The sequence below is a fragment of the Canis lupus genome, chromosome 26 (assembly GCF_003254725.2).
Source record: "Canis lupus dingo isolate Sandy chromosome 26, ASM325472v2, whole genome shotgun sequence".
Classification (NCBI taxonomy): Eukaryota; Metazoa; Chordata; class Mammalia; order Carnivora; family Canidae; genus Canis; species Canis lupus.
In genome coordinates, this window is record NC_064268.1 from 36,279,326 (window position 1) to 36,834,169 (window position 554,844).

The 554,844-nt window shown below is 48.0% G+C and overlaps 3 protein-coding genes, 5 long non-coding RNA genes and 1 other non-coding gene across 29 annotated transcripts; 5 read left to right on the top strand and 4 right to left on the bottom strand.

Annotated features, from left to right (window-relative positions):
- The first annotated feature begins 1,026 nt into the window (after nt 1-1,026).
- Nucleotides 1,027-83,697, top strand: A1CF (APOBEC1 complementation factor). Of its 2 annotated transcripts, none has more exons than XM_025441439.3 (12): nt 1,027-1,158; nt 27,550-27,693; nt 42,577-42,711; nt 44,868-44,998; nt 50,145-50,383; nt 55,684-55,848; nt 62,842-62,939; nt 67,264-67,537; nt 69,439-69,644; nt 72,330-72,466; nt 73,148-73,287; nt 76,525-83,697. In XM_025441439.3, the coding sequence occupies exons 2-12, from the start codon at nt 27,595-27,597 to the stop codon at nt 76,671-76,673; spliced, it is 1,773 nt and encodes a 590-aa protein (XP_025297224.1). In that variant the 5' UTR covers nt 1,027-1,158; nt 27,550-27,594; the 3' UTR covers nt 76,674-83,697. The 2 variants fall into 2 exon arrangements, with proteins under 2 accessions (XP_025297224.1, XP_025297225.1); XM_025441440.3 differs by having other exon boundaries at nt 69,463-69,644.
- A 20,536-nt stretch (nt 83,698-104,233) lies between these two features.
- LOC112656250 (neutral ceramidase) lies at nt 104,234-192,721 on the bottom strand. Its single transcript, XM_035706146.2, has 23 exons — nt 192,622-192,721; nt 177,327-177,442; nt 173,892-174,023; nt 170,853-171,058; nt 169,286-169,435; nt 161,987-162,163; nt 160,424-160,551; nt 159,129-159,206; nt 148,864-148,984; nt 146,436-146,561; nt 142,953-143,039; nt 141,175-141,279; nt 140,952-141,033; nt 132,839-132,954; nt 131,375-131,469; nt 129,715-129,754; nt 128,836-128,931; nt 126,011-126,106; nt 123,864-124,010; nt 118,758-118,817; nt 115,623-115,711; nt 109,911-113,366; nt 104,234-108,212 (listed from the first exon to the last, which is right to left on the bottom strand). Exons 3-22 carry the CDS (start codon nt 174,016-174,018, stop codon nt 113,177-113,179), a joined length of 2,316 nt encoding a protein of 771 aa, XP_035562039.1. The 5' UTR covers nt 174,019-174,023; nt 177,327-177,442; nt 192,622-192,721; the 3' UTR covers nt 104,234-108,212; nt 109,911-113,176.
- A 16,596-nt stretch (nt 192,722-209,317) lies between these two features.
- LOC112656274 (U6 spliceosomal RNA) lies at nt 209,318-209,425 on the bottom strand. The gene has a single exon (XR_003134244.1). It is a non-coding gene; the product is annotated as a U6 spliceosomal RNA (small nuclear RNA).
- A 7,325-nt stretch (nt 209,426-216,750) lies between these two features.
- On the bottom strand, nt 216,751-467,992 carry SGMS1 (sphingomyelin synthase 1). Of its 12 annotated transcripts, none has more exons than XM_025441442.3 (13): nt 467,866-467,992; nt 445,765-445,858; nt 400,266-400,358; nt 361,367-361,409; nt 359,903-359,959; nt 354,333-354,479; nt 323,603-323,810; nt 322,073-322,153; nt 251,031-251,794; nt 235,954-236,071; nt 222,304-222,457; nt 219,170-219,336; nt 216,751-218,478 (listed from the first exon to the last, which is right to left on the bottom strand). In XM_025441442.3, the coding sequence occupies exons 9-13, from the start codon at nt 251,651-251,653 to the stop codon at nt 218,299-218,301; spliced, it is 1,242 nt and encodes a 413-aa protein (XP_025297227.1). In that variant the 5' UTR covers nt 251,654-251,794; nt 322,073-322,153; nt 323,603-323,810; nt 354,333-354,479; nt 359,903-359,959; nt 361,367-361,409; nt 400,266-400,358; nt 445,765-445,858; nt 467,866-467,992; the 3' UTR covers nt 216,751-218,298. The 12 variants fall into 12 exon arrangements, with proteins under 12 accessions (XP_025297227.1, XP_048957727.1, XP_025297228.1 ...); XM_049101770.1 differs by lacking the exon at nt 467,866-467,992 and adding an exon at nt 353,149-353,268 and having other exon boundaries at nt 445,765-445,864; XM_025441443.3 differs by lacking the exon at nt 400,266-400,358.
- LOC112656220 (uncharacterized) lies at nt 307,322-318,801 on the top strand. Of its 2 annotated transcripts, none has more exons than XR_003134197.3 (3): nt 307,322-307,792; nt 310,423-310,618; nt 318,447-318,801. It is a non-coding gene; the product is annotated as an uncharacterized LOC112656220 (long non-coding RNA). The 2 variants fall into 2 exon arrangements; XR_004809262.2 differs by lacking the exon at nt 307,322-307,792 and adding an exon at nt 308,643-309,087.
- LOC112656222 (uncharacterized) lies at nt 368,166-381,191 on the top strand. 4 transcript variants are annotated; one of them, XR_007406151.1, is made up of 6 exons: nt 368,166-368,357; nt 368,595-368,737; nt 369,048-372,342; nt 374,268-374,389; nt 377,857-378,303; nt 378,676-381,191. It is a non-coding gene; the product is annotated as an uncharacterized LOC112656222 (long non-coding RNA). The 4 variants fall into 4 exon arrangements; XR_007406150.1 differs by having other exon boundaries at nt 377,857-381,191; XR_003134199.3 differs by having other exon boundaries at nt 369,048-369,583; nt 377,857-381,191.
- Nucleotides 409,105-410,821, top strand: LOC112656221 (uncharacterized). Its single transcript, XR_003134198.3, has 3 exons — nt 409,105-409,400; nt 409,507-409,722; nt 410,515-410,821. It is a non-coding gene; the product is annotated as an uncharacterized LOC112656221 (long non-coding RNA).
- A 21,790-nt stretch (nt 467,993-489,782) lies between the features above and the next one.
- On the bottom strand, nt 489,783-514,850 carry LOC112656208 (uncharacterized). Of its 3 annotated transcripts, none has more exons than XR_007406148.1 (7): nt 514,447-514,850; nt 507,778-507,949; nt 507,577-507,664; nt 497,209-497,321; nt 494,944-495,082; nt 492,920-493,139; nt 489,783-492,568 (listed from the first exon to the last, which is right to left on the bottom strand). It is a non-coding gene; the product is annotated as an uncharacterized LOC112656208 (long non-coding RNA). The 3 variants fall into 3 exon arrangements; XR_007406149.1 differs by having other exon boundaries at nt 495,009-495,082; nt 514,447-514,849; XR_007406147.1 differs by lacking the exons at nt 489,783-492,568; nt 492,920-493,139; nt 494,944-495,082; nt 497,209-497,321 and having other exon boundaries at nt 507,251-507,664; nt 514,447-514,835.
- A 100-nt stretch (nt 514,851-514,950) lies between these two features.
- LOC112656207 (uncharacterized) lies at nt 514,951-534,838 on the top strand. 3 transcript variants are annotated; one of them, XR_003134191.3, is made up of 4 exons: nt 514,951-515,079; nt 518,971-519,056; nt 521,185-521,338; nt 523,322-534,838. It is a non-coding gene; the product is annotated as an uncharacterized LOC112656207 (long non-coding RNA). The 3 variants fall into 3 exon arrangements; XR_003134192.3 differs by lacking the exon at nt 514,951-515,079 and adding an exon at nt 517,081-517,268; XR_007406146.1 differs by lacking the exon at nt 514,951-515,079 and adding an exon at nt 517,082-517,268 and having other exon boundaries at nt 523,351-534,838.
- Nucleotides 534,839-554,844: the final 20,006 nt, after the last annotated feature.

Sequence of the window (554,844 nt, forward strand, 5' to 3'; positions counted from 1 at the left end):
AACAAGGCATCTGAGAACTAAAAACCATATGCAGAACTAACATCCCAGCAACATGCTTTGTGTCCTGCGCTTTAGATACCCAAGCACTTGGGTGACCCCTCTTCCCCTACGACCATATCATGGAAGGATTGCTCACTCCATGCTCTTCCATGGCCAACGTGCTTCTGCCGAGAGCTGGTTCCTAGAGAATTAGACTCCTCTTACTTGTACTGAAGCCAAGCGAGGTAGCTTCTAATTCGAGTTTGGGGGGCTATGGCTTATAAATCCATAAGCCAAATTTACTCAAAATTGGGAGGGCTTTGGGTTGTTTTCAAGTGGGCTTTAGTACCTTGAAGAATTTCCTTTATGGACTAGAGCTCGTACCAAGGAACTTAGAATCTGGAGGTTATAGCTTTGAAAATGTCACTTTATTCTTCAAGAAACACAGTTGCCACCGAGATTTCAAGCCTTGAACACTAGCTGCGGATCTCATATTAGCCAGTCCACAGCTGACGGTGATGCCCTCGCAGGAAGGACACACTCTTGAAATCCGAATGAGTAGCTTGCATGAAAAGAAGCCTGATTCCCCACCCTGATCTGACCCTATTTACTCGGTTATATAAATGCTTTGTGTATTTTATTTTTGTAAGCCAGCATCTATCTGAATACCTGACCTGAAACTCCACACTTCACTCCCTGCAATACAATAATATAAAAAGCATTAAAAAAGGGGAGGATAGAGAGACTCTCCCAAATATACCTTAGACTCAATATCCTTTTGACGGCACAGAAAACAAGGGAGCTAACATAAATAAAAGCGTAGTTACCCAGGCTGCAGTAAGTTCTACTTTTTAAATATGGAATTCGCAAAAAGAGCTTCAAAATAATATTCTCATCCACAGGTTTTAATGCAAAACATATTTTAATGTTGTAAACAGACACCCCTGGCAGTTATGTAGATTCTGCGGAGCTGTAGTGACCCAATTATCTGGTCAAAGGGCTGTATGGACGCAAGGGACAGGGTGAGTTAAAGTTTAACTCCCAGGAATTGTAAACCAAACCTAAAGCCACTGAACCTTTGGAGTTTGATATGTTGATTAGAGCATAACCGGAGTGACACGTTGAACTCGCCATAATCAAGGAACCCTTTTCCGGGTGGGGATCTCTGAAATCACTCAGGTACGGTCCATGTGTTTTGCTTTTTCTTGCTTCAACTCTGTGAAACTGTGCAGTGCGGCTCAGTGGGAATGCGGTGAGAACAGCTCTGTACACCATAGAGCCTGACACAGGGCGCTTTCTGGCTGTTTTTATACTAAGGGAGCAATCTGAAAACAAAAGAATATATTGGAATAATCATACACCCTCAGAATGCAACGGCAGCCGTCTTCTGCTACTTGGTTCAATCCGTGTCTGGGGCTGACAAGTAGATTTGCCGTCTTGGGTTCAAGAGCAGGGCCAATGCTGCTGAGAAGTTTATTTAGCCGTGGCCAGCCAGCTGGGGGAGTGGTGGTTGACTGTGTCCTAGTCCTAAGACCTCTGGGAACATAAAAAATTGTACTTACAAGAGGAATAGCGTGAACATCACTGGCATATTCTGATTTCTCCGTATAGGTCATAACTGCTAGCATTACTTGGGATTTCGTAGATCCAACTTTCTCCTTCCAGCTCCTTTGTCCTTCGCAACCACCCAAAACCAAAATCTGAAACACAAAACCCCACAGAAAAGGCCCCCATGCAAAATCACCCTGGCGAATTCTTGCTATTTCTTTTGCCAAGATCCTACTCACCAGAGAAATGCCTTAAGCTGTTCGCTTTATGAGAGAGAGAGAGAGAGAGAGAGAAAGAAAGAAAAAGAAAGGAAGGAAGGAAGGAAGGAAGGAAGGAAGGAAGGAAGGAAGAAAGAAAGAAAGAAAGAAAGAAAGAAAGAAAGAAAGAAAGAAAGAAGAAAGAAAAAGAAAAGGGAGGTGGGCGGGGGGTGGGGGTGACTGGGTGACAGGCATTGAGGGGGGCACTTGATGGGATGAGCACTGGGTGTTATGCTATATGTTGGCAAATTGAACTCCAATAAAAAACAATTATAAAATAAAAAGAAAGAGAAGAAAGAAAGAAAGAAAGAAAGAAAGAAAGAAAGAAGGAAGGAAGGAAGGAAGGAAGGAAGGAAGGAAGGAAGGAAGGAAGGAAGGAAGGAAGGAAGGAAAAAAAACAGACGTGGAAAATGACTGGCTTTGACTGTGTTAAATCTCAACCTTGGGGCTAGCTAATCATTAGATCTTTTTCTTGGGATGGTTTGGGCAACGGTGCCACAGTGGGTATATTGTCACATGGTCATTTTGTTCACTCCAGAAAGACGATTCATAACCAAAATATGATACGATTGTGTCTTAAGAAAGGTGTCAGAGCGCTTACCAGGAATATCCCTTCCTACCAGAAATCTCATAAACTCTGGTTGAAATACTTTCGTTCTATGAGTATTAAAATGAATTCCAAGGAGACTGGGCTCAGAGATAAGTGTCCTTACGGTAGGACTTCTCGGAGGTGTATAGCATGACTTCAAGAAGGTGAGGAACACAGCATTATTTGTGCCCTGTGCAGGATGAGGGTTTTGTCATAATTTAGAAGCTTCAAAGGTGTATTGGTCTGGTCCGAAGCATCCATCGTTATCTGTGCCGAGGGATTACAGTGGGAGCATCGGTCTGGAGCTACCAGGGCTTACTGGAATAAGAGCACTCGCTTGTTGACGTGCCAAGGCCTTCCTCTGCTAAATACAGAATAATAGACAAATGACTTACTGGTTCATATTTCCAGGCCATATTTTCCAGGATTATATTGATACTGTCCACTTGAGATGATTCTCATACTTTTCTGTTCCAATTTATTGTTTATCCAGCATAAGGGAAGGGGAAAGAGAATTGGCAAAAAGAAAGGAAAAAAAAAAAAAACTTGTGGGCAAATACGAAGCGACATGATGGAGAGGAAAACCCCGAATATCGAGTTATTATTTTTAACTGGGTTAAGACCAAGTTGTTTTGTGTCGTTTCAAATACAACATTCCCCACACTGTATTCAGTGGACGTTAATACGTGTGAGCCCCCAAAAGTGACCCTGTTGGCAGGTTGAGGGAAGGAAGTCAGATGCTGTAGAGCAGGACCTATTACTACGTGGATGTTTGGAGTCATCCTTTAAAATGACAGACGTTTATTGTGCATTAAATGGCCAAGTGCCCTCCGGAGCACCGTCCATGCGTCCATCTGTATTCTTCTTAGACGCGCCGCATAGGGTAGATACTAGTGTAACGTTTTACTAATGAGAAAATGGAGCAGGGATTAGTTGCCTAAGAGGCTCCTCATCACCCAGTTGGGAAACGAAGAGCCAGGTTCCTCAGCCAAGTGGTCCCACCCCAGAGCCCAAGCGTGAAACCATTGTAGTCGTGCTCGCAGGGCCCGGGATGTCCTGTGTGCGTCCGTGTATGTACTTCTTGTGAGCATCTCTGAGTGTGAGACGTGTTGTTCCCTAAGCTTCCTTTACAACCGAACATCCCTCAGGGACATCTATTAACATGTCTCAGAAATGGCATCCCTCAGAGCACAGATTAGGAAAGAACAAATCACTGTTGGGGTTCTCATCCAGGCTCCATAAAACCAGAACCACCTGAAATCAGCCCAGTTGAAGATGTCGGAGGGACCCGATGGCCTAGCCCCCTTCCACCAAACAGGACCACGCCTGTGTTGGCGGCTTCCAAAGCACTTAGAGAAGGAACCCCAGACTCTCTGACAGAGCCCGGCTGCAAGGCCCCCTCCCGGACTCCGCACTGTGTGGCCCGGGTGCGCTACTTAACTTCCCTGACTCTCAGTTCCTCAAGGGTGGCAGGGTGGCCTGCAGGGTTTCGTGACGATCCAGTGAGATGACCTAGCAAAACGGCTCAAGCACCATCCCTGGCACCTGCTAGGAGTCCAGCAGAGCTCGCTCCCCCTTCCCACTTCTCCACCTGTAACAATCTCCAGAAAAGTTTCCGGAGACCTTTTCCCAAACTTACCCACTAGCTGCTCTTTGCCAAAACCACGCTGAGACGCTTTAAATCAAAAACCACACACAAATTATAAAGTCCTGATTGGTCACCAAGAGTGACCATTTATCCAGGAAAGACAATTAAAAAAAAAAAAAAACTCTCACTTTTCTTTTATTCTAACGAGACAGCAGCGGCCCCAACAAAACACAGTATACTTTGATTTTAGAGAACGGTGCTCTAGGAAACTCTTGGTGAAAAACCCAACGCCCCGTCCTTCAAACCCGCGGGGTGGCCTGCAGTGGGGTGCGTTCATTTTGTCACAGAGCCAGGCGACGTTACTAATCTGTTTCAGTAACTGTCTTTTAAAACACTGTCATCCCCGAGCAAGCGGGGTGGCACGCTGGGTACTGTTGCACAACTGTTGTCATTACCTTATGTGTCTCTAAATGACTCAATCAGTTCAAACAAGACGGTATTGATCGATGGAGGATAAACACCATTTGATCTTATTCATGGAAACAGTAACCAGGATCCTCTAAAGTGCAGTTCCAGTGGTCCCAACACCTCCCCCCACCCCCAGGGAAGCATCTGGAAGAGAGGAAACATCACTGCGGTGACATTACCTATGAGAAATTTAAATCCCATCTGCTCCTCGGCCTGATAGTGTAGGATCCAGGCAGCTGCTAGCAAGTGTTTCCTGCCGATTGGATCAGGAGAGCTAATCTATCATTTTAGTCCGTGGAACTTCATCCAGTGAAAATCTCAGTCTTAGGGACTACTTAGAGTTTTTAATTTAATAAATTCGGGTTTTGTGTTGAGTCTTTTTGATTCATCCAGACCAAAATTTTAAATATTTCCTTTTATAAGAATGGCTGCCCTTGCCTAAATGTGCTGGTGCCTTGAGCTCCTTATTTTGATTTTTTTTTTTTGAGATATCACAAAACCTTTAATCTCAGAAAACTGAAAAAAAAAATCAAAATCAAACCAAATAATTTTTATCTGGCCCCTGCCCCAGCCCTTCCACCCACCCACCCACTTATTTTGATTTTTTTAAAGATATGCAAACTCAGCTTTTTATTTATTTATTTTTTTTGCCTTCAATGGATACATATGTGGAATTTTGCATATGCAGGTATTGACGATCATGTGGAAGATAGTTCCAGGTTTGTTTATTCCACGAGGGCTCCATCCCTGGTAATAATAGTAAGAGGAAGGCCATGATGAGGACTAGGATAACCCGCTCCCTCTGCAAGATTATGCACAGTGTCCTGCCCCCCCAGCAACAGTATGGCTACGAGAATTAGCACATGACAGCGTGGCCAGAAGGAAGAACTAAGTGAGAGAACTGGTTTGCAATTCTACAAGGTTCCACCTTCAGCGATGTAGTAATGTCTCCTCTTCTTCTAGCAGCTACAATAATCATCGTTGTGGGACGCCCAACTGATGCAAAGAGCACAACGCTTAACACAGCGGAATTGGCTACTGCTAATACCTTATTGCTACAGAATATTCTCGTTTACAAAGCATATTTACTTTTACAAAAATATTTTTACTTTTTTTCTAAAGATTTTATTTACTTGAGAAAGACAGAGATAGTGAGAGACAGCACGAGTGGGGAGGAGAGGGAAAAGCAGGTTCCACGCTGAGCAGGGAGCCAGCCCTATGTGGGGCTCCATCCCAGGAGCCTGGGATCATGACCTGAGCCGAAGACAGATGCTTCACCAACTGAGCCACCCAGGCGACCCACATTTATACTTTTTTTTAAAAGAGATTTATTTATTTACAAGAGAGAGTGAGAGAGAGAGCATGAGTGGAAGGGGGCAGAGGAAGACCCTGAAGCCGACTCCAAGCTGAGCATGGGGCCCATGCAGGGCTCGGTCTCACCCCCTTGACATCATGACCTGAGCCAAAATCAAGAGTCAGAAGCTTAACAGACAGGGCCACCCAGGTGCCCCCAGACCTCTTCAATGCCAAAGTTCTTCATAGTCAACTCAGCATGTATATTCTCTTCAAGGTAGTTCAGTCACGACACCTCATTCCAGTTGTGCCAAGCTGGTTAGGGGCAAGATGCTCACCCAGAGTTTAGAAGCCTAGCTGGGCTCCCGTAGCAGAGGGCGGATTATGTAGGGAGGCTTCCCCTACTGTGTGGACATAATGAACCCGGTGATGAGTTATCTAAGAGGTTCGATGAAACTGGGAAGAGAGGCTGAGAATCCCCAGGGAAGGTGGGAGGAACACTAGTCCCCTCTGTGTCCCTGAAGGAAACAACCCTAGAGATTTCAAGCGTTGCATGCAAAGAAGTGAGGGGAGGGACGCTGCCCCGCGTCCAGGAACACCGGCCGGGCACCTGCAGGGTTCTGTGTATCAGGGCCGCTGCTTCTCCCTCTTCTCAGCTCACCTTCAGTGTTCTTCTCTCCAGGATTGTGCTGAGTGCTTTCCCGCTGGGGCCTCTTGCATGACGTAAATTGGCTTCTCAGATTTGTTTAAACCCTAATAAGGGAAGGGAGAAGAAATGTGTGGGAAATATCAGAAAGGGAGACAGAACGTAAAGACTGCTAACTCTGGGAAACGAACTAGGGGTGGTAGAAGGGGAGGAGGGCGGGGGGTGGGAGTGAATGGGTGACGGGCACTGGGGGTTATTCTGTATGTTAGTAAATTGAACACCAATAAAAAAAAAAATAAATGAAAAAAAAAAAAAAAAGTAATGATGGGGTGGGTGGCTGGGTGGCTCAATCAGCTAAGTTTCCAAGTCTTGGTTTCAACTTGGGTCTTGATCTTGGGGTTGTGAAATCAAGCCCGAGTCCAGTTCTGTTCTCAGGGTGCTGAGTCTGTGTTCAGTCTGCTTGTCCCTTTTCCTCTTTTCCTCCTCCTGCTCTCTCTCTCAAATAAATAAATACAATCTTTGAAAAAAAAAAAAAAAAAAAACCCTAACACCTCTGGTTACTTTGCATGGAAGTCAGAGATCAGACACTGATGCGTGCAGCGGGAGTCTGTGTTGGCCCGTGGACAGGACCGTGTCAGGAATCCTGTCTCCTGAAGATCCCCAGCAGCGCCCCATGATGCAGGCACTTACTGCCAACCGAGCAGAACCGGCACCTAGGATGATGATGATGATGACAGTGGTACGTGTGATAGCTCCTCCGTCCTGACGGAGCTCCTGCCATGTGCTGGGCACGTAGATTCATTCAACCCTGTGGAATTCTCTGGAACAGGTGCTATTGCTATGCCATTTTTCCAATAAAGGGGTCAAGTCTTAGGAACGTGCAGACACCTGCCCAGGATCACACGGCTAAAGAGTGGTGGAGAGGGCCTGAGGTCCAACAGTCTGAGCTCTGAGCCTTAGACCTGGAAACTCAATCTTGAGGCCCTTTATGGAACACACAAAAGCTAAATGAGTTTCCCAAGGACCAAAGACATTTTGTTGTTGTTGTTGTTGTTGTTGTTGTTGTTGTTGTTAGGGTAAGAACCCCAGTGCAGACCCCAGCCCTCGGGTAGGCCCTGTCCCTGGTACCACCCCCAGGGCACAGCACATCTAATTCAGCCTGAGTCCCCGCACAGATCCTGGGTGCCAGGCCAGCAGGGCCCCTGTGGTTAGGGGCCACGGTCCCTTCTGTCCCAGAAGGAGGAGTCCCACCCGCCGCGCTTTGCCCGGATGCATGCCTCCTGGCACAGCCAGAAACACAGTTGAAGGAGACCCGTTTCATGACTTTGAGAGAGTGCCAGGTGCAGATCACAGAAGGAATGTCCAGGCCCGGGGACCACAGCCACAGGGGCGTCTCCAAAATCACAGAGCAATGGTCCTGAGTGACTTGGCTTCCTTGCACCCAAACCCGACTAGTGTCTGCAGACACAGCCCCTCCCACTCGGAGGACACACCCCTCTCCCCCGGGAAAGAGTAATTGGGCTGCCAGGTCTATGAATGCTAAGGGAGCCCCATATTTAAACTGCCCTCGTTTGGAGCTTTAAATTGAGACCCAGCTGCTCCCAAATAGCAGCTCCACCAGCCTCAGTGGGATTATTCATTTAGGATAATAAGAGGATGTTTCCAGAAGTTCCTCGTTAAAATATGAGCTAGTTGGGATACAGGGTGTGAGTGATAGGGACACTCGGAGGTGTTAACATTCAAGAACACACTAGCCTAGAATCCCTTAGCACGTTAACTAGCCTGGCAAAGCCTTCCAAGAATGGCGTGTAGGACAAGGGAATTGCGATGGTAGGGAAAAGAAGATGGAGAAGAGGCACAGCCAACAAGGGGGGTGTCATAGGGAAGCAGGGGAAGGGTTAGGTATTTGAATGACAGCTATTTGGTTTTTTTTAATAATAAATTTATTTTTTATTGGTGTTCAATTTGCCAACATACAGAATAACACCCAGTGCTCATCCCGTCAAGTGCCCCCCTCAGTGCCCTTCACCCATTCACCCCCACCCCCCGCCTCCTCCCCTTCCACCACCCCTAGTTCGTTTCCCAGAGTTAGGAGTCTTCATGTTCAAATGACAGCTATTTGTTTGATCTTTGAGGGAGAATTCACTTATTGATTTTGAACAATTATTAAGGACATTAGGGCATCACGCTTCCCAGATCCCTCCAAGTCTCTCCCTCACTACAGAACAGACACCTAACCCAGGTGCCCGGACCAGAACTGGAACCGCCCAAGATGCTATCACATGGCCCCTTAGGGTATTTTAAGACAGGAGAAAAACCCATAATGTCTAGAGACCCTTGTTTTCACTTGCCTTTCAAAGCAAGCCATAAAGTCAAGTGCTTCCTATAATAAGAACTTAGTCTCTCACGAATCCCAAGGATCTCCTAAAGCACGGCGGCCTAAAGGATGGATTCACAGCATGGCGTGTGGCAGGGAGGCCCCAGACCCCGCATGGCTGGGCTTGAATCCCGGCCCCAGCACTTCCTAGCTGTGTGATCCTCAGCAGATTATTTAACTGCTCTGTGCCTGTTTCCTCTTCTGTAAAGTCAAAGTTATTTTGTGGATCAGAAATTACACGCAAAGTGCTTAGAACAGTAGCAAGAGTGCGCGAACCTTAGCTGATACCTTCTCGTCATCTCGTTCCTTTGTTGCTTTCCTGTTAGGATATGGCTGGAGACAGAGAGCCTATGAGGTCAAGGCGTAGAAAATGAGAGGTCAGGTGGCTGAGAACCGTCCCCAAGGCTGGCCTGTGGAGCAAATTAGGAACAGTTTCTCCCTGACACCGTTGCAGTTTTTCCGACACAGAGACAGGCAGGGGCTCCTAATTCAGGCAGTGTAAAATGATTTGAAGGAACCTGGGTCATCAGCAAGGAAGCAGAATGGAAATCCAGGTCTTCACACGGGAGTGCCAGCCTCTCGGGCCCCTGTTATTTTCCCGGGTACAAAGAAGACCCCTCAGGACTCACAGTCACTTGCAAAGGTGCAGATAGAAGATAGCAGGGCTATTGGCAGGACAAAAGTGCAGCCAGGAGGTAATACAACCGGTCCCCAAATCAATCCCCTGCACAGGGCGGGCAACAGACCCCTGAAGAGAAAATTACGGGGGAGGAGCTAAGCGGAGCATCAGGACTGAGGAGGAAGGGGTTCGGGATCACCGTTTCCTTTGGGGGAGGGTGTGCTGGACAGAAGGGCAGGAAGGGGATCTCCTGGGATTACTGTGTTGATCTGTCCAGTGGGACTGCTTGATGGATCCTGTGCTTGAGTTCAACGTTATTCTAGACGTTGTGTTGGATACAAAGATGTATTGCACTTTTGTCCCCAACTTTAAGGGACCCATTTCCCAGGGTTCCCATTGCAGTCTTAGGATATTCGATCTCTCTCCCTCCTCTAAAGTCTCTCACTTTGCTGGAAAATGAGTATTTTACACTGCTACATTGGGGTTCCTGAAAGGCAAGACAGTTACCCCATTTCCTTTTCAATGCGCAGACCTAACACCTTGCTATGCACAGAACAGATTCCCACTATTGCTTGTTGAATAACAGAGCCTCCTAACTGGGGAGAGCAGGACAGGAGGTGGAAGAGGCCCAGAAGAACATCGTCGGGGGCCGTGTACTCCACCCCGTGCCATGCACTTGTCCTATCTTTTTGCATCACTCTGGCAATACTGTGAGGCAGGCATCATGCTCCCCAACTTCGAGATGAAGACGCTGGGATCTGGCTAAACAGCTTGGCACAAGTTTACAAGGTTCTTAAGGGCAGACCTCTAACACTGGAACCTGTGTGCCTGTCCGGCCACCCTCCCAGCTTGGGAATCCAGAATGGACACCAAAGGGCAAAAGTCTGTGTATTTTGTTATTATGTGGTGGAACTACAAAATTAGGATGGAGACAACAGAACTCTGGAGTAGGCAGAGAGGCCGTATGAAATCTCCATTCAGCCCAGCAAATACGCGTGATGAAGTGTCTACTCAGAGGCAGTGGAGGGGCTAGAGCTGAAAACATGAGTGCCTGTCCTTGGGGAGGTGATGGCCCTGCCTCTCTACATGTCCCCACCTGTCCCTAAGCTAGTCCTTCTGCCTCTAATACATTCTTAGCCACACTCCTGGAGTTGCCTTCCTGAAGGGCACAGGGACCTGTTAGAGCTCTTCCGTGCCGACTTCACAATAAAGCAGGAACACCCTATCATGCCAGGATTGACGTCATTCACCTGCCTCACTAGCCTTACCTGTTGTCGCTCTCGCTCCCGACCCCCTCAGCTCCGCTTGCATTCGGCCGTCCAACCATACTCCACCTCCCCATCCACGCTGTTTGCACTTCTACCTCTGTACCCCCAGACTCCCCACCTCCCTTCTTCTCCTGACTCCTAGGCCTCTGGACAGGTCTGGGTAGAGAGAAGCTATCTGCTGGAAATTAATATAAAGCTGGGTGTGTTCGATAGGGGATGACATTGGTTGACCGAGTCGTACAATATGGGGCCACGGAAAGTCTTTTAATAGAAAAGTAGCATAAGGAAACGGTTGAGAAAATTAACGAGCCTCACACAGAGGACGTTAGAGTTTGAAAAAAGGCTAGAGGTCAACGTAAGACAAAAATCCAGGTGTGAAATGATGGTTGCATACGTGATAATTAATGGCCGTGGGAAGTCAGTGGCTGACTAGAAATGAGGAGGAATGACTTACGGAGGACAATTTATGCCAAGGCATGTAAATTAGCATAAAATTAGAACTTCCATCATCTGCTTTATTGAAAGGGAGCACAGTGCTGTCTTTCATTCCGTGTCGAATGCCTCAGGGCTACTACGATATAGAGCTTCAGATAGTTGGATTTTTGTTAAGCTCCACTCAAGGATCAAACATATTTTATTAATCAGTGGTTGGCAGTCTTGGTGAGAACTGAGTGTTCAACCTAATTTTCCCAAATTGGTCTGAGGAAACCAGATGCAGCAATTAGGTTCAAAAGGATAGTCTCCACTAGGAAAAAAAAGAGAGACATCACAACATGAATCCAAGAATGAATGAAATACAGCACTCACAGCTCATCAGGCCCCTGTAACCTGCCACACAGATAATTGGTCCCAGAGCTATTGAATAAACATCTGCTTTTAGGCTGAAAACCATCTACGTCGCATGCTGTGACTAACACGCTCCCAATTTATAGGTCAACTTAGAAATTAAACATACGTGCAAAGGCATTCCGTTCTTCTCAAGCTATGCCATTCTAGAATTTCCAACCTCGGCCAATTCTCTTTCCCGGAGATCTTTAAGAGAGTGGGGCCTGGTGGGAAGAGTTGGGTAGCATTACTAAGTGAAGAGAACACAACAGCCATCTGTAGCCTGACCTTCCAGTTACCGGGAACGTGACAGCACCGAAACCATGTACATATACGTACTCAACAGGGTTGTCCGGAAAAACGGTACTGGGATTCCCATCAGTACATATACAGAAATGCTTTTGCTGTTGTCCCTGTTCTAGTGTCTGCAAGGCGCCAGTGCTAGCCACCAGCACCTCTCAAATATATCTGTCTAAAGGGATGTATTGTAGGGGGTTGCCCCATGTGATTACGGAGGCCGAGAAGCCCCAAACCCTGAGGCTAGTGAGTGGGAGACCCAGACCAGGTGACATATGCTTCCAGTCTGAGGGGCAGCAGGCATGAGATTCAACAGTCAATGTTTCAGTTCAAGTCCAGAAAAGATTGACGTTCCCGGGAAGACAGAGTTCTCCCTCACTTGACCTTTTTGTTCTACTCCAGTCTTCAACTGATTGGATGAGACCCACCAACGTTTGGGGACAACGATCTGCCCTACTCAGTCTATATTTAGAGTTAACCTCATCCAGAAAGACCTTTACAGACACACCCAGATTAATATTAGGCCAAAATTCCAGGCGTCCTGTGGCCCCGTCCAGTTGACACATAAAATTAGCCATCATCACGGAACCTTAATGGAACGTAGAGTCCCTAAAGCTCTGCATTTCTCCCCCACCACCTATCCCCTCACCCAACACATGCAGTTTCCACCTGCTGTTAAAGTTTCCCCATATCATTTTTGGATTAAAACTCTTGTTCATCTCTCAATCTTCTGCGTTACCAACAATAGGTCACGTAAAAGGGCTTTCAGGGTTTCTGATAGTCGTATCTGAGCTGACCTGAGGCTGAAGGATTTGTAAAGGAGTTGGTGGGGTCAGAGCCAGTTACAGAGGGAAAGGGGCGTGTGGAGCAGTCTCCCGGGTGATCTCATGCTACCAACACTGGCCACCTGGAGTTGATTCACACCCGTGTGTAGCTACATATTTGTGTCCACGTGCGCTTGCATGGGCGTTCAGAGACCCATAACTCTCCACACACCCGGAGGGAGCAGCTTGAGTTTATCTCACCCAGGGAGCCTGGAAGGAAGTATGGGAACTGGGCACATGACAAATAGGAAAGAAGATCAAAGAGTCTCCAAAGTAACTGGTGTGTCTGGGAGAAACCTGGAATAAATACTCTACACTTGCAGGGACCGTGACCAGGCGAGTAGAGGCCGGGCCAGCTCACGGCAGGATGGAATATCAGCCTAGGGAAATGGACTGTTCCTTGTAGCGACTGATGAGGCCGATGAAGGTGTTGGGGCAGGAGGATAGTGGAAGGGACACATGAGGGAGACTGAGCCAGTGGCGTGTGCGGAGCCTCTTGCATTCTACGCTGTGAGCTCAGGTTAAGTTGAGTAACGGAACAAGGGGTGGGAGGTGAGGGTAGGATCTCAAGAGGAGCAACAAGTGAGAGTAGACGTGAACACAACACACGATAAAGGTCAAGATCAGACTTCATGAGGAGGCTGTTCCGATACAGAGGCTTTAAGGGCTTCCGCAGTCATAATTCCCAGACCCGGGGAGGTGCTTCGCCGGCGACGTGAGCCGACTGCGCCCCACGCCTGGGCCCGTCTCTCCTCCAGGCTGGCCTTCCTCACTGCCCACCGCCCTTCCTTCCTCTCGCGCCTGCTCCCCCTCGGCGGGGCCAGCAAGTCACAGTAGGAATATAAACTGCTTATCGGTCGGTCCTCATGGAAACAGAGTTAAAAACAACTCACTTGAGCCAGACTCTAGTCAGAATGCGATTATTTTTTTATGGTATTTCTAGCCCCTAGCAATTAAGAAAAGATTTGCTCAATAGGAATGCTGAAAATGTAAATAATTATTAGAGAAAAAATGGAATCATCCTCCCTTTTGTCCTATCATCTCGTGTCTACCTTTTACAGGCCTTTTCTTCTCTTTAATACAACGTCCTTTACATGGTGTCTAGCCCGTCTATGTGACAGGTGGGGCAAATTCAGTCACTGTCCACTGTTTCGACACTCAACATGTAGAGACTAGAGCTTCACTTTGGAGGCTGACACCATAACCATCTCCCGGGGCCCCAGCCCGGACCAGGTCACTCTGAATCCCTCTGTGGGGGTGGGTCGAGGATGCTGCCCAGGACAGGTGACTCTAATGTAAAGCCAGGCAGGGAGTCTGCTCTTTCCCCTAGCTCCTGCAGCTCTTAGCTGTCGTCAGCTCATGTCGACCAAAACTATTCTTTTTTTTTTTTTTAAGATTTTATTTATTTATTCATGAGAGAGAGAGAGAGAGAGAGAGAGGCAGAGACACAAGCAGAGGGAGAAGCAGGCTCCACGCAGGGAGCCCGATGCGGGACTCAATCCTGGGTCTCCAGGATCAGGCCCTGGGCTGAAGGTGGTGCTAAACCGCTGAGCCACCTGGGCTGCCCTTAAATTATTTTTCCTTTTTTTTTCTTCTTTTTTTTTTCTAGTTTGGAATATGCCATAGAGTGATACAATGTTTTAAGGATAGGGTCCTGCTTAGGAAGTCATGGTAAGTGACAATTAAGGAATTCGTTCAAACCGGACACATCCTCTGAGCAGAAGATTATAGTGAAGTTGACTTCCAGGGCATACAAGGGGCGCCCGGGGGCTCAGTGGGTGAAACATCTGCCTTTGACTCAGGTCATGACCTTGGGGTCCTGGGATCCAGCGGCTTCAAGTTCTGGCCTCAGGGAGGAGTCTGCTTCTCCCTTGGCCTCTCCCACCCAGCCCCACTTCCCGCTCATGCTCATTCTCTTTCAAATAAATAAATCCTTAAAAAAAAGAAATTGAGGAGGGGGAGATTTAACAGAGGGACTATGACTTGCTAAAATCCAAGAATGCGTGCAGTTAAATCTTAAAGTTCTCTTTTGACAAAGCACGTGTAGGTTAATGCTTTCTTGCCTGCATTTCCTTGTGTAATTTACAGTTTCAAGCTAAATCCCAGGGATTTGATGGCTTCTCGTTGATATTTAAAGGGCATTTTAAGCAAATAAATGTGAAATGTCTTTTGAAGCAGATCAAATGTTCCTACCCTATTCTACCCACTTAAGAATATGCTAAAAAGCAGGAGGCGTTCCCATTGGGCCACAAATTATGCGGTTTTGGATACACTTTTTAAATGAAAATATATGGTTCTACTTGAAATTAACTTTTCCCTCAAACAAAACAAAATGAATGTCTCCGTGTCAGGACCGTCTTGCAAGAATGATGACATGCTTAACTTGCCCAAGAGTTCGGGTTTTTCTTTTCAGATGAGATTGTATCTGATTCCTGACTGTGAATCAGTACTTAAAAGAAAATAAGAAGGACAAAAATATCAGAAGGACATACCTTCTCACTCCTTGCATGTTTACAATGCTGAGATTTAGTCCAGGGGTGTGTGTGCATATCGATACGTATACATATACATGTCTGCACAGATAAGGACGTACCCAAAAATCATAATACAGTCATTTGTCTATTATACATCTGCTTGTTCTTCTCTGATAACTTTAAGTCCATAGTTCCAATGGAATTTTTTTCTGGTATAGCTTTATTTTCTCCATAGATATTTTGATAACAGTGCAATTTCCGTCGTGTCTTAGGTTTTGCTATCTTAAGTTATTCTATCTAGGACTCCAAACGGCTCTCAATAAGACGGTGTATAGATTTAAACATCACGCTGTCATCAAACTATCAGCTGGCCCAAAGCATCTTTGCAAAATAACCGTTTCTTGACAAAATTTCATCCGTCAGCATTGCTTCTCTACAGCTGTTAACATCTTGCCTTAAGAGGAGGATATACCTTCTAGGTGGAATAGGCAACTTCGCTAGTCAGGGCTGTCACTGAGGGAGGAGAGAGAGCAAAATAAAGGATTAGAGAGAGCAAGAAATAGAACACAGGAAAGAGGAACTCTGTGGACGTTGGAAGGTAGAGACAGAGGGACAGAGAGGAGATCCCACTCCCAAAATAGTTGCATTTGGTGCCTATGGGGAGGACTTGTGTCCACTAGCCAGCAACGCACCACATCAGGTGTTTGACCCATAGCTGGCTCCCTCCTCTCTGGCTATCTCTAATCCAGAAGAGCTAATGTTCAATGGGAAGAAGGAACCAACACTTTAGATGTAAGAATAGAAATTCACGTGGAATCCAAGCCCCATCCTGTCAAGTGATACATCCCCTGGTCATCTCTGAAGGCTCCACATTCTGCCATAAATGTATAGGGCATGAGGCTTCAGGGGTATAACCGGGTGCATAGCAGAGAGCTGGCAATGACCGTGTATCCATTCTGGACCGTGTCCAAAGGGGGCCAGATCTTGAATGTGTCCAGGTGAACCCATCAGAGTAGGGCCTGCCCACAGGCCTACTCAGATGATAATAGCTCGTTTTCTTTCCAGCAAAGAGTCTAAGTCATTGTAGTGCTTCCGATGACCCAAGCCACCTGGCACTATGGAAGAGGACACAGGCTCACAGTGTCGGCTTCCTCAGTTTCATCGTGGCATCACGGGGTTCCTCACAAAAACGCTTTAGGCAAAGCTGGATAGATATTGTAACCTCTCTACTCCTTCGGCACCATTCACCTACGTTTTTAAGGTGAATATAGTAATGAGGAACACAGACTCTGGCGCCACGGTACCTGCATTCAAATTATGGGTCTGCCACTTGTTACCTGGGTGACTTTGGACACGTTAACCAACCTCCCTAACTTGATTTATGACCTGCATCATAGGAATGATAATGCCAACCCCACTGAGTTTTTATGGAATTAAATGAATTGGGTTTACAGTCTCTAGCACATAGCATATAATAAGCGCTTAGGAATCGTTAGCCCTGTTTGTTTTTTTGAAATATTTTCAAATTTTGCTACATAATAGGCAAAGCCAAAGCATCTTGGGTTTTAATTTACCTTTTCTCATCTGATGACTATATTTAAATAAGTTTACAAACTCTTTTTTATATCCTTTTTCTGTTAATTGACTGCTCATGACCTTTGCTCATTTGTCCACATCAGCAGAAAAATCAATCTTATTATTCAATCAATCTTCATTATTGATCAAAAGTATTCTTTGTGTATTACAGATACTGATTCTTGGTGTAGCCTATAAAAGTAGCAATCATTTTCTTCCTGTTTGTGGCTTCTTTTTAACTTTATTGTACCATTACAGATATGTGTAATTTTTTTTTTTTTTACTTATTTGAGAGAGAGAGAGAGTGCACGCGCACACATGCCCATGTGATGGGCAGAGCGGCAGAGGGCCATGGAGAGAGGGAGAACCCCAAGCAAACTCCCTGCTGAGCACAGAGCTCCACATGGGGCTGGATCCCAGCACCCTGAGATCACAACCTGAGCTGAAACCAAGAGTCAGATGCTTAACTGACTGTGGCACCCTGGCACCCCAAATCTGTTAGCCTTTTTATTTTTGGTGGTTGATATGCCTGGTTAGGAAGCCCTTCTGCTTCGCAAGAGAACAAAAATGTTCCCCCATATTTTCTTCCAGTAGTTATAGTGTTTTTAAAGGTTTTTTTTCATTAATCCACTTAGAATTTTGGTATATGCCATGAGAGGGTAAGCCAACTTTCTTCTCAAAGTGTCTATGATCTATCTTTTGAAATAACACCTATCAGCAAATTCCAGCATGAACAAAACTATAGTCTAGACTTCTTTTTTTCTTTCCATTAAAATCTGTTTGTCTATTCCTATGGCTGTTTTAATTTGAACTTTTAATCAGGCTGGTCCCCGGGGAATGCTATACGTTCAGTACATGTCGTGGCATTTCCCAACTTTTTCCTACCAGATGAACTTTAGACCTAATTTGTCAAATTTAAAAATAATTTTATTGGGGTTTAAATTGGCATTTCATTAGATTGATAATATGGGAAGAATGGATATTTTTCAATAAGAACATTTCCATGTATCCGGGCCTTCCTTAGATCCTTCAGCGTAATTTTACCATTTTCTTCATAAAGAGTTTGGATACTTCACATTACATTTATTCTTACAAGTTTTGTTTATTTTGTTTAGATCTCATTTCATTTGCCATTTCTTCTTCAAGGATGAACTTGTTTTTACTTTTCTTGTAGTATTCCTTTATTCAAATTGCTGTGCACAGTTGATTTACTTGTCTTGAATAAGAATGGATGATTGCAATGTTTCACTATTAAGTATGTTTGCTGTGTGTTTCTGATGATCTTCATCAATTTAAGGATGCTTTTTTCTATTACTAACAATCTATCTTTTTTCTAAACCAATAGTGGCTGCTCAATTAAGTGCTAATTTTAATTTATGGGGGTGATCATGTTTTTTCTTCTTCATCACTGAAATGAATTAAATGAATAGAATCCCTAAGGTGGCATGGTCTTTGTATTTTGGTGATAAATGCATTGTATGTTAGTATTTTGATAATTTGCTGTATGTAGTTCATATCTAGACTTATATGTGATATTGAGGTCTATAGTTTTCTATTTTGTGGTGTATTTGTCTGGCTTTGTATCAGAGATATGAAATTATTGGTAGATTTAGTATCAGTTTTCCATTATTCTGTATACTTCAAAAGGCTCTCTATAATGAAAGAATTATTTTTTAAATGATTTGTAAGACTTTCCCAGTAAAACCACCTGGACCTTATGGTATTTAGGAGGAAAACAGTGAGTTTTTTCATCACAGTGTGTGGTTATTAGCTTATTCAAATTTTTACTTTACCCTTGAATTTTCTAGATAACTGGTCACTGCATCTGTATTTGTCAACATATTGATAAAAAGATCAAGAGTCTCTCATCTGTGGCTACATCCATTTTTCCCACCTGTTTTTGGAATTGGTTTCTCCTTTTCCACTTTGTCAAAGTGGCCAGAGGTGCTAGTTTGCCAAATTTTCAATTGGCTTCTGCCTTTGTCAAGTCTACAGATTTTTCTGTCTTACTAATTTATGTTTGATTCCTTCTGATTTCATTACGTCTACTTTGTTCTGTTCCTGGCCTGTTTAGCTGGACCCTTGTAGTGATTTTCAGTATTTTTTTCTAATTAATGATCAACAGTTTCCCCGGAATAGGATCTTGACCCCCATCTTAGTCTTTGATGACTTGTTCTCATTGGCATTCATTTGTCAGCATCATTTAACTTTTTAAAGTTTTAGAGTAAGGGCTATGTATTATAGAAAACTAAAAATAACCGAAGGAAAATGACAAACTGATTTGTTTACCTAGTTAGCCTTTTATAACGCCTTACGAAGATGAAAGTTAACACGAAGGAAATCAGACTACCCCTGCTGTTTTTAGTCTGCTTTCTTTTGACTTGATTCTATTCACAAATAGCTGTCTGAATTATATATCCTACTAGAACAGCAGTTTTATTAGCTGCACTGTACTGCAACTTATTCAAATATTCATTAATCACTGATATTTAGGTCGTATCTAATTCTCATCACAACATTAACATGCTCTTTGACACACACACATGTACACACACACACACACACACATACACTGAAGACCTTCTGGATTTTTCCTACTGAGAAGTGACAACAAACACATGAACAATCAGGTCAATTATTAAAGCAACATGAAAGTCAACATAACGCATTCAAAACTGTGTTCCTCTTTCCCTCGAACAATTTCTAGAAAGAATAACCTAGCAGATGATCATAGATGATGTTAAGAAGAGTCAGCCAAGGCAGCAGATAAGGAACAAGAAAGAAATATTTATTGAGCATCTTCTGTATGCCCAGCACTTTATTAGGTGCTTTCCTATCCATTATCTGATTTATTTGGTCCTTTGCTAAAAGACAAAAACAGAAAAACAAACAAAACCTCCTTCAAGTTAGGTGTCAGTGCTCCTGTTTATTTTTTTTAATATTTTATTTTTTATTTACTCATGAGAGACAGAGAGAGAGAGGCAGAGACACAGGCAGAGGGAAAAGCAGGCTCCACGCAGGGAGCCCAATGTGGGACTCGATCCCAGGACCCCGGGGTCATGCCCTGGGCCCAAAGCAGATGCTCAACCACTGAGCCACCCAGGGATCCCATCAGTGCTCCTGTTCTTAGAACCAGGGTCTTAGAAAAATTAAAATCATGGTGGCAGGACGTAAATTTCAATGCAAGCTTGTCTTTCTCAGAGAAGTGCAACCTACTATAGAAGAAGGATTTTTTTTCAATAATTATAAGTTAATGTATCTACTATGAACAACTTTAATTTTTCTTTATTTTAAGCCTTGTCTAGGTTCAAATTGACCAGGCCCAAATTAACATAGGATTCATTTCTAATGCCTTATGAATATAGAAGGGATTCTGACTAACTTAATTATTTTGGCTAATAATATATCGGTTTTTAAAAATAAGACACTGCATATTGGGACTTGGTGGGATGTTTTTATGGCTACATTTTGGAATTTTATTTTTTTTAAGATTTTACTTATTTATTCATGAGAGACACAGAGAGAGGCAGAGGGAGAAGCAGGCTCCCTGCAGGGAGCCTGACATGGGACTCGATCCCGGGACCCCAGGATCACACCCTGGGCCAAAGGCAGACACTTAACCACTGAGCCACCCAGGTGCACCCGTGGAATTTTATGTGTGCATATCCTCTGTTAATTTTGCCATGGTTCATGACACACGGCCAACTATAGAGCTATCACATGGATTCACTTCCAAAATAAACTTAAGACCAATTGTAAACATTTCTAAGGAGACCGCTGGAGCTAGTTTATATTTCTTTATCAAGTAACCCATAGTAATATTGACTTAGCATCATTAGGCAAATGCATAAACTTTGGTCATCAATCCTTCACAGACCATGTCAATTCACCTGGAAGTCCTTCTGTGTAAAATCCCCAGGAGATACTAAATGCTTGGAACTAACAATAAAACCACTTGTACAACTTGCATGCTGTGTTAGAGTTACATCCAGCCTATGTCATGCAACATGGGCTCATGAATGCTGGAGAAGCCTGGGTTGGATCTGGAGGGATCCTGGTGGCACTGGATGCTACCACCAACCTTGCTCACATAGGCCCCAGTGTCCCCTGCTTGGTTACAAAGGAACACCTCCCCTCTGCTTAGCAAGTCAGAACCAATGTTTCCCTCCACTCAGTGTCCTTATTCCTCCTCTTTGGAAAAAGTCCATAAAATACATACAGAAACCCTAACATTAACAAAACTACTCTATCTCCTGGCTAAATCATCTAGCACATTGCTGAGCATGTAGCAGATATTCCTTTAATACCTGTGGATCTTCTGTTAAAGTTGAGAATAATTGTTTTGTGTTTAAACCAAGGAGGCTGGTCACTTGAATCTCTGTCTTAATCCTTCCTCTCCGTCTTGTTCTCCTCAGCCTCACACACACCACTGCGCCTGCTTTAACTTTTCCAAGCTACTTTAACTGCACACGTTTTGTGTGCCTTCCATCATGCACCTCTTACTTTTGTCTGTCTTGCCTGGTTTACTATTAAAAAAAAAAAAAAAAAAAAAAAACTTGTTTTCCCTCTTTCTCTGTTGCCATAGCTGCCAACTTATGCTCCGCTAGGGTGCTAATCTGCCAACACTGCCTAACTTTAGGCAAATCCAAATAAATATCACTGAAAATCCTCTCTTTGTTTTCCTTCCACATCTGGTGAGCTCAATTTACATGTACAATTTTTCCATATGCTTTTCTTCTTTATGGACTTGGGCTATGAAGAAAGGGCAGCATACAGTACCCCCCTCATGGCTGTAGAGGAGGAAAGTCAGCAGGTGCTCCCCCACTTGCTTCTCTCTTGCCTCCTTCCTGTCTTTGTATCCCTGGCATCTTCCCCGAGCCAGGACCCACTAGTACCCGAGGCAATCAGGGTCAAGGGTCAGGAACAGCAGCTCTAACCTTACCCAACAGAGAACTCTGGAAATTTTTACTGAAAGGTCTCAACCAAATGAGGAGGTGAGATGTTCACTCCAATCCACTGTGACTTTCAGAAAGGCATAAATCTTGAACCCTCAATAACTTCTGGGTCCTTCTTTTTCCAAAGAAATAGGGACGATGTTGCAAATATAAAACCAGAAAGGCATTGAAAAGAAGAAAAGTGAATTCAAATGTCAATCCTATTTGTCGATCGCTTTGTATTCAAAATTTGACTCCTCTTGTCTCTCCCCGAAATACAAGAACATATTTGTAAATTCAGGGAAACCACTGACATCCATTTCTCACAAAATGTAAATTCACTCCAGGTTTGAACTTTCTAGAAGTGGTTGGAGCAAAAAGAATAGTAAATAGTAGGAGATTAGATGCAGATTCCGTTTACTTCAGATCGGGCGTAAGTTACCATCATTTATAAAATGCTAGTCCAAGGTCTTTCATTTTTTTCTCCAAGTTATTTATCGAACACTTAGCATAAGGTCAGGCTAAGCCTTCTGGGCAAAGAAAGAAGAGTCCAGCACAGTCCCCACACTCAAGGAGTTCCCGGTGTAGTGAGAAAGACAGCCGTGTAAGCAGATAATTCCAATATTATATGCAATAGTACATGGGCTCTCAGGCTCTCTTGAGAGTGCTAAGGACGTGGCACCTAATGTTACCCAGGGAGGGTATCAAAGGAAGGCTCACAGAGCAGACATTTTGATCCAATTTGGAAAGATAACAGGGCCAAGGTGGTGAAGGTTAGATGTGGGAAGGGAAGGGAACAGCAGTCCAAGTAGAGAGTGGGCAAGTGTAAGAAAACCTGGTGGCCCAAGGGGGCAGGGAAAGGAGTGAGAACACCAGAAGGGAATCCAGTCCTGGAGGGACAATGGATCATGCTAAGCGCGTGAGACTTCATCTTCCCAGAAAGTGATTTTGAAATGTTACCCCTCGGAATTAGAGATTACTTATAATAATAATTAATAATAATTAAAATAATAGGTAACCCTCAATGGGCAGTTATTAAATGCCAGGAACCACTTTAAATATTTTAAATCTCTTCATATTTAATCCTTGAAACAACTCTATGAAGTAGGGACTCTTACTGTCCTAACACTTTCTAGGTAAGGAAATGGAGACTCGGGGTCTCCCTAGAGCGAAGGGAGGCAGAGCAACAGGAGCGGGGAACATCTTCACCTAACAGGTTTGCTGATGAGCGTCCATTTGAACAAAGCATCCCTTCCCTAAGAAAACGCACACTTTCTTCACTCAGCCATTCTCATCCAGGCAACAGTCCTTTTCCCCAAAACCATGGAATGTCTTCCTGCAGAACCTGAGAAGGTGGGGTGCTCGGTGATTATGCTGTGTCTCCCTTTCTCCTTTTGTTTTAGTCATAGATACCTGGGCCTACCTCCCACCTAGCACTCACTCTGTGCCAGGAATGCTCTCAAAGCTCTCTCAACGTATTTACTCATATAATACAACGGCTCTAGGAGAAATACTCCTGCTTCCAGAGTTGAGGATGTACGGATATCAAGAGGTTCAGGAACTTTCCAGGGACACAGTAAGAACCAGAAGGAGGATTGGAATCCAGGTGTCTAGCTCCAAGGTCTGCATCCCTATTCAGGCTTCATCTTACTTGACATGATAGGACATGCTCATCTCATCACTCATTTGTTCTCAAAATCCCTTCTTCACTTGGCTTTTCATTCACCTCCTTCACCCGGTTCTCCTCCTGCCTTTCTGACTATTCCAGCTCATTCTCCTCTGTCTCCCTGACTTCCAAGAGTTGGAGTGTGCGCCCTCACCCCCCCCAAGCCCAATCCTTGGACCTACTTTTTACACTCAGCTCATAGATGATCTCACCCAATTTCATAGCTTAAATATCATCTCTCGGCAGATAGCTTCCCAACTAGTACCTCCGGCCTGGAACACTCCCAGGAAATCCCAGCTCGTGGACCTAACTGTACACTCAGGCTCTCCATGTGGCTATTAATAGGCATCTCAAAACCAGCATGCCGACCGTGGAGCTCCGACTCTTCCCCATCTGAGCTAACAGCAGTTCCATTCTTCTAGTTGCCTGGGCCAGAAAACTGATGTCATCCTTAACTCCTCACTTTTTATCCCATGATGTGTCCAATTCATCTGTAGAGTTTATCCACAATACCTGCTTTTCACCACCCCCAGTTCATCACTACTCCTTCTTGTCCAGAAGGTGCCATGGTTTCACTGGTCTCCCTACTTCACCTCATGAGCCGTCTGCTGACTAGAGTGAGGTCAGAGGTGAGTGAGGCCCTACCTCCAATGCAGCATCAAGAAACTCAGGAATCAAGACAAGTGGTGTTTTCATGCAACATTTTAAAAAATCAGAATCTATGCAAAAAAAAAAAAAAAAACCATAAAAATGCACAAAACAGCAAAGTCGATAGTGAACACATGACTAGAGCGTTTGCATGACTCACCTCAGTCCCAGCCCTGCCTGACTCCCTTCAGTGTCAGAGTGACCTTGTTAAACATCTTGTTGATCCTCTGGCTTGACATCTCAGAGCAAAAGCCAAAAGCCAAAGTCCTCACCATGACCTGCAAGATTCTTTATGGCCGGGGCCACCACTATCTCTCTGATAACTCCTACTTCTGACCTCACTAACCCAGCTCTGGGCCCTCCCCACAGGCCTGCTCCCTGTTCCATCACCAAGCTCCCACCTCAGGGCCCTCACGGCTGCAGGCCCTCTGCCTAGAATGGTTTCCCCCAGACACATCCCTCGCGTCACCAGGTCTCTTCCCAAATTCACCCCATCAGGATCACACCTGTCTAACATTTCACTCCTCCCGCACACACACTTCACGTTCCTCTTTATTTTTTTTTTCTCCTCGGAAATTATCATTAGCACCTATGTATTTTACATGCTTATTGTCTCTCTCATCCTCTATAAAACTCCATGTTTTTTGCAGGGAGAGGGGTTTGTTTTGTTCTCTGCTATTCCCCCAATGTCTCAAAGAATTCTAGAATGGTAGTAGGTACTCAGTATATGTTCTTAAAGAATAACTGATACTCACTGAGAAGTATGTTCATATGCTTAACCACTCACGCGTGTTCTCCTGGGGCACCAATGTTCCTAATGGCTGCTTTGTATAGGTTTTTTTTTTTTTTTTTTTTTTTTTGTATAGGTTTTAAATCCTGTTGCCGGGATCCCTGGGTGGCGCAGCGGTTTGGCGCCTGCCTTTGGCCCAGGGCGCGATCCTGGAGACCCAGGATCGAATCCCACATCAGGCTCCCGGTGCATGGAGCCTGCTTCTCCCTCTGCCTATGTCTCTGCCTCTCTCTCTCTCTCTGTGACTATCATAAATAAATTAAAAAAAAATTAAAAAAAAAAATAAATCCTGTTGCCTACATAAGTTACACTGGGAACCAGTCTTTCAAAACGCAGTGGTCTCAGATCTGAACAATTATGGGATGTTAAATTAGAAAATGTATTGCACAATCTCTCTCCCAAATTGACCAAATTTAACAGAAGTTTAACTTGCTTAAAAAAATATTTATCTGGGATCCAAGTTCATCCTTCAGGTTAGGTCAATGTTGGGAGAGGGGATTGTTCTTGAGAAACGAGCATCGAAGCTCAGGTATCTCTTGTAGCAAATTCTGAATCTTCCTGCTATACCTCCATTTCTAATGACCTGACATTATGTTGAGAGGTTCTAGAGATTTCCGCAACAATGGCAGGGTGAGTTTCTGCGATCAAAAGACCTGTCCTACGTAAAAAGTGTTTTCAATTATCTTTACTAATCATTAACTAAAACCAAGGGTAGGTCTTGCAAATAAAACTTGTCGTTTCACCATGAGCTGTTATTTTTTGCTGGAAAAGGTGAAGCTCAGCAAAGAATAAACCCACAACTCGGCCAAAAGACAATAGACTTTGCCTTCAAACATCTGTAAGACACATGATGACTGACAGAACTAACCACCAGACCCCAGGCCACCCTTGGCCTCCCTGCTTTGGCAGGTTAAATCCAGCCCCAGCCCTGGTGCGGGGAGGGGGTAATGGGCTAGGCCGGGGGGAGAGGGGGTGTTTGAGAGGGTCCTGATGAAAAGACAATTTTAGCAACATTTGGGGAAAGTGCAAGAGTTACATTTTGTGCAAAAAGGCTACTTTTCTTTGGAAATCTTCCAAATGCCTTTCATAGTTTCACTTTTTAAGAGGACTTCTATTGTTTCATAGAGATTTCTATAACTCAGAAATTAGTTATAATTTCTATAAGCAGCCAGTTAGCATTACAAGCTGAATACAGGTCTCCTTTTACCCCCTACCCTGTAGCATCCTTAGAAAGATTGTTTGACATTATAAAGGTATCAGTAAAGCCACATGTCCCAACCTGGATGCTACAGGTCTATCAAAACAGCACCATCAGGAAAATTTGTCTTAGGCAAGATACAAAGTTAGAAAATAAAAAATCACTGCCTTTTGCAAAGGGCAGCAGCTGAACCTGGTACATTAACTTAATGGACTTAGCTGACTGTCTCCACCACACAATGCTTAGGGCGGGACAAGGAGAAGCTGGCGTGCAGACAGCACTGACTAATACTACTTGAGAGAATGAATGCGTAAAAATGGAATTGTCCAGGCTTAGCAGCAGGCAAGAATTATTAGAACAGTCAAGGGCAGGAGTGGCCATGCTTGTACGTGAAGCATGAAATTGTTCTGTCCCTATAATAGCTGATGAATAGTCTCCCCGAAATCTTCGCTTGTTTCCTGTATTCTGTTGAAAGTATTACTTTCTAGACAATGCTAGATGATGGTTGTCTATTATTTATTACCTTAATAGAACGCTTTAAATCTTCTATTGACATGATCACCTCAGCTTTACTTTTCACCCAATTTTTTACCTGTTTTCTATATTATTAATGGCCCATTCATTCAGAATCTTTAAATGGCCCCCAAAAGTTGTATAGGAAATCTCAGCGCATGGCACAGAAAGTTTTCAAAGGGCCTATGTTGAAAGGCACTCAATCTGCATGTGATTCAAATCACTGTAAAACACACTTCTGGCTTGGTTGACAGAGCACAGTAGGCAGAGTGAAAGCTCAGCCTCAGCGCAGAACCTTCCTGAGTCCTCACACTCAGGGAGCAGGTCAGCATACGCCCCTCTGCACTAGAAGCAATTATCCTATTTGCAGTAGGGTTCAAACTATGTTCCCAAATAAGAAGTACAGCCGATAAAATGCTGAAACTGCATCTTCTTATCTACACAAGCATGGAGATGTGCAAATCTAGAGTTCCTTAGATTTTTTTTTTTTTTTCTTTTTTGCAAAGGGCTTCCTGTCCTCTCCTGGGTGTTCTAAGTGATAGATGATCCTGGTATTAGTAGGCCCTTCTAGCACCACTTAAAAAAAATCTATTGTTCTTGTTTTATTAAAGCCTATGTGACCTCTTTATTATACAGACTAGTTTGCATGAGGGCCCCTGTATCTCTCATGCCAGCACAGTCGGTTCTAGAAATTTTATCTTTGGAGAGTAAGTAGATAAATGTTTTAGGTGACACATTAAGTAGATAAATAAAGCTCAGTCTCTCGGGATTTTAATACTTTATCCTAGTTGGTTTGATTTAGTAACCATGCTCTCTTCCCACATCTGCAAGGACCGTTCTGCATATTTTTAATTGACATGAGCTAATTTGTTTTTGAGCATTTGGTGACATTCTAAAATAATTGGATTGAGACTTACTGATCTGCATTCTAATTGGAGAAGGAGTATTGCTCGTTTTTTACTTCTAAATTTCAACTAAAATTGAATATTTTTTTTAAAAAAACTCTTTTTTTAATGAGGACATTTCACCAGCCGTGTTTGTGTGTGGCTGTTTGTTGCTCTAACCTTAACAACTTATTTATAGAGAATGTTTCCTGAAGGTGTCCTTCATGAGAAGGACAAGTTTGGACGTGGCAACAGTAATTTACTTAATTTATCTTAAATTTGGTTTCAGTGAGCAACCCTAATTAACCTGATTTTTTGCTGATAATCACTCTCAATGGAATCAAATCACAAATCCGGGGATGGATTGAGCGGCACCCAGAAGGAAGCAGCCCTCCGCGCACTGGTCCAGCGCACAGGATATAGCTTGGTCCAGGTAGGAACTTCTTGTGACATCTGCTGAGATCCACCACTGAATTCGCTGAATGGTGGGAATATTCCTGGTCCCAAGATGCAAAATATGAATGGTCTGCTGTGTAACTCTCAATGGATGTTCTTTCCTGGGGAGGGGGGGGTAGGCGGGGAGGGAGGAAGAAGTCACATCATTTCTGTGTTGTAGGTAACCCTACAGGTGATGTTCTTTCTACTCCGGGTTATCAGCTTAACCTTAACTGGTCATTTGAAAACAGAATCCATGTTCACAGTCATAGAGACTATCGTAGCTTTAAAAGACTGCTTTGGTATATGAGAAGGCAATTGGAATTCACTACCCAAAGTGGTTCTATGGCGTAGAACCACGCTACTGTTTCAAGAATCAGCAGAGAACAAACTATCCTGGAACTAGCCTTAGTTTCCAGAGAGATTCCCTACTGCAGAAGCAGGAAGACTTCCAGATGTGGGATCCCAGGAATGACCATTTGATCACCCTACCTATTCCCCAATGTTTTCTTGTAATGCCTACCCAGCTAAGTTTAGGATCCATAAGAATTTCTCTCCATGTTCAGTATTTTTAAAAAGGAAAAAGTCCTAAAACTGACTATTCATAGACATTGGTTGTTAAGAATTGTACATATATTTTTGCTGTTTCTATGGAAGTCTCCTTTGGAGAGGTTATAACACATTAAAAATAAAGCTAGTATTAGACATATTAACGATCTTACTTGAAGAAATATTGTTCCCCTTTTTACAGTTAAGACAAAGTATTTTCATTCTCAGCTATAGTCTTTCATATATACTTTTTGAACTTAACCAAACCCATATGCTATGACAAATACAAATTTCATTTGGATAACTATAAAACATACAGCATCCTTTGTCAGATTGTTACAAAGTATAACATTATGTTAGAAATTTTACCAAAAATAATTGAATTTTTCTTTTTACTTTCTTTTTGTCTGAAACACTCAAGCAGAAACAGTGGTAGTAGAAAGCATTTAAACCCTTTGAAAAGCAATTTATTAATATTTATATACAAAGATGTTTGCCTTCTGGAAATAAATCTGGAATGGTCCAAAATATAATGATAGGGATACATATAAACCTATCTAGTGTGGCATTATTTATAGTAACTCAAGATCACCAACCTAAATGTATAAAAGAACATTATTAAGTAAGCTATGAATATATAATCATTACATTCAACAAGCAGAACTTGATGAGAATTAACCACAAAGCAATGTAAATTGTCTATTTAATTTTATTCTAAGCACGCTCTTCCTTTTCCCCCAAATGAAATTCAGGGGAAGTCTCATGACTTTTCTAGTAACATTCAGGTAAAAAAATAAAATAAAATAAAAAATCTTCCACTAAATAATAATATGTCTAGTGCAGGATAATAGAAACTTCAAAGTTATAGCTATTTACTTTTCCAAAGATGTAAGAGTAGAGGGGGATTTCTATTTCGTCCTTTATGCTTTCAGAAGCACAATTTCCATGCCAGTCTGCTAACTATATTTTCTGACTCAGAGCTCAAGTAGAAGGAAGGGATCAAAGCGAAGGAGAGGAGGCAGGGTGTGCTTGACCAATAGTCAGTACTGGACTCTCTGGGCCCAGCAGGTAGGCTCATCAGAGACATCCTTAATTCCATTGTTGGGCATCTCCCACCTGGCTCCGCTCTCCTCTGTCCGGCCACTTCCCTGGGCCTCCGACTCCTTCTACACAGCTCTTTTTGACACACCAAGCAGCCCTCTTGGGGAAGACAGAAGAAACCCCGTGGCTCCTACATGTGGCCAAACTCTAGTCCCCTAGAAGTACTCACACATTCTCTGACCGGTAAAACAGGAAGTACAGTTGCCAAAAAGCAACCGCCTCTCCTTCTCACCAACATCAAAGCAGGAGAATCCATTGCTCTCACCATTGGGAATTTCAAGACTGAAACACCACACCAGCCTAATGTGTTCCCAAATACAGGGAATGCCTATCAAGCTCTCTGAGTGATTTCCTTATTTCTGCTGCCTCAGGTAAACTGAGATGCACCTCACAATTCCTCTCACTTGGTGGAAATTAGGATCCACAATTCACCACCATTCATCATTTAGATGAACTCCAAAAACTCCTCTCAAATTCCTCCATTGCTTTCCTAAACTCAAGGATAGGGAGCGGGGAGGAGGTGTTCAGTCAAGAATGTTAAGCAATTATAGCAGCTTCTTGCTACCTTCTCATCCTGCTTGGTGGTCCAGGGGTTTGGTTTCATATCCAAACCAGAGGCCAAAAAGAGTCCCATCCATCTTAAAGTCCCATTGCAAACAAAATAGTATTTGGCCATTAAGTGATCATTAAAAAAAAAAACAACAACAACTCTGCAGGACAGAGAACTGTAATATATTATTATAGCTATGTACAAAGCTTACAAATAGTATATTTTTTAAAGACTCACATAGCAGTGGAGATAATTTTACAAACCAAACACTAGGAGTTAAGAACATTTGCACTATAGAGGAAGAGAAACCAATAGGACTATTTTACTTTCATAATTAAAAATGTTTCCCAATAAAATAGCCCCAAAAATATATGATCGATCTGCATATTACTTTGAACTTATATATTCAATTACATTCAGAAAATGTTAATAATGAAACCACAAGTTAATAGCAACTAAGTAATAGTAAACATTTAGTGGGCACCTCTATTCTAACTAGTTTGTATAAATTCATTCATTTAATCCTTACAACAACACCAATCATCTCCAGTTTCCAGATAAGAAAAACAAGGCACAAGGAGGTTAGGTACCTTGCCCAGGATTTACAGGCTATAATTACACTGCTACTGGCCAGAACTTCCAGCAAGATTTACAAAACTAAGAGCTATTAAAGTACGATCTTTATGATTGAAATTTTAGAGATTAGCATGACAGGACATGCAAAAAAATATTTTGTGAGCCTAAACTTTTAACAGGATTCACTTTGAGTAGCACTATCTCTTTGCTACCAGAATGACTAATTGGGAAATGACTAATTCAGAAATTCTTCCATAATGTAAAACCTAGAATTCTAAAACCTAGCTATCCAGATCTAATGCCTCTAATCAAGATCTAAATACATAAACTGACTCAATCATTTTGAATGAATTGAAAAAATCCTCCTGATTCGGCTGCAGAGTACAGGAAGTCACCCAAGACTTCAAATTGGAGACCTGTGGGTTAGCCTGCTCTTTGCCACAGGCAAGTTGTATGATCTTCAACGTGTACCTTAATCCCTCTCACCCTTAATTTCCAGAATACTGGCAAGGTCCTACCCCCACTCTACTAGTCATGGTGTTGCAATCCTGGTATCTGCTCAATCTAGTCTCTGGTCAGCAGCCTGGATTAACTGGCTCGAAGAGAAGAGCACATGGGAGGTACAGCCCCAGTGTTTGGGGATTTAGGGGAGACTCTTCAGCCTTTTCCATACATACATCAGCCTTCAAAAAAGAGGGCAGCATCAGGTTTCCTTTTTAAAATATCTCTGCAGCACATATACTAAAAAATCTCTGCACAAAAAGTTAAAGAAACATCTTAAGACAATTCAGGGAGCATACCCATAAAAAGACCATTTAAAATTTTATGGTATTTGCTAAATTAGGTTTTTTTTTTTTTAATTAGGTTTTGAAGGATCTATTTTTGTTGGATCTTCACAGCCTCTGAGATTGAACATGAATACTTGCAAAACAAGAATTCGAAAACCAGAGAGTAACTCATTTGTGCTCTCTTATCACTAGCAGGACAAATACAGCCGTCAAAAATAGAATTTTGCAGGTTACTTAATAACGTGAGCCAGTTTTATATGCCAACTGATGCAACACTTGGTGCCTGTGAGGGTTTGAATTATTTAAAATATATATATATACCACCAAGTACATCTTTGGATATTGATAGCTGGAAATTTTCCGAAGTACCTTGGAGAATAAAAGCAAGTTAATGCCATACCCTGTGTTTAGTCGACACTCAATAAATAATGATAAAAAGTGTGTAATGTTGACAAGTTAAACCTTCAGCTTCATACTTGCATCAGCGCCACATAGCCATATTTTGGAAGGAAGTATGCTGCGATATTACTTTGTCAACAGTCTTTGTCTCCAGACAATGGAATTGTGTGTGGTGCTTTTTTCCCCCAACTTTTTCATTCTTAACTGAACTTGCCAGGTTTCCTAAAACAAATATGGTTTTGAGAGTCAAAGAGAAAAAATCAGATTATGCTAATCCTTTCTCCAAGAATGCGTTAATGATGTGGGTCATAGGCTCTGACCTATGATGATCATTCCATCTGGAATTTTCTCCTTAATGCCAGAAAAACACATTTTCATAGATGAGCATTTTCAAAAAACTTCCCACCCAAAGTGTGATGAGTTTACATCAATTTTAATTCTAGTAAAACTAAAACTAGAAATATATTTAATAAAGATCACCCTCAAGTAGTCCAAATATTTTTAAAAGTAGGATACTTTGTCACGTTATTTTAAAATATTTATCATATGTATCATGTATTTACCATACTTACATATTATTTCTAAATAATTTAAAATATGGTGTGTATTAGCACTGTTGTCCCATTACCCTGATAATTTTCTAAAAATCACTATGACACAAAGTTTTATGAAGTATGACAGTCCCGTTGTCTTTAGTATGCATAAAGGATTTTTTATTTTTCTGTTTTGTTTCTTTAGTCCCTCTTATTGAAGACAATGTGTTAGTGGAAAGCCTTGGGATTATAGAAGTATAAGATGTAGCATCTGCCTTAAAATGCATACAAAGTAGTTGGGATGAAAGTGAGTTTATCCAAAATTAAAAATGGTGACATAAGACCCATTAAGTGAGCAATACAGCTGTGAGTGCCCCCTTTCTGTATGGAACCATAAAACTGACCATGCCCTGACCTAATGAGTGGAGACAAATATTTAGACATAAGGATGTCTATCAGAATGGAATTTATAATGTCAAACATTAGATATATCCTAAAGGTCCAATAAAATATTATTCATCACATAAAATATGGTCACCTTCCTATTTCTCAATTATATAGACACTGTAGAACTAGAATTTCAAAGAAAGACATAGAGAGACATCCAAACAAGAATGTTCACCTAAAAATGGGAATGTAAAACTGTATATAGCTTCTAGATAATATTCTGAGAAATTCTTTACACACAGTAAAACTACTGGAAAATAATAAAACATAATTACTGATTAGAGTGTTTTTTCTTGCTTGATGCTCTTTTTTCCCAAACTTTCTATAATGAGTATGGACTATTTTTATTATAAGGGAAAAAACATCTCATGAAGTGGAAACTGTTCTTAAGTGGCATTCAGTCGGCAGTCAAAAAATTGGGAAACTTTCATGGAGAAAACCTCATTACTGAAGGTACAGGACAGGTCCCTGGTCTTTGAAAGGCTGGTCTTTCAAATCTTTGTAATGATTTGACATTTGCTTAATATTGATATCGTTCAACCTGTTCATTCCGCAGTCAGAAAACAAGCCCCAGGGTTATACAATTCAGTAGAGACACAAGCCGGAGGCCAACCAAGGGAGCCAGGACTCCAATTTGGCCACTGCAGGTTTTTATTGACTGCAGGCTACAAGTAATTTTTCTCTTTTTCAAAGAGTTGTCTTTTAACAAGCCAAAAATATCAACTACCTGGCCCTTTACAGAAAAAAGTTTGCTGACCTCGACTCTAGTGCTTACGCTAGTACTTTGTTTGAGAAGCTAATCCACAGTTTCTAATGCAAAGTCCCCACAGCATGAATGAGGGTTTAAACTCCCTTCTAGAAGCAGGTACTGCCCTCTTGGTTCCAACCGCTCCTGCAGCTCAAGCCTGAGCCCTCATTCACTCAGCCCTCCGCTGACTCCACAAAGAGGGACACGGTTCCTGCCTTCATGAAGATTGTCCTCAAGGGGAGGCAGAAAATAATCTAGTAAAGGAACCCCAAAAATCCCAGCTCATGGTCAGTGCCATGAGTATCATAAATCGGGTGGTGTGACAGAGAAAGCAGGTGACCCTTTTCAAGCAAGAGGACACTGATGCTGGCACTTGGAGGACGAGCACAAAAAATGAACCCTCTAAGGAGTCAGAGACAAAACAGTGTCCGTAGCAGAGGTGGCCACCTGGGCGGTACGCGTAACAGAATTATTTCTAAGGTGCACAGCATTTTTGAGTAGTAAAGACATTAGTATATCTTAATTTTGAAGACCCAGTAAGATTCCACCAGATAAATAAGAGAAATGAGTGGGCTCCATCCTCCCCCTTCTTCTATTAATCAGCCTTGAGGCTGGGATCCAGGGAACGGTTCCCTCAGCGAGAAACAAAATACAGCTTAATTCCCACCCCTCAAACTCTGCTTGCTGTGCATGTTCTCTTATGTGGAATTTCAATACGACCACAGATTTTAATTAGAGTTTGCTTATCTCCTCAACAAATATGTGCAAGTCATAAGGCAGAAAGGATAGTGCTAGATCCATATGCATGGAATTAGGATACCACCCTTCTCCTAGGGGTGCCCCAGATTAACTCCCTTCATCTCTCTGGTTTTGTACAAAGGGCTTCAATCATTTTACTTGGGGAGTTCTCAAGCTGCAATTTGTTTCTTATGAATAATGCAATGAAAATATGCCACTTAGCGTCCCAGTGTTTACAACCGGCTTCATCTAGATGAGCACAGTGAGAAGCAGATGAAAGAACACTGTGGCATCGACATTCTTTTCCATCCACCTGCACAAAAATCCTAGGAGCAGAAATAGGAGTTTGACTTCATGGTAAAATATAGCTTCCCAAGTCCTACTTTTACTTCCATTGCCTGATAGCACCTGCTCACGTCCCTGCTAGCGAAGGACTTCAGTCATTCACCAAGTGTGTTGACATTAATTCTTTAAATAGGTAGACTAAGCATGAGAACAGGATGGGGCCTGTAGGTCATCACAGACACGTGTTTCCCTCAGCTTATCAGCCCAGCCACCCACAGACCAGCTTTAAAACTCCTAAGAAGCCTTTGCTTCTACTAGCCTGGAATGCCAAAGCATGGCGTGGAAGACTCCAAATGAAGGAACAGCTCTGTGACCCTTTTTGTGGAAAATGTAGGCCTGTGGGCCTGACAGGTGACTGGAAATTCAGGATCCCAAGAAATAGAAATGTATTCCCGAAGCTATTTCTCCTCAAACAGCCTAGTAGAGAATTGGTTATAGATGAGCTCTTCCGTGGAAGGTTCAAAATGTTTGCACACTCTGAGAGCATTTTCCCCTCAACGAGAAGCACGCAGGGTTTTCCATTTAAAAATAGGTGGGAGCTTCATGACTCAGGCATATAGAAGCAAGGACAGCTCTCGGGGGCTGTGGAGTTTGCTTGCAGGCAAAGTCAGCATTTCTGAAATTGCTATTTAATACTGATCAAAATAAGTATTAAGCATTATCCAAATAAGTCTTTTTAGTAATGAACCAAATATAAGTGACTCTTCCTCTTCAGAACCTAAAACCCTCCCATGGGATTCAAAGCTAGCTAGCTAACATAGGCGAGGACAAAAACAGTCGGATCGCAATGCTACCCAATCGTGAGATTTGCACAGGATTTCAGCAGTTGTGCTTCTTTTTAACATCGTGTCAGAGGTGCAAGAGAGAGAGAGAGAGAGTAGAGAGGATGCTGAACGGGACAATGGCATCACATTAAATCACTTTGAATCTCAGAGTAAGAATTATTCTATGGCTGACCCTTGAACAGTGGGGGTTGGGGTGCCGACCCAGCCCCCACAGTTCAAAACTCTGCCTGTTAACTTTTGACCCCCCCAAAACCAGAATCACTATTAGCCCACTGCCGACCAGAAGCCTCACTGATAACAAGCACAGCTGATTAGCACACAGTTAGTATGTTGTATTATATATCCTGCCTTCCTACAATAAAGCCAGAGAGACGCTAAGAAAATCCTAAGAGAAAATATTTTTACAGCTCTGTTAAAAAAACAAAAAACAAAAAAATGCACGTAAATGGGCCTGTAGAGTTCAAATATGTGTTGTTCAAGGATCAACAGCATTTTGGATTCTCTTTCAAAACTTGTGATAAGAAAAGTTAGTTGTGGGAGGAAGGTCTTGAACACCTCCCCAGCCCCTGCCCAGCTTCTTAAACACAGAGAACGGGACACGGGCTTAGAGGTTTTAGGAGGCAACAAGCCTAGCTGGAAGGCGGTCACGATTTCTCGCTTTGCAATTGTTTTTATAGTCACCTTCCAGGCGTGGGAAAGGATCCTGATACTGTGCTTATAAGAATGATTTATATTTTATATAGATATAGATATCTTTAAGAAAGGAAATCAGTGCAAAGAAAGTCAATTAGTAATAGAACAGGTGTCAAGCAGACCTATGCAACCGGAGAACACATTGATTTTTAAAATCCCTACAACATTCCCTTTTTTTTTTTTTTTTTTTTTTTTTTGACAACATTCCCTTTTTAAGGGTCCTTTTTGACTAACTCATGAAACGGTCTCTGAACATCTTCCTGCCATCAACTGTGGGGGGAAGGGCAGCCTCCCTTTCACAAGCGTCTGACCCCCTTACATTGAGACCTTTGCTATTATAACCCGGTCAGCCCCGTCCCTCTATAAACCAAGACTTTAAAGTCAGGAAAGGCTAAGCACCTTGCCAAATCCCTCAGCTTGTCAGAACCTAAAACTCATGGGGGATTTGGTTAGGAGAATAATCACTGCATAAAATCCTCTCATGCTAAAAAAAACAAGTGCATTAGGTAGAATTCTTCTGGGCCTATGTTGAGAACATAGGACAGTAGGACAGGACAGGAGGGCAATCACCCAAACCAACGTTCTTCTTCTGCACGGGGGCAAATGTCTTCATTTGTATGTGGACAGCTTTATATAATTTAACCAGATTTCCATCTACTATTACATTACTCAACTCAAAAAGGCAAATTTTATCTATAATAAAAAGTTGGATGGGCCTCTTGAATAAATTACATGTGCTGAAAGGTAAAAGTCCCAAATGGATAAAGGAGTCACCAAAGCTTTCACCCAGTTATTTCTGGGATGGAATGGAGAGGCCATGAACACTGCAGGAGTGTGTCAACACACACACACACGCAGAGCCAAAAGGGAGCGTGAACACGGCAAATCTGGTCTCATGCAAATAGGTGCTGTGCGGTTCCTCGTAAGGTGGACTTCATTGCAAAATGGGAATGCAGGGTCTTAGAAGTGAGTTGGCATTTCACTCTTCCTCTTTTGTAAAAAACAGGCACACTCCAAAAAGTGTTTCTGATTTTGAATTTTGTGTCAGGATACCCTTGAATCTAATATTCCCATGCATTGGTCAAAAACGAGTATTATGAAAAGCTTTACGAAAGATAAGCTACACTTAAGGCTGTTTGCTTTTGAATACTTCAAATAGTGAGATACTGAATTCCGAAAGAGTAGTTTGCAGCACATAATGCTTTAAGGGAAAGGGCACGTATTACAGATTATTAAATGCATCATCTGATATCATAAATTAGTTCTGCCTCTGTAAGACAGTGAACAACCTGAGATGCTATTAGGAATATTTTGCTAGGGAATAGGGTTTCAGTTGTCAGCTTTCCAAAGTGAAATGAGAACATGATTCTTAATTTGCTGAAAGTCATTTTCATGGAAGAACCACATTGAACATTTCTTTCCTTAAGATCAAATGTAAGGGCTCTGTGGAGAGTGAAACAAATAATTGTCAAGAGCCAAATCTACATGCACTTTTCTTTGTGATTTTTGCTATAAACACATGCCACCAATAATACGATTCAGAATCCATTAAATCAGCTATTTCTATTCAAGTTAATTCTAAAGGTAAACTTTTTCTCGCTTACAGAAGCGGAAAAGCCACAGGTTTTATATGGTAGTTACATGTTTTCTAATGTAATAAAATGCGTACCTATTAAGATAAACCAATGGCCTATAAACCACCTAATATCTCACACACTGTACTTTCAGAAACACTAAACTATATCAGGATAAACCTAAATTTATATTTACCTATTATGTTCATGCTTTAGCTTTTCCTTCCTAGTTTCCAGATGTAGTCTCACATCTCTATAAATTTTAACATCCTATTTACTCAGCCTTTATACCACGATTATTATTGTTCCTCCTATTTTTAGAAAAATAATACCTAACATGCCTATTGGCTATGCTTTGTAAGTGCTGTAAAAAATAGAGCTAGTAAGGGTAAGGTCAAATTCCACAGCATATAAGTTAGAGAAACTCTGTTTTTTAAAATTTCCCAGCCTAAAATAGAGGTGGCCAACCTGAGGTCACTGATCTTATGATGTGAAGGTGAATGAATAATACGCAAGATAGATCATTATCTTCAGAATTAACAAAATGAGTGTTCCCCAGAGCACTGTCTGTTGGCCTCATGGGACAAAACGTTTCTTAGCAGACCAACGGTAAAATCACATCTAAGAGGACCCTTTTGGTTCATCTAAGTACTCTTAGATTTGCCCTGAAGTCTATGACACATGAGATCTATAGGTGGTATATAGGGGGAATAGAAATAATGTCTAATAAAGAACTTTATCCAATCTCACAAATCAATAACTGGGAAAACATGGTATTAAGTCACAAACTTCAAAAGACACAGTCCTGACACACATTCTCAATACACAGACATTGGCTGTTGAAAACAGTCTCCAAGAGTCTGGCCACAGAACCAATGTCCTGGGCATGGCCCTGGTGCTCGCCATGCTTGCAAAGGCGACAGATGCCACCGAGCACAAGTGGATTGTCCAGCACCCAAGCTAAGAGGAACAGAAATAAATAGAAACATAGCTGGTTGGAAAATGGCAACAGAGCATCTGAAAGCAGTTTAAGAAGGGAATGTACACAACTTCTTCCCCTTGGCAAGAAAAAACAAAGGACCAAAGAGAACCACAAAGTGGATTACAGATAATTTCCGAAGAGTCATTCAAGGAATGGAAATTACTGCTCAGGAAACTTAAGAGAACCAGACTGTATAGGGGTTTATTAATTAATCTCCTCCCAGGTTATAGATGGGCTCACTTAGAGGAGACAACAAACCATGTGGTCTCCATGTTTGGAGAAAGTAAAAAGTAGGCACAGCACAACACAAAGAATTATGAGACTCATAAGCCTGAGAAAAATGCCATCATGACTTTGGATGGCACGTGCGCCAGGAAATTCACCGCACTGGGAATCAGAGGACCTTCAGTCTAGTGTCATGCAACAAATTAAACCAGTGTGACTGCAGGCAAGTCACATGATATCTCTGGTCTCAGTTTCCTTATCTGCAAAATGAGCGTACTGGGTTAATATATGAACCAAAGAAAAGTATTAATACAAGCGTAGGCTTGGGATTCAGATTTTGTCTTTGTTACTTACAGTTTAAGTGACTTTGACTCAGTCTATGCCTTGGATTCCTCATCTATAAAATGAATAGTATCATCCCCACAGCTTTGTTGAGGAGATTGAATGAGTTAATACATCAAAAGGCCCTGAGTCAATTAGAATTAACTGTTGTGGATTTTTGGGTTTTTGTTTGTTTGTTTGTTTTTGCTGCTGTTACTATTACATGTAAGTAACAGAAGTCCACTCTGGCCGATTATGCAGAAAAGGAGTTCATTGAATGTTTGTGGAAACTTTAATTTGGAGAATTAGATTTAAGAGTAAGTGTTCAGGAGAGTTTTGAAGGTTTTTAGGAAACCACATTGCAAATCAGGAATGATAAGAAAATGTATCATGGGGTGCTCAACACTGAAGTTTGCACCGTTATGATTTCTGCACCAGCACTCAATTTTACTTTATTGCAACCATCACTATCCGAGCTGCAAAAGAAGCTGGAATAGCAAGTATTTGGCCTTTTTTAACTCTTGTAGAAAAATGCGATTTGGCTCAGATTCCCTGGATGTATAAAAAGGTCAGATGCCCGGTGGCCAAAATGAACTCAGTCCATTTGGTCTCATGCTAAGATTTATTGCTTACAATCATTTATGGAAGTTTGGGTGGTTTGATTCATCATCAAGAAGATGGTGTACATCATTTCTTAAAGACTCTATGATCCCATAGTGAATGGCTTAAAATATCTGTGCCAGAGGGACTTTCAAATACTCTTGATATATAAACTGAGTTACTAGGTAGGCGTAGGATCCAGTATGTGACTTACACCCACTGGATTTATAGTTAGAATTACGACCGCAATGTTTAATTTACATAGTTGAAAGTTTCTATCTATTTATGTGCTAGGAGAGGGAGTAAATGGTTTCCAAGTCTTTGATTAGAAAAATAAAAGTTCCCAAAGTTTAACGAACATTCTCTCACGAGAAACAAAAACCTATATTCTTCCTCTCTGAGCTATTAATACATGTGTGCTACTAGGGGAATGCATCCCACGAGAAGGACATCAGCCAGGAGGGGAAAGAACCATTATAACTGGGCTTTATCTATTTTAAACTCCTCAACTATAAAAACAGGGCCAGAAATACTAGCACTCCAGCTCCCAACTGTCCTTTCTGAGTAATGGACAGCTATTCTAATTCCATGACTAACGCCCAGCACTGTCTTAAATTGGCCTGGGCTGCCACCACTGGTGCATTCCAAGCCCAGTGGGCGGTTCGTAGAGCAGATTTCCCCCGTGAGTGGACTTCAGGGCGTCTCTGAACCAGCCAGACTCTGTAATCCCAAAAAAATACCCTTGGGGAATTTTTGTCAAGTGTTTATAGAAACCACAGAAAGACAATTAATTAGCTTTCCTGCCCAATCTTCTTGGCTCATAAGCAGAAGATCCTCCTATTAACGGGATGCGCACAAAAGAGTTCGGTGATATTTTTAGCAATTTTACCAAGAAAGAAAGTTGAAGGGAAAATTCAAAAGGTCAGTCTGTTGGTTGCCTATTTACTTTGAAACTATCAGACAAAGCCTGTCAAATCAGAAATTCTGGAATAGCTGCTTTAGTATTATGGGATGAAAATTTGTTTTTTTCAAACTGAAGAATAAAAATACTACCAAATTTATACACATTTATTCCAGTGATCCATTGAGTAGATTTCTAGACCTCTAGACATTTAGCATACAGAAATGGCCTCAGAGGGGTCGTCATCAACAAAATGGTCAGGGTCAGACAAAGCAGGTGGATTTTTAGTTCGGCAATAGAAATATCCCCCCTGATAAGCAACGGACATCAACTATGTCCTTCCAAAACGTGTGTAATAGAATGATTGGAAATTGGAAAGGATTTTAAATGCAGCAGAGAGTTGCATGCAATTTAATGGCATGATCTTTTTTTTTTTTTTCCTGAATGAGTATGTAAAGGTATGGATCTGTTATAAACAATTAGGCTTCCATATAACAAGGCAGATGTGGGGATTAAACTGATGGTCTCTGAAACCAGACTGCCTGGGTTCAAATCCTGGCTTTGCCTCTTCCCAACTACGTGACCTCAGCAAATTACTTAATCCCTTTGGGCTTCAGGGTTTTCTGTAAAGTGAGAACAGCAGTAGTCTTTAATCCGTTGAACAGTGACAGCAGTGTCTGGCGAGTGGTAAATGTACAGGTTTTGGTGAGAAAATAAGTAACTAGAACTTTTAATATATCTTTGAAAATATCAACTTCATGTTTTTCAGAAAATTCTTGGTTGAGATAGATCTCATTGAATCCTTAAGACATTTTTCTTCCCCTGGAAGAATAAAACATTTTATTTCTCAGTGGTACAAAAGTTATCAGTTGCTGCTAGATGATTCCGCAAGAATATAGGGGGAAGAAAAAATGCAAGAGCTCTTGAGGCAAATATTAAAATATTTAGTGAAATAAGTAAACACCCAGTTGTTTGGAGGCAAAAAAAATAATTGAGATCGAATACCTTTCTGACACCTTTTTTTTAGTTTAAAGCAATATGATATAAATTAGGAATAAAAAAATGATCACAACTCTCCAGTTGTGACATAATTTACACTGTGAACCAAAAGCCTTTGTGCTAATACTTCTAAAATAATTGAAAAAGTCCCAAGTTGCTGTATATAAAGATTTAACAGTGAAACTGGAAGCTGCTCTATCTTTGATTTTAAACAAACTATCATATAAAACAATGTCTTTAAACAACTAACGTATGACTTTTAAGAATACACATAGAAAAGCAAACAAATTTAATTTCAAGTCCCTCACTGGCTACCCCTAACAGGAGCCAGTCCACTTCTTCAGATGTTCATCTTCACAATGTTTCTATTTAGGGGCTCACATGGCCTTGCTTGGCACATGAGACAGCCCAAATCCAGGGGGCCAAGAAGAGAACTAGAAGCTATTGACTGCATATCACATGCCTAGAACAGTGCCATGCATATTTGATGTATCATCTCCTTTAATCAAAAAGCCAATACTATCTCCTCTTTGATTATGATAATACTGAGGGATCTAAGAAATTAAGTCATTTGCCCAAAGCCCCAAAGCTAGTGAGTCATGGAGCCAGGCAGCCCAGCTCCAGAGCTCTTACTGACGCCCCACAGAGACTCCATGTTACAGCAGGGCCCTGGATTCACAGCACAGTCAGAGCCTCTGATAATCAGGCTTTGGTGAGTTTGAATGACAGTAATTAATCTGTCCAGCACTTTTCACAACACTTCTCACAAGCAAGTTGCTGAAGCACGGAGCATGGTATTAAAATCCCAATAAAATAAATAAATAAATAAATAAATAAATAAATAAATAAATAAAAATAAAATAAAATCCCCATAAAGGAGAACTTGATTTTATCCTCTGACCAGTTCACTATTACCTGTCAATGATAAATAGGTTCCTTATCATGATCATGAAAATAATTGAGGAACTTGAACTAAAGGTTTTATTGTTTTCTTCTCTGCCTCATACAATCCACCTGGAATTTGCAGGAAAATGGACAAAGAAAATATGGCGGCCCTCCACCGGGCTGGGATGCTGCACCCCCAGAAAGAGGCTGTGAAATTTTTATTGGAAAACTTCCCCGAGACCTTTTTGAGGATGAACTTATACCACTATGTGAAAAAGTGAGTCCAGAATTTAATATCTTTTCTTATCTTTCAAGGGAAAAATATTGCACACTTTGTTTAGCACTCATTCTTCTTGGTCGGTGGTGGCTTCTCTTCCAATTGCCATTCCTCAACATGGATAGGGCCAAACCCTTCCTGTTAGTGGCTGTCCCCTTATTGTCACTATAACAGGAAGACGTAGCTCTTCCTGTTATTTGACAGCTTGAACTACTGCTGCTGCTAACTTTCAAATTCTGATCCTTGATCTGTAGAGATGCACTGAGTTTGAGGCAAGATCCCATTCGATAATAATACAACAACCTCTCCAGAATAAGACATTGCTCCAACTTGACCTCTTAATTTGGCTTCCTAAAGCGTACTACGTTCCCATTCAAAGAGCGTGTGTGTGTGTTTGTCATGGCTCAAAGGTGTACCTAGACACTGACTCAGAATGAAATTTCCTTCCACAGGTTTGAATTTGTCTGCCCTAGTGCATCAATAAGATTAATAATGTGCTTTGTCAAAGTCATTATGTAATTAAGGAACATGTCCTTAGTTGTAATTCCAAGTCGCATATGGTCACTAAACCCAAAGTTACAGGGAGAACAGAAAATTAAAATTTATTTTCAATATTTTACCAAGCTGTGTTTCAACGACCACATTCCTGGAAAATTTAGAAAAATTCTAGTCTGGCTATTTCTTTCCCTAAATGCCAAAATCAGTTGTGTGTATGTGTATAACTCAGCCTCAGATTCAGAACTGCTCCTAATTTTATATGAATGATATCACTTGGCACATGCACAAATTATAAGGATTTAATCCTTTAAGAATTTTATATACTGAACTTGAAAATGAGCACCAAGAAACACCTGAAACAGATGAAGCATGCTTGAACTCTTTCTGAATGAGCCCGGGATAGATAAACGTCCACCACTGAGTACCCTGGGGTGGGGGAGGCTGGGTCAGGAGGTAACCAATCACTGAGGTAATAGCACACATTTAATAACACCTCTTCTCCCTGCATATGCCTCTCCTATCTATTAGGGCCACTCATCCTACAGCGGCCAGCAAGAATAAATTATTGAGTCTGGATTGCTGGAGAGCATTTGGGGTAACAGGAAGGAACAGTACGTAGGCAAAACAAAAGAGCTGGAGTCAGAGGGATAGAATGAGTGCCCGCCTTCTGTGGAGGTCCGGACCTTGGGCTGGTTATGTAAAACTAGCATCTACCTTCAGCCTACAGATAAAAAAAAATATAATAAAAAATTAAATAAAATAAAATAAATTAAATAAAACAAGAATCTCCAGATCATCCTCTGAAACACATCTTCCCTTTGCATCTTGAGGTCATGGTGGGATAAAACTAAGAAATCAGTTAGCAAGGTTCCAAGTGAGCATCCTGGGTCTTTGTTTTAAATATCAGTGGTAGAGTATGACTAAATCTAGATTAAACTACAGAAACTTGAGAGGCCAAGGGAGAAGGCAAGGACTAATCTATCAAGAAACCGTGCTTCTGGGGCAGCCCGGGTGGCTCAGCGGTTTAGCACCGCCTTTGGCCCAGGGCGTGATCCTGGAGACCCGGGATCGAGTCCCACGTCAGGGTCCCAGCATGGAGCATGTTTGTGTCTCTGCCTCTTTCTCTCTCTCTCGAATAAATTGTAAAGAAGAAACAGAAAAAAAAAAAGAAAAAAAGAAATTGTGCTTCTGATGATAAACTCATTTTTAGGTCCCAAGGACAGCTGATGATAAACTCATTTTTAGGTCCCAAGGACAGCGGATAAATCCACAGATAATTGTGTGATGAAAGGCCATTTGCACTTTACGGGATGAGCACTGGGTGTTATTCTGTAGGTTGGCAAATTGAACACCAATAAAAAATAAATTTATTATTAAAAAAAAAGGAAAGGCCATTTGCTCTGTCGAAAACATATTCTGTGAAGTCAAGCTGAAATGCATTTGTATGCGCTTTCTTTATTTAACTTGACTTTGCCCATGAGTCAGATAACAGATCTGAACCCAGCATGAAAATATGCAAACCATTCCCCACAGGATGCAAATGCCAAATATGGCAGAGATAAGACTTCAGAAAACAGTGTGTATGTGTGTGTGTGTGTGTGTTTTCATTTGGAAGTACAAATGGACAAACATGGATTCTCTCTTTCTTTTACTTGTAGATTGGTAAAATTTATGAAATGAGAATGATGATGGATTTTAATGGCAACAATAGAGGGTATGCATTTGTAACTTTCTCAAATAGACAGGAAGCCAAGGATGCAATCAAGCAACTTAACAACTACGAAATTAGGTAAGATCTACCTCTTGTGGTTAAAAAAGTGAAGCAGACAATGCGCCTGTATCTGTTCTTCCATCAAACTTATCTAATACAGTCTATGCAAAAGACAGCCAGACTGGACATTTAAAAAAAAAAAAAAAAGGAGTCTTTTCCTTGGTAAAAATCAATTTGATAAAATGTTTATTTAATGTCAACATTGCCTAAGGTACCAAGCTAAGTTTTGTGAAATGCTCAAAGAAACAAAAATCATTAATTCATCTGTTGCACGAATGTGCGTGTGATGGGCACTGTTCAAAATATTGGAAATTTCAAGATGCCTTTTCCTATCTTCGTCGTAAGCAAATGGAGATAGAAGATTTTTTAGGACTATGAAAATCATGAGGACTCTAAAAGAAGCAAATGAGACCAACAAAAAGCAGAACCAGACCTGTAAATACAGGGAACAACCTGATGGTTGCCAGAGGGGGGAGGAGGAGGGCTAGACAAAATGGGTGAAGGGGAGAGGGAGACACAGCCTCCAGTTATGGGGTAAGTCACCGGGACGAATGGCACAGCACAGGGCATGAATCAAGGGTATTGTAATAGTGCTGTACGGTGCTGAGCAGAGGAAAATAGAGAAGCGGAATCACTGTGAAATGAATGTCACGTTGTGTGTCAGCTACACTTAAAAAAAAAATTAAGAATAAAAAAAGAAAACCACCTGTGAGGAGGTGGCCACTCTAACTTGGTGCATTTAAGAAAACAGTCTCCAGGGGCACCTGGGTGGCTCCACGGTGGAGAATCTGCCTTCGGCCCAGGCCGTGACCCCGGGGTCCTGGGATCGAGTCCCGCATCCAGCTCCCCGCAGGGAGCCTGCTTCTCCCTCGGCCTGTGTCTCTGCCTCTCTCATGAATAAATAAATAAAATCTTTTTTGAAAAGAAAAAAAAATACTCTCCAGGAAAGTACAATTTTACCTGAGACTTGAAAGCAAAGAGCCAGCCAGGACGGCCAGGTCTGGAGGAGGATTATTCCGGAGAATAAGAACAGCAAGTGCCAAGTCCCCCAAACGAGAACAAGCTCAATGTGTTGGAGAACAAAGCCGAGGAGGTAGAAACAGAGAGGAGACCTGAGGGCAGCGTCGTCTGAGAGCCTTATGCTCCATGATTCAAGATCTGCCTTCTGCTCTGATAAAAAGGGAAAACATTCCATTAGATTCGTGTGTTTTTTGTTTTTGTTTTTTTAGATTCATGCTTTTTAAAACAGAACTCTGGCTGTTGGATGCAGCATGGACTGTAGCAGGGAAGCCAGAGGGAAAGCGGGGAGTAGTCTAGGTCTAGACAAGGGATTGCAGCAGGTGCACAGGGGCTGGTGGTGCAGGTGCCGCAGGGGTCGGGCCTGGGGTCCGGCCCGGAGGTTGAACAGACAAGACCGGCTAAACATTGGATTTAGAGAGTGTGAGCGGTGTTAGAACTCAGGGAGGAAGGCGAGGATGTTGGTCCCAGCATCTGTGGATGAGGCGGTGCCCTTGAGGTGGGAAGACCGGAGGAATAGCCGGGACGTGGGGAGCTCGGTTTGGGGGAAGTCACAGTTGAGATTCGCATGAGACTTCCCCGGGGGAGCTGTTGAAGAGGGGACGGCGTGTACGATGTCAGAGCCAGGAGAGAGGTCGCAGGGCCAGCCAGACTTGGATGATATTGCAAATCATGGGACCAGTGGAAGCTTCCAGGGCATAATTGACCCTGTGCAGTCAATTAACTGGATTTTATCAACTGGAAACGGGGCCAACGTATGAAATTGCCTGAGTCCTACAAGCTTCACCTACGGACGGAATTGTCCTAAATCATCTCTCAAAGGAAGCCCTGAGCCCCCTGGAAGAGAGACCCGTACAGCGGTTGAAAAGCAACAGCTTTGGGGTCGGACAGGCTTCACCCAAGTGCCGGCGAGTGGCTTTACCTCCCCGAGCCTCAGTGTCCTCATCCCGAAAGTGGGGCTACCACTAGGACGCACGTCAGAGCGGTGATGGGGGGATACTATAGACTTTTAGACGTTTATCCCGGCGTCTGGAGCACAGTAATGGGTCGAAGAATGATGGACCTCTTACATATTAGCACATTCAGCAATTCTAAGAAATAATTTTCATATGTTTCTGCGTCTCAAAACTGATGTCATCCTCAGCGTGAATACAGAGGGCTTCCCTGCCATTTATTTCCTCTCACTCCCTCAAGGCCCTAAATAAGTCCTGCATTATTGTCCTTAGAATTCTGTAAACCAGTTACTGGGTCATGTTTCTTCAGTCCCTTAGTCACAAAAAGACAGACTGGACTGGCGACCAGCGTGGCCTGCCCACTCAGGCCGCGGGTCAGATCGTGGAGCAGAGTTTTGGAGGGAAGTCCTGGGAGTTCCCCTCCCACGCAGGCCTCCAGGGAGCCAGGGGAGCTGCGTCTGGTGTGCGGGGGGTTGTCTGGCGTGGGAACCAGGCGACCAGAGCAGATTAAATCCTGGGACCTCTTCCAGCAATGGTTTTAGCGTCAGCACCTAACTACTCACACGCTCTGGGCGTCTGGCGTGGAGACAACCTAGACGCAAGCGTTTGGGGAAAGGGCCACGGAAAGCCCTGGGTCAACGTAGCCTTTTGGTATGACAGGTGCAGGGCGGCGGGGATCGGAAGAGGCCCCGCTCCTTGGTCCCGCGTGGAGCCCCGGCAGCCTAAGCGTGAGGCTCATTCTCAAAACGGATGCGGACCTGGCCACGCAGGTAGGCCGCGCAGGTGGCCGCGTGTGCTGACGCTCCGTTCCGCGTGGGCCTGCCCCTGCCTCTGCAGGACGGACAGGGTGTGTGACGGGGACACCAGGGACGTGTGGCAGTCAGAGATGTGCGACGGCACCCTGTGAATGAACTCCGGCGGCGGCGTCTACGAGACATGAAGATGGGCCGCCCTCCTGGCCATTCCCAAAATATAGGTGATGCAGGCAAAGCTCACATGCGCCGAGGACGTTCGCTGATGATTACGGTGGAGGGACCGGGGTTGGGGGGACACATCACAAAGCATCTGGAAGGAGCAAGCTGGGGGCCACATTCCAAAGTCCGGCTGGACACCAGAAGCGAGGGGAGGCTGAGAGGCGCCCTATGCATCGAGGTGCGGGGTGCACAGGACCCTGCCGGGGGAGCGGAGACCCCACGCGCCAATCCCAGCCACGTCCACTCTGCCCCCACCAGTCCCGCCAGGGAGCACCTTCCCTGCAGAGAGGGGGGCGGACCTGGATCTGCTCTCAGCCGCTACGTCTCAGGGTAGATAAGGCCCGCACCCCGGAGAAGCCCCGGAGCCGTCCTATCATCGTCTTCATCATCATCAACTATGCACGGGCTCTGTCTAAACGCCGGGCTTCTGGAGCCGTCCACGCGTGCCATTGGCCTGCGAGCGCTGGCTGTTGGTCGCCAAGCTGTCCTGGGAACGCGCCCGACCGACCACACAAACTTAAAACCAGGACACAGAGATTCCAGGTTCCACCTGCCAGTCGCTGACACCTGGCAAGCCCTCCATCAAAAATAATAGGATTGCTAAAGAAATAATATTTTGGAATAGAGGGAGTTTTTTTTTTTAAGTTAAAAAAAAAAAACCTGAAATATTCCTTCAGCCCCCCCTTCCCTTCCTGCAAGGAAAAGCACATTCCTTGGGCCACGTTCAGCAGGGCGGCAAGGGCCGCGTCGCAGCTCTGACACGTGGTCCCCAGGTCCTCGGCGAGGCAGGGAGGGCGAGCGGGGCGGAGGCCCAACCCCACTGAGGCCGCCAGCGCCGGGAAAGCGGAGTGCTTCGACGTGCAAGTCCTTTCTGTGAAAGGAGCTTTCCCCATTTTAATGACTGTACTAACTTCCTGTTATTACAAAAGCCACACAACAGCCCAAAAAAGGCAATAAAAGTTCACACCTTCCGTCCACAATCCCACTGCCTCCAAGATAATCACTACGTCGGCTTTCTTTTTTTTCTTTTTTTTTTTTTTTTTTTTTTCGGCTTTCTACTTTGCACGGTCTTCCTAGGTTTTCGGTACAGCGTTCATCAACATGGACTCATATTCGTATCTTGACATCCTTTTTTTTTTTTTAAGCCAGTAGCATCTCATGAGCTGATTTTTTTTTTTTTTTTTTTTTTTGTGAGCTGCTGTTTTAACCAATAAATATTCTCCTACGCTACTGCGCTCTCAAACAGTCTACGGTGTCAACGCTCATCTTTAATTTAGCAGCGAGTCTCAGCCGGAGCAGTAGCGTCCAGCCCAGGGACACGTAGAAAGGTGAAGAGGCATTCTCAGATGACCCAGGGGGTGGCTGTTAGCTCGTGGTGCACCGGGACCCGAGGCTACAGCCAGACTACGGGCACGAGGGGGCAAGGCCCCGCCGCAGGGTCAACGTCATCTCAGCCACCAGGCATCAGACCGGTTCCGGAGGGGGCATATTTTGATTTCCAATCTGGGGACTATTTTAAATCATAGCAGCGAATGTCCTGATGCAAGATTGTTGGTGTTCATCTCTTGGCTAGACACACTTTCCCAGAAGGGGCACTATATGCCCCAAAATCATACACAAAAGGTTTCTGATGCATTTTCCCCGAGCACCCCCGCTTCCCAAGAGCTTCCTCTGCACCTGCCGGTGGAGGAACGCATGCAGGTGCCCTCGGCGGCCCCGCGTGGAAGGGACGGGAGGGACCCGAGAGTCCGCGGGAGAACCCCAGCCCTCCCCGTCTACAAAACCTTAAGCAGGTCGTTGAGTTTCTCGGGGGGTGGGGGGTGTCTCCAGCCTTCCTCCAGCACCTGCCCTGCCCACCTTCCTCGGCTAGGTCAAATGCGATAATACGGGAAAACCTGCCCAGCATAAGGGATCATTTCTTTTTTTAAAAAAAGATTTTATTTATTTATCTGAAAGAGAGAGACAGCATACAAGCCAGGAGGGAGGGGGAAAGGGAGAGGGGGAGGCAGCCGCCCCGCTGAGCAGGGAGCCCGACGTGGGGCCCCATCCCAGGACCCCGGGGTCACGGCCTGAGTCGAAGGCAGACCTTGGCCCATGGAACCCCCCAGGTGCCCCATGAGGGACAATTCCTAGGGGCAGTTGTGTCGGAAGCCCCACTCACGCGGGGGTCCCTGCCAAGAATAAAAAGTGCCTGCCTCCGGTTTTGTTTTATTTTTGCAGAAACGGGCGCCTCCTCGGGGTGTGCGCCAGCGTGGACAACTGTCGGCTGTTTGTGGGGGGCATCCCGAAGACCAAGAAGAGAGAAGAGATCTTAGCAGAGATGAAGAAGGTCACCGAGGGCGTCGTCGACGTCATCGTCTACCCGAGCGCCGCAGATAAGACCCGAAACCGGGGCTTTGCCTTCGTGGAGTATGAGAGTCATCGCACGGCTGCCATGGCCCGAAGGAAGCTGCTGCCAGGTGGGCACCCCGTCCCCAGGGAGCCCCACCTGCCGCCTGCGCTGGGTACCGGGTGGGGACACGGGCGCTGGCTGCCGCGTGGGCTCCCGAGGGGCTTCCGTGGGCTTCCAAGCCCTCCTGTCCCCTAGGTCACGGTACACTCGGGCCCCCGCAGCTTTCACCCATGAGGTTTACCCATGAGGTTTTGAAAACCATGCGTGGAGTGTAACACGTGTGCACTGGGGGGACCCCGAGCCACGAGCCTGACCCTGTGGCGAAGCGTCACAGTGGAGGATGGCCTCAAAAGTGAGCATGTGCCTGGGTGGTCCGCGCGGCTGCTAACAGGCCTGCTAGAACTGGAGCCCGGTGTCCCTCACCGTGGAGGATGAGCCTGACGGTGACGCTGCCCGGCGACTCCGCCGTGGCTAACAGGCCTGTGGCCCTCCAACGGCAGGCACCTGCTGGGTGCTACCACCACGGGGTGGGCCCATCTGGGCAACGACCGTCAACCCTGTGTGTAAAGGCCCCCACCCCAGGGCCCTGCCTCGGTCAGGCCGGCCTCGGGAAATTGTTGAAAATCCTCTGCTCGTTCTCAAACAGTCACTAAAACTCACACAAAGGTATTCGACTTAAGGTATTAAGTCGAATCAATATTAAAACAAGGGGATTTCGAGAATGACGCAATGGGAGACAGTGGAATCAACTCCTCTCCCGAGCACCATGGAAGAGCCGCCAGAATTAGAGACAAAACCAACACCACCTATAGGGTCCCTGTACATGTTCTTGTTTTTCTTTGAGGTTTTATGCATTTACTCATGAGAGAGGCAGAGGCACAGGCAGAGGGAGCAGCAGGCCCGATGCGGGACTCGATCCTGGGACCCGGGGGTCACGCCCTGAGCCAAGGCAGATGCTCAACCGCAACCATCCAGGTGCGCCCCACCTCCGCCCCGTACACATTCTTAAAAACGAACCAGACTGAGCAAGTCACGGGGATGGAAGGCGCAGCGTAGGGAACACAGTGGGATCGCAGTAGTGCCGTACGGTCACAGGCGATAGCGACTCTCGTGGGGAGCACAGCGTAACGCATACAGTTGACCAGTCGCCACGTCGTGCCCCTGACACAAAGGTAACGTGAGCGTTGACTCTATTTAAACCATAAAAAAAAAAAATTTAACTCGATCAGAGGCTAGAAGTTTTCAAAATTGGAAGATGGGAATGACTTTTTTATTTAAGAGATTTATCTATTGATGGGGGGAGGGGCAGAGGGGAAGGAAGAGGGAGAGAGTGTGGAGCAGACTCAGCCCTGAGCGGGGAGCCAGACCCGGGTCTTGGGCTCCCGCCCCTGAGATCACGACCTGAGCAGAAACCGACAGTCAGGGGTCACCTGACCGAACCACGCAGGTGCCTCGGGAGAGATCTTATTAATATCTTCATGAAGGCAGCTAAAGTGAGAGGGCAGGAGACAGCCCCCCCCCCCCCCGACTGCCGGACCCATTACCGAGATGGGTATTTTTAAGGACGATGCTTCCGCGGGCAGACCCTGAGCGGCGCGGGTGCAGAGCACCCCTGATGCTCCTCAGCAGGCGTCCTGAGCCCCTCGGCGAGCCCCCCTTTGGTGCCCTCTTTTCTGCCGTGAAGAAGTCCCCTGTGTCCATCCTGATGTCAGACTATGGTTGGAGTCTAAAAACATGTATTGCTGAACGTAGACTCTTGCCAAAAATTCCAGGTTATTCTCCGAGCCCTGCTCTCTTTTGGAGGTACCCCGCTGTTCACCTGCTCCGCCCCGACCGTCACCACCAGATTACTCATGTTCCCCCAAATCTCACGTCGTCCTTTCCAGGATTAGGGCAAGCACTAGGAACCGGGGCTGAATGGTGCTGCTCGCCCGCTGTGCGCTGCGGGGGAGACCGGACTCTGCGGCCGTTCCTCAAGGCTCCAGCCCCTCCCAGCCGTACCTGCCACCACCACTTCCCGGCAAGCCCCTTCTCTGCAGCGGGACAGACCCCCCTGTGGTTTAGGCCACGCTGATTCTCGTCTCGTTTGCTCCGAAAGCTGCGTCCCCGCTGGAGCGACCCGCACCCTGCCCCCTGCGCCGCCCCGGCCTTCAGGGCCCAGCCCGGCCCGTGGCAGCCCACGCCCGCTGCCTCTCTCCGTCACCTGTGCCACCAGACACGTGCAAGCTTCTGGGGGGCCTCGCAGTGAGAGAGGCTCGGGAAGGGGAGAAAAAGAGTTTCCGGGGCCAGACCCGAGTTCCCAGAGCACCTGCCCTCCGCCAAGGAAAGTGCACGTGGCCGGGCAGAGCCTGTGTCTCGGGGTGCGGCGGGCCTGGGCGGGCAGCGGCCCTCGCCTCCCGGGGAGCCCTCCACCGAGCGCGTGGCCGGGCCCCCAGCAGCCGCACCACGGACAGGCCCGAGCCAACTGCTCCTTCTTGGCGCCCGGGGCCAGGCCTCCACGCGCTTGGACGCGCCACCTGCTGCCTCACCGTAGGCCCCCCCAGGGCAGAGGCTTAGGGCCGCGTCCCCGGAGAGCCTCGCGTGAGAGAAGGCGGTCCTCAGCACGCGTGACAGGCGAGGGCCACAAGCTCTCCCTTCCTAACTGACCCAGACTGCAGTTAGGAGGCAGAGAGAAAATCGCGGCCTCGCGTGACCCTCCACCCAGCCACCTCCCTCCCCGTGGACGGCGGCCGCTCCCTCCCCAGGTGTGCGTGGACACGGGCCGGCGCCCAGCTCCGAGGACGCTCTGGGGAGGCTCTCACGTGGCCCCAGCATCGGCTCGCACGGGGTCACCTGGAGGGCGTGGGAAAGTGGCACCGCGAGGCCCCCCCCAGAGTCCCTGAGTCCGTACACCTGCCGTGGCACCTGCTCCTTTGCGTCTATAGCCGGTTCCCGGGCTGCTCCGCTACCCCAGACCCAAGTTTGAGAACCTGCGGCGTAAGTCAGCCGCCACCCCTCGGGGGCCCCAGATCCGAATAACCCGAGGAGGTTTCTAAACGCCACAGACCGAACCGACCCCGATCAGCTGAGTCTGCTGCTCTGGGGCGCAGAGCTGGGCCCCGGTGTTTTAAGCTTCCCAGGTGATTTTGCTGTGCGGCCAATTCTGTGATCCACGGCACCGCCACCGGCTGAGGCTGGAGGCCGGCCCTGCCCCGTGGGAGAGGTCAGCAGGAACACCTGCCCACCACGCAGTGTGGAAACATTTCCTCAGCACCTACGATGGGCTTTGGTCTCTTCCCAAGGAAATTCTTTTAAAAAACAGAACAAAAACAACAAATCTCTCTATTGCACCCAAAGAGTGCTCCGAAGAAACCACACACGCAGGAAAAGAGACCCCCCAAAAACCCCAAAACACTCAAGGGGAGACTGCGTCAGTGGAACGTGATCATGTCCCTCACGTGTATCATCTTTTGTTTCCACAGCAGCACCAGCTCGCGACTTTTATGATTCCAATTTTATAGATGAGGACATTGAGGTTTAGGGGGGGTCACTTCCCAGCCAGGCCCACGATCTGACGTGTGAACGGGTCCGGTTTCAAAGCCCATGTTCCCGAATCTACCTGCCACCCTGACCGCCACGAGGATGCTTGGGGAGACCACTGCCCACCCTACCTCCTCCAATGCTGTCCCCTTCAGCCTTCCGCAGGTCTTCAGGCCGCCGGCGGCTTCCTGTGGTCCCAGGCCAGGAGGGCAAAGGCCAACGGACGGCACCTGTTCTCCATTTGGGCTGAATTAACTGAAGTGCTATTAAGAAGCCTCGGGAGGCCTGGACCACTCGTATCAAAATTGGGGAGGAGAGTCCTGGGGTCAGTGATGAGCTGGTCAATCTTTCCAAGACAACTCCCAGGGGTAATCCAAGCCCCGTGTAACACGGGCAGGTCCCCATGGTATTGATGCTACCACGGTGGTGGCCGATTTCAAGCTACCAAGATGACACCAACTGGCTCACATAATTCTGAAAATTTAACAGTCTGGTGTTGCGAGTGGAAAGGAATTGCGTGCAGCATACCAGTGAGGGGGGCTCAGGTTGGGTGCTTTTTTTTTTTTTGAGATTTTATTTATTTATTTATTTATTTATTTGTTTGTTTGTTTATTTATTTATGAGAGATAAAGAGCAAGAGAGCATGAGCAGGGGAGGGGCAGAGGCAGAAGCAGACTCCCCACTGAGCAGGGAGCCCGACTTGGGGCTCAATCCCAGGATCCTGGGATCATGCCCTGAGCCAAAAGCAGATGCTTGGCCGACCAGATGCCCCCTCAGGTTGGGTATTTCTTTAGGCTCTTCCAAAACAACTAATTAAAAACACACAAGATTCCCAATCAAATGTAGGAATTGAGTTGATCCCCCCCCACTATCCCTTCAGCTCAGCTCCGCACCGGGTAGGGGTACATGGCTGTGTAAGCAGAGAAGAAAACAGAGCCACGGAGAAGTGAGGTGGGTCTGGGCAAGTCACTCGTGCCTCTAAAGCTCATTTCCTCTTCCATGAAATCGAGAAAGTCTGTTTCCTCCCCATGGAGTGACTATGAGCAGAAACTGAGGTAGCGAATGGAAAACACGTTATGCCCTCAATAAATTGCCACTATAGAAATACACAAATGTATGTTGTCATGGTCACGGGTGACAACTACCCCCTCCCCAAAGAGCTCAGTTTCTCATCACAGACCCTTCCATTGCTCTTTGTCTTCTTAATCGGGATACAAATTTTTTTTCTGCAGATTCCCAAGTTGAGAAGAGAAGTAGGAGGGGACGTGGCTGATCGGAGGGGTCAGCTGATCAGGGGACACAGCTGACCAGGTGTAAGGGACGGAGAACAAACGGGGGGTGCCCGAGGCCTGCTCACTCTTGCTCGCATACCAGTTGTCAGCTCGGTGGTGGCACCGGGTGACGCAGATCCCAACAGCAGCTGACCTACCTCCCAATGACCTTTATGAGGCTTCATGAGGTCGCTCTCTGTCCGAGCCCTCAATCCATATGTTCCTTTCTCCTCTTCTGCTGTTTCCCTTGCAATGACTAACCCACCCCTATGACAGCTGCTCGAAGACCCAAACCTGCCCGTTGCTGCCTCATTTCTGATCCATTTCCAACCACGTCCTCGTTCCCTTTGTGCTCAGTCATTACAACAAGCCGTCTGTCAGGAGAACGCCCTCCTAGCCAGCCCTTCCATTGATCTGGAAGGCTTCGTAAGATCAATAATCGCCTCCTGTAACAGCCGCCTTCTTGCTCGATCAAGACCTCAAAGCGTCGGTTGAATTTAAGAGGCCCTCTCAGCGAACTGAGATGATGTTGCCCTGATTTCTGCGTAACTAATCATACTTGTGTCCCTTTGGACAGGAAGGATTCAGTTATGGGGACATCCCATCGCCGTAGACTGGGCGGAACCGGAAGTAGAGGTTGATGAGGACACAATGTCGTCGGTGAAAATCTTGTACGTGAGAAATCTGATGCTGTCTACCTCGGAAGAGATGATTGAGAAAGAATTCAACAATATTAAACCAGGTAGGACATGCCGTAGTAGATTCCGTTTTCCAGCTGTGCTTTAAAAACCCTTACGCCTGAGATGACTTCCCATGGCTACAAACAGAATAGCTTTCATTCTGCGTTCTTAGAATCGCACACGGACTACACAACTATATTCCGACCCTGGGATTAGTGAAGAAGGGACACATGGCCCTACAACATTTATCAGCAGTATGACTCCACCATTACCCATGTGGTTACTTCATTAATGCCCATTTTATTCACTAAACTATAAATTGCATGAGGGGGTTTTGGCTTCAGTCATCTCCTTGGCCCCTGTCTCTGTACCTGCTCATGGTAGGCGCTCAATAAATATTTACTGTGTTGATGAATGCACGGCCAGAGCTATAATCTCAGGTAGGGTTTCTCAGACTCAGGGATCTTAATATTTTCGGTCAGATAATTCTTGGTTGTGGCAGGGGGGTCTCTCCCGAGCAATATAGGAATTTTAACAGCATCCCATGCCCCTACCGACTGGATGCCGGTAGCAACTCCTAAGACATAATACCCCAAAATATCCCCAGACATTTGCCCTGGAGGGCAAAATTGCCCTCCGTTGAGAACCACTGATCAAATGGAACATGATTACAATATCAGGTACATGCGTAGGAAGGTGGGAAATAATCCTAGGAAACTCATTTGGGTAAAGTGGAAGGGAAAGGAACAGAGGGAGGTGGGGGGTGATAATTATTATTGCTCATCTTGTCATTACTTTGCAGTATCAGTTTTACACCATGAGATTCAGGCCTCACTGCTCTTTTCTCCTATAGGAACTACAACAGTGAGACAGGTAAAATACGTCAGGGAAGAATGTCCAAACAAACATTTCCCAAAGCCAGTTCTGCAGAACATTAATTCTGTGGATGGTTAGTAGATGCTACTGATAGAAGGGGTCCTTGATCAAGTAAATCTATAAACACCAGATTCAGGAAAATTAAACAGATTTTTTTTATTGCAGGACTTATCAGAGTCCTAACCTTCTAATATGCTTTGAAAGTCTCCAAAAGGAGATGTAGGATGGCTTCCCAAATTTCTGGACCAGGGATCTCATTTTTTGGCCAGCCATCTTGTGGAATTAACAGGTTTGGGAACACACTCTGGCCTAAATTTATCACTGTGGTAACATCTTTCCATAAACCAGGGCTTTTCTGTCTCCAGGGAATATCCCTCTACCTTGCTGATAAGCACGAGCCATGGTGCCATCATGTCAACTCGGCCTGAGAATAGTCCCCTCCATTGGTCACGTGGCCAGCTCCGGGTGCTGGGTCAGGTGTAACAGAATAAGCTGATGATTTGTTGCACAGGTGACTAGTAAGGATGCCACTTCCCCGTTTTTGGAGATGCACCAGCTTTGTCCTTCTCCAGGCTTTAGGAACCCCGCCTTCCTGACATTCTAGTGCAATGTGTGACCCCACAGCACCAGCTGTGAGCCCATCACTAACACAGAGGCTGCAAGTGACTGACTGCTCACCATGGGCCAGGCTTCCCCTCGGGCCCTTTCTCAGCAGGTGTCACCTCCTCAGCACCACAACCATGGGACGCAGGTCACTGTATCACTCTCGTGATTGTAAAGGTGAGAACACCAGGACCTGGAGCAGATAAGTTGCTTGCTCAGGGTCACACAACTAACCAGTGGCAAATCACAGATTCGAATCCAGGTCTGGGCAAAACCACATGCTTAACAGTAATAATTATCCCCTTCCACCTCCAGCTCCCATCCTTATTCCACTCACTCACTCACTCACTCGTTCAGCTGTCAATATTTCAGTAGCTCCCATGTGCCAGGCACTGTGGGAGGAGCAAACAGGTGTGACGTGTGTGTGGAAGGAGTTTAAGATGCTCCAGAAGAGGGACACCTGGGTGGCTCAGCTGCTCAAGTGTCTGACTCTTGATTTCAACTCAGGACATGATCTCAGGGGCATGAGATGGAGCCCAGAATCCGGCTTCTTGCTCGGTGGGGAGCCTGCTTGAGATTCTCTCTCTCCCTCTCCCTCCACCCCTCCCCACCAAAAAAAGATGCTCCAGAAGAATCACAGCCATGACAGCCTACCCTTGGGGTGCAGACAAGACTCACGTTTAGGAGAAGTGACGTGTGAGCTGAGATCTGAATGTCGATGCACCTGTGGGCAGAGGAATGACATGTGTGCATGTAGATATCGCTCCACCACATTCCGCTTTGTGTTGACTTCCTACCTTATTTTTGATACTTCCTTTTTTTCAATCTTTTCGATAAACTGTATTGAGAATGGCACGTCCACATGCAAATAATAAAGTGGGGCTGGATTTATAGAATTGGTAAAGTTAACTGAAAATGGATCAGGGACTAACAAAAAGAAAGCTAATATTATTTTTAAAAATCACTAGAGGAATATATAGGTAAAGCTTCATGACATTGGATTTGGCGATAAACTCTTGGATGGTATTAAAAGTACAGGCGATGAATTAAAAACAAAGTAATTGAACTACATCCAAATTAAAAACTGCTTCAGAGGGCATTTGCGACACTGAAACAGCAACCCACAGAATGACAGAAAATGTCTGCAAACAATACATCAACCAAAGATTAAGTAAAAACGGAAATGTGTATTTGTCCAACGATCGATATTGTCCACGTGCCACACACACATGGTCAACACGCACATTAAGAGATGTTCAGCGTCACTCACTATTCACCAGGGAAATACAACCCCAAACCATTTCCACTTGCCAAGATACCAATAGTAGTAGTTAGTAGTAGTAGTAGTAGTAGTAGTAGTAGTAATCATCAAAGAAGACGACAGAGATGTTGGGGGAAGCTGTGGAGCAATTAGAACCATGTGCCATATAAACAGAAACACAAAATAATGCAGCCGCTGTGGGAAACTGTACACTGGGTCCCAAAAAACATATAATCACCATGTAATCCAACAATTCCACTTCAGGGCATACACACAAAATAAGGAAAAGCAGGGACCTGCACAGATACTTGCCTACCAGGCTCACAGCACACGGCATGGATGCACCTCGGAGACACGAGCGCGATGACACAAGACAGTCAGCAGGACGTAACAGGTGCCAGGTATCCGAGGTTCCTTAGGTAGGCTCAGTCATTGAGACAGAGCAGAGCGGTGGCTACCCAGGGTGGGGGAAAGGACCCAGAAATGCTTACTAGTTACAGGCCTTCAGTTTGAGTTCATGAAGAGGTTCTAGAACCTGGTGGTGCCAGTTGCACGATATAGTTCTTCCTTTTATCTAAGTAAGACCTTACCTTCTTGTTTTGTTTTTGCTCTTTGGAAAGGGCTGGAATGGGAAACACCTAAAAGGCTGCTTCCTTTCCTGGTCACCGGTTATCAGCTTGTCGCATTAAAGAGAGACATGAGCTCGTGTCCTCCTGGTTATAATGAAAATAATAAATGCTGGCTCGCTCTCTCCCTCTCTCCTCTCTCCCTCTGGTGGCACAACTTGGAGCTCTACAGTGATGTGTGGCTGCCTCTTGGCACTCCACAAAAGAGGGTGGAGGACCAGCAGACATTTGCTGTATCAGGAAGAAAAAATCAGAGCTAACGAGTTTATTTTCCAGTGGAAAGGGTGTGTTTATACTTCTCTAGGAAAATTTACAGAGAGAAACAGGAAAATAACTCTTTAAAAATCCTACTGGAAGTTTAGATCCCTCAGAGGAGCCCGAATATTCCCAGCAAATCTTTCACCCTATAGTTTTAACCCTGATTAACCTGAAAATATCCTACTGCCACTCAGAGAAATAAATGACAATCAGAATAGAAATGGGCTGAAAAAAAAAAAAAAAGAAATGGGCTGAAAAATGTAGGTTCTTCCCCAGTATAGCTTCAGGCTATCTGCTGAAATTCCAATTACAGTCATGCCACAAAATCTGATCTCCCTAAAACAGTTTCCTGTCCATCTGAATCCCTGGGAAGGCTTAAAACAGCCTGTGGGCCGCACCCCAGGAGATGGTGATTCAGTGCGTGAGCGTGGGTCCGAGCAGTGGCATTTCTCTGAAATTCCTGGGGAAGCTGCTGCCACCTGAGGACCCCACTTGGAGAACCATGGCCCCCAGATGAGCTTCCCTGCGGCTTGCAGGTGTGTTTCTCTTCGGGTCATGGATGCACTGCTAACAAGTTGATCATGAATAGAGCAGTATTTTCCCAATTCCCTGTATTATGACTTCGGAGTCCTTTGCATCAGCGCGATGATCACCATTGACATTGCCTCCGCCCTCTGCCAAACAATGATCAATCAGTGAACAAACTCCTGGAGATTAAAGCAGCGACATAGGACAATAAGCCACGTGGTGAATCCTATTGTACAGAAGACCAAACTCTCATTTTCTAACTTGTTTTATGAGGCTACATCTTCGTTCCTTAAGATTTCCATAACCAGGAGCAGCTGAACAGTGTTGCTTAAAAATGCAAGCCGGTGTACTTATCTGTGAGCGGCATTAGAGGACATTTAGACCCATCACCGTCTGAAATGCCGCCTAATGAATGTGAGTGAGAGAAGCTGGAGTGTGAGTTGACTGGTGGTGTTTGCTCGCCCCGTGTATATTTATAGAGCAGCCTAGATCTGTGCACAACCTACTAGGAGGCCCTGGGTGAAGACAATACCATGATGCCCCTAAAACAGGTCCTATTCATCTAGTCGAGCGGAGCCCAGAAGAAGGACGGGGCTGAAGAACAAATGGAGCCAAGACTGGAACAACGGAGACCCTCAATGGCACCCCTTTCACCTCTAAATCACCCGAACAAGCTGTGGGGCTATGTCACCATAGGTGATACACCTACACTGAAGGCACACGGAGACCATGCTGGAAGTTCAGCTAATTACTCGTTAACTCAATGAATTGGTTCCGTTAATGTCCATGCTTCACAGTCTCAAACACCTCAGCCTCACCAGACGATTTTGCTCTGGACAACCGTTGCCATGAGAAGCCAAGGGTGGGAAGCTGAGAGAAGAGAGAGAAGTATTCCAATGTCTTCAAACGATCCTCACATTACGGCCCTGCCGTTATTCCAAAAGAAGACAACGTACAGCGCGTGGAACCACGTGGTAGAGTGAAAAGTCTAATTGCTTTTGTGACCTTGAATCTAAGAGGATCGATAGCTGAACCTCGATAGGGAGAGGACAGAGAAGAACCCTCATCTCCCCTTCTGGTCCTCCCTGGGAAAGGGTCCCATCATAGGTTAGGTCGGGCAACTAGGATGGAAGAAACCCAGTCTCTCCAGGACACCCTAGTGAGTGTCACCGAAAGAGGACAGCTGGCAACGCTAACCTGTTAGCAAACTGCTAACAAGTTACACAGGTGTCCGTTTTACCTTCACTCCAGGAAAAGCTTCTCTTTCATGTTGAGTCATCAGCAATATTCTCTAGCAACATTTTAGTAATAAAACATAAAATACAAAGTTCAACTATTTTGCTAAACTTTTTTTATTATTTTTCTGTATTACCATCAACATACGCAGTTCCTCGATATAAAATTAGGTTAGGTTGATTTTTTATTTTTTAATTACACAATTAATATCAATGAGCATTGCAAATATTTGCAAAACACCAAAGAATGAAATTAAAATATGAAATCTCCCTTTATTCTCTCCGAATTTTCTCCCCACTCCTAAAGTAACCTCTATTAACAGTTTGGTTGGTATCTTTCCATTTCTCTTTCTCTGTCTATATTCATATTTATGCATGCACAGATGTGGGTGGGATTTTGAAAACCTAAATGTGTAGGGATGCCCGGGTGGCTCAGCGGTTAAGCATCTACCTTCAGCCCAGGGCGTGATCCTAGAGTCCCAGGATCAGGTCCCACATCGAGCTCCCCGCAGGGAGCCTACTTCTCTCTCTTCCTGTGTCTCTGCCTCTCTCTCTCTCTCTCTCTCTCTCTGTGTCTCTCATGAATAAATAAATAAATAAAAATCTTTAAAAAAAAAACTAAATGTGATAGTATTATCCTCATGATTTCACAACTTTTTAAATTTGATAATAGGGTCTTAAATCTTTCCATGTAAGTATATGTAGGTCTACTTGTTCTCTTTAAAGACATTTTATTGTGTATAAATGTACTAGGTCTTATCAATCTCATGGGAATGGACTTTTGCAGTGGCGGAGTTTTCAACAGTGGTAGAGTTAATGTCCTCATGCACGGTCCTTTTGCAAATAGGAGGGCTTCTGTAGGAGACATTCCACAAGGTAGACTTAGTGGATACCTACATTGTTTCCAACATTTAGATATTACGAACACCTTGATAAGGAACTATCTTGGCTTTCCCACGTTCTTTCAGAAACTACTTTCTTCTTTTAAATCAAAAGAATCTCAGATAAGCAGTTTAAAGGTTTGCATTCTAGTTCCTAGCTGTGTCAACTCATGAATCTTACTTCCCTTGTCAGAACCCAGATTCCTAATCTTTAAATTAAAAATAAATACATTAAGGTCAAATTAATTTTTTAAAAACTTAAATCATTGCTAAAGTGTCTCCTAATCCTAAAGTTTTATTATATAAATCAAGAGACACAATATTTTTATGGGGGGAAAAAGCCATTAAATTTTTTCGGAAAGCCATAAAAATTTAAAAGCCAATCACCTAAGTATAGATTTATAGGATGGCCAATAGTTAAGTTCAAATCAATTCAACAAATATTTTACTGAATTATAAGTTACTATCCTTTATATTTTATGCTAGACCAAATAAGATACTGCCTCTATCCTTGAAGATCCTATAATCTAGGAAGTGGAAAACACAAATCCATAATTAACAATAAGGCAGACTATAGGGGATATAAAAAATTACAAACAAAAGCTTCTGTTGAATGTGTAGAATTGTAAACCTGGACACACCAAATGTTCTCGATGAGATTTTGTACCTAAATAATGAGTCTCCAAAAAGAAAAAAAAAATCAAATACTCCTGGAAGCAAAATGCTAATGTGTATCATTCCCTGGGCTCTCTACGGTTTGCTAATGGGGCCAACTTTCTGTTTCCAGGTGCTGTGGAAAGGGTAAAGAAGATCCGAGACTATGCTTTTGTGCACTTCAGTAATCGAGAAGATGCTGTTGAGGCTATGAAAGCTTTAAATGGGAAGGTAATGTAGGACAACCCCCCCACACACACACACATACACACACACCCAAGTGTGGTGCAGAAATTTTATTCAAAAGAACGATCCTGTAAGTGTGTCACTCAGGCTTTCTCCACCTCTGACAAGGCTGCCCAGGTCCATTGAAGATGAACAGAAGTATCGAAAACACAGTGGAGATGTGGCACCTGTGTTTCGCTCTAGCTCTAATTTTGGGGTGATTTGAACAAGTCACAAGCCCTAAATTTCTTTACAAAGTAGGGGGCTGGAGGACATTATTTCAAGGATGTTCTTCTCAGGTCCAGCTTTCTCTCGTACTTTATGAGATTACCACCTCGTTAATGCAGTATTTCGGAGGCTGATGACCAGAAAACAGGTCAATTCTGTTGTCATTCTGTCCTTAGAGTTTGCTCTCCCTACTTTGTAAGGCTCTGGATCTTTTCCTCTTGCCAAGAGTGGGGTCTGGGAACTTCTAAAATCCTTTCTCCTGATGTGTACATAGAAACTAGTATCATATTTACTTATCAATGCAACCAACATGAAATCCCTTCTATAGACCACTTGTCTTATGAAATAATGTCTGGGATACAAAAAAAAAAAAAACAAAGACACTTGTCAACAGGCTAGAAGTCTGCAGAGAAATAAGATGAGAACACAAACATCTTTCATAGTTGAGTCAACTAAGTTTCATAAAATATATCAAATACATATTCATATTCATATGTATCAAATACATATTCATAAAATATATCCATACATAAATATATCCATACATAAAAAGTGGTCAGAAAAATAAAATATATCCATACATAAACTATATCCATATATAAATATATCCATACATAAAAAGTGGTCAGAAAGTCCAAAGGAAGGAGGAGCAAGCCATAAGGAATCAGAAAATCTTCATGGAGATCTGAAGATAGTATCCACGAGAAGCCATAAACACTGCGCAAAATTCCCAAAGGAAAAATTACAGAAATGGAGGGAGTCTCAGAGGCATGGAATTTGGAAAGAGCAAGAAGTGACTGAGGAAGAGTGAAAGCACAACAATTAGATGTTAGACCATCATGCACGTAGGACCATGTTGCCTGTTGGGTTTTGCAGTTAGTCCTAACAGCATACAGGTGGAGAGGGGACCAAGTGCAGAAGGGTGAGTGTAGGGAAGGGAATCGAGACAGTGGAGAAGCCAAAGCTCATAGCACTACCGGAGTCAAGGCGACAAGGGACAGAAGCAACAGGAAACCTGGTGGGGAGAGGACTGTGTAGAGCAGGTCTCCTTGTGAGAAGTAGGGATCTTTGGCCGAAGGACGCCCTGGGCTAAGGGAGCATCTCCCAGAGTAAATCCTTCAGTCACGGTGTGGAGGCTGGGCTTAGGGGCCAATCTGAGGGCCGTACACTATGTTTGCGTCCTGGAGGGAAAAAAAATACTGACTCCAGAACACAAAAAGAAAACTGTAAAGCAAAAATGAATGCAAATTTAAGTACGTGTCTGTGAAACATAACATCAGTTCATCTTTATTGATGATTATATTTAGAATCATAAAACTTTTATGACCTTGCAAACAATTTGTAGGTTAATTTCTGGATTTGAAAACAATCCTACAGGGTGCCTGGGTGGCTCAGTAGATTAAGCAACTGCCTTCAGCTCCGGTCATGATCTCAGAGCCTTGGGATCAATCCCTGTGTCGGACTCCCTGCTCAACGGGGAGTCTGCTTCTCCCTCTGCCTCTCCCCTGACTCGTGTGCACTCTCTCTCTCAATAAATAAATAAAATCTTAAAAAAGAAAACATTCTTGAGGATGCATGATGATTGCTGAGAAGTAAGAGTTAGTCATAAATTAAATGCTAAAATATAAATAAATAAATAAATAAATAAATAAATACTAAAATAATTACCATAAATTAAATTGCTAAATAGTCACCTTGAAATAATCACAATGGAGAAAATACAAATTGCCCCCAATTTTTATAGCTAGTTTTATAGTGATGTATATATATTACGAGGTTAAATATATATTTTAAAATATATACCATAATTATATTTAACTACAATGTGGTATGTCAAAAGTAAGTTTGCCTAGGAATGAAGCAAGCTTTAAGTCTATATACATATGCATATAAATAGTTAACTTATGAGACAAGGTGAGACTCTGAAGCTTTTTGTGCAATAGAGTAATGATCACACTTAGAATTTAAGGAAATGAATTTAGAATTTAAGGAAATGAATGTCCTAAGAGATGCAATTTTATGGAGTTGGAAAGCAGTGATATTGGAACTATTTGAAAAACTATTACAGTCACCCAAATGGGAGGAAATAGGGTTTGAACAAGGAAATAGGAGAGGGCTCTGGGGGAGCCTCAAAATGCCAGGAATTGATCGGATGTTGGAATGAGCAAGAGTCATCAGTTTTCAATATGGGAGACCAGGATGATAGGGGCAGGGAAGCCAGGATAGGAAACCTATTTAGAGAGAAAAGTGATGAACTGAGCTTTGCATTTGATTGTTCATCTATTCCAGAAATACTTGTGGATGTCTGTGATGTGCAAGGAATTTTGCTGGGCTTGGGAATATCCTGATTAATAAGATATTGTCCTAGCTCTTGAAACATCTAGACCGAATAACAAAAATCAAAACTGAGTTTATAACACTATTACAGGGACACCTGAGTGGTTCAGTGGTTGAGCATCTTCCCTCAGCTCAGGTCGTGATCCCGGGGTCTTGGGATCAAGTCCCGTGTCAGGCGTCCCTCAGGGATCCTGCTTCTCCCTCTGCCTGTGTCTCTGCCTCTCTCTCTGTATCTCTCATGAATAAATAAGTAAAATATTTTTTAAAATAAAATAAAACACTATTACAGAGGCAGATGAAGGCAAGACTAAATCTATTATATGGAATCTGACTTTGCAGTAAAGAATCACTCCATTAAAAATGTCTCTTGATATGGGAGTGCCTAGAAGCAGAGACCTGTTTGGGTCTCTGACCTTCTTTAAGACAGGACTGAAGAAAAAAAAAATTCTATCTAAGAGCACTCCATTCCTTTGGATACTTAGGTTTGTTTCTTCTGATTACATCAAGGCCAGTGTGACATGGTTGAATATCATCAGGATTCTCTCTCTCAGTGTACTCCACCCAACATCTCTGATATGGCTCCTGCTCCCAAAAAAAAAGGCAGATATGTAAAACTAGGAATATGATGCTCCAAGGCTAATCAAAATGGTCAGGACAACCAGAAAGCACAACTTTGTCCAGCAGACTTCAATGATCACAGAACCACCAAAGCACTCACAAAATGGCGAGCTGTCGTGAAAGGGAATTCTTGAGGGGATGCTTCATATTATTTTTTTTCTTTATATTATTTTTCCTTTATAAAAACAGAGGCTTATGATAGTCTTATTCATAAGATGCTACAAATGCTTCCTCACAATACTGTGTCCCATCGATAAGAATTACCCCAATCCATCAAGCACTTGTTGAGAGCCCTCTTGTCTCCGGTGTATGCAAGCAATACGGAAAAGTGGGTTACGTGTGTAGCTCTACACACAGCCATTATCTTCAGTATCTGGATCTATTTTTTCAAAATGTCAAAAACTTTCATCAGAAAAAAACATCTCTGATAATTCTTTAGGACAAGTTTTAAGACGTGCATGACTTGAGAAATTGCAGTACTGCCCCTACCATCCCTGCCAGTTCCCAGCTGTTCAGATCGAAATGTCGCTTCACGGGTACCTGTGGGGAACAACACGGTAGCCTCCTTGATTCCACTTCTTAAATAGGGCCCCACTTTTAAGCCTCTCTTCTCTTCCAATAAAAACTTACCTATAATATGGCTGCTTTAAGGAGTAAACCCTTTAGCGGGCTGGTGGCCAGAGAGACCTGATGCAGCTAGCCATGCCATGGTGTTCACAATCGGTAAGATTTTCGTAGTGTTCCCTTCTGCCTTCATTGTGCTATACTATGTAGTAGACATTATATTCCACCAATTATTAACCTAAAATTTCTTAGAATTTTATAATATGTAACTTAAAATATGTATCACATAAAAATATCACATAATGTCCTGTCACAGTGACTATCACATAATTTATAACCTTGTACATCAGTGGAAAGTGGCCAATTTGTTACTCTCAAACCTGTTGCATATTACATGCAATTTCCCAACAAAACCACTCAGGAAAACTCAACTGGCACACAAATGTGAACCTATGAAGAGACAGGATACATATAAGTGACACAGTCAGTGAACAGAACAACAAATTGACTGACTCAAGAGACCAGCCACACTTGGTTGTCTTCATATCTTCTCATGTTGCTTCTTCTTTGTTCTCTATGACAGATGCTGGATGGTTCCCCCATTGAAGTGACCCTAGCCAAGCCAGTAGACAAAGACAGTTATGTTAGGTACACCCGAGGCACGGGCGGAAGAGGCAGCATGCTGCAAGGAGAGTACACCTACTCTTTGGGCCATGTTTATGATCCCACCACGACCTACCTTGGAGCTCCTGTCTTCTATGCTCCTCAGGCCTATACAGCAATTCCCAGCCTTCATTTCCCAGCCACCAAAGGACACCTTGGCAACAGGGCCATCATCCGAGCTCCTTCTGTGAGAGGTAACGCTCATCAGCTCTCACCCTAGAATAACTCTACAATTTCAAATGATTTGTACTGCAATAGCCTTAGACAAATTGGATAGGCCCACTGGGAGAAAGGGACTGGGAAATTGCTTATGAAAAATCAAGTGTTATTTTATCAATAGTTGCTCTTCCATAAAAAATCTTTTTCACATTACAACTGGTTATTGAGAAAAACTTGGTCAGAACCTAGCAGAACTGAGTCTAATGCATACATTTGATCTTACACAGACCTGAAAAATTTGTGCAGACCAAGTAGTTAGCTTCTCCCTTGCATTGGAGCACCATACTGCAGTCATATGCGACTCATTAGAAAACTTCCAAGTGAGAGCAGGGTGGTCCAATGGAAACCAATTATCTCAAATCGCAAAAACATGTCAAGGCATGTGTGTATTTGATGTTAACTCAGTGGCATCATATTCATACATAAATCACAGATTATCGGAAACATATTCTAACAGATATTTGAGATACTCTCATCTGACCTCCCCTAGGAAATGCATGCTATGCCTTCTAAAAAGCCACACTATTGAGAAATCAACCTATTTCTCCAGGCTAGTGAGGAACTAGATAGTAACGTCCAAATGGAAAAAAGACCAACTACCTAGCAATACATCTTTCCTATGTAATCCTACAAAAATTCCTAATGTTCAAGAAGTTCCTCAGCTCAGTTCAATATAGACAATAAGGAGAGCATTTCTTTATTTCCAATAAACTAGTTTGTCTCTGACTAATGGGATTCTTCAGAATGGTTCTGCTAGGACAGAGTTAATGCCAAAAGAATCCCAGTTCTATCTTCAAGTTTGACACCATTCTGGGCAATTTGACAACAAACTGTGTATTTAACTCTATCCTTGGGTTTTACTTAGAAGCAAAGGGGCATGTCCAGATTACTGGGAAAACAATTATCTTACTGTGTTTTACTATTTTTCAGGAAAACCGAATAGACCAACCTAGGATCTCTATAAGTTCCATAATCATAATAAAATCATTCCACTCAAAATTATAATGCAAAAGAAATCATCAGGTTTTCCTCTAGGATAACCTATCTTTGTCATGGCAAATTATATCATTAACATATTCTGCATTTATATTCTGAAATCATATTATTAAATAATTCATACGTTAAATATAAATTGTCAACCAGTTGTAATGTAGGAAAAAAACAAACTCCACTCCAAGGGAAAAAATATTTTATAACCAGAAAGGAATCAATGAATGATATTCATGGGTAATCAATTTAATTTTTTTATCACTTTATACCACTAATAGGAAATCAAAGTAGCAACATGGTAAAACAAAAAATCAAAAGGAATCTATTAATGAAACTCAATGGAAATTTAAGCCTCACATTGTCTGAACGTGAAACAGAAAATAGCAAACCTATAAACACATTTTCTAAATGTTCAAATGTTTCCCAACTGATCACTGGGGATGGAATTATTGAGGAAGCTAGAATTCATTTCTGATTTACTGATCAATAATAAACATGCAAGACTTATTTTAATACATGTGGCCATACCATCCTGGGATGTTTAAATACCTTCCCAACGTTCATGAGTCTGTAGAGAAATGTCAACAAAAGGTCAACCAAAGACAGAAATTGCTAAATTTTGTTCTGTGCCAAAGTTTTAAAGTTGCTCATGTACTTATTGATAGCTTTGAGGGGATGGCTTTCTTCCACAGACAGTTAAAAAAAATGCAAGACACCTATGGTGAACCCTACATTATGTTGAGTTTCATTTCATTAAAACCCTAGAGTTTTCTATGCATCTTCAGGGCAATGATCAATGTGACTTGGGCTAACTTTTCCATTACAGTAAGATTCAGGGTGATTTTCTGGTGGTTTGATTCAGTTTAATGCCTTCTTACGTTCCTAGAAATTTACATGAATGTACCTGTAGGGGCCGCGGGAGTGAGAGGACTGGCCGGCCGTGGCTATTTGGCCTATACAGGCCTGGGTCGTGGATACCAGGTCAAGGGAGACAAGAGAGAAGACAAACTCTATGACCTTTTACCTGGGATGGAGCTCACCCCAATGAATCCTGTCACTTTAAAACCCCAAGGAATTAAACTTGCTCCCCAGGTAGGTAATACTATTCTAGAGATAGTTTCCTTAAGTTAAGCCAAAGACCAACATCATCCACCTTTCATCAAATGATTTGATTTGATCCAAACTTAGGCTATTGCCTTTGGTTTTGTTAAATAAAGTGGCCAATCAACATAACGTACACTGAGAGAATGCTGGCTGTTAAGTGCCACTGTTCCATCACCCTCTTTCTTAAAAATGAAGTTTGACACCCTAAATAATCTGAACAACTGGAATGTGAAGATCCTGAGAGCAATTAGGAATTATCAACCAATACCTTAAATGAAAAAAAAAAATGATGCAAAGACCCTAATTCAAAATAAATGCATACTGTGTATCATTTGGTTAATGAAGGATCTTCATGACAGGGAACATATAGACCCTGAGGATATCTTTTATTTGTGTTTAAAAAGAGAGGACACCTTACTATCCATGGTGTTATTATTGCTTGTATTAACTGTGAAATGCCATCACTCATATCAAATCAGGTCTCCTACAATGATTACAATATAGGCAGGGACATGATGGTGAAGTTCTAATGCTTTCATTCCCCAGCTCCAAGTTTCCATGTTTCTGCATGAAGCTGTGGTTTTTATTATTGGAAAATTAGGAGTTATAAAAGCTATTCCAGGGTGGAAAGTGAATAACAGGGTTAAAAATAAAATAAAACAGGATCTCTGTTAACGCTTAGCCTCTTCCCTATGGGTGTGCAGTACATGCCAGGCTCTCTGTAGAGATGCTGGCTGAAGAAATCTTACCCAGTCATTCTGAGGCACGGTTTAAGGACTCTCAAGGAAATGTCCCTATTCCAGGCCCAAAAACACAAGCCCCAAATGTATGGAGGTAGCCTTATGATCGCAATCAAGTAGGAAACATGGCTTTCTAAAAGCTCATTGTGAGTATTATTTTTGTAGGGATCAATGGCTCTCTTATGCATACAAATGAGTTCATCTAAGGTTTCTGCTCACCCTACCCAGGCAATTAAAAGTAAGGAAGCCTAGCAGAGTGGTAAACGGCAATCACTTGTTTGTTCAAAAGCCATTTCTTGGGCATCCATCATGCACCAAGTATTGTGTTGGGTACTGGGCATGGAAAAGGGAATATAATGCAATCTTTGCCAGGAAAAATCATATGGCGATCCAGGGAGAGGACAGAGACACATAAAAAGATCATCATTATAAACTCTAGTAAGTGTCCTGGTGGCGCTTTGCTCAGAAAACACAAAAGCTTGTCATCTAGTCTATCTTGGGTTAAAATGCAAAATAAAGAACCTTGTTAAGGACCTAGAATACTTAGAAATCTTTTAAGAAATTAAAAAATAATTATTATTATATATTCCATAGAATAGTTCAAAGAGCTGCCATAGTGTGAGGAATCATCTCTGCTTCTTATATTAAACCCAGGTTAGAAATTGGTCATGGTTTATAGTGATAGGTAAGTAACCACCTCTCTCAACTGATGAAAAGGTTCTTCAATTAATTTGTCTCTGAATCTCTACAAGCACAGCTTAGAACTTGAAGGCTGTGCCAACAACCCCAACCAATGCATATGGAACCTTAACAATGCCATGGGGGAGTCATGAATGTCCAACTAGAGCAGCAAGACAAGGGTGCCCAGCAGAGTCAGGAGTTAAGAGTCTGTCCTCCTTGAGCCCTGCCCAACAGGCAGGTAGACTGTCTGCCAACTAAAGCAGTCTACTAGAGCCCAGGGACCTTCGGGAATGCTTTGTAGATGGCAAGAGATGCTACAAAACCAAGAGGATTAGCTGATAAAGGTCAGTAGAGGAGATAGGAGCAATCTACAAATTTAATAAGCTGGAAAATGTTCTGCCATTGCAGATTAGTGTCGGAACAGTTGAGATAAGAAGCTCCATCAACTCAGCCCAGGGGAGCACTGTCCTGTCCCAAAGTCTTCTTCCTTTCAGACTTATGCCCTGTTTTGCACAGTTTCCTGAATCTTCTGACTCATGGGAGTATCAGGGCTGGGTGGGCCACCAAAAATGGCTTCAGGATGAAAAAAAAAAATGGGTGCCTTTAGATAAGATTCAGTTTGGAGTAGTAATAAAGGCAGAAAAAAAAAACACGCAGGAAGATTCTAAAATTCAGATCATTGTAAAATTAGCAAGAAGTGGTATTTTGCCAAAGACATTGCAGCTGTCAACATCCATCTATTAATGCTCGTCAGTAAGTAGTAACCATTAAACTTTTTAACTCGATCTTTTTTATGAAAATGTGAAGCTAAAATCCTATGGCAAATGACATGAAGTAAGAATATGTTCTTAGGTTATTTTCTCTAAACCATTATAAACAGAAGGGTAGAGGGTAGTAATGAGGAAATCCAGCCACACGGTGCTGAAAATGTCCATTTTTTTAATGGGACAAATATATCAAACAAATCATAAATTTAAACTATTGGTAAAAAAAGTTACAGCTAATGGACTAAACTAAAACATATTAGAATAAATGGTGTGAAAATGATTTTTATGAATTAATCTACATCACATTTTAAATGGAGTTCAAGTTGAGTTCATCTTAAATTTTATGAGTCATTAAAACATGTGGCATTTTATATTTTTCTTACATTAGCTTAAATACTGAAGATCAGAGTTTATGACCCTGAAAGCTAGAGAAATAATGCAAATGTGACATTTGAAAGGGAAATCACTTCTTTTTACTCTTGTAGATATTAGAAGAAATTTGTCAGAAAAACAACTGGGGACAGCCAGTGTATCAGCTGCACTCGGCCATTGGACAAGATCAGAGACAACTATTCTTATACAAGATAACCATTCCTGCCCTGGCCAACCAGAATCCTACAATGTGGGTAACATCTCCAAATTGCTAATCCTTCAAGCTTTTTAGAATAAGAGTTTCTTAGAAGTTAAGTGTATCTTATCACTATCCAATAAGAGAGACATTTCCATGTACTACTAGCTCGTTTTCATTAAACGCCAGTGTTGAGATGTGTAGTTGGGGTGTCCATGCCAGCTGAGAAACTGGTATCTCGGGGGCCCCGGATTTCACACAATGAAGAGTGTGTAGTATTATCAACAAATAAAAAAACTGCCAACATAAAATGGAACAGGGATGAAAACTATAGCCCACTCTTTTATCTGTGTCGGTGTTTAGGTTGAACCTTGTCGAGTTGCCGTTTTGTATAAACAACACCACGCCCGGCCACTTACATTTTTGGATCAAAGATCCTCTCTGTTGGTGGGGATCACCACCCCCAGCCTGCATTCCTACACATTGTAGGAACCATCCTATTTCCCCTGTGCGTTGAGTTGCAGGTGTGTTCCAGGAACGTGCCATCCACTGCTAGTGTCCTGGGGCTGGTCACGAATGCTCCTCTGTGCACAGACATGTGGAAGTCTTAAATGCAAGGAGAATGCAACCCAGCCACATAAAAGTCCAACATCTGCTCATCTTAACACACGAGTAACGCCTTAGGTTTCCTCCCATCTCAGCACCTCAAATGTAATGCCTGCATGTGCCTTCCAGCCACCCCTTCACGCCTCCGAAGCTAAGTGCGTACGTGGATGAAGCAAAGACCTACGCGGCGGAGTACACCCTGCAGACCCTGGGCATTCCCACTGACGGGGCCGACGCCCCCACCGCGGCCGCCGCCACTGCCTTCCCAGGTAGGGGAAGTGGGGCCCCAGATGGCACCCTGCCCACAGTGTTTGGGAAACCCTCCCTCGGTACCATGACCTCCAGGACCTGTTTCTGAGCTCTACCCATGATACAGATTTACACCATCTGTGACCAAAAGCACTTGCCACATGAGTGAAGCATGGAGATGGGAGATGAGAGGAGTGAGCAGGGAACAGAAGGGGGCCTAGTCTCAGCTCTGCTCCAGCAGCTGCGTGACCTTGAAAGGGCCAGTCTCTGCGTCTGGGTGGGTTGAGTTTTTAACTTTTAGTAAGGGAGTTTGGAACTACCTGTTAGCAGTTGTTTACCTAAATGCTTACTAAGGAATGTGGCCAAGGTCAATTGACTTTTAAGGAGTCCTTGGACTCCCTGCACAATTCTCATCTTTGACTCGACTTGACTTTTATTGCTTTGCTTTCTAAAAGAAATGTGTGTGCATCATATTTTTCTTATGTTGTTTTTTTTTTAAAGATTTTATTTATTTGTTCATGAGAGACACACAGAGAGAGGCAGAGACACAGGCAGCGGGAGAAGCAGGCTCCATGTGGGGAGCCCTGGGGTCACCGGGTCACACCCTGAGCCAAAGGAGGACGCTCAACCACTGGGCCACCCAGGCGCCCTCTTAAATTGTTTTAAGTCAAAAACTGTGTGAGAGAGAGCGACACAGAGAGAGACAGAGACAGAGAGAGCCTTTCAGTATGTGGATGATCAGCTCTCATCTATCTGTCCCATGATTTTGGCCTAGAGCGCAGGCTATTCGCGCAAAGCCCATCTGTAGGTGGACATGCCTTCAGGGCCACTTTTTTTTTTTAAGATTTTATTTATTTATTCATGATAGACAGAGAGAGAGAGAGAGAGACAGAGACAGAGACCCAGGCAGAGGGAGAAGCAGGCTCCATGCCCGGAGCCCGACGTGGGACTCCATCCCCGGACTCCAGGATCCTGGGCCAAAGGCAGGCGCTGAACCGCTGAGTCACCCAGGGATCCCCCAGGGCTGCTTTTAAAAGACTTTTTTCCCCATTTGTTATGTACCTACAATAAATGCTAATAACTTAAAAAAAAAAAAATGAACCCTCTAGAGATTAAAAGTGACCGGACAAGAGATTTGTTTTGGAAACTTTTCCTTAGCCTTTAGTTTGAATAACCCCATTCTTTTTTAGCAAGAAAAGCTCATTTCTTTGGGAGAAATCAGCCACTCCGGCGTGTCGCTGTGTTGGCCTGCCTCCCTTTAGACCAATTCAGAGATCTGAGTGGACCCCGAAACGGGGCACTTCGATCGATCCACTGGTGCCCGTATTGGGCACACACGGGCGTGACAGCCGCAGTGTCCCCCCCCCCCCATCCGGAACACCTAGGCCCTTACTCTCGTTTTCTTGGGTTTCTCAAAAACTGCAAACACGTTTTCCATTCTGGCAAGTAACCACACGTCACACGCGGACACGACCTCAACTCCAGCTTCGATCCGTAGAACGCGGAGAAGTTGGGCCCTGCACCCCCACGAGGTTACCAGGGCGACAGGTGTCCACCCCCAAGGGCAGGGCCCCTGGGCCTTCCACAGAGCGGGGTGTTGACATGTCCGTCTAGCAGGGACCCCATGGCCAGGCTTCTTGGTTCTTGGAGAAGCCGGAGCCCCTGTCTCACGGGAAGCTACAACCCAAAGACAGCTCACGAATGTGCTATAAAAACACATGAGCCGCTGTCACAATTTTACGGTTCGCTTGCACGTTGGAAAGGATTTGCTTTCACCTACGAATGTTTGATCTTGTCCTCACTTTTGTTTGCTCCTCCAAGAAGTAAAAAAAAAAAATATCCGGGGCATGAGAGTTGTCTTGGGAAAGCCTAAGGAATTGAGAACCTCTCTCGTAACGTTGCTGTGGAGTCGAGCAAAGAATAATAGGCTCCTGGGGAAGAATCTGTTGAGAATCCAAATACTCTTGCACTTAAGAAAGTAGCCAAACTGAAAGAAGACAATTCAGAACCCCCCACGATAAAATCACACGCACCCCTCTTACACATGTGTATTTCTTTCTCGCTTACTTAGAAACGCTATTTCCAAAATTATGAAAGTAATTGGTAGCACATTTCTCATATCCTTGGAAAACATACCAAACTTGAGTAGTGCATTAGTCAGCATTACTGGCCAAAGTGCACAAGCCAAGGAGTGGATTTAATTTAAAAAAAAAAAATAGTCCAGCCAGCTTCCTGCCACCACTTCCTGAGAAGCCACCAGAAAGAAATCAATGTGTCTGGGGTTGGGATGACGGCCGCAGCACATAAACCAAATGGACTAGGGTTTTTGTTTTTTGTTTTTTGTATTGTTTTTTGTTGTTGTTGTTGTTGTTTTAATCAGGTCCCCCATTTGTTGCTTAAGTAAATTTCCCTCTTTTTCTTGCCATCTTCATATTTTTTGGATCATGTCAGAAATGGCTTAATTTTGACCGTTAACAGGGAAACAACTGCATTTATATAATAGCACTTATTATGCCCTTTCCTGTAGAAGTGAATGGCAATCAGGCAGACGTGATCCTAGTGTGACCGCACCTGATGCCCTCCTTACCACTCAGACCCTTGGCTGTCTGGTGGTGAAGACGAGCATCATCTGAAAACACCTCACACCTCACCAACTTGGTGGTGAAGCAAAATGGTCTTGCCCTTCACAGTAGGGTCTACATGGAAACAGGCCAGGTATCTGCTTTCAGGGTGCTGTGTAGAAGCACGCTGAAACTTGCCATATTTTTCCTACTGGTCTACCCAGGCCCTCTAGGTCCTTCTTGGGAAAGGGCAATGGTTTTCAACATTTCATTTAGGTGGGGGTGCGGGTACAGAAGCTGACCCCCAGAGCCCCACCCCTCAGCCCTGCCAACCCATCGATCGCCTCCCCTCCTTTATAAACCCTGAGAGCCTCTGAAAAAGTTCTAAAATCTCAAGCTTTAATCAACTTGGCATCCTGTTAAGTTTCTGTTTCTTGGACTCCGTTCCTAGTGTTTCCAATTTTCTAAGCATGCGGTGGTGCTGGCACGTGTGGCTGACCTCACTTTGAGGAACGCTGTCTGTCCCCTAGTCAATGAGTCTAGGTTCTATGTCCCGAGTTCACTTTTTAAGATGTACATATTGACTTTTGGCCTGAAGTGGTGTTAAGTTTTCAAATTCCAAAAAAGTAGACAATAAGCCAACAGGGAGCAAATGTGAATGGCTTTCGATGAAGTTTTCTCTGCCTCCTCCTCCAGGATACGCTGTCCCCAACGCAACGGCGCCTGTGTCTGCAGCCCAGCTCAAGCAAGCAGTGACCCTTGGACAAGACTTAGCATATACGACGTATGAGGTCTACCCCACTTTTGCAGTGACTGCCCGAGGGGATGGATATGGAGCCTTCTGAAGATACCTTTCTTTTAATTTAAGACACACAAAACTCTATCTAGAAGAAATAAACCTCTCACTGAGTTTCCTTATGATCACAAGTCATACTTTTTCTAAAGGGATGCCCTTCCTGAGACTGTGCAGCTTATGCTAATTCTAGAGTCATGACATGAGGACATATTCCCGGTGAAATGAGATGTCAAGAAGCCTTTTGCCTGACAGAAATCTTAAGAGCCAGTGTCCCCCAAAAGTTATTTCTCCCAGGTTCCTGAGTGACGTGGGCATGCGTCGACATGAAGAGAGATCTTTTAACCAGCAAATGTTCAGGGGGCTGAGCAGACCTGGCCCGGCAGGAGCAACAGACGGAGGCAAGTAAACTGCAGAGTCTTAACCCCAGCTCACAGCTGCTTTTGTGATCCACGAAGTCACAGACAGGAAGGGGGAGGGTGGAGGATGCTGTCAGAAATGCCTACCCCGTTGCCCACCGCATGGGCATCTCCATCTCAGGTCAGAACCTATGAAAGACAGCCCAAGATTTGATGGGGCCAGCATCACTTCAGGTGCAAAATCCTACCTCCTCTATCTGTCCTAGGCCCTGTCACCCACATCCCCTGGGGACCTCCTGGAAATCGATGTGATGTGGTACAGATAAGGATAAAATGAATCCAAGCCTGTTTATTAAGCTCATCAGCCCACACCTCTTCTTCCTTGGAGCACCTACCCTTCCCAAGGATCCTCCAACACAATAATCATCCCAACTTAAAATGGCTTCTCATTTCAAACATTTTGACTCGTCCACATGGATTTGTTTTCATACCAGTTTCATTTTGCTCGTATCTCGTGCCATAAAAAAAAAAAAAAAATAGCACATCAAATATACAGACTATCACCTAGGATGCTTTTTCCTATTCAGCAAATGGGTTGAAAAGTCATTTCAAACAGAGACGTGAAGATCTACTCTCATTTCTTTGGTCTTCTTGCAGCACCCAGACCAGCATCCAGCATTCAGAGACAGTTGGGGCTGGCCTTGGACTGTCTAACCCCTTATATTAAATCTGCCAAGAAATCCTCTGCCTTCCCTTCCTTCTGTTTTCAACAAGTGTCAGACGCTTTTACAATATCTGAGTCCTTTGGTCTTGAAAGCATCACAGAAAACCTTAAACTTGCCACTGCTGATTAGAAGCAGATTCTTAGACTCCCAGCAAGGATGTTAGTGACCAAAGTCCCATGGGCTTAGGGCCTCTCTGCAGAAACATCTCCTGGGGATGTAGGTGCTACAAAAACTGGGATTGGAGGGAGCAGAGGCACTACTTTCTTGCCATTCTTGTAAATGACTGCTTTTTGTTCAAAACAGAAACAATCGAGGTCTGAACTCCAAACACCTATCACTACTGCTTCTGTCTCATTCGTGATTTAAGACATATGGTACCAGAATTTCCGGGGGGCGGGGGGATCCCTTGGCCCTGGTAAAATTCTACAGGACTCAAAGGGAAACATAAACCCAAAGACAGAAAAATTTGTCTTGAATGGACTCCTGGGATTCAACCTCAGCCCAGATTCTAGTCAAAATCGGCTCAATTCCAATAACCATTGCAAGTCCTTGTAACTGTTCAGTTCCATTAAGTCCATTCAGATATCAAAGACCTCAAGGCCACAGCTCGCACTCTGAAAGGTTCGGTGCTTTTGGCTTTACATTTTGCTCCTCGTACTCCGGAGGCCAGTGGTTCCCGGGCTTGGCTGCGCATTCGAAACAGCTGGACTACCTTGCAGAGCGCCATGCCAAGATGACGCCTGGCACCCATTAGGTAGGGTACCATGGGGCAGGAGCCCGGCCTCGGTGTTTCAAGATCTTGGGTGATTTCAATGTGCAGCTCACTTTGGGAACGGCTCCGGTCTGTCCATTTCCAGCCAACCCTTAATGTTTTCTTTAATTTATTTCACTTTCATTAAACAGAAAAATGCAAGAAAAAAATCTGTCTAAGTCAAAACGGATAGCCAACTCATAGTTTTGCAAAGATTCATCTCATAAGACGTACAAACTCAAATATAATTCACATTGGCTTCAAAATAACTCTTGGACCAAACGAATATTTTTAAATGAGAAAGTGAAAAATTCTCCCATCAGCAGTTCTGAGGTCCAAATCTACATTCCCACACAAGACCTGCTTTTATACTCAGAAAGAGTAATGACCTTGGGGCAGGCAAGTTCCTACTTAGTCCAAAAAAGCATTCCAGATTCCAAGAGTGAAAGTTTTAATGTTCTTTAAAAATCTTCAAATATAAAAAAAAAAAATCTTCAAATATAGAAAACAGTGCTCTGCATGTCCAGCCAGTGCCAAGTCGAAGGTCTGATCCAGAGGAGGTTTAAATTTAATCAGAATGAACAATTAGTTAATACGGGAATCTCTTAGGAGAAAAAAGAAGCATTATTCCAGATTAAATCATCATAATTTTTTTTAAGGCTAAGAACAGAAACCTAAATATACAAAAACAGCAACGTATCAAGAAAATTGCTATGGGAACACCCTCTCGCTCCTTGCTTAAGGAAACACAAGTGTTTGTACACTAACCTCCTAAGGACTGATTTTATTCGAGTGAGTAGAAGTGGTTTTAGCAAGATCTAGAAAATATTCTGAATTCCATTAGAACATATTCATAGGAAGCATCAATGTGTCTACTGTGCCATCCGTGTGTATTTACTTCGTCCAAATTAAGTAACGGAGAGCAACTACAGAGCTCCACAAACTCATTATACAGCTCTAGTGAGTTTGAAACTTCAAAAAATAGGACTGTTAAAAATCATGTGTGGAACCAAAGGCTTATTTTGCATGATGTTTATGTTTTTGGACTTTGGAAATTCTTGTGCATCGACATCTATTTTTTTGTTGTTATTTCTTACTTTATTGCTTCCTGGGGGGGGGGGGGACTCTTTATAGAGGAAATTCAAATGAGTCAGCCGACCAAAAATAAAAATAAAAATAAAATGAGTCAACCAACCAAGTGATAACAGAATACCCAAACCAATAATTTAGAAGCATCTAGTAAGTTAGAATTGAGCTTCTAAATTTTGGTGATGAAAAGCTTAGTGAAAATTAAAAATCAACTGTGAGATGAGACATTTATTTTCTTACCTGTAAAAATGCTGCCTATTCTCAAATTGCTGTGCTTGCTTCCCACCCCATTCCTATCACTAAAAGACCATCTTTAAGTCCCACCCCTACCCAAACCTGGTATCACGCCAAACCACACCGTGTTTGGGTAAAAGCACCCAAAATGCTGCTAGAAAGCTACCTCGTGTTAAGAAAACATTGACTTTGAGAAATTCCTAAGCAACCACAGTTCTTTGACTTTTTAATGATGGATGGAAATCACACTATAGCTATGTCTTGACAATAGTTACTCAGGAAATTAGTTTTAGTTTTACTTAAAAGTTTAAAAGAAAAAATACATACGTTCTTCCAATCACATAGACTTTTCTTAGTTTTCCATAAATATCACCTCCAATAACGTCCAATGTATATTCATTTTCACGCTATTTTTCAATGACTATTTTATAGTTCAGTCTTGGCTCACAGGGTCACAATGTGAATCCATGGGGGACGGGGCGGTTCTCCGGGGTGCCTTTTTCAGGAATAAGGGTCAGTAAAGAAAGTATTGCAAGTAAATTGTCCTTGTATGCAAAGCTACGAAGTCTGATAAAATGTATCACTGCTGCGCGACTCCAGGCCTACCCACGATGTTCCAAAAGCAACTTACAACTAAACGTGGACAATGACCCCCAAGATAATATGAATTATCCCCTCCTCGCATCCATACAGAAATTCCCAGGAGATGAAAGGTAACTTGCAACTCAACCTGGAGACCTGGTACTTTTTCACATATCTTCCGGATGCATTTATGTACCGGAGATACAATCTGTTCGAGATGAAACTAAGCTTCAACTGTGACACTTTTAGTGAACTTTGTGATCCTGTTGAAAGAAAATATTCATATTAATAGCATAATTTAGGAATTTGAATGTACCATGGAAAGACAGAGAAACAGGGCAACCCACATTCCTACCTGACGTGCGATAGTGATCTACTGTGTTTCGTTGAACCCACCGCCAAATCTGATGCCGAGATTTTACTTCATCCCAGTGATGTCCAGACATGCTTTGAGCTTTGCGAGAACATAGCCTTAGACAACGGGATGCATCCACCAGGATATATGTTTATATTCGCCAACATTAGAGCAAAGCAAAGCAAGTCCTGCTACAGTAAGTCAAAGGAGACTTTCCGACCCCCATGCCCTATCACTTTACTTATGGAGTAAAACACTTTTTTAGAAATTTCCTTCAATAAAAACATGGGTACAGGATATTCTGTTGCTCCCAAAATGTCCGTTTTAAAAGCCAGCTTTTTCTTACAGAGTAGAATGTGTGCGTTTAAGAGGGACAGCAGTGCATACCTCGGACACGCACACTCATTTAGGGGAGGATGCGGGCTTTATGCGTCCCCAGGCGCCCTGAGCTTTGCAGAGAAGATGAGAGAACACCTGAAGCTTCAGCTAATAGTGAAGAGAAACGAGTAAGCCGTCTAGAAGTGAAAAATAATTCACTTATTCTTCGGGAAACCAGCAGCCTCCGTTCATTCAACCGTGCCCAGAATGACACTGAGAACCCTCCCGCTTCTCCCTCTCTCACCGTTCTCTCATTTCGGGAGAGAAGTCGAGAAAAAGACTATGATGCCTCGTCCTCTCTTCACATGTGTTACCTTGTCTAAGGGGAGGGGAGATGCCAAGAAACGGGCCTTTAAAAAAAAGTCAGCTGCCAGCAGGAAGCTCTTGGATACACAGAGAACATCAGCCCCACTCTGGGTTTAGTGCTGTCTGGGTGACGGCACGTCCCCACTGGCTGGGCAGCCCGCTTTGCCCTTGTGAACCACGGGCCTTCGTGTCACAAGTGCACCTGAATGTAGACAATGTACCATGACCCCATCTTTATGGCTCCCTTATTTTCTTTTCTTTTCTTTTTTCCTATTCTTTTCCTTCTTCTTTTCTTTTCTTTCTTTTCTTTTCTTTTCTTTTCTTCTTTTCTTTTCTTTTCTTTTCTTTTCTTTTCTTAATCTTGTAAAACTGGCTGTCTCCTCTCCAGTAAGCAAAAGGTCCCGATGACTTCCTTCTGATGGGGGCGAGAGCCTAGTGAACAGACAGGAACGTGTCATCTTCTCCTTGGTGGTCACCCTCCGGCCACTGCCTGTCCAGGGACCCCACACACAACCCCTTCCTGGTCCTATAGTCCTTCCCAGTCCCCGGGCTCTCGGTCCCCAGTTGTGCTTTCAGTGGACAGAGTGAGCGCCCCCAACCCTGGGGCCACGTGGGACAGAGGCCCAGAGAGCCAGGGCCTGAGGAGGGTCTTCAGAGGATTTGCTTCCTCCGCAAACCAAGCCCCTCATACCGCACACCAGAAAGGACTCGCAACCTAAACCTTCATCTTACAAGGCACATTGTCGTTTCCCTTCCGTGTTTTGCAGATTTGCTCCGACACTTGTTCTCCCCTCCCATTACACTTGCCCATGAACTTAACCAAATCCTCAGATGATCTCATATGAAGTTCCAAATATTTCTTAATGGAAAATAATACTGCCAGGTATCTTCCTGTTTCTGTACTTCTTTTCTTACTCTTTCATTATTTTCTTCGCTAATATTAAGAACTAAGCACATCCTAATCTTCTATTGCTATAAACCCACAAGCTCTCCCTGTAGGGTGTATGATCATTCTGTATTCACTACGCACCTTCTCTAACGCCAGGAACTATGAACGTGTGTGCGGTGTGCGCGTATTTCCACAGCGGGGTACACGGTCTGGTGATCCATTCTGCGTTTTTATAAACTGAATATGATTGCACTTAGGTTCACCAGTTGGCAGCTCGTTTCACTTAGTCAGAATCCCCACCATGAAATCAAACTCTGTTCTAAATGTTAAGATTCAACTATTATTGCCAAATACTAGCTGGACACCGTAAGCCCTTTTAGAGATTCATTTTAACTCTTCACCTATTATTACTGCTGTTCAAGTAAAATGAGTCTTCAAGCATGTTCCCCAGGAGAAATACAAAAGACAGTGTAAAAAATTTAAAAAAGAAGGAACGATTTTTGTTAGAGGTCCAGAAGCTTTAAAACACGCGACTGACAAGTTCGCATGCTGATTCGTGATGTCAAAGACCAGGTACTCAAGCTTGGCTGTTCTCTTGAACACATTTTGGTTATTAACTATTTTGGGGGTTTTTTTCTTTTTTTTCTTTTCTTTTTGTTTTCTAAATATACTCGTGTTTATAAAATTCAAAATCTTCTTTAAAAAGCCTCATCTATATGTTTTGCAATAAATGACCTGCAATGAAGTATACATGTTCTATTCAGATGTACATTTTATTTTGAAATTTGGCACTTTCCACTGTAATTCCTAAGAGATCTGGGGGATGGTAGGATAAGAGCCGCAGATAAGTGTATTGAAATCAATCTATTGTTATCAGGGGTTTAAATGTTTGATGTGATTATTGATAATTTTGTTTCTATTCCTTCATGAGTTTTTTTTTCCTACTTTTCTGCCGGCAGTAGAGCCAGGTATCATTATTCCCTGCCAACAAAAATAATACTGTCGGCAACATGCATTTCTCTTTTCCAGGTGTTTAACCATCTCTTGCTTCTTGTCCTTTTTTGTTATTAGTGACTTTATTTATGTGACGTTAGTTAGCTGAGGTACCAAAAGAGAGACAGAGATTAAAAACAGTATTAAAGAAGGTGCAAAAGGCACTTATTTTTGTACTCTGAGTACAGTATTTTATAGAACTCTGGTCGGTCTAAATATACTAAGTAAAATTACAACATCCGTTCATTGGGAAAATGATCATTGGTTTGGAAGATGTAAACATAATGGTACCACAGGATCATAAATCACATGAAATGAAAGGTAATGCAGTATTGTGATGACTCGTGTAATTTCAAGATGACAAAGTGGTTTCAGTTGAATTTTCAAGTAACATTATAAAGTTTTAAAAGTACAACGTGAGTTGCTGATTTCTTTGTCTTCTTTCCTGAGTGCTACAGTTTTACTCCTTTGGAGTAAATACTTAAATATTAATAACTTATCATTGCAGGTATTTTTTTGGCCATTTCTTTACATTTGCATCTTTTATGAAAGTGCCCTCTGTGCCTCTCTTGAGGGTAGAGGTAACGTTTAATAATCAGGCGCATTATTTCCCAGTCAATAAAGAAAACAAGAGAAGTACTCAGAAAGTGCAGATAATGAGAAAGCATGACTCCAGTAAGGTCTGTGGGCTCTGAGGCCAACATTGGCCCATCCCTAATGGACAAGAACCCAGATCAGAAACCAGCCTTCCAGCCCCTGAACCCACTACTGTATGTTCTGTTGGTCCTTGAGCTAGGAATGGTTGTGATCTTTCAAAGGACTGACATCTTTTACATTTTAAAAGGCCATTTAAACATAAAGGAAGACAAACCAGGAGAGACTCCTAACTCTGGGAAACAAAGGGTCCTGGAAGGGGAGGTGGGCGAGCGTAAGGGGTGACTGGGTGACGGGCACTGAGGAGGGCACTTGATGGGATGAGCACTGGGTGTTACACTATATGTTGGCAAATCGAACTTCAATAAGAACAAATTTTTAAAAAAAAAGCTTTAAACATAAAGGAAAAATCTGTGACAAGACCCTAGGTGGCCCGTGAGGTCTAAAATATTTACCCCCTGGCCTTTTGCAACAAGTTCCCCCCAAACCCGCATATTTCTGTTTCTATCGCAGGTAGCCCCCCACTTCTAAGTACTAAATTCCAAGTTAGCTAGGACTGGGTCTGGCTGCCAGGGACAGCAGTGGCGGTGGCTTGCATAAGATAACTATTCACTGGCCCCAAAAAGTCCCAAAAGGTAGTAGGATGTGGGTATAATACTTCAGGGCGTTAGGAACAGAAGATCTTCCTTCCCTGTAGGATCTGACCTCAGGGCTAAGATGATGGCCTGTGCATTCCAAATACAAGGACAGAGGAAGGGTAAGAGGGGAGAGGGAAGGAGCCCTAGCTAGCTCTCCCTTAAGGAGACCGACCGCCAGGTGCCACACTTCCCAGGGGCTTCCATCCCCTCCCCGGGCAGAGCCCAGCACAGGGCCACGCCCAGGGACAAGATGTGGAAGGTGGTCCTCATCTGGGCGACCATAAGGAACTCTTCTGCTGGGGAGGAATGGAATAATGGGTACTGCGGGGCAACAGCAGGGCCTGTCACAACCCCTGCCCCAGGAAAGACGTGAGGGTGAGATGAACCAAAGTACCTGAGGTCAGCAGGCCCTGGGCGTGGCACCCCCTTCCTTCCCCAACTAGAAGGAAGCTGTCAGTTTGTCTCAGAATTTCTCAGAGTCTAGTCACCCGTTGAAGGCACATTTGTGGTAGGGACAGTGCCCCGGGTCCCACTGCCTGGTCTTGACCCCGCTGCACAACCTCCTCCCCCGAAGGCTGGCTGCGTCTGGGGGCTGGCCTCTGACGGATAGAATCGGATAGGACGTCTGATGAGGTTATAACAGAGTATGATCCCAGCTCTCTGGCCTTGCTCCCCCACTGTGATGAAGCCAGCTGCTGGGGCGTGACCTGTGCTGTGCAAAGGCACGTAGGACAAGGACCCCAAGGCAGCCGACAGCCGACGGCCTAGAGGAACCCAGGGCTGCCCCCAGCCAGGTGACCGAGCTCTGGAAGCAGGTGCAGTCTCACTGGAGCCTTGATGGACCACAGCCTGGGTCCACACGGTGGCTGAGAGGAGGAGGGGGCCTGGAGCGCAGGACAGAGCTCTGGGACACTCGGACGTCCACCCTATGAAGCTGTGGCATCATAAGTGTTTTCTTCAATTACTGGGTTTGGGGATAATTTGCTGTGAACAATGGATAACGAACAGATACAAGAGTAAAAAGTTATAAAGTTACAGTGAATGCAAGTGGGTTTAGCAGCAGAGTCACCGGAGCTATTCTGCAGAATCACAGAAACCAACTCAATTTTTTTGTAAGTTTTTTTAAAAGATTCTATTTATTTATTCATAAGAGACAGAGAGAGAGAGAGAGACAGAGACAGAGACACAGGCAGAGGGAGAAGCAGGCTCCATGCAGGGAGCCCGACGTGGGACTCGATCCTGGGTCTCCAGGATCAGACCTTGGGCCGAAGGTGGTGCTAAACCACTGCGCCACCGGGGCTGCCCTAACTTTTTTTAAGTTTTTATTTTCATTCCACTTAGTTAACATCCTGTGTTACATTAGTGTCAGGTGCACAACGGAGTCATCCAACACTTCTATACGTTACCCTGTGAAGCCAACCCAATTTCCGAATTTCTGAATGACCTGTTATTGTCAGGATCCAGGAGCACAGGCCCAGTACTAAGAAGAACAAAAGCTAGGGAAGTTGTATATACCTCGTAGGAGGTGCTCAGAAATGCTGACTGAGGAGAAAGAAGAAAGGAAGGGAGGGATGAATGAGAAAGGAAGGGATGCAGGGGAGCAGAGAAGAGGGAGGGGAGGGAAGAGGCTAACTTAGTCCTCGCCGCATTCGCCCGGTTCCCAGCGAGCCCATCTATCACTGCTGCAGTGAAGGCATCTGGCCAAACATCAGACAGACTGTGCAGCCTTCCTGGCTCTGGTTTTCCAAACACTTTAGCAATTCAAAGAATTTACGGGGTTTCTGGAGGAGGTCAAAGAGCAGGAGAGAGTGATTGATGGTAGAGACTGAGTATCATGGAAAAGCAAGAGGAAGAATGCCTGCACCTCGTCCCCCAGACAGAACGGCGAGGGGAGAGAGGAGAAAGAGACCCAAAGATCCAAGAACACAGGGGATCTGGATCCCCTCCCACTGCTGCGTAGGGTGCCGAAGACTGCAGCACCGCCTCAAGAATGGGGCCACCAAGCTTAGCAAGTTTTTGCCTATCCCTGCCCCACTGGACAGGAGCTCAGTCAAAAATAAATAACAGAAAAAAAATTTTTTTAAATCAATTATGGAAAAATGGCATCTAAGGTCCACCTCGACATGGTTCCAATGGTTCTCTGGAATCCCACGCGACCCCGCGGAGGGGCCAGAGCACAGGCCTGGGAGCCGGCCAGAGGGCACCCGGCGGCCAATTACTAACTGCTGGAAGCCCGGGAGAAACCTGAACTATGTGATTCTGTTTCCTCATCTATTAAAGGGAAATTGTAGTATCTCTTCCAGAGGGCTGGGGTAAGAATGCGTGGAGATTGTGCACGTTAGAGCGCTCTGCCCAGCGTCGGATGTGGCGAAAACCAAATAAAGAGATGTCATTAGTGGTATCACAAAGTGCTATAGAGAGGATGTCAGGTTCTGATGGAAACTTCCAGGCTCACTTCTCTAAGGAACAAGGGGAAATCAGGCTCCGGGGCTCCCGGTGCTGTCCATACAAGTAACCCAAATGTCTCTTGCCCCCACGGATTACAGCAAGAAATTCTAGTAAAAGCTCCAGAGCAAAAGGCAAAACTTGAAGACTGATCCATAATGGTAGTGACTTTTCCGTTATTGTTGTTATTTCCTCCTTTATTTCCTTGGGATGTAACCTGAGGGTGACCTGAGTCACAAAATTTTACAAGTAGGAGCACTAAAACCTCCAAGAGAAGCCCCCCTTTGCAACCAGAGGCCCAGGAAAGGAAGAACCAAGCAGTGCAGGCGAGGGGGCAGTGTTGTCTTTGTTTTCTTCTCTTTTTTTTTCCTCCTCTCCCAGTCCTGCCCACCCCTGAGCTCCTTGCCAGGATGAAGCAGCACAGAGATGCCCCCACCCCACCCCAACCCAGAGAAGCCTCCTCCTTCCTGCAGAGGAGCAAGAGTCCGGAGTCAACCCTCTTTTGAACCATGTTCTCTTGCCCCCGTGCCCGGAGGGCAGAACCTGTAGTGTAGAGCTTCAGGAGGACACACGGGAAGACAACACTCAGAAGCACGTCCTTTTAGCCAAAGGGAAGAGGCAAAGGAATCCCTGGAGACAGAACATAAGAGAAATCCCAGAAAGGGATCCTGGGGAGGGGAAATTCCTCAATCTGTGTATTAATGCACATAATTCCAGGTTCACCCCACCAGGCTACACATACTCAGAAAAAAATTAAAAAGACACATTAAAGATTATGGCCAGGAATAAAGACGTCTATTCCAGAATGATAAAAGAGTTCGTTTGAAGAAGACAGAACAATCCTAAATGTTGACAACTTCACTAGTCGAGCTTCACAGCACGGGAAGCAAAGACCGAGGAGATTGAAAGGAGGACTAAAGAAATGCACGATTGTGTTGCAGATTGAAATATCACTCTCAGTGATCTATGGGACAAATAGGAAAATCTGTGAAAACATGAAAGATTTGACAAATACCGCCTGCTAATTTGATGTAACAGTCATAGACTGCTCCACTGGCCAACAGCAGAATATATATTCTTTTCAAATGCACAGAGAGTATTCACCTGGATAGACCGTATGTGAGGCTGTAAAAGAAATCTCAGTGAATTTCAAAGAATTCCAGTCGTACAGATTCTGATCAATAGAATCAAAACTAAAAATCGGTGAAAGAAAGCTATCTGGAAGGGGCACCTGGCTCGTTCACTCAGTAGAGCATGTGATCCTTGATCTCAAGGTTGGGAGTTCAAGCCCCACGTTGGGTGTGGAGCCTGGTTTAAAAACAAACAGAACAACAAAAAAAGCACCAAACCACTCCCCCCCCGTCAAAAAAAAGAAAGGTATCTAGAAAATACCCAAATATTTGGATACTAAGTAATATACTTTTCAAAAATAAAGGATCCAAAGAAAAAAATTAGAATATATGTTGAAACGAAAACTCAACATACCAACGTATCTGAGATACCACCAAAGTACTTAGGGAGGAAGGTAGAGCCCTACACACATATATCAGAAAGAAGGTCTCCAATTATTTCTTAATGTAGAAAAAGGGCAAACTAAAGCATGCGGAAGGAAAGAAATAATAATGAGAATGGGATTCAATGAAATAAGAAACCAGGAAAACAATAAAGGAAATCAATGAAACCAAAAGGCAGTTCTTTGATAAGATCGATAATATTTGTAAGCCTGTAGCCAAACTGATTAGGAAAAAGAGAAGAAAAGACAGCAAATTAACTAAGACACCACAGATTCTGCAGATACGAAAAAGGTAATAGAGGAATGTTATGAACAAATGTGTTAAAAGAAATTCCACAGTTTATAAAATGTGCAAATTCCTTGAAAGACACAGATTACAAAAGCCTAATCAAGAAGAAATAGAGAACATGAGTAGTCCAACGGCTACTTTATTCTTTTAAGATTTTATTTATTTATTCATAAGAGACACAGAGAGAGGCAGAGACACAGGCAGAGGGAGAAGCAGGCTCCGTGCAGGGAGCCAGACGCAGGACTCGATCCCAGGACCCCGGGGTCACACCCTGAGCCAAAGGCAGATGCTCAACCACTGAGCCACCCAGGAACTCCAAGTCCAACGGCTATTAAAGAGATTAAGCTTGAAGATAAAAACATCCCCACAAAGAAAACTTCATGTCTACATGGCTTCGCTGGTGAAGTCTATCAGATATTTAAGTGAGAAATATCAATTCTATGCAAACTCTTCTGGAAAATTGAAAAGGAAGGAATATTTTCCTGCTTATTCTATGAAGCCAGCTTTACCCCAATATCAAACAAAGAAACTTCAGACCCTTATGATTATAATAATGTGTAACCCCATTGGAATTAAAGAAAACTTCCTCAAAATGGTGAAGGGCAGCTACCAAAAAATCTACAGCTAACCATATTTATATATAACCATATATATGTGTGTGTGGTTATATATTTAATAATTCTATCAATATAAAATATAGTAATATTAAAATATATTGATATTAATTAAAATATTAATCATAATTAATTGTATGTTAATGTAATTATAATTTATATTTAATTAATTGTGTGATTCATATAATATTTTTATAGATTTTATATGTAATTATATGCTTATATAATTAATAATTAATTATAATTAATTAAAATATTAATAAATTAATATGAACTATATATATTTAGGATATATTAAAGATTTTATTTATTTATTTGACAGAGAGAGAGCACAAGCATAGGGAGCAGCAGGCAGAGGGAGAGGGAGAAGCAGGGACCCCGACATGGGACCGGATCCCAGGACCGTGAGATCACGACCAAAGGCACAGGTTTAACCAACTGAGCCACCCAGGTAACTCCCAACAGCTAACTCTCATGCTAATGGTGAAACTCTCTCGGCTTTCCTCATGAGGACAGATCCAGTGTCCACGTCCCTTCAGCGCTGTGCTGGGGTTTCCCGCCAGTACAGTAAGACAGAAATACAAGACCCGAACGTAACTGTTCACTGCTGCTCTATTCGAGATAGCCAATAACTGGGAAAACCCCAAACACTTATCAACAGTTGAATAAACAAATAAATTGCAATACCTTTATCCAAGGAATGCTGCTCAGCAGTAGGTAAAATGAACTCTCGATGCGTGCTGGGACGCAGATGAATCTCAAATTAAGGACCCTACGTGAAGGAAGGCAGACAAGGAGAGCGCCCACTGTGTGATTCCCTTTATGTAAAATCCCAGAGTATGCAGAGCCTCCTCCAGGGAGGGAAAGCAGAGCAGGGGTGTGGGGCAGAGGGCAGAGGGAGGGATCCCCCAGCAGCAGCGGCACCCTCTGGGGCGGGGGGCTGCGCTCAGCATCTCGGCTGCAGTGGGGACTTGGTGAGTATAGACGTATCGAAACATCAACACTTGTACGGTTTCATGATGTGTGGTTTAGGGTGTCGGCAAGACTCAATATAAAAATAAACAGAAAAAAAAACAAACAAATGGGTATAAATAGTAAAAGAGTACAAGGGACAGAGTCACTAGAGAGGTCAAGGGATGACGACTCTGGTGATCTGGGTACAAGAAAGTAGATTAGCAGAAAAAGAACAAAAAAAAGGAAAAATATTGGTTCAGCGAATTGCAACCTATCACCTCTGGGCCCTGCATTTCTGGTTCTGCGACGTGAAGGGACGCGATGCTCTTTTTTTTTTAATTTATTTATTTTATTTTTTTAATTTTATTTATTTATTTATTTATTTTCGCGATGCTCTTTAATAACTGTTCGAGAGGCTCTGCTATCTTGACTCCCTGACCTCAGGATTCTCCAAAACGGGCTTTAAAGACGCGGCCTGTGTGCTTTCCCTCAGAACCTCCAAAATTCCCGTGGACTAACAAGCCAGGGGTGGCTCACCCCCTGCATTTCCGATCCCCAGGGGGGACTCTAGCTCCCCACGCTGCCCGTGTGGGCCCAGGGCCCCCCCCGCAGTAAAACCAGTAAAAACGTCCTCAAGGGAAGCCTGATTTGCTCTTATCTCGTAGCTCCTGCAGGCGATTCTGCTGACATAAACCCAGAAATAACCTTCTGCGGCCCTACACAGCCAGGGAAACCCAATTACCCTCCCCGACCTGCTCTCTCCAAAGGCAGCGGGCGGGTGGCGTGTGGGCACCCTTGGCTTATCCTCCATCTGGCAGTTGGGAAAATGTAACCGTGCGAGTGTGGTTACACTATAACTTATTAGTGCCCGCGCTGAGCTCCGTCGCTTGCTTTTTCTGATAAGAGCTGGGATAATTCATGACCCTTGCCTTGTCTTACTGGTTTCCTGTTAGAGGCTGTGGACTTTATTGTTAGCCTAAAGTATCTCTGCTAAGCGCCTTGGGAAACACACTGCAATGGCCAAAACCTGCTGCAATGTCCCATCGCCCCCGTCGCCCCAACCAAATTCCTGAGATGAAGCGTTCAATCCAAAGCCAACGTGACAGCCAAGATATTCCGAAGCTTGTCATGGGACAGAGCCTAGGACGGAGCTTCGGTCAGATAGTGATGCTTCGCGTCTGCTTCTGCACGACGGAAACGTCCTAAGCATGCCTAATCTCGATTTCTCTCTAAAGTGCCTGGCTCAATGCCAGGGGCCAACCTGGGAGTCCAGGGACAGGACTTCTAGTCCCACATTTACTCTGAACTTGGAGCCTGTATCCTTGGTTGACCTGCGACAGTATCAGGTAGTGAGTCTCCACCTCTGTCAAATGAGATCGGGTGCTCCTCACCTGATCGCCTCGGGGAACCCGGTGGGTAACCCACACGAGGGAAGGGCCCACGGAGGACCAGGGGGAATAGGACGGAGCCTCGAGGAATTCAAGGTTCACGGAAACTGAAAAGAATAAAATGCACATGAGACGAAACGTTGGCTGTGGCCCTGCAGTCGAGCCTGGTTTCAAAGATCCCTACGGCTTACTCCACCTCTACAAGCCTGCGAGGGTCCAAGCCAAGGTGCGGGGGACAGTGGGTGTGTGCTAACTTAGATCAAGTGTGACATCCAGTGGTCTGCTTGGCTAATGACACTCAGAGACTTTGGACCAGCCTAGGGAATTCGGACCTTGCAGGCATTGAATTCAAAGGAAGTGTTCTCTACTCGCTGGCCAGACCCTGCGAGCGAAGCCTCCCCTGTGAGTCCTACCCACACTCCACCGCAACTGTGACACCTATGTCGCTAGCCACCGAAACGGATAAGGAGACAGAAAGATGCAAAGGAGTTAAGTAACTTGCCCAGCTACCTTGCCAGCTCGCGACACGGAGATCATAAACACGGCCTGCTGCCCAAATCCATCGCGCTGCATCCATCACTCTGGGACTTCTGGTTTCCAAATGTCCAGTTTTGAAATGTGGAAATTAGTCTGACAAAGGTGAGGTGATGCCAAGATACCATCTACCTGGGGAGAGGGCTGAGCCTAGAAACCAAATCTTGCAGAAGATCCACCTATTAATTTTCCCATAATCAACTGTTCCTATGGGAAACACCCTTTAGCTCCACCCAGGCTTCGGAAGCACAGACTGACCACAAAGACCCTTTACTTTACTTCAAAGACGAGCCCCCGCCCTGCCAGGTGGCCTGAGCAGCAAGCTTACCAACCACTTCATATCAAGAGCTGGCGGCAGAGAGGACACGAACGAGAATCAATAACAACCGTTTTAAGAAACTGGAATGGGTAGGTAATCCCCTTAGCGCAGGGGCAAAAGGTCTGACACACGTTAAACTCCAGACGTTTCGCTCTATATAACCCGGCTTGATGATTAATGTCCGTAAAGATGACCCCGAGCCATTAAGAACAATTAAATTATTCTTATAGTCCTAGGCTTAATCAAATCGGGAAATGTGTCATCTAGTTTAGAAAGATTTAACATCCAAAACGATGAGAGTGAACATTTTCTGTGTAAATACCTTGCGTTGAGGGCTGGCTTGGGTTCGCCCCATTCTCAACCCTGGAACTGAGTCCGGGAATAGAGCCAGGCACGTCCCCCCCCCCTCCCCCGCGGCCAGAGATTCTCCTTATATTTCAGTTATTTGTCTTATAAGTGTATCTCCCAGTTAGAACCGGAGTTCCCTGAAACAAGGGGAATGAGCCGAAAGCGACCCCGCAGTAGCCACACATTTTGAGTTTATGAGGGTTTCGGAGGATTCACAGAACACCCCCGAGTGAACTTTGAGATGGCACCACAGGATCAGCAAAGTCCTGTGACCTGCACAGGGGACTCTGCAAAATTATCTGTCAAATACACCAAGGGGAGTAGAGCGGACACCCTACTGAATTTCCAGAGCGCGAGGTAGGTAGACGCAAAGCAAAAACACGGGTTCTCGAGCTACCGACCCTGTTTGTTTGACTGGTTCAGCCACGACCTACGACAGCTACTCTGACGCTACCCTGCGTGTGCCCAGCTGCTTCTGCACCCTTTACACCTGTGCATTCCTGTCAGCCTCACCGCGTACCTGAGAGACAGGTGCTCTGACCCTCGCGGTCCAGCGGGTGAGGTAGGGCCTACAGAAACCGATCCCGTGGCTCCTAAGTGGCACTGTCGAGTTTCAAGCCCTGCAGCTTCACCCCAGAACGGAGGGTGTTAAGCACAGGGGGGCCACGGAGGGATGCCACTCCGACTCCTGGAAGGGAGCGGCGGCCAGGCCGGATCTACCACGGGGCGCACGGCGGGGCCACACTCTCCCTGGGCTGCTCCCAGATGGTGACGAGGGCCGCGGGCCGAGGAAAGTCATGGGAGTCACCCGTCAAGCAAGCTTCGCTCAGAGTCGCCAGCAGCCCGCGGATCTCGGGTGCAGTCGTTCCTTCCCGCCTCTCCTTCCGCAGGTGCGGTCTGAAGCTTCTCTAACCCCAGCAGACGATCTCTTGCGCGTCTGATCTCCTCGGGCATCTGCTTCTTGGGTGACGCAGGTGATCCCGAAGGGGTCCAAGAAGGATCACTGCTCTGTGGATGTGCTCGCCTGCCATTTGGGGTTTCAGCACTGGTGCGACCGTGACCCAACGGGCGGGGACGACTCCATCCTTGATGGAACGGAGGGCCTGGAGCGCCGCTGGCACAGGTGGCACAGATTTCCCTGGCGTCACCCCTCGGGGGAAATGCCGTGGTGGGAGGCAATGCCTTCCACAGTACAACGACTCGGCATTTGGAGGATATTGGGGAACACGTCTTATGAAGACAGGGGAGTGGGTTGGTCATCACCAGGTCGTATTAACGCTGCACAGAAGGTCGGTGTGCATCTGAGGGTGGTGGACAGACAGCCAGGGGCTGAGGGAACCCCAGGGCCTCATCAGTATCGTGTCTCTTGCAGGGGAAAAGCAAACCACGGAGGAGAGTATTCTGAACCCCATCCTTAGAGTTGCACAACTCCGGAGACATCTCAATAATAGAGCAGGATTGGTGGCTCCAGAATAATCTGCCCTCATCTTTTCTCTGAGAGTATCTATTGCTCACGGAATGTTGTAGGGCGTCCCCTCGTCCCCTTCACCTCAGATGCTTAGTGAGTCCACTACGCCCACTACACCATTTTGCTGGCTTGTGCAGTGCCGTCCTTGGAATCCTACAGTTACCCATATTCAAATCCTCACCCCAAATAGGTCAGTTGGGTAAAAGCCATGTCTCTGGATGGGAAAACATGGGACCCCGGAATATGGGATGAAGACATCTGGGTGGATACCCCCAAGGTTGGCTCTACAGATCCCGTCACTGCTGCCCAGCACCAAAAGCTTGCAGAAGTGCCCCCCGCCTCCACAGAAGAATGAGTATTTCCCCCTCTGTGGGGAGATACTGGGAAGCTTCTCTTGCACAAGGCAACGGACGTCCCCCTAAGGACACGCTCCCACCTCCTCTTCTGGCGGCCAGGCCAACAGAAAGCCTCAAATCCAGCAGAACTCAGCTTTGGCCACGCTGGGGCTGAAAGGGGAGGAAAGTTATACCCCTAGAAGGAAGGGCAAAAATTACCCTGCACAGGGGCGCCCGGGGGGGATCAGGGGTTGAGCATCTGCCTTCAGCCCAGGGCGTGACCCGGGGGTCCTGGGATCGAGTCCTGTGTCGGGCTCCCCCAGGGATCCCCCCTGCCTGGGTCTCTGCCTCTGCCAGAGACCCCTCTGCCTGGGTCTCTGCCTCTCTCTGGGGCTCTCATGAATAAATAAAGAAAATATTAAAAAAAAAAAAAAAAAAAAAAACTACCGGCAAACAGGAGCAGAAGCGGGAGGAGAACCCCTGGGGTCGGACTGTGTGAGTGCTGCTTCCAGGGGCCAGTGTGAGGCTGGGGAGGGCGGAGGGCACCGCGGAGACCTTGGCACCCTGGTGCCCCGGCGCCCTGGCACAGGTACCTAAGGAAGGGGCCAACTCACGGCGGGGGCTGCATGCTCTCCGCTGCTGTAGCACATCATGCAATGGGTAGCAGCCCAAACACCCCAGCTCTCAGGGGGTACGGCCGCGGAGAGCCGAAGCGCAGAGGGGAGCTTGCGGGCAGGAACCAAGACCTCGGCACTGCCGCCTTCCCTCTGGGGACCAGGGGCACACCGTTGCCTTGGCTTGGCCAGCTTCCAGAGGGCTTGCACCCCCTGCGTGGGTCTCCGAGCCTCGGGAGCCTCGCGGTGCTTTCGTCTAGCAGGGACCCCCGGGCCCACCCTGAGGACCCCCTCTCCCCAGCCTTGGCCTTAAACTCGGGCCCTCAGCCTCGGCTGAGACTCCCCTTTGCCAAGGAAGGTAACTGTGGGCAAGTTCCAGGGACCAGGACACCGACGTCCTTGGGGGTGGGGAGGGCATCCTCCAGATGACCTTTTTTTTTTTTTTTTTGACCTATAACGTGACATGAGTGCAAGGCGTACAATCTAATGACTTGGCGCATGTGTATATTGTGAAATCATCACCGCAGTAGGTCTCGTTACCATCCATCACCTCGTGTCATTATAATCTTTTCTCGCGATGGGAACTTTTGCGATCCAATGTCTTAGCAACTTTCGAATACACAAAACAATAAATATTACTAACCAGAGTCGCTCTGCTGTACTTGGGACCCCCTAGACCTCGTCCGTCTTATACCTGGAGTGAGGTCTGTCTTTCAAGCACATTCCCTCACGCCCACCACGCCCACCCTCCACCTCTGGCCACCGCCCATCTGTTCTTCTGTTCTCGGTGTCTGTGAGTTCCTTTTTCTTTTTTTTTTTTTTTAGATTCCATATGTGAATGAGATCCGACGGGATTCGTCTTTCACTTAAGGGTAAAGCCTTCAAGGTCCATCTACATTGTTGCAAACAGCAGGGTTTCCTGCTTTTCTTTGTGTTTGGGTTGTGTAATATGCCATCACATGTAATAGGTGACTTTTTAAAATATTTGTTTATTTATTTATTTATGTATTTAAGATCGAGAGAGAGAGAGAGAGAGAGTCAGAGAGCGAGCCCAGTGGAAGGGGCAGAGGGAGGGGAAGAAAGAAATTCAGGACAGAACACAATTCGCGCGCATCACTCATGCGATACAAATTCCTTTCCGTGATGTGCCATCATCGTATGTCTGACCCACGTGAAGTCTGGATTTCCTCCTGTCTCCTTGAACTTCTTAAATTCACCTCCTTTTTATTCCACCATTTAGAGAAGTGGCAGAGTCTTTAAAAAAAAGGGGAGGGGGGATCCCTGAGTGGCTCAGTGGTTTGGCGCCTGCCTTCGACCCAAGGCGTGATCCTTGGGTCCCGGGATCGAGTCCCATGTCGGGGTCCCTGCGTGGAGCCTGCTTCTCCCTCTGCCTCTTTCTCTATGTGTGTGTCTCTCATGAATGAATAAATAAAATCTTTTTTAAAAATTAAAAAAAAAATAAAGAAGTGGCAGGGGGATCTAGACTATTTCCTGCAATGTGGGGGAGACACGCAGGTTTACCTGCCTGTAAACCCTGCTTTCCAGGCTAAGAAACCCAAGCCTCCTGCAGGCCCGGTGTGTGTTGCACAAATGCCGCATTCCCCAGAGGCACCCCCTCTCTCCAGACACCCTGCAAAAACCAGGCCAGCTCTGGAAGGAGACCGCTGAGTTCACGAAGAGGGCCACAGGGAATCTGTCGCAGGCGGGCCGCACCGTCTAACATGCAGAAGCAGATCGCTTGCTTCTTCTCCAAGAGGAGCCTTTGAAGCGTCTCTATTCCAGGGACAGGTCAACTGAAAAATGGGAGTTCTTGGGACCACCCCTCGCCTGGCCAAGCAGCAGACCCGGCCCTCAGCCGTGTGGAAAGTGCAGTGGCCTGTCAAGAGGCTGTGGCGCAGTTGGGGGCAGTCGAAGCTGAGTCAGGCAGGCCCGGCCTCCCATTGCAGCACTGCCGCTCATGATGTGCACTGCAAAAGTCCCCTCAGCCCTCCGCAACTTCCTCTGCAAAACAATCACAGGCTGTAATGAGGCTAAACCAGCTCACCTATGCCAGGCCCCTACCCCTGTGTCTGGCACGCGAGGGCCCCATAGCTGAAATACTTTAAAATAAATAAGTCATTTTTCACTAAGTTTAGGGGACGTTGAATTAGAAATAGATTTCTTGCTGTCAGGGAATCTAAAAACCTCTACTATGCTAGTGTGTTGTGAGTCCGTGAGAAAGGGACTAGTACATAGTAGTTCTCATCCCTGGGAATAGCGGTTTGGAGAAAAATATAGTAGACGCTTGGCAAACATCACTTGCCTTTTGCTTCTCCTTCCCAGGCTTATTTACTACCTCCTAAAACCAATGTCCTTAGGATTACAAGGACATCAGAAGTGTACAAAAGGAGTTTGGGGGGGGGGGGTTAAAGATGTTATTTATTTGTTTGAGAGAGAGAGAGAGAGAGAGAGAGAGAGAGCACAAGCAGGGGGAGAGGGAGAAGGAGAAGCTGACTCCGTGCATTGCGCAGAGCCCGACACGGGGCTCGACCCCACGACCCTGAGATCATGACCTGAGCCAAAGGCAGATGCTTCACCGACTGAGACACCCAGCGCCCCCCCCCCCCCCCCGCCAAGGGATTGGAGTTTTTAATCTTCAATTAATCACTTAAAATCATCGTTTTTAAACAGGAATCAACGATCCCACCTGTATTGACAACCTACTGACAATCGACCGTCCTGGATTCACAGCGCTCTAGGCTTCTCCGAAGGACTCCCCTAGTAAAATACTGCGACATCCGCGCAGCCCAGTCCTGAGACTAAACCATGTGGTCTCCAGTGAAAAAGCCAAGACTTCCTCTCAGGTGGCCCCTCGGCGCCCTGCAGGCCTGGCGTGGTTTCCCGGCCGCTGCGACAGGTGGCGCTGCAGATTCAGCCTAGGGAAAATCCCCGCGTCCAGGTGGATTCATCCCAGCGGTGAAGGACCGGTCTGTTCACCTCTGATGTCAACCCAGAGCAACTTGTCTATTTTGCTGGAGGGACAAGAGGCTGAAGCACCCAGAATGGTCTCTGTCCCCCCGCCCCCCTCCCAGCCAAACTCTACCTGTGGATCTAATCTCCCTGCAAAGGGGGGATATGGGGCACCTGGTGGCTCAGGGGTTGAGCATCTGCCTTCGGCCCAGGGCGTGACCCCGGGGTCCTGGGATCGAGTCCCATGTCGGGCTCCCTGCATGGAGCCTGCTTCTCCCTCTGCCTGGGTCTCTGCCTCCCTCTGTGTGTCTCATGAATAAATAAGATCAAAAAAGAAAGAAAGGAAGAAAGAGTCAGAAGAGGTGGGCCTGTAGAGCTCCAGAGGGCAGGAAGGGCAGAGGTAGGGCCGTCAGTCAGCCGCCAGCCCCCCGCGTCGGCCAGACCTAGTGAGCCAGAACACAGCTCTCCATCTTCCCACACGCTCCTCCGGCTGCTCCCGTGTGGCTCCTACTCGACGGCGATGCCCCCATGAAGTCTACACGGTTCTGAGCCTTGGAAGGTCAAGCCCTTGACAAGAATCGGAGGTGGTGACAAACGTATCCCAGACTCACCAGACACTTTATGATGGTACCAGGCCAGGGACCCAGCCTCTACTGCTGGGAGTCGGATTATCTAAGCAGAAGGCCTGAGGACAGGCCCAGACGAGGGAGCACTAGGGGTCCGGCTGCGGTCAAGTGCCCCCTTCCTTATTTGGAGAAGGGGCAGGGGCAGGGGCAGGGGAGGCACAAGTTCAGTCCAGAACTGCCCGTGAGGGGCTGTGCTGCTAGCGCACGTCGCCCAGCAGGCCAGCCTTACCTTGGAGAAGCAAGGCCTGCTCTGTGGGCCCAGAATGGCCCAGCCCTCTGGATGCTCCTGCTCCGAGGCCACCACCTCCACCTGCCCAGGCACCTTACCCCTTGGCATTGAAGGCAGTCGGGTTCCAATCTTGAGCTCAATGGCCGGTCCCTTCATTAATATTGTTTTCTTAGGAATCTTGCATGGTTTTGTATGTTTTTTTTTTTCCCTATGGTTTTTCAGCTTTGAATTTGTTGCTCTAAAGTGCTTGCAGAAGGGGTGACCAAGTGGCCCAGTTGGTGAAGCGTCTGCCATGGCCCAGGTCATGATCGCGGGGTCCTGGGATCAAGTCCTGCATCGGGCTCCCTGCTTCTCCCTCTGCCCCTCCACCCACTTGTGCTTACTTTCTCTCTCTCTCTCAAATAAATAAATAAAATATTCGACAATTAAAAAAATAAAGTGCTTTGGGAAGTTGAGTATGAAGCACGTGAACTACATCCTGCTACTTCTCAAAACCACTGACGATGCAGAATGAGCATCTCTAGTGGGCTCGGGGGCACTTGGAGATGAAATCCAGCCAGAGTTTTAAATTATCATGCACCCAAAGTGGTGCTATCAGCCTCCAGCTCATTCCTGACTACTACGTGGCAAGTGCAGCTCTTCAAGGCACTGCGATTCTCCCGTCACCCTGAAATCTCGGCCCTTCTCAACCTCCTCCTTCTCTCAGCCCATGCTCACAGTCCTGCTCACCCCCGTCTGTTCTGCATCCACTCCTTTTACAAATGTCAGTGCAGGATGTCAGACATATGGGAGAGACCAAAAATATAATAACATAAGGGACCGCCATGTATCCACCATTGACCTCTAGCAAGTCGTTGTGTTTTCCCATTATTACTGTAGGTGTTTCTATTTTTTATTTTAAAATAAACTTTAATTTTTTAATTTTTATTTTAACTCCTCTGTAGTCAACATATGGTGTCATATTCACCTCAATAATGTTACATTAGTGTACAATAGTGATTCGGCAAGTCTGTGCATTACCCAGTGCTCAGTATGACAAGTGAACTCATAACCCCCTTCACTTACTTCCCCCATCTCTTCACCCACCTCCTCTCTGTACCCATCAGCTTGTTCTCTATAGATAAGAGCCTGGTTTTTGTCTCTTCTTCTCTTCATTTGTTTAAGTTCCACATTCAAGTGAAATAATATTTGTCTTTCTCTGACTGACTTATTTCACTTAACATTATACCCTCTAGATATATCCATGTTGTTGCAAACGACAATCATATTCTTATGATAGAATAATATTCCATCGTATATGTACACCACATCTTCTTCATCCATCCATCTATTAATGGACACTTGGGTTGCTTCCAGATCTTGGCTTTTGTAAATAATCCTGCTTATAAGCCTAAGGGTGTGTGTATCCCCTTGATTTAGTGTTCTTGTCTTCTTTGGATAAATAGTCAGTAGTGCGATTGTTGGATCCTAGTAGCTGATTGTAGCTCTATTTTTAACTTTTTGAGGACCCTCCATACTGTTCTCCAGAGTGGCCGCACCAGTTTGCAGTGCACCAACAGTGCACGAGGGCTCCTTTTCCTCTACATCCTTGCCAGTACCCGTTGTTTCTTGTGTCGTTGAATTTAGCCACTTTGACAGGTGTGAGGTGATTGTGATTTTGATTTGCATTTCCCTGAAGGTAAGTGATGATGAACCTCTTTTCATGTGCCCACTGGCCATCTGTATGTCTTGTTTGGAGAAATGTCTATTCGTGTCTTCTGCCCATTTATAATTCGATTATTCATTTTTGGAATGTTGAGTTGTATGAGTTCTTTATATATTTTGGATACTAACCCTCTATCTCATATGTCATTTGCAGTATCTCTCTCATCCCATTGGTTGCCTTTCAGTTTTGTTGATTATTTTCTTCGCTGTGCAGAAGCTTTTTATTTTGATGAAGTCCCAATAGTTTATTTTTTTTATTACCTTTGCCCCAAGAGACATATATAGGAAAAATCACTAAGGCCAATGTCAGAGAAGTCACTACCTATGTCTCTTCTAGGATTTTTATGATTCTAGGTCCTTCATGCATTTCGAATTTATTTTTGTGTGATGTAAAAAAAGTGGTTCTGTTTCATTCTTTTGCATGTTGCTGTCTAGTTTTCCTAACACTATTTGTTGAAAAGACTATCCTCTCCCCATTGCATATTTTTTCCTGGTTTGTCAAAGATTAGATGACCATATAATTGTGGGTTAATTTATGGGATTTCTATTCTGTTCCATCCATTTATGTGTCCATTTTTGTGCAAGTATCATACTGTTTTGATTACTATAGATTTGTACTATACCTTGAAGTTTGGAAGCCTTCAGCCTAGCTTTTCTTTTTCAAGATTGCTTTGACATTCAGGGTCTTCTGTTGTTCATACAAATTTTAGGATTGTTTGTTCTTGTTCTGTGAAAGATGCTGTGGATATTTTGATAGAGATTGCATTAAACGGGCAGGTTGCTTTGAGTAGTAGAGACATTTTAACAATATTTGTTCTTCCAATCCATGAGTATGGAATGTCTTTCCATTTGTTTGTGTTGTCTTCAATGCCTTTCATCAGTGTTTTGTAGTTTTCAGAGTACAGGTCTTTCATCACCACTTTGGTTAGGTTTATTCTTAGGGATCTGATTATATATGGTGCAATTGTAAATGGGACTGTTTTCTTAACTTCTCTTTCTGCTGCTTTCATGATTGATGTACAGTGTAACACATTGACAATAAGCTCTTTGACATTAGTCTTGACAATGATTATTTAGTTCTGACACCAAAAGCATAAGGTACAAAAGTAAAAACAAATATATGAGACTAAATCAAACGGCTTCTAGACAGCAAAATAAGCCATCAAGAAAATGAAAAGGCAACCTCCAGAATGGGAGAAAATATTTACAAACCATGTATCCGATAAAGGGTTAATATCCAAAATATATAGACACTCATATAACTCATCATCAACAACAAAAACAATTTAATTTAAAAATGGGTAGAGGAACTGAGTGGACATTTTTCCAAAGAAGACATACAGATGGCCAAGAGATACATGAAAAGATACTCGCCATCACTAATTACCAAGGAAATGCAAATCAAAACCACAACAAAGGGGCACCTGGGCGGCTCAGTCATTTGGGCGTCTGCCTTTGGCTCAGGTCATGATCTAAGGATCCTGGGATTGAGTCCCATGTCAGGCTCCCAGCTCATCAGGAAGTCTGCTTCTTACTCTCCCTCTACCTCTCCTTCCCACATATACTCTCTCTCTCTCTCTCAAGTAAGTAAATAAAATCTACACACACACATACACACACAAGATATCATCTCACACCAGTCAGAACGGCTACCATCAAGAAAAACAATAGATAATGTGGTAACAAAGATGTACAGAAGAGGGAACCTGTGTGCACTGTTGGTAGGAATACAAACTGGTACAGCCACTGTGGATACTAGTATGAGGGGATCCTCAAAAAATTAAAAATAGAACTACCATATGGTCCTGCAATCATACTTCTGAGTATATGTCCAAAAGAAATGAAAACATGGTATCACAAAGATAAGTGCACTCTCATGTTCATCGTGACATTACTCACAATAACTAAGATATGGAAAAAAACCCAAGTGTCCATCAATGGATGAAGGGATAAATAAGATGTGGTATAAATATGCAACGGAATATTATTCAACCACGAAAAAGAAGGAAATCCTGCCATTGGCGACAAGGATGGACTTGGAGAGCATTGCTCCAAGTGAAATAAGTCAGACACAGAAAGACAAATACCACATGGTATCACTTATACATGGAATCTTAAAAAGAAAAAAACCACAGAAACAGACTATAGGATGGTAGTTACAAGTTATAAACAAAGTCTGAGGATCTAATGAATAACATGGTGATGATAGTTGATAGTACTGTGTTGCAGGGTTGAAATCTGTTCAGAGTATAATGTAAGTATCTTCACCAAAAAAGAGAAAAAAATATACAAGTGTGAGGTGATGGGTGTGTAAATGAACTCAATGGTGGGAATTCTTTCAAAATATACAGACATTATAAATGTATTTGTCAATTATACCCCAATAAAGCTGAAAAAATAAAATCACTATTTTTTAATCCCTAAAGAAATAATGAGTCTAATTAACAGTCATTTTGGCTGCGAAAACCAAAGATAAAGGTGGACAGGAACTTTTCTAATGAATGCATCAGGTTGATGACCCCTGAATGTCAGGTCAATCTTAACTGAAATGAGGCAACCAGTCATTATGTATTTCCTGTTTTATGAAATAGAAAACAAAGGACAAAGTATTCTTGCCAAAAGAAAAAAAATATTAACCTGAATCTAATCAAGTGTTTAGAGCTAATGTTTCCAAGAAACGGTAACGGTAGAAGAATAAATAAAAGCCCGTCCTGAAGAAGCAAAGGTCGTAGGTAGGAAAATCTATCAGATACCATGGTTTCTTAAACAGATATCCATCCTGGAAAGGGGTGTGATTTGAGGAGAACTGTTACATATTAAGTGTAACTAAGAGGTTAATAAACCAGGGGCACGAGGGCAGCTCAGTCAGTTAAACGTCTGCCTTCAGCTCAGGTCATGATCCCGGGGTCCTAGGATCCAGCACCACAGCTGCTCAGACCACAGCTGCTCAGCGGGGGGTCTGCTTCTCCGTCTCCCTCTTCCTTTGCCCCTCCCCTCCCACAGCTCTTTCTCTCTCATATGTAAATAAAATCTTTTTTTTTAAGAGGTTAATAAACCAAATGCTATGTACAGAATTTGTCTGGACCCTGATTCAAGATTCAACAAACTCATGGTGAAAAGGTATTTTTTAGACAATCAGGAACATGAATTGAGTATTAGATGAAATTAAGAGGTTACAGTCAATTTTGTTAGATATGAGAGTGAACTTCTGGTTACATAGAAGAAAAAATATTTCCATGTGTCAGAGAAATATGCTAAAAGTTTTATAAGACAAATAGTCCTGCTCGACCCCACCTCCACCCCATAGAATGTAAAGGAAGAGATGACACACAATTGGCAAGCTGTTTATACTTTCTGAAGCTGAATGACAAAATATACAGCAATTATTGTACAATCCTGCACATTTGTAAGTTTCACATTTTTCATAATAATTTTCTTTCTAAGGTCTCAAGAAGTTCAATGACAGTCTAAGCTTGGAATCACAATGGCATTTTCATGACGTCCCTACCATGGTGGAGACACAGGATGGATGAGACCTATAGGAGAAGATTATCAGACTCCTCTGGGTGGGCTTCACGGCACCCAACCAGGAGGAAACAGCATATTTCCCACAAGACCCCCATAAATTTTATGCAAAAAATAGAGATATTTGAGATATACTTAGTTAATTCAAAGAAAATAACACCCCTCCCAAAATGAGATTTCTCTTCGATAACCTTTAAAGCCTTCTCCTGCTCGCAAAAGCATTTCTTGAAATAGAAAATATTCATTTACGTAAACATTAATAATTCATAGAGAGAAAAAACTCACTGCTACTACTTCTTGCAATACCTCTCTAATACACGGAAGCAAGCGTCTCTAGTCTTGATTTAAAACTGGCACTGCCAAATTCCTAAAGTATATTATGACTCCTTTCTATCTTTGCCTCCATGTAAGCAGCAAGATAGACTCCATACTGACATGTACTTCATTTGCTGCAGAGCTTATAATACTTGCATAATACATTGGAGAGGGGGAAAAAACCAATTTAGTTCAATAAGAACAGAGAATAAACATGCATAATTACATTTATTGTCCTGATTCTGTCATCTTACAGATATATATAATAGATATTCATAGTCTCACCCACAACCCATAAAAGATCAATTCCCAAAATTATGGAATGTTTATTCTCCATAAAATTTTAGTTAGAGCTACATCATTGCTGATTCATTTGGCTTTTTATGATATGTAAATTAGTTTTAGAATTTACAATAGTCCTTGACAGTGATAGATGACACTCACAGGCAACCAGAGACAGATGAGACCACTTGCCATAAAATGACCGTGTTGTCCAAAAGAGTAAAGAACAGACGCAATTACTGTGTCGTCTAAACTGGACGGCACCCAAGAATCTCTTTTGGTGGGTGTCTATGGGGATGGAAACTAATCCGTTGGCCAGTGTATTATTTTCCAGGACTGCCATAACAAATGCCACACATTGGGTGGTTTAAACAACAGTAATCTGTTGGCTCTCTGTTCTGAAGGCTAGAAGCCCAAGACCAAAGAATAAATAGGTTCGTTTGTTCTGAGGGCGCGAGGGAGAATCTGCTCCGTGCCTCTCAACTTGATTCTGGTGGTTCACTTGCAGTCTTTGGGATTCCTTGGCTCGTAGGTCTCTGCTTTCCTGCTCACATCGCGTTATCCTTGTGTGCATCTCTTTACACAGCATTTTTTAAATAAAGATACAAGTCATATTGGGTTAGGGACCTACTCTATTCTACTATGACCTCACCTTAGCTAATTACATTTGCAGTGAATGATCTGGTCTCCAAATCAGGTCCCATTTGACATACTAGGGGTTAGGACTTCAACACACTGTTTTAGGGGACATGATTCAACCCATAATAGCCAGAGTCAAAAAATAGAAGGAGGTCACCATACTACTTTCCCCAGGTCAGTTAGTAAAGATCTGCTCTCTGATTTTACGTAAATATGTTGATATTTGTCCTAGACACAGTAGAAGAAAGTGTCTCAACCATAGCTTTTGTCTGTAGAGACTACAATCAGTATAGTAGTTAGAATAAAGGCTTCTGCTGTTCTAACAATGACCGAGAATAGCAAAAGGTGAGATGGGTGTTTTATTTCCCCCTCACTTAGTCATCTGAAATGAAGCAGTCAAGGAATGATTTGACTATCGGGGACTGGCAAGGACCCAGGCACCTTTTATAGGATGGCCATCCTTGACATGGAGCTTCCATCTCTGGGCTCGAGATGGCTGTTCCGGCTCTGGGGGCCATGTCTGTTACCCAGCTACTAGGAAGGGAGCTGGACAGAGGAGTGTATGGCTCCCGTTCTGACGGCACAGGTGGGAAAATAGAATGTATCATGCCTCTCATCCCCCTGAAGAGAACTTAATTAGTCAGATGGTTATTCCAGCTGCCAGATCCAGTGCTGGGGTACACTCAGGCTGAGAAATGGAGCCCCAGGGGGAAACTCTCACTAGGGAGGGGAGAGTAGATAAGGAATGGCCACCAACTCCCTCTGCCACATCCCACCAACCCCGCAGGGAACCACACTCTCTCTTGCATATGCCTTCTACATTCTTCAGAAATTGCTCACTCTTAAGTATTAAAGGTTTACCTCAATCCTTTAACCATTTTAGTACCTCTACAACCTTTATAAACTGACCTTCTTGGAGTTATCTCTTCTTATTCTCTGAATTCTCCTAATTGTTCTTCTTAGTGATAGTATTTTCTGGTCCTCCTTCTCCTCTCCTTTACTGAAAAATATGTGTTGCCCACAAGACTGCCATCCAGGCTCTTTCCACCTCTTTGTTCTCCTTCTTGCAAGTCATCAACTTCCTTGATTCCTGTTATTGGGTTGAAACAGATGCTTCCCATATCTGTTTTGCCCTACTTTCTCTGCAAAAGTTGAGCTCCCCATATCTCACTGTGCACTGGACTTTGCTGCCTGGACACTTTGTCAAGTCTCATGTCCAAACCTAGCTTTGCCTTCACCCCTCTGCAATCCTCTTTCTTTTACTCTGGTTCTTGTTTTAACTTAACAACAACTTAACATCACCCAAGTGACGTTTTAGGGTTTTAATTTTTTTTTAACTCTTTCTCCCCCTCCCCATCCTGTTAATGAGTAAGGCATGACCATTTTAACTGTAGAGTTCTATACATTGAAAGAGTTGTGATCCATTCCTGAAACTGTTTCTGGTTCTGGTTCGGACTTCCACTGTCTCTCAGTCTAGACAACCCTCAGAACCTCACTTGCCATGCATCCCAACTCTTCCTACACTAACATCAGAGATACCAAAAGATCAGGAAAAGTATAGTATCTTCAGGGCAAATGATGGATTCAGTTCACAATGGATAATTTTTTTATTTCCTACTCTTTTCCAGATATTTATATGCATCATCTTACATAATACTCAGTGACAGCTAAGTTAATTAACAGCTAAATAAATAAATTAAGCATATTCCATACATCAGATACTCTGCCAACAACTCTACCTTATTCTAATCTCAGAAACTAAAAATTTAATTATGCTTGCATTGTTCTCATTGATACATTAAGAAATTGAGATGCATTACATGAAGAAACTGGGACTTTAAGAAACTGAGTACATTACTGAGATTTGAACCAACTTGTCTCCAGAATTTGCTTCCAATCAGTTTCCAGTGAGCTTTCTCTCTTAACCATTAAATTCTACAACCCCATATCAACCATAGAAGGGCTATGGTTGTTACATTATTGTTACACCATTTTATAAACCAGGGATGTTCAGTGACTCTCCCAAGGTCACAGATATAATCCAATCCAAGCTGACCAGACTTCAAAACCTAGGTTCTTTATTTCACATTATACAACTTCTCACGTATGTCCCATAGTTAGAAGCTACCCCTTTGTCCCCTGAGATATTTTGTATCTGTGGACTTGAGGCTAAGAGAAACTGTGAAAGAGTGGCAATGGGTCAGCACAACACCATCCATAGTTTCAGAAACACATTCAAAGTACTTACTCTCCTCATTGTGGTGGCACCAACTTTATAAAATCATACATTCTAGTTTATTGAAATTCCACTTAGGAATGTGTGGGCCCATGTTGGACTTTTTTCCAAAGTTATAATGGCTGGGATGTTAAGTTCTTATGTTCATTTAGCTTACCCTGCTCTTGTATTGAATAAGGATGCTCCAATAGAACAGGGAATGTGTCCATGTCAATCTTTCCTGGGAGTGGAGATCCAGAGAGTGGGGCGGTGGGTTTGTTTTCTTCTGCTAGTGTTAAGCCAATATCCCAGGTTTCTGGGTTGCTCATTATCCTAAAACACAGCCAGAAAAAAATCAATACGGGCTTGGTCTCTGATAACTTGAAATTATGTACACCAAAGTATTCGAAGTTTATGTGGCTGGGTCAGTTTTTTAGTATTAATAAGCACTTATAAGATGTAAGCTGGAACACTGAACTCCATCTAAAGGGAGAGACTGGTCTTTATTGGCTATACTCACCCACTTAGTAGGCATAAAAAAGGTGAAAGAAAATCAAGATTTGGAAACATTAGATGGACAGAAGCAAAAGAAGTATCAGTAAATCCAATTCCAAGAAACGGTTACAGCCTATGAAGACAGACTGGTGATATCCAATGTCCCTGGAGACTGGGAACCAAAATCCATTTCCTTAGTTATAAAATATGTGTCTTATTAGTTTAGCAAAGGGAAAGTACATTCAAGCCCATTCATGCCATAAGTGAAGGTTCTTAAGGGGGAAAATGCTACCATGACTATAACACCAAATTGCTATTTATGAAGATGAAGCTCAGTGCTACATCTCTGACCATTCCTCCCTGTACTATAACTACAGCCTTGGGAAACTATTTGATATTCCCCTTACCTGAAAAAGGTAGTCATCCTGCACCAATGCATGTAAACACACACACACACACACACACACACACACACACACACACACACACCATTACCTTTCTTTTTAAAAAAAAAAAAATTTTTATTTATTTATTCATGAGAGTCATGAGAGAGAGGCAGAGACACAGGCACAGGGAGAAGCAGGCTCCATGCAGGGATCCTGACATGGGACTCGAACCCCGGTCTCCAGGGTCACGCCCTGGGCTGAAGGCGGCCCTAAACAACTGGGCCACCAGGGCTGCCCCACCATTACCTTTCTTCTAGTTAATATCCTTTGGGTCTCAGCTTAGATGTTATTTTCTCCAGGAAACCTCCTGTAATATCCCCAAGACCATATAAGGTGCCATATCTAACTGCCTGGCAGCAGTATGGGTCACTCTGTCCAGAATTGCCTGTGTACCTGTCTGCTTCTCCTATTAAAACTCTAAGTTCGGGATCCCTGGGTGGCGCAGTGGTTTGGGGCCTGCCTTTGGCCCAGGGTGCGATCCTGGAGATCCGGGATCAAATCCCACGTCAGGCTCCCGGTGCATGGAGCCTGCTTCTCCCTCTGCCTGTGTCTCTGCCTCTCTCTCTCTCTCACTGTGTGCCTATCATGAATAAATAAAAAAAAATTTAAAAAAAAAACTCTAAGTTCCTTGATGGCAAGAACTTGCTCTGTCTTGATCATGACTGTGCCCTTAGGGGGTAGCACAATGCCCAGAGATAATATAGGTGCTGCATATAAATTTGCTGAATGAATGCATAGGTTTTGCAGTGTAGAGAGCAAGCCCTGTCACCATCAAGGTTCCAAGATGTGTTCTTTCCTAAAACAGATTTGCTAAGATGGAAAAAGTGCTACTTATTTCAAAAAGCTATTAAGTAGGTGTTGCTTGCGTATCATGGTAACTGGGAGGGCTGCTCACAAAGAGTCTGTTGAAATGCTCACAGAGCAGCTACCTGCACCATCTCTTTTTCCTTGCTGATCAGAACTTTCCTCCCCCTCTAGGGACAGAAAATGCCAAATATTCTCTTTCTCAGATTCCCTTGAAGCTATGTGACCCAACTGTAGACACGATGCAAGGGAAATTCTACTTGGGATCCTACTACATATCTTTTACCTTCCAAAAAAGGGATTCTGGGAACTCTCCTCTTCCTTCTTGCTGCTGGAAGACATGAGGTGGCTCTCTCTAGACTGAGGCGACAAGCTTGAGAATTAAAGTTAGTATGTTAAGAAAAAAAGCCAGTGACGTCATGGAATGGTTGTAGGAAGCCAGACTTGGTCACCTTAAGACTAATGGCTATGTGCGACTGTCAATGTCTCTAGTGTTTGGACCCCTGCTTATCAGGAATATTTTGTTACTTGCAGCTGAACACATTCCAACTAGTCATGTAAGGAACGCGCAAACTTTCCTCTGTGGCATCATATAAGACATGATATTCCACAAGCCAGTGTAAACCAGCATGTGGGATAGGGATACCCAGGAGACAAAAACCATTATTTGAAGAATTAAAGACACGAGAGAGTCATCTAATGATGAAATCTTTTGGCTAAAGATGAAATCCATGTGCTCACATTAGAAGAGGACAGTGTGTTTGCCTACACTGGAGGAGAAGCATGAGAGGGTAAATCAGAGAAGGATATTCACAAGCACATTCATTCTTGGCGTCTTTATTCAGACCTGGCTCATGAAATAATTTTATGAATTATTACCTGCCTCGGAAACTCTCAGTTTCCCTATTAATAAGAAATGTTCAAACATATGTATTTTTGCAGGAATAAATCTTCAGAGGGCAGGAAGGACCTGATGAAGTGGATCCCTTGTGTTCGGGTGGCCACGTACAGATGCCATTCATATCACTTTCCAGCCTGACCTACATGGAATCCAGTACCATTCATTCCATCTCTTCAAAAGCAAAACAAGCATTCATTCATCCATATCACTTCTCAATAGAACATACATTCCCGATTATACTCACTAGTTTATTAAATATTATATTTCGTATTAGCAATTTTACATAATACTCATTGAAAAAATACAGAGGGATCGTTCAGTACTTTCTGACAAAGTCACAGCATCCTTAAAACCAGAGTGGACAGAGGACAACAAACAGGACACCAGACACTTAGACATGAAACACAAGACCTTCTGCAGAAGTGTCCTCCCACCAACCAAACTCCTTGCCCCCATATCCTCCTGCAATTTCAGTAGCTTTCTCCACATGGTTCGGCTCCAATGAGCCACTCCCAGCAGCAGCCCCAAACACAGCTTGGATCTAGGTTTGTGTATTAACAGGTCAGATCTGCCTCCCTCTGTGTTCCTTAAAGCATGAGTGGCTAGCTATGGTTTCTATCATGCAGGATCTGGCCTTATTGTCATACAAACTGCAGAAATGGGACTGCATGGGTTGGAAGAGATAGCAGCGAGGGGGCACACAAGCTTCTGTGGGTGATTTGGGGCCAGGAGTACCGGTGGGTAGAGGGCTGGTGCAGAAGGATAGCACCAAGGCAATGCTTTGTCTGGCTGGGCACAGTTGCAAGTAAACAACAGGGAATCACAGGCCCACTGAAGAACATCAGTGGGGGGCATGGAGGTAGTGACAAATAATTCAAAAACTCTTTTGAATCATGCAAAATACTTTTTAAAGTCTTATCATCAGTTCTAATAGAATTTAAGGCCAACTACTTTCAGAATTCTCTCCTCTTCTGAAGCCTCTGAACTGTGAGACTAAACACTGTGTCCTTAGGAAAAATGACCACTACTCTTTGGAATCCTGCTTAGCTAATTCTCCAGCAGTTCACTCCCCAGAACCAGAACCCTGATCCATCAAAAAGTGTTCCAGGTCCGTTCCAACGTGATAAAGCATATTCAGTCACACTTAAATGAGTGCTGGTATTGTTGTGCTCAGTATCATTACCGTTTTCAAGACTGCAAGTTTGTTTTTGAAATAAAGGTTGATTTTTTTTCCCTAAAATGCTAATGCTTTTATATACATAGAAGAAAAGCATGACTTGGTTTTTGGAAATTTACTTGGTAGCCTAGGAGCTAGCTCCTCATTAACTTGGATCATTTTAAATGGAATCGGTACTTCTGGGCAATCAATGTTCGACTGCCGTATCTCATTCTTCCAGACATTGGGCAGGGTAGTTCATAGGCCCCCAAATAACTATGAAAACAACTTTTTCCAAAGTATCTGGAGCCTCTTTCCCCCAAAATGGGAGCACCCGACACAGATTATATATGTGAGCTAGAACTTGAAGATTACTGCCTTTTAAATGCCTTCTAGAGTTTATATACTGAACTGAGTATACTGAATTTATATAATGAATTTTCTCCTTCAAAATAGTCCCCTTTTGATTTTTACACGTTCATCCCAAATACGATCACGGTAATTATCAAGGCCAGGCGCTAGCACGATGCTGGGTACACAGGTCTGGATAAATATTCTGTGATTGAACGAGTCCACGAGCAAGTGAGCGATAAAAGAACAGATAAGTGAATTCAGAGTTTGCTCTTTGAGGATCCCCTTCCAATCCAGTAACATTTTCATTTTAATATCTACACTAATGGCAAAGCTTGTGTTTTGGGAGTGAATGCAATCATTGAACATAGTCAAAATCACTCAGAACCAGTCTTGGGAATAGGAAACACAATTCGGAGGGTTAAGGGCACTTAGGGAAACACAAGACTTGATCAAAATATTAAAAGTCTGACTTTCTTGTAATTGGCCTCCTAAGGCAATGTCAGCAGTAATTTACCAGCGTGAACGGCTCTGGATCACGCATGTAGCCTCCACGGTGGTTGCTTTGAGAGGCTGTGCTCAATACAGAGAAGCGGGCATATTAATTTCCACAGTCATTTTCTCTAATTGGGCTGATACGTTAATGGTCAATGTGTATATATTTTTAAGTGACGCAGCAGGGGAAGGTCCCGTAGCCTTCATTAATCTTAAATCCATGAAACTTCATTGCTCCCATCGGCAAAATAAAGAAGCAAAGTACACAATCTCTAAACTTTCCCAGCACTAACATTCAATAACTCTATAAATAAATAGTTTTACCATTGTTCACACATCTTCAACCACTCTCACTCACTTTTCAGAGGCTTCATATTGAGGGGAACTGTTCCTTCAAACAACAGCAGGGCCTGGAGGCAACTCATGCATTAGGTTCTAGAAGCACCAGGTGTAAAGCTACTAGTGCCAGATGAATGGGACACACACACACACACACACACACACACACCTTTCTGTCCCATTTGCAGTCAACTATATGTCCCCAAACAGGGACAATCATAGAGGTCACCGTCATCATTTACATTCATATGAAATCATTTTTATAAATTATAGAGTATAGCTGCTCTTTAAATGAATTATCAATTTGTCATTAAGTAGTTACTACTTCAAAGGCAGAGGAAGTGCTTTCAAATGGAAGTATGACCGCTGGCTTGAGAAAGTCTTGCTTCCGATTGTGTCCGAAGTATCTTATTCTGTAGATTCCAGGCTGGGCAGTATCTGGAATATGCCATTGTATCGTTGCATTGCTGTGACCCAGCAATCCCTTGTACCAATAGAAACTGTTGGGAGGAAACAGACAAACCAATCAGATTTTACTCTTAAATACGTGTGATTAGAAGAATGTATGATTATTCACTATATGAATATTCAGGGAGCCCCCACCATAAGCAAGGTGCTATCCTTGATAGCGAGAATACAGCAATGAACAAAACAGGGACAGGAACTTACTTTCTAGAAGAGACCCTTTAAGAAATAGCCATTTGAAAAAAAGAAAAAAAGAAGAAGAAGAAGAAATAACCATTTGTAGAAATAGTTTCACTCATTCTATCTTTCTAACTACCCAGACACTATCCATCCCGGGAAGCCTCCTTCACCTGATACTCAGAATACAGGATGTCCCCTGCTCTGCTAGAGCATTCCTTCCATCCTTATCATCCTCTGTGTCAACTGACAGCTCTATTCTCATCAAGATTCATTTGTTAAAAATATATACTTGATGAGTGCATGTGCCAGACTCTATTCTAGAGGTGTGAGGATACAGTGCTGAGCAAGACAGACATGGCCCAAAGCTTATGCTCTCCCCCACCCCAAGGACAAGGGGGGAAGAAAGGCAATAAACAGGTAAATCAGCAAGTGATCTTAAAAGTGCAAAGTGAGGGATCCCTGGGTGGCGCAGCAGTTTGGCGCCTGCCTTTGGCCCAGGGCGCGATCCTGGAGACCCGGGATCGAATCCCACGTCAGGCTCCCGGTGCATGGAGCCTGCTTCTCCCTCTGCCTGTGTCTCTGCCTCTCTCTCTCTCTCTCTCTGTGTGACTATCATAAATAAATAAAATTTAAAAAAAAAAGTGCAAAGTGAAATGAACAAAGTAAGGCAGAGGTATCTATCTCTAAGGAGGTGCTGTTACCCCTGAACCCACACATGCGCAGAGGAAAGACATTCCAGGAAAGAGGAACAGAGATGCAAAGTGGCTCCAGCAGGAAACCCCATGGTGTAGCGGAGGAACAGAATGCAGGCTGGTAGGATCAGGGCCTAGTGCCCAGTGGCACAGTGGTTGAGCTTACAGAAACAGATGGAGTCAGGTCACGTGGGTCCTTGCAGACCTGACCAAGGAGGTCAGATACTCTGCTGGGGAAGTGAGATACAACTGGCTAACTGACTGATGTCCCCACTTGTGTAGAGAGTGACTGCTCTGGGCTCTGGGTATTCTCAACTTGCTGTGTTTTTCAATGATGGGCCCAGTGATGTCATGAGAGAGGTAACAATGCTGCTGCTGGTGAACCAGACCGAGGTCTATCCATGTCCTCGGTGTTTACTGCTATTCTGATTTGGGGCTTTAAAAAAAAAAATCATCCCTCTTTTTAAATTATCTGTAGAATCTTATTTTAATAATAAATATATATTTATTATTTGTTTAAAAATGACCTATGCCTATTTTAATAATAAATATATGTTTATTATTTGTTTAAAAATGGCCTATGCCCTGAAGATTAGAGGAAAATGTACACCCTTATTTATGTGTGACTATCAAAGGGGCCATAGCATGGTCAAACTTTGATTTTCAGTTAACCACGGGAAGCAAACCAACACACAACCCATCACGTAGTTGAAGGCAATCTGAATTAGACACAAATTGCCAAAAATTTTGCCCATTTGTCATGGAGTGTGAAATATATAAACTTGGGAGCAGAAAGTTTTTCTTATTTCAGACACATTTTCAAAACTTCAAAATCTGTATTCAGCTCAGGTACTTGGTAACAAAAGGCACAGAGATATGCCTCTCTGAGGGATCTCCGTCGGCAAATTTCTGCCTTCCTTCCTTGAGTCAGGAAGAGATAGCACTCCAGCCATCTTTCAGTGACTCCAGTGAAGAATCATTGACCCCCTACACACATTCAGTGCACTTTGCGTATAGACTCGTGTTTTTCCCAGAAAGAAAAGGCTCTATAGAGTCATAGCAACACCTCCACCCCAGTGTGCCTTTCAGCCAGTTTGCAGAAGACTGACTAGCCAGCCTTTAGGGGTAATGTCTGTGGCTGTGGAAAACAAACAAACAAACAACTAACAGATGTTTACAAAAATGGAAGCTGTAACCTCATTAGCACCTAATCTTCCAGAAGCACACACCACACTGCTCTGCAGAAAAACAGAATCAAAATGAAGTCTAATAAATCCACTAAATATGGCCAGAAGGTTCCTTGGGAATTTGATATCATTAATATCATGCATTGAGCCAGGCTTCCCATTTGTCTTCCCTGCATTACTAACCAACTGTTGTCAAGGCTTGAAAGACAAAACATCCAACAGACATGCTCACCGAGTCTCCCAGGAGGCGTCATTATGCACTATCTGCCATGTTGCTGATGTGGCCTCGTATTTCTCGACAGTGAGGAAGGTCCGATGGGTCTGAAATGCAATTAATATAACTGATGGGACCCCTTGCCCAGTTCTAGAAGGAACTTGTCTGTAAATACATCCCTTGTGGGCTTCAGGCTAACCTGCCAATGTCTTGTGTGAAAATGTATTAGAATTTCATCCAAATTCCTAGGCGCTTCTCTTTACATTCTGGCAATGTCTTCAGAATGTTAATTTATCTAGGCTATTACACACCATGACCTTTTTTTATTTATTTTTTTTTTTAGAAAACTCAATGATCATAATTTTAGAGCTGATAGCAAATTTTGCAAATGAGGGCAGAGAAGAGATAGAATAAAATTTAAGATTTTTAAAAAGGCGTAAGTCAAACCTTTTCATGACATGTTTATTGATCTATATTCCAAGACTTTCTCTAGTCACCTCAAGACTTAGGAGAGAAAAACGGGAGAGTTTCTTCATCTTTCCTTCCCTGGGTAAATGAATTATTAGTAAATATACCTCCCAAGTGAAAGAATTGACAAGGATGCATAAATCTTCCCTGTCCTAGGGTGCTAAAAGCAATCCCTATATATTTTCATAATGGATTCTTAGAAAGCACATCAAAAACAGGTTTTATTTTTCCCATTGGAAAATTGCTATAATAATTCAGTTGAGACCAAGAATTACATGTCAAATAAACCACAGATTTGAATAATATAACAAATTAAAAGACACAGAGGTCATAAATCTCAATTTCCCTCAGAAATCTTTGGACTGTGGGCCCTTAAAGGCAAGATTTGTGTCTAATTCACTTTTATCCATTACAGCCCTTTATACCTGTCACTTAGAGGTGTTCAAATAAAACTTTGCTGCAGATCACTTACTTCCAGTGGGCCATGGGATTATTTAAAACTCTAACTACTCAACCGATAGGTTATATTCAATAAAGCTTTCATTATAATGGTGACTTGTAAAGAGAACAGTTTCTGGCCACTCAGGGCATAATGACACTGGGGAAGTTATATATGGAGGAGGAGACTGAGTGAGCCCTTGCACACAGGTCTAAAGTGTAGACCAGATAACAAGTCTAGGCCAGTGCATATGTGAATTATGTGACTATCCTTTCCCGCCTCTCAATTCTAATCTCTACGTGATACACAATTAATTAATACAAGTTACTTAGTCTTTCTAAGCTTCAGTTTCCTCATCTGTAAAATGAAGACGATAATATATAAGCCAACGGATAGCAGTGAGGATTAAATGAGATTGATGTAATAATGTATGTAAAGCACTTCACCTGCTGCCTGCAAAGGGTAAACCTTCAATAAATAGTGCTGAAGATTACTAATAATAAGAGGTAGTGGAAATTTTTGTATGCCAAGTCCCAGGGCACTCTTAGAAATCAATTCTATTCTTGTTACAGTGCTTTAAGCATTTTGTTCTCCTGCTTTTCCAAGGCAGCAATGATGACGATATTTCTCCACCCAAAGGATATCAAAGGACATCTAATCCTGCAGTTTTGCTATAACACGTTGATACCTTCAGAAAACAATGCTACAAACATGCAAATATTATGGTATAGTTTGACTGCCTAGAAAAATTAAACAGGTGCATGTGGACTTTCCAAGGCAGTGGAACATTTTTCCCCAGTGTCATGTCTGACAATGTCATATCGCCACCATCGTTATCACAGCAAGAATGATATTTCAACGAACAGAAATAGAAGGTTCATTTGGGAGAAAGGTGTCTGGAGCTGTAAGTAACTATGGTCTCTGGGAAGAATGGCTGAGGGAGATAGAGTGAATACATCCTCGGCCATACTAAAAAATCTGACTTTGAAATCACTTTTGTATACTTACTCTCTTTTGCTTCTACTCATTTCTTTATTATTTTAATTTTTACAACTGGAATATGTCTACCTATTGCTTGTGTAGTTATAAGGACATTCTCTGTCTCTCTTTTTTTTTTATTTATTTATGATAGTCAAACAGAAAGAGAGAGAGAGAGGCAGAGACATAGGCAGAGGGAGAAGCAGGCTCCATGCACCAGGAGCCCGACGTGGGATTCGATCCCGGGTCTCCAGGATCGCGCCCTGGGCCAAAGGCAGGCACCAAACTGCTGCGCCACCCAGGGATCCCCTCTCTTTTTTTAGAGAGAGAGAGAGAGTGAGGGATTACAGAGGGGTGTGAGAGACAGAGAATCTTAAGCAGGCTCCACATCAAGTGCGGACCCCAATGTGGGGCTCAATCTCATGACCCTGAGATCATGACCTAAGAGAAATCAAGAGTCGAATGCTTAACTGACTGAGCCACCCAGATGCCCCAGTTATAAGAACATTCTAAAGGAGTTACAGAGGAGTAAAATTAATTCGTTTCATTAATAGCTCCATTACATATGTATACTTTATATATGATCAATACAATAACGTATGAAATGATATATAACTGTGAACAATTATTACCTCTAGGAAGGTTTATGGAAAGAGAGGTATTATCTGTTTACACATGAACACATATTTCTTGTGTTATTTCTCAAGATTAATAAATAAATACCCAATTAGTGGCAGCAATAAAGAGTTAGGAAATGGCAAGTGCAAGATAAAGCAAAGTACATAGGCCAGGGCTCTGAGCCAGTGGAGCATCCCCTAGGGGTCCTTGATCAGTCTGCAACACTGGGGGCAGGACCAGATGCTATGGTGCTGGAGGAAGAGAGAAACCAAAACGGGAGTAGGAAGGAACCAAAGATATACTTCATTTGTGGCCCTTTAATTATTTTACCAAATTTAGTCAAATTTCTAAATTGGGATACATAAGTGGGATTATATTCAAATTTGTGTCTTCTCAAGAGACAGTGCAGCTCTCTATGCTTTGTGCAATATGTGATCCTAAGCAGACCCGGTTAAAGGTTTCCTATGCCTTATTTCCCCCCAGACTGAATTCCACATTACTCTTCCTACTGAAAGTTTCCCCACACCTAAAAAATAAGATGAAAAGCAAGTTGGGACATTTTATCATCATGTTGTTAACCTCTATGAGGATATTCAAATAAAGACTAAAAGGTGGATTTAAAATCTATAAAAAGAATCATTGATTCTTACCTGGCTTTCTGCTGAATTCTTCGGGTTAGTGCCTACGAACGTCACTTCAGCAACTTCTCCCTTAAAATAGAAACTCATTTGATGAGTTTTAAGTAAAAGTAATCTTTGCTATGCTCATATTTGGGCCATGATTTATGAAATGTTCTAGGATTCTGGGCACCTATATGGATTCTATCCCATCTAATCAAGTGAGTTATCTTTTGAGAATACTAGAGAACATAACCTTGCCAAAATGGACAAAGGAATTTTTGGCTGAGAAGTTACTCAAGGATTTTTTTGCCAATGAGTTTGCTTTCAGTACATTCAGATATTGATGAAGACAGTGCATTAAAATGGCTTTTTTAGTCTTTGATACTGTCTCATACTTCCCTCCAATGCACAATCAGGAAATGGATGATTCAAATAAAAACAGTCAAAGTTTTCCACGAATGACTTATACTGGCACTGACATTTGCACAAAGTGGAATGACAGGGTGTGTATCTACCTTCCCACCTGAAACAAATAAAAGAGCTGAACAAATATGCATTAAACCATGGTTTTATAGACAGCAGAGCAGTGAGAACAATCAATCAATGAAAACAATGATCCTACACTGATAGAAAACAGCCAAAATGAGCCCTGCAATTGCCCCAGCCCAACGCCCGGAGAGGGTGTGGTTCACAGCACAAGGAGGCAGAGCTCAAGCAAAGCCAGGCAGTCAAGCTAAGTTAAGGAAGAGATGTGGAAGTCCATGACGGCCAAATAGTCTTATGTTCACAAGGTAGAGTAACAGAGAAGAACATACCAGAGAGAGGAGAGCTACACACACAGAAAGAGAACTCTGGAGATTGTAGAAGTTTCCTCTCAACTCTGCATGTGGGTAAGAGAACCACTTGAAGCCAGGAAAAGAACCTATTGGCAGAGAGTGAAACCCTTACTCCCTGAAGCATTTAAGCACATACTGGGATCAATATGGCTGAACATTCAGTTATGTAATCACAGGGCAACCCCTTGAGAGCCAGATTTAAAAGTAAAATCAAGAATAAAAACACTGAAAAAAAAAAAAAAGAATAAAAACACTGAGCAGACCCAGTAGCCACACACTGCAAGGGAGACAGACTTTACAATTTTGTCTAGTCTAGTTTTCAACAAGCAAACAAACAAACAGAAAAACAACTCCAGGGTGGGGAGATGAGGCTAGAATCAAGAATTGGTACAATGTCAAAACACATCCAGTATTCAACAACAACAAAAAATTATGGAATGTGCATACCTGAAAATATCACTCATATTAAGGGAAAAAAGCCCAATCAAACCTGCCTTTCTGGGTCCCCAGATGTTGTATTTAACAGACACAGACTTCAAAGCAGCTGGTATAAAGATATTCTAAGAACTAGTACAAGTCATTTTTAGAGAATTAAAGAAAAGTCTGATGATAATGACTTAAAATCACTGAGAGAACCTCAGTGAAGAGAAGTAATTTTAAAAAACAGGTTGGGTATTCTAGAGCCAAACATCACAACTTATATGAGAAATTCACTAGAAGGGTTTAATAGCAAATATGAGAAGACAGAAGAAAGGGTAAGTGAACTAGAATTTTATCAATATGAATTATTATATCTGAAGAATGGACAGAAAATAAGTGAAGAAAATCGCTAGAACCTCAGAAACAAACAGGGCGTCAAATATACCAACATTCACAAACCAGAAGTCCCAGAAGTCCCAGAATTCAAGGAAAGAGAGAAATATACGAAAAGTCTATTTGAAGAAAGAATGGATGAAAATTTTCCAAACTTGATCAACGTTACCTTGCCAATGGAAGGAACTCAATAAATCCCAAGTAGGATAATCACAGAACACTTTGCATTTAGATACATTGTAGCAAAACTGGGGGCAGGCAGAGACAAATAGAAAATCTTGGAAGCCATAAGAGAAAAATGGTTCATTGCTTACAGGGAAACTCTAATTAAAGATTAGCAACTGGCTTCTCTTTAGAGAGTCAGAGAAGAACAGTGGCAACAGGATAACACACTCAAAGTGATAAAAGAAAAACATTTCTCAACCAAGAATGCAGAAAAACTATTCTTTAGAGAGAAAGGGAAAATAAAGCCATCCCAGCTAAATAAAACCTGAGAGAATTTGTTAGCAGAGCTGTCCTACAAAAATACTAAAGGAAGTTCTTCGTGCTGAAAGGGAATGATGCTAGATGGTAAAAATAGTTCTAATTCCTAAGAAACAATAAAGAGCACCAGAATGGTAAATATGTGGACTGTATTTAAAATATTCTATAAACATACTTTTCCGTATCTTCTCTTAATCTATTCTAAAGGTGTAAGCTAAAAAATAAATTTAAAGAAAATTTTTAAAAGGTGTAAGCTTGTATAAGACAATAGTTATAAGACTGTATTACTGCATTTATATATATTTATATCACAAAGTGTAGGAAAGAAAAAAATAGATATATTGGAGCAATCTTTTTATATTTTTTGGAATTGTTAGTATTATATTGAAGTAGGGTGCAATTAGTTGCGATGCATATTATAGCCCTATGACATAATAAGATATTTATATGTAGTCTCTGTCCCCATATCCTGGCACAGAGCTCAGAAAACCCCTAGAATCCCTTAAGTGGTGTGTCTTTTTGTATGTTAATGAGATGACCAGTGGCTGAGGGTTTCTGAGTAACAGCAGGGTGAGGGCTATTTGGGGAACTGACCTTGTGATTAGAGAGTTAGAATGATCAAGTCCCACTCCCTAATCTCCAGGGAGGAGAAAGGGACTGGGGGTTGAGTTAATCATCAACAGCCAATGATTTAATCAACCATGCCTATGTCATGAGGCCTCCATAAAAGTCCCTAAAGTCTGGGGTTCAGAGAGCTTCTAGATTGGTGAATACATGGCGATGCTGGGGGGGGGTGGCCTTCCCAGAGAGGTCATGGAGCCTTGGCTCCTTCCTCCATACCCTGCCCTCTCCTTCTCCTCATTGGGCTGTTCCTGAGCTATATTCATGTATAATAAACTGATAACCTAGTAAGTGAACTGTTTTCCTGAGTTCTGTGAGCCTGTTCCAGCAAGTTATTTAATCTGGGGAGGGGCTTATGGGAATCTCCAATTTGTAGCCAATCAGTCAGAAGCAGAGGTGACAACTTAGATTCACCATTGGTATCTGAAGTGTGTGACGAAGTGGAGGTGGAGGGGTACAGTCTTGTGGGAGCGAGCCCTTAACCTGTGAAGTAGATGCCAACCCCAAGTAAATAGTGTCAGAATTGAATTGAATGATAGAACACCAAGTTCTGCAGATGAATTCACCAAGATGTCTACAGAGAATTGCTTGGTGTGGGGAACATGTCCACACACCTGCGGTCAGAAGTCCTGAGGGTGGATAGTGTGGAAAGGAAAATCAGAATTCTTTTTCCTTTTCAAGTCCACAAAGCAGCTACTAGGAAAATAATCAAATATATATATATAGTAAAAAAAAAATCAACAGAGAAATAAAAACGGTACACTAAAACATAAAAAAAGAAAAACCTGAGCTTCCATCTTAAGAAATGAAAAGAGCAAAATAAAATCTAAACAGTCGGAAGAATATAACACACCAGGGCAAAAATCTATGAAATTGAAACAGAAAAACAATAGATAAAATCAGTGAAGCTAAAACCTAGCTCTCTGAAGACAAAGATGGTCAAGATCAGGAAGAAAGAAGGGCCATCATTATTGACTCTACAGAAATTAAAGGGATTGTAAGAACATATCATAAACTTTACCCAAATTAGACACCTTACATGGAAGAGGCAAATTCCCAGGAAGATGTAAATTTTTAGAAAGATGCAGATTCCTCAAGACAAACTAAGTGCTGAGAGACATATAATTGACTCAAAAAAAATTTTTTTAACAGGCTTATAATAAGTAAAGAAACTGGAGTAGTAAGTAAAGATTCTGTTATAAAGAGAAGCCAAGGTCCATGTGGCTTTTCTGATAAAACTGATTGAATATTTAAAGAAAAAAATAATATCAGTATTTTCCATGCACTTACAGAAAATACAGGAGGAAACACTTGCTAACCCATTCTCCCTGACATCAAAGGCAATGGAGACAACACGTGAAAAGAAGACTATAAATTTGCCTCATGGATATGAGTATAAAATTTCGGGAAAATATTAACAAACCAAATACAACAACAGATTAAAAAAAGATTCTATTACTATCACAAAAGGGTATTTATTTAACATCTGAAAATAAACTGATGCGATACACTATATTAACAGAATCAGAGACAAAATCCTACATAATCACCTCAGTAGACATGAAAGCATTTGAAGCAAATCCAACCCCATTCTTCATCAAAAAAAAAAAAAAAAAAAAAGTAGTGGCATACAAGAGAACTCTCTCAACTTGATAAAAGGCATCTACAAAAATCCTAGAGAAAATATCATATTTAAGATTGATATTTAAGAAAGATATCAAGAAAATGATATTTAAGAAAATATCATATTTAAGATTGATTATTACTCTTCCTCCTAAGATTAGAAATGAGATAAGGACGCCCGGTCTTACAATGGGTCTTCAACAGGGTATTGGAGATTCCAGCCAGCGCAATAAGGAAAAAAATCAAAGGCCTCCAGAAAAGAAATCCAAAAAGGAATAAGTGAGCTTGCTTTTATTCACAGATGACATGATACTTATATGTAGAAATCTCTAAGGAATCCACATCCCCCACCTAAAATCTACTGGGACTAATAAATGATTTAGCAATGTTGCGGGACACGAGACCAATATAAAATAGCGATAGTATAAGTCCTACTTCATTTCTACATGCTTTTCCTGTCCTTGGTTTAAGAGACTTTTTTGAGCTCTAGCAAAGGGTTCCATGACCATCCATTTAAGAAGAAAAGAAGCATTTGGATTTTAGAGATTTGATTTTACATCACAACCACCTGAAAAATAAATATTTCCCCATTCTGATGTTTGCAGAGGCTCTGCAGAGCTATGAAGAGTTGTCAAAATTATCGTTGCTAACAGCTGGTCTACAGCATTATTAGAAGCAGGTGTTGACATTAGACAGTATCTTTCCCTCAACCCCAGACACAGGCTTCTGGAGGATTCCAAGATCTCTTTGTGCACCTTACCACTCTGTATGTAGGTTTCGCAGGCTGCAGAACATCCCCAAAAGTTTTGCCTATTGGCGCTCTATCCACAATATTTGGAATTAGTGAGGCTATCAGTTGTTTGAAAAATGGAGGCTCTGGACCTCTGCTCAGGTTGGCTACTGTGTCCTAGAACAGAGAGCATTGGCTTAGGAAGCACAGAATGTAGAGTCAAAGCCCCTTTCCCCAGGCTCCCGCCTTCCAGAAATGCCTTCATTAAAGGACACATCACACACACACACACACACACACACACACACATCCTCTTTCCAAGAGCTAACAGCTTTAACAAAATGTGGGGGAATTTGCTAAAATGTGAGTCTAGATGTACAATTTAAATTTTTGTCACTAGAGGAAAATTTGGGTCATAGACAACACTTTCACTCCCCCAGACCACGTAGTCCAGCAATCAGAGTGTAAACACTATACAAGTTTAGATTCTGGGACAGCCGTTTTTCAACTGTCTAACTTTGGATAGAAGCCTAATACATGGTAAGCCTCTGTATCATGACGCTATGATTACTCTTTTAATTTTTAAAAAATGTTGGGCCTCTCTTCTCCCTAAGTCCTTCTCTACGTTAATTAAAAAATATAATAATATAATAAATACACTTTTAACTTAAGATCAGCATGCCTTGACTGGTTTAATCTATGTTTTCCACATTTGTCACTTCTAGTAGCATCATCACAATGGCTAATCTCAAATTTTAAATAGTCCTTCATAATGTACACTAACCCTCACTTTAATAATTTAATCTTTTTCAGCAGCCATAACATCTATTTGCTGGCATTCCTCCTTCACAAATGGGAACACACGCTGGGAGATACTCAGTAGTTTTTTTCGAGATCACATCACTAATCTTAGATACAGACATAAAACTGACTGTGACACAAATTTCCACAAAATGAATCACACTTTCTCCCTAAGTATCACTATAAAATTTGAAGGCTCTATTTCCATGGGAGGAACGGTAGATGTAGAGGCATAATGCAAGTAAAAACAGTTGCTATCTCTCGGGATGGGTTATAGGTTTACACTTTTCCATATAATCTGAATATTCTATAGCTGGTTACAGTTTTTAGGATGAAAATTAAAGCAGCTCTATTTTGAGAAAAAAAGGACCAGACCTAAAATTGAGAAGAATGCTATAAAACAATAATCAGGCAATTAAAATTTGTCCTAAGTAGACATCTTGTAGTGAAACTTCATACGGTCAGCAATTAGGTAGAGATGTATGGAATTGCCAATATTCAACTGTGTTGACCCACCGAAGCAGCTGTATTATGTTTCAACCCGATATAATCAAGCTTTTTCTCTGAAAGGGCTCTGTTGTCCTTGCCATAATTGTGTCCCAGCCTTTACTGGGGCCTATAGAGGTGTTATATAAAGATTTGCTTATGATTTTAAGCCCTTTATCTTACCTATTGGCTCATCATCTGACGCCAGAGTCAGCTTCATTAATAACTGCATGCCAAAAGGAAGAGGTCCACAAGTGCTGTTCTTTTAAGACAACTTACTAAGCTGTATGTATTCTAAGTCGATGCAATGTGTACGCATTCCAAGGTTGCACTTCATCACCTCTAAGCCTCTAGTGATTCTAACAACTGCTATTATTTTTGAGCCACCAAGAAAGTAAAAACCTGCTACTAATCATAATCATAAAATTATTCTGATTGAAAGATGCAATCATTTCAGAGATGCTACAATATGGGCAATGGGCACCTCAGAAGGAATGACTGGCTCAACTCATGAAGTGATTGCAGAGACTCTGGCCAGGACTGAAGAACACTGGTTCAGCCCTCAGCTATAGTTATACTAAGTGTGATGACTTACATCTCCAAACCAATTTTCTCATCTGAAAAATGCGGGAAAATGATACTTTCACATTTCACACGGGGATCATGAGGATAATATGAAATCATGTATGTGAACAAAGCTGTCCCTACCAAATGATGTTAACTGTATCTGAATTTACTATCAGTTTCGTTTCTTAGAAATACTGCATGACTACAAACTTTTTAAATATAAAGATTTTGAAAGAAACTGGACATTTGAAGCTACGGTTTTCTTTTGCATCCCCCTGCATCTCCCCACCCCTGAGACACACATGCATATGAGTTTTGATTACCGTAGCAATGGCCTTAGCAAGGGCTCTGAAGAGCTGGATGTAAGCAGACAGAGTGTGTGGTCCATAAATTGTAGACGCTGCCTCGTACCGCTGAACCTGCAGGAGAAACAGGGCTGAGTGTTACACTGTTCTGCATATCTCCATCCATTTGGCGCATCTTAGGGGAGGGGTGATGTTGGACATCTCACATAATTCAAACTGGCATAATTCAAGATTAACTATGACAAGAGGTGGTGGGCGTTTCCATTTACCAGTGAACGTCAATGGCTACCATCAATTACTTGATAAAGGCAGTGGGTTTTCTCGGTTCATGCCATTTGGACTATCAGTCCATCTAATCTGAAAGAGGTAAATAGCTCCTAAGCATAAGTCTATTTTAAGCACTTGCAATTTAAATGTTTGCCTTCAAGGAGCATAGCAGGAAGGAAAAAATGAGGGAAAATGAGTCTCAGTAACTCCTGGAGAAATTGGGTGGTGATGATACTGCCTGAAGAAGGACATTTAACCACCATACACCTATAAAATAGAACCAGATACATCTCCTGTAGCTGAACTACAAGCCTCTGGTTGTTCTACAGGAACCTCAGACTCATCAAAACTAAAGTGGAACTCATCACTCCAAATACACCCTGCTCGCCCTGCAACATTCTTCATTCCAGTGGATACCACCCTTCTGCCATCTTGGACTCCTCCCTCTCCCCCATCCTATATCCTGGAAGTCTCTTGAGCTACCATTACTTGGCATCTCTTGAATTCTTTCATTTTCCTCTGTCTCTCCTGATCTTACTGTGGCCAAACTCTTGGTTCTCACCCAGGTCATAACTACAACTTCCTAATCAGTGCTCTGTCCCCACACTTGTCCTTCCAATGTGTTTTTCTACAATGTCATCCTAGTGACCTTTCTAAATCAAAACTTGATCATAACACTCCTTCTTTAGAATTCTACTGCAGTTTTCCAAAACCTTCCTTGTTGAGTTAAAGCTCTGTAGTATAGCATAAAAAGATGCTCCATCAACTAAAACCTCCCCATCAACTAGTCCCCTGTCTCACTACCCTCAACTAATTATGGCCCTTCAAAGGTACTAACTCAGCACCCCCAGACCTTTGCATGTGTAGTTTCCTCAATATGGGACACGGCCTTCACTTTTTATTTCCCTAACTAGCTCTATTCGTTCTCAAGAACTCAGACAGATGTTGCATCTTCCAGAAAATCTGCCAGCCTCTAACCTCAAACACCCAATATAGACTAGTACACTTTCTATTTGTTTTCATATCACCTTGTGCATCCCTTTTACAGAAATGTGATTACATGCTCTTCTCTGCCTTTCACTAGACCATAAATCCCAATAGTCTTGAGGGTAGGGGCAGATTTTTACTTATTGTTATGTGCAGATCATGGCTAGTACAGTATCTGTCTCAACACATTTCTGTTGAATGAATTAGTGAATAAATTAATTAATATTAACCCTTGCAGGAGTATCTCCCTGAGAGAGGTTGTAGGGGTTCCTAAACTTATTTGTGCCCTGGACTCTTTTTTTAAAGATTTTATTTATTTACTTGTGAGAGAGAGCGAGCAAGAGAGAGAGAATGAGAGAGAGCATGGTGAGGGGTGGAGGGGGCAGCGGGAGAGGGAGAAGCAGACTCCCCGCTGAGCAGGGAGCCCCATGTGGGATTTGATCCCAGGACCCCGAGATCATGACCTGAGCCAAAGGCAGGCACTTAACCGACCAAACCACCCAGGTGCCCCTAGACTGAAATATATTTAATCAAACAATAATAAACCATTTTGTGATAGGATAATATTTGTTTTTCTTTATTAAACAAGAAATGTTTGTGCTTCTTTGTTGAGTAACAAGATCTGATAGCCGATCTAATAACTACTGTGATTTTAAAATAGCTGTGAGAGTAAAGTTACTTCCAAATCTGCAATCCCTCTCTGTAATATAAAAAGTATCTGGGGTTCCTATTGTGACAAAGTCAGATGTACTGCTAATATTATTGTCATTTGTTATCTGTACTCCTAATTGAAGGAAATTCTAAATCAACAGTTAAAGAGAAATGAAAAAATAGATTAACGAAAATTAGTCCCATCCAAGTTTACCCCAATTCTGTTGACAGGAAAGTCAACAGAGGGCAGCAGGGCAGCCTCCACTCCTGGCATCACTGGCCATTTGTGAAGAGGCAGGCTGAATGCCTCCGTGTGGACCGCCAAGATACCCCAGCAGATAGGTTAGCAAATAGAAATGGTGGGAACCTAGATTGTTTCCATGGTTTTAACTACTACCATTAAAAAGTACTTGAGCTACTTTCTGTGCTATTTGCAAACAAAGAAACATTACCTCCCCTCAATTCTCTGAGACTGTGTTTCTTAATCTCTGTCATGCATATAAAAAAAAAACCTACTCCAGAGCTGTTGTGAAGATGACTTAAGATGACATTGTCAAGGTGCCTAGCTAGTGCATTCAATTAATAGTAGCTATCAATGAGACAATATTCCCAGGTTCTACAAAACCTTCAGGCTCCAGAAGCACTATGGGCAGAGTTACAGAGGTAGCATGCCACCACTCAGGCTTGTTACCAGTATCCCTGACAAAATAATTTAGTTCAAAAAAAGTAGAAGTCACGGAGACCAGAATTTCGACTCAAATTTGAAAGGGTAAACCTAGAACTCCCAAATGCGACCTCTGTCTTATTCTTTCCTCTGTCCCAAAACAAAGGCATCTCTCAAAAACACCGTTAAGGACATCTAGAAGGAAAACCTGCATTTAATGCAACAGTCTTGAAAATGGTATAGTTCATTTAAATGACGAGAATTTTTATTTTACCTGGTATTCTTCAAAGGTGGTAATGTAATGTGTATACACGTTGCACAGACCCGAAATAACGACGGTCATATTCTTCATCCCATACGTTGCAAATTCCTAGTGGGGGAAAGATAGAGCTCAATAAAATTACTCTTCATCGTAATGGCTGTTATCGGCCCAGTTATACTTAACACACGATCATAGATGTGAATCAGTGGCATAGGATGTCTCTCTTAACATCATTCCCAGTGATCAATGCTCCTGGGAATGCAGAAGTACGGACAAGTCCTTGAGGAAAAGTTAGAGCCATAACTGCACTACAGTTGGGCAGGTCAATGGATCGATGAACATCTTAGTGCTTACATTTGCAGATGTAGAATCTTATTACTAAAATACAGATATTTTATCCACTTCCTAAAAAGCATAATGGGAGCATATTAACTAACCATAATGGTTATTTCCAGCTCCAAGTAATAAGACCTCTGTTGATTATGTCATTCTAGAACCATTTGCAATGCTTCCTGAATATAAAGAAAATTGTAAATGTAGATAAAATCCAGAATTCCTAACATGTGTTAGGTCTTATTTAGACAGGACTCCATGATATTAAAGTACTTAGGGTTATTGGTTATTTAATCCATAAAACCATTATTAATTTTTAAATTATTAGTATATAAATAGCAATAAATCATTTAAACCTGTTTATAGTTTCCTTATAATTTTTAAGCTTCTTCTTATACCACTAATATTTCATATTCACCTCTAGATATTACTTTCAAGAAGTGTAAAACTCTAGTCATCTCCACAAAGATTAACTTAAAAGATATCAGATCATAGGAATAGGGTATTCTTTTCTCTTCATGAAACATAAATAGGCATTTTCTTTCATTTTTAACTTACTGCTTGAACTGCCTCTCGAAGTCTTCGTCCAGACATGGTCCTGAGTCAAGAAAACAGAATTATCTAAGTGTTTCCCTACTCAGAATGTATGCAAAGAATACAGAAAAACTCATAGTGAAAGACAAATGTGATCCCGGCTCATAACACAATATGGACAAGTATGTAGGAGCTCTATGGCAACGCAAAGCAAAAGTTGAGCTTTTTTGTCCCTAAGCATCCTATCTTGAAAATAAATCCTAAACTCAAAACAACTTGATGTAAGGAAAGAGAATCAATGAATATCACCGGCAAAGACTACAATCATTTTCCATTCGTTGATTCAACAAGAATATACTGTCTGTGTTCGATGTTAGTAAGAACTGAGCCAAGTAGAGAGTGCACTGCTCCTGCCTATGAAGAATTTATCATTTCGTTCCTTCATTAAATCCTTCAATAAAGCACAATATCGACTACAGATGAGGCCCACTTCTCAGTGCTAAGGGTTCAATAGTAGGAAGCTTACATTCCAGGGAGTGACAATGGTCAAGAAACAAATAAAAGAAGTAAGATGACAGTAGGCGTTGTGGGGAGTGTGGGGAGCAGCGTACAGATGAAAGGTGATGGTGGTTGTCCTTGTGATGATGCAGGAATATGGCGGTGGTGGCGGCAGTGACACAGAGTCATATAGCATCAGCAGGAGGGGCATCTCTGTTAGACATCTGAGCGGAGAATTGAAGGAATAAGAGTCGGTCGGGGGATAAAAGGAGGGTAACCGTTTCAGGCAGAAGGAACCATAAGTTGATAAGCCCTGAGACAGGCACGTGCTTGCTGATCTGGGAAATGCAAAGAAGCCAAGGTGTCTGAAGCAGGGGCGAATAAGGGGGAGAGAGGTAGGAAATCAGATCAGAGAAGTTGCCAAGGAAAATTCTCTCCCAGGGCCGTGTAAGATGTTGTAACGGTTTAAGAATTTACCTGGAGTGAGATGGAAAGCCATTGGAGGGTTCTGAGCCCTGACGTGATTTAACTTAGGTTTTAAAGGGATTCCTCTGGCTGTTTGTGTTGAGAAAAGACTACAGAAGAGTAGGGAAAAAGCAAACAGGTGAGACAGGAGGTTACTGAGGTAATCTAGGGGACAAATTATGGAGGCTTAGATAGGGGAGGGAGTGATAGAAAGTGTTGGGTGGAATGTGTAGAATTTGTGAGAAGACTGAAAGTGGGGGAAATTGAAAAAAAAGAAAGAATTCAGGGATGGCTCCAAGGTTTTCCAGCCTGAGCAACTGGAACGATACTACTTACTCAGATAGGGAAGACTGCATAAGGAGATTCCAGACCATCATTCCTGCTTCTAACACTTCAACTGCTTCAAGTACCTGTATTTTGATACCATTTCAAGACTCTCTACTGACATAACAATGCCCAACATCATTTACATTTGGAATAAGTTTTTCAAATGTTTATATTTGCTATAATTTCCTCACTGGCAATACACCTGGCAAGATGGACTCTTTGGAGGCCCACCCAAAGAGGGTTGGAATATTTGTCACTGTTGCCAGAATGGCGCAGTGAGATACCAAGGGTTATTATCAGTTCAGAATTGTTGCCCATGATAAGAAGTGACTCCAGCAGAAACACATACACAATGAATACATATTTAACTACGAAATAACAGAGAAGAGCTTACGTAAACTCCCCAGGGATGGCAGTGATGGCCAAGGACCCAATCGTGATCATCTGAACATCAACAATATCGGGGTGCCAGGGGTGAGGTTTTGTCAACTAAGAACCCAAAATATGAAAACTGTGTTAGGGGTATTGTTCTTTCTACAGTCAAGAGACAGATGATGCTCACAGAAGTTCCTTTATTAAAGAATTTATAATGTTTCCAGCTGGTTTGGGTGCTTGATCCTACTAGCCCAGATTTTCTTTCTAGAGAATGAGGTAGTAAATATTCTATCTGGTCATAACATAAGGATCTCAGGTGCCAGTGCCCCCTTAACCCAGACTTATTTTCTCATCAGTGAAGTTTTTGGTGGCTCTGGCATCATGGAATGATAACATGTAACAGGTAACCAAGGGTTCTCTTGGTGCACTGTGGTGACTATCCTTAGCAAGATGGACAAGTGAGTCTACATTTGGAACAGCTTAAGTGAATGATTTCTCTTTTCACTTTCATAGCACTTTAAATTTGCAGTTACCAAGTCGTGTCTTACTTTCCAAGTTTTCTCCAAGACAATCTATCCTTTGCATAGTCATATTAGTAGAGAGGCTTTCCCTTTACTCCTTCCTCTCCTCTCTTTCTTCTTCCTAAAGAATTTTAATTGAATATTAGGGGGAAAAAAACTCTACTGAAAAATTTTTTCTTCATCAATAATTCTGGTATGACCTTTTGACTTTAAGAACGTGAAAATCCATGGTCCAAAGGAGTATTAAAGGAATATTGCTTTAGTTAATCATGCTGTCTGAGTTGTGAGAAAATTAAGACATGAACATGTCCCTTTTTATATGACCCGAGGATGTTTTTCTCTGCAGAGAATTGTATGTGAACTCCTGTCCTGGAGTCAGCATAAGTGAATCCTGAATAAGACAGATGTTGATTGAATCCTTCCTTTTCTATTGTTTATTTATTTTTTTTAAAGATTTATTTATTTATGATAGACATAGAGAGAGAGGCAGAAGCAGGCTCCATGCCAGGAGCCCGACGTGGGACTCGATCCCGGGTCTCCAGGATCAGGCCCTGGGCTGAAGGCAGGCACCAAACCACTGAGCCACCCAGGGATCCCCTTTTCTATTATTTACATTGTTCCAGTTATTTATCATAAATTCTAAGTCACAACATTTAATAATCATACCCTTTATTCCTTAGAGTTAGATCCTTAACATACATATTTTTATTTTTTTATAAATTTATTTTTTATTGGTGTTCAATTTGCCAACATATAGAATAACATCCAGTGCTCATCCCATCAAGTGCCCCGCTCAGTGCCCATCACCCAGTCACCCCATACATATTTTTAATATTAAAACTTTGATGTGAGAATATTTGAATAAGAACTCCCATGTCAACAAAGATCTATCATTTGTCTCTGACAATTCGTAAGTTTTAAAATAATATACTAATTTTACCATGATAGTCAAAATGCATTACCTCTCCAGTGTGAAGAAGGATTGGTTTTGGTTTCTGACACTGTTTGATTTCTTCAGATGGCTTGCCCAGGAGTTGATCCCGAAGAGTGTCCCAAAATGGATCCCCTACTGTTGTCCCTATTAGGAACATTAACACTAATTTGATTCCAACCCTCTGAAAAATGCCATCACTTTGACAAATGTACAATGATGCCTTTACTGCAAAGATTTTTTATTATGGCTGTTGCCAAATAATTCCAAACAGTTTGAATAATGGAAGAGGGAAAATTTCCTGTGCATTCTAAAATAAGAGTCATTATTTAACTAGATCCCCACAGTGGCTGATAGAATAAAATAATATATTTTGTTCAACATCCTTAAAGTTTTGTTTCCTTTGCAATTCCTCACCCATGTTGCAAATAAAAACAATATGACATAACTAATTATACAGATCTATGAACGGAATCACTTTTTTCCCATTTTAAAAACTAAAAATGACACCTCCAACTTGAAGAAATGATTGTTTGGCTTGTGGTCCACAGAAAGAGCCTCTCTTAATTCATCACTTAATCATCTACACACATGCATGCAGGCGTGCTCACAGCCACATGTGCGTGCATGCACACAGAATAGAATGCAAAAATCATGGGTCCATGCCACAATCTGGGGGAATGTTCCATTAATTCTGAAACCTATGAATTTAGGATCTATAATCCATTAGGTAGGAAAAGATAACAATTATAAACACATATGGACCTAATAATAGAGCACCAAAATACACAAACAAAAACTGGCAGAAATGGAAGGAGAGACACTCAAAGATAACAGTTGTAACATTAATAACCCACTTACAGTAATAGCCGGGATGACCAGTTGGAAGATCAACAATAGAAAATGTGAGCAACACTAGAAGCCAAGTGGACCTAACAGGTACCTGCAGATACCACCCTCCATGCAGGTACAGACACTCTTCTCAACTGCATACAGAACACTGTCTGGGGCACCCGGGTGGCTCAGTGGTTGAGCGTCTGCCTTCAGCTCAGGTCATGATCCCGGGGTCCTGGGATTGAGTCCCACATCGGGCTCCCCACAGGGAGCCTGCTTCTCCCTCTGCCTGTGTCTCTGCCTCTCTCTCTCTCTCTCTGCATCTCTTATGAATAAATAAATAAAATTTTTAAAAATTAAAAAAAACTGCAGGGGCACCTCGAGGTGCAAAAAAGAAAAAGAAATAGAACACTGTCTGGGATGGACTATATGCAGAAAATGAAATAAACACCAATAAACTTGAAAGGGTATAAATAATACAAAGTATGTTTTCCAACCACGATTTAATGAAATTAGGAATAAATAGTAGAAGAAAATTTGGGAAGCTCACAAATATGTGGAAATGAAGCAATATGATCATAAATAGATAATGGTCAAGGAAGAAATTAAAAGAAAATATGAAAATGCTTTCAGATAAATCCAAATGCAGACATCATATACCAAAACTTATGGGATGCAGTAAAGGAAGTGCTTAGAGGGAAATGTATTGTTTTAATGCCCATATTAGGAAAAAAAAAAAAACAAAAGGTTAGTGGCATGGTAAAGAAGGGAAAGTAGAAAATATCTGCCTTTGTCACCCCCCAGACAACAACAGTTAGCTGCTTGCAAATAAAAAGAGTCCTGGGAGGGCTCAATTAAGTCCAATTAAGAATCTATGGAGGGAAAAATGTAATACTCACACAGAAAGGATCACTGGCAGAAACAGCAAGGAACATAGAAGTACAGGTCTTGGTATCAGCCCATGGCAGATGCCATCACAGTGCCCAATGGCCTGCTCCATGGAGGACTCCAGCAGCCCCGGCCACTCAAGACCCCCCATGACAGACTTACTGTGGTTTTCACAGCAGAGGACCCTATGGTTCTTCACTGGCATAGACCCCAGCAGCCTGTTCCACGGAGGACACCAGCAACTTTCGTGACTAAGGTAACCAGTGGCCGTCACCACTGGTGATGATGGCCCACCCCCCAGGGGATGAGATGCTGCTAGTCCTCACTTATAAGGAGTTGCTAGTGATTCATCCTGGGACCAGGTTTTTCAGCCCCCACCCTGAGTGTGCCCCTGACCCCAGAGCTCCATCTGCTCCATCCACACCCATGTTTCAGAACCTAATGTTGTGGAAGCACTGTGTGTGCCACTGCTCCAGACCCTGGATCTTCAGCTGCTCTGCATGTATCTGAGTCTCAGGCACTAGAGCCACCACCACTGCAGGCTATCCTGGACCCCGGAGCCAATGTCCTCTGCCAGCACATGTGCTCCAATCCCCAGCTCCATGGCTGCTCCACATCTACCAAGAACTCAGGCACAGAATCACTACTGGGAAGCCGATGCCCTGAACCTTGGTGCTGCCCTTACTCTAAAAGCACCTCTGCTCCAGATCTCAGATCTGTCACTGTTCCACGGGTATTCATGCATCAGCCACCAGTGCCACCACTATGGTGAGGGCACTCAAAAGCCAAACCTAGCACCAAGAAAGCCTCTGGCATGACATCCCCCCCCCACACACACACACGGAGAAAGAGATGAGGATTTCAGCAGCAGCCTAGAGATCCCAAGAGCATTGACAGCAGCTACAGACACCCACAGCCTTGGTGTTTGTGGACCCAACAGTCTTCATCAGTGCTGACCTAAACTGACAGAGCTACATGGAGACTGTGCCATTTGACCTGCTCTGGATCTGGAACTGCCACAGCTCACACATCCAATGTCCCTGCACACACCTTTGGGTAAAGGTCTCCCTCCACCTCGCAACCAGTCTGCAAAGCCTGAAAGAGGTGACTGCTGTATCAAATACACAGACAAAATTCAAGGCTCTATGAAACAACAAAAATCAAGGCAACATGACACCACCAATGGAACACATAATTTCTAATAAATGATCCCAAAGAAATGGAGATCTATGAACAAATAATTCAAAATAATTTTTTAAAAGATTTTATTTATGTATTTGAGAGAGAGAGTGCATAAGTGGCAGGAAGGGGCAGAAAGAGAGGGAGAAGCAGACGCCCTGCTGAGCAGAGAGCCTGATGTGGGGCTTGATCCTGGGACCCCAAGATCATGACCTGAGCCAAAGGCAGACACTTAACCAACTGAGCCACCCAGGTGCCCCTTGAAATACTTTTTTTTTTTTTTTAAAGAAAGCTCAACAACTACAAGAGAACACAGACAACAAAATCAGGAAAATAACATATGAACAAAATGAGAAGTTCAACAGAGAGATAAAAATCATTAAAAAAATAGAAATTCTGGAGCTGAAGAACACACTGAATGAAATGACAACACAGTAGAGCACACCAATAGTGGATTTGATCAAGCAGAAGAAATAATCTGTCAATTCAAAGATAAGTCATTTGAAATTATCCCATCAGAGGATGAAAAAATAAAAGAGTGAAGAAAACCTACATATATTATGGAACACAAAATGCTAAAGGGGGTTCTTCAGTAAAATACAAGGATACTAACATAAAAGATATGAAAGTATAAAACTCCCTGGGGAAGGTAAGTAGATAACCAAATTAAGAATATTCTAATACTAAATGATACTATATAAAGCACTTCATACTCTAGTATGAAGGTTAAAATACAAAAGTATTAAAAATAACTAAGGCTACAATAATCTGTTAACAGATACACAATATAAAAAGATGCAAATTGTGACATCAAAAACATAAGGTATGGGAAGAGGAGATAAAAGGGTAGCTTTTGTATGCAATCAAAGTTACACCTTCAGCTTAAAATAGACTTATAACTATGGGATGTTTTATGTAAACCTCATAGTAAGTAAAAAGCAAATACCTATAGTAGATATGCAAAACATAAAGGAATCAAAACATACTACCACTGAAAACTATCAAATCACAAAGGAAGGGAGGAAGAAAGGAATAAGGGAACTACAAAATGGCCAGATAACAATTAATAAGATGGCATTAATATGTAATAACCTTTAAATAATTACTTTAAATGGAAATGGATTAAATCCTCTATACGAAAGGTATAGAGTGATCAAATGGGGGAATAAAGGCCCAATGGATATATATTCCATGCAAATGGAAACCAAAAGCAAGCAGGAGCATACATATATCCAAAAGCGCAACAAGAGAAAAAGCAGGTCATTATATATTTATAAAGGGGTAAATTCATCAAGATGACATGGCAATTGTAAATATTTATGCACTCACTATGAGAGCACCTAAATACATACAAAGATGAACAGATATGAAGGGAGAAATGAACAATACAATAATAGTAGGAAACATTTTACCCCACTTTCAACAATAGACGGATCATCCTGACAGAAAAATCAATAATGAAGCATTGGACTTGAACCGCACCTTAGACCAAATGAACCCAACAGATATATGCAGAACATTTAATCCAACAGCATCAGAATATATATTCTACTCAAGTGCACACAACACTCCCCAGGAGAGATCACATGTTAGGTAACAAGTCTTAGCAAATGTAGAAGACTGAAATTACACAGGCTATCTTTTCTGATGAAACTAGAAGTCAATAACAGGAGGACCACTGGAAAATTCACCAATATGTGGAGACTAAACAACACACTACTGAGCAACTAGTGCATCAAAGAAGAAATCAAAAGGGAAATCACAAATATCTCAAAACAAATAAAATTGGAAATACAACATACCTAAACTTATTGGGTGCAGCAAAAGAAGTCCTGAGAGGAAAATTTGTAAGGATAAAGCCTTACATTAAGAAAAACAGAGGGGCACCTGGGTGGCTCATTGGGGTAAGAGTGTGATTCTTGGTTTTGGCTCAGGTTGTGATCTCAGGGTCATGAGATTGAGCCCTGTGTTGGGCTCCATGCTCAGCATGGAGTCTGTTTGAGATTCTTTCGCTCCCTCTTCCTCTCCTCTTCCCCCATGCTTGTGTTCTCTCTCTCTCGCTCTCTCTCTCTCAAATAAATAAAGACATCTTTTTCAAAAAAGAAAAGAAAGGGGATCCCTGGGTGGCGCAGCGGTTTAGCTCCTGCCTTTTGCCCCGGGGTGCGATCCTGGAGACCCGGGATCGAATCCCACGTCAGGCTCCCTGCATGGAGCCTACTTCTCCCTCTGCCTGTGTCTCTGCCAATCTCTCTCTCTCTCTCTTTCTCTCTCTCTTTCTCTGTGACTATCATGAATAAATAAATAAAATCTTTAAAAAAAAAAAAAAAGAAAGAAGAAAAATAGCAAATAAACAACCTAACTTTATACCCCAAGGAACTAGAAAAAGAAAAACAAACCCAAAGTTAACAGAAGGAAGGAAAGAACAAAAGTCAGGCAGAAATAAATAAAACAGAGACCAGAAAAACAATAGAAAAGATTAATAAAATGAAATGCTGTTTTTTTAAAAAAGGATAAATAAAATTGACAAACCTTTAGTTAGACTAAAGAAAGAAGAGAGAAGACTCAAAGAAAATGAGAAATGAAAGGCAAGACATTACAACTGCTAGCACAGAAATGCAAAGAATCGTAAGAGACTACCATGAGCAATTTTACAGCACAAAATTGGAAAACCTAGAAGAAACATACAAACTAAATCACAAAGGAAAGGAAAATTTGATGAGACTGATGAGTAAGGAGATTGAACCAATAATCAAAGTCTCCTCACAAAGAAAGGCCCACGATCTGATGGTTTTACTGGCGAATTCAACCAAACATTAAAGGAAGAGTTAATGTCAATCCTTCTCAAACTTCCCCCAAAAATTGAATAAGAGGGATGATTCCACAACTCATTTTGCAAGGCCAGGGTTACCCTGATACCAAAGCCAGATAAGGGCCCTACAAACAAAGAAATTTTTTCTTAAACAAAGAAAATTTTAGGATGATATAACCTGATGAATATGGAAGCAAAAATCTCAAGCAAAAATACCAGCAAACTGAATTGAACAGCAGATTAAAAGGATCATACACCACAATCAGGTGAGAGTTATTCCTGGGTGGTTCAAACTATGCAAATAAATAAATATGACTCACCCCATTAATAGAGTGAAAGATAAAAATCGTATGATCAACTCTGTAGATGCAGAAAAAGCATTGACAAAATTGAAAATCCTTTCATGATAACTCGGCATACTGGGTATAGGAGGAATGTACATCAGATAAGGTCATAGATAGTATATGACTAACCTTCCACTTAGAACCTATAAACCAACATTCTCCTTTCAGCTGTTAATGCTGAGATCCACATTTAGTTTTACCAGCTTGTGCTTGCTTTGGCAGCACATATACTAAAGTTTTATCAGCTTTTCCCTGTTTTTAGTTTTGCTTTGGATTTTTGGCTCATGAATATTATTTCTGTTCATCAATAAGAAATATAAGAGTAGGTGTTAATAAATTCCAGTTTTATAAGGTCAAGAATCTAAAATTTTAAAACGGACTGGTTAAAAATGCTTCGTATTTGAAAAAGTTACACTCAGACATCTCAAATTCTTCATTGGTGCTTCCTCCCCTTCTCCTTTTAGTATAAGGTTTTTGTAGGGTAAAGAGGGGCCTTGTTTCAGACCCTTTCCACCTTATTGGTAAGATTCTATTCCCTACTGAGGAACACAGCAGGCTGGGCCTGTGTGGGCATGTTCACAGAGATTGGGGGGCCTTCCCAGAGAGTAACATCTCCCCAGCCGTGTTCTAGGGAGAGGCCTCTGCCCATTTCTCTGGCAGAAAACATAACAGTTTCTATAAAAAGAGAAGAGATTCCCCATTCAGTAGGAACGCTGGTGGGTGGTGGAGTCTTCCTGTCTAACTAGTCGTTCTTCAACCCCCAATTTAAGAAAAGTCACAGCGAGAGCAATTAGGCAAGAAAAAAAAAAGCATTGAAATTGGAAAGGAGCAGTAAAATTATCAGATGGAGGAAGACAAACTGCAGGTTCTCACTTAATATGTGGAACCTATAAAAGCCAAAATCATAGAAATGAGAGTAAAATGATGGTTGTCGGGGTGACGGTTTAGGGAAGACGGGATTTGCACCCTGCTCAAAGGGTTTAGCCATAGAAAGTAATGAAGTACTGATAAATAGTACGACGCAGACGAACCCTGAGAACATGATGTGAAGTGAAAGAAGCCAACATAAAATGCCACATATTTTATGATTCCATCCATAGAAAACATCCAGGATAGGAAAATAGAGACAGAAAGATCAGGGGTTGCTTAGGTCTGGAGGAGATGAGGCCTAGGGATTGTAATAAAATAGAGAGCAGGGCTTCTTTTCGAGGTGATGGAAATGCTCTAGAACGGACTGTGGCGATGGTTGCATTCATCTGTGAATGCACTAAAAACCACTGAATTATACATTTTAAATGGGTACATCATATGGTATGTGAATTATTTCTCAATAAAGCTGTTAAAAATTACTGTTCTGGGAAATCAGACCTCACTGAACGAAGTATTACCAAGAAGGATGAGCCAAATGTCTCAAATTGCAACTGCGTTCATTAATTTGTCAATCAGTGTTTCCAAATACACATATATTTTTTTTAAAAAAAAGCAAGAATGAAAGAAGCCAAAACGTTTCCTACAAGTGAGTCTTGTCCATTTTTCTACTTTCTCTATTTTGCAGCCGCGTTGTTATTACAGTGATGATAGGGATAAAAGGATGCACAACCTACAGTAACCAGTTATAAATTTGTGGAAATGCACACAGAAACAGGACCTGGGAGCTCATGTTGGGGTTCCTGAAGCCTTCTGTCCTGAGGCCTCTGGGCTTCAGTAAAGGCACCAGAGAAAGAGGCATTCATTAGCAGAGAGCACAGCAAACTCACACTGTTAAAGGTACAATGACAATCCCGCTCTGTCCTCCTCTCACCTCTACCCTAACCCCAGGCCCGTTAAAGAGCATCCATCCATAGACCTACATGCAAAGAGAAGCTGTGTCCAAAAAAAAAAAAAAGAGAAGTTGTGTCCTACTCTATTTGAATAAATGGAAGCTAAGTTCCAGAAGACACGTACCCTCGGGAAATCTGGCTATCATGTTTGCACCTCAAAAGCCTGTGCACCCCTAGGATCTAAAGATAATAGTAAAAAATAATAAACGTGCAGCTACAGTTAAACCTTCCAGAACCTGCAACCACAAATGTCATCAGAGTGCACCTCACCCTGCGTAAAATTGAAGCTCCCAAATCCGTCAATCGTGCCGGCCGCAAAACTGTAGCCCAGGGCTGGTTTACACGTTTTTACCTAAAGGGAAAATTTTAAAAACAGCACGAAAATAAGAAGTAAACCAAAACAAGAAACAGAAGCTAAACCTTAAGTAAGTAATGAGATCAGCCCGGAGCTTTAGCCCTGGTGGCATGATCCACGCGGCTCGGTGACACTTACCGAGTGCGTGGAGTTGAGCCAGACGGTGACATCCGTCATATTCACCCACTGGTGAGCCGCAGCAAGTGGTCCGGTTAACTCCTGGGAGGCAGAGGCATACAGTTCCTGGAAAACCCACACGGGCTCACATTAGAAGCGCAGGTCTGAAGTGAACAGCACTGAGCGTGCCCAATACCTGCCCCTTTGGAAAAGCACCCATTGGCCGAGTTTTGTTTTGCGGCCTGTGCACAAATGGTCACTACCCACGTAGTGGGTACAACTGCCAACCCCAGTCGCATCCCAGACACCTGGAGGTCCTGAGCCACTGACCTGTGTCCATTGCCCCCCAAACAGCAAATTCTATGATACAGACTACGACACAACAGGCCCCACTTGAGAGACAGTTGAGGAAACTTAAGATTGGGACGAGGTAGGCCAAACAACTGTCATGCCAGAACAAGAGGGTGACCTCATGGACTCTCGTTTGGAAGCTGTGAGTCCTCCGGCAGGGCTGGCACCAAAGGGCGGCTGGAAGACGTGCCACTCTCCCACCCACCATCCACCCTTGGAGATTCTTTTTTGTTGTTGTTCCTGTAGGGTGAAGTGATGTTTTTCTCATCTCCTGGAAAATATGAGTCAGTGTGATGGGAAACGTGGGCTTATATTGATCTGTGCCACACGTGGTAGGCCCGCCCTGCCTGACACCGATTGTCACCTCCATCCCCGATTGCACAGCCACGTGGGGGCTCTTGCAATGAGCTGTCAGTAACACCAGCTACCTCCTGGGTAAAGAGCAAAGTTGGGCCTTCCTGAGAAGGGAATCCAGAGTAGGGGACAAATCCCTACAATTCCCGGGCCCAGGACAGTAACAAAACTTCTGACAGCAAATGGCGTCACGGGTGCACCTCCTCACTAGAATCTGTTAATTCAGAACCATCCACTGATAATACCACACTCATTAAAAGGAATTGCAGCAATTGGGCTGACTGATGGCTAATGTTTTTAAAGGTCTTTTCATTCTTCCCTGGTTGCTCCTGATGCACTTCAGAACCCTTGGAGCAAAATACGGACAGTCACGCGTGCACACATGCGACAGGCAGGAGCAAGCCAGGCAGACGAAGAGACTGAACTAAGGGAGAGAGGGCAGCCTGACATCATCCTGTGTCTTTTCCATCAGAAATCTGTCCCCAGAGGAATGGACACAAAACACGGGGGCAAATGGAAGATAATATTTCAGCAGAGGGACGCATGTAGAGAACTTGGAGCAACCTCATGGAAGAGCAGATCTGCTCCACATCCAAACGTGACTTAAGAAGAAAGAAGAAAATATGAGATGGACGGTTGGGGCACATACTGAATTAGACTAGGAACTAGGTTGCATCCACACTGCAGGCCTGGGGGACTGTATCGCTCGGGTTCACCTCGTCACCGGGGCCAGGCCACTGGTCGGCCCGGGCCTAAAGAGCTTGGGTCCCTCTGGTGTGACGCAGTGGTAGATCCTTACACCCCGCCTATTGCCCCACGGTCTGAAGCAAGCACTCAGGCTGAAACAACGTTTTCTTGCTCCTCGGTTTACACAAATACCTCCTAGGAGGAGGCAGGTGGGCAGCGGGAGGGGTGCCTGTGTGCTCACGGAAGCAGCCCTCCTAGCGGAGCCGCCAGGCAACCATCTTCCAGGCACCTCATGCTGCGCGGCCTTTGGCTGCCTCCCACCACTGCTGGCTGTGCAACGAGCGCTGTCAGTGGATTTTAAAGAATAACGTTAAAGGAGGTTGAAAGAAGCTGGGCCCGCGGCTGACCTTCGCTCTCTCATAGATGATCCGTCCTATAATCTGCGTGCTGTTGAACATATCCAGTCCGGGTCCTGTAGCCATGCACATGCTGGACTGCAACACAGGGAGACATGACCCACTGTTGGTGAATTAAGCAATTGTTTCCAGGAAGGAAAAATTACAAGGGGGTCAAAGCCAACACATCTTTTTAAGCCACATTCTAGAGTGTTTTGTCAGATAATCCCTCTTTTCTAGATAAGGATACTGAGGCTCGGGTGGGTTGAACGATGTGTTGGACACTGTACAGGCAGCTAATAATCTGTGCTGAGAACTAAAGCCAAGTCTCCCCATCGGCTGCACATCTTCCCACCTGTCTGTTCTTGCCCATGGCTCATGATTGCCTTAAATTGAAACTCAGTTAAAATTACATTATAACAACTGGATGACCCTCTGGGAAAAATCAGTAAATAAATCTGGCTCTATACTGTCACTTATTATACCAGAAAAGTTTCAAATTGACCAGATACTTAAATATCATTGAAAATTTAAAAGTATTACAAGAAAATACGGATGGCTGCATTCTTAATACCCTTTTGTCCACCCATATTGAGCTGGGTTTTCTCTTATTTGCAGTAAAAAAGCATCCTGTGTATCAAAATGATCACCGTTGTACACTTTAAAGTTATACAATGTTATACATCAATTAATCTCAGTAGAGCTGGGAGGAATAAAGCAACAAAAGAAAACCAAAACCAAAAACCTAATGGATACACAATGGAATACAAATGAGATAGGTAGTTTGCAAAAAAGAAGTGTAAATGCCCATTCAACATTAAAATATATTCAATCTCATGAATAATTAAATATAAATTTAAACTACAAAGAGCAGACTCTTTGCATGTTATGTTGGCAAAGACTGAAAGGTTAATGAACCAGATGTCAGTGAGGGTTTGAGGAAATTGTCACTCATGCTCTATGGGTGGGGATGGGACTGGTGTGCCCCCCATGGTAGCTGTGCTTCCTCTTTGACAACAAATTCACTTTTAAGAATTTGTCCTAGGGGCACCTGGGTGGCTCAGTCGACTAAATGTCTGGCTCTTGGTTCCAGCTCAGGTCATGACCTCAGGGGTGTGAGATCGAGCCCCATGTCAGGCTCCATGTTTAGCAGAGGGTCTGCTTGAGATTCCCCCCACGCCCCTTCCCAAAAAAATCTAAAAAAAAAAAAAAAAAAAAAGAATTTGTCCTAAGGTAATACTCATACACACGTGAAAATACGTGACCAGAGCATGTTTATATGACAAAAGGAAGAGAGGAGGGATGGAAAGAAAGCACTCATTAGCAGGGGATTGGTGAACTAATTTATGGTACTTAAAATTGAAAATGAAGGCATTTGTTTAAATGAGGTTTTCAGGTATATTTACTGGAAACAAGAAAGCAGGTTCTGGAACAGCATTCTAGTATGACCTCATTTATGTACAACTGTACATGCATAATAGGTGTCTGGACACAGAAAAAGTTGTCTGGGAGGATGTTCGTTCAATTTTTAACAGGTTAATTGTGGAGTTAGGGGCTGCTTATTTACCTGTTTTGTTTTCTGAACTTTTCAATAGTGTTTGAGGTTTTAACAAGCACATATCTCTTTTTTTTTAATCCAAGATAGTTTCTAAAGTTAAAAAAAAATATGTTTAAAGAAGCCACCTTAAAGCAAATGACATGGCACCATTTGCCTGTTTCCCTCTTTCGTCTTAAGTGTATCACGCTTTTGTTCAGGAAGCCTTCTCTTCTGTAACAGTCAATGATTCCATTCCATTCCCAGTTCCAGGTGAGTCTGAGGTGATTGTGGCCACTGCCTAGGCCTTGGTCAGAAATCCCAGTTTAAGTCAACCAACACCTACCATTTCCCCAGCAACTGTTTTGGCCCAGGAATGGGGATGTACCTCAATTGACCCAATTGAACCAAAAAAAATCTTTTATTCTGTGGTTAGAAGAGAGGTTTTCTCTCTCCTACCTTACAAGGGAGGGCAAAAGGATATAGCTTCTTCAGTACTGACTGCCATCTTGCAAACATGAGGGAAGCCAATCTAACAGATGGAGCAAAGTAGAGTGAAACAGAATTCTGTTGTGGGAGAGGGTGTGATTTTGTTATAATTTTTTATGATTACAAGTATGCTCATTGTGGAAAAAATACAAAAGTGTATAAGTAGAAAAAAAACAATAAATAAAATAAACAGAATATAACCCCCTATAGTAATGCCAGAGAACAGGGTTAATAATTCAGTGTGTTTCTCTTTGTCTTTTTACTGTGACACATTTATTTTTAAAACTGTAGTCATAATGAATATGCAATATTAAATCCCAATTTTCTTAATCAACGTTGTGTACTACAAGCGTTTTCCCACATTAAGTATTCCAATACAGCACACTGAGTCGATGCATAATATTCTACTGCAAATAGGTATCATAACTTATTTAAGCATTTCATTGCTAAATTTTGGAATTTAACAAGTAATCTTTAAATCTAATGTACATTAATTAATAATGTATGAAAATTTTGCCAATGAAGGGTAATGAAGAAAGGCTTTCTATGTGAAAATGGTAATAAAAAAATAGAAAAGTATAAATGTTAAAGTCATACTACTCATTGGGTGGAGTTGACTGGCATAGAAGAAATACCCTAGAAATGATGTTTAAATGAAAGCAGTATGTTCTATAAACACAAAGAATAAGAGTCCAGAAACTAGCATCTGCTGCTCGTGTCAAAGCTGGGAAAGACCTAAATGCATATGGCAGGGAAGCAGTTAAATAAATGATGGCACAGCCATTCTTGTTGTCTTTAAAACCTACCACACAGACCTATATACATTCATACAAAGATTTTTAAGAACTAAAAATGGAAACTGGAAAACTTTAATCCCAGACCAAAAAAAAAAAAAAAAAAAAAAAAAAAAACAACGATAAGTTAAAAAATTTTGTTCATGAATGCTTAGACAGGTAGGTAAGAAGAGCTGTGACAGTAGTAATTCCTGGGAAGGGACTCACTTTTTCCATATCCTGTGAGTTCTTATAGCAAGATTTTTTGTTTGTTTGTGATTTTAAAGAAAAGAAGAAAAAAAATGTTGACCTTGTATTTTTAAAAAATCCCATAGGCAAAAAAAAAAAAAAATCCCATAGGCTTTACAATCACTGAAAAACATCTCAGGCAGGCAGTTTCTGGTACTAACTTGTGACATCAGAAATGCCAAGGCAAAATTTTTCAGACTGTCCAAGTTTGGGGAAGGGTATTTCATCTCTGACATTAACTAATTTTCTCACCCTTTGAAAAACTCTGTGGTCAATCCAATGGGAAACTAGAATTTTACCCAACTGAAATTTAGGGGATGCTTCTGAGAATAGCAAAAGCTAGCAGTCAGTAGGCCTGTGTACATGAGAAAAACATAATTATAAGTTAATGGTGAATATTTAAACATAAAATACACCTGAGATGCAAGAACAAAGATTTCATTTACCTACCCCACCAATGGGACAAGAGCTATTGGCATTATCACAAGACTCTCCTGTGTTGACGCAATGTGGGCCAAGAATATTGGGGGACACATCTCCCAGGTTTGATGAAGCAAAGGCTGCCACATATGGTCCCTGCCAAAAGAAACATCCAAGTGTCTTTTATTCTTTCTTATTTCCCATAATGACTTCCATTAAAAGTGCAAACATTCACTCCACTCTGGTGAACTATTCAAAATCATTTGCAGATAATAAAAGGAAGAGATCTAACATTCTGAGAAAATTTCTGGAAAAAAATTCACATTGCAGTCCACATACACATTATTACTGGTGATATTCCAATGATCAATAAAACAATTCTGAGTAGGAGAGTTTCAAGCCTGTGCCACAAATAGAAACATTTTGACAAGAAACACAGCCTACAGCAACAACAACAACAAACTATAAAATGCTGACTCATCGAGCTGTTCTGTGGGATTGTATCTGGAGCTCAGAGATTTTCTTTGAAAAATAAATATCCTACTGGCTTAAAAAGAATATAGTGAATCCAGATTTTCCTGTGGCAGAAGTGAACCTAAATATAACATCCACTATCCAGGTCTGCCTCCATGTAGCTTTTCTCTTATCCCTTCCACCTGACCTAACAACACGTAACCTTTCTGGGTCGTGCAAGACTTCAACCTCAACCCAGTTGATCTACTATTCTACCTTCAATGTCTTCAGTTTTCTTAGGGAGAAGGAGAGCAGGTATTGGAGATCATGTGTCTCTTTTCATACTAAAAGGATAACTTCTCTCCAAGTGCTTAGCACCCAGTGATCATTAAATGGGAACGTCCTATCTTTTCCCTAAAATGCTGGCTAAAATGAAAAAAAAAATAGTGTTTTTCAACAAGAGCTAAGAGATCAGACCAAATGTTCATGGGGCTATTGACTTTTGCATCATTATTTACCTTTAGACATTTTTCTAGTCCAGGGCCTGGGGCTCTTATCCTCTTACATTCTTCTGCATTAAGGCCTTGGACACTAGGATCAAACAGAGCTGGGTCCTCCCTCATCACTTAACTATCTGTAGTCGCTAATTTATACAAAACCGAGGAGCTTTCTCAAGTACGGGAACTGAGTTCCAACCCTCTGGCTCTAATTCCATCTCTCACCGTGTTTCAAAGTCAAAAAAAAAAAAAAAAAACAGATCTAGTGGATTAAGATTGTCTCTGACTTTGGCCTTAGTGAAGGGGAGTAAAACAAATGCCTTGAAAGGAAATTCGCCGTTAACAGGGAAATCTGGACCATTAAACAAGACTCATCATCTTGTCCTCATTCAGTTTCTTAACACAATTTGCAAGGTGCTTCATACTTTCATAGCTCTGACAACGAAAGTAAACATCAACAGAGTTTATCATATTTCCAAGCCGATCAAAAGCTATTACATTGCTGGGTCGTAGGGATTTACCCCAAAGATTCAGATGCAATGAAACGCCGGGACCCCTGCACCCCGATGTTTCTAGCAGCAATGTCCACATAGCCAAACTGTGGAAGGAGCCTCCGTGTCCATCGAAAGATGATGGATAAAGAAGATGTGGTTTATGTATACAATGGAATATTCCTCAGCCATTAGAAACGACAAATACCCACCATTTGCTTCGACGTGGATGGACCTGGAGGGTATTATGCTGAGTGAAATAAGTCAATCGGAGAAGGACAAACATTATATGGTCTCATTCATTTGGGGAATATAAATAATAGTGAAAGGGAATAGAGGGGAAGGGAGAAGAAATGTGTGGGAAATATCAGAAAGGGAGACAGAATATGAGAGACTCCTAACTCTGGGAAACGAACTAGGGGTGGTGGAAGGGGAGGAGGGCGGGGGTGGGGGTGACTGGGTGACGGGCACTGAGGGGGGCACTTGACGGGATGAGCACTGGGTGTTATTCTGTATGTTGGTAAGTTGAACACCAATAAAAAATAAATTTATTATTAAAAAAAGCTATTACATATTGCAGAACTCTCGAACTTGTCCCTCCTTATCCAACTAATTGTAAATTTACGAAGCTATCAATAGAAGTAGTACTTGACACAGTTAGTCATTCTCAATTTTTCTTTCCTTATCAGGGAGGATGGAGAATTCTTTTTATCCAAGCCTATTAATATGTGACATACATGATAACACTTTACGCTGAAGATTCAAATCAGCTATTCTGAACATTGCATGAATGATGATACTCAGTGAATTAAGAAGATACTCCTAAGGGTCCCGGGGTGGTTCAGTTGGTTAGGCACCTACCTTTGGCTCAGGTCATGATCCCAGCGTCCTGGGAGCGAGCCCCACATCTGCTTCTCCCTCTGTACCTCTCCTCACTCATGCTCATGCACTCTCTCTCTCTCTCAAATAAATAAATAAATTCTAAAAGATGATGCTTTCGATGACACAAATTCTCACCTCTCCAGGTAGATATCCTTTGTTTTTCTCTTGCTCAAAAAGGTAAGCTGCATAGCCCATGTTGTCACTGTTGACGAGGTGATTGCTGTTGTTCATGCTGACCGGGTGAACGGCAAACCAGCTGCAAAAGGACAAGAAGCCCTCGGTTAATGAAGAGAACCAGATGATGGGGCCAAAAACAGTGACAGGGAGCTTACTTTTTCTCCAGCAGGAAAAAAATTTCTTTTTTAGTGATAGGCTTTCCACATTTAGTTTCTTTCATTGTTGATGAGCTTAAATGACTAATTAACATACTCAAAAAGTCTAATCACTGACTAAAATTAAAAATACAAAACTCTATTTTTATAAATGTTTCATCGTCATCATCAATCATCATAAGCTTTTAATAAGAGTCAACACTGGTCGGTGACCAGACGAGACAATCTAGCTAAAGCATCCACACAAGCACAGGCTTGGTTTTTCCAAAGACAGACACACATAATAACATTAAAATCGATTCTAATTCAGTAGATACTTCTCGAGAATCTGCTGTGTGCTGAGCACTGAATAAACTGCAGTTGATGCTCAGAACCTTGCAGAAGACAAAGACGCAAACAAACAGCTTTAATATAATGTGGCAAATGTTATAAGGAAATAGGCATAAAGTGTTTGGGGCCCACAGATGACTAGCAATTAATTCTTATGGGCGTCCCAGGGAAAAGACACAACAGAGTGAGTGCACAGAGGTGTGAACGAGGCTGTTATGTATAATTTGATGTAGCCTCGTGCATAGTAATACCCTGTTTAGTGTAGAGCTACACAGTTTACAAAGGAACGTCTCATCTGTTACCTTACTTGAACTACACAACACCCCTGAGAGCCAGACAGTTATTCCCTCCAATCTGCAGAGTGTCTCAGAGAAGCAAAACGGAAGCCCGTTTGTCATCAAGGATGAAGACTCAAGTTCGGGGTCTCGCGACACCTTGTCCTGTGACCTTTGTAGGATCAAACCTCCATACAGGCGAGAAAGATGCTCACACAACAGTGGGCTATCAAGCAAATTCACTAGAATAAATGCTCAAGGAAAGCGAGATGCTAATTCATAAAGTTTCAGGCCAATTCAGGATTTGTAAAAAATAAATAAATAGGGCAGCCCGGGTGGTTCAGCGGTTTAGTGCTGCCTTCAGCCCAGGGCCTGATCCTGGAGACCTGGGATCGAGTCCCACGTCGGGCTCCCTGCACGGAGCCTGCTTCTCCCTCTGCCTGTGTCTCTGCCTCTCTTTCTCTCTTTCTGTGTCTCTCATGAATAAATAAATTAAAAAATAAATAAATAAATAAATAAATAAATAAATAAATAAATAAATAAATAAAATCTTTTGTGGATTGATTCCTGGCTGAAACCTTTTAAACCTTTCTGCTTACATTCCTAAGTCACTGAGCACATGAAGCTGAACATTTACTTAATGACTAGGGATGCATCTAAATTTCAAGGTTATCATTTAGGATTCAGTTCTCATTGCCCAACAGGTGTATATGTAGGTCAGAGATCGCCAGCACAACGCCCGTTGGGGCTGGGTAGGCCGCATAGGTGAGTTAGGCTGGTTGGTGGAATGGGGACTGGCATGGATTCTGGACACTCGGAGGCACGCGCACAGCCTCTACTACACTGGTTATGAGAGTATAAGCCGGTGCGGCCAGATATTCCATAAATCTATGTTTTCTGTGAAATATTTATCAATTTAAAAACTCCCAAAGAAGTAAATGACATGGGGGGGGTGAACAAAATGGGCAAAGGGGAGGGAAAGATACAGGATTCCAGATATGAAATGAATCTGTCATGGGAAGCGAGCCAATGATATTGTGATAGTGTTGTGTGGTGACAGCCAGCAGCCACGCTTCTGGTGAGCACAGCACAACACACAGAAATGTTGCATCACCTCATTGTACACCTGTGACACCGTGTGCCAACTATGTGTGCTGTTGTGTGTCAACTCAAATTTTAAAAATCTAAATTAAAAAAAAGGGGGGGAGAAGTAAATAGCATGGAACAAAAGGACGGGAATTGTTACCAATTAAAAGCCTTAAAAGCACATAGCCAACAAATGTGGTTTGTGGACTGTTCGGATTCTAATTCAAATAAATAACTGTAAAAAGACTTTATGGGTACAAACAGGGAAAACTGAATATCGCCTGGGTTTTTAGATCATAGTAAGAAATTATTTTTAATTTTGTTGCTTATGATCACGGATTGCAGTTATACTCTTCTTATGTTTTTACCTGCTAGAGATACACAGTGAAATATTTATGAGCAAAATGATTTGACATCTGGTATTTGCTTTTAAAAGTCTAGCAAAACAAACCAAAGAAGAGGAGGGATGAAACAGTAGCAGAGCACTCTAATCACTGAAGCTGGATCAGAGTTGCATGGAGATTCATTGGACTAATCACTCTAAAGTGGCATATATTTGAATATTTCCATAAGAGGTTTTTTTTTTTCATGTTGACATCCATTTTGAATTTTTTTTAGACTTTGTTAGGCCAAATCACCAGTCTATAAGCAAAATTCAGTCCCCAAGATATGTATTTGCCACCATGTAAAAGGATAGAAGTTCAGGCTAAAGGTAGTTCTAAGGTCCTCCCCTAGAAGTTACTTGCAGAGTTTCTATATTTAAAAAAAATCAAAATATCCTTACGCTAGTTTATTTTTTGCATGTATAGTTTGTCTGTTTCTCCTAAGGTTCAAGTGCCAGGGAAAATTCTAGTCAACTAGTGTTTTCCAGGTAGTTGAGAGTCTATGTTTTGCAGTTTTACTCCATCTAGTTTGGAAGTAAAAGGGGGTGGCGGCCAAGACAGTTGCATGGCTCCCCCGACCCAAATACTTCTGTCTGATGCGATTGCACTGAGGTCAGCCAGTCCCGCCAGACTGCGATGTCTCCAGGGCAATCGAAGGAAACCCATAGAACAATTTTATCAACACTGACAATCACTTAGCACTGATTAGGTGACGGATTTTATGCACAGGATCTCATTTCCTTCTAACAAGAACGCTTTGAGTCAGATGTTATCATTGTCCTTATTTTACAGCTAAGGAAATGACCTCTCAGAGTGATGCAGTAACCTGACCAAGGTCACACTGTTGAAAGTCAAGAAGCAGGTCTATGACCACAAAGCTCAAGTTCTTCTCTGCTGTAGGAGACTGGCTCTGTCCCTTCCTTTCTTTCACTGGCTCATTTGCTACACATTTGAGTAACTTTGATGCTGTGCCAACCACTGGAGACGTAGACATGAACATGGCATCATCTTGCCCTTGAGAAATGTGTCATGGCGGATGTGACATCCGAGCTGGGTCTTTAAAGATGGGGAGGAACTTGGCAAGAGGGTTCCTGGAGAAAACTCATTTGTAGCAAAAACACGAAGATGGGAAGGGGTGTGGCCGCAGGAGAATGGGTAAGGGCAAGGAGTCATGGCAGTTGTTCTATTCACTCAATCAACATGAATTTATTAGTAGCCAAGCCTGTGGTGGGTGTTGTGTTAGAGCCCAAGGAACATAGAGAGGAATCAGGTGTGTCCCCTACCATCGAGGAACAATATCTGTGTAGAAAGCAAATGCAAAGAGCTCTGGCCTGCTAATCAGACTACAGACTTGAATTCTTACTGATTTCATGTATTTATTGTCATTTATTTCAGGCCTTAGAAAATGAACAGTTTTTTTTCTCTACAGAACTGAAAAAATAACTATTCGAAAAAGTTACTTTGAATTTCAGAATAAGAAGATGCTGTTTATCTCCTCCTCTGGCCTTGGATATGTGTGCTATTAAAATATCAGGTTTGTCACAGCAACCAAAGTACGATGACAATAGATGAATATTTATAAAAAAAATATATATACAGAAGAGTGGTCATTTTAGTTTAAGAAAGATGCACTCGCAATTTATCTGGTCAAAGGAGCATTCTTCAAAGCAGAGTTCAAAAGAGAGAAAGAGAGGTTGAGGTGGGTTCGAAAGATGTTAGAATACTGATGTAAAAAAATTAATATGCCCCTGTTAATAAACACTTCTAAATAATGATTACATCACAGCTAACGCAGGGCTCTCCTTGGGTCAGCACGATGCTATCGAGGTACCAAGGAAGGTCCAGAGATTTGAGATCTTTATCCTAGTCTGTAGCAAAGGTAGTGAAAATTTCTGGGTCTCTGTTTCCTAAGGCTACATTTCATCTAGGCTTTGCGAATCAATGCACAGCAAATTAATATAGAACATCCTAATTATTCTTTCCTCCTATAGGACAGGAGCTTTTTCTAGGGCCTCTTTTAATTCAGACACTCTGCACTTCCTACTCTGCAGCAGACAAATGCGAAATCGACCTTCTTCCACCTCCTGAAACAGGAGCAAACCTGCCTGGAGTTCCATTCTCTCAAACCTGGGCCACCACGTCTAGTGTGCAGGTTGTGCCCTGTACAAAGAGGAGTTACCCACATTAATGACAGACAATGAGCTGTAGCAAGGGTAACCCCTCTGAAGTCACAGCGAAGCTTGGTGGCCAGCATCCTGGAAAACTCGTTCTAGCATCTCTCTTTCAGAGAAGAGATGTACGTTCCCAACTATTTTTATTATCTTCAAAAGTCTCGGATGATGAAGGCCCTCTCGTTAGATAATGTTATTGGAGAGACATCTGGTTTAGATGGATTCCATTAAGTCACTGCAATCAAAATTCTATGGACTTTGGGTGGTAATGATATATCAATGTACATTCATTGATTTTAGTGTACATACCCCTCCAGGCCCAGATATTGTTTTGGGGGAGGGCAGGTACAGGGCCCATGGAAAATCTCTGCACTTTCTGCTTAATTTTGCTGGGGAACCTAAGCCTGCTCTAAAAAATAAAGTCCATTAAAAAACAAAAAGCTATGCTAACCCTTCTACAGTGCTATTATTGATCACTGTGGTCGCAGGGCCAGCCAAGATTCAAGGGCTGGAGGAATCCTCTCCGTGTCTTAACAGGTCCCATAAAGTCACTCTGTACAGAGTACACATGATAAGAGTTCTTGTTGCTGCCATATTTGGATACTATAATTTTCCATTTAAAGTTTTTTAAAAAATATCTCTTAATTCTAAAAAGATAAGAGAAGGAGAAAAGGCCTTGAAAAAGAGAGACAAATAGCACAAAGTGAAAAGATACCCAAAAAGTGCAGATACATAATCATCGCAATTTCTGAAAATAGACGAAACTCACTTATGAGAAGATGAAGATTGTCAGAGCAAAATACATAAATAAATAAATACATAAATACAGCTATATGATAAGGGACACGTCAAAAACGTAAGAGCAAATAAACGTTGAAAGAAAATGATAGAAAAATATACTTGCAAATTCTAACCTGCAGAAAGCTGAGTTAGTTATGCTAGCATGAGAATACAGAGATTTTAAGACAAAAAAATCATTATTAGATGTAAAGAGAATCACTACAAAACATGCACACACACACACACACACACACACACACTAGCATGTGGAGAAACACTGTTAGTATTTCTCAGAGTATTTTTTTTCTGAGTATTTTAAAGCTTCTAGTGCCCAGAGTGAGTGGAACCAAGAATCTACTTTTGCAGAATGACCTTTTGGACACACTTATTTTTTATTATCATATGTCTTACAGTGGGAATTGGGCAGCAGACAATGTACCTGAGTATTGACTTTGAGAAAAGTAAAGCTTGGAGTTAATTTTTCTATCTTTCTACTTGCTTATATTTTTTTTTCATTTTTCCATGGTGAGTTTGTATCATTTTTATACTAAAAAAAAAAAAAAAAAAAAAAAAAAAAAAAGTATACTTGGAGAGAAAAAACTAATAGCCTCTCAAATCTCTTCAGGTTAAGAACATTCCAGAAACCCAAGTCCAATGCCTTCTGCCAGTAAGGACAACTGGTTTTACGGCTTTGGTTTTTAAACCTTGTAAACTTTGTTTTTTAAGAGATCGACTTATTTATGAGAGAGAGAGAGAGAGAGAGAGAGAGAGGAGAAGGCGGAGCGGAGAGCCGCACCGGTGCTGGGCCTGACGCAGGACTCGATCCCACGGCCCCACATCAGGCACTGGGCCCAGATCCGAGGAGCAGCGGGACTTAGTGCAGGAGGAGGCAGCTCCCCGGGAGGGAGCAACTCGGGAGGAGAATTAGGGAGCCCGGGAGGCGGAGGGGACGACGGAGGAGAAGGCCAGGAGGGGCACCTGGGGACACTGAGGGAAGCACCCGAGGCCCGAGACAGTGGGGGGCACGGCTGGCGGGGAGGCCCACACGCCGCCCAGCCCAGGTCGAGCCCCAGGTCGGCGCCACCTGCACCCATCTATCTGGGAAGCACCCAGAGGACCCCTCGCACACCCCCCTCGGAGCAGGAGGCTTGGCGCTGAACAAAGCAGAAGGCAGGCCCTCCCTCGGCCTCAGGCCGGGGGCTCCGGGGCAGACGGGACGGGGGGGAAGAGCCTCGCCGTCCAGGGGGGCCGGTGGTGGAGCTGGGGACACGGCCCCGTGCAGCCCACAGGCTCGCCACCAACCAGAGGGCCCCCCAGGGCACCTGTGCCCGCCCTGAGGCCTGGCCCTCAGCCCGGACCTCTGGAGCCCCTGCTGGCTCCCCCTCAGCGCTTCCTCTGGTCACCCCAGGATGGCTCTCTCAAGCCCCGGTGTCATGGTCCCCGTTGGCGGACAGACTCCTGCTCTGAGGTGCTTTCTGGAGCCCCCCAGAGTGACTCGTGTGAATGCCACACAGCTTCCATGTGGGCTCAGAACCCGGGACCCCCCACACATGGTCTCCACAGCCGGTCTCCACAGTCCTTTACTGTTTCTGCGTGAGACAGGGTCGGGCAACAAGGCCTAGAGCCCTTCCTGGCATAGACAGGTCAACGCCAGCAGCCGTAGAGGACTTAGGGACCCGTGGACTAGTTTCACGCACATGAGTCTATTCCAGTCGTCAAGTCCTCACCCTTCTTGACCCGTCAAGAGCCTCTAACCCCCAACCCGGTTTAAAACATGTGAATGATTTTCCACTCCCCATGGTCTAAAGACCAAAATCTTTATCAGAGACCTAATCTCCACTGCTCACTGCCACCCACACAGCCTCCTCTGCACCCCAGCCACACAGACCTTCTATCAGCCCTTCAGATGGGCCACCGGACCTTTGAACATGCTTCTCCATCCAGGTTAAACGTCCCTCAGCTGTATTAGATGTTCCAGCACCCACCCCTTTTCTGCCAGTTAATTCTCACCCTTCCTTTGGTTTTTAGCTCCATTGTCACTCCCTTAGGGAAACTGTTCCCAATCTCCCCGAGCAGGTCAAGTCCCTTTAAGGTAGCTACACATACCTTCCTTTCATAGCACTTAACTCCACTATAATCATACGATTATACAATTATAACCCAATTATAATTATTTGTATACTATTTGGATACCTTCTGTCTCTACCAGGAAATAATAAATCCTATAAAGGCAACAACTCCATCTATTTTTGCTCATCGGTGTATCTACAGTACTAGCTCAGCCCGGGACATATATACTCTACAATATTTAATAAATGAATGAATGAATAATAATCTGTGGAGAGATGATAGTAAATCTACATTTGAGAAACATGGAGATTGAGTCTCCGAGAGCTCAAGGGATTCGCATGGGTGTTTGGCTCCAAGGTATTGGATTCCTGATTTCACGACCAGGAACTGTACCATTCCAAGGACTGGGGAGCTCTGCATGGCACATAGTAGGTATCCAGTGCAGATTTGCTGAAGGAAGACATGAGGACAAAAATGAAAGTAGGCAAGGATCAATTGTGGACTTCAATATGATTTTGGGGGGAAAGAGAACAGTCTTGGCTGTGACATTGGACAGGTCATATCACCTTCCTAGGCTGTAGCTGAGCTTTGAACTAGGTGATATCCATGCTCCGCAAGTCTGAGATTTTGTGCTTTCAGACTCCTCCTACCTTGAGATTCTGTGTAACAGCAGACGCCTACATACGGGGGCTGAGTTACTTAGCAGCCCAGGTTTGACTTTATGCTTTGGATCATTTTTAATGCATTCAAGGAGCAATTACCGCTATGCAACCAGAGGCGAGTGCAGGTGCAATTACATCAAGGCTAACATATGGCGGCTACAAAAACAATGGAAAGTTATTTCAGGGTGTTAAGCACAGCAGATGGAGGAGAGCTGTTACAACCTAGACAGTTGACCCTGGGACTTCTAGACCCATTATATAGTCATATGCCAGGAAGCAAAGAACATCTGGCAAAAGGACGGCATTTTTTCATTTGCCATTGGCATTGCTAAATGGTTCGGAAACTAATAAAAGGGAATCGTGAATGGTCTCAGTCATCCTGCCAAGAGTTAAGTAGAAACTCTAAGGGGAAAGGCTCCTTCTTTGTCCAACCAAAGTGGAATTCTCTAACTAGTCGAAGATACATGCTTGTATCCCGACCGTCTCCAACCAAATTTCCCACCAAAGTGACCAGCAATCTGGAACTAGCTCACCTTTCAGATTCCTCCCTCACCTCCTCCCTGACAGTAGCCCATACTCTGGCCTCACTGCTTCACTGTATTTTCCTGGCTCCATGAGAAATCCCCCAGGCTCCTTCAGATCCAGTTAAACATCATTTTCTCTATGAATCCTTCCGCGACGCTCAGAAGCATCGGTGCCACCACCTCCAAATTCCCACAGCATTTATTCATGCCCCGGTGGTAGCCCTGTTGGCCATCAGATTTATGCTGTGATCACTTGTCTGTCTGTCTCCTTCCCCTGCCCCAGTCACCCCACGAGTCTGTAAGACCCTTCATGATGGGGATCATGCCTTATTCATCACAACATATCCCCAGCACACGGCTGCGTGTCTGACATTGAGAAAGTCGCTTGAGTGAAACACCAGGTGGCAACTAATCAGTAGATGAATTAATCACTGATGAAAGAATGACTCTTATTTTGTCAACCCATATAATAAAGTTTATTTTATCAGGGAGTTTTTAGTGACCTTGCTCGGAACCCAAAGACGTAACTCCAATGTTAAGGATGTCAGGCACTCTGGGAAGCCAATAATGGTGGTTTTTCATCTTGAACTAATCCTATGAGGTATCATTATCCCCATTTTCAAATGGAATAGTTGAGGTATAAATAGGTAAGTTACTTTCCCCAGGCCGCAGGGTTACTGCGTGGCAGGGCCAGGATTTGAACTCAAGTCCTAAAACTTACGCCTAAAACCAGAACACTTCACCACCACGCTGTCCTCCATCTAGTTATAGGGCCAGCCCTAGTCAGAGTCCTTAATGTTTTCATTCACCTTTTATTACTTTTGATTAAAGATAAATTTGACTTCCATAGAAACTTTCATGTGAGGACTTCATCATTCTATCTCATAGGCCTTCCGCCTTTACTAATACTTATTATCGACTCGCTGCATTTAAAGTAAGAAAATCGAGACATAGAGCAGTTAAGTAACTTGGCCAAAGTCGTGCAGCTCATCATGATGAGAACCTAGAGTGAACCCAAGCCACCCAGGCAGTGCCCACACGCCATCTTATGCTTGCTTCGGGCATCCTGCATCACCTGGAAGTCCACACATCAAGGCGTCTGGCCCTGTTCCCCATCCAGGCAACTCCTGAGTCAGTCTAATTGCAGGACAAATTTCACAGATGAATGCAAATGCCTTCTTTTCGAAGAAAACAAAATCCACACTTTCTTACATATAAAACTGAACTAAAATCCGTGCCAAGCTGTAATTTTACCTCATCTGCCTCCTTGAGGTGGCCTTGATTCTGCTTCCATCACTCATTAGCATTGTCCTACATTCGATTTAACTTATTTCTTTTAGGAAACACAGGCAAGTCGTCTCGAACCCATAATCACTTGCCTGGTTGGTCAGAGCATTTTCTAATTTTACCAAGAGATAGTGGTCCACCATCATGGAAGTTCCATATAGGACATCTTGATAGAATGATAAGCACTGGTATCAACTGAATCCTTACGTCATATGCCAGTTGCTATGTTACCCTTCTCCACCCAGATCCCTCATTTACATTATCCTTTAACTCGCCCTGTTTTCCAGGTGAGGGACTGAGGCCTGGGAAGCTGAGAACATTGTCCCAGGGTCCATGGCCAGATCCCAGAAAGGCCTGATTCCCTGGACTTCCAACCACTCAATGTATCCTCAGCCTCTGCTACTACTATTCCAGTCTCTTCCTTCCATCACCCCTCCTCTGTGACTAAGGAAAATGACCCAGACAGAATAAAAAATAATAATAATAAGGAAACAGAGTACCTTATAAGGCCCAGCTCAGCTCCATCCAAATCTTCCATTTTTAGGACGACCATTTCTTTGTCAGTATTTGAAGAATACCTGGTCAGCAAAACAAAGAAACTCAGTCACTTCTATGTCAGGGCTTAGCCCTGTTGTACGGCCAACAGCAGAAGTTGACACAAAAACCAAAACCAAAACACCTTTCAGTAAGTGAGGCGCCCTGGTCTGCTACGTAGTGTCTGACAAACCACATCCGAGACCTCGTTCCTCAGCTAAAGAAGTGGTTTGCCAACGCTGTCAGAGTCAGGGGCATCCGGCCAGCCAACTGGGGACGGAATCTACATCTCTCCGTAATATACACGATCTAGTTTTTCTTACAAAAAGGATTTGTCTTTGAAATTTCTACTCATATCAAATTTTAATGGAATCTCTTAAAAATAACAGGGAATAGACAAAATCAGAAAACACTTATGACCTGCAGCTTTAAGTGGCTCTTTCATGTCCTTTCAGGGGAAATCGGACGATGTTATCTAAAAATCAACTCCTAAAAAAAAAAAATAAAAAATAAAAAAATAAAAATAAAAATAAAAATAAAAATCAACTCCTTTGAAATCTATTGGAAAATATGCAGATGAATGTAAAATGTCAAGTGGTCAAGTTGAAACAGAAATATTCTTTTACTTTGCCATAGCGGCCCCGTGCTTCTCTTCTGTCGCAAACCTGGTTCAGCACTTAAAAAAAAAAAAAAAAAAAAAAAGGAAAGAAAAACACAAAAGAACTATCTCCCTTAGTTGTTCCATTCAATTATGCTAGTTTTGCTTTTTGCTCTCCATTCCCGTTTCTTTATCCTTTTACGTCCTCTCTCTCTTGCCACATCCTCCTGGACAGAGACGATGTCCTCTGAATAACACAGTAAAAAGAGCTACTCGTTAATTTAACAACTACACCTTGTGCACGCTTGTATCTCCGCTGTACAGAAGAGGCTGAGAACCAATGAGTCACTATAAGCCAGTCACCAAAGGTCACACGACTAGGAAGTGACAAAGCTGAGCTGAGACCAGAGTCGTCCCCGATTCCACAGCTGGGAGGCCTTCCACCACGCGCAGCCGGCAGCGGGCAGCCTTGTGTGCAGGGTGTGCGTGCCCGCGTGTGCACATCTCACTTCTTCTGCTCTTGGATAATGAGCGTGTTTGACAGTTAGGTTGGCTTTTCCGCTCCGTCAGGATCCCGCCGTTTGCCTCCACCCAACGTGTTCTTGGCTTTTGTGACCAATCGCGGACGGAAACACAGGCGCTTACTCTGACAGTCGCCCTCACCTGGCTCGCTCTGACTCCGGATTCTGAAGGTAAGAATAGGGGCTTCGGTTGATCTGAGCACCTTCCACGGTTCCTTTCTTGATGAAGATCTTGCCTGGTTTCATGTTTCTGTGCGCCATCTCAATGCTCTGTGGGTCAGAGAGAGAGCGAGAGCGAGTTGTGAACCTAGCAACCTGCTGGGGCGAGGCCTTGTTCCACGTGAACAGAAGAGCCTGTGGACGATGTCCTTTGTCGCCCAGCTGCCCCTGCTACGGGACCAGAGCCCGAGTCCCTGGATGAGCCAACGTCACCCTGGGGGTGTGCAGATGGCCTGGGGGCTGAGACACGGCATTGTCATGACCCGGGAAGCTCGCGCCCACGGGCTCCTGGATGTCTCCAGGCCACTGTGTCTGGCACCATCCGCCCCATCGGGTGACCTGGAAGCAACTCCCCAACACAGGACCAGAACTTGTTTACATGTAGGTGGTCCCCCCACCATACCCGCTCCATCCCCCCACCCTCTGAGGCAAAGGTTTTTGAACTTTTCTAACAAAACCACAGCAGGCAATACACCTTCCATCACCACTTAATACCCATTGACGTGGGTGTGCTGAAACAAGAGGGCACAAGACAAACTACATACACCCTCGCTACGTGTGTTGTATCACGATAGTCCCTGTTTGACTTTGGTTCTGTTTTTTTCAATGATCATTGCAACCCATGAAAATATTTCATGCAGCCAGTCATGAACTGCCAGCCAGATTCTGGAAAACATTGTTGGGAAGACATGTCTGCCTTGCCAACTAGATCACTGGGCTTGGGGTCTGGCTTCATGAGAAAAAGTGGAGAGAGACTACATCTAGAAGCAAAGACATGAAGGAACATTAGAAAGGACCCCACGTAGGGATGCCTGGGGGGCTCAGCGGTTGAGCGTCTGCCTTTGGTAGGTCAGGGCGTGACCCCAGGGTCCTGGGATCGAGTCCTGCATCGGGCTCCTTGCAGGGAGCCTGCTTCTCCCTCTGCCTGTGTCTCTGTCTCTCTCTGTGTGTCTCTCATGAGTAAGTAAATAAAATCTTTGCTGAAAAAAAAAAAAAAGACAGGATCCCATGTAAGGAAACAGTAAGCTGGGAGATGGGGAGAGAGGAGTTAAGAGGCACCAAAACCGGGAATGGGAGGGGGACGTGCCTGTCCCGGGAGGGGGTACCGTGCTGTCTACCACTACCATTGAGGACATGAGCAACGAGGGTGGATTTATCAACAGGATCCCCTATCACGCCGTTTGGAAAATAGGAGGCAATTATTTGTCATTTCTTTTGGTTCCCTGATGAGTTCCTTTTACTGGACTTTGCCCAGAGAACGACCAGATGGGGCCCTCTGAGTTATGAAGGTCGTAGGTGCCCCTTTAGACAACTGCATGAGGCTTCCTGCGGCGAGCTGTCCTCTCCTGCTGAGTCACTGCCTTGGGGCCCAAGGCAAGGATGCTCACCCCGCGATCCCATGAGGACTCCCTCCGTATCACAGCCAGCCACTGCTAAGCACTTGCAGGCGGGGAAGGAGCAGCTCCACCAGGGGCTCTGGGCCTACCTTCACGATGCCAGTGACCATGTATTCAAAAGTTCGATTGCTGAATCCTTCACTGGCGATGACAAACACGGTATACTGGAAATAGCCCGCTGGCCCCGAGTGAGTGTGGGTGCCACTCAGGATGACGTTGTCTTTTCCGTACAATGAGCCATACTTAGTCTGTAGTCTGTTCAGGACCTTCAGGAGAAAAGAAAAGAAAAAAAAATTAGAACGAAGAGGGATGACACAGCAAGTCACCCTGGAAAAGGCTCCCGTGAGGCTAATCACCGATCCACATCAGCGACATCTCTGTCGAGTGGCCCTTCACTCTCTGCTTGAGTGTGTTGTCCTGGTCACAGCATCAACACCGACGGTCCCCGCCGCGGCTAACGTCTCACGGACTCTCGCTGGGGGCCAGCGCGGTGTTAGGGACTACACACGTCATGTTATTTTAAAATCTTTATAACAACCCCCAGAGGTAGGTGTTTTCAATCTCATCTTCCAGCTGAGGACATCGAAGCACACAGAAGGCAAATAACTTGCCCGCGGATCTAACAAACAGAGCCACAACCCCGATCCACGGCTCTCTAACGCTGTAGGACCAGTAGGCTTTCCTGTTCATCATCCCACACAGAGGGGCCGCGCCCAGGCGCTGGTCTAAGCACCAGAAGTGCGTGAAGTCCTCACCCTGATGAAGCTTTCACTCTAACGGGGGAGAAAAAGCAAACAGATACGTGTGAAGTACGATGTCGTATCACGCAGGGGCGGATGCTGTGAAGAAAGACGTTTCTGGGTAATGAAGGAAGAAGAGATTGGGGGGTCGGGAGGAGAAGAATCTTTGCAGAGATGTTACCTTTCATCGGAGGCTTATCATGAAGAGCCCAGGCTGGTGGTGCAACACCCGGGGGAAAGCATCCCAGGGGCAGTGGACAGAGCAGCGTCAAGGCTGCTGTGCTGCCTCCCTGCCCCGAACGGAGAAGTCAGCATTCCCTGACACGCATTGCGCTGGGGGACGTCAGCCACCGTGACCTCAAGACACCCCAGCAACTCTGCGGGGAGGCCCGTGTGGAAAGAAGCTATCTCGTTGGCACCAACCTGCCAGCCACGTGGGTGAGCCCCTCGGGAAGAAAAGACCCCTGCCTTCGGGCAAGCCACCCCCAACACCTGCAGCCCCCCACTACGTGAGTCCAACCTCTCGACACAGAAGGGGGGTGCGTGGCTGCCGTTCTAACCAGAGTCAGAATCAGCCAGCCCGGCCTCCCCGGGTGATTTTTCCTGACCCAGAGAAATCCTGAGCAGTAGGATGGGCTGATTGTTGCTTTAAGCCCGTGGGTTTTCCAGGTGACTTGTGGAGCAAGAGACGACGAACCCAGAGAGGCTCGGTGAGTGTTCATGGAACTCATCAACCAGTAAATATCTCGATGCATGGAAAGTGTGGTTGTGTGGCACAGACACGTCGAGAAAATGACAGAGAAACTCCTGATGTTGCCGACTACCTGCTTCTGATTATACTTTTATCATCAGCTTCGATCTAAAATTCAGTATTATTGTGGTTTCCTTGTGAAAGATGTTTTGACTTCTTTAATGTCAGAAATCATTAAAATGATCTAGTGGGGGCCCTCGGTGGCTCAGTCAAGCATCCAACTCTTGGTTTCAGCTCAGGTCATGATCTCAGGGTTATGAGATCGAGCCCCACGTTGGGCTCCACACTTGGCGGCACGTCTGCTTAGAGATTTTCTCCCTCTTCCCTGCTCTCTCTCTCTCTCAAATAAATAAATCTCTTTTAAAAAACTGCCAAACCCAAAGCAACCTTCCTTGATGTAGGATGCTATCACCTAATACCAGGCACTATAATGAAAGCTCCTTTGTGGACGGGGTGGTGATTCCTGCTCAGCTCGCGTACCCAGTCCTATTTGTTGGTAGCTGCTCTCAGATGCAGTGTGTTGGGGATTCTGAATCCAAACCTGGGCTTAGAAAAAAAAAAAAAGAGGGTGTTTTTGGATTAGCAACACCGTCTACCTCGAGCATGGCACAGGCAGCAGAGTGCTATAAACTGTCAGGAAGATGGAAACAAAAGCCCTCGTTTGTTTGCCCGTGTCTGTGGTGTAAATATTCCCACCACAGTGGATTTCAAGCTACCAAAATTTACCAAAGCAGCTCACAAAGTTCCTGAACATTTAACAATCAGCCTTTATGAACACCCGGGTGTCTCTGTGGCTGAGCATCTGCCTTGGGCTCAGATTGTGACCCCAGGGTCCTGGGATCGAGTCCCACGTCAGGCTCCCCACAGGGAGCCTGCTTCTCCCTCTGCCTGTGTCTCTGCCTCTATCTCTGTGTCTCTCATGAATAAATAAATAAGATCTTTTTTAAAAACAGCAATAAACCCTTATGAGCTGGTCCCAGCCAGTCCCCACACCCCCCTGGTACATACGGGAGTAGCAGCAACTTAGATGCTATATACTCAACACACATTAATACATCCATCCGACCTCTTCTATTTCAGGTGAGGAGCGACACCACCCTCATCTACTCATGTGGTCATTGAATGAGGAAGATCTTCCCAACCATCTTGCCTCATTAACCAATCCATGTCCCAAACACCGATCGCTAGGTTACCACATCCACATACGCAATCCTGCGATACCAGGCAAATGTGGAGAGGAAATATGACATGACCAGACTAACACCCTCTGACCAAGTAACCCACATTCTCCATCCCAAGGAGTTTCCACGTTGCTTCTGTGTGACCCAGCTCCAGCCCACAAGCTTCATCCCGGTTACATCTTCTTCCACACAGTGATGACTACACTCGGGAAGAAGCAGCATCTGTATGGAGCAGGTGTAACGATCCCGGAAGGGGTACCACCACAAGACTCGACTAAAAGCTGCTGTCCAAAGCTAATTTTCTCACCATTCTGTCACCAAGGCAAGAGGGAAGTGAAATAAAGAACATCTGGTCAACTGTAAAGCTCCCCTGGCCCTACCCCATTTTTATTCCCAGAGAACGATAATGTTAGAATTTTAGAATTCAGTGCACTTCTTCGGGTTTACTCAAGAACCCAGTTCTTAAATAGATAGAAATGACGGCTCTCAAATTTTAAAAGGGAAAGACTACAAGCAGCTCGTAGACATTGCATCCTAAACGACACTTTCCATATAAAGTCCGACACGTGGGACTTGAAGGAAAAGGAAAGAAAAACTCAACCATCTGTGAATAGCCATTATAATTAGCATGTTCCCTCCATCATGAGAGGAGGATGTTTGAACAGAGTGAAGAAGTTACTTGAATGTCGACAGCTCACCCTTCTGTGTTCACTTTCCTATCACTGACACACCTGGGAACCTGCCATAGAAAGAGCTGGAAAGCCACTCTGTTCTCCTGTCCTGCCCCACTGCTCAGTGATCTTCCCGGACCTTCATGCCCTGCTGGAAATTTCATCAATCCGTAAAGCTGAGACTGAGAAGCTCATGCGTTCTAAAGAAGCAGAAGAGCCCCCGTTTAGCTACATTTATTTTCCACACCTTCCCTTGGGTTAACCTGGGATAAGGAAGTTGGTGCATTTAAAGGCCTTCCCACGGCCTCTGGATTGCACGGGGAAGTAACAATAGGAAGAGATGGAGAAATGGTGGCCCGTTGACTTCACAGCCTTCCCTCCAGAGTCCCCAAAGTCCTCCTTTGACCCTCCCATTTCTTCTTATGATCCTACCATTTCCCCATCAGAAGCACAGTTGATGCTCTGAGGATGGAGTAAGTATCGTGCGAGTGAGTGTGGGTGCTGGCCCTGGGGTGCCTGTGTGTGCGCCCCAGCCCTGGCGCTTCCTAGCTGGCTAGCTGTGCACAAGCTACTTGATCCCCTGCAACTCCCTTTCCCAGTCAGTCAAATGACATACTAATACCACCTCCCTCATTCAGTTGTTTGGAGGATTAGATTCATTAATATATATGAAGCAATTAGTGCATACCTCATCGTGGGAACTATGCAAGCACTAGCTTTTATTTCTATTCATTCCCAAATCTTATAAGCAATTTTTGTGACCTCTTACTACCATATAGTATCGCTGCCACCCCATTGACGTAAGACCTTTGTGCCAGCCTCACATGGCATAAGAGAAATTTCCAGGTAAAGTTCAAATCCTTCCAGCAACCCTAGCTTCCCTTTCTAGTTCACTCAGCCTTCCAATGCATTGCAAAACCCCGCCGTGTTAAATCTCCCCCGTTTGAAATACCTAATATGGTTACTGTTTTCTCCACTGTCCCCTCACCAGTAGAGCCTTGACATGAGTTTAACAAAGCTGCCAATTTGTGTCCTCACCCCCAACCTCAGTCTTTCATCTAAACATCACTGGTTAATTATCCTAAACCAAAGCTGGGTTTGCAGTACTCCACCACTCAAATGTTTTCGAAGAATCCCCATCACCTACAGAAGTAAAACTAAACTGGCATCCCAGGCCCTCTTCAATTAGGACCAATGTACCTATTGGTCTTTGGCCTATTTCCAGTTACATGCTTACGTGTGTCCTAATAGCACAAATCCCTGTCTCTTCAAAGGGATGTGCCTTGTGCCTCCCTGTGGTCAAGCTGTCCCCTCCATTTGATAGCCCACCCTCCCCACATTAACCATTTAAAATTCTTCCCATTCAGGACAACCCCCGTGGCCAAGCGGTTTAGCGCCGCCTTCGGCCAGGATGTGATCCTGGAGACCCAGATTGAGTCCCACGTCAGGCTCCCTGCGTGGAGTCTGCTTCTCCCTCTGTCTGTGTCTCTGCCTCTCTCTTTCTCTCTCTGTGTCTCTATGAATAATTAAATAAAAAAATAAAATTAAAATAAAATAGAAAAAATAAAATAAAATAAAATAAAATAAAATAAAATAAAATAAAATAATAAAATAAAATAAAATAAAATAAAATAAAATTCTTCCCATTCAGATAAAGCAGATGTGGTATATGTATATATATATATAATGGAATATTATTCGGCCATAAGAAAGAATGAAATCTTGCCGTCGGTAACAACATGGAAGGAACTTTGGAGTGTAATGCTCAGTGAAATAAGCCAGTCAGAGAAAGATGAATACCAGATGATTTTACTCATATGCTGAATTTGAGAAACAGAACAAATGAACAAAGAGAAGAAAAGCGACAAACAAAAAAAACCCAGATTTCTGACTATAGAGAACAAACACAGATAGTTACGGGTGAAGGGGATGAAGAGTCCATTTGCCATGATGAACACCGAGTATTGCATAGAGTTGTTGAATCAGTACATTTTACTCCTGGAGCTACTATAACTCTTCTGCTAACTATGCTGGAGTTAAAATAAAAATCTGCCCATTCACATGTCAGATCCACTATGAAATTATCCCCTACTTTCCAGGCCCCTTGTGGTGGTTCTAAAACACCGTGTGTCTACAAGTTCTTCGATACTCCTCCCTTTCAGAGGGCACGCTGTGCTTTCCCATCCCTGAGTGTGACCTGGACTTGGAGACTTGCTTCCAATGGACACAATAGGCTGGACGTGCAACTTCTGAGCTGGGTTAGGAGAGGTTAACCCGGGGTTTCTTCCCTGCTCGTTCTCTGGCATCACCCACTCCGAGGGAAGGGGCTGTTCTAGGCCACGAGGATATGGAAAGTAGGGAAAGGAGGCCTTCTGCCAGCAGCCACACAAGTGAATCATCTTGGAAGTGGATTAATTAAGCCTTCCAATGACTATGGCCTTTGCCAACACCTTGATTTCAAGATACCCTAAGCCAGAACCACCCAGCTAAGCCAGTCCTGATTTCCTGACCAATAGAATGAAAGATGTTTTCTGTTTTAAGCAGCTGATTTCTGGGGCTATTTGTTACTCAGTAACAGATAACTAACACATCACTGTACTGTACTCCAGTGAATTATAGTTACTATGTTTTTCGATTCCACTCCCTCCTCTTCTCCCCAACTGGCTAGTGAGCTCATAGGGAATGTGGGTTCTGACTCACTCGGCTGTGTGCCCCTTGAAGTGACCAGAGTACTGTGCCAAAAAAAAAAAAAAAAAAAAAAAAAACAACCACACAAAAACAAACAACAACAACAAAAAATGGGTAGTCAGTGCATTTGCCCCTCCAAGATAATAGAATAATGTCACTTGTAAGAATGTGGGCTCTGGTATCAGGCACATGTGCGTTCAGAACCCAGCTCTACCATTTGATAACTGTGTGAATTTGGGAAAGTTCCTTGCCTTCTCTAAGACTCTGTTGCCTTATCCATAAAGTGGGGATAACAACAAACCCACCTCATAGTTGTGTTGTAAGTGTAGGAGTGGACATCCAGAGATGGGGGTGGTTTCCGCTCCCCCCTTGGGGAGCTATGTTGGAGAAATGCCTCGAGGCGCCCTCATCATCGCTCTCGTGGGCCATTTCACACAGCGGGAGGAACAGGGTTTAATAGACGAGGCTGATAGAATGTGACATTGAAGAGTAGACATTTAACAGTCACTCTCCTGGTGCTCCAGCCTCTCTTCTTCCTCACCTTTGTCAATATGTGAGCAGACATAGGGAGAGCACACTCTCTTTCTGTGACCTGATCCCATGCAGAAACTACAACTGCCTCAGGGCCAAGACACTGGCTTAGAAAGACAGACCTGGAAGTCCATGCCCATCTCCCTACTTCTCCTTCTCCCTCTGCACATCTTACTGCTGCCTGCCCAGGACCCGTGGGCACCCTTCCACTAAGCTCAATCTTCCCCACAGAGGGGGCAACACGGGTCTCAGTTTGAGGAGAAATCACAGAAAAGTCTGCCATATTCTACAATAGAGCTTAAGGAGGGAGAGAGCCAAAACTACTCTTTCTAAATTTTATTATGGAAACATTCAAACACATGCAAAAATAACGAGAATAGCATAATGAGGCCTCCATGTACCTCTCACCCAACTTGAGCCATTTATGGCCGACCTCATTTCAGTGCCGTGTTTCACTTCTCATCTGGCTCCTTGCACCTCTTCTCAATTGTCTATACACTGGAGGGAAGGGTTAGTGAATAATTGGAGCCCTCAGGCTTCTATCAAGGAGGATTAAATAAGGGGACGTGTGTGAAGGTCGCCTAGAACGTAATAAGCTTTCAAAACACTAACATTAATAATGACAAAGAGCTGTCAGCAGAACTGAAAGCAAGTTTGACCAAGAGGACTTAGACTGCCATCGTCTGCTGGTTTGTCAAGAGCTTCTAAGGGTGGAGGGCAGTGGAACTCACTGGATGAGAAGCCAGGAGGGCTTAGTTACTGCCACACTCACTCACAGAGCTTTTCTTTTAAATCATGTCATTGCGTTGTCACCTCAGCCACTCACCTCCAGCCTGAGTCGCTGGGATACCATGCCTATGTCGATGCTGACAAACACCACTCGATTGGAGCCATCGGGCTCCGCCATGACGAAAGCACGACTGTACAGCCTGGTGAGGATGCCCCGGGCATTCTGGCCAGTTTTACTGTAGCCCATCTAGAAAGGAAGAGAGAGTCAGTGCCAGTCTGCCTCACTCCCCTGCCACCAGAACCAGGCACACCCACACAAGAAGAGACCACATAGGAAAGGCAAAGTAAAACACAATCCACGGGACATCATGGCTCTGCATGAGATAATACGATGTGTTTTCAATAATAAAGCCATCATCGTTTTCTGTGCAGAAAAATGTAAACACACAGTAGCCATCAGTTTGGCAGAAGCCATTCACAGGCCCACGTGTTAAGGAAGGGGCTGGCGTGGCTTGGGCATTCCATTACCATATCAGAGACCTTCCAGAGTTTTCTGTTCTTTCCTCCTGCCTAAGGTACTATGGAATGAAGTAGTTCCCCTACCACCGTCCCACATTCCCAGGAACATCCTAAAGACTGAAGTCTCCCTCTCTTTGTTTTATTGGTGTGGGATCTTCTTCTTTCTCTGAAGAAAATGGTTTCTTTACGATTAGATAATATCTACTGAAGATGTCTCACTCTGGCTTTCTTTTCTTTTCTTTTTTTTTTGTTTTTTTTTCACTCTGGCTTTCACCCTGTTGACCGTCCCTCAACTGAGTCAGATCAAATCTACCTATTGCAAACCCCCCTCCTCACCGTGTCATAAGGCCCACCCATAAAGTCTTCAGAATGCTCCCTCTACTGCTTGCTTTGCTCCTCATAGGCGTGTTCACTTAGGGTTTGTAGAGCTATTTCTTAGAAAAGACAGTAGGGAATAATTCCTAGACTCTAAAGATGATTTATTAGGAGGAAGAAAATCTCATCAAAAAACCTCATGTCCTAGCTTCCTAGAGAAGGGTTGAGGTGAATGAATATATCCACCATCTCAACCAAGATATTGCATGCCAGCAGCCAGTGGGCCACACTCGACCCACAGACGCGCTATCCTTGGCTTACAGTGTCGGCCTCCACTAGGCTTCCAGTTTTAACTAGACTTGCCTATATTTTCCAAGTGAGTGATTTAGATCCTCAGGTCTCTGATCCAGAGATTTTCCAGCTTCTCTTGAAAAGACTTTAAGATAGGGCAGCCCTACATGGCAATAATTGCCAAAACCATGCACTTTCCAGTTGTACCCCACAACTTCCCTGCTGCCCTCCAAACTGAGGATTCTTTAGACACTTAAAGACTTACACGAGCCAGCTTCAGTCCTTTATGGTACCAGCTCATCCCCCATGGTATGTGAGTTTGCCAGCCCTGCCACTTCCATTAATGAAAAATGGCCAATTGGCTTTATAAAGGAGTTGCAGTTGAACACACGGTCCCTCTTTAGAGTACAATATTCATAGTGTTAGCAGTAAAGTCAATGGAAAAGTGAGAAGATGATGTGATCATCAGGAGTAAGTGTAGGATGCAAGCTATAACATTACTTGTCTCTTTCTCCTTGAGGAGCCCATGATTTACCTACCAAGTTGATATCTGCTACTTGTCCTGTGCAGTCAGCTCGCCCAACACCAATATGGTAGCCACTAAAGTTCTGAAAGAGAGGAGGCTCTGGGGTGGTGACCACTGGCGGTGTCGGGGTGGCTGTTGTGCCATGGGTGAGTGTTGAGCCTTGAGTGGCTGTGGAGCCCAGGGTGGTTGTAGAGCTCTGGGTTGTGGGAACACCTGAATCTAAAAGCAAAATAAAATACTCAAGGAACAACATTCCAGTCCACGTATTTGTTGGCATCGATTAGAACACGTAGGTTCAGGTTCCTAAGGAGAAATTGTTATATATTCTCTTATATTTAAAATATATGGTAAGAAACATCTCAGGAACTTCCTGTATATAATAATCCTAAAGAAGATCTTTCTCTTGAACTGGAGATACTTCACCCTAACAGTCAAGGCCCATGTCAAATGTCCTTCAACTCCCCATTCCTTGTCAAACTCATGGCCCTGCACCTATTCCCCTTGCACTTCTCTAGACAAACAAACCAGGTGCCAAATTCCTGGCACAGCCTACTAGATCTAAACTCCAGGGATCTGTCTCCACCCTTCTCTGCATTCAGAGACCTTACTTCCCTCTTGTCCACCAACCAAGCTCCATGACTCCCTTCCGAGTTGGTTCATTTCCATCACATTCAGAGGCAGCTCCACTAGGTTGAGCTGGGAATGCCACGCCCCTCCCCATCTCTATGCTGCCCCCTCTTCCCCAACTCTCTTAAGCCTTCAGAATGCAGACTAGATCATATATGCTCAACATAGCTCCACCTGGGCAGCCTGGTGGCTCAGCGGTTTAGCGCCACCGTCAGCCCAGGGCCTGATCCTGGAGACCCAGGATCGAGTCCCACGTCAGGCTCCCTGCACGGAGCCTATTTCTCCCTCTGCTTATGTCTCTGCCTCTCTCTCTTTCTTTGTCTTTCATGAATAAATAAATAAAATCTTTAAAAATTTTTAAAAGCATAGCTCCACCTTATTTTACTCATATCACCATCTACATATATGCGTGTACATGTCCTATGTGACTATCACACACACACACACACACACACACACACACACACAGAGCATCAAGGGAGGCAGAATGGCACAGAGCCTATAAGAGCAGATTCCAGAAACAAACACCCTGTGTTTGAAAATGGACTCTACCACTTACTAGCTGAACAAATCACTTACCCTGTTCTCCTCTGATTATTCTCATCTATAAAATAGGGGTAACAATATTCTACTTGCTAGGGCTGTTTTGAACAATCAATACGTTAGTACATATTAAACGTTTAGAATAATTGCCAGCATATAGCTTTGGTCCTATTTACATATTGAGATATCTTATATATGCTTGTTATTTGTTTGTTTCCACCCCAGACAATAGCCAAGGTGGCCAAGGCAACAGATGTCACTGTCACAAGCATCAGTGCTCAGAAAGTACTTAGGAGATTGACTGCTGACTCCCTGGGATCCTGAGGACTCAAGAAAAGCTAGAGGTCACCTAGTCTGATCTCCTCAATTTTATGTATATATGTATGGAGCCCAGAGAAGGAATGTAACGACGATTTCACGGACAGCACGAGATGAATCAGGTCCTCTGACTCAGAATCTAATGCTATTTCATCTATATTCACTGTGCAGTTAGAATCCATATTTTCTCAACCACAAGCCCTCGAGAGATCAATTATTGCAAGGAAGGAGGCAGGCACCTTTGCCTTATTGATACCAAGTAGGAATGGAGTGCCAACCAAAGCAAACCAAGTCCAATGGCCAAGGGTGAGTTCTTTGTGACCTCAGAATCTCAGGTTCTACATCTGGAAAATGGTACTAAGACTAGCACCTACCTTTATAGAAGTTTTATGAGAATTAAGTGAGAAAAGTATGTAGACTCGTGACCATAGTGCTCAACACACAGCAACTACTCAACAAACAGCAACTCCTACTATAAGAATAGTTGATCACCTCCCTGAATCTCAGCCTCTGGATTCTCTAACTTTAAAAGCCCAAACTGAGGAAGTCTTATGGGTCCTTTCTTTCCTAGCAGTTCATGCCCCTGCTCTCCACACCACTGGCACAGAGAATCTCTGTCCCTCTGTGTTTGCAGGGAATTGAAAGCTCAGGGTCATGGTAGAGAATGTGCTGGAAAGAAGAGGCCACAAGAGGGAAAACTGAGATGAAAGCCTTTTCTGTTTGGCCTAAAGCCAGCCCTCCCTTTACTTGGGTCAAAGCGTTTAACCCCCACCTGTCTTCTCTACTTATTTATCAGTATAGGGCCTGCCATTAAAGTAGGGCTCCATCAAAGATCCAAGGGCCCAATATTGCCTGTAAATGTAGCCTACATCATCTTCAAAAACTAAATGAATTCCCAATATTAAAATATATATATATATATATATATATATATATATATATATATATATCAAGAATTGCCTAATCATCCATTCTAGCTTCTCTTGAAAACTCTGGGGATCTGAGTCCATGTGACCCCATGACAACTAACAGTTGGCACTCAGGAGGGGCTGCAGATCGTTGCCCCACCCTGTTCCACCTCCTCACTCCACTTCATTTATAAAACTTGATCGGCCTTCCTAAGAATTTGAGTTCAATGCTTTCCACAGACTAGTTGATATTCAATGGGTCTTTCATTCTCCTTTTGTCCCCAAGAGAAGATGATGCCCAAGAAAAGTCAAAGAGAAAGACAGGAGCATGGGGCAAATGCTCACTTTACTGGGCCTTGAAGAATTCTGAATAGGGCTTCAGTCAGTGGAAAAGTGACAGATGAGTCAGTGCCATGTCAGAATGCCTGTCAACTGACTATTTGGGGGCAAAGGTAAACTTGATAAAAATTGCTATCAATGCAGAAAGGGCAATTAATGTAAAGGTGAGCTGGCCATCCTAGGCTGCTTAAGTACACACTGAACAGCCCTGTTATCGGCATTATCAGCAGACACTGTTCTTTGCCTTGGCGTCCCCAGTAATCAAGAAACTTCCCACAGGCTAGGAATAGCACCCAAGAGAGCCCACTACAACTTGCCTTTGTGATTTTCAATGGTCCCACTGGTGATAAACAGGAGGCTGAGAAGGGCTACCGTGACAGCGGTCATCATCACGAGCAGGAAAATCAGGAACGTCTCTAATGTGGAGAAGGTGCGTTTGGCCATCTCTCCTGAGGAAAAGCAGAAATGGATGAGGCAGGAAAAGACAGGATCACAAATTAAAATGAATGTGCTTTGAGCTGCCCCAGCCCGTGATGTCTTAGTGCCACCGCACAAATAGATGATAGTGGCCATGGCAGGTACAGAGCATACCTGCCACTAGTTGCATATGCCAAGCCATGGCAGACAAGACCAGTCAATTACAGCACTCGTTGGTGAGCTCAGATGTGGTTTCCAGACTCTTCTCAGCACAGTGCTCATTCTAGAAGCCACCACTCACCATTTGGCATTAGCAACTAAGCTAAAATGTATGTGTATCCCTTGGCTGCATCATACTGTTTTCGTTGGTGGTGATGATGCTATCTGCACACGGGTCGATGTGGGAACACTTCTGTCGACAGGGGTGATCACCCTTGGTTAGGGCTGTCCCCTATGGTCATGGCCTAAGGAAAAGGACCTTGTCTATAAGGAGGTGTCTACACACAATTTTGGCCTTTAGGGATCCCTGGGTGGCGCAGCGGTTTAGTGCCTGCCTTTGGCCCAGGGCGCGATCCTGGAGACCAGGGATCGAATCCCACGTCGGGCTCCCAGTGCATGGAGCCTGCTTCTCCCTCTGCCTATGTCTCTGCCTCTCTCTCTCTCTCTGTGACTATCATAAATTAAAAAAAATTAAAAAAAAATTTTTGGCCTTTAAATTCCATTTGCTAACTTTCAGTTAATATCTAATGAGAAAAAGGTATGAAAGGGAAGGTGGCCTCTCTGGTCTCAAGCCAGGCATTAGGAAAATCTCCCTCTTCTATCATCAGAAAGATCCCATACATTTTACAAACCCTGTCAAAGGATGAAGACAAAGACAAAGCTGCAAAGACAATGCCCCTGTGTTCTACAAAGGCAGAAAATGTCCTTACAGATCCCTTAAGATACTTTAGGAGTCAGAGTCATCATCACTCAGACTATGGAAGCTAAAAATTCACATATTGTAGGAGAAGGTATAATATGGTGGTTAAAAATTGGATTTTAGGGGATCCCTGGGTGGCTCAGCTGTTTGGCGCCTGCCTTCGGCCCAGGGTGCGATCCTGGAGACCCAGGATCGAGGCCCATGTCAGGCTCCCGGCATGGAGCCTGCTTCTCCCTCCTCCTGTGTCTCTGCCTCTCTCTCTATATATATATGTCTATCATAAGTAAGTAAGTAAATAAATCTTTTAAAAAAATGTATTTTACTTTCTGACTCCAGAGTCCAAATCTCATTTCTGCCACTTACTCAGCAACCTTGGGAGATCCTCCCCAACACTGAACCTTGGTTTTTCCATCTGTAAATGGGGGTGTGATGATGATGATAATCTTAGTCCCCACCTTATAGAGTTCTTATGAAAATGAGATGACAAGCAATAATTTGTTTGTCCTGTAGGTGTTCAAAATGTTTGCAGTTATCGTTAGGTTGCAAAACAGCAACTCTGCTCCTCACTGTCCTCGAAGGGAGTTTAAATGAAGCTGCATTAAAGAATTCTTGGAATCACAGGTAGGAACTTCATAGCCCATTTTCTCAACCCATACTTCAGGGAACCATAGCAATGAGATGGGATTAGAGTCCTAGTCCTAGGACGTGCTGCCAAGATGGGTATTATGTGACTCAGATGCTACCCCCACTCCCGCCAAGTTACAAATTCCCTCCAAACAAGTGTGCTTAGCATGGCCCAACTTTCTGTTTCAATTTGATTTAGTTGACAAGATAGAGGAGCTTACAGTTCATCTGTAAAAAGAGAGTCTACATTTACAAATCTAAACCCTCAAGTTTCCTTTCAAAATAGTTCATAAACCGTGGCAGCACTGAGTCAGCATTCCTGGGTGCCAAGAGCTTGTAGAACATAGTAGCTGCTGTTCCTTCAGAGGGGGCATGCGTCCTCCAACCCACCACAGACTCTTCCCAGTGGCCCTTTTCTATCTAAGTTACTACCTTATTTTGTACTTATTTTATTTTGCAATCCCTGGACTGGAGTTTATTTATTTCTTTAAAGATTTTATTTATTTATTTGAGATAGAGAGAGAGCACAAGAGGGGAGGAGGGCAGAGGGAGAGGGAGAAGCAGACTCTCCGCTGAGCAGGGAGCCCAACGTGGGGCTCGATCACAGGACCCTGAGATCATGACCTGAGCCAAAGGCAGACGCTTCACTGACTGAGCCCCCAGGTGCCCTTGGACTAGAGTTTAAAAATCAGTCTAACAGCAAACATTTCACAGGTAAGGCTGAACTGGAAGTGAACAAAGAGACTGGCACATCTTCCTAAATTTCTTGGTCATTAGTACCCTTTCCTTGTCCACTTGTCACCACCATGGTCACTTTCACTGCTACCATCAGGGACAACTTCAAATTTAAGGCAAAACAAATTAGTTCTGATCTCGGTCCCAACATTCACTGTCAGCCCTCAGGAGTCAGGAAACACTTCTAACCTGTGCCTCTGAAACTTGGACGATCCAAGTACATTTACTAGTCCGTAGCCGCTAGCTCAGTGGCAAACCTCAAACCCAGTGTACCTAGTTCTTTCTAAAAACTTTGGTTTCACTCATCTTCCTCCTGGCTGGGAGAGTTGCTGCTCCACCAGGACAATTCAACAAGGCCGAGCGGCAGCAGACCTCCCGACCCCAGAGCATCTACACGCACATGGCACATACGTGTGAATGTGGCCACATGGTAGGAGCCTATACAACACACAGACATGGCTCCAAATCACTTTTTTGTGTGTGTGTGTGCTAGTTTTATTCTTCTGAACTGATTACCACCAGCAGCATTTTACACAAGTCAACAGTGGCACTTGATCTAACATTAGAGTTTCCGGCTCTAACTCCGATTTCCATCATGTACTTCACGGGTTTCACTGCCCTGTTGCCAGAATTACCACCAACATTATTACCTTTCTTTTTTAACCGGTTCCACTATTTATTTTTCATTGATGACTACAATCTGGATTCAAATCTAAAGCAAATGCCTTGTCTGCCTTCGGAATACACCATGGAGAGCTGAGCTAATGGTTGGAACTCAAAAGATTTGACATTTCCCACTGGTTCTCGCTTGATCTGGCACAGTTTGCAAGCCCAGTGATGAGGCTGGGACACAACAGCAAGCCACTTGCCACATCTCTACCATGCTGAGGTCTCTGTTTTTCAAGATCGTGAGAGTAAAAAGGTAATAATTTGGCAAAACGGGTTTCCAAAGCTAAGAAAACCGAGTGAAGCTTTTTGCATTTCAGCAAGATCTCTAAGACAAAGGGATGATTCAAGACCCCTCCCTCCCTCTCCAAGAAAATACAAATACTCTTACCTGATTCAACCAATCAAAAGAAATCCTGCATCCAGTAAGGCAAATGACCATCCAGAATGTCGTTCCTTTCCCCCCTGCACGGTGCTCAGCCAAGATTTCTCAGCACGTTCTGAAACCTAGTGAGGAAAGATGTTCACAGTCATGCCCAGGAGAGTAGAGTTCTCATTAGCATACTGGTGTGGGCTTGGTGCAGGACGAGATTAAAGTGTATTGATAACAAGAGCCGTCTGCAAACTCTCCCCTGGGACAGACTGATACTGAGGTAAAAGTTGCAGAAGATCTGCTGGGCTGAAGGTCATTGACTTCAGCATTTACACACCTCCCCAGCACAGCAAGCTCTGTGCGAGGTCTGTAACCTAGAGCACCAAAAAAAGAGCACCTGCTTTATTTGCCTCTGGTCACTCCACCAGTGCTCAAGAGGCATTGATGATGCATGCTGGACATTAGTGTGGGCTACAGCTCACGTTGAGCTATGTGTACACCAATTTCAGGTGAGGAAAGTGATTTTAACTCTTAGGTTCTTGTGCATAAAAAGAATGTGAAGGTTTAGGTGAACTGAGAATGTGAATAATGAATATACAACAGGCAAGAATGCTGTGCAACCATTAAATAATTTAATGACCTGAAACTCCTTGAAGGTATTTTAAGTTTAGAAGACATTATAATCCTGTTTTTAAAAAGTATACATTATTTATATATGTGTGGTCATGAAGACTACAAGAAATCACAGCAAGATTTTAAGCTGTAATCTGGTGATACGATTTTGAGTGAATTTTGTTTTCATTTTTTCATGAAAAATATTTTCTGTAAGAGCCGTGCACAGTTTTGTAATGGAGAAGATAAAATGTGTTACCTCCTCTTGAAGGATGTATACTGTATAACAGCATGGAGTTAAACAGAGGCCCAGAAGAGGCAAAGAGAGGAAGAAATAGGCCAACCCCCCGCCTTTGGTTCCTACAAAATCTAAGCTGTCCAGGAAGCAGTTGGAAGAACACATAGGCCTCTTCATGTCTTGCAGAGTTAAAAGAGACCAGCCCCCAAAGTCCAGTGGAAAAACTAGAGATAGAAGTGCCTTCCAATAGTGCATTTAGTAATGTGGCTTAGCTACTTCTCTGCTACACAAGGGGGGCTGGAGGGGCAGTTTGGTTTTTTTTTACATGCATTTATGCTAGAATTCTTGGTGTCAAGGAGCAGAGGTCAAATCCAGGTTACTTAAGCAGGGCAGGGAAGAGAGAGAAGTAAATTCACTGGAAGGCAGCAAAAGAAGTTGAAGACACAGGCTCTGGAAGGCCAGACATCAGGGCAGATCCAAGTGGCAGGAGCTACCGCCATGGAGATGGATCCACTCCAGCTGCGGTAGGTCTCTATGTTGCACCACTTGGGATTCAGTTCCTGAGAGACAGCATCTGACTGGCCTAGCTCAGAGCATAGACACATCCTTTCATTTGAGGAGAGACGGAAATAGTCCTCTCAATAAGACCATCATCTCCACAGAGAATGGGTAATTCTCTAGAATGAAATCAAGGCAGGTAAAAACAACAGACATCCACTAGTGACTTGCCATGAGATTGTCTCCCAAAGTTCACCCTAACAGTGGGCCTCCAAACTGTACTTTCCATTCCCCCCACCCCAGACCTCGCCACTACTTTCCTCCCCAAGGAAAGGAGCCCTGCCATGCTCATTCACACCAAGACTTAGAAGGTGGTCACCCACAGTCTAGTCCGGTAGAATCATTGTAACCAGAGTTGTAGTAGATCACATATCATTTCTTCCAGACAATATGTGAAGAACCATCCCTAAATACCAAGGGTGAGAACTGGGTGAGGAAATGCCGAGGGTGAGGAAATGCCGAGCGCTGCAGCAGAGCCAGTGGAGAAGTGATGTTGGGTCAAGGGGATTTGCAGTGCCCATCAAAACAGCGGGCTCCTGAAGCCAGGAGTAAAACTACCTGGGGGTGGGGGGAAGATAACATCACTGCAAATATTTTAACTTGTACATATATTTTATTTCTGTCTGAATGGCCCTCAGATAAAGCTTGTTTGCTAGGATACAGATAATTGTCCTACTCTACTCATTACACCAAGACATGCACGCATACACTACCACCCCTTACAGATGAGGAAACACACACAGAAAGGTTACATGGCTTCTAGAACAGGAAAGGATGGTTAAAAGGGAGCACGGTTGAGCAATACTTATTGCAGGATGTGAGCCCAAGTCTCCAGATTCCTAGGCAAGATCTCTTGCTTCTCACCAAATTCTTACTGTGTCACTTTGATCGGGGCCCTGGCATCGCAGCCTCTGGAGATAAGCAATTCCAAGTGGCCACTCCTCGTTAGCAGGTGATGAAGCAAACCATGCACTATCACAGAGGGAGAACTACCCTGCAGAGGGCAGAGGCAGCTAGAGAGAAACACATGAACTGTATTCAACCCCCAAAATGCTTCTCCCAAAACCCCAACTCATAAACCATCAAACAACACCATCAGTTTTTTTACTTATACCTACAGAGTAGGGGCCTTCAAAGGCTTGATGCTGACTTTCTATGCTCCATGCTAATCGTCACATTCTTTTTCATTCTTTGCTCCTTGCAATAATTGAAGAATAAATTATTTTTAAAAAGTATCTATTATTTCATGAAGCATCCATATTGTGGTCTTTAAATACTTTTTCTTACTAAAGGGAACAAGAGATCCTTGAAGAAATGGCTAGTTCTGGGTCTGGGGCAAGAAATACACAAAAGAAACCTGCAACATGTTTTCATACAAGGAATTAATGAAGCCAAGATGATGATAAGATGATTAGAATTATGTAAAAAGATAGAAGTTCCCTCTCAAATGGGTCAATTTGGGCATCAGTTAAAAAAAAACTGCAATAGATTGACACAAACCAAATTTGCTTAAATCCATGATGTCATAGTGATACTTAAAAACAACCTCATTGATTACCTGTAAAAGATGCTACCTTTAAAATAATGAATTCCAATTTGTTTTTCTGAAAACTGGTAAGAAATAAAGGCGGCAGGGGTGGGGGTGCAGATCAAGAATGTCCTCTGCTTTTCCTATATAAAGGCATCTTGAGATGCTTTGGGAAAGCCAATCATTGATGAGGGATAATATCTCACACTTGAAATATTCCAGCCAATCAATGAAGAAAGAATGACATCAAGAATCTAGATGTTTTGCAAACCCTTAGTGAAAAGGTGGACTCAGGCAGTGATCATCAACTGGATGCTTATGTCACTAAAAGAGAGACAAATGAATATTATAAGCCTCTGAGTGATGTGCTCTTCTCAAGTACTCTTACCAAAAAAAAAAAAAAAAAAAAAAGAACCCTAAATTAGATCAGCCTCTATATCCAAGTGCTTATTTATGGAAAATACAAAAGACAACCAACTATAGTAGAAGACACTGTGAAGATGCATAGAGCAAGCACAATCCAGACTGAGAAAGGCTCTGTAGGACAAATGACCCAGTTTCTTTAACAAAGAGATTGTTAAAGTGGAGTGGGAAGGAGAGGTGAAGAAGTAAGAGGATAAGGAGCAGGAGGGGAAGGAAACAGGAGGAGGGGCAGAGTGGAGAGGGGAGAGAAAGGCAGGGGAGGAGAGGAGAATAAAGGAGAAGAAACTGCCGATTAAAAGAGGCTGAAGAGACGTGTCAATCAATTTATGCTGTATCACCCAAACCCTCATTATTTAGAACCTTATTCAAACTGGTTTTGAAATTTATGAGACAATTGGGAAAATTGGAACATTGCCTAGATATTTGATGATATTAAGGAATTATTATTAAGAATGTGTGTATGATAATGAAGTTGTAGTCAGATCTTTGAAATAGTCCTGTCTTTTAGACATATTCTGAAACAGATTTTTTTTAAATAAATAATATCCAAAGTGCAAAGATTGATGAATGGATGGATTGGCAGATGGATGGATGGATGGATGGATGGATGAATGGATGGATGGATGAGTGGGGGGATGAATGAGTGGGGGATGGATGGATAGGTGGATACAGAGATGGGTAAATGGAAGAGTGATGGACGGGTCGGGGGCTAGAATGATGGGAAATAAGCTTTGCTCTTTAGTATGCCTGTGGAGGGAAGAGATGTGGTTTAAAGCGCTGTTGGTTCTATAGAGGGCTTCCCTCAACACTCTTTCTAAACCTGGGTGGATGCCAACACCAGACGCTCATTTGCCTAGAGTCCCAGATGCAGTTTCAGTTCTGTCTTTGAGATGCACTAGTGTGAGATTTTGATTCAGAACTGAGCCACATAGGAAGAGACACTCAATTGTACATCTGTTTGGTTGGTTTGGATCGTGGCAGCATGACTGAGACAGTAGTGTGGTGACTTCTTCTAGATACTACAACCCCTTCTCTATTTCAGGACCATGACCAAAGCAGCCCATCCCTCAGCAGCTCAGGTCTGTATTTAAGTCGACAGGTTTTTCCTGGAAGTTCAACCCCAATTCTCTGTTTTGAGTCTTCACGATGATTCGGCAAGTTATCTCCATCCCCTAATAAATCCTGTTTCTCTTGAGCTAGATGGAGTAGATTCTGTTATCTCCAACTAAGAACCTGCCCAAGCTGAATCTCATAAAAGTGAGCATTGGACCTCCCTTTGGAGAATATATGCATTCCAATCACTGGACACTGTGTAGGCCAAGCTGCCTCTGGGAACATTTTTAAAGTTAAAAGTAATGAGCAGTCTAACACAATGGATTCTTCATTAGGTCAGAAAAGAAATTAGAAATTAGTTTTAAGTACACAGGGCTGCCATACTGTGTACTTATGGTAGGATACCTACTACCTCATACATTTTTCAAAGGACTGAAAAATCCCTTTGAAACTCAAAGCAGTCCCATTATCAGCTATTTATAGATTCACCATCATACTTGTCTCCATTGAATCTTGACCTCAAACCTCAAGCAATAGAAAAGAGGTCCCTTCTGTTCCAAGCTGGAGAGATTGTTCCTTATTAAACCCCTTCTGCACCTGTCATATGTTGAGCTTGAGAATGAGGCTAATGGATGTACTTCACTGCAGTGGGGAGCCCAGTTTCCTTCTATAACGGATGTCCCAGCTCTGACCACAGTGGCAGAGCAGAGGAGGAAGATAGTGTGCAACAGAACAGTGCACTGTGGCTCTCCTTCCCTGGGAGGTTCACAATGCCCTTGTTCCCAGCAATTTTTACAATCCTGCTTTTCTTACAGAAGAAGGTAGATAAACTTCTCTAGGGAAGCAGAGTTTCTCTCCCCAAATTTGCCTCAGTCCTGATTTTGATTCAAAGAGCAAAAAATAAAGGCAAAGATTGAATATACAAGAAGGACTGGAATTTGGAATCTGAAGATTGAGGCTTTTTTTCTCAGTGACTCTAAGCTCTCTGTTTCATTCTCCTTATTAGAAAAATGGAGACTAACAAAAACCTACCTTGCTGAAAGGTTCACACAGACAACATATATTTTTAAAGTTCTTTGCTAACTCTACAGCTTGCTGTGAATGAGTTTTTAAATTAGGCTGACTGTAGATGCCCAAGAGTGGTAGTTCTGTGCATTTAGCCTTATAACACAGTTCTTTTCTGGGTGGTTCTAATGATCTTCCCAGTAGAGTCTTACAAACTCAGTGTCCGGAAGAAGGAGTGTCCTTTGCCATTTTGGAAACATCCAGAGAGTTTGAAATGTAGGTAAGACTGGAAATGAAATTTTTCCCTATTTTCTTACTTTTAGAAAACCAACGTGGGGCTATGTAACCTTTACAGAGTGTTTGGAAATTATTCTCTTGACGATTTATCTTTTTCCAAAACCACGGATAGGAATTTATTACATTTGGCAGTGACAAATTTGACCTGTTTGCCATACAAGACTATGAAGGCAGATTGGGGGAAAACAGGCTGCAGTTGCATTTATCTTCATTTTAGGGACAAGGTTACAACATCTTTTGATGTAACTCATTTCCTCTATGTAAATCTCAGATGCTTAGCATCTTCCATCAGCACAGTGCGTTTGTGGAAAAAATACCACATTGTTCACATTATAGGGATTCCAGAAGAAGAAGATAGAGAAAGAGGGGCAGAAAATGAATTTGAAAAAAATAATTGCTGAAAACTATTCTAATCTGCGGAAGGAAATCAATATCTAGATCCAGGAAGCAGAGGGACCTTCCCCTCCAAAATCAACCCAAGGAGGGCCACATTGAGACATGGAGTAGTTAAAATGGCAAAAGTGATAAAGAAAAGATCTTAAAAGCAGCAAGACAAAAAAAGACAGTTATATATTAGGGAAATCCTATAAGGTTATCAGCAGATGTTTCAGTACTTTGGAGGCCAAAGGGGAGGGGCATGATATATTCAGAGCACTGAAAAGAAAAAAATCTGCAAACAAGAATACTCTACTCAGCAGCACTGTCACTTAAATAGAAGGAGGGATAGAGTCTCAAAAAAAAAAGTTTTGCAGACAAATAAAAACTAAAAGGAATTCATGACCACCAAACCAGCCCTATAAGAAATATTACAGGAGACTCTATGAGAGGAAAGGGAAGAATGTGAGAGTGTGAAAAGACAAGGGATTTGTAAAATTAAAGATGTAAAATAAGACACCATAAGCCTAAAACATGGGGAGGACAGGAATAAAGAATGGGTTAAAACTTAAATGACCATCAACTTAATATAGACTGCTACATGCATATGTTTTATACAAATGTAGTGGTAACCACACGTCAAATTCAAAATAATAAGTATGCAATATGAATAAAGAGAAAGTAACCAAAATATATCACTAAAGAAAGTCAACAAACCATGAAAGAAAGCAGGAGGGGAAAAGATCAGCAAAAACCTATATAAACAAACACAAAACAAGTAGCAAAATGGTAATAAATACATACCTATCAATAATTACTTTGAATATAAATGGGCTAAACTCTCCAATTGAAAGACATAGGGTGACAGAATGGATTAAAAAACAAAACAAAACAAAAACTACAAGACCCATCTATATGCTGCCTACAAGAGGTCATTTCAGACCTAAAGACACCAGCAGATTGAAAGTGAAGGGCTAGAGAAATATTTATCGTGCAAATGGAAATCAAAAGAAAGCCAGAGTAGCATCACTTATAGAGGACAAAATAGACTTTAAAACAAAGACTGTAACAAGAGGTGAAGAAGGGCACTATATAATCGTAAATGGGACGTTCCAATAAGAAGATATAAGAATTATAAATATTTGTGCACCCAACTGGGAGCATCCAAATACATAAAACGGTTAATAACAAATATAAAGGAAACAATTGATAGTAATACAATAGTACTAGGGGAACTTAACACCCTACTTACATTGATGAACAGATCATCCAAAAAGCAAATCAACCAGGAAACAATGGCTTTGAATGACACATTGGACCAGATAGATTTAACAGATATATTCAGAACATTCCTTCCTAAAACAGAAGAATATACATTCTTTTCAAGTGCACATCAAACATTCTCTAAAAGATCACATATTAGGCCACAAAACAAGTCTCAACAAATTGAAAAAGATCAGAGTCATACCATGCATCTTTTCTGACCACAATACTATGAAACTAGAAATCAATGACAAGGAAAAAATCAGGAAGAAACACAATTATGTGGAGGTTAAATAACATGCTACTAGACAATGAATGAGTCAACCAAAAAAATCACAGAAGAAATAAAAAACTATATGGAAACCAGTGCAAATGAAAACACAGCAATCCAAAACCTGTGGAATGCAGCAAAAGCTATTCTCAGAGGGAAGTATATGGCAATACAGGCCTATGTCAAGAAGCAAGAAAAATCTCAAATAAACAACCTAAAGTTACACTTAAAGGAGCTAGAAGAAGAACAAACAAAACCCCAAACTAGCAGAAGAAAGGCAATAATAAAGACCAGAGGAGCAATAAATGACATAGAAACTAAAAAAATCAATAGAACAGATCAATGAAACCAGGAACTAGTTCTTTGAAAAGATCAACAAAATTGGTAAACCTCTAGCCAGACACATAAGAAGAGAGAGGGAGAGAGAGGACCCAAATAAACAAAATCACAAATGAAAGAGGAGAAATAAACAACTGACATCACAGAAGTACAAAGGATTATTAAGAGATTATGATAAATTATATGTTAACAAATTGGACAACCTAGAAGAAATGGATAAACTCCAAGAAACATATAACCAACCAAAACTAAAACAGGAAGAAATAGAAAATTTGAACAGACTAATTACCAGCAATGAAATTGAACCAGTAATCAGAAAACTCCCAACAAACAGAAGTGCAAGACCATATGGCTTCACATGCGAGTTTTGCCAAACATTTAAAGAAGGATTAATACCTATTCTTCTCAAACTACTCCAAAAAATAGAAAAGGAAGTAAAACTTCCAAATTCATTCTATGAGGCCAGCATTACCCTGGTAACAAAACCAAATAAGGACATCACCAAAAAAAGAGAACTACAGGCCAATATCTCTGATAAACACAAATGCAAAAATCCTCAACAAAATACTAGCAATAACTGAATCCAACAATACATTTAAAAAAAATCATACAGCACAATCAAGTGGGATTTATTTCCAAGACACAAGTGTGGTTCAATGCTCACAAAACAACCAATGTGATATGTCGTATCAATAAGAAAAAGGATAAAAACCATATTATTATTTCAGTAGATGTAGGAAAAAGCATCCATGCATGATGAAATTCTCAACAAAGTAGGTCTAGAGAAATATATTTCAATAAAATAAAGGCCATCTTTGAAAAATCCACAGGAAACATCACACTCAATGGGGAAAAACTGAATGCTTTCCCTCTAAGGTCAGGAACACAACAAGGATGCACACTCTCCCTATTATTCAACATAGCAATGAAGTCCTAGCCACAGCAATCAGACAGCAAAAAGAAATAAAGGCCTCCAAATTGGTAAGGAGGAAGTAAAAATTTCACTATTCGTAGATGACATGATACTATATATAGAAAACCCTAACAACTCCACTAAAAATCTACTAGAACTCTTGTTTATTGAGAGATTTTTGATACTGCTTTAATTTCCTTGCCGGTCATGGGTCTGTTGAGGTTCTCTATTTCTTCCTGTTTCAGTTTTGGTAGTTTATTAGTTTCTAGGAATGCATCCATTTCTTCCAGATTGCCTAATTTGCTGGCATATAGTTGGTCATAATATGTTCTTACAAGAGTCCAGAGCCAGATGGCTTTCCAGGGGAATTCTACGAAACATTTAAAGAAGAATTAATATCTATTTTTCTGAAGCTGTTTAAAAAATTGAAATGGAAGGAAAACTTCCAAACTCATTCTATGAGGCCAGTATTACCTTGATCCCCAAACCAAAGATTCCACCAAAAAGGAGAATTACAGATCAATATCTCCAATGAACGTGAATGCAAAAATTCTCACCAAGATATTAGCCAATAGGATCCAACAGTACATTAGAAGGATTATTCACTACGATCAAGTGGGATTTATTCTTGAGCTGCAAGTATGGTTCAATATCCACCAATGAACCAACGTGATAGTCCACATTAATACAAGAAAGGACAAGAACCATATGATCTTCTCAATAGATGCAGAGAAAGCATTTGACAAAGTACAGCTTATTTTCTTGATTAAAACTCTTCACAGGGTAGGGATAGAGGGAACGTACCTCAATATCATAAAGCCATCTATGAAAAGCCCACAGAGAATACCATTCTCAATGGGGAAAAACTGAGAGCTTTCCCCCCAGGGTCAGGAACACAGCAGGGATGTCCACGCTCACCACTGTTGGTCAACATAGTACTGGATGTCCTAGCTTCAGCAATCAGACAAAAAAGAAATAAAAGGCATCTGAGTTGGCAAAGAAGAAGTCAAACTCCCACTCCTCACAAATGACATGATGCTCCATGTGGAAAATCCAGAAGACTCCACCTCAAAATTGCTAGAACTCATATAGGAATTCGGCAAAGTGGCAGGATATAAAATCAATGCACAGGAATCAGTTGCATTTCTATACACTAACAATGAGACAGAAGAAAGAAATTAAGGAGTCAGTCCCATTTACAATTGCACCCAAAAGCCATAGGATCCCTGGGAATAAAGCTATCCAAAGAAGTTAAGGATCTGTACTCTAAAAAGTATAGAACACTCATGAGAGAAATTAAGGAAGACACAAAGAAATGGAAAAACCTTCCATACTCATGGATTAGAAAAACAAATACTGTTAAAATGTCTATGCTACCCAGAGTAATCTATACATTCAATACAATCCCTATCAAAATACCATTGACTTTTTTTCACTGAGCTGGAAAAAATAATCCTAAAATTTGTATGGAACCAGAAAAGACCCTGAGTAGTCAGAGGAATATTGAAAAAGAAAACCAAAGCTGGTGGCCTCACAATGCCTAACTTCAAGCTGTACTACAAAGCTATGGTCATCAAGACAGTGTGGCACTGGCACAAAAACAGACACATAGATCAATGGAACAGAACAGAGAACCCAGAAATGGACCCTGAACTCTACGGTCAACTAATCTTCCACAAAGCAGGAAAGACTACCCACTGGAAAAAAAGACAAGTGTCTTCAACAAATGGCGCTGGGAAAATTGGACAGCCACATGCTGAAGAATGAAACTGGACTATCTTCTTACACCATACACAAAATAGACTCAAAATGGATGAAAGATCTAAATGTGAGACAGGAATCCACAAAAATTCTAGAGGAGAACACAGGCAGCAACCTTTGTGACCTTGGCCATCGCAACTTCTTGCTAGACCTGTCTCCAAAGGCAAGGGAAACAAAGGCAAAGATGAATTATTGGGACTTCATCAAAATTGAAAGCTTTTGCACAGCAAAGGAAACAGTCAACAAAACTAAAAGACAACCAGCAGAATGGGAGAAGAGATTTGCAAATGACATATCAGATAAAGGGCTAGTATCCAGAATCTATAAAGAACTTATCGGGCAGCCCGGGTGGCTCAGCGGTTTAGCGCCGCCTTCAGCCCAGGGCGTGATCCTGGGGTCCCGGGAATGAGTCCCACGCCGGGCTCCCTGCATGGAGCCTGCTTCTCTCTCTGCCTGTGCCTCTGCCTCTCTCATTCTGTGTCTCTCATGAACAAATAAATAAAATCTTAAAAAAAAAGAACTTATAAAATTCAACACCCCAAAAACAAATAATCCAATCAAGAAATGGGCAGAAGACATGAACAGACATTTCTCCAAAGACAAGCAAATGGCCAAACAGACAGATGAGAAAATGCTCCGCGTCACTTGCCATCAGGGAAATACAAATCAAAACCACAATGAGGTACCACCTCATACCTGTCAGAATGGCTAAAATGAACAATTCAGGAAACAACAGATGTTGGAGAGGATGTGGAGAAAGGGGAACCCTCTTGTACTGTTGGCATGAATGCAAACTGGTGCAGCCATTCTGGAAAATAGTGTGGAGGTTCCTCAAAGAGTTAAAAATAGGTCTATCCTCTGACCCAGCAATTGCACTACAGGACATTTATTCCAAAGATAAAAAATGCACCTGCACACCAAAGTTTATAGCAGCAATGTCCACAATAGCCAAACTATGGCAAGAGCCCAGATGTCCATTGGATGAATGGATAAAGCAGATGTGGTGTGTATATATATATATTTTTAAAGGAATGCCTCAGATTTCTGAACATTGTTTTTGCATCCTGTGACTTTACTGAATTTATCAGTACTAGTAGCTTTTTAAAAATATTTTATTTATTTATTCATGAGAGACCCAGAGAGAGAGGCAGAGACACAGGCAGAGGGAGAAGCAGGCTCCATGCAGGGAGCCTGATGTGGGACTCGATCCCAGGACCCCAGGATCACGCCCTGGGCCGAAGGCAGATGCTCCACCACTGAGCCACCCAGGGATCCCCTGCTGCATTCCTATACACTAATAATGAAGCAGCAGAAAGAGAAATTAAGAAAACAATCCCATTTATAATGGCACCAAAAACAATAAAATATTTAGGAATAAACTTATCCAAAGAGCTAAAGGACCTGAACTCTGAAGACTCTAAGACACTGATAAAAGAAATTGAAGATGATACAGAAGAATGGAAAGATGTTCCATCTCATGGATCAGAAGAACAAATATTGTTAAAATGTCTATACTACCCAAAGCAATCTACAGATTTAATGCATTCCCTATCAAAATATCAACAGCATTTCTCATAGAACTAGAAAAAAACATCCTAAAATTTGTACGGAAACACAAAAGACCTCCAATAGCCAAAGCAATTAAAAAAAAAAAACTGGAATTACCACAATTCCAGATTTCAAGTTATATTACAAAGCTGTGGTGATCAAAACAGTGTGGTACTGGCACAAAAACAGGCACACAGATCAATAGAACAGAATAGAAAACCCAGAAATAAGCACACAATTATATGGTCAATTAATCTTCAACATAGGAGGAATAAATATCCAATGGGTAAAAGATGCTCCTTCAATAAATGGTATTAGGAAAACTGGATAGAAACAGGTAAAACAATGAAACTGGAACACATTCTTTTTACCACACACACACAAAATAAACTCAAAATGGATCAAAGATCTCAATGTGAGACCCGAAACCACAAAAATCCTAGAAGAGAGCACAGGCAGCAATTTCTCTGACATTGGCTGTAGCAACGTTTTTCTAGGTATGTCTCCTGAGGCAAGGGAAATAAAAGTAAAAATAAATTATTAGGACTACATCACAACAGAAAGCTTCTGCACACTGAAGGAAACAACCAAAAAAGCTAAAGGGCAACCTAAGCAGTGGGCGAAGATATTCACCAATGACATGTCTGATGAAGGATTAGTATCCAAAATATATAAAGAACGTATACAACTCAACACCAAAAAAAAAAAAAAAACCCAAAATATTTCAATTAAATGTGGGTAGGAGACATGAACAGACAATTCTTCAAAGCAGACACCCAGATGGCCAACACACACGTACAAAGATGCTCAACATCACTCGGCATCAGGGAAATACAAATCAAAACCACAATGAGCTATCACCTCACACCTGTCAGAATGGCTGAAATCCAACACAAGAAACCGCAAATGTTGGTGAGGATGAGGAGAAAGGGGAAACCTCTTGCACCACAGGTGGGAATGCAAACTCGTGCAGCAAGCAGTAGGGAGGGTCCTCAGAAAGTTAAAAATAGAACTACCCTTCAATTCAGGAATCACACTACCGGGTGTTTACCCCCAAAATGCAAAAAGACTAATTCAAAGGATACATGTGCCTCCATGTTTATTGCTGCGTTATTTACAACAGCCAGATTACGGAAGCAGCCTGAGTGTCCATTGATGAATGACCGGATAAAGATGTGGTGTGTACACAGCGGAATCCCGTTCGGCCATTCAACAGAATCTTGCCATTTGCAACCACAGGGTGGGCCTAGGGAGCACTATGCTAAGCAAAATCAGTCAGAGAAAGACAAATACCACACGATTCCACTCATATGTGAAATTTAAGAAACAAAACAAAGGGGCAAAGAGAGAGAGAAACCCAGGAATGAACTTGTAAGTATAGGGATCAAACTGATGGTTACCCGAGGAGGGGAAGAGGAGATAGATAGGGGGAAAAAGGGGGAAACCTACCACCGTGTCCTTTGATAGAACTTGTGGGGGAAAGGACCAAGAGAAGCAGAAAGTTTGCTCATATCAAAGTCTAGCCTGACTCAATGCTCCCTCCCGCCCATGGGGGTTAAGAACAACCTGAGTAGAGCTTGACATGAAAGCATATCGTCTATCTTGTTTGGGGCCGAACCAAGCCTGAGGAGGAATGCTGCCTGGCCGAAAATTGCTTTTTTCCCTTCCCAGAGCACACACACTGGCCACCGCCCTGTACCCCCACCCTCATTAGAGTAGCCAAAAAGCAAAGAGGAGGGGGAACTGGACCATCCCCATGCTGGAGAGTGAACACACCCCATTTCTCACATTCTCTCTTGGCCGTGATTTGTCTAACTCCTTCCCAAGGGCAATCTACTTAAGATCCAGGGGGAAATGGGGAACAATTCTTGCTCCTATGTATCCACCTGGAGGGATAATGCCTGCAGGAGGACTTAACATCCTGGGCTTGTCATTGATCTGGGATGGTGATGAGGGTTAGGTGGCTCCAGGAATACCCCTGCTTAGAGGGAGTGGCTCCTGAGATGAGAGGAGGTGTCTAATGTGCCCTGTGCTGTGTGGGGGGCCAGGGCCAAGCCTGTGCCTGAACCGGAAGCTGAGGGACAGCTTGGGCTCTGAGGAGCTGGGGTGGGCAGTAGGGTGGGCAGCTCCCCCCTGAGGGAAGTCAGGACTCCAGAAATGCAAGAGGCCAGCCCAGACTTTGCTCATAACTCTAGGAGAGAAGCCAGAGCTCAATGACGGGGTAAGGCCAGACAGGAATCTCAAGCTTGTGGGAGCCAAAGGTAGGATCCAGCTGAGATATGGAGCCAGCACAGGGTCCGGCGGCACTGAGATCTAAGCTAACCAGATGTGGCCCAACTGCAAGGGGGCGGTGGTCTTGGGGAAAGACCCAGATGGCCTACGGAGCTTGTGACTCCACATTATGGGTCAGGAGATTAAGGAGACTGGCACGGGTTGGGCTGACTAATCACACCAGGACGCGAAGGACAACACTGACACTTATCAAGCCAGGCAAGGGGGACAGATATTTTTTAAGAAGTAAAAATAAAAATAAAATAACACGAATGTACTGAACTCATAGTATGTTCCAGACACTGCTCTAAAACATTACATGAGTTACCTCATTGAGTACCCACAGCAATTTTTTGAGGATGGCATTATTCCTATCCTCATTCTACATTTGATTTAAAAAGAAAGAACAAGGGATCCCTGGGTGGCGCAGCGGTTTGGCGCCTGCCTTTGGCCCAGGGCGCGATCTTGGAGACCCAGGATCGAGTCCCACGTCGGGCTCCCGGTGCATGGAGCCTGCTTCTCCCTCTGCCTGTGTCTCTGCCTCTGTGTGTGTGTGTGTGTGTGACTATCATAAATAAGTAAAAATTTAAAAAATAATAAAATAAAATAAAAAGAAAGAAAAAAAAAGAGTCCTGGAGACATGAAACCAACAGCCAAAGCTCATACTCTCAGTAAAAGACCAACCATCCGTCCTTTACGCGTAGTTGTCTGATATTCTTAGAGTAACGGGGACACAGTACCTACAGAGCAGTCGAAATCACAAAGCGAAGAAGAAACCAGATATGGAGACTCCGGAGAGCGGGAGGAGACAAGGATTCCACGGCCGTCCCCACGAGGTGGAGAAGATACAGTACTTGCCTGAGGTCATGGTGATGGAGCCTTGAAGCACTCGTCCATGTCGGTCGTGTGCTCCTTTGTGGGCATCCGGGGAGGTTATGCTGTCTGGGCCCCTGGCAGTCACTGGTCAATGGGCTGTGAGTGGCAATGACATGTGTCACTTGCAGACTGAAGTATTTAGCGCAGAGGCATTAAGAGGGGGTGTGGGTTCTCCATGATCTCTCTTCCTCTGCTCTGGTGACCCTGATAACTGCCTATTCCAGATGACAGGTTACACGATCCCTGAGTCACCACTTGGAAGACATCTACTCCAGAGACTCACCAGACCAGGAGTGCGCTTTGCATAAGCAAGAAATAAATGCTTATGTGTTAAGCAATGATCTTTTCCCCACAGCGAGCCCCCCACCCATTTTGATGAACATAGTCCCCTGGTTAACACCAGTGAACGAAGAAGACTCCTCACTTGGCAAAATCTTGGATCTTCTTTAACATTCCTTTCAGTCCAGCAAGTGTCACAAGGGGAATGGTTTTATTCCGGGGTGACCGCGTAAAGAGAAACGAAATTTGACCCATATCTTGTACCACCCCCAGAAATTAACTCAGAATGGATCGAAGAGCTTAAACGTAAGTGTAAAACTCCTACAAGAGTGGACAGGGGAGATCCTTAACGTTAGCCCTGGCCGTGATTTCTTGGACATGACACAGAAAGCGTAAGTAAGCAACGTGAGCAGAAATCAACACGTGGGATTCCATCAGACTGAATCTTCTACACGGCCCAGGAAACCACCACTAAAATGAAAAGGTAATCTATGGAATGGGAGAAAATATCTGCAAACCATATATCAGATAAGAAATTAACCCAAAGTATTTAAGGAACTCCTATAACCCAATAACAAGAAACAATCCAATTAAAAAACCAGCAGAAGAACTAGATTTTTTTCCCCAAAGAAGACCTCCAAATGATAAACAGAACATGAAAAGGACTCAACGTTCCCTTTCAAAAATATACTAAGATCCCGCCAGTTCAGAGGTCACATTTCAGGGAGTCTCAACTCCAAGCCGTAATTACACATATAACACGTCTCCAGGTCACAGAAACTTCAGAAATAAAGTCTGCATTTTGTCTGCGCAGAACTTACTGACTTTTAATTTACAAGCAGTCCTAACCAACCATTCTTTTTCTTCCAATCACAGAAAATCAGAACGGTCCAGGTCTCTAGAAGGCGGTAAGCGTGGCCGGTCCAGGAGCTTCACGGGACAACGACTCAGCCATGACACTGGTCAGTGGCCAGAGCGACAACCTGAGTCATTTTTGCTTGACAATCGCTAAGACAGCAGGAGAATGTGTGCCAGATTTGAAAACATCCCCTCTGAGATTTTTTTTAAAAATGTATTTAACTTTGGGGTCTTCAAGAAAGCAGCCCCACGCTGTAAAGCTGTTGGAAATATAAGGCGAGAGACAGAGACAAAGCGATAACTGGACTAATGCATTTTGAAACGCTATTGTGAGTTGGGAGGACTTTTTATTTTCTGCATTTTGCTGAACCACATTAAAATGTTTTGCCATGATCATGTATTACATCTGTGATACAATGGTAGATTTTTTTCCCCCCAATGGAAGAGCACAGGATGGGGAAAAGGCACGTAGAGTAACTTAATTTTCCAACGAGGCTGATAAAAGGAGGTGCCGTAGTCCACTCTTACGTGTTCTTAAATGAAGACTAACCACTACAGAACATAGGGTTCCTGGTCCTTCTCTTGGCTTTATAAGGCAGACCGTGTCCCCTGCAGAGTCCATCGTAGTGGAGCTCGTAAGTCGGGTGTCCCATCCCAAGGCACTTGCAGAAATAACGAAGCGCCAGCTAATTCGGTCAGGACTAAGGGAAGAGAGCAAGTTCTACTGCTTATTCATTTCACTAATCAGAAAACAGGCTGAGCTGCCTTTTCGTGCCCTGATAAGCTGAACTTTGGATGCACCATGAGAGATAAAGGTTCTTCTGAACTGGATCGTTAAGGGGGTGCTTACATAAGAGGACCGATACCACCAAGTGGCACGGCGCTGTGGCCAGCTTAGTGAGCCTGTTGCCTCACAGCCGAGTCCAAAGGTAAAGGCGTAATGGAAGGCTAGCATGTTTTCCATTCCAATGTGTTAAGTCCAGGGTTGATACGTTCAGAAGATCTGACTACTGGTTGGGCCTGGGCGCTGACCAACTAGCGCAGGTGCCCGGGTAAACAGCCGGCGGAGCTGGAACCGGTGCGCTCCTGCTGAACGTCAACGAGTCCAAGCCCCGTAAATACGGTCAGTCGTCATCAGAGGGAAGAAGAAAAGGCGCTGCAACCCGTTAGGAAGGAGGCCGGCCACGAGTCCGTGGGTAGTGGGTCTTACACGGCCCCTCGTGAGCTCCACTGTAGGAGAGAAGCATCAGGAAACTGGTGTGTTCCGGACAGGCTTGCCCGCATTGCTGAGTGAGGAGGCTGCCTCCAGCCCAACCACAATTCCTGCCACAGTGAAGCAGAATTATGAGACGGAAGACACCTTGCTCCAGTTTGGACAGGTGACAAGCCGAAGAGTCCTTGAAAACCCTTCGGAGGGAGAAAAAACAAACTCAACTTGTAGAGGAGGAAAATGAGATTCGGAGGAATGCTGAAAATCTTGCCCGGGGAAGAGAGAAGCTGACTCCATCCCACCCACACTGAGGCAGAGCGAGGCAAGCGGACACATTTATCAGCAGCTTCCCTAGGTGTTGAGTGCTTTCCAGCAGGTAAGCAGCTGAGTGAAACCTGCAGACGCAGCACGACTGCCCAGATACGACGACAAATGACACAGCAGGTAGGTAGGGATCAGTGAAGACGGCCACGGCCCGACGCGTGTGCTCACCTGAAGGGCACAGCCACCACTCGCCGGTGCCTCAAGGAAGTAAAGGCCTCATAGTGAAGGATCTTTCCTTTTTTTTTTTTTTTAATAAGGTTGGAATCAATATCTTTCATGTCTACAATTTAATTTTTTTTAAGATTTTATTTATTTATTCGTGAGAGACATAGAGAGAGGCAGAGACACAGGCAGAGGGAGAAGCAGGCTCCATGCAGGGAGCCCGACATGGAACTCGATCCGAGGTCTCCAGGATCACGCCCTGGGCCAAAGGCGGTGCTAAACCACTGAGCCACCCAGGGATCCCCCTCCTTTTTTTTTTTTTTTTTTGTGAAAAGTTAGTAACATGGAGCTTATCTGAAATTTCTCGATTTTCAAATGTAGGCAAATGATTTTTTAAAAAATACATAATCATTCACACATTTTATCATGATCATAATATTTTAGCAAACATTGCTTCTTCCATTTAAATATATTCCAGTGGAAAAATAAATAAATATATTCCAGTGCCCACCAAGTACCAGACACCGTGCAGGACCTAAAGAATAGAATTCACAAGACAAAATTCCTGCTTCTCAAAATCTTACAGTCTCAGGTAAGCTAGAGATGATTACCAAGTAATTATAATCCTGGGCTGTGTGTGCCTCGGGGGTACCTAACAGGGAACCCCAACTCAGACTCGGAGGGAGTCAGAAATGGCCTTGCCAGGGAAGTGATACCTAAGCGGAGTCTAGAAATGTGGCTGTTATCCTAATGCATCAGGTAGCTACGGCTGCGTAACAAACCACGCCGAGCCGGATAGCTTAAAATAACAGTCTGTGCAGCTCATGATTCTGTGGGCTAGCAACGCGGCCGGGCCCTCGGGGTGGTCCTGCTGATTCGGGGCTTGTGAAGGCATCAGCAGAGAGCTGCTGGGTTGGCTGGGGCTTGGCTGGGGCTGCTGGTTGGGGACGGCCTCCCCGGGACAGCCCATGTCTGGTCTACGTGGAGTCTCACCCTCCCACGGGCTAGCCCAGGGTTGTTCACATGACAGCGAGTGGAAACAGGTGAGCCTCCTCCAGGGCCAGGCTGGGAGCTGGCGTGTCGTAACTTCTGCAGCATCGTACTGACCAAAGCAAGTTCTGGGGCCAGCCCAGATTCATGGGGAGGGGAGCCGGTCTCCACCTCTTGACGGGAAGTCACATCACGCAGAAGGTGTGGATTCAGGGAGGGGCGGAGAACTGTGGCCGTTCTGGCAATCTAGAAGGCATGGCAGGTGCAAAGTGGTCTGCTAACACGAGAGCAGAGAAGGCAAAGGGGGTACCGAGGAAGGACACGATGAGCGTGGTCAGAAGAGGCAAGTTCATGAAGGTCCTACCGTGGATGCGGCCCAGTGAAACAGCAAGATTTTTTTTTTAATCCAAAAAATAAAAATAAAAATTGGGTTAAATAAAAATCTTTCTCTCTGCTGATTAGATGGGGAATGCGGGACAGGTGCAGTATAAATAAAATGCAAGGTTTGAACATAAGCATCTTAAATGAAACGTTCTGGGGGCTGGCAAAAAGGGTGTATCTTATCTAGTTTGAAAAATCAAGGAAGGCTTCAGGAAGGAGATGGAATTGAAGCCAAACTTTGGGGATAAAAAACAAACAACAGATTTTGCCGCGTAGAGACGAGGATGCTAACCTATCAGGGTCGGCTCCAGTGCAGGGGAAGGAAAGCCCCAAATATATACGGGGCAGGCAGCGGGGTTTGACTACACGGAGCGCAGCGGTTCTCAATCTTCCTCTACCCTAAACTTCTGAAAGACGATGTTCCTACGTGACACTCCCACATTCGTGTCCCGAGTGCGCCAGGCTTCGGACGGGATCCGGTGTTGGGAAGACGGCCGGCCCTGAGAGCCCAGCCTCTCCTGCCCCTGGTCCGCTCTGACACTGAGCCTCAGCTCCACGCACGTAGGCTTCGGGGGGGAGCAAAGAAAGAGGCCGCTGAAGGGAGAGGCTATCGGATGTTCTAAGATGCCAGGTTGGGGGCCCCTGGCGGGCTCAGAGGGTGAAGCGTCTGCCTTTGGCTCAGATCATGATCTCAGGGTCCTGGGATCAAGTGTCTCATTGGGCTCCCTGCTCAGCGGAGAGAGTCTGCTTCTCTCTCTTCCCCCTGCTCATGCTCTCTGCCGCTCTCTCTTAAATAAAAAATAAAAAATGGGATCCCTGGGTGGCGCAGCGGTTTGGCGCCTGCCTTTGGCCCAGGGCGCGATCCTGGAGACCCGGGATCGAATCCCACGTCGGGCTCCCGGTGCATGGAGCCTGCTTCTCCCTCTGCCTGTGTCTCTGCGCCTCTCTCTCTCTCTCTCTGTGACTATCATAAATAAATAAAAATTAAAAAAAAAAAAAAAAAAAAAAAAAAAAAAAAAAAAAAAAAAAAAAATAAAAAATAAAAATGAATGTATGAATGAATGAATGAATGAATGAATGAATGAATAAATAAATAAATAAATAAATAAATAAATAAATAAATAAATAAATAAAATCTTTAAAAAAATAAAATAAATGTCAGGTTGGGGAATCTTCACTTTGTGAATGCAGGAAAGGATCCCCGAATGTTTCTGAGTGAGACAAAGAACACAGATAGAGCCGCATTTTGCCAACATTCGCTGACAGAATGGAGTGAAATGGGTAGCGTGAGGCTCGCAGAGGATGCTCGCTTCTCACCCCCCGGCCCCGTCGTAGCCACCATGACCAGCAGACCAAAGGGCTTCTTCCTGAGACCCTCCAAATCTGTCTCCACTTAGTGCCCTAATGCTGTAGAGGAGGATGGAGCGACAAACGAATCGGAACCTGCCGGGCACGGTGGGGCTGGCGACGGGCGGCGCTGTAAGAGGTGAGGCCCCGCTGGGCGGGGGGAGCAGAGCCATGGTGGTGTCTGGGGCTGGCAGTGGAGGTAGAGAAAGGAGTGTGGTCATCTCTCTGAGATCTGCCACTAGGATGGGTCAAGGTGGGAAAAGAAGAAGAGGGGAAACCAAACATCACTCCAAGTTTCTAAGGTTGGGAGGGACTCGTGGTGTCATGGACCAAAAGAAGAAAGTCGGGAAAGCCAACTGCACAGGGAAGAAAATGGATTCGGTTTGAGTCATGGGTAGAAACACCAGGTGCAAAAGCATCAGGGCAAGGGCCGAAGCCAACGCGCGTAACTGCAACAGAAAGTCATGAACGTAGCATTTCTTCCAAGATTCCAGCAACATTGGAAGAGGACACATGGGAGTGAAACACACTTCTCGTTTTTTTCTAAGAATATTGCAACATCGTCCAAGATCCTAGTGGAACCCAGAGGAGGAGGAGCGGTGAAGAACTGGTTTGCAAAGGAAGCCTTCCCCTCGCAAAAGGAACGGTTGGAAAGAACTCCATTGCTGACCCTGTTGGAACCTGAGCTTCCTGGCTCCATATTCCATCCTCCAGCCTCCAACTTCCATCCTCTATCCTCCAACCTCTAGCCTCCAGCCTCCAACCTCCAGCTTCCAGCCTCCAGCCTCCAACCTCCAATCTCCATCTTCCAACCTCCAACCTCTATCCTCCAACCTCCATCTTCCAGCCTCCAACCTCCAGCCTCCATCTTCCAACCTCCAGCCTCCAACCTCCAATCTCCATCTTCCAACCTCCAGCCTCCAACCTCCAATCTCCATCTTCCAGCCTCCAGCCTCCAACCTCCAGCCTCCATCTTCCAATCTCCAGCCTCCAACCTCCAGCCTCCAACCTCCAATCTCCATCTTCCAGCCTCCAGCCTCCAGCCTCCAGCCTCCAACCTCCAGCCTCCAGCCTCCAACCTCCAGCCTCCAACCTCCAATCTCCATCCTCCAACCTCCATTGTCCAGCCTCCAGCCTCCAACCTCCCTTTTCTGTCTGAACAAAGTCCTGACTTAATGAAACACGGAAAACTTGATTAAATTATGAGGTCCATCGTTCTGCTGCCTCTAAATTGAAATCTTTGTTCATGTGACAAAAGTCAGGGCCCCTGTTCAGAGGAGAGGAGATGGATGTCTAGTCACCTGCCTTGCAGGGAGATAGTAAGGAACGGTGGTTTAAGAAGATGGGTTCTGGATTAAGATTTTTTGGGTTCAAATCCCAGCAGTGCCCTCACAGGACGCATCAGTGCATTGATTTCTTTGTCTTTAAATTGGAGCTTATGCTCTTAACCATCTCTTCCTGGGCCTGTGAGGATTCCCTGAGAACCCGTGTCGGGGGTCCATAATGATTAAGTCTGATGGCCTCACAATGCCCCCCCCTTTTTTAGTACAGACACTAAGTGCTAATGAATAATCCCTTTTATACATTAGTATCATCCACGGGAGGTTCTCATTGTCTAAAAGGAAACTTCCTTTTGTTTAGCATGACCGGGTGAGGAACTTCAAGGACCTAAGAACGGATGCACGCCCCTATTAAGGAAGTTCGTGGCAGCTTCCTCCTGTCTGAGAAGATGGGAGGCCATCCTGTCACAGGGTTGATCAAGTGGGGCGCCAGCCACCCCCAGGCTCCGTGGAGATGAAGTTAGGGAGACGAACCTCCACAAATGATCTTCCGCGTTAGGGTTTGGGCAGTTTTCTGGTCTCTACTTGTATCGACCCCAAGAGATAGATGAGCCGGACGTGGATTCGAGCACTCTTACGCTCCAGCTGCAGAGACTCACTTCTAAATTCTTCCTCTTATTAACCTAGTGACATAACGATGGTGCTTGGAGATTCGGGTACCACAGTTCGGGGGGCTGAGCGTTTCGGGAAGAAGCAGTAGCATTCCCTGAACAGGCGGCCTGGCTAGAAAATCCCTCGTTCTCAACGTGTAGGGCCTTCCTGCGAAGCCAGCCTGACCGTGGCTCTATCACCCGCTCGACAACGTCACAAAATAACTTCTTCCAAAGGCAGTTTTTCTCTCCGAACGTCTTAAACCAGTAAATCGTTTCTTTATCAAAGAATTTTCTGCGACAAGTATCGGCGGCGACGTGTCGCGAAATGCTGAACAACTGGCTCTCCAGGAATAAAAAGCCCCGGTGGTTGTGCCACCTGCCACCTTCTGTGACGTAAATGCTCTTAGCTGTGGCCCCTTTCAGGCTGCCAGGAAGGCACCGGAAGCTGAGCCGGGGCGGTCGGAGCACAGCTGGCTCCGGTGAACAGGAACTTTCCTTGTCACGTCACCGTCACGCCACCCAACACCTCTCAGGCCACCGACGAGACATTTCTTAAGTATCGTCCGAGATAACAGTGTTGTCCTTGGAGCCAGGGAGGCAGTGGGAGCGGGGCCGGGCCTGGCTATTCCGGGGGCTGGGAAAACCGCAGCCAGCTGCCACACTGCGCCTGGTTTGGTGTCCTAACTACGTTGGTCTCTAAGTCACCCTCTTCCCGCACCAGGCGCGTCCCAGGAGCCCCAGGAGCCGTCAGGGAATGTGGCAACAACAAGCAGGAGACTGTCTGAGGCCCTGAGGGTCCTCGTTTCTGGGCAGGGTCCTAAGAAGCTCATTAGGGTTAAGATTCCCCCGCATGGTCACCGGTGCCATTCACCGCACCGCCCTCTCGGGGCTTCAGTGGCCATGGCCTGGCGGGGGCTGAGTCACCCTGGGCCACCTTTGTCCCTTCTTTCCAGTCGCGTCAATGGCACTGAAGCTATCCTCAGTAAGGTGGGAGGACAAGCCCCATGACCGTGGTTACGAGGGTTACTGGGTGGCTTTTCTGGAGAAGTCTAAGACCCAGGCCCGCACGCTGAATGGGAAAACAGGTGAGGGGGACACGGCGGAGTCCCAGCCAGCGACCCCTTGCTGCAGGAAGTCTGGGTGTCGGAGTTCTGTCCCTGGAGGGTGGTCCTTGACCTTCAAGTCTAGTGATTCTAGGTGGTTCTCCACCTGCTGTTTAAGAGTCTTGATCCTAAGGCTGGATAACTCAGCATCTCAAAGGTTTCATCACCATTTTTTCAAAAACACCCACGTACCCCGGTGCTAACAGGGCTTCTGGTGCCTGCCCTGAGGCAAGGTCCCGAATAACTCGGTCCCCCCCGCCCCCCGACACTGCACTTGCACCCGAGGTGGGTGAGCTCTCCGTTTTTCTCACCTACTCTTGACCTTGCAGAGGCCTCGGCAGGGAAGTGGGAGGAGCTCCTTTCTCTGGGAGCGGAGCGGAGGAAGAGCCTGGCAGAGTCTGCCTGCGGCAGAGCTTGGAGAGCTGCCAGCCCCAAGAACCCCCGAGAGGCGGCTGCCCGCACCCCTGCTGCGACCGGCCAGGCGAGGCCTCCAGGGGTCACCTTACAGCACAGAGGATCCCCCCGCCCCGGGGCGAAGGCCATGGGGCCCGTGCTCCTCGTCCTCCCAAGCGAGCATCCAGGGGACAGGACTGTGAGGTCAGCTTGTCACGCTGCTGGGCCAACTGGAGCACCAGAGGGACGCTGACTCTCAGGACAGGGTCCCCCAGAGTTTCACCCCACTTTGTCCTCTTGAACCGCGCAGTGTCCTGGGCGGGGGCTCCTACTCTGTGATGAGCGAGTATCTCTCCCCTGCATTCGGGGTCAGAGCCTCCTCTCGACCCTCCGCACTAGCAGCGCCCCTCCGGACGCTGACACAAGGACCCCGACTTTACAGGTGAAGTGGGTGGGGCCCGAGGAAGTGCCAAGAGCTCACACGCTGTACACAGGGGACTGGAACTCGTACCTGTGGGCTCCGAGGGCAGGGGACAGTCGCCGTGATCATCCCCACCTGATGTCAGTTATTGGTGGATGCCGCTGCCGGAAGGTGGGGAATGAGGATTTAGTGCATCCTCCGCCTCTGTCATGCAGGCTCCGTAAAACCCAAGGGCTGGGGGGGATCCCGGTGGCTCAGCGGTTTGGTGCCTGCCTTTGGCCCAGGGTGAGACCCTGGAGTCCTGGGATCGAGTCCTGCGTCGGGCTCCCTGCAGGGAGCCTGCTTCTCCCTCTGCCTGTGTCCCTGCCTCTCTCTCTCTCTCTCTATGTCTATCTTGAATAAATAAATAATAGAACAATCTTTTTTAAAAACCCCAAGGGCTGGGGTTTGCAGAGCTTCTGGGATGGGAAATACTCCGAGGTATGGGGGAGTGGAGCACCTGGATGGGCAGGAGGGCCCCCGCCTGGGTGTGGGTGTCACCGACTGCATCCTTTAATAATAAACTGGTGATGGAGTTAAAATAAACAAGAAGGGGGGCCGGGGGGGGGGGGGCAGGTGGCTGAGCCGGTTAAGCATCTATAGCTCTTGACTGCTCCCAGGTCCTGGGGCTGAGCCCCGCGGCCCTCGCGCCGCCCAGGCCCTCCCTCTGCGCCGCCCCCTCCTCTTAAAAAAGAGAAAGGAGAGGGAATGAGATGCAAAGTTTGCGGACGTCCCTGCATCCTTGGGAATTCCACCCAAACCGAGCGCGGAGGCCGCGGCGGTGGCGTCTGCTCCGGGTCCGCAGCCCCGGGCGCGGGGGCGGGGTGGGGGGTGACCCGGGGCGCGGGGTCCTCAACGCACTTGGGGCCGCGCCGTCTACACCGAGGGCGCTGGAGGCCGGGCGGGACCCCCCCCCAGGCTCAGCAGGGCCCCGCGCCCCCCCCCCCGGGTCCCCCCACCGCGTAGCTCTGATCCGCTTCGCGGTGGAGACGCGTCCGCGGACGCCAAGGAGCGCAGAGCTGCCCGGGCCGCGGGGCTGACGCTGGGGAGCACCTGCCGCGGCCTCCGGGGCGCCCGGGGTCTGCGCCCCGCCCCCACCCCGACCCCCCACGCGGACCCCGGCGCCCGCTGCTCCTCCCCGCGCCCCCGCCCCTGGCCGCCGCCTACCTGCCGCCGCCCGCGCCCCGCGCCCCGCGCCGCCGCCACCGCCGCCCCGGACGGACGGGCTCCCCCCCCCCCCCCGCAGCCCCGGCGGCCTGCTCCCCCCCTCCCCGCCTGCTGCTGCTGCTGCTGCTGCTCCCCCCACACCCCCCTCCGCCTGCTGCTCCCCCGCCCCCCGCCTGCTGCTGCACCCTCTGCACAAACCACCCCCCCCCGCCTGCTGCTGCTCCCCCTGCACACCCCCCCCGCCTGCTGCTGCTGCTGCTCCCCCTGCAGCCCCTCCGCCTGCTGCTCCCCCGCACCCCCCGCCTGCTGCTGCTGCACCCTCTGCACAAACCACCCCCCCGCCTGCTGCTGCTCCCCCTGCACACCCCCCCCCGCCTGCTGCTGCTCCCCCTGCACACCCACCCCCGCCTGCTGCTGCTGCTCCCCCCGCAGCCCCGCCCGGCCTGCGGTGCCCCCCACACACCCCACCGCCTGCTGCCCCGCCCCCCGCCCTACTCCCCCCTGCTCTCCCCGCCTCGTTCCCCCTGCTGCTCCCGCCCCACTCCCCGCAGAGCTCCCGGTGCAGAGGCCTCCACCTTGGCTCCTCGGAGCAGAGGAGCTGCCGCCCGCGGGCCCCATCCTCGGGAGGTCACACCGGGATGAAGGGTTAAGCCCTCTGGCGGGGACGCCCCCCCACCCCCTCTTACCCCCCCCCACCTAGAAAGGCCGCCCCTACGCAGAGAACCGGCCCGAAGGGGGTCCCCTCCCGGACGCCCTGCGCTGCACCTGCTGCCTGGAGCCCCGGGCAGGTTCCTCCCCACCCTGTGGGCCCAGGGGCAGGACGGGGCGTCCCGGGCGCCCTGGGGGGGGCGGACAGAGCGGGTGCTGCCCGCGGGGGTGCCCCCTGCCCCGGCTCACCCTGCGTCTCTGTGGGCGCCCCCTCCCCCGGGGCCACGGAGCAGGGGAGGCGGGCGGGGGTGGGCGGCGCCTCGGAGCGCAGCTGGGGAGCCCCCCCCGCGGAACCAGCCCGCACCCCTGGGCTCACTCCCCCACGGAGCCAGCCCGCACCCCAGGGCGCAGCCCCCCCGCGGAGCCAGTCCGCACCCTGGGGCGCACCCCCCACCCCGCGGAACCAGCCCGCACCCGGGGGCGCACCCCCCTCCGCGGAGCCAGCCCGCACCCCAGGGCGCAGCCCCCCCGCGGAGCCAGTCCGCACCCTGGGGCGCACCCCCCTGCGGAACCAGCCCACACCCTGGGGCGCACCCCCCCCCCCCGCGGAACCAGCCCTCACCCCAGGGCGAACCTCCCCCACGGAGCCAGCCCGCACCCGGGGTGCACCCCCTCTCCGCGGAGCCAGCCCGCACCCCAGGGCGCAGCCCCCCCGCGGAGCCAGTCCGCACCCTGGGGCACACATCCCCCCCACGGAGCCAGCCAACACCTTGGGGCGCACCCCCCCCCCCCCCCCCCGCAGAGCCAGCCCGCACCCCCCCCTGGCGGAGCCAGCTCGCTACCTGGAGCACTACCTGGAGCTACCTGGAGCTCGCTCCCTGGAGCGCCGGGCCCCCCACGATGCGGCTGTGCATGCGCTGTGCTGCGGGTCGCTGGGTCCTGCGGGGACCTGCACCTGCACCTGCACCTGCACCTGCGCACCGGCTCCCGCACGACCGCGGAGGGCCCGGAGGGCTCGGCCGAGCAAGGGGGCAGCTCCGCAGCCTCAGGGCCTCAGAGAGCTGCTGCGCTTTGCGACTCCTTTTTTGTGTTCTTTTTTCTTTTTTTTTCTTTAATATTTTTTAAAATTTAAATTCAGTCTGCGGACATGGAGTGTGACACCCCATGTGCATCCCAAGTGCCCCTCAGTGCCCGTCACCCAGTCACCCCGACCCCCCACCTCCCTTCCTCAGCCCCGTGTTCGTTTCCCAGAGTTGGAGTCTCCTGTTTGTCTCCCTGTGATATTTCCCGTCGGTTCCCTTCCTTGGCCCTATAACCCGTCACCGTTACAGTCCCCGTGTGAATCAAACCATGTGGTGACAGTCCCTCTCCAACTGACCGATGTCGCTCAGCATCATCCCCTCCAGTTCCGCCCACATCCATGTAAATACTGGGTGCCGGTCCCTCCTGACGGCTGAGGAATGCTCCAGGTGCACACGGACCAGGTCTTCTCTATCCATCATCTGTCCACGGACACCAAGGCTCCTCCACAGTGTGGCTGCTGTGGACACTGCTGCTGTGAACATCGGGGAGCAGGGGTCCCGGCGTCTCACTGCATCTATGTCTTTGGGGTCAGTCCCCAGCAGTGCAGTTGCTGGGTCGCAGGGCAGATCGACTTTTAACTCTCTGAGGACCCTCCACCCAGTTTTCCGGAGCGGCTGCCCCAGTTCCCGTTCCCACCAGCCGTGCAGAGGGTCCCCCTTTCTCCGCATCGTCCCCAACATTTGTGGTTTCCTGTCTCGTTCACCTTAGCCATATTCTCACTGGTTGCAATCACTTCTAAATTATGGGGGGGAAATGGATGTGAACCTAAAAATGTGTCTTTCAAACTCCCCTTAGGGACACGCAAGCGTAGGGCCCGCTTGTCTACAGGTTAAAGACCAGCGCCCGTAACCAGGTGTTCAAACTCGCCTCGCCTAAGCCTTTGGCGCTGACATTTCACCGTGTCGGTCTCCCACGGGGACCACGGGTCTCAGGTTCCTAGACGCACCTGCCCCATCCCAGCGCTGCCCCAGCTTTTATCTCAAGACGCTCGCTCGCCCAACCACTCCCCTCTGAGTCACCCCCACCTGAGCTCAAAAACCTAGCTGCCAATTCTGTGACACTCCGTTGGTGGATAAGTGGGGAGCTATGTCATCGCCCCTCAAGGCTGGGTGGGCCTGCGACTGCCCGGAATGACAGGAGGACACGGAAACCAGGCCGGGTGACTCCTGAGTCCTAGTCACAAGGGCCATGTGTCGCTTCTGTGTTTCCTGGAGTTCTTACTCTTAGAACTGCGGGAAAAAAAATTCAACTGAGTATGTTTAAAAAAATTTTTTTTAAGATTTTATTTATTTACTCCTGAGATCCAGAGAGAGGCAGAGACCCGGGCAGGGGGGCAGCAGGCCCCCTGCGGGCTCGATCCTGGGACCCCCGCACCATGACTTACAGGTCCTCGGGCTCTGTTCCGTGCCGGGCAGCAGCCCCCGCGCAGACATGGATGAGCTGCAGGCGCTGCCGGAGTGACCTTCACAGGCACGAGTGGGGGGGGGGACCATCACCCGGACAGCGTGGCAGGCCGGCCCGCGAGGTCGCGTCCCTTTAGGGGACGACAGGGGCTCCCAGGCGAGGAGACTGCAACCTGGTGACCCCTGCTCGGGGTGGGGGCCCTTCTGCAAGCACCGCCAGGGCCCGTGGGCCGTGGGCTGCTGGCATGGGGCTTGGGCCCGGGGCACCAGATGCTGGGGCTGCGACACCAGAGAGGCCACATGTGGAGGCTGCAAACAGGGGCGGGGGCCTGCGTGGACCCGGCGCCGCGTGGGGTCGGGGGCCACCCAGCCACGTCTTGCCCAAATTCCGGACCCAGCAGACCATCGGCCGTAATAAGACAGTTCGGTGGGAGGCACGTCTCCCTGGGACATGGTCCTCGGGGCCAGCGTGGGCTCTAGGTCTTCGAGGGCCTTTCCCTGCCCGCCCACGCAGTTGCATCTCTGAGCCCTTTGAGCCTTGATAATTCTGGCCTCGAGGGGGATTTTTGTTTTTTTCACTTGTTTGGTTTTGCCCCTGAGAGCCCCGAGTCCCGGGGTACGAGCACCCGCTACTTGCCCAGGTGTCCTGTGACCTCTTGCCTCCTGCACGACAGTAAATCCGGTAAGGAGGGCGCGGAGCTGCGGGAGGCGGTGCTCCCCGTCGTGCTCTTTCTGGGCCCCGGGGCCCCACGGTCGGTATTCAGGCCAGCCCGGTATTTAGTCGTGCACGATTCAGTGCCTACTGTTTGCCAGGCTCGCTCGTAGGCCAAGACACAGTCCAGCTCCTTAGGACGCTTCCATCCTAAATGGAAGGAGACGAACGAAAACGAACAATCACGGGTCGCCCGCTGGGCGCCACATGCTGCGAAGGACAGGAGGGCAAAGCGACAGGTGAGAGGACGCCGTTCACCACGACACCATCGGAGAAGTCCCCTCTGACAGACCCGAGGAAGGGGGCGCGTCCAAGCCGCTGACGCCCGAGGGAAGCAGTCCGGAGAAAGGAGGGGCGCCCGTGGAGGTCCCCCGACAGGAAAGCGCGTGGAGGAGAGGGCGGCCAGGCTGTGGCCCAGGCAGGGGCCGAGGGAGGAGCAGCTGGCCGGGCGCCCGGCGAGTGGGGAGGCCGAGCAGGGCTGGTGCTCCGGGGGCCGCGGGGCGTGGTGCTCCCGGGGGCTGCAAGGCTCCCGATGTTGCTCTGATTTTGATGGGGACTCGCCGTCCCATGGGTGCTGGCACCAGCCGGCGTCTGGGGCTTCCTGGTGCACGCGTGAGCCCGGCTCCACGGGGAGCACCAGCGGCAGGGACGAGGCGTGAGGAGCCCCGGCCTGACGTCGAGGCTTCCAGGCAGCCGGGCGAGAGCGAGGGGCTGCGGGGGTGCCGGTGGGGAGGGTGTCGGGGGTCTCAGCGGGAGGCGACAGACCCAGGAGGCTCCCGGCTGAAGCCCAGGACGGGCGCCCTCGGCGCGAGCGGGGATGGAGCCGACGGAGGGGCGTGGGCGCTGGGCGTCCGTGCCAACCCTCTCGGGACACGCTCTGGGCTCGCGACCCTCTGGCCACGGCTGGGCCCACAGGGGCCGAGGCGACCCTCCGCCCGCAGAGTCAGCAACGGCAGCGACGGGTTCCGAGGCGATGGGCTTTAGGGGCGCGAGCGGCCACTTCTCCTTTGGCGCTTACGCGGGGCTGCGAGGGAGTCCGGGGTGGAGGCCGAGGGTCAGGCCGTTCGCTCGTTTTTGTAAGGAGGCCGCGGGAGGGAAAATGCTAATTAAAAATAGGGTAAGTTAGGGATCCCTGGGTGGCGCAGCGGTTTGGCGCCTGCCTTTGGCCCAGGGCGTGATCCTGGAGACCCGGGATCGAATCCCATGTCGGGCTCCCGGTGCATGGAGCCTGCTTCTCCCTCTGCCTGTGTCTCTGCCTCTCTCTCTGTGTGTGTGTGACTATCATAAAAAATAAAAAAAATAAAAAAAAATAGGGTAGGTGATGGATGGCTCTGGGGAGAGGCTGGGTGCGCTGTGCACGAGTGGGTGCGCCCCGGGGGACCCACTGCTTGGGTGCGGCCAACGGCCCCTCCACCCCAGGGTCTCTAAGGTCAGTCTCTGCGAAGAGAAGCCTGGGCGGCCCAGTCCTCCGATTTGCCCGGAGTCTCCCCCGCAGGCGGCTGTCCTCCGGCTTCGCTGCCACCTGTGGTCCCCGCGGCAGGGCGCGTCCTGCACCGAGACCCAGACGTGCGTCGGAGCCTCCCCGGCTCGGGGTCCACGCGGGGGTTCAGTGCGTTCCGACTGCAGCCCTTACAGCGGGAGGGATGTGGGGATGGGACACCCCAACCTCCTACCCCCGAGGCCCTTCGCCGCTTCGTGGCCCGGGGCAGGGACTGGAAGGAGGCCGGGGCGCAGAGCCCAGGATGGCCCCGGGGGGGGCACTGCTCGGCCCCCGGTTCACAACCTCTGAGGCCCGTGGAGCTGCAGGTCCGAGGTCACACGGCAGGTCCCCTGGGCTCTGACATTCCAGCCTGTCGGGCGGGGCCCCGGGGGCCACGGGGGGCCGCAGTGTCCTGCACCTGCTCACCGCCCCAGGCCGGCTAACCTCGGCGGCATGTGGCGAGGGCGCGGGAAGCGCGGCCCGTGGGGACAGCACGGCGGCAGGGCGAGCTGTGGGTCGGGCCTCGCTGCTCCCGCCCCTGGGGGCCACGTCCCTGCGTGTTGGTTTGTGCGGTTACTCCGGAGGCGCTTTGCTGCGTGGATGAGATACTCCAGGAGCGTCTCTAAAAATATTTTTACTGGATGCATTTTTAACTTGAATTTCGTGCGCTGACGTGGACTGCAATAGTGGTTTCTGGAGTAGAATCCGGTGATCCTCACTTCCACACACACCCGGTGCTCATCCCCAAAATAGCGAACGCCCCGGGAGTTTGCGTGTCCTCCCCGCTCAGGGGCCGGGCTCATCTTCTCAGCGTCGTGTCAATTTTTAGGATTTGTGCTGCCGAGCGGAGCACAACTCTATCGATTTATTTTAAAAGAATCTCTGACTCCAACTGTCTTAAGGAATAAGGGGTGTCACTGGCTCGCATGCGTCCAAGGAAGGCAGCCCCAGAGCTGGTCCCTCCAGGGCTCCTGTGTCACTGAGAACCCCGTTCCTTTCCAGGTGTCAGCTCTGAGCTCAGGGCTGCGACATCCTGGGCGTCACATCTACGCACAGCCTTGCCCCAGGGGAGGGTTTGGCTTGGTTTGTTCTGATCTGGGGGGTCCCTCTCTTTGAGAGCAAGAAAAATTTCCTACAAGGACATCTGCTCATTTCTTGTAAAATCAAACATCCGTCAACCCTATAAGCCAACAACCCCACACCTGGGTAGTATTTACCCGGGAGAGACAACAACCTATAGACCTAAATACATGCACAAGCGTGTACACACACGCACATGTGCACACACATGTACACGCATGCAGACACAATTCACACAGATGCACACATATGTATGTGCACACATCCATGCACACACAATTCACACACATGCACATGTGTATACACATCCATGCATATCCATGCACATGCATCCATGTACACACATGTACATGCACACACAACCCAGGCACCCATAAGTACATGCACACATCCATGCACATGTATCTACATGTACACACCCCATATGTACATGCATGCATCCATGCACACACCCAGGCACCCATATGTACGTGCACACATATGTACACACATACACACCATGTGCCCACGTGTACATGCATGCATCCATGCACACACGTACATGCACACACCCAGGCACCCATATGCACGTGCACACGCATGTACACACGCCCCACACACATCCATATGTACATGCACGCATCCATGCACGTGCATGTACACACCAGGCACATATATGTACACGCACACATATGTACATGCACACCATGTGCCCATATGTACACACATGCATCCATGCACACACCCAGGCACCCATATGTACGTGCACACATATGTACACACATACACACCATGTGCCCACGTGTACATGCATGCATCCATGCACACACGTACATGCACACACCCAGGCACCCATATGTACGTGCACACGCATGTACACACATACACACCATGCACCCATATGTACATGCACGCATCCATGCACATGCATGTACACAACCCAGGCACACACATGTGCATGCACACACCCAGGCACACATATGTACATGCACACACATATGTGCACACAAATAGAAAACTCACAGCATATTGTAAGCTGCTGCTTTATTGATACTATCCCCAAGGTGGAAGCTGCCCAGGTTTCCATCTGTGGAAGAGTGGGTAAACACACCGTGGCACACGTAGTCGATGGAATACCGGTCACTAGCAGAAAGCAATGCTTCGACACACACAGCAGCACGCAGGACTCTACACCTATTACGCAGGATGAAAGCAGCCGTCCCAATGAGAACATACGCAGTCCACGGTGGGGGAGCCGATCAATAGTAGCCAACAAGGTTTGCCTCCGGGACGGGGGGTAGGGGCCGGGGTGGCGGAGATCGATGGGCGAGGGGCGGGGAGCAGGCGGTAAACTGCTCTGTGTCAGGACAGGGGCCTTAATTACATGCATTTGTCAAAACAGCAAATACACACTTCACGTTTCTGTGTTTCTTTGCCTATAGATTTTACTCAAAAAGCAAAAAACCACCTAGGAACAAATTTTGGGTTTTAGTGATACGAATGCTGACGTATTTCAAAAGAAGGGTCTGCAATTTACTTTGAAATGCATCACGACGATACGAATAATTGATTGATAGACGCATAAAAACACAGACAAGTGGATGGATCCGTGATAAAGCAAGTGAATAAAGTAACAGTAGAAACTAGGCGGTGCCTACGGGGTTCTCATGTGCAGTCCTTGCCGAGTGAGCGTGGACTCAAAAGTTGTCTTGCAGGGGCGCCCGGGCCCAGTGGGTGAGGCGTCTGCCTTCAGCTCAGCTCGTGATCTCGGGGTCCTGGGGTGGAGCCCCGCGTCGGGCTCCCTGCTCGGGGGCGTCTGCTTCTCCCTCTGCCTCTGCCCCTGCCCCTGCTTGTGCTCACTCGCTTGCTCGCTCTGCCAAGTAAATAAATAAAACCTTAAAAAATTATTTTTCATGATGAAATATCAGAGGGGAAGAAAGGTTTGCGTGGACAGGGCCTCAAGGCCACAGGCCAGTTTAAGGAAATGTATGTTTCTCTAAGGGCAGATTGGTTTACGGCTCTAAAGACGCTGATACAAACGCTCAAGGTATGTGTGTGCGCGTGTGCGTGCGTGTGGATAAGCCCAAGGCGCCCCCGCCGCCCCGCAGCACGGCGCACACCGCGGGGCAACGCGGGCGGCAGAAGCTTGTGCTCTGCACACCTGCAGGCTCCCCTGCCCGGGCCGCGTGTGCTTCCCGCGGTCCCGCCCAGGAGGCGACGCTGCCCTAAACCGGAGCAGAAACCGCAGGGTCTTTCCTGCTCTGGCCCCTTTTGGGGGGATCGGGGGGTGGGAGCACCGCCGGCAGAGCCTCCTCACTTGGGTGGGGGCCCTGCTCGCTCCCAGGAGGAAGATGCATTTCCCAGCGCCCGTGCACATTCGCTGTCTTGGCCGATTTTAATTGGTGATTAACCCCGAATACCTTGAGGGATGAGGCGGCTTTGCACACCCGGATCTGCGGGCGGCCCACGTGTCAGCGCTCAAGCTCCGCCGTGCTAAGGTGACATCTCGGATGCCTCGCCGTCCAGCCCCGGGGACTCTGATGCCGCACTTGGTGGGTGTTGACAGTATGGGGGTGCGAGTGCCGCACACGTCGACATTTCGGCTCCTGAAGGAAGTGCCCCCCTGCCCCCCGCATCTGCTGAGTGTTGGGTGCAGCTGGGACCACGTGTGACAAAACAGAACGGGCCCTTCTGCCGTCGGCCCCGCCTCGACCCGGCTGCCCTCCTGCACCTGACCCCCAGGAGGGGGAGCCTGGGAACACTCACCAGGCAGCGGCCCGCGAGCCACCAGGGTGGGGCTCCCCCCCCCCCCGCAACGCGCTCTGGGTGATGGGCCCAGCGGTGCCACCTGCACACGCCCCCCCCCCAATGCCACACGAGCTGGGCCCCGGACACAGGCAGCATCGGGCACGGCATCGGCCTCCCTGCTCACCCAGGCCACGGCGGGGACCACGGCGGCGGCCACCACGGGCTTCCCGCAGGCCTGGCCACCACGCGTTGAGGCGTCCCGGAGCTCAGAGCCCAGGGTTCAGAGGCGCCTCCCAGGCACGCTCGTGCCAGCAGATCACACCTTCCCGCCCGCCCCCCGGGACACCCTGAGCTGTGTGCACCTGCCCAGGCCCATCTGGCCCACCTGCTCGGCCGAGGCCCTCGGGACTCCTGTGGCACCGGCGCCGACCGTGGTCAGGAGGCGGTCACGGTAGCGCCGTGGAGCCCACGGCCCAGAGCTGCGCGGCTTGTGGCTCGGCGGCCGCTGGCTGCTTCCCCGTGAATACGGGAGGCGGCTGTCGCTTGGGCCCAGGGACGCTGCGTCCGGGGCAGATGCGGGCGACACTGGCGTGGAGCTCGCGGCCCAGCTCCCCGCTCCGCAGCGGGCGCCCTGCATGCGCTGGGACCTCTCCCGGGGCGCCCGGGGCCTCGTCTTCATGCCTCCCCCCATGTCCCTCGCGATCGCGGGGTTTACTGAGCCCAGAGCTTGTTTGTGCGACACCCCCCCCCCGCCCGGTCCCATCGCCGTCGCCCTACGTCACACCTGTACTGATGGCCTCGCGGTTCCCGCTCCGCCGCGACCTGCCCCGGGCACTTGGGCGTGACCAGTTACGCCTCCCCGAGCACCACTGCGTCGTAGAGCAACTCCCGAGGGAGGAGTCGGACAAAAAACCGCTGGTGTCGAAAATGAGTGGGAAAAATCACAGAAGGACACAAACCATGAGCAGCCGTAACTCTGGGAAATGACCAAGGGCAGTGGAAGGGGAGGTGGCGGGGGACGGGGGGACCGGACGGATGAGCCCTGGGTGTTGTGCTCTGTGTCGGCAAATCGAACTCCAATAAAAAAAAATATACAAAAAAACGGGTTACAATGGGCTGGAATATAGATAAATGTAATTTAAGGAAAAAAAAATAAAACAAGCCTGGATATTAAAAAAAAAAAATGTCCTTGGTGTGAAATGAAGTAGGTACGACATCGGGCGGGGGTTCCTGGCAGGACCCGGCCCGGGACGGCGTCACACACTTGCCGCATTTCCTGCTCACACTGAATGACTCTTGGAGTCCCTATGTGCGCCTCTTGGCAATGACCTCGAGTGAGGGGGCCCCGGGAGAGGGAGATCGCCGCACCCCACAGAACACACTGGAAGCCCTCGGTGGAGAGAGACCCGGCCTCCGCGGCCGAAGTCACCGCCCAGGCCCTGCTGGCGGCCACTCCCCTCCCACAGGCCTGGGCTATACAGCCGCCGCTGAGAGCTCGGGTGGCCCGGGTCCCCGGGCGCGGGGCTGCACCCCAGGGGCTCGCGGGAGAGCGCACGGCAGGCGCCGGCCAGTGGCCCGCGGCTCGGCACCCGGATGTCCCCCCGCTCCCGGCCCAGCCTGTCCTCGCGTCCTCCGGGACGGCCTGTGAGCGGAGGCCCGAGGTGGCCGCGGCAGACGCCGACAGCCGCTCCCAGTCTCGGTTCTGCGCTGTCGTGAGGACACAGCCTGGTCCGTCCAGCCGCCGGGGTTCCCTCGGAGCGCAGCCCGTCCTGTTGGTCGCCGCAGACGCTCGGCCGCCCCGGGCTTCCGGCTGCATCTCCAGCCTCAGAGAGCTTTGGGGTCGTCGCCGCTGCCACCCTTACAGCTACAGAAGGCGGGGCGAACTTGTCGAGAAAGGACTGTTTTGGGGGGGTCCCTGGGGCTCAGCGGTTTGGTGCCTGCCTTAGGCCCTGGGTGTGACCCCGGGTCCCGGGATCGAGTCCCGCGTCGGGCTCCCTGCATGGGGCCTGCTCCTCCCTCTGCCTGTGTCTCTGCCTCTCTCCGTGTCTCTCATAAATAAATAAAATCTTAAGCAAACAAAAAAAGCGGAGCCCCCGCAAATGTATCTACTAATAGCCTACTGTTGGCCCAAAGCCTTCCCGATACCGACTAGCGCGCAGTCTGTGTGCGTGTTCCATGCTGTGTTCCTAGAATAAAGCTAGAGGAAAAAACTAGGAAAATCGTAAAAGTGCCTCTCTAGTACTTGGTGCTGTATTTACTGAAAAAAATCCACACGTAGGTGGACCCTCTGGGCCCGAACGCGTATTGTTCAAGGTCAGCTGTGCCATCGATTACACTTCACGCGTGAAAAGTCTCAGCACAGCGGTGAAAAGACGGAGACGGTCAGGAGGGCGCACACACGAGGTGCCGTCTGTGCGTGCGTGTGGTCTGTCCGGGGGACACGCCTCAAGGACGGAGACCAGAGAGGGTCAAGGACAGGGGAGGACAGGGATGGCACCAGGCCCCGGCACCAGGAGGAAGCCGACTCGTCCCCTAACCTCCCCGGAGCGGCCCCCCCACTCCCGGGGAAGTGCCAGCACGGGGGGCTCAGGGCCGTGGACGGGGCGCTGGGCTGGCCCCTGTCGGCCGCATCCCTCCCTACCCCACCGTCTGCCCCCCGAAGCCACCCTGGACACGTCACACGGCACCCGGGCGCCAGGGCCCCAGGACCGCCAACCCGGCTTCTGCGGCTCCTTGCTGTTGGGCTCCACACCCTGGAACCCCCGGCCCGGGAATTCCCGGGGGACTCACCCGTGGGACGACGCCAGCTGCCCTCAGGCCTGTTCCGGCGGTCGGATGTCCACGCTCGTGGCGACGGGGGACCCTGGACATGCAGGGCACTCCAGGCCGGCGGCGCACCTTTCCCAGCGGCCACACGCCGAGTCACAGCAGGGCCGCGCCCTGGCACATGTGACACCCCCTCCTGTGTCCACCCAGGCAGCCCGGGCCGGCTTTGGGTCACCCTCTCCACCCTCCCCCCGTCCTGCGGGGCCCCCAGGGACTGGCCCCCGCTGACCCTGGAGCACCTCTGACTTTGGAGCACCCCTGACCCCGGAGCACCTCTGCCCCCAGAGCACCCCTGGCCTCGGAGCACCCCTGGCCCCGGAGCACCTAGCGGGGGGCGGGCGCCGCACCGGCAGACAGGTAAGGACGTCAGGGGCCCACAGCAGCGTATGCGGCCTGGATTTCCTGACGGAAGGGAGCGGAGGGCACAGAGGCCCAGCATCTGCCCCGGGCGCAGCCAGGCCCCGGCTCTGGTTTGGCTCAGGCTGTGATCTCAGGGCCGGAGGGCAAGCCCCGCGTGGGCTCCCGGCCAGTGGGAACCCGCCCAGATTCGCTCTCCCTCTGCGCCCCCCGCCCCCAACTCTCTCTAAAATAAATACAAATGGGGGAAACCTGAGCAGGGACGTCAAGGGATCCGGGAGCACATCCTGTATCTAGTCCCCTCGGGACCTGGCTCCGCTGGGTGGCCGCGCCGGCCTCAGCTCCGTGGCGGGCTCCGTGCTCAGCTCCGCGCCCGGTGCGAACGGCTGGCGATCAGGCACCGGGCCGCAGTGAGGCCTCGGACCTGGCGAGGCGCGCTCCCCCGCTCGCTTCACGGGGAGGGGCCTCGTCCTGGGCCTCCCGGGAGCACGCAGGGCCCGGGGCAGCGGGAGGCCGGAACGGACCTCGAGGCGGCGCTCCTGTGCCCGCCCGCAGCCCGGGAGCAGCCGGGGCCCGGGTACACATCGGTGCCGTCGGGCACGAGTTTCTTAGGAAACCAAGAGGCAGCCTGCAGAGCCACAGTAACCCCCCCCCCCTTTTTTTTAAGAAAACTAATTCGACTTGGAAAAAAAAGGTTCAGTGTTCAGCGGATGCATTTGCATTACTCACGTTACTTTCCCTCAGGCCACGCAGCACCTGCTCCAGGGTCAAGGTCAGGGCGGGCCGCGGCGAAGGGCGAAGGGGGAGCCATCCTAGAACCGGGTCCGGCCTCCAGGGTCCGCCACCTCCAGGGGCCACCGCCCGCGCCCGCGGCGACGCCCTCCGAAGCCCCACGCGGGTCTCACCGCTTTGACCTCTCCTCCTCTCCGGCAAAGGCCGACCGCAGTTTGGATGGAACCCGGCCGTGATTCTTTTTATGTATTTAAAAAAAACAAAAAAACACTTGTACCTTTCCAGAAACCTCAAAGGGAAAACAATCAGGATCGCCACAGGCCGTGTCTCAAACCAACCCATGTTGGGGAAGCTCCAACACGCACGTTTTTTTTTTTTTTTTTTATTACCTTGCTTTCATGACTTCGTCTCTGACTTCCGTGAAGGATGCGAACACATTCGAAATAACAGTCATTATTTAAGTATCAGGTTTTATTAAAAAGTGCATTTGATTAATTTATGATCTAGGTAAGCTGTTAAGATATCAGTATACTCTCTGGAATAATAACTTTACAAATATTTAAAACAAACAAAATTTTAAAAGCCTTTTTATTTCCTTCACCATTATTGTTTTACAATACAAATATCACCTTGTGAATACACAAAAAAACCCTACGGAAGATAATTCTGCTGCGTAAAATACAGAATGGATATATATACTTCTTCATTCTTAAAAAACTATTTTGTTCTCCACATTGGCAAGTACAGAATAGAATACTTCCCCAAACATACTCATGTTAGGAGTAAAACTCAGAGTTCCATGCAGTTTCTGCACAAATATATTTGAAAGAAATAGATCTCTGTTTTGTTGTTCACCAACAAAATTGTCATGAGAGTATGGATGACTAATTTAGAGCTTTCAAGTTTTAGTTAAGTGATCATTTTCAAAACTCTCTTTTTTTAAAAACAAAGTATTCATGGCTGTTTTCATTGTATAGTTAAAATCGAACTACCAAACAGATGATAAAATAATTTAAGTGGTACACGTCATTGCCACCTGCTCACAATATGGGAACAGGCCCGGGCTTTCTAATTAGCTTCCCCCCTTCTTTAACTCGTAGCGATTTAAAAACCGTAAGCAGTCTTCTGATTTAATTTAGCTATAAATGCAAAATTTAGTAGTGTATACATACATTTATATCTTCATGGAATATTTTATTTTAAATAAAAACATTTAAGATTGCCTACTGACCATACAATCAAGACAAGAAAGGCACTAGAAACATAGACAAATTTCTCTCCCAAGAAGCATTTTTAAATTTTAACTCTCTTCTCTCCAACATGTAAAAATCTTTAAATTTGGTTTTCATAACATTATTTTGAAAAATAAAGTTAGGAAATACTTAGAAAATCACTTTGTAACAGAATCTTTTTTTTTTTTTTTGCACTTTTTGACACACTCTCTCTGCTGATTTTTTACAAAACCCAAAGTTACCGAACCTTTCTGTGTCTGTCATTTTTATTTGAATATCGGTGCAACAGGTAGAAAGATTTCAGAATTGAACCCCATTCAGGTACTTAGAAACCTTCATAGAGACATTTGCTAGAAAATGGCTTACAGCCCAATCTTTGGGGCAAGAGATATGAAAAGTATGTTTTCCCAAGAAAATAATACGCTTTATTTCCAGATGTGACTGGAAAGACCAGAACTGATGATATAAAAGCTCACATTTATGCTGTTGCATCATATACAAAGGAACATGGTGGTCGCAGGTCATGTAAATCCCAAACTTATGAACAGGAAATGTGTACAGTGCATGATAGGTTAAATTTTCTTTATTGTTGTCCAACGCAGGTCCTTTGAAGAGAAAAAAAGATCACAGTGCTGACCAGGTAACTCAATAGGTTAAGTCAAGGTAACTGTTGAAAGAGAACAGGATTAGGGAGGTGTTTGTTTATGGCATCTTCTCTCATGGAGTTCTTAGCACTTGGGACAGTTCCTCGCTCCCCCGCTGGGTCCCGCCGTTACGTATCATTCACCAAGCGGCTGTACTTGACTTGGCGACCGAGGTGGACGACTGGCCAGGGGAAGGGCCAGTGGTAAGACCGAGGTACGATTCCTTGCACATTCTTTTCAAAGTACTGAAATGGCCGGTACCACCACACCCTGGCCAGGAGGTTCATCTGGGAGGCTTCTTTTAGCACCTAGGACGACAAGGACAGGAAACCGCGTCAGGGAGCACAAGCTACGTCCCAGCCGCAGAAGGACGCTCTGCTGGTCATCCTCCACTTGCAGTTCAGGTATTTCCCTTATTGCAGTTTGCAGAGGACCCCAGACCCGCCCCGCGTGTCCCCATTTCACACACACACACACACGTCTCCACTCTGCGCTCATCTGCTAACCGTGCCACACCCAACCCAGCAGGAAAAAATACTCTGATTCTGGGAGTGCATGGACAGCACGAGGCTTACTCAGTGTCTTGCCCATATACACAGGCCTCAGTCAGTGTGGCCGTCACGTCTCTGTGACGCCAGTTAAGCACTCAGCTGGTAAGGGCCCAGGGTGGGAGAAGGGCGGGGGGAGCCAATCAGGGTGCAGGTGGGCACAGCCTGGACGACGTTTGTCAGGGGCGGGGGGGAGGGACACTTGTTCTGCAAGGATGCAGCGTTGGTGTCACTGTGTTCACGCGTTTCTTGTTCATGTTCTACTCAGAGGTGGGTCAGCATCACCAGAGACAACACAGTCCTACCCACCGACCCCTCTGAGAGAAACCTGAGCCATCGGTGGGTTCTCTGCACGTCCCCTTCCCCCTGCTGTGCTGTGCCGCCCCCACCCCCGCCCCCGCCCCCGGCCAGGGCAAAGGGAGCTGCAATCAGATGGGGGGGAAGGACTCACTTGCTGATTGGCCATAGTGTGGTACCACCAGAAGAGTCTCGTGGTGATGTAGTACGCCACCACCACATCCACAGTGTAGTGGTCATGCGCTAAGAGAATGCAGAAGATCCCAACCACGCTGAGAAGCCAGCAAATCCAGTGGTACCACCAGAGTCGTCGAGGGGAATCTGAAATGAGGAGAGAGGCACAACAGCCCGTCACTCAGGTAGCACCGAGGGCACCAACCACGCTCGCCTCTGCGGCCACTTGAGTCCAGTGACTCCGAGCTTTCCTTCCCGAAACAGGTCACGCGGGCAGCAAGTCTGAGGGCTTTAGCTCACGTGGAAACAAGGTTAGAACGGCGGCAGCTTGGTTTTTGATTTACAACTGTATTTTGTATTTAGTTATTGCTAGATTCAGATAATCATAAATACAATTTAAAAGGTCAACTGATGGGGGTAATGCATCACGCTCGGCTAAAAAAAAAGTCCACTGACATTTAAGTCCATTTACTTGTAAAAAATTTGGGCTTAATGCTCTAAGAAAAACCAATACCTTTTGGTCTGGAGAGAGCTTATATGGGGAGTGGGCGGTTGGGACCGCTACCACCGTCTTAGTTGCTTTCCAAGCTCTGTGACCATACACTGATCTGAAAGTCTCTGGGATTTCTGTTTCTCAAATGGAAATAAAGGATCCAGATGCCTGGGAATTCTGGTCCAAGCCCGTTCAGAGGCCGGGCAGGGTCAGATAAACACTTGTCCACACCTCCACCTGGAAGCTCCCCGAGGGAAGCATCAGGCCTTCCCGCCTTGTGTTCTCAAATAATTGGCTGAAGAGGGTCTGAAACTTTACGGAGGAATGTGGTCTGAATGTGATCCATCCTCCCCACCCTCTCCATGGGGAGGAAGTTCAGACTTTTACTGGATTCTCAAAGGGCCCAAGGACTAATCAGCCATTTGACTGAGATTTATCCAGCATCTACGATGTGTCCGGCACAGGAAATGTGCTAGCTATTGAGATCAATGAACAAACAGGCAAAGAACCTGCCTTTGTGGTTCTTCCTAAATACCTTCCTAGTACGGGGGAGAGACAATACAAAATAATTATAATAAGTAAATTTTTAATAATAATACATTTATAAAAATATAATAAATAAGTAAATTATACACTAAGTTAGAAGGTGTCAAATGCCAGGAAAAACTGCAACGCTGAACAAGACAAGCAGGACCAGAAAGAGAGAAGGTGAAGGGGGCTGGGTCTTCATAGGCAGTGGTCGGGCGGGGGGCTCTCTTGCTCTCGGATCCAGCAAGATCCGATTGGACACCCAGCCAGACAACAGTAGTGGCCGCCGCTGCTGAACAGTAGGCCCGGCCCGTGTGCCGCCCGTTTCCATCGCTATCACCTCTCCCCCGGCCAGGGGCAGCTTTCTGCGTCTCATCCAGGGCCGAGGGAGTGAAGCGTAGCGAGGTCAGAGGCTCGGGGCAGCACGGGGACCCTCCATCTGACTTGGCCCCCCGCCCCCCGTCTCCCCACAGGGCACGCTGGGTTTCCTTCAAGGGGGAGGCTCACCGGCTGAAGTACAGTCAGCAGGGCCGCGAGCGCCCCGGTTACCCCAGGCCTGCGTGGCCCGGCGCGGGGCGGGAGGGCGCCTGGAGGTGGTACAGTTCCCTGGGCTCAGCCACAGGCCGGGGGCGCCCATGCTCCCTTCTCCCGGCGCCTGGGCACATCGGCCCTTTCCTGTCTTCCCTGAGACCACAAGCGGCCTCGGGCCGGGGGGCAGGGGGGCTGAGGGGGTGAAGCCTCTGCCGTGGGTTCCGGTCCTGATCTCAGGGTCCTGGATGGAGTCCCACGTTGGCCCCTGCTCAGCGGGGAGCCTGCTTCTCCCCGTCCCCCTGTGCTCACACATTCTCTCCGTCAAACAAAATAAATTTTAAAAAGACCCAAGCTGGGCTTTCAAGCCTTCAGTCCCCAGCCGGCCGTGCTCCTGCCGTGCCTCGCCAGCGCCAGCCCATCAGGGTGGGTCAGGCCCCCGTCTTCCCAGGGTCCAGCGGCAGCCAGCCCCCCACCCCCGCACCCACCTGCACCTGCTGCAGGACGGGGTTCTCCTGCTGATGGGGGACAGGACAGCACAGCCCCATCTCAGAGGATGGACTCAGACCCCTTCCTGTTGGTCACTTCTCGTTACCGTCACTGCTCTGCCTGCCAACTCGACGGCGCCGCACTCACTCCCGACACACGTCGACACGGCAATGTGTGCGTCCCTCCTTGGAGGTACCGGCAACCCGCCGCCACTCACTGTTCTGCACAGAACCTGCCTGGACCGGGCTCACGGAGACTGTTTTTAACAGCAGGATACTGAGGACTGAGGACAACTGAGTTTTCCACAAGGAGAAAAAGAAGTAACCTGTGGCTCATTACAGCGAGCCAGAGCCTCACGTCTCACAAACCTCATTTGAGAGAAATCAAGTGGCCGAAGACCAGAGACAGCATAATACCACGTACGCAGATTTGACAAACCATCCCACCATGATGTGCACATATAAAAACACGCATGGAAAGGAGAGAGGACAGTGGTGGGGGAAGGAATGAAAGGCCTGTCACCTCCTAACACCTCATCTGCTTTTTAAAGGGTTATCAGAAACAGACACGGCGAAAGCTAATACCTATTAAGTCTGAGTGGCGGACAGGGTATATTTAGTATTATTTTTTGTGTGTCTCAGAATAAAATATTTTAAGCACTTTCTTTTAAAAGGAAATTTCCCATTTAGTGCCCTCCTCATTCAGTGTCCCCGAGCCCACGGCTTCTGTGAGGGACATCACTGAGCACCTCTGTCCCCATGGCTCAGAGCAGAGGGCCAGGAACTTAGAAACACAGTCTACCATCACACCCACAGGCCTGACACTGCATTCCTGGTGTCTTGGGAGGTTTCCTTCTGGCCTCCTCCAGCAGCTGTCGTGCACCCCAAATGCTGTGCTGACCCTTGAGGGTGAACAAGTGACCCCATGAGGAAGAGCAGTCACCCGCCCCCCCCCACCCGCATGTGTCTCTCTGGGCGCGGTGGGGAGATGAGGTGCCGCCCTCCCGAGGCTTCCAGCCACACTTCACAGGGACCATGGGAAATGGCAGGCGTCGCGGAAGGCTGCTGGAGACTTACACTCTTTGATAAATAGGTAGGTGAGTGTGAGCATGACCGTGTGGCCACTGTACAGGTAATCCCCACACATGTTGTGAGAACCAGTGATGGACAGGCCACCGCCAGCGATGAGCTTCATTATTCTCCGCAGCTGGGCTTCCCAGTCTCCAAAAAGCTGGTGGGAAAAGAGAAAACAAGACTCATTAAAAGGCCACATGAAAGTGTGCCATGATTACTAATATTCAGAATTGAGCTTTTTGACACTTTTTTAAAGGTTTTATTTATTTACTCATGAGACACGGAGAGAGAGGCAGAGGGAGAAGCAGGCTCCCTGTGGGGAGCCCGATGTGGGACTTGATCCCAGGACCCCGGGATCACGACGGGGACACTGACCACCCAGGCGTCCCTTGACACTGATTGCTAATAAGAGATATAAACCTGGCCTCTGACTGTTCTCCTGGCACAACCTTGGGGATTTCCTGAGATAAAGGTTCTCTGGTTATTCCTAAGAAGCCTCTTCCGGTGACACCTGAGTGCATGTTCATGAGGTGACTCTTGGAAAGCCCCGAAGGATGGGGCTGGATGCCAGGAGAGCCAACCAGTGAGCACAGGGCTGTATCTCCAAGGAGGAGAGAGGCTGGAGGCTGAGCTAATCAGCCGCGGCCAAAGACCTAATCAATCCCACTTACATAATGAAGCCCCACAAAAAGCCAAAAGGATGAGGGTTCAGAGAGCTTCCAGGGTGGTGAAAGAGTAGAGACAGGAAGGTCCTGGGGGGCAGTGGTGCACCCGGACAGGGCACGGAAACTGTACCTCTCCCCACATACCTCGGCCGATGCTTCTCATCCATCTGGCTGCCCTGTTATATCCTCTTATAATAAACCGGAAATCTATTTCCTGCGTTCCGTGTTCCATGGGCAACAGCTAGCAAAGTAGCCAAGCCTGAGCAGCACTTATGGGCCCCTTCAACTTACAGCTGGGGGCCAGAAGCGCAGGTGCCGACAGTCGGCGGGACTGTGAGCCCTCAGCCTCCGGGATCTGATACGCTCTCCAGGAGGCGGCGTCAGAATGCGTCTCCCCATTCTCTGACTTATCTGGTCAGAGAAGTGCTTGGTGCGGGTACTCAGAGTAGAGATGCACGGGAGTGCTTTGCCTTCATGAGCTTATATTAAGATACATAAACTCCCACCATGAAGTCTGCCACTCAACGTTCACCGTTCTTTGGACAACCCTGGGAAGGGGTACGGTCCTAGAGTGGAGCTCATGGCTTCAGAACATTCCTGAGATAGTAGCACTTTCTATAGCACATTTCAGCAGACGCTTACCCAACTTCTAAAATTATACTGATAGGCAAAGAGTAATTGACTGATTTGCTACCAAAACCATTTTGGAAAAAATATGTAGGAAAAATTCATTCCTGCTTGGCTTAGAGGACAAAGGTTTTACTAACTTAGGTGAAACGTTGGACACTGGTGCAGTCAAATACAAGTATACATCGGTATGTGAGATGCAGTGACCAAACTGAAACAAGGGACTGAGGTGGGTATACTTTCAATCTTCTGAAATTATGTTGGTAGAATTGCATGTTTTTCCTTTCAATAAGAGTGAAAAAGGTTCGTAAATAAATCTACCCCTCTCTGATACAAGTCTGGGCTGCATATAGGAGTCGTAAGTGGCTTAAACAACTTGCTCATTTCAAGTTTTACTTGCTCTGTTGAACGAAATGTGTGCTTGTCTGTATTTTACGCTTGTCAGCACACTTTTAAATTCTGGTTAGGTAACCAATTTAATCACCGTGATCCATTTCAATATTTCACTGATAATAATCTGGGCTTTGGGAAATACGTGTTCTTATTACAATTTCCCTTAAAACATATGTATCTGGATTTCTAGTTAAGGATGGCAGGTTGAACAAACCACACAGAGGACATGGATTTCCAAGTTCAAAAGGTCAGTGGACATGCAGTTCAACAGAAGAAAATAGACCTACATAGCAAGACTCAGCACTGTAAAATTTCAAGAATGAGGGTCAAGCAAGAGATCCTAACACCTCCAGAAATTAAAAACAAGCTTCATACAAAGCATTAAGAGTCAGGCTTTTTAAAAAATACTGGAAAACATAAGACTTTGGAAAAATGCCTCCAAAGTCTGTGGGAAAATGATTTCCAACCTAGAGTCCTATACCCAGCCATATGATAAATCGGCCCTACTGTACGAAAGCCATTTTCACAAGATTTCACGGCATTTACCATCTATGTCCTCTTCTGTTCAGGGAATTATAAGGGTATGCTCTGTAAAGCAAAGGAGTAAATGCAGAAAAAAGAAAAGAGGGGACCCACTAGGACATCTATGAAGGGAGAGCCAAGGGGCTGTGAGCCTGGACAGTGAACAGTGCAGGGGGACAGTTAGGCCACAGGAGGGTAGTCCTTGGGGAGGTGATCCCAACAGCAGATCCCACTGCCTCTGACAGCACTGAATGAAGAGTCACCACATGGGGATGAATGTGCACACAGGAAACTAAGAAAGCAAAAAGCAAGGCAACCACTAACTCTACAGAAAAAAAAATATTGTGCAGAAAAGTAATTACAGGAAATGATGTGAGTTGGCTACAAAGAGCATTTACAAACTAATAACGTAAGTACGGAGTATGGAGTTCAATCAGAACAGAAAACTAGGACTGGGAAGACGGGACAGACAGGAAGCATGACAGTCCATGGTGGGACAGGGTGGGGCAGAAAGGGCACAGGACTGGGGCCTGGGGCACGGAGGACCCTCAGTCCTGGCCTTCCCTGTAGGAGGTCAATAAGATTTTCATCAGAACAGTAAGAAACAGAACTGCCACATCATTTAAAGACCAGAGGATAAACACATGCGTGTGCATACACTCCCGTAAAAAGTGAAAAGATACAAAGGTAAATACCACCAGATTCAGTTAAAGAGTTGAAAGTGAGTTAGGAACGTGGGCTGGAGTTGGGTCAGGGTTGGGGAGCTAATGTTTCTTGTAACAAGCTGTGTAGAACCATTTTATATTTTAAATTGCATGCATATATAAACATGATAACATTTTTAAGTCTCAGTTTTTAAAATATTTTTTTTTTAGTTTTTAAAATATTTTTAAAAAGATTTTATTTATTCATGAGAGACAGAGAGGGGCAGAGACACAGGCAGAGGGAGAAGCAGCAAGCTCCCTGCAAGGAGCCCAATGCGGGACTCGATCCCAGGACCTCGGGGACACGCCCTGGGCTGAAGGGAGACACTCAACCACTGAGCCACCCAAGCGTCCCCTTTTTAAAAGTTTTAAATTGGAAGTTTGTTCTAATTCTGCCATAACAATGGATAAAAAAGAAAATTGTGGCAAAAAAAGCTTAGGTAAGCTTTTCATGTTATATTATTTCAGATTGTCCTTCGAAAATATTTTTTTTTTTTTTTTTTTTTACAGAAAACCCTATTCTCAGGCACCAGCACCCAATAATTTGCCCTCCCATTTTAGCACAAAAATACTTGTGGGGAACCTGCATGTGTAGGGAGGAGAGAAAAATTACAAGGTAAACAGTGGGAGAGAAAACACCTATGCTTTCTGTTAAAAATATCTTTCCAAGTCCGTCAGATCTCTGCGAGGGGGCAGCCTCTTTAAGCTTAGGGGCAAACAGGAAAGGAGGAAAGGAGGATAGCCCGTTACAGCCAGGGAAAAATTGTAATTATGTTTAAAAAAGCAAACAAAGGAAAAGACAAATTATAGAACAACTGAAGTAGAAACAAGGTAATGTCTTTTTCCTACACACACACACACACACACACACACACACACACACCGAGATAAATCCAGTAAGAAAGACCAATGTAGGAAACAGAATCGACCAGAGACCAGAGGACAAAGGATATGGCCAGCTGCAGGCAGAGACTCTCAAACAAACAGAAACACAAACTGACAATGCCACCAGCTCATTGTCCCCGCATCACGTCAGCCAAGCAGCAGGAGCGGGTGCTGGGGGGGCCGGCATGGGGTCTCCCATTTTCTCAACTGGCTCCGGCAGGAGGATGGGGTGTCCTGAATGCAGCTGCCAGGGGTGCCAGGGGTGGGGGGGAGCAGGCAGGCTGGGCTCCTCCATGCGGCTGTGCGACCCTGACGGCCGGCCGGGCTAACCTCACCCTCCTCACCTGCACCCCGGAAGGCGCAGCTTTATTACCATCAGCAGAATCCGCTGCAGAACTCATCATCAGCGCAGACCAGCAACCTAAATAGCACAGCCCGGGACCCCTCCATGGGACCCCGCCACGTGGCTTCCTGGGGTTGACCTGAAGAAAGACCCCCGTATGAAAGAAAGCTTTATGTACAAACACCGCAATGTCCTGTGTAAAACCAACAAACTGGAAACAACCCTCCAGAAGCAGTTATTAACTAACTGTGCTCCCTTGCTGTTCAAAGGGCAGGCCCGGCCGTTCAGGGCAGGCCCTCCTCGTTCAGGGCAGGCCGCGTCCGTTCAGGGCAGGCCGTGTCCGTTCAGGCAACACCAGGAGTCCCTGTAAATAACTCCGGGCACACTGAACTGGAATCTGAGGTCAACTCATTTGACTCACTACAGTGATTCAAACACACTGAACTACACTGTAACTGCCTTTTATTTTCTTCTTTTTCCTTCCTTCCTTCCTCCCTCCCTTCCTTCCTTTCTCTCTCTTTTTTGATTTATTCATTTGAGACCGAGCAACCACAAGCCAGGGGAGAAGCAAACTTCCCACTGAGCAGGGAGCCTGACAGGTGGCTCCATCCCAGGACCCCGGGATCATGACCTGAGCCCAAGGCAGACACTACACCGACAGAGCCACCCTAGTGCCCCTATCACTGCTTAAGAAATTATGAAAAAATAAGTTTACGACGCCTGTGTGCTAAGTTTTTGTCGTAAATATTTTCTCCTATTGTGTGAAAAACAAAACATTTAGTGTACTTAACCATGTTTTAAAAATATGCACAGAAAAAGTCCAGAATGTACATTCTACGCGTTACTAGGGTTTGCATGAAGCTGGCAGGGTGTCTCCCCGTCTCTGTCCCAGGGGGACTTCGTTCCTGCTCCTTGGGCTGGAAATGGAGGGATTCTCTTGAAGTCTGTAGCTCTGGGATGCAGGCTGCCTCTGTGTGCAGCAGGACATATGTAAAGGAAAAAAGGAGACTCTTGGCTTATCCCTCATACTTCTCACTCGGGCTTCCCTCCCCAATCTGCCTGCTGCCATCTTTGGGCGCCCCCACAACGCTGCTCCGCAGATTCCGCCTGGCGTATTTTACTTGCATTCAGGGGCACAGCACGGAGTGTGCCTACTACTCCACTAGAACTGGTATAAACCAACCCCGGGTGGGCTCTTGAATGTTAATTTTTGAAAGCAGAGGTATTTTGGGAGGACAGTCACATGGCCACTTTCTCGGGGGACAGTACGAAGCTGTGACGAGAGCGCTCCGATCTGCACCACTGTGTGAATTACGGAAGTCAGCTGTCAGTAAAAATAAAGCAACTTTCTTCAATACCTAATGAATGGCTCACAAAGTAAGTGATGTCGCCAAGTCTTAAGCAAGAACAAGGCATAGAGAGCAAGCCCAGGCAGGAGAGGCGTACGGAGCGGACCGCCTGCTGTCACGCCCCACTCCCACAGCCATGAACCACAAACGTGCCTCTCAAAGTACTCATTCATTCACTCATTCATTCAATCAATCTACCTACTACCAACCAGAGCAAGTCACTTTTTGTCTTATTCCTGAGGGATCATCTCACTGCCAAACAGAAAATCCGCTGTCATCTCTCTGGGCCACGCCCACAAGGCCTCTCTGCAACATCAGACCTCAGTCCACAGCTGCGAGGGCGCCCAGCACGGAGGAGCAGAAGATCCGTGGGATTGCTGCCAACCACGTCCCAGGCGGCCTGAAGCAAGCCGAGAAACACGCTCTGTGCACGTGGTTCCCCTCAGCTCAGCTCCCTCAGGACGGGGGCCCACCGCACAACGCTGCGCTCCCTGACCACACACGGCCCACCTGACCACCAACAAGCACGGAGGAACCGTGTCCTTCTGGGAGACGGAGTGTGTTTACAGGCTCAGCAGGTGCTCCGGGCATCGCCCGTCACCTCACCCCTCTCTCAGATTTCTTACTCCCCCCGATGGGAAGGGCAGGGTGGTTTTTAACCTAAGAAGACGTTAGCTTTGGTTTGGACAGAGGCTCCCAACTTTTCAGCAGAGCTTTCCCAGGAGTCATCTCGTCGTGTCCTCCCAAGGCAGTCAGGTGGTTAGTGCAGAAGTCACGCCGCCCGTGTTACAGATAAGCACAGAAACAGAGAGGCTTTGTCCTGTCCCGCGGGGAGTCAGTGGGGCCAGGCCAAGTCCTTCCTCTCCCCCAAGCAGGCCTGCCTCTGCATCCCCAGGATGAAACAAAGAGCTCGCTGTTGTTGCCAACGCCTCCCCAGGTGACGCCGGACACCGCCTCCGGGCCGTGGTCGTTCCAACGAAATCCCACCCACCGTACACACGTCACTTAGTCGCAGGTGCACACCGCTCTTCACTAAAGGTCCTGCTCTTCCTAAGCATTCTTCTCCTTGGAGACTAAGCTGCCCTACTCCCAAAGAAATTTTCGTGCAAGTCTTTTGCACGCCGACTGCATGCTTTCCGGCTTCTCAAACCAGCTGTGCTCGACTGGACTCTAAGTTTCCTTGCTTTGTACTGTGCTGTGCTGCAGCGATGCTCCAAATGCCCCAAACGTCCCCGAGTCTGCCTTCTCAGGGGCGCACATCCAACCCAAGCCCCAGGTCAGGGTCAAGGGTCTGGGGGGGTGGGGCTTTGGACAAACGCCATGCCCGTTCCAGCTCCAGATTCCACTCACCTGCAGGGCAGCAAGGGCGACCAGCCCTCAGCCCTCCGCCCAAAATGAGATGATCTCTGGCAGGAGTGACCCCTGAAACTATGAAGTGTCGTCCCGACGTGAGGCCACACTACGATCCCAAAGCCCTCAGGGAGCACCTAGCACCCAGCATCCAGCACCCAGCACGTGGAATCCAGTCTGCTCCTCAAACACGACGTCTTTATGGATTCTCGGCTGTGGGCTCAAGAGACCTTTCTGACCTCTTCCTCCTGCGGTCACTGCCTCAGTCCTGGGAAGACTCTGCTCCATCTCCAACATCGGATCCATCTCAACTGATCGGAGTAGAGAGATTTCAGTACGCGCACCGATGGTCTAGCACTCACGGACAACTTCTAAAGACTTTTCCCTCCACTGAACTCGGAAGGGTCTGGCTCTCGGCACCTCCCCGTTATCACTTGTATCCATTCACTCCTCTACTGGGCTGGCTTTTTCATTTTAAGGGGAGGGAGGGTCTCTATAATTATCAGCAGCACAACACGCATCCCTAACCAGCCTCCTTCCCCCCAGTAAAAACTTTAACATTCTTTTCACAGCCTCTCGTAAGGAGGCTTCTCAAAGCTTCGTGAAATCTCAAAGTTGGCCACGGATTTCCACTCACCCATATTCTCACTTGTCACATGAAAGAAATCCAGCGTTTCGGAAAGCCACGACTGCCTTCCAACAAAATTATCTTTAAGTGTTGAGAGATTCTTCAGCCTTATCTGTTTATGAGGTAAACATTTAAAAAATTCCCTCCAATTTTTGTTAGGAAAATTTCTCAATCTACGGAGTACAGATCCTCCTGGACTTACAACGGTGTCACGGCCCAATAAACCTTCAGCGAGCTGAAAATATCCTGAGTCAAAGATGCGTTTGCTATAACCAACCCCCCAAGCCTCATGGCTTAGCCTCGCTGACTGACACATGCTCCAAACACTCCCGTGAGCCCGCGGGTGGGACGAGGCCCACCGTATGACCAAGCGTGGGCTGTCTCGTGTATTGTCCCAATGTGAGGAGCAGAGGGCTGCCTGGGGCTGCGGCTCCGGCCCCACCAGAGACCATCACGAGCCCAGGAAAAGATCCAAATCCACCAACTCTGAAGCACGGCTTCTACTGCATGCGTATCGCTCTCCCATCGCTGTGGAGCCACCGTGGGTGGGGAGTGTCCGTGTGACCAACACCCAGACCTCCCTGGGACCCGTCGAGGAGCAGTGTTTCACCACACTTGCCACTTCCTCTCCTCTCTTCTCCTGGACTGTGTGATGACACGTGGAAGCATCCCAGTGATGCTTCGCCCCAGGTGTGACAACAAGGACGTTACCTTCCATCGTCACGGTCCTACACGTGTAACGACGAGGCAGTGTGGTCACGGACCTCAGCACGCCCTCACAGCTCCCGAGCCCTGGTCCAGTGTCCAGCCAGGGCACACATCTCGCAGCTACCTGACACAGTCTTAATTTTTCTATTTCTCGGTCTCTGTTTTTAGGGCACTGATGTTTTTTGAAGAGTCCAGTCTAGTTTCTTTACAGAATGTCCCTCAATTTGGTTTTATCGGATCATGTGTGTTCAAAGTCATGCTGAAGGTTCCTGGCAGGAGGCTGTCACAGAAACGGTGTGTCCTCAGCATATCACGTCGGAAAGCCCCTGATACCGTTTGTCCCGTGACCGGTTTGGTCACCCGGCAGTGGGAGCGTCTACCTGATTTCTCCACGGAGCACACAACCCTGCCTCTGGATAATTCATGAGCAATTTGTGTTTTTCTTAACTTATGTAAATACCGTGCCCCCCACGTTTCACCCAACGGCCTTGCCACCCATTCCTGGTTCCTGCTGGAAGGACCACTGCAGTCGTCGCAAATGGGGATTTTCTCTAATATTTTTCCATCTATGAGCTGACCTTTTTTTCCCTCAACGCTCAGTTTCTTTACTAACGTATTCTCATCAGTCACGGCCGCTGTTTCATTGGGGTACTCTCAACAGGGCGCCACCCAGCAGGAAATATGCCTGCGGAGTCGGGCAGCTCTGGCCCCTCCCTCAGCGTGCAAGTCCCATCAGCCACCTGCGTGCGCTGTGACACAGTGGATGACGCCTCACGGGGACGCCCACACTGCCACCTCTGACGCTCCTCCGACGGCTGGCGGGAGGCTCTTTGACTCCAGTGACCTCCGCACGTGATGGCTGCTGCCTTGTTGAAAACCTCTGGCCCGTCCCCATGTCCCCCAACACGGCTTGTGCTGCCCGGCCCACACCAGCACACCCACGGGGCCTCACCGGCCTCCCGCATGAACAGGACAGACACAGCCTGTGTTCTCGCGTCATCCTAAGTGGTGGGACCTGCAAGACAACAGGCAGGCCAAGCGTCCCTGAACCAATGGCACTCTCCCCCGCTCCCCCGGGAGGACCGAGTGACAACAGTGTGCTGGGCACCACACCTGGCGTCACTGGAGGTGCTCCCCTCCGTCCCTTCCTTCCAGGGGCCATGTGGCCACTTCATACCCCTCCTCTTCCTCCAACCATTCCTGGCTTCTGTGGCTGAACTCCTTCAAAGGTGCAAGGACCCGCCTGGTGTGTCCACATGGTCTCTCTGGCCACTTGCCACAGGGTCCCACACCAGGGTCCCCCCTCCCCTCCCAGGATGCCCCCTCCACACCCCGTGCCTTCCCCACCCTTCTGCTCCCCCACTCCACCTGGCAAACTCCTACTCGTCCCTTTGAGACCCGGCTCAGACGGTATGTCCTCCGCGCAGCCGACACTCAGCAGTGTTTGCCACTTTCTGTGGGCGCCACACGGGGTCACAGGGAGGCCTCAGCCATCAGAGCCAGGGGTCGCGGCATCTGGGTGCCTGGCAGGCAGACACCTGTGGTATGGATTCGTGGATCCTCAAGCTCATCCCACACAGGGCAGGCTCTGTAGAAATGCTTTGCTCAGTTGACATCATCGACCTGCTTGCGTATGAAAAGGAGGCTCATCTGCGCTCTCCCTGCCTCACGCTGCAGGAGAACGAGGCCCCCGGTGATGCCTCTTAACTAAAATCACTTAGGGGGCAGGTGCCTGAGTGGCTCCGGCAGTGGAGCGTCTGACTCTTGATTTCAGCCCAGGCCACGAGTGTAAACTGTTAAGGAAGCACAATTAACCGCACAGAAAGCATGATCAGAAACACGTAAGACAATCTGCGAAAAGGACTAATAAATACACGGAAATGGCAGTAAGCAAGGCCATGAGCGACTAAACATTATCCTCTTTCTGTATTTCTCACTGTGTGTATAACAGATGCGTAGTTTCTCTGAAACAGAAAAAAGTAATCTTTTTAAGAGAGGAAAAAAACTAATGATTTAGTGCATTTCTGTTTTTTTTGTTGTTGTTGATGTGTGCAAGCCCACGGTCGCCGTGGAGACCACAGAGCACTGCACTCCAAGAGGAGCCAGGCTGTCCTTGCAGGACTCCTAAGATGAGAGCTGCAAAGGGCCCAACTTGCCGCGTCCGCAGGCCTCGGGCTGTGTCTCAGGGCGCAGGGCGGGTGTTCACACCAGGCCACAAACTCCCGGTCTAGGAGCTGAGCAGCCCAGGCGGCCAGGGCCCCTTCCCCGTCTCCCCACACCTTCCCCATCTCCCCGCGGCCCCTCCTCCAAGCCCCTGCACCCTGCCCAGGAAGGGCCGGCTGCCACCAAGCCAGTGAACGGTGGGAACAGCCCGCGTGATGTCGTGGAAGCCACGCGCTGGGAGGACCGGCGCTCAGGGAGGAATGCAGCAGCTCCTGGGCGTGTTCGCAGGATGGCAGAGCCAAGTTCACGGGCCATGGGAGGCAGAGAGCGTGTGCTCTGGCCCGCCCCTTCCCACAGGTTTGTGAAGTGAACGTCACCAGGCACGAGGGGCGCAGGGGTGAAGCCTGGTGACAACATCCACCTCTCTCCTCACCCCTGCGTGGCACTGCCCACCCACGGAGCCCCGATGTGTCGCCGCCACCCGTCTAGAGCCCCTCAGGACAGACCCAGAGCATGTCCTTGGTGCCGTGCTGCCAGTCAAGGCTCCATGGCCCTGGGAAGTAACCCCGGTTCCACAGGGCGGGGCTGCAGGGTGCAAGGCCATGCGCTGTGACCCCGGTCCTTCCCACGACTCGGTCCGTATTCTTAGGGCCCGAGAGGCCACCTCCCCGCGTGATGGTTCAGGAGGGTTGCTCTGGGGAGACCCCGATGGAACCGCTGGCCCGTATGACTTCAGGCCTGACCCAGGAACCCGGGCTGGGCTGTGACGTGGCCACGTGGGCCTCCGGGCTGCCCTCCCTCCAACTCGGCTCCCAGGACAGCGATTGAGCCCAAGTGGCTGCTGGATCCCGGGGGGTCTGACCCACCAGGCCGGGGGCAGCACCGGCCTCCACGGGCCCCTGACTCTTCTGTCCGGCTTCAGAAATCATGCCGTCTCACCTGCGGAGTGTTCCCACCCACAGAGCTGAAACCAAACCAAACTGGGTGTCCAGAGCCCGTTTTCTATTTACAAAAGAAATGGAGCAGAGAAAAAGGCACGACCAAGAATCAAACGGGAAAATCCAGAAGGTGGGCTCCTCCACAGAACCACGCATCTCCTAAGAGTCACAAACGGGGTGACAAGCGGGGAACGAAAGGGCTGCCCTACAATCAGAGGCTCGGGAGACACAGCAACTAAATGTAGACACATTGGCTCCTGATTACACAAACCAGTTTTTTTAAAACGCATTTTAAAGAAAATCAAGATATTCCATGAAAAATCGCCAATACCAAAAACTATTGATCATGTTCACTGTACCAAGAGCAGTACAGTTATCAATAAAATGCCCCCAAATCTTCAGACGCATACTCAAGCACACAGCCACCAGACGACACTGCCTGACGTTTGTTTTAAAATACTTCAAAAAGGAGGATAATTACTGAATCTGGGTGTTGGGTGTATGGAGATTCCATATACAAGCTCCTCTCCCCTGGGAGATACGACAAAAGTTTCAAAATAAAAATTGTTGTCTGAATCCCTTCTTCCAAGAGCCTATGCTACCAAAGAAGTAGTTAATGAATTCTTAATTATTTTTGCTAAGCTGTGCTTACATTTTGTCCTCTTCTGTGTTCTTTTTACTTAAAAAAAATCCCAATTTTTAAATGACCATCATGGAAGGATGGCAGCAGTCAGGATTTCTGGCAACACCGTAAGTGAGTAGCACGTTTGGGCCGGGGACTTTTTTGCACAGTTCCTGCTGTGACCTCTGTCTTTACCAAGAAAAACCACAACTATTTATAGCCACAGGACCTTGGCTGGATTTGCCGGTGACTCAGGCTGGGCTGTCTCTGAGCGCCAAGGCTAACCCAGCTTGGGCTTGCTGGCCACGGGACCCAGTAGCAGGGAGAGAGGTCCTGGGGTGGAGCCGGAGCACGGGGAATAACCAGAGGGCACATCGGACCTATGACCGCGGGCTTGGCCAGGGATGCTACGCTCCTTGGCAGAGAAATTTCCCGATGCACACTCCTTCCAGAAGCTCAACTAGACGTAGGCACAAATCTAGAAGGTCAGCCTCCTACTGAGCACACCCGGCTTATCAGGCCAGCCTCCCACCAGGAGTCCACTGGACCCTCACTGATAAGGAGGCATCTATCTCCTACAATCCAGGGCCCACGGGCAAGTGCTCGGGAGCTTTCACGGAGGCCAGAGAACATGTGAGGCCGGCTGCTTCAGAGGAAGAGGGAACAAGATGAAGAGTGTGGGGAGGGGCCCTGCTGATGGAGACGAGACCACTCATTCTGTATGGCGGCTTCTCCAGAGTTAAGGAGTCTGAAAGCAAAGACAGAATGAAGCAGGGAGCCAGCTACCTTCCAGAGCACACGCCGCAGTCTAAAAAGGAAGGGGACGCAGGAAGCACGTAACCTGGAAGGACCCAAAACGTCAAGTGATAAAGATGTCTGGTGACTCTTTCTTTCCCAGTTCTGGCAGAGACACGGTCTCTTCTGGAAAGAACTCCAGGGAAAGGAGATGGAACTGAAAGGACGTGGGTGTTTTACCAACGCAGGTGCGACGCAAAGACAGGATTCTAAATGCACCCTGGCACTCCCTATACCCTCCAACCCAAGCGAGGCGGCCGGCCTCTTCTACTTCTCACTGCATTGGAGCTTTGTTGCAGGCAAATGTCTTTAAAACTAAATCTGCTAATTATCGCAAAAGTTCCAGGGATCGGCCCTATTGGAAGCACTGCAAGGCAAAGGTCAGGGGTAAGGGGTATTTTGTGAACCTGATGGAAAAACTGAGCCAGTGAGAGAGGAACAGAGTTTATTTTAAAGAAAGGTCACCAGAGAAGATCAACAGGGCAGGGTGTACCTCCAGGAAAGGGTGACCCCGTTTGGGTGGGCGGAGGGGGCAACGGCACAGGCACAGTGTTTCTCGCTCTGCCGTTACACGTTACCACCGCAGGAATTCGTGGAAAGAAGGGAAAAATACCACCGGAGGCCAAACTTTCCATCCAAGAGAGGGGGGAAAAAGCATATAGAAGCTCTTGGATCTGTGTCAAGGGAGCGAACGATATTTTAGAAGTCTGGCAGGAAACCAAGGAGCTACACCCACACACGGAGCCCAGCTGCCCGTGGCACACTAACTGGACCACATACTCTCCCAGCTGGGGAGTGCCGGCGGGGGCCTCACCTTACTGCTTAGTGACACTGCCTGTAAGGGTGCAGGGCTTTGACCACAGTCCCAGGAGACGGTCACCTCTGGCCTGACTCAGAGGAGCCCTGGGCAGGACGACAGACAGACAGACAGAAGGGGCAATCACAGCGAGCAAAGGTTTACCTTCGGAGAGCAGTTGAAATGCATGCCGGGCACTGGGAGTGTGGTCACATACATTGTGATACAGCGATACAGGTACAGCGTGCCAACTATGCAGAAGAATCTTCTGCTAATAATAGACCTGGAAAAAGGGAAAAACAGGGCACTCAGTCATGAAATTCTGCAGGTTCATCCAAGTTTTCAGTGACCCGACAAAACACACCAACCCCAAAATTACTCAAGAACCTGGAATAAAAACGTTATAACCAAAGCAGACGTAGATTAAGGGGAGGCTCCGGAGAATGCTGTGGTTTTGATTCCTTTCATGTGAACTGCCCAGAAGAGTCTAAATCGCCCTGTAGCTGCTCACGAGGCTTCCTGAGGCCTTATGCCCAGGGGACGTCCACTTGAGGCGCAAGTGGGACCCACGTCCGTTCCTCCCAGCCCACTCAGTACTTGTGCTCAAATGGTCAGAGCGCAGTGTGCTTTCTGTCATGAAGAGGGGAGATGCTCAGAAAACTAAAATGGCATGAAATGGGAATTCCAAATTTTTCTGGCATTGTGTGATCAAGGCCATGCAGTGACCCAGCCTGCATGGGCGCTCTTAGTGGACTCCATCTGGCCAAGTACAATGTCAAGAAAAGAGCCTGCCCGCACAGCAGCACCGGACGCCACCTCCCTGCGTGCCAACCACACGTCCGTGACTGGCCGCTGACACGCAACTGCCTGCTTCTGACTCCGGAAACCGGGGACGACAACGTCACAAACACTGGACAGCAGCCCCAGCCTCACAGGCACGACAGGGGCCGCTGGATGTCTTGGTTACGTGGGTAACAAAATACGCAAGGATGAGAAATCGTCTCTGTTTCAAGGTGACGCGTCATTCTCATGAAAGTATCTGACGTCCACGCGTGAACAAGTACATTGACGTCGATACCTTCACCGGGCACCAAGTTCCACCCCAGCGGACTTGAGTGAGGTTGAGCCGTGCTCCCCTGCGTGCGTCTGCGGACACCAATGTTCCCTCCGCTCTACTCCTGCTCCTACCCCATTCCTCCTCAGGCAGCGCCCCGGTCCTGTGGGCTCCTCCTCCTTCACCCGTTCCTTGGTCTGGGCAACTGGCGCTCAACATACTGAAGAATCTCAGAAACGGTGGGCAGGCTTTCCCCTCAGATCCCGAACATTTAATCACTGCGTACAGCGGGGCCCTGGTCCTGCTGCAGGAGGGACAGTCCTACGCAGTGCGTCTTCGTCTTCGGAAGACAACTGGCATCACCTGCATTTTTGTTTGTTTGTTTTAACAAGAGGAACAAAGTAACGTTCCAGTTATGTAAACAGTTTTCAACAATGACCCATGTGACCCTGCTCGTCATGCCTAAGTGCACCAGTGCACGTAGGCTACTTAGATGTATGGATGGACGCCGGGTGTTGCCCCCTTACCCAGATTTCAGGAACTCTCCGCAGAGGCAGTAGCACCTTGTCTCACTGCAGCTGTGCACCCCACCTCCACGGACAAGAATTCACTCAGCATAAAGCTGTCTCGTAGAGGGATGTGCCTTCATGTATTATAAAAAGCACCATGTAGTTCAACACTATAACGGGGACAATGCTGGAGAATAACCCCAACCCTGTAAGTGTCTGACCAAGAATCCTTGAAATACCAGTGCATTTTCCATCACGAGACAGAAGGGTCATCTTTTTTCAGAAGGAAATGCCCTCTCTAGCCATCCTGCCCAAAAGGACAAATTATTTGCAATTTCACTTGAACTACCCAGGAAAGATCTAAGGCAGAAAGCTGTTCTGTTTATCTAGATCTGTTCATCTCTTTAAGGAAAAAAATAACAAAGTGACCGCTATCGCTCCACTTGGGCAAAGTTTATGGCTGAGATGACGGAGACTTGCAAAGTTACAAACACTGGAGATTCAGCCACAATTACTGTCTGACTTAAAGAAAAAGTCAAATGACTTTATCATGTGATTTCATCAGTATTAACCAGGTGGTAAGTTGAACGGGCTTGTTTGTAAGAATCTTATCTGCAGCATTTACTTAATCTTCTAAAAACTCATCTTAGACGATCTTCAATCGATAATATTAACTGGGGTCTCCTCCCACAAACTTAAACCAGCAGGTTATAAAAGTGTTTCAAAGAATTCTATGTGCTTGAGGCATTTATTTCCTTCATCAAAGAATTTCACACACTACAATTTTTACTTACTTAGAGGTTGAAACGTTCAAGATGGGTGTGCTCACCCGGGGAGCACAGACACTAAAACTGGGACGATACACGTTCAGGACGTGTTTGAAAAGAAAAGGTTTAAGGTGGTTAAAAACCTAACAAGGCGACAAAAAAGCCCCGGAAGAGGTATTAATGAGATATTAGGAGAGATCAAGCGACTACAAAAAAAAAAAAAAAAAAAAGAAGGAAAAAAAAAGATCAAGCGACTGCCAAGAAACCAAAGGCCGTGACTGTCCAAGCCACAGTGCTGCTCTTCTCACACGGGGCAATCTCCCCCGTCCCGCTGCACAGAAGCCTGCAGCCCCTCACTCGGGGGCTGCCTATGACCTCATCTGACCCTCGCAGCCCAGCCATCTACTCATCTCTCAACCATCTGGGGAACAGGCTTTCACTACTTTTCCTGAGAGGAGGGGAAAAATCCTTATTCATTAAGCGGGATTATAAGGAAACACGACTAAAAATCTATTTTACAGATTAAATATCTTGTATTTAGAGGCTTGCTACAAGAGTGTGTTTTATTAAACTTTTCAACATCCCTATTTAAAAAGGGGAGGGTGCTGAGAGGCTGACTAAACACTACCAAAATTAGGCCTGCAGGAGCAGGGCTGTGTTGTTTTTGGCATTTGGCACAACAGTTCAAATTTCTGAAGAAAAAAATGGTGAAAGATGTGAACGTACTACAATGGAAAATTAAAATACTGGAAAGTTCTCTCGTTTCCCACAGCTTGCCTCCTTCCACTAAAGCACAGCCAGAAAACATACAGCAACTCTGAGGGCTCAGCTCTAGTCTGCAGGCTCTTGATGGAAGCTCCCAGCTTCCGGCAACAACAGGCCGTGACTCTGAGCAACGGAGCTATCCCAACCCAGCGGCAAGACGGGAACAGGGCCAGGGAGACCCCGGGTCTAGTGGGGTCACGGGAGCCGGGGCAGAGTCAGGTCTTGCACCAGCTCGGGGAGTTCTGCACGCAGGTACCAGCTCTACCGTCACCAGCCTCACCTGGTGACCGGGGCCACCTCGAATGACTTCCTTGGAAATGAGTCTCCTCACCAGCAAAAGGATGCCTCGCCTCTGTCGTGAGTCTAAGGAATCCTACTGCCGCGTTTCTCCTCCATGCCAAGCGCTGTTTAGTTCTTAAAGCAACTGCAATGCCTTGCGGTCCTCACATCACAGACCGGAAAAATGAGGCTCGGAGTGCGAGCTCAGGTATAAATACAGCCCACGACGGACTCAGGAAGTGACGTCGAACTGGGTAAGAAACCCGAATTTTACCTGAGACGAGCTGACATCCCAACACATTTAAGTTATGTTTAAAAATCCATTTAATTTAGGGGCACCTGGGTGGCTCTGTCAGGTAAGTGCCTAGCTCTTGGTCACAGCTCAGCTCGTGAGATCCAGCCCGTCGGGCTCCACGCTCAGCTCGGAGTCTGCTTCAGATTCTATCTCCCTCTGTCCCCCCATCACACACGTGTGCTCTGTCTCATGTACATAAATTAAAAAAAAATCTACTTAACTCAGATTTTTTCACAGTGTTTTATGTCATATTTCATATGGGCCAGAATTCCCCCCAGTAAGAATCTGATAATGCCTTAGTGACCGTGTTAATTCTGAGAGTGCTGAAACGAATCTTCTGGGTCTCTGACACAAAACGTGCCCACTTTCCATCACTGTTTACAGACCGCGCCCAGTGCTGCCTGCTTGCAGCCCCGATGTTCTCAGTTTGTCTGGAATGGCAGCCCCGTGTCTGCTTCTATCTCCCCTGGACTTCTACACTGACCTTCTCCGATCTCTTGTCCCTAATTCCACTCGTGCTTCCCAAGACCCTTTGCACACGGACCCACCAGAATCAGTCTGTGGAAACAGATAAAGAGAAGGTGTCCTTTGAAACCTTTCAATAGCTGCCAAATACATTTTATTTTTTATTTTCTTTTTAAAGATTTTTTATTTATTTATTTATGAGAGACACAGAGAGAGAGAGAGAGAGGCAGAGGGAGAAGCAGGCTCCTTGCAGGGAGCCCGACGTGGGACTCGATCCCAGGTCTCCAGGATCAGGCCCTGGGCTGAAGGCAGTGCTAAACTGCTGAGCCCCCCGGGCTGCTCATCAACAGCTGCCAAATACATTTTAAATGACATCCAAATCCTTGAGGAAGCCCAGGAGGCCCCGACGCGCTGGCCCACTGCGCTCCAGCCTCCTCTCCCAGCACGCTGCCCAAACGTCCTCCAGATGCAGCTCAGTCCAGCAGTTGGTGCTCCTGGAGTCCACGCTGCGCAGTCCCTCCCGCCTCGGGTAGGATGTGGATTCCCAGGACGCTGCCTGTCACTCAGGTCTCGGGGGTCAGACTCCGAAGAGGTTCCCCGGTGCGCTCAATCTCATCCAGCCCTGCCCCATTCCCACATTCCGCTGAAGCCCACTCCAGAGAGCTTTTAAATCTGCTCTCCTCCCTTTCCGCTCCCAGCCCTCGGATTCCCCGGATTATGACAACCACTCACCATTACTCGCTGAGTTCAAACTGCCCTCAACCTGGCCCCACACCTACCTTGCCCGTCTTCTCTGGCATTCATAAAGCCCCCTGCGCTGGGCAAGAGAGAACCCTAGTGTCCTGCTGTGGCCCTAAATCTCTCCGTGGCCCCTCCCTTTGTCCTGTCTGCTACAATCCTACCATCCACCCCGATGACTACTTCTGCAGGAAACCCTCCCGACGTCCCCAGGCGGACGGGACCACTTCACCCTCCAAATCACTTCACAACTTTGTACTTTATGGTATTTTTAACAGTGCCACTGGCACCAGAGGGTCTCATCCCTTCTACCAGAGGAAGCTCTTACACACAGCCGGGCCTCACTCGGCCTCACGATGGCACCTGTGATGCTGACCGTACCATGCGGTTCTGGGCTTCAGAGCGTCGCCTGTACTCCGACAGGCCCTTCCTGCTGCTTTCCATGGACGTTTCTCCTCTAAGCTCTTTCATCTACTGGCCAGAGTTGATCTGCGCTCACGCTCACTCTGCAGCCTTTCCACACGCAGAGCAAAATTTACAAGGCTTGCTAAGATCGCTGCATTCATCCCAGCGGGGCTGCAACCCCCGGGAGCCTGGGAACCAAGTCCTGCCCTCCCCCTCCTTCCCCATCTCCTCACCGCCCTCACACGGGTCTCAAGGGCTCTGGGGGGAGGACCATGGACACCCAGTGCTTAGTCCAGTCCTTCAAGAAAGGAAATACCAAGGAAAGGTTTGTGAAATAAAAGGGAAGGAATAAGTGCCATAGAACAAAGAGTAAACATACGTGCTCCCCTGGGAGATCGAGAACACGTGTGATAGTTCCCAGGTGCCTACACGGGGTGTTGGCACAGTCTGTGCATCAGGAACACGAGACAGGCGCCTGGACCCAGCCCAGACGTGTGTCTGTACATGCCGACTGCCCTGCTGCCTTTTAAAAAGCCAACTCAAAGAGATTTTACATCTTCGGTACTAATTATTTTAATCACATACCTGCTTAGCATCTGTTACTGCCCCATTTTACAGACGGAAAAATGAGGGTGTAAAGAGTTGAAGGACTAGCCTGGGGCCAGAGTAAGTCAATGAGAATCACCACAGGCCCTTGGTGTCTAGACTTTGAATCTGCTGCTCTTTTCACTAATGCAACTGTCATCGTAAAAGGGAAAAAAAGGTAATGGCTTAGATTTTTTTGCCCTAAGCTCCATGTAAAAGTTCTGCAATATAATATAATCATCCCTTAAGTGCAGGAAATGACCCACAGTGGTTTAGGGAATCTGCAAAGAACAGATCACATTATAAAACTGGCCCCACTTGACCCACTTTAAAAAAAATCATTTCCTGTATTAAATAGAGATGGTAACATAAACAAAAACTTTTACTCTAAGATATAACATCGACATGATCTACATGAAGCAGTTATGAAGAACTAAATCCAGTGGCTTCCAAAAACTACTACAAATGTTCGAAACAGGTGGAGTCACATGTCTTGTTGCTATTTTGGGCTGTTAACAAAAAACGTGAGTGTGTACGTGTGCACGTAAACACGCGTGTACTACGACCACACACACACACACACACACACACACACACACACACACACACACCCCTGCGTCTACTTGATGCTGGTACAGCCACGGTATCCCCCAGTCCATGTACGCAGGTAGCTGCGTGTACGTCTGTGACGCAGGTGTGCCCGGGGACTCCGGGTCCTTCCCTCGTCAGGACTCACCACCCTGAAGCCCCTCAGGGCCTGCTGGGTCACGGTTGGGGATTAACCTTAACGTAACCCAGGCTCGCTTCCGCAGAGATCAGCGTGGCCAGCACTTACTGAGTTTCAGGCACGGAAATCACATAGTGTGACACTCAGTAAACGACAGCTGCTGTGACTGCTTGTTTATTCATTAAACAAGGGAAGGCGTGCCAGGCCCTACCTACCCTGGGCACGGGGCACACCGTAGCAGACCCCAGGGATGTGGCGCCTGCATTCTAGGGGACGAGGCAGACAAGAAGCAAGATAAATACATGAAATACAGAGCATGTCACATAAGCACTAAGTGGTAAAACCGAGTGGGGGTCCCCAGGGGAGGGGAGATTACAATCTGAGGGGCTTGGCCCTGACGTCTGTGGGAGCAGAGTCCAGAGCAAGGCCGGTGCGGGTCTGCTGACCGGCCCCAGCAGCACCGTGGCCTCCAGCCTGTGGGTGCTGGGAGACAAGGCCACCCGCTGCCACGCTGGCTCCCAGGGACACTCGCCGGCCGCTGGGCTGCCAGGTGGCAGGGAGCCGTGGGACGGGCCCACCACAGCCTGGCTGGGAGGGCTGAAGCGTGACCTTGGGCGGTGACAAAGGTGGCGAGTGGGGCTGGAATGGGGCTGGCAGTGAAAGCAGGAGGTCCAGCTGAGCACGAGGGGTAGGGGGTGGGGGGTGTGTACAGGGGTGCCCCGCAGTAGGGGGCCACGGGGCCTCCACGCTACCCCCACCCGCGCCACGGCGTGCAGACACCACTTCCTGTGCTGCTCGGGCCTGCCGGGAGGAGCCCACCGGGCCAGCAGCTCGGCAGCTGACTCGGGAGGGAGGCGCGGTGGGGGTGGCCGAGCAGACGCTACAGGGAGGCGCCGCCCCACGGAGCCTGGCCGCGACCTCACGACCTCACGAGGCTGACTGAGGCTGACGGGCCAGCGGGGGGCAGACGAGGGGCTTCGCTGGCGGGGCTCCCCTTTAAGGAAGGGGGGAAGAGACCACCCTGGCATGCTATAAAATACAAGGCAAACACAACACCATTTAAAAACGCACACGTGGGGATCCCTGGGTGGCGCAGCGGTTTGGCGCCTGCCTTTGGCCCAGGGCGCGATCCTGGAGACCCGGGATCGAATCCCACGTCGGGCTCCCGGTGCATGGAGCCTGCTTCTCCCTCTGCCTGTGTCTCTGCCTCTCTCTCTCTCTCTCTGTGTGACTATCATAAATAAATAAAAATTTAAAAAAAAAAAATAAATAAAAAATAAAAACGCACACGTGGGGGGCCCCTGGGGGCTCAGTGCTTTAGCACCGCCTTCAGCCCGGGGCCTGATCCTGGAGACCTGGGATCGAGTCCCACGTTGGGATCCTGCATGGAGCCTGCTTCTCCCTCTGCCTGTGTCTCTGCCTCTATTTGTCATGAATAAATAAATAAAAATCTTAAAAAAAAAAAAAGTGCACATGTGGGGGTCCCCAGGGGCTCAGTGGTTTTTGCTCCTCCTGCAGGCAGCCTAGGGGCAAGCTGCAGTGCCTCCTTTTCTCTGGCGTGCTCAGTAAACACGCACACGTACGGCAGTGTCCGTATGTAACTCGGTCCCTTCATCTGAAGTCTTGGTTAAATAGCCTCTTACCATGTTTACGCTAACTTGGATTGCTGGGATTCCTGAGCTGAGGCAGCTCTTCAGGGTGAACCCAGCTGTCCCACAATTCCTAGGACCTAGACGAGCGTTAAGGTCTTGAGATCTAACCTGGACATGAGAGGAGCCCACCTGTCGGCTACCGTGGGAATGAGGAGTGAGGTCAAGCCGGGGCCGAGTCCGTCGCCAGCTCCTAGCGTGACAGGCGGGTCCTCCCTCTCCAGGTGATGCCCCCGTAAGAGGAGGCAGAGCGGGGCCCGCAGGAGCCTCGGGAGGTTGGGGTCACAGGGGAAGGTAACGGGACAGGGAAGGGCCCCAGTGAAGGAAAGGAAGCAGTATCTCTGCCCAGATAGCTGGCAGGTCAGAATCAGAGGGGGACAGATCTTGCTAGAAACAGAGGGAAATAAGGTCGGGCGCCTTGGTCAGCAGCCTTCAGTGGAAAAGCAAGGCTGGGGTTGGCAGCCGAAGGGATTTCCCCAAGCAGTGGCGAGAGGGCCCATGCTGTCCCCCGGGGGTCACGGGACCGCACACAGCCAGGGCAGAGCCAAGGCCAGTCTCCAAGCCATGGTGGACCAGCGTGTCTCCTACGTGCAGGGAGAGGACACCAGTCCTCATCAGGATCACGGAGCGGATCCGTTCTCACAGTGTCTGTCCTATGAAAGCCAACTCTCACCACCACAGGGCCAAGGCGGTACGTCCCCAGAGGGCAGGGGCCGGGTATGCCGGGTGTGATACCGAGGAGCCTCCCATCCCCGGATGGGGCCTGTGGGGCCTGAGGCACACGGACGGCGTCTCCACGTCTGCGTCACCTGCACTGGGACAGGGGAGCTACCACTTATTTTAGGAACTGACCAGGTTAAAAACCCAGTTCTCATTACTCAGCTAGTCTGGCATCGGCCACTCCAACAGGGTGATGGTGACCGCTGACAACATGGATGGAGAAGGACAGCGTGGGGACAGGTGGGCACAGGTGGATGCAGCACGTGTGCAGAGAAGAGGAGGAAGGGAGCGGGGTTCTGCTGCGAGCGACACGACAGTGGACCGGCCCCTTAACCAGGGAGAACCAGGGAGCCAGGTGCCCCAGAGGCTGCACAACATGGGGAGTCTGTGTCCTCAGGAGCGTGAGTGTGGACAACATACTTTCAAAAACAGACACCCACCAAAGGTAACCTCCCCACGGCTTTGCCGGGCTGGCAGCCACGTCGCTCGTGTCCCCAACGGTGCATGATAAACTCTAAAAGTCAAGGTGCCCTGATATCCCACGACAGACGCATCTCGCGGTCCACAGCAGCACGGAGTCGGTTTATAAGAGAGGCTCTTCCTGAAGTGGGTAAAAGACTGGATGGCGCAGGGTCGCGGGGAGAGCAGCGTCCCAGGGGTGGGAGTGTCCAGAGCTCTGGAGGACCTGACGGCAAGCGTGGAGACTTGAAATCACGGCAGGACGCGGACAGGAACTGTGCCCTAAACCGCCTCGGGCATCAGAAGACAGAGAGCCGAGGACTCCGCCCCATGCAGCTGGGCGCAGAGCGGCAGTGATGGAATTAGAGAGGGCAAAGGGAGAGAGCGGCTAGAGCGCGGCGTGGCCCGCCGAGCAGACACAGGCCAACGCACATCACGCGAGCAGCCGACAGCGCCGCTGCCCGCAGCACAAGGACTGTTCTGGGAAATCGGAGCCGGCTTCCAGAAGACAGGCGAACGCTGCAGCCGCCGTCTGCTCTGGGCACGAGGCGCTCGAAGCCAGAGCGTCTAGCAACGATACAACACAGCAGTCGTTTCCAAAGTGGTCTCGGAACGTGAATCACCGCGGCCCCAACCATCTAGACCCAGGCGGTGCCCTCAGACCATCGTCCTAGGAGACCCACACGGGGAAGCCGCACCTGCTTCCCTGGGACACGCGCACGGGCCCAGGCTCCTCTCCACGGGGACGTCCTGGCAGGTCTTACGTGGACTCTGCTAGCCCCGGTTCCCTTCTCCTGCTTCCCTACTGGCATGTCATTGACTTTCACAGAACCTACCCAGTAGCCGCGGTCTCTCTCTAACTCCTTGCCACCATTTATTCCGGAATGTTCTAGCCCATGCCCCAAGAAGGGCTTCAACCCCTCACACTTTCAACTCCATTCTGCATCCCAGCTATCCAGGGGCTCCTTTCATTCTCCCCATCTTTTCTCCACCAAAGGGCCAATATATGCTGTGACAGGTAATTCACTTACACAGTCCCCACCCCTAACCCCAACCGACCCGCACTCCTCCTCTTCAGCAAATGTGTGATCCCCAAGAAGCCGTGAGAGAAAACACCTACTGGGATATACGCATGACTGGACTTTGCTCCAAAATAAAACATATCCAAGCAAGGTTGTGAGAGCTCCCAACTTAGTGAATTCCTTCTCCTCATTAAATTCTAAATAAAATCAGGGATTCACAGAAAAGACCCCAAAACCTTGTATGAGAAATCCTGCAATGGAAGTCGCCCTGTGGCTACAAAACACAAGGAAACCCCAAATGCAGTAGAAGCCAGGGCTTCTACAAAGAGCTCTTCCCTCCCCACCAGCCACCACAAGATTTACTCTGCCATCCATCCGGGCCACCGCCACGGCCACCACTCCTGCTCTCCTGTGCTCTGTCTGGCAGCCAGAGCGGTTCTTTTGTAACACAAACCTATTCCTATCACTGTCCTCTGACGACCTACCACCAGCTTGGAACACTATCCCAGGTCCTTATCTGCTGCCCTCGCCTGCATCTGCCAGCCACACCTTGCTGACCTCCCATGTCACCGCTTCCTTTCAGCTCTGGGGCCACACATGCCCGTGGCTGTTCCTCGGGGGGCCTCGGAGCCCCTGTGCTTGCCATGTCTCCTGTCTAGACTGCGCTCACCCCACACACCTGCGTGGAGGCCTCTCCTTGGACTCAGGTGTCTGCTCAATGTCCCCTCCCAGAGGACTTTTGTCATCACCCACGTTGTCCCCACGATCCCCCACACCGGCTGACCCTTCTCACTGCTTTAATTGTCTCCATTCCCCTGACCACTATGGGGTATTATGCACGCATCCATGCATCCACGCATCCACCCATCCATCCATCCATCCATCCATCCATCCATCCATCCATCCATCCACTGCCTGCTTTGCCTGCCCAGAACAGAAGCTCCGTGAGAACATTGGGGGTCTCTGCTCCCTGCAGCACCCCTGGGGGTCAGTCACAGTGCCAGGCACCCGGAAGGTGGTTCAGTAGAGACAAGTTCAAGGAACAGATGACTTTTACACGAGCACCTTGTACATGGCCGTGTCTGTGCCAGGCGGTGGGGCATATGGATGAATGACAAGCGGGATGGATCCTCTCCCCCTAGGGACTTAGAACCTAGCAGTGAGGGAGACCATTCAGAACGAGTAGAAAGCTCCGTGACGTGAGTGGAGGAGTTAGAGACGAGGTGGGGCAGTCCAGGGGCCAGATCACGAAGGAGCCTGAACGGTGCACAGAGGGACAGGGCCTCCATCAGGGCACCCACACTCAGCACAAAGTGTGAGTGGAAAGAGCTAAAGAATGAGTCAGGACAGACAGAACACAGTGGCTGCCTGTGCGAAAGGAAAAGGAGCCAGTGCAGGTTTCCAGGAAATGCCACTGCCCACCCAGAGGGGAGAAGCTGGAAGACCAACACAGTAACTTGGTACAGGACAAGTTGGGCTCGTGGCACCTGTGACTGCGGAGTGTCGCAGCACCTTCTCCGGCAGCTCCCGGGGGAGCCCACAGTCCTGTGCCTCTGTCGCCTTCTCTGTCAGGGGCTCGCCACGCCCTGCCCGAGGTCAGGCTCCCGAGTCACGCACCAGTGCCGCCGTGTCGGCTAGATTCACTGTGCATGGAGGGCCCCTGCCGAACCCGTGAGGTCAATGTATTCTCTATCACAATTTCTGTAAACAAGGGATACCTGTTTCGCGATGAAGTCTGACCCAAATGCAGAGACTCCCCGGGGATTTTTCCTAGGCAGCGGCTTGAAAGTCCAACTGTAATGGGGAGACATTATTTACAGTTTTAACAATCAGAAAGTTCCCGAGGACAGGCGTTCTTGTTCTTTCCGCTCTGCAGTGTCGTGGAAACCCCACAGTGAATGTACGTATATGTATAAACACACATATGTACTAACATGAGGGGGTGCGTTAAGAAGGAAAGGAGGCAACAAATAAATTTCTAAGTAAATGACCAAAACTTAACATTTAACAGTCAAGGACAACGGAGCACGTGCACGGCAGGAGAATACAATGTATCTCAGTGGATACAATGCATCTCAAATTCAGGGTCAAGCTTTCCTACCACCTCCTCCATCTGGATGAAGGGCCTGCTGTTGGGGCATGTTGCCCACACTTTGGTGATCTCATTTCTCAATTAATAAGTCATCCTCTACAGTTTGATTCTGGGGGGCTCCATCAGTGAAGCATCTGTCTTGGGCTCAGGTCGTGACCCCGGGGGCCCGGGATCGAGTCCCGCATGGGGCTCCCTGCTCCATGGGGCATCTGCTTCTCCCTCGCCCTCTGCCCTCTGCTCTGCCTACTTGTATGCTTTCTCTCCCTCTCCATCTGTCTCTGTCCAATAAATAGATAAAATCTTAAAAAAAAAAAAGTGGAAGACACAGAAGCAAGAACGGATGGGCTGATTCCTTTAAGAGCTCTGAGACTCTTAAGGTCCGAGTAGAATGGCCCTTGGGAATTAGGGGCCAGCAGGCTTCACTCTGAGGAGCTGTGTGAATGGGGCTCCTGAACAGTAAAGCTCCCGGTGGAGGCTGGGGACCGGGGCCCAGGATTGGGAGGGATGGGCACGGGCAGAGCCAGCCGTCAGCGCTGTTCACCCAGAACAGCTCGAACCCAGAACGTTTCGTAGCTAGAAGGATCCACTTCCCTAACAGAACTGCCATATCTCGAGAGCAAACACCTGGGAGCCAGTGGGGAGGGGGTCCTCTCTGACTATGCAGGGGCCTCCAGAGGCCGGGGCAGGAGGCCAGGGACACACCCAGGAGAAGGCCAGGGGTCAGATTCTTATGCAACAGCTGGCCGCCCCTTCCCACGCCCCCACCCTGCCAGCAGGGGACCTCAGAGAAGACTTCCAAGAATCCTCAGGGGGGCATATCCTGCACAGAATGCTCTGCGGCATTGTATACAGTAGAGAAATCCTCCAGACTAGGAGGTCCTTATTTTACGTGTTGAGAAAAATGAGCTCCGGAGACTCGGAGGCTCGGCCTTAGCACCCAGCACAGTGGAGCACGGTGGGGGCGGGGGCGGGGACCCAGGCGGCCCTGCACCCCGGCACTGGCTTAGGTCTGCCCCAGGTGTGATCAGCAGATTCGCCGCTCACTGCAGGAGCTTAATTCCAAAACACAAATGACCACAGTACCAGTAAAACCTGACATCACAAAGCCTGAAGAGAAACGGTTTGAGAAGGCCCAGCTAAGAGAAACATAAATAGTAATATCCCTAAAGAAGTAATAAACCCTGTGGTGAGGACACTTCTTAGAACAATTTAAAATTATTTAAATGTCACAGTTCTAAAAAAAAATAAAATGAATAAAAGTCACAGTTCTGTGAAACATCTGAATGTGTACATCGTGTGATTGACACATGAGGTCGTCCTCTGGGGCAGTAAACTGCTTATGTGCGAATTTTTATGAAAAATTGGAAGACAAATTCGTAGCACACAAAACAACAGAAATCAGGAAAAACTCAGGAAACATCACTTGAATTGACCTGGCCTTTGTAAAGCAAACTGTGCTGGCATTTTTCTCTAATGGGATTTTGGGGGGGAAATGGCTTGAAAGTCAAAGGCAGATATGAAATCTGGCAGCTGAAAGTAATTAGTAAATTCTGAGCATCTCCCATTTCAAGAGTCTACCCAGTAAGTCTGTTAAAACTCAGCAAGCAAACCACCACGAAGTCTCCCGCCAGATCACACGCAGCCCAGGCCACGGTTTCTGCTTCAGACTCAGCCTGCTGTGGGACAGACCAACCCCACGGTGAACACGCCCACCTAAACGGCTCCTTCATAAAAGGGTGGGACGGCGCGTGCCGGCACCCGGGCGCTGCACTCCGTCCCACGGGGGAGACCTCACTGCAAGGTGAAAACACAGCAGGAAGAAGACCCATCGGTCCGCGGATACAGTTCAGCAGACTCTCCGTCTGTGTTTTGTTTTCCTGATTCAAGATGATTTCCTTGACATTCAACCGTACTGTGGGTCGTGAACCACGGTCCACTGGACACAGTGCGCTTCCCTGAGACCACTGCCAGCTCGCACACGTGGAAGCCCTAACCATGTCCACGAACAGGAAATGCAGACCCCGACGAGGAGGGCCCACCCGAGGGGTCTGTATTGGGTGCAGAGCCGGGGCGGGAAAGCCACCTTGGCTCCCTGTTACCCTAACAGGAGGCGTCCACGTAGAATCCCGAGAAACCCATGTGGAACGGTCACATGGTACTTCAAGCACCACACGTTCCAGAGGGTGGACAGCCCAGCAGGCTCACCCATGTCCCAAGCACCCACAGCACTCTGGGACCGCTGCTCTGCGCTGTGTGTGCGTGGAACGTCTTCACATACCGACTGCTGAGGGGCCCGCTGTCTGACCGCCTGTGGGACGGCGCGCAGGCCCACCCTCAGCAGTTTATCTGGTGGGCCAAAGACCCCGAGTTTGGGGAGTTTATCTGAGACTCCACAGCCCGTGCTCTCTGGCGGTTTCCTTCCTCGTGAAAACAGAACAACACCGTCTCAATAAGCCCATTCATCACTCTATGAACCTTGTGCAAAACAGCTAATGAACACCAGTATTTCCTTACAGCTGCCAGGGCTTTGGTGGGCATCCCGGGGCAAGCGGTTTAAGAAAATAACAATGAAAATTTAAAAAGGAGCTAGTGGGCTTCGATCCCTGATGCTTGATCACGCTCACCTCCAAACAGTGTGTCTCAGGTGTCCGCATCCGCCAGGAAGACCTCCCTCCCACCGCCCCCAGTCCCAGTGCTCCTGCTTTACTTACTTGTATTTTAAGAGCAGCCACTGAATTAACCAGAGTCCTACGAGGATCATGCCATTAATTTCACAGATAGAAAAGGCCCACTGCACCCGGTTAAAATGGTCAAAAAACGTGTCCGGCAGCGGGGGCTGCACCTCCTTGGGAGGCACTCGCTCGTGGACCACCGAGATCATCACCGTGGTGAGGACGAAGCAGGACAGCGCGTACAGGAAGGCCAGGCACGTCTTGCCCCACTCCATGGGGTACTGGGAGCGCTCGGGCTCGGGCATGGGGATCTTGATCATCTCCTTCCTGTAGCCGTTGGGCACCCCATTGGGCTTGGTCTGCAGGCCGAAGCCGCCCGTGGGGCCGGGGCCGGCCGCCCCTGCGCCCAGGTGCCCGTTGGCATGGCCGTTCTTGTGCGCCTCCATGTGCTGCTCCACCTTCAGCGTCTCGATCAGGTCCAGGAGCCGCTGCCCGCTGTCGGCCGACACGCGGCACAGGGGCGGCCGCGTGAAGTCCTCCCGGGTCAGGCCGATCAGGTCCCGGCCTGTGAAGTGCTCCAGGGGCTCACAGTACTCGGGCATGGCGTGCTCCAGCAGCCAGTCTGCCACCTTCTTGGGGGACCAGTACTCCACCTCCTTCATGGTCCCGGCGGGCGGGGGTCAGCGGTCCCGCGGCGGCGCACCCATGCTGGCCGGCCTCATGCCGGCGGGGGCGGGACGTGCGTGGCAGGGGCACGGGGCGGCTCTGGGCGCTCACCTCATGGCGCCCCCGCCGTCTTCCTTCTGCAGAGGCAAGACACACAGTCAGGAGTGGGCTCTGTGGCAGTCCCTGCAGGGCGCGGCGCCCTGGCCCGTCCCCCACCCCCCAGCCGGCTCATGACCTGAGCGGGCAGGAGGCGACACACCCGGAACAGGTCAGCGGGTCATCGCAAAGGGGCCTGCCGCACAGCCGGACCAAGGCGCTTCCCGGTGAAGGGCACCAGGGTGCTGTGGGGCCGCAATTCCCTCTGTGCTTACCTGCGGCCCGAGACAGCCTGAGACCGTGGCAAGTGTGCCCTGCCTGCCCTGGTCCTGGTGGAGAAAGGCTTTCAGGTGGACGGACCACATGGCATTCAGATACACGGGATAGTCACAGAAAGGCTGAGTTTGAGACCATCTGGTCCGACGACTTACAGTCACACGTGCAAAAATACCGACTCCCTTTTTCTCTACTTCTCTGCCACCTGTTTTTCTCTACTAAGCACGTATTACTTTTCTAACAATCCCTTATAATTTAAAACAACAAGAAGAGTCAGGAACAAAGACCTGGGTCTGTATCATTGTGCTGAGTCGAGTAGGCCGTCAGCAGAAGACCCTAATATGACTCAGCATCTCCCGTGGGTAACCCACTGGGCGAGCCTCCGCCTTCTCATCTGGAAAGGCAGCAACAGTCAGTATCCCCCTCGTGGGGCTGCTGTCGGTACTTTAAAAACCGTATATAAATCTAGCACCAAAAGGAGTCTGCTGATCCATATCCTTTGTTTTTTCTCAAACTTTCTACACTATCCAATAGTTACTATTTTATCTCACGATGAAAACACCCTAAGAGTGGGCTTTTTTTTTTTTTTTCCTTGAAAGATGAATGCTGTGCTAACTATAAAAAAACCTGCACAGATTTGTAGGCTTAGTGGCTAGAAACCAGTGATGGCCATGTTTCCAAGTGTGCCTTGTAGAAAAATAATCTGATAAAATGCTCAGTGCTTAATAAAAGAAAAATCCAAATTGTCTAGGAACCGTAAACTATAACCTCTCCTAGAGACAGCAGCACGCATTAGCATGTTAGAAGCCCCAGAAAATCCTCCAGTGACAAAACTGGTTAGCAGAATTTCTCAAATGGACTTCACAGGAGTCTGTCCTCCTGGCCACCACTTCTCCTCCCCAGTGACTCCTGTCAACTCCCGATGGAGCTCAACTGGGAGCTAACGACACAAACAAGACCCAGGTCTTCAATTTCAAAGCCCAAACTCAGCTCCACAGAACCCCGAATCAGACACCAGAATGAGGGTGGATGGAGGTCCACTCCCCATTTCCCCATCCAAATAACAATCAATGAAATGGCCGCGAAGCTCAAGATATTTTAAGCCTTGCCCAAAGGTTGGGTGTTCTCTTCTGTTCCACTGCCTTGTGTTACGTGTCCGTCTGCACCCGCCCAGGAGACCCTGAGCAACTGCGGATGAGCTACTGTCTTGAGCATCCACAACGCAAGGGCTCAGAGGTGCTCCCTCTACATGTGCTCACATCTCAGGAAATGTCCCTGACATCTGTCAACATGAGACGCTTCAAAAGAAAAATCCTACCGGAAATGCTACTGACATTGAAAACTGCTTCAAAATAATTTGGAGTTGAGGAGGATAATAAGGTAGATGGTCTTCAGAGAGAATATGAAACCCAAGTGGACCGCTGGCCAACTGAAAAGCCCTACAGAGGAGCCTGGGTCGTCACTAGTACCGCCCAGGGACAAGAAGACACAAGCTGAGTGGAAGTCCCGCCCAATGGTCCTGCAAGAAAGGTGATCTCCTGGTGTCACAGCCCAGGCCTCGCCCCAAATAGTCCTCAGCAGAGTGACAGGACCGGCAAGGGAACCTGCCCATCTTGCAGTGGCTAGGAGAACTCCAGAGAAAACTCCTGGTGGAATGTCCGGGCCCAAGGGCATGAAAGGGCTCCTCCCGTGGGCTCTCACTTCCCCCTGCCCGATGTGGAAGTCTGCCAGGAGGGGCTACCCCTCAAAACCACAGAGACCAGACCGATGCCAACGTGTCATTTCACTCCTCTCTGATGAGCAAACTGAGAGATACTCCCCTCTGAAGACTTAATCACTTTTACAACAGAAAAACAGCTAATGGTCGGAGATGAGATGGGGCCAGACTCCCACGTGGAGGAAGGAACACAGCCCTACAGAACGAGCCCATCGGGCAGCTTCTGACAGCTGGAGGGACTCCAAAGAGACAGGGAGGTCAGTCACTGGCCTCCTCTGATAACCAGGCCAATGAAATGATTCGCTCCTTAAACCATCCCAGTGCTTCTCCCCAGGTTGGCCTTCTCCATCCAGCGCTCTCCAACAAGTTCCCAATTTGCCCTCAGTCCTTGGGTCCTTCCCAGTCCTGTCCCCTCCCTGAATCCTGACACCACCGGGGTCGGCGACCGTGTACTATAACTGATGTGACTGATGTGAGTGCCCGGGGCCGCAGAGCACGCCAGCCGTGGGGTCGAGGAGCCTGCAACGGACACCCAACCCGGCCACCCCCCTTCCTGGCAGAGGGCTTTAATCCCGCGCCCCTTCCCATGGGCTGCTCCTGCCACGAGGATCTGATCAGGGAAAAGGAATGAAAGCTATTAACGACTCCAAGAAGTAAGTCTTGTTCTTGTTATTCCTGTTTCCTCTTGACCCCCACCCGGGCCCAAGGTGACATCTCCTGAATATGGACTGAGGCTGCCCCTTCCAAATGGCACTTTTAAAAGCCCAATCATTCTGACACACGAGTTCAAACAGCCTTCCAAATTTCATGAGAAAATAAACCTTTGTTTTTCAAGCAAGCTTTGAAGCTTGACTATAAAGGCCTGGATGCTATTTTTGTGCAGACGATTCCAAAATCATGTAAAAGGGGAAAAGGCCATTTCTCTGGAAGTAATTGCCTGGCAGCTGCTCAGCACCTCAAAGGCCACTGCTCAAAGGCAGGAGGACCCCAGGGCCCAGCTGTGGGAGGGGAGGTGGGAGGGTGACTTCCTCCTGGCCTCACACTCTCCCTCTACAATAGAAAGGAATGGAATATACTGTAGCATTTCTACTACCACCCCCACCCTCGTCCAGAAAAGCCACCCTCAATCCCTTACTGGGAGAATGTTAATAAATACTGCATAGCTCAAGTACTCAGACTTGGTCCTCAGAACTCAGAATCCGTAAGAGAATAAAATCTTTACACTCCCCAATACCCAATTATGAGCGATGGAAGAGGGGCTGGAGGGCTCGCTTGTTCATCCCCAAGTTTCGGATGTAAGTAGAGTGAAGTCCAGTGAGGTTGTGAAGCACCTAAACTCTCCTATGTAGCAGAGCTGTCCTGGAGGGAGACAAACACAGCGTGCTTTCCAGGGCCGCCCGCTGCAAACACCCAACAACCTCACAGATGTGAACATAGGTGAGGGGGAGTCTAAGAGTCTTAAAAAAAAAAAAAATTTAGAGTCCTGTAGGATTAAGGGCAGAAATGACATCACATACTCATTATAGATTCCAAACCCAGCAGGGTTTTCTATCAGACCCCAACTAAGTGAAAAATAAATCTGCTAAAACAATTTGGGTCCAATTATTAGTATAGATATTTTAAGCTTTAAGATTATAAAAGCCATCAGATAATATGCCACAACACACTATAAACTATTTATGGTTGATTATCAAAGCCAGCTCTCTAGAAACAGAAATGTAAGTTAAAGCAATTATCCTGGTAATGAAAACAAAACATTAACCAAACAAAATAACTAAATCATTTATGAATATGCATTTATCCCTACTTGAAAAGCACATACTATATTATCTTATCGTACGGCATTGTCTAGAAATAAGCATTGTTGTGTTAACAAAAAAATACCATACAATTTAACAATGAACACAAGTTTTCAAGAAGTAAAACACCACAGAATGCATAGCACAACTATGGAGCAATTGCTCAGAAAATCTGAGTTCTACTAATTGCTTTGGACCTTATTCTAATCCTACTGCCTCAGTCTCCCATAATGGAACAATTTATTCCATTTGCTTACTGCATTAATTTAGGGAATTTATGCACAACCGACAGTGCTTTGGATAACACAGAGTGATACATAAAAATATAAGAAATCAGTATACTGAATGTAATTTATTCTTTGAAGATTTGTGGAACTTTTATTTTATTTTATTCTTGCCATGTGAACCTACTTTTGTTTATTTATTTTTATTACTTTTTAATTTATTTTTTATTGGAGTTCAATTTGCCAATATATAGCATATCACCCAGTGCTCATCCCGCCAAGTGCCCCCCTCAGTGCCCGTCACCCAGTCATCCCCACTCCCCCGTCCACCTCCCTTCCACTACCCCTTGTTCATTTCTCAGAGTTAGGTGTCTCTCATGTTCTGTCACCCTCACTGATATTTTCACTCATTTTCTCTCCTTTCCCCTTTTTTTCCTTTCACTATTTTTTATATCCCCCAAATGAATGAGACCATATAATGTTTGTCCTTCTCCGATTGACTTATTTCACTCAGCATAATACCCTCCAGTTCCATCCTTCGTCAACCTTTTAAAATATATGCCATGAAATTAAGAATCGAGTCTTGACTATTTTTTTAAGGCACATGATGAACCCAAGACTGAATGCACTTACCTGCCGTGTCAGTGAAGAAACTACAGCAAAGTTTCAGATGTTTCTACATGCTGACAGTGGCAAATGAGAGAAGAAAATAGTGTGGGCAAAATTAGTCTTAGAAGCATTCTGTGAGCTGAACTTTCTGCTTCTTGCACCAAATTAGAAACAAAAGCAGAAGTAACACGGAGATTCTGGTCTTCTAGCTCAAATCATCAACTTAGCGCAAGATCAGAATTTAATGAATGTGTAGGAGTTCAGACCTTTAACCCGAAACTACCTGTGGTGCCTTGTTAAAGAGTGACACGAATAAGAAATCGACATTGTTGTTTTGAAACACACGAACTGCCTCTTTGTAAACACTGCAAGTCTAAATGCAAGTCTAAATGAAGGTCTTTACATCCCAGAACTTTCCATAAAAAGCCGCAGTAACCTAATGGACCTTCTAGGGAAGGCAGCCCGCTGCAACACTCAGGAGACAGGTACTCGATTCTTCTCCAGCCCAATGTGGAGAATACGCTTGAATGCTTCCCTCCAATCTAATTAGTTATAGTTTGTTGTTGTTGTTGTCTTGTTTTTTTGCAACTTAACACACAAAGAGTTAACCTAAATAGGCAGAGTTCACAAAACTGTATTTATCTGAAGAGAAAAGAACGGCTGGAACAACTGCACAGTTTCAGCTGAAGGACCTGCATATTAACGTCGATCTACAGTGGAAGAAACTACGTAGCTTTGATGCCTGAACCTTTCCATGGTCCTTTTATTTCACATTGCTCTGACACGCAGTGTTCACAATTCCAGAGTCAGACTGACTGGCAAACAAAATCGTCCCTTAGAACGAGGTCTATGCTGGCTGATTTTGCTGAGACGGGAGGAGGGCAGGGCTAGGGATCCATGCAGGCCTCTAGGAGAGCCTCAGGCGGTGGCACCTTCTCGCCCCCCACCCGTCTGTGTCTCGATGGCCGAGACCTAGGTTGCAGTGTCTGGAGTGTATTCTCTCTCAGCAGTTGCCCTAGAACTTAACAAACCGACAGCCTCCCTTTATGCGGCCCCTCCAAAATGTCCCATTCCAATTTGGTAGACCCCAATGTTCCAAAAGGAAAGAGAGGAGTCTTGGCTGACAAAAGTAGCACACAGGACGTAACGACAAGAAACCAGCCATGCCGACTGAAACAGGTATCATGGTTCTGGTCCTGCTCGGGTGGTATCGAACACAAAACTGTGCCAATCCATTTCAAGCAGAGTCCTACACCACCAGCGAGACCTGCTAATTCCATTTCCCACACCCTGAGCTTCCAATATGAGTCATCCTGGGACGGAATATAAACATTTAGGAACTAGAAAATTCAAAGAATCATTTATTACAGCAAAAATTAAAAAGACGACCTGAAAGACAAACAATAGGGAAAATTAAATACGGCATCATACCACAGAACACAAGCCTCCCCCTCTAGGACCGGACTAGATTTGTAGAGCTGTAGTGAGACATAGCTACACTTTTGCCAAACAGGTTACAAAAGACAACAATACCATTTCTGTAAACACACTTGTGTCACAACTATTCACTAGAAAGAAGGCTGGAAGGCACGTATCAACTTCTGTCCTTTGGGCAATGAAATTGTAAACTAACTTTCTGCTCACTTTTTTTCAGCGTTCTAATTTCTCTAGTAAACACATATTGCTTGTGTTTAGAGAAGGGTTGTTTTCCCTTCGAGCATATTCTATGCTTTTAAACACAGAGGCCGCACCGTAGAGCACAGAAACGTCCTATGTTAGCTTTCTTTCCAAGTAACAAGTGGGCTTGCGGATTCCCCACGTATTTGGAACCTTTGCCTCCTGTGTGTAACTAGCCCCCGAGTCCTTCCTATTTCCCACACGTCTCGAAGAACGGGCCAGGAGAGGAGCCAAATCATCCACAAGGATAAAGCTGAAATCTCAACCCCAGCGCACCAAGAGATTCCAGTCCAGATACTTCCCGTCTTGCCAGAGAAAAGACAACAACAAACCACCACAACTACACTATTCTACCCTCTCCTGGGTTTCCGATGCCCGCCCACCCAGGTATCTACGGCCAAATGTAAAAGACCGTTTGGAAACTCTGCCCTGCTGCCGTTACAGTAAGGAAGACCGCGCAGACTGCCTGTGACAGCTGTCACCAGGGCTTTCCCCGGGGGTTTCATTCTTAGAACCCAATTACCGAAACTCTGAAGATGATCTATTTCCACTCAACTGATTAATAGCTGCCAACGTCTGAAACCAGCAGGACTATTTTAATATTCATCTGGTTACTCCGTGGTCTTTGAACACAGACTCACTGCAGCAGCACTTGGCAATGTTGGGATATGATCAGTGTGTGCAAGTTCCACGGGCTCTCGCGTCCAGCCTGGGTGTGCAGCGGTGATCTCACCTGCCCCCAGGAGCTGGGAAAGGTACCCCATCGGCTTCTGGTTTAGTTTCTGCCTCCAGTATTCCCTTACTTTATGGCATTTCCCTGCAAACAGTGGACCTGAGCTATACTCATACCCAAGTGGGTAGGACTTCCTTTCACATTCACTGTGTACCTCCCATGTTGTGTCTTCTGCCCAGAGGGCCCTTCACATCCCCCCCCCCCCCCAATTTTCGTCCTTGTAGGATTACCACCTTCAGGAAGCCTAGTTTCATCTGCCTTTGAATCTTTTGAGCCTAACACACAGTACATACGTAATAGATGTTTCCCTCTGCCTGTGTCTCTGCCTCTCTCTCTCCTCTGTGTCTTTCATGAATAAATAAATAAAATCTTTAAAAAAAAAATGAAGCCAATTTCAAAAAAGATGTCTAACTGACTATCTGCATTTTCCTCTCCTGAAATACCCGTGCAGGGACTTTTTTAAAAAGAGAAAACAGAAAAAGGCAAGGCGAGGAGGAGGCCAGGAAGCAGGCGGCGAGTGGGTCACTGACAGAAGCAGATCCAAGGAAGGAGCACTGGGCCCGTGAAGAGGAAAGGTGAGCAGCAGTGTGGTTTACGGAACAGAAGCTTTACAAAGACGAGGAGCTGGTGGCACAGGCACCTTCCACCACGGGGGTAAACGGAGGGCTAGCTAGAAGGCCAGTTAAGAAGTTCCCTCCAGGGCAGCCTGGGTGGCTCAGTGGTTTAGCACTGCCTTCAGCCCAGGGCGTCATCCTGGAGTCACAGGATCAAGTCCCACATCAGGCTCCCTGCATGGAGCCTGCTTCTCCCTCTGCCTGTGTCTCTGCCTCTCTTTCTATTTGTTTCTCGAATAAATAAAATCTTACAAAAAAAAAAAAAAAAAGAAGTTCCCTCCAGCTTCTCCCCACACAGCATAGCCGCCACCTCTCTGCCTGCTGAGAACCTGCACCTGTCTTCCTTGGATGGGGGAGATGAACAGCCGCCGGGGCAGGGGACACTGACACAGGTAGAAGCAGGGGTGTCAGGGGCCCTGGACCCGGGGCGTGCTGTCAGGTGAGCGGCCAGCCGGCTCTTGATTTCAGCGCAGGTCACGGTCTTGGGGTCCTGGAATCGAGCCCCGCATCCGGCTCCACGATGAGAGTGGAGTCTGCTTGGAGGTTCTCTTTCTCTGTCCCCCCGACTGTTCTCTAAAATAAGCAAATCTTAAAAAAAAAATAATAAGGGGGAAGGAGAGAGAGAGAGATAGCAAGTAGGAGCATTGCACTAAAACAGAGACTAAATAAAACAGATGCCAACAGATGCTAAGTCAGACCTGCCCCAACCCTTTACCTCCCTGGACCCCACAATACTGGCTGCCAGGATGAAAACTTCCAGGCAGGTGAACAGGTACATGTTTCCTCAACACCAGACATTTTATGAGAGAAGAAACATGGATTGTCTTGTATCGAAATCCACAGAAACAAGATTCATGAAAAGTACTTCCGGACAGCATTTTTAGTGCTTCCTCTAAAATACGAATGCTCACAACGAGCACTGGGTGTTATACTATATGCTGGCAAGTCGAATTTAACTTAAAATATATAAAAAAATAAAAATAAAATATGAATGCATAAATAAAAATGAACAGACATTTGAAGAAATGCTCTAATAAAACTGAAAGCTGGAGATCAAAACAGAATAGAACGTGGAAGACACAGACCAAGTACGGAAGCACAATGGTAAGAAAAACTAATATTCACATCCCCAAACAGATGCTATGAACAAAATGGCACATGCACAAAAAGGCATTCAGAGAATTTTAAAGAGAAAGCTCTTTGTGAATTCATGGTAAATATGAAAACCTCACTATATATGAAATTGGAAAAAAAATCATTAAAAAAAAACAAAGATGGAAAACGGAAAGAAAAGGTGGAAACATTAAACACGCAATCAAGGGAGTTCCACGTGTGAGTAGTAGGAGCTCATGAGGGCGCAGGAAAAAGCAGATCTCTCAGAGCTTGGGCTACGAATGCCAGATGGAAGCGTTAGTCAAGTGTCCAAGAAACATGGCTGAAAATACAAGTTCCTGCTATTATTATTTGTATATTAATTATCTCAGCGGCGGTGCCTGGGGGGCTCAGTCAGTTGAGCATCTGACTCGATCTGATCCGAGCTCAGGTCTCGATCTCAGGGTCGTGAGTTCAAGCCCCACGCTGGGCTCTGCGCTGGATGCAGAGCCTACTTAAATAAAAAAAAAAAAAAAAAATTAAAAAAAAATTTTAAAGGAAAAAAAGAAGCAAGATCTGGAAGGATGTTGTGCCCTCGGCTTGTCGCCCCCTGGCCGTGTTTCCCTCCATCTCTCCCCACACGCAGCTGCTTCCAGTCCACATCCCCAGCCTCCCCCTCCCTTACTGGCATTTCGGTCCCCAGCCATAGGAGCCACTGCAGACTTCAAGCTCGAGGACCAAAGACCACGTCCTTGGAATGAAGGACCACAGGACACGCAACCCCAAGACAGGCTGCCTTGGCAGAAGGTTTATTTTCAGGTGAAGACGATCGACGGAGAGGAAGCAGAGACAGAGAACTGCTCTCTGCCCCCCCCCCCCCAGCTGCCCTAAAGCTGGACCCAAATCTGTAAGGGTTGCCCCCACCCCTCCACCAGGAACCGCAGAAGGGAGTCCAGGGAGAGGAGTGGGACTCAGCCCACACTCCCTTTCCCGTGTAGTGATTCGCTGGCTCGCGTTGCTGCCCTAGATAAGCAAAACGTCTCTCAGCCTTTGTCTTGCCTCCACTGCGAAAATGTACTGTTTCTGTTAAGACGCGGTATTCACCCAAGCTCTTCCCCTTCCTTCCTCCTTGGGGTTCCTCCTCCCTAAGACCTCCCTGCCTACACGCCAGGCTCCTTAATGAAGTCCTTTGCATTTCTCTCCTGAATCTGCCTTTTGCCAGTCTAATTCACAGGGCCACAGCCAGAGAACCTGAGATGGCTGCAAGGAAAGGGATGCTCTCCCTCCTGGACAGTGGGGTCACACCGCTGCACTGGGCAGTACTATAGAAACACCCAGAATAAAAGTACCATGAGATTTACATGCATTTTGGAGTCCCCAGCCCCCAGTCTCCATCTTCCCAAGATTTCCTAAGTTCAGATTTCCAGTCTATTTCCCCCTTGTCTCACACACCATCAAAACGTGCTGGAGGTTTAAGATTTCAGTTTCTAAAATGCTTCTCTCCCAGAATGCTTCTGTCACCTAGAAGTAGTTAGAAACTCTCATTTAGATGTGTGCTGATGTATGGCCATTTTTAACCATCTATCGGCTTGGGAAGATGGGGGGGGGGCGGGGATCACCACGCACAACAATAGGATGCAGTAGCAGTAGGACGACACAGGCAGCTACTTTATAGTACGGTGTTGAAGTGGTAGCAGAGTTGGTAGCAGACTGACAGCAGGCTGAAAGGACAGAACACAGTTTTCTGATTAATCTAAAATAAAAAAATCTTATCTACAAGGAAGTGGGGTTTTTTTTTTTACAGTCCCCTGAGGATCAGAAATACCACAATACCACGTAACTCAAAACTCTTCCATTTCAGTGAGAAAAAGTCTACGCCATCTCTTCTAAACTTATACTTACAGAAATAAATGTAACTCACTGAGGTAAAAGGAAAGCTAATTTAGGGAACATGACCCTGGGGAGTAACACCATGTTCCAAAATTAGCAACAACTCACAGGCTCAGATAGGAGAAATCAAGTTCAAGTCTCTCTCCCAAAATAAATTTCTAATACTTATGTGGACAGCCAGATGAGTGCAAACTATTTTCAGACCAGAGAACATCCAAAGAGGTAAATTCGAAATTGATGGCGCTTACATGTGCATCCCCTGGACAGCCCTTGCTGCGAGGGCGCTGCCTGCGCTCCCCTGCCTGCCTCCTGCCCTGGACCCCTTCTCCTGGTCTCCTGGAGGGAAACAGAATCATGGATCCTGAGAAAGCAAGTGTGGGTCTCCTGTATCTCCACACTCAAAAATGCTGCTTGAAGTAACCCCCCCCAACCCCCCAAACAGCAGTTACACCAACTCTTAGGAAATGAGTATCCGTCTATCCATCAATTCATCAACGTCTCTCTATATACCACTGGCCATGACTTCTTGGTTCTAACTATCTGATAATTTCTCAAACTTCCAGAGCCCACCTTCACTGAGCTTTTTATTTTTTAAATTAAAAATGTTTTCATTTGAGTAGAGTTGACATACAATGTTACTGTAGTTTGAGGCTTACAACACAGTGATTTAACTTCTCTATACATTTCGCTACCCACCGGGCTGTGCTGCTTCCTTCACTGACCGGAGGTCCACGGGATCAAGTGCGGCTGCACAGAAAGGGTGATCCTTACCCATTAATAGCAGGCACCGGAACAGACTCTGCTGGCAAGGGGCTGCAGCTCTGGCTTCGGGCCAAGGGAGAGTGCCACCAGGGGCAGCACGGAGCCCACCAATGCACTGCCCTGCGCCTGGAGCGAGCCAGAAAGGCTGTGGGAGACATCCTCCAACAGAGATCCTGCGCCCAAGCAATACAAGGAGGCCTCGTAATTGCAAGAACCAGGACCTCTCTGCGTTCTCAACCCTGGGATGATACTCCTTCCACCTTATCTGTTGGATTCTCAGGTGCATCTAGTGACCCCACAATCAGTGACCTGGCCAGGGCTGGTTCTGATGAATCACACTCCACAAATCAGAGCTACCCTGCAATCTCACCTAAACAAGGCAACCACTTCAACATGGGTTCTTGCTTCATACAACAATTTAATAAGCTTTATTCTCTGGCTACTTTAACTCAATGCAACAAAATCAGAGCCTTGCAAATGATGAACCCAAATCAGTGATGACAGTTGAACTGTAAAAACATTGTGTAACATCAACCTATGTTGTAAAATTAGTAAGCAAAAGGCATGATGAAAAAAAATAGAAGCTCTGAACAAGCACCGTTAAGGCTGTTGTTCATATGTGGTAAAATACATTCTTTACAAAAAAACACTTCTGGGTACAGCTGACACACAAGGTGACACCAGTTTCAGGGGTGGGACACAGCAGTTCGACATCTGTATGCGTCACGCTGCGCTCACAAGTGTGGCTCCCACGTGTCACCACGTGGCGCAATTACAGTACTAGAGACCCCACACCCTACGCTGAGCCTTCCCTGCCCATGGCGGGTTCGCTCCGTAACTGGAGGTCTGCACCTCCCACTCCCCTCACCCATTTCATCCATCCCTCCCCCACCCACAACCACCAGTTTGCTCTCTGATGAAAGACATTCTTGACTCGCAAAAAGCTTCAAACATACATCACTGTGCTGTGTTACAGAGAAGTAAATTCACACGGGTCATATGTAAAGTGTTCCCTCAAGTTCACGTGCATTTATGAAGTCTCTAACACAAACCCAAACAGGACGTGGGTGTATGAACCACAGCAGTAGGCAAACAACCATAAAAACGCCAGCTCAAATACTTCGTAAGTCAGGACACTGGGCAAAACGTTTTTCATCTGTCACAGAGGGCAAGTACAAACAACTCTTAAATCAGTTAAAGAAAAGACTTTAAACACAGACCACAAGTACGCCCATCACACACACACACACACACACACACACACACACACACACAGCCAACCAACAAATTCGGAGGAAGAAAGAAGTCAACCTCACCAATTAAAAACAACTGAGCTACTCAGTCACCAAAAATAAAGAACCATAATTTTTAAAACCCCGGCAACTCCACATTCTGTCAGTCGCACGTCTGAAGTGTATCCCGCATCCGCTCACGTCTCCTTCCTCCCGTGCGACCACACTTCCAGTGAGTTTCTGCCTTGACCTCCTGTGCTTACCACCCACTCGAACTCCAGCTGCATTCTCCACAAAGCAGACGAGAACTTCTTAAGGTATGCAACGCCTGTCTCTGAGGTCCTGCAGTGCTTCCCACCACTCTAAGAATAAAACCCACGCTTCGTCGTCATGTGGCTTACGAGACCCTTCTTGCCTGTGTGTGGCCACGTGTCACCCCTGCACACTTCCGTGAGGTGAGTCTGCTTCTCGCTCCTGACTGCCTCAGGGCCTTTGAACATGCCTCACTGCTACCCGGGACACTTCTTCACTCAACTTCCAGGCCTCCACTCCTATGTCATCTCTTCAGGCGAGCCTCCTGTGACCATCCACTCACCTACACTGTCCCACTTAGTGAGTGCCTTTCTGTCCTAGCCAGAATGGAGGCTCCAGGAAGAAAGGCCCTTTGTTGTGTCTTTCCACTCCTGTGTCCCCAGGAGCCAGCACAGTGCTCAGTACGCAGTAGACACTCAGTATAAATCTCTGTTCCACGAATGAAAAAAACAAATCCTGGATGAGGAAGGCAGTTGGAAGTATCCAAACTCTAAGAGTGTAGGTCTCAAATGCAAATTCCTCACAGTGTGACAATAAACAGATTATGCTCTTTAAAACTCATTTTTCCCACCTATAAAAAGAGAATGAATCCATAAAATACATCATAGAAACTCATTAAAAATACGTAATTTCTTAAAAAGAAATATAGCTGGGATTTTCAAATGGGAAAACACCCTTTAACCACACCACTCCTTCCTTACAGACTCAGTTCCAGTAGGAGAAGAAAACGACGTTGAGCCCTGCTGGCTTCAGAACTGCCATTCTTTTTTTTTTTTTTTTTTTTTTTTTTTAGATTTTATTAATCCACAAGAGATACACACACAGAAAGAGAGGGGGGAGGGCAGAGGGAGAAGCAGGCTCCCTGCAGGGAGCCCGACGTGGGACTTGATCCCGGGACTCCAGGATCACACCCTGGGCTGAAGGTAGATGCTTAACCACTGACCCACCTGGGCTGCCCCAAAACTGCCGTTCTTAAACATGCAAAAGGAACTGCCCATCCCCAGTGATGTGTGAAAAGGAGGTTTGGAGAGGTTTCTTCTTTGCCATAGAGAAAGTAGAGGGAAAATCCAGAGTCAAGGCCACAATACAGAAACCAAAAGTATTCAAAGAAAATTTACAATTTCTTATTCATACAGTGAATTTAAAAAAAACGAGCTTTTTTCCTCCAAGTTATAAACACAGTCATTTTCCACCTAAAATTAAGCTGTTATATTTTTCAAAGTTACCAGAATCCTCCTCGGCAGCACATGATCAGGTCTGTAAGAGTATCGCAGTAGGAGATACGATACCGTTGTGAGAAAACAGGAGACCTTATAGATGTTTCCCAACAACTTCAGAAAGTACGAGAACTTCTAGATCCTTTACAGATGGATCTGCAGCCCGGCGGAGACCCTGGCTGGAGTATCACCAGAGAACACAGGCACCCCTGAGCAACACGGGGTCAGGCCGGCATGTCCCTAAGTATTCCGCGCCTGAGAGAGCTTGGCCACTAGAACAGACGTGCGGGTGTTGGCCCTGGAGTTGGGATTTTTTTTAATGCCCAGATTACGGAATGCTCTTTTTTCTCTTCCCAAGACTCTGTATGCTTAACACATAATCCGTTTGAGGAAATGTCAGCTTCACATACAATGAGAACATCATGTTATCGTAACCTGAAAAGGTGGCCGGGCTCATTAAAAGCATTTCACCATCTCGTCAAATGGTCTAAAGATGTAAACTGTGAGACCAAACAATTTAACTTCCAAATGTCACAGGTTATTTCAGTACAGAAGAGAAACAAGGAGCAAGGCAAAATACGGATTTAATTTGTAAAAGAACAAAACACCAGTCATGAAGATCAAACCTGGAAACTGACCAAGAACGGCAATTATATACTTCATTTGGGGGAAAAGACTCTCTCAATTAGGAGGGTATTCAGCAACTGAGAATGCCAAAAATGGCTTTCCAAATGATTTCTGAGAACCAGAAGCATACCGTAAAATGACAGCGGCAGTCCCATATCTGGATCGTGCTCTACGCCTACGTTAGAGGAGTCAAGCTACACACATAACGAAAAGATCCTCGTTCTAAAATAAGTGCGGCTTGCATAGATCTCGGGTACATTCTAGAGACACCCTGTTCATTACAGGAACTTGTTGATCAGCATTCAGAGAGCAGATTACCAACGCGCTCTGGCAAGGCGACAGGCACATCACAGTCTTCGCTGAAGACACAAGCTCAAATTCATCTTCTATTTATAATCCTAATGAGCTTTTCTTTTTGGTATAAACAGAGCCAGCGCTAAAGAGCTAAGGACTGGAAATCATACATCTCTATAAAAGCCAAATCGCTTCATCAAAATAAAACCAAATCTTTATTAAAGCACATACCAAGCATTAAACATCATCCTGGGCATTTGTTAAGCCACAAGGACATTCACCATGGCTCCTGCCTAACTGGGTTATTTAGTATGTCCAAAATCCAAATTCCCATTCTTCTCCAAACCTGCTTCTCTTGCGTGCCTTCTTCCATTTTGTGCATTGCAATTCCACCTTGCCATTTGCCCGGGCAGTTTCTCCCCTCCCATGCAAACCATTAGAGCCAATCAATCCCATCAGGCATAAGACCCATAATACTCAAAGACATACCTGTGTACTAATCAGAAACTTTTATTTGGAAGCCCCCCATACATACTTGCATGAAAATATGCAGTTTGACTGAAAATGTTCGGTGGACTAGCAGAACATCTAGCATAACAGTGTCCTAGTAAATGCTTGTTGAAGGAGTATGTGGAGCTAGCCATCACCAGCATCTAGCACGTCAGCACTTACTCATAGTCCTGAGGTTCCCGCCTGATGGCTACTATTCACCACTAAGGAACATCAATCAAACCAGGACCCACAAGAATAGCGGGATCATGCAGTGAACTTGGAGTTACCTTATTATTCCCAAAGTGGTAAAGATTTTTGTTTCTAAAGCTCATCACTGTACTGAGCAGCCATTCTCGGGGCACGGTGTATCCCCGACAGTGAAAACTGATGATGTGGGTAGGGTAGCCCAGGGAACGTGACAGGGTAAAAGGAACCAAACGTACCAAAGGCATGGAACAGGAGATAAATAAGAGGAATGTATGTAAGATTCAACACAAGCAAAAATAATTGGATAGAAACTTGTTAAGACCATCATAATCTTTATGTAAGGCAATGGGACATGATTTACCAAAATCTACAACTTACTTTATGGACCAGAAATTCCATTTCTAAGAATCTGGCTTACAGGCATATTAATGAGTCGAGATGTTGATTCAAGAACATTCACTGTAGCCCTGTTTACAGAGCAGAACTGCCTAAATATCCTTCATTGGGTCTGGATAAATAAATGTGGTATTTCCTCACAACCCAATACCACGCAGTCGTCTGAAGGAATGGGGCGGATCTGTAGATACCAACATGTCTGTGATGCAGAAATATGTATTATTTTCATTGTAAGATGCCTGTATTTGGGGGGCACTGGGGGACTCAGTTGGTTGAACGTCCAACTCTTGATCTCAGCTCAGGTCTTGATCTCAGGGTCGTGAGTTCAAGGCCCACTCTGGGCTCCACGCTGGGCACGGAGCCTACTTGAAATTAAATAAAGTAAGTAAGTAAGTAAGTAAATAAATAAATAAATAAATAAATAAATAAATAAATTGAAATGCATGCATTTTGCTGCATGTATGTACTTATGTGTGTATAGGCATAAAAAGTCTACTGGTAGGCAGTCCGGGTGGCTCAGCGGTTTAGTGCTGCCTTCAGCCCAGGACGTGATCCTGGAGTCCTGGGATTGAGTCCCACGTCGGGCTCCCTGTGTGGAGCCTGCTTCTCCCTCTGCCTGTCTGTGTCTCTCTCTCTCTCTCTCTGTCTGTCTCTATCTCTCTGTGTCTCTCATGAATGAATGAATGACTAAAAAAAAAAATTCTATAGGTATGCACCATACAGAGGCTAGGGGACAAAAGGAATGGAGATTGGAGTGGGGAAGGGAACATCACTTGCTCATACATGATTTATGCAATAATCAGGTATCACTCTGTGCTTTAAAAAAAAAAAAAAGATGATTATGGAGAGTACAAGAGATAAAGGAAAAAGAGAAGAGGGAAGGGAAGAAAGGTTACTGACGAATTCTCAAGGCCAGCATTAACACTGTTTTTTAAAGTATCAATGCCCAGGGCACCTGGGTGGCTCAGGGGTTGAGTGGCTGCCTCTGGCTCAGGGCGTGACCCTGGGGTCCTGGGATCCAGTCCTGTATCTGGCCCCCCCACAGGGAGCCTGCTTCTCCCTCTGCCTGTGTCTCTGCCTCTCTAAGAATAAATAAATAAATAATCTTAAAAAAATATATTATCAATGCCTATCTGGAAACACTGGCCCAAGTCAGGTAGGCCTGGGCTTCGCCTTCCCTGACAGCCACCTCTCCCTGGGGCTTTGGGCCGCCTACATCTTTGGAAATCCATCCAGCCAGGCTGGCAGCGGCAGCTCTGGTCAGAATGAAAGATAAACAGAGCAGCCCTCAGCCCCAGCCACCTGCAGGCTCTGCTAACCCATCCCAGAGCTGAGCCGCACGACAGCAGAAGACAGACTTTCTTCTCTTTTTAAATTCTCACATACCCCCGAGGTTAAAACTACTAGATTATTAGATTATATTAGACGTAGATGTATATAGCTTTTATATTACGTAACATCTACATGGTAGTAAGCTTGGGGATTAAAAGCTGAGATTATATGTAATTGATGTTTGACCTGTGGGCCTCAGGTGACACCTGTCCATCTCTGGGAAGAGTCACCATGTACAACAAGAAACCGACCAGCTGAACCAGCACCGTTAACGAGCGATGCTACACCGCGATAAATCATCTTGGAAAGCGTTCAAGCATATGGAAAAATACAAGTGATATTCTATATCGCCAATTTTAAGCAAGCTTCTATGCAGTCTATACGTGGCTTAATCGCGGTTTTGTGATATTTGTATCACAGATAGATATACATGGCCAGAAAATGAGAGTTTAGGTCTACACACCAAATGGATGTCGCTTACCCCTGGTGACTTAACGCTTCTACTTTCCTTCTTACAGCTCAACATTTACTATCATGGGTACTTAATACTTTTCTAATAAACAAAAGGCTATAAACATAAGTAGCTGTTTTAAAGGTGGGTGCCCTCCTCCAGTACACACACACACACACACACACACACTCCATCTCCCACCTGACCCTCACCAAAAGTCCCCCAACACACCCCCCTTGTCTCCTGTTATCAAGAGCACCTGAGAGAAGACCCAGCGAGCATACAGATCTAACTTACAGCTCCTCTCAAAACCAGCCCCCGAATTCGTTCTGGTCTCACCAAACTCCCTAGAGTTGTCACTCTGGGCTTCATCCTTAGGAGCTGCTGGTTTTATCACATGGCCATGGGCATCACATGCCAGTGAGAAGCGCACCACTGTATACTAGCTGATGCGGTATCAGCACGTAGCAACCGATTTCTGTACTTCTGTGGAACCCCTAACACATGTAAGTCCAAATAACAAAGGTCAAGGTCTTTAGAAGCAGGTTATGGACTTCAGCAGGAGTTACACACAACGTACAATGGATTCCTACCAAGGAAGGAAGGACCTGCTTTTATTTAAACAAACAAACAAACAAAACACTTAAATCTTTTATTTGCAGGTACTTTGTAGGCCATAAAATTAGCTGATCCTTTCGGCAAAAATTCTGGGTAAGTCTGTTGTACCCCTATTTTACTTATAAGGACATGGAGGCTCAGAAAATGATTTTCAGGTTAGATCTTTGTACTACAGTTTTAATTCTATTATATCAAGGGAATTATTCAGAATTTCTCATTGAATTATCTGAGATAAAAAGGTAAATGATCCACTTCTTCCTTTTGTTAAAAAGACTTCTGTTGCAATTCTATTTTATCAAGATTTTAAAAATTTATACAGGATTTTCTTTCAAACTTGTATTCTCCACTTTGGCCTCAAGTTTTAAAACAATCCTGTTATTTCAAAACATGTTTTTTACAAACCATCAATCTTTTCATAAAATAAGACTAAAGAATGGTTTTCTTCTTGTATCATTTGAATTAAATGGTACAAGCACCATGTGCGGAACTGTGCCAACTATATGGAGAAAAGTCTGAGAGCACTGAGAGAGAGAGAGAGAAACACAGTATTTGTCACTTGGAGACAAAGGATATAGAAATTACTTGGAAAAAAAAAACACGATGTCTTTATAATGAAGTTTCCACTTTCCTTTTTTTTTTTTTTTAAAGATTTCATTTATTTATTCATGAGAGAGAGAGAGAGAGGCAGAGACACAGGCAGAGGGAGAAGCAGGCTTCACGCAGGGAGCCTGATGTGGGACTCGATCCAGGGTCTCCAGGATTAGGCCCTGGGTTGAAGGCAGGTGCTAAACCGCTGAGCCACCGGGCCTGCCCTGTTTTCCACTTTCCTACATAAAAATGTACATAAGTTTGACTTGGACGTGAAGGATAATGTTATTTTAAAATTGCCTTAAATATAAAATTCTCCTATTACTGCTTCATATGCACACACAAAACAAAAATATATATAATTTTATATTATTAACATGCATTGCTTTTTTTCTCAACAGGCACAGACACTCTTCTGTTACTACAGAGACTGTGCAACATTTGGTCAGGGCTGCTCTCCTGCACACACACTTGAACACGAGGCAAACAGGCAGCCCCTGGCCTGGTGCTTCCAGTGGGCTCTGGAACATCCAGGAATGGGTTCAAATTCTCCCTCCTTCCGTTACTAATGATGCCTTCCATCTGTGTGAACATTCAAGCTTGTTTTTTCATCTCTAAAATGTGAATAAAATCTCAGGTGGCTACAAAGAAACTGTTTTTGCCTTTTTGCTTTGAAACAATTTCAAATTTAGGGAAAAGCTGCAGTAAGGCTGAGGCATACCCTTTGCCTAGCTTCCTCTCCGTTAATAATTTAGATGGCCACAGGTCGGTCCTAACACCCGGGGACTAACACTGCTGTTATCATTAACCAAGAAACAGACTCATTTGCATTTCCCCCGTGTCCCGCCAGTGTCCGCTCTCTGTCCCCACCACCACCTGGCTGGCCCATCTCCTCGATCTCCCCTCGTGCTTCCAGGCCTTGACACCATGGTCAGCAGGAGTTACTCTACAGAGCATCTCTCAGTCTGGGTTTCTCAGGTGTTCTCTCAAGATCAGCTGGAGGCTCTGCATTTTTGCAAGAGCCCCTCAGAAGTGATGTTGGATCCTACTCGGGGCATCGTATGACAGGGCATGTGATGCCCCCGTCTTTTTACTGGTGATGCTAAGGGCTGGTGACCTCGGAGAAGTCCTCCACAGATGGCACCTACTACTATGGCAAAGTTTGGGCCAAGAACACGAGTTCTGGAACCAGGCAGATGTGCGTTCTCATGCCCATTCCACCCACTCCTGCCATGTGACCGTGGGCAGGTGTGTTCACTCCCCTACCTTCCTTGCGTGTGCAACAAAGACAAAACCTCCTGGGACATTGTCAGGAGGCCACCACAACATTGTGAAGATGACAAAAGGACAAGATTTAGGGAAAGCACTCAGTGCCTGGAGGTCTTGAATGTTCCAACAATCAAACACTATTATTACTTTGTAAGGAAGTTACTATTTTTCTGCAAAAGCAGCGCTGTGACCTAAGGAAGTCTGAGATCCGAGGGAAAAGATGCATTTGGGGCACCGTGGAGGAAGGCTGGAGGGCTGTGAGGAGGCGGGTGCAGAGCCAGCCACTCCCCTGCCCTCGGAGAACCCACATCGCTGGTGGTCCCTGCTGTGGAGGGCACGGGGGGGGTGGGGTGGGGGGTGGGGGTGGGGGGGGGCCTGGCCCACATTGTGCCCCTGGTAAGATCACCACGCCCCTGCTGGGATCCCCTGCAGGAGTTGCTGGCTGAGGTCCAGGACGGCTAGGTTGTTTTCTTGTCCAGCTACCTCTGCTGACTCACACCTGTCCCTCAGTGAAGGGGGACACTCAGGACGTCTACAGGTGGGAGTTAAAACATATGAGAAAACGATCGCTCCTCTCAAAAGACAAATCTAACCCCAAAGGAATCAGAAAATCAAGGAAACTTAGAACTAACCCTGAGTGGTCTGGATACACGAGCCAGAGCTTTTTTTTGTTTGTTTGTTTGTTTGTTTTTGTTTTGTTTTTTTTTTTTTTTTGAGCCAGAGCTTTATAAACACTTTTGCATCAGAGTGTACGAAGGATCGTAAAACCAATCACTGCACCACGGCCTCTGGATTTGACCTCAGCTCTGGAAAGCCTCCTACAACCTACAGACACGACAGGACCAAGAGATACACTCGTGCTGCGGGGCAGACTCGACTCTGTCCTGCGGCTTGGCTGCTAATTCCCAAAGTACCAGAGCAGTACCTGTGTTCTCTGAGCAAGCCCGTCTCACCGACACTAGTGCTCTGGCGCCCAGGCCAGGACACGGACCAGAGGCCCTGCTGACCCTTACGTGACTTTGAAGAGCACCGCATGTTCAGAGGGCAGCTTAAGTCACAAAGGCGCAGGAGCAGGAATCCAAGGCCACAGGCGCCTGGGTGGCTCAGCCGGTTGAGCGCCTGACTCTTGCTGTCAGCTCAGGCCACGATCTCCAGCCCCCGTCGGGCTCCACACCAGGCAAGGAGCCTGCTCTGCCCACCACCCCCACTGCCTGCACACGCTCTCAAAAACAAATGAAAATTTAAAAAATTCCAAGGCCCCTTCTTAGCACGTTTCTGCTCCGCGTGTGAGAGGGAAGGTCTGTGACTTGCCTTCTCACGTCCTGTTCCCGCCTTCCGGCAAGGAGGGAGGTGAGGACGGCCAACACTACTCAGCGTGTACTAGGACCTCGGCTTTTCACAGACAGGATCACTGAAAGCAAAGCAATCCCATGAAAAGGAGTAAGAATCCCTACGGAGAGGTGAGGACCAAGGCCCCAGGAGCGGGCTGGGCACGCGAGGCCACACGCCGGGGTGGGCTTCCAACAGCTCCAAGCCTGTGCGCCCCACACTACACGCAGGGGTGTGCACCTCCCAGCGAGGATGCCTCCCCTTCACATCATGGAGTGAGGCCGACAGAAGATTCCAAGATGCGTTTTCCACTCCTTGAAGTGTGGGGCACTGTTGCCATGAGCCTTGTTATCACCGACAGATTCTTCTCCCCTCTTTCCCCATCACCTCGGGGGCATACTCACGGGTCAGCAGCACTGGGGTCAGCAGCCCCAACCTGGGGTGCCCTTGCCTCGTCTGCTCCTCGCCCAGGCTGGTGCGGCCACCACCCTCCCACCCTCGCTGTGTGGCTGGGAGTCAAGAGAAGACTTCCCGTCCGGAGCCCAAGCCGTGCACAGTCTTACCTCTGGCCCCAAGCACTCGAGCTCCACCTGCCACGCAGACCACTCCTGGGCCCACGTCCCATGTGTCACAGTGGGCAGCGTCACGTCAGGGCACAAACCACGCAGGGCGTCCCACACACCCGCGTTCCTCAGCCCCAGGGGCAAAGGCACACGAAGGTGATGGCTTCTTCCAGAGAGCCCCCCCATCCCCCCGCTCCCCCAGGCCCGGGTTCCCAGCTCCAAGGAGCTGCTGCAGGAAGCAGAGACACGAGGTATGTGTGTCTGTGTGAACGTCTCCACCTCACATCACGTCCTCCTTCACCAGGGCTTTCCCTGCTCGTCCCAGAAGAATGTGTCCTCCTTGGGAGCGACTCAGACACAGAACGCATCAGGGCGGGCGGGCGGGTGGACAAGCCTCTCCAGCCCCGTCCTTCATGTAGGCTGTGCCAACTGTTTGAGGAGCATCTTTCAGGACTTAGGGGAAAAAAAGCAAATTTAACTGTCACAGGGAAAAAGCGAGGGGGGAGACCCATATGTATCGCATCACGCCATGTGTATAAAGGACACGGAAGGAGACACACATAAAATATCGCTGGACGCTTCAAGACAGGCAAGGCACTAAGCCCGGGGAGCAGATCAGGGGTGACAGGGACCCACACCTGTCCCTCGGCATCCCCTCTTCCACTTCAAGGTGGACCCACGTCAGTGTGTCATCTACTCGACACATTGGGTATTTAAGTTAAATAGTAAAACAGAGACAATGTGCTTCTCACAAGCCCAGACCCCAGCACAGCACAGGGACTCGCGCCGCGACAGAACCAATGAAACTCTAACTAGTGTAACGCAACAGGAGTTGGTGCCTCAGTGGCACCAGCTGCGTGAAATCACCCACGGACACGACAGCAGCAGCACCGAGAAAGGGGACCGCGATCCCCTCTTACGGAGGATGCTATCAACCCAGAGGGAGGAGTTTAGACTCATCTGGCAACTGGCAGAGACGGCCACTACCATCCCCAACAGCCGCTCCCAAGACGCCCGTGGGTGGAAGGTAGACACAGCCCCCCACGGGCTGGCGCGCGGGCCCGACGGACTCCACGCCAAGGCGGGCAATGCTCTAGTTCACGATTTCCTTACAACTTCATGTCAACTGCGTTTTGCCCCAGACTACAGTCATGGCAACCTTCACGCAAGACCATCCCCTTGCCCGAATCTTCAAGAAATGATGGTTGATGGCGTCACTTCACGCCCCTTGACCCGCCCACTGCTGTCTGGGGGGATTCAAGCACCTTAACTTGAGAATCTGAGTCTCTAAAAGTCTACAAACGGGTCACGCGGCAATGGAGGCCAGGCTGTGGGCGCGGAGACCTCACTGACGGGCCCTGTGGGTGCCTCCCGCCCCCTTACCTACCCCCCACCCACGGCCACTACCAGGCCCCCCAAATAAAAGCCCTCCGGAGCCCCCACTGGCTCATTTACAGAGCGGCTTGGGTGCAGCCCTTCCCCGCGCACGCCTGCTGAACTCAGTCCAGGGGAGCCCAAAACACAAAATCTCCAACAAGCCCTGTATCTCATCAGACTTTGAATGAACCTTTTTGTTTCACGAACAAAACTGCTTCTAAGCACTTTCTCAATTATTAGGCCGTGCCAAGTGCATACTGGCCAATGTACTAATTGCAGATCTGTTTTATTTATGTGTTAAAACCAGAACCTCGGTTTGCTGACATTTGGCTAACCAACCATTTTGACTAATTTAACGTTTGAACTAGCGCGGCCTATCAAGTAACATGTGCCATAGTCCACGTTTCCCCGGATTTTAGCTGGCTCTCTCTCAATTTTTTCAAAGCAACTTCATATTGAAAAATTAGGTTAACCTATTTTCTGTAACAAATTCCTTGACTCATAAACCACTGTTAAAATTCCTGCACTGAAATTATGTTCGATTCTTCCTGAAATAGTTAGTACTTAGTATGTGTAATGCCCCTAAAGCAAATGCATACATCATGTTTTATGAAACACGTGTCGCAGGAAAGACACTCCATCCGGAAACCAGTTTTAACTGATGAGATAAAAGAAAAAGTGTCTTTGCGAGAAACAAAATACACAAATTATGAGATTACTACGATAAAAGTTTCTTGAATAAAGCACAGACTCTGAGGAATCATTTTACCCCCTTAGGGAATTTCGGCCAATAGAACATTCATGTCTAGACATTTTAAAAGGAACTGGGAAATCTGATGTTTGCACCAAGTTCCTATGGGGGTAGTAGGATGCCCAATTTCCTTACCAGATCGAAGATCTCCAGCTCCCAGGAAACATTTCAGACATTTTAGGCTCAAAAGAATTCCACTGTCACGAACCAAAGTGTGTGAAGGTAAGAGTAGCAGTGGTCACAGTCAGGGTTTGGTCTAGCGGTGGAGACAGCTCCTGGAGGTGGCGCCTAGGTCACTCAGTCCGTGAAGTGTCCTCCGCCTTTGGCTCAGGTCAGGATCTCAGGGTCCTGGGATGCTGGGATTGAGCCCTATGTCAGGCTCCCTGCTCAGCTCCCGTTCCCTCTGCCCCTCCCCACTGCTCATACTCTCTCAAATAAATAAAATCTTTAACACCCCCCCCCCAAAAAAAAAACAAAAAGGGAGAGGTCAGAAGGGAAACCAATGTCATGGGGGCGAGATATTGATGTCAGGAATCAGCTCCAGAAAGGGTGTGCGGGCTGCCCTGCCCCTGCTGTGGAACAGAAGGACGTCAGTGAGGACACAGTCTTCCCCAAATATCTCCAGGGTCTTGCCCACAGTGCTGTGAATTTCCCAAACATCTGTCACAGCAGCATTCAAGTATAAAGAAGGTACGCTCCAGCTTCACAACAGATTCCAAAGCAACTCAAAACCCGTCGAAACAGGAAGGCTTCCAGGCTAGGAGACGCAAGAACTGAAGTCAAGTCACTGAGGACCCCTCCCCATCCTTCGGTTTCTCTTTGAACTGACCCAGGCAGAGTTCAACACTTCTCCTCACTCTGTGCTGCCCTGGGGCCTGATAAGACAAACCATACGGGAACGTTTCAAAACCAGGAAATGCTGCACAAAAGAGATTGTCAGAGTGCTCAAGCATGGCAAATCTAGAAACGACTCCGCTGTCATGTCAACAGCTTTCCGTCCGGGGAACTACAGAAATAAAACAAGATCTAGCCACAGGCCCCCGGAGCAGCTTGTTACTCTAGGCCACGGCTTCTCTAGGAGTTTGATAAATTACGCAAATCACCGTGACTTCGATTTGGATCTACTTCTCATAAACACAACATCATAAGGAAAGGCCTAGCCTTCCACCTAACCCCACAAGCCAGGGAGGCCGCAGGCATACCTCCAGTTTCTCCTAGTAACGGGACTGTGACCTTCACACCACCAAGACCATCCGCCTCAGGGTCCCAGACGACCAGCCCATCAAGCACTGCGCAAAGGGCAAGGCTGCCAGAAGGTGCACCTTTAAAACACCAGCAGGGCACAGTCCAAGAGTTATTTTGGGAACAAGAGAAAGAAAAGTCAACAGACAAAAAGTAAATAATTGAGTAACAAACAGGAGAACAAAGTGTTGGAGCAACATGATACGCTGCCTGGAATTCCTTTAAAATACCGCCCACCCCGCCCCGGAACCACAATCACAGAGAGTTGACAGTCATTAAGGCTGGATGATAAGGATAGGGAGTTCATTTTACTTGTCAGTCTATGTTCTAAAAAATGGTTTTTAAAAACTGCTTCAATAAAATGTTTTTAAGCTCTGACTTAGTAGGAACCCGATCTGTTCTGAAAATAATACACAGACATATACAAAAACAGAAAGCAGCCAGAAAAAAGAAGAAAAACAAATGCACCCACAAATTTATGTGGGCTGGTGGGATGAAACCAAAGGGTAAGTAAGCGGATGCCACGCGCCACCAGCACAGCGCCACCGCGCATAGCACATAGATCTGTCCGGCAAGCCTCACACATTCCTCAAGGTTACTAGAGCCGCCATTCCTTGATTTCACTTACCCTTCTAGGGTGGGGAATATGATGATTTAACACACTGAGACATAGCGAAACCAGCAGCTCTTTAATAACCTGTCCCTACGCACATTCCCTGAACAAAGTGCAACCTGCCCCTGGCTGTGCACCCAAGTGTCACCCACCTGTCACTCCACCACTGGGTGGGGGCCTCTGTCCACTAGCTCTTTGCTCAGAAAATGAGGACATAAACTCGGTTTCTTTGCCCAAAGAGGTCAGGTCTAGTCCACAATGGAAGAGCAAGGCAAAGGGTCAGACACTAACAGGCAAGACTGCCTCACACCAGGGTGATTACAGGAACCAGAGGAAGCCCAAACTACCGCTTGCCATTGACCGGGAAGACACACACACACACACGCTAAAGCTTCACTCCATGTGCTCTACTTCTTCCCTTGCCCCATCTTTCCTTTCCAGCACCGCAGGAAGAGGACAGTGAGGAACATCCGAGAAACTCCACAGCGGTGCGAAGGGAGGCAGGTTAAGCAAGGAGACTCTGTTCTTGAAACTCCATTTGACAGAGGTACTGAGTTCTGAGGCCAACTACTTGTGTGGGCCAACTACATACCGGCAACCTTTCCCGACAGCCGTCCCTCAACAATAAAACAACATGCTCTTGGCAAAATGTTGTGTCAGTATGCACAGCCAAGACACAGCTAACAGGAATGTTGGCCGGGAAGTACAGCTTCAGAAGATCTTACAGGTGAGGGCAGCCCGGTGGCTAAGTGGTTTAGTGCTGCCTTTGGCTCAGGGCGTGATCCTGGAGACCTGGGATCGAGTCCCACGTCGGGCTCCCTGCATGGAGCCTGCTTCTCCCTCTGCCTCTACTTCTCTGTCTCTCATGAATAAATTCTTTAAAAAAAAAAAAAAAAGGGTCTCACAGATGAGTTGATAAAGGTCCAACCCCCAAACTAGGGGGATTCTTTTGATCTAACGTCCTCAGAACACTGTTTACTTCATCCGCCAGGAGCAAGAAACCGAGGATCTGAGAGTTCAGACTCGACCTTTGTCACCTGAGTCATACATCCTCTCTCTCTATATGGACACTGCGAAAGCAGGGAAAAACGGCCACATCAGCCAATCCTCAGGCTGAAGAGGAAAATCAGCTACATTCCCTTCTCATTATCTTTCCTCTCTGAGCTTTTAAGAGCTTTTCCTTTAAAAAAAAATTACATTCAATTAGCCAACATATAGAATATCATTAGTTTCAGATGTGGAGTGCAGTAATTCATCAGCCTCATATAACCCCCAGTGCTCACAACAGGTGCCCTCCTTCATGGCCATCACCTTGTTATCCCAGACCCCCACCCACCTCCCCTCCAGCGACCCTGTTTGTTTCCTAGGATGAAGAGTGTCTCATGGTTTCTCTCCAACTCTGATGTCTTCCTATTCAGTTTTCCCTCCTTCCCCGATAAGCCTCTGTGCTGTTTCTTATGTTCCACATATAAGTGATAATTGTCTTTCTGACTTATTTCACTTGACATGATACCCTCTACTTCCATCCATGTCGATGGAAACAGAAAAATTCCATCCTTTTTGATGGCTGAGTAATATTTCATTGTATATACATAGCATAGAAGAGAAACTTTTCTTAAAAACTGGCCAGTCCCTACCTTATGGATGATGCGAATCTTACGATGTTTCCCGTTTGGCTTTGGCCACCTGTAGCGCCTGAGCTAAACGTGCAAGCCACATCTGCAACCGGACTGAGCCTAGACATCCAGTGCTGGTACCTAAAGAGTCTGAGTGCTCGTCTCGTGAATCTTACGATAAAACGTCCGTCACAGGCCACCTGAATTCCTACTTCCAGGAAGATGAGTCAGGAGCAGCAAACAGGTGACAGCACAGTGCCAGTTCTCCCGACACTTCAGATGATGGACTGTACCACAGTTTATGACTCATGACAGGGCAGAAATTGTCCAGACCTGATCAAGAATCACATCTGCCAGCAAACTCCTGTTGCCGTTGGGTTATCCATTAACTTTCAAATTGTGGGTTTTCTCAGAAGGTGTGGTCTTTAAAAAGGTCTGAGCAAATTCTGGTGCCAGGAATTATGAAACAGACATCAAAGTAAATCCAAGGTTATATGAAATAAATACACAATAGGAAAAAACCTCAATTCTCTAGTGCTGCCTGTGTATCTTGCCTTACGTCGAGTCTAACATATCTCAAGGGCAGGAAAGCCAATCAAGCTTGACCCCAACGTTGAGGCTCTCAGAGCCAGCGCTGTCTTGTTCTAGGCTTTTGCTTCTCCTTCAACACCGAAGAGGTTAAAGTAATAACCGGTATGAACCTTTCCTAACTAAAAAGAACAGTTAACTGAACTTAACAACCAGCTCCTAAAGTCACGTGAGGAGCCAAATGAACAAATCCCTGTACTAGCTAATGACCCTTTATGAACTAATGATCATATGCACAGCAGTGTTGTCATCTGTGTGGGCTCCCTTCAGGTTTTACAAACAGGGAGTGCTCTGCCGAAGCACCTGCGCCTGCCACAAGGGCTGGTCCATGCCTGGCCATGGAGCTTCTTCCTCTGGTAGAGAGACACGGGAGGCATCAGGCCCCGCGGGGGCTGCTGCATCCGCACCCTGCTCCCCCCAGCCACCTTTTTGTGATCACATCCTAAATAACACCTTTGTGAGGGACAGCTAGGTCCAGTACGCGGAGTGTTGGCAATTTCAGGATGGGATTCACAGTAAAAACCATGTTGAACAAGTTGCTGGGGTTGGCCCCCGGAGACTCGCCATTGCTGGTTCCCTTCCGGGGAGCAGGTGTAGTGTGCCGCCTCCCCACCCCCCACCCCCGGGCTCCAGGCAGTGTGTGGTGGCTGAGCGCCACTCCCTGCCAGCGGCAGCGGCTACCACAGGGCCAGATGACGCTGCTCCCGCTGGTCAACCCGTAATGCTTACCAAGACTCAGTGATACCTGCCTCCAAACCTGTTCACGAAGGTCGTGCTGGTTTGTTATCACCTAATCCAACTCAATACTGATAACGGAATTTGAGTCTGGAAACAAAGTGTGCTGTTGTTTCTATAAAAAATAAACATAGCTAGAACAGACTGCTGCCCAATGAGGTGTGATCCAGACCACACTTAATATTCTGAGGGAAATGGGTGGCTTAAAATGCCGATGGGTTCAGTACTGGGCAGCCTGGGACAGTCTGCTGTGCTGGCACTATGAGTGTGCTTCTCCGGGGGGACCCAACACAGAGCACCAGTCAGAGGACCTGCGTCCAGAGAAATGGTCCCGATGCCACGTGAAAGACTGGCCACTTCTGAACACTGATGTTTCCAAGTCTAACAAAATGTTTATGGTGGGCATCTGTCATTTTTTACCACTTCTGCTCTCCACTGATTAATCATGCAACTCCAGGTGCCACCTGTACTCGACAAGACTCTCTAAGAAACCACACCGGGGTCCAGACCCTTGTATTTTCCTCTTTCCTTGATGAAGATCTGGAACAAAAATGAGAGGCAGACAGTTTGCCCTGATGAAATCTCAGCCCCCTTTCAGTGGCCGGCGACCTCTGGAGTCTGTCTCCCTTCTGAAGCTGTGCAGAGCAGGGACCCAGTGCCCCCCGTCTGGTGGCCAAGGTTAAACACCGCCTCTTCTCTTTTCTCTGCATTTACAACCCAAACTGACTCATACAAGTATGCCAAGCTCGGAGTGGAGCAAAGCGAGGCAGAGGTCAATTCGCACTACAAGGTGTGTTTCCCTTCCCCAGGTCACTGTGCGTCAGAAGATCCATCTCCACTCACCCACCTGTAAGCAGTGGCAGCTCAAGAGTAGACAGGGAGTAAAAAAAACTTCAGTACCATGGAAGGGGTAATATGGGAACCAGACACTAAAGGGAAAGGTTAGTCTTATGGCAAGCCGGTTACAAAGAACTGGATTCATTTTTGAAAGATTTTATTTATTTATTCACAAGAAACACACAGAGAGAGGCAGAGACACAGGCAGAGGGAGAAGCAGGCTCCATGCAGGAAGCCCAATGTGGGACTCGATCCTGGGACCCCAGGATCAGGACCTGAGCCAAAGGCAGACATTCAACCACTGAGCCACCCAGGTGTCCTGAAAGAGCTGGATTTAAACTATGATTTTGGGAAAGTTGACCTTTCTAAGCCAGTCTCTTTATATATAAAACCTAAGGATACCACTTCTTAGGATTGAACGAGATAAAGGGTTGCAAAGCACTTACTACGGTGCAGGCACATAGCAGGTGCTCAATAAATCATGGCTGCCCCCACACCCAAGATGACAGGGAACCCAAAATGGCATCTTTTTTTACACTTTCCCTCTCGATTTGAGAACTCCTCAAATCACGGAGCCTCAAAACATGAACATCAGCTGCCTGATTCATGTTATCACATTTACTCAAGATTACTGTGCAGGAAGATCAAGAGCAACGAACAGCCCGTGGATTTATTCCGCGTGTGGCCATGCTCCAGCGCATCCTGCAGTGCATGTCGCCACCTGAGATCTCGGGGTGGCTGCAGGGCTGAGAGCTGAGTGGTCCCGTGCAAACAGCAGGCACTCGCCCTGCTGCGCGGGTGGCGCACGAGCCTCAGCCCCCGGGAGCCCCGCGCGGCGTCTGCTTCCATGGCCCTGCCCGCTGTGCGAGAAGGCTCTTGAACCCTGGATCGTGCATGTGCCCAGGAAAGCAAGGTGGACGTGCCGGAGGGAGCTGGAGGCGGGTCAGGCTGGCCAGTCTGGCTGCACACCGCGGACCCCGGCTCCGTCCCCTCCCAAGAGACAGAAAACCCTGGTTCGCAAGCGGGGAGAGGCACCGTGAGGCTGGCCGTGCGGGTGGGCCTCTCTGCCCGGGCGCCGGAGTTACGTTTTCTGGATAAACACCAATGCCGGCTCGCGGCCCTGAGGACACCGCCATCCCCGCTTGCCACGCGTGAGACGCCACGCAGCCGTCCCTGTAGCATCCTTCAGGTTCCAGAGGCATTCTCTCTCACAAGGAGACGCTTTCTCCTCCTCGGGTGTTAAGTCCTGATTCACAGAGACGCCGTCCCCAACAGAGGGGGTGTAGGGCCTGCGGAGGGACGGAGGGGCAGTGGTGGCAGGCGGTGACCTGGCTCCCTCTGCTCGCTGCCAGCCCTGACTAGGGAGTGCTGTCTGGGACACACATTTCCAGGCCCAGCCCTGACTAGGGAGTGCTGTCTGGGACACACATTTCCAGGCCCTACGCACCAAAGCGTCCCGCCCGGGACTGGGGCTCTGATGTGCTGGCACGCACCTGACCAGGAAACAGCACACGGCGTGCGGCTTTCTCGTTAATAAAAGCCACAGTTACTCTCCCTCAGCTTCTTAACAGGTCTTTGGAAACAGTAAGTTATTTACCTGCAATGACAATCACACATAAACACACATGTACTTCAAATGGAAACCCCAAACACAGATCCTGTACAATCGGGTCCCTAACAGCTCCACAGGCGCCAGGAGCACGCATCTCAAATACTAGAAGGAACTGGCAGGCATGAGATATTGAATTAGATAGAGACATGGAATTATCCTAGATTTTTAAGTTATCAGCTTTTAGGTCAAAAGAGTTTATAAAAGCTAAAAAAAATTGTAATTTTAAGTTTTAGAATTTTTAAATCACTTCAACACTACAGAGTTGCTCAGCCCAGGTGCACGCCTTCCCTACGTGATATGAAGCTGCCGCTCACCGCCCAGAACAGGTTTGGGGTGTCCTGACTCAGAAGAGTCTGGTATCACTTCTTAAAGCTGAGGTTCTGGTAAGCTCTTGCTACACTTTGGCAGTGTCTCCTGTGCAACCGGCACGTATTCAGTTCTCGACTGAACTGAGCCAAGAATCTCCATTACCATCAAGTCACCACATGAAGAAATTAATGAAGCTGAAGATCATCCAACAGATCTCTTTTGATATGTTGAGTATTACTGAGGAGCTCGGCCTCATGACCGAATACACATGCATGTGTGTGTGCGCATGTGCACGCACGTGTGTTCCTGTGTATGTATAAGTAAACGTGTGCACATATATCCACACTAAACACGTGCACACATGTAGACGTGTACGGGCACACACGGCTGCACATATGTACTGTGCATATATATACATGCAGGTGTGTACACGCACCCATTTTCCCTCCTCTGCCTTAGAGACTAACCACTTCTGGGGTAATACACGTTATCATCATTCAAGACAGTAATGAGCCTTAACGAACAATTCCAGCCAGGAGTTTTACATGGGCCAAACTGTTCAAAAGAGTAAAAAGAGATATATAACCCGAGGACATGAAATTCGTCAACGTGACGGGCCAGACAAAATGTCCAGACAAGGCAAACCTGTAGAGAGAAAGTATCCGTGGCAGCCCAGGGCTGCACACAGGAATGAGAAGTAGCTGTGAAGGGCACGGGAGAGCTTGGACTGACGCCAATGTTCTAAAACTGGGTGATGGTGCTGGCCGCACAACCCCATAAATTTTTTAACAATCTCTGAAGGGCACGCTTAGAAGAGGTGAATTTGTGGTATGTAGGGCACATCCAAATAAAATATTTAAGTAACGGGCTGACCACTTGGACTTAGCATTTTGACTGGGACTGGAAAGCAACTAATAAGGAGGTCTTCCAATCCTGAGTTTGGAGAAGGTTCATCCCGGGATCTTCTAATGGCCCAAATTTCAAAAGAGGTCACTAAATCACAGCACTTTCCTCTAGTACAACATACACGGTGATGCTAAGTGATGGAGGGAGAACGGGGCCACAACAGAAACGTCTGTCACCGCAGGCCATACAATGACAGAATCATGGCACTGTCATCCCCTGACGGTCCTGTAGTTCACGCTCAACAGTCCATTGAAAATATGTCAGATTGGGATCCCTGGGTGGCGCAGCGGTTTGGCGCCTGCCTTTGGCCCAGGGCGCGATCCTGGAGATCCGGGATCGAATCCCACATCAGGCTCCCGGTGCATGGAGCCTGCTTCTCTCTCTGCCTCTCTCTCTCGCTCTCTCTCTGTGACTATCATAAATGAATAAAAAATTAAAAAAAAAAAAAAAGAAAATATGTCAGATTATGTATGACACATGCAGAAATTTGCATAGGACGCACGGAGCGTAAAGTGCCAAGTGGAAGAGCGCACGTAGTGGGCCATGTAAGAACACGTGTGAATTACCCGTGTATGTGGGACGGGCCTGCGTGCGTACTTGGAAAGATAAATACCAGACTGCTCACCGTGTTTTCCCTCTGGAAGGGGACCTGGCAGGGGAGAGGGGGGCTTTCCCAACAACGTTAAATTAGGGATTTGGAAGAATGGGCACCAAAGTGCTCAGAACGGTTGCCATGCTAGATGGAATTTTTACGGTCATGTTTTTCCTGTTTTTTTCTTATTGGAGAGGAAGGTCAGAATGGGCCTAGATTCAAATCCAGGCTCTGCTGCTTACCTGCCGTGAGGACTTGGGCAAATTTCTCAGCGTCTGAGAACAGGAGACCAACAGCACCTACACAAACCACAGCTGGTGAGGATGAGAGAAGTGTCACAGCAGGCAGCGGGGATGGAGTCCCGCACCCAGCAAGTGCTCCCTGCCGGTGCTCAGCGGCAGGCACACCAATGCCTCATCCCCAGGAAGCAGCTTTATTTTTGTGCGCAAAAAAGAAAGTTATGAAACCAGAGTCAGGGACGTTCTGTTCCATTGCCTCCAGTAGGTTCAGTATCAGGAAGCGAGGTATCGGCACCCACTGGAGTCTGGACAGCTGTCAGAGCCCGTCTCACGACCGATGCTGACGTAACCAAGCTCCCCGTGGGACCTGAGGGTACCTGGCCGGGAGGCTCCCCAGTGCCTTGGCTCAAGATGTTGTGACCGCCACCTACAGCAGCCGCCACCACGGCAACTGTGTGCGATGGCAGTAATTAGCTTGTGTGACCAGGCCGCAGCAAGGGAGGCCTGAATCGCAGCTGCTTCGTATAAACACTTAGGCCGAATAATTGACCTCAGTGGGACTCGGGGCCTCGTTGTGAGGCAGACAACAGAAACCAGGGTCAATTACATGCCTCTGGAGCCGGCAGCGGGGAAGACCGTGAACGGTCATGCTCTAGAAACATAGCAAACCTCCACCTGCCTGCAAATCACGGGGCCCTACGTGAGCCCCGTTTCCCGTACCTCTTGCGTAGGAGGTGCTTTCGAGGTCGGCACCTTCACGCCCTTTCCGAGGCACCCTGTCGACCTGCACCGGGCCGGCAGCACTGCTGTTAAGGGAAGGTCCCCTCCACTTGCTGAGTGAGCACAATGGACCCCAATTCTTGCCTTTCTCTCACCCCTGAGGTAGGTATTTCAATCTCCGCCTTTACAAAGGAAGAACAGGGGGCCTGGAGAGACCACCTTCCTTTCTCGGGGACACCTGGGAGTGGCAGCGCGGAAAATCAAAGACAGAGACGTCTGTCTGTCTGCAAAGCCGCGGCCTCCCCACCCAGCTGCTGTGGCAAGGGCTTCACACTGACTCCAGCTGCAGAGCATCCCTCAAAAAAGCCTGTACACCCCTCCAATTTTATACCACCCAACCAAACGCACCACACAAGCTCCCGAGACCTCCCTGAAGTATATGCTTTCTGCAACGGCCGCGGCTGATTTTAGCAGCAGCTTTTTCACTGGCTTTGTTTCTCCAAGGCTGACCAGTTCCCAACTGGGCACCACGGTCTCACCTACAGACGCATCCGCGTCCCCACTGGACAAAGTGCAGACACACCTGCTTTCAGAAACTCAGTTTTCCACATAGATTCCATTTGTCTCAGTCATCTGTCCTCCAGTATGAAATGTCAGAGGTGGATGCACAAATGATTTGTCAACCTTTATTTGGTCAACCTGATTTGAAAGCTACAGTCAAGGATGGAAGGTGGATGGGGACACAACAGAACTAACACACCCAAGAAATCGTTCATGAGCTCCCACTGACAAAGCTAGACAGACCTTTTCATTTTTTCTTAAATTTTATTTATTTCTTTGAGAGTGAGAAAGCACAGCGGCAGGGGAGGGGAAGGGCAGAGGGAGAGGGAGAGAAGCAGGCTGCCCCCACTGGGCAGGGAGCCCAACGCAGGACTCGATCCCAGGACCCCAGGATCAAGCCCCAGCAGAAGGCAAACGTATCACCCACTGAGCCCCCGGGGCACCCCATACAGACCTTTTTAAACATCTGTTTAATCGTTCATGTTCATTTCCATACATTGTTTAGAGAAGAAAACTGACATCAGGAGATGAACCACCAGGGATCTGTCTGAGCAAAGCTAATGACCTCATTCATCAATACCTTCATGATCCTGTACTGAAATGGGTGCTTCATAAGCACTGGGATCGTTCAAACCAATAGTTGGTTTGCTCACGTTCTGACGGCCAACTATTTTTGTGTTGAATGGCACTGAACAGGGCTCCCAGACGTCAGAGTTTAGCATTAGCTTTCTCAAAAATTAACCTGTTTTACCAGTGCAGGCTTTTGTTTCAGCAAATTCAAATGAATAGAATCAACTGCATTCATAAAACTATGGAGAATAAACGCAGCCATAAGACATCTCAGCTCAAGTCAAATGGCTTGAGTAAGAGGCCATGAGCCTACTAGAAATGAAGATGCCACTGGTATTTTCAAGGAGCCACACCATGTGTCAACCAAGAAAGTATCGTACCATCATACTGACCCTCACTGGACTCCGTGAGAAAGCTTTTCATGTGTCTGAATAAGGTAAATATATAAATACAGATTACCTGAATTGTCAGGAAATCCTTAAACTCTTCCCTGGAGATATTTAATTAAATGAAGAACTAGCAAAATAGCTAGCTTGGACTTAGGCTGAGTCACAGTTCACAGAGTATGTGACAAGCTTTCATACAGTCCATTTCTCTTAACCGGAATCTTACATTTTAAATGTTCAAAGGAGAAGCTTGTTACCTCTAGAAATCTGGAGAGAAATCCGTCTTTCACACATTATTCTGAAATTAGATTTTTTACAATACTGTCTTCCCAACAGTCTCATCACAAGGGAACAGACCCGGTGGTAACACAAAGAGAGTCACCCAAACACCACAGGCCCCAGTGCATGGTCTTCTCCCTCAGTATCCTACACAGTGTTATCACGAGATGAACAGGGTGGTTAAGGACAGGACACGGAAGTCTCCGGACTCCAGGGCTGTAGCATGAGGCAGGTGCACGTCATGCTGACGAAAGCACTCTAACGTGAACCTTTCTGTGAGTTCTCTATTCCTGCTCATCCTCCCTGCACTGCATCCTGCCCTTGTCTCCATCTGTTTACTCCACATCGTATCTCACTTAGGTATCGCTATAGGTGCTGTGGACTCAGACGTGAAGAGGGCCTGCCACTTCCGGCTACCAGGAATGATGTCCGCAAGTGGCAACATTTGGATGTTTGTAGACATGGCTGTTCACAAGCTCGCCTATGCTTCAGAGGTCCCCCATAAGTTGCTGAGGGTCAAGGCAAGTACAGAGTGGGAGGGACACCAACTCCATCACTCCTTCAGGGTCGTCTTGTTGTTAAGTAAGATGCTACAGGGTCTCAGGGCTGTGGGACATACTGATGGGACATACATTCCCATCTATGGGAATAATCATTTGTCCCAAACTACAACTACTCAGCCTTAAAAACAGTAGAAAGCCTGGCAAAGTTTTCTCAACCCACATGCTTTTTTAAATTTCTTTTTAAAAAGAACATGTTTAAAAATCTTTACACCAAAACAAAAATAACGTTGGGCACCTGGGTGACTCAGTGTTTGAGTGCCTTTGGATCAGGTCATGATCCTGAGGTCCTGGGATCCAGTCCTGCATCAGGCTCCTCGCTTAGCGGGGAATCTGCTTCTTCCTCTGCCTCTCCACCCTGCTCGTGTTTTCTCCCTCAGATAAATAAATAAAATTTTTACAAAATAAAATAAAACACTAAAAACAATATTTTTAATGAATGCTTTCAGAAGAGAGTGGGAAAATACATTTGCAACACGTGAAATACAACTAAGTTTTCTAATTTAAAATGAGCTCATATAAGTAGATATGAGAAAGACAAGAATCCTACAGGAAAGAAAAGGAGGTAAACGAAGCCAAAGGGGGAAGAGAACACAAAGCCACATGCAGGAGCATGCAACTGATCGAAAGAAACTCAACAGGCTAAGGAACCTATGAGAAGATCCTAAACCTGTAGTCAAAGATAAACAAGTAAAAACAAAGAGATAACATTTCTAACTTACCAGATTGGCAAAAATGCCAAAGCCTGGTGATGGGACGGTGCTGGCAGGGGCGTGGGAAAGAGACAACCGTGGTAAAAGAAAATCAATGCGTGTGACCTCTGTGGAGTGCAATTTGGTAATGTCTGTTAAAGTTTGTAATGCATTTATCAGCTGAACCAGCAATCTCACCGTTAGGGATTTAACCTACAGATACACTGGCGAGATGATTATTTGCGAAAAGGCCGACTGTAGCAACTCCCAACAGTAACCATAACTCCTCCCTGCAAACACCTGGCAATTACTAAAACAGCCCGAGATAAGGCACAGGTGAAATTAATTACCATCCGTTACCGCACATCCGTATCACGGAACTGTGTATGCATCATATTAAAGAATAAGGAAGATCTGTGTGTAGGGACAAGGTCTCTAAAAACAGGAAAAGTACAAAAAAAAAAAGCCAGAAAAATATGTATATTTAATTCCTTTATTAAAGAATGTAAAAAGCAGAGAGCCACAAATGTAGGTATGTGCCAAAATCATTTTTTGTTTCCTGGAAGAAATCACAAGAAATGTTAATAATAGTTATATTTGAAGGGAGGCTTTTTTCCTGTCCCTTTCCATACTATGTGTATATTACCACATACATGTACTACTTTTATTTATTTTCAACATTATCAGGTGTCACCTAAATGTAAGAGCATGGGCAGTTATCCTCTCAGTACTGTTTTTCAACAAAATCTAACTGAAAACAAAACAAAACAAAACAAAATTTAAGTTTATAGGCCTTAACACCTGAACCTCCCAAAAAGTATTTAGGGAGTGAAGGCCTTTTAGGAGAGTTCTGAGGGAGAAAAATAGAACAAAATACAAAACAAAACGGACAAGGCATCATGGCTCAACAGCAACAAGGACAAGGCTGAGTATTTCTCCCTTTCTAATGTTTTCAACAAAATGAGAAATTACACATTGCATGGAGTTAGGGGGCAAGGAGTCACAAACCAATCCAGCAGTTCAAAGCCATTACGAAGGAAACAGTCGTGATGGGAAAGGTTTAAAGAGCTCTTCTGGAAGAATGATTCTTCTAGATTCACAAGGAGGCAGGAATGAAATGCAGTAGCAACTAAATGAAAACCCATCATGGACAAATAAAACTCTAGCCCTATGGTGTATCAGAAAAACCTCCGGCAAATATTTATAAAGCCTAAGAGATAAAAATCTCAAATTGTATTACTTCACATGCCATTACCATCCTGGGTTGTACCAAACACCTTCATGGGCTCCCTCGACAAGCCCGGGATGTCATCTGCTGGATGGCACTTCACACATGTGGCACTGATTCCCGATTACCCATGTACTTACCCAAGGTTTAAGAGGCAAACAATAGAAAAGAAAATTAAAGCAGCTTAATCCTCAATAGGCCCCTTGTGGGAAGTCACGGAGATAACAAGGTAATGAAACCACACATGGTGCAGGGGAAGACGGGAAACCACCCACACGTGTGTACGTGTGTCCCACTGCCTGGCTGAATGAAAGAAACATAAAGACTCTGAGAATAAAGGTGGGATCCCCCCACCCTGTGCCCTTCTCAGCCACAAACTCACACTTTATAGCCTGATCGGCAAAAACTGGATCTGGGTCTCTCAAGCACGTGTTCTATCTGCTGGCTAGTTTTGCCAGTAGAAGGAAGTTTCTGGAAAGACTGCCATGCAGAAGGAAGGAGCAAAGATTCCTGGGTCTAGGGTGCCCCCTCAGCAGCCTCCTCCTGCAGCGCCTGCCTCTGATAGCTTTGTGGTCGGTGGGCTGTCTCCAGTTGGACGTTGCTCCGAGGACAACTCTCCCAGGCACCCAGCAACTTCTGTGCCAGATGGCCGGTCACAGGCCATCCCCTCCCACACGGTCTGGGTCTGGGTCTGGTCCAGCTCTCGAAGGTGCGTGAGGTGTGGCCTCTTCCTTGCTCCCTAGGGTCCATTATTCCTATACCCTATAGAGTTCCATTTACTTTCTATTAGCTAATCCATTATCATTCCAACCCCTTGCCATAACTAAATATTCTTTAATTTTTTAAAATAATGTGTGTGAGTGTTTATGTCATTGGCCTGCTTTTTCCATTTGGTGGTTACTTCGAGGTTTTTAATTTTTCAGTTTAATTGCTATGGCAATTATTATGGTTAACCTCCCATAGTTCTTATTGTGTCAATATTTTTATTTTCTCCTATGTTTCCTTTTCTCAATTTTACTTTTTTACTGAAGTATAATTAACCTACGATGTTTTAGTAGTTGTAGGTGTATAATACAGTGAGTCAAAGATTCTATACATTACTCAGTGCTCATCACAGTAAGTGTACTCTTAATCCCCTTCATCTAATCCATCTATTTTATTATTATAGCTATTAATTCTTAAAGCATTCCCTGCTCAAACCTCGTTCCTGTTCGAATGACTATCTGGCTTTTGCTCCCAGATGGCCCTGACTTTGGGGGCACTGACCCACCCCCTCAACCTACCAGCACTCCTGCTGGAGGTCCTGTGGCAAACTACACACGTGAAAGAAAGAGCAAGAATTGTTCCCGTTCTCTGCCTACCTCCATGGCCTTGTATCACCTCACCTCTCTTACCCTGAGTCTGCTTGCATCTCAGAAATGATGATGATGATGGGTCTCAGTACTACCGACAGTGTAAAGTTGTGAGGATTTAGTGAGGCTAGCACAGACACGGCATGAACCCAGTACCCAGCACATCTTATCTGACTTTAAACATGCCGCGGCTTCCCCTACCTAGAGCCCTGATGCATGGAGCGCCAGCGCCCAGACCTGCTGACTCCTCCATGCTCCAGGGATCAAGAAAGATTAAGAGATCAGAAAACACAGCGAAAAAGAAAGAGAGAAACAAAACCCCATGAACCTCTCCCTTACTTTTCATGAAAAGTAATTTTCACAATAAAATTCTAAAGAACAGTCCTATCCAAAAAAAGGTAAGAAGGGCCATGATTTTTCAGCTGTAGTCAAATTGTTCTCATACCAAAGTCATGTCGGCATTCTGGGGAACCCAGAATGTCAGCTGTCTAGCCACTAAATGGAATCAACAGCAAATTTATTCATGACTGAGAATAGTAGTACCTCCCTCCAAAGAGCAGAGATGAGGCCTGCCCACACTGAGCACAGCTCTCAAATGGATTACAGGACAGGAGAGAGAGAACAAAACACAAGGTTTAAATTAGAGATCTCTGCAAGGATTTCATGCTATGAAAAACAGCTAAACGCCTTAAATTGTGACTGCTCACCGTTTGCTCATTTACTTGGTGAACATGTTTGTTCACTGAATGCATACTCCCTGCTAGGCACAAGTTTACTATTACCATAGCCATCATATAAGTCAGGACAGTGGTGGGCTTAGGGTAGAAAACATAAAAATGAAACTGAACTTTAAAATCTCTAGGAGATTTCAGTAAACTTAAATACTAAGAGCAAAACGTCCATGATCCAAAGCTGATGGCATACCAGAACTCGATTTATTTTCAATTTCTGTACAGTCAAGACAGTATTTTCAGTTGGATGTTCTTTTCAGAGCCTTCTCCTTCTCCCTCATTTTGGCCAAAACGACAAACTGCAGGGATCCCGAGAAGACAGAGCTCATGATAACTGGACTAGTGCAGACAGTTATGTACTGAATCCTAGCAAACTCCCCCAGAAGATCCCTTCGCTGATCCCCCAGCTGCCTCCCACTCATCCTTCTTGCTCTGGTACAGGGACTTCCAAGATTCTTCACCCTCCCTGCCCACTTGGAGAGGACTGGCTTCTATCTTTGTAATTTGGTGGCCACAAACATTCTTTTAAAAAACACCAAAAGTCTGACACTGAGGTCCGGGAAGATGGTGGCAGAGTGGGAGGTCCCTAGGCTCCACTTGTCCTATGAACACAACTAGGTTAACTATCAAATCATCCTACAAACCCCAGAAATTGACCTAAAGATGGGCAGAAGAAAACTCTATGACTAAACCTGGAGAAGAGACCGTATCAAAGAAGGTTTAAGAGAGACATGGATTCCAGGTGCTGTGGAGGGGAGGGAGCCATGGTCGGGGAGGACAGTGAGACAGCACACAGGGGAATGTTTCCCCATAGCCACTGGCTTGGAAAGTGAGAGGGCCTGTATTTCATGATTTTTAGCAACAAGCAGGGCTTAAAACCTGGTGTTGTAAAGATCAGCAGGCTTGGCTGGGATAGAACCTGGAGGGCACTGCACTGCTCTTGGAGACAAAGCAGCCAAACAACCTGGGGGCAGATGACATGGAAACGCCTGGGGCAGACAGGGGCAGATGCTTCTCAGAGCATCTGCCCAGAGCATCTGCCCCAGAGGCAGCCTTCAGGGAGACGCTTCTCCAGGAACATGGCAGTTCACTTGTGCCATGTCCTCCCCATCCCACAGCATAAACACAGAGAACCTGCAGGAAGCAGTGCAGCACCTACACTGGCTGCCTCATCTGCTTACACCGAGTCCCCCTGTGCCTTTGTGGGATTGTACTTCTCAGTCAAGCACGCCTCACTCCCAGCGCAGTGGGCCCGTCCCCCAAGAAGACCAGCACAAACTGCTGCCCACACCAAGCCTCCCCACCAGAGAGTTCTGCAGGGCCTCAGATCTGCTGGAGGTGGTGTCAGGGCTCATTTCACAAGCACCTACAGCACATCTAGTTAAAGCTCGCCACATACAGGCCAGGGACCAAACACTGCTCACAAACACAAGGAGAGCCTCTGCAGATGACTGGCCTGAAGGATAGAGCAGCCACAACACAACACCAGAGCTCATGCAGTACACACCTGGGACACTCCCTGAAGCACCAGGCCCTGGGCACTACATGACCTCTTCTTTTTAAGACCATTACTTTGAGGAGCAGGAGATACAACAGGCTTTTCTAACATACAGAAGGCAGGGACTTTGACAACCATGACAGAGGAATTTATCCCAAATGAAAGGACATGAGACCACAGCCAGATATCTAAGTGAAACAGATGTAGTAATATGCCTGATGGAGAATTTAAAGCAATGATCATAAGCATACTCACTGGGCTTGAGAAAAGAAGGCATCACTGAGACTACTACCACAGAGATAAAAAGAGTTGAAAAAGAATCAATTAGAGATGAAGGATAAATACAATAAACGAGATGGGAAAAAGGCTTGAGGGAATGAACAGCAGGCTGAAAAAAGGAAAGGAACAAACTAATGACTTAGAAAACAAAATAATGGAAAAAACCAAAACTGAATAAAAGAGAGAATTATAGAACAATGAGAATAGACTTGAGGAACTCAGTGACTCCATCAAACATACTAACATTTGTATTATAGGAGTCCTGGAAGAAAAGCGAGAAAGGGGGTTGAAAATTTATTTGAGAAAATCATAACTGAAAACCTCCCTAATCTGGAGAAACAGACATCCAGATCCAGGAGGAACAGAAACGCTCATCAAATTCAACAACAGCAAGCCAACACCAAGACATACTGTAATTACATTTGCAAAACAGAGTGATAAAAAAATCGTAAAAGCATCAAGACAAACATCCTTAACTAACAAGAGAACACACATAAGGTTAGCAGGAGATCTCTCTACAGAAACTTGGCAGGCCAGGAGAGAGTGGCAGGATATATTCAAAGTGCTGAATGGGAAAAATCTGCAGCCAAAAATACAATATCCAGCAAGGCTACTGTTCAGGAGAGAGAGAGAGAGAGAGAGAGAGAGAGAGAGAGAGAGAGAGATGGAGTTTCCCAAACACACAAAAATTAAAGGAGTTCATGACCACAAACCAGCCCTTCAAGAAATACTACAGGAGACTCTGGGTGGAAAGGAAAGAACGTAAGTTAGATTATGAAGGTAGGAAACAGAAAATCAGTAAAAATTAATATTTCTATTAAGAAATCAGCCAAGGAACTCACAAAATAAAAGAGGATGTAAAATATGAGAATACCTAAAACGTGGGGGAGGAGAGGAGTAAAGAATAGGTTCAAAAGTAAATGACCAACAATTTTACATAGACTGGTCCATGCAGAAGCTACCATATACAAAGTTAATGATAACCACAAATCAAAAACTAATAAATATGGAAAGAATAAAGAGAAAGAAGTAAAAATATATCACTAAACAAAACCAGCAAACTACGAGACAGAAAAAAATAAGGATCAGAGGAAATCTCCAGAAACAACCACAAAACAAGTAATAAAATGGCAATAAATACATAGCTATCAATAATCACTCTGAATGGATTAAACACTCTAATCAAATGATATAGGGTTGTCAGAATAGATAAGAAACCCAAGATTCATCTATATGCTATTGGCAAGAGACTTATTTTACCTAAAGACACCTGCAGATTAAAAGTGAGGGGAAGGAGAAACATTTATCATAAAAATCGATGTCGTAACAAAGCCAGAATAACACTTATACTGAGCAGACTAGACTTTAATGCAAAGACTGTAACAGAAAACAAAGAAGGGCATTATATAATAATAAAGGGGACAATCCAACAAGAAGGTCTAATAGTTGTAAATATTTATGCACTAAACTTGGGAGCACCCAAATATATAAAACAATTAATTAATAACAAACATAAAGGGAATAATCAATAGTATAATAATAGTAGGGGAACTTAACCCCCTACTCACAGCAATGGAAAGATCATCTAAACAGAAAATCAATACGGAAACAATGGCTTTGAATGACACTGGACCAGATGGACTTCACAGATATATTCAGAACATTCCATCCTAAAACACCACAATGCACATTCTTTCTAAGTGTACATGGAACGTTCTCCAGAACAGATCACATATTAGGCCACAAAACAGGTCTCAACAAATTCAAGACTATCAAAGTCATATCCTGATTCTTTTCTGACCACAGTGTTATGAAACTTGAAGTCAACCATAAGAAAAAATTTGGAAGCAGCACCAATACATGGAGGATGAATATCATGCTACTAAACAATGAATGGGTCAAGCAGAAAATTAAAGAAGAAATTTTTAAAAATACATGGAAACAAATTAAAATACATGGTCCAAAACTTTTGGGATGTAGCAAAAGCGGTCCTAAGAGAGAAGTATACAGCAACATAGGCCCATCCCAAGAAGAAAGAAAAATCTCAAATAAACAAGCTGACCTTATAATGAAAAGAGATAGAAAAATAACAAAGCCTAAAGCTAGCAGAAGGAAGGAAATAATAATGATTAGAGCATAAATAAATGATATAGAAACTAAAAAAGCAAGAGAACAGATGAAACCAAAACTAGTTCTTTGAAAAAATTAATAAAGCTGATAAGCCTCCAGCAAGACTTATCAAAAAGTAAAAGACCCAGATAAATGAAATCACAAATGAGAAAGGAGAAAGACCAACACCACAGAAATCAAACATTTATAAGAGATTATTATGAAACACTATATGCCAGCAAATTGAACAACCTGGAAGACATGGATAAATTCCTGGAAACATATAAATCCCCAAAACTAGAAAAGGAGAAAATAAAAAATGTCAAAAGACTAATTACCAGCAATGAAATTCAATCACTAATCAAAAGACTCCCAACAATGAAAGTCCAGGCCCAGGTGGCTTCACATGCAAATTTAAAGAGTTAATATTTATTCTTCTCAAACTACTCCAAAAATAGAAAAGAAGGAAAACTTCCAAATTCATTCTACAAGGCCAGCATTACCCTGATTTCAAAACCAGATAAAGACATCACCAAAAACCAGAACTACAGGCCAACATCCTTGCTGAACACAGATGCAAAAATCCTCAAAATACTAGCAAACAAAAGCCAACAATGCATTAAAAAATCATTTACCACAATCACATGGGATTTATTCCTGGGATGCAAGGGTGGTTCAATATTCACAAATCAATGTAATTAATGTACCATATTAAAAAGAGAAAGGGTAAGAACCACTGTGATCTTTTCAATAGACACAGAAAAAGCATCTGATGAAGTACAACATCCATTCATGATAAAAACTCTCAACAAAGTAGGTTTAGAAGGAACATACCTCAACATAATAAAGGCCATATATGAAAAACCCACAGCTGATATCAACCAAAATGGGATAAAATCTGAAAGCCTTTCCTTTATAGTCAAGAAGACAGGCATGTCCACTCACCACTTTTATTCAACATTGCACTGGAAGTCCTAGCCACAGCAAGCAGACAACAAAAAGAGATAAAAGGTGTCCAAATCATCAAAGAAAAAGTAGAACTTTCACTACTTGCAGAGGAAATGATACTATATTTAGAAAACCCAAAAGAACTCCACCAATAAACGAATTCAGTTGAGTCACAGGATACACAATCAACATTCAGAAATCGGTTGCATTCCTACACACCAATAATGAGGTAGCAGAAAGAGAAATTAAGAAAACAATCTCATCTACAATTACACCAGAAATTATAACATACCTAGGAATCAACCTAACCAAAGAGGTGAAAGACCTGTACTCTGAAACTATAAGACACTGATGGAAGAAATTGAAGATGACACAACAAAATGAAAAAACATTCCATGTTCATGAATTGGGAATACACTGTTAAAATGTCTCTACTTAAAAAAAAAAATAAAAAAATAATAAATAAAAAAATAATAAAATAAAATAAAATGTCTCTACTACCCAAAGCAATCTGCACATTTAATGCAATCTCTATCAAAATACCTACCGCACCTTTCACAGAACGAGAACAAACAATCCTAAAATCTGTATGGAACCACAAAAAACTGAGTAGTCAAAACAATCTTGGAAAAAAAAAAAAAAAAGTCAAGCGGGAGACATCACAATTCCAGACTTCAAGGTGTATTACAGAGCTGTCGTCATCAAAAACAGTATGGTACTGGCACAAAGACAGACACATAGTTGAATGGAACAGAAAACCCAGAAATGAACCCACAATTATATGGTCAACTCATCTTTGACAAAGCAGCAAAGAATATCCGATGGGAAAAGGACAGTCTCTGCAACAAATGGTGTTGGAAAAACTGGACGGACACGTGCAGAAGAATGAAAGTGGACCATTCTCTTTCACCACACACAAAAATGGTTTCACCATAAACTCAAAATGGATTAAAGACCTAAATGTGAGACAGGAAACTATAAAAGTCCTTGGAAGAGAGCACAGGCAGTAATTTCTCTGACATCGGCCACAGCAACTGTTTTCTAAATATGTCTCTTAAGGCAAGGGATACAAAGGCAAGAATAAACTATTGGGACTTCATCAAAATAAAGTTTCTACACTGTGAAGTAAGCAATCAATACAACTAAAAAGGCTACATACCGAGTGGGAGAAGATGTTTACAAATGACATCCAGTAAAGGATCAGTATCCAAAATACATAAAGAACTTATAAAACTCAACACTCAAAAAATGAATAATCCAATTTAAAAATGGGCACAAGACATGAACAGACATTCTCCAAAGATGACACCCAGATGACCAACAGACATGTGCAAAGATGCTCAACATCACTCACCATCAGGGAAATACAAATCAAAACCACAATGAGATATCACCTCACACTTGTCAGAATGGCTGAAATCAAAAATGCAATAAACAACAGGTGTTGGTGAGAATGAGGCGCAAGGGGAAACCTCTTACACTGTTGGTGGGAATGCAAACAGGTGCAACCACTGTGGAAAACAGTATGGAGGGTCCTCAAAAAGTTCAAAATAGAACTAGCCTGTGATCCATCAATTGCACTAGTAGGTATCTACCCAAAGAATTAAAAAGAAAAAAAGAAAAAAAAAACTAATTCAAAGGGATACATGTGCCCCGATGTTATGTTTACAGCAGCACTAGCTACAATAGCCAAATTATGAAAATAGCCAGGTGTCCACAGACTGATGAATGGATAAAGAAGATGTGTCGTATACACATGGTGAAATATTACTCAGCCATAAAAAAGAATGAAACCTTGCCATTTGCAATGACATAGATGGATCTAAAGAGTATAATGCCAAATCAGTCAGAGAAAGACAAATACCATATGATTTCACTCACACGTGGTTTTTAACAAAATAAATGGGCAAAGGTTAAAAAAAGAATAGAGGCAAACCAGGAAACAGACTCTTACTGTAGACAACACACTGATGGTCGGGGCGGGGGTGTAAACAGGTGATGGGGATGAAGGAGGGCACCTGTTGTGATGAGCACGGGGTGATGTATGGAAGTGCTGCCTCACTATATTGTATACCTGAAACTAACATCACACCATATGTTAACTAAGTGAAATTTAAATAAGAACTTAAAAAAATGAATATCTGTTAAGAAACCTTCCAAACAACACACTTCAGTGAGTTTTCAACCAATTTGTTAGATTCCTAAAAATGCACTATGTGCCCGGGGCTTGGAATACCAAGTCGCATGCGACACAGTCCCTGCCCCCAAGGAGTTCATAATTCATCGCTGGAGAAACACAGTTAATGCCATTTGCTCACGGACATATGAAGAAGTGCTTCACTCACTGTGCATGCCTGAAGGAGGGCGGCACAGGAGCTGACCCTACACGTAAGAGGAGCTCAGCTCACAGACTGGGTGGTGTCTGTCCTGAGCCTGTTGGCCCCAAGACTCAGCCCTTCCTGTCCCCGACTGCTGGCTTTACCCCCCGGGAAGGGCCAGTGGGAGGCACAGAGGAAGACCTACAAAGAAAGCAGAAGCTGCCAGAAGCACATCTCACTTCCCTCTGCTGACCTCTCAGAATGTCCTCTGTGGCTTCATCCCCTGCCTGCCCATCACAGGCTCCCCCGTCGGTTCGTCCAGCCCAAGGCCACAAGGACCTGTGGTTTCGGGCTTTCTCCATGCCCCTGCTCACCTCACCCGTGGAAGCCACATCACTCCATGAGGGTAGGGTACCGAACACCTGAATGCAGTGAGTGCAACTAAGAGACAGAACTCTTCATTTTCATGTATTTAATGTAAATGTCTGGACGTGGCCAGCGGCTTAGGGTTCTAGACAGCAAAGCATGGCCCACGGTCATCCCCACTGCAGGGAAGGGGTGCTGCTGGCATTTTATGTGCTTGGTGGGCAACGGGCAGGTGTAGACAGTCGCAGAGTAGAAGCATCAGCCTCTCTGACTCTATTCACAGTGTAAGAATACAGCGACTCCCAGCCCCCTCCCGACCCTCCACCCACACAGACACACAATTTGTTCAGATAATTTAGCTACCATATTTTCAAATACTAAAGCTCCCTGGAACACAGTGGCGGCTGATGAAGGAAGTTGGAGGGCATGGTGGCAGCTGAGGAGAGGCCTGAGTGTGGAATCCAGGGCCGGGAAGGGGAGGAGCTCTCGGTGGAGGGTGGAGCTCGAGGACAGGATTCCATAGTCTTCCACCCGGTGGGCATAATGCCCACCTTTCCCTGCCCGCCGCCCCCCCCCCTCCCGGGAGGATTTCCTTGTAGTCTTCCTGGGACTCCCTGGTTTCCCTAAGACATACTTCTGGCCACCCTGGCACTGCGGACACTGTGAGAGGCAGTCCCTCTGTCTGGGCTGGACACTTTGAACTTCTGTATCTCTACCCTTGACCAGGACATGATCAGTAAATGATATCGGGCTCCTGACTCTCCGGAGAATTCTGCTCCTGGAAGCAAAGGCTAAGGATTTAAATGGACGCACCCGGGCCACTAGACTGGTATTTCCCCAGCAACTGCTCAGCACTACAAACATCAGGGTCACAACTGCAGAAGTCTCAGTACACCAGAGTGAATAGAGGAATGTTAAAAGGACAGTCTTATGTGAGTACATTTTTAAAGTACCATGGCTTCCGGAACCCCAATGCCCAAAAGACTGGGGCATATTATCTCAACAGCCAAATAAAAGTAGCCTTCTTTTATTTAAAACTCTACTTTTGTCTATTTAAAATCTGTAAGAATCTTAGTGACACAAAACCATGAAAAACTTCAGTGAAATTCTGGCCAGGAGCTGCTCTGACTGGGGACTTCTACAGAGGGTTGGTAATCCTTGCAATTTAAATGAGAATCACAGGATATGCTAACCAGCAGGGTAGGAGTTGGTGAGTTTACACCGTAACTATAACAATGGACTCGGGTTTGCTTTACTCATGCTCACATGAGTCACTCACACAGCAGAACACATTTCCAGCATGAATAAGCACTCAGTTACACTCATTTTTCTTCTCAACATTGTCTAGAAGGCCAAGGAAAGTACCAGCTGTCTGACGGTCATCACTCTTGCGTTAGCCATCAGAGAAAAGGGCACTCGGGCTGGTGTTTCCGGCGCTCTGGCCCCTTAACCTTGTGATCCATCGACAGGGTGATCAGGAGATGGTATGTGCTCACGGGGATGTTCAAAGAAGCACAATTCACATGGAGCCCAGAGAGCAATCAGGGAACGCATAGGGGGCAGGGGACAGAATCACGCTGTCCCCGCGCGGCCCAACACCCCACTGCAAGGTCGGGGCGGGCTCTGCCGTGCTGATTTGATAAGTTGAAAAGTGCAGGGACAGCCCCAGCCCAGGGCCAGGCTCCCCCTGCAGACCTCGGGCTGCAAGAGAGGCAGGGCAGCTCCCCCCGCCCCCACCCGGCCACAGGCTCCATGTCTACACACTCCCCTCCAAAGGCCATTTCAGAAGACCACCTGGAACCAAGTGCTAACTCTGCTGGAGGAGCCGAGCGGCTCTGCACTTCACTCTACCTTCGCTGAGCTCCAGGCCCTGCAGGTGTTTTACTTGTCCAGTCGTCTTTTCCAAGTCAGAAAGGGCAAGGGGTCTACGCTCTCATGGGGTACCCACAGCCCAGCCACACTCACAGTGAAAACCAGCGATTCCCAGGAAGTGAGGGCTTTCCACACGCACTTGTCTGGGAGGGGAGCAACCTCTCTTCAAAGGGCAAACTACACCCACTGAATAGACTTAGCAGATCAAAGAATTCCTGAAGCGCCAAGTTTAGAGGAGGTAAGCACACAGGCTGGGCAAAGGGCAACACCCTCGCACTCTACTGTGACATCTTCAATCTCCTCTTCCTTCTATGTCTAAAACGCACCTGGGCCTTTTGGAGGGACTCTAGTTTCAAAACGCAAAGAAATCTATCTTAACGTGTGCTGACCCAGCACCAGTCTACAACCGGGGATCTTGGCAGCAAACAGTGCAGAGCTCCACCGGGTGGATGACGCCTTCAAGGATGTTCGACACTCGGACAGCAGCTCGTGGACTTGCTAGTCTCACCCACATCCGTGAAGGCAAAGCCACAGGGATGAACCCGCAGCAGAGAAATCATCTCATCTGCTTTCAAGAACCATGCTCACTGGGACCACCTAAAATTGTCATTGGTCTGTCCTCTCTTTCGTCTACTAGTAACAGGACGTTTGGCCTGGCTTGACGGTCAAACTCTTGCCTCTGACCCCACCGAGGCGTACAACTCCGTGTCCCTGGTTCAGGACTCGGGCACAACCACTGAGGTATTTCGTCAAGTTGCTTTAAACCCAGCAGCACTGGGACAGCTGGAGATCATGAGTCTAGAGCCTCGCCTTGCGTCTGTGCGGCCTGGAGCTTAGCTCAGCAAAGGCCTCCAAGGGCTGCAGGCTTAGTCTGGGTTACACATTTCTCAGAAGTGGCTTCTGATCCCCCCATTCCTATTTCACGAGCCACTCAGGCTGTGACCGCCGCACTGCCCCCTGGGGCTGCCACTGCTGGAGTGGCGTGTCGTCGGTCCTTGGCTCCAAGGGCAAAGCCTTCCGGACACCCAGCCAGAGGCAGGCTGCTGGTGGAGGCACGCAGACGTGCCCCACATGAGGCTCACCTCCCGCATTCGTAAGATGGCAACGACTCCATCCACTGCAGCAGGGACTCTGAGTAAGAAAATAACATTTCTTCAAACTTCACTAACTTCAATCCTCCAACCTGCATAAGAGCCTCTCTCTCTAAGCCAGGGAACTTTTTTTTCACTGCTGCGGGTCTCACTGCTCGCCTCCTGGACACCAACAGAGCTGCAACATTTCCTCCCTCTACAGAGGAGACAGCAGGTGGGCGTACACACAGTGGACCAGTGGACAGCGTGGACAGCTTTCCACCCCAGGCTCATCTCAAAGAAAAAACAAAACAAAACAAAATCACCCTGAAGTCAAATGTGTCAACTTTCAGCTGACCTCAGGGATGTGCTACACGCTGCCACAGGCAGCCAGGACAGCTGGAGAGCAGAGGGGCTCGTGGATGGCTCCAGACTCTACCTCCCTGGCTGGGGCACCAGTGGGGGTGACAGGAAGAGTCATCACAGGAAAGCTTTGCTTCGTCTTTTGTGGGGAGGCTGAGTGGGTCCAGGAAGCCGCTAAGCCTGCAAAGTTGACACTTGTGAACAGACGGCTGGGTGTGTGGCTTATGTCTCAAGGCACTAGAAAATACATGAAGAAACCCTAACATTGAGGAGGAGCATGAAGAAACAGAGTTAATCAGCCTGCTTGAGAACAACAAAGGTGGCAAGTTTTTCCAGTGAAGCAATGCACAAACACAAAGATGCTACTCTTGGCTGCTTCCAGCCCCGTGAGGAGCGGGACTGTGTTGTGCTTCTGTCCTCAGGGCATGTCCCATCCTTCCCTGCAGGGCCACTGTTTAACATGTCCAAAGACAGAACCTCTCCTGAGTTCTGACGACCAGAACTTTTCAGGTTTTCTTAAAGATTTTAGTTATGAGAGAGAGAGAGAGAGAGAGAGAGAGAGAGAGAGAGAGAGAGGTGCAGAGACACAGGCAGAGGGAGAAGCAGGGAGCCCGACGTGGGACTCGAGACTCGAGCCCGGGTCTCCAGGATCACGCCCTGGGCCGAAGGCAGACACTCAACCGCTGAGCCCCCCAGGCATCCCTCCTTTTCAGCTTTATCTTGAAACTATCACAAGTGCACTTTCTTTATGCATCCGCTCTCCAAGGCTTACATTTTCACAACCATCAGTTAATCTCATGACCAAAAAGGAAAAGTTAATTTGAAAAACAATGGCTAACGATGGCGCCTGAGTGGCACTGCAAGATTTACACAGGAGTCCTGTCACTCTTATGAAACAGAGACTGGCTTTTCACAGATGAAGAAACCTGTCTCGATCACAGAGCAGGTTAAATCAGTACAGCTGGGATGCAAGCACGGGCTTATCTGACTCTCCCAGCACGATAATGTCTTCCTCTAGGGAACAGAGCAAACGCTGCAGTTGATAACGATATATGCTGCCCGCATCTGCAGATTCCAGCACGCATTAGCTCACAAAGGCCCTTCATAAACATCCCCTTAAAGCTACTCTGTGATGCTGCTAAAGCAAAGACTCGCAGTCAAATTTCACAGAGACACATACACTGGAGTGAAGCGGAGGTTTCTTCCCATCGGCACTACTGACGTTGGGACGGGACAGTTCCTCGCTGGGGAGCCTGTCCTGTGCACTGTGGCCTCCGCCCACCCGATGCCCGATGCCAGCAGCACGCCTCCCCGTCACCCCAGAACACCTTGGAGCTTAGCTGAGCGCCTGAGCCCACATCACGGGTTCGCCATCGTACTGGTACCAAGAAAGAGCTCTTCCAGAGCCTAGTTCGATGGAGACTGAAGGGTACCAAGCTACGGCTCCTTAAGAGAAAGCACCTGTGAGACAGGCTGCAAGGTGCAGGACTGAGAACAGGACCAGCTGTGCCTCACTGGCAGGATGCAAGCGCCATCCCTCAGCTTCTACACGGGAGTACGCGCAGCCCCCGTGTCTTCAACCTCTGTTCAAGCTTCCTAGACCCTCGCCCAAACGTGATTGCCCCGTTCTGGGCCCACATTTGCACACAGACCAAGAAACAGACACGACGCTGCCCAAAGCAGCAAAAGGAGGAACCACCACAGAAGACTGGCACCAACACTTCAGGTTTGTAAAGCCCTTGACCTGGATTACCTATGTCATCCTTCAACATCTCCGACAACCATAAGGAGGCAGTGTTATCTGCCACTTTATGAACGGGCTGAGGAAGGGAGCACTCAAATAACCTACCGGAGGAGGTCAAGCCAGAGTCCTTGTTTTTTTTTAGTTTTGTTTTGTTTTTAAGATTTTATTTATTGATTGGAGAGGAACAGGAGGAGAGGGAGGGACCGGGTGAGGGGCTGAGCGTCCAGACCATGACCTGAGCCACGCAGAAGCCCCCCAGTCCCTGTTCTTAACCACTGCCTACAGTGCCTCAGAGAACCCTGGGCTGTCCCCCACCTGGTTCTAAATTCTCTACGTCTACTCCTGGAGGAGTTTCCACCTCCAGTCACGTCAACTGCCCCACGGTGCTGGTACCTAGCAAGCCTGACCATCCCTCTGTGGAACGGCAAACCCAAACCTACTTATCTATACTGCTGTCCAACCTACACTCGTCCACCTTGAGTAAAGAACATGCAGCACTCTGTTAAACGTCTGGCTGAAGCAGACCTGTCATCATGTGTGGCAACGCTGATGTACCTGTCCAGTAACTACCAAAAAAGAAATAAGGTCAGATGGAGACGAGTGATGCTGCACACCAGTCATCACCCCTCTTTCTAAATCGATCCCCATCCACCTTTCCAAAAATGTCATTTACAATTCTGCTAGTTACTAACATAAGTCCTGAATATCGAGTTTCCAGGATTTACCATGTCCCCAGTTTTGAAAATCAAGCTGCCTGGCACACTTCCTCCTCTCCATGGTTTTCATAAGATTACCCCCAAGTGGTTTGATCATCACACTGGCATGTGCTTTCAACATCCTCAAGAACTCAAGTCACGTAACGCAGCTAGGACGTAGAGAGGTTTAGGGAGGAGGCCACAGCATTCTTATTTCGCTTTAGGAAGTAGGTGGGTGTTCTGTGTCAAATAGATGGTGCCAGTCATGAGGTGGGGTGTGGGCAACACCCGGTTTTTGGCAGAGATGTTGGAGCTCATGGCAGTCCCTACGACGGTGACACTGTTCTCTTTCATTATAACCTCCCAAAAGCTGGCCCAGCAGATGGACCCTTGCGGTATCGGCTGCCCCTGGCGAGACACATGGAGACTTTCTCACCTTCATCCAGCAAGAAAAGTTCCAGCACTCACAGAGTGTGCCGTCTATGACCTCACAGTTCTTAACAAAGAGGTTCAACACTAACTTAAGTGCCAATAAACAATTTAAAAGCATTTCGATATACGTAGCACAGAAGATCCCGCCGGTGTGCACTCACAGCGCAACGCTGGACATCCGTGGCCCCAGCTGCTTGGTTCAATGATCAGGGAATGCCTGGGTTGTACTTTGTGAGTGAGGAGCAGGAATGAGATGCAAGTCCAGAACTAAAAGGGCTTCAGGGAAAAAAAAGAAGGAGGTCACCCCCAAGTCGACAACCGTTAGGCCGCCAAGTGTGTTAATAGGCTCATCAAGAACAGGGCTCGCTTAGTTAATATTTAAAAACCATGAGCTCCCAGAGTAAATGCACTATTCCTTGAACTTTGATATCCTGGCATGAGGGCAACAAGGAGCTTTTAAAATTACCAAAATAATAATAATAAAATAATAATAATAATAAATAATAATAATAATAAAGAATCTGCTTTAAATGAAGAAACTTCTCTGGATCACTTCATGCAGAAAAATTAACGCTATGTTAGGAGTAATTGAAGCCACATGGGAAAAATAAAATCTCAAACGCTGTCTTCCAGTTTAATTATAAAACCTTGCCAAAGCTGCTGCTTCTACTATAAAATGAAGATAATAATACCCCCCTCTCTCAGTATTATTGTAGGAATTAAATGAGGTAGTGGGTGCAAAGCATCTGACTGCCTGATAAAAGTGCATCCTTAAATGTTCGGCTCTGTCACAGGATTAGGTAAAACTTGAATCAAAATCTAATCATCAGTTTAGATCTTAGACATCCTAGAGATTTAACAGAGTATTTTCCCATTCTCACAGCCCGATGGGATTTTCCCACTACCCCAGTGGATTTCAACACCACAGGCTGTTTCTCAAAAGAACGGGTGTCCCCAGTCCCTCCCATGCACGCCGAGGCACTTGATGAGTTAAACTCAAAGCAGCAGAGCTGAACAAGCCTTCCAGCCTGGAAACAGCGCTCCTAGGAGTTCAAAGAGTAACTTATTAAAAATTCTATCCGGTTATTTACTTAGTGCCTTTAGAAGGGATTTCTTTCTAGGCACGTTTCCTTCATAGACCTGAAAAGTCAGCTGCAAAGAAGTTCACGGTCTCTGTTTGAATCTTGCCTACTGCATTAGGCTCTCTCTCCGTAAAGGAGGGGTAAGACCGTTCACAGCATGGTTCGCTTCGTGACTCCATAAGGCGGCTGCAATATTCCTCTTCCAACCCGATGCTGCTGGCGGCACAGCGTGGCTGGCAGTGGTGACGCCCGTTGCCCTGTGCGGGTCCTTTTACCCAAACAGAACAATCCCAAGATTCCGCTTCTCCTGCCCCTACATCTCCCCCCTCCTCCTGCAGAACCTTCCAAAACAGACCCCACCATACAAATCTCTACGCCTCTACAGACTAGTTTCCTACATGGAAAGGTTCTCGAGGAAGAGGCACGACTTCACATCTACGGAAATGGGTAGGAAATATCAGAAAGGGAGACAGAATATGAGAGACTCCTAACTCTGGGAAACGAACTAGGGGTGGTGGAAGGGGAGGAGGGCGGGGGGTGGGGGTGACGGGGTGGCGGGCACTGAGGGGGACACTTGACGGGATGAGCACTGGGTGTAATTCTGTATGTTGGCAAATTGAACACCATTAAAAAATACATTTATTATTTTTTAAAAAAGACTCATACCTGATCTACTTAAAAAAAAAAAAAAAAAGAAAGAAAAGGAAAGGAAAGGTTACGGTGGTAAGAATGGACGCACCTGGGGCTCAGGTGTCCCGGATTCTTACTCCGCTCCCTCCGGTGTAACTTCCGAGCCCGCGCATTCCCGTCGGGCGGTCACTTCCACGAAGCCCAGGAGAGCCGCCAGAGGCCGGCACACGCAGGAGGCAGGGCCGTGGAGCGAGCACGCGGAGCACGTGCGCCCTTGTGGCCCAGCACCGGCTCCCGGCGGCAGCTCCCGGCGGGGGGCGGCCTGCGAGGAGCGGGCCTGCGGGGGCCCCGGCTGGACAGGCCTGCGGGGAGCGGGCGCCGCCCCCGCTGGACACCCCGCGGTACGTGCGATGCCACCCCTCCCTCCCTCCCTCCCTCCCTCCCGCCGCTCTCCGCGTGGAGAGCCTGTGCGGGCGCGGCCCCCGCCCCGACAAGACCCGCCGTCCCAGGAGGGCCCCGGGCGGCGGGCGCACCCCCGGCCCGAGCGCGCACCCCGGCCCCGAGCGCGCACCCCGGGCGGCGGGCGCACACTTACGTCTCCGCTCCCCGCGGGCAGGTCGGCGCGGCTCCCGCGGCTCGGGCGGGCGGGCGGGGAGGAGGAGGGAGGAGGGCGGCGGGCGGCGGGGACACCCGCTCCCGCTCCCGGCCCCGCGCTCTCCGCTCCGGGCTCCGGGCTCCGCGCTCCCGCACCCGCTCCCGCGCTCGGGGCCGCGGGCGGCAGGCGGCAGGCGCGCCGGCTCGTACCCGGAGGCTCCGCGGGTGTGGCCGGGCAGCCGAGGTTTTTGGAATGCAGGGTGTGGCCCTCTAACACAGCAAAAAAGAAATGAGTCAGCCCGTGCGATCCTAACCAATAAGCGTGTTCATTGTCGGCTAAGGCGGAACTTGCCTGTCTTGATTTATATCAGGCTTAGGAGCCCGGTACAGCCTTTAAAAGAGGTTTTTTCCCCCCCGAACTTCAGCCTTGAACAACTTCCAAGAACGCAGCAGAGGCTCTTTAAAAACTCTTTCAAAGCCAGAGTCAGTGTCAGGACATGCTTGACCGGCGGGTGCAGGTGAGTGCTACTGCTGTAAGAAAGTCCGTGAGCGAGGCTGCGATTCTGGGTGCAGGAGCGGGGGCCTGGCACCGCCACACACGCGGGTCAGAGCTCGGACACCGCGGCCGACACCGGGCAAGGCAACTCCGCAGCGAGGGCGTCGGATGAGACGAGACGCCCACCTGACACTTCCACTTCGTGGAACAGCTTCTACGGAGTAAGACACGCAAGGCATTGGGCACAGTGCTTGACATTCAGTGGGGCGCTCACACCATGCTGGGTTTGGCCCCTGTAAGTTCTGAACCCATCTCCAAAACTATGGACAAACCAGCTATCACTTTTTAAAAATTATTTTCAACGTTAAAATATGCAAATAATTTTACAGCTGAAATAGTACTTTAGTGTTCTGTAGACTTTAAGCGGTTAAAGGAACTTTTGGTTTAGGATTCTTGGATTTAATGTTATTATACAACAGGAACTTTACTATGAAAAAAAAAGGTTTAAAATTGAAGCAATTTCATTTATGCCACAGTAAACCAACTATTATTTTTTAATTTTTAAAAAGATTTTTTTTTATTTATTTATTCATGAAAGAAAGGCAGAGACACAGGCAGAGGGAAACTAGGCTCCCTGATACAGGACTTGATTCTAGGACCTCCGGATCACGACCTGAGCCAAAGGCAGATGCTCAACCACTGAGCCACCCTGGCATCCCTAAACCAACTTTTAAAAAAGTAAGATTCTGCAAATCACTCTATCTGGGTTACTATAGAATAAAAACTATTTAAATTGTAGTATGTAAAGGAAACCATATGAGCGGGTGCAGGAGCGCGGAGCCCGGAGCAGAGAGCGCAGGGCTAGGGAGCCGGGAAACTTTATATGATAGAATAAATATTTTTATTGTAGAAAAAATATTTAAGGGAGTTTTAGGTAGCTGGGAATTGGCAAATCACAGAAGACTCCAGAACTACTATGTCCTATGGACCAGTTAAGAAACGAATTGATGGGGCAGGGCAGCCTCGAAGTCTCAGCAGTTTAGCACCACCTTCAGCCCAGGGCACGATCCTGGAGTCCCGGGATCGAGTCCCATGTCGGGCTCCCTGCATGGAGCCTGCTTCTCCCTCTGCCTCTGCCTCTGTCTCTGCCTCTCTCTCTCTCTCTCTGTGTGTGTCTCTCATGAATAAATAAATAAAAAATCTTAAAAAAAAAAAAAAAGAAACAAGTTGATGGCTAATAGGAGTAGAGTGTTTTAACAGAGGAAGAATTTTTTTTTTTTTTTTTTTTAAGTAACAAATTAAACCTTCTAACTTTGGAGAAAATCTCCTGAGTTTAACTTCCTCTTATTTTTTTTAGAACCGATCATTCATTCCATAAGCCAAATTTTCTCCAAAATACTCACTGGCCAAAGATAAAATCTAAAGTGAGAGCAAAGGCCCTTCCTAAAATGGGGTTTTCTTCAAAGCAGCATGGAAAGAACAGAGCACCAGGACTCAGGAGCTCCAGCCCTCATCCCAGCTGTGCCCATAAGAGACCAGGAGCGTGGTGCGAGGTAAACCGGTTCATCTCTCTCAAGAGTTCCAAAAGTTCTTCCACCTGAAGGACCAACTTGTGGTCCAAACAGGCAGGCACAAGATAAGCCTATTACCTCAAAATTTTCCTAGCAACAGGCATCAGTGGGCCCATAGTCTAGATGATAAGGTTGAAAATCTCTCTTGACTCTCACATAAAGGTAATCTCATTGTCCTAGATGCTTTGAGTTAAATTCTGGAGTCATCTGAGAACACACGTTCTCTCTTTCATTCACTATCAACAGGTATGATGACAGCCTCCTAGTCATCTCCCATTATCTGTACCATTCTTGCCATTCCGGGTTCAGGTATTCATCCCCCTGTGCCAGGTCACCGAGGCTGAGTGTCCCCAACTGCTGTTCCAGCTGCCAAGTCTCCCTCTCTACTCCCAAAGCAGCATCACCCTCACATGATACATGCGAAAGTCCAGCATGCCACCATGTCAGAAACCTTCCCTCTATCAGTTGAACAGCTACGGTTTTATAGTAGAGATCCAAAGGAAAACATCCGCTTTTTGGGCAACTTTCCTCAAACATTCATGCAAATTAATATGTATTTTTAAGAACGGCGATTTTCTGTTTACAAAAATACTATAAGCAGTTAACACTGGCCAAACTGATGATATGTTGGCTGTTACACCAAGAATAGCAGCTCTTTTATATGGGAAGGTTGTATATATATAAAACTGTTGTGTATTTGAGCAACTGAGTAAACTTCTTATCACCTGCAATCTGAAAAATGCAATTGTATGTGTGTAGATCTATACAGATACACTGAGATACACGAAAGAGGAAGGGAAAGGCAGCTGTCCAGAAAAGAGAGAGAGAATTTAGTTTGTTTCTAATGCCTAGGATCCAGGCAGGCTTAAAATTCACAGAGTGGGTGCTCTGTCCAGGAAGAAGAGCTTCATAAATATGTCTACCTGCAATCCTAACACTCAAAGCACTTGAAAGATGTTTACAATAATCCTTATGCTCCCAAAGCAAGGACCGAGTTGCCAGTGTTGCCAAAACGTCCTTACAGATGTCTTTTTTGCCTAAAGTACAAAACTATCAGTAGTACAGGCTATCGTTGTACGGTTCAAAAAAGTGACGATCAGCCCACCGGCCCAATGCCATGTTGCTCAGTCATTCAAAAGCTGGCCTTCACCTTTCCAACCCCCATCTTCCATCTTAGGAACCCTCCATCAAATAACCCAACTGATCTACCTGCTGTCCCCCTAAGGCAGTGGACAGCACTTCCTTCCTGTGGAGGCCCACACCACACCCCCTGGCAGTAGGTAGACCTCTTCTCACTCTTCATACTAGCCATGACCTTCCAGACCCTTCCTTTTCCTAGAACCCTCCCCACTGGCTCAAGCCTTGGAGAACTTTCCTTTCCTCAAATGCCTACAGACCTTATTTTTTATACCTCCGTCTCAAAACTGATTTACAGAACCTCAGCGTTGCTCTTTGATTCAAGATCTCTCCCTGACCTTTCTCTCTGGCCAGATGATATAAGTCTATCTGAGGATGAGGTTGTGTCTCAAAGGCTTTGTATCCCCAGCACATGGCAGATTCTGAATACACAGTCATGTTGATGTGACTGATGCTCCAGTTCTACAACAGCCATGAAGGAGAAGGGAAAACGTTCCTCCTAACTGCTGACACATCAGGAATAAGCAGATATTATAGCTGTCCAAGCCAGTTGGCAGGCAGAACTCAAGCGGCAGATGCATTTCTTTGCTCTCTCTGACATGTTCCAACAATACCGAATGCTACAACTGAGAGCACAAATTGGTACTTCCTAAAAGGAAGTAGGGTTTACGAAAGAGTGTCATCACATAAAATCTCAGTTTCTCCAACACGAACCCACTGAAGAAAACAAAAGCATTCAGTCATATTATCTTCCCTTTCTAGTAAGGAACACACCCACACACACATTGGGTCATCTTGCCAAAGTGCCAATCTGTCCGTAAAGATAAACGTCTCTCTCAACATACATGGTATAGTCACGAGCAGCTACCTGCTTACCTACTAATGCTCCTAATTATAAACAGTAGCAAAAGGCAGTCTTCAACGCAACTTATAACTACTAGAACCATCATATGTATATGTTTGTTTATATGGTTTAAAATCAAACATTATAGATGCCTGTATTAGCACAAAGTCCTATCAGAATCATTATCTCTCTTACTTTTTTAAAAAAGGTTTTATTTTAATCACCCGGTGCTCATCACAACAGGTGCCCATCACCTGTTTCATGTCCCCCCTCCCCCTCCAGTGACCATCAGTGTGTTTTAAGTCATTATTTCTCTCTCTCTCTCTCTCTCACACACACACACACACACACACATAGTCACTGGTATCCTTTGATTAGTGCTAATTAATATATTTCTGCTTTTATGAGATAGGCATAAACACTACCATTGTTCTCAAAAAGCTATGTTATAAATCAGCTGTCCTACTATGTAATTATATTTATGATAATTGTCATGACAAAGACACAACTTCTTAAACATTCCAAGTCTAAACAAATGAATTAGTCACCTTTTTCTAACTTGCCGGTAACAGAAATGGCACTTGAAGCATCGCCAGTAAAAGCAAGGAGGGCACATGATGTAATGAGCACTGGGTGTTATATAAGGCTGATGAATCACTGACCTCTACCTCTGAAGCTAATAATACACTATATGTTAATTGAATTTAAATTAGAAAATAAATAAATTATAAATAAATAATTAAAAATTAAAAAAATAAAAGGTGGAATGTGTTGACTTAAGTAACCCAGCAACAGGAGAGTCATAAGGGTAGCTGGGCTTTAGGATCAACTCAAAATAAACTCCACCAGGACTAGATGGTTTCATTCTTCCTTTCTGAAATCTGTCTTCTTCCGCTTAAATCCCGGCTCTGCCAGTAAAAGGGACTATACTATAGTTATAATTTTAAAGATTTTCGGAAAAAACTCACACAGGTCCCACTTGGGGCCATGCGCCCACCTGGTGGGTCAAGGTCCTCTGTTTGGCAGGTCTACAATAAAACTACCTGGTTAGATTTGCAAGAAGAGCAGTAATTTCTCCAGAAGGTGAGCGGACTTCCTAGAAGTAGAAAAAAGGACTCATGTGCCCCCAGGAAACCTACCGCCTATCAAGCAATTCCATTTTATGTCCAAGCAAAAGGTTATCTAAATAGTCAGCCCTCAACCTGGTAATAAATTACATTCTAAAAGTTCACTCCTAAGTATGAAGTCAATGAACTTATGTGGCATTTGAAATGCATTTCACTACAGACAAAACGTAGACAGTGGCTTCTCTGGCCAGTCTTTAGAAGCCTATTTAACTTATGATTGATCTCAAGTATAATGTTAATAATATTTCTAATATTGTACTCAAACCTCATTCTTAACACTGTCCCTATAGGAAAATATATTTGAAATTGCACCAAAACAAGAAAAAAAATTGCTCAATGTAATTCATTTACTGAGGATCTAGTCACGATAGTGCCTTCTGCTGTACACACATTATTTCCCGTTTAATATGTATACAACACAGCCAGGCAGGTGTTCGCAGCAGTACTGAGCCCACTGTTAACTAGGAGTCATGAAGGTTCTGAGCCCAAGGTCAACTGTCAAGGCGAGTCAGAGCCAGCTTCAAAACTATGGATGTTTAACCCCAAACCTGGGGTTTTAATGTCTGATCCCCACAGCTGCCAAACAGGCCTGGGCTTACAGCTCAGAGTACGGATGGCTAATGTTTCAGACTCTGTGTAAACACTGAGGTTTTCCTGCAAAAAAGAGAAGGGACAAGTGGCCAGTCACTGTCAATAACCAGACATTAACTTTCTATATTCTCCCCAACAGAGGATACTTCTCTGTGGTAGGACAAAAGAAAATATTTCTCTGGGTGAGCCCTAAACTATATCGATGCCTATGTTGATAGGAAGACCCTCTGAAAATCAAAGGTCAATAAATAGTGTCTTCAAAATAAAATTATTTTGCTCCGTTGAAGAAAGAGGGCACTATTTATTAAAACACCCATCTAAGGTGTTTTACAAGAAAATTAAAGTCGTAAAACTAACTGACATGACTCAGTTTTTTTTTTTTTTTTTTTTTAGGATCTTGTTTATTTGTTTATTCATGAGAGACACAGAGAGAGGCAGAGGGGGAAGCAGACTCCCTGCAGGGACCCCGATGTAGGACTCAATCCCAGGACCCTGGGATCTTGACCTGAGCCCAAGGGCCTATGCTCAACCACTGAGCCACCCAGGTGCCCCTGACAGGACTCAATGCTGCCAATATAAACACAATGGATGCATTTAACAGCATGTACTGTTTTACACTTAAAAAAAAAAAAAAAAAAAAAAAAACCTTTTTGGTTATATAGTATTTCATACGTAAAGAGAATTTATTTAACGTATCTGTCAGGAAAAATAATATTAAAATCAACAATCATGAACCCACCACCCAACCTTAAGACCAGACCACTATGGACACACAGTGGCAGTTCTCTGAGTATTCCTTCCTCTGTCTGGGGCTGTAACCCTTTTTTTCTGTGCATATTGGACAAAAAAGTTTGAAGGCTCTTGGTTCAAGATGGGACTTGAATAATAAATTAGTCATGTGCCTTTTGAAATGCAAGTGGAGAAGGGATCAGAAGCGGCGAGAAAGGAAATAGCTGAATGACTGGGAAACTACATCGTGCATTGTCTTAGCCCAGAAACTACTAGTCAGACTACTTCTTGGAGCTTTTGGTGTCGCGCCATGGTCCAAAGCCAGGGTGAGTCACTGGGAGCATGAAATCAAGTTAGATCCCCTGAACACCTGTCTGATTATTAGACACAGGATCTGAAATATGACAGGACAACTCCAAGTTATTCCAAATTGAGGTAAGGTATTACTAAGCCCATGCAGAGCCTTCTCTCATCAGACACCACAAAGAGAAAATGCAAAGGAGTGCTCTAACAACAGCAACCTCCACTTCATACAGCACAGAGAAAAGAACCAATAACTTCGGTGGCGCAGTGGGGAGAGAATCAACAAAAATGGTCAATAATTTACTGAATGTTTAATTTTGTTGTAATAACATGTTAAAAAAAAAAAGACATACACCAATGTAGTGGATGAGTTGCTACAAAACGTTTCACTAAAAATGCAAGTTGGGAATAAGGAAGTCTAGTGTTGAGCACAAACTAGTTTGTGCTCCGGCTGCGGGGGAGGGAAGGGGGGGGAGATGAGCTTGAATGATGGGAGAGGAATGCCACTGCAAGGGCATCATAAGGATGGCACCCATCAGGGGGCTCACCTCCCTGAGCACAGCCCACCAGTGACCGTGTGACACTGGGCTCTGGACCCAACCACGTGCCCTGTTCACAGCCACTGAATACATGGCACCCAGTCACGCCACGCTCCCAGGGTCCTGAGGCTGGGCGGGGGCTTGGATTATTTAAAACCTCTAGACATCCAGACCTTGACCTGGAACATGTTTTGCAAGTGTTTGAGGAAACAAAATAAAGGGGGGTGTCTGAGTGGCTCAGCCAGTGAAGCATCTGCCTTCAGCTCAGGTCATGATGTCAGGGTCCTGGGATCGAGTCCCGTATTGGGCTCCCTGCTCAGCAGGGTGTCTGCATCTCCCTCTGCCCCTGCCCTTCCCCACTGTTTGTGTGCTCTCTCACTCTGTCTCGTTCTTTCAAATAAATAAATAAATAAATAAACAAACAAACGAAGGGGCAACTCAGTCAACCCTACACACCTAGTTAAATGCCTTATTTGAAGTGATAACGTGTGAAGAAGGTTCACCTCTCCAATGCAGGAGAAGGACAGCAGGACAGCGGGCCTCTATGGGTTTAGGCTAAGTCACACTGCAGTATCAAAGAGTGCCAACATTCTGGAGGCCAACATGAGAGAAAGGTCTTACTATTCCTGGCTCCTGTTTGGTTCTGTGGAGGTGAGCTGTGTCCTCTTCACAGGGACCAAAGGAGAAGGAACACCCCAAGTGGGACACACTGGTCCCATGGCAGGGACAAGGGAGACATGGTGGACCCAGGCCATGCCTCGTTAAAGCTTCTACCGGGAAATGGCAGGTGTCATTGCTATTCACATTGTTTTGGCCAAAATAGGTCCTATGGCCAAGAAAGCCATGGGGGCCAACCCTCAGTGGGGTGGGAAAGTATAATCTATGGGACACCTGGGTGGCTGGCTTAGTGGTTAAGCACATCTGCCTTCAGCTCAGGGCATGATCCTGGAGTCCCGGGATCGAGTCCCACATCGGGCTCCCTGCATGGAGCCTGCTTCTCCCTTTGCCTTGGTCTCTGCCTCTCTCATGATAAATAAATAAAATCTAAAAAAAAAAAAAAAAAAAAAAAAAGGAAAGTGTAATCCTCCCACAGGGTGGGCAGGGACAAGTGATTTGACAACAATGTCACCTACCACAAAGGGAACAGAAAATGGCTGAGGAAGTGTTTTCTTCTCTTCAGTGATGATGAAAGAGACCATTGTGGGCTAGAAAGCAGTCCCTCCCTGTCACCTTCCAAGTCTAACTGTGGCCTCACAACCCTCCCAGGGAAGTCCCCAGATCTACCCAAGGCCCTACCAGCCCCTCCCTCCAACTGCAAGCCCGGTGTCACTTCCTCAAAGCCAGCCTTGGAGGCCTCTGTTTCACCTACAGAGTGGAGACAATCCTGCACTCTCCTGAGAAAGTTTAGGGGAAATTAGGGAAGGCGATGCATTTCAAACACACAAGCACATGAAAGCAAGTAAGCATAAGGTAGTATTATTTTAAATTATGATACTTGTCTCCTAATCCATATTTTTCCCAAATTGTCTTTAAATTTTATTCAGTTTGTTAAGAAGTGTATAAAATACATGAATTAATGTCGTTTCCTTTACTTTTCAAAACCACAGGCCCCTCTAATCTTACAATTTTTTCTATACATACATACTCTTCCCGACTTCCATTAATTGTTCACTCCCTAATTTGTTGGTTTCTTAAGCCTCTCAGGAAGTTTTAGAAGGTAGAACCATTAATTATCTATTACCCATAATGAATAATTACTACCTATAACAATTAATTAATCACTTCTCCTCAGATAAGGTAAGGTAAGTTAAGGAAAACCGAAGATTCTCACAATCTTTGTATGAGGCAGGCTATGGACTCCCACATGGCTCCCAACTGAGAATGAATAAGGGCTGGGCCCGGCAGGCCCCATCTCCCACCGACAGCCCCAGCTAGCGGGCCTTCCCTCTTGGCCTGCTGCTCAACCGCACCTCCCGCCTTTCCCCAGAGTGAGAGCTTCCCTTCCTGCCTCTACCTCTTTGCTCACTCACAGTCTGTCTTCCTGCTGGAATGTTCCCGAAGGCACTGCCCCGACTCTGTTCAGAGATCTGCCCACGGAGCTGGGCAGGTGCACCACAATGCATGACCAGAGATGTTCACCACAGTGAGCTTTACGAAGAGGAGGAGGAGCGGAGAACCACCAAAATGCCCGCTCCCGGGGATCCGGTTAAACAATACGGGCCGCGTAACACAGGAACCGCTGCCAAACAGGATGTATTTATCAACATGGTATGGTTTCAGTACACGGTCAACCAAATTAGGTGTCAAATGATATTTACCACAAAAGATCCATTTTAGAAGAAAAAAGAAATGCATGTCAAACCCAGGCTTAGGAAGAGGATGGTAGAAAACCAGAAAGAAACCAGAAAAAATGAAAAACTAAAAAAAATAGTCAATAATGGTATCTGTAGGTAGATGATATTGATGAATTTTCAATTCTTAATAACTTTCACATTTTTAAAGTTCTTTCCAATTGTTAACCTTTATGATTTTTAAAATAGGTATTTGAATTAAAAAGCACAGTCACTAAATACCCACGGCACCTGTCATGTGCTGCTGCAAGTCTCCTTGACCTCGTCACTCCCGCCACACAAGGCACTTCTCTCTCCAACTGATTTCCAAAACACTCACTGTATCTCCTATGACATCGACCACATCACGACCTGCGACTCCCAAGTACAGAGCACACTTCGGAGCGCGCTGATCGACCACCGTGCCAGGCTGCAACCTCCCCACCCCCAAGGCCTACACACCTGCCAGCTCTCCAGTCAAACTCGCATCCATACTGGGGATGCCCAGAAATAGCATCAGGTCCCTCCTGGGAGAGAAATCATAAATCAGAATATTTTATGTGTGGTGAGGCTCCTCGGCTGGTTATTTCTCCCAAGTCTGCTTTCACAGCGACCCAAGACACTCTTATTCATCTTGATTGAAACACAAGTCAATATTTCTTAATCCAGGGGCAAGCGTCTCAGGTTTCCATCCATCAGTTTCAGCATGAAAGGGGCAAGAATTGCTTTTGCAATAATCCAAGTCCGTTCTTGACTCAGAAGGAGCTATAAATATCTATTGTTTCAGGAGGAAATAAGGGAAATAAATGTTTTAAGATTATGTAAGTCCGTTTCAGGGAACTGACACAAACGAATGTTTTGAAATACCCAAGACATTTTTTTTTTTTTTTTTAAATTTTTTTTTTTTATTTATTTATGATAGTCACAGAGAGAGAGAGAGGCGCAGAGACACAGGCAGAGGGAGAAGCAGGCTCCATGCACCGGGAGCCCGATGTGGGATTCGATCCCGGGTCTCCAGGATCGCGCCCTGGGCCAAAGGCAGGCGCCAAACCACTGCGCCACCCAGGGATCCCGGCAAGACATTTTTTTTTAAGGTTCAGTAAAGAATGTGTTCTGAGAGCAAGGTGGGTGAGATTTAGAATAAAAACCACCACCACAATCTTAGCTGTTACTGAGCGATTTCAGGCTCCCATTGTCCCCTGGAAAGGGCAAGCTAGCGGGCTGGGGGAGCACGGGCTACCTGCTCCAGGGTCCCTGGTGCCCTCCATCCCCCTCCCGAAGACCTGCATCAAGCCAGTGTGAACCTGACACTGCCCACATACCATCCTGTTTTGTTTCTCTCTCTCTGGAGACAATGTACTTTCATGAAAACTTCATTTCTGAACAAAAGCAAAGCAACGAGCCATCGCTGGTGAGGAGGAAGCCTGGCTGCTGGTCCCTGCAGTGTCACTACCTGACAAGGTATAGGTTCCAGGGAGCACAGCAAAGGCACAGAACAAACTGGAAAGGGAGTGGACAGCCTGCCTGTGTGCAACCACTGTCACTGCACAGCCCGGAGAGGCGAGGGTGCCAGGGCAGTGACATCACGAGGTCAACAAGCCTCAGGCAACGGGTTTCCATTCTAAATTGGTCTCAGGACTTATCTTCAGCTCCAGAAGCCATGTGAGCTTGGCAACTTGAGGGTTCGAGCACAGATTCAAGAGCAAACCTTGCTTTCACCAGTCAAGCCAAACTCTTACCACCAGGGCTAGGACAGGTAATTGAAGAATTGTGGCCTCCAGCTGTCTTCCCATCGGGAAACCTATGGCTTGGCCGTCCTACCAGTCCACTGGGGCAGACTGTGAGCAGTGGTTCAGCACAGCCATCGTTCAAAGTTAAACTATATAAACACACAATTAAAATAAATTAGACTAACACAAAGATAAGAAATACTCAAAACTCACCACTTCCAATTTTATTACACTTTATGCCCTTGGTGTAGCTTTCACTGCGGTGTGTGGCTGGTATTAAACTATGCAGAGGTGAGCGCCTGCCCATCCCTCCCCAACTCTGCTTACAGTGACTGTGTCGTGGTGGGAAACCAGCCACGCTGGAGTATTGACATCACAGAACTCAGCAAACACTGTAACCCTGTCCTCCCTTACCCCCCTCCTCATCCTCCCTCCATCTTCCCTCTGTCCTTCTCCTCCTCCCATCCTCCCTCCATCCTCCTTCCCATCCTTCCATTCTCCCTCTGGTCCTCCTTCTCATCTTCCCTCCATCCTCCCTCCCATCCTCCTTCTCTTCCTCCCATCCTCCCTCCAGTCCTTCTTCTCATCCTCCCATCTTCCTCTCATCCTCCCTCCAGTCCTCCCCTCCCATCCTCCTTCTCTTCCTCCCTCCAGTCCTTCTTCTCATCCTCCCCTCCTCCCTCCCATCCTCCTCTCATCCTCCCTCCAGTCCTCCCTTCCATCTTCCTACTCTTCCTCCCTCCTGTCTTTCCTCTCATCCTCCCATCCTCCTCCCATCCTCCCTCCAGTCCCCCCTCCTGTCCTTCCTCTCATCCTCCTTCTCCTCCCTCCCATCCTCCTTCTCCTCTTCCCTCCCCTCTGTCCTCTCTCCACGCCTCCCTCCTTACCCCCTCCTGGCTGGTCAGGTCTCAGCATTCCTCTGTACATCAATGCTTGCGATGCTGACCCACCACGGCCTGACAGTAGTTAAGGAAGTCCAGCTGGCCAGGCTGTGTCAAATACGGGCTTGTACATTGTCCATCACGATACAAACATGAGGAAGGGGAGTAGCCACAGGTGACCCATGAACAACACTGGGTTGGGGGCACCAACTTCCCACATAGTCAAAAATCTGTGTGTAACTTTTGACTGTCCAGAAACTGAACTTCTGACTGCCTACTGTTGACTGAAGCCTTACTGACATCGACGGTCGACACCACGCACCTCGTATGCTGTACGTGTTGCATATTATATTTTTACAACAAGGTGAGCTGGAGAAAATATCACAGAGAAAATCCCAAGGAAGGGAAAATACACTTAAAGAACCGTACTATAAAACCTTTGTGCACAAGTGGACCTGCATGGTTCAGACCCGTGCTGCTCGAGGGTCAGCTGTACTTTTACAGCAGCCCTATAACGTACCAGTCAGAGCACAAAGCACTACCCACCGTCTTTCCTCCCATGAGAGGACTATCAAGCCCAGGATTCAGAGGCTGAGAGGCTGAGTAACTGCCCAAAAGCACAAAGATAAGAGTCAGGCCTGTGACCGTCTGACCCAGACGTATGTACCTTTTGACTAGGCAAGCCCTCATACTGACACCATCATCGTCATAACGAGACCAGAAGTAACCGCATCTAACTGTCAGATCACTGGCAACCAGTAATAGCCTCTGATGCGTAGAAAATGAGATACTCAAAGGAGGACGTGGGGAGGGGAGCAGGCAAAGAGCTCAACTCTATTCACATTCCCCAAGTTTATTCACACTGATTTCCAAAATGTCCATACCAACCGTTGCTGAGAAATGGAGCTCACTGAACCAGTTAAAGCTGTATTTGAGCAGGGCTTCTCCAAAGTTAATATGAAAGAAATCCTCCTTTAATCCTTTAAATATTTAGTCTCTATCTGCCCAACTGCTACACCCAACATAAAAGAACACACAGATCAGGATAGAATAATTATACAAAAGGTGGCAACAACTTTTTGAAGGGTTTGAATGTTTATTTTTTAAGCATTTTCTCTTTCATACTTTTATGCTATTTGATTGTGCTATGCTTTTCTGTGGTTTCTCAGGGAATGTTCACCCAGTAATTGAAAGACTTCCAAAGGGCCAACAAAATTTTACTTACTGATTATGTAAAAGAATTCTTGTCATCTTGGCTTCCTATAAGTTACCAGCTTCTCCCATCGTTCCAGCACATTTCCATCACCTGTCATGAGGAAAAAGGGTCTGATTGGTAACACGTCTCAGGAAGACCAGTTCTGGATTTCTACATTCATCTTTTCCTCCCCTTATAACCAAAACAAATAGTCATCTGTTCCTTTCTTTTCAAAATCAAAAAAGGACACAGCTATCTATGCTCTGTTCAAAAGAGTAACAACACAGAGCACCCCAAAAAAAACAAAGATATAAAGAGCAGTATTTCTACTGCTGGGGCTTGGGGTGGAGAGCCCCTACAATGCCCTACCTTATGTTTTTGGGAAGAGATGTGTGCCTGTTTCCTGGGAGGAGGCCAGCTACCTCTCCCTCGCCCCTGCCCCTCCTTGCACTCTTCTGGAAGGTGAGTGACAAATGTGCCTGGGAGTTTGCGAGGAAGCTCTGGCTTAGTGCTCAGCCCCTGAGCTGAGTGGGGCAGTGAGGGGCTCCCTCCAGCTCCCCGCAAGCCCGGGTCAAATGCACATTGTAGTTTCAGAGATGCTTGTGAAGTCTCCAATCTTGCTTTACCAGTAATTAAACGACCAGCTCTGCTGATTCCCATAAGATCCTTGCTCTATTTCCCACACTGTTTACGACTCACAAGCTAGGAAAGATCATTAGGAAACCCAAACCACCAACATCAGGGCACCACACAAACAAAACCGTGGTTCAAAGTCCTACCACTTACTAGCCACGCGACCTTCGCAAAGTCCATTATCTCTTCCCAGCCTCAACTTCTACTTTTCTGAAAGAGGATCAAATGCTCCCCACTCTACTGTGTGGTTCAGAGGATTAAATAAGATGAGCGAGAAAATCTGCAAGTCAGGCATGCTTAGATCCAAAAGGGCATTATCCCGGAACCAGGGGCACCCATGCTCCATGCTCAGACTCGCTAACCTTTCTGTGTCCAGCTCAAATACTGGAGAGTCAGTCATATAATTCAGGGAGTCATGTTAGATGCCCAGCAAAGTGCCTGCCTTCTTCCAAGAGCCAAGCATTCAGAATACGCTTTACTTTTGTTCTTTAATTTCATAATATTTTAGGGTCCATGGCCTAGGGACAAGACGTTCTGCTTTCTTTCCCCTCACAGAAGAGTCCCAAGTGAAAACACCCCGCCTGCACTGGTAAAATGCAACTACTACTCATTTTCTATGAAGAACATATGGCTCCAAGTAGACAAGACTCTTACAAGATAGGAAACTGTTGCTCTTCCTCATCTGAAGCGTCAGTGTTGTCATTCAGAGAGAAGAGACTCATGTTAATTATAAAAAAAGACACTGTCATCTCAGAAAATAGGGAGAAGCTTTAAGTTTTCCAAACTGGTAGGGATTGTGTGCGAGTGAGGGAAGCAATACAACAAATGCCACGTAAGTCCAGAGAGGCTCCTAGTAACGAGGAAAGAACTTGCTGACATCCAAAACAGTAGCAGGGACTCAAAAGTTAGGGACTTAAGAGATCATACCCAACACTGAGAGGAAAGAGCCCTGTGCTCCCTGGCAGGCGAGAGCTTTCTGTGCTGGTCACTCAGCGCCGAAGACTTTCAAAACCGTAGACAGTGGAGAAGGGCTTGACTCTGGGCAGACAGGCTTGGCGGACACCTCTGCCGTGTACCCGCAGTGTGGTGGTTGCTTGTCGGGTTTCTGAATCCTTCCAAAACTCAGTTTCCAGGCCTGTAAGAGAAGGACAAGGACACGTACTGTGGAGAGAAGTTATGTGTGTTAGAGAGGATGCACCGACTGTGCCCATCGTGGAACATGTTCCCAAGACATATTGGCAATGACCGTGTTTGCTAATGCGAGCATCAAAGACTAGTAAATTCATGGCCACAGTTGCAATTACAGTTTATAGCCCAGTAAATTCAGACTCTTGCCCTATGTGAACATTTTGGAGACAGGTCAATCAGACTTCTGACAAGAATATCAAACTTTCCTAAGCTGTTCTGAACAGAATGTCCGATAAAAATGCCCATCTTAGCAGACAGCCTTGACTAACATGCACGCAGAAAGCTCTAGCTGTGCATGTGTGAGCATTCTTCAGAGCAGCACTGCGTTTCCTTTTTGACGATAAATTCTTGAAAGAGGGAATGAATCATTTCCATCAGTGCTAATTCTTCTGGTGTGCAATGCCAAGTACTCAGCAGGCACCTGTGGGAATGAACAGCCACACTGAGAATAGCAGGCGGCCTATCGCCATGGCCAGCTTCACATTACAGCCTCATCATCAACAGCATGGGTTTGTCAGCTATGCTTTCAAGGGGGGGGCGGGGGGGAGAAGACCCACAAGAAAGGCAACAGCAGCTTTTAAACAGAACTTTTTAAAAAAGATTTTATTTATTTGAGAGAGAGCTAGAGAGCACAAGCAGAGGAAGGGAGAGAGGCAGAGGGAAAAGCAGGCTCCCTGCTGAGCAGGAAGCCCATGCAGGGACCTTGAGACCCTGACCTGAGCTGAAGGCAAATGCTTTCCCGACTGAGCCACCCAGGTAGGTGCCTCCAAACAGAACTTTCTCTCCGAAAAAAAGTGCTCCTTGATCCCTTCTACATCATTGTCTTTGGAACTCACTCCAATGATGCTGACTGTTCAGAACAGGTTGGCCACTCTTCTCTTACCTTCAAAACCAGCCTATAATGCCCAGAAGAAAATCTGTCTCATTACAATGTAGTCCTGATTTTTTAAACAAGTCCTACTTTCTTTGCTTTCACAGAAAATATTTTAATAGGTTCACGGAATCCAATTCCTCCTCCAAGTTGGTAATTTGCCACCACTATGACTATTCAAAAGAATAAGCGACTTCAACAAGTGATGTTAATGAACCATCCTTTTGGCAGCAGACGCTGTGCTAAGTACTGGGGGTGGGGAAGGGGTTAGAAGGTGGTGGAGGCAAAGTGCATGTAAAAGAATGCAGTGCAAGGGTAGTATCACCAGAACATAAGCAATTAACTTATCTGATGCACCTAAAGAGAATAATCTGGATATGTAACTCCTGGCTGAGACTGTTAACAACCCAGTGACTTCTCAATCATGCTGCTTATGCACTGTTAAGATTCCCCATCAGTCATGTCAAAAATCTGGCTGAAAGGAACACACTCCTGTTTTGTTTTGTTTTGAAAATTCATTTATTTTAGAGAGAGAGGGAGAGTAGGGGGAGGGGTGGAGGGGAGGGGAGGGAGTCCCAAGCGGACCCTGCACTGAGCACAGAATCTGGCCTGGGGCTCAATTGCATGACCTAAGCCCAAACCAAGAGTCAGTCACTTAATTGACTGAGCCACCAGGCGCCCCCACACTCCCGCTTTGAATGTACACCCTGTCCTCTACAGCAAGGCCGCACCGGCTCCCCGAGGAGGGAGGCACACGTAGGTGTCAAGATGTTCACGGACAGCAAGTGGAGTGAAGGCAGCAGAAGAAGCTAAAAGTTCTCATGCTCATAAGATGTGCTGTTTCCGACTCTTGGCCTCTCGTTTCCCTCCCAAGGAGCTGGTTCACTAAGGCGGGTCGGGGCTTCCTCTACAGGAGACGGTGTCCCACAGTCGTTAAGAGCAGGTGCTCTACAGTCACACAGAACAAGGCTCCCCAATGGACCCTGAAGACCTGGAGCATGGTGTTTAATTCTTCATCCGGAGAAGGGCAGCAACAGCACTACCACAGCTCAGTGTGGTGACACGGGCCAAAAGACACCCTGCCTGCAAACAGTCCCATCAAGCTCACGGCAAAAAAAAAAAAAAAAAGATGCTATCCTCATCCCAAGAAGGCAAAGCAGGTACCAGGGCAATGTCACCAAAACAGAGGTGTTCTCGCAAGCTCACGCATGTTGTGGCCACTTGACCAGGCCAGAAAAAGGCTTGAAGGGACATTTGATTAGTAATAAGGCACAAACCGCTCCTATTAGCAGCATGTATATAACTTGGGAGCAAAGTGAGAGTGGCCGCCGCAGCCAGAGGTCAGCTGGCCAGTGGAAAAATCAGAAGTGGTAAAACCTGCCACAAAGAAACAAAATGGAACCACACGCTTGAGAATGCTCAGCTAAGAGAGAGCAGAGCCAGGACTCGAACCCAGGCAGCCTGACTTTGCCCTCAGTTCTTAACCACACCACACTGGCTCCTTGGCGAGGAAGACAGACCAAGACAGACCACCCCAAAGAGGACTAAAGAGATAATGATACCAAGGATCAGGTAATAAGGCCAGAAGTGAAAGGACCCAAACCACTAATGATTCTAAATTAAAATCTAAGGCACAGTCACAGCGAGAGCCCCTAAGTGGTCGACACTAGGAATCTGAACTCATTTTGGAAATCAGCACTTGCTTTAAGACAGCAGTGACCACAAAACACAAAAGCTGAAAAGACTCCACTTGGGTCGTTTCTATAGAGCACGTTATGACCTAGAAATGCCGGCTAGTGATGTGTCACACACCCAAAATACCAGCCATTCAGGCAGGGCCCTGACAGCCTGGGCGCCACTCAGCTTCCTGCCACCTTTCCCTTGAATTTCTATAGCAGGAAAGAGGAGGAAAAGCCACTCTCAGGTGTTGAGCTCTCTGCAGGTCAGAGGAAGAAAAGAAGGCAGGAGGGACCAGAAGCATGCTCCGGGTGAAGAGGGAAAATGCAGACGGAGGAGTAGGGACACACAGAATCCACACTCCCAGTCAGCCTCATTATGGCCGACTCTACATTGGCCCCAAGGTCCCTGTCCCTGTGTCACTTCCCCCGACCCTCAGCAGGCTGGGGCCTGAGATTCTCTTATACACAGAATAAGCAAAAATGATGGGCTACATTTGGTTACCACACAAGACTATAACATCCATTCTGCTACAAGATTCCCTCCTGCTGGCTCTGAAGAAGCAGCAGTGAGGGCAGCCTCCAGCTCCCAGTGAACACGAAGCCAAAACCGAGGCACTCAGTCTGAGACCCCACAAGAAACTGCCAACGATCACATGAGCTTAGGAGGAAACCCTTCCCCGGTCAAGCTTCAGGTAACACAGAAGCCCAGGCTGATGTCTTGACCACAGCCTTAAACTTGTGCCCAGCTGAATCACAACCAGACCCCTGGCCCACAGAAACCTGGAGACGGTGTTTACACTGCTGAAGCCACTCTGTTTGGGGCACCAGTGTTCTGTGACTACAGCTAACTCGTGCAGAAGGGAAGTGCAGACGGAGTCCCTGACACAACCAGGCTGGGGGCCAGGACTCGGGACAGGGAGCTGCCTGTCCACTGGCATGCATCCTGCCATTCAGCTGTCTCTGGCTCAGACCCTGCATCTCCTCTCTTACCACACATGTCCGCACACCCCATTCTTGCCATTTACAGGACATACTGGAACACGTTTACCCAGGAAATAATAAACAAATGGTCATCGGCTACCCTACAAAGGGGATTCAGCATGCCAAACAGTGACATATTAAAACAGCAAGAGGATCTCGATCATCATAGGAACTATGTCAGGATCCTACCCCTCATAAAACAATTTTAACAGTATTTTTTTAAAGATTTTATTTATTTATTCATGAGAGACACAGAGAGAGAGAGAGAGAGAGAGAGAGACAGAGAGAGAGAGAGAGAGAGGCAGAGACACAGGCAGAGGGAGAAGCTGGCTCTATGCAGGGAACCTGACGTGGGACTCGATTCCAGGACCCAGGGATCACGCCCTAGACTGAAGGCAGGGGCTAAACCGCTGACCCACCCAGGTGTTCCAACAAAACAGTATTTTTAGGGTGATGTAACAGACTTAAAACACTTCATAAAACTCATGTTTAGAGAAACAAGCTAGAGACTTTTTGTATTAGTGGTTTTGAGAACAGAACAGAAATGAAAACATCCGAAGTTCCATCTAAACTATGCTAATACGAGCCCTTTAAAATCCAAATACAAATATTCTTTGTGTTGTTGGGTGGAGTTTTTTAATTTGCTTTTGTTTTTTTAAAAGATTTATTTATCTGAGACAGGATGAGACAGCAGCGGGACAGGCAGAGGGAGAAGCAGACCCCTCACTGAGCAGGGAGCCCAATGGAGGCTCAATCCCTGGACCCCAAGATCATGACCTGAGCCAAAGGCAGATAGATGCTTAACCTATTGCTACCCAGGCACCCGCCCCCCCAATATAAATATACTTATGTCTTCTGAACAAGAACCAATAGCTTTTACAAATAAACTCAAGTAACAGTTCTCAAGCAGAGCACGCAGCTAAGACTATCGCGGTGAGCCAGAGACCTCTAGTCTCAATAGGCCATCTTCCCTCCAGCAGACATGGGTGGGGAGATCTATAATCGCATCATTTGAAAATTGGGAAATCCTCATTAATCTTCTAGTCCCAGGCTCTCAGCGACGGATGCTGACACGACCCACAGATGTTAAGTGACCTACCCGTTCAGGATCACTCAGAAGCACAACCTAGACCTTCTGTTTCTCAGGCTTCTTTCCTACCCACGTCGACCAAACTTTAGCTTCAAGCCAGAAATAAGTGGTATCAGATCTTCTGTAAGGAACAAAATTGGAATGAACTTTCCACGACACTATAAAGCTCTTACTTATAAAGAACAGGCTCTGTGACAAGCGAAATTAAAAGTTCAATTCATTTTCAAAAACGATGTATATTATTTTCTGAGTAAATGGAGATGCCCCTAAAATAGGCTGCCTTTTCTTAAGAATGATCCACTTTTTTTTTTTTTAAATAGGCGTTAACCAGGGAAGCAAATCAAGAGGCTCAGAACAAACACTTGTGCAAGCATGTCCACGCCACTGCTTCACACAGCTGTGTTCCTAAGCCCACTGAGCCATTCCAGACACTGTGGGGCTACCTCCTCTGCCAAGGCACTGCAGTAGGACCTGTACACGTGCGGCCTGGCTGGACACACACAGTCATGCTTCCCAGTACCTCTGGCAGAAGTAACCCCATGTGAAGAAGCAAAGAACCACAGACAGCAGATCCCGAATGCAGGATGTGTGTGCGCAGGCTGTTAACGCAGATGGCAGTTCTCTTTCTCCTGGAAACTTCTGTGTTTAAGATAAATAGCACCTTGCTTTTGTGAGTGATGATCCCACCCCTAAAACAGCAGCGGGAGTTGCCAAAACAAAGGGGTTAGCCCACCATCCCCAGGTTATGTTCCTTCAGAACTCATCATGGGACACTTTCCACAGCCTGAGACCAATTAAAAAAAAGAAGCAGTCATCGACTCAATATTCTCCTTCCTAATCTTTTCCTCAGTATCAAGAATAAACATATATTTAAGACGAAGCAAGAAGGGGACGCCCGGGGGGCTCAGTGGTGGAGCGTCTGCCTTCGGCCAAGGTCGTGACCCCCGGGCCCTGGGATGGAGTCCTGCATTGGGCTCCCCGCAGGGAGCCTGCTTCTCCCTCTGCCTGTATCTCTGTGTCATTCATGAATAAATAAATAAATTAATAAAAAAAGACAAGGTAAGAAGAAGTAAAGGCTTATGTTCTCCCTCGTAGCAGCAGGCTTCTCTCCTCCACGTGAACTTGCGCCTCGACAGGAACGACCAGGACAGGACCTCACTTAACCAGTTCGTGTTCTGCATGGGTGTGAGCGCTCCGACACAGTCCTACTAACCTGCAGAAGGTACATGAGGCACAGTCCCCCCACACGCAGGGCTCTCCTAAATTTGACACGCACAAACTCACCGAAGCGGACAACAGCACAATGAGGGCTGGGGATCCTGTTCCCTAGTGTGACACAAGAGCAACGTGAGGTGGAGTTACTGAGAACGCACAGCATTCGCACGCCCACCTGTCCTACAGAGCACTGGCGGGAGGCCCCCAGTCCCCGTGGCCTCAGGTGGCCGTCTGGAATCTTCCTTGGGTGAGGGGAGTTAGGAGAACGGTGGGTTTGGGAGCAGGGCCTGGGCAACACGGCCCAGACTCTCCTGACTCCCCCTCTTCTCAGGGCCATGGGGACTCCTCACAGGACGGGGGGCAGTGCAGGCTGCTCCCTGCCCCACGATGGGGGGAGACCTGTCTCACTCACACACGGAAGTCCAGAAAAGCTGTGGGGCCCCACTCCCCTCATCAACCTCTGCAGGGCTAACTGCCACTGGTCCATCCACTGGCCCAAGGTCCGTGAGAAACAAAGGCGTCAGTCCACTATGCATCCTCTCAAGACCTGACACAAGTTTTAGAGCCCAAACAGGTGGCAAGACCTTTGTGGAAAAGGTAAATATTTTGAAAGGAAGGAAGGAAGGAAGGAAGGAAGGAAGGGAGGGAGGGAGGGAGGGAGGGAGGGAGGGAGGGAGGGGAAAAGAAAGGAAAAGACGAAAGAAATGAAACCCAAACCCAAAGGGACACAAGAACAGAAATGACAGTCTACCAGAGTCTGCAGGGTGAGTCCAGGAGAGAACGCTCTTCTCACTCACTGTCCAGCGGCATCTAAAAGACAAGGCCAACCCTCTACTTTCTTCTCTGTGTTGGCTCTAAGAACACCATCTCCTCTCCAAATATGTAAAATGGGCACAGGAAGCCTCTGCCACTGCAGCAACCTAATGTAGGGAGTGGGATCTCCCTTGGCATCAGTAGCTGCGTCACTTTTGCACAAGGCGCGTCAGAGGTATGTCAGCCCGGCTGGCAGGGCCTGTACGGTGACCCACTGCATGACATTCCTACCACAGAGGGTACAGGGACAAAAATCACAGCCCCAACTTGGGCATCCAAAAATAAAAAGGCCTCTAACTTCCTGACTTCTCACTTGAACTTCCATGGACTCTCAAAACGCAGTGTTTCTGGTTTTAAAAATGCACTGAAAAGGTTTTCATTCAGTAATATTGATTTTTGGTTTTGCTATGGGGATATTTTTATGCAGATCATTTGAGCTTCATCCTATTCAAACTGTATTTAATGAGGATAGTTTCCTTGGTGTTATCTGAGCAACATTTTTTAAAAAAGATTTTTAAAATTTATTTATGAGAGACACAAAGAGAAAAGAGGGAGAGGGAGAAGCAGGCTCCATGCAGGAAGCCCAATGTGGGACTTGATCCAGGGACCCCGGGGTCACGCGCTGGGTCGAAGGCAGATGCTCCTCCACTGAGCCACCCAGGCATCCTCTAAGCAAAAATTTCAAATAAAAACACACCACCTTCGTTCCACAATACATTTAAAAACACAATTAACTTCACAAATACAGTTATGGGAGTGAAGGAAGTCAGTCATCTAGCATTGCCACCTTCACAAAAAAAGAACACATCTCAGATTTGACAGCACTCACATGCCCCCATCATGCCACACCCCTGATGTGGTAGGTAAGGCAGCTAGGGTATGACCCCCATCTTCAGAAGAAGAGCCTGAGGTTCAGAGGAGTACAGGACACGCCTACGGCAATTACTTTGTAGTGGCAGGGCTCAACTTTAAGGAGTTTTCTTGGAGAAGAGGCGCCTGGCTGGTTCTGTTGGTAGAGCATCTGACTCTTGATCTCGGGGTTGTGAGTTCAAGCCCCACACTGGGGGTAGAGCCTACTTAAAGTAAACAAATAAATAAACCATTTTCTTAGAGCCAAAATTTGTGCTTTTTCCCCTGTAGGCCTCTATGAAGCAATGGAAAGGATGAGAAAAGCTTCTGAGAATGAGCAGTGAGCAAAACTGAAGTGGAGAGGACCCCTGGGTGGCTCAGTTGGTTGAGCATCCAATTCTTCATTCTGGCTCAGGTCACGGTCTCAGGGTCATGGGATCAAGCCCCCTGTTGGGCTCCAAGCTCAGCAGAGTGTGCCCTTCCCTCTCCATCTGCTCCTATCTCCACTCACTCTCTCTTGCTCTCAAACAAATAAATATTTAAAAATTTAAGTGGAGAAGAGCCAAAAACAAAGGCTGACAGTGGTGGTGATGTAGTGCACTATGAGGCCATGTGACGTCAGCCCCATTTGTTCACCAGCTCACCAGGGAGTAACTGGTCAGAAGAGAGAGAAGAAAGAAAAAAATCGCATGAAAAGGACCCAACAGATGGGCTGTGGAGAATAGGGGAAGAAATACATACCAACCAAAAAAAGAAATTATGTGGGGCATTTGGTTGTGGATCATGCCTAGACAGTCAGTAGATGTTTTCTGGAAAGGCCCAAAGAGTCGGTATTCGGGTTTTGCAGGGCACATGGCATCTCCTGCAACCACTCAGCTGTGCAGTCACAGTGCAAAAGCACCGTGGGTGATACACAAACAACAGGGCATGGCTATGAGCCCACAGAACTGTATTGTAAAAACAGGCCTGGCGCCAGCCTTGGCCCTCCTGCTGTCGTCGGCTACCCCTGGCCTGGATGGTCACCAGACCTCCATAAGAAACCCATGAGGTACTAATAAAAGCAAGGAGAAAGATGCTACAGCCCACCTAAAATATCTGGGGCAACAGCCCCATCCAGCAGGCAGCAAGAACTCTGGGGGCCACTCCCACAGCACCTAGACCGTGGGGCCCAGCCTCACCCCTGGAGGAAGAGATGGAAGGGATACGTCTGTCCACTGCCAGTTCATCCCAAGTCACTACCATTCAAAGAACTGGTCTGTAAGACACCACGCACGCCTATGACCCTAAACTCCTTCATTACCGTTGGCACACTGGTAACTCCTTCTGAGCTCAAGGTCTGCTGCCCTTCTTGACTACAAGCTCCAGAAAGATGCCTTGCTCAACGCCTACGTACAAGACTGGCAATGAGACCCCGACTACATAGAAGGCTCTGGCATTTCAAGGTGACCCTGCACTGAGATATAGCTGGTCACCACCAAATCACCAAGCGTGATTTTGCAGAGCAGCTCTGGAGCTTTTCCAGCCTGTACCGCGTGCAGTGTGAATAAAGGCAGAGAGAAGATTGTACTGTGTCCACGTGCCAGGAAGCAGTGGGCACCTGCATTTCAACAGAGTAAGGGCGGGAAACCCATTCTCACTTGGCCAAAGTAGAAGCTATGAAGACATTTTCTCTCATGCTTCTCAGTTACAAGAACAAATGTGGTTTCAGTTCATGATAAAATGCTCCCTAACCTAGGCCCTAGCAAATTCAAAGCTATTTAGCTGGATGGATTTTAAACAACTATCTGAACAATTTCTTGTTTAAATATACACAGACAGCTTATATAAAAGCACAAACACTGACATACATACAAAACTGCTGGAACTAAGAAGGAAAAAAGGCAGATCATAAAATATGTATACTATGATCCATTTTTGTAAATTAAAATTGTAAATTTAAATTAAATTGTAAATTTTGTAAATTAAAACAAAACTAGCTAATGATGCATGCCCCCTCCTCCCCAGTGTAGTTATAGCTGGCAGAGGGATCTGGAAAATTTTATTTTCTCCTTTTTTATCTATTGGTACAGTTGGCCCTTGAACAACAGCTGACCCTGTGAACTGTGCAGGTCTACTTATACATCGTTTTTTCAGTAAATACAACAATCCAGTACAGTAAGTGCATTTTCTCTTACGATTTTTCTCAAGAACATTTTCCATTCTGGACCACTTTATCGTAATATGGTATGTAATATATACAACATACAAAATACGTGTTAATTGACTGTTTCTGTTATAGGGTGGCTTCCAGTCAACAGTAGTTATGTTTTGGAAAGACAAAAGTTATACACGGATTTCTTTTAACCATGGTTAAAAGGGGGTGGTGGGATCAGTGTCCCTAAACCCCACATTGTTCAAGGGTCAACAGGGCTTTCTTTTCTTTTTTTATACAATGACCACATATTTTTGTAAAGAATCTTTTATAAAGTTATTTCAAACAAAAAAATCTGCTGATTGGACAGTTCTTCAGAGCCTTTTCAAAGAACCAGAGAGAGAAAACGTGAAACAGGGCAATGCTGTTGTTATTTAACATAGTGTTGCTGACATAGTTAAAAAAAAAAAAAAGTTTCTGACCTGCTTAAATGTTCACCCACTCCCACCAGTATCGCAGTGAGGATGCATCTCACCTGGGTGAGCACTGGCACACAAGCAAAACAGCACCAATGCTGATGGTATTAATTTCAGCTTCCAACTGCACTGTTACTTTTCCTGGAGCATGATATATTTCAAGTTGGCCTAATTTCTCTCTGGTCTTGGACTCTGCTAACTACATAAAACACACCTAGCCAATTTCAGTGACCAAAAGGAATTCCTGGTGGTAAGAAACTTCAAAAGCTAAGTCTCCTCTCTTAAAGCTTATTGGTATAGGTCAGAAATTGCCAGGCAGACATTAGGGATATCCCCGTACTTACCTGAAGCTTAATTCCATGTTTACACTGGAATCTCCAAGAACATGCACCAAGTTAGTTTCATTGCAACTAACGTGGTTCTCTAACATCACCCTCTGTGTAAATCAGAGAGATTACCAAATTCCCCTTCTTAGAGTATGTTTTAATATCTTCTATTTCTATCCATAACTATCCATAAATACTACTATCTCATAAACACCATCTTGTGTTGAAACAACGTTGTTCTACTGACCAGTAACAAGTTTCATCCATTATACATGACTTGAGGACATTTTCAAGCTCCAAAGGAAAGAGGTTGTGGTTTATTTAAATGACTGAAATAAACCACACAGAACAAATTCCTTCAGAGATTGGTTATCCAGTGGCAGAGTTGACCTCCATCCAGTAACAATTATAAATGGTGGATGAAAATAAAAATCAGCTTTGAAGGCAGGGGGAAACAACCAGGCAGAAATGAAACTCTAGAACCCCTGAGAGGAAGGGAATCACACTCGATGATAATTTATGTTATGGCAGGAGAGTGAAAGAAACCTGTGCCACAGCACATGGAACTCAGCGCAAACCACACAGCCTTTAGTCAGAATACAGGCCTGCCACGGTGGCTGAAAATTGAGGAAGAAAGTCTCCAAAATGAGGAAGCCATCCAGGGTGAAGTCCTAAATTTGCAAATAAATACATTTGCTGGCTAAACTGAGAACTACAAGTCTAAGGATCCTGAGGAAAACAACCGGAACCTGACCAGTTCCAACAGCTAAAGAGAGTCAGAAGAGTCAGAATGAGTCTGGTGCTCCAGGGGCCTGATAAAGGCCTCAGACGTTCCTTTGAAACCACAGAAGCACTGTGACTAAAGGCACAAGCCCACTTCCCCAGACAAGTGGACATTTCCTGGGAAATACAGGCAAAACTGAAACAGCAAAGCCTAGGAATGAGTCTCTGTACTATTCAAGCTGATTTGCCACTAATTCACCTGCCTGTTTGAGCAAAACTCAACCTTTCTCAGGGGAACAGAACAGAATGTTTGCATTGCAGCATCTGCAATGCCTGGCATAAGATCAAAAATTAATATGTAAGTGAGACAAATGGGAGCAGTAACTCTACAGTCAAAGCAGTCCACAGAAATGGACCTACATAGAACCCAAGAACATGGAACTAGAAGACAAGATTTTTCAAGTGACAATGCTAAATATAGTGAAGGATTTAAAGAATGACAGAAGGGGTAAAGAAAGAGGTAAGAAGAAACTGAAGGGAAAAAAAACAAATGGAAATTCGACAACTAAAAACTACAATATCTGAAATGATCAAGATTCAATCGGATGAAGACAGTATCAAGCAGACACAATAATGAAAAAGAACTAGTGAACTTCAAGTCGTGTCAATATAAAGAATATAGGCAGAAGCACAGAGAAAAAGAAACAATGGTTTAAAACAAGCCTCCAAGACCAGAGAGCAGTATCAAGTAGTCTGATTTATGTCTTAGAGGATAGTAGAGAGAATGGGGCAGAAACTTTCAAAACTGAGCAAAAAACAGCAATATGCCAGAGCAGGGTATCCAGTTAGCCACATGAAAACCAAAGATACAGCAACAAAAATGTACAGACGTAACCAGAGAAGAAACGACAGAGAATAATAATAAGAATACAGCAAGCAGCTCATGAGAAATAGGGGGCCAAAAGAGAGCAAACATCTTTAAAGAACTGAAAGGGGGATGAGGGGGATAAAGGAAAAAACTGTCAACCTAGAATTCTATGCACAACAAAAACCCTTCAAAAATAAAGGAAAAATAAAGAATCTTCATATAAATGAAAACTGAGATAATCTGTTGCCAGCAGCCCTACACTGCAAGAAGTGCCAAAGGAAGCTCTCCAGGAAGAACAGAAGTGATACCAGATGTAAAACTCAATCTACAAAAAGGAATGAAGAGCCTTGGAAGAGGTAAACACATATGTAAACATGAAAGACCATTTCTCTTCATTCCCTTAGGACATATTTGTTACAGATACTGTATTAACTGTGTGGATATACACATACTATTTATATACACTTAATAGGAACTGTATTAACCTATGGAAGTGTATTAGTTTGTAACATATACGGATTAAAATATATGAGGACAGTAAAATAAACCAGAAGGGACAAATGAAACCATATTGTAGATTTATTACATTTTTTATGCAAAGTAGTAAAATATTAATTCAAAAAAAGACTTATTATAGATGAATATTGTAATCTGTACAGAAACTATATGAAGAAGGCCAAGAGGTATAGCTGAACACCTAAGAGAGAAATTTAACATATCTAATTAAACAAAGAAACATTAGAAAAGGGGATATAGGATTTTTAAGAATGTCTACAGGATGAGACAAAGAATAACAAAATGGTAGATTTAAAACTAACCACATCAATAATAACAGTAAATAGACCAAACATTCCAATTAAAAGGCAGAGATTGTCAGAAAACACACAAAAAGACCAATCCCCAACTATATACTACCTATGGCTGATGCATTTTAAATGCAAAGACACAGATAAACAGGTGGAAAAGTATATTCCAACACGATCTCAATACAAAAACAAGATGAAGACAATAAAAGAAAATGACAGAATGGTATCACTCAAAAAACATGTGCAAAAATCCTCAACAAAATATAGTATAGGTGTAAGGACAGATGAATAAATCGTGAAGCAGAACATGGGCCAAAAACAGATGTACACACTTATGGTCAACTGATTTTTTTTGACCAAGGTACCCAAAAAATTCATGGGTATAAGGAAAGTCTCTTCAACAAATTGAGCAGGAACAAACTGATGTCTACATGGGAAGAAGAATGAATCCTTACCTCTACACTTCACATAGAACTAAGCATAAAAGCTAAAATTATAAACCAGGAAAACATGGGAGACCATAAACTAGGCAAAGCACTATGGATAAAAGAAAAAAAGCTTGATAAATTGGACTTCATCAAAATTAAAACTTCTGCTTTTTGAAAGACACAGTTAAGAAAATAAAAGGACAACCACCAACTGGAAAATATTCACAATACACATACCTGACAATGGACATATCCAAAATACATAAAGAACAGCTATAATTCAAGAACTAAAAAGCATAGAAAGTTAAAAATTAAAGTCACACAACCCAGTTTTTTAAAAAAGCAAAAGACCTGACTAGATCACTCCATAAAAGAAGACACAGGGGGGATCCCTGGGTGGCGCAGCGGTTTGGCGCCTGCCTTTGGCCCAGGGCGCGATCCTGGAGACCCGGGATCGAATCCCACGTTGGGCTCCCTGCATGGTGCCTGCTTCTCCCTCTGCCTATGTCTCTGCCTCTCTCTCTCTCTCTCTATCATAAATAAATAAAAATTAAAAAAAAAAAAAGAAGACACAGGTATGGTCAATAAGTACGTGACAAAATTTCAACATCATTATGCTCCAAGAAATCATAGGAAACCACACAGTACTACGTTATACCCACTAGAATGCTGATATTGAAAAGACTAATAGCAGTAAGTGTTGGCAAAGGCTCAGAACATATTGGAGCATCAAATACATTGCTGAAATATCATTCTCAATGGGGAAGCACTGGGAGCCTTTCCCCTAAGATCAGGAACAAGACAGGGATGTCCACTCTCACCACTGCTGTTCAACATAGTACTGGAAGTCCTAGCCTCAGCAATCAGACAACAAAAAGACATTAAAGGCATTCAAATTGGCAAAGAAGAAGTCAAACTCTCCCTCTTCGCCGATGACATGATACTCTACATAGAAAACCCAAAAGTCTCCACCCCAAGATTGCTAGAACTCATACAGCAATTCGGTAGCGTGGCAGGATACAAAATCAATGCCCAGAAGTCAGTGGCATTTCTATACACTAACAATGAGACTGAAGAAAGAGAAATTAAGGAGTCAATCCCATTTACAATTGAACCCAAAAGCATAAGATACCTAGGAATAAACCTAACCAAAGATGTAAAGGATCTATACCCTCAAAACTATAGAACACTTCTGAAAGAAATTGAGGAAGACACAAAGAGATGGAAAAATATTCCATGCTCATGGATTGGCAGAATTAATATTGTGAAAATGTCAATGTTACCCAGGGCAATATACACGTTTAATGCAATCCCTATCAAAATACCATGGACTTTCTTCAGAGAGTTAGAACAAATTATTTTAAGAATTGTGTGGAATCAGAAAAGACCCCGAATAGCCAGGGGAATTTTAAAAAAGAAAACCATATCTGGGGGCATCACAATGCCAGATTTCAGGTTGTACTACAAAGCTGTGGTCATCAAGACAGTGTGGTACTGGCACAAAAACAGACACATAGATCAGTGGAACAGAATAGAGAATCCAGAAGTGGACCCTGAACTTTATGGGCAACTAATATTCGATAAAGGAGGAAAGACTATCCACTGGAAGAAAGACAGTCTCTTCAATAAATGGTGCTGGGAAAATTGGACATCCACATGCAGAAGAATGAAACTAGACCACTCTCTTTCACCATACACAAAGATAAACTCAAAATGGATGAAAGATCTAAATGTGAGACAAGATTCCATCAAAATCCTAGAGAAGAACACAGGCAACACCCTTTTTGAACTCGGCCATAGTAACTTCTTGCAAGATACATCCACGAAGGCAAAAGAAACAAAAGCAAAAATGAACTATTGGGACTTCATCAAGATAAGAAGCTTCTGCACAGCAAAGGATACAGTCAACAAAACTCAAAGACAACCTACAGAATGGGAGAAGATATTTGCAAATGACATATCAGATAAAGGGCTAGTTTCCAAGATCTATAAAGAACTTCTTAAACTCAACACCAACGAAACAAACAATCCAATCATGAAATGGGCAAAAGACATGAACAGAAATCTCACAGAGGAAGACACAGACACGGCCAACATGCACATGAGAAAATGCTCTGCATCACTTGCCATCAGGGAAATACAAATCAAAACCACAATGAGATACCACCTCACACCAGTGAGAATGGGGAAAATTAACAAGGCAGGAAACAACAAATGTTGGAGAGGATGCGGAGAAAAGGGAACCCTCATACACTGTTGGTGGGAATGTGAACTGGTGCAGCCACTCTGGAAAACTGTGTGGAGGTTCCTCAAAGAGTTAAAAATATACCTGCCCTACGACCCAGCAATTGCACTGTTGGGGGATTTACCCCAAAGATACAAATGCAATGAAACGCCGGGACACCTGCACCCCGATGTTTATAGCAGCAATGGCCACGATAGCCAAACTGTGGAAGGAGCCTCGGTGTCCATCGAAAGATGAATGGATAAAGAAGATGTGGTTTATGTGTACAATGGAATATTACTCAGCTATTAGAAATGACAAATACCCACCATTTGCTTCAACGTGGATGGAACTGGAGGGTATTATGCTGAGTGAAGTAAGCCAGTCGGAGAAGGACAAACATTATATGTTCTCATTCATTTGGGGAATATAAATAATAGTGAAAGGGAATATAAGGGAAGGGGGAAGAAATATGTGGGAAATATCAGAAAGGGAGACAGAACATAAAGACTGCTAACTCTGGGAAACGAACTAGGGGTGGTAGAAGGGGAGGAGGACGGGGGGTGGGAGTGAATGGGTGACGGGCACTGGGGGTTATTCTGTATGTTAGTAAATTGAACACCAATAAAAAATAAATTAAAAAAAATACATTGCTGATGGGCATGTTTAACTATAGAAGCCTTTTAGGAAAATGTCTGACAATTTTTTTTTTAAATTAAATATATACTTATCCAGTGATGTACTTTTAAGTATATGCAAAAGAAATGAAAACATAAGTCCACCAAGAGACTTGTACATTAATGTTCACAGCAGTTATATGCATAAAAGTAAAAAATTGTAACCCACCCAAAAAGAATAGGTAAATTTGCACAACAGAATACAACTTATCAACATTAAGAAACAATCTACTGATATGTAAACAACAAATATGAATCTCGAAAAACACCTGTAATTGAAGAGCAAAAGCTACATACATGCGTATTGTATGTGTAACTCCATGTGTATGAAGTACTGGAAGAGACAAAACTAAGCTCTGTTGATCGACATCACATTACCATTGACTTCTGTGGTGGGACAAATGACCGGAAGTGGCACAAGAGAATTTTCCAGGTGATGGAAATGTCCTACATCTTGAGAGAGATGTTGGTACACTGAACCGTTCATTTGAAACTTAATACATTGTATGGCATATAAATTATATCCAAATTTTAAAATAGTCTACAAGAAATTTTCTTTGAATTAGTTCTAAAGAAGATACAGTCTCTCACAGGTCAAACTTACTTCTCTTCTTACTTTGAGGACGTGTAAGGCCTCAAAAACAGTGTGTGGAGTCTGTCCAGTTATTCCATTTTTGAAATATACACCCAACCAAAGCAAAGGAAAAAGTATTGTTATCTGCTTCCTGTCAAAACAGCCTCTGAACGTTTGTTTCAACCTAGAATTAAAAGCAATCTGTCCTTTAGGTTTTACCTGATTTTACTAACCCCACTTAAAGGTCACTTTTAACATCATGGAGAAATTACTCAAAAAATAAACTATAAAACATAATACCTGAATGTTCTAGTATCTTACTCCCTCTAAAATATTTATTAAATTCCTATTGTAGTCCATGTAGAATGATAGTCTATAAGGAAATAAAATGGGAAAACTCCTACTCTACTGATGAAAAGTTCTCAGTCTGATGGACGTGATAAATATAAATAATTACCTTAAAGTGCAAATAAATATTCTTGAGCATAAATTGGTTAAGACCTCACTTGAGGAAACTGTATCTCCTCTTTTCCCTCTAAAACTGTAACATTTAATATTGACCAATAATATACAAGGAGTAAATATAAAAAATTTTCCTTTTGAACTAACTTTAAAAAAGAAAAACTTATTTATTAACTAATCCCATATAATCATGTTTCTTAGCTCCAGGAAAAAGAACCCATGTACCTTTTTAAAAAAGTTTTTATGTAAACTCCACGAATACGGAGAAAGAGGACCCTCTTACGCTGCTGGTGGGAATGCAAACTGGCGCGGCCCATATATACCTTCTTAAAGAGAATTATCCCACGCACAGCAAAAGGGATGAGGCACCGCTGTCTGGTACTACGTGCTCACATCCTGTGTTCCAGCCTCAGAGCTGGTCGGCCTGGGGTGGCTCCCCATGCAAATCTGAAGGCCAGTGTCAAAGTGAAGTGATGAGCTAGGTCAGTTCCCACTCTCAGGAATCTAATTGTGATACACATCACTTCCCTTCTCCTGGGCCTACTCTCGTCCCCTCCACTGAAATTATCATTTGAAAATCAATGAGCTCCAACACTGCTAAGGCCAATGGGCAGTTCTCAGTTCTCATTTAATCTGACCTATTAGCAGCCCACGACACAAGTGACCTCTTGCTTCTGTTCGAAACGCTGGCTCTACTTAGTCCCCAGAATTCCACATGCTCTCTCATGGGCCTTCCCTCTGGCAGATCCTTCTCACTGTCCTTTGTGGGCTCTTCCTCAGCTCTGCAAGGGCCCAAAGGGTCAAGCAATTCTCCAATGTCTTCTCTGTTGTCATTCCCTCTCTAGGTCAGCAGTCCTCAAGTGTTTTGCTCTCACGACCCCTTGACACTTTTAAAAAATGGCTAAGGAGCTCAAAAGTCTCTTGTTTATGAGGGTTACATCCATACACAGTTATTATGACTGAAAACAGGAAATTCTTAAGTATTTATCTGTTCATCTATAAGCACCGATAAGCCCATTACACGTCAACAAAAGTACCAAGGTACGCACTTGAACTCATAAAGACCTGACTCCCCACAGCCCCAACATTTTCTTCCTGCATGTTTCCATGCCTCAGGAAATAACAACTCATCAGTAGCTCAGGACAAAATCTTTGGAGAAACCCTGCATGCCTCTCCCTCCCAAATCCACACCTGACCACACTCAAGTTCGCTTAGCCCTCTTTGGGAATATATCCAGAACCCGACCACTTCCTCCTCAGCCCTCACTACTCCCCCCGACCTATCCAAGCTTACCCGGCTGGCCTAGACTGCCAAGAACCTCCTAACCGGTCTCCGTGCATCCTCCTATTTCCCCTACAGCCCACCCTTCACACAGCAACAGGAAGATTTAAGGCATACGTCAGATGGCTCCACTTCTCTGCTTACGGCCCCAGGTACCTTCCCACCTTCCTGACTGCAAGAGCTAGAGTCCTCATCACACCCCACAGAGGCACTGATGACCTCCCTGAAGCCGCATCCTGCACCACCCCCTCAACCACTCCTCTCCAGCCATGCCGGCCCCGTGGCTGGTGCTCGTACAGTGTGTTCTGTATGAGGGTCTCTGCAACTGTGGATTCTTTGGCCTGAGACAGCCTTCCCTCAGAGAACCTGGGTCTGAGGCTTACCCCCCGTCAGCACTCACACACCAGCAGATCAAAGATGGTATTTTCACCATCACTCCACACCCTTGCTCTGCTTTATTTTTCTTCCCAAACTCCCCATTACCTGGCATATATATCTCTCCTCCCTCTCCCAATACAATGAGAGCTGGGACCTTCTCTGGCTTCATGCTATACCCCAGTAGCTAGAATAGTGCCTATGGAGTTGGCACTCAAGGCTGGTAGTTGAGTGGATGAACAGAGACATGGGTCCAGGTGGCATCAGAGACTGAGGGCCAGGGATTAGCTGGCTTAGCTGGTGAAGTGCCTGCCTTCGGCTCACTCAGGTCATGATCCTGGGGTCAAGTCCCATGTCAGGCTCCCTGCTCAGTGGGAAGCCTGCTTCTCCCTCTCCCTCTGCCTACTACTCCTCAGGCTTGCGCTCTCTCTCTCAGTCAAATAAATAAATAAAATCTTAAAGAAAACAAAAGAAAAGAAAAGAGAAAAGAAATGAAACAAAACTGAGGCCCAAAGTGACAACGAAGTAGAGAGAGGCCAGGAGAGCCACACACAAACCAGCCTTGTGTAGGAGCAGAAGCTATAAATGTGGGAGAAGCAGCCTCTCCAAGACAAAGAAGACAAGAGCTGGGGTGGCTTGTACCTCTGTGAAGGCCAGGGAAGTAAATGATCATTTAAGCTTCACTCAAAATACGCAAACATCTTAAACAAAAAAGAATGACTGGCCAGTGCAAAGGAAAATGACCAGTCTGCTAGTCTACTTTGCAAACCCTCAGCCTACACACATGGACTTTTCAGCCATTCTCATGAAGGTTCCCAGAGTGGGGGCAACACTATAATGTTAATGGTTACACGACATGAAATCCTTGTTGCCACTGAAATTCAGTGGGTCTGCCTAGAAAAGCCCACAGCAAATTACTTTGGTCAGGCGTCTAAGAGCAAGCGTCAGAGTTACTTAAGAGTATTTAAAATCAGAGTCACAAAACCATTAACAGCACATTGGTCGACAAAGATTTTATTCGAAAAGAATAAAGACGTTTCTTTATCCTGAGCAAGAAGGAAAAATAGCACATACAGATTCAGATGATGACGAGGACCCCCAGATCCCGCTGGGCAATGCGGGGCACCAGCAGTGGGGTCACCCACCGTCCTTCCTGGTGGGCCGTGGGGAAGAGGAGCTCAGGACCAGGCATCTCCTCCTCAGGCCCATGGCGGGGCCTTGTTTTAATCCGCCCCCAATTCAGTGTTTCATTATTCAGACTTCAACAAGACACCGCACCCAATGATCCAAGCCAACTGCCTTTTCCCAGCTCCAAAATACACAACAGTAAAGGAGACATCCTGGAGGGGATGGAGGAGACGTGGCCTGACTCTGGTCTCTGGCTATGCTGGACTCTCTCCCTGGAAGCTACAACTTCTATGGGCTTCTACACAATTACAAGCGTGCTCTTTTGAAACATCCCGAATAATATGAGAACAGAAATATTTTTAAAGTAAAGTCACTTTTAAACATCTTTAAATAGAGGAAAGGAAAAGCAGAAAGGGCGGTTCCCTTAAAAGTTCTTTCTTAACCTTCTTAAGAGACCCGAGGAAGGAAGACATAAATCTGGGGCTCTGCAAGCTGAGCAGATAAAACTAATCCACCTCCCTCCCTGTCTAGGATGTTCGCTTGTTTGCGAACAGACATGGCCTGATCCTCGGGCTCATGATGTAGAACACCTTTTGCTGGGAGCTGGGAAGTTTCAGACAATGAACAGGAAGTCCCCTTTGAAGGCACCCAGGAGGTGGAGAGAGTGGGTGTGGCTGTGACAACCTGGCTATGAACCAGCGATCTGTGCCTGTGCAAGGTGGGGCCTGGCTCCCGGATCTGAAATAAAGAGAACATCTGGGCCTCGGTCTCCCTGCCCCAGAGAGAGCAGGCTCATCCCCTCCTCCTTCATGTCCTACTGGGAGGTCACCCTCACACGAAGGCCTCCCCTGCCTTCCCGACATCGTGCTGCATCTCACACACATGCACACAAGTGCCCACTCACACTGACACTCCCATCCAATTCTCAGCTAGTTTGGCATTTTACTTGTTCATCTCGTTTATTCAAAGTCCTTCCCCCAGTAGGCTGCAAGCTCCAAGGTGTAGGCTTGGGCTTTTTGGTTTTCTGTTTGAAGTGGTTCACTACCTAAGTACATAAAGAGGGCCTAGAATGTAAAGTGATACCAAAAATTTGGTGAATGAAGGAAGCTTTGAAAGTCCCTGCAAGGTCCCAGGGTTTTCGTTAGTGGCAGAGTCCTGAGGATCTAGAAGGCACTCACAGGTATTACTACCTTCAGAGAAGAGGCGATCTGAAACTGTTAATATTTTTTAAATAAAGCAAACAGCAATGTTAGAGATGACACAGAACTGCTCACGGAGTAGCAAAGGAGTGCAGAAGAAGCAACTATTATAAACCCACAGGGTGGGGTGGCAGGTGTGAGACGGCTCCGGGCTATCCTACCTGATGAAACCAGGAACTTTACAGAGTCTTCATGGTAAACAAGGATTCCAAGAGGACTGGGTTTCAAAGAGACTCTGGATTGCAAGTGGACGGGTGCCCACTGCGTGTTCTTCACCACGGAGCTACTCACCCCCCAACAGCTGGGCCCCATCACTGAGAAAGACCACTCGGTGGGTTTTATTTTATTTTGATTCACTCATTTTGACAGAAGGGAAAACCAATAGGATGTGAGAATGTCAGGACAATAATCATGCCTCCAAATATTTTTCTTAGTAGTGGCTTTTCTGACCATGTGGTGGTTTGTAAGTGATTCTGTTAATAATTAACATTTTTCCACCCACTATGCTGGAAGAAAAAGATTCTGTAAGTGAGCTATTACTTATATAATCTTTGCTTCTATTTCGGTTTCTTTCTCAAATTAATATAGGTGGAAATAAATACATACAGTCAAAACAAAAATACCCAACACATCTTTGAGTGTGCTATAAATAAATCATCAAAGGAATGACCCAAGATTAAAACTCCCTGCACAAAAAGCAAAAGTCTGATCTACATCAAAAAGGCTTTTCTTCATTATACTGAAGGATTTCTTAAGAAGTCCTCTTTAAATCAGTGAACTTTCCTTGGCACCTAAATTAATTCAATTTATTAAAAATATCATTAATATAATTTTCAGAAATGCATTCACTACATGAAAAAATACAACTGAGGACAGGAAAACCCTGGGAAAAGTCCATGCTATCAAATTTTTAGCAAAAAACAATAAATAGTGAATGCTTTGGATTAAATTATTTAAAAGCCTAAAGATACTCATAATGTGGGCTGCAAACCATTTTCCTCATTAGAAACCATTTGCACCAATGCCAACTCAAAGTAAACATTACAATATCTTAAAAACAGCCACTTCTTCAAGACTAAATGTGAAGATCCATTATGCTAACATTTTATAAAATTAAAATTCTAAATCAGAAAAAAAACTCAGGATATTAATTCCTCTAAGCCCTTGGAATACTAATTTTGATACTACTCATCATAATGTGGTCTTATGTAAAAGTCTATGGCTGACAAATCATGCTCGTAATCCAGCTGGCATGTTTACCATGGAATGCTCCCACTTCTTTTCCCGGCAAATATGTAAAGTACACTACTTATTTTCATGATTGGTTTGTTTGTTTGTTTGTTTATTTATTTATTTATTTATTTATTTCAGAGAGAGAGAGAAAGCAGGACAGAGGGAGAAGCAGACTCCCTGCAGAGCAGGGAGCTCCACATGGGACTCCATCCTGGGACCCTGAGATCACGACCTGAGCTGAAGGCAGACGCTTCACCAACTGAGCCACCCAGGTGACCTCATTTTCAAGAGTTCAGAATATTTATCTGTACCAGGCAATTTTTATCCCTACTCTGGTCAGTATAACTTGTGCTTTCTACCAATTTAAATCAACTTTAAACCAAATGAGACCCTATTTCATTTAACATTTGCTTGATACCATAATATATGTTTGAACAATTAACTGTTAGCTCAAGTCATGCTGTTTCCAGGACACTGTGGTCTAATGTGGCGGTGCTGACGCATGACTCAGACGGCAGGTCCTTTTCTGCAAAATTAATCCAGGATGGGATTCTCAAAGAGCAAAGGCTGAGGCTCACAACAGAGTGTGTGATTCATTCAGGCTCATGAGTGGCACACAGACACGTTACACAATCCTATCAGATGGCAGAGCTTCTCACTATCTAGAGCTCTGCTTGGGTTTTACTCAAAGAGTACAGAGCCAACTGAAGTTTCAAATCATAAAACTGATTCCGCAGGTCTGCGCACTGTGCAGGTAAACCACGACATCAAGGATTTCTTCTTAAGAGTGATTCCTTGTTTACATCACTGCACAGTCTACCACTTGCAGCTATTTTCACTTACAGAAAATATTCTACTCATTCAGAATCAAACAAAGTAACACAGAATAAAAGGACTGACCTCCATCAGAGCCTCTCAGGACATCACCATGAGGACCCATGGCAGATATCATATTGAGGGAATCAAAAATTTACTTAGAAGGGTAAAATTATATGATAGAATAAAACATGAGACAGCTAATTAAATGGAACAAAACTAAATCTCATTTCAATAAGTATTGTCTTCTTACTTCATCTATTAGAAGTGCCTACTAAAAACAAAGCAACAAAACAGGTCTTTCCTTCTGACAGAATGACACAGCTACCCTCGCTCAAAAAAAAAAAAAAAAAAAAAAAAAAAAACAACTAAGGAAAATACATCTTTTTTAAATACACCAGTTTGGGTGACAATCAAGAGACATTAGAAGAAGGACCCCAGTACCCCTGACCTTCCATTACAATTAGAAACCAGAACCCCAGTACCCCTGACCTTCCATTATAATTCTTACATGGACACAGGAGGAGATAAACCAGGCCTGCTCAGCTCTGAGTTGAACAGATCCTGGCATGACACGGGACCCCACAGAACTATGCCCTCGGGATACGGGCAATTTCTTCTTAAAGTGAGCACATTCGGAGTGCGAGGGTAGTTGTGTCACTGCAGGAAGGGAAGACCTGTTTTTGTTGCTTAAATTTTATTTAAAAAATATTACCATGCTGACTTTAGAAGGGAGCAAAAATAATGGTTTAAAATTTTAAAAGTAAAAAAACATATTTATTGAGTACCTATGTACTCAGTATTGTACCTTTGTGTAGGCTCTGCAGATAAAGCAGTATAATAAAAATTAATTAATTAATTAAATCTGAGAGTATAAAATCCTATTTCATCAAGGACAGTCTAAACAGCAGATTAAAAACAAACTGAACAAACTGAAAAGAAATTGGTGAACCAAAGGACAAATGCAAAGAAACAGTCCAGAATTGTACACCTAAGGACAAAGACAACAAAAATAAAAAAGGGACACCCAGTGGAAGGTGAGAAAATATAACATATGTCTTGTGGAGTTTCCTTTTGAAGAAAATAATAAAGAAATGAGGAACAGGCATTATTCTAATAAATAACAGAAAAATTTTCCTAACATCAATCTTCAGATTCAGAAAACCCCAAAATCATAATCAGGAGAAAGGAAAGGAAGGACACATACGCAAATCATGACTACCAAAGACAAAGTAGAACCTTTAAAGCAGCCAGAAAGAGAGCCGAGCTATGTGAGCTGGATTTGGAGCATCACACAAGAGCTAAGCAGGCACAGGACAGGGGTGGAAGGTCAGGGCGGAACCGGAGGTCTGCGTTGGAGGCCAGCAGGAACGAGGTGGGAGACAGAGAGGGCCTCAAATGCCAAGCTAGAGAGTCCAGCTTATATCACAAAATGAGGGGCCAGTCATCCCTCAAGGCTCTGATGAAGAAACAGAACCCGGAGTAACATGGGAAAAACTAACCGCTCAGCTGGACCAGAGCCAGCCAGGGGGAAGGCCACTAGAGACCAGCCTACGGTAACACGGACCTTCCCAGGGCAGTGATCAACTAGTGGAAAGAGACAAAATAAGGCAGGCAAAGGGGACATGGTAAAGGAAACCCAGCAGTGAGAGTCCGTGACAGTTTGTGACACTTAAATAGAATCAGTCCAATTTCTCCATCTTCTACCCTTACAAACAGATCACACTTTTTTCTGGGATGGATCTGAAATTTCCCTTTATGTGTTATGGGTCAGCAACGAATTATTTTAAATTCTACTTCCACAAACTACTTTAACAAGCAAGTTACCTCAGTTTCCCCCAATGAATGCTAGTACCTTGAGAAACATTTCATTCCTTAGTTCCTACAGAACACACAAAGGAGTCTCATCTCTTCTCAGGATTACTGAAGACAGTAAATGTAAAAGTACAGGTAGTACAAGAGGTAAACAGCCAACCATACACAGCTGTACATTTTGGATTCAATCCAAAGTAGTCTTTCCTACGCCAAAACTCTGTCACCCTCTTTTAGTTTCCTCACAACACTTATCCACAGTCTTGTTTATCTACCTTTGTATCACTTGTCTCCCTAAACCACCCTGACCCACTCCCACCGGACTAAACAATCAATGAGGAAAGAGATCTTGTTTGCATTGCTCGCCACTTGACTCATAACTAGATCGTGTGCAGCATAAAGCAGAGATAATCAATAGCTACTGGATGGGTGGATGGATGGATGGGCAGGTGGGTGGGTTGATGGATGCATAGGTGGGCACATGGATGGGTGAGTGGATGTATGGAAGGATACACTCAGGACTGCAGTGGCACAATTCCAGGAATACCATTAATTCACATGGAGTGGCTTGTACAGTACACAGAAAGTAGAGCCCTATACTATGGCAGGAAGTAGGCCAAGAGCTGGTGTTAGCCAAAAGGTAGACAGCTCAGACCCTATTTGACCTCAATATGTCCTGTTACATTTGCAAATTGGGCAAATTTACTCCTTTCCTGTTAGAGATAAACAAGAATTTTCTCTCATTTTCACAAGACTAATCTCATTCTTTGAATAATCGAATATACATTCATGCTAAGCTCTTCCCATGTGGACACTCCTGCATCAACTAACCTGTCAATAAGCAGTTAATATTTTTAACTATTGACTAAGGATTCTGAGCTCCAGCTGTGAATTAGACATTGTAAATTCTGTAGTCAGTTCCTTATTCTCCCCTGGTCACAAATGTCTTTAGGGAAATTGTTTACATAGTCGACTGAGCTGTGGTACAAATACACCTAATGTTCCTGATTCAGAAGTGGTCAGTTCTGCAACTCATCAATATCAACCTTCAATTTAAGACTGCCTACCAAAAATGTTTTAAAAGAATGTAGAAATAGGTAATGAAGATTTCACAAACTGTCAGGCTCAATTTCCTGCACCACATCACTCTGACATCAAGAACATCTTCCCAGTATTCACATCAACCCCAACACAGAAACCAGTCTCCTGGGGCCCCTCCCTGACAAGTTATAACTACCACCCTTTGCTGACCCCATTCACTAAAGTTATGTTCCACCGCCCATGCTTGTAAGGTTATCCCACCATCTCTCTTAACCTTACAACTTTTGAGGCACATCTATGGAAACCACGATCTTAAAAGCATGTTAGTCTATGGGAATCCCAACTGGAGGGATTATGTTAAGTACCAAGCCCAAGAAGCACAGTGTCATGTCCCTGCAGGAAAAATATGGGCATGAGGGAAACGTAAAGCAACCCTGTGTGACCATGTGTCTTCCTTCTCTTGTCAACCTCCCGTAAGGTCTCCATGCCACAGAGACTCTGTCTTTACCTCCCTAAACAGCAGAGTCCTTTCTCAAAACAAAACTTTGTGGACATTCAATACATAAAACATAGAAAAGCAGAGCTGCTGGCTGATGGGACAATAAGCAGGTCACAGACATTGTCCTCCTCCCTTGGCCCTGACCTAGCCCCAGGCACACTGGAATCCCAAAGGCAACAAGGAACCAGGTCTAGAGAGCAGTGACCTGGTGGGGATGGCGATGGCAATGATGGTGGTGACAGTGATAATTTAACTTAGTAACAATGCCTCTAAGAGAAGAAGGAACAATACAGTCCCCACCCCATGCCAGCCTGTTGGAGCACTTCTACTAAATGTTTACCCACGGCACTTGTAAGCCCCTCAGTCGGGGAACTCCAATGGCTAGGTGCACAGAGCTCTTGGATTCATAGCCATGCTGGGGCTGCACCAGGAATGTTCCCCGCCCCCCCCCCCCAAGCAACCTGCAAAAGCAGCATCGTTTAGGGGACCTACGGCCTCCTGTCTGACCTAGGGCTTAACCCACATGAAAGAGCCAAAGAAAGCGGGAGGAGGGGAAATGATCAATGAGATAGCACATGAATTATCATATACCTTAAGCAACTACCAGGGTGAAAACCTGCAGATCAGAGTTTGAGAAGTTTCACTTTAGTTTGGAGAAATTGGTTGTCAAAGGTTATGTCACCTCCACAGCGCTGGGGTGGTTCAGTCGGTTAAGCACCTGACTCTCGATCTCAGCTCAGGTCATGATCTCAGGATCGTGAGATGGAGCCCCACAGCGGGCTCCGCACCGAGTATGGAGCCTGCTTGAGATTCTCTCCCCATACCCCTCCCCCTACTCATGCACTTGTGCTTGTTCACTCTCCCTTTCTCTCAGAAAAACCAAAAAAGCCCAAAGGTGAGTCACCTCAATAAAAGGAAAAGCAGGTTTCAAAGTGTCCTGGTCAAGAGAGAATTTCCCATGCTCCCTTCACGCATGGCGTTGGTCCCGGGGAATTTACAAGTCACTGTCACTGCATAATGTGACAGAAATTACCTGGGTTTTCTCATTACTGAGTCTTGACCATCATTAGTCATTTTACAGGACGTATGAACACCATTGGCAATTATGTTTATTTTAATACTTCTGTCCTAGCGCCATGGCCTACTTTGGAGTACTAGCTGAACAGGTAAGGATCAGGTCTTTCAGATAACCAGATGGAACCATTTACGCAGTTGCCCACAGAGAACATCTTATAGTCACTTTTCAGCATGTCATAAAAGAAAAATTTAAAAGATGGGGGAAACATGTAAGTTATAGCAAGTAAAAGTGGATCCAGAACACTATCATTCCAACTCTGTACTTTTTCAGAGATATACTCACTCATAAGAATAAAAACTGGAAGCATCCACACCAAAATGTTATCAGGGGCTACCTGAGTGGTAGTGGGCATTTTGTTGTTTGAAATCATCAGTGCTTACCACGTCTTTGGTGTAATGTCAGGGAAAAGATACATTTAAAAACAAAAAGAAATTTTACAGTGACACTGATTCAATATATCTGAAATTTTGAGGTTTGTATATCTTGTAAATTTTGGGATTCCTGTAGAAAGGCCAGGGCTGCCCCAACCTGTGTGCATGTGTGGCCAAACTCTAGACAGTATTCCTTCGAAAGGAGCAGAAAGCAGCTCATGCCACAGCTCAGGTGAGCCAACCTTGCTGCCCCAGCAGCACAGCAGGCACACAGGGAAGGACATGTGGCCGGAGCAGATGCTCCTCCTAGCCCCTCAAAGGTGGCTCAGTCCACCATCAGCCACGCAGCACAGCCTCACCAGTGACAGCACCAGGCCCGTCTAGAAGCCTTCACTTCTGTGAAGACAAGGCTCATTTAACTGTTGGTGGTAAGGCTGCCTTTATATTAATGCAAAGCACAAAAAAAACTCTTGGACGTGTCTGCCGTCGAAGTGTCATGGCTGTGAGCAATCAGTGAGGCAGCGTTAATTGTCCAAAGCACAGTGAATAAAATCAAGCCAAGCTGGGTTCAAGCACTGGCTCTACCAGTCTCTGACTGCTTGAGGCGGGCAGGCTTCATAATGTCACTGCCTCAGCTGACTCATGCTTCAGAGAAGGTAGACACACCTACCTCCCAGGCTTTAGTGAAGATTTAAAATATTTACAGGTACATACAGCATCTACCAACTAAATAAAAATATTTTAGAAGCCTAAATACACAGACTCTCAAATCATGTAGCCCACTACTGAAAAAAAAAAGTGGATTTCACTTATTCTCAAACTGCCTCAAACTTAAAACTCACATCCTGCAGGGCAACTTCCCAGCTGCACACACTGACGTGACCACCCAGCCAACACTATGAACTTGAACAGATGGTCTACGTTTCAAAGGCTATGGGCTCTGAAACAACTCTGTGAACTCCATGAGAAGATCGCTTGGCAAAACAGCAGGTCTGTGCTACGTCATCCTTATGGACCCTGTTCGGGAAGGATCTGGGTAATGCTGCTGCGTCAGAAACATGCAAGCCCACTCCTACTGCCTCTTCTGGCCTCATCAGCTCAGAACGTATCAATGGAGATATGAGAGCCTACACCAGACAAGGCGCACTCTTCATCATGTCTCAGATGCCAGTAAAATTATGAAACAATAACTGCTAGAAATATTAAACTTTAAGATGCTTATTAAAGGGAATCCCTGGGTGGCTCAGCGGTTTAGCACCTGCATTTGGCCCAGGGCGCAATCCTGGAGTCCCGGGATCGAGTCCCACGTTGGGCTCCTGGCATGGAGCCTGCTTCTCCCTCCTCCTGTGTCTCTGCCTCTCTCTCTCTGTGTGTGTGTCTATCATGAATAAATAAATAAATAAATCTTTAAAAAAAAAGATGCTTATTAAATGTTGTAAGTGTAGTCATAAACCAAACAAGAATCCATGAAATTGGAACAAGTAGGAAAAATGGTGGAGAAAGCAGAGTGGAAGATTTAAATTCCACAAGCATTAGGGTATTTTTCAAATTTTGCTTCAAAAAGGGGAGACAGCACGGGACACGGTCTCCATGGCAGAGACTGAGAGAAAGACCTGCTGTACACCCACTGTGTCAGCCAGGTGCACTGTGGGAAACAGCAGGCCAGCCATGTAACCACTTGGAACCTTAGTACCTCCTCTAGGAAAGGGGGCTTGACGTTCCCATGATAATGTGATGACCACAGACATAAAATACTTGGCCCCAGACCCATCCACAGTGTTCTAAGTCTGTAGATTAAAAGGAAAACAAAAAAACCTAAAGGATCAAGGTGACACATACATGATGTGGCCTGTTCCATAAGGAGCCAGCATATCAAAAGACATCCACTGGAGGTCACAGGATATGAAATGACCAAAGACCCTGACCTTGACAACAAACATTATTGAGGAGATAAGAACTGCAGGCTATCGGGGAGGAAATAAAGTAACCACTACCCACTGTACCTGTAGGGGGAGGGGCCGTCGGGGCAGGTCACAGTTCAGGGCCAACAGGGCATCCGTCAGGGTAAGAGTGAAACCAAGAAGGGACAGCTGATTCAGAGGCCACATGCTCACTGAGCTTTGCTACTGGCTTCCCTGTTCCAGAATCAGAGGCAGGGAGGTATCTGGCTGCAAATGTGTTATCCCTTTCACCTGCCCAGAGCTTCAAGGTGCCCGTTATGGTCTTTCTTGTCCTTGGGGCATCAGGAAGGGGTCCGCGGGGCTGCATCAGGGCTGCTCTAGGAGGAGTTAAGAGCAGCATCCCTCTGCTTGGTCAAGTTGCTTCTGGGGCCAGAAGCTGAGTGACTGTGCTGCCCTAAGAACCACCTCCATCCCAGAGATGGGCCCGAGGACAGCAGAAGGAGCCATGCCAGGTCCAGCCGCAGCTCTGGCTGCTACCTACCTCCTCAGCTGCTCTTCTGTATTTATCCACAGGCTCCTTTCTGTTATTCTCATATGTGCCTCCTCAGGCAGGGTCTTGTCTCTTCCTTCATAACGACGTTCCCGACCAGATGCTTTTGTTCAATCCTCCAAAATCTCAATGATGATCCTGCAATGGATGAACAACTGAAGCTTGGCCACTGTGAAAATGGAACCATAAAGCCCTAAAGCTGAGACACTCCTTCTAAATCCAGTCCATGTCACTGTGAGCAAAAACATTAAAGTATTGGATGGGAAACAAAAAATTCACAACTGACCTTCCCCAACCTCCCATTCTCCTCCTTCCTTTCTCCATTTTGAAAGCTTTCTCTTTCTCTTTCTCTCTCTCTCTCACTCTTTTGTGCCATAAATATACATAATGCTAAACCCCATCTTTTAACAGAAAACTAAAGTCTGTAAATTCTCTGTCACAGAGGCATTTCTCCTTTTATAAATTATCTCCATTCTTTCTCAACAAATAACTGATTCTGACAAATGAACTGCATCAACTTCAGCATGAAAACAAAGGTAAGTACTGTTACCCTCTTTACAAGTTAATGAAAAGGTGCTCATTCCTCGGAGGCCAAACCATTACCCTCATGAACGATATCTCATCTGGTGACATATGTGGAAATGGGCTTCTGTATAACCAGGAAGCTAGAGATGTTTTGCATCTGACAAAGAACAAAGAGGGTTCTTCATGCAGTCCCTCATTTGTACAGCCGTTTGTATTTCCACACCAAAGAATGTGCAATCTAATGGCAGCTGGCGACAGGGCATCTTATTGTAATCATGTTTAATCAATAGCATTCTATTTTCCTCTCTCTAGAACCATCTATGAGAACTAGGTTCTCAACTCTTTGGGCTCACATAAGCCCTACATCACTGACTGGCTGATGAAAGCAAAGGCTATTCTAATACCACTCAAATTTCAGAAAGACCATCAAGTCTTTGAAGCCCATCCTTGGACCCCAGGATAAAAATCCTCAGGCCATGTACCAAACAGGGTGGCTGACATCTTGAGCCTACCAACAGAATTAACTATGTGAGGAAACAAATCTTGGAACAAAAGACATCACTCCTTTAACAGCTCTCAGGACCTAGTCATACAGCCTGAGGCAGTCTCCCAATTACTGTCGCTCTATCCTGTCTCTGAGAAAGAGCCACACCTGTAAATAGTCAAACGCAGGTGTTCTCTGGGTTACAACGGTTTAAGTTACGATTCCTTGACTTTTGGTGTTGCAAAAGCAATACACATTCAGTGGAGACCCTATGTGAATTCTGATCTATGCCTGGGTTACCAACATGCGGTAGAAAACTCTCCCAGGATGCTCTCAGCTCCCAGGCAGCCAGCCACGAGACATGAGGCTGACTTAGAGCCACTCTGTACCCACACAACCATTCTGTTTCTCATTTTCAGTACAGTACTGAGTAAATCACATGACTGATTCAACACTTCATTATAAAATAGACGTGTTAGTTGATTTTGCCCAACTATGAGCTGATGTAAGTGTTCTGAGCAGGATGAAAGGAGGCTGGGTTGATCTATGATGTTCAGTATGTTAGGCATATTAAATGCATTTTCAACTTACAATACTTTCAACTTAGATGGGTTTATCATGATAGAAACCCACAGTAAGTTGAAGAAGATGTGTACAGTCGCAAAGAAAGCTACTGTCACAAAAAATACTAACAAAAATTAGCTATTACATTGGCTTAAGAGTGAGTGCTCGATTAAAACTTCAGAGTAAAATGTATTTACACAAATGAACATCATCTCCTGATGATACGAACACAGTGTATACACCTAAAGATAAATCAGGACTTTTCCCCCTACGAGAAAATATACCTCAGGAAACAGCTATCATCTCATATTCAAGATCTCATATTATGAACAAAATCTGTTTATTTTGAATTATAAAATAATGTTTGGGAAAGGAACTTCAATCAGTGCTAGCCTTGGATGTTTTAACAAAAAAAAAAAAAAAGGAAGCAAAAGAATAGAGGTACAACCTAACAATGGCGTTTATGAGCTAATGTTTTTTAAAAGCCCAAAATCCGGATTGCTTTTTTCAATCATATTTAATATCATGATAAAAACTAAATGATATTTCACATCATTTTAAAAAGCAATCCGGATTTTGGGGTAACGAGGTGGTTTATCTCTGTTTCCCTCGAAATCCTCATTAAGACTATAGTAGAAGGGAGGAAAAGACAAAAATCCCTGAGGACAAAGAAAACAGAAAAGTAGATGAGAGCAGACAACAGACATCGGTGGCATTTTGGAAGCCAAGAGCAGAGAGGATTGCCGAGCCCAGCAGAGCCAGCTGGAACCTTACTACCCGGGAAGCAAACAAGAGCCAGCTGACTGCTCCTGAAAGGCTCAACAAACAGGGCTGTGGTTTCTCCAAAGGACAGGGAAAGGGGCTGGGAGGAGGTAGACTGGTTAAAAGTCTACATAAAAGCAGTTAGACCCTTCCCTGACACCATGCACAAAAATTAACTCAAAACAGATTCAAGACCTACACGTCAGACCTGACAATGTATAACTGCTGGAAGAAAACACGGAAGGAAAGCTTCATGACACTGGATTTGGCAACGATTTCTCATATAGGACACCAAAAGTTCAGGCAACAAAAGCAAAAATAGATAAATGGGACTATGTGAAACAGAAAAACTTCTGCACAGCAAATGAAACAGTAACAAGGCACCCTATGAAGTGGGAGAAAATATTTGCAAACTACATACACAATAATGGGATTAATAAACAATATATAAGGAATTCTTACAACTCAACCCAAAAGACAAAGAACCCAATTTAAAAAACTGGCAAAGGACTTGAAGAGATATTTCTCCAAAGAAGATATAGAGCTGGTCAATGAGGATACAAAACGGTCCTCAGCATCACTGATCATCAGGGAAATGAAAATCAATACCACATGACATATCATCTCACACGTGTCAGAGTGGGAAGGAAGGAGGTAAGGAGGGAAGGATGGGGAGGAAACAGGTGTGGGCAAGGATGCGGAGAAAGGGGAACCCTCTTACACTACTGGTGGGAATACAAACTGGTGCAGCCACTTTGGAAAAAGGATGGAATATCTTCAAAAAGTGAAAAGTAGAACTACCCTACAATCCAGTAATTGCATCACTGGGTATTTACCCAAGGAATATGAAAACACTAACTCAAAAAGATTCATGCACCCCTGTGTTTATAGCAGCATTTTTCATGATAGCCAAATCATGGAAGCAGCCCAAGTGTCCATGGACTGATGAATGGATAAAGACGATGTGGTGTACATATACACAACAGAGTATCACTCAACCATCAAAAAGCATGCAATCTTGCCATTTGCAATGACAGGGATGGAGCTAGAGAAGATTATGCTGATGAGATAAGTCAGCCAGAGAAAGAAAAATACTGTATGATTTCACTCATATGCAGAATTTAAGAAATAAGTGAACAAACAAACGAAATGTTAACTACAGAGAACACACTACATGGTCACCAGAGGAGAGGTGAGTTGGGGATGGGGGACATAGGTGATGCGGATGAAGGAGTGCACCTGTCATGATGAGCACCAAGTGATGTATAGAATGCTGAGTCAGTAGACGGTACACAGTAAACTAATATTAACGCTGTATGTTAATTATAGTTGAACAAAATATGGAAAAACTTTAAAATAAAAAATAAACTTTTAAAAGAGGTATTTGCACATTGATGTTCACTGCAGCACTATTCACAATAGCCAAGAAGTGGAAAGAACCTAAATGTCCAACAGCGAGCGAATGGATAAAGAAAAACTGGTTCAGACATAAAATGGATTATTTAGTCTTTAAGAAATGAGGAAATCCTGTCATATGCTACTACAAGGATGAACTTTGAGGACATTATGCTGAGTAAGAGAAGCCTGGCACCCAAAGACAAATACTGTAAGAATCCTCATACATAAGGTACCGGAAGCAGTCAGACTCTTAGAAATCGGGAGTAGAAGAGTGGTTCCAAAGGCTAGGGCAGGGAGGAAGGGAGAGCTGGATCAATGGGTACAGAGATTCAATTCTCCAAGATGCAAAAGTTCTAGAGGTCTTTGCATAACAATGTTGATATAGTCAACACTACTGTAATATACACTTAAAAATGGTTCATATGGTAAATTGCATATTTTAAGATTTTATTTATTCGTGAGAGACACAGAGAGGCAGAGACACACAAAGGCAGAGGGAGAAGCAGGCTCCCTGTGGGGGGCCCGATGTGGGACTCGATCCCAGGACCCCGGGGTCATGACCTGAACCAAAGGAAGATGCTCAACTGCTGGGCCACTCAGGTGCCCCTAAATCTTATATTTTTTATGTTTTTTTTTTACCACAATAAAAAAAAAGTGGGAGATTATCCTGGATTATCTAGGTAGGTCCAATGTAGTCACAAGGGTCCAAAAAAAGTGAAAGAAGAAGAGAGAAGAGGACAGAGGAATGTAACAGGAGATGTACTTGACCTGCTCACTTAAAGAGGCCCCTACCTGGAAGGAGGCCAACAGCCAACAAATGCAGCCTCAAGAAGCTAGAAAAAGATAGGGAACAGATTTTCCTCTAGAGCCACCAGAAAGGCATGCAACTGTGTAGACACCACACCTTGACTATGGCCCAGTGAGAACCATCAGACTTTTTTTTTTTTTTTAAAGATTTTATTTGCTTACTCCTGAGAGACACAGAGAGAGGCAGAGACACAGGCAGAGGGAGAAGCAGGATCCCTGCAGGGAGCCTGATGTGGGACTCAATCCCAGGACCTCGGGGTCGCACCCTGAGTGGAAAACAGACAGTCACATGCTGAGTCACCCAGGCATCTCGAGAACCATCAGACTTCTAACCTACAGAACTGTAAGGTCAAAAAATGCTATTTGTTTTAAGCCAAAAAAAGAGGGGGCAATTAGAACCCCAGATCTTTCCCCCAGCTAATGGGGCCAGACAAACCATCCTTATTTCCATGAAACAAGAACAGGATCTTATTTAAAAAAATAAAATATTCAAATATTCAGTGACCAGTAAAAACTAAAACATGCTAGCAGAAAATAAAATGTCAACAATACTAAGAAAATCCCCCAGAAAGTAGAACAAAAACACAGAGACAAAAAAATTGTTCAGAAAAAAAACAAAAGAAAATGAGATAATCAAACCAGTGAGTTCAAATATCCAACTAACATTCTTGCAGGAAAGAGAGAAAAGAGTGGAAAGGAAATTATCTGAGAGTAGTACAAGAAAATTTCCCAAATTGAAAGGACCACTGACATCAAGAGATCCTAAGACCTATGTCCCAACTGGAAATTTCAGCATTCTGGGGATAAAGAGTCAAACATTTTCCAGAGAAAGAAAGCAGTTCACATACAACCAACCAACTGGAAAGCAGAATGGCCGGAGACATTTCAAAGTAAGTATCACAAAGCTCAGCCACAATCAAAACACAGTCTTTATAATAAAGCAAACATTAAATATTAATGTATCCACACACTGTAACAGGACTACAGATACAAAATAGAGACAGGGTGAGGAGGCGCTTACCTAGGGTAAAGGTTATGTGTGAGGGCCCAATCTTCAGCAGGAAATCAATATAGAAGTCTAAAATTTTAAAAGAGATCAATAAATGGCATTTACAGCATATGGTGTGCTGTTTAGAAATAGGCAAATATAAGTGAATGTAAGGAAAAGAGTTGAAAGGGCTACCTCTGGGCAAAGGAGTAAGGGCAGCATAAGAACAGGGGATGGCCGTTATACTATGATTTTTTTTTTCTTAAAGATTTATATATTTATTTTAGAGAGAGAAAGAGAAAGCATGAGCGGGAGAGAAGCAGAGGGAGAGGAAGAATATCAAGCAGACCCTTGCTGAGCATGGAGTCCGATGCAGGGCTTGATCCCAGGACCCTGAGGTCATAACCTGAGCTGAAATCAAGATTGGACACCTAACTAGCTGAGCCACCCAAGCACCCCTGATATAGTATTATTTTAATTATAAACAATGTGCTTGTAATCACCTCAAAATAAACAGAATACACGGATGAATAGATGGAATGAAGGAGGAAAGAATATTTAACAAAGCAAACCTACAAACCATCCCCTGGTGGAGATCTCTGAAATAACAGCTTTCCTAAGCTGGGGCACATAGTTATTTAAGAGCTCAGAGTAAAACTTCTGATCATAGCATCACATGCGGATTCTGAATGCACTGCACTGGAAACAACTAACACAGTGACATGCTCTGGAAAACACTACTGGATGCTTCAGAAATGTGATCAATAATAGAGATGCTGACATCAGATATGTATGTAAAAACAGGAGAAAGGACATCTGGGTGGCTCAGTGGTAGAGCCTCTGCCTTCAGCTCAGGGCATGATCTCAGGGTCCTGGAATCGAGTCCCTCATCGGGCTCCCTGCAGGGGGCCTGCTTCTCCCTCTGACTGGGTCTCTGCCTCTCTCTCTGTGTCTCTCATGAATGAATAAATAAAATCTTTTTTTTAATTATTATTATTTTTTATTCATTTATGATAGTCACAGAGAGAGAGCGAGAGAGAGAGAGAGAGAGAGGCAGAGACATAGGCAGAGGGAGAAGCAGGCTCCATGCACCAGGAACCCGATGTGGGATTCGATCCCGGATCTCCAGGATCGCGCCCTGGGCCAAAGGCAGGCGCCAAACCGCTGCGCCACCCAGGGATCCCTGAATAAATAAAATCTTAAGAAAAAAAAGACTGGGAAGAAAATACTCTTGAGGTAGGAAACGGCATTAGCTACAATACCCAGTTTGATAAAAATACATGATTATTAAATACACTATATTTGACTAAATTAATTAAATGTTACAAATAGGCATTCGACTCTTACCTCGAAGTGCCCAAAATATTCTTCATATTCAAAAATTCTTTACAAAATCAAAAATTGTGGAGGTTTTTTTTTTTAGTTCTTCTCAGGGGAAAACATGGGAAATATAAACCGAGCATAAGAGGTACAGGAAGAAATTAAAAACCCATTTACCTGAATCGTGTTGTTATTTCTCTACATCAGCCTTCCTTCCAACCTAGGAGGAAACAATAAGTAAAATAAAATATAATGAGCTACATGTAAAAAAAAAAAACTAAACTAAAATCCAGGGTAACCACTGTTTACTTCTTATTCTCGTCCCATAGCAATACCTGTGCTTTCCCACTTCCCGGCTGGTTTCTCGCTACCACGGTATACAGAGAAGATGTTATTAGGCAAAGCCATGTGAAAGCAAGTTTTTAAATCTCCTGTGAATAAAAAACTGTACCCAAGCGCATTTAATGGTATAGCATGAGTTTCAGAATCATCTGCTTTTATAAATTACCTCTCCTCTACTAAGGCAGATAATTTGCTAACTGATGATACAGAGAAAGATTTAAAAAAAAAAAAGCAAGAGGAAATCATTTCTCAAACTCTAAGAATTACAACGACAAGGGCAGCACCATGTTTAAATCTTCACTTTTGTACCAAACGCAATCCCTAGCAAGGCAAGTGGAACATCTACAGACTACATATATATAAATGCAGATGATCGAAAAGCTTGGAAATCATCTTTGATCCGCATCCCCTTAAAGGCTTGGACTTGCTTCCTCATTTAATTTCATTAAAGACTTTCCCAACTAAGAATGACATAGCACCCTTCCAATACAGGTGTGAATTATGGTACCTCCAGGAAGAGGACAAAGTTCACTTTCTAAAAAAATCCATCGGCATCCATGTTAATATATGGCATGCATACAGCAAAGCACAGCAGTCTTGAGTGGCTCACTTAGTTGAGCTAAAGCAAATACACATGTGGAGCCACCACTCTCCCCAAAGGTCACCACTGCCCTGACTTCAAATACAACGCATTCGTGTTTCCTGTTGGGCAAGGTGCCGTTACCCTGGCACATGCCTGGGAGTCCACGAATCCCCGTATCTGGACCAAAATAAAATGCTCTGGGAAGAGAAATGCAGGTAGTCACTGACTACAAGGACTTATCTCAGAAAGATGTTGACACGTCTGGGGAAGGTGTTTTGGCTGATTGGATGGTTGTTTGAGGTCAACCTGCAGGATCTCTAGAGACTGTGGGACAGATGTTTTATGATATAAATAGATGAATGTTCCACTGGCAGTTAGATTCTCCTTTCTGTAGGTACAGAAACACCTATGAAAATACAGGTAATAATCAAATGACTTTGTGCTAAAAACTAGGCTAAGGTACTGATAGTCATTTGATCTTCTAATTGCTGTGAAGCCTGCAGACAGATAAGGACACTGTGTCTCAGAACAGGTAAGGGTGGGGATCCCTGGGTGGCGCAGCGGTTTGACGCCTGCCTTTGGCCCAGGGCGCGATCCTGGAGACCCGGGATTGAATCCCACATCAGGCTCCTGGTGCATGGAGCCTGCTTCTCCCTCTGCCTGTGTCTCTGCGCCCCTCTCTCTCTCTCTGACTATCATAAATAAATAAAAAATTAAAAAAAAAAAAAAAAGAACAGGTAAGGGTGCTACTCCAAGCTAAACAGTAGGTGAGGCAAAACTGTTCCTCTTTTTTTCTTAAAGAGTTTATTTATTTGAGAGTGAGCATGAGAAAGAGAGAGAGCGCGCCCAAGAGTTGGGGGAGGAGCAGAGGGAGAGAGAGAGAGAGAGAACCAGACCCCCACTGGGCAGGGTCCCTGATGTGGGGCTCCAATCCCAGGACCTGAGATCATCACCTGAGCAAAGGCAGATGCTTAACCCACTGAGCCACCCAAGCGCCCCCAATTTCGCTCGTCTTTACAGCTTCTATGCAGGTGTAGACACACCAAAAAAACAAAAGGAAAATGTTCACAGAAAAGAGGCCAGGCTAATTAGATACAGAATATGCTATATGGTTCCAACTAATGAATCATTTAAAGAAAAAGAACCAAGTAATTCAGTGTCCACAGAAGTCTTCTGAGTTACAGGAAAGCTGACTAGTTCTGTCACTTGTAAGGTAGGCCCACTTATCTGCCTGGGCCTCAAAGGAGCAGTTTCAAAAGAAATCCGTACCTTTCACAAGATGTAATTTTCTACCGTGTTAATTTGTTTTTTGCTCTAGATGCTTCTCCCACTGCAGCAGGGAAATCTAGAGAACTTGATGTCCATCAGAAAAAAGTCACAGACGCAGAGACAACGTGCCACCAAAAAGTTACCGAGGAACCTACTGACAATTCCACCTTCAAACGACATGCCATACCTGCATGAATATTTAATTGTAAGTACTTTCAAGAAGCGGGAAACAGTTCAAAACAGAGAACTTTCTATTCTCCTTGAGGAAGGAGAGGAAAGAAAATACCCAAAAAGAGTGGATATAAGACTGTGATGCACTCGCCGAAGGGCAAGTAGCTCATAGGGCCTTCCTGCACCCTCACTGCCAGGTACAAGACGATGGTGAGGACATGAGCTAGGACCACCGGACACCATCGGTAAATTAAGTAAATGCTGTCGCATTTAATCCTAGGAGAACCCTAGCAGGGAGGGGTTGGGTTCCCCGGCTAATGGGAGCAGACACCAGGCCACAGTGCCAAGTAGGAAGGAGATCCCATCAAGTCTGCAGGGGACCAAAGACACAGGACAGTTCCGGCTCCCAGGTGAAAGCCACCAAACCTGCTGTTCAATTCCAATTCACTTAAGGATTCTTTCACTATTTCCTGGTTTCAAATTGGTTTTGATTTGTCCTGAGTAAAGGCTACCGGGCATGCCTTCCTCCTACAAGAGGGTTAAGGTCTTGACAGTGAGTGGCTTGAGGACAGAAACAAAAATAGGCCTGGATGGACTCTTTTTATCGAGGAGCTAACGGTTAAAGCGGCTGAGAGCCCCCGGGGACTGTGTGCACACGGAACCTGGCACAGGGACAGCACAGCAAAGCTGCAGGTTTTTCTACCCCCGACACACGCCGCAGAGAAATAACGGGGGTTCTTTCTGGGGCTTGGGAGTAAGCCAGGTGAACTGTGCTCACCTTGGCACAGCTAAAGCACCTGGGGGCCAGGCGGGGTACTTATCTACGTTAACCCACGCACAGGCGCAATGCTGGGGGGCAGAGCACCCGGCAAGGTAGCCTGCCCTTGTTCACTAATTGTGGACAGTGGCACTCACCCTGCTGTGCTACTGCTGCTGACTCCCCTCAAGAAAACCACACCCGGAGCACAGAGCTCAGAGAGAGAGAGGAGTGAGCTCAAGCAGCAAGGCTGAGGAGAGGAAAGATTCAAGGTCACGACACTCTGCAAGGCGGGCAAGCCCTCACTTCTCTTCCTCCTGGATCAGGGAGGGCAGTGGCCTCCTCTGGGGGGGCCGGGTCAGTCTGACAGTTTGGGAGGGAGAGGCTGTCCACAGGACGACGGGGCGACAGTGCTGAAACCAACTGCCATTGTCCACCCCAGACACGTGACACGGAAAGGGCAGCGGGCACGCTTCGCTGTTGGCAGCCCTGGCCCAAACTGTGCAATTCAGTTGTTTCTTCTCGGGGGGCGGGTAACAGTGTGAAATTAGACAGGAACGAATACGGAGCCCAGTCACAGCACAAGATCAATTTAATTACACTTTTGTATTTTTATTACTTTTTTCATTAAAATTTCGCTTTATTAGAATAGTAAAAAACCAGTACAAGTTTCCTCATTCTCACTCATAAACAGCAAATGCAAATTAACCCTTAATTTGAAACTTCAAAATCCAAAGTACAAAGTTAGTGCTTTCCTCCTAATCGATAAGATTCAACAAACACAGTTTAACGGATCCAGTTTTTTTCCTTTGCTCTGCTTGGAGAAGCAGCTCCGTGGTCTCTTGGCAGCGGGGGGCTTCAGGGCCAGCTGGCGGGCCCCAGGCACACGGCTGACCGGAAGGGGCACGTGCACTTGCACACCTGCAGACACCTGCCTTCTGCTGGCGGCAGCCTCGGCCTCTGGGCCAGGGAAGCCTTGAGCTGCCCCTCACTGCACGGCCTTCCTCCTTTCCACCAGAAGCCTAGCACGGAGAGGGAACAGGGTCTCCTGCCCCCCTCCCCAGCCCCTGCTTCTTCCAGGAAGCCCCAGCTCCTTCTCCAAGCTGCTCACCAGGGCACAAAAGAAAACGCAAACTACAAGGAAATCCTCTGTGAACTCCCCTGGCGACTTCTCAACTTGCCTCTCAAAAGGCTTTCTTTTTTCTTCTCTTCTGTAAAGTGCATCTGAATAGAGGAGTTTGGAGGAACGGGTTCATCTGAAAGAAAAGGACACGTTTGCAAACTGCAGCCCACTAACATGTGGGAGCTGAGGGAGAGCATCTGGGGGAGAGGGTGACATTTTCAGAAAGATACAAAGCACTTAGTCATTCCCAAAGATGATAAAGAGAAAGCAACTGTACTCCAGGAAGCGACAGAGAAATCGATGGGAACAGAGTGAACTGGTAACCGCCCAGAGGCGAATCCTTGGAGGCCTGAGGGTGACCTCTGGCGAAAATCACACCTCGCGCCCCTTCCCCAGAGAGAAGGCAAGGGCCTTCCCGAGAAGGAAAAAGGAAAGAACCCTCATCCTTCCGCTGGGCAGACCTTGGCTGGGTGGGGGCGCGGGGATGCGGGAGCAGCTCCTCTGAATGAGCCCGCAGTTCAGCAGAGGAACAGGCAAAACAGTATTCCCACTTCTGGGTGCCACGTGGTACAGGGAGGGAAGAGCAGGCATCCGGGCGCTTCCCTGCCAGGAGCCCTGCACCGTTCCTGGACATCGTTCCTGGACATCGCAAGGATCTCATTTTGACCCCTGAAAGCAGCCTGAGAGACCCACCAATGTCATCTCCTTCTTCCTGGTGGAACTGAGGACGTCTGGGACACAGAAAGGGCTTTCAGACAAACGCAGTAGTTTTACTCTAGTTAAATCTTCAGATATCTCTGCCTCCACCCCAAATATAAGACGTATCCCTGTTGTCCCTGCCAAAGGCTGCCCAGAGGAGTGTCAGGTGCCCAGAAGCTCACGGACTTTCTGACATCTCAAGGTCCCCCCTGCCTCCTTGGAGGAGGGTCCGGCTGTCACAAAACCACTACCGTGGATGTGCCCATACAACCTTCCTCAACGTCAATCACAGCTCCTCAGGGGCCAGGGCCGTGCTCTGTCCCTGCTCATCACGCTCCCGGCACCTGCGGCAGCTAGAGATCATCAGCCACAAAATCCTGTATTTTTCTCTACCAATTCTATGAATACAAACTTCTCAGGTCAGTTCACCCACCTTACTTTGCACATTTAGTCATCATTTTCTTTTCTTTCTTTTTTAAAAGATTTTAATTATTTATTCCTGAGAGACACAGAAAGTCAGACAGAGACCCAGGCAGAGGGAGAAGCAGGCTCCATGCAGGGAGCCTGATGTGGGACTCGATCCTGGGACTCCGGGGTCACGCCCTGGGGCAAAGGCAGACGCTCACCCCCGGAGCCCCCAGCTGCCCCACTTTGTCATTATTTTCAAAGCTAGGGGCCTCTCCACCTTCAAACGATCTGTTCATTGTTACATGTGTGACTCTGCACTTCTCCCTACCGGCCTTCCCCTGTCAATCATGCCTGGCCTCAGGCTTACAAAAAACGGAAGTCAACATATTTATAATAATACAAGAATTTTCTACGTGATCTTTTACTTAAAAAGAACATTGTTCTCAAAATGTCACAAGTGCACCAGTAAGGCCTGGATGGGTAAGGACTCCCACCCACCATCAGCGTAATTTACTTTCCATTAGACCATCCTTGGGCCATTGGGCACCATTCAGAAAAGTCTTAATTACAGATGATCAAAAGCTATAATCCTTACAAAAAAAACCACCTCAACGAGGTCTCCCCCAGCGAGGTCCCAGCAGCCTCCCTCTTACACACCGTCTCCCCAACTGGTCAGGAAGTCTCACAGGCAGAGATCCCGTCACGCTGCACAGGAGCTGAAGCACCGGCTCCCTGCCCTGCTCCCGTCCTGCTGGGCCTGCACCCTCACCCCCACCCCCCCCAGGGCTCCCTGCTCCGAGCCTGGGTCCTGCTGCAGAGGAACCTGAGGAACCTGAGGTCTGAAACCTCTGCGGAGGGACCCAGGGGTGAAGGGATCCTCGGCGCCCCAGACCCCCACAGCTGGGCGTCTCCAGGCCAAGAACCCCTGGGCCAGGACCAACTCGCGCCCTCGGCTTTGCTCTGACTCCTCCTGGAGGCCTCGGGGTCGCGCCCCCCGCCCCTCCCCCACGGGCTCCGGGGCCTCAGGGTCGCGCCCCCGCCGCAGCGAGTCCCTCCCGCTCTCCGCGCCGCCTCGTCCCGAGCCCTGACCCCCGGGCTCCTCCGCGGCCTCCGTCCGCGGCCCGGCTGGGGCAGGTGCAGGCCCGCGGCCCAGGGAGCGACCCCAGAGGCGCATCCGCGGCGTCGCCGTCAGTGCTGCCGCCCTTTACATACTGAGGAGATGTTCAACGCCGCGGGCGCCGACGGGAGCCTCCCAGTCTCCTCCTCCGACACCTGGAAGCGGCCGCAGACCCTGCGAGGAAACGGGCGTCGGCCGGCGCCGCGGAAGCCTCTCCCGCCGCGTCCCACTCAGGGGCCGTCGTCGCCTCAGCTCCGAGGACCACGCGGACCACGTGACTCCAACGGCGGGAGCGCTCCGGCCCCAGGGCGCCTGCGCGGCCCCGCCCACTTCGGGGACCCTGCGCGCGGCAGCCGCAGCCGCACAGCCACCGCGGATTGGACCTGCGGGAGCACCTGACCCCGGCGCAGCCGCTCATAGGCTGGCCGGGAACGCAGGGCGCCGGCGCCGGCCAATCACACGTCGGCCTGAAACCCTGGCCTCCGGGTCCCTGGGGGAGGGGGTCCGCCGACGCCACACCCTCCCGGGGCGTGGCCCCCGGCGCAGCGGGTCCGGCCGCGGGGTCGCCTGCACAGTCCCCCTGCCAGGGCACCAAGGACCCCGTTCCACGGAGACGCCCCTGCCCCCTGCGCCCCCCGGGCTGCCCGAGCCGGCTACGGGCACGAGGAAGCCTGCGGTCTCCTGCTCCTCTCAGCGGCTGTGGGTCATTTAAAATACCCGAGGGGCGCCCGGGGCCCAGCGGAGGAGCGGCTGCCCGCGGCCCAGGCCGTGACCCCGGGCCCCGGGATCGAGTCCCCGCCGGGCTCCCCGCACGGAGCCGGCTTCGCCCCCTGTTCGCCCCCTGCCCGGGGCCCTGCCCCTCTCTGTGTGTCTCTCATGAATCAACAAGGTAAGGTCTTTTTTCATTCATTCATTCATTCATTTATTTTATGATAGTCACACACAGAGAGAGAGAGAAGCAGAGACACAGGCAGAGGGAGAAGCAGGCTCCATGCACCGGGAGCCCGACGTGGGACTCCATGATCGCGCCCCGGGCCAAAGGCAGGCACCAAACCGCTGCGCCACCCAGGGATCCCAAGGTAAGGTCTTTAAAAAAAATTAAATATCCGATGATGCATGGCCCCCGCCTGCCTCTTAAACGCCGCAGAGCGCTGGCCGCTCGGTGGTCACGGGACAGCTGCATCAGGGACCGCGCCAGGGCTGCCCTGGGTGGGGGATGGGGTGAGGGAGCTGGGGGGTCAGCGGGGCGGGGGGATGGGGCGAGGGAGCCGGGGGGGGGGGGCGTGCAGTGGGGGATGGGGTGAGGGAGCTGGGGGGTCAGCGGGGCGGGGGCGGGGGCCGGGCCCCAAAGCCAGACTGCGGACACCCGGGCGCGTGCCTGGTGCGCAGGGCCCGACTGCGGGAGGAGCGCCCCGCGAGGGCTGAAGCTCCGCGCTCAGCCAACCAGGCTGGAGAAGAATTTCTAGAAGGAGTCCGGGAAGGACGCCCAGGACCTCGCGGTGCGGCGGGCAGGGCAGCGGCGGGCGGGGCGCCCGGGTCAGGGGCCTGCAGGGCTCCCGCCGCAGAAGGCAGGCAGGACTCGTTCTCCGCCTGAAACACAAGCTACCCCACCACAGCACTTTGTCCTGCTCTGTTCTATATTAATCAAGTCATCCGCTTTTTTCCCAATTCCTCCAATCTTCGAGTCTCTCATGGAGTCAAATAAAACCTATGATAACACGTTCATTTTACATCTACAGGAAACTAACTTTTTGAAGATCGTGCCTTAGCAGTGCTGATCCGTTTTAAACACTGCTCCATCACAAACATGTAGAAAAGCATCCACAGTCCTAGGAACGGGATGACCGCCAGGTTATCAGCAATGAAGTAACTGGCCCGTGCTATCTGGGAGCGGATCCCTAGGATTTGGACCAAGCCACCCAGGGGTAACACACACATGTCCATGCCGCCGCAGTCCCTTATTTCCCCAGTAAAGCCAGTTACGTTGCTGGTCCTTCCTGTACACCAGTATGTGACAACTGATAGAAAGCCTTGAATTCCAGCTGCATAGACATACGTGAGGGATCCACTTCCTTTTTTTTTTTTTTTTTAATTTTTATTTATTTATGATAGTTACACAGAGAGAGAGAGAGACACACACACACACAGAGACACAGGCAGAGGGAGAAGCAGGCTCCATGCACCGGGAGCCCGACGTGGGATTCGATCCCGGGTCTCCAGGATCGCGCCCTGGGCCAAAGGCAGGCGCCAAACCGCTGCGCCACCCAGGGATCCCCAGGGATCCACTTCCTAATGGATATCATATAAACAAAATCCAAGTTGATGCATGGAGCAGATGGTGTGTGTGCACACACGCCTGTGTATAAAAGCAGCTAAAAATACAGCCAGACCCATGCAGTGAAGACAGGTGGAACACACAACCTAGAAAGTGAAGCAACTCCATTTATTCAGAAAAAAAAATAATAATCTTGGTTCTAATCTGTTGCCCTTATGCTTAAGTTTTCCAAGCTAAAGAGCTAGCCACCAAAATTCGCAAAGCGAGGCACACGCACATAGGCACAATTATTTAATTCTCAGAGCCTTTAAACTCCCCCCAAAACAGGGGCCTTGGGTTCTCTACCCATCACTTGACAGGACTTCTTTAAACAAAGAACTACAGACATCAAGCAGATAACAGGGTCAAATGATTCCACTTTATAGAAACAGTGAGTAGGAGGTTAATTGTGTCATTCATTTTTCTAAACGTTACAAGAAAACCCGTGAACTAAAAGCCAATGATTTCTCGATATAAATAACCGCGATGCATGAAAATATATTGCACTAAGGATTTACACAGTAGAAATCACAAAGATTCCTGCAAGTAACAAGTCTTCTACTAAGACTTAAAATAGGAATTTATGTAATTTACAAAATGTATTTAAGCACAGTTTTCAAAGCTATCACAACGCATTCAGGAAAGCATTTAAAGCTTCGTGCACATGTAAGACTACCGTTGAAACCACATCCTTAGGTTTGGAGAACTCAAAAGTTTCAGGTCACTCCCAGATCTGTACAGGCACCCCCTTGACCAGAAAGATCTCCTCCTCCTCGTCTCCGGTGCCTACTGCTCCCTTCAGGGCCCATCTCCCTGGCTCTCCACTCCCTGGACGGCTGTGGAATTCCACTAAGACCTCTTCTCTGGCCGCTATCAGCTGTTGCTTTGCTCCAGTTTTGCTCAGAGCCTTGAAAATGCTGATGCACACGGAGACTCTCCAAAATATACTGCGGTGAATCACCACCATCTCTTGCTTCTCAGAATGCCAAAGGCTACATCTTAGAAATCCGTATCCTGGTGAAAATGATTCACTTAGCTTGGCTCTTGAGTTTCTTCCACCGAGTGATTCCTCAGCCAGGAGCTAAGTGTCCATGGGTGGGGTGGGGGTGGGGGTTGACTCTCACCCCCCAAGGTGACCTGAGCACTTGAACAACCACTCACTGCCCTGGTATCTCAGGTTTACATCACTAGGTAGTAAGGACCACAGGCTACAAAGCATCACCTCCCTTAGGAGGCCCAAGTTAAAACAACATCCTCAAATGGCTCAGTTATCAAACAATCTAAATGAGACTCAGCTGCCCAGATAAAAGAAAAGGGACTTTTTGGGGTGAATTTCTCCTCTCTTGGTAAGTGAAAATCTCTGTGTAATGTATTAGTTTTCCCACTTTTCCCCTGGTTGAAAAAATACTAGATAATTTTTTTTAATAAAAACATTATTTATTATTTGAGAGGGAGGGAGGGAGGGAGGAAGAGCATGAGAACAAGCTTGGGGGAAGGGCAGAGGGAGAGGGAAACCCAAGAGGAGCCCCACTCGGGGCTCAATCTCATGGTGCTGAGATCAGACCTGAACTGGAAACGAGTCAGATGCCTAACCTCCTGCGCCCCCCAGGTGCCTCAGGTGTTCTTTGAATGGTATTAGAAAATAAAAATACACACAGACAAGAGAACAACCAATAAACGTTTACCAGGCCCTGATCAGCAGCACTCACCACTGTGAAATACTTCTTTCCAGTCCTTTTTTAGGAGGACAGGAATCTTTGATCCACCAATGTATATACACGTTAAAAATTATTTTTTACCTTTCTGTATAATTTTTCTGTATTTCTTGCATATTTTTATACACTGTATACTTCTTATATATATAGTTTTTATGTTCTTATTTTATGAATTCATTTGTTGTTTACGTTCAGGATTATATATGCAGTTTCATAATCATTTTTTCTTATCACATACTGACGTTTTCAGGCTACTAAACTATTAAGATATTCTTCAACATCTTTGCCCTGTCCCCTCTTACGAGAGATGGTTAATTCACTGCTTATGGACAATTAGGTTTTCCTTCAATTTCTTTTTTTTCCCCCTCAATTTCTAATAACATTTATTTCCTTATAAGAGTTACTGAGATTTGCCATAAAGTTTGGAAACTCGATTGGTTTTACCACATGAAGGACATACATGTGTACTATTTTATAACTTGTTTTCATCCACGTTGTATCCTAAACACCTTCTTTAAATATACTTCTTGGTTATTTCCTAATTTTTTTAAACAACAACCCTGGGAACCAAATTTCACGTGATCTTCATGAGTCAAGGTCATCATTGAGAACATCGGTAACCTTACTACGCCATTGCTATGGGTGCAAATAATAGGTACGCAAATCAGGATAAACAACTCCAGGAGTTGCCCTAAGTCTGTCGTTTTGTCGGTTTTTTAAAGAATTCTCCACTGTCGAGCTTTTTAATCAGTGGCCTTTCCCTTGTGAAAGTAAAAAAGGCATAAAATAGCTCTCAATCCAAGTGTCTGCAAAGGGAGTTACTGATTCGAACGGGCTTTTCCCAAGTAACACTCCCAGTCGCCATATAAGGAGGAGCGGGAGAATTATTTTCCTGTTACGACTTGGATGATTTCAAAACAACCTCTCTGCTTTATGAATTAGTAATGAAAGATCTCTATCAAGTTTCAATGAACTTCTTTCCCACAGTCAGTAACAAATGCATATCCCTCAGCACCTCCAAATTTGTGTAAGGGCATCTGGAGAAGGTTTACTCCAACACCTGCAAATTCTTTCCCATCATTCATCAGAAGACATTTCTGCATTTATCAGTTTCCCCAAGTTCTATGGCTTAACTGATTAACCGCAATCCAACTTTTGCTGTTTTTTTTTTAATTGTCGTATAAGTGACATGCGATATCCTATTATTAGTTTCAGGTGTACATCATAGTGATTTGATATTTTTATACATTATGAAATAATCTCCATGGTAAATCTAGTTTCCATCTGTCACCGAAGTTATTACAATATTATTAACTATATTCTCTATGCTGTACGCTATATCCCATGACTTATTTGTAACTGGCAGTTGACCTCTCAATCCCCTTCACCGATTTCTCCCATCCCCCAGCCCCTGCCCTGCTGGTCATCATTTGTTTCTTTTATTTAAGAATCTGTTTCTGTTTTGTTTGTTCAGTTGTTTTATATTTTAGATTCCACATCTGAGTGAAATCCTATAGTGTATGTCTTTGTCTGATTTTCTCCACTTAGCATAATACTCCCTACGTCTATCCACATTGTAAGCAATGGCAAAATTCCATTTTTTATATCATGGCTGAGTAATAGATTCCTGTGTGCTTGTGCGTGCGCACATACACATAAACACCCCAACTTCTTTAACCATTCGTTTACTGTTGGGCACTTAGGCTGCTTCCATATCTCAGCTACTGCAGATAAAGATGCAGTGATTAGGGCAGCCCGGGTGGCTCAGCGGTTTAGCGCCGCCTTCAGCCCAGGGCGCGACCCCAGGGTCCCGAGATCGAGTCCCATATCGGGCTCCCTGCATGGAGCCTGCTTCTCCCCCTGCCTGGGTCTCTGCCTCTCTCTCTCTCAGTCTCTAATAAATAAATAAAATCTTAAAAAAAAGAAAAAAGATCCAGTAATCATAAGGGTAAAGGTATCTCTCTTCAAATTGGTGTTTTAATTTTCTTCAGATAAATACTCAGAAGTGGAATTGGGGATCCTATGATAGTTCTATTATTAATTTTTTAAAGAACTTCCAGTGGCTGCACCAAATTACATCCCCACCAACAGCACAACCAGGGTTCCCTTCTCTCCACATCCTCAGTAACACTTGTTATTCTGGTCTTTTTGATGCTATTCTGACAGGTGATATATCTCATTGTGGTTTTGATTTGCATTTCCCTGATGATGAGTGACTTTAAGCATCTTTTCATGTGCCTGTTGGCCATCTGTATGTCTTCCGGGAAAAAAATATCTATTCAAGGTCCTCTGCTCATTTTTAAAATCAAGTTGTTTGTTTTTGATATCAAGTCATTGTAAATTCTTTACATATTTTGGATACTAACCCCTTGTCAGATATATGATTTGCAAATACCTTCTCCCATTCAGTAGGTTTTTAGTTTTGTTGATGGTTTCAACACCATCTAAATTTGAGGCCAAATCAACTCCATGAGATTAAATATTTTTTTAAAAAAAGATATAATTATCTGATGACCTTCCTTGCATAATTAATCAACTTCATTAAATGTGTTCTCAAAAAACACGTTTCATATTCAATAGGCATACTATGGAATGAATGAGAGCAATACCGTCAGATGAAGAGAGGGTATGTTTACCAGAACTGATTTCTAGCCCTGTTCCTATACAATGAGCACAGCAGTTGTCGAGTGACTTCAGGGGAGGTAAGCAAGTGATCCTTTAAAATTATATTTTACTGAGGGTACAGAAAGGGCATGGAAATTACCAGTACCATAAACAACGGCCAAAATCTATACCCAATTCATCCACAGAGCTTAAAACTCCTATCTGCCACACGACAAGGATACAATAAATTTTCTAAACAAGTGCAGGTCTTCAAACAATACATTTTTCATTCCCCCAAAACCCTGAAGGGAATCATCAGGATTAGTATATATGAGACTATTTACTCTGCCTTTAATTCTACTTCAATTCTGGGGCAGCCTACACAGCACCTTCTGTGGTGAAAGTGATGAGTCTCCTCACAAGTCCCCAGTGCTGTCAGTATTATTAATTTGTTTAAAGGAAAGACCACGTTCAAAGTAACTTTTCCAAAATAGCCACAAACCTGTCCCGCAGTTCCATAATGTGCTGTTTCAACTAAATCACATCAACTCTCCAAATGTCTCCCTTGGAAAGGTCAAAAATCACTCATTAGAAAATAAACACAGCTCACTCAAATACATCTGCCCAAAGCAAACTGCTAATGAGAAGAAAAGGTCCTCACCTCCACGAGGGTGAGTCCAGTCAGTGGCCAATTTATTCTTTGCCATCTCCATGCTTCTGGGTGTGTGTGTGTGTGTGTGTGTGTGAGATGTGTGAAACAGGAAGCCAGGTGAGATGCGATGTCTCATCTCCGATTCTGTGTTGAAATGATTTGCATTTACAATTATTCCAATTATTCTAACTATTCCAAATTATGAGCAAGAGTCGAGTTTGATTACTGTTGATTAAAAAATTGCCGTGGGAGGCAATGTAGTATCATGGTACAAATTTAAAATTAAGAAATGTAAATATGACACCTAGTAGAAGGCATTAGAAACCCGTGGGGACATTCTTGGGTGGCATGATCATCGGGATGCCCACTGGCAGCCAGTGAGTGGGGTCCGGAGAAGCCCAATGGCCTAGCACATGGGACAGGCCCACACAGGCAGTCCCGCCTTAAATAACAACTGTGAGCAACCCTGAGGAATCCTGGTTTCAGACCGCACGGTTTCTCAGGAGCTGCCCTTTAATGACCTATGGTTACATCATTTCATTCTGAGCCTCAAGCTGGTGGCAGGTGAACTGGAAAAATTACCATCCACCTCCCACAAAGGGTTCTTTGTGGGATACCATGATGGGGGCTTGGAGTAACTGCCCACGCTCAGGTTCTGGACCTACACATACAAACTATGAGACGCTATGTGTTCAGCTTAACCTCTTTGGTCTCCTCAGCCATAAAAACTCAGGCCAAAGACTGGCAGGGTTCCGCAGAGTAGTGGCTCAGTGCACGTCAGCTGTGCTACTGCCAGTGCAGGGCTAGTGACTAACGGGTGCTGGTGGCACTCCCACTCCGGGGCCGCTCAGGACCATGCTGGAACCCAAATACACACATTCAAAAGCTCAGCAACTGCACCAATCTCCCATCACTGGGGACAAGAACAATTAGAAAAAATATATAAAAATAAAAAACAAAAGTAGAGCCTATTCATTAGTGCATTAGTAACATTTTAGGAAATGGCCTTTCAAAACAAACCTGCAAACTAGTGTTTTGTCTTGTCTTTAAAAAAAAAAGACATACTGATGGCATTGACTAGTGAGGTTTCCAGGGGCATCCCACAATATAATTAATAGTCTAGAGGATCAAATGCAAAGCCCAGCTTCCAAACTCCAGGCTAAATGCTGGGACATGTAACCAAGCAACTAAACCCAATACCAGTTTCTTTGAACATCCTCACACCCTCATAAGACCGCACTTTGGAAAGATGGTGAAAAGGAGCCAACGACATTGCAGAAATGCCTAGGTATCAATAAGTTTAAGCTCTCCACACCCACAATGGGTTAACATGCAGGAAGCTGGCAGAAAAATGTCCCCACTGACTGGTAACACCTACCTGCAGATGAAAAGAGCAACAAGATAGTTCCGTGGCTACAGTGAGTTGCAAACCCCTCAGGAGCTGCACACTCTCCACTGAGACACACTCAGTGCATCCCCATGTCCCCATACCCGAAGTCCCTCATCCAAGGAACGAGCGAATGCCATCCCGTGCCCATCACAGCAGCCTGAGGTTCTGGGATTTTAATGGGGTGCTGGGTGCTGAGAGTCAGGACGGGCCTGTATCTGGTCAAGGGAGACACTTGATGATGAGGCTGTACCTGCATGAATTGATAGTTGGCTGAAATACCTTCAAGGAGACAAGGTTTAAAGAGACCTGTTGTACTTAATCAGCACCTTTTCACAGCTGCTGGCAGGATGGACACCATGTTATTCAGGCTAAATTCTAAAGGACAGGTGGTCGTTCACCTAACAGATGTTCAAAATTCTAGCTCCCCCAAACCTAAGCATAAGCCCTCCCAAGATTTTAAATGGACGTGTACTTAGACGGAGAAGTTTATTTTACAGATGTACTCAGCCGTGTGTGAAAAAATGAAGGATATACCTCTTGATATTGTTGATAAGAGCATTACAGTCTGGGGGTGGGGGGTGTAAATAAACACCAGTCACTGCAAACACTGGACCTGTGTGGCCGTCACAGCACATGGCATAGACTTGTATGTGCCGATACGTGACCATCTCAGGAAGTACTACAGGATGCAAAGCACGAAGCGCAGACTAGCGTGCACACTGCAGGCGGTGCGTGTTTGCACTTGCACAGAACACCACACAAGACAACCAAAACTACCTCGGAGGAAGCAACGGGAGGCTCTCCACTTTCTATATCCTTCTGTGCTGCTTAGGAAATGTTTGTAAACCACATGCATGTGTTTCCATTTTCCAATAGAAAAAAAAAAAAGAAACCATTTTACTTTTTTTTTTTTTTTAAGATTTTTATTTATTTATTCATAGAGACACAGAGAGAGAGGCAGAGACACAGGCAGAGGGAGAAGCAGGCTCCATGCAGGGAGCCTGACGTGGGACTCGACCCAGGGTCTCCAGGATCATGCCCTGGGCTGCAGGCGGCGCTAAACCGCTGCGCCACCGGGGCTGCCCCTTTTTTTAAAGTAAGAGTAGAGAAATGCTATCAGTCTGCCTTCAACCCTGAATCCAACATATTAAATGACAAGTGTGACCAAGGCAGCAGATTTTTTAAAAACGTGGAAATTATAGTTCCATGCTTCTGTACAAATCCACTACCTACCTTTCCTCAACTTTACTACGTGAGGCACACATTTCCCATGGATGCCTGCAGAAAACGGGCCCATAAAACATTTGAGAAGTTTGCTTTTGTATTCCAGTATAAATAATTCTTTAGTGGCCCTAAGTTTCTTGCGCCCTTACTGTAGTGCCAAGCACACAGTCTTGCATAAAGTAAACATCACAAAGAGCACCCTGTTTGTTGGCTGTTCCTCATCCCCCAGCCCAATGCCCGGGGGCTGGCACGACCCGCTCACGTCAGGGCCTATCAACAGAGGGCTTTCGTCCCCCCAGGATCACGCTGGGCGTTCCAGAACCACCCCACCCAGAAGAGCAGCCGGGCACCTGGGAGCGCACAGCCCTAACAAACGCCCCCACAGGCCCATTGCTCAACTACCTGGGGCCAGCCCAGCGGATACGGGACAACAGGTGTCACCTGTCCCAAGAAGGAAGAGATGTGGCCAGAGAGACCGCGGGGCTCCTGGACCCCAGATGAAAGGCCATCGACCGCCCCTAGACCTTCTCACGCCACATTCCTGCCAACACAGGGCTTTGGGACAATAAAAACAGCTCCCTCCTACCAGCACCTGGGCCTGCCTGCCCTTCTGGACCCGGGCGGTGTACGTGTGTGATCACAAGCGAACGGCTTAGCCCCTCTGCTCCGGGATTTCGGCATCTGCAAAGCCGTAGAGGCGATGCCATCTACCCACGGCTCACGGAGCTGCAGTGACGATGAGGCATGTAAGGCTGACACACAGGCACTCCCCCACGCGTGTCAGCTGGGATCATTAATTACCATCCTCGTCACAGACGACCCTGCAGCAGCCCCCCGCTGCACTCTCTAACTCCACACTAGCTTCCTCTCAGCAGCCCAAGTGACCTTAACAGTGGGGAGGGGAGGTCATCCCGGTTACTGTCCCCCATGGCGCCCCAGCAGCCTCCATGCCAACCTCTCCAGGCTGGCCGACCATCATTGACGGGGGGGGGGGAGGGGGGGGGACTCTGGCTCCATCCCCGCCTCCCTGCCCAACCCCAAAATAAGGTGGAAGCCCCTACCACATGCTCCCGAAACTCCTAAAACTCCTGCGTTGACCTTTTCACACTTACAGATAGGAAGGGGCCTACTTGGGACCACTCTGCCCCCGAGACTGTGCTCACGCGGCACGCACAGCACGCTGCTAGTAGCTGCAGGGTGACAACTACACGGCTGGCAACCAACTGGAGACTCTGGGCCCTCCTCTCCCAGCATCACAGCCCATGCAGCCTCTACTCGGGGGCACAACGCTGCGAGACAGGACTTCCAGGGCCCCATACGCAGTTCCCTGGCATCAAGACCACTCACGCTGCTGTACCACCACCACCGCCATCCGTCATCCCAGACTGACGCTCTGTACTGACTGGACAAGTGCCACCCACGCCCCTCCCCACGGCCCCCGGGAGCCACCGTCTCGCCCTGTCTGTGACTCGCCTGCTCCGGGGACTTCACGTATGTGGAGGTGTAACATATCTGTCCTTCGGTGGCTGCCATATGTCACCGAGCATTATGTCTTCAAGTGCATCCACGCTGTGGCAAGTGTCAGCACTTCCTTCCTCTTTAGGGCTGTGTCTGTCTAGGTCACATTTTATTGACCCGCTCATCCACCAGGGGACAGCTGGGTTGCGTCTTCTGCTTGGCGGTATGAAAAATGCTACTGAAACTTAGGGATGCAAACACCCTATTCAATTCTGGGGAGGGGGGGGCACATGCCTAGACCTGAGATTTCTAGATAATATGGCAATTCTGTTTTTAATTTTTGGAGGAACCACTGTATCTTTCTATAGTGACTGTGGCCACCTCACATTTCCAGCAGGGCTTCAGCATTGACACGTTCTGCGTTTGTCTGTGTGTTTCCAGTGGCCATCCTGACGGCAACCCTTCATTTTTTAAGCTTTAAAACTGGTTGACTGAACTAAGTTTTTGTCTCATCTGTGCAGCTAAGAATGTTATTAGCAAATCTGTTTCTCATGAGTATGCTGAGAAATAATTCTGAGAGGTTAATTTTCACAGAGCAGCTAAGATTTAAAAAACAAAAAAAGCCCAAACCAGAAAACTTTGGACACAAAATCACCCTGTATTCAAATCTGAAAGTGCCACTTCTGAGACTAATAAAGTGCCTTTTCTGAACTTCAGTTTACTCATTAATGGAACCAAGCTCCTAAGTTACTCATCTACGAAACACTCATTTCTACAAGCTGTTGGGAGAATTACATTACAGAACTGGATCATGCACTTGGCCTGTGCCTGGAGCCTGGAACCTCACGGACGGGACAGGTGATGAGGACAAGGGAATGAGTCGTGACTACCAGAATGCCACCAACACGTGGATCAAAAAAGATCTCATATTTAGCATTTTATACACGTAGATCCTTTCCCCGTTGACGCAGGTAAGCTTGTTCTATACAATTTACACATTTTTCTCCTCAAACCTCAAAGCTGTCGCTGAAGTGGCAACGGGCACTTGTCACGTATTTTAAATTATCTCAAATCTAGTTAGAGCAGAAAGGTGGAGCACATTGTGAGAGGAGATTGTTTTTCTCTGCTCTCGGAGGTAATGAAGAGTCCATGTCAGACGCCCTTTCAAACATGTGGCTTTGGCTAAATCAAGTCCTGTATGAAAGAGACAGGCCTACCTGGGATCTCTTGCACCTTCACCCGGCATCTCCTGTGAACTCCCAGGGCTTGAGGGGAAGACAGAAATCATTTAACCCAAACTCCCACCAAATACCTGCTGTTAGTTCTGTTTCTTTGGAGTTACTAATAACTCACTGTGAAACAGAAAATATTTGGGAACCCTTAAGCCAACCAATAAATAGAAATGGATTTTAAAATAAAAGTTCAACTGAAAGGGTGCTAATTCACCATGGAAAACACCTCCAGGCCCCTTATATGTACATGTGCTCCGGGCGTTTTTCTAAACACTTGACAGTTACTAACAATTTTAATCTCATGGGGACTCTGATTCAGATCCTATTAATATTACAATGCATTTTAGTTATTCTTAAAATTTTGATAGAGAAACGTTCGTGTAAAATAACACTCCAATACTTTAGTTATGTTACTGGCTTCGGGTTTCTAGACTGTCTGCATTTTCCATCTTGGTAAGCTCACGCAAACCTCTTTCTTTCTCCCAAAGAAGTGGCTGGAAACATAGACATGCCCTAGCAATGGAATCTGTTTAGGCTGATTACTTTGGGTTTAACCAGAAACTGGGGACGCCTGGGTTGCTCAGCGGTTGGGCACCTGTCTTTGGCCCAGGTCACGATCCCAGAAACCGGGATCGAGTAACCGCATCAGGCTCCCTGCAAGGAGCCTGCCTCTCCCTCTGCCTGTGTCTCTGCCTCTCTCAGACTGTGTCTCTCATAAATAAATAAATCTTAACCAGAAACTGTTTCAACCGTTGTTGCATTAAGATGCTTTAAACTGTTTTCTGATTTCAATAAATATGATATATGGGTGTGTGACTTTTAATCTTCCACTGGTAGTTCAAGATTTAGCAAGGGAAGTCAGTCTGTTTTTGGAAGAACTCCTTAACCAAGCCTAAGACAGCTCGTGGTGAAACTGACCCACTGTGACACAGGCCCACAGTGACACTGACCAGTCCAGGACAGTCTTTGGTGACACTGACCCACAGTGATGCTGACCCATGGTGACCCTGACCCATAGTGATGCGGACCCACAGTGACACTGACTGGTCCAGGACAGCCCACGGTGATGCTGACCCACGGTGACGCTGACACATGGTGACACAGGCCCATGGTGACGCTGACCAGTCTAAGACAGCCCACGGTGACACTGACCCATGGTAACGCAGACCTGTGGTGACGCTGACCAGTCCAGGACAGCCCACGGTGACGCTGATCCACAGTGACACTGACCCACGGTGACGCTGACCCACGGTGACGCTGACCCACCGTGACGCTGACCCACGGTGACAATGACCCACGGTGACAATGACCCACAGTGACGCTGACCCATGGTGACGCTGACTGGTCCAGGACAGCCCGCAGTGACGCTGACCAGCCATTTCAGGGAAGGTCTTGATCTGGGGTGTGTGTGGGGTTTCCTCAGGGTCACATTACGATGCCACATTCTAGGCTGGGGGACGACACAGAGCATCGTCCCAGGCCAGTGGCACCCGCCGTCCCTTGCTGGTGATGCTAACCTGGACCAACTGCGAGGTCCTGTCCCGTGTCCACACTGAACTGACGCTTCCCCCCAACCAATTATTCAGCTAGCGGGAGAACGAGGGCCTGCCTGATTCCAGAAACTGACTCCTGCGTCTGCCTGCGGAGCGACTGTTTGCTGAGCACCTGCTAGACCTCCCTGCCCCCGAGGCTGGCCCAGGAGGGCCGAGGGAGGAGCGGGGCTGCAGCCCCTGTGGGGCCCCCACCCCGCACCCCGACACCCCACAGCCTGTCTCCCTGTCTTGTGACCTCTGCCCTGGCTTCCGCAGCCGTGCCTGCCACGGCCCCCACGCGGGGGTCCTTCCCCCGCCCACCACGGCACCTCTGAGGTGGCCCTTCCCTGCTGAGGACGGGACGGAGGCAAGGAACCGGCCTACAGATTCTACCATCCTGTTGTTTGGTTGGCTTCTCACAGATCTTTTATTTATTTATTTGGGGGGAGGGTCAGAGGGGGAAGCAGACCCCCCGCTGAGCAGGGAGCCCGACCCGGGGCTCGATCCCGGGGCCCTGAGATCGTGACCTGAGCGAGGCAGGGGCTTCACCGGCTGAGCCCCCAGGCGCCGCTACAAATTCCACCATCGGAACACAAATGCAAACAGGGTCCTACTTACCTGGAAATTAAGCGGCACCATTTACCAGTCATGGTTTATACAACATTTTTATACAAAACTGTGCGTGTTACATACAAAGGTACTTTGTTACACTTTTAATTATCCTAAGCAGAGCACTTAATGAAACATGTCTGAGTTTTCCTTCTTCTGTGTGTTAATTAAGGAAATTAATTTGCAGAGATAATTCTATGATTCACACACAGACTGAGAAAAATTAGCCGGCATTTCTAGAGCTAAAACAGCTTGTAAATACACATCATGAATACGCGGACGCCCGCCGCAAGTGGTGCCTAATTCCACCCACACGGACAAACTGACTCATGCTTCAGGCAGTTCAACAAATCCTTTTTAACACCTACAGGGCGCCCCAGCCTATGTTTGGGGCTGCAGGAGTTTCCAAAAGAGGCTGACATAGGAACCCCACTTTCAAAGAGGTCAGACAACGTGGTGGGATGTTGAAATGCACGGCATCATTTAAACCTTAACCAAAAAAAAAAAAAAAAAAGTCCTAGGACTAAGACCTTAGGTCGTCAGACATAACTGCATGCAGGACCACAGTTTTAAGTATGGGCATTTAATGAAACTAAAATTGCACATCTTGCTTCATTGTCACTTTTGTTGTATGTGTGTTTGCTCGGGGAAGGGAGGAACTAGGTTTGGGGTTTTTCTCCAATTCGTTTCTTCGGGCAGAGGGCTTGCCTGCGGACAGAGACCGAGACCGGGTGTTTATTTTGAAGACCTGGAGGCGGGACTGAGAAATGCCTGGTGTGGGCCTTGCCTCCTCCCTGTCCTTGCACACCCACCTCCTTGTGCAGCCGGGGCTGAGCAGAACCACTCACCTGTCATCACACCCACTGCCTGTAACACGTGACAGTTTCCACCTCCGGCTTCTCCCCACAGCAAGGCAATGTACGGATCAGGAAAGCAGGAGAGAGCCAGACCAGCAAGGGAGGCCGGGAAGGCAGGCTGCAGCCCAGGCTCACCCGTGATCCCCTGGGGGGGGTCCAGCGGCGAGGCCCCCCTGAGGACCTGCTTCCTGCTCTCTGCCCACGACAGACACGCACGCAAACACCACGCACAGACCACCTCCGGGCCTTTCCACCGGGAAGCCTTGGTCTTTCACACTTGTCCACAGAGCAACAAATGTCTGCCCACGTTTCACGTTTTCTTGATTTGTTGTTTTTAAATTCACTAGTTTTAGGGTTCTGCTACTTACCACCGTGCAGATACAAGATGTTGTCACCTGAGAACACAGGGCAGGAGGAAGACAACGACACCCTCGTCTTTCAATCTCCAGATCCTTAACTCTCAATGTGTTTAGGCAGATGCCCTCAAGAACTCACAAGCTCTAAGGAAGTAAAACTGCAAATCTATAAATATGCATCAACTTTTCGATCTTAACAACAGCTCCAAAAAAGTGGGTTGATTTGTCACAGGTGTGAAAGCGAACTTATCATCCAAATAAGATACTCAGGGCAAATCCATTTCTCCCACGATGATGCAAATAAATGGATACAGCAGAGGCCAGCCTGAGCGCTAAGGGACTGAAAGACGGGCCGGAAGCCGTGGCCCACGCCAGCTGCGCTGCCGGGGAGATTCTCCAGGTCTCCTGGAGCCTGTGAGAGCCCCCAGCCGCCCCGCCCCTTGCCGGAGGCTGGGAGGCCTGCAGTCGTCTCAGAGGCCTAACCTCCCTCCGGAGGGCTGCAGAGAGCCAGGCCTCCGTGGACGTCCCACGCTCGGGCCTGCGTCGGTGAGGGGAAGCCACCGGCTACGCCCGGGCACAGACGGGGACAAACTTGCAGGCTTGTGTGGCTTGTGTGAAGACAACAAACGCTGTTTTCCCAGAACAGCTGAGTAAGAACACGCTGTCCTGAGTGCAGTCGAGTGAAACGTTCCTTCCTGGTTCGCAGCCCTCACAGGAGGAAAGAACAAAGCTGCTGGCCTGGCCGCCAACGATCACAGCCCGGGGGTCACCCCCGTGTGCATTTACTGCTCCCGTCGCCGTCACTCTGACAGCCCGGAGACCCGCGGGGACCGAGAGCTGTCAGGATAACTGTCAGGATAACCGAGTTTGCTCTACGTGTTTAACACGGCAGGTTATTAAGATCGTACGGGTTTTACCAAGAGAAAGAACGCAGGCAGGCAGGAGAGCCGAGCTCGTCACACCAGCGCCACGCTGTGGGCACCTGTGCACCGCCTCGAGGTCCTGGGGACCCGGGACCCAGAAGCTTGCTCCGTCCGCCAGGGTCACGGACACCCTGAATGAGGCGGCCTCCATCAACAGCGACCGGGCTTCCTGCCTCGAAGCTGGGACACAGTCCGACAGGCACACGCACTTATCTGGAATCCACCAGGCAGGATTTTGCAACTCAGGATGGGCTCACAAAATCCCGGTGTGTCACCACCCTGCCCCCTAACCAGATTCCCAGGCCCCTCCCGTGGAGATCTGACCCCGCGGCCTGGGTGTGCCTGGGAAGCCCTCCTTGTTAACAAGCACCTGAGGAGATTCTTCAGCTCGGGCAAGTCTGGGGAGCACGGGACGGGCCCAGCGACACACCGTAACGCTCAGCTGTCTCGAAGGCCATTCCACCTTTAAATCCCACTCAGCAAGAGCGCCGATTGTGTCAGCGTATAAACGGTAACAATGATGCGTATCTGTCTTCCCCAAACCCCTCAAATCATAATACAACTTTGGTGATGCCCGTTTCAGAGAAAGGGTTTACGTGGCCTGTGCAGGGCGATGCACCCAGTGGGCAACGGGGACAGGCGCATGTTCAGGCTCCAACAGCAACACCGACCCATTCCTACCCTGCCTCCTCTTCCACGGCACGGATCCTGCTCCTGTTTCACAAGGGACAGCACTGGACTGAATCCCAAAAAGTCGTAACGGTCTAGGAAAACATTTCCAGACTATCGGTCCTTTCAGACTTCTGGCTCTGTGAAGACGCAGAGATCCACCGAGATCTCTAACAGGAGGTCTTCATCCCATGCTGCTCTCAGGGTCTTCCAGGGAGTTTGGATCTTGGCCTCCACACCTCTCCCCAGAAAGAATAAAACAGGCATCAGAGGCCAACGGACCGTCTAAGAAAAACTAGCAATTAGCTCAGAGGGAGTGCAAGGGGCTGTGGATTAGCCCCCAAATCTGAACCACACATCAGATGGAGAGCTAGGGGTCTACACTCGGTAGTAAAGAACCACCACCAAAAACAATGTGGTATTGAGACATTTCCACGGTTGCTTTCCTCTATCACGTCTAACCTAACACTGAATTCAAAAAGAAAAATCTAATGTTTCTACTTATCCTGCCTAAAAATAAGTCTAGCCAAGTCAGACGAACAGTGCAGCACCGAAACCTCCCCGGCGCCCACTTCTCTCCAGCCTCAGGTTAATTACGAGTCCGTCAAGTTTGAAAAGGATACGAACGAAGACCAGAACCCGAATCAAAGTCACGATTCCGTCAACGGGCACCTGTGGACGTCCTTCTAGATGCCAGGCACGGTTCTCGGTACTGCGGATACAACCGGACTCACGCGGGTTAAAACCCCTGCCCGAAGGAGCACCCGTCCTCCCGGAGGATCGGCACCTGAGCAAGGAGCACAAGCAGATGGTCGGCCCGCACGGTCTCCTGGTAAGGGGCACCCCCTGCGCGGCACAGCCCCCCTATATCCAGGGGAGCGTGTACCCAGCGGGGAGGACGGTGTCCAGCAGACACCCCGCCAACCAAACCGCAGATGCCCGTTTCCTCTCTGCCCAGACTGGGCCACCCCTCTCCCGGCCGCTCCGCGCCTCCCCCTGCGTCCTGTAGACGGGACCTTCCGTAGTCACCTCTGTCCCCACCTGAGCAACAAAAGGCCTTGTCATCACAAGCTTGGATGGCCGCAGAAGCTCCACACCCGTCTCCCCACGTCCTTTATGTTCCCAGCCCCACTGGGGAGCTGAGGTCTTCTTTGAAAAACACACGTGGATCGTATGGTGGCCTCCCACTGCTCTCTGGAATGAAATCCGGGCGGTCCATGTCCAGGTCCCGTGGGCCCAGCCCCGGCCACCTCTGAGCGTTCCCCGCCCCGTCCCAGAGCTCACCAGCCCCGTCAGCTTCTCTAACCAGCCCAGGTGCTTTCTGCCTCAGGGCCTCTGCCAGCGGCCCCCCAGCCTGCGGACACCTTCCCCTCCTGCGTCACACCTGCGGCTCAGTCACCGCCCGGGGCCTTGCCTGACCGGCCCTGCAGCCCGTGCAGGCGCACCTGCTCTCCCCCGCCCTCCCCTGGGTTAAAGCCCCACTCCCGCCATCCACGGAGCTCCGACCATGTCCGCGGTGTCCCCGACCACAGGGCCTCAAGGCGCTTGGGCACTTCACTGCCTTCGGAACAGCGGGGTTCGCAGCCGACTTGGGACCAGCCAGCCCTGCCCTCGGCTCCCCTGCGCTCCCCGCCCAAGACAGTCCCAAAGGGCCCTGGCACTGCAGGTTCTCAGTGTCGCCGTAGGGACACGGTCACCTGTAACCCGCGGCCCCCAGACTCTCCTCGGGAGCGGGGCAGTGAGCCGGAGGCACAGCAAGCCCTGGGGCAGGACGGCCCGGGAGCGGGATCCCTTAGGAGAATCCAGGATCCTGGAGCCACTGGTCTGGCGGGAAATACACGCCCCCCACAGGGCCCCCCCCCCCGGAGCTGCTCCCCACTGCGGCTCTTACCTGCCCGCCCCCGACCCAGCTGCACCCCCACCCCCCGGACTCCCGCCAGCGGCCTGGAAGGGCAGTCGCCTGCTCAGCCCGCGGAGCCCGCCGCCGCTGCAACGCAAGAACCACGGCGCCGCCGGGTCCCCAGGGCCCAGGGCCCAAGGCGGATCCCGGAGCCGGGCGCCCACAGGCCCAGAGCAACGAGCCCAGCACGAGGCGACGCGGCCGCCGGCCTTCCCAAGGGCGCTGGGCCACGACGAAAACCCTAAGCAGCTTCTGGAGAGGAGCCAAAGCCCAACCGAAGGGCCTGCGGCGTCCCCTCCCGCAGCCGCCCCGAGCCCGAGCCCCGAGCCCGCAGGGACCAGCCAGCTACGCCACCGGGCCACGCGGCGGCCGCCTGCTCCGTTCCCCACCGGGACTGGGCCCGGGCCACGGACCCCGGGACCCGAGCGGCTCTGCTGTGGACCCGACCCTCGGGCTCCCCAGCGGCCGGGCGGGCGCAGCGCTCCTCGAGAAACAGCCCTAAGGGGCCCCACGCCGCCCGCGGGGCTTCAACCCCGGAACGTGGGTCGCCCAGAGCCACCTGGGGGGGAGGGGAGGGGGAGCTGGGGGGCCGCTGTTCCTGCCAGGCGCTCAGACCCCGGCTCGGCCGCAGGCTGGATGGGGCAGCGCGGGGCCAGCAGGGCCCACGGCGGGTGACCCGCCACCCCGTGCGAGCCCCCAGCCCGGCCACTCAGCCAAGTGCCCCTGGACACCTCGGGCGGCAGCCATGCACATCCCCGAGGGTGTCGTGCGGCCACGCTGCTCCACTAAAGCCATCATCGGGTGCACCCGGGGGGGCTCAGCAGTTGAGCAGCTGCCTTCAGCTCAGGGCGTGACCCCGGGGTCCCGGGATCGAGTCCCACATCGGGCTCCCCGCATGGAGCCTGCTTCTCCCTCTGCCTGGGTCTCTGCCTCTCTCCCTGTGTCTCTCGTGAATAAGTAAATAAAATCTTAAAAAAAAAAAAAAAAAAAAAACACATAATCTGGGGACGCCTGGGTGGCTCAGTCAGTGGGGCATGCAGCTCTTGATCTCGGGGTTCTGAGTCCCAGCTCCATGCTGGGTGTAAAGAGTCCTTAAATAAATAAACTTAAAAAAAAAAAAGTCATTCATTCTGAGAAATTTTTTAAGTAAAAAAATCACATAAGAATGTACAGAAGAGCAGCTCAAATGTTTAAGGAGCTCAACAATCTAAGAGAAGCAGCCATTCTGCTGCCCACACTTGAGGACAGAGATGTAGGGGACCCAAGGGGTCCCCAGCGCCCCTGACAGGGATGGTGTCCCAGTGTCGGCACGGGGAACGCAGCCCGGGGGCTGGATCCCAGGGCTATGACCGAGCCTGCACGCCACACCGACCTCCCCGACGGGCTGGGGTCAGCAACCCCTCACCCGAATTGCAGCAAAACAGCAAATGAGACACAGGAAGTCACCCCTCTAGCACGGGAATGGCAGCAAGTAGACCCTAAGTTAACGCTTGCTCCCTTCCGTCGCGCTCTTGAAGAACCTCCTCTCTCTACCAACATCTCTCTTCCCTGTGATCAACCCTTCAAATTCTCCCTCCCCCGTTAACCACCCACCCTCTACTCTTAGTCCAGCAACTTGGTAGATCTCGCCTGTGGACACCTGCGGAAAAATACGTCCGAGGATGGCCACTGTGGCACCGCCTGTCACCTTCACAAGAAAGTACGGCCAACCAACTAGGACGCTCGGGCCAAGCTTTAAAAGCAGGTGCTAAAAAAGGAAAGAAGGTATAAAACTTTACATACGACCACCAAATGGATAAAATTCTCTAGGAATCACGTCTACTAGCTTCAGTGTCCAAATAGTTTACCAGCCGGGAAGGGCGGGGGAGGAAGGGGGGTGGGCGGGGTAATGGCCCAGGTCCACACCCTCACCCCCCCCCCCCGCCCCCGGGGTGGGCAGTGTATTAGCTCACGGGGCAAAAGAAGCTTCACAGACGGGATCCAGGGTCAGCCGGGGGCCTACCTCATCTGCGGGGCTCTGGTGTCGGGGACCCCTCCCTGGGCTTGCTGGCCGAGGAATGACGGCTCCCAGGCACGACGGAGGAGGAGGCCACGAACCCAGGAAAGCGGCAGAAGGTGGGCAGAGCCCAGAGCCTCGTGTGTCGATCTTAACGCTACGAGGCCCAGCCGGCTTCGGGTCCACGGGAGGGTAGGTACTGAGCGTGCAGCCGCAGCAGGAACACACAGGAGGGAAAAACGGGGTAAATGACTTAGCATTTTGTATCTTTTCAGATACTCTGAACATTTACTGTAAATGTGAGGCTTTCATTTTAACTCTTGTGTCAGCACAGAGGGAGAAAAGACAGTCTCTGCCCGGAGTCTGGGGCATGATTCCCTGTCCACAGAAGCTGTCGTGTTTCTCAATAAAATTGGAGAAAAGGGCAGCCCGGGTGGCTCAGCGGTTTAGCCCCTGCCTTCAGCTCAGGGCGTGATCCCAGGGTCCTGGGATGGAGTCCCGCATCGGGGTCCCCACGGGGAGCCTGTTTCTCCCTCTGCCTGTGTCTCTGCCTCTGTGTCTCTCATGAATAAATAAAATCTTAAAAAAAAAAATTGGAGAAAAAATTAAAGATAAAAAAAAAATAGCTTCCCACAGCACTCCACTCCTCCTGCCTCAAAGCCTCAGCTTTCTCGTTTCTGTACCAGACTCCATTCTACCCGTAAATCAAGGCTCCCGTCCAGTGTCATCCGGTGTCGCCCGGGGGCCCGGGCCTGGTCCCGAGGGCTCTCCAGGGTGGGGCTGGCGGGGCCGCACAGGGCCGGTGCAGCCTGGGGGATGGGGCGCCGCCTGCTAACGGGCAGGACACCTGGGTGATGACCAGGAAGGGCGTGATGTCTGGAGGGCACTAATCCCAAAGCAAGCTGGGAAGCTCCGGGGCGGGAAAGCCCGCCGTCATCCGACAGGCATCGCCGCTCCGTCTGCGTGGCCAGCAGGCCTGTACCTGCCAACCCCCCAAATCACAGCCAAGAGTTCAGTGCCTAGGTCTCCCTCCAAAATCAGCTTTTGACCTTGATCTACAAAGGCTGCTGATCAAGAGACGCTGCTTCGGAGCCGCAGTTTCCCATTTCCCACTGCAATCTTCCAGCTCTGGCTGCCGACGTTCGCGAGCTGTGTTGAGGTTGGACGACAGGCCGCTGCGCAGACATGAGCCCCCTCCTCCCACACTGAACGTGATGGGGCCTCCCTCCTGCAGCCCACAGGAGGCGGGCGGGGTTCACGGGGCAGCTGTCTCAGCGAGACCGAGCACGATGCAAAACCTCGTCTGCTCTGCTCAGGACATTTGTCATGGCGAAGGAGCCAAGAGAGGACACAGGGTGACACCTGATTAAATATTCAGGGAGTGAGGAGAGCCTCCGACTGCCCCCAACTGCCCAGCAGAAGCTCTTGTTTTAACCTCCATGGTCAACAAATTTTTAGGCATTTTTAACAGGGATGGGTGGTATTAACTGTTTTTAACTTTTGATTCTGAAATAATCTTAGACTCAAGTAGAGGCTGCCAAGAGAGTGGGGCTCCCGAGGCCTGAGGCGCACGCACAGCTCCTCAAGGCACCCCGACCTTCCGTAACCTCAGCAGGGTCATCGACAGCAGCAACCTGACGCCAGTACAGGCCCGCTACCCGAGTTGCAGCCCTCCTCCAGATTTCATTAGCTTTTACGTGTTCCTGGTCATTGTCATCTGTTTCTTTTTGCAGCAGCTCTAGGACATCTTATCACATGTACAGATTCAGAGCCACTACCACTGTCTGTTCCCTCCAAGCACATATTTTGAAAAGACTTTTCCGAGTTTTTACAACCATTATCTGCTGGGAGGCCTCGGAAAATGAGGACACCTCTCTGTGCCCTTTCTCTTGACCAAATTAGAAGTCAATTCTCTATTCTCAGGCTGCCACGTGCAAACCATTGTAGGTTTCAGGATGGGGGTGTCCCGTCACTTCGGGGTCACATACCGAGTCCGGGGACAGCAGTACTCCCTGCCTTTCAAACAACACGTGCACACGACGACAAACTGACCGGCACCATCTGTGAGGGACAAGTAAACTGTACGCGGAAAGTTCAGACACAAGCTGGTCTGGGCTGGCAGGTCCCTGGACCTCGGCCCATCCAGACTCAGTATCTGAGGCCTCGCTGCAGGAGCAAGGAATCTAAGTATCTGAGCTTCTGAGCACTTGGTCTGCGACCAACAAATTATTTTTAAATGTTTACTTATTCTAGAGAAAGTGAGACCACAAGTGGGGGAGGGCAGAGGAGAGGAGGAGAGAGCGAGAACCCCAAGCCAACTCCGTGCTGAGTGCGGAGCCCGACGCGGGGCTGGATCCAGGACCCTGAGATCACGACCTGTGCCAAATCAAGAGTCGGCCGCTACACCAACTGTGCACCCAGGCGGCCCCTAACCAACAAATTCTCACGGCGGAACACAAACACGCCTCCGGGCTCGGGGCCGGCCAGCCTTCCCGCGTGGAGGTCGGGGCCTGGCCCAGAACTGACATCTGGCCGCGGGCTTGGCCTGAGGCGCACGCACAGCCTCGGGAACTCCCTCCCCACCACCTCCAGCGGGTCTAACTCCACCACCCGAGGCCCTGCAGCGCGGAGGGTGCGGCTGTCGCCGAGGCTCTGTGCCACCCAGGGGGAGCGGGGCCGTGGGCACCCACCTCGGCTGCCGGTGGCTGGCAGGACGCTCTCCTCGAGCGCGAGGGCTCACAGCCACCCAGCCCGCCGTGTCCTCACCGAGCGGCCACGTCCCCAGTGCGTGTTCCCGTGTCTCCCCAGCCCCACGGTCACCCGAGCAGCCCCGGATCCGCAGCCAGCTCCCGGCCCCGAGCAGGCGGTCAGGAGCCATCAGGCGGACGCGAGGGCACGGCCGTCGGGCCACAGCGCGCACGGGGAGGGGGGGCTTGGGCAGGGCCCGCAGGAAGGGTGCTCGGACCCCGCGCCGGCCAGCTCCCCGCAGCAGGGCGCCCCGCTGGCACACACACGAGGGGGGGCCGGGCAGCTCCAGGCCCAAGGACCTTCGACAACGACAAGGACACCGGGAAGAAGGGGCGCGAAGGGCCCGCTCGCCGCCCGCACCTCTGCTCCCTCCAGGGCCCTCCCGTCTCCCAGCCCCAGAGCCCTGTGTGCAGGCGGCCTCGGGGGCCAGCGACAGGGGCAGCCCCGGGGCCGCGAACAGCTGGGGACACCCGTGAGCCCCTGCTCTTGGCCCTGGACAGCCGGGCCTCTTCCACAGGAATGGGTGGGTGTTTAGTGATTAATGGACGAACCCCCCAATCAAAACGCTAATTCTCTGCGATCTTCATTGTACTGCAATGACCTGAAAGTATCAGAAAATTACCCCAGCCCCTACTTTCAAAACCACCGGCTGTTGCAGTGAATCAGTACACGGCTCGTGACCCCAGCCAGCACCTGCACGCCTGCTGCCCGCTGGCAGGCCGGGGGCACAGCGGTCACGGCCGTGAAGCCCCTGAAGAGGGGAGGGCCCGGCAGCCAGACCCACATCTCTCCTTCTGGAAGGCCCGGTGAACCCCCGGAGCAGCTGGCGTGGGGTGGACAAGCACCAGGTAATAATGGTCCGAAAAATATTCAAAACCTAACAGGAACACCCTTCCACCAGCCACCCTCTGGCCCCCAAAGCACCCGCCCAGGTGTGGCTCCCAGACAAGTGCACCAGGCTCCAGAATTATCTCCCTTGCTTTTCCTCTATCCCCCCACCCCCCATCCCAAACCCACACTCCCCGTCCCGGGCAGTTCACTTGGCCAACGGACAATCTGGGGCGTCAGAGCCACAACACTGCACCCGCCCCGGAGGCCTGGGGAACAGTTCAAGATCACACAGTCAGATGTAAACGTATCTCCCAAGTTCTCACTCACCCAAAAGGTTATTACGACAATTGACTTAAAGACGAGGACCGTGCGACGGATGCATTAGATGCGGTCGTCAGTGAGATCGATACTGAGCCTTGCATGAAGCTCAACATTAAGCCACATAAACCCCAACTGTTTTACTCTATTTATTCACATCTTTTACAAATATCAGCTCTTTAGCACAAATGTTCCTAATTGCCCTTTTACATCAGAAACTGGAACCGGGTTATTCTCGGGCCACGGAACTCCGCCAGTTGGCAGGATGACCCAGAGGAAACGTCACGCCCCCTGTATTGTCAAACCCATAAAGAAGAACTATGAATCAAAGCTGGTCTGGATCTCATTTCAATTCCAAATTTCCTCCTACCCAAGGAAAGGAAGCATATTGTTAAGTTCAAAAGACCCAAACAAGATATCAAAAAGCTGCCTGTGAGCAGCAAACAAAAGATAGCTTATATAATTTATCTACAAATGCCAAAAATGCAAGTCGCTGCAGCTATGCCTCTGCCTACACACCGCTGTGCGCTGTCGTAGGTATTTCTAACAGATTCCATCTAAGCGAAATGCCCACCTCCCTGGCAAGGAGCAGGGAACCAACGCTTTGGTGATGACCTACTATGTGCATCGAACTTTGCTAGAATAAGAACCTGAGCGCGCTAAACACCCCTTGGTATCCATTCTCCCTTTCTTTCTTAGTAACGGGACCCCTAGCATAAGACCCATAGTTCCCAGTGTCTTCTGGGGCTAGGAGTGGCGGTGGGGCGACGGTGCCAGCCCTGAAGGTCCCCAAGTGGGGAGACACCCACAGCCCTCTTAGGTCATCCATGAGGCCAAAACTATTTTAATTATAGCTCCAAGATATGATTTGCCTCTTCCCCGCTCCCTGCGCCCTGAGCACACGGGCGCGTCTTCAGAGGCTACGTGACATCTGATGCCACAACAGCCTGTAGACAGAGGCTCACGTGAGGATCCAGCTGTCTCCTATTAAGGCAGAATTTGAGAGATTCACAGAATGTAAAGCAGTGCCAGTCTTCTCACTGCTAGTTAAAAATTTTATTTCCCTCCCCCCCAAAAGTAATTCATGCTAACCTATAATGGTTCATTATTTGTAACTGAATTGTTTTTTTTTTAATTTAAATATAAATCTAACTTAAGTGGGGTTTAAAATAACACAAATCATTTTATAGTTCTGGAGGTCAGAAGCCTAAAAACGAGTCTTATGGGGCCGGAATGAAGGCGTTGGCAGGGCTGAGTTCCTCCTGAAGCTCCAGGAGAAAAGCAGGCCCCCTTTTCGAGAGACGGCCCTGCTCCTTGGCTCAAGCTCCCTCCCTTCCAGCGGTGGCATGACTTCCGTCTCTGCTTCCGTCCTAACTCCATCTCTGGCTCTGACCCTCCTGCCTCTCCGGAGAAGGGCCCCTGTGATGACCTGGTGACCCCAGATGGTTCAGGATCCTCTCCCCATCTCAAGAGCTTCAGCTCACGCACAGGAGTTGTCTCTTTCGCCTCATAACGTGATCTGTCCACGGGTTCTGGGTTCTGGGCATTAGCGTGGGGACATCTCTGGGGGCTGTTTTCCCGTCTACCATAAAATGCAAGATACAAGCCACAGAAGCAAAGCACTTTGGGGTACTCAACAATTTTTAACAGTAGAAAGGGTTTCTTAAGAGCAAAACATCTGAGAACGACTGCTCCAGCACATGAACCAATGAAGGCAGTTATTAGGTGGGCAAATAAAACCCAGAAGAGCCAAGTAATTACCCAAGGTCACACAGACCAGGAACAGAACTTCAGCGTGACCACAGGCTGTCTGGCGACCAATGAACCCAGTGTGACTCCCTCTACACCACGCTGCCAACCCTGACTGGGCATCTCCACAGGCAGCAAGTAAAAGGTATAACGACGAGCGTTCCGTGTGAACCTGCCGAGCAGGATGGAGGTCAAGTTGGACAAGAAGGTGCTAAAAATAAGCCTGCTTCTCAAAACCTTCTTTAGAAATAGACAAGTTCCTTACCTCGTGCAGGAAAGGAGGAACGTGAATGGCCAAGCATCCCCATGCTGAGTCAGCGGAGAAGCCCATCGTTCCTGGTCTACACAAGCCCGATTACAACCCAGGTTGCGAGACGCAGAGCACGTGCCGCCATGCACTGCTCTGGGTCACACGACGGGGCCTGGTGAGCACTCAGATTTACGGTCACTCACCTTGACAGCGACTGTGAAGCCCCAGCTCACACGCTCACTGGGGAGGACATGTGAGAGACCCGTACTTGGGCTGTCTCTCTGCATCACTCTGATGGGTCCAGAGTCAGGACATCCCTACAAGAAACTGCATTCTGGTGAACTGGGTTAAAATCATGCTAGTGATCCGAATCTCAGGCTTCAACGGGACACACATTCACAGTGAATGAAGAGAATGGGGATGTCCAAAGGGCCTGTGGCCACTCTCCCCAATCACTGTCCTGACCCAAGAGCAACGGAATGGGGGATTGGACTCCTCTGCCCACGCTCAGGCAGTGGGCGTTCGTGCACAGTGGCCCTTGGCCCCAGAGGCTGAGCAGGGCTTCCTTGGGATGCACTGGCCACCCCCGGCAAGCTTCTCCAGCTCTTCATCTCCCGCCCAGCTCCCCCAGAGAAGCTTCCGGAGAGCCCAGCGAACCAAACCACTTGGAAAGCGAAAGCCTTCCATAGTGCCTGAACTGACAGCCAACGATAATCCAAAACATGAGGACAAAGACTAAGCAACTGCTGTCCAAGGGATGAAAAGCCGCAGAACCATGACGCCGCTAGTTTCCAAGGCAAGGTACTGAGCCAGTAGTAACAGGCGATCCTCCAGACAAGGGCTCGGCGTTTCCCGGGGATGTTTTCAGGGCCTGCCGTTTTTATGATTACCCTGCGATTACAAAAATCCTCCCTGTAACCCACAAAGCACAAAGACCGTGCAGTGTGGACATACTTCCCACTGCGCTTCCGCCACCGAGCCGTAACCCACACACACTGGTCAGTGCGCTTGCCCACAGGTGGCTACTCTGCTGCAGAATGAATAAAAACTATTAAATCAGCAACCTTGGCTGGCATCCACTTCGAAACAAAATGTGTTTTCATGTGCCAATGCCCAAGGCAACTTGACATTTTACAGATCAAAGACTTCACGCTGTTTTCTATGCCTGTGAAGGGGACACGCAGGGTGGACAGCGGGTTTGTGCAGGCTACGCCCCTAGTTCACAAAGTAAACACCCATCCTCTGCACCCCACGTGAGGAGGGCACCCGCAGGCGAGATCCATCACTGAATCTTTATACCTGGGATTCTGGATAAAAAGAAAAATGACACTCGAACAGCAAATAGATTGGGAAGCAGAAGAAAGGAGGAGTGAATAAGAGCTGTGTGCCTACGGGTTATTCCAAAAGTAGAGATTTGAATTTCCAAGGAAAGAAGTACTAGTTGATTAACTAGAACTAGTACATTAGATTAACTAGGAAAAAAAGAAAAAACCTGCAAAAGCATAAGACCACAGTACGTGACACAAGTACTCAGTATGGCTTAGCGAGCTCTCAGGGAGATCACTACGGTTATTCCCCAGCCGTGGGTAAAACACAGTCGTGTTCCAGGTAAAGTTTTAAGAGCCAAAGAGGGGATCCCTGGGTGGCGCAGCGGTTTAGTGCCTGCCTTTGGCCCAGGACGCGATCCTGGAGACCCGGGATCAAATCCCACGTCGGGCTCCCGGTGCCTGGAGCCTGCTTCTCCCTCTGCCTGTGTCTCTGCCTCTCTCTCTCACTGTGTGCCTATCATAAATAAATTTAAAAAAAAAAAATTTACAAAAAAAAAGAGCCAAAGAAAACTGATAAAGGGCACGTGCAGAAAACTGGCTTTGAAGTATTGCTTGGGTATTACTAATTTAGAAATTACGGTGGACTAGGTATTTGTAGGGCCCGTCTGCTGTGCTGCAGTTAGTTAGATTCTGGATAAATTACTTTTAGGAATACATTTTCATACATTGGCTTGCCTCAGGTAGAGAAACAAACACCAGGAAGGTACAGCAGGACAGCACACCGGAACCTGAGCAAAGACAAGAGCGGGAGTCGCCCTGGAGGCCACGTCAATACCAGGATGGGATGAGGCACCCAGGCTCTCCGCTTCCTACAAGGAGGGAAAACCCAACCTGAAACCAGGACCCCCGAAGGAAACAAACACGGTCCTGGCTCTGAGGACAAACACACACAAATCTCAACAAGAGCTCAGCATTCTGACATATAATTATCACACACATATGAGCACATAATCAAAACTCACCATGGACACTAGGAAACAAGCCACAAACACAGATTTACACCACAAAAGATTCCAGATACCAGCATCATCCAGTGCAGAGCGTGAAAGAACTCCATTTGACGTTCCTTACAAGTATGAAAGATGGAGTAAAAAACAAAACCAAAATGAGCCAGCAAAAAAGAGACCATTAAATACTCAGGCAGACTTGAAGCAGAAACTGAGCTTTTAAAAATGAAGAAATAGAGCAGCCCGGGTGGCCCAGTGGTTTAGCGCCACCTTCAGCCCAGGGCAGGACCCTGGAGTCCCGGGGTTGATTCCCGCCTTGGGCTCCCTGTGTGGAGCCTGCTTCTCCCTCTGTCTCTCTCTCTCTCTCTCTCTGTGTGTCTCTTATGAATAAATAGATAAAATCTTAAAAAAAAATAAAAATAAAAATGTAGAAATAGGGATGCCTGGGTGGCACAGTCGGTTAAGCCTCTGCCTTCTGCTCAGATCACAACTCAGGGTCCCGGGATCAAGTCCCATGCTGGGGCTCCCTGCCCACGGGAGAGTCTGCTTCTCCCTCTCCTTCTGCCGCTGTGCACTCTCTCTCTCAAATAAATAAATCAAATATTTTTTTTAAAAAGTAAGAAATATAATCATTGAAATTAAAAACTCTAAGGATGGGTTAAATAAAAAATTCAACACAGCTGAAAAGAAAATTATTGAACCGAAAGCTAAATCTTAAGAAATTACCAAAATCAAACGGAAAAAAGGACAGGAAGGAAAGTATCAATTACAAATTAAAAGACGCAGAGAAGACAAAGAGGAGCTCGAAGACCTGCTTATCAAAACCAAAAGGAGCAAAGAGAATGAGCAGGACAGAGACAGTGGTCAGAGCATTAATAGCGGGGGAATTTTCAGAGCCAACGAATGGCATGAATCCACAGACACAGAGCACACAACAAACAGAAAAAGGATAAAAACCAGAAAGCCACACACAGATGCAGGGCAGGAAAAGTGCAGGGCCCCAGTGACAAATAAGTGATCTCAAAACAGGCCAAGTCATTTACCGAAGAATGAAGGACGGGAGACCTAACAGCGGGTTCCCAAAGAGCAGCAGCGAAGCCGTGGGGTGACGAGCCGTATGATCGCAGTGCTGCTGCCAGACAGCCACTGTCAGCGAAGACCCAGGAGAGCAAAATGAACACGCTTTCACGTAAACCAAGGTCGGGAGACGCTACCACCCAGTGCTTCCAAGGGAGGACAATTCCGAAGGAGCCACATCCCAGCACTGCAAAGGTACATACGAAGGTAAACGTACCATCTGGACGCTACCCCTGGTCCGACGGGTACAGCGAAACAGAACCGACGTACAGAGCGGAACGCACAACAGAGGGGACGCTCCTCCGCGGTGCCCGTGAGCTCTGCGCTGCTCTGGGAGGGGATGAACATCCTGACTGCCGACTGCCGTCCAAACTGTGAAGCACGCGCAGTGTACTTTCAGAGTAACCACAGCAGAACAGAAAGAGCAGAAAGAGAGTGTGTTCCAACGCGTGGAGGGAAAAGTACTGAACGGGAACACAACTCGACAAAAACTTCAATGTAAAAAAAAAAAAAAAAGGCAATGAAAATGAATCAAACACACACAGTTAAGAGAATATTAGACTATACTTCAAAAAAAAAAAACCAAAAATCTCAAAATGAAGAAAAGTACATTAGCTATACAATAAAAGACTGAAAATTCCGTCCACATTAAAATCACAAACTGTTCTCCAAAGGATACTATAAAGAAAGATGCTCAACCTCACCATCAATCAGGAAAAGGCAAATTACATCCAGAGTGATATATTATCTTACACCCACTAGACTCGCAACAGAATGCCCAACTTGGGAAGGAAGTAGAGCAACAGATAAAATGTGATAGATTTTTACAATAAGAATTTTATTTAATCATAAAAAATAATTCACTACAATCACATGCAAACACTGAATCTGAACAACACAACTGAGTCCTGCAGAACGCTACATACAACATACATACAACATAATGTTTCTTTAAATATATATATGTATATATTTATATTTATATTTTATTTATTTATCCATGAAAGACACAGAGAGAGGGGCAGAGACACAGGGAGAGGGAGAAGCAGCTCCCTGCAGGGACCCCGCTGCGGGACTCGATCCCAGGACCCTGGGGTCACGCTCTGAGCCGAAGGTAGGCGCTCCACCCCTGCGCCCCCCAGGCGCCCCACAACACACCATTCTTAACCAGCCTTCAAACAAGCAACACTGAGCAATACACAGAGCCTCTCTACACAGAGGCAGTAATTATGCGCCAGAATGGAAACAAGCAGCACTACGCAGTCTCACGCGGGGGTTTTCACTCTCACTAAAGACTCCCTCAGCACAAGACATGGTTTGCGGGTCCAGGTCTGCACACGCCCTCCCTGTCCCGCCAGGCTGGCACCCCGAGTGGCGCGGCCCGAGGCTGTCCAACTGCACAGCAACCACGATCTTCCCGGATAAGAGCCTCGATCAGAACCAATTCCAGGATAACAGGAAAGGCCTGGGCCCAAAGGACGCCCTAGGAACCCCACGCCTGGAGCCTCCCCTGATAACTTCTTCTACGATCACATACATCACTATTTATAGTTTTGGTTCAAGGTGAAAAGTGACTTGGGCTCAAGCAGAGATTTTCCTTAATGCAGGTGGCCCTTTATCCTTTCAACGTCCTTGTTTATCATGTGACGTGAGATCTCGTAGATGCCCTCGCTGTCGTCACCTCCGGCGACTCTGGCAGATGCTCTCTCATGCGCCCTCAGCTTCCCACGTTTCGACCACACTGGCCCAAGCAGCCTTCCCAGACCTGGCCTTCCCCGGGCTGGCTCTGAGCTGGGCTCACCCGAAGGCCTGGACGGTGGCTCCATGCATCAGAGCCTCGCACACGACCTCAGAACAGCAGGGGCAACCCCGGGGAACGTGAGATCCACGACAGCCCGCAAACGGCTAGAAGGCCGAGTGTGACTTACGTGTCGTGGTGCACACACACCCTCTGCTCCACTCGTGCTCCGCTGCTCTCGGAAGTCAGAAGATCCACGGCTCCTGGGTCGCTGGAGCTTGGCCTGGAATAGTAAGTGCAGGAAATGAGAAAGGAGGCAACCGGGAGGAGCCCAAGGGGCTGCCGGGGAAAGAAACTCGCCTGAACCATCAACCTCCGCACTTAAAAGGAGCTGGGGCCCCGGAGGTAAGGAGACTCGCCACCAGCCTCCTGCCTAAGCCACTTGTCACCTCTTGCCAAAACTATTAATAGTGATTTGAGGTTTTTAGAAGAAATTGTTCTCTATGAAGACCTCTTGCAGGCATTTTCTCATTTGAGCCGTAAGATCTTGAAAGTGGGCAAGTGTTATTTTAAAGGCAGCAGCTGGCGTTCCCAAAGCTTAAGGGCCTTCCCCTGACTGTCACCAGCACCTGGGAGACGAAGGAACCACCTCTGTGGCCCCTCATCCCAACCCTCCGCCGTCACAGCATACCGTAACGGGATGCTTTCAGCCCAAGAGTCTCCGTGCGCCACATCCGCTTCCCCGGCCCACAGACACAGCAATGGCTCTGCCTGGCGAGGGACCCAGCGACGGCCGTGGGACTACATGTCTATACCGCACACACCTCCAAAGGTAGACGATCCACCCCGGGGGGTTAAGAAACGCGCGGATCCTGCTCACACGCCTTCCTTTACACTTGAAATCACAGTGACCGCTGCTGGGCCGCCTCCCGTGTTCACGCAACGTTTCCGAGCCCCGTGGAGATATATTCCAGACGTCACGTTCCAGACGTCACGACGCCTCGCCTCTAAGTACTTCAGAACTGACTTCTTGAGAATGCGGGTGTCCGTATGTGAGGGTAACGCTGTCATCACTCAGGAAACGCCGCACGGACACAGTACTTTACCACCATATCCAGTCGACCCCACAGTGCGCTTCACGGCGCTTCTTTCCTCCAAGCTCAGGGTCCTCCAGGGGCAGGTGCACCGCTTCCGGCTGCCAGGACGCTGAAACACACAGCGCCCACAGTTCAGAAGAACAGTCCTCCACCCCTGCGGAATTAACAGAGCATTTCCACTTCGGCCGCTCTGACTTCTCCTCATGATTCAACTCAGGCCGTGCGTTAGGGGCCAGGAACCTCGGAGGTGACGCCTTCTTCTCCGAGGGTCCATCTGAAGGCACAGACGTCCATCGGCCCCTCTTGGCAATATCTACTCTAATCACCCAGGCAAAGTCCTGTCCAATTTCTCCGGTAAAAAATTATTTTTCTGGGCAGCCCCAGTGGCGCAGCGGTTTAGCACCTGCCTTCAGCCCAGGGCCTGATCCTGGAGACCCGGGATCGAGTCCCGCGTCGGGTTCCCTGCGTGGAGCCTGCTTCTCCCTCTGCCTGTGTCTCTGCCTCTCTCTAGCTGTGTCTCTATGAATAAATAAATAAAATCTTTAAAAAAAATTATTTTTCTCTTAAAACTAGTAAGTCATTGGTGAGGAGACACTCTGAGGCTACGAAAATGTCCTGTCCCTCGGCAAAAGGATCCACGGGTTTCGCTTCCATCGCTGACCTGTACCTGGCACGGACTTCACTGCAATGGCAGCAACGTGCCCAACGTTCCAACTCCGGCCCCGTCCACGTCCCCCTTCGTGACGCGGCACCACGTCGGTCGCTCATCTATTTATCCACTTGTCGTCACACCTGAAGGTCTAGTTGATAATCTTTACCACGTGGTGAATAATTTATCGCTGGACTAAACTGTCCTGGTGCTCGGCTCGACTCACACCTCCTTTATCTCTGCAACACGCCCCCCATCGTTGTTTCATTTTCTTGACTTTTATTTCCTTACTTTTTGACATTAAAAACAGAAAGTGCTGGGCTCCTCTTGTGCCTGGTTCCTCCAGTGTCCTGGCTCCTCTGGCGGCAGAGGGTGCAGGGCCTCTCTGCTTCCACCAACTGCTCTGCGTGTTGGCATGAGCCACATTTCCCGCTTCTCTGCGTTCTCCTCTCTCCTAAGGCGGACAGTGGGGGGGCTCCGTGTGCTCCAGAGGGCAGCTGGGTCACCGGCAGGCCCCCTCGCCCCGGGAGGCCTGGCTGGGGCGAGTCTGAGCCGTGTCCCCAGTCCTTGCATGGGGCCCCTGCTCCCGGTGGTCCTCCTGCTGTCCCCCAGCTGGCGAGGCTAGAGCCCTCTGCGTCCCCCAGAAGCGCAGGACTCGGCCGGGCCCAGGTACTCAGTACTCCGTGTGGCCCCCGGGCCCCGCCTGGCATCCGGGGCTCCTGCTAGGTGCGTCCCTGCGCACACACACCGCAGTCTGAGTCCCCTCCCACGGCAGCCCTCCAGGGCCGGGCCCTACCAACTGAGCAGCTCCGACGCCGCGCGCCCAGCACGCCACCCCACCACTCGGGCAGGGACCAGGCCCAACGGACGTCTTCCCTGGCCCCGGGGACCACAGGGCTGGCTGCCGCTCCCAGTCACCACGGGAGGGCAGGCCCAGCACCGTCGCTGTCTTTCCCTCGTCGGTGATGCTTCAGGAGCAGGGGCTGCGTCCTGGGGGGCCGCGCATCCGGACGCGGGGAAGTGCACGCCCTTCACTGACACAGAAACTCTCCTTCCACCAAGGCCTCTCGGAGGTGCACGCGTCTGCTGTCACCGCAACCCCGGGGCCGACCGGCACCTTCCACAGGAAGCGCGAGGGGCCGCCTGCGGTCCTCCTGGAAGGCTGACGGTCCCTCCGGACGCCAGCTGCCTGCCCTCCGACACGCACTTCCACAATTCTTCCTGCAGTGGACGACAAAACTCCACAGACTCCAAAGAAAGAAGACGCAGTTGCTGCTCTTCATTTTTCTTGTCTGCGGGCCCGTACGTGGGCTGGGGAGGAGTCCACGCGATAGAAACCGTCTTCTGGTGTGTCTACGTCCCTACTTCTAACCACTGATGAGAAAATGAGGAAAAATGGTCCAAAAAACAAAAGGGGGCACCTGGGTGGCTCCGTCGGTGGAGCGTCTGCCTCAGGCTCAGGTCATGATCCCGGGTCCTGGGATCGAGCCCCACGTCGGGCCCTCACCCAGCGGGGCTGCTTCTCCCTCTGCCCCTCCCCTGCTCGTGCGCTCTCTCCTTCTGTCTCTCTCTGTCCCTCCCTGTCAAATAAATAATACTTTTAAAAAATAGGCAAAAAAGAAACAAAACTCTGAAACCCCAGACACAAAGTTAATCGGAAGAAAATTGTCAAATAAGAGTAGTATTTTCATCACCACATTCTGGAGAAGCAGGACTGTGCCATCACAGGAAGACGGCGCACAGGCCTTCCCCACCCAAGCCAGGGGCTCTGTGCCCGCGGCACATGCGCACACGCACACACAAGCACCTGCACGCACACCCGCACGCCCACACACGCTGTGCCAGGCAGGCACGAGGGCCGCCCGCGTTCCCGCTGCCGAGCACACCTCCCCGCTGGCACAGACGCACAGGCCGGTGCACGGGGACCCGGGGCCCCAGGCCACACCCCGCCTGCCCTCGCTCGCAGGCCCCACCACAGGTCCACCTGCAGCGCTGCCCCTGCACGGACACCTGCCCCCCTTCTCTGGATCCCGCGTGTCGCCCATCAGGGCCCACCCAGTGCCCACCTGCCCGCTCACACACACGCTCACTTGTAAATAAGCGAGCAACGCGTCCAGAGCTCCCGACGAGCCAGGCTGCGTGCAGGTGACCCGCGCAAGCACCCCGGGGACCCACACTAGGTCCGCAAGCGAGGTGGGGAAGGGGGGCTCCCGACGGACAAAAGTGTGCTGCCGCTTCTCAGAGTAAAGGGGCGTCCGGAGGGAAGAATCTGGAACTGTGTGTAAGCAAAGCAAGTCCCTTCTTGGGAAGCTCCTTTGGCGTGTGACGCGTCAGCCCCACACCACGGGCAGAAACCCCGCGGTCTGCATGGGGGGGGGGCGGCGCCAACCCCGGGTCCGTGTGGCCGCGGGCTGCGGGGCTCCAGGCCGACTGGGGCTCCACCGCCGGGGGAGATTCCAGCGCAAAGGCAGAGGGCCCAAAGGGAGAGGCGTGAGGCTCCCCGAAACCTGAGTGTGAAACCTGCGGGGTAAGGAGGGTCCCGGGAGAGGAGGCAAGGCAGGCGGACTGCTTTAACCTGAAGTACGACCCTTTTGGCGTCAACATGAAGATTTTCCCCAAAACGAGAATTTTTGCAAAGATTTTGTTTGTTTGAGAGAGCACAAGCTGGGGTGGTGAGCAGAGCAGGGGGCCCGATGCGGGACTCGATCCCAGGTCCCTGGGCTTTAGCCCCCTGGTGCCCCCCTCAAAGCAAGGCCCTCACTGAGGAACGTGGAGTCCGCGTGCTCACCACGTGCCCACCCACCACCTCCGCGCCGAGCCCGCCTGCTGCTGCCCGAGCGGCCCCAGCCTCAGCCCCGGCCTCGTGGAAGCTGCACTAGTGCACACAAGTGCTCGCGGTGCCCCGTGAGCCCTGCCCGGGGGCCCGGCTCTGCTTGGGCTCGCGGCAGCACCTCGCCGCTGCCCGGAGTCTGACATCTGCACCACCAGCCTTCAAGGCCCGAGAACCTCCTGTGTGTAAGCGGGGGGGCCTGCCTCGCCAGCCTCCGGGGAGGCCTCGGCCCCCGCGTGTCCAGCCCCGCTATCAGCGGGCGCCCTCCGACACGGTCACGGCCCAGACGGCGAGTCAACGGGGCAGATTCAACTGCAGGGTGAAGAGGTCACGTGTCCAGGGGCCCGGCCCAGGACCCGGTGCCCACCCACACCCGTCCAGTCCCTCCAGACCGTGACACAGTGCCCGCCACGTGTGCAGCGCCGGGCAGGCCCGTGCACCACAGCCCACAGCTGTGCTCGGAGAACACCCTGTCGTCGCCGCCAGACACTCACCGAATACTCATGACGTGCCGGGCACCGTCTAGGCACCAGGGGCGCGTGTCTGTGTGCTCCCAAGCCGCACAATGAGCCTCTGAAGTACTATGTACTGTCCCCAACTTGCAGGTGAGAGACTGAGGCACCCAGAGGACAAGTCAATTGCTCTAGGTCACGCAGCTCACAACGGGCAGAGCTGGGGGTCATCTCCCGGCAGTGCGACGTCAGAGTCCCGTGCTCTTACCACTCGGCACTGCCTCCCCCGAGACCCGACCACTAGGAGCCAGGCAGGGACAGGCGAGGAGAGGGTCCAGCAGGAACACCGAGCACAGCGTCCTTACACCCGACAGACAGCACGTGCCCTTGAACCAGAGATACCGTGTTTAAGTACTCGGTACCAGCCCAGACTGAACGTGTCCGCAAATCCCTTGTGCGAGCACGATGGGGGAAAGGAGGCCCAGGCGCCTGGGCGTCCATCACAGGTCCTCAGCGTGGCCGTCAACAAGCAGCCTGAGCGCTCAGTGCTGCGGTGTCCTCCTTGTAGGGATTCGTTCAACAAGATGACTTATGGAAAGAGCTTAGTTCCTGGACCTGCCACTGAATACTGTACAAGCCAATCAAGCAATCAATCAATCAATCAAACTGCACCTGCTGTTGTGCATCAAGACCCAGGCCTCAGACAGAGGGGAAAGGCCCAGCCAGCAGACCCATCAGTCCACAGACCGAGAAGCATGTGATCCGTAGGATCTGAGATACTCTGCGGATTCATGAAAACACCAGTAAGCATGAACTGGTACAAGGAATTACAGAAATCTGTGTTTCAAACCCCTGGGGCAGGCAAGTCTCCTGTCCTAAAAGGCAGGGGTAGCTTCCGTGCGCTGCCGGCCCATCTGCTCCAGGGGCCGTGACAGGCACCTCACAGAGGTTATTCGATCTTAAAACCACTTCCGAGGTTCCTCAAGTGACCCCAACGGTACAGATGAGGATTCTGAGCCACGAAGAAGTCAAGTAATGGGCTCCATGTGACACCACACACAGAAAGCAGAAACTGTTGCTCAAAACTGAAAGACTCTCCAGTGAGGCGAGCGGGGAATCGTCTCAGGCAGACACCAGCACTCCGCAAGGTGCTGCCTGACACCAACCGGAATTCTGCACAGCAACGCTCAGCGCAATCCAGGTCTCATCCCCATGGTGTGTTCTGTGCCTCCAAGAAACCCAGATCACTGAAAGGTCATGACATGTCACCCACTGAAGCAACATATTCTGGCCTCCTATGACCACCCAGTAGGAACGCAGCTGGAGAGGGTTATTTACAACGGGCTGTGGCGACCCCAAAGTGACGGGCATCCACACCGTGGGTCCCAGGGCTGGGACACAGGTGACGTCAGTGGCACACCACAAAGGACATGTCTGGGGTGAGACTGGGTACAGGAGGAGAAGGTACATCAGAAGACCTTTGTCTGGTTTTGTTTACAGGAGAGCATCCTTATCACAAACAGCGCAACCCATGCCTGTCACGCTATCCGCTTACAGGGTCCTCTGTGTCACCCGCCCTCAAGGAAAACAGAAGGCAACCACAAAGTTCACTGTATAAATTCTAAGACCTGAGTCTGCCTCTAAAACTCCCAAAGTAGGAACCCTGTCGCTTGGAGAGAATCTGCACTGGTCACCACTGCGTCCTCAGCACAACACATGGCGGGTGTACTACAGGCCCTCAAAACCCATGGTGGCTGTCCAGCCTGATGCCACACAGACCTGCACAGGGGACAAGGCCAGCAGGGCTGCCTGACGAAGACTTACCCACCCCATTCCAGCCGGGGCCAGCACCAAACTGCTCTTAGAAACTGCATAGTTCGAGAAATGTGGGGCTGCAGGAGTTTGGGGCTGGGGGCGGGGGAACACACACCTATTATACTTTGGGTACAAAAAAATGCCTCCCCACCCTTTTAGACTATCCAAAATATTTGTCCATATACTGCAAGACGTACTGGCCTAAAATGTGCCTTGTGATCTGCTATTTCAGGAACACGAATCACGTATGTCAAGAACACGCTGCTGGCCTTGTGCTGGGTGCAGCCAACAAAAGGCGACGCAGGCCGGACCACCCGCAGCTCTAATCGAGACACGGGCCGCAAACAAACAACCAGGGTACCGCACAATGAGCGCTTTCAGCAGAGCAGAACCAAGGCCGGGGACGACCAACGCGGCCGCACACTTCAGCCCCGCGTGCTGAGCAATTTCCTCATCCAGTCTTTATTTGCTTCAGCGTGAACAGCAGCCCCAGCCGTCCATGCACGGCATACTTTAAGCCCTCAGCATGCTCCTCAGTCCTCACCCCACCCCCGTGACAAACCACACAGCGTCTGAGCTGTCACAGGGCTTTCGGCCCTGCTGTTTCCATCGAGATCCCTGGCCTGTGCACAGCCAATTAAAACTGCATGTCATTTTCTGTCCAAAAGTCTTAAAGATAATAAGCCAAATGAATGGATGACCCTGTCGTTACAAGTTCATTTTATTAAATTATTTCAATATTACCCACATCCAAGAAAGTCTCACGTGCACTTGGAAGGAACAGGCACAAATATGAAGTCACTGGTGTCCTTGAATATTAAAATAACTTTTAGATTTCTGATAGCCGGAACGAAGGGGGAAATGGGGCAGACCACATAATTCTGATCAATGGAAGAATATAAAGAAGCTTTTATCTCTAAAGACCAAAAACTCGAATCATTGTTTCTTTAAAGATTTTATTTAAGATTTTATTTATTTGAGAGAGAGATTGTGCACACACATGAATAGGGGGAGGGGCAGGGGGAGAAGCAGACCCCCGCTGAGCAGGGAGCCCAACGTGGGACTCGACCCCAGGACCCTGAGATCATGACCTGAGCCGAAGGCAGACGTTTTGCCGACTGAGCCACCCCGGTGCTCCGCTGAATCATCTTTTACCAACAGCGTGCACAATACACGTAGAAGTACTGTCACAGGGTTTCTTACATTTCTACTAAATAAAAGCAGTGAACTGAACAGTAAAGTGTAATCAGAGCAGGTACTCAGAGTTACTGATAATACAGGGGAAAAAACACCTTTTCCCTGTGTCAGGTTTAAAAAACTCTAAATAAGATGACTGACGACACACTGCTATCACAGAGAGGTTAGTCCTCAAATCAAGGCCTTCCAGGAAAAAAACCATTTGAATGTGATCCCTTATACAAAATCCCAGAAATAACTGAAATAAAAAAGGTTTTCAGAAATTTCAACAACTATTTCACAACCCAGAAAGTGATGGCCTCATTTGGCGGGAGGAGGCATCCTGTATACATCACCCCCACCCCCTGTGGATTCATCTGTCACTTACCAATGGCGACCCCCGTATCGGCCACCTAACCAGAAGGGGGGCAGCATTCCTGACGTGTGTGCTGACGTGTGTGCGTGACTTTATTTTCTACCTTAAAAGGAATATACACAGGCTACCTGTTTGTATCTTTTCTTAGTTTTTTTTTTTCCCTCAGTTTTCACTTTTCTTAATAGTAACAAACTATTGTAACTGTTTGGGGACAGTGCCACCCTTTGACTAGCTGTTTGCCTTATAAACTCCCTGTATCCTTGTATTCCAAGCGAATCCCAGTTGCTGCAAACTCAGAAGCCTGCTGCAAGAAACACTACCTGGCTGTCCTGAGGCGCCTGGCGTGGGACGCTCAATAAAGATGGCACAAGCATTTGGTGGACAAGCGCCCCCACGCCGCTCCTTCCGTGGGTCTATCAGCATGATTACTACTGAAGCAGGGACAAGAGCCACTACCCCACACGTGGAAAAAAGTCTTCCCAAATCCCCCCGGCAGCATTCAAACTACGGTCTGCAAACTGCAAAGCTCCCGGTCTGCCCGTTCCACCAAGCGCCCCACCAAGGGGGCCGGTGGAACCCACTCATCCTACCCGGTGATCTGCCTTCTTCCTCTTGTCTGCTGCCGTCAGGCCCCTCCCTACTGCAGGAGACCAGAATATGTCACCCAAATGTGCCTCTTTGGCACAAGGGTCATTGTGAGCTAATTATTAGACACAGAAGCGGCTCAGAAAACAGAGTACGGAAATGTACTCGCACAAAGGAAGTCTCCTGCACGAGGGTGCTCCTCCGTGTGTCCCAGGAAGAGAAGGAAGAACAGGGGACTCACAAAAGGACCCACGGAGAAGCAACCTTCCCTGTGTGCCGTACTCTCCTGACCACCTCGCCGCCACCTGCTCTCCACACCTGGCTTTCTCTTCTTAGCCGAAGAGGGTAGGCGAGCCCAAATGCTGGCCACCCCGAGCTCCTCGCGTATACAGGAGACACACACGCTAACAAATACACTGCTTCTCTCCTGCTGCTCTGTCTTTTGCTACAGGAGCCGCAGCTGAGAACCTAGAATGGGAACCTAGAATGGACAAGGAAAGCACTTTTGGCTCCCCTGACTGGTCACCCACAGCTTGAGTGAGACTTCTGGGGGTGTCCCCGCGTAACAATCCCACCATCTCCACCGAGCGAGCGCTTGGGATGCGCCCGCCCTCAGCCTCGTCCGAGCAACGGCGAGAGAAGGCAGGCACCGCTCCCCCTCTTACAGGTACGACAACGAAGGTCGGAGAGAAAGGGTAAGAAATCGGCTTGCAGGTGGCAGAGCCAGGATTCCAACCCAGATTCTGTGGCCAAATGCAGGCGTGGATTACTCACGTTCACAGGTGTAGTCAAACTTTGCATCAACTCAGATTATTTCATGAAGCCCTAAATATGCTCGAGCTTTGGCTTACACATACCTCTGCAATCCTCCCCAAAACTGATGGGCCCAGCCACCTTTTCCTAGTGCTACGTGGTTCAGGTTGGGATTTCCTCGCTTGCTAGGACCGTGGGAAACACCGATAGCTGATCTCTTTCGGTGGGCGGGCCACCGAGTGTGCCAGTGCAGGCGGGACCTACTGAGTGCAACCACCAGGCCCGGGGCTGGGTTAGTTGCCAGGGATGGTCCGCTCCAGGTCACTGGGGACACACAATGTGTCCACCGATACATGAGACAGGTGCCACAGACACCCAGAGGAGGGGGTACGCATCCTCACGAGGAGACATACGGAGGCTGAGTGCAGCGACAATAGGGTATTTTTACAGAAACTAACATCTCCGTGTCACGTTCTAAGAACAGAAACCGTAGGCAAGTATTAATATCTCCCTGGAATCTGTGACAAAGTAAGATGGTGAAAAATAAGTGGAGAGAATTCCCTCCAAGGAATTCTTTTATTTTACTTTAGGCTTAACGTTCTTTTAAAAATTTGACAGAACCGGCACAAGTCAGGATCTTAGGGAGAATTTTTTATTTTCATTCAGGATTTTGTAAAGGTGAATTCCTTTTTTTTTTTTTTTTTAGACTTTCTATACTAGTGCTTCCTTCCTTTGCTGTGGTTTCCAGTGTAATTCGTGAATACCAGCAAGTGTAGACGGCACGAGGCCCTTGGCTCCTAAATCCATCGGCTTTAACTTTTGAATGAAAAATGAGTGACGGGAAGATTCACTGTCAGCTCATCTGAATCATCATTTGTCAACAGACAGTATTTACCTCCTCAGAACCTTTGAAAAGTTCATTATTTATAAATGTGTTTACCCACATACAGAAGCACATTCACGCAATTTCTGACTTATTTTCATTGTACAGAATAATAAATAGTGGTTCGTTATATTATGAATATATTTTGTTCAATATTATTAATAATATTAATAATAATTCATTTGTTATCTTATTATGTTAAGAGAACACACATAAACCCGTAAGAAAAACACTTAGTCTTAAATAAAAAACAATATGCACATTTACATGAATTTAATAGGAAAAAAGGGAAAACAGAAAAGCTTTAATAAATACATGGCTACGTGAACCACAGTACGTTTAACATAGAATCCTATATACCTGTTAAAAAACATTCTCTGTATCTTAGGACTTCCCTGAAGAATTAAAAACTTTTACAACCACAACCGCACCCCTACATATTAAAAATATTAGTTTTTAAGGCTCTCCCATAGTATGTGCCCAGCTACCTGCACACGCTCACACACAGGCACACACATACAGTAAAAGGTCTCCAAAGACACCACAGTAAGTGGTTACCACCAGAGCCAGAAAGGAGCTGGGGGAGAAGATGGTCAATGGAGACTTTGTGGGTAATATTTAAATCTCTTATGTGATGTACTCGGGTCACCTGCACAATTAAAAATAACGTTAAAGCATCTGGCACCCTAACGATGGCCTGTCACATGGCCCTGGGCTCACCGTCACCTGCTCAGCAGGTCTCTCCCCTCTCGCGGCCCCTCGGTCGGGTTCGTGCCAGCAGTGGGATTCCGGGAGGCTGTGTTCTCAGTGTTCCCGTCATCACAGCACCTCCTACCCTACCTCATGCACCCCCTCTATGACAGGCCCAGGTCAGTGCAGGATTGCAGAAGGAATGAAGACGTGTCTCCATGCGTCCCTCACCTGGAACTGTCTGGTGGGTGACGTGGGTCCCTCTGGTTTACTGGGAAGGGGGACGTTTTAATTAAGACTTTATTTTTCAAGAAGAGTCTTCTTTTCGTAGCTTTCCCAGATGGGTCTCACCGGGAAAACAGGATGAAAACAGGACAATGTCTTTGTTCCTGCTGAATCCAGAAAAGTGTGACTTTTATTCCCTGGATAATCACACGTATGCTGGTGTCCGTCCTCCCACCAGGGCCAAAGGAGGGCTTGGCTGAGTCCAGGCCTCAGGGGCAGGAGGAAGGGGGCCTGCGCTGTGTGATGCCCCCGGAGGAGGCTGGCCCGCCAGCTGGTGCCCCAGAGCCCGGCTGTGGCTGAGGTGCATCGCCAAGGCCCCTGCTCACGGCAACGAAACTCGCACCATCCGAGTCATCCTGACGTCGTACCTCTGTGGTTTTCCACATTCGTCACGGGCACGTCTGACTAGGTGAGCGTTCTCCTGCTGCAGGCTCGAGTCTCCTTCACCAGCAGCCTCAACTGCTTTTACTGGAAACGTCTCCTCTGTATTATCTTCCTACATTCCCGGTCTCCTGAGAGTGGGGTCTGAGAGTAGCCGAGGAAGACGCGAGTCTTGAACTCCCCAGACTTGGACAGAGTGATGCGGGTCTCAGCCCCGACAGGATGACAGCAGCCACAGGGTGGGCCCGGCCCCGCCGGCGTCAGCTCCAGGCCTGAGTGCAGGCCCTCTGACTTTGCAACAGACCCGGACACACGGATGCACTGGCACCTCAGGCCCCAGGGGCCTCGGGAACCACCGTCGGCCCCCAAACCCCCTGCCCTCCAAACTGGCTGAAAAACAAGACCTAAATCCTGGACAGGCCGATTCACTGCGACGGCTCTGCGGCCGCACCTCTGCAAACCAGAAATGCCCCCCCCAGGCCGAGGCGGGTGGCCGGAACGCTGGCTCATCTAGAGCACTGTCCCCTGAGCCTCGCTCGCCTCTGACCCGGCTGCTCTGGGCCGGGTGGGTGTCCCCCAGCCACGGAGAGACAGGAGGGTGCAGTGTTGCCGTGGGGAATTCCCTGAGGGTTTCGAGCAAGGCAGGCCAAGGGCACCTCGTGGTACTAACCTGTTAGACCCGACTGCACTGATGCCAACGGAGCCTCCCCACCCACATTCGCTCCTGCCATCAGAGCCCTCAGTTCCTTGAGCCCAAATCAACAAATTCCAAGTAGAACAGCTCCTTAGAATCCCAATACCGGGAATATCTGGATTGAGAAATGATTAGGTATTGAAACGTTCAGATGCAAGTTTGTACCCAAGATCAGGTTTTTATTCAGCGTATGAAACGGTTTGTTTTAATCACAAAAATAATCAGACGTGTTCAGGTTAACCACTCCCCGCAGCACAGCCCTGAGACAATTCCAGGTACGCGAGTCGATGCAGGTGAACGTTCCCACTGATGCCTTTCCTGCACCTCCCCAGGTCTGCACGGTTCCTTTACTAAAACGCGGCTGTGTTCCTACATGCTCCAGGACAGGCTCACGCGCTTCGTTCCACGTCAACATCGCTGTTGTGGCGACACCTCGTCCCCGTGGGCGGTAGACGGCCTTGCCCTCGGGCCGTCTGGCTCCAACCCAGGTGCACACAGCGCTCACTCGCTAAGTCTTCTGAGCGGAATCTCTAGACACCACCGGCTTCCCCAGGAGCCACTCTGTGGGGCAGGCTGTGAGCCACAGGAAGGCCGCGCCGCTGACCGGGCCGTGGGGACGCAGCCGGGCCCTGTCGCCGCCGCTCAGTGCCGTGGCTCCCCCCCAGGTCTCTGCCACCCTTCCCGCCGATCCACTGCTCACCCAGTTTTCAAGGTGCCCCAATCCCTGAGTCCACTGGACATCCTCGGCGCAACACCCCGTCTGGCTCAGCAGAACCTGAGTCCTTCCCCAAATCAAGACCTGATGTCACCCCGTGGGCTCATCCCTTTACGTCCCTAAACCTTATCCACCTGTCCTTGCCCTGACCTCTCGCTCCAAGACCGACGGGATCACCAAGTATTCCAGAACATCTCCACCCCGTCTGGTCCTCGGTGCAAGCCTCGCTTCCTCCCTGTGGGAGTTTTGTGGCCCCCGAAGAACTCCACGAGGCTCGGGAGCCCTGAAGCCGAAGCCAATCACAGCCGTGCCGCTGCTGCTAAATCCCGGGGTCTCTGTCCCCAGCCCCAAGTACTCAGCATCGCCGCTTATCTGCTGGGACCACGTGTCGGCAGGACAACGTGCAGCAGTACTTGTCAGCGTCCCTGTGGGGGGATGGAGCAGCCCCCCGGGGTCCCCGAGGTCAGAACCCCGTCTACACCACGGGAGAACAGGAGCTGCCCCACCCGAGCACAGCCATCACCCAGGAAGGTGGCCTCAGCCATCTCCCTTCTCCCGGCAGGTGCTTAGCCTCGTGCTGCGCGGGAATCCCACGGCTCGCTGCAGGGTCACGTTCACAAGCACCCCAGGGCTTGCCCACGGGGATGCCCTTCGGGGGGGGGGCGTCCCCAGGATGGAGGGCATTTAGCCTCCCGTGGGCTCCAGCATCACCCCACCCTGTGGTCGCCGTGACCAGCACCAATGTCCTCGCTGGTCTCTAGACACCGTCCCCCACTGGAACCCCTTTACCTGCTGGGCGACGTGGAACTGAGTCCCAGGAGGCAACAGGAAACGGAGGATAGAGATGCAGGGGGATGGGAGGGACCCGGAGGGGTGGGGTGCAGGGCACCCGGGGAGGGGAGGGGAGGTGCAGGGGTGGGAGATGTGGGGTTCGGGGCGGGGGACCCGGGGAGGGGAGGTTCTCCGGGCGGGACCCAGGACACCGGCACCCTGGCCCCTCCCCCCGGAGCTGTGATCTAAGGGCCGCTGTTCTGGCCCCGGAACAATGCCCGCCGCTGACCTCCAGCCCAGCAAGGCCACTGGCTGCTTTCGTCTCGGCCACAGTGTCCCCGCCTCTCACTGCACCGCGGTGGCAGGGGCATGCTTCCTGACGTCACCTGTACGTGCAGGTGAGACCGCAGAGCTCAGCAGATGAGCCACCTTTTTTAGAGCCTGTCAAAAACTCACGACACCTCCAATAGGCTGCGGTTCTCAAACTTCTAGAACTTATTTAAGATGCAAAGAGCTCAGTGGAATGCAGATTTCCAGGCCCTGGTGCTGCTAGATGTGGGGGAGGAGCCGCAAACGTGAACCGCGGGAGGCTCCCTGAGGCCCGCCCGCCACCCAGCCACAGCTCAGGAAGTAAAACTCGGCAACTTCCCCACGTCTTCCGTTCTCTCTCCCCGAGGTGTTTTACTCTCCACCTGCAAAAGGAAAACTAAACATCTAGTAAACAGAAGAGAAATAAGAGATCAACTTAATTCAGAAAGAAAATCAGTCAAGTCCCTACTGGAAGGCTCTCCTGTAGACACAGCAGCCAGTTCGCTCTGGTTTATCGAAGGGCAGCTGACCAGAAGGCGATTTTTTTTTAAGATTTTATTTATTTCTGAGACACAGAGAGAGAGGCAGGGACACAGGCAGAGGGAGAAGCAGGCTCCTGCGGGGAGCCCGACACGGGGCTCGATCCCGGGACCTGAGATCACGCCCTGAGCTGAAGGCAGACACTCAACCGCGAGCCCCCCAGGCGCCTCTATCAGACGGTGGTCACGTGTGACATCAGAGCCCGCTGACCCGCGCCGTACAGCCTGACACTTGCACAGACACCACTAACTCCACAGTACTTGTTACTTCATCCTCGTGAAAGATTATCCTACCTCACCGTCGGATTTATCTGCATCGGTGTGGGATCGGAAGGGGCCCCCAGGTGCCGCGTCACACGCCCACACACCAGCAGACGGGCCCGGGGCGCAAGGCCGGCAGAGCCAGCCCAGGGAGGGGAGTGGTGGCAGATGAGCCAAGCCGGGTGGAGCTCCGGTGAGAAAAGTGGTGGCACCTGCGCCCACGGACAGCGGACAGGCCACCTGCCAGAGCCTTGGAAGCCCTGAACACACGTAAATACCACCGCGCTCACTCCTGCCCTCACCGGACCCGGTTAGGCGCCTGCCATATGCCAGATGGTAGGACGATGGGGTACAGCAACGACACGGCGGGACGCAGCGGGGGCCTCTACCTGACAGAAGGGTATTTCGAGGGAGAACTGGAGAAAGAATACAAGTCCACAAAATCTTGAAAAGGACGGAGGAAAGGGGAAGCGAATGGCACTCTGAGGAACGGAAACCAAGTCTGCACGGTGGGCCCACGGAGAGGGAGAGGACAGGTCGCGCTGGGGGTGGCGGGCTCCAGCCAGGCCAGGGCTCGGGGGTGCGCAGACTGATTCCAGCTTACGACGGGAGATTGGGGGATGAAGCGTGTTCTCTCCTTGGGGAGGGGGGGTGAACTGCCAGGGTGCACCTCACAGAGGATGGACGAGAGCCACAGGAGCGTGGAGGGGACCACAGTGACCCCCGTGACCACACCAGGAGGACAGCAACGGGAAGGCACAGCGGGTGGGCCCGGGATACCTTCTGGAGGCACCAGCAGCGGTGGCTTGGCCTGGGAAAGCACATGGCGCACGGGACGTGGTGGACGACCCAGCGCTGCTGTGGCTGCGGGCCTGGGGACACACTCGCACGGCACAGACCTCAGAGAGGGTGTGAGCTCTGGAAACGTGGGGGTGCGGCCCGGGGCGGCCAAGAGCATTACGCCTCCCGCTCCGCAGCCTGGGTGACTTTTGTGCGAGTCATGCTGTTACACCTGTGAAGACCTCACCCAACAGAGACACGATCACGTAAACCTAATTTTCTAAATCGCAGCACTTACTGCAGCTTTTACTCTCGTAACAATTTGATTCAAGCCTCCAGGAAGCTCCTGCTACTGAAAACGTAAGGATTTCGCCTTTTCCTGCCTTGCTAAGAATGGCTCCCCGACAGGCCTCCGTCCTTCCCTGCACAGCCCTGACCGTGTGGCACAGCACCCCATCACACCGCCACCCTCCACGGGGACGAGACCAGGACAGCGGCCAAGATCCTGGAGGTGCAAGATGAAGGCCCTGCCCCTGGCTGAGCCGCCCACCCTGGGCTGTCTGGGGAGCAGAGGCCCGTGTCAGTGCATCAAGAGACCAGGCCGGGCTCCGAAAGCCGTGAGTGAACCCAACTATAGACTCACCTGCGGAGGAAACAGACTTTGGGGGCCTGGGGCCCATCAGTGGAGCATCTGCCATGGGCTCAGGTTGTGATCCTGGGGTCCTGGGGTCAAGCCCCTAGTCCGGCTCCCTGCTCAGTGGGGAGTCTGCTCCTCCCTCTGCCTCTACTCCTCCCCCTGCTCATGCTCTTCGCTCTCTCTCTCTCTCTCTCTGTCCCCCCGCCCCCCGCTCACTTTGTGACAAATAAATACAAGCTTTATTTTTTTAATTTATTCATGAGAGACAGAGAGAGAGAGGCAGAGACACAGGCAGAGGGAGAAGCAGGCTCCTCACAGGGAGCCCGATGCGGGACTCGATCCCAGGACTCCAGGATGATGCCCTGGGCCAAAGGCAGGCACTCAATCGTTGAGCCACCCAGGGATCCCCTAAATAAAATTTTTAAATAAACAAAAAAAAAAAAAAGAAAAGCACTTTTACTCCTAGAGCTGACATTCCTTTGCAAGTGGACATGTCCCAGGAGAAGGCACTCCCGGGGCAGCTGCTCCCCGCAGGCGGTGGGGGTCTTCCTGCCGACAGGGTGCAAGGGGACCACCTCAAGCGCTGCATCCACAGGTGGATGAGGGCCCACAGGCCACTGCGGGAATGCTGCAGGCAGCCCGACCCCGCTTCCACGCATTCCTCCCCAGCCACACGGTGGGGGGGGGGGGGGGGGGGGGCACATGACTCAGGTGTGTGTAAACAAGCTTTGCCAGGGTTGGCCAGAAACATGTTCATTATGCTTTAAAATTACTTACGATTACTTAAAAAATTTCAGAAAGACCCGACGCACATACGTGTGTACCCAGCCCTGTTTTGAGGTGCTGCCCCTGGCTTATTCTTAGATACCTGTTGGTGGGATGGAGTACGGGAGGCCTACAGGATTGAGATAAAGAAGAAAAACTAAAATTTCTGACACCACCGATCTGGGTGGAGAGCAGGAAATGTACCCATTTGCCCACAAAAAAATTAAATGTCAAGAATGAGAATTTATGAATAACACGAGTCAAAGTGCCATGAAGAAAAGTCTGAGAGAAGAGCCGTACAGAGAATATGTATGTCGCGTAAGACTGCATACAGCTGACCGTGAGCCTGGGTCCACTTACATGGGGACTATTTTCCATCAACGCAGGACAGTAACGCAAATTACCTTCTGTCCCTTAGGATTTTCCTGACAGTTTCTCCAGCTCACTTTATTGCACGAATACAGTACACGTATGTAACAAAAAACATGTGTCAATCACCCGTGTTGGCTTCTGGTCAACAGTAAGCTGTTAGCAGGTAAGCTTTACGAAGTCAAAGTCATATGCAGATTCTAAACCGTGTTGGGGATCGGTGCCCGTAATCCTCGTGCCGTTCAAAGGTGCACGTATTTTATATTTAAATAAAATAAGAATGATATGGGCAGCCCAGGTGGCTCAGCGGTTTAGCGCCCCTTTCCGCCCAGGGTGTGACCCTGGAGTCCCGGGATCGAGTCCCACGTCGGGCTCCGGCATGGAGCCTGCTCCTCCCTCTGCCTGTGTCTCTGCCTCTCTCTCTGTGTGTGTGTGTATCTCATGAATAAATAAATACAATCTTAAAAAAATAAGAATGATATACACAGAGGTGATGTGTTACATGTCTGTCATACACGTGTAACATGGTGACATACAATATGTAACACATAATTATATATATTACTTATTACATAAAGCATAGAAAGCTGTGTATTACCTACAACTTACGAGCTAAATACATCGCAATGACGTATATTATTCAGAAAGTCCCAATTTTTGTTTGCTCGTTGGTTGTGATTTTTCAGCAGCCATTCACGCAGACGTTTTGGAGATTATAACGTAATGCCGAGTGCAAACCAAGGGAAGGGCAGTGTTCTCTGATCTCCCAGCCTGCATTGCTTTTAGCCTGCAACTTGCCTGCTGGTCAGAGCAAAGGCAGGTCGTCACGCTTCAGACTTCGGCCCTCCTCCCTCCTCCAGCCGTGGCTACTCACTCCACTCTCAAGCCGATTTTAACAAGTGGTGTGAGGCACCCACGTGACGCGCAGCCGCCCAGGGCCACACCGTGAGCGCCCGCTCCACCCTGACACCAACTGCCGGCTGCGCAGAGCCGTGAACATTTTAAGACAGACTTAGATCCTCCCATCTCAGGGCGCTCGTCGGGAAAGGCTAGCAACACGGGTCACGAATGACCCTCAAGTCCGGGGCTGGTTCTCACGTCCCTGGGGAGTCGGGGGAGGGGAAGAGGACAGAGGGACGGGACGCGGTGAGCCTCTGCACGTCCGCACAGCAGGCCCAAAGCTGGCCTGCGATCAAGTTATTGTAAGAAGCCAAGGCGAGTCGACATACATGTTTTCTGTTTGGTTGTAGATGATTATTCACTGTTAGAAAAAAGGGTTTGGGGTAAAAAACCTGCAAGTAAAGCAGAACAGAGCCCCAGGGATTGTCAGGAAGAGTCTCCTTAGGGACTGTGACCTGCATGGGAGCAAACCTCTCTGTGTATCTCTCATGAATGAATAAATAAAATCTTTAAAAAACAACAACAACAACTCAGCTTCTTGGACCCAATGACCGTACCATGCTTGTGAGTAAACTCTTCAAGTAAATCGTTAAACCAGAACATTTTTTTATTTATTTTGAGAGAGAGATGCAGAGACCAGGCAGAGGGAGAGAAGCAGGCTCCCTGCGGGGAGCCCGATGCGAGACTTGATCCCAGGACCCTGGGGTCACCCCCTGGGCTGAAGGCAGACGCTAACCACTGGGCCACCCGGGCTGCCCAAAACCATAACATTTTTTTTCACTTGATTGGATTCCAAATGCCTTTTAAGCTCAAAAAAGGAAAAAATTAAACTCAACATTCACTCAAGTGACAGAAAAGTGGCCACTGCGGGCAACAGGCAAGCACGCAGGTCCACAGCTTCCAGAGCGGCCCGGGCAGGCCCCCCCACGCCCTGCACACGCCACCCGCCGCGTCGAGCCCGTCCTGCACGGAGACGGCGCCGGGGAAGGAAACGCCGCCTTGGGCGCGCGCAGGACATTCGGACGTGACCACACACAACAGCAGGTGAACCCGAAGCCTGTGAAGGGACCTGCCGGTCCTCGCGGGAACTCGGGAGAACCTTCCTCGCCCGCATTTCACGGGAGGCGGCTGCAGCCCAGAGCAGGTGCAGGGGGAGCAGCCTCCCGGGCACCTGCTCCCGCAGACGGCGTCACAGAACCAGCCACCGCCCGCTCCGGCTCCAGGGGGGCCGGCCTGTGAGCCTGCGTGCGCTGACACGGCCTCCCACCTCTAAGTCACGGTGCCCGCGACCACCGGGAGCCCCCTTCTGCTCACGTGCAGTTTTTGTCCTGAATAGCGAATTTAGATCAAAAGCGTCGCTGCACAGCTCAGACAGTAGATGGGGGTGAGTCACTGCGAAGGCCAGGGAGCAAGGGTGGACCGGCTCCTTGGAGCGACGACAAACCACGATGCCACCTGGCGGTGCTGGAGCAGGGGGTGCTTAGGAACGTGAAGGCCGGGGCGAATGGGGGGCGGGGGTGCACAGCAGCACTCCGGGAGGCCGGGCCAGGCACGTGAGCCCCACGGCCCGGGCCAGGGCACCTGCCCTCTTGCCCCAGACGAACAGCGACGTGCACGCCACTCACTTCCCTGAGCCCCCTCCACTCAAACCCCTTCACCTCCCGCTGGTGCCCGCTAAATACTTCGGCTGAAGGATTCAGCTTCTGTCGGGAAGAAGGAAGAGAGAAGCGAAACGCTCCCAGCCCGGGGGCCTCTGTCCCTCGAGGGCGAGAACGGTGCACATGTGCAGTACCAACAAGATCAAAAACGGGGACGTGACCAGCTCTGCGAGGGCGCAGCGGCATCACCAAGCTCCCGCCAGGCAGCCCGGCACAGCCCGGGGGTCAGGGCCCGGCCGCGGGACAGCCCCGGCGCTACAGCCGCACAGAGAAAGCGCCCGTCCCCACGTGCTGCAACGGCGTCCTCTCGGGGCGCCCGGGGGCTCGGCGGTGGAGCGGCTGCCCTCGGTGCAGGCTGTGACCCGGGGTCCCGCGTCGGGCTCCCCGCAGGGAGCCTGCTTCTCCCTCTGCCTGGGTCTCTGCCTCTCTCTGTGTCTCATGAATAAATAAAATCTTGAAAAAAGAATAAGACAAACTAAGACAAACTCCCACCTCGAGGCACCAGTGCGCACCCCACGGAGGCCGCCGTGGCTGTGACTCAGGGAACTCACGCCCGCTGCCGGGGACGCATGTGGACATGAGGCTCCGCGGAGTCCCTCGCTGTTTCCAGGGAAGCACACGCACGACCCGACACCGGGGGCCGAAGTAAACGCCTCCAGGCTCCACCTCCGAGGCCCAACAGGTGCAGGGTGAACGGCGTGACGTGAAGAGGTCAGGTGCGAGCACCAGCTGGGTGACCCCGCCGCCCGGCCTCCCGCCTCGTTCCCAGGACAGGGACGCAGATCGGGAGGGTGGCGGCTGGTGGGAAAGCAGCCGGGGCGCCACCGCAGCTCACAGCAAGCCACCCGCCGGGCCCCGCAGCCAGCGCGGCGTCCTTGGACGCAGACGGACGCCGCCTGTGGCGAGCAAAGAATCACAAGCACACGTGTCCGTGATCACACAGGCCCGCTGCCCCGTCTGTCAGCCAGGGAAGAGCGCCCTGGGTCACAGCAAACCTCGCTAGAGACCGCCGATCCAGGAGAGCGGCCTTCAACTAGCGAAGAATTTAACGGTAGGGGCTTTTAGGAAGCACGTTCCTTATTCTTAAATTTTAAAATAGCCGCGGCATACCCGACGCCAGGGACGCCAGGCACGGAGGGGAGACGGCTGCAGCTGGTGGGCACGCACGGCGGAGGCTGCACCCCGACCCAGCCCCTGGGCCGACCCCGGCTGACCGCAGGGCCGCCCGGCACAGCCCAGTTACAGTCACAAACCGCTCCGCGCCCGCCTGCCCTTCTTTGGGATGAGAAGTCACAGGACTCCATAAAATGCACTTCTGAGGAGCATAACGGAAGTGAAGCGCTTCCCTTCTACTCCCCTATTCGTACCAGATCAGATCACCGTGCATCCTTTTTCTAGAAACACAAAATGTTCTAGGAGCTGCTTTTCTCACTCAGCAACATGTCAGAAGCATCGCGTCAGTACATTCAGATCTGCTGCTGCTTTGGGGTTTGGGTTGTTTGGTAGTTGTTTCCTGTTTTTTTGGTGTGGTTTTTGTTTTGTTTTCATTTTTGCCAGAGGCAGAGTCAGACTACAGAATTAATGCTGGGAGATGATGGGAGAGCCTCCTAGCCAATCCGTTCACTTGACAGATGGGGTCCCCAGGGGTCCTGGACACCTGGAGCCCCCCAGGAGCCACGCCAGCAGGTGTCACCAGCAACCTGCCATCATCTTCGCTTTCCAAGAGAGCCGAGCAAAAGGCCCAGCATCCCCCGTGGCCGGTGACAAGGGAGACAGCATCAGCTCAGGGCAAACTGATGGGCTGTCCTCAGTGAAGAACCTCACATCCAGCAACTTTGTGTTTTTTCTTAATCAGCAAATATCTAGGATCGCTCTGGATCCCTCCAGGTTACTGAATCAGAATTCATTGCCAGTCATACTCTACGTATTTCCAAAACACGTCTGAAGGGGCGTTAACTCAAGTGTTTGTGAGGTTCACCGTCATCCTGACTCGAGGCCTAAAAGAAACGGGGCCAGCCTGGCTCACAAAGGAGCCTCACCCCAGCCGGCCGGACGCCGCCAGCCTCGGGGCCGCTCGGGCCAGTCCAGGGCCGCGCCAGGGAACGAGCCATGTGGCCGGAGCCTCCGCCGCAGAGCCCACCCCAGGAAAGGGCACGTTTATTAAAAGGAAGAACTGCAAACTTCGTATTTAAAATATGAACTCTGTTAGTGAGTCAAGGCACTGGAAAGCTAATTAAGCTCTCAGACCTTCAGAAACTCCAGTTAGCTCCCAGAGAAAGATCTCTCTGTCTAAAGATACAAGCTCCCCGGAGGCCAAAGCCTCCCTGCGGCTGGCTTTCGAGACATTTTAGGAAACTTGACCTCAAATTAAAAACGGCATTTCAGCAAAGGTTAGAGGCTTTGAGAAGCTGTATTTCAGATAAACACACATTGCAGAGGGAAGTTTTATTCTTTTATCCTATTAATATAATTGCTTTATAAAAGAGACGTTTTGGTGTCAGGTTTTTTCCGGTATTCTTTATCTTAGCTACACAGGAAGACCATCTAGGTCTTGCCAAGCCAGAAACGGAATGTTCCAGATCGCATCCCTTTCCCCTTTCCTTCCATCGTGAAAGAGGTTCCATTGGGAGTCTGCCCCCGCCTCCCTGCCTCTTGACCCCCTTGTGCTCCCCAGCCCTTGGGGTGGTTCTCAGCAAACCTCAGGAGACCAAGGCGCTCACCTCTTACTCATTCCCCGTCACCAATCTTCCCTCCCCCACCTGCTCCCAGCAAAACCGCCCAAGTAATCTCACCTACTCCTTCAACAAATATTTGCAGAGCCCTTGCTGGGCAGGCAACAGGCACTGAGTCCCCGCCCCTAGGGCCACCCCAGCGTGGTGGCAGGTAAGTGGTGGGCGCCACAGGGGAACGGGGAGCACTTGGGGCTTAAGTGGTCAGCTGAGGTCTCATTCCCAAGGGGACATGGGAGTGTGTTCCCAGGGAGGCGAGGAGTATTGCAGGTGGGGCGGACAACAGGTGCCTCCCAGGGGAACGTGCCTGTGTGCCTGACAGCGAGGGGCCACGGCGGCCCCGCACGGTGGGCAGAGGACAGGTGAGCAGTACAACCAGACGGCAGACACACAGGGCTGTGCGGGCGGCACCCAGGGGCCTCGGGAGAGCGGCGGGACAGAAATGGGGACGGGCTGTCCGGGCATTAACTCCTTCCCAGAATTTCTTGGGAAACTCACAGATCTTCAGGACCCCAAGAAAAATCAGTCAAGAAACAGGGGGAAAGGATTCCAATTCTGCTACTTGCTCAGCCATCCAGAGAATCCACTCAACATCAAGAGCAAAGTAGGAGCAGGAAATGCTGGCGAGCAGAGCTCGGGAAGGGTCAGGCCGCCCATCTGGTGAGCTGGACGGGAGCGCGAGAGGAGAGGCCGCCCGCCCCGACCCCTCAGCCTTGCCCGCGCCGATGCCGTGTGCCGAGTGTGTGTCCAGAGTCCCGTCTGCTGCCAACGTGGAGTCCCTCTTGCAGACACAGGTCCTATTAACAAACTATGCACAGCACGCTTAACACGCCCCTGGCTCTGCATACTGCGTGCATCTTGCCAGAAGATCCAAGTGCTGACATCGCTCAAACACGACCAGGTGATGTTCACAAGCATTTTCCAGTGTTTGAATAGTCCACATAAACAGTTCTCTGTAAATAGTACTAAGGTTACTATTTCTCATCAAACATGTCTTTAGATACCCGCGATAATGAGGTCAGGATAATTCTAATACCTTATGTTAAGTATAAAGACAGAGTAAATCAATTAGCTTACTAAGTAGGTTTTAAGTGTTGTAAAAATGTCTAATAAGAGGGAAAATTGAAGCAGGAAACATGCCTTAACAGGAGAAATGTGAAGAAAAGATATAAATGTCGTAGAAATCACACCCTGAACCAAATGATGGCAACCAGAAAAATGATTTTGCTGTTAAAAAAGGAAATGAGAGCTTTATCCTCCGAGGCCGTGCTCTGTTCACACAACAGAAACCAGTGCCTCCTCCGCTCACCCCAAACAGGCCTCGGGGAACTGCCTCCCGCCGCGGCCGGCCGACACGGGCCTGCGGGAGGGACGGCGGGGGACGTGGTGGCTCTCAAGCTTCCGGGGCCTCAACGCAGCCTTACTCAGCCAGTCGGCTCACACCACCTTATACGATCCTCACAGCCACGCTGAGACACGTCCTATCACTACTCCTCCCATCCTACAAACGAAGAAACTGAGGCACAGAGAAACCAAGCTACTCATCACACGACTACTAAGTGGCGGAGGCAGATCCAAACCCGGACTCTGGCTCTAGATCCATGCGAGTCGCCACCAGACTCTCCTGCCTCGGTGCTTCTTCAACTGGACCCTATGGCTTCAGAGTACAACTGGCGATTTCCATGTGGTAATGGCCCAGCCAACTCCCAACATCATCGTCATCATCATCATTACTGTTCATCGGCTTATTTTTTTTTTTAATTACAAGGAAGGACGTTGTATTCAAGGCACCACATAAGCTTTCACCCGTGTGCTAAATCTAATTCCCGGGCTGGAACCTTCCGCATCAATTCCACAAACATAACCACGTTATCCCAGGCTGCTTACATTTCGTACCTGAAATATCCCAGAGAAGCAACGTGGGATGAGCCAAACACTGTGATGAAAAATAGCAGCTGGCACCTTTCCATGGTAACTGGAGGACTGGACTCCGTCAGTGTTCTGGGGCATGAAATTTTAAGGCCTTGGACCTAAGGATATTGACCATCAAAGACCATCCCAACACCGACCCGTTCAGACAACACCTGGAAATGGGAATTTTGACCAGAAAGTGACCAGGATGTAAGGGGATGTGAAACACGTGCCACAGGGCAAACATCACTCATCAGAGACCTGTTCCTGAAGCTCTACAGGTTGGACAAGAAAGACCCTAGACCTTATTTTACTTGCCAGACATAATCTTTTTTAAGATTTTCTTTATCTACTTGGCAGAGAGAGCAAGTAAGTGCGTGCGCACAAGCACAGGGAGCAGGAAAGGGAGAGGGCTCAGACGCCCCACTGAGCAGGGAGCCCGATGCGGGACTCGATCCCAGGAGCTGAAAACAGATGCTGAACCGACTGAGGCCCCAGGCGCCCCTTGCCTTTGCTTCCTGAAGCAACACCAGACCCAAGCCACCAACCGTACACCCACGGGGCGCACGCCCACCGCGCTGCCAGAGGCACCCCAGCCCTGCCAGTCCCACTCACTCGCAGTCCCTCACTGTCTGTGCGCACAGCCTCATCTGCAATCCTATCCACCAGGGCAGGGGACCCCACACTGCACACCCAGGCTGCTCTGGGGGCGAGGGAGAAAGAGAGCCCGTCTCTGATACGGGAGACCCATGAGACCTGAACTAGAAACAATCCCACTTTACTGGTGAGGACGCTGAACCCAAAGCTAAGTAACCCATCCACGGCAATACAGGGACCACTGAGGGTAAGCGGCCGCCCTGCGCTCACGGTCTACGGGCGCCAGGTTTTAGCAGGACTTCTCTGAGCCTGCCCAGGGCGCGGAGGTTCTCGCCAGCGGGCAGCATCGGGCTTCCGGCCTAGTGAGCTCCGGGTGGAGACCGTAGCCCGGAGCAGGTGCTCACGGGCGCGCAGGAACTACAATGCACGCTGTGACGGTCCCATCACTGAGATGTGACGAAAACCAAAATCCACCCTCTCCTACGTAAAGCTGTAGGAAATCCCAAGTCACCCATGTAAACAGGGAGAAGCACCTGACACCCCTCCTTAATAAGGAAAGTCGTGGAAGCAGAAAAGAGGAGCTGAAGCCGGGGAAGAGCCCAGCAAGAATGCGGCTTCCTGGTGGACCTTCAGGCCGTCCCGCAAGCTGATGTGGGCACGTACACACACGTGTGCATTGTTTTCTCTTACGGGCTCTGGCAACACAAGCAGCAGGTCCTCGTGCCAGACACTGAGGTCCTCGCGCCAGACACTGAGGAAAGCAGGTCCGTCAGGGCAGCGGGGAGAGGGCAGCCCTGTGCAGGCTCCTGGCAGCCCGGCCCTTCCAGCAGGGGCGCCGACAGCAACGACCCTCAGAGCATCGCACCCAGTGACCAAGCCGTCCCTCTCCCCTAACACGGCGCCATCGTCCCGGGGCATTTCCCTCCTTCAAGAACACTCTCGGCACTGAGGCTAAGCAGAGGCTGGGAACCCTAGTGCTTACGCCGGGTGGACGTAAAGTTTCAGCTCCACAGTCTAAGAGCAAGTTAACTGGTACGGTCGACAGGGATAAAATAAAACGAGGAGTTAAGTGAGACGCTTTCTGAACCTTGAACTAGTTACATGACCTCAGGCAAATCAAAATTTCCCTGGGTCTGCTCCCCCGTGCTACGGCCCGCGAGCGTTTACTGTGCAGTGGGACCAGCCGAGCATTCTGCAGATGCCAGCCCGCGATGCCCCCCAGCACGAGCCGGTGGGATCACCACCCCCGCCTCGCAGCTGCGAGGCCGGTGCGAAGTTCTACATCTGGCCCCGACGGCCGAGCGAGGACACACTGCAGGATCGGAGGGCTTCTGGGACTCCTCCCAGCCTGACCCTCGGCCATCCCCGGATTCTAGGAATGAGCGCGGCTCCGCGGGCCGTGTTCGTGCCAGGTGTCCTCTGTACCCTTCATAAGTAACAAAGCCTGAATCTTCAAGCATGGCAAGATTTAAAGCAGCCCCCCAAAACACTGACTGATAAAAGGTCAACGTAAAGTGAGCTAAAAATACATTCGGGTCCCGAACGCTCCTTGACCATTCCGCTCTCAGCTGATGGAAGACGAACTTGGCTATTAGCTAAATTGAAGGTGGACGGATGCAAGACAGAGGCAGGTTTGCTTGTGAAATAACGGGACCCCTGCCCACCCAGGGCCCTGGGAAGCTGACCTTCCACTCCACTCCCACACGGAACAGGGAGGAGCACCTGCACAGAGCACAGGAGGCACGTCTCCCTCGGGGCTCAGAACGCCCCACAGAAAGGCCGAGCTAAAGTCCGAGGCTCTTGCACGGACTATGAACCCCCGACTCCCCGTTCACATGCATTTCCTCTCCAGATCGTGTCTGAAGCCCACTCTCTCTCCTTCCCAAGTTTCTCCTCGCTCTGACTCAACTCTCACCCAAATGCATGGCTCAAACAACCACTTTCTAGATCAGAGATTCTAGGACGCTGCTCTGCACAAAGTGGAGCTGTCTTGTTAAGATGCAGATTCCTGGCCCTGACACCCATAGGACACGGTTCAGGGCCGGGTGTGCGGCTCAGGAAGCTCCAGGTCTGATGAGCCCTCCCGCCCGTTCACACAGGGGCTGGCCGACCGAGCTGGACCCTGCCGCAGAGGCCGCCTCCACCCTGTGTCTTCTCTGCCCCTTCCTCGTGCATCTGCCCACGACCCCCAGCGCTGCACCCTCAAAGCACACCCCCGTGCTCTGATCCGGTCTCTGCCCTGGCCCTCATCAGGGGACCTCCAGCTCCTCCCGAGCCCAGGAAACCTCAGCAGCTGCATCCCAGAGGCTCCAGCAAGCCCTCCCGGCATCAGGGTGACAACCCACAGGGGAGGCGGGGACCCTGACAAGCGCGGGCCTGAACCCCTCGCTCCCCATCACTCTCCGGCCACGCCCCCACACAGCACCTGCAGGACGGCCTTCCATCCCAGGCCAGGCAGTCCCAGGCCACCGAAGGGACTAATTCAGTGAGCACAAAGGACTACAAAACAGACTCCTATAAACCCAACTCAAATCATCTTGCATAAGAGGCTTTTCTCATGGAGCTGGTCTCCTATGCAATTGTCCCATAGTGACTGGGGTTTCAGTTACCAGGATCCACAGGTGCAGGGTTTCTGATTACGCTCACGTAGCTTCGGAGCCACGGTAGTGACAGCCCACCTCCACGTGACGGCTGACAGCTCCAGGGCTTGTCAGGGCCCTGACACCCGAACTGCCGGGGAGAGGGCCGAGGGGCCGAGGGGCCGGCCTGAAAGACAAGCAGGTACCACCCAGGGCCTGGCCAGACTCCAGGCCTCAGGCCAAGTGCACTAACCTGTGGTCCAACCAGACATCGAGATGCAGAACACGGGACCCTCACGTCCACACACATTCCTGCTCTTGTCACTTGAGTGTGAACTTGAACGTTCACAACAGCCTGGGACAGTGAGGTCAGAGCACAGGCTTTCCCGGATCAGGGGACAGGACGCAGGCAGGGAGCCAGGCAGGGAGCCGTGCAGGCAGCACCGGGTGGAACGGGACATGCCTGCTTCCCAGGGAGTGAGAGGTCAGGGCTGGGAAAGCTCTGCCTCTTAACCTGGGTGGTGGGAACATGTGCTTACGGGGTGAAGCTGAATTTCTGTCCTGTGCTTTTTTTTTTTTTTTTTAGGCTTTTTAAAAAAAGATTTTATTTACTTACTTGACAGAGAGAACACGAGCAGGGGAGGGGCAGGGGGAGAGGGAGAAGCAGACGCCCCACCGTGCACGGAGCCCAATGCAGGGCTCGATCCCAGGACCTGAGCTCATGACCTGAGCCGAAGGCAGACGCTTCACCACGGAGCCCCCCAGGCGCCCTGTTCTATGTATTTTAATGGAACTGTACTATTTTCTCAAAGCCTGGAGCCCGGCGCTCTGCTTGCGCTGTCGGGGCCACACATCCCTGACAGTGCTGGGCCGAGCAAACTCAGCCACAGTCAGAACTGAGCAACGCGCCCACTGGCGGCCACGCACCAGGAGCGCCGGTAGTCCGCAGAGCTCTCCGAGGTCCAGCCCTCAGACGCAGCACGAGCCAGCGTGACACTAAGTGATCAAGAGAGAACATCTGAGAACGAGAACCACACAGAGTTAATGGATTCCAGTAAAAGTAGTTTCACCCAGGATAAAAATGCCATAAGGCCGCAGTGAGCGAGGGCAGGTGACAGCGGATCAGAACAGGCCCCCCCTCCCCCCGCGCGCACCCCGCCCCTAGTGCCCACCCCACTGGCTGCCCCCTGCCCGTTCCCTGGCACCCCGCTCTGTCCCCACATGGTGTCTACCCTTAATTCACAGTTTTCTCTTTTGCCAGCTTTCCAGTAAACAAGCAAAGTGCTTGCACCCTGTTGCCCTTGCCTTCCCTGCTCTCTGAAACAAGGCCAAGGGCAGAAGCTGTCCCAGCAGTAACCCCGGGCTTCGTACCGTGTTGGCACCCAGCAGACCCACAGAGGTGCCTGTAGAATTCACAAAAACAAAGATCACTTTCTCAAATCTTTGCCATTAGAAGATGCTTGTGTCCAAATGCATGTCCCACGCCATCTACGGGGATCTGGGGAATCCTGCCACGATGGATGGCAGTGCCCTCGCCGCAGGGCGACATGGCCTTCCACCAGGTAGCTTGCGCTGCACACCCAGGCCCGCGTCAGGCCCGATGTTGAGAAAGGCCTCCTGACGCTGCCAGGTGTGTTACATCAAAGATGCACCTGGACGAGAAGCAGTTTGGGAGTCGGACACAAGAGGATTAATACCTCGACTCCACCGTCAGCCAAGCACACAACCTCATGTCTGCCCCAAGGCGCCACACGCTGGCAATGGCGTGGCACCTGACTCCCGAGCCCCGGGCTGGAGGCTTCACCTGCCGCGGTGTCCAGGACCTCGTCTCCACGAGGCGAGCGCTGGTGGCCGGCAGCCCCGATCGCAGCTGCTGAGAGAGAAGGCATCCCGGTCCCAGCACCTGGTGTGGCACACGCCGGGGGGGTGGGGGGGGGGGGCACAATCAGATGCTCCCACCCAGGACTCTGCACCTGAAGCAGGTGGTACAAAGGGACGGGGACGGAGAAGAATGCCGCTGAGTGAACGGCGGTGCCTGCCCACGTGAGGCCTGGCTGGCGCCAGCAGGTGCACCCCCCGGGCACCCACAGCACGGCGGTGCCTCCCTCTCCTGTGGGGCGGTTCTTGCGACAGCTCTGACCCCCCAGCTCTGACTCCTTGGGTGACTGCTGGACATTCTTCCAATAACTGCTTTCTCCGCTCAAGCTCTTCTTTGCAACCACACGGGCCGAGGTAGAACGAATCTGACAACCCCTGGCTTTCAGAAGCGTTAAGAGGACAGAAATAAAACATCAAAGCAGCTAAACCACAGAGGTGATCGCTCAGAAAAGGAGACTTACAGAGACTCCCACTGCGAAGTGCTCGTGCACGCGTCTGCCCCTCCTCTCACCCTGACCTTCAGGACGGAGCCGCGGTCCTGGGCACACAGCTTTGTCTACTTGCTGGACACACAGGAGGACACTACCCCAGAACACTATCGATTTTCCCTGTGTTGTTCTGTTGACAGCTTCATCTGCTCTTGAATTTCTCTCAGCTTCTTGGAAACCCGAAGAGCGTGGATTCTCACGAGTCCTCAGCCTCCAGTACAGGCTAACAAACCTTTATCACGGGTCCACCATGCGCAAGGCGCCCTGCTCTGCATTTGTAGCGTGAAGACACAGCAGACAGAGTAGGATTCAAATCCAACGGACACGTTTCTAATTTGAGCTTGAAAATTGTATTTTTTTAATGTAAAACACCCCAGTGATTATTTTGTGAGTGTTCTGGGCTCTATACGACCTATTCTAGTAGCACAAAACCAGCAGGCTCGGGGAGGCAGGCCGCAGCCAGAAGCAGACCCCAGACAGGCTCTGTGTGGCCCTCAGGGCACGGCGTGAAGGCTTTCAACTGGTTCCTCAAAACTGGATTTCTATCAGGATTGGAGGATCTGCCCCCCACCCCGTCCCCCCGCGTGGCCACCACACAGTGACGAGACAGGGGTTCCCGCAGCACCTGCTCCTGCGGTCAGGCCCCGGCTCGGCGAGGATGTAGCTTCTGACCTACTTCGCTCATCTGCCACCTGCCCGGCCCCCGGGGCACTCGACTTCAGGATTCCTGTTTCAGATGCAACACAGAGGGGGCTTCGAGGAAACGGACGCACGCACTTCAGATGCTTCCCAGCTTCCTTCCTCCATGGGGGAAGACATCCTCTCCCACTTCAAACATTCCCTGAATTGTAGACTTTGCAGAAACACCACATTTCTAAACTGCAGTATCGCTCAGGTCATCCTCACATCAAGTATTCACCCGTCAATCTTTGCCTGGTGGAGATGGTGCGATGCCTCCCCATCCCCCTCCACCCGTCAGGCACGGGGAGGGTGTGGAGACATGTGTCTAGGTCACTCGGGAACAAGCAGCAAGGTCCTTCAAATGCTCCTGCCTGGTCCCCTGGGGGCTCCGAGGGTGAGCGTCTGCCTTCAGCTCAGCGTGAAGGCGTGGCCCCGGGGTCCCAGGATCAAGTCTGCATGGGGCTCCCCGCCAGGAGCCTGCTTCTCCCTCTGCCTGTGTCTCTGCCTCTCTCTGTGTGGGTCTCTCAGGAATAAATAAATAAAATCTTAAAAAAAAAAAAAAAAAAAAAAAAAAACAGAAACCAAGAAAACACTGTTGCTTAGTAGAGCTCCTAGTGAAGGCTCGAAAGAAGGCATGAGCGAGGCACCAGCACAGTGGAGGACGACGGAGGGGCGGCGAGGCCCACACCCGTCCACACCACGTCCAGCCCCGGGGCAGGCTCTTCTCCTGCACAGCTTGGCCAGCCCAGCCCAGCCCAGCACACCCCCGTCCTCTCCACGTCCTCCCTGCGCCCGACAGGAGGCTGGACGGACTGTGTCCCGGGCACTGCAGGGCCGCAAGGGGGAAGCTTACATGTCCGGGGGCCAGGCCATGGGAGGGCCGCGGGAGGGATGGAGGAGGGATGTGGGATGGCCACAGGAGGGATGCGAGGGCCGCAGGAGGGATGCAGGACAGCCGCAGGAGGGCCGCGGGAGGGATGGGGGAGGGCTGCGGGGATGCAGGAGGGCTGTGGGAGGAATGAGGGAGGGCCGCAGGAGGGATAAGGGAGGGATAAGGGAGGGTCGCGGGAGGGATGCGGCCGCAGAGGCAGCAGGGGCTCGAGTGGACCCTGCGCGGGCCGGAGGCAGCAATATGTGGGTAACGGGCAGGCCCGGCTGCCTCTGCCACTGCCACGCGGCCTGGACAGCTGGGCCTCCCGGGTCTCCTGGCCCCTCGGAGCGCGCAGCAGAGACGACAGCGGCTGCACGGTGCCGGGCCGGAGGGACAGCGGCCAGGAAGGCTGCGGGGACCTCGGCAGCCAGCCCGGCTCTCCTCCAGCAGGAGGCCCGAGCACAGGGCAGTGGCTTCAAGACCCCACCGTCTCACCCCGTCCCCGCTGGACGCGGAGCAGCAGCATAGGGTCCCCACCGTCCCACCCCGTCCCCCCGGCAGGAACAGCCCCTTGGGAGGCCGCTCATGGTCTCCGTCCCTCCAAAGCAAGGCGGGTAAGAGCCGCAGGTCAGTGACGGGAAGCCGGGCAGCCGGTGCGGAGCGGAGCGCAGGGGAAGGGCCATCGTGGGCCCAGCTCCCCTGAACTTCCTCTGTGAATAAACCCAGAAACAGTCCAACGTGAACCCTCGTGAGCACAGCTCAGGGATGCCTGAGCATCCTCAGGCATGCCACCCCCTCACATGTCAACTTCCCTTTAAAAGTGAAAACGGGGCACCGGGTGGCCTCGTGGGCGGAGCACCCGACTCTCGATTTGGGCTCGGGCTGTGATCCGGGTCCTGGGAGCGAGTCCCACCTCGGCCCGCCCCGCCCCCACTGCGTTCGCGCTCGCTCTTGCTCTCCGTCTCTCGCTCTCCCCCAAATAAATAAATAAATCTTTCTTTAAAAAGTGCCATTAGGGACCCAGTGGGAGTGCTACGGCCCTCCGCCCGCGCCCACGGAGGGGCGTACTGAGCGCGCCGAGCCTGCGGGGGTCTCCGCCACTGCTCCAGGCCCAGCAGGCGCTGCCGCCCACGATCCCTCTGGACAAGCGCACGCCCTAAGCAGCCTGCCCCTGGCAGGAAGGCCTCGGGTCCGACTGCACACATCAGTCATCTCTTGCCGACCCAGCCTTGGATCAAATTACTGACAAAAAGTAGGAAAACAAACGGCTGCCGCATGGATGCGGTTTGGTTCATGACAAATCCTTTCTCCCTCAGTGTCCACGGACATACGGGAAACCCCAAAATGTAAAAAGATAAACACGTGTTGATGAGGCCGTCTTCCCAGAGCCCAGGTTCTCTGCCCCCGAGAAACATCACGTCTGCCTCACCTGTCGAGACGTTAAGGGAATGCACCAAACATGAAGAAAAGACAGAGGCTACGAGTCAGAAGAACACAAACCAACAAAAGCAAACAAGAACCTGGACGTAATTCAAAACAAAGCCCAGCAGCGTCTCCGTTTCTCTACAGCCAGTGCTGTTGTGTGTGGGAAGGTTGCACACAGCGAGCACTGAACAAGCCCAGCGCCCCCGAGTGCTGGCGAGTAACTGTAGCAAACGACAGGTAACAGGGTCACATCCCTGTGCACTGGGCCCCTACTGTGTGCCAGGTGCCGGGCTGAGCACCAGACGTACCCGGTACACAGGGACGCGCACACACACAGCAGAGACGTGAAAACCCACCTGTTAGCACAGACGTGAACTCATGTATACACGTAGGTATTAATTGTGTGTAAAACCTCATTTAACCCCTAAAATAACTCTGAGCCAAACCACAGCCGCAATTTACAGATGAGAAAACCAAGGCCTAGAAGGCATAGAAGGCGAAGTAAACTCCCCAAGGTCCCCACCAGGGCTCTCACACGCCACTCGCCAAAGGAGGAGCAATGACAACCCAACAGCCACACAGGAAAACCAGAGGGGGACGACCCCTGCCGTGCGTTCCACAGAAGTTCTGACCACGGGTCGTCTCTTTCCCTAGAGACAGGAGCGCGTGCGAGGCCCGCCCCCCCCCCCCCCCCCCCCGGCGGGAAGGCCACCGCCTCCAAGGCTCACGTTCCTCCTTCTAGTCAGAAGGAAGCAACTCCTGAAACTGCTGCCCCAGGGTTGGACTCATACCCAGGGACGCGGGTACTGCGTAGACGGGGCGGCCCAAGCACCCAGCAGCCCCCTCTGCTGAGGCCCGTCGGCCGCCTGGACCCCAACATCCTCACTTCCCACAACACGAAGGTCAAAATGCACAACTCCCTGCACATAAATGACAGACTTCACCGGACTCAAGCGTCGTGGGCAGTACGCTAAAGGTGTCAGCGGGCGGGGGGCGCAGCAGGTGACCGGCGGGCCTCAACCAGACCACCACAGGCATTTGCTCCGCACATACGTGTGCGCGTGTGCACGTACACATACGTTACTTTTTCTTTCCAAAACCCACACACGTGCGCACACACGCACAGAGCAGGTTCCACTGCTGAAACCACGACGGCGAGCTCACCGAAACACGGTGAGGAAACAGTAGGAAACACGGTACCTCAGGGAACGGCACCTGTTAATCTTTTAAGTGAAGCTGTGGTTGTGGAGGTCTGCGGGTTGGAAAGAGATCCTTTTGTTCTGCTCTCCTCCGTGTTCTGTAGGGGCTACTGTCCTCTGCCCTCTTCATCCCCCTTGTCCGCAGCATGCAGTAGGGAGTAAGCCGCAGGACTGCCTCCACCACGAAGAGCTTGGAAGGCTAACAGAGAAGCTTCCAGAAAGCTTTCTGAGGGCCCCTCCCCCACAAGCACGGGCTCCAGGGCCCACACCGACCTGCAGAGCCGCAGCCCAAGCGTGGGCAGAAAAGCATCGCCGGTGCCCTCCAAGGCTTTTCTTAGTTCTGCGGGAAATCTAGAGGAAACTGAAGCAACGCGGTGTGACCGCTCACGCAGACCTCTTCCCGGACTGTGCGGCTCCCAGCACCCCAGCTCCGCTCCCCCCAAGCCTGAGCACCACCCAGGGGCATCCCACCCCCCGTCAGACTCAGGGTCCCCCAGAGCCACAGAGCAGCCGGTGAGCCCACCCTCAGGCCGGCACCCACCAGCCCCCGGCTGCTGATCCAAGGGCGCCCACAGCAAGGGGGTGCACATGCCAACGCGGCCCCCACGGCAGGGGAGACCCCACCTCCCTCGACAGGAGCGAGGCCGGGCCAGCCCTTACGGACTCCAGAGAGACCGGCTCAGCATCAAGGCCGTGGCCTCCACCGGGGGCGCAGACCCCGGGGCCCTGCATGAGGAGCCAGCAGCTGTGAACCCCTGGGGCGCACGGCTCCCGGAGCCTGCACTCAGCCTGCCCCCCGCACTGCCAGCGGCGCCCACAGCTGCAGCGGGAGGGACGCACGCCTCCCTGCGGGGAGGCCCAACGCACAAATGCCGCCCTCTCCTCTCCCCGTCGGGCAAGGGCCGGCCCACAGTGGGCAAGGCAGTTCGGTCGCGTCCACCCGAAGGGCAGTTCCTTCCCGGAGGAGAAACGCGGTAGTTCCCAATCTCTACCCGATGAGGGCGCCTGTTCATGACACTCTGGGGTCACAAAGGGCAAGGCTGTGGTCTGTCTCCTGCAGGTTGTGAATCACAGAATCATCCAGCCTGTAAGCATAAGGCTTGACGTCACTGCTGGGGGCATCCCCGCGACGACGCCCCCCCCCACCGCAGAGGACAGGCTGCAGCTGACCCCACCCAGTGCAACCTCGGGGCGGCCCTGGGGCCACTGAGCTCAATCCCTTGGAACCGAGGAACGGCTGGGCTCCCCCCCCAGCCCCGAGTCCAGCAAGCTAGGGCTCCAGCTAGGGCTCCGCGCCCCGGGAGCACGCGCGCTCCGGCCAAGACCCGACCCTGTAGTCTCTGCAAGGAACAGCTGCAGTTCTGCTCTTAATGACAAGAAGAAAGGATAAATACGTATACACACGCACATCTCTTCCTCTACTGACCCTCAGAATTTAGAAAGCCTTCGGGAAGCCTTGGGGTGGTTCAGTGGCACGGAGGGTAACTAAGGAAACCTCTCGCTCCGACTGGGGCCAGAGCCTCGAAAGCAGACGTGTCACCGCAGCACCAGCTCGATAATCGCCGGGGAGGACAGAACCCAGGAGACCTCGCCCGGACGCCGGTCGGCGCACTTGTCATCGTCTGGTCCCTGCTTGCGAGTCACAGACACAGCTCGGAGAGCCCGCTCACTGCCAGACACGTCAAGAGACCAGGAGATGCCTGGGAAGGCACACGGAAGAGAAAGAAGAACACAGAGGAAGGCAGGGGCTGCTGATTAAATGGCGAGGGTCCCTCCCTAACCTGCAAGAATCTCCAGTGTAGGGACGCGTGGGGACTCAGTGGTGGAGTGTCTGCTGTCGGCCCTGGGATCGAGTCCCACATCGGGCTCCCTGTATGGAGCCTGCTTCTCCCTCTGCCTGTGTCTCTGCCTCTCTGTGTGTCTCATGAATAAATACATAAAGTATCTTAAAAAAAAAAAAAAAGAATCCCCAACATATCTGTATTTGCTGTTTTGCTGTTTTTAAAAACGCAACAAACAAACAGGCATCTCCGCGGGGCTGGGCTTCCTATTCTCCATCTCAAGACAAAATGAGAAGTAGCCCTCGGTGGTCTGGGGCTCGAGCAGGAAGAGTGAGTTAAGTGACTTTCTAGGCTTTGGAGACCCAGGGCTCTCACTTCCTCAACGGCTCACAGAGCAACAGAAAGCCCAGGCTCTCAAGCAGAAAGCGAGCTCTGGGTTTTGCCCGGCCGTTCCTGCAGGGGAGAGGCGCGGGGCCGGCCTGCAGGGCAGCAGGCCGCACGGAGGCAGAGGCTTCCTGCCCCTGCGGTGCCGCCCAGAGCCGCAGGTCCTCGAACGCTGCTACCTCGTCGTCACCAGGCCAGGAGCCACCCCGCGGGCCCTCTGGGGGCCGCACCCCCTCTCGGGGGCTACGCTCCACGGAGCGGGAGGGCAGCACGTGGGCTGGACAGAGGACGTGTCACCACAAGGGCCACACCAGGAAATCGTCACCCAAGGTCGTCAGCCTCTATCAAAAGAACCACACTCACCCCGAAAAACTGCCCGATTTCGGCACAGACCTGCTCTCACAATTAAGGTTACTTTTTTTTACCAGAGTTTCTGACCCACTCTGGAGCATTTACCAGGGATCAAATCACAAATAGGCCCGGTGTCCAGGCCCGGCCCTCGGGAATGCCCTCTGTGGGTGGCCAAGGACAGCGGCATTAAAGCCTATTATTACGCTTTCCATGTAAGAAGGCTTAATGTGTCAGCTGCATTTTAATCTAAGGATTATGCGCTCACTCTCGGAAAAATTCCTTTTAGAAAGATCAATAAAGACTGTTTTTAAGGCTCCTTATTTTTTTGTCTCAAAGCCCAATTATTTATAAATTTTTTGGCATTTTATATCCAAAATGAGATGAGAGCCTTTAACTAAATAAGAAGAGGCAGCTGCTACGCAGTTAACAAGAAAGCCGAGGTCTCTGCTGAGACCACCTACGTATACGTCACGTCTTAAGAAGGAGGGGATGCCAGGGCCGGCCCGGGGGCAGCAGCAATGCCAGCAGCCCTGCCCTGCAGGGTACGACTTCCACGTCCACTTCCTGTTAAAGACGGGGAAATGACACACAGGCCGTCTCTCTCCTAAAGCCCCAAACAAGAACAAGGAATGCTTTTCAAAGCATAAAGCCACAGGGACAGACAACAGGAGAGGTTAAGAGTTGAGCCTGTTTGGAGCTACAGGTCGGAGAGAGTCTCGCAACCCACCTGGCAGGCCCAAGAGCCCAGGTGTGCGCATCCGTGACGCCTCACGGCCAAGCATGCACAGTCAGAGCAAGCGTCCGACGCCAAAGGAGGAAACAGGAGGGAGAGAAAGCAACGTAGCAGAAATTACATAATGCAGGGAGGGGAGGGGCTTCAAAGAGAAAGAAGAAACGTGATTAACCCCCGCGGAGAACTCCGAGAAAATACCCCGTCCTGAAATCACAAGATTCTGCAACCCGGAGATCCGGAGATCGCCACCCGGAAACACAGAGCTGTCAGAAAATGCAACCAGAAAATGTGACGACGGCAACAGAAGACGAGAAAGTGAGGCGGGAAGACGGTCGGCGCGGCGTCCAGGACAGGACGGCCACAGGGCAGGTAAGCCGCGTTAACAGGAACATCAGAGAAGATGGAGAGGAGGTCCGTAACGACTTCGAGAAAATTTCTGAAAACGAAGGACATGAGTTTCCAGCCTCGGGGTGCCCAGTGGATCGCAGCTCAGTAAATGAAAGGAGCCCCCACCCCGCCCGCCAAGGAATATTACCACGACATTTCAGAACACTAAGAACTGAGAGTCGGGGAGAGGAGGGAAAGTGAGGCCCACGCGGGCCGGGCAGCCGAAGGCCGGGCTCCACCGCGCTGGAAGCCAGGGGACAAGGCCCAGGCCTTCCCCGCCCTGAGGCTCGGAGGCCTCCATGCGCGACGTCACGGCCAGCCAGGCTGGAAACCAGTGTGACCCTCTCAGACGCTTAAGGACTCCTACGTCAACCTCCCCGACTTGTTGGGAAGGTTCCAGAAGATGTGGTCCACCAGAAAAGGGAGAGAGGAGAGAAGAGGTCATGAGGGAAGCAGGAAGCCGGTCCTGGAGCGGGACAAGGCAGCCCAGAGCGGCGTGGAGACGCAGGCCAGGCAGGAGCCCGCAGCAGAGGCTCCGTCCACACGTGAAACTCATGAAATACCTCATGTCTTCAGATACCGGGAGAAGAGTCTCAGGGAAGGTAAATTAGCGATTTGCACACACTTTTAAAACCAGACAATGACTGGGGCAGTGGGTGGCTCAGCCCGTTAAGCCTCCACCTCTTGGTTCTAGCTCAGGTCGTGACCTCAGGGTTCTGGATCGAGCCCCACATCGGGCCCCACGCTCAGCAAGGAGTCTGCTTGAGACCCTCTCCCTCTGCACACCTCACCGCTGCTCTCTCTCCCTGTCTCTAAAATAAGTTAAAAAAAAAAACTTAATTATTAAATCCAAGAAAAGCAAAATCCGTGTGCCTGAAATCTGTGGTCACACTTGCTCTCTGTCTCTCAAAATACCTGGCTGTGCTGCACCCACCCTTCTCGTGATAAGACGCTCGCGGGAAGAGATCAAGCAGGGGATGGCGCAGGTGCTGGCATGAGTACGGTCGTGGAACGAGCAGAGCAGGCCTGTGGCCCCTCGGCCGCATCGCCTCTGCCTCCGCACCGTCACCCACAGGACGAGCTCACGGCGCCGTGGAGAACGCGGAGTAGGATCAAGAGAAGAACTCTCCGTTGCTGACACGCAGGAAACAGGATCGCCCGGGGTCTCCCACCTTTAAAATGCAGTCAAGTGAAGACGATGGAGGAACCACTAATATTTAATCCCAGACGGCTCAGCAAGGCAGGGAGCTCCCGCAGAACTGAGAACACAGCAAGCAGGGTTCAACCTCCAGACCTCCCATGATCCCCACGAGGACGGGGCAAGCCGGGGGTCGTTTCTAGAGAATCCGCAGCTGAGCCCTCCATTCTCGGGACAGGGCTGTTCTGTGGAGAGGTGGTGCTGGAATCGGTACTCAGAACAGCACCGCCTCCATCCAGGGACCACCGAACACGGCGTGTTCACACACAGGAGGTGACGGAGGACTCCAAGCTTTGATTCCCGAAGACATCCACACGGCACACAGTTTCTCAGCAGAAGGAACCCGAACTGAAGACAGAGGCGCCGCTGACACAGACGTGTTCATTCAAGAAACCTCAGCGCCTCCCACACGCCAGGCAGCAGCGGCGGGGGACCAGGGCCAAGGCCGCCGCAGGGCAAACGCGTGGGTCTGGCCACAAAGCCAGCTTTGGGAGTTTCGAGAGCACCAGGCCTCTCCCAAAGCCCTGCAGGCAGGCCCAGCCCCGCGGAACCCCCCACGCTGCCCCCTGCGTGCGCAGCCACAGATCCGACATGTGCCATCGCCCACGGGGAGACCTGAGGTTTCCAGGGTGTGGAGCCCACAGCGAGGACAAAGACATCACTGTCCCTGTCCTCGGGGAGCAGGGGGCCTCCTCCGACGTCTGGGTCGCTCTGAGGTCTGTGCGCCGGGGCAAGCCTCCCTCGGGAAGCTAGTGTGAGCAGTTTCTCCATAAAACACTCTCACACCGTGGGGGGATACTCTTAAGGACGAAGCTGGTGTCTGGTCCCAACAGGGCAGCCGAGGCCTTGGCGGCACCAACCCACACCAACCCACGCCAACCCAAGCCTGTCTCCGACAGAAGGTGCGTCCTCACCCAGCACACCTGCAGCCTCAGCCCCTCCGGCCCACGCAAGGCTCTGCTTCCTCTGAGGTCCAAACCCTGGATCTGATGGAAAATCAGCCAACATTCCCGGGCGAGTGCCAACCCCACACCAGGCTGACCTTCCCGAGCGGGCGCTCACCACCGCAGCACAGTTTTCCTCGCAGAAACGCGCCTCTGGAGCCCAAGACACGCCTGCGGACACTGGGTTTAGGGGAAGCCAAGACCCTCCCGCAAGCAGACACAGAAGCAATGCGCCCCCCCCCCCGGGCCCTCCCAGGGGCCCCCAGCAGACTACTCTGCTCCCTGGACCTCCTGTGACTCCACACACCCTATCATTACAAAGACCAGCGGGGGAACAAGGAGCAAGTCGGGAGACCCGGCCGCGGCACGTGTCACCCGAGGAGGACACCCTGCGGGCAGGGCTGCTGTGAGAGTTACCGACCTAATGAGGGACATGGACCAGCCGCCAGGCCCCGCTCTCAGCGTCCTGCAACCACCAAGCAACGCAGCCCCTCCCAGAGCCCGGCAGGTGGACGCTTTTCTCTCCAAGGCTAAGCTGAGGGGAGCCGGCGGGGGGGGGGGGGGGGGGGGGGGGGGAGTCATCAAAACCGCACGTTGCCAGCGACGCGCAAGCTGGCCGCTCCCTGACCCCTCCCCCTGATGCCGCCCTCAGGCCACGCAGGAGAGCACAGCTAAGAAGGCTTTGCAAACCGTAATAAGGTGCAAGTATTATTATTATTATCGTGCCAGCACCCCGTGACCCTCGGGACCCCAGCCCCATTTCTGGAGGGAAGCACTGCCATGAACCAGCGCTTCATCCCCAGCTGAACACGCGTGGACCGTGGGTTCCCGGCACGAAGGACGCGACCCAGGCAGGACAGGCCCCTGGCCCGGTCCCAGGGGCAGACCCGCACTAGACACAGGGTCAGGAACGCGGCCTGCGTCCCGGGGGACCCCTCATCAGTGTGGACTCGAAGCTTCCCGGAGCCCCCGTTCGGAGCCCCTCCTGAGGTCAGGTCCACGCCTGGACGGCCAGCTGAGTCAACACGCCCCCCCCGCAGACACCTGGGCTGCGGTTCCACGCGGAGGGGGTCCCGGTTGTAAGGACGGAAGGTCCAGTTCTCCCGACGCCACAGACCAGGCGACGTGGCTCACCCTCGCGGCGTCTCCGGCAGCTTCCCCGTAACCACAGCAGTGAGGCCTGCGGTTCCCGCCACAGACAACGTGCGGACTACGTGGGTCTTCTCGGTTCTCCTTTCACTGACCCCTAAACCCGCAGCACCATAAAAAATTACTCGTGAAGCCTGGGATCGAATCTGCACACACATTTTAAACACAGAAGCAGAAAGCGCGAGTGGCCACGTACCCTTCCCTCCTCAGAGAGACAAGCGACACCTTCACTTTAACTACGGCAAGTGGACAAGCCGGTGCGGAGCGACGGGCCCGGGAGCCGCCGGGCAGGGACAGCACCGCCACCCACGTGGCTGCCCGAGAGGCGGGGGGCGTCCCAGCGCGCCGGGGGCTCCTGGGGCAAGGAGTGAACACGGTACACCAGGACGTCACGCACTCCCTCATCTTTAAATCGTCACTGATTATCATCGATCGTTACACGCAGCTAGGCTACCGTAACTACGACGTCCGAGCGCGTGGTCAGGCGCAGGCTGGGGCAGGCCACGCAGCCAGGACGGCTTACGAGGGTCCGTGCAGACGGGTCACGGGCACCGCCGGTCTGTGGATGGCAGCGGGGGTGACGACGGGGCGCAGACTCACCCCTAACACACCTACGCACACGCGTGGAAACGCTAACGGGGGCAAAGCAACAGAGAAACCGTTCCACCCGCGTGCCCGTGCCCGTGTCCTCTACGGCCTCCGTTAACTTTTACAGCCTCACGAAGGCAAACAGGTCAGCCTGTGACAGACGGACGCACCTGTCACACACTCCAAGCTCTATCACCTCGTAGGCTGTTCTGCTGAGTTTAGTGTTTTCTACTCAGGTAGCCTGCGACGGGAGGTCCGCCTGGCTTGCCGGGACAGGCATGTTGAAGCCCGTGGCCCTCGCCGGACACGCTGCCTTCGAGAGTCTGTGGTCACCGCAGGGAGACAGACACACGGCCATTTCCCCATCGCCCGTACGACACTCACCTTACAGCGGAGGCAGCCCTTACGTTACGGGCAGCGCTCACCAAATTTATAAAATAAGTGTAACCAACACACTCTCTTAAAATCGAGGACTTGGGCGATTCCATCTCCATTTTATGGTTTTGTTCTGATGCATAAAAAGCACAACCCTCGAGCGGAGCGTCCAGTTCACAGGAGCCTCCTGTAAGTCCCACAAGGGCGAGAGCCACATCTGACTGCCGCCGTGCAGTGGCTTCCCCGTAAATAAAGGGATTAGAATTAAACAGGCTCAGACGATTGAAGACTACAGAGGTGACCACCACCACGGCCCTGCTCTATGACGTAGAGGAGGAGCTGTCAAACGCCTGGGAAAGGGCCCAATGGTGAACCTGTGAGGCCTCGTGGGCCCCGCGACCACCGCTGGAGCTCCTCGACCCCGCAGCCTCACACCCCTCCACTCTGCAGCTGCGGCACAAAAGCAGTCCTGGGCGAGCCATAAACAAGTGAGCACGACCGCGCTTGAATAAAACTTTATTTACAAAAACCAGATATGGCCATAAACACATCCAAATCCCATGGGAACCACTTCCTTACAAGGAACATTCTAGTCCCTAAAGGTTCGAAGCCAGGGCCTTGCAGAATTCAGGCGGACGTGGGCCAGGCCTCTGTGCTGGGACTCTCGGGTGCCCGGCCCCCTTCCTGTCCTGGGGCAGGCCCCACCCACACAGCCTCTGAGCCTACCTGCCGACCCCCCAGCACAGCCGGCTTCCAGGGAGGTGCCCCCTGGCCCACCCAGCACAGGTGCTCAAGAGCACTCTCCTCCGCCAACACCTAACAGCAGCGCCTACCGACTAAACATCCCCTGACTGCCCACGGGCTGACACGGCACACGCCCGCCTGCGGGGCTGCAGAAAACCCGAGCCAGCAGGGAGCAAAGTGCAAAGGGACATGCGGAGTCCCGGGAGGAGCGCAGCACTCACTACGGGACTTGAAAAACCACAGGCTTCTCCTGCCCGAGCCTGCGCCTTGCGTCTGTCACCTGGATTCCTCACTCATGACCTCAGAAGCTGAGCACGGGCTGCGCGACCAGCACTGCCCTGCTGTCGGCACAAGGACGAAACCCTGCGTGGCCCTCATTCTGCTGGGGAGGCTCCGGGGAGGGGAACCCCCCACAAAATTACCCGTATGTAATGGACTCAAGAAACCGTTTCATGCTCACACAACAGGATGCTCCATGGCAATGAGCAGCAACAGTCTGTAACTATACGCGACGATACGGGCAACGTAATACACGGTGGGCGGGAAAAGCCAGACACAAAACACCACCAACTGCACTGAAGGCCACACACGCACACATGCGCACTTGGGAGTCAGGAGCGTGGTTCCCGCGGGGCGAGGTGGTGTCCAGGGTCCGGAGGGGGGCACATCCTGCCCCCTGATCAGGGCTGGCCACACGGAGCGCTCGGGCTGTGAGAGTACCCTCAGCCGGAGGCTTAGCAAGGTGTGTCCTTTCTGTTCACATCCCGTTTCAACGGAGAAAAACCACTAGCCCAGGAGCAGAGGGCTAACTGAACCCCACACGGGGCCCCGGCACCTTCCTCTTCTCCGTCCACCCCACACGGAGCCCATGTCCTCATCATCATCTTCTCAAGGTCCAACCAGAGGCCAAAAAGCAAAAACCACACCGGATCATGCTGACAACGACAACTCCTGTCACGGCTCCTTCACGATGTCAGAGTCTTGCAAAGAAACCTCACCCGTCACTAACTCTGTGTTCCACATAAAACACGAGGATGTAAGAGGCCTCCACGGCCCTATCCGGCTCACTTCAATACACTTCTTTTAAAATAATGCTCCAGGGATGCCCGGGCGGCTCAGCGGTTGAGCGTCTGCCTTAGGCTCAGGCCATGACCCCGGGGTCCTGGGATCGAGTCCTGCATCGGGCTCCCCGCAGGGAGCCTGCTTCTCCCTCAGCCTGGGTCTCTGCCTCTCTCTTCGTGTCTCTCATGGATAAATACAATCTTAAATTAAATAAATAAATAAAATGAAATACCGCTCTAAATGGGCAAGTGTAGTTCGTACACACCCAACAAAGTGCCCAGGTTCCCAGGGCCCACGTGAGGGAGACACCACAAACACACAGCTGAGAACATGGAACAGCAGGCAGCCGCCCGCCGTGCAGAACCACCGAGCGGTGGCAAGTGATGGCGTGGCTGGCCATGATGTGTAACAACCTACAGCTCTAATCACAGTGAACACATCGTTAGGGTTTTATGGAAAGTTTCAGTTCAAGTAGTCCAGTCACAGCGTTGGAAGCCCCTGCGAATGTCTCAAACGCTGGTTTCAACACAGTAACCTCGACGTGACGTTACCAGCTGGCCGTCTCACGCTCTCCTGGGAGTTCAGGTGAAAAACCCTGGGAAGACCTTCGATCACATGCAAGCCCAGAGACCGGTCTACTCGTGAATGCTGACAGGGAAGAGCAGTGGTCAGACCCATGGACCTAACGCCGGATGCCACCGCACGGGTGCAGGCGGGCAGAGACCACGGGAGGGTAACGTGGCCGTCCTCTTAGGCGGGGCACATGTGCAAGTGCACATCCCAGTCCTAATATGCAAACGTCCCTCATATCAAGCAAATTCATACTTCCTATCCGCCTTTAAATAAATCCCTGTTTGGGATTTCAAACATTTTTGAAACACGACTTTATTTACATCAGCTGTGAAAGGATCATAAATTCAAAATCACACCTTTTAATAGGAAATTATAACCATTTAATTAAATGACTCCACACCACATAGTTTATGAATGTTCTAAAATGCCTCTCAGGGGCAAATGTCCCCCCTTTCAGGAGCTACAGCCCTAAGAACGTAGGATGAAACGTCATGATGCCTGCAGCTTAGTTTCACCTTCCACGCTTCAGCAGAAAAACGTACGAGCCCGCACACACGCACACGCGCGTCTGTGGCAAGATGCTGCCTGCTAGCTGTAGGTGGTGGATGCCCCCAATCTCCTGCACAGCCTTTTAGCGCTTACGTAGGTCTCATGTCTCTATGATAAAAAGGTGCACAAAAACGTGTACTCACCCTTCAAGCGGATGGCCGACGTCTTCTCCTCATCAAGAGCGAAAGGCTAACTACTCCCAAAGGCACATTTGAGGCCGCTCATGCTGCCCTCATCCTGCAAGCGTAAGTGAAACAACACGTTACCACCAAGGATTTTTATTAAATTAGAGCTATTTCGGTTGACATATGTGACAAGCCTCTGGATTAAAACGGGTCTGTAAATATTTGTCTTTAAGCAAAGAGAAAAGTGAAGAGAAAAAAACTGATCCATCACATCCTGAACGTGGGAAACAACCGTCAGCCTCACCCCCTCTCGGCACTTTTAACGAAGAAACTCCTGATTAAGTTTAACTCACACCCATTTGAAGCCAGACGCATGTGACGCAGCCCAAACCTGCCCTGGGAAGAGAAGCGGAGCCTCCGGGGCCAGAGCCGGACCGTGGATCCCGCAGACACCACGGGGGCCCTGCCCCGTGCACACTCAGGACCGACCCCCACGAGCTCCAGCCACACCGCGGCCTGTGCGTGCCTCCGTACGCACCCACCATGGCGCACGTCCTCCCGCGGCCTGTGACGCAGGCAGAGCTTATGGGTTCCGCTTTCCGAGGACGCAGCCAAGTGTCGCAGACGACGCAGGACAAGGATGCTGGACGAGAAAACACCGGAGGGGGAACCTCTGCTTAGATCTTCTGACCCCAGGCTCAAGGCTGCCTCAGCCTACAGGCGCCCCCACCCCACCCGACGCTCTCTGAAAGCCAACCTCAAGGCCAAGAGGGCAAACACATCCACACGCCCCTTTGGGGGGGGGGTGCACTGCATTTTGTTCTCTGAGGAATAATCATTGTTGGGGCGCCCGGGTGGTTCAGGTGGTGGTGCAGTGTCTGCCTTCAGCTCAGGTCATGACCTCAGGGTCCCGAGATCGAGTCCCACATCAGGCTCCCTGCAGGGAGCCTGCTTCTCCCTCGGCCTGTGTGTCTCTGCCTTTCTCATGAATAAATAAAATCTTAAAAAAAAAAAAAAATCCACAAACGGTTTTCCCTCTGAGTGGACGCACGTCTAGGGTCCCATCTTCCTGCGCTCACATCTAACGGGATTAACTCCCCTGCACTCCAGCCAAATTCAAGGCTAAAGCAGGAGAGTCCAATCACCTCAACACAATAGTGCTGGGTTGTGTCAGCAGAGCGCTGATCACGTGTCTAATATTTTCACCTATGAGACCGTCACTCGCAGTAACCAACTTTAGTTGCAGTAACCCTACAAAAAATACTCAGGTTTCCTTTATACGAGAAGATGTCCCTTTTATAGTTTAGCTAATTCAATTTCTTAGGTGGCAACAGCCATTTTCACAATAATGATTTATGAGTCTAGTAAAAACATGCAATCAAACTTTTCCATTGGCAGGAAATACAAAAACTGAGAAATTCTTTCCATGTGGGCAGGAAGGAGAGGAAATGTCACTGGATCTCAAGGAGGCTCACGTCAGGTCACCGAAAACAGTGGGGCCGGTGACCAGAATCGGGTCGTTCCAGCTCAGATTCTTGACAGTTCTGGTTTCCTTACACCCGTTGACCCCCGTGGGGTGGGAACCATCATCACACCCATGTTACAGGTGAAGGAGAGTGAGGTGCAGAAGCGGTTACGCTGTGCACAGTGGCGCTGCTGGTGAGCGGAGGCTGTCTCCCCCAGAGTGCAGCCTCCTACGCCCCTCGGGCAGCGCCTTCAGTCCAAGGCCACCAGAAGGCCCGCCACGGTCACGACCGCAGCGGCGGCTACACCGAGCCGAGCACTAGCCGTGGGCCACACCTTCTTTGGCTCCAGAGTCTCAGCGATTCTGCCAAAACCGCACAGGCCACCAAGTAAGAAGGGGGAGATGCCACGTGAACCCCGTGTTGGACCTCCGAGTTCCGCTCTGTCGGTGGGCCTCCTGGACCTACTCAAGGTGCCTGGCCCGGGCCTGTGGTGGCACGTGCTGGGAGGAGGCGTGCCGGCCTCCTTGGTGACTGGTGGGCAGACGCCGCCAGGCCCCCGGCTGGGGATACTGAGGCAGGCCACAGTCAGAGCCCCGGGGCTCAGACCGCCTCCACACGGGTCACGCAGGGCGCGGCAGCCGGCCTCCCACACAACGTCCCCACCTGTGAAGTGGGGCCCCTGCTGTGTGGCTGTGGGTTCCAGACACCTGCCGGAGGAACGGGCCCGCGCAGGGTGGGCATCACACCCACGCCTGAGTAGGAGAGCATGACGCCAGTGACGGGCCAGGCAAGGCCGGGAGCCCACGGCAGCCCGGCCTTGCTCTCACATCCACAGCCTCGCGCGGCGCACGGCAGGTGGGCTGACGACCCGCACAAGGTCACTGCTGCATCACACAGCTCTGGCTCAGTTTCCTCTCCCGTCCTGCCCTCAACAGAAGAACCCTGCCAGCTGATCACCCGGCGATACTCCTAACGGTCAGACACTTGTCACGTAGCACTGGAGCCGCGACGGACTCTAAGGAATAAACATTTGGCTCATTCGGCTCTTCTATTACCGGCTTTAGAAAATCTTGGGCACTCATCTCAAAAAGCAACATCTCTTCAAAGTACTTCCGGTTTCCTGGAAATCATCCCAAATGAGCTCGCCAACAAAGAGAACATCTGACTAAATGGCTAGCAAATGACAGATTAAAAAATTTCCAGCAACAGTGGCTCAGGGCGTGATCCCGGGGCTCTGGGATCGAGTCCCGCGTCAGGCTCCCTGCTCAGCGGGGAGCCTGCTTCTCCCTCTGCCTCTGCCCCCCTCCTCTCTCCAGCTCATGCTTGCTCACATGCTCTCAAATATTTTTTTTAAAAAGTTAAAGAATTAATTGGCTGATTTAGTTATGCTACCGGATAAATATAAAGATTGCAAAACTGGGGGGGCGGGGGGGGTAATGACGTGTGGCTTCTGGAACAGAGCGTCCAGTCAGCCAGCAGCAAGCTCCACGCCCCGGCCCTACTGCATCTACCGGGAAGGGAGCGGCCCTGACCAGCCCTGGTGTGCGGGCTCGGGGGGGTGGGGAGGAGGAGCAGCGGGGCGGTCTCCAGGTCTGCAGCCTCCCTCCCCAAGAGCAGAGCCCGCAGATGCGAGGACGCGCGGAGGCCCCGGCCCGCTCCCACACGCACATCCCCCCACCCCAGCCCGGCCTCGCCGATCACGCTGCGGCGGCTCCACGCAGAGCAGGTTTCGGGAAGGTCAGACTGCTCCCCGCCCCCGTACGGCCTCCTCGCTGTGCTGAGCGCCTCCCACGTGGCACACAGCACGCCAGGCCGCAAGAAGAAGGCGGTTTTTGCCGTGATCAGAGCGTGTCCCTCGGGAAGCGCGGAGGAGCCGGGGAGCCGGGGGGGACGAGCGCGGCAGGTGCAGCACCTGCGGGGTGGCGCTGGCCGGGCTGCGGGAGGGGGGCAGCAGGGGGCTCTCCCATGGCCGGGAGCTGGGAAGGACGGACCGCCGGGGAAGGGACAGACCGCAGAGACTCACAGCTGCTGCGCTCGGGCTCTCTCCCAGGGGCACGTCCCGGCAGGACCTGCACATGAGCACCGCTGCAGCCTGGAAGGGACGTGACGGCAGCCGAGAGGATGGAAGGAAGGAGGTCAGCGCAGAGAGCGGGCAGGAGGGTGCAGGCTGCGGGCCGGATAAATGCGAGAGAGAATCCAGACAGCAAACGACCTTCCCTGGTGCCTGGAAGGGCGCGGCGGCACCCGAGAAGCCACCGCAGACGGCCCCCGGGCTGCCCCGACGACCCGCAGGGGACGGGCGCTTTCACGAGGTCCCGGAGGGGGGCCAGAGCCGCTGGCAAGGCGACCTCGCGGGCGGAGCTCAGTCCGCACACCCGTGACCGGCCGGTGCCTCGGGTGCCCCAGCACGCGGCTGCTCCCTTCAAGCCCACGGCAGCGGGACTGCGAGAGCGGAAGGTGGAGGCCAAAGCTCAGTGCCACGCTCCTACCTCCTGGGCAGTGAGAATGGAGCTCACCTCAGAGGGCGAGGCTGCCCCCAGGCCCGCAGCCACCCCCCCGCCCCGCCAGAGGGGAACCTCGGGGCCCTGCTCCCCGGCCCGCGCCTTCCCCCAGCGCTCCCTTCTGGCCACAGGCTGCAGGCGCCCTGCACCCCCAGGAACACGGCTCCCAGCGCGGAGCTCTGCTCCCGGCCGGCGGCCTCCAGTCCGTTCCACCTCCCACCTCCGAGGCTGCAGGGACAGGGAGACCGTCCTGGTTTCCACAGGAGCATTTCCGAATCACGGCCCCACAGCCCGCACGTCCCAGGGGCCCTCGAGGTTCCCGGAGGACGGGCCTCACTGGCCTCACAACTGTATCCCCGGCGGAGAGACCAGCAAGATATTCTCCCCTCCTGCAAGGTGCTCTCCTGTGATGACGTCACGTCGGGGAGGACGGAGGGACAGAGAAGGACGCACGGTGTCCGCGTGGGGCCCGCCCCGCCCCGAGCGCTACCGGGAACCAGAGAGCAGACAGGCAGACCACACGGATCTTCAACCTACGGCCCACGGACACGAGATATTAAAAAAAAAAAACTGTATACACACACTTCCCAAAACACATCAAATATGCAAAATATCTGATAAGACTATGGGCGTGGGTATATATATATGTTCACTGTACTATTCTCTGTATTTTTCTAAATGTTTAAAATAGTTCATAATAAAAAACATTTAAAACTATGAAAAACAAAACATAAAGCCACTACTCCCTGCACAAAGAGCTGGCCAGTCGGACTGATTCATTTGCAAACCTTCTAGAAACAGAGAAAATCTTATCGTGATCTATTTTGTTTTTAACACCATGCTCCACAGCTGAAAAAGCCACCAGATCAAGATGGAAATGAACAAATTTAAAAGATAGGAATCCAAGCGAAAAAAATCGAGGTTTTCATTCAGTCGAGGCTTCCCTCATGCTCCACCAAACCCTCTGCAATGGAAAATAATAAAAGAATAACAGGAAGACATAACCACTTCCTTTTTTTTTTAAAGAAGGAAAGAGGTTTTGTTGGGGTTTTTTGTTTGTTTGCTTGTTTTTAAGAAAACTCTAACCCCAACGTGGGGCTCAAACTCACAACCACAAGCTCCACCGACCGAGCCAGCCAGGTGCCTTGTAACCACCGTCTACTAGGCTCTGGCCTCAAGAGGGAAGCCCTGCGCCCTGCGCCCCCGCGGCTGGGCCCCTATGGACCCAATCCCCTAACACCTCACGACGGGCACGCTGTCCCCCCGTCGCTGCTGCAGGCCGGCAGGCACCCAAACCTGCGTCAGGCAAGAATCCATCCATCACGCTGTATGCCGCCCTACGTCTGGCGTTCTCGCACTCGTTCTCCACAAACTTCTGCGCCACACGAACAAGCCCATCTGACATCATCTCCACCAGGCAGTTCAGTAAATTAAAAAAATAAAGAAATCCAAGAAATCAGTCTTTTAAGATACGCAGTCTCAGAATCAGTACCTCCGAATGTTACAGCGATAAAGAAAATTCAGGGTAAAGAAAATTGTGCAATCCTCTCTAGTCATAAAATAAGTACTGCATATTTTAAATTGCGCAGCCATAGAATTTGAAGGGACCTTAACAATGCGCTGGCAACAAACCCCTGAGACACAAAGACTGAGTTCTTGAACTCAATTCCTAATACTCTTTATCTCTAAACATTTGTTACCGCGAAGTGTGCAAAATTTGTGCTGTACGCCGCGTCGGAGGAAGGGGGCAGGCTAGAGCACGTGGGAGCAGGTTGAGATTTTAGCATTTACTGAATTTTTAAACATTAAGTAGAGAATGAAGCTTGAAATCCGTGCCATCTGTCCCAGCCGGGGGCTCAGCCATCCTGGAAGTGGTGTACAGGTCAGAGGCCAACGACTGGCCCTAACCTACACCCATCAACGCCCTGCACTTCCCGTCCCTGCCCACGCAGCCGGCATTCTGGGCTCACGCCCTGACCGTGCCTCCCAGGCAGCGAGGAGCCCTCAGTCAAGCCCAGCAATGGGAGCCCTCTCCCGGCCAGGCCCCCAGCCCCACAAGACCCGAGCTCGAAGGGAGGGCACGGGTCCCCGGGCGCGGGCCTGCACACTGCAAGGCTGAGGGGTGGGCCTCGGGGAACCATCACAGGTCCAAGTCGGGTGGACGTGCCGGGGAAGGACTCACAGGACGGGCCCTCAGGACCCGTGAGGACGAAGGAAATGACAGCAGTGAGGTCCAGGACCGGCGACGAGGGGAAGGATGGGGATCAGCAATCTCGGCGGCGTGGTCAGGAGGCTCAGACGGAGGGGGCTCCGCGGAGGGTGGAAGACACAGACACGGGGGCACACGCTGGGGGCACGTGCCACTTCCCTCTTCATATCTCAACCTCCTCGGAAGGGGGGGCCCACTCTCCACAGCAGGGGTGAAGGCACCAATCACTTGCCCCCACCCCCGTCCACCAGGGGACATGCAGGCAGGAGCCCCGTGTCTCTGCCACGTTCTCGCCACCAAACGGCACCACGACCATGACTTACGGGGCAGGGGCAATGCAGCAGGTGCCCCGCTGCCTCCAGCTGTCAGGTGCACAACATAAGCCGAGTGCACCTGCCACCCGGCGACTGCGCGTCCGGAATCAGAGGCTGTGCGCTCACCTGCGGCCTCGAAGGGCTCAGGGCACTGAGGCCCGTCATCGCTCCGCCCAGACCTGGCGCTGCGGATACCCAGCAAGCTGAGCCGAGACGTTAAGTCAGCCGAGCCCGCGCTTCCCCTCCGAAGGGCACTAGCTGCCTGCCTGCCAAAGCGTCTATGTGAACCCCAAGACGGAGGCTCGCTCGTGCTGTGGCTCGGTGCACGCCCCGGGCCCCAGGCCACCGCGATGACACGCAAGGGCCCACGGCTGTAAACACGTGTCCAGTGCGGCTGCCCTCCTGGACGGCCCGAGCCCCGGGCAAACGCGGGCGGCGGCAACACAGTGGCCCGACGCTACCCCAACCGTGGCGAATGTCGCTAGGCTCTCATCGGCCCCTAAGAGCACAAAACGTTTCAGGTCTCCTCCACAAACAGGAAGCCAGCCTCCCACATCTGCAACACGCCGCCCCAGCCGGCAGGACGACCTGCACCCCCCGCACCCCTGCCCGCCTCCGGCCCCACAGGTGCAGGAAACGCGTGCATGCAAACCCAGAGGGTCCCCGCGGGGGGGGGGGGGGAGCAGCCCCTCCCAGCCACACCGCTGTCCCTATCGAGAGTGCCCGAGACCAGCGACGAGCGCCCTGCGCAGCACTGCGGCAGCCCCTCACCCCGGGGCCGCAGCAGGTGCCTGTGACGTGCTCAGCGGCCCAGGCTGAGCCAAGGGGCCGACAGCTGGGCCCCAAAGAGCAAATGCCTGGCGGTTTTCCCAGAACACAGACAGGCCTCGGTGAAGGCCGCCGCCGAGCTCACGGGCCAGCCCGCGCTCACGCACACTCTTCCTCAGCGTCCCGTAAGCCTACCTCGCCGGGGAGACCCAAGGGTGAGGATGCCCGAGTGCGCCCCGGCCAGCGAGCCTCACCGCTCAGCCCCGCCAGCCCCGCTGTGAGCCCGCAGGGGGGCGAGCGTGTCTAACAGTCACGCGGTCACGGTGTCGCCTCTCACTCCACAATCGACGGGAGCGAGAGGGACGTAGAGCCGGTGCGTAACGGGCGCAGGATGTCCGCTCGGCGACAAAGTCCTGGAGGGGGACGGGTTAGGGCTGCACAACACGGGAGTCCACTTAATGCCACGAACTGTACACTTAAAACTGGTTAAATGGTCAATTTTATGTCACGTCTACTTTACTATAATTAAAATAAGATAAAAGATGTTTGTAGTCTTTGGCAGCAAATCACAGATTTGGAACATTCCCAGTCACATCCTAGAAATAGTGTGTTTTAAGCCCATAGAAATAAAACGTACATTGCTACGTATCTAAGGACCCACCAGAGCTGTCCGGCTCCCGTGCTTCCACACCCAGACCTGGTCCTGGGCTTCGATCTGGAAGGCTAAAGACCTGAACGCCTCTTCGAACGTTTCTGGCGCCCCTGACCTGGCATCTGACGGAGGCGTCGCCGCTCGGCACGGCGACAGCAGCATGCCAACGAGGCCCATCATCTGAATATTTCCTATTAGCCTCAGAAGAGTCGATCCCAAATGTCTGTGAGCGTTCCAGGTGAACCTTACAAGAGCTCTTCAAGGGACCCCTGGGTGGCTCAGCAGTTCAGCACCACCTTCAGCTCAGGTCATGACCCCGGGGTCCTGGGATCGAGTCCCACATGGGGCTCCCTGCGTGGAGCCTGCTTCTCCCTCCCTCTGCCTGGGTCTCTGATCCCCCCCCCCGGGTCTCATAAATAAAAGATTTTTTTTTTTTTAAAGATCTCTTCTGCCAAACACGAGCCACGTGACGCCCCAGGGAGTGCCGCGTACTTGTGACTTACACAAGCACGTATGTACCTACGACACGACAGACGTGCTGGGTGTTCAAACAGGATGGACCAGCCGGTTATCACCCATTTTAAAACGCTGCTTGAATAAAATTCGAACAGTACCTTGCAGGGCGCCGAGGGCACACAGCCTGCTTACGAACAGCATCGCAGAGCACGCTGACCTGACAGCACCCGCTGCTAGAGGTGGGGCGCCTGGGGGGCGAGCTACCTCTCCAGACCCGTCGGTCACCTCCTCCAGGGAGGACGCTGAAGCCGGTGCGCGGCAAAGTCCAGATGCAGAGGGAGCCTGGGAAAACAGCGGTTACCTCGAAAGGCAGTGACACGGCCCCGCGGTCCCAGGGCCAGGGCTCGGGGGTGTGCTCTCCTCTCAGGGGCTGCGCGAGGCAGGAGCCGCCCACAAACACGCTGGGAAGAAAGCCCTACGAAGGCAACAACCTCGCCTGTGCCTCTGAGGTCCCCCACATACCCTCTTTCGCAAGCACCACGCCAAGGAGGTGAGGGGCCACCTCCACAAACCGCACCCTCCTCGCCCAGGACGAGGGGAGGACCCGCGGACAGGCGAGTCTGCGACTTGACAGGGTCAGCAAGTGGGAGGCGGGCGCCCCTCTGGTGCGTTACGCTGACCGCTGGCCCACACGTCTCCACATGCGCTTCCTCTTGCCACCCTGTCCCCCCCGCGGAGCCAGCCCCGACCCGGCCCCCGCTGGGACTCGGGCATCCTGTGCCACGGCCCCGTTATCATCTCCTAATGATTCCCATGAAATCTCAGACTCCCACTTGCATCCCAGAAGCTCATTCTAGAGCCGTGAGATTTCCTTCTGGCAAAACAGGTCCTTTGAACATTCCCTCTTTTGGCATTTGGCCTGTTCACCGAGTGCACACCCAGTGATCGGATAAAACCGACGGGCGGGACGCAGGCCAAGACGCCAACCGCGGTTATCAAGCGGAGCTGGGACTCTGAATGACGTTCTGTTTGCTTACGTGTTTTCTAAATGGGGGAGACAGACAAAAAGGAGGGGAGGGCGGGGAGAAGGCGGGAGGGGGTCTTCTAAAGGGAAACCAAACCCAGGCTAGAAGGCAAAGGTGGAGCAGCCTTCGACAGCCTCCCTGCCCGGGCGCGCACCCACCCCAGCACCCACCCGCCCTTGCACAGCCCGCGCCCCTGAGCGCTCGGCAGGCCACCACCCGCGGCGTCCTGAGGTCCGTCCTGAGGTCCCCCGCGGGCTGCCTTCCCCAGGGGGCCACCCCCAGGAGCAGGCCCCACGCCTTCCCAGCCTCCGTGGTCTACACCGCCAGCGATGGGAAGCGCACGCTGGTTTTTAGTCCCCCTCTGCGTGGAAGAGCCATCCTACAGCGACCGGAGGGTCGCGCTGTCACCCCATGAAAAAGGTGCCACCTGGACCAGGATCCAGACCCCGCCAGGATTCGAGAAGGGATCCAGACCAGTGACTTCCAAGGGGGTATCGTGCTCCCCGTGGCTGCAAACACCACAGACGAGAGGACGTCAGGGGCAGGGGCTCGACGGATGCGGGCCCGAGAGAGGTGCCGGGGACAGGAGCCAGGAGGCAGGGCGGGGGCGCCCCAACCCAGAACCACGCACCGCCAGCCCTTCCCCCTGCGGAGTCTCGCACCGTGCGGGGAGACGAGAAGGCTGCGGGGAAGACACCTCCGGGACGCCCTCCCGACCTCTAGGAAACCGGCATCAGGTCAGGGACTCACAGGTAAAGGGAGACGGGGACAGGGCTTCCCAGGGCCAAGCTGCCTGCCGGGAGCCCCTCTCTGCACAGTCCCCGCCCCGAGAACGTGGACACTCTGAGAAGGTGAGTGGGACTTAGCTTCGTCCCCAGCACACCACAGGCCTGCTGAGGGACGCACGGTGCCGGGGGCACCCGGGGGCACTGGCCAGAGGAGCCACCAGCCTAGACTCTCCACAGAAGCACCACGTACCTTCCTGCACGTGACAACTTTATAGAACGACTTTCTATAGGATCATCCTTCCAGGTAGCATTTTCACGGGCTGCCTGGCATTCCCGGCGTGGACGTTCGTCAGCTGTGGCACCGCTCTGGGGCAAACCCGAACCGCTCCACCTACTCGCGGGCGCGTACCCGTGCCAGCCCTCCCAAAGGTCACCCTCCCCGGGGCCTTCAGTCCAGGGCCGGACGCTGGGCTCCCGGGCTCGAGTCCTGCATGGGGCTCCCTGCTCAGCGGGGCGTCTGCGTCTCCCCCTGCCCCTCCCCGCTTGCGCCCACACGCTCTCTCCCCCAGATAAATCTTTGAAAAAAAAAAAAAAAAGCTGCCCTCCACACACTCACCTTGAAGGACAGCCGTCGTGAACCCTATCACTGGCATAAACTACGGGCGCTCCTAGCTAGCGCAGGGGAATCTCAAGCGGAGCTCTGACACCAACAGCCCGAGGCCTAAGCGTGCCCTGCACACCTACCTTCTGCACCGTCCGGCCCAGGGTTCACCGTCCCCGTGGCCCCGTGCGATGAGCCACACTGGGCATCCCACCCGCCCCTTCTCCCTGGCGGCGGCGGGCCCCTGAGTCCTCGGGGGAGCAACGGGCCCTGTCGAGTCCCCTGTACCCCCCAGACCCCGGCGTGCACCGCCTCCCCCGAGGGGCCCTCCATCAGTCCCTCCAACAGGGGGACAGGCAGGAACAAACACCCTCCAGCAGACACTTTAACTTTCTTTAAAAAGGACCTTTCAGAGATCTTCGCGGTGAATTTAGCAGCCGCGTCAGACACCCCACGAGAACGCACACACCCCAAGGTGCGGCTGCTCCCAGCGGCTTCGTGAAACCCACGCCGAGGCAACGGGGCTCGAGCCGTGGGCTCCCCCGGCCTGCCGGGGGCTCTAACTCAGAGGCAAAGCTGCTGTCGCCGAGGGCGCCGTGGAAGCCCCTAACCCCGCGGCCTCTCCAGTCACTCGGCTGTCGCGACACAGGCAGCAGCCACAGGCCAACGTCACACGCCCCCTGCAAAGGGCAGCGCAGCCACGAGGCGGCCCGGGCGCGGCGGCGTTACCGGGTGCCACCCCCTCCCTGGAGGGCCCGAGTGGGCGGACGCCGGGCCACCACCTGCCCTCAGCCTCGCCCAACGTCAGGCGGCCGCAAGGATTCTCAAGGCTTCGGCCCAAGACAGAGCCATCCGACAACGACACGGACCTTAGGGCGGAGAAAGCGAACGAGCGGGGCCGGGACAGGCTCTGGGACATGCTCTGAGACAGGCTCTGGGACAGGCTCTGGGACGAGCGCCGTAGACACGAGCAGGACAACAGGCCCCGTGGTCAGAGCAGTGGCCACCAGGCTGGGCGCAGATGCCAGTCCCGGCGCAGCGGCTCCGAGCGCCGCTCGGCCCCCACCGTCCAGGGAACGGTCCACACCACCCGCTCCTCACAGGGGCTCCCTCCGTCACAGGGGACTCTCTGGGTCGCCCCCCGCCACCGCATCCCAGGACAGCCGCCTGCACTGCTGCAGCCACACACAGGGGACCCACCTGACCACCCCGCGATGCAGGTGCCTCGATTCCCGTCGCATGCGGGACAGCCAGTGCCCCCCAGATCCGCTGCCCCGTCGGGCACCCCCACCCACGGGCAAACTCCAGGCTGGCTCGGGGTCCTCGCCCTCCCGCTTCTGGTTACGAGAGGACCCCCGTCTGGCACCAGCTCACGGTGGCTCAGGGGGTTCACACACTCACGGTGCATGCGCAGCCAGGGACACCTGCCCCCACAGGTGCCGTCCCCGGTGACCTCACCGAGGAAGGGCCTCGAGCTCAGCCCAACGAAGGCTGCGGGTTCTCACACAGGCCAGGTTCTCTCCACGGCCTTCGGGTCCCAGGGCCTGGGCTCCAGCACAGCAGGCCGCCGGCTCCTCCCCACCTCCACACCCCCAGCTCCCCCTCCCTCCCCAGGGTACCGGCTCCCCCGCTCCACCACCCCCCCCCCCCCCCGCCCCGTCCCCCACCACCTCCACCCCCCAGGCCACCGACCGCCCTCACCACTTCACCACCCCCCTGCTCCCCCCCACCCGTCCACCCCCAGGCCACTGACTCCCCCACCACCTCCACCAGCCCGAGCTCCACAGAAGGAACCCACTCGGCTTCCTCTGCTGCCGCGCACACCCGCCCCCGTGCCCCCAACACACACACACACAACAGCACACACCTCCCCCCCCCCCCCCGCACCCTCTCCCCCGCCGAGGGTCATGAGAGTGGAAAGCTCTCTGCCCAGCGCCCCTTCCCGTTGCACCCCTGCACTCCCCTCAGCCACTTCCCTGGCCTCCGCTGCCGCCCCCACTGCTGGGAGGGGGGACCCCGGCCAGCTCTCCCCCCTCCTCCAAGAGCAGTCTAGGGGAACCCCATCCGCCACCTTGCCCGCAGGGTGCTTGTGCTCCTGCCTCACCATCCCCAACCTCGTGACCCCAGAGAGCTCGGTCCCCAGCACCCCCACCCGGCCTGGGGGGAGTCCCCACCCCACCCACCGTCTGAGACAGGTCACGGACTCTGAACGACCAGACAGCCCCCACCCTGTACCTTTAACAACCTAGAAACTACAAGCACAAGCACTCGTGGCCGTGGCCGCTCAGGAGCGTGGTCCAGACACACAGCTCTTATTTCGGGGGAAAACACCCTGAAACAAGATTCTTTTCTACAAACAAGATAATAACAACGGGTGACTCGGGGCTCGTGCAATCCAGGACCAGCTGACTGGCTCCGAAACCGCGCACAGAGGAGCGAGCTGCCCAAGCTCAAGGCCCAGGCTCTGGCACAGGTGCCGGGCGTGCAGGGGTCTGTACGGCCATGCAGCAGGGCCTGGGCTGCTCCCTGCCCTGGGGGACGGGGAGGGGGAGAGGCGAGGGGAGGACAGCCTAAGTGAGAAATGCAAACCACTGCAAACAAACTGAATTTGGGATTTAGAACTTTGCCAAAGATTGTGGGCAAATAAAATAAAATCTTGTTTCTGATAAAGAATCTTTCTTTAAAACACTGATTTACCTTAAAGATAGAAAGCCATTCATCTCCTCTGGGTTTTAGGTTCCAGGAGGTACTAAACCTTAGCCACCTTTTTTAAAAACAAACCGTGGAGTGCCCGCTCGGACTTCCCACGCGGTTTCCGGGCGCAGTGCGATTCCGGTTCCCCTTCGCCGGCTGACCACGCGGCAGGCGCCCCCGACAGTCCCCTCTGCTGTCCACCTGGAAGCCCCGGGAGCAAGGGAGGAAAGACCAGACCAAACGGCACCATTCCGGTACCATCTCAGTGACCTTCCCCCATGTGCTGGCACCCCCGGCGCAGCCTCCCACCCCTGGCCCCAGGGGGCTGCACATGCAGGCACCAGGCTGCAGGCACCACCTGGTCGGGCACTCACCTGTGCCCGTCTGTCCCCCTGCCAGCCTCCCTTCCGAGAGCCCAGACCCCATCTGTCTCACCTCCGTGCCTCTTGAGGCTGAACGAGGTTCCTGCCCACTGCGGCCCTCGAAGCCCATTTACTGCCACCGTGAACCCCAGGCTGCGAGAAGGCCAGACCCGGGCATCCGGCCACCTCTCGTAGGGGCTCCCGGCGCTCCCCTGGCCATCCCCTCCCTGCCAGTCGCGTCCCCTCCCCAAGCAACACCCCAGCTGCGGGGTCAGGGGTGGGTGGCCCCACAACTAGCACAGGGAAGAGTCCCCTTCCTAAATACCATTAACTGGTGTGTTTTCCTCTGAGTTAGAATCTAAGTTCTAATGTCCTAAAAAGTCTTTCAAATCTAAAAATTTCTCACTTCATAGTCTTATGCATAACGCTGTTCCCAAAGAGGAAAATGCAGACTCGGTTGCAAACCGGAAAACTTTTGCCATAAAAACGCCGTTGCTCCTCCCCGAGGGCTTTCCCGCGTGTGGACCCTACACCAGGACGGGATGGGACTCAGACCCTTCTTTCTCCTCCTTTTCTTAAAGGGCCTTCGTACCACGGCTTCCTACTACAGTGAGGCCAGAGGAGAGGCTGCTCGGGCTCGCCACCGCCACGATGTGTCCTCAGCCACGACGTGTCCTCACGCACGGCTCTCTTCCCTGCGCCCCAACCTTTCCTCGGGGAGAAAGGACGGGACAAAGCCTCCTCGTGCCGATGGCAGAGCGAGGCGGACCCTACCCAATATGCGGGGCACCTCCCCGGATGGGACGGGCACTTCATGCTGCTACAGGGTCTTGAACTGCCCTCCCCAGTTCTCCCTCCGCCCTGGAAATCCCCGAGTTCGGAACCTGGGCCCGGACACGACCGCAGGCTCCGCGCTGGTCTGCCCCCCCTCGCCGGCCTAGAGAGCAGGACGGCGCGCTCAGCGCTCAGCGCGCAGTGTGGCCAGTACCTGCGGTGTCTGAACCTGGTCCCACCTGGTCCCACCTGGTTGGCAGGGGCCCCAAACAGGACGATCCCTCAGGGCTTCTTCCTACGCTGTTGGGCAAATGACCTGTGCCCCACTGTCCCCAGGTCCGAAAAGGGAATACTAATACTCTCCACCTCGCATGACTGTCCCAAGGGTCAGGGGCTCAGGCGGTCTCGGCCACGTGAATCCCTACGATGAATACGCCTTGGCCAGAAGGTCTGCTGAGCTTCCTGCCTGAGCCCTGACGTCCACGCGCTCGTTCCACAGCCCTGATGGAGGACGCGTGGGCCCCAGCAGGGCGGCACCAGGCCCCACGACCCCTCGAGGGCTATTCATGCAGTCTACAACCCGCGCGCCCTGCGCAAGCCTGGCAACGAGCAGAGGAAGTCCACCCTACAGAACTGTGGCTCCCACAGGTCTTTCTGGACAAAAGCCACCCAGCTCTGGGCATAAGGCCTGGTGCGCGTCAAGGAGAGACAGGAGGAACACGACAAATAGTAACAGAAGGAGTCACAAGAGTGACATTTATATTGTGATTAACTTGTGCCGGGCACTAAGCACCTGACGGACGTTACCTATGTGGTCCTCACGAGGACACCGTGAGGTTAGCTGCGGTTACCACACCTGACGGTGAGGGTCAGGGAAACTGAGGCACAGCAGGTTTCCATAACATGCCTAAGGTCCCATGGGTCCTGAACAGTAAGGCCAAGCCCTGAACCCACACACTCGGGCTCTGCCCAGGGCTCTGAGCCACGGCGCCACACAACACACAGCTGCTGGCCAGCCGAGCATCTGTCCGCCACTTGTTACCACGTTTCCCAAAGCAATGACTGCGACACTTACATTTAGGCACAAAACTCACTGCCGTGGGGTTGAACCCACTAGGCCCTCCCAGCCCGGGCAGAAATGCTAACGCACGTGGGGTCTCATGCTCTCGTGCTCCTGTCTCTGCTCTGGTTCTACCCAAGCCAGGCCGCGACTCACAGAGCAGCACACCTCCCTTCTCCCAACTCCCGGGACACACCACTTGACCCGCTATATACCGTCTATACCACAGAGTTCTCTAACGGCTCTCCCCCACGGGACTGCCGGAGTCTTGGAAGGTACCACACTCTCCGTGAAACCCCACAAAACTGGGTGGAAGCCCGGCCTTGCCCACATAGACGTAGATGAACCGGGGGTCCCACGGTTTACCAGTCGGCTGATTCACTTCGCTCTCCTGACACTCCTTTGTTACCAATCACTAGGAAGCAGGACTGAAGTGTGCAGCTATTTAAAGCCAGCATCAGGGGAGCTCTAACCCAACAGCCGCTGAACTGCAGCTGTTTCACAATCTGCAGGTCCTTCGCCTCAACCTGATCCCCCAGGGCCCCGGGAGGCTGCTGGGCTCCAGAGAGTAACCACGGGGCAGTCACTCAAGGCTGGTGAATGGAGGAGGATCCGCCCCCAAAGCCTGGACTCTGCCCACCTGAAAGGTTAAGACGAAGGAACTACCCTCAGAGCAACACCTTCTACCTTTGCAAACAACAAAAACCACCATCACCATGACAGAAAACCCTGAATTCTGTTAAAAAGTCATTTGTAAGAGATGAGATAACCATGTTCATGGATAGAATGACCCAGATGCCCCTACTTTCTCACAATTTAAACAAAGATTCAGGGGCGCCAGGAATCCCTGGGTGGCTCAGGGGTTGAGCGTCTGCCTTCAGCCCAGAGTGTGATCCTGGGGTCCCGGGATCAAGTCCCGCTTCGGGCTCCCCGCACAGAGCCTGCTTCTCCCTCTGCCTGTGTCTCTGCCTCTCTCTGTGTCTCTCTCATGAATAAATACATAAAATCTTAAATAAAAAAAAAAAAAAGCCAAGATTTAAAAAGTCAGTATCCTGAGTGAAAGGAGCCAGAGACAAAACAGTACCATACCCTGTGGTTTCACTTACATAAAGCTCTAAAAATGCAACCACGACTGCACAGTGGCAGAGAGCACACTGGGGGCGCTGCCCAGGTCTGGGGACACAGCGGGGACGGAAGGTCGGGGCGCTGGAAAGGCTCAGTATCTTCATGGTGCTGGCTCCCAAGTGCGTACATCTGTCGGAGTCCATCAACTTGTACACTCAGAACGGATGTAGTTATCAAACACAAATTACGATTCTATCGAGTTTTAAAAAGAGGCTCGTGTGTGCACGTGGGAACCCCGAGTATGAGAGACGTGGCTCATAGTCGCCTCCAAAACATTACGGAAAAAGTACACAACTTAGTGATGTAGGAAAAACTGGCTCACAAAACGGAAAGGAAGAAACGGCACCAGATCCCCACTTGACACCACGTGTGAAGATAAACCCCACATGGGTAAAGCCCTCGCTGTGAAAAACAGGAGTATGGAGCTGATGGAGGAAAACGGGTGCATCCCCGTGAGCCCCGGGTAATAAGGAAGATCATCGCCAGATCCCTGAAGCGCAACATAAGGCAAAACGTACTGGGCTCTGTCGAAACACACACTTCGGAAAGTGACCACGGACAAAAGGTGACTGACAGACAGCAGGACGGATTAACACGTAGAACATGCAAGAAGCATGTGCAAGTCAGCCCCGCAAGAAACGTCCCACAGCAGGGTCAGAGGCTCTGGGGGCTAGGAGATGCTCACACGCACTGAGAAGTCACACACCCTCGCGGGATGCGGGGCATCAGCCCTCCACGCACCCCCGCGGAGGCCGGGCTGGCGGCCTCTAGTGAAAACAGGCGTGCTGCTTCCTTCCGCCCAGGTGTTCCACTTCCGGGCACACGCCCTCACGGGAGGGTGTCCAAGTGTCCCCACTGTCACAATCCCCAGACGATCGGGGTCTGCCCCCAGGGTTTCTGAGCCAGGTCGAGGTCGGGGCCCGAGAATCCGCCTTTCCTAGCAGGTGCCAGGCGATGCGGCTGCCGCTGGGCTGCACACCGCTGCGCCAGAGACGGTCCCGCATCCACCTGGAGAAGAAGGCACACAGGACGCTCATCCCAGCTCTGCGCGGCCGAGGCGAGCCAAGTGTCCCTCGCCAGGGAAAGGGGTGATCGAGCTCATGCACGCACAGCAGCCCAGCACAGGAACCAGAGCAACGCACGAGATCGCACCTACGCGGACACAGAGCTCCCCAAGTCCTGAAAGAAGTTTTCCCCGCTTTTATGCATGGCTGCAGACTCCCGGGATGAACACTGGGATGCTGGATGAAATGGAAACCCGGTGCGACCTGCAGCACAGCACCACTTGCGTAAGCTGAAGACGCACACCCACGAACACCATCTTTAACGGGGACGCAGACACACCCAAGGACATCTCCAAACCGGCGGGGAGAGGAAACGGAGTAGAAACGAAGCGGAAAAAATCAAACCAGAAAGGGGCTTTGCACAGGGGGGATCCTGCGCCAACAACGGAGGCCGACTCTCAGCACCTCACGTCTAAGAGGTAAAAGGCGCCCAAGCGGCTCGAGGGTCCACTGGCCTGCATTTGCACGCAGGGGCTGCTTCAGGGGAAGCCCCCAGGACTTTCCAAGTCCCTTCAGCACTCGGAGACGGAGGGGGACCGTTCTGACACACAAGCCCCAGAACCCAACCTGCTACTGAGCACTGCATTTTCCCACCTTGACGTATTAGCATTTAAACAGAGCTGAGCCTCCGGCTCCTTCTCCGTGCACCTGTCTGTGCCTGTGTCTACAGGTGCATGTGGGTCTCCCTGGATCTGTGCCTGTCGGGGGGTGGGGGGGAGCAGGGGGGAAAGCCTCAGGAAGGGAAGGGAGCAGAGCTCTCCCGCAGGGACTCAGCCAGACTCGCTGGCCAGCATTCTATTCTGCTTCACTGAAACCAGAGGTCCCTTACGAAACCAAGCCCTTCCTGGCCCTTAACCTTCTCTTCCCCTTTCCTCACCCTCCCCGCCCCTGCATCCCACTCTGCTGCCCACCTCCCACATGCAGATGGCCGCATCATCTGGGGTCAGACTAGCTTACCAAGTGACAAACTTTACAGCCACAATGCCCAGAATGTGGGCAGAGACAACAAACGACCATTTGTACTCCTGACCAAGGCCCTCTAACACAAAGGCCAAAGCCTTTAGCACCAGGCATGCCCTAACAGTTCTTCCAAAAGACTAGTTATTGCCACCATAAAAAAAAAAAAAAAAAAAAAAAAAAAAAAAGGCAAAGAAAAAGCCATCCATGACCTGTCACACCCCCTCAGGGGCACACAGCTTTTTCCAAGGACCATGGAACAGTTCACCACACAGAGTGGTTTCCACAGCGTAGGGGACGGTCAAAAATAAAAAATCACCGCTGATTGAATTTATGTGAGAAAATGCAAAAGATCCTTCTGGCAGCAGCTCTAAGCAAGCAAGCCCATGCCAGGAAAGTATGTCTTTAGGAAAAGAAGAAACAGATGAACAACTGGAGGAAGGAGCAGAAGAACAAAGTTAAAACGATGCATAGGCATGAGCTGGCCCGACACTCACGCCTCCCCCAGACAGGGGAGCCTATCCCCCCGTGCAAACAATCCAGGGTTTTTGTTCCCCAAACATGGTTTTGTCTTTTCCACTGCAGCACTTTTCACGGGATGGCAAAGGTCTAGGAGTGCTAGAGTCTTCCTGAAATGCTCTGTATAGAGACCGAGCACATTTGATGTGCAACAGGAGTATGTTTCAGCTTTTTAAAGAAACGTAGGATCGCTGTATGTAGGAGTCCTTTTAGATTTTCATGACATGCGTGAGCAAAGCATGTGGTTTTCTTTTCCAGCTGAATACAGGACCTGCCACCACATGAAAATTAAGGGACTTAACCAGGAAAACAAAAAGGTAAAAAGATTCAGTTTTCGAGCTAAAACTGAATGCCTTTGGTCAACACAGGCAATTCCAAGTTAGGAAAACAAAGTTCCTAATGTGCCAAAACTTAACGACGAGATTCTGTTAGGATTTTTTTTTTTTTTTAAAGGACAGCTGAATAAGCACTCACGGAGCATCACGAGGCGGGCGCTGTGCAAGATGCTTGGGATTCTCCAAGGAACAAGATATTGTCTTAATAACTGTGTCCCTTCATTTTAGTTTAATCCATCCCTTGAATTAATTTCTTTAAAAAAAAAATGCCGTCAGATGTCTTAAATAGCTTACCACCAGCCCTGCAGAGTTACAGAAATACATCCTACTATTGTATTAAAAATGTTAATTTCTAGTCTCTGAAGCAGAACAGAAGAAAAAGCCTCTTTCTCCACTTTGCACACTGCCATCGCTTCCTACAGAGTAACCCGCCCTGCTTTCCACCGTGCAGGGTAGCAGCTGGCCACCTCCTGCCATCCAGCAGGTCACAGGGCTGGAGAGACTCAAGCACACGCCACCTAGTTGAGGAGACACAGCCAGGAAGACCAAAAGCACTGAGCCTCCAGACTCAGAGCAGCAGCAAGGTAAGGCCACGGGCCGCTCTAGGCGGGAGGCAGCGCCCGGAGGTTCCCCCGAAGCTGGAGCCTCCAACAGGCGGGCAGGCTCGGCCGGGCTTCAGAGCTGGAAGGCTGCCACCTGCTGAATCACCAAGCCGCCCCGGCTTCCCTGGGAGCCCTGACCCGACGACAGGGACCTGAGGCCCCTGCTCCTCTGTGCATCCTACAGCCCCACCGCGGGACGCCTGGTGTGGCCCCTTCTGCACGGGCCCAGGCACCTGCCAACCCCTGGCCCAGGCACCTGCCGAGACCCAGCCTGGGGCAGCCCCTTCTGCATGGGCACTGGAAGCTGCTGAGCTGGCTCGGGGCGGCCCCTTCTGCAGGGCCCAGGCACCTGCCGACCCCTGGCCTGGGCAGCCCCTTCTGCATGGGCCCAGGCACCTGCCCACCCCCGGCCCATCCAGCCCCTCCTGCATGGGCCCAGGCACCTGCCGACCCCTGGCCTGGGCAGCCCCTTCTGCATGGGCCCAGGCGCCTGCCCACCCCTGGCCCGTCCAGCCCCTCCTGCATGGGCCCAGGCACCTGCCGACCCCTGGCCTGGGCGGCCCCTTCTGCATGAGCCCAGGCACCTGCCCACCCTCAGTCCATCTGGCCCCTTCTGTACGGGCCCAAGCACCTGCCAACCCCTGGCCTGGGCGGCCCCTTCTGCATGGGCCCAGGCGCCTGCCCACCCCTGGCCCGTCCAGCCCCTCCTGCATGGGCCCAGGCACCTGCCGACCCCTGGCCTGGGCGGCCCCTTCTGCATGAGCCCAGGCACCTGCCCACCCTCAGTCCATCTGGCCCCTTCTGTACGGGCCCAAGCACCTGCCAACCCCTGGCCTGGGCGGCCCCTTCTGCATGGGCCCAGGCGCCTGCCCACCCCTGGCCCGTCCAGCCCCTCCTGCATGGGCCCAGGCACCTGCCAACCCCTGGCCTGGGCGGCCCCTTCTGCATGAGCCCAGGCACCTGCCCACCCCCAGGCCGACCGGCCCCTCCTGCACGGACCCAGGCACCTGTTGACCCCCAGCCTGTCCAGCTCCTGCTGCACGGGCCCAGGCACCTGCCGACCCTGGCTCAGGGCGGCCCTGGCACCTCGCCGAGCCCTCGGGCAGCAGCCCTCCCCGACACCCCGCCGGCGCCTTCCCCGAGCCCGAGCCCGAGCGCCGCAGACGGGGCAGGACGGCGGGCCTCCCTCCCGTCCCCGTCCCCGGGGACAAACTTCCCTTCCGGAGCCGCCTCCCGCCGCTGCCCCCCCCCTCCCGCGCACCTGCCCACCCCGCGCCGACCCCCTGCCCCGAGGGCGGGCGCCGCGGCCCCGACGCTGCCCCGGACGCCCCGCTCGGCCCGGCCCGGGGCCCGCACCCCACCCCCCACCCCGAGGCCGCGGGACGCCGAGCCCCCGCGCAGGCCGCCCCCGCCCCCGCCCCCGCCGCCGCCCGGGCGCCCGCAGGCCTCGCCCACCCCGCCGCCCCCTGGGCCGCCCCGACCCGCAGGCGCTCCGCGGGGCCGCCCCTGTCATGCGGGCGCCGGGCGCTGGGCGCTGGGGGCGCGGGGAGCCGGGAGCCCGGGAGCCGAGGCGGCCGGCAGCGACCCCGCCGCGACCCCCGCCGCGACCCCCGCCCCGGGCCAACTGTCAGGCCGCCGCCGGGCCGTGGGGTGGGGGTGGGGGCGGGACCCCGCCGGCCGCCCTCCGCCCTCCGCCCTCCGCCCGCCCCGCCCCGCCCCGCCCCCGCCGCCCCCTGCGGCCTCGCAGCCCCCGCCCCCGCCCCCGCCCCCGCCCCCCGAGTGCCCGCCAGGTGAGCGCGCGGCCCGGCTCCGGCTGCGCCCCCGCCCCCGCCCCCGCCCCGCCCGCGGCCCCGGGTCCCGCTCCCCGCCCGCGCCCGCCCCCGCCCCCGCCCCCGCCCCCGGCTCACTTGCCCCGGAGCCGCCGCCGCCGCCGGGATTGCGCTGGCCGAGCCGCCGCCGCGCACCGAGGCCCGGGGCCGGGCGGCGTCGGGGCCCCGCCGCGGGATGCGCTCCCCGGGGACGCTGCCTGTCCCGGCCCGGCCCGCTCCGTCCCGCCGCCGCCGCCGCCGCCGCGCTGCTGCGAACGCTTCCGACTCGCCAGCGCGAGCCTCCGGCCGCCGAGCATGCCCAGTCCGCGGCCCGCGTCGGCCCGGCTCCGCGGCGGCCGCTCGTCCGGGTGTTGGCGGCGCCCGGGGAGGGGGCGGGGCCGCAGGGGCGGGGCCGGGGGCGGGGCCGCAAGCTCGGCCTCCAGGGGGCGGCCGCCGGGGCCCCAGCCCGGGGCGGGAAGGGAAGGACGGGGGGGAGGGGAGGGGCGGGGACAGGGCCGCCCCGCCCCCCGCCCGGGCCCCGCCTCCCGCCGCCCGGGCCCCGCCTCCCGCCGCCGCTCCGAGTGCCGAGGAAAACCCGGAGCCCGGCGGCGCCCGGACGGGAGCCCTGCGCATGCCCAGTAGCGCGGCCCGCCGCGGGTCGCCCCCACGGAGGTGCCCCGGCTCCGGGAGCCCGACCCCGCGGCCGGCTTGGGGTCCGGGCGGGCGGCGGGCAGACCGGCCTCGGGCCCGGGAGCCTCCGCGCGGGGCGGGGCCGGGCGGCCGGGGAGCGCGGGGCCGGGGGCTGGGCGAGCGCGGGAGGGGGCGCGGCGGGGCGGGCACGTGACTGTCCGCGGCCTGGGGGCAGCCATCTTCCGCGGCCCCGACCCGGGCGCGACCCCGGCCCCGCCGCGCACCTGCCGCCGCCCGGGACGGCCTCGCCGAAGGCCCGCAGGCGCGGTCCGTGCGGAGCGTCCTCGGAGCGCCGGCCTCCAGCGACGTGATCGGTCACGGAAGCACGCGGTGTAGACGCTGCCGAGGCGTCCACACCGCCGCCCGACCCCCCCCCCCCCGAAAAAAGCATAAACTTGAATTTTGCAAAGCACTCAGTGCTCCACTGCAAGCCGTCTTTCCAGAGTTGCTCATTTGTGACTTTTTCCCTTAATATTCTGCAGCTTTAAGTTGTTCCGAGACGGGCGGCCCAGGGTCCAGGGTGGGCGGATCCGGATCGGGCAGGGGTCACCGCAGGGCGCCCGCTCCCCCTCTGCCTGCGCCTCTGCGTCTCCCATGAATAAAGAACGAACATCTTTTTTTAAAAAAAGAAGAAATGCTCCATGATAAAGACCTTCCTAAGCCGTTTTCCATGAGGGATGTTAAGACTGTACGTAAGACGTGGGGGAAAAGCAAAATATAAAGCTGTTTCCACTTGATTCCACTTTCATACGATAATTCAGAGAGAGTCGTAATTTAGAAATCCAAAAAGAAGTTGCAAAGGCAATACAAGCAAATCCTGGGTAAAACACGTAAAAAAAAAAAAAAAAGACGAGTCTGGCTCAGCCTGAAATTAAATTCAGCCGATGGTCCTGAAGTCACTACCGTTAGTGACCAAAAAAGAAAAAGCTTTACGGAAAGCAATTCTTTCCTTTAGCCCGCAACCCTAAAGAATTTTTGCCAGTGCGTTTTTTTTTTATGAGAATTTTAATAAGCAACACATTGATTGTAAGATTCTAGGATTCTCAAGCCCCTGAAATGTCATAAATTACATTGTTGTCAAGACAACTATGAAATGGAAATGAATCACTTCCAAATCACAATCTGTCATTAAAATAAGTTTAAAAAAAAATCCTCAAAGCAAATACTGGGGGGAAACGGTTCACTTGCCAGAACAACACTTCCACCCGCCGAGCTGGTGCTTTAGCTGCACACGGAGGCCTCTCCCACCAGCTGCTGAAGAAGGCGGCGGTTCTGTCCGGTGGAGCCGCCACGAGCAGCCACGACCCACCCGCCTGCAGCCAAAGTCAGCGCTCAAGAAGCAAGGCGGCTTCTGCGTCCGGGGCGATTTGTCTCCATGGGGAGAGTCTGGAGCCACAGGGCCTGAGGAGCAGCCCCGAGACCTCGGGAGCCCCCCAGCCTTTGAAGCTCATCTGGCCAACCCACAACTTGGCGTCGGAACCAAGGCTGCCCAGAAGAGCCAGCTGCGGACGGCAGAACTGGTTCCAGGGTTCCGCCCTGGGCTTCGGTCCGGGCCGCCTCAACCCTCCGTGCTCCTTCCTTTGTGCACAGCGTGGACTCCCGGACTCCGAAAGCCTTAGGTTCTGCTACAGGTCCACAAAACACTGGAATTCACTGGAAGACACGGGGGTTCGTCGGAGCTGCATCTGCGGCTGGGGCAGAACTGGAACCGGGAGTTGGGGTCTTCATGGGAGCTCGGGAACGCTTCCTCTGTCTTCTGAGCCCTTGTTTCCTCTGTCCCCTCATCCTGTGGCTTTTTTTTTTTTTTTTTTTTTTGCCTTCCACTCATTCACGGATCAGGAAATGACCCCTTGGGAGCCCCGAAGTATGTGTCTCTTCCAGAGAGTAGCAAGAACCACCCCACCTCTATTCACTAACCCCTTTGTCTCATGGAATCCTATTTCTGCAGATGCCCGCTGACCACTTGAACCAGTCCTAATACCTCAAGTCTCCTCTTCAATTCCTCCCTTTACATAAAAGCTTCTCGGCCTCCCAGGACACCGCAGCCTCCCATACACACATCTCGGCGCACGTGTGTTATAGGACTTTACAGCTCTCTGTAGGCTTCTCTCTGCGAAGTCTTGAGTCTCCGGCTTACAAATGAGATGACGTGTCAAGGACGTCTATTTATATCTCATCTTCCGTGGTATCTAGCACAGGATTTGGCACCACGGAGCCCACAGCAAATATTTATTGAACTCCAATTCCTACTCCTTCCCCTTTATACTTTTGCTGCATTTTTGTTTAAAAAGGGCAAAAGTACTAGAAATGGAGATGTCCTTGCTGTGTTGTCCTCTGATTAACAACCACCCTTCACAATCTGCTGTGTACATTTCAAAAGGATTTTGAGGGCCTCCTGGGTGGCTCAGTCCATTAAGCATCTGACTCTTGATTTCGGCTCAGGTCATGAGATCGAGCCCCGTGTCAGGCTCTGCGCCTGGGGAGGAGTCTGCGGGAGACTCTCTCCCTCTGCATATCCCCGCTCCCCACCCCACCCCTGTCTCTCTCCCTCTCTCAAATCTTTTTTTTTTTTAAGGATTTTGAAATTAGACATTTATGACTGGACGCTCAGCAGGGTCTGATGAGTCAACGCCATCAGCAGAATGATGCTCTACTGGCTGACAGCCCCAGCCCCAGTGTCAAGAGTCGCAATGTACTCCTAGCTCTTCACATAGTGTGTGACTCCAGGCTTAATTATCACCTCTTAAAGTGGGAAGAATATGACCCACCTCCTCTTGCTTCCCACGAGCACCATTAGGTCTTTAATAAGAATGTCTATGAAATGCTTTACAGTTCTTCAGAGGTAAGCATGATGCAAACACGAGGTATTGTTAAGGTATCATGAATGTTCATTGTTGCTGGATTTAGCAATCAGCTTCCTTCTGAATGCGAGGGTTATAGCAACAGCTGTCGTACACAACATGACGAATACGTGTTTGGTCAGCACCTCCCCCAAATACTTACACCAAAGGAGTCCTGATCGGCCAGAGCTATGTGGAAGGTCGAGACCAAATGGTGTCCCCTACTCTGAGAAAGGGGACAGCTATGGGGTTCTATCACCTAGATTTCACAGGTCCTGCCTGAACTCTTCAAAGGTACCAAATCTAGGCCATGCCAGGGAAGACGGCCACAAGTGAGGACTGGCACTTTTTATGGAACCTCTACAGCACTTCCCTTGTTTTGTAAGATCTGAAAGGAGCCTATCAAAATCCTTCTACCTGTTCCTTTACCGTACAGGTAGGAGGCATCTCTCTGCCAAACTGACACCCAGGAACAGTATACACTGTGACACTCAGGACAGGGCTGGAGTGGTCTGACACAGTCACTACCCTGCACGGTCGGATCTAGCCCGGGGTTTCTCAGCCTCAGCTCTGTGAGGGCCAATTCTTGATTGCAGGAGGCTGTCCGCTGCATCCTTGGCTCCAAACAACTAGCCGCCAGTGGCACCAGCCTCCCCAGGCGTGACAGCCAAACGTGTCTCTGGACACTGCCAAATGCCCACGGCACACAGCGGACAATCACCCTCTGTCCAAACCACCGATGTAGACAACTGGAGTAACTGAACTGAAAGAGACGGGGATTGGAGTTATCAGCAGCCCCCCGGGAAGGCACTCAGCAATCCCATAGACTGCCTTTCTACCCGAGGTGTCCGTGATGCATCAGTTCAGCCGATGTCGTGAAGCTCTCCGTGGACAAGGCTCAAGATCAAGTATTTCTGTGTATCCATGAGCAGAAATGGATGGGCACGTTCTGTTCCTCCCCAGCAGGCGCATAGGTCATTCCCATCCTCATACTTGTCCCATCATCAGGATTGTCAAGTATCACAGGGGACATTTTTCTGCTTAAAATGTTTTCATTATAGGGACGCCTGGGTGGCTCAGGGGTTGATCATCTGCCTTCAGCTCATTGCATGACCCCGGGGTCCTGGGATCGAGTTCCGCATCCGGGTCCCTGCAGGGAGCCTGCTTCTACCTCTGCCTGTGTCTCTGTCTCTCTCTGTGTCTCTCATGAGTAAATAAATATAAAATAAAATAAAACTTTTTCATTACCTCAAATTCAAATTTAACTGAGTGTCCTGGGGTTTTGTTTGTTTTTGTTTTTTTGCTAAATCTGGCAACGCTACCCTGATACATCTGGAAATGTATCCCTGTCTCTTGAGTTCTGGCTCCATAAACTTTATAACTTGACTTCAATAAAACTTAACAAAGGGGGGTGCCTGAGGGGCTCAGTCGGTTAAGTGCCTGCCTCTGGCTCAGGTCATGATTCAGGGTCCTGGGATCGAGTCTGCTCAGCGAGAAGCCTGCTTCTCTCTCCCTCTGCTGCCACTCCCCCTGCTTGTGCCCTCTCTCTCTATCAAACGAGTAAAATCTTAAAAAATAAAACTAATAAAGAGGAGTTATTGCAAAGATTTCGAAAAGACAAGAAAAAGAATGTTAATAGGAGTGGCACAACTAAATTTCAATATGGTAAATTTCCTTTGAAAGATGCTTATTTTCCTACGGAAAATTGTGATAAGCTCCTTAACATCCATTCAAAGCCTGATGGAATTCATTGCCTGATTTATTTCAAAATACTTCTGATGCTCATAGGCTATTTAGCATTCACACAGCAAACGGTGTTCTAGTACTTGAGCAAGTCAGCATGCAGGAAGTCGCGGAACAGGAGACACAAACCCCTTGTGACCTGACAGGCGTAAAGAAGAGACCAGAAGCTCACACCAGCTTCACTTCTGCTCAATCACCAATCCCCTGGGAACTTAGAAATGCATAATCTTGGCCCTCACCCAGACCTGCTGAATCAGAAATTCTACAAGTGGGTCCCAGCAGTCAGGGTTTTAACAAGCCTTCCAGGTGATTCTGATGCTTGCACAGGTTTGGGAACAGCTGCTTAGAGCCCTGGTTCTCGACTGTGACCGCAGAGGAGAAACTCCTAGAGGATTTTTTAAATACTGGTATCTGGGTCCTACCCCCTGCCCCCCTGAGATTCTGATTTAAGTGGCCTGGGACGCAGTCAGACATGAAGATTCTTTTAAGCTCTCCAGTGAGCATCACTGCTCTACAGAATTTATTCTCAAATGCCAAAGGGAAGATAACTCCTGATGGCACATCCAGTGCTGCCACCCTGGCCCCGGGTCACCCTCACACAGAGGCAGAATGGCCAGGCCTTCCATGCTTTAATCTGAAGAACATCAAAAGGCCAAGCAATCCAGGTATGTGGTCTCATCCTCAAACTCTGGATCCACTCTCTAAAGGCCTGCCAGAGTCGATATGATACAATAGAAAGAGAGAAAAGTGATTCCCTGACCCGTGGGCCCTGTCCTTAAATATTCACTAACCTCCTGGGGTCATGGTTTCTCATGTCTACCCCAGGAATAATATGAACTGTCCATAGGGTTTGGAGAATGATATAAGGAAACCATATAGGTAAAGAAGGCAGGAAATAAATAATCGATAATCATGTCTGGACCCGAGGAGGCTTTGTGGGAGGGGGGGATTCAAAGACAAATCTCAATAAATGCACAAATTTCAATGTGTCTTTGTATAATTACTATTTAAATTATTTTATCTTTTCATATTCCCTCACCTCTTGATGTATCTTGAGTTGTGGCCCATCATTTCTCCTGTTTCCAAGGCAGGTAGTCTGGTGGCCCACTTCTGTCAGCCACCTCAATGACATTTTCACCCCCAACTAGAAAGACATTTTGTTTGGATGGAGCGAGGAGACAAGAGAAGGAAAAGGGTGCTGGGTCATCTTTCAAGCACACAGCTGCCAGGGAACCAGCAACACCAGGAAGGGGAGGGCCACTGAGACATCTGGGCAGATATGAAGATAAGCAGCCTAGTGAAGATCCCCAAGCCAAAGCAGGAGTCTGAACAGTGTCACCGTCACACATAAAGGGCCTTGCTTCCTTCTGCCTGCATGGGAAGAGGATTCAAGGGCCAATAAACTCCCAATCCTCACAAACCTTTACCACCCTAAAGCTTGGCACTTTCAGGGAGCACTTGAAAAACACTCCACCCACCAAAAATAAGGATAAAAAGGTAAGTTTCCCACCAACTAGGTAGAACAGGTAGTAGTGGTTGTGGTGGTCATGATGGTGGTCATGGTAATTGGTAGTGGTGGTGGTCGTGGTGGTGGTGGTGGTGGTGGTGGGCATGGTGGACATGGTGGTCATGGTGCACATGGTGGTGGTGGTGGTGGTCATGGTGGACATGGTGGTCATGGTGGTCATGGTTGTGGTGGTGGTGGTGCTCATGGTGGTAGTGGTGGTGGTGGACATGGTGGTCATGGTGGTGGTCGTGGTGGTGGTGGTGGTCATGGTGGTGGTCATGGTGGTGATGGTGGTGATGGTGGTCGTGGTTGTGGTCATGATGGTCATGGTCGTGATGGTGGTGGTGGTGGTGGTAGTAATGGTGGTATAGACATGGAAATTGAATGGAGTTACTGAAAATAAAGTCACATTTCCCCCACACTGATGTTTGTGAATTTGTGGACTGAAATTTGTATAAAATTCCGGAACTTGCAATTGTCTCAAGGTAATTGTTTAAAACATTGATTATCATGCTCACATTGTAAATGTTCATATACATACCGAGGGACAATAGGACAAAATCAGTATAAGTCCTTGCCAGACTCTTTCACTTTCATTACATTTGCTGGTTGCATGGAGAGGAGGCACTGTCATCATTTCCAGATCTTATACTTCGGAGACGGATCTGTCTTGGAGCAAATCTTTGATCCCTACTGCGATTCTGAAATGATGCTGGGGAGAGATGGAGAGGACACCAGGGAAGGCACCTTGTCTCCTCCTCTTCTTTCATGGTTCGGGGAGGCAGCAAAACAGGGGGAGGAGGATCCTTCTGTCTCCCCTGTATCCATTCATTCATTCCTTCACTTCGCACACATTCACAGAGCACCTCCCAGGGGACAGGCACTGATTTAGGAGCTGGGAAGCAAAAACAGGCTTCATGGAGCCTATGGTCTGGCCGTGACCAGTAATCAAAGAAAACGCTAATTACTATCTAGTTACCCCCAGAGATTAGATCCTGATCTAACTGAGCTGGAGTGATGCTTGGGCATCAGTGTTTTTTATAAGCTCCATACGTAATTCTCAGAGGCTGCAGGGCTGGGAAACACGGGGGCCAGACTAGACGAGTTCTCATCAAGCACAAGGAAGCATTTTGAGTTTATCTCACAACAATGGTGAGGAGGGTGAGTTGGTAAGATTTGGGTTTTTTAATTATTAATATTAAACTCTTTAATTTGGAAATAAGTGTAGATTCACATGAATGTGTAAGAAATCGTACAGAGAGATCCCACATACCTTGGCCCAGTTTCCCCAGGACAACAACTGGCAAGACTAGAATGGAGCATCACAAGCAGGATATTGACTTCGATACAGTCAGAACAGGGAATATGGCTTAACATCATCAGGATCCCCCCGGCTGCCCTCTTATCCCCATGACCATGCCCTCCATATCCCCCTGCTGACCCCTGTTCTCAATGGTCCATTTCTAGAATCTTGCCACTTCAATACTGTTATTTAAATGGAAGGATATAGTATCTAACCCTTTGGGATTACATATTTTTCCCTCTCAGCATAATCGTCTGGAGATTTATACAGGTGGTTGTATGTATCAATAATCTCCCTTTTGTGCGGAGTGGTGGTATTCCATGGTGTGAACGAGCCACGGTTTGTGTCACCATCCATACACTGAACGATGTCTGGGTTGTTTCCAGGGTTTGAACATTATGCACAGAGCCGCTGTAAACATTTGTGTGCGGGCTCCGGTGGGATAAATGCCTGGTGGCGTAATTGCTGGGGCGTGTGGTAGTAACCTGTAGAAATTATCATATGTAAAGGAGCTAAAGAAGGTGTGCAGTAAATATCTTGTTGTGGTTTTCACTTGTATTTCCCTAATGGCCAAATATCTTTTTGTCTGCCTATTTCCCATTTGTATATCCCCTTTGGTGAAGTGCTCATTCATGTCTTTTGCCTACTTTCTAATTAGATCATTAGATTTTAATGAGTTTTGAGGGTTCTTTTGTATATCCTGGATATCAGTCCTCTTTGTTGGGTATGTGGTTTGCAAACATGTTTTCCCTACTTGCTAACTTGTTTTCTCATCCTTTTAGCAGAGTGTTTTGCAGAGCAAAATTCTTTAATAATGATGAAGTCCACATTATCAATTTTTCCTTTTATAAAACATGCTTTTGGGATCAAGTCTAAGAACTGTTTGCCCAGTCGTAGATCATTGAGATTTCCTCCTATGTGTTTTACTAAAGGTTTTATAGTTTTGTGTTTTACATTGAAATCCATGAATCATTCTGAGTTAATTTTTGTAGAGAGTATGAGTTTCAGGTCAGGTTTCACTTTTTTAGCTATGGATTGCTCAACACCATATGTTGAAAAGCTATCTTTTCTCCATTGAATTTCTTTTGCACCTGTGTTAAAACACCAGTTGTGTGTTTCTGTGTGAGCCGAACTCTGGATTTTCTGTCCTGTTCCATTTTTCTACATTCCTATTCCTCTGCCAATATTATACAGTCTACTACAGTAGCTATATAATAAGACTTAAAACTGGGTAGACTGGTTCCTTTTACTTTATTCTTCCTTTTCAAATTGTTTTAGCTATTCTATTTTCTTTGCTCTTCCATCTAAATGTTAGAATAATGTTGTTCATACATATCTATAAAAAATCTTACTGGGATTTTGATAGGAATTGCATTAAAACTGTATATTAGGGCAGCCTGGGTGGCTCAGCAGTTTAGCGCCGCCCTCAGCCCATGATCCTGGAGACCCAGGATCGAGTCCCACATCGGTCTCCCTGCATGGAGCCTGCTTCTCCCTCTGCTTGTGTCTCTGCCTCTCTCTCTCTCTCTCTCTCTCTCTCTCTCTCATGAATAAGTAAATAAGATCTTAAAAAAAACTATATATTAATTTGGGAGAATTGACATCTTTACTATATTGGATTTTCCAATCTGTGAACTCACTCCATTTATTTAGATCTTCTTTCATTAGCATATTTTCAGCTTACAAGTCCAGTAAATGTTTTATATAGAGATTTTTACATCTAAGTATTCTCCTTTTTTTGAATGATTACAAAGAATATTACATGTTTAATTTCAGTGGCCATATGCTCATCGCTAATACATAGAAATACAACTGATATTTGTATGTCCATCTGGTATGCTGCTTTTTTTTTGAAGTCTCTTATTAGCAATAGGAGTTTTTTAGTAGATTTGTTGGGATTTTCTATGTAGACAATCATGTAATCTATAAATAGGGATCATTTTATTTCTTCCTTTCTCATCTATATGCTTTTCTTTTTCTTGTCTTATTGCATTGGCTAGAACTTCAAGTAAATATGGTGAGAGTGGACACCCTTACCCAGATCCTGATCTCACCATCAAGCATAATGTGAACTGTAGGATTTTGGTAGTTGCACTTTATCAAATTGTGGAAATTCCCTTCTATTCCTATCTTTCTGGTAGTTTTTTTCTTAAATCATAACATGGTTATTGAATTTTGTCAAAATTTTCCTGTATCCATTGATTAATGTGATTGCTTTGTTTTTCTCTTTATCCTATTAATATGGTAAATTACATAGTCTAATTTTCAAATTTTTAAACCAGCCTTGTATCACTGGAATAAACCCCACTTGGTCATGGTATGTAATTATCATATATGTTGCTGAATTCTATTTGTCCCTTTTCTGTTTGTTTGTTTGTTTGGCTAAAGATAGTAAGGGCTTTATTTCATGGGGTCTTTGTCTTGGCTCACTGGCATTTCTAGGATGTTAGCTCCTTCATCTCTAGGTCTGGAATATATGGGGCAAACAGATAAGCCAGGTAACCCAGTACCTTGTCATGTCTTGGGTCCTGATGTCCCTAGGGTCTACCTTCTTCTTCCATCCTTCAGAAGCTAATGTTTATTTTATATGTGATTTCCAGGATTTTTATGACAGGAATAGGAAAAAGTAAGTCTATTCCATCTTTCCCCAAATAGAAGTTCAGTTTTTAAGAGGTCTCTCTGAGCCTTGATATCCCCCAACCTGGAGGTGGTCATTTTTCACCATTTCATGTCCTTGCTTTGCTGTTTATCATCTCTCATTCATAAACATCCATTGATCCTCTACATGCTGGACATAATCCAAGACATGATCCTCGTTGCCAAGTTAGACCGCATCTTGGGGCGCCTGGGTGGTTCAGTCAGTTAGGCATCTGCCTTCGGCTCAGGTCATGATCCTGGAGTTCTGGGATTGAGCCACACATTGGGCCCCTTGCTCAGCAGGGAGTGTGCTTCTCCCTTGGCCCCTCACCCCTCTCTCGCCCTCTCTCTCAAATAAATAAGTAAAATCTTAAAAAAGTTAGACTACATTTTACCCACCTCTGACCCCCAAGATCTAGATCTGTTACACATTGTCCAAGCTCTTACAAAATGTCTAATGAAAGAAAGAAAGACTACTGAACAACTAGGTAATATAATGTAGAATCATGTGTGTAGAAGTTTTATCATCTTGGAAAAAAAAAATTATTGGCCTTAAATATTTGCTTTCCTGCATTAAAACAGTACATTTAATGCACAATGTTCATTGCTCCAAACTTGCCAAAACCAAAAACGATCCTTATCCTTAGCCATGAGTGACCCTATGAGCAATCAGTGTTTTTGCAAAGCATGGTCTGCCAATCATCTGTATGAGAAGCATCTGGAAACTGATTTAGGAATAAGGATATTTGGTCTGAAATCGTTAGATAATGAATAACTGTTTTAACCAAGGGCAGGCTGTGAGTGAAATTGAGCCACAGGTCAAAAGGGTGCTGAGAGAGAGGCCCTGATGCGGCAGTGAAGACTACTGGGGGCCCCTGCCTCACCTCAGAAAGAATGCTCAGGACTGGAGGCACAGAAGGGTGGGCAAGGTACAGCCTCACTGGAGAAAACAGCTGAAATTTCCAGTCGGGGAGACCCTAGGGAGGAACACCTCCAACAAGGGTGGGTTGTTCTTTTTCAATATTTTATTTATTTATTCATGATAGAGAGAGAGAGAGAGGCAGAGGGAGGAGCAGGCTCCATGCAGGGAGCCCGACGTGGGACTCGATCCCGGGCCTCCCGGATCGCACCCTGGGCCGAAGGTGGTGCTAAACCGCTGAGCCACCCGGGGATCCCAGGGCGGGTGTTAACAACGGAGAGAACAGCTTCCGCCACGCGAGCGGCCTGAAGGAACCTGCGATGATGTGCCCACGGCCCCCACGCGGCAAGAATCCCGTGTTGGCGTCTGCGTGACAGACCTTGGACGTTCAGGCCAAGAAAACTGTTCACCGCAAACCCATCCCCGATGGCCCGTGTCCTGTGGGGAGGCGCAGCCGGCCGCTCCCGGGCTGCCCCCCCCCCCCCCCCCCGCCCCGGCCGCGGACCCCCGACGCGCAGCAAGAGGACGAGCCCGTGGTGTTAAGCGAGGCTCCTCCCGGCGTAACCCCGGCGGCCTCCGCAGCGCCCGCGGGACACTGGCACCGGCCCGGTCGGAGGCGGAGAGCACCGCGGCGGGCTCGGCTGCACGGGGGCCCCGAGGGCGCGGACCGAGGAGGCCCCGGCACCAGGGCTCCAGGGGCGTCGCCAGCCCCGCCGCCGCCGCCGCCGCCGGAAATGAAGCTTCGCGCCTTTACGTTCACCAGCTCAGCGGCGTCCCGCCACCCTGAGGGGGCAAAGCATCCGAGGCCCGGCCTAGTCCAGGCCCAGGAAACCACACCCGGGGCGGGGGGCGGGGGGGCCCGGGCATCGGCTTCAGGCCCCCGCGGCCCAGGCCCGGGCAGCCTTGACCCGGGGGCCGCTGGGGTCCGCTGGAGCAGCGCGGGGCCTTGTCCGTGGACTCTCGACCGTCGGGACCCTGAGGGAGCCTCGGGGGAGCCTCTCGGCTGCCGGCGTCCTGGTCGGGGTCACCGGGGTTGTGAGGAGACACTGCGGCCCGGCCTCCGAGGCGCCGTCCCCGGTGAGGAGCCTGTCCCCTGAGGCGCCATCCCCATCCCCGGGTGACGAGCCTGTCCTCCGAGGGGCCGTACCTGTGTGAGGAGCCTGTCCCCTGAGGCGCCCTCCTGAGGTGAGGAGCCCGGCCTCCGAGTCGTCGTCGTCCCTGTGTGAGGAGCCCGGCCTCTGAGGCGCCGTCCCTGTGTGCCGAGCCTGTCCTCCGAGGCGCCGTCCTGAGGTGAGGAGCCAGTCCCCTGAGGCGCCGTCCGCGGTGAGGGCCTGTCCCGGGGAGGAGGTGAAGCGCGGTGGTCGTGGCCGAGGAGCCCTGTGGAGGGGGGGGGGCCCTTCAGGACTCTGCCCCCCGGCGCGGGTGCAGCTGCAGACGCCGTTTATCTTCTGGCGACGCGGGAGGCTCGGAGGAAGCGCCTTGGCCCGCGCGGAGCCGGCCGAAGCCTGCAGCTGCGGCGTGTGGGGAGCCGCGAGGCGCCCGGCTCCGGGTCGAGGCCCCACCGCGGAGTCCAACAGCCCTTGTGAAGGAGCCGGGGCTGGCGCGGGCGGTTTCGCTCTCCACGGCCCGGGCTGCTGGAACACGCTTTGTCCCGCGGGGCTTTTGATCTTTGCCGAGCCGCGAACACTCTTTCTACAACCCCTGAAAATCATTTTATTTTATTTTTTATTTATTTTTATTTTCTTTTTTCTTTTTTAATTCATGAGAGACCCAGAGAGAGAGAGAGAGGCAGAGACCCGGGCAGAGGGAGAAGCAGGCTCCACGCAGGGAGCCCGACGCGGGGCTCGATCCCGGGACTCCAGGGTCATGACCCGAGCCGAAGGCAGCGCTAAACCGCCGAGCCCCCTCCCCCCCCCCCGGGCTGCCCTGAAAACCATCTTAAACCCCGTTCCCTCCAGTTCCCTCCCCCAGGGGAGCGCTCCCGGACCGGACCGCGGAGGCCGAAGCCGAGAGCCCCCAGGCGGCCGGCGCCGCTTCCCCGTGGAGCCCTCACACGCGAGCAGGAGCGGAGCGAAGCTGCGCCGTGACCCCTCCCCCCACCCCGTCTCACCCCCCTGCGCTCCGCCCCCACATCTCCCCGCCCCGGTCCCCCCCCCCCTGTGTCCCCCCGCCCCTCCGCCCGCGCGCTGGTGGCCCCTCCGCAGCCGCACCTTGGGCGGGGACGCGTCGGCCTGGTCGTCGCTCTCCAAGGCCGCGCTCCTCCGGGGAGGAGCCCCCGCCCAGGACACCTCCCAAGGCTTAGCTTGATTACTCCTGAAGCCTGGGAGGCGGCGGTGCTGGTGGTCAAGCAGGAGGAGCCAGACCCCAAGGGAAGTGAGGCTGCACCCACGGCCGGGCGGGGGCCCCCGGAGTTCCTGGGGGACAGAAAGCACCCGCCACAAGTACGCAGGTCTTGAAGACAAATAAGGAAGTTACGAGAAATTATAATACACCTTATTATACAAATGCCCTGTTGTGCCAAAGGGAAGAGCAACGAACTGGGAAAATTAAAAGAACCCGGAAACAAGAACAGACCGGTGTAGACGTTAAAGGAAAAGGGAAGACACTACTCTGGCTCCCGCCGGCTTGCAGGCCCAGGAGCCCGGCTCTGGGAGCTCAGAGGGCAGCGGCCCAACCGGGTTGACCCGGACAGGATTCCACGGGGCTGAGGCCCAGAGGACAGCTCACGGGAGGCAGGTCCACCTGACGTTCGGTTCCTGCACACCTTTGATGTCACGCAGACCCAGGACGAAGTGGGCTGCAGGGTTGTATTGTTTTCACTTGCAGAGAATGCCATCTTGGGGGCGCCTGGGGGCCCAGCGGGTGAGCGTCTGCCTTGGGGGCAGGCCGTGACCCCGGGGTCCCAGGATGGAGTCCTGCACCAGGCTCTCAGCAGGCAGCCTGCTTCTCCCTCGGACTGGGTCTCTGCTTCTCTCTGTGTGTCTCTCAGGAATAAATGAAATCTTAAAAAAAAAAAGAAAGAAAGAAAGAGAAAGAAAGAAAGAAAGAAAGAAAGAAAGAAAGAAAGAAAGAAAGAAAGAAAGAAAGAAAGAAAGAAAGAAAAGAAAAAGAAAAAGAAAAAGAAAGAAAGCCAGCCATCCAGAAGGAACTGGAGCTGTGCCCCCGAGGCAGGGGTGTCGGCCCACCGCTCAGGGCCTGGATTCTGAGCGGCCTGGGGCTGTCTGGGGAAGCCTGCAACCCGAGGGTCTAACACCTCCCGACGCCTGGACGCCTGCCGCCCGTCCCTAATTCCATGCCGTCCTCCTAGCGGCCCCGGGATGGGATGCAGCCCGGGCTCTCCCCTCCCTTCCCCCCAGCAAGAGCCACGAGCTGCTTCCGAGGCCCCAGCTGGCTGCCCTCCCTCCTTCGGACCGGCCGGCGCCCCTCCCGGGTCTGCTTGCTGCCCACGGGGTGGGGGTGGGAGTGGCAGGAGCCGTCCCGAAGCCCAGGAAGGGCGGGCCCCCTCCTGGTCTCGCACCCCGATGCCCGCGCAGACCTGTGCACACTCGGGCCACCCCCAGTTGGGTCCCCAGCCTGCGGCCTCCGCGGCCCTGGCACCTGGGGCGGTACCGGGGCCCAGCCTCTGGCCGCCCGCCTGCCCGGGCCCCCGGGGTGCTCTCAACGCCCCCCCTCCCTCTCCCCTAGATCTCCCGCCTTTCCTGTGGCTGCTGCTTTAGGTAAAGTGATCCCGCGGGGCGTCAGCGGCTGCTCACAACCAGGCTCATTACCAGCTCCCCGGAGAGCCGGGAGGCAGGTGCAGTCCCGGGGGCGACTCCCGCGGGCATCCCACGGGCGCAGTTTGGGTACTCGCCAGCCCCACTGCAGGCTGCAAACGGCACCCGACAGCTCCCTCACCCGGGACCCTCGGCAGTTGGCAACGCGGTGGGTGCCGCTGGCCCGAGGTCCGGCTGTACGGGGCCTGGCGGCGGCCTCAGCCTCAGGAGGGACCAGAGGCGGGGAGGCCCCAGGGAGGCGGGGGTGGGGGGGCGGGCTGGGTGGTTAGGGCAGGATCGCAGCCCTCATGCAACCGGTTCGAAGCTCGAAGGCTTTGGGCAAAGTACTTCTCCAAGCCTCAGTTTTCTCATCAGTGAAGTGGGGGTAACGAGCGGGCTTTGGGGAGAATGAAATGAAGTCAGCACAGTACTGGGCACTTGGCGCTGAAATGCCTGGAGGCATCCTCATTCCCACGGAGACCCCGTCCACCTGCAACACCCCGGTCTGGCAGTGGCCGCGCCGGGAGCTCGGCCGGAAGATGGGAGAGGACGGGCAGCCGCTCGCAGGGGGCTCTGGGCCTCCACGGCTGCCAGACGTGTCCCACGAGCGCCACAGCGACGGTGTTTTGAAACTATCCTTCTCTCTTCTAGTGACAAATGGAGTTCCCTGCAGCGCCTGAGCAGGAGAGCCCAGGAAACCCTTCCCCGGGGCCGACGGGATCCGACGCACACCTTCCCGCTTGGCAGCACAGGGAACAGTGATGAGTCTAACTGGAAGCCACTTCTGGCCCAGCGGGCTGCACGCTAACTCACGGAGGGCCAAGGTCAAGCCCGGGGCCTGTGCTCTCCCGGCCACACGCTGGCAGAGGGGAGAAGGACAGAGACAAAGGGGACATGTGCCCAGGCCTTCCCAGGACTCTGACAGCGGCTGCTGTGCAGGAGGCCGACAGCACCCCGGGACCCCCGCCCCGGCAGGATGGGGGGCAGGGCGACGCAGAGGGAGGCCACGGCAGGGCTCAGGAGGCTCCCGTGGGAGACCAGGCAGGTTACGGGACCCCCGGCCCCGGGCCTGGCCCAGCAGGGCCTCTGTGGGTGGGATGAGGACCCCAACGTCGAGGCGGAAGGGCAGGTCCCTATTCCAAGGGCCACAGGGAGGGCCTGGCTCCTCGGTGGGCCTGCAGCCCCAGCAGGTGTAAGTGGAGGGATTCGTGGGGGAGCGAAGGAGCCACAGGGTGCTTGGGGAAGTGCATTGCAGGGCATAGGGCACTTGGCTGCAGCAGCTGCCCTGAGGCAGGGGGCAGGACCTCCAGAGGTCAAGGCCCCACTCTCTGGTCACTGTGGGGTCCACCTGCCCAGATGCCACGCTGGCAGAGGAGGGCAGACATGGGCCTGGAGGGAGCGGGAAGGATGGTTCATGGACCCTGATGGGAGATCATTGGTTGCCCCGAAGAGAAGTCTGGGCCTTTGCCTGAGAAGTACCATGTGGAAAGTCCTGGAAGGTCCTCCTGGTAAGCGTGTCTCTGTGCATCTGGGAGCCCTAGCATTGTCTCCTCTCACAATGGGCCTCGGCCTCTGGAGTCGCTGGAAGCCAAGCGCAGGCCCGGGTCAGGCCCATCTCCGGGGCAGAGGGAGCTAAACCCACCTGCGGGCTGTCCTGCGGGGTTGCTGGCAGGAGGGAGCACGGTCAGATCCTCAACCCAGAGAAGGTGCTGGAATCCCGGGGCTCGGGTCGCGGGGGCACTCTGCCCCGGTGTTGCTTGCTGCCCCTGGGCCACCTTGATCTGCAGCCTTTTGCTGTAACAAATAGTCATTGTGAGTAAAGGAGCGTTCAGCGAGTTCCGTGCCTCTTGCGGTGAACGATGGAAACTGGCGCAGGTCTTGGGGACCCCCAACCTCTGCAAACCCCACGAGACAGAGTACCTGGCAGGGCCAACGTGGGAGACTTTATCCGTCAGAGAAGACGAAGAAGCCTCACGGCCTTCTCACCTTTGAGGCACAGTCTGTGAAGACGTGTACCTACTGCCCAGCCGGTAAGGGCTCCTCAGGACTCCAAGTGAGGCGTGGGTGCCGAGCCTTCCCTTGGGGTCGGGAGGAGGGCAGGGCACTGCCTTCAAACACTGTGCAGCTGTCATGGGAGGAAGGAGCTAGAATCGGGTTGTGTGGCTGGAGTGCCCTTCAGGGTCTGCTCCCTCCCGCCGGGAGGACGGCGAGTGGTGAGCCCCTATACGGGAGCGTGACTCTCTCACCTCGTCTGCACATGTGAACTTTTTTGAAATTTAGAAAACAAAAACAGAGGAAAAAAAACCTGGAAACTACTTGGTGACAAAAATCTTCCATCATTGTAGAAAGAAACACAAGGGTTTTGGGTTTTGTTTTCTTAACACGTTGAGATTAGACTAAAGGGCCACGGACACTCCACCCGGTGAATACCTGTGGCCGGGCTCGCATTTCGCCATTCCCGAAGCATCCGGGTACTTAGCCCTTTTGTCTTTAGTAATTGCTGTGGATTGGACTGTGTCTCCCCCAAACTGGCATGTGGAAGCCCTAATGCCCAAGGGGACTATATTTGAAGATAGGGCATTTGGGGGTAGTAAGGTTAAATGAGGTTGTAATTGGAGAGGATTGGTAGCTCGTAAGGGGAGGATGAGAGAGAAATTTCTTTTCTTTTTTTTTAAGAGAGCAAGAACTGAGAGGGAGGGGCAGAGGAGGAGAGAGAGAGAGAACCCCAAGCGGCCTCCACACGGAGGCCCACATAGGGCTCCATCTCACGACCCTGTGATTGTGACCAGAGCGGGAATCAAGAATTGGATGCTTAACCAACTGCGCCACCCAGGCCCTGAGAGGGGAGGATTCTGCGTGCCTCCCCCGGTGAGGACGCGGTGAGAGAGCAGCGGGTCAGAAGCCAGGAAGGGGCTCCTGCCTGCAGCCAAACCCCGGCTCCGCTCAGCCGGAATCCTACCTAAAGCCCCCCAGGCTATGGTAGTTGGCTGCGGGCTCGTGGCCTAAGACACCGACCTTTTAGTGATTATTTCCTGACTTATTTCCTGCCTGTGTAGTGTTATCCCTTTTATTATATATGGCACACATAGGTATACATATAAAATAAGGCATAGAAAATATCGACACTTTATCAGATAATGCATAACACACGTATGTAATAGAGGTAGACAAAACAGATACTGTTTGGTGCGCCACCTTGTCAGCACACAGGCCAGAGCAGGTGACAGTGACAGCGAGTACTACGGGGCTGACTCCAAAGCCTCTTCTAGGAGGAAACAGCGAGAGAAAATCAAGTTCCTTGTAGATAACAAGGCACCTGCGAAGTAAGAATGACCCAGGCGGGCTTCCCCCATTGATGAAACCAAGACAGGGGTCTGCTGCGCACACCAGGTTCTTTCTGTGTATTAACATCTGAGGACGCAGCGTTGGGATTTTACTATGACAGAAACTCCATCAGCTCAGAACTGTAAACAGCAGAGACTGCATCCCAGGAATGAATGACTTCTCGGCTCTCTACCGGAGCAGCACCATCTGCTGGACTGGCTCAAAATACAAATTTTCCAGCCTTGAAGGTACTGAGGAAAGCCAAGGACTCCTCCCCTCTAGCTGCCCCTTCTTTGGACCCTAACCTCCCTTTTCTTGTTTCCTGACGTTGGCTGACACTTCCTTCCTGTGCTCATAAATATAGGCGTCCTATTTATATTTTGTGATTGCGTGGGGTTTCCTGGAGATCCGTTGCCCCCTATGCAATGGACGTCATGGAGAATGAATGTGGGGAAGGTTTCCTGCTAGCGGGGAAGGTTTAATGAGAGAGTTCGTCTGCAATTTTGCAAAGTGATGCCTAGGAAAGGGGAATGAATTCATATGTATGGTGCTCCCTAAGCTCAGTCGTTTCCCCAAAAGTATCGGGTGGTGCGTGTGTGTGTGTGTGTGTGTGTGTGTGTCAATGCCATCTAACTTGACTGAATTCCTGTCTCTACATCTAACCACTGACCAGACCTGGAGACTCCAGGTCTTTCTCCTCCTCCTAGCTCAGCCTATCCCCTCTGTCTCTCCAGACTGGGAGATGGACCCGACCCCAGCCGGAGGACTTGAGCGAGCCCCACACTCCATACTAAATCCACTCTACTTCCACCGCACCTTGGCTGGGGTCTAGCCCATGGCCTTCTGCCTGTGGCTGGGAGCACCCCCCAGAACCCTCTCCAGTCCCCATACTGATTTGAGCCTGGTCCCCCTCGGCCTGCACGTCTCTCTGGATTATCCACCCAGATCCTCTGTTTCTCTGTCCTCGTGGGGACAAGGATCTGAAGGAAGCCACGTGGGGCTCGTGGACAGATGGCTGAGAATCGGTCAGGGAGGACGGAGACCAGCACACGCAGTGCTGAGGTCCCCGGGGAGCCAGCTCTGAGACCCAGGTCAGGGGGTGGGAGGGCAGAGAGATCCGAGGGCGCCTGGAGGCTCCGTGGGTGAAGCGTCTGCCTTCAGCTCGGGTCATGATCTCAGGGTCCTGGGATCGAGCCCCATGTGGGACTCCCTGCTCAGGGGGGAGCCTGCTTCTCCATCTGCCCCCTCCCCCTGCACGGGCGCGCTCTCTCTCAGATAAATAAAATCTTGAGAGAGTCTGAGTGCCATTCAGTCCCAAATAAAGCCTCAGCTGGTCTTGCGGGGTGCGGTGGGGGTTGAGGATGGGATGAGCCCTCAGTAGTGACCTGACAGTGGGACGGGGCGGGGACCGGGCGGGAGGGCCGCCCCTTCACGCCCCTGGTCCCTTCGGCCACCGAATGCGGGCCCAGCGGGCGTGGCCTCGGGCGGGGGCGGGGCCCGGGGTAGGCGGGGGCGGGGCCCAGGACGGGGGCGGGGCCTCGGGCGGGGGCGGGGCCTCCGGCTCCGGTGGGCTCCCACAGCGCTCCCTGCTGCGGGGACTGGAGTCCTGCACACGCCGTGTGTTCTGCAGGGGAGGTGTGCGCAGGGCACGCCCGCGTCCCCCACTCCTGCCTCCTCCTCCCCCATTGTCTGTCCAGCAGACGACGCTTCGTCTCACCGCCCGCGGAAGTCGCTCTGAGCCCCTGGTCCAAACCCCTAATGTGCGGAGAAGCTGGAGAGTGCAGGGCCGCAGAGGGGGTCGTGGCGGGGAGGAAGTGCAGGCCCGGCAGGGGTGAGGGGGACTCAGAGCACCCGCCCCGCAGGAGAAGCCGGGTGCCCAGCGGGAGCTGGAGCTGGGACCTCACGGGGACGGAGCAGGGACGGGGCAGGGACGGGCCGGGACAGTCCAGGGACAGAGCAGGGACGGGGCAGAGACCTGGCAGGGACTGAGAGCCCCCCCCCCCCCCCAGGAGCCACTGTCCCAGGAGCCCAGGGCCGCAGAGGACAGCAGCGGCATTGTGGGCCAACAGCAGACCATGAAATAATGAACAGAGCCCCGTGGTCCTGGCCGCCGGGCTGCGGGTTTCCCCAGTTGACTCACAGAGAGGGGGGAATTCATCAGTGTCCTCGCTCCACAAGTGGTTTCCTGTGGCCGGGGCACCTGCGGGGCTCAGCTGGTGCGGATCCGCCCTCAGCGCCAGTCGTGATCCTGGGGCCGGGGTGCCCGAGCCCCATGTGGGGCCCCTGCCCCGCTGGGAGCCTGCTTTTCCCCCTCTCACTGCCCCCCCTTCTCCTGCTCACACACTCTAATAAATAAATAAAATCTTAAAAAAAAAAAAAAACCCAAGGCTTCCTGTGGAAGATCCTAGTGAGCAGAAAGAGAAAGCTTACACCAGAATCTCCTGCTTGCTTTAGGTTGTTCCCGCCAGCTGCACCCTCGCCCTGTAGCATGAACAAAGGGGAGCACGGGTAAATCCTTTAGTCCCATGGGGACCAAGCGTATCCTCCCCCCTTGAGGTTGGGGGGGTCTTTGGAGACAGCCAGGTCCTGACGGAGGGGCTCCCAGGAAGGAGATCCCAACCTTATGAACAAAAGGGACTCGAGAGAGCTCTCTTACCAGCTTCGCCATGGAGGGCGCAGAGGAGAGACAGGCGCCTGGGACACGGTCCCCACCAGCCCCTGCACAGCTGGTGTCTCCAGGAGCCAGGAGTGTCTGCTGTTGAGCCCACCTGGTGGCCCGTGTTCCCGTTAGCGCAGCCCCGGGAGCCTGGGACCACTGTCTTGTAAGGCCTGCAGTCGGAGCCCGGCCCGGAGAGCCTGCCCTACCCGGCCAGCCGCTGGATGCGGACAACCTCAGATGCACTCATTCCTCCCGGAGGATGCCACGCCATCCACTAGCGGAGACAGAGGCTCCAGGCGCAAAGGTGCCAGAAAGGATCACTTAAAAATTAATAAGGGATCCCAAGGCCCGGCGCTGGCCATCATGCGGCCAGAAGCAAGCTCCGGCCACATACACCGGGGAGACAACCACCCAAATGTTTGGCCTCTGGGGGCCTGGCCTGCAGGAGAGCAGAAGCCACGAGCTGAGAAGTAATTCAGTTCTTGAAGAAATCTGTGTTCTGTGTCAGAGAGGATGTGCGAGGCACTGGGAGGGCCTGGACGAGGCCTCCCCTCCTGGAATCACACACTGTGTGTGTCGCCTCCGTGTCTGGCTTGTTGCGCTCCACCAAGGAAGTAGAGTCTGAAAGAGACCTTCCCTCGACTTACAGGGGAGGCCACAAAGGTCCAGGGAGAGAAAGCACTTAACAGAAGAGCGGCCCCAAATGCGAGGCCAGCCTGGGCCCCCGACAACAGCCACCAACACGTCCTAGCAGGGTGGCTTCAAAGCCCTGGCACCGCAGCTCTAGAGAACGCGCCCGGGATGTGTTGCCGCCTGCAAGGAGGCTGAAGTTCCACAAAACAACCGAGGTTACTCGGTGTGACACAATCTGACCTTTTTAAGATTCTATGTATTTATTTGAGAGAGAGAGAGAGAGAGAGAGAGAGAGAACGCAGGGGGAGATGCAGAGGGAGCAGCAGACGCCCCGCTGAGTAGGGAGCCCGACGTGGGACTTGATACCCGGACCCCAGGTCACGCCCTGAGCCGAAGGCAGGCACTCAACCTCCGAGCCCCCCAGGCGCCCGTACCTTAACCTCACATAACCCTATGAGGCAGCTGCAGTCAGTATTCCCATTTCACAGTGAAGAAGTGAGTACACAGTATCGCGTACAGGCGACGGAAAATGTCACGGATGTTCCCAGTTCGTTCCAGTAGCACCAAGGGAAAGCGCCTGGCATTCCTGCAGACCTCTAATTAAGCTGGGGCAGAGGCACCTGGCAAGTGTCCCTGGCACCCCTGGTCCCCGAGCCCTCCCCACCCCCAACTCTGGAAAAAGCTGCCTCCAGAGCAAACACAGCGTGGCTGCCCCCAGGAGGGGGGGGATTGCTGTTTCCTTCACGGGACTGGCCCCCGGGAGATGACAATCGGGGCAGTTGGACACCCCATCCTTGCCCTACATCCCGTCAGCTCCCCATTCCTCTGGCCCCACACCCTCCACTGCAGGTTTTAACCCTTTGTTTCCCTACTAATCTCTTTTTCCACACGTGACTGTGTGTCCCTCCAGGGACATACGCATTGCTCGGTGGACCTTCTGTGCCCAGGACAGAGTCCGAGGCTGATCCGCTCTGAAGGGCCCGGGCGTCCGTGTGTAGCCCGCCCGCTATCCGTAGGCCCTGGGGGATCGTCCTTCCCATTGGCAGCAGGTGACTCCACTATTTATTTATAAGATCTCTTCTCCAAGTCCGGCGTCGGGGGAGAATGGGGCGGGGCGTGCAATTTTCCCGTAAGGAATCTGTCCCCATCGTAAGGTTGCATCAGGACCAAATGATATGACAAAATCCAAGTATGTGCCCTCAGTCTCCAGGGAGAGAGGGGATGCGGGAGAAAAGATCTTTTATGTCCCCTCCTGCTGCACGGCTGAACCTAATAGGCCAGCGCACAGTGCTCTTGGTTGGTTGTTTTTACATCAGTTCTCGCCTGCCAGAAGGCAAAATAAATAACTTTCTGAAAGTTCAGTGTTCAGTCCCGGGAGTTTTTACGAATAAAATGAAACAAATTACATGCTTAAAAATCTGTCACTAACATCAGTTTTTCATAAAAAAGTACTCGGCGACTGTTCCAGTGGCATTTCTTTGTTGGGGCTGGAAATACTGTGTGAATATAGCTATGCTAATTTAGGGGCAATTTTCAAGTTTCATGAGTCCTTGAAAAGCTAAGAGTTGTTCAATAGGAAATGTTTTGGGGCGGAGATATTGGTAGACTGCTTTGTAGATTTATTATATCTTGACAGACTGATATGATGGAAATGAATGAAACATTAGACGCGCTTAATATTTTACATACGATATGTCATCATAATGGCAAAGTACCTAGGTCGCATTATTAACTGCCTTTGGATTTTAAAAATCTAGATTGTTATCCAGATGAATAGCTTTTCACCATTGCCTGCCTTGCTCTGTCAGTTTAAAGAAAAGATGATAATGGGCCTTCTTCCCGTTTTACAGCACGGCCGTCATCAAAACGTGGAAGCTGTTTCTGAAGGCAGTTCTAGAGCGCAGCAAGGACAAGGGCAAAGTCAAGGCTTTCACGGACATCTCCGAGCCCCAGTGACACTCTTGGCACCAAGTCCTGAACACGTCCCAACTCCCCATTTGTTGCCAGATGCTCCACAGGCCAAACTCCCGCAGGTTTCAAGAATTTGAGAAGGGAGGGGCTACTACACGTATCTCTTTGGGGGCTCCTGGTGGCTCAGTCAGTTAAGCACCTTCCTTTGGCTCAGGTCATAACCTCAGGGTTCTGGGATCGAGTCCCACGTTGGGCTCCCTGCTCAGCAGAGAGTCTGCTCCTCGCTCTCCCTCTGCCCTGATCCCCACTGGCCCCCTCCCCGCCAATCATGCTCGCTCTCTCACTCTCTCAAATAAATAAATAAAATCTTTTTTTTTTTTAAATATCTCTTTGTCTTCAACAGGGTATTTCACCTTGGAAGCAGCCAACATCTACTTAAACAAGAAAAAAAATCATCACAAAGATATAGGATGGCTCGAAAGAAATGAGCCACCAACCCCTGAGAAGACAAGGAGGGACCTTAACTGCTACCACTGAGGGAAAGGAACCAATCTGAAGAGGACTCGGAGCACAGGATTCCAACCGTGTGACCTCTGGAGAAGGCAAAACCGGAGACAGTGAGAAGACCGGTGGTTGGTGGGAGAGATGAATGAGTGGAGCAAGATCTGGGGGGACGTGAGGCTCTTCTGCACGATATCCTAATGGTCGCACCTGTCAGTGTACACTTGCCTGAGTCTATTGGGTGTTCGTTGCCAAGGGTGAGCTCTGGGCGGTGAGGATGCGTCCGAGTCAGTTCTGCGTTTCTAACAAAAGGCTTCCAGCTCGCCAGCGGAGTCCCCTGGTGACCACCTGGTGGGGGATGCTCCTAACGGGGGAGGCCGGACCTGTGGGGGGGGAACTACGGGAAATCTCTGTATCTAGGCCGCGGCCTCGCTCCTCTGATTCAAGACAGCTTTGAACTTCCCTTCCTTTTCCTCTTCTTTCCTTCCTCTTCCCCTCTCTCCCCCAGCCCGGGCACCCATCCTAGCAAACCCCTCAATGCCAGTCTCCAGCTTAGATTCTGAAGAAAGCACCGATATTTCCCGGTCACAGCTGTTGCCGATATCCTGAAATAGTGCACCTGCTTGCCCCTATCTCGATGTTACAGTCGTTATTAGCCTGCCGGGTCTTGTTACCCTGCACATGACTATAAATACATATTACTATGTTAAAACCCGTTTTTAATATTCTCCTACCTGTATTTCAGTATCACTGGGGCTTTTTGGCATCTCATAGATTTTATTTCATGGGTGCAGAGGATGGCAAAATGGGTCACCCCAGAATATGCCGCTTCGATATAAGGATGATTTTGAGCTAAAGGCTCTTGAGAAACGGCAGGTGCAAGAAGGCTCTGGCTTCCCCTCCTTCCCTTCCCACAACGCAAGGGATAAAACTCCCAAATGGAAGATGTCCTCCCTGTACCAGGAGAAAAGGAAGGCTTTTGTCACCAGGGATGGCAAGTCGGGGTCTAGAGAAATCCACACCAACAAGCCCTGCGAGCGAACCCCGACCTCCTGCCACTTCCCCACTACGAACTCCCCCAGCCCAGCTCCGTCCTGGTCCCAGTGTCACAACTTCCTCCCTTCGCCAGCTTCAGCATGGAAGGGTTCGGCTGGAACTGCTGCCCGGGGGCTTCACTTCCTTAGGAGGGCCCCACAACGTCCCCATTGCCTAAATGGGTGCGCTTCGGTCCCGTGGGGCTGCCTGTGTCAGTGTCATTGTCAGGCCCCGTGGAAAAGCCCACAAGAGCAGGCTGCCTCCCTTCCCCGGGGACCTGGAGCCAGGGCACAGGCCAGGTGGGGGCGGGGGGTCCCGAGACGCCCTCCCGCCAGGCGCTGGTCTGCCCAGGCTCCAAGCGGCCGAGCTGCGACCCTGGCCCTGGCCCCGCCCAGCTCTTGGCTGCCCTCGCAGGCGACCGTCCCAGTCTCCCGCCAGACGTCCACACACGCGGGGCGAGTGTTTGGAAGGCAACAGAATGCGGCCGAGTGAGACCTACGGAAACGAAGCTTTTGGCAGGTGCCGCCTGGGAACCAGGCCCGGCCACCACTGCACTCAGCCTGCGTGTCACCAGTGTGGGGACAGCAAGGCTCCCGGGGAAGGAGCACCCGGGGTCCCACAGCCCCCAGGGCGGGGCGGATGCGGAGCTGGGCGTCAGAGCCAACGCGCCTGCTTTTTCTCTTTTGGAAAGGACGCTTTTAATCAGAAAAATTCTCAAACCCGCCCCCAGTACAGAGAAGTGTGTGATACACTCCCCCGCCCCGGGCCCACCACCCGGACGCAACAATTTGCACTTTCGTAACAATTTTATTTTGTCTTTCTCCCCCATACCCTCATCTTTTTTCCTTTCTTTTTTATATCTGGAGTATTTTTTAAATATGTATGTATGTATGTGATTGAGAGACAGAGAGCAAGCAGGGTGGGGGCGGAGGGGGAGGGAGGGAGAGACTCCAAGCTGACTCCACACTGAGTGCAGAGCCCAAGTCGGCTCAATCTCCTGTCCCTGAGATCATGACCTGAGCCAAAATCAAGAGTTAGAAACTCGGGGCACCCCGGGGGCTCAGCGGTGGAGCGCCTGCCTCTGGCTCGGGCCATGACCCCTGGGTCCCGGGATCGAGTTCCGCATCAGTCTCCCCGCAGGGAGCCTGCTTCTCCCTCTGCCTGTGTCTCTAACTCTCTCTGTGTCTCTCATGGATAAATAAGTAACATCTTTTAAAAAAAAAAAGTTGGAAGCTAAACCGACTGCCCCCCAGGCGCCCCTGTATCTGGAGTATCTTTAAAGCAAACCCCAGAATTTTACGCAGTAGAGCCGTGGAACCCGATAGAATCCAGTAGAACACTTTGCTGGAATGACGTTTTAACTATGCCAGTGAAGTCATACCATTCGGTCGGCTTCCAGCTCGCCAGCGGAGTCCCCTTCTACTTTGGATACGACCTTAGCATGGCCGGTACCCTCCTGGGTCGCGGCCAGCCTCACCTGCCGACACCGCTGAGGACGGTCGGCCTTGCTAGAGAACAGTCTAGGCCGCCTCGCCCCCTCAGCACCTCTAGCCCCTCGCCACTGGGGCAGGGCCCCCCTGCATCTCCCTCCCCACGGCAAGGCCCCTTCCTCAGAGAGGCCCCCAGCTGGCGCAGGGTCCCCGCTCCCCGGCCTGCGTCTTCCTCACAGCGCCCCGTCCTTCGCTTTTGTCTCGCTTCTCACAAGGGAGGATTTCGCCTGTACCTGCAGGTGCGTCGTCTCTGGCAGCAGAGCTGTGGGACGCCCGCCGGCCGTTCGCTGGGCCATACCTCGTCCTCGTCCTCGTCCTCGTCCGGGCACGCTCCGGAGGGTGCGCACGGGATGTATGCGCACAGCTAACACGCTATAAAAGGAGAAGTTGTGATGTATTTTGAAAGGATGGCCTCTTGTACCTAAACCTTTTATCTCCCAGTGTTCGGTTACATGAACGGATGTGCGTGGTTAGCGGCGCCAACCGATGAGGACGGGTAAGTGACCAGCTAGTCTCCTCCAAACAACACCCTCTCCACCGTATACAACTTGTCCTTGTTGTCCTCAAGAGCTGGAACTTTATGACACACCTTCCTTTTGGTTCTAAATACAGACTTGAAAAAAAAAAAAAGACTTTATTCATTTATCTGAGAGAGAGAGCACCAGCTGGGGCAGACAGAGACGCAGACGCCCCGCTGAGCAGGAGCCTGGCGCGGGACTCGATCCCAGGACCCTGAGATCATGACCTGCGCTGAAGGCAGACGCTTCATGGACTGAGCCCCCCAGTGCCCATATATATATATATATATATATATATATATATATATATATTTTTTTTTTTAATGCTTGGGAGGTCTCTAGGTCATAAGCAAGAAATTCAAGTGTCTTTCTTGGAGATGCCAGGAGTCAGGGCCTAGGAACCTGCCTCCCAGGCAGCGAGCATAAAACAGTCGTTTCCCATGAGGCTCAGAGAGTCGGCATGTGTTTTACCCGCATCAGATCCCTGCTTCCTCCTGCAACCCTGAATTATGGTGTTGGGCCCAGTCTCTATCCCAGTCCACACCCCGTGAATAAGACGGAATTAATAAGACACAAGGGGTTCCAGGTGGGGAACCAGAGTGCAACTGGCATTACGAGTCAGCCAATTGGCCAAAAGGGAAACATTTGTTCTCTTTTCTTTCTACAACCATGTTTTTATTGGAAAAGTCATCTGTGTATACTGTGAAAATGGAAAAGTGCTGAGAATCCTAAGGAACGGCATGAACGTTGCTGACGATCCCACCACCAGGAAATCGTCACTGGTAATATTTTGGCTTATTTGCTGCCAGATGTTTTTTCCTTTGTGAAACTGCTATTTCATCCTTTCCACCTACAAACGTGTTCATTTCCTATGGTCTATGCTAATTTACCTAGATCACATCCCATACATATTCTTTCACACAGGTAAGAGCGTACTAAACAGGCTGTTTTCCAGTTTGCTTTGCTCATTTAACATTATATTTGTTCATAAAATAGAGACGTTTTGAGACCTGTCATGAAGGACTATTATATCCAGCATGTGGTTGTGCCACAATCTACCCAACGATTTCTCAACTATGGGCTACACCAGCTGTTTCCGTTTGTCCCCATTATGAACCACGCTCTGATAAACAGCTCTCCGTATAAGTATTTGTACCTATTTTAGATTATTTTCACATTTAGAAATGAGATTCTTGGTTACAGTTCACACATACAGGTTTGCTTTATGCCACTTCACTTAAAAAAAAAAAAAATCACTGACAGGAGCGCCCAGGTGGCTCAGTCAGTGAAGTGTCCGACTCCTGATTGCAGCTCAGAGTCGTGGGATCGAGCCCCGCGTTGGGCTCTGCGCTGGGTGTGGAGTCTGCTTAGGATTCTCTCTCTCCCTCTCCCAGTGTTCCTCCCACGCCTCTTCCTCTCCCTCTCCAAAAAATAAAATTAATTAAAAATAAAATAAAACAAAATAAGAAAACATCAACACTAGGTACATGTTTTTTTGCTACCATGAAGAGGATTTACCACAAAAGCTTTAATAGGAATGCTCTTCTTTTGGATAGAAGAGGAAACGTATTAAGGTCTCTCTCTCTCTCTCTCTCTCTTTTTTTTTTTTTTAGATTTTATTTATCTATTCAGGAGAGACCCAGAGAGAGGCAGGGACCCAGGCAGAGGAAGAAGCAGGCTCCCTTCAGGGAGCCCTGTGGGGGACTTGATCCCGGACCCTGGGGTCACGCCCTAGGCTGAAGGCAGATGCTCCACCCCAGAGCCACCCGGGTGCCCCTTAAGGTCTCTTGGTACATGTTGCCAGGAACTTGATTTTAAGAAACACATGTCTTGTGAATGCAGGGGTTATGTGTGCTCACCCCTGTTTCCCCGGTGACTAGACCATTACCCACACTGAAGGTACTTAGTAAAATATTTGTTTAATGGGTTAACATAGGGCACCAGCCACTGAAAATAAAGGTTTCCAAAGGCAGCACCTACCTGTCAGCCCCTCTCCTGCATCCGAGACATCTTATCGTTGCTGATAACTAGACAGTGACGCTTACTGTGTCACCGTGGTAATGATGGAACTTCTCTGTGCCTGGTCCATCCCTCTGCAAAACCAGAGCAAGAGTATCTGCCTCACTGAGTGTTGTGAGCATTCCCTCCAGGGGTCACTGTGATGCCCTGGGGGGCACTGGGCTGCCACTGGCCCTCCCTGTGCCCATGCTCAGCCTCTCTCTCAGAGACATAAGCAACATCTTAAAAAACAAAACAAAACAAAAAAACCTACATACACCAAAAGTCAATTTTACTGCATGCTACTTATTAAAAATAGGCCGAAATGCCTATAACTCAAAATAATTTTTAATAAACATCCCAGCCAGGGGCTGGGTTATTATCCACCTCTTTCCTTGCTGCAGGCCTCTCGGATTGTTCCTGTTTCCGCACAAATAAAACTACCGAGCACTTCAGGGGCACACATCTTCATCCAGATTTAGGATTTTTTTCAATAGAACAGAGTTTCAGAAGTGGAATTACTGCTACGATGGGCATGAGTATCTTTAGGACTCTTGCAATCTGCTGCCAGGTTGCTTTCGTTCAGGGTTGTGCCAGTTGACCCTCCCACTGGTTGTGTCTGAGATTCACTGGGTTGGACACTGTTAAGCATGTGAACCTAGACTCCCTGTACGGGGTTGTTTGGAGAACCCTCGTAGGGAAGAAGGAGTAAGAGCAGAGGCAGGTGAACGCCTAGCCCAGAAGACCAACCAGACCTTCAGACCTGAAGATCTTTGTGCTCTTCTGATAAGGCCAACCTTTCTCCTCGTCCCAGTAGCTTTCCGGATTGGCTTCTGTGTCCTTATTCCTTCTCCCCCATCTCTTTTAGCCCTAATGCCAGAGCAAAGTTAGGTTCCCGAAGGGGAAAGGCTATTTTATATAATTGACTAAGCAACCCTTTTATAAAAATTTTATTTTATTTACGATGTGGGGCTCGATCCCAGGACTCTGAGATCGTGACCTGAGCCCAAGGCAGAGCCTTGACCGACGGAGCCAACCAGGTGCCCCAAAGCAGTCCTTCCGAAACACGAGTCGTGTGCAAGGCACCGTCCTAGGTGCTGTGAGACGTCGCAGGGCGAGAACGGCGTGTGCCGGCCGGAGCGCACGCTACGAGGGGAGACACGAAGGCAGCCACTGCCCCGGCCAGAAGCGCCTTTCTCTCTCCCGCGCTGCTAACCGTGGCATCAAAAAGCGGTAACACCGACAGATCCCCTCAGCCCTTTGGAGACAGAGGGCCCCATCGCTCCCAGTGGCGGTATCAGCCTCATAGGCTTCGGGAATTAAGCTGTGCCTGGCAAGACGGGTGCGTCCACGTCTACGCACTCCAGGTAGGGAAAGCGGAGGCAGGAGTGTGGAAGTGTGACTCCTTCCCTCTGATGGGCTTGTATGAAAACAGCAATCGAAAACCTCCTCTCCCGGGGTAAAGAGAAGCCGACTCAACAGCCCACTTGCGCGCATCGGCCTGCCGGGCCGAGGGAAGGCCCACCCCCCAAAGCAGCGCTCCGCTCCCACAGGCAGAGATAGCATGTATAATAAATGGGGAAAACGTGTGAAATGAGACATCTGCTCTGCATGCTTAAGCACCAAGGCTCCCGCAAGTTATAAACTTCCACTCTGTACTCTGGGGGCTTGCGATGATGAGCTGGGAAGGAGTCTGGAAGGTTCATCTCTCTCCAATAAAAAAGGTTCATCAACTCTCTCCAACTTTTATAATAATTATTTTGGAACACTGTAGATAGGAAATTGAAAGAGATCCAAGGAAAGAAATGATGACAGAACTGAGGAGGAACCGATGAAAGAGTCAATAAAGCTAAAGAATGTTGGGAAATGAATTTTAACGATGAGCTGAACAAGGCCTTCGGCTAATTTAACCAACTTGACAAAGCCATTATATTATAAGCATGGTGCTTATTTTGCCACAAATCTATGTAGACTAAAGGGTACGTTATGAAATGTGAAAACCTCATGTATTCAGGATCTGAACAAACGCCTAGATGTTTGAGAAAATAAAATGTAGATATTCTGTTACCGGTATGTTTTTAGGACAGGATGCCTTTTCCCCTGTATTGAACATTTTATTCTCTCTGGATGCCATTCATTTCTCCTATAAGGCAGCAGCTGTGTACTGTTTTCTAACGTGGTGTTTGTTTTCAGGTTCTCTCCTGACCTTGTAATACACGATAATTACTCCTAAATCCTACCAGATGGCCAAGTGTGACACTTGCTGAGGCCAATTTTGGGCACAGATCACCTTTTCTCTTGCCATGATGCTGGATATTATTTATATAGTGCTACATCTTACATGTTTCAAAGCTCTTTCCAAATACTAACTCATTGAACTTAATCAGAACTTGGAGATTCAAATCTACAAATATTTTTACCCTCATTTTATGAAAGGTGAAATTGAAAAAGTCTGAGAGTAACTTTCCCAAGATCATACAGGGAACTAGGACAAGACACTAGGTTTTCTGACTTCTATTACTCTGCTTTTCTATTCTACTATACACTCTAAGCTTGCATGTAACCAGGATGGGCCATTTCCTGTGAAACTCTCAGGGGAGGGATCTCTGCTCCCACACCCTTCTGCCTTTGTCCAATGTCTGCTTAAGTCCTCTCCCAGCTGCCCTTCTAGGCAGACATGTGGTGTCTGTAATGTGGATACGACAGGTGATGCCAGCCTGGAGGACAGAAATGTCCAAAGGTTCTTCTAGTAGTGGCCAGAGCTTTGCACTGGACTACCTAAGGACACCAGCATTTAGGTGGGCGGAGGCACTTGACTTAAGAACCACAATGTAGGGGGCACCTGGGTGGCTCAGAAATGCTTGATTTCTGCTCAGGTCATGATCTCAGGGTCATGGGATCGAGCCCCCTGTCTGGCTCTGTGCTCAGCGGGGAGTCAGCTTACCCTTATCCCTCTGCTCCCCACCTCAACTCACACTCCCTCAAATAAATAATTAAAAATCTTTTAAAAAATAGAAAAAAAAAAAAAAAGAACCATGATATGGATAGTGACCTAGGAGAGCCCCACAGAGCAATCTACAATAGTGAGAGTCATAGCCAAGATCCAGGGTAGACTGGTCTAACCATAAGGGTAGTGGTCAGTGGACCACGGGGTGAGCCACATCAGCAAGGTTGGACGTGTAGCAAGATGGTCACTGGGATAGTGATGTCCACATTCCATGGTGAGGAGGTAAGAGAGCATGCGTGTGGCTTTCTGGGGTGGTATCCATCATTACACACGAGGGCGCAATCATTTCTCCTAACTTTGGAATGCTGGGTCTCCTCCTTCCCTCTTCTCAGGATTCTTAGGTAAGAGAGGAGGCATGTGAAGGATAGGAAGATGCACAAAGGAAAACAAACAGGCAGAAATTACACTAAAAGCCTATTCAACAAGAAATTGCGAAGGTAAGAAGATACATTCCTCCCCACTTTCTTTGACATAATTTTAAAATAATCATTATCAAAGACCATTTTGGGCGGATGCTGAGTTAGAAGTAAAGCTACCACCCCAGTGCCTGAGTCTACACTTGTGGATACCCCTGTGGAGACACCGGGTTTGTGTTCAGAGGAGGGCTATGGTCTTGTGTTAGGTGGGTGGATGCCAATGACCTAGTGAACTTTGTACCTATTTTAGATGGCCTGATGTTGTTCCCCAAGTTAATAAGACCTGGACCATGATTCTAAGACTCTGAAATGCCTAAGAATCACTTGAAGATTCTGACTCGATGGCTTTGAAGTGGAATCCACAAGTCTGATTTTCTAATTAGCTCTGGGTCATGTCTATGATACTAGTTCACAGCTCAAAATAACAAGGAGTGAGGGGACATTCAGACTGCACTGTATATGATTTTTTTCTACTTTATAAACCTTTTTACTTAACATTTTAAGTGAGCATATTGCTTATGATATTACTTTTTAGATTCATGGTTTTAATACCTGTGTAATATTTAGTTGCTTGAATATATAGTGATTTATTTGCTTGTTCACCTTTTGTTTGAAATCTAAAATGCTTCCTATTTTTAGCTCTCATAAATTATGTTGCATCCCTACTCATAAATCTTTGCTACTCTGCACCACAACTTGCAACTGTGTTGGAGAATTCCATTAGGGTCCAAGAGCTTCAAAAGAGATGTATTTCAAAACTTGAAAATACAAAAACAAATACTGACTGAGCTTATATTGTCCATATCCAAGGCACTTGCTGATAGGAATTTTGAATTATTCAGAAAAGTATAGAGAGCTTTCCTTTCACCTTGCTACAAAGAATACTTGTCAATGATGCCATAAAGTATAAAACTTGGAAGTAGCTAGAATTTTCCCCATAGAATAGTACTGTAATTAGGGATTATGCTCCAAGATGAAGGGAAAAAGACCAGATGTAATAAAATTAAACAGTAAAGTCATAGGCAACGACCTACGCAATGGGAATATGCCATGTACATTAAATTTTAAAAACCTACTGCAGCATAACTTAGCACAAAAACTAACAAAAATTATATTCAAAAAAATATATTCAATGACAAGTATTTATTTAATAAGTTGGCATCTCTGATTTGCTGCTGTGTCCTCAGGTCCTTGCTCTCACTTAAAGGACATCTAGCCCACAGGGCACACTTGAATAGAAAATGGTACCCCTTCCTCAAGGTACTTTACTTCCATCTGGCTGAACTTTGTTATACATATTGCTTTTGTTAGAACAAGACACTGTACTGCCATCTGCTAGAAAATTGTAGCAATAAAAATATAAATGTACAACGTGAATGGCATTTCTTAGATGTGACAGTCTTTGCGGTACATGGTATGCACAACCATAGACAATATTCCCACAGCTGAAAAGATATTTGTAGAATGAATGTGTGACTATATTCCATTGATTCTGGTTGAAGTTGTAATCTGCCTATACCCTTAGCTGCCACTAGCTAGAAAGCTTAGGAATGTGCAAAGTGGTCAGACAGAGGTAATGGGAAGCCCTATATTAGTACTTCTCAAACTTTAATGGGAAGTGACATGGGCAAGATGGCAGATTAGGAGGTCCCAACCCTGGCCACCCCACAAAAACAGGGATTTAAGAACTATCCACCAATGACTAAAGCTCCAGGAGAGTTCTGGAGTACAATTAAGAAGCAGCAGCAACTCAATGGAGCACAAAAACTAAGGATGGCCACATAGAAACATGTAGAAGGCATTTTACCTCTGTCACCCCATTGCCCCAGCCCAGCACCTCTCAGAATCAAGAATATCCTTGGTCACAACCTCCTGTAGGGGAAAAGTGGAGCTGGAGGATCCCTAAAGCCAATGCATACCATTGCTGTGGACACTTACAGCCTTCGCCACTGAGGTCCCCACACTCTGTGCTGATGTCGACTTCCGCTGACACAGCATCTCAGAGTCTCTGCCACTGTGCCCCCTGAAGCAAGCTGCCACACCCTACCTAGCTGGCATCCCCACACCCATGCAAAGGTAAAGAAGTTTTTCCCCACTGAAATTAGTCCAGAAAATCTAGAAGATGTGACTGTTCCCTCAAATGTCAGACATCGATGCAAGGCTACAAAGAACATGAAAAATCAAGGAAATAAAAACCAAAAGGAACACAATACAGTTCTAGTAACCAACCCCAAAGAAATGGATATCCACAAATATTCCAGAGCAATTGTTGTAAAGAAGTTAAGCAAGCCACAGGAAAATACAGACTACTCAAAAAGATCAGAAAAACCATACATGAACAAAATGAGTAGTTCGAAAAAGAGATAGAAAATGTAAAATAGAACCAAATGGGAATTCTGGATATGAAGAATATAGTGAATAAAATGAAAAATGCAATACAAAACTTCAATAACAGACTTGGTCAAGGAGAAGAAAGAATCTACAAATTCAGAGACAGATCATTTGAGGTTTTTTTTTAAGATTTTATTTATTTATTCATGAGAGACAGAGATAGAGAGAGAGAGAGAGAGAGAGGCAGAGACACAGGCAGAGGGAGAAGCAGGCTCCCTGTAAAGAGCCCAACATGGAACTCGATCCCAAGACCCTGGGGTGCCCTGAGCCATGCTCAACCACTGAGCCACCCAGATGCTCCAAAGACAGATCATTTGAAGTTATCCAATAAGAGGAGGATAAAGAAAAAATAATGAGAGGAGAAAAGATTTATGAGACATCATCAAATGAATAGACATATTTTTTTATGGCAGTCCCAGCAGTTGAAGAGAGATGGAGAAAGGAGAAAAAAGTTATTTAAAGAAATAATGGATGAATTTTTTTCAAAGTTTGGGAGGGAAATGAATCCACGATCAAGAGTCACATGCTCTACTGACTGAAGGGAATTCTTACTATATTACTGTCAACTTCCTTTCAGATCTGTCAATGTTTGCTTTATACATTTAGATGCTTTGATGTTGGGTGTGTATATATTTATAATTGGATCAATTATAAATTGGATAAAATCAGAGAGAATCAAAAGTAATTTAAAAGATGTCTTGAGATGAAAATGAAAGTACAACATATCAAAATTTACGAGTTGCAGCACAGGCAGTACAAAGAGGGACATATATAGGGATAAGCACCTACATTTAAAAATAGAAAGTTGGGACGCCTGGGTGACTCAGTGGTTGAGCATCTGCCTTTGGCTCAGGACATGATCCTGGAGTCCCAAGATTGAGTCCCACATCGGGCTTCCCGCATGGAGCCTGCTTCTCCCTCTGCCTATATTTCTTCCTTTCTCTATCTCTGTGTCTCTCATGAATAAATACAATAAAATCTTTTAAAAAAAGAAAGTTTACAAATGAATAACCTAACTTTATAACTCAATGAATCAGAAAGAGAAAAACAAAGTCCAAACTTAGCAGAAAGAAGGAAATAATATATATTAGATAGAAACAAATTAGAGAATTGAAAAACAATAGAAAAAAATCCACATAAACTAAGAGTTGGTTTTTTGAAAAGATAAACAAAATTGACAAACCCTTAACTAGACTAAGTAAAGAAAGGAGACTCAAAATCACAAATGAAAGGTGAGACATTACAACGGATGTCTCAGAAATAAAAAGGATCATAAAGAATTATTATGAACAATTACATGCCCACAGATTGGATGACGTGAAAGAAATGGATAAATTCCTAGAAACATGCAACCTACTGAAACTGCATCAAGAAGAAATAGAAAGCCTGAGTAGACCAATAACAAATAAGGACATTAAAAATAAAAAACCTCCCAATAAAGACTAGGCCTAAATCAGATGGGGCTTCACATGTGAATTCTATCAAACATTCAAAGAAGAATTAATATCAATCCTTCCAAAAATTTTCCAAAAACTGGAAAAAGAGGGAACATTTCCAAACTCATTTTATGAGCCCAGCATCATCCAAATACCCAAACAAAACAAAGCCAACCCAAGCAAAGAAAATGATAGGTAAATATCCCTGATGAGCATAAATGTGAAATCTTCCACAAAATTCTAGCAAATCAAACTCAACAGCATACTAAAAGGGTCATATGCCATGACCACATGGGATTTATCCCTGGGATGCAAGGGATGGTTCAACAAATGGAAATTAATCAACACGATACAGCACATTAACAAAATGAAAGTAAAACTCATATGATCATCACAACAGATGCAGAAAAAGCATTTGACAAAGTTCAACATCAATTCATGAGTAAGAGTTTTACCAAAATGGGTGCAAAATAGGTACCTCAACACTATAAAGAACATCTGTGGAAAGCCCACAGCTGGGTCACCTGGGTGCTCAGTAGGTTAAGTGTCAGACTCCTGATTTCTGCTCAGGTCATGATGTCAGGGTTGTGAGATCGAGCTCTGCATCAACTCTGCTGGGCATGGAGCTTTCTCATACACTTATTGGTCATTTGTATATCTTCTTTGAAAAAAAAAGTCTATTTAGCCACTTATTTTATCAATTAAAAAACAAAGGATCTAACTAGACATTTTTTTTCAAAGAAGATACACAAATGACCTATAAGTATATGAGAAGGTGCTCGATAACACTCATCATCAGGGAAATGCAAATCTAAACCACAATGAGATACCACCTTACACCTGTTAGAATGTCTGTCATCAAAAAAGTAAAGGTAAATGTTAGCAAGGGTGTGGAGAAAAGGGAGCCCTCATGCAGTTTTTAAATTGATACAGATATTATGGAAATCAGTATGGAGTTTCCTCAAAAAAATAAAAAATAGGGCAGCCCCGGTGGCGCAGCGGTTTAGCGCCTCCTGCAGCCCAGGGCGTGATCCTGGGGACCCTGGATCAAGTCCCACGTCGGGCTCTCTGCATGGAGCCTGCTTCTCCCTCTGCCTGGGTCTCTGCTACTCTCTCTCTGCATCTCTATGAATGAATAAATAAATAAAATCTTTAAGAAAAAAAATTAAAAATAGAACTGCCATTTGACTGAGCAATCTCACTTTTGGGTATATATATCTAAAGGAAATTAAATTTGTATCTGAAAGGCATGTCTGCACTCCTGTGTTTACTGTAGCATTATTCCCGATAGTCAAAAAATGGAACAGCAGTAATGTCCATCAGCAGATGAATGGATGAAGAGACTGGTATGTATCGACACTGGAACATTACTCAGCCTTCAAAAAGGAGATCTTGCCATTCAGGACAACATGGGTGAAACTGGAGGACATCATGCGAAGTGAAATAAGCCAGACACAGAAAGACAAATGCTGCGTGATTCACTTATATGTGGAATCAAAAATACTCAAACTCTCAGAAGCAGAAAGTGGAATGCTGGTTGCCAGGGAGTGGGTGGAGGGGGAAATGGGAAGATTTGGTCAAGGAGCACAAAGTTTTAGTTCTGCAAGATGAATAAATTCTGGAGTTTTAAAAAAGATTTTATTTATTTATTCATGAGAGACACAGAGAGAGGCAGAGACACAGGCAGAGGGAGAAGCAGGCTCCCTGAGGGGAGCCCGATGTGAGACTCGATCCCAGGACCCTGGGGGTCATACGCTGAGCCAAAGGCAGATGCTCAACCACTGAGCCCCCCAGGTGCCGCAAATTCTGGAGTTCTAATGCACAGCAATATGAATACAGTTAACAACAGTGTTGTACACTTGAATTTTCTTACCACACACACACACACACACAGAAATAAAATATATGATGCAATGTATATGTTCATTAGCTTGATGGTGGTGATTATTTCACAATGGGTATGTATATCATACATCAAGTTCTGTACCTTAAGGAAAATAAGTCTTAAAAAATATTAGACATTCTTTTTAAAAATATATTTTAAGTAAACTCTTTGCCTAATGTGGGGCTTGAACTCACAACCCCGAGACCAAGAGTTACATGCTCCACTGACTGAACCAGGCAGGCGCCCTTATTAGACATTCTTTTAAACTGCATAGAAATGAAGACGCAACATATTAAAACTTGTAGAATACAGAAAATCACTGCTTAGATGAAAATATTTTTAGCTTTAAAATACTTATATGCTAAAAAATGGACAAGAAATTTGATTATTTGGCAGAAAAGCAAAACTAAAGGACCACTAAACCAACAAATGGTTATCAGTCTTACTTATAGTCAGGGAATTGTGAATGAATATGTCACTTATTTTAGATCAGAAAAAAAAATGTGGGGGGAGGGATGACACCTGGTGGCTCAGGGGTTGAGCGTCTGCCTTCGGCTCAGGGTGTGATCCCCGGGTCCTGGGATCGAGTCCCACATCGGGCTCCCCACATGGAGCCTGCTTCTCCCTCTGCCTCTGTCTCTGCCTCTCTCTCTGTGTGTCTCTCATGAATAAATAAATAAATAAATAAATAAATAAATAAATAAATAAATAAATAAGAAAAAAATGTGGGCAATCTTAAGTATTGGTCAGGATGTTGGGATTTGGTGGCTTTATTTGCACAATAGTTTTGGGGTAGAGTTTACCAAAATTGCTCCAGCTGAAATCTACTTGTGGGTACACGCCCTGTATAGACACTTTCACAAGTCCACCGGGAAGCCAGGATAAAATGTTTGTTTCAGAAAAACATGTTTATTTCAATACAGTAATGGTGAAAATGGAAAACTATTGAATTTGGGGATTATTAATTTTAAACACCTGACAAATTATATAACGTGTGGTATATTCACAAACGGAATATGACGCTACAGCTGAATAAATGAGTTTGAACTACATCTGTCAGAATAGATAGTCCCAACACAGAATGTTCAAAAACACACAAATTAGTAATTATAGAGAACGCAGATGTAACGTTCAGAAGCACAGAGCCACTGGAAAAGAGACAATGAAGATATAAAAACCTGGATGGGGGGTTTCAGAACAGTCCCCCCCACTTACGGGAAGGAAAGCAGATGAAGAGACACTAGAAAGACCACACAGGAGCGGGGGTCTCGATTGTTTCATCTCTTTTCATTGTAGTCTTCACCTAAAGACACGGGGCAAAATGTCAGGCACCTGGACGTTTATTCACACGTATAAGCTTTTCTATACGTGTGAATATTTCATAATAAAACAAATGGACACAAAACAAAACCAAACCTTTAGCGGGCATGTGAATCACTGGTTGGAACCTTGTTAAAATGCAGATTCTGATGCAGGGGCCTGAAATTCTGCATTTCCAACAAGCTCACAGGTTATAAGGATGCCCTTGGTATACAGCACATGCTTGCAGTTAAAAGATTCTCAAGTGATGGTTCTCCATCTAGGCTTCCTGCCAAGGAAATTTTATTTAGCAAAAGTTAGTAACTCTTAGTCGTTCAGTATTCTCTTTTAATTCCTGTGTCGAATCCTGGAATGGGAAGACATTTCTAGGTGATGCTAATGGGTAGCCAAGGTTGAAAAGCACTGGTCTAGCGTAAAGTGAAGGATTCAAAGCATCTAAACCCGGGGAACTGCCTGTAAATGGCATTCCCACACGAAAAACTAATCGTTGTGATCTTTAAAACTGTTGAAACATAGAATTATTAATCGGAACATATTTGATTAAGCGCCCAATGCGTGATGCACATTAAATACTGCTTAAGGAATGCAGAGAAGAGCTCTATCAGTTTGGGATAAAGAATGGAGGACCCAGATGAAGATGGGACAAGACTCTGCCCACCCAGAGTCCGAGGGGTGCTGTGAGCATAGGTGACCAAGGGAGTGGGCAGCTGAGCTGAGGTTAGCTCTTCCAATCCTCTGGAACTGTGCTTTTTCTGGAATTGAAAAGCCCCCGAACCTTCTTGTTTATACCGCTGGCCCGATGAGTTTGGTTTGCAACTCAAGCAATCCACATGTTTGTGTGTTTTCCCACCTACTATAATCTCATGGCTGAGGTTGAATTCTGACCCGCTGAACTGTATTCCCAGGACCTGCCTGATTGCCATTTGAAAAAGTTAGGGTTTGTGGCCACTTTCGTATTTGAAACTGTTAGAGATAGCTCTAGGCAGGTAGTGGCACAGGAGCCTGATGGGGTGCTTCTCCTTTGCCTGGAATACCTTCCCCCCTACTCTTCCTGCCTTCCCTCACGTACCCTCCTTCCCATCCTAGGATTGTCAGGCTAGCCTTTGGCACAGGATCACGGTACTTTCGAAAGAACTCAGATTCCCTGGGGAAGTCAGACATGCCAACAGCCATGGGAACAAGCTTCGGAAGGAAATCCTTCCCTGGAGTGAAGCCTGCAGATGACGACAGTCGTGGTTGACACCGTGACTGCAGCCTCGTGAGTCTGAGGCAGAACCACCCGGCTAGGGGGCTCCTGGACTCCTGACCATGGAAACTAGGAGATGATGTTTGTTTTCTCAAACTGTTAGGTTTGGGGCAATGCCTGTATTGACCACCAGAACGGAAAGGAATGTTCAGTGTTGGGGTTAACCCGTAGATCAGTGGGCCCAATGGAAATGATATGTGTGTGTGTGTGTGTGTGCATGTGTGTTTAAAATATATCCCACATCCTTGGAAGTGAAAAACGAGTTTTTGGAAAACAAAAACAAAAACAAAAACACGACCCACCAGGTTCTTTGTTGTTATGGAAGCCATTTGATAACCCTTAAGCACCTCCCCCCACACACATACACACAGTCACACACACACACACACACACACACACACACAGAGTCACACGCCCAAGAGAGTAGAGGACAGTAGCTCAGAAGATAAGAGGAAGACTGGTTGAACAACTCAGGTCCATGGGAGCTGCCCTGCAAACAAGAAGTACCATAAGTTAGGGCTGTTTGGTTTTAAAGGACAGAAACCCAACTCAAGCTAATTAGCAACATATGTAACTTACTGGCTCACATATATGGGAAGGGTAGGGGTAGGATGGCTTCAGGACTCTTGTTTACATGCGCTCATCTGATGCCACCTCTTCTCTGTCCCCTGTATCACCTCCAGCTCTCTTTTATGCTTTATCTTCTCCTGGGGCAAATGGCTTTCTTTGGCCACCAGCAGCTAACTTCTCATCCCAAGTTAACCTCCTTTACGGGGAAGAGCACATCTCCTCTGACATCTATTAATCCAACCTTAGGAACACTGTGATGGATCAGCCTGGGTCACAACCCCTTGTGGGAAGTAGGGCTGGGGTTGGGGGGTCAGGGAACATGCTGTGACTGACAGGCCTGCCTGGACCACAGAGAGAGAGGGTGGTTGCCCAAGGGATCCAAGAGGAGGAGGAAGAGAGGGCTGGGCAAACAAAAATATAACCACCACACCGCCCTACCACCTGGAGGCTTGACAAACAAGCCATTCTAGACGTGCAGTTGCTATTCTTAAGGTGCTCTGGAGAGATGCAACTGGAGGCTTAGCCAGGAATGGGATTTTCTTCTAGAAATTTCCAGAAATGGAAGTCCCTGGAGGCCATGGCAGGCTCTCAGGTCATTTCTACTTAAGAGCTTTTCGACTTGTGAGTGTGAGAAGTTAACTCTCCTCCATTCAGCAGGAGAGAAGAATTAGGTCAATTTGCCCTTATATTTTGAAGAAAGCTCATTTGAATTTTCAAAACACAGGGAGACTGAGGATGTAGGAATGTGTGGAGGTGGTAGACATCTGCTGATTTTTTTTTTTTTCTTAAGCAAGTTTGAGTTGGGATTCCAGCTTATGCAACCAAAAGATCCTAATAAAGTTGGTTTTTTAAAGATCCAGATTTTTTTTATCAGCGATATGATAAATGAGATATAAGTGACTTTGTATTAGAGATTAAAATGTTTTGTGCTGGAAGGTGAATTCAAGGGCAAATATATGCAAAAAATGTGCCAACTGAATCTTCTATATTCAGAATCATAGTGTGTTAGAACTGATGAGGTTTTAGGGATCCTATTTAACTGGTTTTTCTTTTAAATGAAAACAAGCATCTTCTCATATGTTTAATTGCTGTATTTCTCCTGTGGATTGCCTTTCAAAATTCTGCTGTCTCAAACTGAGAGGCTCTTAACTCTAGGAACCAAACTGAGGGGTGCTGGAGGGGAGGTTGGTGGTGGGGTGGGGTAACTGAGTGATGGGCATGAAGGAGGGCACCTGTTGTGAGGAGCACTGGGTGTTATATACAAGTGATGAATCACTAAATTCTATTTCTGAAACTAATATTACACTAAATGTTAAATTTAAACAAAATCTTGAAATAAAATAAAATTCTGCTGTCTTTTCTATTGAAGAATGAATATGTTAGCAATTTGTTTTTATATGAAAAATATAAACATCTGTTATATACAGTACACACCTTTTTTCCTCATGTTGTTATCCTTTTTATGTATGTATATATATACAAATAAGTTTTAGATTTTATGTATTTAAACTGACTCATATCTCTTTTTATAGATTATATCTTTTGCAATTGTAATTAGTATAACTTCCCAATCCCAAAATACAGTCAATATCCACTTATATTTTCTCAAATAAACTGAATACGAAAAAAAAAAATGTGAAGAAAAAGGGAGTTTCTGAAATCAAATCCTCCAAACCAAATTAGTTCTGATTTTCTCATTTTATTCAAGTGCATCTGAGCAATGAAAAATGAAAAGTAATAAAAAATAAATGCTAAGGGATATTTTGATAAAACCAATCTCAGAATGCCTGAAATATAATGAGGTAAATTTCTCTCTTTGGCTCATTTTAAGTATAATTGTAAGTTTTTTTAAAAATTTTATTTATTTATTCATGAGACACACAGAGGGAGAGAGAGGGAAGCAGAGACACAGGCAGAGGGAGAAGCAGGCTCCATGCAGGGAGCCCGACGTGGGACTTGCTCCCAGGTCTCCAGGATCATGCCCTGGGCTGAAGGCGGCGCTAAACCACTGAGCCACCCAGGCTGCCCTATAAGTTATAAACATAATCTTAAAACTTACAAAGATATCCACAAATACATTTATGTTGAAAATTGGACTTGTGATGTATGAACACGCACACTTCCTGGTTTGATTAGACCAGCTCTGTGGTACCTGGATGGCTCAGTCAGTTGGGTGTCTGCCTTCAGTTCAGGTCATGATCTCAGAGCCCCATGGTGGATTCCCTGCTCAGTGGGGCGTCTGCTTCTCCCACTCCCTCTGCCTCTCCCCCTGCTTGTGCTCTCTCTCTCTCTTTCTCAAATAAATAAAAAATAAATAAATAAATAAAATCTTTTAAAATATATGAATAGACCAGCTCTAAAGGACTTGTTTGGGACAACTGAGGAAAGTTGAATATTATTTGAAAATGAAACATTATTAAGGAATAACTGTTAGTTTTGTAAAGTGTGATCATTAAGTTGTGAATTTTAGGAAATATTTTGATTTTTCAGGGATGGCTACTGAAGTATTTAGGGGTAAAATGTCATGATGTCCATAATGTGTTTTAAAATACTCTAAATTTACAAACTAAATATGCCAAAATGGTTACTGTTATTTTTTAAAGGTGATCGTGAAGTGTTTATGATGCTAGCCTCTCTACTTGTCTATATATTTTTTGTAACAAATGTGAAAAAAATAAAAATATTCACTTACATTTTCTCATTTTATGATTGATTTTATCTAAGTTTAAAAATTGATCTGTAATTCAATTATATGTAAGTTTAATTTATGAAGTAGGCCTCTAACTTTATTTTGTCTCAAATGGTTAGCCAAATATCCCTGTTCATTTATTAAGTAACCCATCTTTTCTGTGTTCATTTGAAATGCCACTTAAGTTAATATTGCCTTTGCATCATATGAGGTCACAAAACTGCTCACAAAACAGAGATTAATTTATTTATTAACAGAGTATAATGTTTTATGTAATTAGTATTTGATTTTATAGCTCAACTTCCAGAATGGAAAAAAAAAAAAAAGGGGGAAACAGATTCCAACACTTTGAACAGTGTTTGTTGACATTTTGAAATTACAGAGCTTGAAAAAAATTCTGACGTTGCTTTATTTTGGAGTAGAAGCTAGCTGCACTTGAGAACTGTGTTCTCTCTGCATTCTTCCTCTGCCATTTGCAGATTCTCTAGAGGACTTAACATCTGGTACTGAGAAAGCCTGAGGAAAGAACTTTGCTATCAGGAAATTTTTCTTGGAATGTTAGGATTGAAAAAAGTGGGGACTGTGCATTAAAGATTTCAAGAGGGATACTTAAGATTTTATACTCTATCTGCACAGCCCCTATTTGGGTTGAATTATGTACCTTCCACCAAAGGAAAAAAAAAAGAGAGAGAGAGAGAGATGTTCAAGTCCTAACCCCTGATATTTCAGGATGTGATCTTATTTGGAAACAGGGTCATTAAAGATTAATTAGTAATTAAAGTTAACTTGATGGGATGAGCACTGGGTGTTATTCTATATGTTGACAAGTTGAACACCAATTAAAAAAAGGTAATTAAATTTAAAAGTTATACCACACAAATAAACGGGAAGACAGTCCATGCTCATGGATTGGAAGAATCAGTTTTGTTACGATGTCTATACTACCCAAAGCCATCTGTACATTGCATGCAATCCCTATCAAAATTTCCCTGGCATGTTTCACAGAGAGAGAACAAACAGTCCCAACATTTGTCTGGAACCACAAAAGGCCCCCAGTAGCCATGGCAATCTTGGGAAAGAAGGAAAGCTGGAGAAATCACACTTCTTGATTTCAAACTGTATCTCCAAGCTCTAGTCACCAGAACAGCGTGGTGTTGGCATAAAACCAGACACAGAGACCGATGGAACAGAATAGAGAGCCTGGAAACAAAGCCACGCTCATATGGTCAATTAATTCACAACCAAGTAGCCAAGGACAAACGATGGGGAGCCGACAGTCTCTTCAACAAACGGTGTTGGGAAAAGTGGGCAGCCACACGCAGAAGGGTGAAACTGAGCCTGTGTCTTACACCACCCACGAGGTACACTCAGACTGGATTAAAGATTCGAGCCTGAGGCCTGAAACCGGGAAACTCCGAGAGGAAAACATGGGTGGTGACACCAACTGTGGGACCCAGGAAATCTAACAAAAATCCCCTACCCCTGGACAAGCAGAGCAGGACTAACTCCATTTTGTGTTACACCCATCTCATGTAAACCCCCCCCAACACACGACCTGCCTATTGTTCAAGGCACTCCCTCACCCTAGTTTAGCTATTAAGCACACCCTTATCAGAAACCAGCACACATAGGAATGCGGGACCTCTGACCTTTAACCGCCAAGGAATGAAAACCCCTCTTTTGCCGCCAAACCTGCGTGCCAATTCTAACCAGAATAATAGGCTGGTTCAAATGGTCACTATAGGGTGAATGGTAATTCAATCGGCCACCTGCGTGTGGACCAACATGACTGTGCAACTCTCTGCGTATGTCACGATCTCCTTGGCCACTGGCCCCTATAACAGAGGGTCCAAGTCCCTGCCCTGCTGCGTCGGGTATACTTGGACCCAAGCTCGAGCTTGTAAATAAACCCTCATGTACTTGCATCGGTGTCGGCTCCTCGGTGCTTTCTCGGATTCCCAATCTTGGGCACAACACAACCTCAATCTTGGAAACGACTTTTTGAATCTGACACCAAAAGCCAAGGCAACAGAAGCAAGAGATGGGGGGATCCCTGGGTGGCGCAGCGGTTTGGCACCTGCCTTTGGCCCAGGGCGTGATCCTGGAGACCCGGGATCGAATCCCACGTCAGGCTCCTGGTGCATGGAGCCTGCTCCTCCCTCTGCCTGTGTCTCTGCCTCTCTCTCTCTCTCTCTGTGTGACTATCATAAATAAATAAATTAAATTAAAAAAAAAAGAAGAAGATGAGAAGGCAACCTACCAAATGGGAGAAAAATATTTGCAGGCCGTGCGTCCGATAAAGGGGGGAGGGTCATTTATAAAATATATAAAGACCCCATACAACTCGATGGCAAAAAAAAAAAAAAAAAAAAGAGAGAGAGAAATAAATAAATAAAAGAAACAGAAAAAAAGCAAACAAGCGATCAAATTTAAAAATAGGCAGAGGAGGGCAGCCCCGGTGGCTCGGTGGTTAGCGCCGCCTTCCGCCCAGGGCGAGACCCCGGGGCCCGGAATCGAGTCCCGCGTCGGGCTCCCTGCTCTGCCTGTGTCTCTCATGAATAAAAATAATAATTATAAAAAGAACAGGCGGATCTGCGCAAATGTTTCTTCCTAAGCAGCCGCACAGCCGGCGAGCCGCACCGCAAGGCGCTCAGGGGGCTCCCGGAGCAGCGGCTGCGCGGGGGCGGGGCCCCTCGGCGAGGAGGCGCACGGGGCCTCCCGCCCCGACGGCCAGGGCGACCACGTGATCCGCTCGGCCGTCCTCGGGGCGCGGCGTGGGCTCCGCGGGCGGCCGGTGAGGGGGGGCGGCGCGGAGGAGGCCCCGGGGGTCGCCGCGCGGGCCGCACGCACGTGGAGCGCTGGGGAGCGGACGCCGCGGCCGGAGCGGGAGCAGGTGAGCGGCGACCCGAGCCGGGCCGGGGCAGGGGCAGGGGCAGGGGCAGGGCGGCCGTGGGCGCGTCACTGCTCCGTGAGGCGGCCCGTGAGGCGCTGAGGCGGCGGCCCGGGAGGTCAGCCGCCCCTCCCCCAGCGAACGCCTCCCGCGACGCCGCCACCGCCACCGCCACCGCCAGGCCGACGTCGCGTCCACCCTCAGGACCCACACACGCGTCTGTGGCTCTCCCGCCCTCCGCGGCCGCGCGCCCACCTCGGCCTCCGGAGGGCAGCGCCGGCTGCCCAGGAGACGTCCCGCGGGGAGCCCTCGGCGGCTACGCTCGCGTCCGGGACGGCCACTTCCGGTGTGCGCACGTCGGGCCGCGCCGTGACCCCACCCCGCCCAGGGCCTTAGGCTCCCGTGAGCACCCGGGGCGGCCCCCGGGGCGGGTCTCCTCGCCGCCCTCTGCGGAGGCCGCCCTGGCCTGCTGCCTTCCTGAGGCCTCCGCGCCCATCCGCTGGGGGCCTCGAAGGCCGGCACACACCCTCCATCACGCTGCTCGTCTCGCTGACCCGGCCCGGTCCATGCTGACCCCGCACACACCCCCCTAGAAGCCCTCCTGGATTTCCACTTCCTGACTCCCTCTGCCCACGCCCAATCCAGCAGCAAGGCTTGTCTTCCCTCCCAACTGCACTTTTTTTTTTAAAGATTTTATTTATTTATTCGTGATAGACATAGAGAGAGAGAGAGAGAGAGAGGGGGAGAGGCAGAGACCCAGGCAGAGGGAGAAGCAGGCCCCACGCAGGGAGCCCGACGTGGGACTCGATCCCGGGACTCCAGGATCGCGCCCTGGGCCCAAGGCAGGCGCTAAACCAACGAGCCACCGGGGCTGCCCAGAACTTTTCTTCTTAAAAAGTCGGTTCCCGGGATCCCTGGGTGGCGCAGTGGTTTGGCGCCTGCCTTTGGCCCAGGGCGCGATCCTGGAGACCCGGGATCGAATCCCACGTCGGGCTCCCGGTGCATGGAGCCTGCTTCTCCCTCTGCCTGTGTCTCTGCCTCTCTCTCTCTGACTATCATAAATAAATAAAAATTTAAAAAATAAATAAATAAAAATTAAAAAAAAAAGTCGGTTCCCCTGTGCTGCTCACCCCCCCCCCGCCCCCAGGCAACCACTGATCTGCTTTCTATCCTTGTACTTTTGCTTTTTCTAGAATTTGCCTTTCAAGAATTTACAAACATGGGATCACGTGTCATCTTTTGTGTCTGGCTTCTTTCTCCTAGCATTGTATGTTTTAAAAAAATTTTAGGGACACCTGAGTGGCCCAGCGGTTGAGCGTCTGCCTTGGCCCAGGGCGTGATCCTGGAGACCTGGGATCGAGTCCCACGTCCGGCTCCCTGCACGGAGTCTGCTTCTCTCTCTGCCTCTCTGTGTGTCTCTCATGAATAAATAAATAAAATCTTTGAAAAAACAATTTTATTCCAATTTCAGTGAGTTAACATACAACGGAATATGAGCGTCAGGTGTAGGGCCTAGTAAAACTCTGCACATCCGTACACCCGCGGTGCTCATCACAGCAGACCAACCCCCACCCCCTCCCTCTGGTGACCATCAGTTTGCTCTCCTAGGCGAGTCTGCGTCTTGCTTTGCCTCTCTCTTTTGCCCCCTAGGTTCATTTGCTTTGTTTCTTAAAGTCCACGTATGAGTGAAATCATGTGGTATCTGTCTCTCTCTGGCTGGCTTATCTCCCTTGGCATACTCCTTTCCAGCTGCGTCCACGTCACTACCAATGGCAAGGTTTCACAGCTATTTACTACTATTTGATAAATACCCCACAGAGATGGTTAATCCTGAATGTCCCAAGCTGCTCTCCTTACTTCCCCTACGCATCAGCTACTGCTCTTGCTCAGGGCACTCCCCCCTGGTTTCCGATGTGCAGAGCACCGAAGGCCTTATGCGGCACTCTCATTTCCATTCAAGGAAGCCGACTGTTGTTGTTTTTTTAAAATATTTTTTATTTATTTATTCATAGAGACAGAGAGAGAGAGAAAGAGAGAGAGAGGCAGAGACACAGGCAGAGGGAGAAGCAGGCTCCACGCAGGGAGCCCGACACAGGACTCGATCCCCGGTCTCCAGGATCACACCCTGGACTGAAGGCGGTGCCCAACCGCTGAGCCACCGGGGCTGCCCAAGGAAGCAGACTGTTGACCAGGTTTGCTGCCTGCTGTTTTGGACTCTGTCCTGAGTCCCTCTCCTCCCTCTTCTCACTGTCACCATCATCACGATGGCTAATATTTCCTATGCGTCTCCCTCCCAGACAAGACACTGGGTGGACCATTTCACTTGATCTCTGCACCCACCGTATAAGCAAGCTGGTGCTGCCCTGTCTCACAAGCGGCCCAGTTCTAACTGCTGTTGCACAAGCCCCTTCTCTTCCTCAAACATCGTCTGTCCCCCTTCCTCTGAAGTACTCAGGGAGCCCCGTGCGGCTGCTTTTTGGACCCTCCTCCAGCTGCCCATCTCACGCTGGCCTCTGTTTTCACAGAATGTCCGTCATCCTGCGTACCGGTACCCCCAAAGTCAGGACAAAATTGTTCTTTGGCTGTCAAATATATCAAAATCATTAAAAGTTAATGGCAGGAAGGAATTATCACAATCTAGACTGTCTCCTGTGTACTCTTTACGCATGCCTTTTTTCTGCCTGTTTATGTTTTACTATTAGAAAATCTGTATCCTTATGTCCCTCAACAACAGCATTTGAAATTACTGAATAATATACCATCAAGTGAACGGACACATTTTCTGTGTGATTGCATTAAAGGAGATAGAGTCCATAAAGGAAATTGAGTTATCTGACACATAACAGGCAATAAAAAGATTATCACATAGGATATCACTTGATTGACATCATATTGAAGGCTTCAGATGGAAGGAAGTCTGTTCTTTTTATTTTCACAAATTACTTAGTGTAGTACTGTGCTCATATGAAATGCTCAGTCATTTTGGGGGAAAGTTCTTTTCTTCCCCTAATTATGAAGTAAGGTATGCTGACTGCAAAAAAAAATCCAGAAAATGATGAGGAACATATTGAAGATCATCTGAGTCCGCAGAAATAAGCACTGTAGACAGCATCAGTACCTTTTCCTTGAACCCAGATTTTCCATGTTCTGCATGCACCCAGGCACACACACGAAGCTGAACACAAGACAAATGTCAGACGCTCAACACTGTCCCCCCAACATTTTATGAAATCTTGTGCAACAGCTCCCTCCATGGTGGAGAATGTCTTTAGCTCTGTCTGAAAGCAGGTCAGTGTTCAATAGAGTCAGGCTCTCCAATGTGATTAACTCGGTAAATATTCTCAGTGTGAGAACCCGAGGGAGAACCAGGTACACTCAGTCTCTCACCTGACTACCCACCATGAGTGACACCCCCAGACGGTTGCTATTAATAACTGAGCTTTTTATTTCATTTATTTCTCTTCATAGAGACCAGGAAAAAAGTCACAGATAAGAACCACATTCATTTCCTAATACTTGACAATAACTAGTTAGAGATGCCTAACATGTTCTCATATTTTTGTCTTACTCCTGTCTTACGATTTCCCAAAATAGATATATTATTGGAAGAAAGAGTTCACGGGCAAATGTCACACTTTCCTTGATTCAGCTAATTATATTTCTGCTTTTGGTTAGGATAAGATTAATTTTCCTATTCTGCTAATAAACCATGTGAGAGTAAAACGCTTTTAGTATTTTTATGCTATGAAGTGCCTGTGACATTTTAAAGAATTGGGAAGCTATTTCAGATAGGCCATCATGTGCATAAAGATGAATTTATTCATGTGAAATGTTCAATAACTAGAAAAGGCTGATTTAAATAAAACCATCTCACAGTCATTTTTTTCGTTACAGACATAGATTTCTTGTAAGAAATGAAGCACCCGGGTACATGCAGAGAGGCTAACAACAGTAAACAAATATTGATTGCGCCTAGCCAAGTAAGCAGCATCTTTGGTTTTGCAGATGGTGTTGACTTGTCATTAACTGTATTTAAATGCTTACGACGAAACCTTGAAATTGGAAAAACAGTTTTGTTCCTGAATGTAATGCATGTTTTTTTAACTCCTTTGACCTAAATTCCCTGCTTGATAATCACCATTTTCAGGGAAGAAGGAGCCATAATACGTGATCGATCTATATTGAAATATTTTTTTAATCTGAAAAGTTCATACCCATCTGACTTCTAGCAAACCTGGAAAAAAATGGGGAGAGAAAACTGGAGACATTAAAATCTCTAATATGGAGGGGTGCCTGGGGGCTCAGTTGTTTACGTGGCTGACTCTTGATTTCAGCTCAGGTCATTATCTCGGGTCCGGAGGTCAGGCTCTCAGCTGGGCCTGGGGCCTACCTAAGGTTCTCTTTGCCCCCCGCAGCTGCTCTGCTCACACCTGCTCTCTGTCTCTAATTTTTAAAATGTTTTTAAACATTTTTTTTTTTTTTTGAGAGGGAGAGTGTGCCAGGGGAGGAGAAGAGGCAGAGCGAGAGAAAGAATCTCAAACAGGCCCCTGTGGAGTGTGGGGCCCCGTGCGGGGCTCAATCACAGGACCCTGAGGTCATCAACTGAGTCGATTACCAAGAGTCAGATGCTTAACCCACTGAGCCATCCAGGCACCTTCTGAATCGATGTTAATGCATCTAGAATATTGTTACTTTTTTTTTTTAAGTTTTTATTTATTTATTCATGAGAGACAGAGAGAGAGAGAGAGGCAGAGACACAGGCAGAGGGAGAAGCAGGCTCCATGCAGGGAGCCCGACATGGGACTGGATCCCGGGGTTCCAGGATCACATCCTGGCCTGAGGGCGGCGCTAAACTGCTGAGCCACCCGGGCTCTCCCCTGCTGTTACATTTTTAAAGGACTTTTTTTCATATTACCATGTTCTTTTAATTTTGTTTTCTAATTTCCCACAACAGAGCTAATTACTCTGGGGATTATTTCACCTTTATCTTCCCATTTAGACAATAAGCCTCATGAGAGGAGGGACTGACTTTATTCCCAGCATTTATTACATAGTCTGCACTAAATAAATATAGACTTGTATCTACTTTCCTCCTATACTGCTGTTTGGAGTCAGGAGTTTCCCAAATTTACTGCTCTCTCATTTTATTTACTCAAAAATTTATTTCAAATGCATAGGCACGCCCCTTCATCTCATTTTTTTTTTCTCTTCATCTCATTATTCTAGGGTTTGCTGAGCAGAATGTGTGTCTTCTTGCACTCGCTCTTTCAGAGCTGTCTAGACTGACAACACACCCTGAGATCTTGACTTTCCTCATCGGGGAGTCCAGTGTCCAGGCCGCCCACAAAGCCATTTCCTAGCGCCCTGGGCAAAGGCTGGTGCCCATGATGTCCTTCCCAGGATCCCTGGGGATATGATGAAATAAAGACACTGATGATAATCCCTTGGCGATGATAATCCCCTGGCATAGTAGCTCAAGCCGCTCTCACCCCTTAGGTAACACTCTACCGCTGGAATGGAGGATGGCGGTATTGCACCTTCATAAAGCTTGGTGGGATGTTGGCTGGAGTTCTTCCAAACATCCAGCATATAATCTGTTCTCTTTCACCTCTCCCTCAGAGTGTTCTTCCATAAAAGACCCCTGTTAAGTGCAGAAGGAAAGCTATTCTGAGCACGAAAATTATTGTCCTTCAGTTGTGTCAGGGTGGAAACCCTCCGTGAGCTCCTGCTGTGGGCACCTACCTGGTGCTCAGTGCTAGTAACTCCCTGAAGCTCATGCTCTAAGCACCGGTGCTCATTACTTCATGCAAACCCCAGCAAATAACCAAAGATCCCCAAATTTTAGGACTTCCCATGTCCCTTTCTCTCCAACCTTCCCTTCTTCCCAATGTTGTCAGCCTGGTAGCCTTCATGGTCTAGCCCAGAATCCACAATATACCATACTCCATGGCAATGTATAAAGCACAGATAGTTACAAACATTATCTAATTTTTCACTTTAGCTTGGTGAAAATTCACAGGTACTCGGAATTTTATAGGTATGACTCTCAGTTTCAGTTTGCCGAATTCATCCTGACTTCGACATTTAATTTAGCCCTATTTCTTCCAGCTCCTTTGAGATAAAAGGCATCAGACCCCAAGTCCTCCAGGCGGTTCCATGATTAAATGATTCTAGAGCTGGCTTCCTTACTGCAGGCTGAGCAGCTCCCTTGTTCTGGATGGAGGTATTTTCTGTCTTGGACATTCGACATCTTGAAAGCAAGGTACGTCTTCCATGTCTGTCCTCATCTTCTGGCTGACACATTTCCCATATTTTCAAGTCATGGTGTCTCTAAAACAATTCATGTTTCTTTTATTATTAAACTCCCTTTCCCAGAGTTCTCCTCTGTAGCCTATAATCTTCCTTCCTGATATCTTTAAATCCTCAAGGTTCCTGGGTGGCTCAGTCAGTGAGGCATCTGCCTTCGGCTCAGGTCATGACCTCAGGATCCTGGGAGTCTGCTTTTCTCTCTGCTTCTGCTCCTCTGTCTGCTCATGCTCTCTCTCTCTCTCTCTCTCTCTCTCTCTCCCCCTCTCTCAAATAAATAAAACCTTTAAAAAAATTCAGTAGCATTAAGTACATTCTGATGTTGTACAATCATCATTACTCTCTCTTTCAGAGCCTTTCCATCATCTCCCATTAAAACCATATATCCTTCTTATATATAAACAATATATGTATTATATATAATTATATATAAACAATAGCTCCCCATCCAGCCTTCCCTATAGCCCCTGGTAAACTTTATTCTTCTCCTTTCCATCTCTAGGAATTTGCCTATTCTAGGTGCATTATATGTGGAGTCATACAATACTTGGCCTTTGTGTCTGGTATATCTCATAGTGTTTTCAAGGTTCATCCATGTTGTAGCGTATTTCTGATTTTCATTCCCATCTAAGGCTAAATAATATTCCACTTTTTGTACACATTTATCCATTCATCTGTTGATGAATATTTGGTTTGTTTCTACCTTTTGGCTATTATGAGTATTGCTGCTATACATCGGTGTACAAGTTTCCACTTGAGTCCTTGCTTTTCAGTTCTAGGGCTTATCCCTAGAAATGTAATCGATGGATCATATGGTATCTCTATGTTTAACTTTTTGAGAACCCCAAACTTCCACAGTGACTAACATTTTACATTCCCATCAGCAGTGCACAAGGGTTCCACTTTCTCCATGTCCTCGTCAACACTATTTATTTCCTAGGTTTTTTTGTTTTGTTTTGTTTTAATGATAGCCATCCTAATGGGTGTGGAATATTAGAATTTGTTTGTATCAAACTTTTAAAAAGCATACACTTTAAAATGTCAAATACTGAGGCACCTGGGTGGCTCAGTGGTTGCGTGTCTGCCTTCAGCTCAGGGCATGACCCCAGGGTCCTGGGATCGAGTCCCACGTCGGGCTCCCTTCAGGGAGCCTGCTTCTCCCTCTGCCTGTGTCTCTGCCTCTCTCTCTCTGTGTCTCTCATGAATAAATAAATAAAACCTTTAGAAAAAAAAGTCAAATATTTTCTTATGGTTTACTAAGGAAACATCAGTCTTTTTAAAAATTAAATTAAAATAAATTAATTGTATTTATTTGAAAGGGAGAGGAAGCTAGTGAGAGAGGGCACAAGCAGGGGTAGAAGGAGAAGCAGACTCCCCACAGAGCAGGGAGCCCGGTGTGGGACTTGATCCCAGGACCCTGGGATCATGACCTGAGCCAAGGCAGACGCTTCACCGACTGAACCACCCAGGCATCCTGAAAAGCATGTCTTAAATACCTCTCTTTTCCCTCACAACAATCATTTTTATTTCATTTACTGGGCATGTGGGCATCTATTTCCACACCTTTAAAGAACGTGCATTGACTGATATTTCTGGATCTGTAGTTTTGGGGATCACCCTCTGACCTCCCACTATGAGACGACTGCTCCTACCACACCTTCACTTTTTTACCTCCTCATGATATGGTCACAGCAAATTTCCTTTCGATTATATCAATCAATATGTTGACATGAACATGACTATGGAAAACCACTCACACCTGAGCCATGTAGAAAACTGTGGTTGATTTTTCTTTCTGGAACAGCTTTTTACTTGCTCTGCAGCAAACTGTCTTGCTTTATCATTGGTTTAATTTTCCAGGTACTTATCACAATTTAAACCCCAATTTTTCTTTTTACCAGTTCTCTAAATCTTAAGATGTATTGATTTCATCTTGCAGATGAAATATCTTTTGGATTCTTCTGACAGCTCCTGTGTTGGTCATCATGCCCGGTCCATAGCTGCTGTCCTGGGACGTTGCCTTCAGCCTCCTCCTGGACTGACTTTCTTTGCTCCCCTGGCCTTCCATTTCCTGGGTCTCATCTCTTGTTTTGGTGAGGTGCTCATAGTCGCTGTACAGAGATCAGGCTGGGCAGTTCAGTTACAGAACCTCTGATGTCACTGCTGTTTTTCCCTCCTGGGCTCGTCAGATAAGACTGCAAGAGTCCAGTACTCTGAAGAGTAGAGTGGCAGCTTCTAGCTCCCGGAGCTGGGGAGAACAGGGTGGGTGAGCAGAGACGGCTCCTCGTGCACACGGGCTCACTGTTTCCATAAGGTTGCACCAAGTTCGACTCTGTCAGGGGTCCCACAGCCAGAAACCCATATTACTCCCTCCTGAGAATGTATCTCCAATGAAAGGGGAGCAGTGATGCAGCTTCTCAGAGGTCAAAAGGGATCTGGCCGTCTGATTCTTCAACAAATTTTCAACGGATCATCATTTCCAGTCTCTCTTCTTCACCTCATTTCCTGGAGAATCTGAGGCTGCCAATTCCTGGGACTTTGAGGATTTTCAGCATCAAACAAGTCACCCCTTGGCTTTGCTGCTTCCAGCAAAGGGATTTGGTTGAGGGAGACCTGCTAAGTCTTTTACAACCCATCCACCATCTCTCAAGTTTCCAGTCTGGTTCCTGTTGCTTCTCCTCCCCACTTCCCCTCTTTGAGGCCTTTTAAAAGTTCAGTCATTGTTTTTGGGTCAGGTCATGATCGCAGGGTTGTGAAATGGAGCCCTGTGTCCAGCCTGGGTATGGAGCCTGCTTAAGATTCACTCTCTCTCCTTCTCCCCCCGCCCACCTAAAAAAAATAAAAATTTTAAAAATTCAGTCATTTTAATTGGGTTTGGGGGGCACCAAAATTTGATTTCTGTTTTTAACTTACCTTCTGTACTAGGGAACTTTGTCAATTTTTTTTAAGGTTTTATTTATTTATTGAGAGAGAAAATGAGTATGGGGAGGGGCAGAGGGAGAGGGAGAAGCAGACTCCCCGCTGAGCAGGGAGCCTGACGTGGGGCTCGAACCTAACCCCAGGACCCTGAGATCATGACCTGAGCCGAAGGCAGACACTTTACCAACTGAGCCGCCAGGCACCCCCTCCATCAAATTTCCTACAAGCATAACTAGGACAGTTGATAGCAGTAGTCCTGTGAATCTGAGGGCAAGGATGAGAGCCTGCAGCTGCTCACTCGGCAGCTGGCTCCTCCCCGGGCTTGTCCTGAACCAAGGCAGGACACAGGTCAAAGGGAATGCATGAACCCCTGCACGGTGACCGGCACCTGTGAGTATCGGAGAAAGAGCCACTTCAAAGACTGTGAAACTGAAGGCACCACTGATGTACTGAGCGGTGCAGAAGACAGGAACGCAGCTATTATGCTCCAACTGAAACCCAAACATGAGAGTCAGGGCCTCATGGGCAGCTTTTAAAGAGACCCTCGTCACTGGTGACCACAGGGATGACGGAACTAAAGGGCAGACATGAGCCTTAGTTAAGAGTGGCAGGACTTGGAGGAGGTGAATTCTCAGCCTGGCAGTATCAGGGCCCTCGTAGCCATGAGAGACTGGGTGACTTGGAGCACAGACACCTGCTAGACACTTGATGGCCTGACTCACCTGGGTTCCCCTAAACGCTCTGGACCTCCGGAAGAGAGAACTTCTCTTGCTTGTAAACTATACAGAAGCTTCAAATGAGCCGGGTTATCTTACAAAACAATGCTGACCCCACTCAGAATTTGCCTCCACTTCTCTCCTGACCACCAGCCAGTTCTAGGATCAAATTTTAGTATGATTCAAGTGGGGAAGTGCAGGGTTGGCCAAGGGAAGAGAGGAATACATGGCAAAGGAGCTGCAGGAGCCCAGAGAATGAGTCTGGAGTGGATCCCACCGGGCCTGGATCAAGTGGGTGGAGTGTGAGTGAACATGCTGGCAAGGGCCCTGGAGCGACTCTTAGGAGGCTGGCTTTCCTCCTCCGTCTGTGACATTCAGAACCCTGTTTACTAATTGAGGGTTTCCATGAGTGTTTATTGGCCATCAGATAGGTACGAGGCAGCAGGTGCTCCAGGAGACAGACGGTGCTCCAGGAGACAGATGCGATCCTCGGCCCCGCAGCACCTCACAGGGGCGGTCGGCAGACCAGTAAGCACAAAAGTAGAGCCGTTCGGGGTGCAAACACGCCTTGGAAGGAAACAGCCAGGCGCTGCAACAGGGCCTAGGGAAGGGAGCACCTCGTTCAGCCACCGTGCCATGGAGGGCCCCTCTCCAGAGGTGATACTAAGCTGATAACCGACGGATAAGGAGCCCGCCATGGGAGCAGCTTGAGTAAGAGCTTTCCAGGCTGGAGGGAAAGGAAACAAAGATCCTGAGGTGAGAAGGAGATCGGGTGTCTTCCAGAAGCTGATAAAAAGTCACAGCAACATCCATGCTCCCTTGCTGTTGTTTTGCTGCTTGGGCTTTAAAACTCTACTTAATATTTGGAGCTTTGCACTTCTAGGCAAAAGTGCCTCTGATGTACAGGATAGGCACCTACGTGGTGGTTTTGGCTATGGACTCACACATTGTTATTTGGGGATGTAAACAATAACAGTTTCCATTTTTTTAATCCCACTACATGCCAAGTTACTTTACAAATAATCCTTATCTCATTGAACTGTCCCAGCAATCCTGCAAGACAGCGAACATTACCCCATTTTACAGATGACAAAACCAGGGTTTAGAGAAGCAAAGAAGCGGCCACAGCATTTCTTCCATTCCCTGCCCCCAAAACCCACCCCAGAGACTCGGGCGTGAGTTTCCAAATGTAAAACTCTAAGGGCTTTTTGTTATCTTTAATGTCAAGCTTTGGCCCGAAATGTAGTATATTATTACGTTAGGATAGAAAACAAAGGGAAAAGAGCCTCTCCTCGACAGGTACAGTGAACACCAGTGTTCTGTTTTTCTAGCCTACATCCAGCAATTCTCTTCGGAAGCCAACAGGACACGGTATGTCAACACAGCAGCCCAGGTTTGATTTGGAGGGCAGAGCTAAAACAAGACCCAGCACGCTTTAAGTTCAATTCAGCCAATGAAAGGACCAGGAACTAATCTGCAATAACAACAAAAACACAGTAAGATTATAGCTGAAGAAACTCCTCAGTTGTTTATATTCTGAAGGGAGCTCCCGGACACTTCCTGGGGACGTCTGGAGAGCACCAGAATTTACAATTTAAACTCCTTATTTCCAGGGCCAGTCCAAAGGCTACAAATATAGTAATTAAAATTCAGGCATGTATAAACATACAAACAAGCAAACTTTGTATTGTTGCCAGCCCTTCAATTTCTTAATTACAGAGTAGGAAGTCAACGTTACCAGCTCGGAATCCCTGGGATAATCACAAGGGACGAAACGAAGGCAGATTTTCTTGGCCCGGAAATATACTTGTCAAGTTAGTGCAGGATCAGACTCAAGGGCTGTTGCCTACACACACTGAGCACGAGTGATGACAGGGTGCGTGTGGTCACATACTCGAGGTGGCGGAGGAGACAGGAGTTGGGGGGGCTGTTTCAGCACAGAAGTGAGAAGAAGAAATGGCAAGAGGCATAGTGTCTAGTCAAAATGAGAAAGCCATTCTGAGCTTCTGGTGACTGTCACTCCACCCAGAGATGAAGCTGAGGAATGGAGTGACTGGCAGGGCCAACTGGACAAAGAGGTGGGACCCTGGCTGAGCGGAGCCCAGGAGGCAGCTGTTGTCAGCTGGACCGGGCACTGCCCTTGGGTAATTTTAGGAGAAAAAGAAAAAGAAGAGAAAGCATGCCCCAGGCCTTATCCCAGACCAGATGGACCAGACCGTCTGGGAGGTATTAGCATATTTGAGAAGCCCTGTGTGGCTCACACTGAGCATCACTAGCTTAAAGGGACTCAGGGCTGTGAAGCAGAGTGGGGGGATGCCGGGAAGGTAGGAAGGCACCACGTGTCCTACGGGACAGGGTGAACGGGGCGAGGCAGCAGGCTCCACCCGGGTTCCCTGGGGACGTGTATGGTTTGGAAGATAGGACTCAACCATTACTTAAAGGACTGTGGCTCCTTCTACATGGTCCACGTGTGACCAGCTGAGATAACCGAGTTTCACACCCAGCTGCCCCCCCCCCTATCTGCGTGGTATTGCCGCCCTAGTTCCCAGGGTTGTTTTGACAAGGAAAACAGAAAAGTTCCAAACGGACTCACTTTCTCTGCTGTTTGTCACCCGTAAATTGTTTCTGTTTGAGCTCAGGTCTGAGGACTCATAAGGTCGCTAGGTGTTGATGGTGACCTGGTCCCTCACGGCCTGATACGGGAGTGTTTACACTGCAGAGTCCACCTATGTGCGGTTGATGAAAAAACATTACGGGGACTCCGTCACTGCTACTAGCGCCTCTGAAAAGACATTCTAAGTGTATGGAAGTTTCTTCTTCAGGTCTTGAGTTGATGCAAGTTTCAAACAAGTCCAGACAAAGGGGAGACTAAGAAGCTGAGATTTTAAGGATCCCAGGACAGCTTTTTTTTTTTTTCTTTTTCCAATATAAATGTCTCTATTGGTCCCTATAGGCCCCACGTTAATCATTTAATGGACCTCAGTACAAGTACAAATGGTACCCGAGATAAATAGCAGCACTTACTCAATTTATCATGTTAACTAGTCAGCTTGCAGAACCCCAGGAAAATTGGAAAGAATCAGTAAGTTCTGATAAATAAAAAGAGAGAGCTTAGGGGGCACCAGGATGGCTCAGCTGGTTGGACATCTGACTCCTGATTTTGGCTCAGGTCATGATCTCAATTGGGCTTGCCCTGGGTGTGGAACCTCTTTAGGATTCTCAAGCACATTCTATTTACTAACTAATCAAATAGCTTTGAGAATGTATCTCATGATAAGACTCTCAGAAAGAGAAGACAATATTCCCATAGATCTGCAGAAGAGCACATATCATCCCAGACTGTAAAGCCAGTTCTGTTAAAGTAGAGAATTCAGGCCATTCACTAAATTTTTGCCCTTATTCCCTAATCAAATATGAAAATGTGTAAAAACTATGGAATTGTATTCTAATCTTCTTTGGTTTAACAGAAAAATCTTCTAATCTTTTTTTTTTTTTTTTTTTTTTGAGAGAGAACATGAGTCGAGGGGCAAGAGGGATAGAAGGAGAAGGAGAAAATCTTAAGCAGGCTCCATGCCTGAAGCAGAGTCTGATGTGGGGCTTGATCTCACCACCCTGCGATCATGGCCTGAGCTGAAAGCAGGGGTTGGATGCCCAACCCATTAACCCACCCAGGTGGCCAACAGAAAGGTCTTTTAAAGACACCTGGACTTCTTAGGACATATGTATACCCTGTGAAAAGAGACTCATCATTGCTAGAATTCTGTAATTCTGATTAGTTAACTTATGTAATAATTTCTTGCTTGAGGAATAATGTTTAGATTGATCTCTCTTTTCTGAGAAGTGTAAACACTTGCCAGATTTCTTCGCTAACCATGAAGAGATTCATATCCTTCTCCCTTCATATATAAAAATGTAATAAACCGGAGCATCTGGGTGGCTCAGTTGGTTAAGTGCCTGCCTTCGCCTCAGGTCATGGTCCCACGGTCCTGAGATCGAGCCCCGCATCAGGCTCCCTGCTCAGCTTTCCCTCTGCCACTCCTCCTGATTGTGCTCTCTTGCTCTCTTTCTCTCTCTCTATGTCAAGTAAATAAATCAAATTTTAAAAAATAGGCAATTAACCTATTTTTCGTTGCATTCCCCATTCAAACCAAGAGTTTGAGAGTCTTTGTCTCATTTAAATTCACACTGCTAAGTGGTCTGATAGAAGTTAAATTAAGAGACATCACTGTCAAGAAGTAACAGTCCCTTTTAAGCTTCACACAGGAGATGACATTTAAGATGCTGTAATAGAACGGTCAGATTTCTGCAAGCAAAGAAGAGAGGAAGGGGTTGGGAAGGGAGCATTTCTGGTAGAAGCAGTGGTAATGCCTTGAAAACATAAGTGCCATGTGTTGAAGGAATACCATCTGTTTCAGCATGGTGAGGAGTGGGAGCTGGTTACTGGGTGAAGCTGGAAGAGTGGAATGGGTCAGATCAAAAGCTGAATGAAGCATTCTAGGACTTTAAAAAAATATAAATCAGTGGTGTGCAGTGAAATACTTGTGAGTAAGGGGTCGTGTGATTTGCTGTTCACTGAGAAATGTAAATAGCAGGAAGATGGAAGACATATTGAAGAGAGGAAGACCCGGGTACAGGGGTCCCATTCAGGACGGCACCTGAATAGTCTCCGCAAAGGGTGACAAGGTCTGTGGCAATGGAAAGATAAGGAGAGCAGGAATTCAAAAGACATTCCAGAAGTGTAATCCTCTGGGAATGAGAATGAAGATGAGAGAAAGGTTGGATAAACCTACAGGTTACTAAGGGAGGGGTTGTAGCATCCTTCTCTTTTGAAATTTATACTCATGATATATGCACCTGTGTCTACAGGATGTCTCAGAGGTGAGAGAAACACATAACCACTGGGGTGAATTGCATAACGATTGGAGGTTTTCCCTAATTCTATTATCTGTGATTAAAAACCTAAGATCTGCAATGCAGTCTACTCCCAGGAAGTCATCGACAACAACTGAAATCTACTCTTATCTCTTGTCTATGAAGCCACCGCAGCATTTCTACTCTGGAGGACTCTAATCCTCTCACCCTGGAATGCCCATCTTCCTCCAGAGTGACTTCCAACTTTGCTCATATCTCAGACTATTTCTATGTGAATAATTCAACCACTTCTTTACACCTGCAGAATGAGTTTTTACCAAGACTGAATGAATGAACATTATAAGATACTTCTATAAATCCCTCATTTCTTCCTTTTGAATCAGTGGCTCCCAACCTCTGAGTATTTTCTCTTCAATTTTAATTTTATTGTTTTTCTTTGTCTTTAAGTTTCACTCAGTCAGTTTTGGTAATATTTTTCACAAAGGATGAACTATGAAAATAAATGATACAAAGTAAGCCACTGATGTGTCATGTCATTGGAGTAGATGATGTTAAGGACTTTCTCAGTTCCAGCTTGATAAAAAGGGGCTCACCCAAGTGAAAAGGCTTGGCATTAAGGTGCTCCAAGTTGTTACGTATTGAGATTTAATTTTAGAAAAGTTATGATTGTGAAATATGAATCGACCAAATGAATTGATAAATTACTTTTATCTCCAGTCAACCATATTGTATCATTTTCCAAGAGATAAGTTTTGATGTAATGTAGGAAAGCTTTATGTTTTGAGTTATCTATAATACTTATTACTAGAGCCAAAGACCTTATTGGTATTTTCATTTTCATTATGAATTTCAAACTAACAATAAAAATTTAAAAGTCAACACCAATTTATAAAAAAAAAAAAAGGAGGCAGAGAGGAAATCTGTGTATTCTTACAGATTTTGGAATAATCCAAAAGAGAAAATAATTTTCTCTGGGAAGGTAAGACTGAATTGGGTATTTTGAAATTATATTGTTGAGATAAGCAAAATGTTTGGTTCTAGAGGCTGAGAGGATGTATTACTGAATGATTATTTAGCCTAAGAGGTTTATCCTCAAGGAAGTCTTGAAACAATAATATGTTTATTGTTAATAAACAATATTATATTTTATATATTGTTTATATTTATTATAAACAATAATTATATGATTTTTTATTTCAATTTTAGCTACATGGATTTTACCAAATGTCATTCATGCAGACATTCACTAACTTAACAAAAATCTATGCAACATCTTTTATGAAGCAGGTACAGTGTTAGAGACCAGTGACCCAAGTAAAAGATCCCTCATTTTGTGGAGTTCATGATCTAGGGAAGGAGAGAGGCATTGGACATGGAATCTTGAATTCGTTCATTTAGTTATTGAGAAATATTTATTGAGGCCTTTTAATGTGTCAGGCATTGTTCTAAAGCACTGAGTCACAGCAATGCACAAAACATAAAAACCGCTGTCCTCATGAAGCCTACATTCTCCTTGTGGTAAGAGCTACAGAGGTAAATGCAGGTTGTGGAATACAGTCAGTCCAAGCCCCTACAGTTGGTCTGAATACTTGCTTAAACGCCTCCTGGAAGGGGCTGGGAAACTCACCCTTGCAGTGTTTCCTCAGGGATGGGTTCAGGCTCTACTAGACCAGAGAGCATGAGAGTGACAGAGGGGGGTTTTGTTTATGCCAAAGACCCTGTATCTTGCAACCGCATTTTATGCAGCATGGTAACTGCCAGGTTGATGAGGTGCTCTTGGGTCAGCTATTCTCTTCTGAATACCTACACGGGGCTACAGGCAGGAAAGTTCCAGCACTGTACATACATATATATGTATGACTATACTTGAGATTTCTCTACTTCTAGAGCATCTGACAGGACCCTTGCTACACAGGCATTATCATCTGAGTACATCCTCCTGGGAGGCATCCGGGACCAGGAAGCTGCACATCTTGGTTTGTTCCAGCAAGTTGTCTACATATTTTAATTGTGTTGACTTCCTTCTGTGTCCTTTACACTTAAAATTAACTCTTAAAATGCTATCTGTGCCTGACCTTTCCAACCATCTAAACCTGGAACATTTAGCAGATGTGCAGCTTAACGTACATTTAACAAACATATCATCTGGCTTTAGGTGCAATTTGAAAGGTGATGATAAAAATTATAAGAGAACTTTTAGAAGCTCCCTAGATTCGGCATTACATCCTATGACCATACACTGCTGGGGCCAGGGAACAGGGTCATCTCCAGCCCAGCTCATTTCACTATAAAGGTTCATCAGAGGGTAACAGCACACCCACCTCTGCGTGGAATATGCAGCTGCCTTGACGGGATGATTTGAAGGAAGCTGGAGAAGATTGTTTTTAATCAAAAATTGTTCCCACCGCTTCTTGCCCAGAATCCAACTGAATGCATGATAGGTGTCTTCGTTTGGGTTTGCCCTAAAGCAGACCATTCAACAAGGGCTTGCAACCACACATTTTATTTGAAGGTGATCTTAGGAATTAGGAGTAAGGGAGTGGAAGGAGTGAGACATGGAAGAGAGAAAAGCTCTGGAGAAACTTGAGAACAGAACATCCATCCTTATCCTGCCTCACAAGAGAGCTCTTAGCTTATAAACCAATCTGCCACTAGTCTAAGAAGAACACCCCTACATTACTTTTCATTGAGTTTTCTGATGTTAAAGGAATTTATGCCTGTTTTTTTTTTTTTTTATGATAGTCACACAGAGAGAGAGAGAGAGAGAGAGGCAGAGACACAGGCAGAGGGAGAAGCAGGCTCCATGCACCGGGAGCCTGACGTGGGATTCGATCCCGGGACTCCAGGATCGCGCCCTGGGCCAAAGGCAGGCACCAAACCACTGCACCACCCAGAGATCCCCAACTTATGCCTGTTTTAAGAGAACTTAACAGAACATAAGAAAGGTTACTGAGTAAACGACTAGAACAGATGACCCACACTGATACAGACACAACAGAAGGGGCAGAAGAGCTCTCCTGCAACAAAATGAGAACTCTCAGGCAGATAGAATAAGAGAGCACAAAATAGTTCCTCAAACTTAAAATTTAATAGAAAACCTGAGGAAAAAGAACTACTGGAAAAAAATTATATGGAAGAATGATGAAGGAAATATAAGACAAAGCCAAACTAAAAGTAATGAATGAAAAGCTAACAAAAAAATGAAGGATAGATTCAGAAGACCTTATGTGCATGGACTTTCATAACATTACTAGAATCCAAGATGAGTAAAAACATCTTTATTTCAAAAAAAAAGTTCTCATGTGTTTGTTACTGAACCAACCTACTGATGCAGAAGCATTACGTACGTAACAGAAAAATCACTCTGCCGATAAAACATGTCTATGGTTCAGGCCGTAGTGATGTAGTTTACAGGGCGATGTGACGTGAGCAGGTGACACATGTGCCATCTCATGTGTGATCCATCTCTTGCAGACCCAGCGTGGGTCTTCTCCAATACCTCCTCCTGGAGCTGTACCTTAACAGTTTTCATCTGAATCCACTACAGAATGGGACGATTCTGTGTTTGCTTCTTGGCCAGGAATTGCTTGATCCTGAGAGTCTTGTGAGGGGCAGACAACCACACACACTTGACGGTGGAGGAAGGGAGCCAAGACCAGCCAAACTTTGATCCTGGAAAGTTACTAAGAATGGGAATATGAGCAATAAGAAGAAAAAGATTAATTCTATGATGTAATCATTCTTGAAAATAAGTTTTGCTTCCAAGTTTGTAATTTTTCATATTCCTCTTTTTCATATTTTTCATATTCCTCTCTGATGTAATCATTCTTGAAAATAAGTTTTGCTTCCAAGTTTGTAATTTTTCATATTCCTCTTTTTCATATTTTCATATTTTTCATATTCCTCCTCTGCTTCTTAAAGTGGAAACTAATACATTGTGTTTGTGACTTTGTTTTAAAACGTTAAGTTTGCAACACAAAATACTTCTTAATCCTTATGATTTACTTATATAAGTAGAGATATTTAGAGCAATGTTGCTTGTTTCACGATATAATAAATGCTAATTTTTGATATATATTTATATTCATTTGCCAGGATTGCCATAAAAAAGTACCATGGACTAGGTACGGTTCTGGAGTTAAGTCTGAAATCACTTTCACCAAGCTAACATCACCATGTTGTCAGGGCTGGTTCTTTCTGGAGATGCTGAAAAGAGAATCCATTTCCTTGACTTTTTCAGTGTCTGGTGGCCTCCTGTATCCCTTTGCTTGTAGCCTCTACCTCTGTCTTCAAAGCACAATGCTCCATCTTCTGTTCCAACATCCCAACACCTCCTCCCTTACATGGACTCCTCCTCTGACCACCCAAAAAGTGTTGTGATGACACCAGCCCACCCAGATAATCCAGAATAGTCTCCCATATTAAGGTTCTTAATCCATCTGCAAAATCCCTTTTGCCATAGAAGGAAAAATTCACAGATTCTGCAGGATTAAGACATGGACATCTTGAGAAATCATTATTCAGCTTACCACAGTATCCTTAATACATGTCATATGTATAGCTTGAATTTTAAAAAACTTGGTGCTCTTACTAGAATTGAGGTGTTCCGTGGGCTGGCTGCACTTAATTTTTATTCTTTCATAATGATACATTGACATAGTCTGTCGGTATAATTGGAAACTTAAGTATGTCTTATCAGCACTTCATTATCATTATAGAGTCATCTAAATGTTATATTACCTGGAAGATGAGAAAATGAGTGTATGCAGTTAAGTTTCTTTTGGGGGGACATTTGTCCAATTTTTCATCTTGAAGCACATCTTCAAACACACCATTGGACTCTCATTTAAATGGTTACTGTGTGTGACTAGAGGTGCTAATCAGCTATTACCTCCTGTCCTCCAGGGAGATCCCTTCCTTGATTCTTGATAGTCTTTTTTTTTTTTTTTCAGACTGCTGTAAAAAAAAAAATTCATGAACATTGCTTCACTCTGTCCTTACAAATAGAAACAAGAACTTGACGGGATGAGCCCTGGGTGTTATTCTGTATGTTGGCAAATTGAACACCAATAAAAATAAATTAAAAAAAAAGAAAAAAAAAGAAATCATCACGCATGTGACAACCACAAAAAAAAAAAAACAAGAACTTCTTTATGAATGGATATGCTTAATACAAATAGATATAATATTATAAATCTTAATAAATTATATATTCTATATTATACATTATCCTATTTACTAAAATTAACAAAAGCTAAATGTAATGTATTCACCTTTTTATGTATTTACAGGTATCATTTTTATACCTCATATAAAGTTTCCTTTTGTATATCATTATAAACTTTAAATCTTTTAAAAATTCAATGAGTCTTTTTTTTTAATTTTTATTTATTTATGATAGTCACACAGAGAGAGAGAGAGAGAGGCAGAGACACAGGAGGAGGGAGAAGCAGGCTCCATGCACCGGGAACCCAACGTGGGATTCGATCCCGGGTCTCCAGGATCGCACCCTGGGCCAAAGACAGGCGCCAAACCGCTGCACCACCCAGGGATCCCAATTCAATGAGTTTTAATTTAATATAATGATTATAATTGTTTTGTGATCAAGTTGGCTCAATGTGGTGATAGGGAACCCCCTAAAAATGGCCTCCTAGAAAAAAAATAGGAATTTCCAGATGCTTCTTGATGGTTTCCTGCCCCAGGACATTAAACTATCCTCAGGATCCTTGGTTTCCTCTAGTAGAGAATGATGGAGATCGAAATACGGGCTCAGCGGTGTGTAATACAATGAGCAAAAGGGCTGCTTCTGGGCCTCGCAGGACTGCCAGGATGAAGATTTCTTTTCATGATTCAGACTGGTAGTTCTAATTTAATACATTCTATTCTTGTACCATGCTTGTTGGTATATGGTTCCATCAGTCACTAAGACTTTCCCATGTTGACACTTGTAAACAAAACGAAATAAAAGCCAGCAGTGGGATATCATTTTTCATCTCTCAAACAGGCAAAGATTAGGAAGACTGATGATGCTCAGTGTTGCCCAGAGGGAAGGGAGATAAGACACTCTCATCAACCGTTGGTGGTAGTGTAAACTGGTATAACATTTTCAGAGAACAACTTGGCAACATCTATTGACAGTAAAATATTCTTCAGCCTAGAAATTCCATTTTTAGGAATTTATCTTATGTATCTTATGTATATAAATTCATACACAGTATGTAGACCACTGTAGCACCAGCCTGAGCTGGTGTATAATAGGAAAATATCTAAATGCCATCATAAGGGGATGTAAAGTTAAAAAGTCAGCTGAATGTTTTGTTTGCAAAAGTCACATTTATCTGAACTTAAGTATATTCACATTATCTTTTACCACATTATCTCCAATTACATGCAACTAAATTCAGTGAGCTTTGTTCTTAGTATCACAGATGTAAAGTCAAATAATACATGGCTACTTCCTGTTAGAACCTCACAGGAGGTTCTATCTATAGATAGAACCTTTACAGGTTCAGATATATCTATACCTGTCCATAAACCTTATCAAAACCAAATGGGAGGGGATCCCTGGGTGGCGCAGCGGTTTGGCGCCTGCCTTTGGCCCAGGGCGCGATCCTGAAGACCCGGGATCGAATCCCACGTCGGGCTCCCGATGCATGGAGCCTGCTTCTCCCTCTGCCTGTGTCTCTGCCTCTCTCTTTCTCTCTCTCTCTCTCTCTGTGTGTGACTATCATAAATAAATAAAAATTTATAAAAAAAAAAACCCAAATGGGACAAGATCTCTACTAATGGAATAAAGTGAAGATTGTAAGGATATAGAGAAGTGGTTCCTTCTTCCTATTAGACCAGCAAACGGCTCAGAGAAGGGCATGCCACTGGAGCTGAGGTTTTTGTTTTTGTTTTTTTTAAAGATTTTATTTATTTATTCATGAGAGACACACACAGAGAGGTGGAGACACAGATAGAGGGAGAAGCAGGCTCCTTGCAGGGAGCCTGATGTAGGACTCTATCCCAGGACCCCGGGGTCATGACCTGAGCCAAAGGCAGATGCTCAACCACTGAGCCCCGCAGGCATCCCTGGAACTAGGTTTTAAAAGTTAAGTAGGACTTGGTTAGTCAAAAACAGAGAAGATAGGGCATTCAAACCAGAGGGAACAGCATGAGCATCCACTCAGCATGGAAGTATGTATTACCTCTGGGGATTCACAGGTAAATGATGTAGTTCGAACATTCAATTAAAATAAAATTTGGGGGATTCCTGGGTGGCTCGGTGGTTGAGCGTCTGCCTTTGGCTCAGGGTGTGATCCCGATCCGGGGATCGAATCCCACATGGGGCTCCCCGTGTGCTTCTCTCTCTGCCTGTGTCTCTGCTTCTCTCTGTGTGTCTCTCATGAATAAATAAATAAAAATTATTTTAAAAAAATAAAAATAAAATTTGGGATCCCTGGTGGCTCAGCAATTGAGCGTCTGCCTTCGGCTCAGGGCGTGATCTTGGAGACCCGGGATCGAGTCCCATGTCGGGCTTCCTGCATGGTGCCTGCTTTTGCCTCTACCTGGGTCTCTGCCTCTCTCTCTCTCTCTCTCTCTCTCTGTTTCTCATGAATAAATAAATAAAATCTTTAAAAAAAAATAAAATTTAAGGGATGCTTGGGTGGCTCAGTCAGTTATGAATTTGCCTTTGGCTCAGATCATGAACTCTGGGTCCTGGGATTCAGCCTCACATTGGTCGCCCTGCTCAGCAGGGAGTCTGCTTCTCCCTCGCCCTCTGCCCCTCCCCCCTGCTTGTGCACTTTCTGTCAAATAAATAAATAAAATCTTCAAAAAAGTTTTTAAAGCAACTCTTTATTACTGTGATAACATGTCACATGGATGCTTATATTTTTCAAGCTCTTCACAAATAAATAGTTGTTCATTTTGGTCACTGGCATTTCAGGAAAGGAATACAGAGAATGGAGAAGAGCAGTAGATAGAAACGGAAACTGGATCAGGATATGTCTCAATCTTTCTTGTCATCTAAGAAACTGTGTAAAACAGATGTGATTTAGATAACACCAAAGCATCAAACCAAGGTTTGGTGAATGAATTTGGTTATTTTCATGATGGTAGAGCTTCCTCACATGTTCTTTTTCTGTCTACCTCTGGATTTGGTAGTTTTTCTGGGCTTTGTTCTGAATCAGTTTCTTTAAAAAAAAAATCATGTTAGTTTCTTTGTCCATATGGCCTGAAATAAACACTAAAGATTATATTTATCAACAACTTAGATGTCTCTTCTGAACCATAGACTTATATATATCTGAGTGCTTTCATGCCATCCTGACTTGAATGTCATACTAATGCAAGACACACACAGCTGGACTCCTGTGTTTCCACCTCAACCCTGCCTTGCCTCTCGTCTTCCACATCTTCCTTAATCACGCCACCCTGTCCTCTGGACAGTTCACGCCAGAACTTGGAAACGATTCCTTACTCCTCCCTCTTCCTTCCCTACATATTCAAACTCTCACTAAGACCTTCTGGTTGTCCCCAATCCCATCCTTTACTGTGTCACCCGCATAAAAACCACCATCTTCATCAACTTCCACGATTGCCCCCACTATGCATTCTCCACCCGAGAATGACAAGATTGGGTAATTCCTCTGATTAAGTCCCTTTCATGGTTCTTCTTTGCTTTTGATACCATGCAAAGTCCTTAATAAAACTAGCAGCTTTCTGCATCTCTCCCGTCTCATTTCTAATCATTTGCTAGGTTACTGGTGTTACGTCTTTCCAGTTCATAACCTTCACACTTGTCTTTCCTGGCTGGGATGATTTTTCCACTCTCTTGGCTGGTTGCCTCTTTTAGGCTAAGCTTTAGCTTAAGTGTACACAGTGAAAATCAGCTCCATCCACTTATCAGGCTGGAATACTAAACATGGGTAAAGCCAGTCACAAAGTTTACGGGAAACTACATCTCCCAAGAACATGCGATTTCTCCCAAGGACAAGCGTCATAACAAACTCGTTGAGTGATTACTTGCTGAAAAGCTTTGTTCTCTAAAGCCACAGACTGTAAGAAGCTTTGTTGCTTGAAACTATATGTTGAGAATAAAATATCTCGCTCTTGTCTGGAGATTCTAAGACAATTTGACACTGATAGTCAGCCTTGATTTCCAACCCATGTAAGATAAGGGGGTTCTGGATACAATACTCTGCATCTATCTTAATTTTTAGTTTCTTTCTTTCAACCACTGACCCAGTCAGGTGCCCTGGTCTTTACAACTTTTATGCACCATGCAAACATCCTGAGGTATGGTATGAGGCAATGAATATTTTAAATTGCTTCAGACTTCAAGTTGTGAACATTTAGGTTGCTCTCTATTTTATTTACTTTTTTAAAGATTGTATTTTATTTTATTTTTAATTTTATTTATTTATTTGAGGGAGAGAGGATGAGAAGGGAGGAGAGAAGCAGATTCCCCACTAAACAGGGAGCCGAACGTGGGGCTCAATCCCAGGACCCTGAGGTCATGACCTGAACCGAAGGCAGCCACTTCACTGACTGAGCCTAACCTACTGAGCCACTCAGGTGCCCTGCTCTATACTTTATACAGTTACCAGTAGAGTAGAACAATGTAACTAGTTAATGTTTCTAATCAGATATTTTGACTAAATCACTGCATCACTTTAGAGTCTTAAAGGACCTGGTAAACCATGAAAGAAAAGCAGAATGTTGGGCAGCCTGGGTGTCTCAGTGGTTTAGTGCCGCCTTCAATCCAGGGAGTGATCCTAGAGACCCTGGATTGAGTCCCACGTCGGGCTCCCTGCATGGGACCTGCTCCCCCTTCTGCTTGTGTCTCTGCCTCTCTCTCTCTCTCTCTATCTCATGAATAAATAAATAAAATATTTTAAAAAAAGAAAAGCAGAATGTGTTTATTGTGGAGCACAGTAGGAATGCTACTTTATCCTGAGATAAAACATCAGAGCAGGCCTCTCTGAAGAAGTGTCATTTGGCCTAACAGCCTACAAGGGACCATCCTGTACTCGTCGGCTTTATTGACTCATTGCAGTGAGGGAGATCGCACACAGAAGATTGTGAGGCATCTTGCCAAACCAAGAAAAGATAAAATTATTACAGGATTGGGGGTAAGAGTAAAATTTGAGTGAAATATAAATGGAGCACTGATTGGATAGACTTAAAGCAAGTCAGAGGTCAACGTCAGGTCTGAGCAGGACTGGCATCCTGTTTCCTTAGAAACTACAAAGTTGGGCACCTGGGTGGCTCAGTGGTTGAGCGTTTACCTTCGGCTCAGGGCGTGACCCTGGGGTCCTGGGATTGAGTCCTCTATCTGGCGCCCAGCAGGGAGCCTGCTTCTCCCTCTACCCGTGTCTCTGCCTCTCTCTGTGTGTCTCTCATGAATAAATAAATAAAATCTTAAAAAAAGAAGTTGTAAAAATCTGTAGCAATTGGAAACATTGTTTTGACCAATTTGGGGGAAAAAAGTTTTTAAACAATTTAAACTACGTAGCCAAATAAGCCAAGCAGGCCTGATAAACTGCAAATGAATCAGAAAGAAAAACACTGACATAGTAGGAAAAAATTTTAATACTTTCTTTTTATTGTTTCTTGTCTTATATATACTTTGTTTTTTTCTTACTCTGAAAGCAAGGCATATAATTCCCAGAAAAAAGTAAAAAGAATTAGAAAAAGAACTCCAAGGACATCATAGTTCTACTGACCCACAGGGAACAGAATTTCACAGCTTGGTGCTACTTCTTTCCTAAACCCACATTCGCGTCTTCCTCTGAACACACCCAACCACCCTGTACCCTCCACAACCAGCATCCCTGTCTCCGGAGCCGCCCGGGGCCTTGTTTCTGAGCTCCCAAGCCTGAGCCGGGAGCCGGAGGGCTGAAGGCTTGAGAACAAGCGTGGCAGGGAGACTGAAAAATAAAACTTCCTACTGCACGTTTTTTGCCCTGAGTTCATTGTGAGGTCTAAACACAACCAAGCAGCCGCCCAGTGACTGTCTCACAAAGAATGGACAGATGTGTCAATAAGCCAAATCGGTTTAGCACATTTCTACCTAACACTGGATTTTTTCCTAAGAATGCTATTTCCATCTTCAGGATAAAAATTCAAAATAGTGTTTTCAGCTTGTGACACGGGCCGGCGTGGGCACACACTCGTCTCTGTCCGGCCCCCTTCCTATCTGAAACCAGCACCCTGCGCCAACTAGCGCCTTATCACTTCACATTTTCCTCACCTCCTCTATTCTGTGACATGAAATAGTTTGTTTAATCCTAAATACTTCAGTTACTGCTCATGTCACAGGCAGATACCTTATCACTGGGATTTGACCCGAGGGCAGAAACCCCTCTGCAGTCAAGAGCCCAAACGTTAAGAGTCAAGCAAAGCTTTTATTCTTTTTAAAAATATATATATGCCAGCCATCCCTCATCTGCATCCCACATCATCAAATATTTTTATCCACTCCCTTGGAAAATTTTCAACTTCTTAAAAAATGTTTTATTGTATTTATATGTAAAACATGATAAGTAAAAGTGGCCCAGTATTAAACATCACTGCTTCTTACTTCAAAGAATGTCTAGATTTGCTATTGTTTGCAAAACAAATATGTAAAATCTACTTTAAATGTAAGAGCAACAATTATGAAAAGCTTCAACAAACAATACTTGTGCCTAATAGACCACGCAGCAACGTTCATTATGACGTGTTTTTTTTTTTTAAAGATTGTATTTATTTATTCATGAGAGACACAGAGAGATGTAGAGACACAGGCAGAGGGAGAAGCAGGCTCCCTGTGGAGGGCCGGATGGGGGACTCGATCCCAGGACCCCGGGGTCACAACCTGAGCCCAAGGCAGATGCTCAGCCACAGAGCCACCCAGGTGCCCTGTAAGTTCTTATAATACAGAGAATATTTTTTCCAGAAGCCATAAGAAAATGGATCTTTGTTTTGTGAACATCTAAGGTGTGAATATTTGGCTTTCAGAAGCCCGACACAGAAATGGCCAGTTGCTTCCTGCTTCCTAAACTCCCCATGTGACCCAGAGGCAAGCTAACCTGACCTACACTTTCCTGAATACCCACAGCTGCCCATCCCAACATCTCTCTCTTCTTTCTTTTCTCTCAGACTCTGCATTCTCTTGCTGGTAACCACTGCCTTTAGTCTATCAGGAGAAACAGAAATAGCTTGGCTCCTGTCTATTCTCTATCAGCACGTGCCCGGTGACACTACCTCTATGTGACCTTAAATAGGTTGACCTTATAGAGCCCATTTCCTCACCTATAAAAGGAGATAAAGTACTTCCCTGAAAAGGTGGTGAGGATTTTCGAAGTAAAGCACGCAGAGCTCTTAGCGCGATGCTTTGTTGGCGAAGGCACCGTCCGCATCACTCTCTCAGCGAGGAGGACAGTCCTCAAACCCATAATCTTAACTGCGTGATATAAAAACAGTGCTTGGGGTAAAACAGTCTCTCAAAAAAGTAACAATGACTTAGGAAGTAAAATCTGTCATTGCATGCATTGTGTTGCTGCTGGAACAAATTATGACGAACTTGGCGGCTTAAAATGATACAAGTTCATTGTCGTAAGGTCTGGAGATTGGAACTTCAACAGGGGGCCGCAGGGCAGCTGTCCTGGTGGAGGCTCCTGAGGGAGAACCCACGGCCTTGCGGGTTTCCGGCGCGTTCCAGAGGCTGCCCGCTCTCCTTGGTGAGTGGCCCCGCATCGCTCGGGCCTCTGGGCCTGTCATCCCAGTGCCTCCTGTCCCACAGCCGCAGGCTCACATCGCCTCTCCTCTCGGTGACCCTCCTGCCTCCCGAGAGGGACCCTGATTACTTGCTTACATCAGATCCTTCAGGATAATCTTCTCATCTCAAGATCCTTAACTGCATCCACAAAGCCCCTTTTATTGTGCAAGGTCACATAGTCCCAGTCCCAGGGATTTGGACGTGGACATCACTGGGGCGATTATTTAGCCTACCGGAGTCATTTAAAATTATCAGGCCATTTAACCTTCTGGAAACTGCCCTGAAATTTTGCGAAAATCTATAGAAAACTTTCTATTTTCTCATGTTTCACGAATAAAATCAGGCTTTTTTTTTTTTTTTTTTTTTTTTGGTGTAACCAGTGGATAAAAATAATGCTATTTCTGATTCAATATGTTTTTCTATTTTGGCTAATCATCAATGTTTTGGTAGACTAGTGGGCTACAAATGTGTATTCTGTGTACATGGGATAAATTGAGACACAAACAGCTATCATGACATTTATCTTCTGGGTGAATTATTTCATAGTCCCAAACAATGTACTTGCCAGCGTGCAAGATAAACTATTTTTTTTTTATTGTGCTAAAACATGTATGACTATTTTAACTTCTATTTTAACTGCAGTTGAGCAATCTAGTGTTGCTAACATTGTGCAACCATCACAACCATTTCCAAAGTTCTCTTGTCACCCCAAACAAAACCCTGTACCCACAGAGGAATAACTCCCATTTCCTCCTCCCAGCCCCTGAGAATCTCAAATCTACTTTTGGTCTCCATAAATTTGCCTACTTTAGATATTTTATTTAAGTGGTGCATTATGATATTTGTCCTTTTCTGTCTAGTTTATTTTACTGGCCATAATATTTTTCAAGGTTCAACCATGTTGTAGGATGTGTAAGTACATCTAAGGAACAAAGCTTCCCTTATTTAAAAAAATATTTATTTATTTATGTGAAGGACAGAGCACACATGTAAGTGGGGGGAGGCAGAGGGAGAGGAAGAGGGGGAGAGAGAATCTCAAGCAGACTCCAAGCTGACTGGAGCCTGATGTGGGGCTTCATCGCACGGCCCTGAGATCATAACCTGAGCCGAAATCAAGAGTTGGTCACTTAACTGATGGAGTCACCCAGGTGCCCCAGTGCCTCGTTCTTTTTTATGGCGGAATGATATTCTGTTATGCACATAATAACACATTTGTTTACCCACTGATCTGTTGAGGACACTTGGGTTGTTCCCACTTTCTGGCTGTTGTGACTAATGCTGCTATGACTACTGGTGTAGGAGTATTGGTTTGAGCCCATGTTTGGGGTTTATGTCTGGGAGTGGAATCGCTGGATGATAAGGTGTTCTATGTGTCACTTTTTGAGGAATTGCCAAACTATTTTCCACACTAGTTGTTCCATTCTACATTCCCACAAGCAATGTACTACAGTTATACTTGCTCTGTATTTTCACCACCACTAGTTATTATTTTGCTTTTAATTTTAGCCATCCTGGTAGGTGTGATGTGACATTTCCTGTGGTTTTGATTTGCATCTCTTCATGTGCTCACTGAAGAGCGGTATATCTTTTTTGGGAGAAATGGCTATTCATGTCCTTTGCCTATTTAAAAAATTAGGTTGTTTGTGTTCTTGTGGTTGAGTTACATGATTCTCTATATAGTCTGGATGTTTGCCACTTATCAGGTATATGATTTGCTAATATTTTCTCCCATCCTATGGGTTGCTTTTACTTTCTTAAAGTCCAACCTAATTGTTTCTTTTGTCACTTGTGCTTTTGATGTCATATTTAAGAAACCATTGCCAAACCCAAGTTTTCCTATTTTCCCCAGAGTTTATAGTGTTTAATTTTTATCTTTTATGGCTTTTAAATTTAGGTCTTTGATTCATTTTGAGTTGATATTTATATACGGTATAAAGTAAGGGTCCAATTTCATACTTTTGAATGTGGATATCCCAGCACCCCTTGTTAAAAGACTATCCTTTCCTCACTGAATGGTCTTGACAACTTTGTTGAAAATCAATTGGTCATAGATGTGAAGGTTATTTCTGAGTTCTCAATTCTCTCAAGTCCCTTGGTTTATATGTCTTTCTTATGCCAGTACCACACTGTTTGGAGTATTGTAGCTGCATAGCAAGTTTTGACATTGGGAAACGTGAGCCCCATAGCTTTGTTCTTTTTCAGATTGTTTTGGTTATTCTGGGTCCCTTGAAATTTCATATGAATTTTAATATGGGCTTTTCCATAACTAGTGGTGGTGAAAATACAGAGAAAGTATAAAAAGTACTGTTGGGACTTTGATAGTGATTACACTGAATGTGCATATCACTCTGGGTAATATTGTCCTCTTAACAATATTAAGTCTTCCAATCTATGAACATAGGATGACTTTCCATTTATTTAGGTTTTCTCTAATTCTTTCAGCAGTATTTTGTAATTTTCAGTGTGAAAGTTTTGTGCCTCATTGGTTAAATTTATTCCTAAGTATTTTATTCTTTTGGATGCTATCGCAAAAATTATCTTTTGGGTGCTTAATTTCCTTTTCAGATTTTTCACTGCAAGTGCAAAATTAAACTGATTTTTGTGTGTCTGTGTATCCTGTAAATTTACTAAATTCGTTAATTAGCTCTAAAAGGAATGTGTGTGTTTGTCGGGGTAGGGTGTATGTATGCATATTTACATGTATTCTTAATGTTTTCTACATTTATGTAATCTGTTGTAGTTTTACTTCTTTTTTCCAATTTGGCTGCACTTTATTTCTTTTTTCTTGTCTAATTGCTCTGGAACTGCCAATACTATGTGACATGGCAAAAACGGGCATCCTTGTCTTGTTCCTGGGATTAGGGGAAAAGTTTTCTATTCTTCTCCATTGAGTATGATGTTAGCTGTGGGTTTTTTATATATAGCCTTTATCATGCTAAGAAGGTTCCCTTCCATCTCTAGTTTATTGAGTATGAAGGGATGTCAGATGTTGTCAAGTGCTTTTTCAACATCATTTGAAAGGACCATGTGGTTCTCCCCCACCTTCATTCTATTCACATGGTGTGTACATTGATTGATTTTTTTATGCTGAACCACTATTCCATTTCTGGGATAAATTCCTCTTGGTCATGGTATATGATATTTTCTATATGCTGCTGAATTCTATTTGCTAGCATCTGTTGGAGATTATTGTTTCTAGATTCAGAAAGGATATTTATTAGTCTCTAGTTTTCTTGTAGTGTCTTGTCAGGCTTTGGTATCAAGGTAATGCTGACCTCATACGAGTTGAGAAGTATTTTCTTCTTTTTATTAAATAGAAAGCTTTTCTTTGTTGGGAGATATTTTTTAAAATTAATGTGTTATTTTTTTCATAAATAGAAACCACATAATTTCATTTGTTATAGTGAATAATGAGAGGCAATAATTCAAGAGGGCCACAGAAAGCCATTTCATTCTATTTCAATAATAGAAAGGATTAGCACCTTCACCACTAATGCCTTTGGTTAGCTTTTTCTTTTGATTTCTGTTCTACTCACATCAGTAGTTGCTTCCAGGGGACTTTGCCTTCAAATCTTATACTAGTCTATCACCTTGCCCTAATTACAGAATGGAAGTTGTTGGGAGATTTTTGATTACTGATCCAGTCTTCTTACTTGTTATGGGTCTATTTAGGTTTTCTATGTCTTCCTGAGTCAGTTTTTTGATAGTTTTGTTTCTAAGGATTTGTCCATTTCCTCCAGGATATCCTAATTTGTTTGGTATACAGCTGTTTATAGTATTCTCTTATAATGCTTTTTATTCCTGTATTCAGTAGTAACATCCCCTCTTTACCTTCTGATTTTAGTAGTATAAGTATTCTCTTATTTATTTATTTATTTATTTATTTATTTATTTATTTATGATAGTCACGAGAGAGAGAGAGAGAGGCAGAGACATAGGCAGAGGGAGAAGCAGGCTCCATGCACCGGGAGCCCGATGTGGGATTCGATCCTGGGTCTCCAGGATCGCGCCCTGGGCCAAAGGCGGGCGCTAAACCGCTGCGCCACCAAGGGATCCCAAGTATTCTCTTTTTTATTAATGTAACTAAAGGTTATCAATATGTTGATCTTTCCAAAGAACCAGTTTTGGTTTCATTGATTTTATTGCTTTTGTATTCTCTACTTTATTTATTTCTGCTCTAATCCTTATTATTTTCTTCCTTTTTATGGCTTCAAATTCAATTTATTGTAACTGAGAAATAGTTTTTTTTCCCTCAAATTCCTAAAATGTAAAAATAAATAAGTACCTCTGTGCCATCAGGCAAAGAATAGCCTACTTGTTAGATTTACTGTTTAAATCCACATGAACAGATCTCATGTAATAACAGAGTATTCGTATATCTTTACAAAGAGTTCACAAAAAGCTTAAGGTCATGAGGGAGATCTATCCTAAACTGAATGTTAAGGCCATCCTCTAGTTTTCAAGAATTGTGTCAGCCTGGAAGGGAGCACTACCATGAGCCTCTCTGGCACCTACAGGAAAACCTGAAATCAAGCCTCTCATTTTTAGACTATGGCGTCATCCTGAAACACATCAGAACTTGGTATGTTTCTGTAGAAAACAGGCATGACAAGAATCCTCTGATAGCCTATGAACAATTATTTCTTCCCTTAGGAAAAAAACACAGATCTAATTGACATCATTACTATAATGATGACTACAACTCTCCCCATAGGTGTGCTCCTGAGTCTGTAAGACTAGCTTTTTATGGTTGTGCTTGGAAGAGTTGCCTTCTTTCTGATTTTCATTTGCATTTCTTGCATAGCTTTCACACTTCACCTTGTCTGACCCAGATCACCATCACCAGATATCTCATCCCGCTCATCTACCTCCTACTCTTCCCTATGTTTCCCATGCTTCATAAACCATGATCATTCTGAGAGACTCAAGGTCAGGTCTGAGGATATGGGATCAGGTGACTCCAGCAAAATCAAGAGAGGCATGACAGGTTTAACCAAAGGGGTTAAATGAAGCTAATAATTACTTATACCAATTAGGAGACTTTCTATGGAAAATAATGAAACACTACTTCAAACAGTAAAGATGGTTATTACCTTAGGTGACAGGAAGCCCACAGGAGGCACACTCCCAGTTTAATTCATCAGCTCAATGATATCATGAAGGACTCAGGTTCTTTCCACATTTGGCTGTGTCATCTCACTGTGTTGGCTTTGTTTTCATGCTGGCCCCTCACTGGTTGCAAGATGACTGCAGCAGGTCTAGTCATCACATTTGGACATATTAATGTCCAGGGCAGTTGCCTCTTCCTTATATGTATCATTCTCTCTCATTTTAAGAATGAAGTTTTTTTTTTAAGATTATATTTAAAATTATCAGCATCTCTGTGCTGTCAATCTCTTTCATCTCTACAAACCATCAATCATATCTATTAAAAACAAAATGTTGTGTACAATAAAATTTTTAAAATAAATTTCATGGAATAGATGCCGAGTGAGCTGGGGATTTTTAAGAGTTGGATAAAGAGGTACATAGACTAGAAGGTGAGAATCTAGTGGGGCTTAAACCCTGTAGGAACAGAGGTTTAGAACCAGGAGAAAAAGTTTTCACCTAGGACTTCTTGGCCTCTCCATTTTTTGTTTGTTTATACCTTCTTAATTCTAAAAGAATTGTATTCTATAACTTGCCTTGGCTAAATTTTCTTACTCTTATATTCTAAACTCTCTCATTTAATCAATAACAAGTGCTCTACCATCTTTGAAATATCCATTTTAGGCATTTCATTTACTGAATATCATCTCCTTTCCTTCCAAAATATTTAACTGTGCCAACTGCAATATTTCTTTGCATCATCAGGATCTCTGATCCACTGATCCTATGAAGTTTTGACTGCTTGTTACCCCACCGTTTGTCTTTTTTAGAACCAAAAAACTTTCTCAGAAACTGCTAAGTAGACTTCCCCTTCTATCTCAGTGACTAGAATTGAGTTACATGCTCTTTCCTAAACCAAAACTGGGAAGAAAAATAGAGTTACCAGGATTGTTTTAAACCAGCCTTTTTCTTTAAGTGGGGACAGAATGATCTTCCTAAAAGATGCATGCGTACACCCTGATTCCAAGAAACAAGGGAGAATAAATGTTGAGTGGTTACCTAATATAACTGCTATAGTATCATGTGCAACATTTATTCTTTTAGTCTCATCCACAAATGTCACTTTTTGAGGTCACTGTTCATTTGTCAAGAATAGGGAGGTATCAGGAAAAAAAAATACAAAGATAGCTCGCTTTTCACTAATCATATTCTAGGACTGCTTCTACTAAGTACTTGTTAGAGGAGATGACTTTTGGCAAGGGCATCTAACCTCTCTGTTTTGATTTCCACCTCCACAACGTGATATACATACTGTTCCTCACAGGTCATGGGATACCTGGGAAGGTAAAATAATTACATTGCTTAAATACGAAGCAATATTATTTCCACCTTTTATCTTCCCACACTGTTTGTTCTATTTCATTTATTCATTCATACATACACCCTTTTAACAAATAATTGCTGACAGTCTACTTGATGTAAGGGATGAATATTTGAGTATCAAAAAGTTTTCACCATGGCTCTTATGTCTAAGGTATTAACTAGTGAATGATTTAGCAGCGGCTGCTTTGTCCCTTGGAGTGCAGAATCAGTCGAGGCAGTAGAGGATATAAGACAAGAAAGGTGGGGTAATGCAGGTGTTGTTTATGGAATGTGAACTGTCCTGTTTACTAAAGTTGCTGCTCAGTGTGTGAGTCCATAGATGCCAACATTGCTTTTCTAGTTTAGGTATCGTTGGATTTTAATACTTACTGATATATGATATAGGCAAAGCAACTCAACCCAAGAAAAATAGATTCATGTTACAAGAAAATAGTGAACAAAAACTGAAAGATTGGTTCATATGTGGGCTAGTGAGAAAACATGAAATGAACATTAATGTACTAAGTAACAAACACTCTTTCTGATAAAGAACTGATGAATAACTTCTCTGAAAGTTCTCTGTTCTTGGGAATAAGGAAATAATGATGGCTTTAAAGTCAACTAACCACTTGTCTTAAAGGTCTTATCGCTCAAAGAGATTTTCCAATTTTGGAAAACTAACATTTCAGAAAAAAAAACAAGATGTTTAAACTACTGTGATTATCCATACTTGTTCTTGAAAAATACAGGGAAGAAGAGAAATTTTTCCCCCAAATTTAGAACATATTATTCATCTTTGTGATGGATAACAATATATTTTGGAGGGGACTTCTGGAGGAAATTTTGCCTCTGAGCAACAGTACTGGCATGTACAGGAAAATCATTACAGAACATGACTAGAAAGTGAATAGCTCCAGTTTCCTCCTATTTTTTTTTAAATTTTTATTTATTTATGATAATCATCACACACACACAGAGAGAGAGGCAGAGACACAGGCAGAGGGAGAAGCAGGCTCCATGCACCGGGAGCCCGACGTGGGATTTGATCCCGGGTCTCCAGGATCGCGCCCTGGGCCCAAAGGCAGGCGCCAAACCGCTGCGCCACCCAGGGATCCCCAGTTTCCTCCTATTAAATGGAAGTAAGAATCCTGCCAATTTAAACATTGTATCTAGGGATCAAAGTCCTAGGCGTGTCAAGACACCACAAGAGAACCTTTTTCACCACAAAATAACCCCCTTAGCAAGGCAGGATAGAGAGTGTAAAAATAGCAAGTCCCCTCCATCACTGTGCGCAGTTCAGCAAAGTTCTACTCATCAACTGAAACACAACTTTAAACAGTTCAGCTTGGCTGGTAGATGCTGGGGAACAATGTAGGGGTTTGCTATCAGTGATTGTTTCTTTTGAGCAAAGGTATCTTATCAGTGGAGTCTGGCGATCTATGCAATCTCCACATTCAAGTGAGGTTGAAGGGACTTCTGTTGAAGCATGGGTCACCCCTGCCCTGTCCACACATGTGGACCCTTCTTCTGTTGGCTGTTTCTACTGCAATAAAAAACAAATAAGCACTAAATCTATAAGTAGGAATGGAAAGATGAAACAGCAGGGCAATAAGATACTAGAGTTAAAACTTTCTTGAAATAGGTACAAGGTTAGTTGCTTAATGTAGTTGTAAGATAACAAGTATCTATGACAAACTAGCCATTGTCTGTTTACTCGGTTAAAGGAAAAGTGTTAACAAGAAACATTTTAATTATGCTCAATAAAACTTACAAAGTGATTTGGGGCCAGAACTATAGAGAGTCTCTATGTAAACTGCCTCCTTTAATCCTATCAACAGCCATATAGCATAGGTATTATCCCCAATTTACAGAAGAAGACAAATTGAGGCAACAGTTTATTTTTTAAAATTTTTAAAAGATTTTATTTATTTATTCATAAGAGACACAGAAAGAGAGGCAGAGACACAGGCAGAGGGAGAAGCAGGCTCCATGCAAGGAGCTCGATGTGGGACTTGATCCTGGGAATCTGGGATCAGGCCCTGAACCAAAGGCAGACACTCAACCGCTGAGCCACCCAGGTGTCCCGAGGCAACAGTTTAACTGGCTCAAAATCTCACATATATTACGTGATGAAGCTGGAATTTGATAACCAGAAAGTCTAACTTCCGAAACCATGTTTTTAATCAGTATTTTCTATGCTCACATGGACAGCCTACCCTTTACCCCAAAGAATTTCGCCTTTTCCTTTATTATTTCCTCACCAGAAAGCCTCTTCTTTAGTAACCATCAGAAAAGTATTATAGATGTCTGTAACTTAAAGTACTGTATTTGACACCATGCAATCTTAAGAGTGGAACAACTATTTTAGAAGTCCTATGAATAAATTATCTGGCAAAAATAGCATATTCTTTAATATAGTGGATTGAATAGAAAAGTTCTACTTAAGACAAATTAGAATAATGTGAAACGATAGAATTCAATTTTTTCCTTTTCCACTCTGAAAGACACAACAGATAATGTCCACTTCTGGATAAAATTGCATAACCATTAGCAATTCAAGTCCTTCCCCAGAGCTGGTCATCCAACTTTTTTCTTTTTTCCTATTACGTTTGGTTGCAAATCCTTTCCCACTACTTTCCCATTTCTCTCAGTTCTAAATCCAAGCCATTTTTACATTCCAATGACCGAAATCCAATTCTCCTATCTCTTCAGACAATCTTGCCTCCTGTCACTGAAGAACCTGAGGCCATCAGGCTTAGATTCCATGAATTCCGTCCTGCTAGACCAACAAATGTATCTACATGTGCATCCACCCTGCCAGTCTTCTCTCAGAAAATAAGGTCTCCTCTGGTTCTGGTCCAGATCAAATTCTCTGTGGTCTTGGTTCCATGCTCTCATCTCTTCAAGGAATCTGAACCATTAATTTTCCATCCTACCTCTCGTGTTATGGTAGATTTGTCGAATACACTGCTATCATGCTCAGAGCCTCACAAGAGGGAATGCAATCTATCCATGGTCTTTACCAAGAGGCAACCATGTCTTATACTACACAGACTCCTGGGTACTAGCTGATTGGACAAGGTGGGCAATTATCTCAAAGGGCACCCAACTTACAGACTGGCCAGAGGATTAAGACATGGCCTGACATGAAAAGATGAGCAGGGCCTGTTGTCTATTTAAAACTTCTCAAAAGTACTCACTGCTTTAAGAATGAGAAACTCAATTTAAGTAGGATGAGTGGATTGTTATTATTAGAAAAACTATGGGATTCCTGGGGAGGGGTGGGGGAGATGGGGCTCAGTTGGTTAAGCATCTGCCTTTGGCTCAGGTCATGATCTCAGGATCCTGGGATCGAGTCCCATGTTGGGTTCCCTGCTCAGTGGGGAGTCTGCTTCTCCCTTTCCCTCTGCCCCTCTCTGCCACTCGTTCTCTCTCACTTGCTCTCTAATAAATAAAATCTTTAAACAAACAAAGTCATGAAATGATCTTTGGTGCATGTCTGGCTTGTGAAAGTCCTTTGAATGGCCAGTGGAGGTTTATACCTAGTATAGCTGCTAGAGAGCTATGTGTCTAAGCACAGGAATAGCACATATTACTGAACTTTATTGATAAAAATACCATTCGTGGTAGCCTGTCCTATGAATTTCAAATGTCATCTGTAATTCTCACAATAATTCCACAATGTCAGTTCTAATATTCCTAATTTTCAAATAAGGAGACTTAGTTGTCTCCGAGAACTTGAGTTACCTCCCAAGGACACTCAGTGAATGATTGGAAGAGGTTGGTGTCAGGATCCAAGGCTTATTTCCTCTTTGCCCTCTTCTAACTAAGTCTGGCTTTTTCCTAATGAAAAACATGAAGAGCCCTGGGTGGCTCAGTGGTTTAGCACCTGCCTTCGGTCCAGCCTATAAAATGTAAGGGTTAGGAAGCTCATGAAGAAAAGGTAGATTTCACCAAACATCGCTTTGAGCAAGGTTCTGTAAAACTATCACGGGCCCCAAATATCCATCCTGCAAGACGGCCTATCGGGAAAAGAGCATGTCGCGGAAAGCTGGCTTCCTGCTACAGAACGTCTTAAAATTCGCGGCGTCCCAGTGGGGGACCCGGTCTCGGTTCTTCACCGTCTTGCTGGGGGGTTCACATACAGAGACGCCTGTCTGAGCCCGAGCCGCCTAAGCAAGGAGGAAAGTGGTCCAGACGGAGACGGGCTGACCCAGAGCGACCGAGTCGGCCTCTGAAGGAGAAGCTCCATCACACAGAACTGGGTCCAAACTCCCCTGAGGCCGGGGCACCAGGGGACTCCTCTCGTCTCTCCTCTTTTCCCAACGAGCCCACAGAACGGTGCTCGACGGGAGACAGGGAGGTATCGTGCGGATTTATGACGGGTCCTTCTTGTCCCTGGGGCCAAGGATTCTGAGCCATGAGCACGAACACACGAGCCCACGGGAGTGCGGAATTGCGCGGGGGCAGTTTCAGCTCGGGGGGCGCTAAGGGCACGAGCGCTCCCTGCAGCAGATCAGCTCGTGCTCCGCCGCGCACGGTGTGCGGCTCCCTGCAGGGCCAGGCGCTCGCCCGTCGGGGGCTGCTGCCCGGGGGCCCAGCTCCAGGGACCGACGGGGCGCGGAACGGGCTTCCCTGGAGGAGGGCAGGGCCCGGCGGATGCGCACTTCCTGCGAGCGGGGCGCGGGCTCGGCCTCTCCGCAAACCGCGAGCGGGGCGCGGGCTCGGCCTCTCCGCAAACCGGGAGCGGGGCGCGGGCTCGGCCTCTCCGCAAACCGGGAGCGGGGCGCGGGCTCGGCCTCTCCGCAAACCGGGAGCGGGGCGCGGGCTCGGCCTCTCCGCAAACCGCGAGCGGGGCGCGGGCTCGGCCTCTCCGCAAACCGGGAGCGGGGCGCGGGCTCGGCCTCTCCGCAAACCGCGAGCGGGGCGCGGGCTCGGCCTCTCCGCAAACCGGGAGCGGGGCGCGGGCTCGGCCTCTCCGCAAACCGGGAGCGGGGCGCGGGCTCGGCCTCTCCGCAAACCGCGAGCGGGGCGCGGGCTCGGCCTCTCCGCAAACCGCGAGCGGGGCGCGGGCTCGGCCTCTCCGCAAACCGCGAGCGGGGCGCGGGCTCGGCCTCTCCGCAAACCGCGAGCGGGGCGCGGGCTCGGCCTCTCCGCAAACCGGGAGCGGGGCGCGGGCTCGGCCTCTCCGCAAACCGGGAGCGGGGCGCGGGCTCGGCCTCTCCGCAAACCGGGAGCGGGGCGCGGGCTCGGCCTCTCCGCAAACCGGGAGCGGGGCGCGGGCTCGGCCTCTCCGCAAACCGCGAGCGGGGCGCGGGCTCGGCCTCTCCGCAAACCGGGAGCGGGGCGCGGGCTCGGCCTCTCCGCAAACCGGGAGCGGGGCGCGGGCTCGGCCTCTCCGCAAACCGGGAGCGGGGCGCGGGCTCGGCCTCTCCGCAAACCGGGAGCGGGGCGCGGGCTCGGCCTCTCCGCAAACCGGGAGCGGGGCGCGGGCTCGGCCTCTCCGCAAACCGGGAGCGGGGCGCGGGCTCGGCCTCTCCGCAAACCGGGAGCGGGGCGCGGGCTCGGCCTCTCCGCAAACCGGGAGCGGGGCGCGGGCTCGGCCTCTCCGCAAACCGCGAGCGGGGCGCGGGCTCGGCCTCTCCGCAAACCGCGAGCGGGGCGCGGGCTCGGCCTCTCCGCAAACCGGGAGCGGGGCGCGGGCTCGGCCTCTCCGCAAACCGCGAGCGGGCGCGGGCTCGGCCTTTCCGCAAACTG

Coding starts and splice junctions, on each gene's coding strand:
- A1CF (XM_025441439.3), top strand. CDS start 27,595: ATGGAATCAAATCACAAATCCGGGGATGGATTGAGCGGCACCCAGAAG. Junction 27,694..42,576: donor CAGGATATAGCTTGGTCCAG/GTAGGAACTTCT, acceptor TGGAATTTGCAG/GAAAATGGACAAAGAAAATA. Junction 73,288..76,524: donor CGCCGCCACTGCCTTCCCAG/GTAGGGGAAGTG, acceptor CTCCTCCTCCAG/GATACGCTGTCCCCAACGCA.
- LOC112656250 (XM_035706146.2), bottom strand. CDS start 174,018: ATGGCCAAACGCACCTTCTCCACATTAGAGACGTTCCTGATTTTCCTG. Junction 169,436..170,852: donor AAGTAGCAGATATCAACTTG/GTAGGTAAATCA, acceptor CTTCCTTTCTAG/ATGGGCTACAGTAAAACTGG. Junction 115,712..118,757: donor AGAATTCAGCAGAAAGCCAG/GTAAGAATCAAT, acceptor ATTGCATTTCAG/ACCCATCGGACCTTCCTCAC.
- SGMS1 (XM_025441443.3), bottom strand. CDS start 251,653: ATGAAGGAGGTGGAGTACTGGTCCCCCAAGAAGGTGGCAGACTGGCTG. Junction 222,458..235,953: donor ATTTCAACTGCTCTCCGAAG/GTAAACCTTTGC, acceptor TTTTCCCACCAG/CTTTTTGGAGACTGGGAAGC. Junction 219,337..222,303: donor CTACCTATTTATCAAAGAGT/GTAAGTCTCCAG, acceptor TCCTCATTTCAG/ATTCCCCTCGACGACTCTGG.